Source organism: Trichosurus vulpecula, chromosome 1 (genome assembly GCF_011100635.1).
Source record: "Trichosurus vulpecula isolate mTriVul1 chromosome 1, mTriVul1.pri, whole genome shotgun sequence".
Taxonomy (NCBI): Eukaryota; Metazoa; Chordata; class Mammalia; order Diprotodontia; family Phalangeridae; genus Trichosurus; species Trichosurus vulpecula.
Window position 1 is genome coordinate 514,418,016 of NC_050573.1, and position 525,278 is coordinate 514,943,293.

The 525,278-nt window shown below is 37.1% G+C and overlaps 4 protein-coding genes and 3 pseudogenes across 6 annotated transcripts; 3 read left to right on the forward strand and 4 right to left on the reverse strand.

Moving 5' to 3' along the window:
• Window positions 1-149,917: 149,917 nt before the first annotated feature.
• On the forward strand, window positions 149,918-285,566 carry APC (APC regulator of WNT signaling pathway). Of its 3 annotated transcripts, XM_036740970.1 has the most exons (17): window positions 172,326-172,373; window positions 172,846-172,972; window positions 183,878-184,030; window positions 199,367-199,451; window positions 210,513-210,714; window positions 218,768-218,876; window positions 221,542-221,655; window positions 226,985-227,068; window positions 235,043-235,147; window positions 252,763-252,861; window positions 255,662-256,040; window positions 257,143-257,238; window positions 263,487-263,626; window positions 264,881-264,958; window positions 266,212-266,328; window positions 275,600-275,814; window positions 277,805-285,566. In XM_036740970.1, the coding sequence occupies exons 3-17, from the start codon at window positions 183,896-183,898 to the stop codon at window positions 284,379-284,381; spliced, it is 8,535 nt and encodes a 2,844-aa protein (XP_036596865.1). In that variant the 5' UTR covers window positions 172,326-172,373; window positions 172,846-172,972; window positions 183,878-183,895; the 3' UTR covers window positions 284,382-285,566. The 3 variants fall into 3 exon arrangements, with proteins under 3 accessions (XP_036596866.1, XP_036596864.1, XP_036596865.1); XM_036740971.1 differs by lacking the exons at window positions 172,326-172,373; window positions 172,846-172,972 and adding an exon at window positions 149,918-150,272; XM_036740969.1 differs by lacking the exon at window positions 172,846-172,972 and having other exon boundaries at window positions 172,299-172,373.
• A 15,637-nt stretch (window positions 285,567-301,203) lies between these two features.
• SRP19 (signal recognition particle 19) lies at window positions 301,204-310,904 on the forward strand. The gene is made up of 5 exons (XM_036740977.1): window positions 301,204-301,357; window positions 301,960-302,035; window positions 308,223-308,294; window positions 308,391-308,502; window positions 310,248-310,904. The coding sequence occupies exons 1-5, from the start codon at window positions 301,320-301,322 to the stop codon at window positions 310,379-310,381; spliced, it is 432 nt and encodes a 143-aa protein (XP_036596872.1). The 5' UTR covers window positions 301,204-301,319; the 3' UTR covers window positions 310,382-310,904.
• A 14,921-nt stretch (window positions 310,905-325,825) lies between these two features.
• On the reverse strand, window positions 325,826-375,515 carry REEP5 (receptor accessory protein 5). The gene is made up of 5 exons (XM_036740980.1): window positions 375,123-375,515; window positions 374,052-374,145; window positions 341,453-341,591; window positions 330,081-330,249; window positions 325,826-328,487 (listed from the first exon to the last, which is right to left on the reverse strand). The coding sequence occupies exons 1-5, from the start codon at window positions 375,238-375,240 to the stop codon at window positions 328,438-328,440; spliced, it is 570 nt and encodes a 189-aa protein (XP_036596875.1). The 5' UTR covers window positions 375,241-375,515; the 3' UTR covers window positions 325,826-328,437.
• LOC118833604 lies at window positions 349,079-349,641 on the forward strand (annotated as a pseudogene).
• A 28,344-nt stretch (window positions 375,516-403,859) lies between the features above and the next one.
• On the reverse strand, window positions 403,860-405,308 carry LOC118840927 (annotated as a pseudogene).
• Window positions 405,309-412,859: 7,551 nt separating this feature from the next.
• Window positions 412,860-417,862, reverse strand: LOC118840935 (annotated as a pseudogene).
• Window positions 417,863-457,461: 39,599 nt separating this feature from the next.
• LOC118833609 (retinal dehydrogenase 1-like) lies at window positions 457,462-499,327 on the reverse strand. The gene is made up of 13 exons (XM_036740986.1): window positions 499,171-499,327; window positions 491,628-491,732; window positions 484,880-485,020; window positions 481,187-481,316; window positions 477,215-477,276; window positions 476,091-476,219; window positions 473,909-474,022; window positions 471,468-471,570; window positions 469,715-469,899; window positions 468,515-468,679; window positions 464,046-464,203; window positions 460,519-460,593; window positions 457,462-458,015 (listed from the first exon to the last, which is right to left on the reverse strand). The coding sequence occupies exons 1-13, from the start codon at window positions 499,240-499,242 to the stop codon at window positions 457,943-457,945; spliced, it is 1,512 nt and encodes a 503-aa protein (XP_036596881.1). The 5' UTR covers window positions 499,243-499,327; the 3' UTR covers window positions 457,462-457,942.
• Between the last annotated feature and the right edge of the window lie 25,951 nt (window positions 499,328-525,278).

Below are 525,278 nucleotides of genomic sequence, written 5' to 3' on the forward strand. Positions count from 1 at the left end.
ATTAAAGTAAGATTGTTAACCCCTTAACGTTGCTTTCCTTAAGTAAAGCAGATCAAAAGGACCTGTGTTGGCAGCTTTCTGGGTGCTGGTTGTTGGTGGATCTTACACCCTGACAGAAGCTGCTAGCTGGATTGTTGAAACACCTCCCTGCTTGTCTGTTTAGAAGATGACACTCAAGCTTGGGTTTGAAGAAGGGGACTATAGATGTTGCTACTAGCACCTGTCAGTTGCCATGCTATTACTGTCTCCTCTTTCTTCTTTTCTCCTTCCCTAAAGAGATCCTTCGAAGCCCCTGCTATATAATAATCCCCACCACCCTACTTCATCCCTAATCCTAATCTTGAATTAGTTTCCTTTTTTCCCAAGCTAGCAAGAACTATAACTCCCAGGTTCTTTTCAACAGCCAAAACCTTCCTGAAGGCTCATTTTAGAGTCCTGAAAGTATGTGTTGGAATTAGTATTGTGTAGGTGTTAATTACTTTAAACATGTTCTTCATTTTTATGGATCAATATTCTATTCAGACAATTGAAGGCAACAGTTCAGTAGATGATAATGTTTTAGTTTTAGTTGGTGAATTTTCCAGGGCATTTTGAAGACTATATTTGTAATTAAGGAAATTTGCTTTCTCTAAGGCCATGAAAAATGAGCTTCTGATGTAGAATTTGGGTCAATTCTTCCCAGTTCTTCAATCTACTATAATAGGAGTTTGAAGGACCTCTGTTGTGAGGGCTGCCGAGATCATCCACCTTTGGTGTCCACTTGCCACCCAACTCTCACCTGTGGCTTTAAATGCACATCCTGGTAAACCATATTGGTAGATGGGCTAAACCAGGTTGAGGGTAACTGATGGGCCTCAAAACCATCAGTTTGTTAAGGAGATGTTTACCCCAAACATGTGAAGACTTCTCTGGTAGAATAGGTGGATGAGAACAGTTTGTTTCAACAGGTGATGAAGGTGGTGGAAGCAGGTGCTTAGAGCTTGATCAGACATTGAACATGCCAAGGTCATCTACTGAATCCTGAAACTTCACCAATCATTTTGACTTTTGTCTTGACATTGGACTTTGATGACTGTAAGAGAGAGTGAGGTTGATGAGTTTGCCCCACTGAAGTCCAATTTATGCACAAGTCAAAAGACATCGTTATACCATTTTACCATTTTACTATTCAAACATAGTTCTATTTATTATGCTATCATTTTACCTACTTTGAAGTCCTGTGGAGATGGTCAAGTAATGAAGCAGCAGGTACAGTTACACTAGGAGCTGTAGTCACAACTCTGCACACACGTGATGCAGGGCTTAGGGTCGTCTCACTGGATTGAAACAGCAGTGAGATTTGGCAGCCCCCTGGGTGTCTGAGCAGCCTGTTTAAGAACCACATTGCTCACCTCCTGGTATGAGTTAGGGGACAGAAAAGGTGCCCTAAAAATGGTCTGCTTCACCTAATCCTGGCCTGCTCACCACAGCAGACAGGGATCCTATCCTGTGGTCAAAACAAAAAAAAATGTACAAAAATTTTTGTGAAGATGATTCCACTCACCATTGGTACATGGAATGTGTGCAGACTTATGGACAACATGAAATCCAGTAGACCTGAAAGACAAATAGCTCTTGTTGTGAGAGAACTCAGGAGGTATCACATTCAAATAGTAGCCCTGAGTAAAACAAAGCTGGTGAATGAAGGCCAGCTTATGGAAGTCAGAACTGGATACATGTTTTTCTGGAGTGGTCACAATGATGTGGAGTGCCATGAATCTAGGCTAATCTAGTCAAATCTAATCTAGTCAACAAACTGGTATACCTTTCAAAAGGTGTGAAGGATAGGCTCATGGAAATGCAGCTGCTGCTTGCAGGAATGTGCCATACCACCACCGTCAGTGGTGAGGTCAAAGAAAAATTTTATGAAGACCTGGAAACTCTCATCATTAATGTGCTGAGAGAGAACAAGCTTGTAATTCTGGGTGACTTTAACACCAAAGTAGGCACAGACTATCAGACATGGCGGGGAGCCCTTGGGAGGAACGAACTGTAACTGACAGTATCAAAGGCCTTGGTCAGCTTGACATTTCTCCAGGAGTTGTCAGGCAGCAAACAACATGTCAACCATTCCTCAGCCCTTTGCTTACTACTGAAGACTTGTGTGTCTCATGGCCTTCTAATTACCAATTTACCTAAATGCAATAAAACTTTATGGATGTACTTTTGCAGCAAACATTGGTATTTAATTGTAAGGAGGAAAGACAGAGAGGAAGCAGGCAATGTGCAAAGGTGCAAAGTGCTGGATTGGTAATAGACTTATGGACTGCATGATCATGGGCTTATCCTCTCTGAAATAAACACTGACATTCAACAAAAGCCCCAAGATAAGACGACTATCAGAAGACTCAATATCAATAGATTAGAGCACTTCTACATGCAGTCTGTTGCTGACTTGGAGGGAAAGCTGAGCCAATACACAGCTGGCAACAGTAGAACAGAACAGGAGTGGGTAGCACTGCATTTACTCATCTGGGTCAGAACACTTGCAAACATCAGGACTAGTTTGATGAAAATGAAAGAAAATTCAGAAGCTACTAAATAAAAAATGAGCACTCCACAGGGTTTACCAGCAGGATAGTTTGTCCATCTCTAAGAAGGCAGCACTTAATTCCATCAAAAGTAAAGTGCAAGTGAAGCTTAGAGAGACATAGGGTTCTTGGCTCAGTAAAAAGGCAGATGAAATTCAGTTTTACACTGATAGTAAAACCCAAAGCACTTCTATGATGCCCTGAAGGCTAATTATGGGCCAAAGACCTATGGTGTATCTCAGCTACTCAGTGCTGATGGAGCAACACCGATCAGTGGTAAGGATAGGAATCTGGAAAGATGGGCTGAACACTTCCATAGTGTTCTCAACAGACTGTGATCAACCAGTACTGAAGCCATTGATTGTATACCTCAAGTTGAAGTCAATCCCTCCCTAGCTGAACTTCCAACTGAAGAAGAGGTTTCAAATGCCATTAGGCTCCTCTCATGCAGCAAAAGTGCCTGGTGCTGTTTTCACCCCAGCAGAGATTTACAAGGCAGGGGGTCCACTGCTCATACAAAAGGTAAAATTTTCTGGGTTACATGGCAAGAGAAATTATGCCCCAGGGTATCAAAGATGCCTCCATTGTCCATAAGGGAAAAGGAAATAGGTTTCCTGTGACAATCACAAGGGAATCTCTCTCTCTTAGTCATTGCTGGCAAGATTTTTACCACCTCTTAAATCAATTCATCCTTCACCTGGAAGATGGCTGTCTACCTGAGAGCCAGTATAGCTTCAGAAAGGGCTGAGGAATGGTTGACGTGTTGTTTGCAAGCTGACCAAGGTCTCTGATGCTGTCAGTTGTGACGGCTTGTGGAAGATCATGATCAAATTTGGTTGCCTGGAGAAGTTCATCAATATTTCATGCCATTTTCATGACAGCATACTCGAATGAGTTCTGGATAATGGATGATGTCCTTGTGCTTTCTCAGTCATCAATGTAGTGAAGCAGGTTTGTGTGCTTGCTCCCACGCTTTATAAGATGCTACTTTCAGTGATGTTGTCAGACTGTCAACAAGGATAAAAACGTCATCGAGTTCAACTACCACACTGATGGTAAATTATTTAATCTGAAAAGGCTATGAGCCAAGACTACAGTGAAGGGACAGTTGAAGCATGGCTTTTTATTCACAAATGATTGTGCACTCTATGCAGCCCTCTGAGGCTGAGACTCAACAGAGTATGGATCAATTTACTGCCTCTTGTGCTAATTCTGGCCTGACAATTAACACCAAGAAAACAGAGGTTTTCCACAAGCTAGCACTGCACCATCTATATCTGGAACCATTGGTTATAGCAAATGGAGAAATTTTGAATGCTGTAGATGAGTTCACTTACCTTGGCAATACACTTTGCAGGAATGTACACATAGATGATGAGGTTGACACACTCATTGCCAGAGCTAGCTCTGTGTTTTGGAGGCTCTGAAAGAAAGTGTGGGTAAGAAGAGGTACTAAGCTGCCTACCAACAGAGCTGCTGAGCTGTCCTCATTGTTGTATGCCTGTGAACCCTGGATAGCATACCTGTGCCATGACAGAAAATTGAACTGCTTCCATTTGAATTGTCACCTGGCAAGATAAGATATTAGACACTGAGGTCCTTTCTCAAACTGAATTTGCAAGGATTGAAACTCCACTGCAGAGAGCACAACTATGATGGGCTGGCAACATTGTTTGAATGCCAAATGTATGTTTGCTTAAAAGACTATTTTATGGAGAACTCACACAAGGCAAGCACTCACATGAAGGTCAGAAGAAGTGAGTGTTGACAGGCAATCATGTCACACATTGTAAGGAAGTTCAGCATGCATTAGCAGGAATATGTGCATGTAATGGCTTGTTTACAATCTGATACTATACAGTTACATGATGCGATATTGTATCATTAAAATTTCAATGCAGGAAAAACCCATATATTTACAATAAATTATTAAATTTAAGATGTATCATTTTTAAAAAAAAAATTTAAATTTTTTTTGAAATGATGCAATTTTTTTAAAAAGACCACTAAAGGGTTAAAGAAAGTAGATTTCCTGGGTGGGATGCTGAGTGTTTTTTTTCAAAAGGGGTGGTAGGCCAAAGAAGTTTGGGAAACTCCGCGTGAGATGCACAAATTTAGAAATATCTTTTCTTTTTTTTTTCAAATTTCAACTTATTTATTTATTTTTAGTTTACAACATTCAGTTCCACAAATTTTTGAGCTTTAAATTTTCTCCCCCTTCCCCCTCCCCAAGATGGTGTGCAATCTGATATGGGCTCTACATATACATTCACATTAAACATATTTTCACATTACTCATGTTGTAAAGAAGAATTATAACCAATGGAATATACCATGAGAAAGAAGAAAGAAACCAAAACAAAAGAGAGAGAGAGAAAGAGAGCAAATAATATGCTTTGATCTGCATTCAAATTCCTTAATTCTTTCTCTCGATGTGGACAGCATTTTCCATCATGAGCCTTTTGGAATTGTCTTAGAACCTTGCATTGCTGAGAAGAGCCAAATCTATCAAAGTTAGTCATCACGTAATGTAGCTATAACTGTGTGCAATGTTCTCCTGGTTCTGCTCCCTTCACTCAGCATCAGTTCATATATATCTTTTCAGGTTTTTCTGAAGTGGGCCTGTTCACCATTTCTTATAGCACAATAGTATTCCATTACATTCATATACCACAATTTGTTCAGCCATTCCCCAAACGAAGGGCATCCCCTCAATTTCCAATTCTTTGCCACTACAAAAAACTGCTATAAATATTTTTGTATATGTGGGTTCTTTTTCCCATTTTTATGATCTCTTTGGGATATAGCCCTAGAAATGTTATTGCTGAGTCAAAGGGCATGCACGTATTTATGGCCCTTTGAGCAAATTGCTCTCCAAAATGGTTGGATCAGTTCACAACTCTACCAACAATGCATCAGTGTTCCAAATTTCCCACATCTTCTCCAGCATTTATAATTTTCCTGTTTTGTCATGTTAGCCAATCTGACAGGTATGATGTGGTACCTAAGAGTTATTTTCATTTGTATTTCTCTAATCAATAGTCATTTATAGCATTTTTTCATATGACTATAGATAGCTTTAATTTCTTCCTCTGAAAACTGCCTGTACATATCCTTTGACCATTTATCAATTGGTAATGACTTATAGTCCTATAAATTTGACTCAGTTATCTATATATTTAAGAAATTAGGCCTTTATCAGAGACACTATTTGTAAAAATTCTTTCCCAGTTTTCCGTTTCCCTCCTAATCTTGGTTGCATTGACTTTGTACAAAAACTTTTCAATTTAATGTAATCAAAATTATCCATTTTGCATTTGATAATGTTCTCTATCTTTTGTTTGGTCATATATTTTTCCATTATCTATAAATCTGACAGGTAAACTATTCCTTGCTCTCCCAGTTTGCTTACAGTATCAGCCTTTATATCTAAATTGTGTACCCATTTTGACTTTATTTTGGTATATGGTATAAGATATTGGTCTATACCCAGTTTCTGCCATACTATTTTCCAGTTTTCCCAGCAGATTTTCTCAAATAGTGAGTTCTTACCCCAGAAGCTGGAGTTTTGGGGTATTTCAAACATTAGATTACTATAGTCATTGACTACTGTGTCTTGTGTACCTAATCTATTCCACAGATCCACCACTCTTTTTCTTAACCAGTACCAAGTAGTTTTGATGATTGCTGCTTTATAATAGAATTTAAGAACTGGTGTGGCAAGGCCACCTTCCCTAGCATTTCTTTTCATTAATTCCCTCAATATTCTGGATCTTTTGTTCTTCCAGATGAATTCTGTTATTAATTTTCTAGCTCTATAAAATAATTTTTTGGTAGTTTGATTGGTATGGCACTGAATAAATAAATTAATTTAGGTAGAATAGTCATTTTTATTATATTAGCTCAGCCTACCCATGAGGAACTGGTGTTTTTCCAATTATTTAGATCTGACTTTATTTGTGTGAAAAACGTTTTATAATTGTGTTCAATTTGGATTTGTTTTGGCACATAGACTCTCAAATATTTTGTAATGTCTACAGTAACTTTAAATGGGATTTCTCTTTCTATCTCTTGCTGTTGTTAGGCTTTGTTAGTAATATATAGAAATGATGATTTATGTGCATTTATCTTATATCCTGCCACTCTACCCCTCCTCATTGAGAAGGCAAGCGGTCCCATATAGGTTATACATGTGTAGTCATGTAAAACATTTCCATAATAGTCATGTTGTGAGGAAAAGAGGAAAAAAAACTTCAAGAAAAATAAAGTAAAAGTATGCTTCGATCTGTATTCAGATACTATCAATTCTTTCTCTGGAGATGGATGGCATTTTTCATTATAAGTTCTTCAGAGTTGTCTTGGATTGGTAAAACAAAATTCTTAAACAGATCACATACATACGCTTACTCTAATATTTACAATAAAAACTTTTCTAGTCAAGAAACATTTTTAAAATAAATCCAGCCTCCACTGAATTTGCATAAAGCCAACATGCTCTACAATTATTTAGCTCAGAAAAGAGAAGATTAAGCAGGAATAAAATGGTTTTAGCTTCAGGTATTTGAAAGACTGTAATGTGGAAATGGAATTTGACTTATTCTGCTTGGACCCAGAGGGCAGAACAGGTTGGCAGTTGCAGTGAAGTAGATTTTGGTTTAACATAAGGAAAAATTTACTAACAGTTTAGATCAGTCTGATAGGCTTCCTCAGGAGATAGTCAATTCCCCCTTGCTAGAGGTCTTCAAGAAAAACCTTCAAGAAAAAAGAAGCCAAATTACAAATTGAAACATTTGATCACAGTTTGGAGTAGTGAATTCTTCAAATGCTTTTTCATTTGAAGTGTTAACTTCAAATGAAAAATGAAGGGGTGACAGAATGGAACAGCAGAGAAGTCACAGCAGATGCTAAGAATTGTGTCCCACAGCAGTACCAGTAGAGAAAGATGAAAATGAAACTTTTAGCATTAGAAGACCTTGTTTTTATGTTTCAGTAAAACTGAGAGTATTTCAAGGATTAAAAGTGGAGAGAAAGCTCAACACAGCTTTTGTGCTATGAAACATACCAATACTACTAGATGCAGGGTTCCAGCTGAATTTTTTTTTTCAGTAGGGTAGATCTTTTTGTCTATGTGGAAAAATGAGACAAAGACTCCCTTCTACAACACACTGTGGAACTGCTATTGCCATCAGTGCAAGGCTGGGAGCTCCAACTCTGGAAACTCACAATGAAGGAACTCCAGACAGTAGTAGTACTTTCATTTATATTCTACAGACACTGTTTATTTCACAGATTGGGCTTTTATTAAGCCCATTTCCCATAAAAGTGAAGGAAAGGCTTTTTAACAGACTGACCTTAGAAGTGAGGCCACCTTCTGCCTCAGCTAGCTAGGTAAGGAAGATTTCTTGTGGAGTGCCTTCCCTGCAATTGATCTTACTCTCTTTCACATTGGGAGAGAGGTTGCTTGTTTCCTGCTCAGCCCTTCAACATTCTTAAAGGGAACACCTTAGGTTTGGCCAAAGGGTTGTTTGAAGCTCTCTTTTGAAACCCAAAGCCATCTGCATGGACATCTCATTATCTGTTGACAAGCTTTCAAGTCCACTGTTGGCAAATAGGCCTTGGTGGGAACCATTCACCCATCAGCTGATCCCAGGTTCATTTCTACAACATAAGCATGTGAAGGCACATACTTGACTTCCCTCTACTTCCTTTTCTTCTGTTCCATGTATCTACATCATATTCAATAAATACCTACTGAGCTCCCACAAAGCGCTTGACTATGTCCAACAAGGGATACAGGGATTAATAAGACACAGTCTCTTTTTCTTATGTACCTTATACTTTAGTAGAGAGAATATGTATACAAATAACTATGAAAATTAAAGACACTATAGAAGCTGCAATTAAAGTCCATATTCCAGTGTTGGAAGACATCACTGATCTCCCACCCCAAATCCTAGTTGAAAGTGTTCTCTACTTTGCCCTGACTCAGTAACTTTTCTAGGAATGCTGGAGATGGCTACAATGAATTATGGGTTCCCCAGTCCTGGATCTACTCAAAACATACTTTTGGGGGGTTTCCATACCCAAGATTTATTAGGAGTTCACTCAAGCTTGTGTCTTGGGTTTTCTTCATGTGATTCATGTGTGATACATTTGTCAAAATCCTAAATAATGTAAAACTTCCAGAACTGGGGAGGGAGACACCCCTTCTTTCTGGTGCTCTCTCTCTACCAGATGACCTAATAAATTTCTTTCTAAAACTAAAAAAAAAATGAAAGTGTTCTCTACTTCCTCAAATTTTCCTAGAGCACTTTGACCCTCTCCTTTGCCTGAGTTTTTGTTTGGGGTGTTCAGGGAAGATTAGCACCTCTGATATGAGGGCTTGCTGAGCCCTTTTCAGGGCTGCTCACCCACCATTGATATCCAACTGTCCCCCAACTTTGACCGGTGGCTCCAAGAAACTGTAGTATGTGCAGCAGTTACACCCCAGTGTATGAGACAAAAACTAAACTCCAAAATTAAATTAAACTCAGAGGCTACTCGAGTAGAAAGTAGAAGGTAATTTTAGAAAGATTTCCCACATTGGTTGATTTCTGGATGAGGAAGTAGAAAAGGGGAAACCCTTGGTTCAGATTCAACAATTAGTTATTAATATAATATTCTCAGTTTATTCACTGAAAAAGGCAGAAAAAGAATGTTTAAGTAAGGAAAAGTTATAAACCTATGAAGAAGCAGTCTCTCAGATAAAATGTTAAGGAGAAACACAGATTTTTGTAAGGACCATATACATGTACTGAGAAGACTTGTTTGAAGGCAGAGCAGTGACTGAAGTAATGATAGCTACAGGGCATTGTGGTGTATTATCTCATTTGCAGGGAACTATTTTTAGAATTTTAAGGGTTACATGTGACAAAATTATAAATTAAAAAAGACTTTCTGGGGTACTATAGGAAGATTGTATAATGATTCTTGAGTTTATACCTGATAGAAAAGTTGATTTATTGAATTTTGCTCAAAAGGTTAAGATGAATCACTGACCACCAGGAATCTCTGCTGTGAAGCATCAGATGCTTAAGAAGCCAGAAGAAGAAGAAGAAGGTAGAGGAAGAGATAAAAGAGGAAGCAGGAGAGGAAGTGGAGCCCACAACAAGTCACAAGAAGCCAGGAACAAAGGTGTAGAAGGCTGAGTGGTCAGCTGGGAGAGCTGACTCTTGTGCTGCTTTGATAGGAACTTACTGATTGGAAGACAGGCATTGCTTTGCTGATTGCCTGGAGAAAGATAGGACAAACTGGACTGAGAGAAAGTTTCAGGAAACTGGTGGTGAGAATTCCCATTGTATATATTAATTTTTTGGTATTTAACTTGTACTTTTACTTTAAAGTAAATGTCTTTTGCATTGTTATAATGTCATGTATATTTTGTGCCGGCTTTCAGGGAATTCAGGAATTCAGAAGGAAAATGGGAATTCGTGAACACTAGAATGTGGACCCAAAGGGGTGTGAGGTTCTAAAATTTAAAAATTGTCCAATATGCAAGAAAAACCACTGAGGCAGAGCTCTGAGCCAATGACACTTTATCAAAGGGATCCATGTGTAGTACCAATGTGATACAGCTGCTACAGCTGCTATGAATATGCCAGTGTGGTTCTGAATTGCAAAATATAATATACTCTCTACATGGAAGACAGAACCAAAACATTTATTCAAACACCAGAAAGCCATATCCCAACACCAGCAAGCCAAATCCATCACAGCAACAAAGAAATCTATACACATTATCAACACCGGGGGCACCGACATCCCCAAGCCTTCCTTCTGTTAGGGCCTTCCCACAAACAAGGGCAAAATCACTCCCTCTCTCACTCACCCTAGCTGCTGTTCTGTGTGTGTCTCTCTCTCAGCTCTGACTGCTCCGTCTTACTTCCTCTCAGCTCTACTTCACCCTTCTTGTTCCACCCCTTCACGCTCCACTCATTCAGCAAGCTCCTCCCACCACAGGCTCATGTGACTCAGGCTTCCATGAGACTTAGACAGGTCACATGGGCCCATTAACAAATGGGAAGATCTTCAAATTATAGTAACAATACATTAACAATGCACCATGGTCCCCTTATGATCTGAGATGCCCCCTTCCTCCAGGGCCTTATTTTTGTAAGATTTGATACCTGAATACTCTAGAGGGACTATACAAAATACAGAATCCCTTTGGTTGATAGACTTTGCTTTGAAGGCCAAAAATGATGTATCAGCCAAAAAAAAAATGGTATATCAGCAGCAGGGATCTTGGGTTGGGTGGAGCATGGGACATCTGCACTGACTAAGTGGTCGTAAGATGGACACCTGCTCACGTTGGACAAGAGAGAGTGGTCCAGAAGTACAAAAACAAGTTGGGGGACTTTCCATGTAATTGAGTCACCTGCTCTACACCAGGCTTGGTCACCATAACAAGGGTGGAGGTCCTTAATTAGCTTCCTTTGATTAAGCAAGTGAACTTGTAATCTGCAGTCACAGCTCTGGGGCCCAATATACAGAACTTATAATCACTACCCCTATGGAATCATATCAAACAAATCAATATTGGTTGGAAGAGTAGGAGTCCAAATAAATAATTTCTCACATAGGTTTTTAGATAAATGCCTATAGCATTTATGTAAGTGCACTTCACTACGATTGCCTCTTAGATTGCTCCAGCCAGGGAGGTGAGTTCTCATGGAATTAAGCACAGAGCAGAAGTGAGATAAACAATAGGCTCTGGTGTAAAGAGAAGTGTCTGGGTAGATCCTTGTTTCTGGGCTAGCCAGAGTGGTTGCTCCAAGATAGTAATTTCATTCTGCTTTGTCTCTCTCTCGCCCCAGTAGAACCAGTATCCATTCTAAAATTTATCTTTGTTTATTTAAAGTCTATCTGGCATATTTATCAAAATAGACCATAAAAGCTGATATTAAGATAAACTGTTTATCCAATGAATTACTGCCTTGTTTGCATTCATTTCACTCAAAGGGTTGATAGGGAGGATCCATTACGAGAGCAAGAGGGAGACACACACACAGACACAGACACACACACACACAGACACAGACACAGACACAGACAGACAGACAGAGACAGAAAGAGACAGAGAGAGAGAGAGAGAGAGAGAGAGAGAGAGAGAAACACAGAAAGAGACAGAGAGAGAGAGTTTAAGTTGCTCAGGGTCAGTAAATATCTGAGAATGGATCTTATATTTGTTAAACTGATTTTTTTTTGTGCCAAGGTGTAAGACTTTACATTTATCCCTCTTGAATTTCATTTTATTAGATTCAGCCCAATATTCTAGCTGGTCAATATTGTTTTGGATCCTGTCTCTCATCCTTCCTAGCTATCCTTCCCAGATTTGTGTTTTCTGAAAAAATGATGAGCATGCTGTACCATAGATAGATACTGTACTGTCTACATTTAGATATACTCACTGTCTATACAAACACATGCACATAAACATAAATAAGTATGTATCTCTGTTTCTCTATCTAATTTTCTCCAAATCATTGAGAAAAATGTTAAATACTAAAGGGTCATGCATAGATCCTGGGGTGCTGTTCCACTGGACTTCCTGTCATACTGCCATTGAACCATTAATAATTACTCTGAGCCCAATCTTCCAAGCAGTTATGAATACATCTGATTCTTATTGTCTAATCCATATCTTTCCATCTTCTTCACAAGAATAACATGAAATACCTCATCAAAGGCTGCTAAAAACCCAGATAACCTATATCTACAGCATTTCCCTCATCTATTAGTTTAATAATCCAGTCAGAAAGGAAATAAGATTAATGTGGTGTTGTCAGTTCTTGGTGAAGCCTTGTTAGATCTTTGTAATCTCTGCTCCCATCATCACTATCTCTTTAATAATCAATCTCATTGGCCTATAGCTTGCAAACTCTGTCTTCTTTCCTTTTTTGAAAATTGGGACAGAATTTGCTTTTCTCCATCTAGCAGTACCTCTACTATTTTCCTTGTTTTAGACATCACTGACAATGGCTTGGTAATCCCAGCTGCATGTTTTCAGGACCTAAGGATGTGGTTTATCAGAGCCAGGTGACTTGAATTCATCAAGGGCAGTCAGGTCTTCTCTTATTATATCTTTACTTATCTTGAACTTCCTCTTAGTCATTTGTGTTTAGGCATTTCTAGTGTAATGATTATTCTCTGTAGCAGAGAAAAAAGAAATAAAGTAAGAATGGAGCAACTTTGCCTTTTCTGTATTATTGATTATTTTCCCAACCACTCTAAGCACTTGGAGGAATTATTCCTTCTTTGATGAGCTTTAATACCCAACATAGCCACACACACACACACACACACACACACACACATACACACACACACACACACACACACACCAGCAACAACATACCTTTTTCTCTTGTCCTTAGTTTCCTTTACCAGTCTTAGCTCATTCTATGTTTTACTTTTGTAGCTTTCTACCACACTTATATTCATTCTCTTTTACCTAATCTTGCTTCTACTTTCTACCCATTACTTTTCAAAATCTACGTTGCGTGGTGAGTTCCCCATGCATCTACATTAGCCTATTCAGATAAATCCCACTTTTCTTTTGCTTTGGGGTTGTTTCCCTTTGTGTCCTCAGAATTTTGTTCTTGAGCATCTAACATCCCTACTAAGCTGACTTTCCCCTAAAGCATTTTAGTCCATGAAATCTGAACTATCTTTCCTTTCCATCTTTTGACATGTGCCTTTCCAAAATCTAGGGTACAGTCATACTATGCATTGATATTCTCTTCTATTCCCCAATAGTTTTTTCTTCTTGATCACAAACTCTAGGATAGAGTGGTCACTTCCTCCCAGTTCCTCCCTGTTAGTGAGAATCAGATCTAGGTTAGAATTTCCCCGTGTTGGTTTCTCCACCTTTGGAAGGATAAAATTATCACTAAAGCAAGTGAATAAGTTATCAGCTGTTCTACTTTTGGCAGAGTGTGAACTCCAGCAGATGTCTGGATAATGAAGTCCTTCATTACTATTTACCATGCTTCAGGGCTGGGCTTGTGATCTATTTTTTAAATTCCTCATCTATTTCCTCTTTTTGTCCAGATGGTCTGTAGTATACTCTACTGACAAAATCACTTCTGTTTCTCTATCCATTGACCTTTGCCCAAATATATTCCATCATGATTTCTCCCTCTAGTTCCTGCATTTCCTACATAATTATACCTTTTTAATATATAGGGCTAGCCCACCCCATTCTCTTTTGCCTATCTTGTTTCTTTTGAATAATATATATACCCTTCCAGAGCCAGTGTCCTGTCACGGGTTTCATCCCATCAAATCTCAGTGATACCTACAAGGCCAAACATACTCCCCTTTTAGGATCTCCAGTTCCTTTTGTTTGTGGCCTAAACTTTGGACATTCATGTATAGACATTTGAGTCCATGAGATTTACTATTGGCTATTTTCTTGGATTTTGTTTTCCTGAATTTTTGGGCATCTTCGCTGTTTTTCTTCTTCCTTCTCTGTGACTCTTCTCAATAATATATAATTCTGGAAATATAGTTTGGGGAAGTTAGAACCATTGAGAAAGAGATTCAGCAAAAGCAGCAAAATGACATCACTAAAAGATATCAATGGTCCTGCAGCTGTAGAGTAAGTTGTCCCTTCTGGATATATCCTGGTCATACATGTTCTCTGTATGTTCTCTATGACATGATGTATGTCCCTTATAACCACTTGTTTGTTCTTCAGTAGAAAAGTTGGTGTATTTTTTTTGTTTGTAGATGATTGTGCATTCAATGCAGCCTCTGCAACTGAGATGCAACAAGATATGGATTGATTCTCTACTGTACCCAGAGAATCTGCACTAGTTGGCACCACATCATTCATACATGGAACCATAAGTTACAGCAAATGGAGAAGTTTTGAATGCTGTGGAAAAGTTCACTCACCTTGGCAGTACACTTTTCAGGTACGTACACATAGATGATAAGGTTGACACATGTATTGCCAGAGCTAGCTCAGTGTTTGGGAGGCTCTGAAGGAAAGTGTGGGAGAGAAGTATTAGATTGTCTACCAAACTGAAGGTCTATTGAGTCCTTGTGCTGATTTCATTGTTATATGCCTGTGAAACCTGGACAGTCTACCAGAGCCATGCCAGGAAACTGAATCATTTCCATTTGAATTGTCTTGGGAAGATTTTGAAGATCACCTAGCTAGATAAGGTACTGGACACTGAGATCCTTTTACGAGCCAAGCTGCCAAGCATTGAAATTTTACTGCAAAGAGTGCAACTCCGATGGGCTGGCCACTATTCGAATGCCAAATGTATGTTTACTTAAAAGACTATTTTATGGAGAACTCACACAAGACAAGTGCTTCTATGAAGATCATAAGAAGTGATACAAGGACATTCTCAAGGTTTCTCTGAAGAACTTTAGAATTGATTTTGAGACATGGGAGACACTGGCACGACACCACCCAGCATGACATGTTTACCTCAAAGGCACTGTGCTCTATGAACAAAACAGAATTACAGTAGCTCAAAAGGAATGTGAGATGCATAAATTTAGATATGATTCCACTCTAAATGTACATGTGGACTATTTGTACCTGACCTGTGGTAGAGCCTTCTGAGCTTATATTGATCTGATCAGCCACAGTCAGACTCACTGTAACTTGACTCTGACATAGTGATGTCATTTTGGTCCTCTTTTAGAACAAAGGACAACAACCAACTAGCAGAAGAGTGTGCCCCAGTTTATGTTCTATTATGCTGCTGTTGTTCTTTTTCACTATGCTATTTCATTAATGTTTTAAAACTAATTTTGTCCCCTGGCTGACTAGAAAAAAAGCTAAACATATCAAGGAATGCTCATGAGCTCTGATTTCGAGTGGACACAGACCCACAGAGTACCTTGAGGAGCTATTCTGGGTGGCCCATGTAAGAAAAAGGTACCCCAGGAGCTAAATATATATAGACATAACATATATACCTACCTATACATATATATGGAAGGCATAATTTGTGTGTATATGCCTTAACCTTAAGAATCAATCAACAGATATTTATGTACCTACTTTGTGTCAGGCATTGTGATCAGCACCTGGAATAAAAGCATAAAGAATAAAATAATCCCTATGCACAAAGAATTTACCTTATAGTGAGGAAGACAGTAGATAAATATATAGCTACATAAGATTAAGTATAAAATTAATAAATGCAAAGTAATTAAATAAAAGGCAATTTGTGAGGAAGAGCACTAGCAGCTGTGTGTGTGTGGGGGGGGGGGGTTGGGATCAGGAAAGGCCTTATTTAGAAGACGGTGCTTGAACTGCATCTTAAAGCAGAGATTGCCATGTAAGATGGAGGGAGGGCATTACGGGTATGAAGGACAATCATTACAAAGGCACAGAAACAAGATGGAGGTGCAGAGAGAAGGCAAGTTTGGCTGGATCACAAAACAGAAGAGGGAGAGCAATATTAAATAAGGCTGGATAAATAAGTTGGAGCCATGTTGTGAAGGACTATAAACATGACCTGGAATTTACATTTTTCCCAGAGGCAATAGGAAACAACTGGAGGGTGATAAGTAGGGAAATGACATAGTCAAATGTACAGTTAAGGAAAATTATTTTAGGAGCAGTAGGATGGACTAGAGTGGTGAAAGACTTAAGGGAGGGAGACCAATCAGAAAGCTGTCGCAAAAGGGGACAAGGGCCTGAACTAAGGAAGTTGCTTTGTAGGTGAAGAAAAGAGCTCAGATAAAGGAGATGTAGAGGTTGAAAAAAAGCAATATTTACCAACAGATTGGCTATATGGGATGAGGAAGAATGAGGAGTCAAGATAATGCCAAACTTGGAAACTTTGGAAACTTGATTTAGCATAGTGATTGGCACATAACAGGTTCTTAAATGCTTGTTGACTGATTAGATGGACAGCTAGTAGTACCTTCAGTAGAAATAGCAAAATTTGGGAGAGGAAAAGGTTTGGGTAGAAAGAAAATGAGTTCAGTTTTGAATATGTTGAGTTTCAGATGTTTCAGGGATAGCCAATTTGAAATGTCTAATAGGCAATTCATGATGCAAGACTGACACTCGGGGAAGAGACTGGAAATGAACATACAGATATACGAATCATACATAGAGATGAAAGTTAAACCTATGGGACCTAATGAAGTCACCAAGAGAGAATACAAAGGGAGAAAAGAAGAGAACCTATGACAAAACCTTAAGTATCACCCACAGTTAGGGGGCACAATATAGATGATTAGCCAGCAAAAAGGCTGAGGAGCAGTCAGGCAGGTAGTAGGAAAATTGGGAAGACTAATATCAATAAAATAAAATAAAATCCACAGAGGAGAATATCCAGGAGGAGAGGATGGTTAACAGTGTCTAATGTAACACATAGGTTAAAGAAGGATGAGGACTGAAAAAGGAGCGTCAGATTTGTTAATTAAGAAATTGTTGGTACTTTGGAGAGAGGAGTTTCAGTTAAGTGATGAGGCTGGAAGCTAGATTACAAAGAATAAGGAGTGAACGAGAGGAAAGGAAGTACCAAAGTTATAGTTCTTGCCTTATAAAAGCTTATATTCTACAGTGCTTTATGACATTGGAAATTTTCCATGAAAGATGATGTAAAGAATTACATCAGGATAACAGTCAATTTTTACTTCTTAACAGGAAAGTCTTGGGAGACAGAGACTTCAGTGTGGATGAATTAAGCCAAAAAAGTTAAAGCAATACCACAATTTTCTGTGGTACATTATGCCATATTTCAAGAAAAATTAACTGTAGTTCACTGAGATTGTTTTTAGTAACCACGTCCCTAGGGGCAGCTACTGTGTTTCAGAGAAGGAACACCACAAATCAATACTTGCATTTTGGAGCCAGATAAATTAATCGTGGCAATGTACTCCGTAAAGATCTCTTTTTCTTTCTTTCTTTTTTTAAAATGTCAACCAGCCTTTCTGTCTCCATCTCAAAAAGTTTCCTGGAGGCAGAGATTTTATGAGTTGGATGGAATCTGTCAGCTAGTACAGAGCTCAATTATGTTTATGATTCATGATCCATGTGCCTACCCAAGTAGGACCGGTCCAACAAATCTAATTTCTTTGAGATTTCACGTGGCTGCTTTGAGGAGGCAAGCCAGAAAAGGTGGGTGGTGGGATTTCCTGGCATGATGTGACAAGTTGTTCAAAAAAGTTGGGATGAGGTTCCTCAAGCAAACTTCAATGAAGGGCAAAAGGTAAGAGAGCAGTATAATGGACATATTGCAATATATTGACAGGCATTCTCACCATCAAACAGGCACTGAGAGCAGCTGGAGAAAATGAGCTGTCTTTGAAGAGGATAAAGAAATTTAGTTGGAGCGACACTCCCCCCAATGGCAGGACCCACAAGTTCTTTGAAAGCAAGGACCCTATGTTATTCATGCTTGTATCTCCTTTCCCTTCTCTCTATCCTCCTATCACAGTATTCTGCATATAGTAATGAAAGTTTATTGAATTTAATATGTGGAATGTATAGCATATTTGAAATGGGAAGACCAGAGTTAGAGTCTTGATCATGCTACTTAATCAGTTCTGACCTGGCTATGAGTAATCAATATTATACTTACTGCTTCAAAGGGCTTGACAATCTACTGCCCTATGGTTACACTCAGAATTCCCATGATTTTGAGTCATAGTTTTCCTAGCCTGAAACTCCCTTTCCTTTAAAAAAAATTTTTAAAAGCCCCTAAATTCTTTGGCTTCCAGGAAGCATCAGAGAAATGTAAATGCCATTTCTGAACACTTTGTAAAACTTCCCTATCATCATCCCTATCCCAATCTTCCCTAATTTTCCTTTGTGATCACTGGAATTGCTGGAATTGTTAAAATTAAAATTGTTAAATATTATATTTACTTGTATGTATACATGTTGTTCTCCTTCCCAATAAATGTAAATTCTTAAGGACAAGGACTGTTTCATTGGCTTTGTTTTCCTAGTATCTAGTTTAGTGCCTGGCATATAGTAGGTGATTAATTAATGCTTATTGAATTGAATTGAAATATATGGCCATGAGCAGATCACTTCACTTCAATCTTATTTTTGTCATATGCAAAATAAATGTTGGCCTAAACAATATCTTACGTCTCCTCTGGCTCTAATATTCTATGTTCTATTCCTTGGACTTGCCCCTTACAAGAAAACTAATGGTAGAGATAATGTTGCCATCGGAACTCCCTAATATAAGGCTTTTCACATAAAAATAGTTCACCAAAAGTATTACTATCTATAGTATCCAGAGGAGCTATTATTTACTTAAAAAAATTAAAGAGTAGATAATCAGGTTCTACCTTAGAGGGTTGGTCCTGAAACTATATTTTGCTTTAAGTCACTACAGCAGACTAATTTTCACAAGCCCTAAATCCTTAATTAAATAGTGTTATGGGAAAGCACCCTTATTTTCTGCAGCCCCAGTCTCTCAATATGGCTGCCTACAGACCTGAATGGAACCACTTTCTGGGGGCTACCTTGCTGTTCCTTTGGCATTCACTGAAAATTTGAGGAGGTAGAGGAAAAGTCAACCTTTTTTCAATATTCACCTTTAACAGGATCACGGAATTGTAGATTTAGAGTTAGAAGTGAACTTATAGGTCATCTAGTCCAACCCTCTCATTTTATAGATGAAGAAAATGAAGCCAAGAGATTGGACAATAACTTGTCCAAACTCACACAGGAGGAAAGTAATAGAACAGGGATTTGAACTTGGGTACTCTAACTCTGGGAAACTCAAGTGGTACAATCACAGGACACACACAGCAGTGTGAAAGGCCAGAACAATGATAATTTGAACCTGAAACTAGCTGGGCATGCACTGAAGCAGGAGAGGTGACTTAATTTTGATCTTAGCCAAAGGAAACCAGAGGATATACAGATAGATAGGTGCACCAATAGTGGAATTTGGTGGGACAAGCAGGCAGCCAATGTCAAGAAGGTCCGAGGCAGAATAACAGAGGGAATCCTAAATAAGTAGGAAAAAATATAGTACTAGAAGAGTCTGATGATAGGGAGTAGGTTGGGATACAGTAAGAGATACAGTTGATCAGTCATCATCAGAAAAATCTAGCAACAGGCAGCCAGAACTCTGCTACAGGGATTGGTGATCAGGGGTAGGACTCTAGTCCCTTGAAAGACTGGAAAGAGCAAAACACTGAAAGAAACTGGAATGCCAAACTGAGCACAAAGGTAGGGGGTTGGGAATAAAACAATAACTGAATTACTGGAATTAGGGACTAGGTAAGGTGAGGGGCATGGTTTCAGAAAGAAAAGCAATACCCAAGTGTGGCCTCTAGATGTCACTATGGAAGGGGCCTGGTGGAATACAACCCCTTTCTTTTCTTTCAAAACTCTTCCAGACGCTGCCTACCTCCTCCTACTGGGGCTGGCTCAGCACGAGGCTTTCCTTTTAGCCCCCAAACTTTTATCTAATCTCCTTTCCTCCCTTAGGTGTACTACAAGATGAGCAAAAATTCCAACACTCAGAATTTTCAGTGAGTGTTCAAATGACTTCCCTATGAGGTTTCCAGCATGACTCTCACCTGAGGGGGAAGGGTGTGTAAAGGGGGGAGGGTGCATAGAGGGGGGAGAGGGGCGTGTGTGGGAGGGTACAACTACCTGGTGACATTCATCCCGAAGGTTTGAATTTTTGCAGTCCCTTGCTAAATCAACTGGAGCGTGCTTGGCATCTAGCAAAATACAATATAGCGTCAAATATGGAAGTATAATACAGAACAAAGATGATAAACCCAGCATTTTCTAAATGATAACTTTAGAGTGTCATGCACAATAAACATAAAATGATACATGCAATAGATATAACAGGGTGAAAAACATCACTTAATGGATTATTTCAATCACTATAGACCTAAATTGCATGCAGAATACATTACAGGTAAATATAGCAGTTCATATAGATACATAAAATGAAAGCTAATATACATAACAGCAAACTAACAATGCAGTATTAACATTATGCCTACAAAGTATACAAAATAACAAAACTGCAAGCACATGCTAAATACAGCAATACTAAGTATAGTTAATAAAACAATGTAGCTTCAATACAAGTATAATACCTATACAAAATAAATCTATATAGCAGGAAATAACAAAGCAAAAGCAAACTTAAACAATCGGTAATTAACATGTACATCAATGAATATATGTAATTACATTCAAGATACACATTATATAGATAAACGTGAGAATTATCATCTGGCTACACGTGTAATCACTTCACCAGTTTCATCTGGGGCATCATAATTAATCTGGTCATCGGTTAAATAATCCTAGCTTTCCTGCAGGCCTATCGGCATCTACCTGTACTAACTGATTTATGAGATAATCATTACCTTCCCAGAAATATAGCTTTGCCTAAACCTGAACATATAGAGGGGCCTAGACTGTCTAGCAATGTTACTACATTCTAAGGTGTATGTCTATGCCCTAGGAGTCTCTATAGCTGAAGCACTAGGTAGAAAAAGATTCACTCTTTTCTGGTCATTTGAACTGGTTGTTGGGTACAGCACACAGAGTCTTATTCACTGTAATGTCTGCTTTTTGAGCCATTTTATGGGTGAGGCAGTCTTATATGTCTCTTTCAGTCAGAGTCTGCTGAGACGAATGTCCATCAGGCTCAAGCTGTCCATTAGGGAGTACAACCAAGTCACTATTGGCAGCGAGTGATTGCAGTGAATTGTCTGTCTGAGTCCCCTGTCAGGCTCTGTAACCAGGCAAATTGACCTATCTCACTACAGCTGAGTGACTTTGCATAGGTCTGCTAACTTATGCATCTTTTGAGCACAAAGGATGTTCCTTAGAAGAACTCCCTCACATTATTGAAGGTCTCAAAAATGAACACAGGCATCACATCATCATATATTTCTCTCTGTATTCTACTGAACTGAAGTTGTAGCTCAGTGGTAAGCTTCTTTTAGCTTCTCTCTAAGCCAAGAGATATATTAGTTGTGAGAATCTGCAGGCTTTCCATCTTATTAAAAAATAATAATTTTTTTTCCATTATTAAGCATTCACTAATTCTTTCTCTTCTACATCCCCCAACTGATAGAAGGAAAGAAGGAAGGAAGGAAAGAAGGAAGGAAGGAAGGAAGGAAGGAAAGAAGGAAGGAAGGAAGGAAAGAAGGAAGGAAGGAAGGAAAGAAGGAAGGAAGGAAGGAAAGAAGGAAAGAAGGAAGGAAAGAAGGAGTGAAGGAAGAAGGAAAGAAGGAAGAAGGAAGGAAGGAAAGAAGAAGGAAGGAAGGAAGGAAGGAAGTAGGGAAGGAGGGAAGGAAGTAGGGAAGGAGGGAAGGAATGAGGGAGAAAGGGAGGAAGAAAAGAACAAAGGGAGGGAGGGAGGGAAGAAAGAAATATTCAACCATGATTCCAGAAGACTGATAAATAATGATTCCCACCTCATGACAGAGATGATAAACTGATATACAGAATAAGAAACGCATTTTTGCAGGGGACTAATGTGGGAATGTTTTGCTTGACCATGCTTATATGATATACATGAGGTGGAAGGAAGGCAAGAAGGAAGGAAGAGAGAGACAAGAGAAAAGAGGGATAGAGAGAGAAAGAGAGAGAGAGAAGCCCTATACTACATAAGCACAGTCATATAAGCAAAACATATTTCCACATTAGTCATATATATATATATTTCTTATTCTACATATTAGTTCACTATTTCTGTCATGAAGTAGGCATCATTCTTTATCAGTCCTCTGGAATAGTGGTTGAACATTTAGTTGATCAGAGTTCTTAAGACTTTGAAAATTGTTCATTTTTATAATATTGATGTCATAATATAAATGTTTTTCTAATTTTGCTCATTTCACTCTGCATCAGTTCATACAAGTCATTCCACATCCCTTTGAAACCATCGTTTTCTTTGTCTTACAGCATAATAGTATCCCATTAACTTTATATTCCACAGTTAGTCCAGCCATCCACAATTGATGGGCATCCATTAGTTTAGGGCCACCACAAAAAGAGTTGCTATAATTAGTTTTGTACCTATAAAACCTTTTCCTTTTATTCTGTGATCTTGTTAGCATATAGATCTACCAGAGGTATAACTGAACCAAAGAAAATGTACTATTTAGTCACATTTTGTGCATTATTTCAATTGGATGAATATACAAAGATGGCAGAGTAGAAGGAAGAAGTACAGTGATCCAACTCCTCCTCTCAAAAAATTCTCCTAAAGAGATCTAGAAAATGCACCAGATCAAATTCAGATGGGGAAATTAAAGAAAAAGTCACAGTGAGCTATTTTTCTAGCCCATGTCAGTATATAGAGAGACACTGAGAGTTCTGTGGACTCTGGAAGGTGCATCTAGCCAGAAGCAAGCCTCCAAAGAGCTTTCCAGAGCAAGGTGAGGCTGTTCACCTGGGAGAGATAAGGTCTCAGACCCATATTGTCTCTACAGGAATAGGTGTCATATGGCAGCTCTGTTGACCACTACTGAGTCACAGATCACTTTGGGAGCCCTGATAGCTTGCGGATCCCAAGCTTGACCTGTCCCCGAGATCCTTGGACAGCATAGCACTCAATATCCCCAAGAAAGCAGCAACAGGACCAGCTCAGACCTTCCCTCTAGAACTGTTCAATCCTAAAATCAAGTCTAAAGTCAGCAGGTAAGCTGGAAGAACGAGAAAACAACAACAGAAGAATCCTACCATTAACAGAGATGTTAAAGGCATAAACCCAGAAAAAGAGAATGACTTCAAAAAAATCTAGCAAGCCTCAAAGAAAAAAAAGCAGCTTGAGCACAAACTCAACTAGAATTCCTGGAAGAGATAAAGCAAGAGCTTAAAAAGAGTTTTAAAATGTTTTTAGAAATGAAATGAGAGCACTTGAGGAAAAATAGGGGAAAATGAGAATGATGGAAGAAACAATTAGAAAGGGAATTAAGAGGTTGGCACAAGAAATATAAAACCTTGTGAGAAATGGCTCATTTGGACCCCTACTCCATTCCAATCAGTATTACTCAGTTCAGTGTGATTCCATAAAGGGTAATGATTATTAGCAATTATTTGTGATATATTCGTCTAGTAATATGCATTATAGTCAATCATCTAACAATAAGTACAAGAATAAACATGTATTAATACATTTTTTACATATGTCATATAGGGATAATTAGGTAAGATAGGTTTTTATAGTAGGCCTTTATAGTAGGCCTCAGACTTTAATTCAAAGTTCACCTCTTGTTTTCCAGTTATGAAGCTCACTTGTGCAACCACAAGAATGCTGACAAAAATATCTCCATCCTGTTTTGCTCAAATTCCATGTCCAAACCTAGCATGAATGGTGTGATACGGAAAGTCCCCCAATTTTTTTATACCCTCAGACCATGTTCTCTTGTCCAAACATGAGCAATGACCATCTTATGACCACTTAGTCACCATAGATGACTAATGCTTTGCCCATCTTACAACCACTTAGTCAGCAGAGATGACCCTTGCCCATCTTGTGGCCACCCATGCTGATGTATTATTTCTGCCTTTCCTGAAGAGTTGAATCAAGGTCTACCAATCAATAAGATTTAGTAATTTACCATGTCTCTTTTGCATGTTTGGGTATCAAATCCCATAGAAGTAAGGCCCTGGGGAAAGGAGGTATCTAAGATCATGAGGAGGATCTGAAGTCCACTTTCATTGGCCTGGAGCCCTGCCTCAGTGGTTTTTCTTGAAAATTAGAAAATTTTGGACCCCACAACCTTGTCCAAGCAACAAACTCCCTGAAAACCATAATGAACCAAATAGAAGCCAATGATTCCACGAGACAACAAGAAATATTAAAACAAAGTCAAGCAACTGAAAAATTTAGAAGAAAATGCAAGATCTCATAGCAAAACCAACTCACCTGGAAAAAAGATCAAGAAGAAAGAATTTAAGAATCATTGAACTAGTGAAAGCCATGACCAAAAAGACCCTAGACGTCATCTTTTAAGAAAACTGCCCAGAAATCTTAGAGGGTGAAATGGAAGTAGAAAAGATCTACCAGTCATCTCCTGAAAGAAACACGTAAATAAAAACTCTCTGGAAGATTATAGCCAAAATCCAGGGCTTCCAGGTCAAAGAAAAATTACTTCAAGCATCCAGAAAGAAAAAAATTCAAGTTCCAATGAGCCACAGTCAATATTATGCATGATTTAGCAGTTACCACTATAAAGGTGGCACAGTGGATAGAATACTGAGACTGGAGTTAGGAAGACATCCTCCTGAGTTCAAATCTGGTTTCAGATACTTGCTAACTGTGTGACCCTGGTCAAGTCACTTAACCCTGTTTGCCTCAGTTTCCTCATCTGTAAAATGAGCTGGAGAAGGAAATGACCAACCACTCCAGTATCTTTGCCAAGAAAATCACAAATGACATCACAAAGAGTTGGACACAACTGAAATGACTGAACTCCACTATAAAGGGGCACAAAACTTGGAATAAGGTATTGCCAGAGGCAAAGGATATGGGTTTACAGCCAAGAATAATTTATCCAGAAAAACTGAGTATAATCCTATAGGGGGAAAATGGGCTTTTAAAGAAATAGAGGACTTTCAAGTATTCCTGATGCAGAACTGCATTGGAAACTTTTTTTGTTTGTTTTTTTAAATTTTTTTGAGATTTTTTAGTTTTAGTTTACAACACTCGTTTCTACATAATTTTGAGTTCCAGGTTTTCTTCCCTCCCTCCCCGCTCCCTCCCCAAGACAGCATGGAATCCGATATATCTTCTACGTATAACGTACTAGCCAAGTTGTGAAGAAGAATGATGACCAATGGAATGAATCATGAGAAAGAGAAAACAGAACCAAAAAAAAAAACCCAAAACAAAAACAAAAACAAATGAGAAAAAAAAGGGGGAAAAAGGCGAGTATAAAGTATGCCTCGATCTGCATTCAGAATCCATAGTTCTTTCTTTGGATGTAGATAGCATTCTCCATCGTGAGTCCTTTGGAGTTGTCTTTGCACCCTGTGTTGCTGCAAAGAGCAAAGTCTTTCAGGGTTAGTCGTTACAGAATCCATATATCTGTGGTTGTGTATAATGTTCTCCTGGTTCTGCTCCGTTCACTCAGCATTATATCGTATAGGTTTTTCCAGGTTGTTATGAAGTCCGTATCATCCCCATTTCTTATAGAATGATAGTATTCCATTACCTTTATACACCACAACTTGTTCAGCCATTCTCCAATTGATGGGCATCCCCTTGATTTCCAATTCTTTGCTACTACAAAAAGAGCCACTATAAATATTTTTGTACATCTGGGTCCTTTTCCCACTTGTGTGATCTCTTTGGGATACAACCCTAGAAATGGTATTGCTGGGTCAAAGGGTATGAACATTTTTATAGCCCTTTGGGCATAGTTCCAAATTGCTCTCCAGAATGGCTGGATCAGTTCACAACTCCACCAGCAATGTAACAGTGTTCCAATTTTCCCGCATCCTCTCCAGAATTTATTATTTTCCTGTTTTGTCATTTCAGCCAATCTGACAGGAGAGATGTGGTACCTAAGAGTTGCTTTGATTTGCATTTCTCTAATCAGTAGTGATTTTGAGTATTTTTTCATATGCCTATAGATATCTTTAATTTCTTCCTCTGAAAACTGCCTGTTCATATCCTTTGACCATTTTCAATTGGGGAATGACTTGTATTCCCATAAATTTGCCTCAGTTCCCTGTATATTTTAGAGATGAGGCTTCAATACTCATTAGGGAAATTGGTCTATAATTTTCTTTCTCTGTTTTGACTCTACCTGGTTTGTGCATTAGTACCATATTTGTGTCATAAAAAGAATTTGGTAGGACTCTTTCTTCACCTTTTTTCCCAAATAGTCTACTAATTACAGGAATTAATTGTTCTTTAAATGTTTGATAAAATTCACATGGAAAACCATCTGGCCCTGGAGATTTTTTCCTAGGGAGTTCATTGATGGCTTGCTCAATTTCTTTTTCTGAGATGGGGTTATTTAGAAATTTTACTTCCTCTTCTGTTAACCTGGGCAATTTATGTTTTTGTAGATATTCATCCATATCCCTAAGGTTGTCAAATTTATGGGCATACAATTGGGCAAAATAATTCCTAACTATTGTTTTGATTTCCTCTTCATTAGAGGTGAATTCACCCTTTTCATTTTTGATACTGGTAATTTGATTTTCTTCTTTCTTTTTTTAAATCAAATTGACCAAAGGTTTATCAATTTTATTGTTTTTTTCATAAAACCAGCTCTTTGTTTTATTTATTAATTCAACAGTTTTCTTGGTTTCAATTTTATTAATCTCTCCTTTGATTTTCAGTATTTCTAATTTGGTATTTAATTGGGGATTTTCAATTTGTTATTTTTCTAGCTTTTTCAGTAGCATGTCCAATTCATTGATCTCCTTTTTCTCTATTTTATTCATGTAAGCATCTAGAGATATAAAATTTCCCCTAAGAACTGCTTTTGCTGCATCCCATAAGTTTTGGTATGTTGTCTCATTATTATCATTCTCTTGAATGAAGTTTGCATTAGAAACTTTGAAGTTCAAGCAGAGAAGTAAAGACAAACATAAAAATATAAACATGAATGAACAATGACAAAGGATTAAATGATGATAAACGGCTTATATTCAAATGTGGGGGGATGATTCATGCAACCCCTCCCCAGCCCTAACATCATATAGCTCATAGAGAAAATCCAATCAGACAAGGCCTGGGAGGGGTTCCATTGTGCCTTGATGGTCTCAAGAGAAGAATGGAAAGAGAAGGGAGGGAAAATATACTGGGGGTTAAAGAGAGGGAAAGAAAGAATAGGAAAAATTATTTCAAATAATCAGGGTACACAAGTCTATAGCATCTACCTACACCATTCAGTTCTTTGGATGTTATATATAATCTTCATTCCTTTTTGAAGCATCACCATAGCTTCAGCATCACCATATGGCCTTTTGGATAGAGCATGTGCACCTATTACCAGTAGTATTCTCTGTGTATGGTGTGTGCGCTCTTTGTATAGGTCATGTATTTGTCCACATGGGTTTTTCGGTTTTTCCAAATGTGGTTCATAGGGAAGCACGAATAGGTATATCAGGAATCTTCCTCACACCTCTTCAAGGGGAGTTGTATTCTTGCCTGCAGGGAGCAAGAGATTGGAGCCCCTAGGCTACCACTCTGTTCTTCTCAGACAGGAAACACTGAGTTGGATTATACTGTATCCTTCCCTTTCCCTTCCCCATACTGTTAGTCTAGGGAAATTGATTTTCAGATTTAAGCTGCTTTTTTGATCACTACCCCTTAAAGAGAAGGAGTTCCCCAAGCTTCTCTCTGAAGGCTTGACAGCTTCATACTGGGTGTTAATTATATAAAAGACCATCAGATAGTATATATCCAGTAAACCCATTTATCTGAGCAGATAGAAAACAGAAATCAGAAAAATTTAAACATATTAGACAATAGGACACAATATGTAGAGTGAATGAGCTCTTTCAGTAGGAGTGAAATAACTCAATCAAGAAAGAGAGTTCCTGAACTTACCCAAGGGGAAATTCCCCCAAATCTCTAGGGAGGCAAGCTAGAAATCAGGGACATAGGGGTATGGGTGCAGTTTCCTCTATATGTCTGCCTTCCCAAATCAATTCTTTCTCTTTGGATTTCTCCCTAAAGAAGGTCTCAAAACAAGAAGCAAGAAGGACTGTCTTCTCCCATGCTTTCAAGTTAATTCTGGCCTTTACACACGCACATAGCATAGCGTAATCATTCTCTGCACCAATGGGAAATGTCTCACCTAAGCAGCAGTTTGTGGAACACAGCAGGGTTTTGGAACCTTAGTTACATCTGGTGGGCAGTGAATATTGAATACATAGTTAGCTAGTGCTGCTGCCCATCTCCAGCAAAAAGCATCCAAATTGGCACTGATTGGAGGTATGTCAGAGTATTTTTGTCAGTCAATATTTGCAACTTTGCTCCAATACACACAGTCATTGAATTTCTCGGTGACTGCCCTCTTCAAAATCAGGAATTCTAGCTTATGAATGGGGGTAATGGGTCTTATTATTGCTCAAGCCTCTTGACAAATGCCATTGCTTTCTAGTGACCATCGCTCTCTTGATTCAGAACTCTTTCTGAAACTTCTCAGCAAGCATCTGGATAAAAGAACTTCTTGAATCCACAGAGACCAAAATTGGTGCATGGATGAAGCAGTTAATAAAGTCTTTAAAAGCTTGGTCATATTCACCTGTCTGTTGACTTCCAAAAGCCTTGTTTAGTTTTAAGACAATTTTTAATTTCTTATTCTTTTGCTTCTGTCCTTCTTTGTTCATGTGGCCCACAGAGGTCACTGAGTGTCTTTGCAATAACAGCATAGTTTCTGACAATTTGAAAAGATACTAATCACTAAATCCTTAGACCAAAAGGTTCTTTGGATGTGACTAAGTCAAAAGTACCTATTTCTTTGCTGGGTCAGTGTTCCTACTTGACTACATACTTGATAAAAGTTTACAAAACTGACAATTAAATCTTGAGGCAGTGCCAAGATGGCAGAATAAAGGCAGACACTAACCTGAGCTCTCCCCAATTCTCCTCCAAACAATTTAAAAATAATACCTCAAATCGAATTCTGGAGCAGCAGGACCAACAAAAGGTCAGGGTAAAATAGTCCAGGACAAGACAATTTGAGAGGCCAATAGGAAAGGTATTTCTTAGTGACTTGGTGGTTGGACCTGGAACCCAAAACTGACTGTGCCCTGGGCTCAGCAGCAGATCTTCGAGGCAGTTCAGCAGCAGCAACAGTGGCATCTGGAGTTCTCAACCCATAGACTGTGAGGGGATCAGACAATTGTTCAGAAGTATATTACCAGGGATCCTTTGCTGGCTATCTGTTGTTTTGCCCATACTCAGTTCTGGGTTACAGTTCCAGAGCTAAGAGGAGAACTAGATCACTAGCTTTAATGGCAGCAGGTGCAGCAGCCATGGTCACAATTCTAGGGCAGAAAAGAGTGCTTCTGGTCATTCACAGACTAGATCACAGACCAGGAGAACAGTAACCACACCTTTCCCCAGACGATACCACCTTGGAAGAACCAAAAACCTACAAATCCCAAAAGCTAGGTCTGAAAACAGCAGCAAGAAAGGCTTGAAGCTTGGGACGGTGCCTTCTCCACCCCTGGAGTAGAGTCTAACTTTAACACCAATTCAGGTCAAGAAGTAGGCTGGAAAAACAAGCAAACAACAAAAGAAGAACCTGACTGTAGAAAGTTACTGTGGGGACAGGGCAGATCAAGACACAAACTCAGAAGACAATGAAGTCAAAATAGCTACATGCAAAGCTTTGTAACAAAACTGTTACTTGAAGCTGTTGTGGGGGTGTAAGACCAATAACACCAGCACACAGGAGGACTGCTAGTATAGGTTCTTTGATCTGCTCTTCTAAAGGAAAGCAACTTTAAAGGCATCAACAATCTTACTTTAATCAAACATATGTATATATACATACACACATACATACATATAATATTATATATATGTCATTCACTTAGTTCATGGGAAAGGTCAGCACCCTGAACTTCAGAGAAAATACAAACAGATATTACAAGCAGAAATTATATAAACAGAGGAAATAAAGACCAACAGACAGGGCTTCTGTCTGACCATAGCAATACATACATAGTTACCAGAGAGAAAAGCACTAACACCTGGGTTTTTCAAAGCTGAGAGACTCCTTCACAGCTACCCAGAGACCCAGAAACTCATCTGGTTACATCACACAAACACTTTTCCCATAAGTGAGCCCCAAAGCAAAATGCTAACCTCAGACCTCAGAGTATATATATATATGTGTATATATATACATGTATATAAATGTATGTATGAATATGTATATGTATATATGTATATATATGTGTATATATGTATATATGTGTGTATATATATGTATATATGTGTGTGTGTTTATTTATTTATTTATTCAGGGTCAGAGAGCATCACAACCTTTGTGACCCAGGCTCGTGTGATTCAAACTCATGTGACTTAGGCTTTCATGTGACTTAAGCAGGTCACATGGGCCTATTAATGGATGGGAAAGTAAAGGTAAGGGGATGGAGTAGAATGTATTATGCTTCAGTTGAAGTAAAAAAAAATGCAGGGATAGGAATCCTGATCTCAAATAAAGCAAAAGTAAAAATAGATCAAATTAAAAGAGATAAGGAGAGAAAGTAAATTTTGCTAAAAGGCACTCTAGACAATATCAATACTAAACATATATGCACCAAGTGGTATAGCATCCAAATTTTTAAAGAAAAAGTTGGATGAGTTAAGGAGGAAATAGACTGTGAGACTAAACTAGTGGGGGACCTCAACTTTGCCCTGGCAGAACTAGATAAATCTAACCAAAAAAGAATGAAGTTAAGGAGATGAATAGAATTTTATAAAAGTTAGATATGATAGACCTCTGGAGAAAATTGAATGGGAATAGAAAGGAATGTACAATGCATTAGGGCATAAAAACCTCACAATCAAATGCAAAAAGGTAGAAATACTAAATGCATCCTTTTCAGGTCATAGTACAATAAAAATTACATTCAATAAAGGGACATCAGCACCTAGATTAAAAATTAATTGGAACCTAAATAATCTAATCCTAAAGAATGAGTGAGTAAAATAACAAATTATAGAAACAATTGATAATTGAAAGATGACATCAATGACGCAACATGCCAAAATTTATAGGAGGCAGTCAAAGCATTACTTAGGGGAAATTTTATATCTCTAAACATTTATCTTAATAAAATGAAGAACGAGCAGCTCAATGAATTGGGTATGCAACTAAAAAAGCAAGAAAATGAACAAATTAAAATCCCCAATTAATCATCAAATTGAAAATACCCAAAATCAAAGGAGAGATTAACAAAATTGAAAGAAAACCATTGAACTAATAAATGAAATTAGGAGCTGGTTTTTAAAAAAACCAAAAAATAGATAAACTACTGGTTGATCTGATTTAAAAATGAAAAAATAAAGAGGAAAACCAAATAACGAGTATCAGAAATGAAAAGGGTGAATTCATCACCAATGAAAATGAAATTAAAGCAATTATCAGGAGCTATTTTGCCTGATTAAATGCCAGTAAAACCAACAATCTAAGTGAATTGGTTGAATGTTTACAAAACATATACTGTGTAGAGTAACAGAAGAAGAAATAGAATGCTTAAATAACCCTATCTTAGGGAAAAAAAATTGAACAAGCCATTAATGAGCTCCATAAGAAAAACTCCTCAGGACCACATGGATTCACAATTGAGTTGTGCCAAAAATTTAAAGAACAATTAATTCCAGTACCATAGAAATAATTTGGAACAATAGGAAAAGGAGTCATACCAAATTCTTTTTATGAAACAAATAAATTTTGATACCTAGACCAGGAACAGCAAAAACAGAGAAAGAAAACTATAGACTAATTTCTTGAATGAATATTGATGCAAAAATTTTAAATAAAATTAAGTAAAATATTAGCAAGGATATTACAACAATATATCACAAAGATCATACACTTCATGGGGTTGTGGGATTTATACCAGGAATACAGGGCTGGTTCAATATTAGGAAAACTATCAGCATAACTGACCATATCAATAACAGAAACAACAAAAATCATATTATTTTCTCAATGGTTACAGAAACAGCTTTTGACAAAATACAATACTCATTCCTACTAAAAAAAAAACACCAGAAAACATTGGAATAAATGGAGCTTTCCTTAAAATGATAAGTAGTTTCTATCTAAAACAATCAATAAGCATTATCTCTAATGCAGGATAAGTTAGAAGCCTTCCCAATAAGATCAAAGGTGAAACAAAAATGTCCTTCTTCATCACTATTATTCACTATTGTATTAGAAATGCTAGCTATAGCATTTAGGGAATTGAGGGAATTAGAATAGGCAATGAGGAAACAAAAATATCACTCCTTGCAGATGATATGATATATACTTAGAGAATCCTAGAGAATCAACTAAAAAACTAGTTGAAAAAATTAACAACTTCAACAAAGTTGCAAGATATAAAATAAACCCTCAGAAATCACCAGCATTTCTATACATTACCAACAAAGTCCAGCAGCAAGAGATAGAAAGAGAAATTCCATTTAAAATAACTGTGGACAATTGAAAATACTTCATTGTCTACCTACCAAAACAAACCCAGGAACTACAGGATCACAATTGCAAAACCGTTTTCACACAAATAAAGTCAGATCCACGTAATTGGAGAAATATTAATTGCTCATGGGTAGGCAAAGCCAATACGATAAAATGACAATTCTACCTAAATTAATTTACTTATTCAGTGCCATGCCAATCGAACTACCAAAAAATTTTTATAGAGCTAGAGAAAACAATAACAAAATACATCTAGAAGAACAAAAGGTCAATAATATCATGGTGGGGGGTGGACAGGAGGGACCTGCAACCTTGAGGCCATGGCCTTCTAGGTCCTTGGGAGTGCATTGACTGAGTCCAAGTTTTACAGAACAAATCCTTTTATTAAGAGGACTTGTTCTGTGAAGTTTGGATTCAGTCACAGGGCCGCACTTGAGAACCTAGAGAGCCTAATGTGGCCTCAAGGCTGCAAGTTCCTCACTCTTGATCAATGGAATCAATGACCAAAAAATATGAAAGAAGGTAGATAGCCTTACAGATCTCAAACTGTATTACAAAACAGGATTCATCAAAACAATCTGATACTGACTAAGCAACAGAGTGGTGGACCAGTGGAATAGAGTTGGTGTGCAATACACAGTAGTAAATGACCATAAGAATCTAGTGCTCGATAAATGCAAAAATTGAAGTATCTAGGACAAGAACTCACTATTTGACAAAAATTTCTGAAAAACTGGAAAGCAGTTTGGCAGAAATTAGATATAGACCAACAACTCACACCATATATTAATATAAGGTCAACTGATTACATGATTTAGACATAAAGAATGATATTATAAACAAATTTGGGGAACATTTAATGTCTTACTAGTTAGATTTATGGATAAGGGAAAAATTTGTGACAAAACAATAGATAGAGAACATTATGGAAAGTGAAATGGATAATTCTGATTACATTTAATTGAAAAGTCTTTGCACAAGACATCCAATGCAGTCAAAATTAGAAAGTAAACAGAAAACTGGGGAAAAAATTTACATTAAGTTTTTCTGATAAAAGCCTCATTTCTCAAATATATAAGGAACTAAACCAAATTTATAAGAATATAAGTTATTCCCCAACTGAAAAATGGTCAAAGGATATGAATAGACAGTTTTCAAAAGAAGAAATCAAAGCTAGATATAGTAATGAAAAATGCTCTAAATCACTATTAATTAGAGAAATTAAACAAATTTTTAAAAAATCAAAACACCTCTGAGATACCACAGTTGTCCAATAGTCTACCTTTTCCCTTGGGCCTACCTTTCCCCATAACCATATCTATTATCAGATACGGTAACATGACAGAAAAGGAAAATGACGAATGATGGGATGAGTGAAAATTGGGGCACTAGTGCATTGCTGGTACAGTTGTGAACTGATCTAACCATTCTGGAGAACAATTTGGAGCTATGCCCAAAGGGTCATCAAATTGTGCATAACCTTTGACCCAGCAATACCACAAAAGGTCTAAATTCCAAAGAGATCAAAGAAAAAAAGAAAAGGACCTATATGTACAAAAATATTTATAGCAGCTCTTTTTGTGGTGGCAAAGAAATGGAAAAGGAGGGGATGTCTATCAATTGGGGAACGGCTGAACAAGTTGTGGCATATGACTGTGATGGAATGGAATACTATTGTATAAGAAATGATGAATAGGAGAATTTCAGAAAAACCTGGGAAGACTTATATGAACTGATGCAAAGAGAAATCAACAGAATACACAGTAAGAAATATTGTATAACGTGAATGCCTTAGCTATTCTCAGAAATACAATGATCCAAATGCAATTCTGAAGGACTTATGATAAAAAATGTTATCCACCTCCAGAGAAAGAACTGATGGAGTCTAAATGCAGATTGAAGCATACTTTTAAAGCTTTCTTTATTTTTCTTGAGTTTTTTTGATCTGTGTTTTCTTTCACAACATGGCTAATATGGAAATATGTTTTGCATGACTGGACATGTATGTTCTATATCAAATTGCTTGCCTTCTCAGGGAAGAGGAGAGAAGGGAAGAAGGAAAATATTTTGGAACTTAAAATTAAAAAAAAGAATGTTAGCTTTTTTATGTGTAATTGGAAAAATCAAATATTTAAAAAAATAAAGCTTGAGGCCATTCTCCTCTAGTCGAGGGGTTACTTTTTTGTGTCATGGACCCCTTTGGTAGTCAGGTAAAGCCTAGGGGCCCTTCTCAGAAGAATGGTTTTAAATATATGCAATTATATAGAATTACAAATGATGCCAATTATATTGAAATATAGTTAACAAAACAAATCCACAGACCCCATGTTAAGAACCCACTATTTTATTCCATAAATTGAAAAAAAAGAACCGTTGCTCTAACCAAGCTGACATTTTTTAGTCACTTTTTCTTTATGTTCTTTCAGGGTCTTCTGACCAAGCTCTAAGTGCTCCACAGCACCTGCTACAGCTGCTTTGATGGTCATTGGAACAAATTATTATCATCTGTTCATTCCACTGGGAGCAGTCTTCACCTGCTTGGGGTATACACCTCCCTAACTCGTTGATGGGTTTGAGGCCTGTGGGTTATCCTGTTTTATCAACCTGGTTTATCCTGTCTGCCCCAAATCATGGTTTACCAGAGTGTAACCGCTCTGCATGCTGTACAGCTTCTTGGAGCCGCAGGTGAGTGCTGAGTGCGAGGTAGAGTCCAAAGGTGGTTGGGCGGCCCTGAAAATTTGGCAAGCCCTCACAGCAGAGGTGCTAGTCCTCCTGGAAAACCCCACATATGCCTAAGCCAATAAGGCACCAAGCAAATAACAGTATGGTTTAGTCAAAAGAGCATCGTGCCAGGATCCAGAGGAGCTGGGTTACAACATTCAACAATCTGTTTAACCTCTCTGACCTTCTATCTCTTTATTTGCAAAGCACATATAATAATAAATACCTTATCTACTCCACAAAAGTCTTCCACTGATGCCATATCATGACATAGAAGTAACCCTGGACTCTAGAAGGTAATGCCAGTGGATGAAGCCATAATCAGGCTGAGACAACCAGAGCTTTGTCCCAGTACATCAGCAACCAAGGGATAGGATTTTGATTCCTATTTATAGTAGTCCTCCAGACTTCCATCCCCACACCTCACAGTCCTCTACTGGCAATATTCTTGCAGATTATAATCTCAAAGGATCATAGATTTAAAGCTGGAATAGACCTTAAAGGTCATTTATTCCAAATCTCTCATTTTTTACAGATGAGGAAATTGAAACCTAGGAAGGTTAAATGAACTGTCCAATAGTCTACCTTTTCCCTTAAGCCTACCTTTCCCCATAACCATGTCTAGTACCCATTGCCTCTTTCTAATTCTGCCTTCTCCTGGGGATTAGAGAGTCAGAAGGCAAGGTTGGGGGCGTGGGGGGGGGAGGGGGTGGTCATCAGCCATGCCCTGAGAGCTCAGGTCACCTCTTTTCCCACTCAAATGAATATTCCCCAGGTGCCAGAATTCCTAGTTATAGTTCTGCCAATAGAACATAAGCTCTGTAGATTTAATAATAATAACAGCTAGCATTTACATAGTGTTTAAGGATTGCAAATGTTATTTCATTCTAACCCAACAACCCTGGGAGTTAGATGCTATTAACACCATTTTGTAGTTGAGGAAACTGAAGCAGACAAAAGTTACGTGACTTGCCCAGGGTCACACAACTCGTATGTGTCTGAGGCTGTATTTGAACAATGATTTTTTGACAGAGGGTTCAGCAATATTCACTTTCCACCTAGCTTCCTCTATGGATCTGGGAAGCTTTCAAGTACAGACCCAGTGACATACGCTGTATTTCAGGTATGTAAAAACTAGCCTAGGTAAATGTAAATAGCTCATTACCACAAACTTGGCTACCTGGTGACTTTTTTTATTACAGCAACTCACAAAGAACATTTATTAATGGATAGAGGGGTCATAACCTGCATGAGTTTTTTGAGGGGCAGGGGAGGAGTGATTTGCAACAGAACCACAAATCCTCCAAGTATCTACCTCACAAAGTTGTTGCAAAGATCAAATGAAATTGTGTACAGGAAAGTGTTTTTGTAATTGTAAAGTGCTATACAAATGTAAGGTATTATTATTATTTTATTGCCTTGAGGCAGTACAATTATTAACGTAATCTCTGTTTGAATAAGGCTGAAAAATTCTACTCTAGGGAAGTTAAAAACAGAAGATACTCAGATGCACAGGACACTGATTGCATTTAATTTGAAGTGATCATCTGGCAAAGACAGAGAGAGAAGCAAAGAAAACCACACAATACTTGTGGGTGATGTTTCTACCTAGCATGAGCAATGGCTCTCAATATGCTGTACAGAAGCCCTGAGCACCAGGACACCTCGTTCTTTCTCTTACTTACACAACCTCCTCTTTCTTCTGTTTCAAGGTCCAGAATTTCTAAAAGTAATATACAATAAGAAACAGGACCAGTGGTCATGAACTCATGACATTTTGAATCAGGAAGAAGGTCAATTTGCCTTGGAAGTGAGTCCTGCACCTGTCACTGTAGTGCAAAGGAAGAATACAATGGAGACTTTCACCCAGAAGGATTCCCTTTTCTCTCTGTGAAAGAGTGAAGTCTAGGCATAGGTGAGCTTTCCTCTTTGAGAACAAAAGCTGGCATCTTAAGTTCACTTTATTTCTGACACACCATCAGTCTTTCTGGCAGCTGTCTCCCTTTTTTCCTTCAGAAAAACAACCACTAGAGCTGCATTGTTCAAAGAGGCAGCTTACCATTGGCAGAAAAGAAACAGAAAATGCTGATCTTGTATTCTTTTTATAATTTTTTCCCTGCCACTAATCTTGTAGTACAGCAGACTAATAGAAACTCCAACAGCTTTGTCCGTGCTGGCAGCTTGGAATGATGCCTAAAGCTGCCTGACAGAGGCATTCTTTTTTCTCCACCACTACAGAATGTGGTAGAAATGAGACACTTTTAGCACATAATGTGGGAAAAGTAAAATTATACTCTGACTTGCTGGGAAAGGGACCAAATGGGGACAATTTCAGCAATTATCAACATAACATTATTTTACTTTCTGGCCCCATTCCACTCAGTATGCTCTCTCATGTGTTTCACTGCTTGGGTTTTGCTGGGGGTGGTAGCGGTGGCAGCTTGATGGGGGAAGGTTGTATTTATATAAATATTTCTTCCTGTAAGTACAGGTTTTTTTTTTTGCTCTCTTAATTTGCCTAGATTTTTCATCTTTTCTATATAAGATTCTAAATTCTACATTACTACATAGCAAAAAAAAAATGTGGTTAGGAAATGATGGTAAATAATGTTTTATGTTCTTTGGATTTGGGGTTTTTTATTAGTTGTATTTCAAATGTACAGAGTAATAGTAAATTTATTCAAAGGAAATAGGACAGAGTTTCACTGCTTATTAAATGATGGCGATAACATTTACCAAGTTAAAATAATTAAACTGAGTTTTTATGAGATCACATCATTACCATTATGACTGTTTCTCCTGGACATCAGTAACCAACAGGTTAGATTGACTTTTGGTAATGCCACATTCATAGCACCTGGGACATTTCTTTTTACATATTGACCCCCAGGTAATCTACCACAGGCTTGAGACAATTGGTAGGAAAGCAGTCACTCAAACCATAGCTCATGAACCCATCAATATAGTTACTTTACCAGTCAGTCAGAGAGCATATTAGTTCAAGAAAAAATTCATCAAACCAATAGCAAATAAAGAGACAGGAAAAGATTCCTACCACTCATACATTAGATACATTATCCCCAAAGCTACCACATTACAAATGGTAAAGGGCTCACAGAGAACACATGTGACTAAGGAACACACATGGAGAGCACACACATGCACACATACATGTAGACAGAGGACATGTGTGAAGAAAGTTACATCAGTAGCCATGTGCCCAAAGAACATTTATGGCCAGGGTATTTATGCTTCAAATGCTACAAGGGTAATGCCCTACCAATGTTCTCTGATATTCGCTGCAGGGGTTATATCTCTGCTTTCCATTGGTCATATAATTTATACTAGGTGGACCATGTCTACTAGGAACTTCTATTGGTCTTGTCATCACCAAGCTTCTTTTTGTTGTCATATTCTTTAGGGCTATCTGCTGAGCACATTGGTTCCTATCTGATAAGATTTGATGATTAGAACAATTCTCCCTAACAAGACTAAGTTGAAAGCTCTTTACTTAATAGTTAAGGCTATGTGCCACCGTATTTAGCTAAGGGCAGCTAACAAAAAAGCCAGTCAGGGTGACCCCAGTCTTAAGATTAAATATATTATTTTGCCTGCTGGTTCCTGGTGCTGATATCAAAGTTTATTATTTCAGATAACTACTTGACTTAAGGTTCCTTGATACTTCCATTTTACTTCTTGTGGGGATCTTGTGCCCACAAGCATGTCCTTTCTAAATTCTCATAGGAGATGCATGGAGTCTGGGGTGCTCCCAAGACCCTCTCTGAATGGGGTTGCAAATGTAGTTGAACAGGAACAAAAGCTAAGTAAAGAAGTCAAGACCATTGCCTTCCATCCCCCTGGTTTACATTTCTTCTTTTATCACACATATGCTGACAACAACAACAACAAAGAAAAACCCCTGGATTTTGCATTGTATTGTGGATAACATAAAACATTTTTGTCTCCCTATATTCTTACTGGGTCATGCCTTGACCTAGAAACCTGGGATAATAATCCTGTTGGACAGGCTTTCACCATTCCCCCAAAACACACACACACACACACACACACACACACACACACACACACACACACACAGAGAGAGAGAGAGAGAGAGAGAGAGAGAGAGAGAGAGAGAGAGAAATACTTTGACAAGAAGGCACTTGGAGAAGAAAGTGATAACTTCCAAACCATACCACTGGAACATGAGTCTAATGAACTCAAGATAATAGTCCTCAATATTACTTATAGCTTTGGTGATATGGTATGGTTCATTCAAGGATCAATTATCCATTCCTCAGTCTCAAGCTGCTTCCAAGCAGCCTACTCTACTACCTTAGAGTTCATCAAGCAAAGTTATGCCTATAAATTCACCTTCTCTGCTTTCTGCTTATAGACAGTTCCTCTACACACCATGGGCTTTCTTTCCAATGTCTGTATAATTCATTCATTTCTTCAAAAATATATTTATAGAGCATTATATTATGTGCTGCTACAGTGGCCAACAGGCAAAAGTGCCTAGAGGGCTGAGGTGAGCAAAGTAAGCCTAAGGAAGAACAGATTTGTAATGGAGGGAGTCTTCCTCCCCAATATGGTCCCAGAATCCAGAATGTAATCACGATGGACTAAGGAGATGTTGAGGAATTTTTCTGCAACCTTAATCAATGTCAAAAGATTATAGGGTCTTAAGGCAAATAGATGAAGATAATTGACCCCAGAGAAGAAACATCTTATCATTGGCTGAGAGGATAAAAACAATAAGGAGGATTCTAAGCAGTACAGAATTCTAGGCTCTGGAGGGCTGTGTGGAACAGATCTTTTCACCTGTCAGCAAAAGGAGGGACAGGACTTTATCTGCCCACCCTCAGTATTGGCCATATCATTAGAGATACTGGGCCAATAAGGCATACAGCTTGGAGCAAAAATATTCATCCAAGGACAGAAACAGATGCAGAAAGACAGGCAACCTGAGGGGGTAAGCAGCTTCAGGGAGCACAAACCTTCACAGCAGAGAGAAATGCCAGCTATGAATTCAAGAAAACAGACCCCAGGAGCCCAGATGAGCATGAGCAGCCTGCCCAGCAAAGAATAACATTCAAAGGGAGCTATATGAGGATTCTACAAAGACAAAAAGGACTTCCAGTACCAGCAGTTGAGGTACCATACATGCTGCCTAAACATATATTTTATGACCATTGTACCTTTAGTTGGAGCAAATTCTTCCCACGGACTACATGTATTTCTGTGAGAGCTCACATTGTGGTTGGGAGGAGAATGGAGAAGTTAGGTACTGTTTTTGACTATACCAGATTAGTATATTTAAGCCTTTGCTAAAAGCTAATTAATTGGCTGGTTGATTGTTGATGAGAAGTACACTAGAGGAGCTCATGAGCTACAGCAGTATGAAGAATTATCCACAGGGCTACCCCTGGAAACTAAGATAGCAGTCACTCTTTTAAGGATCCCACCCATAAGTGCAAGTTGGGGAAGTACTCCAGAAGAGATGCTATAGGCTCAAGTGAAAAAAAAATGCAAAATCTGATAGCACATCTGGCAATTTTATTGGTGACTTAAAGGAAACTGTGAGATCTGTTCTATTCCCTCACTTACTGATCTTTGCTTGAGAGAGAACGTGGCAACATTCCAGAGACTAATTACTGGTTATCTACATTTAGGACAGGCTGGAAGCACAATGCAATAGAAATGAGCTTTGGAAAGTGAAGCTCATGAAGAGGAAGAATAGTTATTGTTATAAGAGAAACAGAAAGTTGCAAAAGGGGCTGACTGCACAAATATGGTAACCTTACAGTACAGTTTAATGAACATGTATGGTAAGGATGCCATCCCTTCTCTTTGGTAGGGATTTGAGAGCAGGGAGGTTTTTGGAAGCAACATAAAAGGTCAGAAAGATATGATTGAATAAAACCATATGCTTTCTCTCTGCTTTTTATTTTAAGGGGCTCCTGCTTCTGTCTTAGTTATTTTCCTTCTATGGGCTTGCTGGTATTGTTAAAGTTCATCGATCAGGACTATAGTCACTGTGTGGTGGCGGGGGGAGGGGGTCCTGAATTCAAAATTTAAGTCAAGTAATTTGTCTCTGTCTCAGTTGCTGAGGTGGCTTTTGTCAAATTGTTGATCATTTACTTTCTGTGGGCTGTATGTATGCGTATATATATGTAATATACAGAGTATATATACATGTATATATATATATATATATATCTACACTCGTGCATATACATGTATATGTGTATACATATATGTCATTGTTAGGTAATATTCAGAATACCAAACTATATAAAATTTGATCACAGACCTCAAGAAATTTATTACCTAGCAGAAGAGATAAAATGTGCATAAATAATCAAGATACACAGCATTGTTCAGTAGTTACAACAGAGTGCTATAAGATTTGAAAAAGAAGTTCCAGGTCTGAAGGTCAAGGAAAGTTTCATGGAATTATAGAATCATAGAGCTGGAAGGGACTTAAATGAATTGATTGTACTTATCCCATAGCTCTGAAGCTGAGGTCATCTACTTGCAGGTCTATCCTTGACCCAAACTCTATGATAAATTTGGCTGGATTTTGACAAGAAGAGATATAAAGGAAAGTTATTTCAGATGCAAAAAATAGCAGAAGTAGAGGTAGCAAAATTCAGGGCCAGTTGGGAAAATGGTAAATAGTCGAGATTTTCTGGAATATGTGGTATGAATAGCAGGAGGAAATAAAGTTGAAGGGATAGATTGAAGTCAGATTGCAGAAGACTATGAAATACCAAGTTAAAGATGCTGAATTAATGCGTAGTGCATTTGGATAATCCCTTCTCAAAGGAACAATATCACAGTTGTCTGGGGATTGTCAAATCACTCCATTTAAAATGTATTTTTATTTCATTAAATATTTTCAAATTACCTGCAAAAAATTTTAACAATCATTTAAAAAATTTTGTGTTCCAAATTCATTCCTTCCCTCCCACTTGTCCTCCCTCCTTGAGAAGGCAAATAATTTGATATTAATTATATATATGAAGTCATGCAAAACATATTTCTGTATTTGCCATGTTGCAAAAGAAAACACATACACCCCACAAAGAAGACAAATAAAGAAAGTTTAAAAAACATGCTTCAATATGCATTCAGAGTTCACCAGGTCTCTCTGGAGATGGATAGCCTTTTTCATCATTGTCTTAATCAAAGTAGCTAAGTCTGTTACAATTAATTATCCTTATAATATGGCTGTTACTGCGGACAGTGTTTGCGTGGTCCTGCTCACTTCACTTTGCTTGGGTTCATGTAAGTCTTCCCAGGTTTTTCTGAAATCCTCCTATTCATCATTTCTTATACTACAATAACATTACATCACATTCATATGACAACTTGTTGTCATTCCCCAATTGACAGGCATCTCCTCAATTTCTAAGTCTTTGCCACCAAAAAAAAAAGAGCTGCCATAAATATTTTTATACATATACATCCTTTTCCCTTTCTTCTGATCTCTTTGGAGTACAGACCTAGTAGTGGTATTGCTGGGTCACAGGGTGTGCACAATATTAAAGTTCTTTGAGCTTAGTTCCAAATTGTTTTCCAGAATAGTTGAACTAGTTCACAACTCCACCTACAATGCATTAATGTCCCAATTTTTCCACATCCTCTCCAATATTTGTCATTTTCCTTTTCTGTCATGTTAGCGAGTCTCATAGGCATGAGTGGTATCTCAGAGTTTTATTAATTTGCAATTCTCTAATCAGTAGTGATTTGGATAATTTTTTCATACAACTATTGATAGCTTTGATTTCTTCTTCTGAAAGTTGCCAACATATCCTTTGATCATTTATCAATTTGGGAATGGCTTGGGTTTTTTTTTTTTGTTTCTTTGTTTTACAAATCTGGTTCGGTTCCCTATACACTTGAGAAATGAGGTCTTTATCAGAGAAACCTGATATAAATTTTCCCCCTTGGTTTCCTGTTTTCCTTCTAATTTTGGCTGCATTAGTTTTGTTTTGCATAAGTGTCTTAATTTCACATAATCAAAATAATCTGTTTTACTTCCAGTGATACTCTCTATCTCATGTTTGGTCATTAAAAACTTCCTTTATCCATATATCTGACAAGTACATTTTCCCATGCTCCCCTAATTTATTTATGATAGCAGCCTTTATGTATAAGTCATTTACCCATTTTGACCTTATCTTGGTATACTGTGTGAGGTGTTGGTCTATACCTAGTTTCTATCAAGCTGCTTTCCAGTTTTTCCAGCAATGTTCTCAAATGGTGAGTTTTTAATCACAAAAGCTTGGATTTTTGAGTTTATCAAACATTAGATCACTACAGTCATTTATTACTGGGCATTGTGTACCTAACCTATTCCACTGCTTTATCACTCTTATTCCTTAGCCAGTACCAGATTGTTTTGATGATTACTTTTTTTTGTAATATAGTTTGAAATCTGGAGCTGCCTTGCTTCATATTTTTTCATTGATTCCCTTGGTATTCTTAACTTTTTGTTCTTCCAGATGAACTTTATTACTATTTTTCTAGCTCTGTAAAATATTTTTTGGTAGTTTGATTGGTATGGCACTGAATAACTAAATTAATTTAGGTAGAATTGTCATTTTTATTATATTGGCTCAGCCTACCCATGAGCAATTGATATTTCTCCAATTAAGTGTATCTGACTTTATTTGTGTGAAAACTGTTTTGTAATTGTGACCACATAGTTCCTGGGTTTGTCTTGGCAGATAGACTACCAAGTATTTTATACTGTCTATAATTATTTAAAATTGAATTTCTCTTTCTATCTCTTGCTGCTGGACTTTGCTGGTAATATATAGAAATGCTAATGATTTATGTGGTTTTATTTTATATTCTGCAACTCTGTTGAAGTTCTTAATTTTTTCAACTTTTTTTTAGTTGATTCTGTAGGATTCTCCAAGTACACATCATAACATCTACAAAGAGTGATAGTTTTGTTTCCTTATTGCCTGTTCTTATTCCTTCAATTTCTTTTTCTTCTCTTATTGCTGTAGCTAACATTTCTAGTACGATATTGAATAATAGTGGTGATAATGAGTATCCTTGTTTCACCCTGATCTTACTGGGAGATCTTCTAGCTTATCCCCATTACAGATAATGCTTGCTGATGGTTTTAGATAGATAATGTTTATCATTTTAAAGATAGCTCCATTTATTCCCATGCTTTCTAGTGTTTTTAATAGAAATCAGTATTGCATTTATTAAAAAAAAAACTTTTAAAAATCTATTTGTATAATCATAAGATTTTTGTTGTTTTTCTTATTGAAATGGTCAAGTATGCTGATAGTTTTCCTCAGACTGAACCAGCCCTGCATTCCTGGTATAAATCCCACTTGGTTATAGTACATGAGCTTTGTGATATATTGCTGCAATCTCCTTGCTAGTATTTTATTTAAATTTTTGCATCAATATTCATTAGGAATTTTGGTCTGTAGTTTTTCTTTCTCTGTTTTTGCTCTTCCTAGTTTAGGTATCAAAACCATATTTGTGTCATAAAAGGAATTTGGTAGGACTCCACCTATTTTTCCAGATTGTTTATACAGTATTGGAATTAATTGCTCTTTAAATGTTTGATAAAATTCACTTGTGAATCCATCTGTTCTTGGGGATTTTTTCTTATGGAGCTCATGGATGCTTATTCAATTTTGTCTTCTAAGGGTTATTTAAATATTTTCTTTTCTCTTATGTTCATCTGGGCAATTTATATTTTTGTAAATATTTGTAAATAATCATCCAATTCACTTAGATTGTTGGATTTATTGGCACGTAATTGGGGGTAAATGGCTCCTAATAGTTGCTTTAATTTCATCTTAATTGGTGATGAATTTGCCCTTTTCATTCTTAATACTGATAATTTAATTTTCTTCTTTCTTTTTTTAAAAATCAAATTAACCAATGGTTTATTTATTTTATTGTTTTTCCCCCATAAAACCAACTCCTCATTTTATTTATTAGTTCAATGGTTTTCCTACCTTCAATTTAATTAATCTCTCCTTTGATTTTCAAGATTTCCAATTTGGTGTTTAATTGGGAATTTTTAATTTGTTATTTCTAATTATTTTTAGTTATATGCCTAATTCACTGATCTGTTCTTTCTCTATTTTATTGATGTAAGCATACAGAGATATAAATTTTCCCTTAAATACTGCTTTGGTTGCATCCTATAAATTTTGGTATGATTTCTCATTGTCATCATCCTCTTTAATGAAACTATTTATTATTTCTATGATTTTCTTTTACCCACTCTTTCTTTAGAATTAGATTATTTACCTTGGCATCTCCACTACATCCCAAACCATCACCTAGAGTCAGGAAGACATCTTCCTGAGTTCAAATTTGACTTCAGACACTTAACTACCTGTGCCTGGACAAGTCACTTAACCATTTTTGCCTCAGTTTTCTCATCTGTAAAATGACCTGGAGAAAAAAAACATTGCAGCATCTTTTCCAAGAAAAGTCCAAATGGGGTCATGAAGAGTCAGACACGACTGAGAACAACTGAACAACAACAACACTTATACTTTGGAACAGTAGTTTTGTGGCAAATACAACTCTTTCCCCAAAGGGAGTAAGCAGTGTCTGTTCTAACAAAATACTTTCTATGTGTTTCATGACTCTTTGGGAAATATGAAAAGAATAGGTCAAGTTGCCTTGGCATACATCTTCGGGCCATTCTCATTTCGTACAAGCCTAATTGGTTCATAATTATTTATTTAATTAGGAAAAATGGAAATGGAACAAAATCTCCTATATCCTTCTTCTTTTTGATTCATCTACAACCTTTAGGACTTTCTCTTCTCTTTCTTTCCCATATTTCATCAAGGTATATTTAATGAGACACACCTCTCTTCCCCCACCACTAAACTATATTAGGTCAAAAAACTAAGACTCACATTAGACATAAAACCAGAATTTCAATGATGAGTTGTGAAGCTTAAGCAATTATGAATTTCAGAAAAATATTTATGCTCTGATTTAAATACTAATTGGTTGGTAGTCAGAGAATAGCAGAAAAACATGAAAAAAGGGAAGAACAAATTCTTAGCTACACTCTGAAGTATCTGTAAAGAGATTCTATTTTCAGCCTGCTGTCTAAACAGCCTTTTACAAACTTCTTTAAACAGGAAACTGACATTTCTTGCTAACATCAGGTTTATAATTTCTACCACAATATTTATAATTTAATTTGAATTCCACATTTATAAAGGAACCCAGGGCTTAATGTAAATGTATTTGTAAAACATACAGGGTTCAAATATAAACATTAAAAAAACCAGTTTATACAAATCCTCCCTCTCTTAATTAATTATGTGTTATGAAAGAGTACATCAATTTTCTTCCCCCATCTCCATTCATGAGGAGCCAGCCAAACAGCTTCTCCTTATATTTTACTATACCACGGCTTGAACTCATATCTCCTGTGAATAATAAGAGGTAATCTGTCTCAAAATGTCTCTCGCTCAGCCAGACCTCAGAGAAATATAGTAATTATCTATCAGTTAGATGAAAAAATACCAACTAATAAAATTATTATAACAAATATAATTTCCAATGAACTCCACTGTCATTTGCCTTGAGTCTGACAGCTTACAGCTGCTACCCAAACCAGTCGTGAATGATTTTTGAAATTCTAAATAATGATCAAAAATTCAAAACAGAGTGATCTCATATGGATTTATTTAAGCAAATTTTCTTTACATTTTCTCCATAGTGAAGAAAGCCAAGCAAGACAAGAGGTAAATGGAATAAGCAATTCAGAGAGCCTTCTTTTAAAAGAGTGAGCCTTAGAACCACGGAGCAGCTTTTGCTAAGAAAATGGTGACAATCCAGGCCATAAGACCAAGAACCCCCTAGAGTAGCTGGGTGAATCTGGGCCAGGACTTTGTTAAATACATGTGGCACAGCCTGATACAATGGTGTGCACAGACCAGATATTCAGCAAGTACTTATTTGTTAATTCATTGATTAAAAGAACTTCAGAGGTTATATACATACCACAGGGAGAACCCATAGAAATTCTTTATGTTAAAAACCCAACCCTTGTCCAATATATACTACTGTGAGTTCTGCTCATGTTTTGTCCTCCAACAAACTGGCATTTTATTCCATGCGGAAACCACCAATGCTGTTTTTATTTATAAAGTATATTCCTAAAGAACTGAGGTAAGAGGAACCTGGCAGCCAGACTGGAAGATTCCAGATTAGGACTATGGATATGATAAATACATTAAACTACCTCAACTACGTAACTTATCTACCTTTAGATAGTTTTTACCTTGAAATCTTCTTATTCTATTGTAATTTTATACTTTAAATAGTGAACTAAGCAAACTAAGAAGTCCAGTATAGAACAGGTGATTTTATTCCTACACAGAAAGGCAATACTAAGCAATAATTGATCTATATAAACACATATTAAGTACCTACTTATGTGCTAGGCACTGTGCTAAGTGCCCTGAATATTAAAATGACATAGTAGAATTCTAAAAATCACTTGAAGAGCTAATATGCAAGTTTTATTGGGGCATTTGCAACAGGGAAGCTCATTATCTATTTTACATTTCTAATTTCATCTCCACCCAGTAAAGCCCTATTATGCCTAGTGCACTCTTTTCATTAGGTGATCTCTCTCTCTCTCTCTCTCTTTCTCTCTCTCTCTCTCTCTCTCTCTCTCTCTCTCTCTCTCTCTCTCTAACACTGCCTCTTGCTATTTCTTCTGATTCTACCACTGCTGCTTTAGTACTTGATACCACACTTCCCAGATGTTCAGGAGGGAAGCAAGATGTTGGTTGCCTTTGGAGAACTCACAAGGTCCTATAATAAAGGAAAGAAAATATAAATATGAGGTGGCTCCATCCCAGACACAAATCTGCCTTGGAAGTTATGTACCCATAGGTCGGTCCAGGAAGGGTAAGGGCACCTTCGCCTCCACCCACTCTGCCCCACTGACCCTCTGGAGCTAAGAGTCATCTTTATACTTCGAGGTCAGAAGAAAGATGAGGCCCCTTTAGTGTATGTATCTACAAAGTCCCAGGTCAGTAGCCAATTAAAAGCAACCTCATAGCCAACAGGAAGCAGTCAGAGGATATCTGCAATTGCTCTGAGATGGAGGCAGGACCCTTCCATTGTGCATGCCAAAGGGGATGCTACACAAACAACAAAGAGTTACTTCAAGCAGAAAGTAACTTGAACTGTCTGTCTCTAAGACTAGCTGTCTATCCACAATAACATTCTGTCCCTTAGCTATGTTCTTAACACAATTAAATAGATCTGATTTTACTTGATTGAGAGCAATATTCCTCCACTAAAGTCCTACTCTGATGTATCATTGCAGCAGAGAAATTATTTGAAGGCTATACCACCAGAGTACTAATATGGCACTTCCTACAAACCTAGAATAGATTTAAGTACAGACCCAATATTAGATCATATATCTGTGTTTAAGCACCCAACTTGCTAAATTTGGTTTATTTTGTTTCTTGGGAAGCATCAACGGATCAAAGTAATCTCTATACTTTCTCTTGGTGATCTTAGTTCTCTGGGCTCAATTATCCACATATTCCATCCCAAGCTGTCTCAGTTAAAGTTCCCACGTTGTTAGTTGGCTATTGTACATTTCAAACTGGATATCATAGGCATCTCATACTTAATACGTTTAATGCAGATATCATGATCTTTCCCCCAAAATCCACCCTTTGCCCCAACTTCTTTGCTTCTAATCATCCTTCAGGTCCATAGGTTTGCAAACACAGTCATTTTTGACTCTTCATTGACCATCTCCTTTATATCCAATCAGTCAAACCTCTAAAAGTCTATCTTTGCGATATATTTCACATTCATCCACCTCTCTCTACTTCCATCACTGACAGCCTAATTTGGACTCCGATCACCTCTAGCCCATATAATTGTAATAACCTACTAATTGGTCTCCCTGCCTCTTTTCTTTCCTCATCAATCCATCCTCCACAGAGCTGCCAGATTGACATTCCTAAAGTAAAGGTCTAGTCATGTGATTCTCCTACTCAAACTCCAATGGCTCCTTATTGCCTCTAAGAGAGAATACAAACTATCCTCTTTGACTTTTAAAGACCTTCCCAATCTGGTTGCAGCTTATATTTACATTTATTATAATCCACATTACTTGCCTTCATATACTTATGTTATAGACAAACTAGTCTGCTTGCTGTTCCCTATACTCAATATACTATCTTCCATTTCCATGCCTCTACCCCTCCCCCCATTCCAATTGTACTCCTTTACCTCTACTTCTTAGAATCCCTTTGTTGTTGTTCAGTTGTTTCAGTCACATCTGACTCTTTGTGACCCCAAAGATACTGGAGTGATTTGGCATTTCCTTCTCCAGGTCATTTTTTTTACAGAAGAGGAAACTGAGGCAAAAAGGGTTAGGTGACTTGACAAAGGTCACACAGCTGGCAAAGGTCTGAGGACAGATTTGGACTCAGGAAGATGAATCTTCCTGACTCCATGCCTGGCACTCTATCCATTGTGCCACCTAGTTGTCCCCTTAGAATTCCTAGCTACCTTCAAAGCTCAGTTCACAATTGCCTCCCGTAGGAAGCTTATCTTGATTCCCACAGTTACTAATGCCCTCCCACCCCCAAATTATTTTGTATATATTTCTGTAGTTAATTTTCTGTGTACATGATGGCTCCCACGTACCTGGTTGAATGTAAGCAACTTGAGAATATGGACTTTTTCACTTTTATCACTGTAGCCTAGCAAGTGCTTAAAAAATCCTTATTGAATTAAATAATCTCTGGCCATGCCAAGAGTTTAGGAACTATGGCTGTGACTATGGGGGGCAGAAAGGATGGCAAGTTATTATTAGGACCCAGATTTAGGGAAACAGATTTAGAGAATTGGAGAAAAACTTTATTGCATTGTTTGAGCCTAGCCCTATTTGACTGAGAGACGAGACTTGTTGCTTAGAGATTAGATTTGTTTAATGGGCAGCTAGGTGGTACAGATGATAGAGCTCTGGGCCTGGAGTCAGAAAGACCTAAGTTCCAATCTGCACTCAGGCTAGCTATGTGACCCTGGGAAAGTTACTTAACTGTATCTTACTTTCCTGATCTGTAAAATGAACTGGGGAAGAAAATGGCTAACCATTCCATTATCTTTGCCAAGAAAATCCCAAATGAGGTCATGAAGAGTCAGACATGACTGAAAAATAACAACAAAAAGATGTGTTTAATGCTTAATTCAGAACATCCAGGTCATGCTGACCAGGAACCTTCTAGGGGATTCAAAGATCGATACAAGGAATATAAGGAGTTTCCTTCCTTTATATATCTGAAGTAACCTACCTATATTCTCTGGAAACTGCCTCCATATTGGCTGTTTCCTTTTTTTTGAACTCTATATAATCTAAAACTTACAGAGACTCAGGGGGAGCAAGCTACCCCCTTTTGAGTTCTCCTCTCAGCTAGATGACTTAATAAACTTCTCTTCAAAATTTTTTTCAGGTTTAGGTTCTGTTCGCAACTGATAATTTTGGTGTCAGAAGTGGGATGTCTTATGGTGGACCCAAGATACCCAAAGGCTCTCGTGGTCCATGGATTCTAAATAAGTTTTCATTACCTCCAGATTGAGAGGTATGGGACTGACCAACATGGGATTAACCTGCACAGTAAGAACTGGGTGAGTAACCTTAGAGTTTGGTTGAACTCAGTCAAGATAGGGAACTGTATGACACCTTAACCAGTGAAATTACTCAGGGTAGGCATACTTTTCAGGAAATTAGTCCTTTTGGGCTGATAACCCAAGGGCTCTGGTGGCAGCTCTATCATTGGTTAAATTCAACCATTCCTTTAGTAGATCTCTCCTTCTCCCTCTCATTTTCTTTCTCTTCCTCTACTTTCCTCAATGCTCCCATGACAGGAATAAGTTAGATAGCTTGTCTGTGACTATATACTACTGGCAGCTGCCCTGATATCCTGATGAATATGGCACTGTAATCTAGGACTCAAATGCAAAGACCAACAGTTGAACCAAGTTACTGGTCAAGAGGGAATCCTTTAACAGACATTCATGTTACATGTTTTCTTGTTCTGAGATTCTTTTAATTGATTGGGTGACATTGAAAAACTGGTAGCCTAACATTAGTCCTACATCCATTCACTTAGGTTAATTTGGGAATTTCAAATGTGTATTGGCCAAATAAACTGTTAACCAGACTTAGGCATTCATGATCCAAGCACTCATACTCCAAAAGTAGGGAACCCATTTTTATCTAGCTCTACCTTCCCTATAAGCTTCTCAGGAAAACATTTATCTTGTATCATGTCTGGTGTTCTTCATAAATTCCACTACTTAGGAGATTTCTAAGGGGGAAACCCAGCTGAATTGTAAAGACTATGGGAAAAAGAAATGCAAAAAGGGAACTTAGAGTGGCGAGCAAGAGTAATGAAGTTTCATACTTGTAACAGCTAGCCCAGCTTTCTGTAATACTACACTAACTTCTTTCCCAATAAACAGGGGCTTACTCCTACTGATCTTTTGTTCAGACTTTCAGGGAGAAAGTTTTAGGAAAAAACCCAACAACTGCAAGATATTTCTCTCTGTCATTTCAACTCTGGCTAGGTTGGGATGACAGAGATAAAGACTGACAAGCAAACAAAAGAAATATTTTTCTTGGTTTGTAGAAATTTATGGCATTGTAAACTAATTAGAGACTAAATTTGTAACTGAAATGTAATATCTGTGCTGTAAATTTCCAAATTTTGATTTGAAGATTTAGACTGCTACTGTAAATGTTTAGACCTGAAGTAACTGAAACCAGGGTGCTCTATAATTTGATGTGCTGGCAGCTAATAGCCCTTGGGAAAGTTGAGATTTTGAATAACATCATTTGTGACTATAAATCCAAATTTGATTGATTGAATTTGTCCTAAAACTTTTATAATGTAGTCTTATTTAAAGTAACTAATTGTGAAGTTTCACTCTCTTTAGGTACATCATACCTTAATATAAAATACACTTGATATTTGCATTAAGGCCACATACTTAGAAACCATGTGAATACGAATTAAAAGTGTAACTGTTTCAAAAGTACTCTATACTGGTTTTTAAATGCAATTGGTATAGAATACCAGTGATGAATGAAGTGGGTTTTTTGTGCTTTGTAATGTTGTTCATTCATTCAGTAATGTCTGACTCTTCATGACCTCATGGACCATAGCATGTCAGGCCCTTCTACGCTTCACTATATCCTGAGGTCTGTCCAAGCTCATGTTCACTGTTTCCCATGACACTATCTATCCATCTCAGCCTCTGACATCCCCTTCTCCTTTTGCCTGCAATCTTTGCCAACATCAGGGTCTTTTCCAATGAGTCCTGTCTTCTCATTATGTGGTCAGAATATTAAAGCTTCAGCTTTAGTATTTGAGCTTCCAGTGAATAGCCTGAATTAATGAATTGAAGCATTGACTGATTTGATATCTTTGCTGTCCAAGGGACTCTCTAACGTTCTTTCCAGCACCACAGTCTGAAAGTGTCAATTCTGTGGCGCTCAGCCATACATTACTACTAGAAAAACTATAGTTTTGACTATATGGACTTTTGTTGGCAAAGTGATATCTGCTTTTTAATGTTGTTGTCCAGGTTTTCAATAGCTTTCCTTCTAAGGAGCAAGCATCTTTTAATTTTATAGCTGCAGTCTCCATCTGCAGTGATCTTTGAGCCCAAGAATATAAAATCTGACACTGCTTTCACTTCTTCTCCCTCTGTTTGCCAGAAAGTGATAGGACTTGTTACCATGATCTTAGTTTTTTTGATGTTAAGCTTCAAGCCAGCTTTTACATTTTCTTTCAACTTCATCAAGAGGCTTCTTAATTCTTCACTTTGTCCCATCAGAATGACATCATTTGCATACCTGAGATATTTGATATTTCTCCCTGCATCCTTAATTCTGGATTTTGATTAATCCAGTCCAGCATTTATATGTAAGTTAAATAAGCAAGGCGACAATATACAGCCTTGTTGTACCCCTTTTTCAATCTTAAACCAATCAATTGTTTCATGTTCAGTTCTAATTGTGGCTTCTTGACCCTCATACATGTTCTTCAGCAGACAAATAAGATGATCTGGTACTCCCATATCTTTGAGGACTTGTAACATTTTGTTGTGATTCACACAGTCAAAAGCTTTAGTGTAGTCAATGAAGCAGAAGTAAATGTTTTTCTGGAATTCCCTTGCTTTCTCCATAATCCAGAAAATGTTGGCAATTTGCTCTCTAGTTCCTCTACCTCCTTGAAAACCAGCCTGCTCTGGTAATTCTTGGTTCACATATTGCTGAAGCCTAGCATGCAGAATCTTAAATGTAACTTTGCTGGTGTGTGAAGTGAGTTCAGTAATGTAAACATTCCTTAGCACTGTCCTTTAAAAATGATTAATTTATTTTTAGTTTTCTACATTCTCTTCTACAAGATTTTGAGTTTCAAATTTTCTCCCCATCTCTCCCCTCCCTCCACTCCAAGACAGCATGCATTCTGATTAACCTTCCCCCAATCTACCCTCCCTTCTATCACCCCTCCCCCTTCTTTTAACCCCTTCCCTTCTATTTTCCTGTAGGGCAACAGAGATTTCTATACCCCATTGCCTGTATATCTTATTTCCCAGTTGCATGTAAAAGCAATCTTTAACATTCATTTTTAAATCTTTGAGTTCCACATTCTCTCCCTTCTTCCCTCCCCACCCACTCTTATTGAGAAGGCAAGCAATTCAATATAGGTTATACATGTATAGCCATGGAAAACACTTCCATAATATTCATGTTGTGAAAGACTAACTATATTTCCCTCCATCCTATCCTGCTCCCCATTTATTCTATTCTTTCGTTTGACCTTATCCCTCCTCAAAAGTGTTTGCTTCTGATTACCTCCTCCTCTGATCTGCCTTCTCTTCTATCCATACCCAATCGAGTGTGCATGTTATGCCCTCCTTAAACCAAATCCAATGAGAGTAATGTTCACTCGTTCCCCCTGTAAAAGCTTTTTCTTGCCTCTTTTATGTGAGATAATTTATCCCGTTCTACCTCTCTCCCTTTCTCCTTCTCCCAGTACATTCCTCTGTCACCCCTTAATTTTATTTTTATATATTATCCCTTCATATTCAACTCATCCTGTGCTCTCTGTCTATATCTATCTATCTATCTATGTATCTATCTATTACTTCCAACTACCCTAATATTGAGAGAGGTCTCATGAGTTACAAATATCATCTTTCCATGTAGGAATGTAAACAATTCAACTTTAATAAGTCCCTTATGATTTCTCTTTCCTGTTTACCTTTTCATGCTTTTCTCGAGTCTTGTATTTAAAAGTTAAATTTTCTATTCAGCTCTGGACTTTTCATCAAGAATGCTTGAAAGTCCTCTATTTCATTGAATACCCATTTTTACCCCTGAACTATTATACTCAGTTTTGCAGGATGGGTGATTCTTGGTATTAATCCTAGCTCCTTTGACCTCCAGAATATCATGTTCCAAGCCCTCTGGTTAATGTAGAAGCTGCTAGATCTTGTGTTATCCTGATTATGTTTCCACAACACTCGAATTACTTCTTTCTGACTGCTTGCAATATCTCCTCCTTGACTTGGGAACTCTGGAATTTGGCTACAATATTCCTAGGAGTTTTCCTTTTGGAATCTCTTTCAGGAGGTGAATGGTGGATTCTTTCAATTTCTATTTTCCCCTCTGGTTCTAGAATATGAGGTCAGTTTTCCTTGATAATTTCTTGAAAGATGATGTTTAGACTCTTTTTTTGATCATGGCTTTCAGGTGGGCCAATAAATTTTAAATTATTTCTCTGGATCTGTTTTTAAGGTCAGTTGTTTTTCCAATGAGATATTTCATATTGTCTTCTATTTTTTCATTCTTTTGGTCTTGTTTGATCATTTCTTGATTTCTCATAGAGTCATTAACTTCCATTTGCTACATTCTAATTTTTAAGGAATTATTTTCTTCAGTGAGCTTTGGACCTCATTTTCCATTTGGCTAATTCTGCTTTTTAAGGCATTCTTCTCCTCACTGGCTTTTTGGAGCTCCTTTTGCCATTTGGTTGAGTCTATTTTTTAAAGCATTATTTTCTTCAGTATTTTGAGGGGTCTCCTTTAGCAAGCTGTTGACTCATTTTTCATGATTTTCTTGCATCACTCTTACTTCTGTTCCCAATTTTTCCTCTACTTCTCTTACTTGACTTTCAAAATCCTTTTTTGGCTCTTCCATGGCCTGTGACCGATTCATATTTTTCTTGGAGGCTTTGGTTGTAGGAGTTTTGACTTTGTTTTCTTCTGGTTGTATGTTTTGATTTTCTTTGTCACCAAAGTAAGATTCTACAGTCTGACTTTTTCCTGCTGTTTGTTCATTTTCCCAGCCAATTGCTTGAATTTTTAACTCTTTGTTAAGATAGGACACTGCTTCCAGGGTGAAGGGTGTACTGTCCTAAGCTTCAGGGGTTTTGTGAAGCTGTTTTTAGAGATACTTCCAGGGACCTGTAAATTTCCAGGTCTTCCAGGATGGTATGATCAAAGGAGAGATGTTTACTGCTTTCCTGGCCTGTGCTCTGGTCTGTGAGTGACTGCAGGCACTCTTTTCTTCCTTGGAACTGTGAGGAGGATTCCCTCTCCATCACCGCCATAAGCTCTGCCACACCAGCATTCTTTCTTGCCTTAGGACCAACACTCAGGACTGTGACCCAAATCCAAGCAGGGCAAAGCAAGAGAATCCTGCCTCAGCGCCAGCAAAGAGATCCCTGCAATCCCCCTCTGATCAGGTGCTTGATCCCCCTCACTGTCTGTGGGCCAAGAGCTCTGGAAGCAGCCACTGCTGCCATAGCCTCTACCACCGCAGGGCTGGGGCTGGACTGTACTCCTTTCTCACCCAGGTCCTATAGACCTTTCCTACTGACCTTCTAAATTGTCTTTGGTGTTTGTGGGTTGAGAAATCTGGAAACCACCACAGCTGCCAGTGATTCAGTGCCCTCAGGCCTGCTCCGGGTTTGCTGGGGGCCTAGTCTTTGCTGGCATGGCCAGTGTTGGTCTGCACTCCTTTCCTAGCCCACTGCAATAAACCTTACCTGTCAACCTTCCAGGTTGTCTTGGGCTGGAAATTTGTTTCCCTCTGTCATTTTGTGGGTTCTGCAGCTCTAGAATTTGTTTAGAGTAATTTTTTGCAGGTATTTGGAGAGGTTGGGGGAGAGCTCAAGCAAGTCCCTGCTTTTACTCTGTCACGTTGGGTCCACCCCCACATTGTTCTTCTTTAGGATTGTGTTGTAAACTGATCTTTTCCGGTACAGTGGCCACAATTAAATTTTCCAAATTTGATTGCATATTGAGTGCAGCACTTTAGCAGCAGTATCTTTTAAGATTTTAATTAGCTTAGCTGGAATTATGTCGCCTCCACTAGCCCTATTGTAAGCAATGCTTCTGAAGGCCCATGTGGTTATTGGTGATATTAAGATCCTTCAGATATAGTTCTTCTTAATCTCTTCTACTTTTGTTAAATTCCTACCATTTTTATCTTTTGTCATGCCCGTTTTCGCATGAAACATTACCTTTATACTTCCCATTCATCACTTGTCTTTCCCATTCTATTGTTTTCTTCTATTTTTTTTTTTTTTGCATTGCTCATTTAAGAAAACCTTCTTATCTCTCCTTGTTGTTCTCTGGAATTCTACATTCAGGTGGGTATATCTTTCCCTTTCTTATTTCCCTTTCATTTTTGGTACCGTATAGAGCACTTGTTTTCTTGCTGTAAGTCTAAGACTCCTGACTTAGCAGCCCCCTATGTTTATTCAATTTGATCCCTCTGACTATGAGATGTTGGGAAAAGTTTGCCATCAATTTGGCCCCTATCACTCCTTAAAGGAATTCTCTTAAGTTCTAGATAAGATGGGCAATGAGAGGGACATATCCACCGAGTCTGGTTGTTCTAATGAACTTCCTTTTAAACCTTAACCTAGCTCTTTGCTTCTGTAATTGTACTTCTACTAGTATAGGAATGTTGGGCTTAAAAAAAAAACGCTCAAAAGGAAGGAAGCTGTGGGAAAACTTTATTGCATTGTTTGAACCTAGCCCAGAATGGTTGAGAGACCAGGCTTGTTGCTTAGAGACCAAATTTGTTTAATACTTAACTCAGGATGTCCAGGTTGTGCTGATCAGGAACCTTCAGGGGATCTGAAGATTGATGCAAGGAATGTAAGGAGTTTTCTCTCATACATCTCAAGAAACCTGTGTATGTTATCTGGAAGCCCCCTATGTTCTGTCAATGAGCTAATGTTTTCTTATTCCTTTGTTTAAACTCTATATAATGTAAAACTTACAGAGACTCAGGCAGACTGGGTCACCCCTTTTATGACTCTCCCCTCTGCCAGATGACTTAATAAACTTCTCTCTAAAATTTTTTCAGTTCTGGATTTTGTTCTTGATCAACAGAACCCTACAGCACAAGGCTCCCTATGCATTTTTTTAAACTAGTGATAATGGACTTTTCCAATTGTCCTCCCCACCTCCCTCCACTTCACCCTAGGGATTAGAGTTTTCCCTATCTCTTGAATCTCCACAATCTTTTCTTCACTTCTCTCTAATAATTTTTCAGCATAAAATGCTTAGTCATTCAAACAGCAAGACTACCTTTCTATAAAGGGATAAAATTTCAGGGCAGAAATTATATATATAGGTAGGTCATCTGTTACTTTAAATTTTTTTTTTTTTTGCTTTTTGGCAGGGCAATTGGGGTTAAGTGACTTGCCCAAGGTCACACAGCTAGTACATGTGTCAAGTGTCTGAGGCCAAATTTGAACTCAGGTCCTCCTGACTCCAGGGCGGGTGCTCTACTCACTGTGCCACCTAGCTGCCCCTTGTTACTTTAATTTGATTCAATTTATCTTATTAATCAGAGCCCTAACAATTCCATTCTGAATCTTCTTCCTTTTACCCTAGCCCAACACAGAGATCTTTTTCTCAGCAACACTGCCCACTTTCCCCTAACTTCTCCTTAACTGCTCCTACACACACACACACACACACACACACACACACACACACACACACACACACACACACCCTCAGGTCTGACTCATTTTTTAGGTGAAATGATCACAGTTTCCCAGATCCTACCCTTACCAAAAGAGCAAAACTGCATTCCTTATAGGCACATGAAATCTGGATGAGGTTATTCCTCATGCCCCGGGTCTCCTATCCAAGAACTTATACTCCCCCCTTTCTGGGAGTTCCACCACAAGCTCCTCCTCTGAGCTGCCTTTTCCTTTTCTCCTGGCTTTTAGCTTCTAAGCCTTTTCAAGTGGCTGATCCCTACATTAATTTGTATTCTTGTCTCCCAGTTGCTCATGCTTTATGCATTTTTTGTCTCTATAAAATCCTTTTTTTACTTTTTCTGTTTAAAAAAATGTTTCCATACCAACAAAAAGATCGGCAAAAAGATGATTATGTTTATTTAAGTTTCCAGATGGCATGCTCCTTTCAGAACCAATGTCAGCACATCTAAAGCATATTTTATATGCCTGACACAAACTTTTTGGTCCAGCTGGATTGAAAAGGTGTTTAAGTTGCCCCAGTCCCTAGGATAGGGAACTAAGAGTGTTAATTATTTTAGGAAGTGTGGTGAGGTAATTTTTAGGAGTAGTGTTGTGGAAAGAGATTCCTTTGCAAAATTTTATTAGGGTACCCAGAGTTTAAAACTTATGTTATTCCATCAGGGATGGAGCACAAAAGGTAGTCTTTCCAGATAATCAGCTTTGTCTGTAGAATAATTAAAGGAAGTGAAGAAAAATGCACAGGTCTGAGGTAAAAGGTCAAGTTCTTCAGTGGTGCTCTACTAGAAGTGTCAAATTCACAGCCCACTTGCCACTTGTGACTGGAAAAATCCCCAGTGCTTTTGGAACCAGATTAAAATGTCATTTGAAGATGTTTAATAGAATAAAGAAAAATATAATACAACATAGAAAATGTTACTTTGTGGTTTTCTAAGTCAATATATAGCCCTGCAGGGTTTGATTTCTATTTGAGTTTGACTGCTGCTCTAGACAGTATCACCCCTAAATAAACGCCATTAACTAAATATGAACTTAAATTTAAAATTTAAAAAGAACTTTAAAGTTCCTTTTTTCCTAAAAGTGATTTTGTTCTTTTCTGCTAATTATTTTTATATCAAAGGAATGTTCTGTATAAGTTATCTTCCTTTTGGTGACTTGCAATGCAATTACTGCCTAAAATTCCCATTCCTTTCTTTGGACAACTTCTCAGTAAATTCCTACACAATTAAATTTTTTAGCCTAATCCCCTTGACATAGAGTGAGAAAATTTCTTATGTGACATCATGGTAGAAAATTTTCACAAGCAGACCATTCCTGTGACATGATTATGATTAACCCCTCCCATAACATCACTTCCCCTCCTCCTGTGACATCACATGGGAATTTTCCAATACCCCACCCACACACACCTTGAGGGTATTCCCCACCTTCTGAGAAGACCATGTAAAAAGTGAATAAAGGTAAATAAATAATCAGCTATTCTAACCCTTACTGCTCATGTCTTTTGACCACTTATCTATTGGAGAATGACGATTAGTCTTATTTATTATTTATATATCTTGGATACCAAAAACAAAGCAATTTGATACAAAGATTTTTTTTTCTTATTTGGACCACTTTACTTTCTTATCCTAGGTATATTAACTTTGTCTATTCAGAAGATTTTCAGTTTCACATAGTTATCTGTTTTGTGTTTTGTGTTTTGAAATTGCCTCTGTCCCTTGTTTGGTTAAGAATACATCTCTGTTCTTTATAGCCCCTCTTTCCTGTGTGCTCCTTCCTGCTTCACCAAAGTGGTGAAGATCATGGTTCACCCACAGCATGGGTGCCATGAAGTGAACCAGTGAGAGGAAGGACTTCCTTCCTTTGCTCTCCCTCTCTTTTACCTCAGCTTTAAGAAATGGGTCTAGGGGTGTCTGTGTTGTGTTTTGTGTTGTTTGTCCTCCACAGTATCAGGTGCTGAAGGTGATCACCCTAAGGCTGAGGGAGTTTGAGCCAAGATGACCTTGGAGCCAAGTGTGCAGAAAGAATGGTGCAGCCAGACAGCTTGGCATAGAAGATATGAGAAGTGGGCATGTTTGAGATCTGAATCTGAGGTGGGCTTTGTACTTTCAACTAATACTGTGCTATACAGAACCTGAACTAAGTAAGCTGTGAACCTAATCCCCACCCTTTCCCCAGAAGTATGAGATGGTATAGGGGGAGCATGCCCTCAGGTTTGGGGGTAATAAATTTCTCCATGATTATACTTACTAAAGCAAATATTTCTATATAAAAGCAAAAACAAAAACAAGCAAACAAGAAATATGACCTATTCATAGCTGTGAGAGATATATGATTTGCTTCTCTTCTATTTTTTAATAGTATGATCCTTAATATTAAGGCTGTGTATCAATTTAGAATATGTTTAGGGTGTTGGTCTAAGCTAAATTTTTACGAGACTGCATTTCAACTCTTTATCCATTTTCAATGATGTAAAACAGGGCTGTTCAAAATACAGCCCGCAGGCCACATGTGGCCTGCAGTGAGATTTTATGCAGCCTGCCTGTGGATTTTAATTTTCATGAGTAAAAAAATAAAACAATAATTTGCATGGAATGCGTATTAGATTTTTTAATTCCATCACTAATAAATAAACTCGTTGATGTTAATTTTCTTTGGTGTTTTTAAGCAGTATTACAGATGGAACATATTGCATGGAATTTACAGTCGATCTGTGGGATGCATTCCATCTGTATGAAGCAGTCTAGTCAGTATGCACCTACCTTTATACTGTTGTGTTGTCGCTTTGTTGTTTTGTGTTTGCCTTTGCGCTTCGTGCCTTCACCTGCTGTATTGATGACATGCATTCCCCAGCTTTCTATTAGTGTACTGTATTTTTTATTCCGGGTTCCGCCCTCGAATAATTATTTTATTTTAATGCAGCCCTAAGATAACCTAAGGTTGGACGGCCCTGATGTAAAGAGTTAGCCTGTGCTCTGAGTTTGGTATGAGCATGGATGTTGATCACCAAACCCAAGGTGGTCACAGGGGCCAAGAAATTCTCTGGTACTTGGAGATACTTTGATAAATTCATCAAAATCTTTAACATAGTATATCGTCAAAGAGCATACACTACCTCTGACTGTTCTCTATTACACTGTCAAACAAACATACGCAATTATGTCAATAGAATTGGTGATGGCCCTGGCACAGTATACCTCTACCCTGTGGTAGTATCTCATTTTACTAGCATTCCTGGTCAAGACACAAATTCAAAGCTAAAAAAAATACCCCTCACTGTAGCAGAAGCATCCAATCCTTCACATCACTTTCCTCAAGGTTCATGTACTCTAATACAATCCTTGGCCTCAAAATCAGAGTACAGGTGTTTCAGTAGACCCACTTAGGAATTACTAATGTTAGGCCATATATTTTTTACTTTATCTTGGATTATTGTACATTAACATTTTTATCATATTAGATTGGATCTTGTTTGTCAAAATTTTTGGTCCAGTTGAATTTTCAGTTCCACATTTCAATGAGAAATGCTATTGCTGTTGCTGGTTTTTTATTAAGACAAGAAAAATCACAGGAAATGTCCTGTAATTCCCTGCTTCTCCATTGCTCTAGGAACTTGATGCTTTTAAGCAATTACTTCTAAGTGAAAAGTTTCTCTTTGTCGAAAACAATGAAATCAATAGTACAGGTTTTCCTTAGATATTTGTGGTAGAATAGAATGTCAGGACTGGAAGGGACCCTTGGAGGTCATTTAGTCCAATCCCTTCATTTAAAGGAGAAAAAACTAAGGTCCAAGGAGACTGTGTGTTATCCAAGATCATATAATAGTAATACATATATATGTATATATATGTATTTGTCTAGAACCTAATATTAAATATATAGATGTGTATGTCTATATGCCTCTAAATGTATCATATATTTAATATTAGAGTCTAGATAAAAATCCAAGGTTCTTGGCACTTAAGTTTTCGGGTTTGTTTTTTATTTGCTTTGTTTTGTTTTAGGAATGAAGTGACAGGATAATTTTGATTGACAATGACTCATGGCATCTTCATTGCTTCCAAACTGAGAGTGTTACCTTTTTCATAAATCAGGTCTAGGCCTACCTAAAATATTAACACCCTTTCCTTTTCTCCTAGGCCATTTTTTCCCTGGCTCTAATTTCCCTTGCTTCCCTTCACAGTTTCGATTTTATAGCTAACCATTTCAAAAAATGAGTCCATGTATCCTTCAATCTAACAAATTCTTCAAATTCTAACAACCCTGGCACCTTCCCTTGCCTCTCCTAACTTCAAAGCAACCAGACACTGCTGAAGTCGCTAGGATTTGACTTATCCTGTCTAATCCAGAATAAAACTGAATGTGATAGAAAAAGAATCAAATCTTCAGTTCGGTCCCAGAGGAAAGAACTAGGAGCAGGCATGTGGGAATTACAAAGAGGCTAATTTAGAATTGATGAAAATAAAGACTTTCCAATTTTTAGAGCTGTGCACTAAAATGGACTGTCTCAGAAGATTCAGCATTCTCACTCACTTGAGGTCTTCAAGAAAGGTCAGATGACTACTAGTCTGATGTATTGTCATAAGGATTCTTTTTTTGGATATGGTTTGGATTAGACAGTCTCAGAGGTCCTTTCCAACATGCAAATTTTGTGATGCTCTAAAGCCACAAGACTGTGCTCGTTGGCTCCACTACAAATTGATACTGTCTAACCATAACTGGACCGTCACTGCTCTAAGTCAATCATATCCATTCCATGTTTCCTGTTTCCCAAACTCAATATTACATCTTCTGCCTTCATGAATTTGCATAACCTCCTCAGTCCCCAAGCCCAGCATGCCCTTCTTTCTCATCTTTTATCTTCCAAAATCTTTTTCTTTCTTGAGTCTTATGATTCAGATCGAGTATTATCTCCTCAGTGAAATCGTCCCTGAAACCCTCCCCTCACCAGTGGCAAATACTCTCCTTTTCTTCAAATGGCCTTGTACTTTCTTATCAATCATCAATTCTTATCAATTAATTAAGTAATTTGTTTTTCTGTCTGTCTATCTATCTATCCCTTTGTTAGTTTGTTTAATTTATTTTTACCTATCATCCTCATCATAAAATATCCCTGCTCCTTGAGGGCAGGAACTGTTTCATTTTTGCCTTTGAATCTCCAGCATTTAGCACAGTGCTTTGTATATAATGATGCTTAATAAATGTTTGATGAGTTTAACTGGATTTTTTCATTTGAAATAATGAATGTATTTTCGATCACTTGTTATCTCAGTATATTTCCTAGATATTCATCGGCAATGTAGATCTCTTGGGTGCTTAGTGAAGCTAAGACACCCAGTTTGATTAGAATTGTCCTCATAGTTTTCAGTAGTATTTTTGCCAGAGTAAAACCAAAAAATGATGACTTCTCTTTAATGCACTGTTGAGCAAGCCCATCTGAGATCCTAATGCAATGCCTCCCTTCCTTAATTCTAGAAGCCATTTGTCAAAATGTTTTCTCCACAAATGGTTGTTAAGAGTATGAAATTCAATACTCCAGAAAGAGTTTTAGTGTAGGCGATAAAGTAGCAACTAAAGGAATCAGGCTTCAGTACAATAACTAAATTGTCTAACATTAGTAAACGTTGAGAGGGAGGGAGGTAGGAAGTAGATGGGAGAAAAAAATAATTGCTTGATAATTTTTTAAAATGTAATTTAATCCACATCCAGAGAAAAAACTACAGAGTCTGAATGCAGATTGAGGCAAACTATTTGCTCTCTCTTTTTTCTTTTTTTTTCTTTTTTGGTTTTGTTTCTTCTTTCTCATGGCTCATTCCATTGATTATAATTCTTCTTTACAACTTGACTATTGTGAAAATAAGTTTAATGTGAAGGTATATATAGAACCTATATCAGATTACATGCTGTCTTGGGGGGAGGGGAGAGGAGACAGAGGGGGAGAAAATTTAGAACTCAAAAACTTGTGGAACTGAGTATTAAAAATTTAAAAAATTATTTTAAAAAATGCTGCTGACCCCAAGAGACTGAAGCACTCACTCATATCCCTTCACGCAGCAGCTCATGCATAAGGACAGATTGATGCAATTGTAGAGTAGAGTCTGACCTCTGATCTGGATTAGGCCACCTTTAGTCAAGCTCTTTGACACTCTTACCCCAGCACCATGAGGGCGGTTTTTAAAAGTTTAGGTTTTGGCTTATGTCTAAGGTTCCAAGTCAAGGATTCTTAACCTAGAGTTTATAAATTAAAAAAAAAATTTTAATCTGTATTTTAATACAGTTGATTTCCCAGTACAGACTTTATTTTTAGAAAGGGTCTTCAGCCTTCAGATTGACAAAGGGATCCATGAAAAAAAAAGTTAAGAACCCCTGGTCTAATTAGGGCTCTCCTCAACAGGAAATAGAAAGGCACTCAATATACAATGCGACAGGTAATAATAATAATAGCTAATATTTATATAGCGCTTACACTGTGCCAGACACGGTGCTAAATGCTTTACAATGATCTCATTTGAGCCTCCGAATAACCTAAGAGGTAGGTGCTATTATTTTCACCACTTAACAAATAAAGAAGTTGAGACAAACAGGTTAAGTGGCTTGTCCAGGATTACATAGCTGAAGTCACATCTGAACTCAAGGCCCAGCACTCTATCTACTCCATCACCTAGCTGCCTCAGGATTTATTTTAAACACATGCAAGACATTCTAAACACAAAATACCTCCAAGGTATATTGAAAAAAAGACAAAAGGACCTGGTACCTACTCAGAATTGTACTCACCACTCTATCATTCCCCAAGTTGAAACCTAAACCTCAGTGGAACATGAATCAATTTTTGCTATTATTGAATAAGCATGGTTACATTTCTTGGTTCTGCACTGATCCATTAAAATCTATGTCTACTGCCCATCCAGGCCAGGGCTTATACTTCTCTTGTCAGTGGTTGGTTTCTCCAATGCGGAACCTGTCACTAATCTTCGACTCTATCTTAGAGACCTAGGACCTCCCAATTCTTTGGCAACAAGGTTGTCTCCAAGCATAGACATGACCTTTTCGAGATAAATGCTGTCATCCAGGATCAGGGAAAGAAAGACAAGCACAAAGAAGCAGCCCCAAACCTAGGCTCAAGTTTACCTAGATAGGATATATGCTTTAGCTGCTATGTGCTCTGCAGTCCCTCCCCTTCTTCCCACAAGAGTGGGATATGTACTTATCAAATGGAGAATCCAGGAAGAAAAGAGCCATGCGAAGTCACTCCCATTTTAAAGAACCGTTGAATCATCAACACTTGCTGTTGAATGGCCAATAATGAGGAGGTTTTGTCATCCCCAAACCATTTTCAGTGCTGAGTCACCTTCAAGTAGCCAGAGGTTTCTTCATCATCATCCAAGCACCCAATTCCTGAGCATTTGGTCAGCCAGAATTGGGGAGGACACAGTTACACAATGTGCCTTTCAACTTCTAGTTATACTCTTCCCACAGTTGAATATTTTCTTTTCTCACCAAATGAACTAGGAAGAAATTTGTTTATATCTTTAATTCTAGAAAGTTCTCTAGAGTTCTAAGGAGGCAAAAGCATTCATTGTCCTTTCAAATCCAATCCTCTAAAGCCATGCACTAAAGTATATGTCAAACAGTACACATGATGCAGCTTTTAAACAATTCCCCCAAATTAAGGCTTTAGTGTGAGCTCTCAATCACAATTCAACAACCAACAATGTGCAAATGTATTAGAAGTTTTTCTTTGTTTAATATTTTAAAAGGGACTGTCCCAACCCAAGCAAATGGGGAAAAAGAAAATGGGGTGGGGGGAGGGAATGAAAATTGTAATAAAAAACTAACAAAAGTGAAATGAGAGAAAAGGAAAATTTAACTTCCACCTTCAGAAACAGACATGATTCTAAAATGAGTTCCTGGAATATGGGATAAAGGACTTTTACTCTCAGAGGAGTATTATGTACGTATATTGTATTATATATTATATATTATAATGAGATAACTATTTACAATTTTCCTACTATTGAGCCAGCCTTGTATTTCTGGTATAAATCCTACCTGGTTATAGTTTGCAATCTTTTCGATATGTTGTTGTAGACTCTTTGTGAATATTTTATTTAAAATTTAATCACATTGATATTCATGAAAGATCCTGGTATATAGATTTCTTTCTCTGATTTTTCTGTCCTTGGCACAGGTATCAAGACTATATTTGTATCATGGAAAGAATCTAGGGAGATAATTTTTTTCCATTTTTTCAAACAGCTTATGTAATATTGGAATTTTCCTTTGAAAATGTGATAGAATTTACTTTTAAATCCATTTTGTCCTTTTTTTTCCTTTTGGGATTTCATTTACAGGCAGTACAATTTCTTTTCCTGAGGTTGAGTTTATATAAATTCTCTATTCTTTATTCAACTAGTCTGGTCATTTTATATGCTTATATGTTTTCATCCATTTCATTCAAATTGTAAGTTTTGTTGCCATAAATTAGGCAAAATAATTTCTAATAATTTCTTTGATCATTTCTTTATTTGTTTTGATTTCTCTCTTTCTATTTTTAATACTGCTAATTTGGTTTTTCCTCTTTAAAAAAAATCAGATTAGTTAATAGTTTATCTATTTTTTTAAAAAAGCTTCTAGTTTTATTTATTAATTCAGTGTTTTTCCTGTTAATTTTTCTTTACTGTTTTAATTTTTAAATTTCTATTTTAGTGTCTAGTTGGCTTTCTAGTTTTTACAGCTGCCTGCCCAATTCATTTGTTCTTCCTCAATTTTGTTGATGAAAATATTTATACATTTAATTTTCCCTATAAGACCACTTTGATTTCATCCTAACCATACCAAAGCACTGCTCTCATTTTTGTCATTCCCCTAAACTCCCAAAGGAAATCCTCTATTGTTTTTCTGTTGTTTTGCCTTCTGACTCACCAGTTCTTTAGAATTGTTATTTTATCTCTAGCAATCCTTTTCTGAAGACCTTTATCTAATTATTATCAAGTTATCATCCATAAATGATACATTTAATGCTTTTTTTTCTGCATCTATTTGTGAGATTTTTCTGCCCTAGTATATGTAAAAAGTGCCATGGACAGCTGAGAAATATTTAAATTCCTTTTTGTTATTATTCAGTGGCTTCCAGAGATCTAGCATATCCAAATGTTCTTAAGTTCTGTTCTGGTTTTTAACATCTTTCCTGTTTATCTTTTGATTAGATTTGTCTAGTTTTACTAGGGAAACATTGAGGTTTCCAATTATAATAATTTTACTTCCTATTTCATCTATAAGTTGATGAACTTGTCCTTTAACTATTTAGATGCTGTACCATTTCTTCCTTCCTTCCTTCCTTCCTTCCTTCCTTCCTTCCTTCCTTCCTTCCTTCCTTCCTTCCTTCCTTCCTTCTTTCCTTCCTTCCTTCCTTCCTTCCTTTCTCGCTCTCTCTCTCTCTCTCTCTCTCTCTCTCTGTCTCTCTCTGTCTCTCTGTCTCTCTTTTTCTTTCCCCCTTCACAATTCATCCTCTGAAGTTAGAATTTGTTTTTCTTATGACTAATTCTTTCCTGAATTGACCCTCAGTATTAATCCTTATCACTCCTTTTTCCCAGCTGACTCTTTGTGAATGACCCTTAATGTATTTCTACAGCAAACTGTGTGTTAGTGTGTGTTCAATCCTTGTTTGATTCCACTGAAAGTTTGGTTCATGTGTAGCCCACACTCCCTATAACTTTTAAAAAATGTAATGTATTTAATTTAATTTATGGAATAAAACAATCAATTCTATAACATAGTATAATAAAAAAATTGATTGCACATGAAACTGCAAATCTCTTATGTACAACTTGCTAATCCTTTTAAATATATAATAAAGCTATCATGTAAATTTATTTTTTCTCTTTTTTTCTTCCTTGCCCTAGAGATAGCTACCATTAGACACAAATAGGTATATATGTAAAATTAATTCTATACACACTTCTGTTTATCAGTTCTTTCTCCGGATGCAATTAGTGTCTTTCTTTATATGTTGCCTGTGGTTAATTTGGGTATTTATAATAGTCAAAATGGCCTATTTGCTCAAGTTTTTCTTAAAACAATATTGCAGTTACTGTACACAATGTTCTCTTGGTTCTGCTAATTTCAGCCTTCATTATTTCATGCAAGTCCTTCCATGTTTTTCTAAGATCATTGAGCTTATCATTTCTTATAGTATGGGAGTATTCCATCACAATCATATGCCACAACTTATTCCTCATTTGATGAGCATTCCCATAATTTCCAGTTCTTTGCCACCACAAAAAAGCTGCTGTAAACATTTTAGAACATATAGGGCTTCTCCCCCCCCCCCCCATTTTTCCCTAATCATCTTTGGAAACAGACCAAGAAGTGGTGTTGCTGTGGGCATAATTTCAGATTGTTCTCCAAGATGGTTGGATCAGTTCCTAGTTTCACCAATAATGAATTAGTGTCCCAATTTTTCCACATCCCCTCCAACATTTGTCATTTTCCTCTTCAATCATTTTAGACAATTTGATAGGTGTAAAATGATATTGAAAGGTTTTTTTAATTTGCATTTCTCTAATTAGTAATGATTTGGAGCATTTTTTCATATGTCTATAAATTGTTTTGATTTCTTTATTGGAAAACTGTCTGTTCATTATTCTTTACCATTTATCAATTGGGGAATGACTCATATGCTTATAGATTTGACAAAGTTCTTTAAATATTTGAGATATGAGGCCTTTAACTGAGAAACTGTCCTTAACATTTTACCTGTCCCCTGCCAATTTTCTGCTTTCCTTCTGATCTTGGCAACATTATTTTATTTGTACAAAACCTTTTTGATTTAATGTAATAGAAATTATCCATTTTACATCTCATAATGCCCTCTATCTCTTGCTTATTCATAAATTGATCACCTATCTACAAGTCTGAAAAGTAATATGTTCCATGTTCTTCTAATTTTCCTGTAATATCTCTCTTTATATCTAGGTCATGCATCTATTTTGACCTTATCTTGGTAAATTGTGTAAGATATTGATCTATGCCTAGTTGCTTCCATACTGCTTTCCAGTTTTCCCAACCATTTTTCCAAATACTGAATTCTTTTCCCCAAATCTTGTCTTTATACTTGTCAAATATACAATTATATTTATTTTCTACCATAAATTGTATGTTTACTTTGTTACATTGATCTACCTTTCTTTTTCTTAAACAATGCCAGATAGTTTTGATAATTACTGCCTTATAATATAGTTCAAAATCTGGTACTGCTAAACCTCTTTCCTTTACATTTTTTTCTTTATTTCCTTTAATATTCTTGACTTTTTGTTCTTCCAAATGAATTTTGTTATTATTTTTTCTAATTCAGTAGAATAATTTTTTGGTAATTTTATTGGGACGGTGTTGAATACAGTTTAGATGAAAATTATCATTTTTATTATATTGCCCCTACCTGCCCACGAACAATTATTTAAATTTGATTGCATTTGTATAAAAAGTTTTTTGAAAAATAATTTTGTTTATAGAGTTCCTGGGTTTGTTTTGGCAGCTGTACTCCCAGGGATTTTATACGGTCTAGAGTTATTTTAAATGGGATATCTTTTACTATCTCTTCTTGAAGGGTTTTGTTTATGATATATAAGAATGCTGATGATTTTATATGGATTTACTACATCCTACTACATTGCTAAAATTATTGTTTCAACTAACTTTTTCGTTGAATCTTTGGAATTATCCAAATATATCATCTACAAAAAGAGATGGTTCTATTATTTCATGGCCCATTCTAAATCTCTTTTTGTTCTTTCTTTTTTTGTTTTGCTATCACTAGGATTTTCAATGCAATATTGAATAAAATTGTTGACAGTGGGCATCCTTGTTTCACACCTGATCTTCCTGGGAGGGCTTCTAGCTTATAGCCCTTACAAATAATGCTTGCTGATGGTTTTAGATAAGGATTTTTTTTTATCAATTTAAGGAAAAATCCATTTATACCAATACTTTGGAGTGTTTTTATAGAAATGAGTATCATACTTTATAAAAAGCTTTTTTTCTGAATCTATGGATATATTCATATGACTTAAAACTTTTGTTATTGATATAATAATTATGTTAATAGTTTTCTTATGTTAAACCATCACTGTGTTCCTAGTACAAATCCCACTTGATCATAATGTATAATCTTTGTAATATACTGTTGTAATCTCTTAGCTAGTATTTTATTTAGGAATTTTGCATCCATATTCATTGATGAAATTTGTCTATAGTTTTCTTTCTCTCCTTTTACTCTTCCTGGTTCAGGTATCAGTATTTATATTTCTTTCATAAAAGGAGTTTGGTAGGATTCCTTCTTTGTCTGTTATTCCAAATAATTTACATAACATTGCAATTAATTGATATTTAAATGTTTGACAGAATTCACTTGTAAATCCATCTGGTCCTGTTGCTTTTTCTTAGCAATCTCATTTATAGCCTGTTCAATTTCTTTTTCTAAAATAGTTCTATTTATTCTATTTTCTCTTCTGTTATTCTAGGCAATTTATATTTTTGTAAATATTTTTTCATTTTACTTAAATTGCTAAATTTCTTGGTATACGGTTGGGTGAAATAACTCCTTATAATTGCTTTAATTTCATTTTTTCTCTTGTCCCTCCCTATAAGGGAATTGAGGGGATTATGACAACAAAAGGTTAATTGTGGGGAGTGAACTACACTAACTCCATCGTGTGCCTCAATTCTGGAGCTAAATCAGTTCCCTTTCTATTCAATTATGGGTTTAGTCCAACTTCTGTCTTGAGAAAACTTTTTTCATTTGTGGAAACTGAGAAAACTTTATTGCATTGTGTGAACCTAGCCCTGTGTGGCCAGGAAGCTGGACCACCTCTACCTGCTGCTTAATGACCCTTAACTAAGAATCTTGGTTAGGCTGACCAAGAACTCAGTCAGATCCTAAGACTGAGGCAAGTAGTTTTTTTCATAATTACATATTTCAAACAATCCATATCTTATCTGAAAATTGGCTCTATACTGATCAATTAGATATCATTCCCATTTCCTTTCATTGTTCACAGATACCTGAGGGGAGTGAGACACCTCTTTTCCTGATTTCAGGGAAATCAGATTGCCTAATGTTGTCACCTGGTTAATTGTTTTCTTTTAATTAATTGGTCTTATTTGATTAATTGTTTTGAATGCATAAAAGTTTGTCTCCCCCTATAGTCAGGATCCAGAACCAAAGCTAAGGAAAGCTATCAGTCCCACTTTGTTGGGCAATTGGCATGTATTGCTTAATAAATCAATATTCTCGGAAGCTAGAACCTTTGATTCCTCAGTCATTTCATCTTTCACCTGCCACATATAACCCACCCCTAAATAGGAGGAAGGAACAAATTCACTGTAGAAAATGTGTACAGTAAAGCAAAAAAAATTACCTCATTGGTCAAGTTAAAAAAAAAATCTCATTCTGCACCTTGACTCCATCTCTTCCCTTTGTCAGGAGGTATACTTCCTTATCAACCCTCTGGAATCATGGATGTTCATTGAGTTGATCAGGGGTCTTATAGCTTTCAAAGTTTGTATTTATAGTGCTGTTGTTATATAAATTGTTCTCCTGGTTCTGTTCATTTCATTCTTCATCCGTTTATACAAGTTTTTATAATTGTTTTTATATTGATTTATAGTATAAATTGTTCTTCTAATTCTTTTCACTTCACTCTGTATTAGTTCATGTATGTCTTCCCATGTCTTTTTGAAATCATCTATTTCCTCTTTTCTTATAACACAATAATATTCCATTACATTCATATGCCACAATTTGTTCAGCCACACCCCATGCCCTCAGTTTCCAGTTGTTTTTTTCTTTACCACCACAAAAGAGTTGTTATAAATACTTGTGTATGTATAGGGCCTCTTTTTCCTTCTTTGAACTCTTTGGGGTAAAAGTCTACCAGTGGTATAACTGGGCAAAAAAGCTTGCATTTTTTGTTAACCTTTTGTGTATAATTTCACATTGTTTTCCAAAATGGTTATACTCATTCACAGCTCCACCAACAGCAGGTCAATGCGTTTCTCTTTTCAAAGATCCTCCAAAGTTTGTCATTTTCCTTTTTTAAAAATCATCTTTGCCAATCTGATGGGTACAAAGTGAAACCCCAGAATTGCATTAGTTTGCATTTCTCTAATTGACAATTATTTTGGATTATTTTTTTCATAAGGATATAAATAGCCTAAGTTGTTTTTTTCCTTCCCTTCACAACTGCCATACCCTTGGACCATTTATCAGTTGTGGAAGGATTTATTAATTGCCTACCATATTCCAGGCACTGTTATCAAGCACTTTACAAATATTATCTCTTCAGTAGTTTAATTGGTATGGCATTAAATAAATTTATTTAAGCAGTATTGCCATTCGTATTACATTGACTCAGCCTAACCATGAGCAATTAAAATTTCTCAATCATTTAGGTCTGTCTTTATGTCTTTAAATAATGGCTTGCAGTTCTATTTATATAGTTTATGTATGTATCTTGATATGTAGACTCCCATGTTGCTTCTATGATGCCATGTACTCAACTACTCAGCACTGATGGAGCCGCACTGATCATAAGGACATGATCCTGAAGAAATGGGCTAAACACTTTTCCATAGTGTTCTCAACAGACTATAATCAACCAATACTGAAGACATTGACCATATACCTCAGGTTGAAGTCTATCCTTCTCTAGCCAAACTTCCAGCAGAAGAAAAGGTATTAAACATCATTAGGTTCTTCTTTCATGGAAAAGTGTCTGGTAATATTTCCATCCCAGCAGAGATCTACAAGGTCTACTGTTCATATAGAAGCTGACTGGAATCTTCTGGTTTATATGGCAAGAGAAGATTATTCCCCAGGAGATTAAGGATACCTCCATTTTCCATCCCTATAAAGGAAAAGGAAACAGGTTGTCCTATATGGGATCTCTCTCTTAGTTCTTGTTGGCAAGATTCTTGTCAGAGACATCCTAAATCAGCTGATCCTTCACCTGGAAGATGGTCATCTACCTGAGATCCAGTGTGGCCTCAGGAAGGGCTGAGGAACAGTTGACATGGCGTTTGTTGCCTGACAACTCCAGCAGAAATGCCAGGAGTAGAATAGAGGTCTGTACATAACATTCATTGATCTAACCAAGGCCTTTGACACTGTCAGTCATGAGGACTTGTGGAAGATCATGGAGAAATTTGGTTGCCTGGAGAAGTTCACCAGTATTGTATGCCAGTTTCACGATGGCATGTTTGTATGGGACCTGGATAGAGGACAATGCTCTTGTGCTTTCTCAGTCACCAATGGAGTTAAGCAGGCCTGTGTGCTTGCTCTCATGCTTCTTAGCATGATGTGGTACTCTCTTTTTGTCCTTGCTAGAATAGCTTTAAGAAATCTGGACTTTTCTGTTCTGTTCATTTTGCCATCTTGAGGCAATATTATAATATTCTTTTAAATGTGAAGTACTATATAAATTTCAGTTATTTTTGTTACTTAGCTACCTACCATGACATGAGTTACATGAAGTAGAAGTAAGCAAGGATTTTCTTTTCTAGGGGATAACCTATTTAAAGAATTAAGATGTTGTCAATCTTAATAAGCAATATTAAGCTTTTACTCTATGCCAGCCACTGTGCTAAGTGCTAAGGATACAAAGAAAGGCAGTAAATAGTCCCTGCCCTAAGGTGCTCACATTCTAATTGGGGAGAAAATATGCCCAAAAAACCCAACCAAACTACATACAAAGATATATGTAGGGCAAACTGGGAGTGACCTCAAAGGGAAGGTGCTAGCATTAAGGGATACAGGGAAAGGATTGTTGCAAAAAGCAGGATTTTAGATGAAACTTGAAAGAAGCTATGCAAACTATGTGGTAGAGATGACGAACGAGAGTATTCAAGGCATGGGGATAGCCAGTAAAAATTCCTAAAGTCTGAAAATGAAGTGTCTTGTGTGAGGAATAGCAAGCAGGCCAGTGTCACCAGATTGTAGAGTAGGTAGTGGAGAGGAAAGACTGGAAAAGTAGCACGGGGCAAGATTATGAAGAGCTTATAAGGTATTTTACACCTTATCTTACAGGTAATAGGGACAACTGTATCCAAATAAGACTTCTACCATCCTATACACACAGCCAAAGCCTTCACACGGCATTCTATAGCCTATTGGCAGCACACAACAGTCAAATCGATATTTATCAGACAGGCATATGAACATAGTCAATAAGAATCCTTTCCAATTAGGTAGCAATAATTCAACACAAGAATAACATAAAAGAGATAAATTAAAGATAAATTAAATTCAAGATAGAAGAAGAAAGAAAGGGAACGAGCATTTGTGTAACATCTACTAAATGCCTAAGAAAAAAATTTTGGTTTTTGGTTCTCTTAAAGTATTTTGAAACATTTTTTCAAGTTGTGCTACAATTAGTACTATGAAATCTATTGATACCTATACAAAATGAAACCCTCAAGTAAGTGTGACTCAGACTCAGACAAGCAAACTGGAAAAAAGCTGAAGACCCCTTTTCTACAGTTCTGTATGAAGGCAAGACGGGGGCATCTGAAAGTGGTTTAGCCATCCTTCCTTCTTCAGATGAATACCTTAAAATGAAAAGAATAGCTCTTTGTTGAAGACCAGATGCTCAATGCTGTTGGGAAGTCCTCTAGGCATGGAATTCTTCCTACTTTAGCATGTCACAGAATCATAGACTGGCTGATTTGGAAAGCACATTAGAGATCATTTCAAAGCCAAGGGAACTGAAATGAGATAAGGCTTGCTGGAGCTCACACGGCTCATTAGTGGTAGAGCTAGACAAAGAACTCACATCTCTCCTGACTCCTAGTTCAGCGCTCTTTTCATCATGCCACAAATGTGTAGAACACAATCTTGAGTGTGTCCTAAATTGTGCAAAGAAATGAAAAGTAATATCCCTTTACCTGCCATAGTAGAAATGCTATCTCCCAATACTTTTCACTTTTATTCTTTAAGACTGCTTCAATGGTTATGGCAGCTAGGTGGCGCAGTGGATAAAGTATGGGGCCTGGAATCAGGAGAGCCTAAGTTCACATCCTGCCTCAGGCACTTACTACCTAGTGACTCTGGGCAAGTTCCTGGGCAAATCACGTTTGCCTCAGTTTCCTCATCTGCAAGATGAGCTGGAAAAGGAAATGGCGAACCACTCCAGTATCTTTGCCAAGAAAACCCCAAAATGGTGCACAGACACCCCTGAAAACAACCAAATTATAACAATAAGTATGGAGTAGCCTATATTCTTTGGGTTTTTCCCTAGTGACCATTGACTCTTATGGGCACAGTAAATTCTCAAACAGAAACACAAGAAATGAATACAAGTAGTCAATGACTTAACATTTTAGATCCCTATCAATGTCCCCATGAGTAATATCCTTGGCAAAGTATCGATCCGGCACATTAATGATATAAAGATAGCCAGCTTCATAATATTCAACTAAATGTTATTTCTAAAGACTGAAGATTAATAAATTAATCTGAATTTTCAACACGTAGACACACATATGCACAATACCAGTCTGAAGATGATTGTAACAGACCCTCAGAGCCAGAGGCCTTGAGTGCCCTCTTCCACTAAGGGTTCTTAGATCTTAACTTACACAGAGTGGATTCAGTACGGAGGAAACCTGGCGCTTAAAGAGAGAGGTCAGGCTTTTTCTTTTTCATTATCTCTGGCTCATTATGGCCCCTACTCTAAAGCAGAATTCAGGGGATAATATGTTCAACAAAGCTGAGCTTTCGCTCAGGTCTATGGTCTTTTCAAAAGAGATTAACAAGGTCCCTTCTAGAACATTAATCAATGCACAAAATAGATCAGGTATAATACAATTCCACTTCAAAAGAAATGCCTAAAACTCAAGGCTCATGAACACACATTGACAAATACTTTCACCGCAGAGCTGCTGTCTGAGCAACTCACTTAAGGTTGATATCTTCTGTCCAACTTAGCATGTGTGGTTCATGCTCCTATTAGAGAACATTTTCTTTCCTAAGAAGATTAAGCTGCAGTTAATAGTTCTAGAGAGCAGCTAGCACTGACAGAGAAACTCAAGAATGTTTGAACTCCCAAACATAACCACCAGGCTCAGAAAGTCTGCCTCTCATGACTACTGTTTGGTCATCTGTCCTCAAACAGCAGATGACATTGAAAAGCCTTGAGAAGTTGTCTAAGGCTTATCTTAAAGCACATACTCTCACTGCTATGTGCAAATAGCCATCATAGCTGCCAGAAGGAGAGGGGTGGGGCAGGGAATCCCTTCCTTCCACTCCTAGGAAGTACAAGGAAAAGGCTCAGAAAGTTCCAAGCCACACATTCAGAAAAGAGGTCAAGTAAAGCCCTTTAAAGGCTGGGTGGATCTTCTTGCTTAGTGATCAAACCTCTTTTATACAGCACTCCTCCTCCACCACCCCCCACCTCCATCCTGGAGTGAGATCAGTGGACCATTATCAAAACTCTGTACCAATGTGCACTGAGTTCAATCTCAGAGGCTTCTCTCAATAATCCCTATGGCTAGTGTCTTTGTTGAGAGGTTCCCTTGGGCACATTAGAATTTGGCTTTTATATTTTTAAGTCCCCTGGTACAATAAAAATAGCACTGGAATTGGAATCAGAGCTACTTACTGCTGCCTGTGTCACCTTGGGCAAATCACCTCCCCTTGTAAAATGAAGGGTTAGATTAGATTGACTATACAGCCCTAATCTATGATGCTATATAAATAAACTTAGAGACTAAAATGATCATCAAATATAATATATAAAATATTATTAATAAAAATTAATAAAGCAATAGTTATAGTAGTATAATATTATTAATAAATAATAATAAAGAGTTGTGTTAATATAAGATTAATAATTAAATAAAACCAATAAATAAATATAAATATAACATAGGACAAACTTTAATCGATCAGAAAACAGACAGGACTCTTAACTAAGCTCATAAATAATAAACAATTCTCTTTCCCTCTCAGGTGGCCCTCCTCCTTGCCTAGGGACTATTACAGACTTTTGGCACTACCCTAGGGTGCCCCACTACCCCTGCTAATGAAAGGGGAAAGAACTCAGAGTTCCTAGAGAGATAACTACAAATGGAACTATGTGTTCCGGATTGATAGCCTTAGACTGGGAGGGTGGAGGCCCTTGAAAGGGAAAAGAACTTAGAACTACCATGAAACCCTACATATGATTTTTTTTCCATAATAGCATTTTATTTTTTTCCAATTGCATGTAAAGATAGTTTTCAACATTCATTCTTGTAAAATTTTGAGTTCCAAATTTTTCTTCCTTCCTTCCTTCCCCCTCCCCCAAGATGGTATGCAATCTGATATAGGTTATATATGTACAATAATGTTAAATAAATTTCCACATTAGTCTTACACATGATTTTCATTGTCATTGGGAGACTATTTTTCCATATCAAGGCTCCCTGCTGTATTCACAGTTTTCTCCCCCTGCCTCCTCTGGCAAAAGCTCCCTCACTCCTTATCTCTGTCACCCTAACAACCTTTGTCTCCATCTGGCACTAGTTACCCTCTCCTATGGGGCCATGTGCTGGCCTCCTTCTAGAGCTATGTATCTATGTGTCTGCCTGTATCTGTGTCACCGTGGATTTGTTTCTCCATCTGCTGCTGGCTCCTAAATGGACATGGGTCCCCAGAGAGCTGTATTTTTGCATTGGAAAGAAGGTCATACAACTATATGATCCTCTAGGGAATGAGGTCAGGTTTATCTGCAGTCCCTTCCATTTCTGTCTGACTGCTCTTTTAAAGGCCAAGCTCAAGGTCCATTTCAAACATATGAACACTATCAGTGTGGCTTCAAATTATTTATTTTGCAACTGAGAACTTGAGTTTATAACAGAACAAAGGGATACCAGGAAAGGTACAATAAAGATCTAAGATAATTCCAATTTATACCTCAACAAGGAGATGTAAGAGAGAGGAGAGTCTTACCTAGTTCTTCCTGACCAAAGCCTGGACATACATATTATACTTGGGCCTAGAAAGATAAAGATGTCTGAGACTTCTGGCAAAGATAGTGATATAAAGTTTACAGCAAAGGACAGCTTCCCTGACAATCACCACAGGAATAATGAAGAATACTAGTCAGATGAAATGAAGATTCACAAAAACAAAGAGATGAGCTCCTCTAGAAGGACTACATAAGAAGATGCCCCAAAGCCTCCAGCAGTTGGGTAAAGGCCAACTTAACACAGGTCCAGTAGACAGGAGCAAAAACTGCAGACTGCAGCAGTGGGTAAAGTCTGATCCTAGTTCTAGATCCCAAGGACAGGGCTGTAGAATGAGTCAGGGTTTGGTCCCAGGCAGCTTTCCACCCAGGGATAATAGTAAGGAGTGTCAAACAAATAAGAAATATCAGAACAAAATCAAAAAACTTGGTGAAGAAAGAGAAAAAAAATCTCCATCTTCTCCTTACATTCCCTCTCCCAACTTTCCAAAAGGTTCAAGGGAAAAAGTCAAGAGGGAACTCAAGAACTGGGTTCTTCCCCCATAGCTAGCTAGCTTAGAATGGGGCCAGCTTACTTTTTACTTAAGCCACAAGGAGCATGGCTGCTGTTCTCTGCCAATTACAGGAAGTTTCCTGTATTTATCAGTTGCCTTCATCTAATTGCTCTATAATTCTTTCAGTGTGATTGAGAAATTTCTTCATACTTTGTAATCAGGTTGTAGAACTCTTTAATTTGATGAGAGACTGATCTACCTCCTTTACAACCTTCCTTCTCCCCTACCCTGTAGGATCAGTGGATGAATGAAATACCAGACAAACATAGGTTGCTCCTAGAGATTGATTGCATGGTTGTAGGACCAAGCATGCTCCTGGTACATCTTGTGTCTGAAAGTGTTAACACTTTCTCAGCACCCTGTCAAGTGTGGCTGTGTGCTAAAAGTGTTAGTCTATGCTGCAGTGGACCAAGATTAGCAGAGAAGTATTTTTTTCTCAGCAGAACTCTTCTCACTAACATAGCAGGTATTCATAGGAGAGGTATCAGAGGGAGCACTATACTATATTTCAAGAACTCAAATAAAAGAAAATTGCCCACTAATATTAGAATCAGAGAACAAAATGAAAGAATAAAACATTTACTCATCCCTGCCCAGGGAGGGGGCAGACAGAAAAAAAGATCAGTGTAAGAAATCACAGACAGGATCACATAGGACTATGCAGCAATTACTCTAAAGGGAAAAAAAAATCTTGGAATACAATTAATAAAAATGCAAAGAAAACAGGCTTAGAACCAAAACTGAACAAAATGCAATGGACAGTACAGACTTTTGATATGATAAACAATAATTAGTAAAAGCTAGAATATATAATTTTAAAAGTGCTGTTCATGTCTTTAATTCTTATAGCAACCCTTGGAGGTAAATTATATTATCATCCTCATTTTACAGATGAGGAAACTAAGGCTGAGGAGGTTGTTGCCCAGGATAACACAACTAAATATGTCTGAGGCTGGATTTCAGCTCAGGTTTTCCTGCCTCCAAGTCTAGCATTCTACCCACCATGCCACTTGGATGTACCTTCAAGCATTCTTAGGAAGAAAACCAGAGGTTGGTAGAATCTTCAAAATGCGAACATAGACGCAAAAGAAACCTGGAAACATAAATTGCCATTATTCCTGGAAATAGTATGTCCCCTCTGTTCCCACTGTTACCTGGCCTTGCTTCCATCTTTCATACATTTAATATGAGTTGGCTGGTAAGTTCTTTGGGCATCCACATAAGTCTCTTCAGAAGAATCACACTTTCCCATTCCATATCTGAACTTGAACTTGTTCACACCAATGCTATGTAGGAACAGAGGATTTTAAATTTAAATTTGGAGGCAATAGGGAGCCATTGGAGTTTATTGATTAGGGTATTGATATGGTCCAAACTGTACTTTAGAAAGATCAATTGATTAGTTTGACAGATGAGTAGAGGATGGACTAGAGAGATGAAGCAGGGAGACCAATGAATGGGCTATTGCAATATTCTAGATGTGAGGTAATAAGGGCCTGCACAGTAGTACACAAGAGGTTAAGAAAGTAAAACCAACAGAATTTGGCAACAGATTGGAGTGGGTGAGGAATGGAGGATAACACCTAGGTTGTGACCCTGGGTGATTGGTAGGATGGTGGTGCCCTTTCTACAGAACAGAATTTCCCCTTTTTGGTCCCTCCTACTTTTGAAGACAAAACTACCATTAAAGCAGGTCAAGACATGATTAACTGCTCTGATTTTGGCAGAGTGAGAGCTCCAGGACATGTCCGGATAATTAAAATCTCTCATTATTACTCTTAACACACATCTGTAATAGGTTTGTGATCTCTTTCCCAAACTCCTAGGCTATTTCCTTTTTCTGTCCAAGTGATCTGTAGTATATTTCCTTCTGTTTCTCCCTCCAATGACCTTCACACAAATTCTTTCTATCATATTTCTCCCCTCTGGTTGATAGATTCTTTCAGCCAAATACAATATAGAGTGTTACCTCTTCAATAACTTTTACTTCTATTTCTTCTGAATAAAAACCACAGTCCAACCACGAGTTTCATCCCACCAAGGCTAAATAATACTTCTGAGACCAAATTAACCTCTACTTCTTCTAACATGTGGTCATCCAGCCCTTACTTGAAGACCTATAATAAGTAAGAATCTACTGTTTACCAAAGAAACCCATTATATTTTTAGATAGTCCCAATTATTAGGAAGTTTTTCTTACATCAAGGTTAAATCTGCTCTTCTGCAACTTCCACCCATTGTACCTAGTTCTGCCTTCTGGAGCTAAGTGGATCACGTCTAATATTCTCTTCTACAGCACTTTATATGCTTTGGGAGAACAAGTTATCTTGCTCCTACTAAATCTTCTCCAAGTTGAACGGTTCTTCGTTCCTTCTCCTCTTCCCTGCCCCACCCCATTCCTGTACTTTTGACTTTCATTTATAGGTTATATCACTTACATTTGTGCTAAGTAATTTCATTTTACTCATTTCAGGCCTTTATTCCTGTTGAGAAATTTAGACTTTGATTCTAACATTCAATGTGTTAGCTATCCCTCCAAACATTGTGTCATATGCAAAAATGACAAGCATGGCCATCTACACTGTCATCTAAATCACTGATAAAAAAATTTGACCGGTACAGGGTCAAGGATAGTGATCCCTGAGGCACTGCAATTAAGATCTCCCTTGAAGATGGTATCAACCTATTGTGCCTAGTCATTTAGCTAGTTCCATATCCAACAAGCTGAGCTATCATCTTGCCTAGATTTCTCCACTTGTCCTCAAGGATAGTATGAGAGATGTTGTCAAAGATGAAAAATCCCCAAATAATTCATGGTTATACTAGACGTCAACAATAATCACTCACATTTATATAACAGTTCAAGGGTTGCAAGAAACTTTTCCCCACAACTTTGACGCACATACCCCCATTTTAGAGTTGAGGAAGCAGAAGGTAAAGTATACAAACAGGCAAGATAAAAAGTTGTAACTCGAAATTATTCCTGTCCTCAGAGAGTTCATGATCAAGTAGCTCTCATCACTTAAGGATACCATCATTAACCATAGGTTTTCATGTCTTCACCGTCATTGTTGTTCCCAGAAGACCAATGACATCATGAGGTGATGTCTCGACTTGTTCATGAATTGGATTTAAGCGAGGCAGAGTTGGACAAAGTTCTCAGCCTCATTCTCCCTTCTAGACGTCTACCCCAACCATGTGAAGACTTCTCCTGGTGGAATGGGCAGATGAGAACAACTTGTTCCAAAGGCCATTTTCCCATAGCAACTGCTTAAAGATCTCAAATATGAAAACTTTCTTTTACACATTTTATTTGATGACAAATGATTAACTCTTCCTCTTTTCCCTTCACCTTTCTTTCCTACTCACTGTTTCCTGTTCACTTTCTGTTTAAAAAAAATTTTTATTCTCATTATAGAGTTTCCAACCAGCATCACACTGGCACTAGCTCTTCCCATTAAGCATCCCCAATATACCATATTCAAAGTGCCTCTCACCTGCCTTGCCACATTGAAGCAGAAAAAAATCCAGAAATTAATAGAAATCTGTCTATTCATATAAAACCTTCATCATCCTAGGCACATTACGTAATCAAGTTCAATTTTTACCTCCCTAGGGTAATTCTTTTCATTTCTTCCCTTAGGCAGAGCTAAAGCTATAATCACTTCCTTTAGTCTGTCACTAGTAGAAAGGAATGTCCATCTCCTGTACATGAGTGAGAGGAGTCATGGCATCAAGATATGCAGCATTAACAGCTGGAGGTGATCTTATATATAATCTAGTCCAGCCCTTTATATTTTAGATGAGGAAAAGAAGTCCTAGAAACATGAAATGATTTGCCAACATGACATTGGTAGTAAATGACATCACCAGGTTTTGAAACCAGCTAGGGTCTAACCTTTGTGATGACTAATTTCTTTCCAATTTTGCTTTGCAGGGCAGATGCTGAGCTGAGCTAACTCCAAAATGTTCTCTTTCAGAGTAGGTGAAAGGCCTTATTCTAAAGCACCCTCCTGATCCCTTAGCCCCTTTTCCTGATTATTATTAATTCTCCTCCTCTTCCCCAAGCTATACACACTGGCCAATATCCTCATAATGGATAGAGGATCCCCATGAATTTCAGGTACCCCCTAAACAAGCACGCATTAGGAGAAAGCTGCAAAGCCTCGTATTCATATCCTAAGCCATTGGGACCTCGAACGAAGATCATGACCAATCAGTAAACAACATCCCTGCTGCTCTTACCTCTCGATACTCAGAATAAATTGTTTGGCATTTAAAAAAAAGCTATTCTTACAAATGCTCAGTAGGGTCATCTGAAGCTACAAGATTCTCAGGACAATAGCAGACAGCATCATTCACTAATACTCTTTCCTTGCCATACTTTTAAAGCACTAGTTACTAGTCAACTAGTGACTAATTGCTTCTCCTCCTCCTCCTCCTCCTCTTCCTCCTTCTTCTTCTTCGTCTTCATCTTCGTCTTCTTTTGACTAGGTAAAGAGGCCATTCTTTGCCTCATTTCTTACCTAGCCTTAATCACTAAAAGGCATTGTCTCGGTCAAACTGAGACCTGTTAAAGACCTTAGCTTAAAAAGGCCCAGGTCTCCCATTGCATCCAGAGCCATCTCCAGTCATCTTGATCTATAACCTCACCACTGGACTCAGGGACTCTGGAGGAGAAAGTGAGGCTGCTGACCTTGCACAGACCTCCCTCACTTAAATCCAATCCACTTGTATGTCACAGCATCACCTCCCTGATGTCATGATCCTCTTTGAGAATGAAATGCAAACAACAATAACAAGTAACTGGTTGAATTTCTGTTTGTAGCTCTGAAAAAATGAAGGGCTTATAGTTTCGCCCCTGTATTCAGTAGTATTCTTCTGATTCTGGGAAGAGATGTGGTCACTGTGAAATGTCACCTCTATGCAGTCAGAACTGCTGGGGGCATGGGTAGGGAAGAAAACTCAGTCAAAGAAGATAGAATGTATCCCACACCTCAAGCGCTGAGGGAGGCAATAGTCATGCAGTACTTTTATTCAATTTAGCATTCTGTTCTAGCTTTCATTCATGAGTGGTAGAGGAAAGTTTTTCATAAAAATAAAGTGGAGAACTGTGAATATTTCAGGAGTTTCTTAAGAAATCTTCCCAAAGAGAAATAATAAACACATTTACTTGCTCCAGAAGGCATTGATTTTACAATCCCCTGAGAGTGAAGATGAGGGAAATTTGAGGATGCTCTATACATGCTCATATCATTCAAAGAAAAAAAAATAGCCAGAATTCAAACATGTCCCCAAAATGGATGGCATCCAGGGAGGGAGACTGGCAAATATCCAGAACAGATGGAAGAGGCTGTGCAAATAAAGCTTCTCTGGCAGTGTCTGTCAGAGCTCTCTCTGTGGCCACAGAGACAAAAACTTATTTGTCAAGAAGTATGGTGTCACTGGGGGGTACTTAGAAACAGGAAAACAGAAATGCTGGGGGAATCATAAAAGATACTACAAGTATCTTTTAGAAGAATTTTTCAGAAAACAGAGGAAGCAGAGCAGGGTAATACATTCACTAAGCACTAACCATGTTTTGGGGGATTGACACACAAAGGTCTTTAGAAGGCTCGTCTCTAAATGAGAAAGGAGGTAAGAACTGTGCTGAGGCACAGCTTGTGTATGTTGATGAGGCAATGCTTCTAAGACCTGGAGTTTAAAAATGAGTTATAAAAGTCTTTTATTTACATGCCATGTGGAATCACGCTCTTACAGTATTACAGTACACTCATTTTGATGGTTGTTTCGCTTGACTAAGAACTGAAAGCTCCCATCTTGTTGGCTTAAAAATTCCTAGTTTATTAGAAATGCTGGACAGTTAAGAGTTTTTCAGCATTTCCACAACCACTATGGCTCTATTTTCCAAGCTTGGACTTATAACACTCTTACTACTATGTGTAAGCCCCACCTTTGGAAATAACCTGGCAGGAGATTTCTAATTTTTTACTGTTTTATTTTTATTTGCAAGTCTCCATCTAAAAAAAATTCAGTGGAATCCTTAAGAAAGGATACAGCGACCTTGTGGGCATTTGCCTAGCAAGCATTAGTGTTTGGAGCTTTGCTTTCAGTGACAAAATTATAAGAGGTATGCAAAAATGAGGCTCTAAAGAAATTCTTGCAAGTCTGTCACCTAAGGTGTGGAGGAAATTTGTGGATTGTTCTTGCTGTACGATGTTGCTAGGATTCTGTACCTTCCAACAAAAGTAGTAAATTTAAGTTCTGAGAGTCCTTAACTCAACTCACTTGTATTGATGAGTCAGGTTCCAAGAAGACAGCTGGCTAAGCTATACCTCCCGGCTCAGGTTTCTACCTGAAATTGGGATTATTCTTCTGACTATCATCTCAAACCCCCATTCTGGTGTGATCTCAATACCAATCACCTATTGGTTGTATATCCTTTACATCATTGACTGACTCAGTGATTAGTGCCCTATCCCCTCACCTCAGTCAATTTAATTAACATTAATAAGCTTTTATAAAAAAGATTTTATTGAGAAGAAATAACAAGAACAGAAATACAGGCATTTGCCCCGACATGAAAGGAACACATTACTTATTTCAGGGGTGAACAAGCTGATCACCTGAAATCTCATCACCATGCTCATTCATCACTCAGTTTTTCATACTTAGCACCTTCCCAATACCCTTAGTGGCCTCCTCCTTCTGACTGGAGGGCTGGAGGGTGGGGCACTAAAGTCTTCTCAAAGCCTTCCTTTATAGAGAACTGGGATTTGAACTTTCCAGGTAACTGTTTTCCAGCAGCAATTCTGTTTGGTTTCAACTCCACAGAACATTATGCTCCTCTGCCTGGTACCTTGCTTTTTCAGCTTCCCTCCCCCATTAAATTGTAAGCTCCTCAAGGGCAGAAGCTGTCTTTTCTTTATTTATATCTCCAGTGCTTAGTAGGACACCTAGAACATAGTAGACACTTAAACAATTAATTGAATTGACTTAAAGTAGTTGCTATAAAGCATTCACCCCACCAAGTTTACCTTTTGGGGAACAGCCAGAGCCTGCTTCAGGTCACAACATCTTGGCTGCTGTCAATCGATTGCTATGCAGAGTTAGGCAGGTTACTCCTACCTCACCAGCTCCAGCTGCCCCAGTACAGACTACCATCCCTGGACCTCTAGCAGTTTGTTCTCAATCAGTCAATAAACATTTATTAAGTGCCTATTATATGCAAGGCACTATGTTAAACATTGGAGATACAGAAAGAGTCAACAAATTTCCTTCAAGAAACTTATAATTTAGTGGAGGGAGAAAAGCAAACAAATATTACAAACGAGCTAGGATAGAGCATAAATAGGAAACAAGAGAGGGAACTCTCTACAATTAAGAGGGATTAAGAAAGGCTTCCTGTAGAAGATACTTTCTGACCTTTTGAAGCTCACAAGGCTGCCACCATCTCTAACAGTCCTTTAGATAAGAGCAGAAAATAATAGATACAACAGGGACAGAAATATCAATAGGGTTATGAACTCATGGGTTCCTGTCACCAAAAGCCTCACAGTGATTCATATTTCTTACTCTAACATAGTCAGGGATAGAAACAATACTTCATTTGGTTGGATCCTTTTGCACGCATATCCAGTTCTAATTCAAATGAGCTGGAGAAGGAAATGGCAAACCACTCCAGTATCTTTGCCAAGGAAACCCCAAAATAGAGTTATGAAGAATTGGACACAATTGAAATGACTGAAGGAGATAAGAGAAGTTTATTTCCTAGCTTTCTTGAAAACATAAATGGTCACCTTATTTCCTGTACCCAGTATCAACAGGGAAACATACAGATTAGCTATCTTGCATAGAACAAATTAATTATCTGCAAGTATGAAGATTATAAGGGTACAAAACAATATAGGCAGGTAATTACAAGTATACAGAGCAGATTTACTATACAGCTTTGTCTGACTTATGAGATATCCAACCTAAAGATCCAGTTGCCTCTGTCCAGCCACTCAAGTGTTACCAAATCACTATTTCCTTGGTTACTCAAAGAGTTTGGGTTTTCTTTATAGTTTCATCCACCCCAGTGCTCAATTAAAGCTTTTCCTAAACTTTCCTCACTCCAAAGAAAGCAGATTCCTCAAGCCCTACCCCTGGATCAGGAACAAAACTACTCCGGGTCCTTAGTTCTCTGAAGTTTCCAAATCCTAGCACTGTTTCTAGACTTCAGTTTCAGCAGTGTCCTCCACTTCATTAACTCATTTTTACCTTTAAAAATTTTTAAATTTACTACTGTTTTCAAATATTGGGTTTCCACTTAATAAATTGTTAACCCTACAATTAAAAAAGCAGAACAAGAACAACAATATATACAATCACTACAGCTATACATTGTACCAGCTTGTCAAGACCTGGGGCCCCAGAGACTTTGGAAGCAGTACGATGTAGTGCACACATTATTAGACTTGGAGTCAGGAAGATGGGTTCAAATAACACCTCTGACATTTACTAGCTGTGTAATCATGGGCCATTCCCTTAACCTCTCTGAGTTAGAGTGTCCTCATCTACATATTGAGGGGATCAGATTAGATGTCCTTTAAGGTCTTTTCTAGGTCTAAATCTATATGATGTTCCTGGGATGATATAGAAACCTTATGCTAGGCTATTCATAGGGATTCATGAGACCTCAGCTAGTCAGTCAATAAGTATTTTTTAAGCATCTACTTAGGACTGTGCTAAGCAGTGGAGAAAGGTAAAAGACTCCTGCTCTCAAGGAGTTCACAGGTTAATGGGGGAGAGAACATGCAAATAATTGTATATAGGAAAAACAAACAAGCTAAATGTGGGATAAATTGGATATAGTCAACAGAGAGAAGACACTAGAATTGAGAAAGATCAGAAAGACTTCTTGTAAAAGGTGAGATTTCAGCCAGGGCTTGAAGGAAGCCAGGGAAGGCAGGAGGTGGAATTCCTTTTGAGGTTCTAGTGACTTGGAAGAAGAGATTTCTGTTCGAATTTTTTGGGTGCCAATCAAAGGAGTCAAAGGGACTAGAGGAGAGAAGACAGGCATATGAAAGGAGTGGACTAGAGAAGAAACTAGGTTGAGTCAGTAGTGGTGAGAGTCAAGTCCTGTCAACAGCTCCTTCATTCCCTCTGTGCTTCCCGGAGTCTAAATCTCAATACTGTTCTTTGGGAACTCCCCTGTTCAACTCTCTGAGAAGGTGTTTGGATATTTTTTTTTTTCTGAATTCAAGTTGCTTGATACTGATATTGAATTACATGGCCATCAATAGTGATTTTTGCCTAAGCCTATAAATCCATGATTAAATACTGAGAAAGAGGAAGTTAACTGATAGGAGAAGAGATTGGAGAAGGGGGAGGGTTTATTCAGGGTTTGGGGCTGTGCCACGTAGAGCAATAATGTTAGCAATTTTAGTAATTTTTATAATATTTTAAAGAATACCCATTAGACTACCTGTAGATCTGGGAAAAACTTTTCAAAAAGACAAGCCAGTAGCAGAAAGGGGTTGATGTTGGTGTGATTGTCCTCGAATACACCTGAATAGGACTGTATCACACACCCACACCCCACAGAGACAACTTAAAATGGTGGGGAAAGATTTGTATTAAAAAGAATGGACATTGATATTAACTTATTAAAATACCTTTGCTGCCTTTCTTTTAAAAATAGTGAAAAAAGTTAGTTGAAACAATGAATAATTTTTATCAAAGTAGCAGGATATAAAGTAAATCCACATAAATCATCAGCATTCCTATATATCACAAACAAAACTCTGCAGGAAGAGATAGTAAAAAATAGCCCATTTGAAAAAAATTCTAGACAGCATAAAATACCCGGAAGTATACTTGCCAAAACAAACTCAGGAACTATATAAACAATTATAAAAATATTTTATGCAAATAAAATAAGATTTAAATAATTGGAGAAATATTAATTGTTCATGGATAGGCAGATCCAATGTAGTAAAAATGACAATTTTAACTAAACTAATGTATATATTCAACACCATACCAATTAAATTACCAAAAATTATTTTACTGAATTAGAAAAAGTAATAAAATTCATTTGGAAAAACAAAAATTCAAGCATATCAAAGCAAATAATGAAAAAAAATGTAAAGGAAGGAGATTTAGCAGTACCAGATCTAAAACTATATTACAAGGCTATAATTATTGGCAAATACCAGGGAAAACTATCTGGTACTGGCTAAAAAAAGAAAGGTTGATCAATGGAATAGAGTAGACATATAATTTACAGCAGCAAATAAACATAATAACCTTTATATGACAAGTATAAAGACTTAAGATTTTGGGATAAGAATTCATCATTTAGTAATGATTGCTGGGAAAACTAGAAAGTAGTATGGCAGAAACCAGGCATAGACCAATGTCTCATACCATTTGCCAAGATAAGATCAAAATGGATACATGACCTAGATATGAAGACAGATTTTACAAGAAAATTGGAAGAACATGGAACATATTATGTATTAGATGTATAGATAAGTGAACACTTTATGAATGAACAAGAGATAGAGAGCAAGATTAGGTGTAAAATGGATAATTTCAATTACATTAAATTCAAAAGATTTTGTACAAATAAAACAAGGATGGCCAAGATTAGAGGGAAAGCAGAAAATTGTGGAAAAAATTTGTATAGAAAGTTTTTCAGATAAAGGTCTCATATCTTAAATATATAAAGAACATTGTTAAATCTATAAGAATATCAGTCATTCCCCAATTTAAAAATGATCAAAGGATATGAACAGGCAGTTTTCCAGTGAAGAAATCAAAACAATTTGTAGTCATATGAAAAAAAGTGCTCTAAATCATCATCGTATAGAGAAATGCAAATTAAAACAACTTTGAAATATCCTTTTACACCTACCAGATTGGCTAAAATGACAGAAGGGAAAAGTGACAAATTTTGGAGAGGATATGCAAAAATTGGTACACTAATTCATTGTTGGTGGAATTGTGAACTGATCTAACCATTTTGGAGAGCAATCTTGAATTATGCCCAAAGAGTTAGTAAAGTGCCTATACCCTTTGACCCAGCAATATTACTACCAGGTCTATTTCCAAAAATGCTTAGGCAAAAAGAAAAAGAACCTATATGTTCTAAAATGTTTATAGTAGCTCTCTTTGTGGTGCCAAAGAACTGGAAATTGCAGTTATGCTCGTCAATTGGGGAATGGCTGAACAAGTTGTGGCATATGATTGTGATGGAATACTACTGTGCTATAAGAAATGATGAGTTCAAGGATTTTAGAAAAACATGGAAAGACAAAATAATGAAGAGTGAATTAAGTAGGACCAAGAGAACATTGTATGCAGTAACAGCAATAGTTTTAAGAATGACTTTGACTAAATAAGTTAGTTTTGACTATTATAAATACCCAAATTAACTACAAAAGACATATGAAGAAAGATGCTATCTGCATCCAGAGAAAGAACTGATAAATGGAGGGAGGTATAGAACAGTCACACACACACACACACACACACACACACACACAGACATTTATGTCTAATGGTAGCCCTATGGGGAGGGGGGAAGGGGAGGGTGGAGGAGAGAAAAAAGGGGTAAAAAAGAAATGTACATGATAATTTTGTTGTATATTTGAAAGGAATAGCAAGTTGTCTATAGTAGATTTGGAGTTTTATGGGCAATCATCTTTTTTATTATACTATGTTTTGGAAATGCTTGTTTAATTCCATAAATTAAAAATAAAAATAATTTTTAAAATAGTGAGCTACATTTCAGTGTATTATCAATTACAGTCAGTCTATTATACTTCTGTGGTTTAGTAGGATTATACATGTTGTGCGTGTGTGTGTGTGTGTGTGTATGTGTAGGAGAGAGATAATTATGATTTATTTAGTGTTTGTAGCTATATCCAAACAAAACTTAACAATAAAAACAAAGTATTATTCTCTCTACTAAGCAATTGAACCCACTTACATAAAATACGTATATGATATATTGACCACAACAACAACCAGAAAATATGTAAAATACTCTATAAACCTAGGGTTTTATATTTTAATATATAAATACTCATATTTATGTACATTTTTAGACAGGATGTCCCAAAAGTCTTGCTGCCATTTTATGCTTTAAAAGCACTGGAACATAAAACTGTACTGAGACTTTCAGGACAACCTGTCTAATGTCATATGTGTGCATATAGCTTGAAGAAAGTAGTCTATTTTTTATATGAGAAGTACTTCTTCAGACATCCATCCAACAAGTATTTAGTAAGCTCCTCCTGTATGCTAAGAACTGTACTAGATGGTGAGGATAGAAAGACAAAAATTAATAGTCCCTGTCCTCAGGGAGCTTACCTTCTGGTGGGGTGAGTATGGAGGTGGGGAAGAGGGAAGACTAACATGTATGTGTATGTACATATATACCTGTATGTAAACATTTATATTTAAATATAAAGTAATTTCTAGGTGGAAGGCAATAGCAACTTGGAGGATGAAGGCTTCCTGTATGTAATTGAACTTGAGCTAAATGTTAGAAGCAATTACTGATTCTACAAGTTAGAGGCAAGGAGGGAGTACATTCCGGGTTTGGGTTGGGATAGAGGAGAAGCCCATGCAAATGCACAGAGATGGGGGATGAAATGTGTATAGGGATCACGAAATAGGCTAGTTTGACTGGAATATATAAACTACTGCCATCTGGAATCTCTGCCAGGTATCTTAACAACATAGAAATTTCCTTGGTCTGTATTCTAGTGGTAACAAGAGCACTGAATCATAGACCTAAAAGTGGAAGGAACTTTATTGGTCATCTAGATCAACCACCTTATTTTACAGATAAGGAAAGTGAAGCCTGAAAAGGTTAAATGACTTGTCTGAGATCATACAAGTAGGAGTAAACAGGAGAGCTTCCTAAAATTCTTAGGTTTAGATTAGTATGGGGAAGAGTCTTCCATTACTTTTTTATTGACAACTTTTACTTAAAGATCCATATATTTACAACTTTTTTTTGGAACTTTTGAGTACTTTTGGGTCATCCTCCAAAAAGGTAAATGGACCCAAGCATACAGAAAATATTTATAGCAAAACTTTTCATTGTAGCAAAAAACTGAATACAAAATGGGTAGCCATTAATTGGAAAATGGCTAAACAGATTATGGCATATCAGTGTAATGGAATATTATTATATCATAAGAAATGATGAAAGGCATGGAGTCAGAGAAACCTGGGAGAACTTAAATGAACTGATGCAAAATGAAGTAATACCAGAACGATTTATGTAATGACTGCAACATTTTATAGGAAAATAATTGTGAAAGACTTAAGACTTATCAACTAAATGACTGAACCTGATTCCTGCAGACTGATAAGGAAGCATGTTTCCCACTTTTTGGGAAAGTGATGATCTTGACAAGAGATAAAGAATGATATAGCAATTGTGTGGATTTGTTTTGTATGACCTTATTTGTGCAACTCATATATAGACTCTAGGGTTCCTCATCTTAACTCTGTATAAGGGTATGGATTTGAGGATCCCAATTATTTTATTTAGAGAACTTAGTTTTTAAGAATATATTTCACATGTGTCTTAGCAATACAATAATTTTTTAAAATACAATAGTGTCTATTTCAAATTCCATGTTATATTTTTTTTCAGAAAATACTCCCCAGTCATTGTAACACTAATATCAATACCATTAAGGTGGTCTGTTAGAAAATAAAGGTTTTTTTAGTAGCAAGACATTGCATTCTATTTTCTCTATTCCTTTTGGCAATGTGGATCTGTGATTGAGTTTTAATTCAGAGCAACTCTACTACATAGCAACAAATTATACTGAAATAAATGCAGTGTATCATAGCATAAATAGTTAGTTTTTTTTTTCTTTTTGAATATGTCCATCTAACTGTCCTCCATTCTCATTAGGCAAACTTTTAAAAAAGACTGAAAAATAAAGGCGTCACTACATAGCTGTATAATCTGGCAAAACAAATTACCACATTGGCCACATACCTCTTTAGGCATTTTATGTACATCACTTCTCCATCAGGAAGTGAGTGCTGTCTTTCATCTTTACCTAAGGCAAATCATTTTGGCAGCTGTGTGGATCATGGACTGGAGCAAGTAGAGGCTTGAGAGAGGGATCGTGTTTAGGAAGGAGGCAGGTATGGTGATCAGGGTGAGAAATGAAGAGTTGTAGTAGAGTGGTAGGTAGCTATGTGAGTAGAGAGAAGAGATCAGATGAAAGAAATGTTGTGGAGACAAAAATAGCAAGATGTAGTAAATGATTGCCAAAAGGAGAGTGATGAAACCTTGGTGACTGGAAGAATGGTAGTGCCTTTAATAGAAATGGAAAGTTTGGAAGAGAGAGGGGGGAGTTTGGGAAAAAAAAGATAATGAGTTCTGTTGGTTGAGTTGGAAAGACTGTTGATGGATAGATATGGTAGACAGTCTGGCGGTTTAGCAGTGGAACAGAAAACAAAGTGTCTAGCAACAAGCTAGTGAAGCAAGCAACAAGGAAGTGAAGAAGGAATTTGCCTGGAACAAGAGTGATTCCTTTTGGCTTTGGTGAAAGAGATGGTTAAAATGTTCTAAGAATATAAAAATCTTAGTAGATTTGTAGATTTTTACTAAGCATACAATTATGAAGTTGTTTTAAGCAGATGGGGGGCGGGACAGTAATAGTGCTGAATGAGGGAAGACTATTTGGGGATTACTTTTCAATCACTTCTACTTTACCTAAAAAACAGTGCCAAAAAACTAGACTGCTGGTCCTTTAAAAATGTGAGTACAACATAGTAAATATCCAAGCTGGGAACATTCTGCAATGTTGTTTTCTTTAATTGCCTCCTTTCAAATACTGTCTTTTAATGCAGGCAAGAGCTTCCAAGTTTCTTCTTTATATTCACTGCTGCAAGATCCACTTTTAGCATAATTACAGTCTTTGTGTTCCTCCTATATAGTAATACAGCTGTTTTTCTCAAATAACAAGAGCATATTCGCCAACTCAGTAACCTCTGAGGTTATCTTCCAGAGGGACGCCCTCAAGCTGAAATGCTATCATTTATTAGCATTTCCTTTGAGAGAGCAAAACTGATTTAGAATAAAAGCAACATGCCTTATGATCACACAAGGTTTGTATTTTTATTTAGTTCCATTTCTGTTATTTTCTTGAAGAGATATGCTGCTCTTTATGCACAGGTTTAAGAACCTCTACCCAGTGATGGCTCATTTTTTCATTTCATGCTTAGATTAGTAAACAAAAAAGAGAGGAAATCTAATTAACCCCATGATTTGAACAGTCTTCAACAAATTCTCACACTCTGTTCCCAATTATCCACATTACAGATTATTTCTTCATGCTCAGAAATTTAGTATTACTGCTACTCAGTCCAAGGGCCCCTCTTCCAGATAACTCCCTTTACTCCTTCCCCATACCACTATAAATCTGGCTTCAGGACTCTTTTTGTATTTATCATACTCCCAAAATATGCTTTATCTACTGCTCTTCACTTGATATGACATTGAAACTACATTTTTTTCAGGATTACTTGCAAGCATCTGATCAACTCAGCACAGACCTTAGGCTGTTTTGAAGTATCTGTAGTATGGAATAATAGGCAAAGAAAGGGCTCTACCAAACTCCTTTTACGAAACAAATAATTGGAGAAATATTAATTGTTCATGGGGAGATAGGGCCAATATGATAAATATGACAATTCTACTTTATTCAATGTCATCCTGACTAAATAACCAAAAATCATTTTACTGAGTTAGAAAAAATAATAACAAAATTAATTTGGAAGAACAAAAGAATATCAAAGGAAATTAGTTCAGAAAGAGGTTTAACAGTACCAGATCTTAACCTATATTATAAGTTAGTAATTTATCAAAACTATCTGGTATTGGCTAAGAAATAGAAAGGTAGATCAGTGGAACTGAGTGGACATACAATATACAGTAGCAAATGATTATTGTAACCTTGTGTTTGATAGGTGTAAAGACAAGTTTTGGGATAAGAATTCATTATTTGGTAAAACATTGTTGGGAAAGCTAGGAACTAGTCTGGCAGAAGCTGGGCATAGACCAATATCTTACACCATTTACCAAGATAAGGTAAAAATGAATACATGACCTAGATATAAAGGGAAATATTACAAGAAAATCAGAAAAACAATGAACATATTACCTATCAGACTTATGAATAGGTTAACAATTTATGAATAAACAAAAAAGGGCATTGTGAGGTATAAAATGGATAACTTCAATTATATTAAATTGAAAAGGGTTTGTACAAATAAAGCCAATATAGCCAAAATCAGAATAAAAGCAGAAAATTGGGGGGAAAAAAATCTTACGGTTTCTCAGATAAAGGTCCAATATCTCAAATATGTAAAAAAAACTTTGTCAAGTCTATAAGAATATGAATCATTTCCCAATTGATAAATATGGTCAAAGGATATGAATAGGCAGTTTTCCAATGAAGAAATCAAAAGTTTATAGTTGTATGAAAAAAATGCTTTAAATCATTATTGATTAGAGAAATGCAAATTAAAACAACCCTGAGATATCATTGTACACCTGTCGGATTGTCTAAAATGATTGAAGGGGAAAGTGACAAATATTCGACGGAATGTGAAAAAATTCTTACACTAATTTACTGTTGGTGGAACTGTGAACTGATCTAACCATTTTGGAGAGCAATCTGGAATTATGCCCAAAGTGTTAGTAAAGTGTTTATACCCTTTGACCCAGCAATACCACTACTAGGTCTATTTCCGAAAATGTTTAGGGAAAAAGGAAAAGAACCTATATGTTCTAAAATATTTTGTAGCAGTTCTCTTTGTGGTGGCAAAGAACTGGTAATTTCAGGAATGCCTGTCAATTAAGGAATGTCTGAACAAGGTGTATATGATTGTGATGGAATAGTACTATTCTATAAGATATCATGAACTTGATGATTGTAGCAACAATGCTGCTTGCACCTGCTGTGGAGGTGTAAGACCAACAACACCAGCACACAAGATGGCTGCTAGCACTGGTTCTTTGATCTGCTTTTCTAAGGAAAGCAACTTTAAAGGGTTTACAATCTCACTTTAATTAAACATACATATATCATTCACTTAGTTCAGGGGAAAAAGTCAGCACCCTGAATTTCAGAGAAACCCAAACAGAAATTACAAGCAGAAATTATATAAACAGAGCAAATAACACAAATCAGCAGACAGGGTTTCTGTCTGTCTATAGCAATATATATATATAGTTACCAGAAAGAAAAGCACCAGCATCTGGGTTTTCAAAACCTGGGAGGCTCCTTAACAGCTACCCAGAGTCTCCTCTGGCAAAATCACAGGTACACTCTTCCAATGAATGAGCCCCCAAAGCAAAATTCTAACCTCAGAGTATATATACACTTCTTCAGGGTCAGAGGGCATCACAACCATGTGACTCAAACTCATGTGACTCAGGCTTTCTTGTGACTTAAGCAGGTCATCAAAAACTCTTGATTCAATCAAGGACTCAGTCAAAGGCACTTGATTGTCTTAGTGGTGAGAAGCACTCCAAAAGAAAAAACAGCAAAAAAGTCCCACTTTGCTTGCCATTACAATGATCTTCAAAAAACAAGGAAAAATTTGCACAAAATAACAAAGAGCAAAATGAGCAGAACCAAGAGAACATTGTATACGGCAATAGCAATATTGTTTTAAGAACAACTTTGGGTGACTAAGTCAAATCAACTACAAAGGACCTATGAAGAAAGATACTATCCACCTCCAGAGAAAGAGTTCATAAATACAGGTATGTACAGTATGGTTTTATACACATACACACACACATACGTACATACATATTTGTTTCTAATGGTGACTACCTCTAGGCCAGGCTGGAGAAGGAAGGGAAAAATATAAAACGTGCACAGCAGAGAATAAAAGGAAATTTAGAAGGAAACATAGAAAGCAGAGTAGTTTTGAAAACAACTTGTAGTACTTATGTAGGTTTTTTTTTTAAGTAAACAGTGTGAAATGTAACTTCATGGTTTTTTAGTGAATCCTCTTTTTATATTGTATTGTATACACAGAAATGTTCTCTTTTTCTGGCTTTATGTATTTAAGTTCAAAATAAAATTTTAAAATCTATAGTAACACAGGCACTGTACTAAGAGTCAGGAAATGTGGATTCCATTCCTAGTTCCAATCTCACTTCTATCATTAACAAGCTGTGAAGTCTTGTGTCAACCACTTCCCCTCTTTGGGCAGAGAGCCATTACTAGGAAATTGGGTACCTAAGGCAAAGTTAGCTGCAATGGGTGATTAGTGCACTTAAGGTACAGACACTGGTGAGATCTACTGTAGACAGAGGTGATGGGATTTGAGAAGGTTGAGGAATTATGGGGCCAGGATCTTCAAAGGGGGAAGGAATTGGGGTGGAGAGACTGCCATGAAAGTAGTGAAATATGTAGGGAGGAGGGAAAGTGACCTGTCAATCCATAGGTGACAAGGGCAAGATTCAGACAAGATGGAATGAACTTTACAGGAAGAGAGGCAGTTGTTAGGACAGAGGTGGGGTCTGAAAGTAGAATGAATGAGTAGTACATGAACTTCTTGTCCTGGCCTTGAGAGTCAGTTGCTTATGAATGAGAATGATCGACCACCCTTGGAGATTTCCAAGAGATACTGTTATCTTCAAGAGAGAATTAGATTTCAGTGTGTCCCAAAAGGTAAAAGGAATGTGAAAGGAAGAGATTTACCTCTTCACATTATCCTCCACACATCTGCTTGAGTGATTTTCCTAAAGCCCAAGTCTGATCATGTAACTCTCTACTCAATGAATTCTATTAGTTCTGGGAAAAAATATCGACTCCACTGCTTGGCATTTAAATCCTTTTAAAACCCTCCCCCAATTTATCTTTCTACCCTCCTTATACATCACTCCCTTCTATTCATTCTGAAGTCCAAACTAATCTTCTTCCTGTTCCTTAGACATGTCAGTCCATTGCCTGCCACCATGCCTACAATTTACTCCCCCATCACCTCTATCCTTCAGAATCTCTACTTTCCTTCAGAACTTAAATTCCATGAAGCTGCTCATGATCTCCTTGGGTCCTAGGGCCTTCCCTCCAAAGTCACCTTGCATTTATTTTGCATATGCATCTCCCCCATTCCTTACCTGCTTTATTGACAAAATTAAAGAGAGGTAGGGAGGTGTTACTGTCTTAAATAAAGTTCAAAATCGTGTCTATGCTCCTTCATGTGGTGTGAAAAGATTGTCTTTGACAGTATTAGAGAACAGATAACTATGGGCTGATCAAGGATGACCTTTGAAAAAAACAGGGCACACTCTTTAGGGAGACGCAGTCATAGCCCACCAGGGGCAAGAAGCAGTTTCAAGAGATTACTAGACCTGGCATTGACAGTTTCACTTCAGAAAAAAGCAGAGGCAGGTGTTTTTCAGCTGAACAACCTGCTCAAGAGAGACCCAAGGAGGAGAAGGTCTAGGACACCACAAAAAGAGAAGGACCATCAGGCCTAGAGTGCTAGAATTGTGAGTTGCCTTAGCTAATATGTGTTCCTACAAGCGTGCCTCACTACTTGCATCATCAAAGTTTACATCTATTCTTCCAATTGACAATATGTGTATTTGTGGGCAAGTATGCCCTAGGTTTATGGCGAACATATTGTATAGCTACTGCTCTTAATATGCCTTCTCAGCCAATGCCTGAACTAACTGCTTCTACTGGTTGACTAGTAAAGAGAGCATGAGCTATAGTTTTAGGAGTGCAGACCTGTAAAGTACCCTAGAACCCAAGCTAGTTGTCTTCCTCACCCCTCAACTAACCTGTACTTACAAGTATGTACTAAGTTTGGGAGGTAGCTCTAGAGATGTTATGTTGTGGGAGCTTATCAGGATATAAATATGTGCTGTATGCATTTGGAACCCACTGGAGAGACTCTAACATTTATTTCTTCTTTTGTTTAAGACTGTAACTTGACAGTGATTTTTCTGGTGTGTTTCCTTTACAAGTCAGAACAGTTTCTTTGAGATAACTTTTACATGTTTGAATGGGGAAGCGGATATGAGCAATATGAATACTTCAGCCTTGGAATACTGGTGCCTAGCAATGAATCTAAAGCCACACAAAGAATTCCTAATTAAAGGAGTGCCTCATGAATTAAGTGACAAGAATATTGAGAGCATTCTGCTGGCTGCTATAGACAGTTTGGGGAGATGTGGAAAACTGACCAGGAGATGAGAAAAACAACTAAAATTCCTGATAAAGTAAATGTTTCAGTAGTTGGAAACTGCTTACAAGGTCCCCCACAGAGGAGGCACAAAGAGAATATGAGAAAGTATTATGTAGATTTAAATTTCATTAATCAGGGAAGGAGTACTTGGAGATGGACCAACAGAACTGACTTGGAAGAAAAGACCAGCTGAGAGGCAAAGAGCAGCTGCAGATACTGTTAGGTCGCTACCCTCCCTAGTGCATAGTATTCAGTTTGGATCTCTTACACCATGGTGGAACCTACCATCTTTAATATAAGGTACCCAGTTCGGAAAACTATGGTCCTTTCCTGGGGAGAAACCCCATCCAATAAATGAGTGACCCTTTGGGTCCAAGTTAAAACATGCTATTGATAGGAAGCAATGGTGACAGGATACTGAAGTAGGTCACCATGGTAGTTGTGTGGGAAGCTTCATAAGACCAACCTATTATGTGGTATGTGTATTGAAAGTATATTGTTCAGATCCTACAGTTTTTAAATATTTGTGTGAGTTGGATTTTTGAAGTTTTTTATGAAGAAAATGCCAATGATACCTTTGTGAAATTCCTAACTACCTCCCAACAGCATCTTTGTTGCTGCCTACAAACATATTCACATCACCCTTGTCTTTAAAAAACCCTCACTTCATCTGACCATTCCCAGTAGCTATTGTCCAATCTCTCTCCTCCTCTTTTCAACTGAACTCCTAGAGAAAGCTGTCTACATGTATAACCTGCATTTCCTCTCCTCTTACTCACTTCTAAACCCTCAGTGATCTGGCTTCTGACATAATAATAACTAAAATTTATAAAGTGCTTACTACGTGTCAGGCACTGGGCTCAATGCTTTTACAATTATCACCTCCTTTGGTCCTCACAACAATCTTGGGAGGTAGGTGCTAACATTAACCCCATTTTACAGATGAGGAAACTGAAGTAAACAGAAGCTAAGTGATTTGTAATTTTGATTACATTAAATTAAAAAGGGTTTTGTACAAATAAAACAAGTACGGCCAAGATTAGAAAGAAATCAGAAAATTACGGGAAAATTTTCTATAGACAGTTTCTCAGATAAAGATCTCATATGTCAAATATATAAAGAATTTTGTTAAATCTATAAGAATATGAGTCATTCCACAATTGAAAAATGGTCAAAGGATATGAACAGACAGTTTTGCAATGGAGAAATCAAAATAATTTAGAGTCATATAAAAAGCTCTATTCCTTATTGATTAGAGAAATTCAGATTAAAACAACCTTGAGATATCATTTTATACCTATCAGATTGACTAAAATGATAGAAGGGGAAAATGACTAATAATATTTAAGGGAGCAAAGAGGTATAATCTAGCCCAGCATAGCCTCTCTCTGAGGGGAGCCAGCTTCTGGTCTCAACCTCTTGCTCTCCCTCCTCCTTCCTTGACAAAGGGTTGGGGGAGGACATGTTGGAGATGTCTATTCTTGCTTCCCTACCAGCTACTTCTAGACAGAGCCATGTGGATATAAATAATGTACACTGGCAAAAACAAAAACAACAGCACACACATCCCCCAACCTTACACATGGATGGTGAATAGAACAGTAGAGGAATGGATGGACGTACCTTTTTGAATGACAATGGCAGTATTTATTTAATTATGATTTCAGAAGTGGAAAGAAAGGTGGTGAAGGAGGAGTGGGCTAATGGCGCAGTGGAAAGGCAGCCGGTAAGAAGATGACTGGAAAGTAAAGTGAAGTATGACTGGAGCCTGCTTAGATGTAGTGAGCCTATGTGAGGCTCCAGCAGGATTCCAGGGAAGAAATTCTAAATGTGAAAGACTTAAATCCTACAGATCATAGTTTCTGATATCGGTACTACACAGAGACAAGAAGATGGATGAGAAGTGAAGTGAAGCATAGTTGAAGCCCACCTAAATGTAGTGGACCTATGTGAACCATGCACCAATCAGGACAGTGTGCTTCAAGGAGAAAGTCCGCACCCGAAAAAATTAAGTCCCCTAGGGCATGGTGTCTCCTTTGGGGAGCAAAGGAAGCCAGAAGGGAGATGGCCAGGAAATGGAGTAAAGCATGGTTGGGGCTTGCTCAGATATAGTGGGCCATGTGATCCATGTAACAGTTAGGAGACTGGTACTCCCAAGTAGAAGTTCTGGACATGAAAAACTTCCAGACATTGTGTCTAAGGATGGCAAGGAAGGCACCAAGTGAGAAGATGGCAAGAAATTAAAGTGAAGATGGCTAGATTCTACTTAGATGTACTGGGCCCCATGAGGTATTCATTTATCGAGATAGTGGGGCTCCCCAGAAAAAGTTCTGGATATGAAAGCATTAAGATCTCCAAGGCATTTTTTTTTCTGAACCAGATAGCAAAGTAGCAAGCAGGACGATGTGCAGAGAGTAATGTTTGCAGAGTCTCTAAAAATATGTAGGTCACATAGTATGTCAGGAAGGGGTAAACATTGATCCAGGGAAGGTAGATATGCTCCTCATCTGTCCATGTCCAAAAAACCTTCAGGAAGTAAGAACTTTTCCAAAATTCAGTGTCTATTATTGCAAATTGGTTAGCAATTATGCGGTAAGATTTTTTTTTTTGTAGTGAAGCTAAGGGGGTGCTCATCAATTAGGGAATGGCAGCTAGATGGTGAAGTAGATGGATACTGGGCCTAGAGTCAGGAAGATGTGAGTTCAAATGTGGCCTTTGACACTTACTAGCCACTGGGCGAGTCACTTAATCTCTATTTGCTTTAGTTTACTTAACCATAAAATTGCAATAGTAACAGTACCTACCTCCCAGGGTTATTGGGAGGATCAGCGGAGGTGACGTTTGTAAGGTGATTACAACAGTACCTGGCACATCTCAGGAAAGCTTTCTTCCCTTCACCTCCCTTCCCCTCTGAACAAATTATGCTCCGTGAACATGGTGGAATACTATTGTGCCTTAAGAAATGACAAAAGAAATGGTTCCAGAAAACCTGAGAAGACTTGTAAAAACCAATGCAGAGTGAAGCAAGCAGAATCAGCAGGACAGTTTACACTATAACAAGGATTAGAAAGACTTTAAAAGAATTGAGAATTCTGATTAACACAATGACTAGCCCTAACTCTGCAGGACCAACGATAAAGCATGCTGCCAATCTCCTGACAGAGAAATGATGGGCTCATGGTACAGAATGAGACATCTGTTTTTGGACATGGCCAATGTGAGAATTTATTTGCTTGACCATACATATTTGTTTTTAAAAAATAAAGTTTTTTTCTTCAATGGAGGCTGAGAGAAGACGGGAGGGAGAGAAAAATAGACTTTTATTCATTGAAAAAATCAGATTAAATGCATGAATTATCTTACAATTACCAATGATCCAGGGGATATGTGGTCAGGAAGAACTAAAATCAGAAGAACAAGAAAGGTGAGATTGGCTTAAACTCTCTGAAGGGATTTGGAAATCCCGGGAATAGGAAATGAAAATAAGCTTTTCAAGATTTGCCATAATGCTTCAAATATGTACCAGGTTTGACCTATGCAGACACAAGAAAGCCCTTTGTTAAGACAGGTATACCTCAGAGATATTGTGGGTTCAGTTCTAGATCCCCACAATAAAGAGAATATCACAATAAAGCAAGTCACACTGTTTTCTTTTGGTTTCACAGTGCATATAAAAGTTATGTTTACAGTATCATAGATTCCCAAAGTGGGAAATACCGCCCCCTGGGGCTGCTGGAATGATTCAGGGGGTGGGCAGTAGTAGCCTCAGGTACAATTGGAGGGCATTGAATAAAAACAAGGGTTAACCTAAACTAAGCCCAGGGGGGCACTGAGTAATTTTTTAAAAGGGGGAGGTAGGCCAAATAAGTTTGGGAACCTCTGCATGTAGTCTATTAAGTGCACAATAGTATTATGTCTAAAAAAACAATGTACATACCTTAATTTAAGAATTCTTTGTTGTTAAAAATTGCTAACCATCATTTGAGTCTCATAATCTTTTTTGCTGGTAGAAGGTCTTGCCTTAATGTTGATGGTTGCTGAATGTTCAGGGTGGTGGTTGGTGAAGAAGGCGGGAGGCTGTGACAATTCCTTAAAATAAGACAACAATGAAGTTTGCCCCATTGATTGACTCTTCCTTTTACTTGAACACTTAGAGACCATTGTAGAGTTATTAATTGGCCTAATTTCAATATTATTGTGTCTCAGAGAAGAGGGAGATCTGAGGAGAGGGAAAAAGACTTTTGGTGGAGCAGTCAGGACACACACAACATTTACCAATGAAGTTCATTATCTTATATGTGGCACCCCCAAACAATTGCAATAGTAACATTAAAGATCACTGATCACAGATCACCATGAGAGATATGATGATAATGAAAAAGTTTGAAATACTTCAAGAGTTACCAAAATGTGACACAGAGACACAATGAGCACATGTTGTTGGAAAAATGGTGCCAATAAATAGACTCGCTTGACATACAGTTGCCTTACATCTTTAAATTGTAAAAAAAAAAAAAAAAGGCAACATCTGCAAAGTGCAATAAAGCAAAGAGCAACAAAATGAAGCATGCCTATATCAATGACATCTTGGAATGTTTCAGAGCAATTCCATACCAAAAGAATTGTTATGAGAAGAAGTCTGTTGCATTTGCCTGTAGAGGATTTATTAACAGCAAGACTTGGCATCTTATTCACAAACTGGAACTCTTGGCTCTATAATGAACTGTAATTGTGAAATTCAAAGATTTTGTGTCTATAGCTAAATTCCAAGTGTGGACAGAGAACGATCCATTGACCTATCATTTGACCACTGTCAAGTTGGTTACTGCAGGACAGAGAGAGATAACAGAACTAACTATAAATTTTGTATATACCATTAGCCAAGAAACAACGTGGATACATAGAGCATACATAGAGCATATGTATCCACGTATGCTCTATCCTGAAAGCCCTAGGACACTGAAGATAGGATGACATTGAAGGATGATAGGAATGTTATTTGTGATACCCAGACAGTTGGGGTACAACTAAATGAAAGCACAGAAGAGACCTTGGGACTTCCACTTGAACACGTGCCATCAGCTTTCATTAGGTAACTGACGAAGGGCACAAATGCAAAGACTATGAGCAGCGATAAAAGCAAAAGAGTGAGAGGCTGACCCTTGAGAACACAAATTTTGTTCTTAGATTATTATAGTTTAATAGTATTGGAGCTTATTATTGCTGAGTTGGGGAAGTAGTTACAGAAGGGATGTACATGCCAGACTATAAGCATGACTATGGTCTAGTCTATAGACTAACTATAAGTTCCTTGGAGATAGAGACTGTTTTTGTCTTTGTATCTCCAGTGCCTAACACATAGTAGGTGCTTCTTAAATGCTTGCTTCTTTGATTAATTGACCTAAGATAAAGAGAAGTTTGTTGACAACAGAAGTTACAGAAAGCTCAGTGGAAAGGGAGAACAGAGGACAGGGCCTCGGGCAGGTTAAATCTGAGCTGGTAGGAATAAGAGGGCAGGGAGAATTAACAGTGGGAAGAATTTTTGCCTACCCAGAAGGCAGTTCTGAGTCATCAAAATTAGAGGATGTCAGTAGGAATTTCCTAGCCTTACTGTCTATGTAATAAATGCCAAGTACAGAGAAGCTAAATCATCTCCAAGGTTTTAATTAGAATGGTGTGTCCTTGCAGATCCTGTCTCTGACAAGGTTGCTAGAATCCTCAAACTGCAAAAGGAGAGGGCAGAGTGGATTATTTGTTTCACAAGAAATATATCAACTTTTCTGATGATGGCCTCATTTTTCAAATATATAGAGAACTGAGTCAAATTTATAATACAAGTCATTCTTCAGTTGAAAAAATGGTCAAAGGTTATGAACAAGCAGTTTTCAGATGAAGAAATCAAAGCTATATATAGTCAGTCATATGAAAAAATGCTCTAAATCACTATTGATTAGAGAAAGGCAAACTAAAAAAAAAACATCGAGGTATCACCTACACCTATCAGATTGGCTAATATAACACAAAAGGAAAATGATAAATGTTGGAGATGTGGTCTCCTTGGAGCTGTTGCCAAAGGGAAATCAAACTGTGCATACCCTTTCATCCACCAATACCACTTTTTTTCCCTCTCAGCTCCAGTGAGACCAAGGAAGAAGTGTGAGGTAAAGTCTCTGCCCTCAAAGAGTTTACATGTATAAGGAAGAGTCACTAAGCTGTGTTGGTAAGCAAAATGGGCTCTTAGCACTTAGTTGGCCTTTTGTTTCCTTTGAGTAATTGAGTGTATTTCATTGAGCCTTACTAGGTGCTAAGCCCCAGACCCAAACCCCCACCAGGTGTAAAACCTTAGTGGGCATGGATTGGCAACTAAGGTGGGGCCCAAGGTAGGGCTAACTCCAGGGAGGGCCTAGTTTACACGTCTAGGACAGCAGAGGCTCTTAGACCACGTGGGTTTAAGTCACCTCTTTGTGACGATTTTAGGTCACGTGGGTGAGTCGCATGTGTGACTCACCCCTGACGCTGAAAAAGATATAAAATCAGGGGTTGGCCTCCTCTTCCTTGGAGCTCATTCCCGCAGCAGTGGTGGCTGGTGGCGTGTGTGACTCTGGGCCAGCCCTTGTTCTGAGCTCCCGGGCTGAACATAGATGTTGGTAACTATGAATTGTATTGGGTCTGTGTGTTTGTAATTTGTTTAGGGATGCTGGGACTTTGTTAAACTCTGGTAACTATGTATTGGGATTTGAATCAGACAAGGTTTGTCTGTTGATGTTTCTAATTTATTTGTATTTTGCTGTGAAGTTCAGTGTGCTGGCTTTTTCCCCTGAACTAAGTGAATGATATTTGTGTGTTGAATTAAAGTAAGTTTGCCAACCCCTTCACCTTGCTTTCCTTAGTTAAGCAGATCAAAAGAACCTGTGCTGTTGGCAGCTTTCTGGGTGCTGGCTGTGGGTGGATCTTATGCCCTCACAGCAGCTGCTAGCTGGATTGTTGAAACATAAGCCAATGTAGACTCCTAGATAGTTTGTCTATTTGGTGGTTATTTTGACTTATTTTTCTATCTCTTCTTGATGATTATTGTTGTTAAAGCCTTTTATGTGTATTTGTTTTATGTCAGGCTATTTCATTGGTTATTAATTATTTCAATTAATTTTTAGTTGAATCTTCAGAGTTCTCAAAATAAATCATATCTTCTGCAAAAAGGGTTGTTTTCTTTCTTTTTTGTCTCTATGCTTATTTCCTTACTTTCCTTAGCTTGATTTATTGCAATTTTCCAGAATAATATGAAATAATTATGGTAATGATGGATATTTCAGATTGTTTTGAAAGTGCTTCTAGCAATATCCTACTGTAAAAAAAATGCTAGCTTTTGGGTTTTGATAACTATTTAAAAGTATTTTTAAAGTATTTATCTTAAGGAAAAAACTGTTTTTTCCTATGCCATTTAATATTTTTTACATAAAAGGGTGATGCATTTTGTGGAAAACTTTTCCTGAATCTGTTGTTAAAAATCATATAATTTTGTTTTGTTATTAATATGGTCTTTTATTTTTTCTAGTTTTCTTAACATTCAACCAACCCTGTATTATTAATATAAAACCAACCTGGTCAGTGTATAATCTTTTTAATATGCCATTATATTCTCTTTGCTAACATTTTATTGAATACGTTTGTGGCATTATTCATTAGAGATATCAGTCATTAGTTACTCTTTCTTTTATCTCTCCCTGGATTGGATACTAGGACTATACTTCTCTCACAGAAGAAATTTGATAGAATGCCCTTTTTTCTTTATTTTGCAAACAAATTGTGTAATATTAGAGTTGATACTCTTTGAATCTGATAGAATTTGTTAGTAGTTCCATCTGAGCTTAGGGTTTATGTTCCTTGAGAGTTTATTTGTGGCTCGTTCAATTTCTTTTTTTCTGATGTTGAGTTATATTCTCTATTTCTTATTTTGTTAATATGGTGTGTTGGTAAGCAAGATGGGCTCCTTAGCACTTAGTTCAACCAAGTGCCCTTGAATAGTTTGGCTTTTGTTCCCTTTGAGTAATTTAGTGTATTTCATTGAGCCTTACTAGGTGCTAAGCCCCAGACCCAAACCCCCACCAGGTGTAAAACCTTAGTGGGTATGGATTGGCAACTAAGGTGGGGCCCAAGGTGGGGCTAAACTCCAGGGAGGGCCTAGTTTACACGTCTGGGACAGCAGAGGCTCTTAGACCATGTGGGTTTAAGTCACCTCTTTGTGACGATTTTAGGTCACGTGGGTGAGTCCCATGTGTGACTCACCCCTGATGCTGAAAAAGATATAAAACCAGGGGTTGGCTGTCTGTTCTTTGGAGCTCCTACCTACAGCAGTGGTGGCGCATGACTCTGGGCCAGCCCTTGTTCTGAGCTCCCGGGCTGAACCTAGATGTTGGTAACTATGAATCTGTATTTGGTCTGTCTGTTGATGTTTGTAATTTGTTTGTAATTAGCCCTGAAGTTCAGTGTGCTGGTCTCTTCCCCTGAACTAAGTGAATGATATTTGTATGCTGAATTAAAGTAAGCTTGTCAACCCCTTCACCTTGCTTTCCTTAGTTAAGCAGATCAAAAGAACCTGTGCTGTTGGCAGCTTTCTGGGTGCTGGCTGTGGGTGGATCTTACACCCCCACAGAAGCTGCTAGCTGGATTGTTGAAACATATGGGTATTTTATATTTTCATAAATATCCATTTCATTTAATCAGTTTCACTGACACAATGAGGCAAAATTGTTTCTAATAAAACCTATTATCAAAATATTTATATTTAATTGTCAGCCTATGGACCCAGTTAGCTGAAAGCAAAGACATTCACTAAGATGGCATACATAGTAAGACCAGTAGCTACACAAAATTCTCCCCATAAACCTAGTGGGTACTGTGCTACAAACACACAGCATTAGTGGGGAGAGTAGTCAAAGATTTAGAATATCCTGGTTGTGTGGCACACGCATAGGAAATGCACATGAGCAAGGAAATTCATGCCTCTGCTGCTGCAAGAGCCCAGTGTCCTTTGCTTCTCGTGGAGTTCTCATGCTGTTCCCACCAGGTGCAGGATCCCTGGTGAGCAGGTTGCTTAGCTGGATTTTACTCACTGGCCAGGGCTAGTCCTCCCTTGAATCCAGTTAGCTCTCTCCTGTGCTACCAGAGGTCATGCCCCTGAAAGCTGCTTCCTGCCTCCTACTCTCCACATCTCCCTATAGAATATGGCCTGTTTCCTGGTGTTTTTAGTTTGTTTGTTTGTTTTAGTTTCCAAGTATGTGGCTATTTTCTGAAATTCTCTAGAGAACTTCACACTTTATGAAAAAAAAAAGTAACAAGGCATAAGCATCACCTTGCACTTCATTTAACACTTTGTTACCTGTCTCTTCTATGATTTCATTCAGGGGATGGAGATAGAGAAAGACTCTTCTCCCTGCGCTTTCCCTCTAGTTAAACATTTCCTGGCCCCTGCAAATCAGCTCGGGTGCTTTGTGCATATTCATTAATATTTCCAATTTTCAATTGCTCTCTATCTCCTGGAGGAGGCTCAGCCTTTGTTCTTTCAAGTACCTTCGAAGCCCAGTGTCTTCTACTAAAGAGTCTCAACAAGGTCCATGGAGTATGGTTCTCAAATAAGCTAGAAATTAATATTCTTCCACGAGGGTCCAGGCCTGCATCAGCTGGTAGGTGTAGGGAGGGTGTACACTCACTACCAAATACATGATTTTATATACTAGAGCTGTGTATTATTACCAAATGCAAGATTAGCTTACACAAATACTGCACACATACTTGCCATAATATTGTATGCATACACACAATAACATATGTCACAAAACATCTATCATTAGTATAATGCAGACCCTCATATGCCAACATGCATATCAATATTGTATTCACATTCACAGGGTTTAAAAGCAAGAATTCATGGCATGGTAAAACACTTAAGTCTTTAATACTTACTGTTTTTTCCAGAAGGAATATGAAGGGGTTTCCCTGAGGAGGAAAATTAGCTTCTCTCTTTTTCTTTCTTTGTCTGCCTGTCTATCTCTGCATTTGATAAGCTCCTTCTCAGCTATATTTAAGGCTCCCAGTGAGACACGCACACACACAATGTTAGAGAAACTAACGCATGGCATATATAGAGAATGTACAAACCCTTACATGAAGATTGGGAATACAGACTTAGGATAAGAACTAGAGCAACATAAGGGTCAGGGAGGTAGGAATTTCACCAGTTTTGCTGTGCTTATTCACTTCTTGATTCTACTGAGATTTCAGTTTCCCCCTCCTTTGGGATAAAAGGAAAAAACTGTCTTTTTAGACATAACTACAGCCCCCAGTTCTTGGGTCAGGATAATAGTGAGGATTTCTATCTTGTCCCTTTTAACCAAAAATAATATCACAAGTCCACAGGATGTTGTGCTGCTACTAGATTAATTATAAGAGAAATGAACATGCATGTAGAACCTGAAGAGTTAACAATCCAGACAGAAGCTGCATATTTATAACAGTACAACAAAGCAAGGAGGAGTACCAGATATCTCCTCCTAAAGGGGAGTGGCAGGGAAGGGAGAAAGGTGTGGTTAAGGTAGGAAAAGAACAAAACTCAATTGCACAAGCAGTTTCTCAGCCTAGTGCAGAATGACTGGTGCCCGTCTTGACTCCCAAGGATGCACAAGGTGTCCAGCTTGGGGCACAAACAACAAATTATGTCAGCTTGGGAGGGAGGGACTTTGCCCTTGATACATACTGTGGGTCCAATGTTCCTGGAAAATATGGCAATGTGGAAAAAAAGAGAAGTTCAGGGGACCCCTTAACATTCTGTAATATCCTACAGGCATCTATTTCAGCTGCATTCTAATTCCTTAGGTAAAGAGGTTGGTAGGTCACTAGTCCAACAGTCCTGCCACTCTTGACATACCTATAATATTAAGGTGGGACTTTTTTTTTTTTTTACTGTTTTCTTTTTTAGAATGCTAAGGTAATCAAGTGCCTTTGATTAAGTCTTACTAGATGCAAAGCCCCAGGCCCACAGCCTTTTGCCCATTAGGTGTGAAGCCTTCAGGCCCTAAGAAGGGTATATAAACTCAGAGGTTAGCATTTTGTTTGGGGCTCTCACTTACTGGAAGAGCGTTGATGTGGAGACTCTGGGTAGCCGCTGGAGCCCCCAGCTTTAAAGAAAACCCGGATGTTGGTGCTTTTCTTTTTGGTAACTAAGTATGTGATGATCAGACAAATAAGTCCTTCTCCCCACCCCCCTTTTATAACTTTGGAATAAACACCTAGCAGTGGTATTGCTGGACCAAAGGGTATACAGTTTTATAGCCCTTTGGGCATAGTTCTAAATTGCTCTCCAGAATGGTTAGATCAGTTCACAACTCCACCAACAGTGTATTAGGGTCCCAATTTTTCCACACCCCCTTTAACATCCATAATTTTCTTTTTTTATCATATTAGCCACTCTGATAGGTATAAGGTGGCACCTCAGAGTTGTTTTAATTTGCATTGCTCTAATCAATAGTGATTTAGGGCATTTTTTCATATGACTATAAATAGCTTTGATTACTTTGTCTGAAAACTGCCTGTTCATATCCTTTGACTACTTATCAACTGGGGAATGACTTATATTTTTATAAATTTGGCTCAGTTCTCTATATATTTGAAAAATGAGGCCTTTATTAGAGACACTTGTTGCAAAAAATTCCCCCCAGTTTTCTTTTTTTCTTGAAGATTTTGTTTTATTGTATCTTGATGTCTCATGGAATCATTAGTTTCCATTTGCTCAACTCTAATTTTTAAGGAATTATTTTCTTCAGTGAGCTTTTTGCACTTCCTTTTCCTTTTGGCCAATTCTATTTTTTAGGGAGTTATTTTCTTTGGTAAATTTTTGTATATCTTTTTCCATGCTATTGACTCTTTTTTCATGATTCTCTTGCATTACTCTCATTTCTTTTACCATTTTTTCTTCTACTTCTCTAATTTGCTTTTAAAAATCCTTTTAAAGCTTTTCCTGGAGTTCTTTTCTGGGCCTGAGACCAAATTACTTTTTTCTTCAAGGCTTCACACAGAGACATTTTGACACAATTGTTGTCTTCTGAGTTTGTGCTTTGATCCTTCTTGTCAGTATAGTAACTTTTTACAGTCAAGTTCTTTTTTGTTTTTTGGGTTTTTCTTTTTTGTTGTTATTTTTTTCTGCCTACTATGTGACTTAGTGTTTTTATGTGAGAGTTGGCCTCTGGTTCTGCATGGTCCCAAGCTTTCTGTGCTGGGGCTCTAGGTCTTAACTGCTGTCTCTCACTGGGCCTCAGGAGCTAGCTACTTGCTTGCACTGGAGGGTAGGCTTCCCTTCTGGCTTTTACTGGGGGATGGGGCGTCCCTGTTGGACTCCCCTGCCTGGGGGTTTAGCTACTGGCCTGCCCCAGGGGTGGGGCCTTGCTGCTGGTTTGCTATGGAAACAATCTTTCTGCTGGCTGGCCCTGGGGGAAGGATCTTGTTGCTGGTCTACCCTGGGATGGGGCCCTGCTGCTTGGTTACATTTGAAACAGGGCCTCTCTGCTGGAGGGCCCTATGGGTAGAGTCTTGCTGCTGGCAGGCCCTTGGAGCAGGGTTTCTCTCCTGGTCAGCAATGGGGTTGAGGCCTTGCCGGTGGCCTGTGCTAGAGGTGGGGCTACTAAGATGGGGCCTTTCTGTGCTACACAGACTGCTCACTTGCCTAAGGGGCTGCTGGCTTACAGGAGGGTGGGGCCTTGCTGGTGAATTGCCCTAGGCTGGAGCCTTGCTGCAGACCCCCTACTGTGAGGCTGGCTTCTGCTGCTCTTGGACCTCACTTTCTTCCCAACCTGGTGAGACAGACCTTTCCTGCTGTGCTGGTAAGCTGCTTCCCTGCTCCTAGATTAATTCTGAGGTGGTTTTTAAGTTGTTTGGAGGGGAATTTGGGAGGGCTTCAGAGGTTTCCTTCCTCACTCCAACATCTTGGAGCTGGAAGTTCAACTCTCAACATTTATAAACTCTGAATAAGCTTTGGGCCTCTTTCCCAGAGATATGCTGCTACGTCTCCCCCTTGGGTCCTCAAGGGACCCCAGAAGATTTGGGGGTACTTCCCTTTTAATGCTATCAGCCCAAGCCCTCACAAGTTGTATGTTGTTCCCCCCCACCACACACACACACACACACACTGCTAACTAACAGTGATTAGACAACAATTCCATTTAACCACTTAACGAATTAGCTTTTACAAAAGGATATTTACTTCAAAGACATAGCAATAATAAAAGTACTATGCAAACATTTTTTCCCAACACCTTCGGAGCACACTCTCTATTCTCCAACTCTCTTCTGGAGTGTGGATAGAGATTTGGCACAGTTTCACATCCAAATTCACATCCAGATGGGACTTGGGCTGGCTCAGGAAGGTCATTCCTTGATCCTCAGAACATCTGTTCAGTTCCTGGATGCAGGATTGGGCTGGGCTGGCTTCAAAACCCTGCATAGACTTGACTCCTGGACTCCCAGATTGATGTTTTGCTGTTCTGACCTTTTGAAACTGACTGGGTTGAAGTCTCCCATCCCTTTACCTAAAATGCAATAACAAATGTCAAGGCAGGCAAAGCACTGTGACCCTTGCTGATAAGGCCACATGCTAGCTTCAGGGGGAAAAGGCCCAAGGCTTCTCTTCTTACAGAATTGTTGCTCTGGATGCCAACTAGTGAAAAAGCAAAATCCGGAATGAGGATAGACAGAGGCTGACTAAGGTCTTTTGAAGGCATACCCAATTCAAGTTCCATAACTGCAGCCAGTGAACAATGCTTCTGTCTAGCATGAGGTTACTAGACCAGAACCAATTGCAGCATGTCTATACATTCCCCAAAGTTTCTTCAAGGCATTCTCATTACACATTCTCATAACTCTCCTCAGCCTCTTCTACATGTGGGGGCATTTTGCAGACGTGTCAATTTCCCATTACAAACAGATGAAGAATCTGAAGTTCAGAGAAGTTAAAAGAATTTGTCCAAGATCAGACAGTTGTAGAGCCAGGGCTGTAACCCTAAAATCTTGACCTCCAGTCTAATTTTCTTTCCATTACACTGAGATGCTGTGTCCATTTTCTTCCCCTCTAAGGGGACCTTTCTGGACCAAGGCATTTGATCTGGACAGGGCTCAATTATGGGAGAGCCAGGCCCTTAATAGGAGCAGGGCTAGGCTCCTTTTTCTCATCTTCTGTGGCATGTTAAACTCCTTCCATGGGACAAATTATTTAAAGCTTAGGTTGCATCTACATGAATCAAATGAGTAAATGATACTCAGTGTATATGTACAATATGAATCAGGTATGAGACAGGCATTTATTTTCTACACACAAAATAAATACTATAACACAAAAGATGCTCACATGTACACTGATATTAAAAATAAAACTAAATAGGCAGCAGAACTAACAACTGTTATACTATGTTGGGAGGTTGATACTTAAAATAATCTAAACATGAACCAGTTTATACTTCTGTTGATTAGGCATTCTCCATTTCAACTTGGTTCAGCTCTATCAAATCTGTCTCCCTCAAAATGGGCTGGGCTTGTGTCTATCCTTTAGTTGGTGTTCATCTTGTTCAAGAATGCTGGATTAGTTCCTTGGTCTCCTTCCCTTTCTATCAGTGAGCTTCAACCTCTAGACCTCTTGAACTTACAAGGCAGCCCAATGTTTCTTAAATTATCTTTCCTTGGTTCATTTTCCAGGTCAATTGTTTTTACATTTTCTTCTATTATTTTCAACCTTTTGACTATTTTAATATTTCTTCTTCTCTCATGAAAATATTAACTTCTATTTGGTTCATTCAAATTTTGGGGGAGCTGCTTGTTGTTTATTGTGCTAAGTTGTTAATTCTCTTTCCAAATCTTTTCCCTAAAACTCTAATTTCTTTTCCATTTCTTTCTTCTTGTGCTCTCATTTTATTTATAACATCATTTAAAAACCATTGTTTCATTTCTTCCAGAAATTCTATTTGAACTTCTGTCCAAGCTATATTTCTTTGAAGCTTTGCTTTTGGATGTTTTGGAGTCATTTTCTTCTTTAGGATTTGTGTCTTGGGCATTTCTGACATTGTAATAGCCTTTCAAGATGCTTTTGTTCTGTTTTGTTTTGCTTTCTTTACTTATTCCTCTAGCCCTACATTCTAAACTGTGACTTCATTTTAGAGTCACACTCAGTGTTCTTCCATAGGGAGTATCTGAGCCTTTTTCATTCTGTTTTGTATTCTTTTGGGTCCTGATGCTATTTTCTCCTGGTATTAAGCACTATTTTCTTCAAGAATCTTAGAGATGATTTAATCTGGAGACCTGTTAGCTTTTGTTGTGCTAGAAGCTTTCTGATCCTAAGTGAAGTCTAATCACTGTTCTCCTGCTCTGAGCTTAGAAAGCTCCTGACTTGGGCTTGAATCTGAGCAACACAAGTGTAGGCTTTCTCCTGGTGGAGCTCCAGTAGCTTGCTGCTGGCCCCAGCCACAGTCAGCTAACTGAAAATCTCTCCAGGTCCATAATGACAGAATTATAGGCTCCCCCTTGGTCTAAGCTCCCTACTCTGGTTATTCATTCACAGGCTTTAAGTCAGGCTAGCTGCCAGATTCAAGACCCTGATCTGGAGTCAGAGCCATACTGGTTCTACTTATAGCTTTCCTTTCTCCTTTCCCAAAACACAGCCTTAGACTCATTAGCATTCCATGCCCTTATCAGTCACTAATAAGCACAAATTTCCTCTTCAATCCTCATTCTGTCCCAGCTCTAGGGTATGACTAACAAAGCTGCCAAATGGCACCTGTTCTTGCTCCCTCAGGACTTTGTGCTTGATCTACAGATCTCTTCTGGCCCCTACAAAACTCCAGATTACTGTTCAGTGTTACTTTGCTGGAAGATCCTGCCCATATACTCTTTGCTAGACCTCATCCCAGTGTCCACAGACCCCTAATTTTTTGTGTTGATTTACTCTGGAAAAATGACTCACTGTGATTTTTATCTTGGATTTCATGGTTAATTCTTTGGTGCTTTTCTAAGTTATTTCGGGGTAGTTGGTTGAGGGGGAAGGGTAATTAAGTTTTCCTGCTTCCTCTTTCTCTGCCATTTTGGATGATCTCCTTACTGAGGAATAATTACTACTAATATTATTCCTCTGGATTCTTTTAATCTATTAGGCTTAAGTGCTCATACTATGCTACTTCTTTTGGGTCCACATATCTTAACTGTTATCATATCATTGTACAGAGCAATGACTCCCCCTTGGGGAACTGGTTCACCCTGAGAAAGTATTTGTTCATTAGTGTTTTTAGCTACATTGGGCATTGGAACAGCTCAAGTACTAACTACAACCTATGTTTATTATAAAAGCACCACAGACATACATTTTAACCAAGTCACTTACAATATGAGCAAATATGGTAGCCAGCTCTATTAATCAACGTCAAGGAAGGCAAATGTTTCAAAGTTGCTTGCTAAAAACATTTTAGTGAGCATCAAAGGGACAGGTTCTGCTTTCCAGATTATTACACAGACTATACTGCAAAACTGAACACATGTAGAATCGATCATTGGTTGATTCTCTGGTTGAGTGAAACCTTGGATATCTATCATTTAGAGAAAGCCTTTGGTGCATTTTACAGAAGCTGCTTCTCATCAAAGTTCACCTCTTGAAAAGTTGTAAAGATTTTGTAGCATTTAGTAGCCCCAACAAGGAAGAGACTGTCATAATGGAACCATTTGGAATGTACTTTGTCTACGAACAACAACTCTAATAATCTAGGAAGGCTAATTGCCTATCTTTGAATACATTAGTGTCATTTTTATTAAATTACCCTGTAATTTCTGCCTAAGTATCCTAGGACAAGTAATCACAATCCTTATTCAGTAATTATATTTTGTATTATACAGCATTTTCAGATCCCATGAGTCCTAATTCAGCTTATGGTATAGAATATACACATATGTGTGTATGTATTTTTTTCTTTTTGTATCCGCCTGTGCAGAAAGTAATGATGGGTTCAGGGTCCCATAATACTATATCCCAAATGAATTAGCATTCCTATTCTTTAGATCCTTCAAGAAGCTCTCTATCGCATGTTCTATTATTACTTTTTCATTTGAAACCTGACATTTCTCCATGCTGTTTTCTTCCATTAAAAAACATGCCAAAGTTGGTCATGTCTTCAGAAAAGCTATTGCTTTCTTCTCTCCCCTATCCTCCCTCCCTCATCTTCTAATCTCTCTTAAAACCCTAATGTCAGTGATAGTAACACAGAGATATTCTCCTCACATTGTACTTGGTTTTCCACAGATGTGAGGAAGAGAGGAAAGAACATAAATAAGAATAAATATAGATGTGACTGAGCAGAGGAGGAAAAGTGCTTGGGAGAAAAAACATAGTACCTACCTCATTTGCTTATATCAAAAGTTACTTGATTAAAATGCATATTATGTGGGATTTTTATACTAAGTATAGACTTGGTAGAAAGAGTGAGTAAGGGAAAATAAGGGAGAGAGTTAGTAAGCTATATATAAAATTATATGGTGTTTTATTTTGCACATACTTAACTTGCTTATTTTATAAATTGTAAGCTCATCAAGGTCAAGGGTTATTTCATTTTTTAAAGTTCCCAAGTCTCTAGTCTAGCACAATACCTGACACACTCAATAATGCTTTTTAAATAGAAAAGAATAGAGAGTAATGGAAAGTGAGATGTAGGTGATTGGCTGAGAGGACAGGAGATAGATGGGAGATTAGAAGAAAAGGTAGAAGATGAATGCATGGGAGACTTACTGGGGTATTATAAGCAGCAGCAGTAGTAGCATAGAAGAAGATAAGTTGTCATTAAAATGAACACAAAGTCCTTGTTCTAGAAATTATTGACCTTAGTTTAGCCATACAAATTATTAGAATAACAAATCTGGAAAGGAATTCAGCCAGGCTAGAAATAAGTCAATTGGCAGACAAGCAAGAAATTGACAACATCATTTTGAAGAAATCTACTATCACATTCTTTCTGTGATAATGATAAATCTAGTTAGGACTGTTGAAAATTTCTACGTATTTATATTTCAGATAAATCTATTTTTAAATTTGCCTCAGATATTCCTTATATAATTTATTTTATGTACAAAAGTTGATAAATAATACGTATAACATCTTAAAAATTTGATTAAAGTCCTTCCTCCTCTACCAGGACTTTGATTATAATTAAATTTCTTCTTCAAAATTAACTTCTTCACTAAAACCTATCTAGTTTATGGGTTACTGTATGGAAGAAATTTTTAATGACTAATATAATGCATAATAATGAAGGCCTCTTGTTCAGCGTCATCTAGTCATCTTTAGAAATCATATGTTTCTTATAGGAAATAACAAGAGCTTTTTCAAAGGAAAGTAAAGCAATTAGTCCTTGTTTCCTATCTTTACATTTATCACATAACTCAATATAGAATTCATTTACCCCAAATAGTTAGCTAGAGGTAACAACAGCAAAACATTCCACTCTTAGGGAAAAAGATGATTCAAAAGAGCTCAGACCTGAAGGGTAGTGATCAAATAGCATGCTGAAAGCCCTGGAGATCCTTGAAGAACATAGAACTCACTACCTGGAGAAAGCAATGACAGGACCTCAGATGATACATATTCTGACCAAACAAGTTCCCAACATTCCTTCCAGAAGCGGGCAGAGCCTAGCTCTATCATAAAGTCCCAATTTAAAAAATAAGACATCAACAATAAAGAGCTACAATTGAGCCAGCAATATGAAAGACAGAAACCTAGAAGAAGAGACTAATTATAATATCTACAAGCAAAGCTTACTAGTTAAAGAGTCTACTAGAATTCTTGGAAGAAATGAAATAGGAGCTTAAAATATAAAATAAAATGAGAGATCTAGAGAAAAGACTTGGAGGGTGAATTAATAGCCTATTATAAGATGTGCAAAACCTTACCCGAGTAACAAATGCCTTGATGAGTGGACCAAACAGAAATGAATGACTCTTTGAGACAATAAGAAATATTGAAACATAGATGGACTATCATCTGAGCTACTGGAGAGAATATTCAAATGCAAGTGCCAAGCTGGGAGAGTATTTCAGAGGGGCTGCCTCACATAGATTGAGAAGGTAGGGAAATTCTAGGGAGAATTTATTTTATACTATTTTTAATTCTATGCTTATTTGTAACTATGAAAATATAATTGATTTTTAATCAATAAACAGCTGTGATATTTAGTTTTATGTTTAATACTTGTGCATTGTAAAATGGTAATACATTCTTAATTTTATTTCAATATTATCTATTATAAAAAAGAACTCAGTGAGATCTTCCAAATTAAATCAACTATGTTTTAAAACTTCAGTACAAAGGTGAGCACAGGGGAAGACAGTGAAAAGTATGCTGTAAGACAGGGTTGTCCAAAGTGCAGCCCACAGGCCGACCACCTGCAGTGGCATTTATGTTGCCTGCCTACAAGCATAGAAATTTACATAAATGCTTTAGTAAAAGAGCTGAGCTACCCCAGAACTCTCACTAAAATGGCAAATCAAAATATATTGTCTATTGTTTCAATAAAAACAGCAGCCCTGCTATAAGATATGGTTCAAGAGTAAGAAACAACAGTGGTCAAACACTTGTAAATGATACAAAAGACCCAGGATTACATTTTATGCGTATTTTCTTCTACAAGAGTTCACAAATTGTGAACACCAAATGACAAACATCTTGAAAAATACAACCAATTATATTCAAACAGATGGAAAGCAACTGGTTACCAATGTGGGAGTCATTTCTGACTCAGCAGTCTGTATACAATTAACTTGTGAGGATAAAAGGGTAAAAATTAAAATCAAAATAGAGGAAAAAATAGGGCATGTAGGTGGTACAGTAGATAGAGTACTAGGCTTGGAGTCAGGAAAACTCTTCCCGAATTCAAATTGACCTCAGACAATTACCTGTGTGACCCTGGGCAAATCACTTAACCCAGTTTGCCTCAGTTTCCTTATCTGCAAAATGAGCTGGAGAAGGAAATGGCAAACCACTCCCATGTCTTGGCCAAGAAAGCCTCATGAAGAGTTGGATGTGACTAAAAAATGACTAAACAACAAAAAGAAAGAATAAAAATGAGAACATGATATGTTATGCAGTTAAAACTGCTTCAATCTGACCCAAACAATCCCTTAGCCCTCTCCAGTGGAAAATAATAAATAAATAAATGATGAATAAAAGAACAGACATTGACAGACTATCAATACTTTCCTGGGACATTTAACTAATATATTATTAATCAAAACAGGGAAACCAGAAATGCCTAGAAATTTCTGCACTAGCAAACATGATTTCTTAAACGGAGAGGCAAGGCAGCCAAGAACAACACTGACTTAGATTACAAATTCATCTGTAAAATTTTACTAAGGTCAATTGTAGAAATGTGCAATATTATTGCCTTGTAAAACAATGAGAAGAGATGTACGGAAAAAATAAAGTTTATAAAAAGCTTAGGTCATCTTGAGGGCATTTAAAGATCAAACATATAGAAGGAAAACAAATGAGAAGTGGAAAATATCTGTCAAGAAGTTTGTTACAAACTCTTTTCTCCCACCGGGATAATGGAGCCAATACATATGAACTCAATATCACAGGAGTGGAAATGCAAAGATACAAAGAACAGCTGGACTGTAACATGTATATTCTGTATATACACAGAGAAGGTTCATGCTAGAAACAACATAGCATTTACTATGTGTCAGGTAAGCACTAGGGAGGCAAAAACAGTCCTTGTCCTCAAGAAATTTACATTCTAATGGAGGAAATAGCATTTCTTTCTCTGTCTCTCTCTCTCTCATCTCTCTCTCTCTCTTCCTCCTCTCATCATCTCTCTCTCGCGGTCGCTCTCGTTCTTGCTTCATCTCTCTTCTCCTCTCTCTCTCGTCTCTCTCTCTCTCTCTCTCTCTCTCTCTCTCTCTCTCTCTCTCTCTCTCTCCCTCTTGCTCTTTGATGTAGATCGAAGGTAATGTGAGGGGGAAGGATATAACAGGCATGCGGGACAGCCAGTGTAATGGCCTAGAAACAAAAGATGAAGTTTGATGTTCAAGGAACAGCATGTAGGCCAGTGAAGTTGGATAGCAGAGCCTGTGAAGGAGACCGAAGTGTCAGAAAACTGCAAATATAGGAAGGAATGAGGTGCCGAAGGGCTTTAAATGTTAAGCAGAGAGATTTATATCTGATCATGAAAGTAATAAAAAGCCATTGGAGTTCACTGAGAGGAGGTTAACATGGTCAGACCTACACTTTAGAAAAATTGTATTGGCTGGAGCAGCTAAATGGTGTAGTGGACAGAACACCAACCCTGGAGCCAGGAGAAATTGAGTTCAAATCTGGCCTCAGACACTTACTAGCTGTGTGACCCTGGGCAAATCACTGAACCCTGATTGCCTTCCCCTGCCCCAAATCATTTTGGCATCTGAGTAAAGGATGGAGTGGAGTGGAAAGAGTCTTGAATCAGAGAGAATAGTTAGAAAGCAATTGTCTAGATGAGAGGTGACAAGGACTTGAATTAGGCTGTGGTCATGAAACTGGAGAGAAGGAGATGTATGCGAGAGTTGTTGTAAAAGTGGGAACAAAAAGATTTGAGAAATTGGATATGTGGAGTGACTAAGAGTGGGAAATTGAGCCTGGCACTGAGGTTGTGAGTCTGAGTGTGTGACACTAACAGAGAAGTTTAAAAAAGGAGAAAATTTGAGGGGAGATAATGAATTCTGTTTTGTTGAGTTTGAGATGCTTATAGGACATCTGGTTCAAGATGCTCAAAATGCAGATGCAGACCTGGAGCTTGGGAGAAAGAGCAGAGCTGGGCATGAGGATCATGGAATCATCTGCAGAGAGATGATTATGGAACCCAAAGGAGGTGGTGATATTACCAAATGAGACAGTATAGATCAATTAGTCACAAAACATTAAACTAACACGTTCTAGGCACTGTGCTAAGCGCTAGGGATACAGAGAGTCAAAAGACAGTCCCTGCTGTCAAGGAACTTACAGTCTAATGGAGGAGACAATATGCAAACAAATATATGCAAAACAAGCTATACAAGATAAATAAGAAATAATGAAGAGAGGGAAGGTGCTAGAATTAAGAGGGGTTGGGCAAGGCTCCCTGTAGAAGGTCAGATTTTAGTTGGGACTTAAAGGAAGCTAGGGAGGTCAGTAGTCAGAGAGGAAGGAGGAGGGAGTGTTGCAGGCATGGGGGACAGCCAGAGAAAATGGAGTGTTTTGTTTGTGCAACAGCTAGTGTTACTAGATTGAAGAGTGAAGTTAAGGGGAGTTAAGGTATAAGGAGACTGGGGGGGGAGGTAGATTGCAAGGACTTTGAATGCCAGACAAAGCATTTTGCATTAGATCCTTGAGGCAATAGGAAGCCACTGGAGTTTATTGAGTATGGGGCGGGGGTGATGTGATCAGGGAGGATGGATTGGTGGGGAGAGACTTGAGGCAGGAAGACTCACCAGCAGGCTATTGCAATAATCCAGGCATGAGGTGATGAGAGCTTGCGCTAGAGCGGTGATACTGTCAGAGGATACAAAGAGGCATACTAACAAGAAATGTAGCAAAGGTGAAATCGACAGGACTTGGAAACACGTTGGACATGGAGGGTGAGAGGTAGTAAGAAATCCAGGATGACTCCCTGGTTGCGAACCTGAGGGACTGAAAAGATGATGTTGCCCTCTACAGTGATAGGGGAAGTAAGAAAGCAGGGGAGGATTTAGGGTGAAAGATAATGAATTCCATTTTGGATGTCTACTGGATAGCCAATTCAAGATGTTTGAAAGGCAATTAGAGATGCAAGTTTAAAGGTAAGCAGAGAGTTTGGGGCAGGCTAGGTAGATTTAAAAAATCATCAGCATTGAGATGGCAAATAAATCCATGGGATTTATCACATGGGAGCTGATAAGATCCCAAGTGTAGTAGTATGGAGGGAGAAGAGAAGAGATCTCAGACAGAACCCTGAAGGACACCTACAGTTAAAAGGCAAGATCTGGAAGAGGATATAGCAAAAGATACGGAGGAGCAGTCAGACAGGTGGGAGGAAAACCAGGAGAGAGTGATGTCCAGAAAATCTAGAGAGACAAAAGTAGCAAGAAGGTGTGTGATCAGTAGTGTCAAAGGCTGTGAAGAGGTCAAGGTGAATGAAGATTGAGAAACGGCCATTGGATTTGGAAACTAAGAGATTACTGGTAACTTTGGAGAGAAGAATTTTGGAATGGTATGGTTGAAAACCAGATTGTAAGGGGTTAAGAAGAGAGTGAGAGGAAAGTGGAGGTACCTATCGTAGACAGAATTTTCAAGGAATTTAGCTACAAAGGGAAGAAGAGATATAGGATGATAGTGTGGTTGGGAGCATTTTTCAGGATGGGGGAGACATGAGCATGTTTGAAGGAAGCAGGAAATGAGCCAGCAGATGGGGACAGATTGAAAATGAGTGAAAGAATGGGGATGACAGAGGGGGCAATCTGTTGGAGGAGACAGAATGGAAAAGGATTATTTGAAGAAGTGGAGAGATTAGCCTGTGTAAGGAACAAGGCCACTTAATCAGGGGTGTAGTGGACCCAGTCAGAACAGTAGCATGATTTTCTCATCAGCATATGTATAGGAGAAAAGGCAATGAATTGTGCCAGGGATCCAAGCTTGAAAAGAGAAGACCTAGTGCAGAAGCACAGTTAGTGAGCATGACCAGGGGTCATCTTTTCTATTCATGGAAGTAAAATATACTTATTCACTCTAAAATACAATCATCCATTCTTTCTCAGTCACCAGGAATTCTTTGGTCAATCTCTTAATGGTCATCTTTACCACTGTGCTGGAATTGGGTGGGAACACTGATGCCCAAACCTCCCCAGGTGGAGAATAGGTCTCAAAGTAAGAGGTGGAAGGCAATTCAGATTGGCATTTTGATTCTTGTGCCATTCACTCAAGAAATTGAGCCACTAATACTCTGTACTCAGTCTGAAAGATAGATTTTGGAAATGGAGTTGTGTGGGAAGTGAGATAGACTATTTTCAGATTGCCTCTGGCAAATATCTGAGATATAGCTGCACCTCCTAGATCTGGCACCAAGTACAGGTCGCTCAATTTCTGGATATGCAAAGATAAGCTTTAAACTTTATTTTTTTGGTTCTGAGTCATCCAGTGAAAATCTCCAGGCTTCCCCCTTGCTTCCTCTCCCACCCCCAGTCACTCAGACCCTCTTTTAGGAGATGTTGCCACCTGAATTGCCTGCTTTTCCTGCCATTTGTTCTCTTCCCTCAATTCTAGTAGTGAGCTTAAACCATTCAAAAGTTATCTACAACTATCCTATTTTTCAGATTCTTTGGGGAACGTGTTTTAATTCACTCTTAGATTTAGTGAATTCATCACTCTATTAATCTTAATATTTTATATCTTCTTCCCAATAAAATATTTCTATTTCTTGCTGTTTGGTTTTTACTAGAAAGGAGGAATGACTAGTCAATATTGACTAGTATAAGACAGCAGAAGTAACTAGAAGTACCATAGTGATTGTAGTGGACAGGGGGCCAGCCTTGGAGGAGGAATAAAGACCTGAATTTAAGGCATTATCTCTGACACATACTAGCTATGGGCAAATTACTTACTCTACGCAACTGTCTGAGACTAAATTTGGAGAAGGTGTAAACCTGCATTTGTAAAAGAAATTCCACACCTGGAGCTCCCTATACCAAAAAAAAAAATCAGGGATCTGTAATAGAGTGGGGTGGGGGAAGGAAACATAAAACTTTAGAAAAAGTTTTTACCTTTGAAAAAGCACCAGCAATTCCTCTAAGCAAGGCAGCTCCACAACAGTGATACTGATTAATAATAGTATAATATTGAAGGGTTCCAAGACAGTTAATAGCTCTGGCCAGGTCTGTGCCCTGTCTCTTATTAATCTGACCTTTTAAAAGAGATTAAAAATAAATTCCCAGTCCTGAGGTTGGGACCTAGAAGGGAAATTGAAATTCATCAGTTTCATCAAGTTCATCAAGATTGCAGGTCATCTATCAAGCACCTCATTTTACAGGTGAGGAAACCGAGGCCAAAAGAGTCATTTTAGTGACTGTTCTGTATGATTATAAACCACAATAGTATTTGACCCATTGTTGCAGGATGATTTAAAATAAAGGGTTGGAGGGAAAACTCTGGATTTTTCAAATCAAAACAATTTTTGAATATTCAGGGTTGGCATATCTAGTTTTCATCTATCGCTTCTCCATAACAGTTTCATTTTATTTTTAGCTTCCTGGGTATGTATGCTTCACTATGTATTTTGTAAAAAAAAAAAACATCTGCTGTCCCTGTATATACACGGGAAGTACTTCATTTTACAAATAACAATGCAGCACTACAATAAATATTGTTCTATATTCCCCAGAGGACTGGGTTTTACGTTGATGACTTTTATTGTCAGGATTTTATGGTTTAAAAAAAGGGAGGCTGCCTTTTTGACTCAGAGGACTTGACACCATTCATTTTTATAAAGGATTTCAAGTAAGTACAAATGTACTTTTATTGATGGGGAACTTGGGTCCTTCCATCACTAGGAAAGGATCTTTGGTTCTACTCTAGCTTGTCAGCTTAGATACTTTATTGATAGCCAGTCACACACACACACACACACACACACACATACACACACACACACACACAATTTGTCTTTGGAGATTCTGGACACAGAACATTCTTAAGGGCAAGGCTTTTAATACACAGCCAACATATGTTAGTACAAAGCTCATCTGATCTCTCTTGGACTTCCTGGAATGATAGTGTGAGAAACACAATTTTGGGGATCACTGGACTTCCTAGGAAGGGCCAAAGTCCTGAGGAAGAACCCCTGATAATCCCTAAGGAAGGCTGTGCAGACCACAGGACTCCCAGAGGAAGACCAAATGGTAGCCCTCCTTTATCTGTGGGGATCACAGGGCTTCCTAGGGGTCAGACCCTAAGGAGGACCCAGGTGATGCCCCCTTAGAATGGTAGTGGGCAGTCACAGGACTTCCTAGGGTTGGACCCTGAGAAAGAACCACATGATAACCCCTGAGAAAGGCTGTGCAAACCACAGGACTCCCAGAGGAAGACCAAGTGGTAGCCCCCCTTTATCTGTGGGGATCACAGGGCTTCCTAGGGGTCAGACCCTAAGGAGGACCCAAGTGATGGCCCCTTAAGTAGGCTGTGCAGACCACAGGGTTCCCCAGGGAAATCCCAAGTGATAGCCCTCTTAACACCGCAGTGGGGATCACAGGACTCCCCAAGGCAGGGTCAGGAAGTTAGCCCAAGATGTGCTTCTGCAGCTCATTGCTTTCCTGGTAGCATAACCTTAGGAAGATCCTTGTGATTTCCCCATTCTCACCCAAAGAACTCAGGACCAGAGTGGGCAGAGGAAGGCATTTATTACACTCCTCCAGAGAGCAGGTGCAGTGCTCACTGGGAACACTCGGACCAATACAGCAGCAAAAGTGGGGGTAACCATCACCTCCACTCCTGTTTGAGTTATGGTTAGTTTACATTCTTTACTTTTTACATAGTTTTCTTAGGTTATACCATTTATATAAGTAGGGTAATAAGGATACAGAAGTAGAAGTGAAGTTAATTAGATCTTCCTTGTCTGAGTTAGGATTAATCTACATTCTTTATTTCCCCTACCTTCCCTCTTTAACATATGCAAATTATGCAAACCAGTAGACCTGGACCCTTGACCAAGACCAGACCCTTGAACTGACATGATAAGCTTGAACTGGTTCAACCGGTTTGGCCTCTCTAGTTTCCCTGACACCAGGATGGCCATTGTCTTGACAAATAAGTGTTAACTCAGCTATATGGATAGCTTCTGTGGGAGCAAAACCAGATACCATACTATCTTTTCTTACAATAGTATCTCAGAACCAATTGCCTTGTATTTATATAGTGTACTACACTGGTCAGTAAGTTCACTGCAGTTCACTTTATTACAATAATAATAATGATAATGATATTACAAAATAATGTCACAATAATCATAATATTAAAGTAAGGATGGGGTTGATCAAATCAATCATTAATCACATCACCCTGCTTAAAGTAACTACCATAACTAGCTGAGAACACCTCTATTCAAGCAATCAAAGGCATTTGACTAGGTACAAGAAGTCTTGAAAGCCAGGGAATAAAATGGAATTATGCTCTATGGGAAGTGTTTTGGTATTAGTTGAAAAGACTTGGCTATGCCCTATGGGTCTTATAAAATAGCAATCCAGTTCCAAACTTAGGCAACAGAGTGTAAGGCAGAGGAGAGAGCAGTCTAGCTAAGCTCCAGAGAGAAAATTGTTTGGGGGAAAGGGGAAGGGGAAAAGAGACAACCTCCTGAACTTCAGAGGATCAGTATCCTAGCGGCACCCCAAGAACAGCATTGACTAGTGGCAGTGTTTGCATCAGGAGTGAAGGACAAATTATACACACTGAAGAAAGGCAAACTTCAGGACTCCCCAAGGAGCCCAGCAGAAAAGCTACACCAAACCTGAGGGGACCGTCCTAACAACTCTAGTAAAAGGACTTCCAGGAAGTGAATTACTGCCTCTGCCACATATGCTCTAAGCTCCACCCTCCCCTGGATTCTATATAAATTTGTGGGAGATTTTGCCCTCAATTTGGGGGGATATTTATATCCACCCTTCTTATTATATTACCTTACTATATATCTATTTCTAAAAGCACATTAGGTTTGGCTAGCTAATTGATATCAACTGATAATCAGGGGGTGAGGAGCACATCAATGGAGTCTCACCCCCACCCCCACTTCCCCCAGGCTCTCAGAGTCCATTGAAGAGAAAAGCAGCATCCATTCTCTGGGGATCCAGACTGCTAGGGTATATGTTGAATTGGGAGAGTTAGTCCCAGAACCTATGCTATATTAATAATTTAAAATTAACATTATTTTAACAATTGTAATGTTCTTGAATAAAATTTTTTAAATTGTGAAGTAAACAGTCACAAACATCTTAAGACAAGAAGAACAGGGAAGAGAATCAATCATATAAGAAACTGAACTTCTATCACATACAGTGATTTGGGCTTTAGATAGATAGATAAATAGATTATATATATTTAGAAATATTGAAAGATACAGATTAATACATAACATATATTTAGTGGGAGAAGAAAGAAGGGCTTGAGCTGAAGTAAAAGGAAAGGGCAATTATATAGGTGATTTAGAGCAATTTGGTATTGAGAAGACCAGAAATAAAATTTGGAAAGGAGAGAGTATCCAGAAGAAGAAGGTGCAACACTGTCAAATGCTACAAAGACATCAAGGAGAGTTGGGATTGAGAAAAGGTCATTAGATTTGGGAATAAAGAGGTCATTATTCATTTAGGAGAGGGCAATTTCAGTTGAATGACGAGGTTGGAAGCTAAATAGCAGAGGGTTTAGCAGTGAGAATAATGGAAATAGGCCCAAATCAGTGATGTCATCATGATAGAGATCATATCATGTAATCCCAAATTTTACAGATAGGGAAACTGAAGTTCAGGAAAGGTAAGTGAGAGAAATGATTTACTGGACTTCTATTTTATTCCAATCAGTTTTAATCAGTTCAGTGTGATTCCACAGGCGTAATGATTGTTAGTAATTATTAATGATACATTTATCTATTGATATACACTTAATCAGTTTAGTCATCTTATATTAGTACAAGAATGATATATTATGCATACTTTGCATATATTACATAGAAATAATATGGGGATAATTAGATAAGATAGATTCATTCTTACAGTAGGCCTCAAACTTTATAACTATGATTCCATTGTTTGTCACTTATAGTTAGAAAGTTCTCTTGGCCAACCACAAGAATGCTGATGACCAAACCCAGCACAGGTGACATGTCTTGATACGGGAAGTCACCCAACTTATTTTTGTATCTCCAGACCACCCTCTCTTGCCCAGCATGAAGAAGGGCCCATCTTATGACCACTTAGTTAGCAGAGATGACTCTTGCCTTGCCCATCCTGTGGCCACCCATGCTGATGCATTATTTCTGCTCCTTCTGGAGAGTGAAAATCGAGGTCTGTCAACCAAATAGACTCTGAATTTTGCTTTGCCTCTTCTGAGTGTCTGGGTAACAAGCCCTATAAAAGTAAGATCCTGTGAATCAGGAGGCACCTCAGATCTGAGGTCCCATTCCTTAAAGGGGTCTGGTCCCTTTAATAAATAGTTAATGGCACAGAGCTCTGCCTCGGTGGTTTTTCTTGAAGATTGGATAATTTTGGGCCCCACATAAGTGATACACCCAAGGTGTTACAGGCAATCTAAGAATAAATCATCCTCAACCTCTTTGGCCATAGCTTGGGAAAGTCTGTTCTACTATTCCAAATTTTCCTATCTGGATTCCAAAGCTTCATTCCCTGAGTTTCAGATCTCATTGTCTCCTTTACTCTGGGTGCCTCACTGATACCCAGAAATAGATTCTATGAGTTGGATATTATGATCAGTTCAGCCTTTGATGAAAAAGTTACCTCTTCCACTTATACTATATGGGCTCTAGACCTTGTGGTTCAAGCCTCAAGACTTTTACTCAGTGTAATCCCCAGACCAATAATCTGCTCTTAAATTCTAAACATAAACTCCTAAGTAGGTATACCTATAAATGTAATATTTGTAAAATGAAGCTGATAGACATACTGAAGGGCATTAATATTATACACTTGGAACATGAGTCATTGACCCTACTGAGACACACCTCTTGGGATACATGACAAGGTCTATGTTTTTAACATAATAAAAACAAGAATTTTTGTTATCAAAATATCAATAAATTCTTACTTATCTCTGTACTCACTATTTATTTCCCATCTACAATAATAAAAAAGAATGATTTCAACATACTTGAATTCAGGTCCAGTGACCTGAGTTCCAAGTCCAGCTCATTTAGGTTCTGTTTTCTTCATTTTATTGTTGAGTAAATAGGCCTCACCTAAGAAACCTGGGAAAATATACGCACAGAACCTCACTGATACTGATTTATCACTTTCAAGCATGTTTTGTAATATTACAAAGGAACACTTTATTAAAGGAAGGACACTAAAGAAAAACTAAAGAAACTTAACAGACACACTCAATAGATATCATAGGATACATGTTAATCCCATGTATTTAGTATTTCCCTAAGTCATTTATAATACAAAGCACAGCCTTTGTAAACTAAGGATCCTTGTCCCAACTTTCACTCTCATAGATAAGATGGGTCCCTGAGCATGGCTACATTCCCCCTTTGGGGTCCTATGGATGTCCCTGAGCAGTGGGTGATTAACTTTCTCTAAGGCAATTAACTCAAGTAACCAGTTCTGTATATTCTCCCCTGATTCCCAATATTAATATCCAGTGACCAATATCCCAGTAACCTCCAGGGATTAGTCATCATCAGCCAATTAGAATCAACACACTTTTACATGAGAATTTTATTGATCAGATATAATAAAAACCTAAGTACAAACAGTTCTCCTCAACACCTGGGGCACACTCTCCCCAAAGCCTTGGAGGAAAGTGGGCTCAGACTTAAAGCAGTTTCTTTACAGTATTCACCCCACCAAGTTCAACTCCAAATATGAGCTAGCTAATGGATAGGTAGATAGTGACTCCCTCTTGGTTGCCTTTTTATTCACTTCTATGCTGGGTCAAGTAGATTGCTACAGACTTCACTCATTACTAGGCTCAGCTACCTACAAAAATTGTCATGGAATCCAGGTCCTGGACCTATGGTATCTTGTCCTCCTCACCTTTCAAAACTCACAAGGTTACAGCTTAGTCCAAACAAGAGATAACAAATTCAAATAAGGCAAAAAACAGGGGCCCATATTAACACCACCAGGTATAGGCTGGGATGGGGAGATTAAGGCCTTAGGCTGTCTACTCACACAAAAGCTTACAGCAGATCTTTTCCTTAATTATAGCCAGGGAAGAAAGTGGCATTTTCTATGGAAATATTTTGTCTGATTCTCAGTTCTAGCTCATCAAACAAGCAAAAAGGCCTTGTTTCACCATGAGGAAAGAGGTGCAGAGACAGTCAGAATGCCTTCACATGTCTAAATTGGGATACAGGGCCCTTCTGTAAAACATTGTCGTGTCCTTCAGGAAGCAGGCTCTTTGGCCTCTTCCACATGTCCTGGTAGAATGCAGAGAACACTGTGCATGTTCTAAGAAAAGGATTTCCATTGGCTAAAACTTTATTACACAGGAAGACAAGAATTTCTCAGGCTTAGACTCTTCCTAATAAGTCCTTTTGGGGCCTGAATTGCTTCCATTTGAATTGTCTTAGGAAGATTCTGAAGATCACCTGGTGGGATAAGATACCAGACATTGAGGAGCTTTCTGAAACTAAACTGCCAAGCATTCAAACTCTACTGCAGAGAGCACAACTACGATGGGCTGGCCACATTGTTGGAATGCAAAATGCACACTTGCCCAAAAGACTATTTTAAGGAGAACTCACACAGGGCAAGCGTTCACATTGGTGGTCAGAAGAAGTGATACAAGGACACCCTCAAGGTCTCTCTTAAGAACTATGGAATTGATTGTGTGACATGGGAGACACTGACACAGTTGCCCACCATGGCATGCCTACATCAGAGAAGGTGCTGTGCTCTATGAGCAAAGCAGAAATGAAGTAGCTCAAAAAAAAACACATGATGCATAAATTCAGAGAATCTACCCCAAGTGTTCACATGGACTATTTGTGTGCAACCTGTGGTAGAACATTCTGAGATTGTATTGGTCTGATCAGCCACAGTAGGACACACTGTAAGTTGACTCTAGCACAGTGTCATTTTGGTCCTCTTCAAAAATGAAGGACAAAAACCAACTGGTTTTGGGTGAAGCTACAAGCCAAAAGAGGTAAGAAAGTTCCTGAGGATAAAAATGGACCCTACATTTCAGAAGACAGATTGCCATGATACTTCAATCAATCAAACAATAAACATTTATTAAGTACCTACTATGTGCCAGGCACTGTGCTAAGTGATAGGGATACAAAAAGAGGCAGAAAACAGTCCCTGCCCTCATGAAGCTTACGATCTAATGGAGAAAACATGCAAGCAAATATATACAAAGCAAGCTATATAAATAGGTAAAAATTGAGAGAAGGAAGGCATTGGAATTAAAAGGGGTTAGGTAGGGAAGGCTTCCTGCAGAAGGTAAGATTTTTAGTTGGGACTTAAAGGAAGCTGGGGAGGTCAGGAGTCAGAGAAGAAGGAGAAGGGAGAGTGTTGTAGGCACAAGGCACAACCAGAGAAAAATGCCTGGAGCTAAGAGATGGAGTGAGTGTTGGTAGAACAGCCTGGAGGCCAGCGTCACTGGATTGAAGAGTACCATTAAATGGAATATTTGGTAAAATGCTCATTTTTCAGTTTTGTAAAATTTTATCAGCTTTGATTTTCTTGAAAAACTTCATAAGTAACTAATAAATGTATTCTAGATCTTTTGTTTTTGCAAGTTAGTTGACAGTTTGATTGGTATAGTATTAAATCCATAAACTAACTTTCATAGTATTACTATTTTTATTGGCCTGACCTAGCCATGAGCACTGCATATTCCTACAGCCATTTAAGTTATTCTTTATTTCTATAAGGAGCACTTTACAATTGAATCTATACAAATATTTTGTGTGCTTTGTTAGATTGATCCCCAAATATCTTACGCATTTTGCAGTTATTTTGAATAGTATTTCCCTTTCTCTGACTGACTCTGGATTTTGTTGTTATTAAGAAATGGTATTGAGTTTTGTGAATTTACTTTGTAGACTACAACTCTGCTGAAGCTATTAATTTTTTCAGTTAATGTCTTTGCTGATTCCTTAGAAATTAAGAAAGCTATTATATCTCTTCTTTGCTTATATTCACACTTTTAATTTCTTTTCCTTGTCTTACTGCTCCTGTCAGCAATCCTAGAATTATATTGGATAATATTGAGGAGAATGAATATTTTTATTTTACTCATATACTTGTAATGTGTTTTTATTGCATGTAATACTTGTTTTTGGTTTTAGATAGGTGTTATGATACTGAAAAAGAGCCGTCTATGCCAATGTCTTGTAGGGGTTTTTTTTGTGTGTGTTTTGCTTTCTAAAAGCTTTTTTTTCTGCATTTATTGAGATAATCATGTGGTTGGATGCTTTGTTTTTAAAATTATGTTAATTACTTTCCTAAGGTTGAACCATACTTGTATCCCTGGTATCATGTTGAATTTATTGGTTAAATTACTGTATTGTATTTGATAGGAATTTTTAAAAATTGAATCTACATTAATGATATTGGAGTCTACAAATATCCTTTGATCCATCCTTTCCTGGTTTAGGTATTAGGATTACATTTGTCTCATAAAAGGAGTCATGTAAAGTGCTTTTTTAGGGCAGCTAGGTGGAGGTAAATAGAGTGGATAGAGTGTTGGGCTTGGACTAAGGTAGACTTGAGTTAAAATCCAGCCTCAGACACTTAATAGTTGTGTAACCCTTGGCAAGTCACTTAACCCTGTTTGCCTCAGTTTCCTCATCTGTAAAATGAGCTGGAGAAGGAAATGGCAAACTACTCCAATATCTTTGCCAAGAAAACCCCAGATGGGATTACAAAGAATCAGACATGACTAAAATGACTCAACAACAAAAGTGTTTTCTCAATTTTTGAGAATAATTTGTGCAGTATTGTTACTAATTGTTCTTTTAAAATATAATAGAATTATGTGTGAATTATCAGTACCAGGAGCTTTTCCCTCCTACCTTTGGAAATTTATATCTTTTTTTCTGAGTTAGGATTAAGATCTCTTTTGAAGGTATTCCTCCATTTCTTGTTTGTTCCCAATTTTGTTAGCATATATTTGTGTAAAATAAGATCTGATAATTATTCCTATTTCTTCTAGTTTTGTCATGATTTTTAAAGCAATATTTCACTTTTTCTAATTACATGTAAAGACAATTTTTAACATTCATTTTTATAAAATTTTGAGTTCCGAATTTTTTCCTTCCCTCATTAAAGTGGTAAGTAATTTGATATATGCAATTATATATATGCAACCATGTTAAACATATTAGTCATGTTGTGAAAGAAGAAGCAGAACAAAAGGAAAAAATACAAAAAATAAATAAAGTGAAAATTGTATGCTTCGATCTTCATTCAGACTATCAGTTTTTTCTCTGGATATAGATAGAATTTTCCATCATGAGTTTTTTGGAATTGTGTTGGATCACTGTCTTGCTGAGAAGAGCTAAGTCAATCACAGTTGATCATCACATAATGTTGCTGTTACTGTGTACAATGTTCACCTGATGCTGCTCATTTCGTATTGTATCAGTTTATGTAAGTCTTTCTAGGTTTTTCTGAAATCATCCTGCTTGTCATTTCGTAAAGCACAATAGCATTCTATTACATTCATATACCACAACTTGTTCATCCATTCCCCAAATGATGGGCATCCCCTCAGTTTCCAATTCTTTGCAACTACAAAAAGAGCTGCTCTCAATATTATATATATGCATATAATGTACATATAAACATATATATATACTTACATATATACGTGTGTGTGTATATATATGTGTGTATATATAGATATACACATATATATGTCATTTTCCCTTTTTTGTGACTCTTTGCAATACAGACCTATTAGTGGTATTGTTGGATCAGAGAGTATGCAGTTTGATTGCTCTTTGGCCATAGTTCCAAATTGCTTTCCAGAATGGTTGGATCAGTTCACAACTCTACCAACAGTTCATTAGTGTCCAGTTTTCCCATATCCTCTTCAACATTTATCATTTTCTGTTTCTGTCATATTAGCCAATATGACAGGTGTGAGGTGGTACCTCAGAGTTGTTTTAATTTATACTAATTAATAGTGATTTAGAACAGAGTTCTTAAACTTTTTCAATTCACAACCCCTTTTCATGTTTCAGCAGCTTTTGTTGGCATTGAGTGGCCTGAGGGCATGTGCAGTGCAAAGTGAGCACGCTTTGTGTTCAGAACCAAGGTTGCAGTGAAGTTGCATGGTATGCAACATGGCAAGCACGGACACCTCGGATTCATTGTGCATTTGATTTTGAGTTAATTTTTGGTCATTGTGTATTCAGAAATCTTTTACTGTTGCCAAATTTTTCATAACCCCTTATGGGTCATGACTCAGTTTAAGAAGTGCTGATTTAGAGCATTTTTTCATATGACTATAGATAGCTTTGATTTCTTCATCTAGAAACTGCCTATTTATATTCTTTGACCATTTATCAATTGGGGAATGACTTGTATTTTTAGAAATTTGACTGAGTTCTCTATATATTTGAGAAGTGAGGCCTTTATCAGAGACATTTGCTATAAAAATTGTTTCCCAGCTTTCTGCATTCCTTCTAAACTTGGTTGCATTGGTTTTGTTTGTGCAAGAACTCTTTAATATAATCAAAACTATTCATTTTACATCTTGTAATACTCTCTATCACTTGTTTAGACATAACATCTTCCCTTCTCCATAGATCTAACATGTAAATTATTCCTTACTCTCCTAATTTGCTTAGGTATCAGCCTTTATGTCTAAATTATGTACTCATTTTGACCTTATCTTGGTATATGGTGTAAGATTTTGGTCTCTGACATACTGTTTTCCAGATTTCCTATCAGTTTTTGTCAAATAGTGAGTTCTTGTCTGAGATGCTTGGATCTTTGCATTGATCAAACCCTAGATTTTTATGGTAATTTACTACTGTGTCTTGTGTACCTTATCTGTTCCACTAATCCACCACTCTACTTCTTAGCCAGTACCAGATAGTTGTGGTGATTGCCACTTTTTAAGATAGTTTGAGATCTGGTATGGCTAGGCCACCTTCCTTTGCATTTCTGAAAATTAATTCCCTTGATATTCTTGACCTTTTGTTCTTCCAGATGAATTTTGTTATTTTTTTTTTCTAGCTCTATAAAATAATTTTCTGGTTTGACTGGTATGGCACTGAATTAATTTAGGTAGAATTGTTATTTTTATTATATTGCCTTAACCTATCCATAAACAACTGACATTTTCCCAATTGTTTAGACATGACTTTATTTATGTGAAAAGCGTTTGTAATTGTGTTCATATAGTTCCTAGGTTTGTCTTGGCAAATAGACTCCCACATATTTTACATTGTCTACAGTTATTTTAAATGGAATTTCTCTTTCTATCTCTTGTTGCTGGGCTTTGTTGGTAGTATATAGAAATACTGATGATTTACTTGGGATTATTTTGAATCCTGCAATTTTGCTAAAGTTAATTATTTCAAGTAGTTTTTTAGTTAATTCTCTAGGATTCTCTAAATATACCATCATATCATCTGCAAAGAGTGATAGTTTTATTTCATCAATGACTATTCTGACTCCTTTAATTTATTTATCTTCTCTTATTGCTAGCTAACATTTCTAGTACAATATTTAATAACAGTGGTGATAATAGGTATCCTTACTTCACCCCTGCTCTTACTGGGGAAGTTTCTAGCTTATCCCCATTACAGATAATGCTTGCTGATAGTTTTAGATAGATACTACTTATATTTTAAGGAAAGCTCCATTTATTCCTATGCTCTCTAGTATTTTTAATAGGAATGGGTGCTATATTTTGTCAAAAGGCTTTTTATGCATCTCTGGAGATAATCATATGATTTCTATTGTTTTTTTTATTGATGTGGTCACTTATATGGATAGTTTTCCTAATACTGAACCAGGCCTGCATTCCTGGTATATATCCCACTTGGTCATAGTGGATCCTGGTGGCATATTGCTGTAATCTTTTCGCTAATGTTTTAGTTAAAATTTTTGCATTAATATTTTTATTAGGGAAATTGGTCTATAGTTTTCTTTCTCTGTTTTGGCTCTTCCTGGTTTAGGTATCAGCACCATATTTGAGTCATAAAAGGAATTTGATAGGACTTCTTTACATATTTTTCCAAATAATTTATAGAGTATTGGAATTATTTGTTCTTTAAGAATTCACTTGTGCATCCGTCTGGCCTTGGGGATTTTTTCTTAGGGAGTTCATTGATGTCTTGTTCAAGTTATTTTTCTGAAATGTGGTTATTTTTTATTTCCTTTTCTGTTAATCTGGGTAATTTATATTTTTTGCAAATATTCATCCATTTCATTTAGATTGTCAGGTTTATTGGCATACAACTGGACAAAATAGTTCCTAATAATTGCTTTAATTTCTTCTTCATTGCTGGTCAATTCACCCTTTTCATTTTTGATATGGGTAATTTGGTTTTCTCCTTTCTTTTTTTAATCAAATTAACCAAAGGCTAATAATTTTTCATAAAACAAGTTCTTAATTTTATTTATTAGTTCAATGGTTTTCTTTCAATTTTATTAGTTTCTCATTTGATTTTCAGGATTTCCAATTTGGTGATTAATTGGGGATTTTTAGTTTGTTCTTTTTCTAGCTTTTTTAGTTGCATGCCCAATTAATTGATCTGTTCTTTCTCTATTTTTTGATGTAAGCATTAAGAAATATAATTTTCGACTAACCCTGACAGACTTTGCTCTTCTCAGCAACACAAGGTGCAAAGACAACTCCAAAGGACTCCCTATGGAGAATATTATCTACATCCAGAGAAAGAACTATGAAGTATGAATGCAGATTGAGGCACACTTCATGCTCGACTCCCCCCCACCCCTTTTTTTCTCTCTCTTTTGTTTTTGTTTTTGGGTTTTCTTTTTTTTTTATTTTTTTGGTTCTGTTTCTTCTTTCTCATGATCCATTCCGTTGGTCATAATTCTTCTCCACAACTTGACTAGTGTGTAAATTAAATCAATGCAAAGTTATACGGGGAAGTTATGTGGGATTCCATGCCATCTTGGGGAAGGAGGAGGGGGAGGGAGGATAGAAAATCTGGAACTCAAAATTATGTAGAACTGAGTGTTGTAAACTAAAACTAAAAATAAATAAATGAAAGAAAAAGAAAAAAAAGAAATACAATTTTCCCCCTAAGTACCACTTTGGCTGCAACACATAAACTGTGATATATTGTCTTATTATTGCCACTCTCTTTGATGAATGTATTGTTTCTACTATTTTTTTTGACCCACTGAGTCTTTAGGATTAGATTATTTAGTTTCCAGTTAATTTTTAATCTGTTATTCCATGGCCCTTTATTAAAAGTAATTTTCAGTGCATCATGATCTGAAAAAGATGTATTTAATATTTCTGCATTGGACTGTGAGGTTTTTAATCCCTTAACGCATGCTCAGTTTTTTGTGTAGGTGCCATGGGCTGCTGAGAAAAAGGTATATTCCTTTCTATCCCCATTCAGATTTCTTCAGAGGTCTATTATATCTAACTTTTTAAAAATTTTATTCACCTCCTTAACTTCTTTCTTGTTTATTTTGTGCTTAAATTTATCTCATTCTGAGAGGAGAAAGTTGAGGTTGCCTCAACTGTCTGTTTCCTCCCATAACTCATTTCACTTCTCCTTTCAAAATTTGGATGCCATATCATTAGGTACATGTATGTTTAGTATTGATATTAATTATGGTACCTTTTAGCAAGATGTAATTTCATTCTTCATTTAAATTCGATATATTTTTGCTTTTGCTTTGTCTGAGATCATGTTTGCTACCCCTACTTTCTTTGCTTCTGCTGAATCATAATATATTCTTCTCCAGCCTTTTTATCTTTACTCTCTGTGTGCCTCTTTGCTTCAAGTGTGTTTCTTGTAGATAACATATTGTAGGATTCAGTTTTTTAATCCACTCTGCTATTGGATTCCATTTTATGGGAGAGTTCAACCCATTTACATTCACAGTTAAGAGCTGCTAACTGTGTATTTCCCTCCACCCTATTTTTCCCATTTATATTTTTCTATCTCTTTCCTTTCACCTTGTCTGTTCTCACCAGTGTTTTGGTTCTGACCACTACCTCCCTCAATCTGCCCTTCTTTCTATCAGCACCCCCTGTATCGTCAAGGCAATATTCACAGTAGTTGCTATTACTATGAATCTGCCAGCATGGTTCTGTCTTGCAAAATATAACAGACTCTCCATATAGAAGACAGAAGCAAAACATTTATTCTGACACCAGAAAGCCAAATCCCAACACCAGTAAACTGAATCCATCATAGCAACAAAGAAGTTAATACACATTATCACTACAGGGAGCAACTGCATCCCAAAGCCTTCCCATAAACAAACACTCACAATCCTAGCTGCCCCCTTTCCTGCCTTCACTCTCTCTCAGCACTCTAACTGCTCTGACCAACTTCCTTCCTGCTCCACCCTTTCAGCAAGCTCTTCCCACCACATGTGACTCAGGCTTCCAAGTGACTTAAGCAGGTCACATGGGCCTACTAATGTATGGGAAGATCTTCAAATTAAGTAAAAATACAATAACAATACACTTCCCCCCCCGCCTTTTTTCTTGTCCCCTTCTCCTAGTTCCCTACATGGTAAGATTTATGTATCCAAATAAGTGTGTATGTTATTCCCTCTTTGAGCCAAATCTGATGAAAATAAGGTTCAAACAATGCTCCCTTCTTTCCCTCTAGTGTAATAGGTTTTTCTTGTCCTTTCATATGATATAATTTACCCCATTCTGCCTCTTCCTTTCCTCTTCTTTCAGTGCAATCCTCTTTCTCATTCCTTAATTTTTTAAAAATATCATTCCCTTAAAGTCAACTTATACCCACACCCCCTGTCTATATATACTCCTTCTAAATGCCCCAAGAGAGACGTAGTTCTTAAAGAGTTACAAATATCCTCTTCCCATGTAGGGATATAAACAGTTTAACCTTATTGAATAACTTAGGTTTTTTTTTTCTTTCCTGTTTACCTTTTTATGCTTCTTTTGAATCTTGTATTTAAAAATCAAAACTTCTGTTTAACTCTGGTTTTTTTGTCAGGAATGTTCAAAAGTACCCTATTTCATTGAATGTTCATTTTTCCCCCCAGGAAAGACTATGCTTAGTTTTACTGGGTGGTTGATTCTTGGTTGCAATCCAAGCTCCTTTACCTTCTGGTATATCATATTCCAAGTCTTCAGAGCCTTTAACATAGAAGCTACTAAATCCTGTGTGATCCTGACTGTAACTCCTCAACATTTGAATGGTTTCTTTCTGGCTGTTTGCTGTATTTTCTCCTTGACCTGAGAGTTGTGGAATTTGGCTGTAATATTCCTGGGAATTTTCATTTTGGGATTTCAGGAGATGATCAGCAGATTCTTTCAATTATTATTTTACCCTCTGGCTCTACAATATCATGGCAGTTTTCCTTGGCAATTTCTTGAAAGATGCTGTCCAGGCTCTTTCCTTCCTTCCTTCCTTTCTCTTTCTTTCTTTCTTTCTTTCTTTCTTTCTTTCTTTCTTTCTTTCTTTCTTTCTTTCCTTCCTTCCTTCCTTCCTTCCTTCCTGCTTTCTTTCTTTCCTTCTTTCTTTCCTTTCCTCATGGCTTTCAAGTAGCCCAACAATTCTTAAAATTATCTCAGGTATTTTACATTTTCTTCCATTTTTTCATTCTTTTGATTTTGTTTGACTGATTCTTGATGTCTCACAGAGTCATTAGCTTTACGTGCCCAATTTTAATTTTTAGGGAAATATTTTCTTCAATAAGCTTTTGTACCTCCTTTTCCATTTGGCCAATTCTACTTTCTAAGGAATTCTTTTCTTCAGTGGATTTTTGTACATCTTTTTCCATCTTTTGTGCTTCCTTTACTGAGTTATTGACTGTTTTTTTATGATCTCTCACATTCTTTTCATTTCCTTTCCTGTCTTTCTACTTCTCTTATTTGATCTTTAAAATCCTTTTTGAGCTCTTCTAGGAGGACTTTTTGGGCCTGAGGCCAATTCATAATTCTCTTTGAGGCTTCACATACAGGCTTTTCGACATTGTTATCCTCTTCTGAGTTTGTATTTCGATCTTCTTTGTTGCTAACAGTAGTTTCCTAGGGCCAGGGCTTTTTTAAAAATTCATTTTCTAGCCTATTTTGTGACTTTTAAATTTAAGCTCTGCTGCTGGGATACAGGAGGCACTGCCACAAGTTTTTTGTGAGGGGGCCAGTAACCTGGTCACTGGCTTGCTATTCCAGGGTCTTCAGGGCTGGCAGCTAGTTTGTTCAGGGTAGGGATCCAGGGCTGGCACTTGGCTCTCCAATAAAATTTAAGGTTATAAGAGTTAGGTTTATGTTTTCCTCCATTTGTTTTTGAAATTTTTTGGTTTTTTTCTGGTATTGTTGGGTATTATTGTTTTTCCTTTCCATCTGTAAATACAGTACTTTTTCTCTTCAGGTATTGTTGCTCACTCTATTTTAAGACAAGCCTATTCCCATAGGCTGTCTTCTGATTAAATTTAATTCCTTTTATCTAGTTAGCTAATTCATCTTCTCTTTTTCCAGTTAAGTAATCGAGTAAAATTCTTTTTCTTCCTCTTCATCTTGTTGTTAGTCTTCCCCCCATTTCCTTCATGTTTTTTTTTAATAAAAAGATGTTTCCCTTATTCCACTTCTATTATTCTTTGACTCACAACCCTCATACTTACTTATTATTCCTTTTTAAAGTCTCTGTATTCCTCATGGAAATGAAATTTCTAAGGTACCTGTTTTGAGTTTCCTCTTCTAAACAATTTCTATATTGTCTTATGGATCTTGCTCCTTCCTCACTTTTTTTTCTACTATAAGTACTGACCCATGGTAGGAATTTTCCTGACTCCCTGATTATGTAGTCTACCATCTACGCTTCCCATGATTATTTTGTCTTCATTTAACATGAAATATCTCTGGGTCCATGCCCTCCCATTCTTTTGTATGTTGGTCACCCCCAGGAGCTCTGATTTCACTTTTTATGAGGTGGGATGCTGTCCATGGAAGCATAACATTTATAGGTAGTGGTGTCTTTGGCACAAAATCCCTGCAGATTATATATACCATAAAGTTCCCATATCTCATTACAGAATATCTTCCTCTTCCAATCCCCATGTGAGTAGTATTCAGTGAGATTCCCTCCCACCACTGAATCAAGATTACCTTGTTTCTTTCTCCTTTTCAATCCCTCCCTTTATTGTCTCACCAACTGTCCTGGAGAGACTACAGCAGTTATTTTTCTTCATGTTTTACAATTGACTTAATTAATGCATATCACACATTCCTCTCTACCTTCTACCTCCCCTTTCCCCTTTTATGTACCCTACCATAATGTAATCTAGGCTCACAGAAAAAAACCTGATTCACCTGTAAGCAGGTGTTGTGATGTTTAGTCCATAGTGTTTCAGGTCTGTTCCTCTCTCTGTTCTTCCATCTACATTCTGCTTTTACCTTTGTCACCTAATCACCCCTCTGTTTTCATTTTTGTCCTTTGAAACACATTATTTCAAATGCCCTTATGAAATGTCTGCTGGGTGCAGAATTATCTTATGTTCTTCAAATGTCCTTTCCTTTATATTTGAAGGGTTTTCTTCTAGTCACTTGAAGAATTTCTTGCCTGTCACTAGGATTGTTAACTACTGTCTTGGTACTTGCAAGACAGGTTTCCCCCCACAGCCCCACCCAGAGGTAATCTGTAGATTCTTTCAACTAACTGGCAATTTGTTTTCTGTGTTGGCATCTTTCTTCTACGTTTTGTATTAGGGTGTTCAGGTTTTTGCTTGTTATTTTTTTCTCGGAGACCCATAATCATGAAGTCACCTCTACATATCCTGTCTTTCAGGGCACTATGTTTCGCTTATGTAAAGATTACATTTTCTTTTTCTATTATGCTGGAGTGACTTTCAGATGGGGATAACCCGGAGCCATTTTGCCGCAAGAAAGCATTGTTATGGTGAAGGGCTGCTCATTTTCTCTTTCCTGTTTTCAATGATAATTAATAAAACAGATATTGTTTTTCTTTTTATCATATGGTGTCTGCCTGACCTTTTATTTACAGCATTTGGTAGGCTTGGATGTCTAATTTTAATAATCAGATCACATATGGGATAGACACAGAGTTGAAGAAGATATACACATGGCTTCATTCTATTCAATAATACTTTGTATTTAAGTGTTCTTTGCTTTTATTTTTTAAAATTCATATTTAGAAAGATAATCTTTAAGGAATTAATACTCAAAAACCTTCTTTAAGATTTTAGTATTAGAGGCCTAAACAATTTGGTGGTGTCATTTGAAAGAACACAAGAAGAATTTAGCATTTTCACAAAGAGAATGATTGAAAGAGGCTTTACTAGATTTGTTTTCATTTATAAGCCAGCTGTCTGAGAATCAGACTTGGCTAATTATCCACTTTTGCACAGATGGAATATTTGCTTTTCCCTATCATTTAAAGGGGAAAAAACTGCATCTCTGACAGCTTACTCTTTTATATTTTTTTGGTTTAGTTGAAAGGATTTAAAGAATAAGTGGAATCTGCAGGAAGTGTGATTTATTATATTGTAAGCAAGGCTATTTCAGGTATAGGAGGTAGAATAGAAAAAAGAAAAATTAGTAACACCTCATATTTACATAGTACTCAAAAGATTAACACGTCTACATATACTCATCATTTCCACTAAATGCCCTGCCCAGTAATGCCATTACCACTGAGCTAAGATGGGGCAAAGCTGCCATTTCAGGACAGGTACTGGTACCTCCTCACATCCTAGGTCTCTCATCTCCATGACCTAGCTCAGGACTAGATACGGAAACATTACACACTCCTCAGGTTCTTATTTAGGAGATGTTTTTCCCAAGCACTTATGAGAGAACTAACAATGGCCCTCTGCCGTCACAGTCTGTTCTAGACAAACTTGTCTACTTGGTGTTCTCCAAACACTACATTCCATCTCTTAACCTCTTTACATACTTTACATACTTAGCTCCATGCTTCTCTCCTCAATTCCATCTCTTAAATTCCCAAGTGGTTTTGAAGTTTCAGTTTATGTCCTACCTCCTGTTGGACACCTTTTCTGATTCCCATAGTTTTTCGTGCTCTAAACCTCCTCTTCAAATATACGTATATAAATATATCCATATATACTTGTCTGTTTATATGTTGTTTCCACTAGTGGAATGTGAGCTCCTTTAGGGTAGAGCCTATTTTTTCATATTGTCTTGTATCACCAGAACATTGCGTGCGCTTAGTGAATCCTTACTGGATTAAATTAGATCCCAACTCTGTCATCTAACATGTTAGCTGTCTCTCCCTCTCCAGGAATCATGGCATATCATCATCATAGCATTTACAGTTTGAAAGTTTGCAATGCTCTGAACAAATATCTCATTTTATCTCTGTGAATAACAACAACCCTGGGAAGTAGTTACTATTATTAGTCCCATTTTAAAGATGAGGAAACTGAGGCTGAGGAAGGTTAAGTGACTTGCCCAGGATCACAGCCAAAAGGCCAGATTTGAATTCAGGTCTTCCTACATTACATCCAGGGTATGTGCCCTAGCTGTTCTCTACATCTGAAAATTGGACAACTATGCCCTCTATGCCTTTATGGAGGTCTTCCAGTACAGACCATCTAGACTGTGCTTTCTCCTTTAAGGAAGCAGACAGTGTATTATAAATTTCTTCTCATTTCCTACTCATCTTACTTATTTCATTCTATGAGACTGCAAACCATAAAAAAATGACCACAGGATAATAGATTTAGATCTGGAAGGGTCTTCACAGAGGCCATCTAGTCCTTCCTACTCAGTATATAGAGGAAAAAAAACGAGACCCAGTGAAGTTAAGTGACTTGATCAAGGTCATACAGACAGTAAATATCAGGGGCAGGATTTGAATCCAGATCCTCTGACTCTAATTAGCACTGAATAAGGGGATGAGTCTGGGTAGTGCCACCTTGCATGGGGGCTTCCAAGCACCCTGCAGGTCTTCATTGAAGTTACAGGAAGAGACAGGGCAAATGCAGCACCCAAGTGCCTCAGTTTGGCCATAGGGACACCATAAGGTTATAAATGTGTCCAGAAGTCATGGAGCAAGAATTAAGAAGTGAAACTGTAAGTAAAATTAAACTCTAGGGGAAGAAAAATGGAAGGAGAAAAAAATCTTAGAACAGAAGACAGAAAACCTTATTCAAGTGACTGACTCCTTGAAAAACAGAATGCAACAAACAGAGCATAATGATTTTGTGAGACAAGAAATATCGAAACAAGGTTAAAAAAAACCTGAAAAACTGAGAAGAAAATGTAACAACTTGCCCAGAAAATAAGTCAAGGAGAGATAATCAAGGAATCAATAGACTCCCCCAAAAGCATGAGGAGCATTACTTTACTTCCCCTCCTCCACTGAAGTTAGGCTAATTTTTCCCTGAAGGTCTTTGAATTCTTCCCCTTGATTCAAGGAACTCAAAGCTCAAAGGCTAAAAGGCTCAAACTATTGACATCACTTCCTGGTCACTTGAATACAAAACAGATGTGAGGTCCTCTACATGAAATCTGATGCTTGGCTGATGGACCATGACCACTTGCAACTCAAGCAAGGGAGCCTTGCTCATTCAGCTAAATAAATCTGAGGTGCCATTGACACATATATTCTTGTTGAATATCTTTTTCCTGCTAAGGCTAAGTAAATCTCCTGTTAATTGCTGAATAACCTGTGAACGTTTCATTTTGTTCCAGTATTGAACCTAAACCATCAGATGAATGGCCTGAGCCTAGCCTTGCCAAGAATAAAGGAATAGAAAAGACCATAGAAGATAAAATAGACAACTTTGATTACATAAAATTGAAAAGTTTTCCCAGAAACAAGATCAATGCAGTTAAAATTAGAGGGAAAAACAGTTAATTTTCTGATAAAAATCATCATGAGACCTACAGAGAGAACAGATACAAGTATATAAGAAAAAGAGCCATTCTCTAATAGGTAATTGGCACTTCTCAGGAGAAAATAACTAAGCTTTCAACAACCATAGCAAAAAAAAGTGCTCCATACTACTAATAAAAGAGAAATTCAAAGTAGAACTCAAGTTCTACACTCAGCACTTTGGCAAAGATAACAAAAAAGGGATGTGATAGTTGTTGGAGAGGCAATAGGAGGACTGGCATTGTTGCTGGAGCTGTTAATTGATCTGACCATTCTGGAAAACAATTTAGTCAGGTGACCATGGGGACTGTGTGGGACTTCTTGTGTGCTGGAGGTTTACATGTGCCCTGAAGGTTTTTAGTTGGTTAACAAGATGTGGTATAATCTGGGGAGAGGTTCAGTCACTGTTCTCCTGTGCTCAGTTCTGTGAATGAACAGAAGCACTCTTGTGGAACTCTGATCATGGTGTCTGCATCTTCTGGTGCCCTGGAACTGCGATCTGGAACCTAGTGAGGGCAATGCAACCAAGTCCTGCACCCAGTGCTAGCAAAGGGTTCCCTGTGATCGCCTTCTGACCAACTCCCTTACTGTCTGTGAGCTGAGAGCTGCAGAAGTCACCAGCACAGATTCAGTCCCACCCCCACCCCCACCCCCCAGGCCTGCTGCTGGCTTGCAGAGGTGCTCCAAATACCACCCCATTGAGACAGACTTTGCACACTGACCTTCTAAGTTGACTTAGGCTGGAAAAATTGTTTCATTCCATCCTTTTGTTGGTTCTGCCACTTCAGAATTTATTCTGAGACATTATTTTAAAACTGTTTGGAGGGACACTGGGGAAAGTTCAGGCAAGTCCCTGCCATTACTCTGACGTCTTGGCTCTGCCTTCCAAACGAGATATTTGTAAAGCTCTTAGTACAGTGTCTGGCACACAGTAAACACTTAATAAAAATGCTTGTTTCCTTCACTCTTTCTATATTAAAGCATCAAGCCCACCCACATACAACTGCAGAGATGGTCCCAAATCAGTTTAGAAAGGAATGTCTTCAACCAATTAGGGAAAGGGATGAATCTTTGAAGTATTTTTTTTAGAGGCAGTTGCGGGGCACAGTAGATAGAGCACTGCTGGAGTCAGGAAGACCTGAATTCAAATTTGACCTCGGACATTTACTAGAGGTATGACCCTGGGCAAATCACTTGGCCTCTGTTTGCCTCAGTTTCCTCAACTTACATAGGGATATTAACAGCACCTACCCACCCAGGGTTGTTGTGAGTGTCAGATCATATTTGTAAAGTGCTTAGCTTAACTGGTACATAGTAGGCACTATATAAGTGCTTATTCCCTTCCCTCCTCATCCTCAGCCCCCTTACATAGGACACACTACTGCCCATCCATGTGCATTTGCACTTGCTTTGACACATTCCTTGAAAGGTCCTCTTTCATCACTCTGAAGGAATCCCTTATTTCCTTCAGGATTCAAGTGCCACCTTCTACATGAAGCCTCTCATGATCTTCTCCTCCAACCTGTTAGTGCCAACCCCCAGCTCCCACAATTACCTTGTATATTTTTTATATACCTATATGTACATGTTTTCTCTCACAACAAATATAAGTTCCTTGAAGGCAGGGACTATTCCATTTTTGTCTTCATATCCTCAATGCCTGGCATGTAGGGATAGGGATAGTATTGTGACTTCATCAGTGTATAGAGCTCTCAGATGAGGGAACTCCCTTTACCAAAGCAGGCTGGTACTTTTTCTGAAGCTAATAACTTTAGTTTCACCTAGAAGACTTGTCCAGGATCAAATAGCAAGTGTATGTCAGAAATGAAGTTTGATCTTCCTAGGTCAAAGGGTAGCTCTTTATTCACTGGACTAAGCTGCTTCTTATCTGGTTTATAGTAGCTATTTAATAAATGCTTGTTGACTGATTATTTAAATCTTGTTAAAGTATATCTACATATTCCCAATTTCCTACTTTAGTACCCTTTATGAAAAGAGAATGTTTCTTCTTCTGAATTACATATCCTAGAATGTCAGTTGGTTCTCAAACTGCAATTACTGAACTAGCCTAACCTACGTGGTGTGTAGAAATATTCTTTTTATCATAATGCTCATGACAATAGTGTGTCCATTTCTGCTGTCCTTAAATTTGACTCAAATGCCCTTCATTATGTTTTCCTCCTCAGGTTCTAAATTTTCCTCATGAGGAAACCTTTGTAACATACCAAGCTATTCTCCTATCTCTTTTACCTTTCTGTTCCTTTTGAATAAAGCAAACTCCCTCAGGGCAATGCTCCAGTTATAAAGCCCCATCTTATTAAGTCTGAGTAAGGCCTATTAGGTCAAAATCTACTTGTCTTAGGATCTCTATTTTTCTTTGCTTGTTACGTACCTATAATGTCTCCATTTACATTTAGTCACTTGAGGCTTGGATATTCTCTCTTGTGAATATGTGATTGTCTTTACTACTTTTCCTGCTACGAGGTATGCTATCTAGTTTGATAGATATATGCAAGTACTGTCCTTTTTCAGATTCAGTTGAGTTTTGTGTTTAGAAGCTAGACTGGAAGGGATTGAGAAGTGGGGAGTAATTATGCTTATTAAGAACTTAACAGAGAAAGATAAGAGAGGTATAAGATAAATTTAGAAAGTTTAAATGGTATCCTAAACTCAGGATAAAGTTGATACTCCTTTATATAAGAAGCCTGTTGGAACACTTGACATTAAAGCCCCTTTACAATCTGACTATATGCTACCTTTCCAGACTACTGCCATGCACAAAGCTTCTGTTAGAACCAAAGTGATATAATCACTACTCACTTATACATTTGTACCTCTGTACCTCTGCTCACACCATTCCTCTGGTACATCTTATGCCTACTCTGACTCTCTGGATCCTAACTACCTTTAAAGCTTTGTATGGGGCAGTAGAAAGAGTGCCAGATTTAGAATCAGAGGACCTGAATTCAATTTCTAATGATTATTTACCATGGGTGTGACCTTGGGCAAATCACAACACTCCAAGCTTAGATTTTCTTTCATCTAAGATGAGGACATTGTGCTGGATGATCTCTGAGCTCCCTATCATCCTAAATTCCATCCCTTTCCTTTAATATCCTTAATCCATCGTGATCTCTTCCTCTTCTATATTCTTAAAGTATTTTTGTCTAATTTATTTAAGAAATAATATATTACCTAGCATTGTGAATTATACCTTTTCTTATGTATAAGTTTCGCCTCTGCAATAAGGTTGTACGCTACTTGAAGCCAGGGACTGTCTTATAATAACTCATAGTTTTCTCAACTGTAAAATGGGGTAATAATAGCACCTACCTTCCAGGGTTGTTGTAAGAATTAAATGAGATAATATTTGTAAAATGCTTTAACAGCATCTGGCACGTAGTAGGTGCTTATTAAACGCTTGAGCCCTTCCTTTTTCCTTCTCTTCCTTCCTTTTTTCCTTTCTTTCCTTCCCATAGCACACTGTGCCAGACACAGTGCTCAATAATTAATAATAGCATTTGTGTTTAAGGCTTACAAAGTGCTTTACATGTTATCTTATTTGATCTTGTGAAAAAGGGGGCAATTATTATTATCTTTTTATTATTATTACAGACGAGGAAACTGAGGCTGAAGGAGTTTCAGTGGCTTGCTAAGGATCACCCGTAAATGATCTGAACTCAGGCTTTCCTGATACAAAGTCCTATACTCTATCCAAGGTGCTACCCACCTGTTCCTGTTCATTTACCGATCTATTACCACAACCCTCAAGTAGGGCAGGTCTACATTACACCAAAGCACCGCTAGATACAGAGAAGTTGTTTGTTATCCGAAGTCAGGTTGTTACTGTGCCAAAGTTGAAACTAAAACTAAAACATCTAGGGTGAAAGTCCCAAGCTCCTTATATTGACTAATCAAGGAATGTACCCGCGCTAAGGACGGTCCTCAACATGGTGGCAGGACGCCAAAGAAATAACTCAGTCCTTCACTTCAAAGAGTTCATACTCTAGATGGGGAGGCATGAACACACGCGACGACTCGATTATAATCACAAAATCACACCAACAAACAATACAGCGGACAACTGGATAAGTAAAGGGCAAGTTAATGGATAGTATCCATCTAATAGGGGTAGAATTTAAAAGCTATCCTAGTGGGACTATGTTTGCATCTAGCTCCTAATAATAATATTAATAATAATAATAATGATGGCGAGCATGTATATCACGCTTTAAGATTTGCAAACACTTCACATTGAGTATCTCGTTTGATTTTCACAACAATTCTGTATAAAGTCGGGGCTATAATTATCTTCATTTTAAAGACAGGGAAAAAGGCTTAGCGACTCGTCCGGGGGCATGTGGCTGCTAAGGGGTTGAAGCAGAATTCGAACGCAGCTCTTGACTACAAGGCAGGAGCAGATCCTGCCTCGTGGAGGGAGAGCGCCGAGGCCTGGGTCCAGGGCGGGATGCGAGCACCAGCACCCAGACTGAGCCTGCAAACACAAAGCCCCGGGGAATGCTGGCGGGGAAAGGGGGCGCGGCCTTTACGCTTTTCCAAAGCCGCTAGACCGAGGCTGGGGATCTGCCCTACTCGACCGGGGGACTCCAGCCACAGCGGAGCAAACCCGGCCCAGAGTCACGTAGAGGAAGGGGCCCGCCCCTCGGGGACGTCTTGGAACGTGGGCACCGAGGCGGGTGAATGGAATAAGGCGAAGGAGGTACGGTCTCCGCCTACGCATGCGCACTGCGCCGCTCCCGCCTTAAACAAGATGGCGGACTCGAAGTAGGGAGGGGGGCGGAGTGAAACCGCCGGAAACCGGGCCGCGGCCAGGAGGGCGCCACCGGCGAGGGAAGCCCCCGGGCAGCCGGAGGAATGGGGCTTTCGGGCTGCGGGGTCGGCTCCCCTTGAGGAAAGAGGAAAGGGGGAGCTCGGGCTCCAAGCGCCGCCCTATGTCCTCCTCCCCAGACACCACTCCGCGGCCGCCTCCTGCCCCTCTTCCCTTCCGGACTCCGCTTTCGGTTTCCCGAGCTCCCGCGGCGGCCGGGGCTGCATCGAGCCGGGGGAGCGCCCCGGCGGCGCGGCCGCTCTCGCTGGCCGCGGGGCTAGTGTCCGGCAGGTGAGTGCGGCGGCCCCGGCTCGCCCCTTCTCGGGCCTGGAGAGACCCTCTCCCCCGCGTCGCAGCCCCGACCCCTCGCCCTTCCCCGCCTCTCATTGTGCTCGCTTCTTTTCTTTCCGAGCCCCTCACCCCCTTCCAGGCCTCTCCGCCCCCCCCCGCCGGGAGCTTCACGCTCACCTTCATCCCCCCTGGTGGGGCTGCTTCTGCCCGTGCCCGTCCAGGGGGCTTCATTTCGGTCAACATCGAGAGCTGTCCTCGGAGTCTGAAAGACCTGGGTTCAAGTCCCGCTCTTGACAAACACATCCAGCGTGGGTACCCCGAGCGGGGCACTTATCCACATCTCCCGGTGCTCCCCGCTACTCTCCCAGACTGCAAAGTTGCGGAACAGTCGCTGGTCTGTTTTGGTAAAGGGGTTTCCCTGTCCTACAACTACTCACATCAATTAAGTCCCCAGTTTGACCTCCCCCCGCCCAAATGCACAAAGGACTTTAGCCCTCGGTTCCGGTTCTTAACTGTTTGCTTCTGACCATGTGTGTGTTGTCCCGTTGCACCCACTTTCGTGTTATAAAGCTTCGATCTGCAAAGAAAAGGCTGACGATCCGATTTTTAAATTCTTCAGCCGACCCACGGACGGACATCTGTGAGGATGTGTTCACTTTAGCTTAAAGGGCTTTTAGAAAGTCTGGGGAGTTTGGACTTCCCACCTGCCTGGACCCTTCCACAGTGGAAGAACAGTGATTTTGAGTCTTGTTGACTGTGATTCAGTAGTGATAGAACGGATGCTTCTTCTTCCTTGGGATTAATTTAACCTTTCTGGTTCTCTCTAGTAAACCTTTGTTGGAATACTGGCCAAGGTGAACACGAGTTTTCTTTTATCTCTTATGAAATCTTGTCATGTTCTGGTTAAGTCCAAGTAATAGATCATTATGGACTGCAAGGATTTTATCAACTATACTTAAAGATACCATTTTATTATCTTAAGTTTTAATTTAGATTACAGATTGAAGTTTTCATGTTCTTTATTTTACATCCTTTTTTTAAAGGGTTGCATTGGAGAGCTTTAATTCAAAATGCTTCGATTCTTCTTGTTTGTTGCTGTTACTACTTAACAGTCTTTAGTTAATTGATACATATTATTAAAGTTACTTTATCTCTTTTCCTCTACTCTTCCTCCTCTCCCTTTTGCAACCAACTATAGTAATTGTTTTAAAGGTCCTCTCCAAACCCTGCCAGAATTCATTCAGAAACATTGATAAAATTTGCATTTAGAAACACTTGCTTTTTTTTTCTTGGTCAGTGTAATTAGGTTTTGCCTACTGTTTGAAGAAGTAGGGACATGAATTGTGATTTTCCTTCACAAATATATTTGGAAGTTACTCACCAGCATCAAATTCTACTTATTAACTACAGTCAGTTTCATGATGATGTGTTGTTAGGTGCTTTCTAGAGAAACTGAAAACATCTTCTCTGACCTTGGTCTAGTGGAAAGAGTGCTTCCCCTTGGATTCAGGAGGCCTGAGTTGGAATACTGACTCTACCACCTATGTCTTATCTTGGGAAAATCACTTAACTTCCCAGGGCCCCTAGATTCTTCATCTGTAAAATGAGGGAGTTTGACCAGATGAACTGCAGTCCCACCCAGCTCTAGCTCTATGATACTATGATCCTCAGTATTGACCTGAGTTTCACAAGTAGTTATTGAGCTAGAAGGAACCTCAGAGGCCATCTAATCTCCAATCCATTCATTTTTATAGATGAAGAAACTGAAATCCAGGGAGGTTAAGTGATCTACCCAAGATCCCACAGGAAAGTATGAGAAGCAGTATTTGAATCCAGAACCTCTGACTTTATAGACCTATGAGCCTGACTTCTATTTCAGACAGATTTCTGGATTATTTTTTTTGTGAGCATATAGAACCGGAGGCAATGAAAGAACCTAACTGTACCTGGGACACATTAATTATTTTTTGAAGGGGGTGCTGATGGTCACATGGAGGGCATTCCCACAGGGTACTGACACAGGGGAATAGAAGACCTTCACCTTTTTAGGAGTTGTATGGGGAGGCCATCAGGCTTCCTTTGAATATTACTGGACCCTCAGGTCCAGTGCCCTAACTCGTTAAAATTCTTAGCAATGATCATTAAAAGCCAGCATGGATTAAAAAATCATTTCATGCCACATTGACCTCATTTTTTTGTTTACAGAATTACTAGACTCATAGATTGGTATATTTAGATTTCAGCAAGATTTTCATGCTATGTTTGTGGTGAGATGGGACGATGTGGAAGGAGTTGAATCACTGGACCTAAGAAGTAGTAATTAGTGGGTTTATGTTAGCTTAAGTGGAAGAATCTAGAGCAAGGGTTCTTAACCTGAAGTCCACAGAGCCATAAGGAGTCTGTGGACAGGTTTCATGGGGTTCATGAACTTTGATGGGAAAATTACATCTTCATTTTTACTAACATCTAAATGAAATTATTCTGAGCAGGGGCTCATTGGCTTTAGCCGACTGCCAAAGGGATTCATGACACAAAAAAAGATTAAGAACCCCTGATCTAGTGGAAGATCCTAAGGAGCTGTCCTTGGCACCATCGTGTGTGTGTGTGTGTGTGTGTGTGTGTGTGTGTGTCTCAATGACTTCGATAAAGGAGGAAGATGTAGATAATATGCTTGTTACATTTATAGATGATAAGAGTTTGGAGGGATAGGCTGAGATTACGAATGAGATAGTAGGTCTATAAAGATCTTGACAATGAGTGCATTAGAAATCCCATGCATTGGGATGACTACTGGTATTGAGGAGAAGGGAAGAAGCATTTATTAAGTGCTAGGCACTTTGAAGCCTACTTCACAGATATCTCATTTGATCCTCAAAACAGCTGTTATTTTATAGATGAGGAAACTGAGGCAGACAAGTTAAGTGACTTAACTAGGGTCAATCAGTCACCAAACATTAAATGCCTGTTATGTGCCAGGCACTACACTAAGCACTGAGCATGAAAAGAAGCAAAAGACAGTCCCTGCGCTCAAGAAGCTCACAATCAGGAGATAATAAATACATACAAACAAGCTCTATATAGAATAAATAGTAAATAATTAAGAGAGGTTGGGAAAGTCTTCCAGTAGGAGATGGAATTTTAGTTGTGGAGAAGCAATAATAGTCCAGGCTTGAGTGATGAGGGCCTGCTCCAGAATGGTAGCCACACAGCTAGTAAGTGACTGAGGCTGGATTTGAAGTCAGGTCTTCCTAAACTGTCCACTGTGCCACCTTGGAATCAGAGTACTTGATAGTGAGCCCCTAATTGTATTGTAAATCAGGAATTCTCACAAGACCATTACGTGGCTGAAAGCAATTTCTGTTGATTTTCATTGTTCCCTCAACATTATTTCTGACAGTCTCTTTTCTCTAACTTTGGTCATGAGTAATGGGGCATAATTTTTTTTCCCCAATACTCTATGCAGATGTTGCAGGTCAGTTTTCATATGTGCTTCTGAGGGCAGAGTTTCATGTTTGAGCACTCTCTGGGTTAATTAGCTTTATACTCATAGAATTATAGAATATTACATCTGGAAAGGAACCTTTGAGATCTAGTCTCATCTCTTTGTGTTACAGACTAACTTAAGGACTGGAGTGGTTAAGTGACTTTATCCAAATTCATCCAGAGACTGAAAGCTTTGTCCTAGCTAGTATAACAGGAATGAAAAGGAAGAGTGGAGTTAAAAATGTGAATGATTTACCTTGGACAGTACTGGTGTTAGAAAAAAAAAATTCATCGGGTCAGAAATGAATAGTATTTCAAAACTAAGAAGCCCTTTGTTGTGAGCCTTTCATATTTCTATTAGTGTTGTTTATTAAAGAAGAGCAATTTATATGTCCATTAATATGATAGGATTGAGAGCTGGGAAAGATCTTAGAGGTCATTTAGTTTAACATCCTTTTTTTACTGAAAGGGAAACTGTGACTGCCAGAATTAGTATTTTAATCCTGGTCCTTTGATTTTCTATAAGACAAAAAATACTTTTTCTTATAAAAGATTGGGTTACTAGTCAAGAAGATTAATTTATTTTTTCTAAAAAAATTACATTTTTATTAGTTGATATAAATCATGTTTATATTCAGAAAGATCATATGATCATAGATTTAGATTTTTTTTTTTTTGAGGGAGGAAGGCAAGGCAGTTGGGGTTAAGTGACTTGCCCAAGGTCACACAGCTAGTAAGTATGTTAGGTATTTGAGGACACATTTGAACTCAGGTCCTGCTGACTCCAGAGCTGGTGCTCCACTCACTGCGCCACCTAGCTGCCCCATAGATTTAGATTCTAATGTACATTTCTTAATCCCTCCTCATCTTCACTTTATATAATCCTTTACTTCATTCAAGATGCAGTTTTAAGTACCACCTTCTGTGAGAAGTCTTTACTGATTCCCCCAATTGCTACCATTGTACCATCCTTGTACCATCCTTCCCTAACTACTTTATGTTAAACTATTCTATGCTAGTTGTATTTATTTTCAATTCAATTCAGTAAACCTCTATTAAGTATATTCTATGTGCCAGGCTCTGTGCTAAATGCTGGAGTTAGAATTGAGAAAAAGAGACAGCCTTTCCCCTCAAGGAACTTAGAGGCTTATGAGAGAAAATACATAAAAGGAAGCCAAAAAGCTGGGGGGTGGTATCCACCTGAAGGTACTAGGCACAGGGATGTGGCGCCTCATGGAGTTGAAGCCAACCAGGGCAGCTGATGGAAAATGGGGTGACCTGAAAAGTTTTGAGCCCTCTATAAAGGAACACTCTGGGACGAATTTAATGCTCTGCCCTCTAATAATCAGGATAGACAACTAATTTCAGTTGAGGAGATGTTGAGTATCAACAACTTACTTTATGTGTGCATGTCTTCCCCTTTACAACAGAAGTTCCCCCACAGTAGGGATTGTTTCTTTCTTTCTTTTCTTTTTTGTCTTTGTATGATATTACTAAATGTTTGTTATCGGATTGATTGATGAGGACAATGAAGCCCAGAAAGATGAAATGTATTGCCCAAGGTCACCCAGGTTGTAACTTGTACACAGTCAAGATTTGAATCCAAGTCTTCTGATTCCATATCCAGTATTTGTTCTGCTATATTATATGTACAATAATAATTTACTTTTACAAGGTAAACAACATGATTTATTTTCATATTAGTTTTTCTGTGGTATGAGAACTTTGTTAAGCAGAGTTGATGATTGTGAAATCATTTTAAGGAAATCCATCTCAAATGTAGCTGGTTATGGCTGTACAGGGTATATTAGGCAGTTATGTATTTTTTTATTTGTGTATATCTAATTATTAAAACAAATTTATTTTCTGGATATTTTTCTTTAACAGCAAGCATTCAGTTATTTTTAAAACAAGTATGTGTTTGAATTTGAAGCTTGTAAAATGTATGCTGTGAGTGATGCATTTTTTAAAGACAGATTGAATATACTTTCAGCTAGGTAGTGTGAGAAATTTAAAATGTTCTATTATGTAGTAAACTCAGTTTTCATCTCTCCTTTCCTGCTTATTCATTGAATTGAAGAGATTTTTTTCCATTGTTCAGTTTAAATGAATGAAAATCAGCTATAATTGTTAAATGCTGTGTTGTCTCTCAGTTTGCCTTGATGAATTCAGATGCTTAGATAACTTTCATCAGTTCACAATTGAAACTCCATAGGATCATAGATTTAGAGCTGTAAGGGATTTGAAATCTGGTCCATTCCCTATTCCTCCCCCCCCCCCCTTTTTTTCCTAATAAATGAGGAAACAGGCTGAGAGAGGTAAAGCGAGGTAAACTCACACAGGAAGATTTGAATTCAGGCCCTATAACTCACAATCCAACTTAATATCCGGCCAAATATCAGTTAAAGTATGATACGCTGATACTGGTGCCCAGATTAAAATACATATTTTTAAATGTTAGGCAAAGTATAATCAGATGTTATTTACTCACTGTTTATCCTAAGCCTTCTAAAGTGTTCACTTTGCTTAGAATGAGAAAATGGTGTAATTTGGGCTATCATTTATCAGATATGAACTATTCATTATATTGGATTGTAGATTTAAAGTTAAAAGGGAACCTACTAGCCAACTCCTTCATGTCACAGATAAATTCTCATCCCTTCACTCTAGTTTAACTTCTCCACCTCTCCCACTATCCCTCCTCCAAAAGAAAACTTACTTGATTATATCCAGCATTTTCTTGGTTATTTTTCCAGAGCAACATATTGAATAATGTCTTCAGGCAACAGTGTACATTTAACTCCCACATCCTTCTCCTGGAGTGTTAATGAAAACTTAAGCCAGTCATTTTGGAAACCTATACTTTCACCGTACAAACTCAACTGCAATTTTGCTGTCTCTTACACAGCTTCTCAAGTAAGGTTTTCTGGAAATTTTTTTCCCAAGTCATTCTATACTAACCAGGAGAATTTTGTGAAATTAAATGAAATTTGGAGATACTATATTTCCTCTTCCAAATAATTTATTAAAATGTTAATTAAAACCAGTGCCAACATCATTGTCTTCCAGATAGCGCTCCATTTACACTGTGCCCACCCAAAGAATTTGTCATTTGACTCAACCCAATCCTAATTCCATGACAAAACCATTTCCCCTGCTCAATCCCACAGTGCTTAATGATTTTGACATTAGCCTCTGGTGAAAGGGTTTTTGAAACTCCTAAATAGATTATTTGTACTGGTTTCCCTTTATCCAAATTCAGATTACTTAATAAAAACAGTAATGATGATGATATAATAAAAATAGCTAGCATTTGCATAGCATTTTAACGTTTGCAAAGCACTGGATGTATGCTAGGTCATTTGATCCTCACAACAATTTTGTGAAGTAGCACAGATTTTACAGATGAGGAAATTGAGGCAAAGAGAGGTTAAGTGTATACCCAGGGTCACACTGCTAGTAAATGCCTGACGTAGCGTTTGAACTTAGGTTTTTCAGACTCTTAAGTCCAACACTCAACATGCTACCTACCTGCAATATGTTGTTAATATTGTTAATGAGAACAGTAATAATACTAATAACTGAATTTATTTTGTGCTTTAAAGCTTGCAAAGCACTTTGTTGCCTAATTTGTGCTTCACAATAATACTGTTCTTGTAGTACATTGCAGATAGTATCTTCATTTCCTAGCTATAGAAATTGAGGCTCAGAGAAGTTATAGTTATGTAGCTAGTAATTGTGAGAAATGTGATTTGAACATGGTCTTTATACCTAGCATTTAATATAGTGCCTACTATATTCCAGGTGCTGTGCTAAATGCTTCACAGACATTATCTCACTTGATCCTCATAAAAACCCTGGGAGGTAGGTGTTGTTGTTATCCCCATTTTGTAGTTGAGGAAACTGAGGCAAACAGGAGTTAGTGCCCAAAGTCACAAAGTTGATAAGTGCTCGGCATGCTATCCAGTTTACCACCTTATGCTACACTGCCAATTAGTTGCCTATATTATGCACTTACTAACTCTGTTAAGTGTTAGGGATACAAAGAGAGGCAAAAAACAGTTGTTTTCTTTTTTTCCCCTCATGGAACACATATTCTAATGAGGAAAAAACGTAAATGGCATACTAGTTATATAAAGAGTATATGGAAGGTAATCTGAGAGAGGAAGGCATTAGTGGCGGGGGAAGGGAAGGAAAGGAACTGCAAAGGCCTCTTGTGGAAGGTAGACTTTGAACCAAGGTACACTTAAGGAAGCTAGGGAAGCTGAGGAATTCTTAGAAGGCAGGTACATTGATACACTGTTGGGGGAACTGCGAATTGGTCCAAAAATTCTAGAAAGCAACTTGAAATTATGTTAAAAATTAATGAACTGTTCAAACCCTTTTGTATCAGTGGACCAGCTATTGAGTTCTCATGAGTTGATAGACTGAAAGATTATACGTATGAACATACTAATGGCAGCACTTTTTGTAGATTATAATCATAAACTACCAAAGTAGATACTCATCAGTTGGAGAATGGCTAAACAAGCTGGTATATGAATGTAATGAAATATTGCTTTATAAAAAAAGCATGAGCAATTGAGAGTAACATGGGAAGACTCTTATGAACCAATGCACAGTGAAGAAAACAGAACCAGGAATATTCATAATGACTACCATAATTCAGACCACATCAAATGTAAACCCCAAATCAATTGAACTGAAGTTAAATGCATTGACCAACAAATGATGAAACACCTCCTTTCTCTCCTGGTTAGAGATGGGGGAACTGTCGAATGAGGAATATTGCATATACTGATGGACCTTGCTGTGGAGTTAATTTTCCTTAAAATTTTCATTGTTATAAATGAGAGTTTTATTTTGGAACAGAGGAAGTATAATTGGAAATGAGTAGTATATAAAAAAGAAAAAGGAACATTTTTAAAAGATATATGATTTCCCTATATTAAAACTATTCCTTATAGGTTTTGTTTTCCTAAGTGTTACTGATTTTATCCTTTCTCATAACTGCTTACCAGCTTGCCTTAGCAAAGGCAGATACAAAACAAGTTTTTACCAATGAAAAAATTTAGGGCAAAAATATTCAAAGCAGCTGTTCCTCTGTTTTAATGTTAGCTTAGAAACAAACTCTACAAGTCATAATACTAAATGATTTGTTTTTGTCATAGAAATAAATAAGAAAGGTAAGTTTTAATGATTGAGCTCTGTATTTTTCAGGTTTCACTTAAACCATTTTAATTGGTTGTCTTTCTAAAATGGTTTACATATTTTCCTGCCTTCTTAAGGAATATAGTAAACATAATTTTGGATGGAAACTTACTTCAGGTATTTGAAACCCTGTGTTTTTGTAAATTTGAACAAGTCACTTAACTTTCTTGAGCCTAAGTTTCCTTATATATAAAATAGGGTAAATACTTGTATTGCCTACCTCATGAGGTTTGAAGGAAAACACTTTGTAAATAGTAAAGCTCTTTATAAATTATTTAATGTGTTAAATATTTCTAAACAAGAGATAGAGGTAATTACAAAAGATAAAACAGGTAACTTTGATTATTCATAACTGAAAAGCTTCTGTATAGGCAACATTAATGCATTGAGATAAGAATTGAGAAGTGCTTGAATGGTAAAATGTATCAAATTTCTCTGATAAGTGTTTGATGAAACCTCAAAGTTGTTTTTGATTTTCTTTTCTCTTATTAGTAATTTGAAGCACGTTTTCATGTGGTCGTGAATATTTGGCAGTTTTCTTTTGAGAACTATTTATTCATGATCAAAGGATTTTGACTACTTATCTATTGGAGAATGGCTATTAGTTTTACATATATATTTATTATTGTTTATGTAACTTAGATATAATTACGTGTTTTTTACATTTTTTATAAGTTTTGAGTTCTAAATTCTATCCCTTCCCTCCTTTCTCCCCCCACCCCCACCTGCACCTGGAGATGGTAAGCAATCAGATATAGGTTATACATGTGCCGTTGTGTAAAATATTTGCATGTTAGTTATTTTGTATAAGAAGACTTGAATAAAAAAAGGAATAAAAGAAAGAAAGCGAAAAGCACCATGCTTCAGTCTGTTTTCAGTTCTTTGGAGGCAGATAGTATGCTTCACCATTAGTGCTTTGGGATTGTCTTGAATCATTGTATTGCTGAGAATAGCTTAGTCATTCATAGTTCTTCATTGCTGTCACTGTGTACAACATTGTCCTTATTCTGCTCATTTCACTTTGCATCAGTTCTTCTTGTAAGTCTTTCTGAAATGATCCTGCTTATCATTTTTTATAGCATAATAATATTCCATCACAATCATATACCACAACTTTTCAGCCATACCCTAATTTCTGGGCATTCTCTCAGTGTTCCCCACCTCCCCCCTTTTTTAATTTTTTTTGGATATAGACCGAGCAGTGGTATTGTTGGATCAAACTGTATGCACAGTTTTATAGCCCTTTGGGCATAGTTTAAATTTCTCTCCAAAATGGTTCACATTCGCAATTCACAGCTCCACCAACAGTGCATTAGTGTACAAGTTTTCCAGTATTCCCTCCAACATTTATCATTTTCCTTTTTTGTCATATCAGCCGATCTAATAGGTGTCAGATAGTAGTTCGGAATTGTTTTAATTTGTGTTTCTCAAATCAGTAGTGATTTAGAGCATTTCTTCATATGACTATAAATAGTTTTGGTTTCTTTGACTGAAAACTACTTGTTCATATCCTTTGACAATTTATCAATTGGGGAATGACTTGTATTTTTATAAATCTGACTGTCCTATATATATATATATGTATGTATATATGTATATGTATATATACATATACATATATATATATTTGAGAAATGAGGCCTTTATCAGAGATACTTGTTGCAAAATATTTTCTTCTAGTTTTCTGCCTTATAATTTTGGTAACTGGTTTTGTTTGTGCAAAAACTTTTTAATTTTAGATAATCAAAATTATCTATTTTACATTTTGTAACAGTCTGTATTTTCTTTGGTCCTAAATGCTTCCCTTATACATAGATCTGACAGGTAAACTATTCCTTGCTCTCTTAGTTTGCTTATGGTATTACCCTTTATGTCTAGGTCATGTACCCATTTTGATCTGATCTTGGTATATGGTGTGAGATGTTGGTCTATATACCTAGACACTTTCTGCCATACTGTTTTCTAGTTTTCCCAGCATTATTTTGTTAAATAATGAGTTTCTGTTCCAAAAGCATGGATCTTTGGGTTTATCATATACTATATTATTATGGTCATTTACTACTGTGTCTCGTGTACCCAATTTATTTCACTGATCCACCACTCTGTTTCTTAGCCAGTACCAAATTGTTTTGATGATTACTGCTTTACAAAACAGTTTGAGATTTGGTATGATTAGACCATCTTCCTTCACATTTTTTTTCATTAATTCCCTTGATATCCTTGACCTTTTGTTCTTCCTGATGAATTTTTTTTTCCTAGATCTATAAAATAATTTTTTGGTATTTTGATTGGTATGGCACTGAATAAGTAAATACATCTAGGCAGAATTGTCATTTTTATTCTATTGGCTCAGCCTGCCCATGAGCAATTAATATTTTTCCAGTTATTTAGATCTGAGTTGTGTGAAAAGTGTTTTGTAGTTGTGTTCATATAGTTCCTGGGTTTATCTTGGCAGATAGACCTCCAAGTATTATATATTGTCTACAGTTATTTTAAGTGGAATTTCTCTTTCTGTCTCTTGCTGCTGGACTTTGTTGGTATTACATAGAAACGCTGATGATTTATGTGGGTTTATTTTGTGTCCTTCAACTTTGCTAAAGTTGTTAATCATTTCCACTATTTTTTGGTTGATTCTCTAAGATCATTCTGCAAAGAGTGACAGTTTTGTTTTCTCATTGTCTATTCTAATTCCTTCAGTTTCTTTTTCTTATTGCTGTAGCTAACATTTCTTTCCTCTTTTGTAATTTGTCTCGCTTTTATTTTATTTAGGTTCCTTAGGTTTTTTTAACCTTTTCTAAAAACAATTTTAAGTTTTGAGTTCCAAATTCTATCCCTCTTCCTCTCATCCTCCCTCCCTGAGACAGTAAGCAGTCAAATACATGTATACATGTGCAATTATGTAAAACATTTCCATATTAGTAATTTTGTACAAGAAGGCTAGCATAAAATAAAAAAAAGAAAGTGAAACATAGCATGCTTCAGACTGTATTCAGACAATGTCAGTGGATAGTATGCTTCATCCTTAGGCCTTTTAGATTGTCTTAGATCATTGTGTTGCTGAGAATAGCTAAGTCATTCACACTTTTTCATCAAACAGTATTGCTGTTATTGTGTACTACATTCTCCTGGTTCTGTTCACCTCAGTATGCATCAGTTCATGTAAGTCTTTCCAGGTTTTTCTGAAATCATCCTGCTTGTCATTCCTTATAGCACAATAGTATTCCATTACATTCATATAGCACAGCTTGTTTAGCCATTTCCCAATTGATGGGCATCCCTTTGATTTCCAATTCTTAGCCACCGCAAGAATAGCTGCTATAAATATTTTTGTATAAATAGATCCTTTTCCCTTTTTGGGGAAGTCTTTGGGATATAGACCTTATAACTAACATTTCTAGTACCATATTGAATAATAGAGGTGATAATGAGTAGATAGAAGCTTTTTTAATATTAAAAATAAGTTCCTCTGTGCCTATACTTTGTAGGTTTTTCTTTTTTAAGCATAGAAGAGTGCTGTAGTCAAAGGATTTTTTTCTGCATCTATTAAGATGATTGTGTGCTTTTGGGCATGATTAATTATGTTGTTTTCCTAATGTTGAACCATCCTTGTATCCCTAGTATAAATCCCACTTAATCATAATGAATGACTCATTGGATAAATTGTTGTAGTCAGTTTGGTAAGATTTGGTTTAAAATTTTTGTGTTTAGTGTTCATTAATGAAATTGACTCATAGTTTTCTTTCTGTGTTTTATCTTTCCTTGGTTTAAATATTAGGATTATATTGGCCTCATAAAAGGATTCTGTCAAAGTGTGGTTTTTTCCTGTTTTTGAGAGTAATTTGTGAAGTGTGAACACTTGCTTTTAAAAAGTTTGATAGCATCCCCTTTGAATCCATCAGGACCAAGAGTTTTTTTTTGATAGTTGGGTTTTTGTTTTGTTTTGTTTTAACAGCTTTAATTATTTCCTTTTCTGAGACCAGGTTATATAAGTTCTCTATCTAGACTTCTGATAGTTTGGGTATTTTATATTTTTTGAAGCTATTACCTCATTTCTTTTGTGTTCTCACTATATAACTATCCATAATATGATCTGATTTTTGCTATTTTATTGATTTGATTTTCTGCTCTCTTTTTAAAAATCAGGTTAGCTAAGGGTTTATCAATTTTGTCAGTCTTTTCAGAGAACCAGCCTTTTACTTAGCATTACTGTGTCTTGTTTTGATTTTTGTTTCCCATTTTTCTATTTTCCCTCTAATTTTCAATATTTCCTCTTTTGTGCTTATTTTAGGTTTATTTGTTGATTTTCTAATGTTTTAAAATGGATAGTCTTTTCTTTTCCTATTTGTTTTTTTTCTATTTTGTTTTATGTTTTTCTATTTTATTAATGTTTCATTGTAAGGATATGATTTCCCCCAGAGGACTGCTTTAGCCATATCAGAAATTTTGCTGTGTTGTTTCATCATTATCATTTTCTTTTACATAGTTATTGTTTTTGTGATTTGTTCTTTAGCCTACTTCTTATTTAAAATTTCATTGTTAAATCTCCATTTGAGTCTGTATCTTTTGATTTTGGTCCCAGAACCAATTTCTGTTTTTATTTTTGCATTATAGTCCGCAAAGAATATATTAACCATTTCTGCCTTTTTACCTGTTTGCAGTATTTCTCTGCACTGTGTACATGGTTGATTTTTTTTTGACATTTCCATGTGGTGTTGAGAATATGTTCTTTTGATTTCCCATTCAGAAGATGTCATAGGTATTTTAACTCTGGTTTCTCCAGCAGTTTGTTCAATTCCATATTTTCCCTTTTATTTATCTATCAGCTTTATCAGAACTGATAGAGGGACATTGAAGTCTCCTGTCACTATTGTGTTACTGTCCTCTTCTTGAAGCTAAGGTAATATTTCCTTTATAAATTTGGATGCTAAGATATTTGGAGCATTTAAGTTTATTACTGATATTATTTGTTGTCTCTGCTGATTCCTTTCAGAGTAATATAATTTCCTTGTTTATCCCCTTTTAAATTTTTGTTTCTGCTTTGTCTGCTAGTGTGATGGCAGCTACTGCTATTTTAGATTCACAAGATGCATAGTAAAGTTTTTTCATCCCCTCAATTTTATTTTGTGTATTTCCTTATTTTTTAAAATGTGTTTCTCATATAAAACAGATTATAGGGTTTTGTTTTCTTATCCAATCTGTCATTCTTTATTGTTTTATTGGATTATTTAATCCATTGACATTTAAAGTTACAAGAGTTAGCTTTATATTTGCCTCTGTCTCTAAAATTGTTTTTTTCCAAGTTATGATTTTTCTCCCCTCCTGTTGTACACATTATATTCCTTCAATTACTTTAGTCTTTATAAAAGATAGCTCTGTTCCCATTGACTTTCTTCCCCTTATCCTGATCCTCCTTTCTCATTTGTTAACCTTTTCCCTTTAAGGTTTTGTTTCTTAGGTCCTTCCATTTCTCTTGCTTTTATCTGGTTATATATTTTTTCTCTCTTTTTACTTCTCAGGCAAATAGATTTCTTCTCTCTTTCAGCTAAGTCTTATTCATTAGTTTTAAAAATTTCATATTTTGTGACCCTTTACAAAAAGGATTTCTCTCACTCTCCGTTATCCATCTTCTCTTTCTATTTTTACTCTAGACTCTCATTATCTGATTTATGACACTTATAATTTTCTGATCTGTTTTCTCTGTATTCTTCATGCAAGCAAAGCTTTCAAGATTTCTGTTCTAGCCTCTTCCCTCTAGGCACTTTCTGCTGCTGCCTTGTAGGGCTTGCCTCATGAACTCCCCTTTTCTATTATACCTCACTTCCAGAACAATGCCAGTTATTGCGGGTGTCAAAGAGGACCCTACCCCAAGGTAGGACCCCTCCCCCACTATATCCTTGATTACGCAGCCCACCACTGATCTAAACCTACCTTTGTTGACCCATTTTTCTACATTTGCCTGAAAATCTCCTTCCATATGTCCATATTATCCCACTTCCCAGAGTGCCAGTTGCCCCTAGGGGTTCCAACTCCCCACATCTCAGGACTAGTAGACTTTTCAAGCATCAACTCCTCCAGGCTTCATACAATATAACATGGACCATCTCTTTTCACCCATAGAAGTATTCATCAGTGGAACCTCTCCCAAAACCAAAGTAAGGCCTCCTTTTTTTTCCCTCCCCCTTTAACATATTCTCCCTCCTTTTTACCTACTTCTCTACAGGCTCATCTCCTTCTGAGACGCAGAGGTCACCTTCCCCTCATCGCTTGATTTGAACCTAGCACATCACACATACATATCAGTCTCCGTGCTGATGTTATGTACCCTCCCATGTTGTAATGTAGTCCCTTAAAAAAAGCAAACAAACAAAAGACCTGGTTCACCTCTAGGCAGAGTATTGTCAGGTTGTCTGTAATGCCTCTGTTTGCCTCTTCTCTGTTACCTCTACCAGATTTCTGCTCTGTCTCTTTGTGTACATTTATACAAAAGTCTCTTAGTGGTCTCTTTTTTGTCACTCTGTTGCTGCTAATGTGCCTGCTGCATTTATTTCCTTCTCCATTTTTGTTGTTTGAGGTGTTTGAGAAGCAAATAATCTCTTCAATTATGATTTTCTTTCAAAAAATGTTTCAAACTCTTATTTATAATTGACAAAGGTCCACAAATTTTGTCCTGTATGGTCAAGTTCAGATATGCATGATAGGTCAGCCTGTGCTAAATCGTAAGTTCCAGTGTTCTTTGGGATACATTATTCCATTCTTCGCTTCTTTTTCTAGTGTGCATGGAAGAGACCTGTCTTATTTGGTTCATTCCTTTCTATTTGTAGATCTTTCTCCTGCTGGCTTGCAGAACTTCTTGTTTCTGAATTGAATTGTTAAATTTAATCACTACATATCTCAGAGTTTGCAGCCGTGGATTTTTTTCTGGAGGCAACTTGTGAATTCTTTCAACTGGCATTTCTTTTTCTATGTTCAGAAGTTCTTGGCAGTTTTATTCTATTATTTCCTCCATTATGGTGTTAAGTTTTTTTGTCATGTCATGTTCTTCTGGGAGACTTATTGATCCTTAGGTTGTCCTTAAGCATTCTGTCTTAGAGTTTGATATGTTTTACTTGCATAATGAATATATTTTCTTTTAATGTTGGTTTTTGTTTCTTTTCTAGATTTTCTTTCATATCTGTGTATTTGCAGTCCTAATCTGTTGTTCTCTCTTTTGTTTCTTTGGTGAGACTATTGCAAATTCCAGTTTTTCTGTTCTGCTCATGATTTTTGCTGTGCTGGACATAAATTCTGTTCTCATAATTCTCATTTCTCTTAAAACTGCTCAGAAATAGTGTGTTGTGATCCCACTTTTTCTTCAAATTCTACAGGGTCCTCTGTCTCATGAAGTGTTAGATCATTTTCCTTTATTTTGCAGTATTTATTCATAGATGTCTGAACTCATTTGCTAGATCTGGAGGTCATATTTCCTTGTTTTCTCTATTGATTTATCTATTTATGTTCAAGGTCGTTGAGTTTTCTTCTGGAAATCTTTGGTTCTTTTAGCCTTTTCCCATCTTTATTTTCCTTCTCCTGTGATTGTTGTTTCCTTGAAGTCGGGATCTCAGAGTGTCTCAGCTTTCTCCAACACTGGCAATTCATGTTTCACTAGCCCAGCTAAGTCTTTGCCACAACTGACTTCTGAGCTGTCAGAACTGGCCCCAGCTGGATGCTGTGCTCTGTCCCTCAGTCTTAGTGGAATGCCACACAGCCTCCCACATGCAAGGTATCCTGTCCTGGTGACCTGTCCTACCTCCTCAGTTCAGAGCATGTTTTCCCTGGCAATTCAGAGTTTTGCAGCTCTGTTCCTTCCAGGTTGCCGCCCCAGTAGGCTTTTAGTCCTTAAGGGCTGTGGCCAGTCTTACTGTGGAGGACAAGTAGACTTGCAGTCTAGAACCAGGATCTCCGTGGTACTGAAAAAAGGTGCAGGGGTGGGTTTTCATATAGGCTTGTTTTGGGTCCTTGGGTATGCCAGTGTAACCTTGCTGCCAGTAGCATGGGAGGTAAGGGAGGGTGCCTAGTGAGTTCAGTTGAGATCAGCAAGCTTAGTTCCCGGGTTTTGTTTTCTTTTAGGCTTCTTTTGGAGCTGAAGTTGATTTCTCTTTGGAGCCTGTTTTGGGGAGGTCTGAGAGGTCATGAGGATTGGAGAAAATGTTTATCTTATGATATAAGGAACTCTCATCTACTTGGCCTTGTATCTTCATGTTAATTCCCTGCATGTCTTGCAAATTGGAATTATTTCGGATAATTGATACAAAATTTTTCCCCTTCTTATCTTATTCTAGCTGCATTGATTTTTGTCAAAGCTTTCAAATTTTATATACAGGGTGTTCCTAAAGTCTGGACACATAGGCAAAAATGCATATTTTCAAGAAATGAATGAAATTTTCAACAACATTTTATTTAATTGGAATATTAACAAGTAACGTCTTCAATATGATTTCCAATATTTGTGATGCAGAGGTTGAAGCGCTTTGCAAGATTCACGTGAACTCAGTGCAATAACTCCATATTGCCATCAGTTTTAGCACATTTACTCTTTATGCGTTTCCATCAAGTGTGTTGCATCTGTGATTTTCATTGAGTACACCTTCTCTTTTAGAGTACCCCAGAAAATGAAGGCACTAAACAACACAGAGTCTTTGGTGAAATGGTTAATGAGTTGTTAATGAGATTTCCTGTGTGTCTAGACTTTAGGGACACCCTGTATATGATCAAAATGAAATTTTCCTTTTTAGTCTATTAAAATATGTTACATTAGGTTTTGCATTTTCTTCTAACCATGTTGACACATATCTGTTCTCTTGGGACAGCTAGGTGTCACAGTGGGTAGAGTGCCAAGCCCGAAATCAGGAAGATCTAAGTTCAGATTTGGCCTCAGATACTTACTGGCAGTGTGACCCCAAGCAAGTCACTTAACCTCTATTTATCTCAATATCTTTATCTGTAAAATGGGGATAAGATAATATTTGGAAAATGCTTAGCACAGTGTCTGGAACACAATAGGTGCTACATACATGTTAGCTATCATCATTGTTATTATTTTCCAATTCTGTTTTAATGATATGGTCTTTTATATCATTTATTTTATATCATTATGATATAGTAGAAAGGATGTACTAGTGTCTGAGGACCTGTATTCAAATCATTGCTCTGTCTGTATGTGAGCTTGGACAAGTCACTTAATAAATAAATACAATCATTTAGCATTTAATATTCTGCAGGCACTGTACTAAACGCTATGAACCTACTCTTATATTGTTGGCATATGGTTCACTTTTATTTGTTACTTTAATTTTTGATATTGGTAATTTGGTTTTTCTTTTTTTTTTTTAAGTCAGACAAGCCAATGGTTTGTCTACTATGTTTTTTTTCTTTTCTATATTCTGTATTCTTTTCTTAAGCCAGCTTCTAGTTTATCAGTTCATGGTTTTGTTTTCAATTTTGTTAATCTCTTTGATTTTTGTAATTCCTGTTTTGGTGTTTAGTTGGGATTTTTTGATTTGTTGCTTTTCTAGCTTTTTTTTTAGTTGCATTCCCAATTCATTTATTCATTTTCCCTTTTGTTCAATTAAAATATTTAGTCAGCAAGTCAACAAACATTTATGAAGTACTTACAATATACCAGGCCCTTTACTTTGCACTGGGAATACAAATATAAGCAGAAAGACGAGACCAGGCCCTCAAGGGACATACATTCTAATGGAGAAAGCGACACATAAATGGAAGCTGAAGGTGTGGGGTTCAGGGTTTGGGGATGGAGGCAGAGTTTGGTGTACACCTAGGGATGAAGAGTATTTCTAGTATGAGAAGTGAAAGGGGGGAGTGAACTTCCAGACTGAGAAGGCTTCATCAGCATGGTAAAGAAGATTTGAAGAGTGAAGAATAGAGCCTGAAGGGGATGAAGACATGGCTTGCTTAGGTTTTTTTCTTTAAGATCAAGGATCTGTTTAGATCTTTCTAGATACTGACTCTTATCCATAGAGTACGCTTCATGTCATCTACAAATTTGAGAAGTATTGCCTCTGTACTTTATCTTTACAGGTCCAGCAGCAGCAACATAGTGGAATTGGATGCTATTTAAGGCCATGTTCCTCCCTGGCAATTAGTGAGCATCCCTGTTCCTTGTCCCAAACTGATGGGGAAGTGGGCTAGCCCCTTCTGGGCCAACTTCCAGCCAGTGTTTCCTGCCCACCTGCCTGCCTTCCTCTCTGCCTAGAGGGATGGCAGGTATCATCCGCTGTAGGTAAACCCAACTATTAAAGTTTCCTTGGCACAAGACTTTTGAGGGTTACCAAAGAAATGTATAGGCTCCAAAGGTATCCCAACCTTTTCAGCCCAGAATGTTCCCTTGACAACTCTCTTCAGAGAGGGACATGCCTCATTGAGATATGCTAGAGAACTACACCCTAATGGTACTGTTAGAGGCAACAGAAGTTTTCTGATCTACTTATCTGTTGAAAATTCCCTTTTCCCTTTTTGATATTAGACTAGTAGTGGCAAGGCCAGACTTGGTTTGTGAAGCTCTTCCTAATGTAGGCCCTGCCCACCTTTGCAATCTTCTTATCCCCCACCACACTGGTGACACTAGCCTCCTTGCTGTTGCTTGAACATGACACTCCATCTCATGACTCCAAGTGTTTTCAGTAGCCACTCTCCCTGCCTGGAATGTTCTCCCTCCTCATCTCTACTTCCTAACTTCCCTGTTTCCCTTCAAGTTTCAGATAAAGCACTACATTCCACAAGAAGCCTTTCCCTTAATCTTAATGCCTTCCATTCAAGACTTCATTCTCAATTTATTGTCTACACACACACATACATCTATGTATCTACATAGATGTGTGTATGCATTGTATATATATGTGTGTATAGGTACATATACATATATTTATGTATATAGTTTGTAAATAGTTGTTTTTATTTTGTCTTCCACATAAGGATGTGGAGCTCCTTGAGAACAGGGATTTCTTGCTATTTTTTGCTTTCTTTGTACCCTTAGTACTTAGCAGAGTGCCTGGCACAAAGCAGGTGCTTAATAAATACTAATTGACTTGACACAACTTATGTATACCATAGAAGTTGACTTATAGCAAGGCCACACTCAGCTGGGACTACAGCTTTAATGCTTCATCCGTCTGTAAATCTTTTTTTCCCCTCCTTTATTACATCTCCTGAGGAAGATAGTCCCTGGCATCCATGAAGGACTGGACTGAGTTCTGGCCCCAGGAAAATTATGAGATATCTTTAGGAGAAAATTTATTTTATCTTTCCTCAACCAACTTCAGTTTGTGTCCTCGGAACTACCATTAGGCTCTTGCCATCCCTTGAACTTGGCTTTAAATCCCCTCTCATACATACACATACTCCTTTGTTAAGAATTTAGATATCTATGTTCCATTAAAAATTTGTTTTTTTCATTTACCAACTACTCCTTCACCCAAGTCACTGATAAAAATAGTGAGTAGAACAGAACTAAAGACGTATTTCTTTGGCACTCCTGAAGAGGCCTACCATCATTTCAGTTTTTAACCCATTTGTCGACATTCTTCGAATACTATCATTCAGTGAGTTCCAGATCAAGGTAACTACTCATAGCTAATATCTCTCCATCTTGTTCAAAAGGATATCATGACTTTGTCAAATGCTGATTTTTAATTACAAGTAGAGGGAGACTCCATATTATGTGTTCCCCACACCACACTGGAGGAAGATAAGGGAGGGAGAAAAAAAATGCCCAATTGCAGAAAAAAATAAAATGCTTTAAATCACTGATAATTAGAGAAATGAAATTAAAGCAACTCTCAAGTTCCAGTTCACACCCATCAGCTTGTCATTGCCAAGAAAAAAAAGGAAAATGACAAATGTTGGAGGGGCTTCAAGAATTCATTTATGGATGTTGGTGGAGCTGCAAAGTGCTCTAGCCATTCTGGAAATTATGGAATTAATTCCAAATTATGGAATTTGGAATTATGCTCCCCCTGTATTTCTAAACTATGCATACCCAGTGCTACCTCTATTAGGCTTTGATCTCAAAGAATTAAAAAAGAAAAAGATACCATGTGTACAAAAATAATGTTTCTTTTGTAATTACAAAGAACTAGAAACTAAGAGGGTACCCATAAATTGAGCAAAGTCTAATAAACAAACTGAAGTATGTGAATGTAATATTATAGTTTTGTCCTATAAGAACAAAGAAAGAGATGGTTTCAAAGATAACTGGGGTGACTTGTGCAAACTGGTGCAGACTGAAGGGGGCAAAACCAGAAGAAAAATGTCTACTGTAACATTATAACATCTACGTTATAAAATTGAAGAGCTTTGAAAGACAACCCTGATGAGTATGAAGAATGCTGCCCACCCCCTGCAATGGAACTAATATACCAAATGAGACACACATTTTTGGAAATCACCAATATAGAATGTGTTTTGCTTGACTAAGCATGTTTGTTATGTGGGTTTTTTTCTTTTTTCCGGTGGCAGGGGCGGGGGGCGCCGCAGAGACAATATAGTCTTACTTGATAAATTAAAAAAATACTTTTAAAGGTATATTGGGTTTTTTCCAAGTCAAAAAAGCATTAAGTGCTTTTTATTTAGTAAGCACTTATTTATTAAATGCTTATTATTAAGACCTACACTATGTGCCAGCCATTGTAGTCAGAGGATCTGGATTTGAATTCCATTTCTTCCACTTGTGTGACCTCAGGCTCTCATCTCCACAATGAGATGACATGACCTCCACGGTCCCTTCTTCTTTAAACCTATGATTCTATGAACTAGTGACCTATGTGCATTTTTTCCAAGTTTGTAAATTCATGTACATGTCAGTCATTAAATATTTATTAAGCACCTTCTATATGCCAGGCACTGTGCTTAAACTCTGGGGATACAAAAAGAGGCAATAGATATTTCCTGCCATTAAGGAGCTTGCAGTCTAATCGGGGAGACTACAAACAAACATATGTACAATCTATGTAATATAAATAGTAAACAATTAAAAGAGGAAAGGCCCTAAAATTTAGGAGTAGGATATGTATGGAGGGTAACTTTGACTAAATGGGCTTTTGATCCCGGAATAGATAACAGTTTCTATCCACCGCTTTGGGGGTAGGAGGTGAAGGATCATTTTTAGGGCTGTGGCCAGTCGTGTGCTGTGGGGTGGGGTCTCTGCTTTCAGCTCCAGACTGGGTTGGAAAGAGTATGAGCAGCAGCTGTGTAATCTGCTGATTGCTGATCAGAGCTCATCACATCCTCTGATGGGAACTGGGGGATTGGCTGGCCGAGCTTGCACGTGACTGGCATGTGGTTGTATTGGCGCAGCCGGGAAGGGGGTGTCACTGGAGATGGAATGGAGGTGCAGCCAGGTTCGGAAATGGGGTAGGTCCTGGAATCAGGCAGCAGCATTTGCTGCAGAGGGGGAGGGGGTGATAAAAATGACTATGTAAAGGCTACATCTTCTGCCCACTCCCGGAAGCCCCATGAAGCTTGGAGGCTTTTTGTGAGCTTGGCTTACTTCATTATAAGTGTCCTCTGTTGCATGTCAAGCTGGAGAGGGTTGTTTTTCCTTTTACTGCAGTGGTGACCAACGATGGCTTTCCTGTGGTTCTGATCGGGGTGTTTGACAGGAGAGGAAGAAGGGGGAGGGTAGGAATGTCAAGAGAGGCAGAGGGGAGAAAAAGTAGCTTTTGTTGCGAGAACTGGGTTTTGTTTTAATAAAGCCTTTTGACATGAAAAAAGCAGAATAACAGTATCTAAGGAAACGGGTACAGGATAACAAAGAATGGAGCAGATTCATGGCAAGTAGTAAAAGCTTTAGTACATTGAAGTCCTCCTGTTTCCTCTGCCACAGTAACTGCAGCAAGCAGCCGCCGCCAAAGGGAGGGATAGGGATACAAAGCGACTGCTTATTCCTTGATGTGGATCTAGCAGAACCATAATGAAGCATTTCTGGGGAAAGAAGGAAGAGCATGAGGCAGGTACTGCAGAGCTTACATGTGATCTGTTGAATGGTGAAAATTTGGTTGCCAGTAGTCTGCATGCTATTGTGAAACATCTAAGCAAACTCTCTTTAAATAGGGTGTCAGAAAGATACTGGTGTCTTTGTTAGTGACAAGATATGGTGGCTTTTTGTGGTCGACTATAGCGTTTTTCTCCTGTGCCGAGGAAAAGCAGGAATGAGAGCCTATGATATACATTGCTGGCCTGAGAAATCCATTTACAAGAAGCTTTAATGCTTCTGAATGCAAGTGCTATAATAAATAAGGAATTGGGGTTTTTTTATAGTGGAAAAATAGAGAGTTGTGAATGTTTAATCTATTGGAATGTCCTGACATTTTAATTTTACATTACAAAAGAAATACTCAAAATCTGTGATTTAACCCAAATCCTATAGGAAATCTTAATACATTATGTATGAAGCAGTGAGCCCTTTCTCTTCCTTTGTTAGGTGCAGCTTTTATGCCATTAATTAGGTCACCCCAAAACTGATCATTCTAGATTATAAATGCATTGTATAGGGTTTGTTAATGTTACTTTGGTAGATTTGGTATATTTAGAAACCATAGTTTTACTCCTATGCACTTTGGAATATAATGGCATAAAATCTAGAAGCAACTCTTAAATCATCAGATCATAGCTTTTCTTTTATGTGCACTTGGGTGTTAAGAAAAATAATTTTTAAAAACTTGATACAAGAAATGTGTTTTAAAATGTGGATACATTTAAAATGTGGATACATGTGAATTGAATAAAAGTTGAATTTATTGTGGTTTGATATTTTATTCTTTATAGTAGCCACATGCCACACCCCCAAGGAGAGATGGCGCTTGTTCTATAAAAATCACTTAGTTTCAGATACAATATCCCTTAGATTTTGGGGGGGAGCTGTTCTTAAGTCTGAGATCATTATATTCTGAAATAATTCAGTTTTTAAAAATTGATTGGAATCTAAAAAGTGCATTTTTAACTGTAGATGTCAGTAGCATTATTTTTTAAACTAGAAGGAATTTACATAATTTTAAATGAGAGACTTAAAAGTTTTCTTCCCCCAAATGACAATTTAATTTCTCTTTTTACCTCTTTCTTTCTGTTAAATTAAACACTTTTATATAAAAGAAAATAAGCAACATATTAGGGATCTCATGTATAATTTTCTTCTGGGTGAAATTAAAAATATCATTGACTGTGAGAATAAATTTGAATTTTTTTGTACTTGAGAAATTTTATTTTAGTACTTGATTGGAAATTGTGTTGAAAATAAGGTAAGCTAACAGTTTTTTGTTAGGTTTTATCTCTGAGTCTAATTTTTAAAATCTAATATCAGAATTGTAAAATTGAGTTGTAGTTGTGACTGAAATACTATATCAAAAATAGCTGACTCATTTAAATTCCAAATCGTAGTTCAGTGACAAATCATAATGAATGCTATGAGGTCTTGGGGTTAAGAATACTCTTAATATTTTAGCTGCCCAAAAGTTAACTGAGCTTAAGTATGATAAAGTATGATACTTTGGAATTAATGTGCTGAATATATGACATTTTTAAAAAGCTGTATGTTTCATATATATGAATATGCATATATACTTATGTTTTATACTTGTTAGTTTTTATCAGAATAACAAAAGATAAAAATTATATATATTTTTAAGAAGACAGTGGTAAAGCTTATCTATGCCAGCTAATTTCATCAAAAGGAGAAAAAGCAGAAAAGGAAATGTAGAGGAATACAATATCCTTCACAAAGTTGAAGCATTCATTTTTAGAGTGTGCATAAAATATAATTAGGAGAACCTTCTTGAATTAAATTTCTTGGAAAGGTGGTGAAACTATTTCTATTCTCTTGTTTGACAGACTGTTATAGATGAGTAGAATAGCCCAGGGAGGTAAAATTACCTGCCCACAAATAATAAGCAGCAGAGCCATAATTCAAACCCAAGTTTGTTGACTCCAAATCCAATATTATAATGAAAATTTGTTTATTTAATGCTTTGAAGCTTTACAAAGCACTTTACCCAAAACAACCCTCTGAGATAGGTAGCATAAGTATTTAACAGCCATTTTAAAAATGAGGAACTCAAGAGATTAAGCCATTTTTCCTTATGGTGACACAGCCAGTATCAGAACCGGGATTCCAAACTGAGTTTTCTGATTTCTCTTTTCACCACACCATGCTGTTTCCACATACCATGTAAGATTGTCCAGGGGCAATCAGAAATAGACTTTTCTTAACTGCAAGTTCAGTGGACTCTGCAGATTAAACCAGCTAGCTTATACTCCTTCCATGGCCAAATTTAATTGCCTTTTCTCAAATCCTCATCCTTCTTGACATTTCTGCAGTCTTTTAACACTGTAGATCTTAGTCTTCTTTATGGTGTGGTAAATGTTCTCCATTTTCACAGTATTTCTCTCTCTTCCTCCTACCCAGGCCATGCTCATTAACCATGAGTGACCTTCAAGATTTTATCCTGGGCCCTCTTTTCTCCTTACACTGTTTGACTTCATGATCTCATCAGCTCCCATGGATTCAATTTCATCTCATTTGTCCATTTCTAACTTATAATTTCCTTCCAGTTTCTTATCTCCAACTACTTATTAGGAAGCTTGAATTTGATGTCTTTTCTCTCCTTTGTACAACATGGTCAAAACTGAATTAATTACCTTTTCTCGCAGGCCTTCCTGTCGTCCTAACTTCCTTATTACTATCAAGGGCACTACCACTCTCCTAGTCATCACCCAAACCGACAATCTAGTTGTCATCTTCAACTCTTCATTCTCTCACCCCACATATCTAATGAGTTGCCAAGCCCGATTGATTCTACCCTTGCATCTTCTCTTGTATATTCCCCTCTTTCCTCTGACATTGCCACCACCTTTGTGCAGCACCTTATATAGTCAGTAGTTACACCTATACTGTTGCAGTAGACTTTGGTTGATCTCCATGATCTTCCTAAAGCACAGGTCTGACCCCTCCTATTCCATCAACTCCAGTGGTTCCCCAATGCCTCTAAGATGACATATAAAATCCTTTGGCTTTTTTAAATGTAATTTTATTAATTTTTTTGTTAAATTTTGAGTTTCTATTTCCCTCCTCACCCTGGGCTAAAAAAGGCCACCATTTGACACATGCATATATACATGTGCATATATATTTGTAAAACCATACTATGCATACTTCCATTTATCCATTCTTTCTCTGGAGGTGGAATAGCATCTTCTTTCTTTAGACCTTTGCTAGTCCTTCACAATTTTTCTTCGAACAGTATTGCTGTGACTGTATAAAACATGGTCTTGGTTCTGCTCATTTCACTTATCGTTGTTTCTTACAAGTCCTTTGCCTTTTAAAGCCCTTCATAACCCTTTATACCTTTCCAGTCTTCTTATATCTTATTCCCCTCTAAGTTCTCTATGATCTAGTGAAACCAACGACATTGCTGTTTCTCACACAAGACACACAAGACATAAGTGCTTATTCTTTTCCCTTTCTCTTTTACATCTCAGAACTTTATGGAGGTAGACCAAAGGTCTTTTGTTGTCAGTTTTCTCATCAGTTCCTCATACATTTTGTTTTTTTTTTCCTTTTGGATGAAATTAGCTGCTATAGGCTTTACCATTGGTTTTTTTTTTTTAATACATTTTTATCTTCAGGATAAAAAAAACTCTGACAAGTATGAGCATTTCCATATATATTGCATATGTTTTTAAAACTATCATTCTTACCTGTATTTTCCTCTGAACTTTCTTCCCTCCTGTTGTGTACTTAATTCTTCATTGATGTTCCTACTCTTTTTTGTTCTGCCTCACTATCATTATCTCCCTTCCCAGTTCTCCCCCCAAAACAAAGGTACCAAAAAAACCCAAAACAAAACCCTCCCTTTGTGATCAGTAAGCATTATCAAACAAAACAAATCCTCTTCTGTGCATTTAAAAAAAAATACTTCAATAGCCCTCTTTTCTTTTTTTCTTTTCGTAATACTACCTCTACCTCTTGCTCCCCAAACTCCTCTTCAGACAAAAAGAAGTATAGCAACTATTGAAACAAAAAAATAGCAAAACAATTTCACACATTTGCCATGTCCAAAAGTAAACATTTCATTGTACACCTTGAGTCCATTAACCCTCTGTCAGGAAATGAGTGCCATGCTTCTGAAATTTTGTGCAGTCATTGTAGCTAACTGTTTTAAGTCTTTCAGAGTTGTTTTTCTTTTGAATGCCACAGTCATTTATACGTTGTTCTCCTGGTTTTGCTCACTTTTCTTTGTATCAGTTCATAGAAGTCCTTGCAGGATTTTCTGAGTTTGTTCTCTTTTGTCATGTCATAGTGTGCAGTAATTTTCATTCTTATAATTTGTTTAGTCATTGCCCAACTGATGGTACTCTCCTTTAGTTTCTAGTTCTTTTTTATACTAAAAAATTTATGCTAAGAGTATTTTTGTACTTCAAAATCCTTTCCCTCGTTTAATTCTTTGGAGATATGGATCAAAGGGTGAATATCGACAGTTTAGTGATGGGGGGAGGGTAATTGTTTTCCAAAAAAGCTGTATTAATTCACAACTCCAGAAGGATGCATTTATGTACCACTTTTCCCATATACCCTCCAACAGTTGTCACTTCTCCTTTTTTTGTCATCTCTGCCCATTTGTAGGAACAACCTCAGGGTTATTCCAATGAGCCTTTCCCTTATTATTAGTGATTTCAGTTAACAAGTATTGATTGAGCACCTACTATATGCCAGATACTGTCCTAAGTGCTGAAAATATAAAGAAAGGTCCAAAACATACCCCCAACCCTACCCCAAACCTAAAACATTACTTGGTCTCAAGGAGCTTGTAGTCATAGGGGAGACAACATGGAAATGATTATGTCCAAGCAAGAAGTGTGTGTGGATGCGTATATACATGCATATATATGTCTATATATGTATATGCACACATATTTATATATGTGTATATTCATATACATATATATGGTATGATAAATTGGAAATAATCAACAGAGGGAAGGCACTAGCATTAAGGAAGATATGGACAGGCTTCTTACAGAAGGTAGAATTTAGTTACAAAAATATAAAAGAAACAAGGGAAGTTAGGAGGATAGGGGTTCCAGTCATTAGAGAATAGCAAGTGAAAATAATAGGTATTGAGAAATTGATTATTTAGTTCAGGTAACAGCGAGAAAGCCAGTGCTATCAGATGACAGAGTACATGATGGATTGTAAGGAGTATACTAGTAGAACTTTTTTTTTAGTTTTCTTATGATTGTGAATAACTTGCCTTCTTTTGAGAGTATCTTCTGACCATTTATCCACTAGGAAATGAGGAGTGTTCCTTTATTTCTTTCCTATATATGTTAGACACTATTGAAAATGGGAGTGTGACTAGAGAACTCCCAGATGAGGAAGCACTTACCAATAACATGTGGCATCATTCTTGGGACTTAAAGCGTTAAAGAGTTGCTTAGGGGTCTCATAGGTTTCTTGTCCAGGGGTTTCACAGCTTGTTGTGTGTTAGAGGAGGGACTTTTAATCAAGGTCCTCCTGGCTATGAAGTCAACTCTCTAGCCACTATTCCTCATTGCTTCTCATATCTTTAAATAAATTTGCTGCAAAGATTTTTTCCTAAGGTTTTAACCTCAACAGTTTTGTTTGTTCGAAGCTTTTAAACTTTATGTAAGCAAAATTGTTCATTTTCTGTTCTGTGGTCCTCTTCAACTCTTGTTTGGTCAAGATCTCCTCTATCAATAATTGCAAAAGGCATCACCTTCCTTGTTCTTTTATATATGATATAACCTTTAATATCTAGGCCATATATCCATTTGGATCTTATTGTGATTCTACATTGTGAGATACTGGTCTAACTCTAATTTCCTTCAGACTGCTTTTTAGTTTGTCTGTCAAATAGAGAAAACTATCCCAGTAGTTGGTTTCTTTTTTTTTTTTCTGAACACTATGCCATCATGTTTGTTTCTGGGTCTGGTGTTCTAATCAATCCCACTGAGGAACTTTTCTATTTTTTTAAACTAGTAGGAACCAAATTTGATGATCAGTTATCTGTAGTATGGATTGTGATCTGGCTCTACTTAAAAAACCCCATCGTTCCCACTTTTATTATTAATCGAGGTTCTTAATCTTTTCTTCCTCCATATGAATTATTTTCCTAACTGTAAAGTAACCCTTTGCTCTTTTGATTGGCATAGCAGTGAATAAATATAGGTAATTTTGTCATTTTTGTTATATTGGCATGGTTGAAGCAAGAATAATCAATATTTCTCCAGTTATTTTGGTAGGTTTTTATTTCTGTAAATATCTGCTGAATTCATCATTGTTGATCACTCTTTTCCTGAATACTTTCTCTTCTGGATTCCCCTGACACTACTTTGTTCTGGTTTGCCTAATACCTGTCTGACTGCTCCTTTGTCTTCTTTCCTGGTTCATCTCCATAACTGTTAGCACTCCACAACGTTATGTCCTAGGCCTTCTTAGCACTCCACTTTCTCTGTTGGTAGCCTCATCAGTCCTTAGAGATTCAGTTATCCTATGCAGATGACTCCCAGATTTATATATCCAGCCACAGTTTCTTCTCTGAGCTTTAATTACACATCATTAGTTGCCTATTTGACATGTCAGACTCAGTGTTCTGGAGACTTGCTAAATTCATTGTGTTTCAAACTAAACTCATTATCTTTCCCTCTAAAATAGGGGTTCTTAGCCTTTTTTATGTCACAAACTTCTTTGGCAGTTTGTTGAAGTCTGTGGACCCCTTCTCAGAGTAATGTTTTTAAATTTAAGGAAATGCTAAATTTCACTTTTAGAGGTTAGTAAAAATAAATGTCTTATTTTTCTATCCAAGTCCATAGATCTTCTGAAATCTAAAGGGTCTCTGGACCCCAGGTAAAGAATCCCTGACCTAAACCCTCCCTTATAAACTTGTCAGTTTCTGACAGAGGTACCACCATCTTTCCATTCTCCCAGGCCTATAATCCTGCCATTGTCTTAATTTCCTCACTATTTTCACCACATGTAATTTAATCAGTTGCCATATCTTGCCATTTATACTGTCAAAATATCTCTTTGGGTTTCACCCCTTTTCTTCTTTCACATATTAGTTTAGGCCGTCATCATCTCTCCTGGATTATTATATCAAGCTTCCTAATTAGTCTCTCTCTTCAGGTTTCTTGCAACTGTAGTCTGTTCTTCAGCCTGTTGCCAAAGTAATTTTCCTTAAACACAGATCTCAAAATAAACTCTCTTTAACCAACTCCAGTGGCTTCCAATTGCTTCTAGAATAAAATATAAATTGCCTTGTTTAGTTTTTAAAGCCCCATACAACCTGTCCTCAGCTTACCTCTTTGACCTTTTTAGGCATTATGCCCCCCTACCACAGTCTAATTTAGCCAAACTGGTCTTTTTTCTGTTCCTCAAACACTACACTCTATCTCTTATCACTGTGCTTTTGCAGGAGCCCTCCCTTACGCCTGAATGTACTTCTCCCTGACCGTTATCTACCTCATATAGTATTCTTTTTTTCCTTTAAGACACTGCTCAGGCACCAGAGTCCGTATGAAGCCTTTCCTGATTCTTCCAACTTCTCTTGACCTCCTTTTTGCATTTAACCACTTTGTATATGTTTATATTCACTTAATAGTTAATTCCCCTTTTGAGAAATCAAATTGTATACTGCATTTATAAATCTGAAGCTACCTAAAATGTGTAAGAAATTAACACATATCTATACATGTCTGTATTTCTATCTTCTCCCTCCCTTTCTCCCTTTCTCCCTCTCTCTCTCTCTCTCCCTCTCTCTCTCTGTACCTACCTACCTGCCTACTTGGCTTTCTGTTTGGCTGTTTTGTTGAAATAGTCCAACCCCCTCTTGTTCACCCAAGGAGTGAAGTGACTTGACCTAGGTCACAAATGATAGTGAGTTGTAAAGTTACACCTGGAATGAGACTCTCTGACTTCAGAGACAGTACTATTTTTATTCCTGACTTAATAAATACCAAATCGAATGGGCATTTCACATAGAGCAGAAAAAGAGGATTGTGTATTAAACTACAGATATCTACAGTATACAGCTTGCTTTTTTAAAATGTTTATAAAGATCAACTTGTATTTTCAAAACTTTTGCTTATTTTCCTTTCTCTCCCTCCTTATGTTCTTTTCTCTCTTAAAAAAAAGATACCTCAGTGATGCCCTTTTTCTTTTTCTGGCTGCTTTTTTATCCCTATTCCCCCTTGAGCTCCTACCTTACCTGCATTGGGGAGAAAAATGAAAAACAATATCCATGTGACAAATATACATAGTCAAGCAAAAAAAATTTACATTTTGGCAGAAAATGTATATATTATTCTGTATCTTGATTCCCTCCTCTCTTTCAAGAGGTAAGTAGCATACTTGTTCTTTGTGTTAATCAAAGTTCTCAAGTTGTTCAAAGTTGTTTTTCTTTATAAAGTTGTTATTGTATAAATTTTTATCCTTGTTCTTCTCACTTCACCCTTCATCACTTCTTACAAGTCTTCTAGGATTCTCTGTGAAACTGTCCATTTCATCATTTCTTATAATCTATTACATTTATATGTCATAATTTGTTTTGCCTCTTCTCAGCTTTACCTACTGGCTTCTGCCTTCCTTTAAGTACCAACTAAAATTCCATCTTAAACTCTTAGATAGCATTTAATTAATTCACTCATCCCTACATTGTATTTTTTTTAAAAAATGTTATCCTATATTTCAGAGCTACTTTTAAGTATAACTTTTATCTCTAGCCCTACTTTTCTTATTTAAACCCTAGACTCACATTTCCAACTGCTTTATGCCAGACTTAAGCCATTTAGTTGGCCCAACAATAACCTAAATTTAATATATCTAAAACTAAAACTCATTATCTCACAACACCCCCATACACATACACACATATGTCTGTTTCATTAATGAAACACTTTTTATGTCAAGATCTCTTAGTACTGCTTAAGTACCAACTCATTCTCAGCAATCCCATAAGGTTAAGTAGATGTTCATTCCCTTTGTATCAGTAGAGATAAGGATAAAGACTGGACCTGTGGGTATAGGGAACACCTAAGTGAAGTCTTAGAGCAGGCCTGCACAAACTGGGTCCCATGAAGGCAGCTTATGCCCTTAGGCACTTGTGGCATGCCAAAGGATTTCCGGTGGCGCACGAAAAATGTAGAAGAAAACATGCTTTGTAGGTAGAGGAAAATCCTTTGGAGTGCTGAAAGCTGCCTGCAGGTTGTGCAGGTCTGTCTTAGAGAATTCTCAGAGCACTGAGAGATTAAGTGACTTGCTCGGTCAAGGTGAGACTTGAAGCTATATCTTCCTGCCTTCAGGGTTAGTTCTCTATGTTGGTATACCAACCTTGCCTCTGTTTGTACCAGTAAGAAAGAAAGTAAGAAAATTAATATGGATAAAGTTTCTATTTGGCCAAAATGAGCTGGGGATTTAACTAGATATAGAATAAACATCTCTGATCCCATGCTTTTGTTATGTGATTTTTCTATCTTTTGGTATCGAAGACCTCTTTTATTACTTAGAGTTGCATTGCATAAACTGTAAGAGTTCTGAAAGGAACCTTAGACTGCTTTCCTTTTCTCCCCCCACCCGTACTCATCCCTAGAAGTAACTATCAGTGACTTTCTCTACTTTTATTTTGTATTTTTTTTGGAGGGGGGGAAGGCAGGGCAGTTGGGGCTAAGTGACTTGCCCAAGGTCACATAGCTAGGAATTGTGTCAAGTGTTTGAGGCCGGATTTGAACTCAGGTCCTCTTGACCCTGGTAGCAATGCTCTATTCACTGTGTCACCTAGCTGCCCCTACATCTCTGCTTCTTAGAAGGCCTCCCCTACTATGACGATATCTTGTGGTCCTCAAGCATCTCCTTTTTAGGACTCCACAAAGCCACATAACATCATGAAATGATAATAGAATCTTTTTCTTCTGTTTTAGTGAAATCCCAATTTGTATTCAAGTTTTCATTCTTTGTATAAAAAAGGCCTATAGTGCTGTCCTTGAGGTCTATTGTAGAAACTTCTTTTTGATGAAATCCTTAGATATTTCAATAACTAATTTGTGTGAGGGGCCTTATTGGATTCTTGTATTAATAGTGTCACAGTAAGGTTCTAGTGTATTTTCTGAAATATCTTTGTAAGAATTTGATTTTAAAATTCACATAATTCATATTCCATTTTGGGAGAATAAAATTTTTTCCATAGTTGTACAACAGAACAGATTTTTAGTATGTTGTCATTCACGTTGGTAAAATGTGTCTGTATATGAGTCAAGGTTATATTAAATGTGTCAAGGTAACCTGAAAGAAATGCTAATTTGTAGAGGTGATTCTCTTCAAATAGAGACACATGCACACTCTTCAGAAACTGTTGTTTTTAAGTAGCCTTGAGGACTGTGATTCGCGCAGTGATCAATCACAGTTCCAGAGAACTGATGACGAAGCATGCTACCCACTTCCCAACAGAAAGATGATTGACTAAGGGTACAAAAGGACATTTTTTTGGATATGGCCGGTGAGACTTTGTTTTGCTTGACCATGCATATTTGTTATAAGGTTTTTTCTTTCCTCAATGGTGAGGGAGAGTAAGAGGGAAATAAAATTCATTTTTGATAATTGAAAAAAAATTAAAACTAAATTTCGTTTGCCTCAAAATAAGACATCAGTTTTTTTGTACAGTTTTCCTAGAAATTTAATCAAAAGATTATGATTGCTGCCTTAATTCAAAGAATCTGGGGCATATACAGTATAGTTCTAAAAGCTTTATGTATTATTTGGAAATTAATGACAGGGAAGAGGTTGATTTTCCCCTTCCTTTTAAATAAGAAGCTTTTGGTAGAAAATTTCAAAATTATTTTTAATTTCTTAGGTCCAAGGGTAGCCAAGGATGGCTGCAGCTTCATACGATCAGTTGTTAAAACAAGTTGAGGCACTGAAGATGGAGAACTCAAATCTTCGACAAGAGCTAGAAGATAATTCCAATCATCTAACAAAACTGGAAACTGAGGCATCTAATATGAAGGTATTAAGAATGTTCTTTCATTCTAGTTGGGTTTTTTTGGTATTCATTTTTTCCCCCATGTAAATGGAGGTTGAGAGAGTATCCAAAATTTCAGTAGTCCAGGAGGGTGAGTACGACTTTCCTCAAAAGAGAGCTTTAAAATGCATTTTAAAAGTGAAGGATTGTTATGGACCTCTTGCTGAGGATCCCGTTGGAGATTTTCTTGTCCCTGACTTGTCCCTGATCTGACCCTAGCTGTGTCTGAATGGCTTTCTGGTACAGGACATCTTTGGTCCAGGTACCCTGGTCCAACATAGTAGAGGCTATGGGAAGAAAACATTTGTCATTTAGCTTTCTGAATTCTGTACGTTCAGAAGATGTTTAAGTTGTTCAAATCTTTGTTTTATGGAGAGGGATTCTAGTAACAGTTGGCAAATTTATTTAATAGTGAAGTTGAATTATCAGAAATTCCAGTAGACGTGGAACACTGAGAATACTTCAAGCACCCTGTAACTAGGTGAATTTCTCATCACTTGTTGGTCTTTCTAAAAAGGATCATGAAAGAATGCTGGCCGTTTTTCTAGTGTAAGGTAAAAAGGCTGAGATGTCTGAGGTTGAGGTTCCAAGAAACAGAAACTTAGGTGACAGAGAAGGAATAAATTCTAATGTAATTTCCCAGCCATTGCTAAGGAACTTGATGATAACTCTCTAAAAGCAATACCTGACAAAATTGTTGATTCCAAAATCTGAATTCTGTTCTCTTTTTTAATGCTATAAAATGAATAAATGCATGCTGTGTTGCTCTTCTCAGTTTTGAACAAAAGAGCCATTTCCATTTTACTCCTGTAATTCTCAATTTAGATTGAGAGAAGAATTTTGATATTAGAGGATAGTTTCTTTTTTTTTTTAAGAAAATTAACAATAAAAATTGAGAGAACTTGAGGTTCATAAGTTCCAAAAAAGACAGAACTTTTGGCGATGGATTCTCTAATAATATAGCCAGTAAATGGAAGGGAAGCATAGCTTGCAGATAGGATACAGGTATCTGAGTATATCATTGGCACTGGAAGTTACCAAATAGATTATATGAAAAGTTAATACCTTAATAAATAAGAAAACTGAAGCAACTTTCAGTGATCAAATGAACATTTATGAAAGTTGGAAAAATAAAATGAATGATCATATCATCCCCCCAAATCTTCTTAAGAATTTAGAAATAGGGGCAGCTGGGTGGCACAGTGAATAGAGCACTGGCCCTGGAGTCAGGAGGACCTGAGTTCAAATATGGCCTCAGATACTTGACATGTACTAGTTGTGTGACCTTGGGCAAGTCACTTAACCCCAATTGCCTGGGGGGCCCCCCCACAAAAAAAGAATTTAGAAATAAAAAGTGCAGTAATTAACTTCCTTAGGTATAAGATGCAACATTTAAAGAAATGAGATCGACTTTTCTATAGGACTTTTGGAAATCATTCTCACTGTTTTAAAGTTATAGAAGTTCTTCTAGGGATGAATTAAATATGAAATCCTCCTTTCCCATTAGTGACAGATCACAAGTCATTCATTGTTTTCCCAAATAGCACTAAAAAACATCTCTCACAAATGCCACTTCCTTCACTCTTCCTGCTTTGTCTTTTTCTGTCCGACCTTTCCCTATATCTTGATTTCCTGCCTGAATCCTCTCCCACTTGATTGCTACTTTTTCTTCCTTCATTTCTCCTAACTCACTATCATTCTTCCTTTAGTACTTTTACTTCTGTATATATAAGCATATCTTTGTGTCCTGAATTCCTAAAAGACTTTCAGTGAATCAGCCACTTTTTTGATATTTTCTATTTACATTAAAGATTTATCTCTCCTTTTTTTTAGTTTTTTAATATAAAATAAATTGTCCTCATGAATGGCTAAACGGACCTATAAGGTTAATTCTCTGTCATGATCTCTCTACCACCTAGTCATTGCAGTCTCCTCTAGTACAAAACTCCCCTCTAACCTTTAAGTCCAAAGGTGATCTTCTATAGTACAAATAAGATGTGAATCCAAAGGTAGCTATAGTTATCCTGTGACTGTGTAGGTGGCATTTAGTTTTTATTTGCATTTATTTTTATTGTGTAAATAGAGTTTATTTATTTAGCATTTATTGGTGTTTTAACAGCATCTGGTTACTTTCATCAGTTTCTTTGTAACTACTTTCAAGTCAGCTTCAACAGTAGGATAAACTCCCCCATGTATACCATAATAATATTCATAATTATAGTATTTAGTAACTTGAAAAAATCAATATGTTAACGACAGGACTTATGATATATCTTTGTTTTAACTGGTTTACCAGCATTATTTATCAGGCAAACAATAGGCATGACAATATTGTTGGTCAATTGAAAGAAAATTTGGAGCATACCAATCAATTTTGGACTATAGCAACACAATTTAGTATGACAAGAAGAAAAGGATTCCCTGAAGTATAATCAGGATTCTGGTCTCCTTGAGGAACAAAATCGCCTAGATTAGATAATTGAAGCTAAAGAGAAATAAGAGAAGGTAATTGTTTTGCCTGAAGGGCTGATTGACTGTTATTGATGTTCCTTGACAGGAATGGTAGTATTGATTTGACTAAGTTCCCAGAGCAAGCAGTGGGGTCTAGTCCTCACTGACTTGACAAGATCTTGCTCTATGCCTCACCTGAGTAACAGGAAAACTGGCCTTATTCTGGCAGCACTTATTGCTGTTGTGTTGCATATGTTTCATCAGTCTCCAGTTAATGTCTAGATAGTTAAAACATTAAAACTCCTGACTGGTTTATATCTAAACGTAGAACAAATTTACGTACACGAAATAAGCCACTAACAATCAGTGTGGGGAACTGAATTTGCCACCTTGCATAAACCAATTGGGAAAGTGGAGACATAGAGTCACAAGGTTATAAGTGAATTATCACATAGGGGCAGCTAGGTGGCTCGGTGAATAGAGCACCGGCCCTGGAGTCAGAAAGACCTGAGTTTGAGTTCAAATTCAGCCTCAGACACTTGACACACTTACTAGCTGTGCGACCTGGGGCATGTCATTTAACCTCAATTGCCCTGCCCTCCCCCTGCAAAAACGAACAAACAAATAAGTGAATCATCACGTAATATAAAGTCTTTTTCTAGAATGGGTAAGGGGTTTGCAACCTGTGTTTTGTGAACTTGTTTCAAAAATATTTTGATAATTATTCTAATATAATTGGTTTCCTTTGTAATCTTATGCATTTTACACACACACACACACACACACACACACACACTCTCTCTCTCTCTCTCTCTCTCTCTCTCTCTCACTCACATACTCATTTAAATATAGTCTAAAAAGGAGTCTGTAGACTTCACCAAACTGCTAAAGTCATCTATGACACCCAAAAAAGTTAAGAACCCCTAGCTTAGGGCTCATAATACAGGAGATGGCTACAGGCACAGTTGTGGACACAAGTATGTATATAATCCAAATACCCCTTACCTGTCTAATGGAATTGGCTTAAAAAAACAAAAACCGTCAGGAGCTAGTGAAATGGGGCAGCTGGATTCTGAAAAGAACTCTTAGAGATTTTGAAAAGTCCATTTACCATTAGTTGTTGATCTAGAGCTTTGCTTTTTTTTTATTTTTCCCCAGAAGAGCAGTCCAGAGTTGTTCTGACTTGTCTCAATTGTTGGATTCTGAGGCATCACCAATGAACTGTAAAAGAAAAGTATTCTATAGCCTTTATTTAGCCAGATCTGTCAGAGATATATTTTTATTAATGTGCAGATATTCTGTATGGAAAGAAATTTCTGTATCTGACCCACAGAAGTACTCCTGCTAATCAGGAAACCCCTCCTACTAAAGTTCTGACTCACATTTTTAGTAACTGTGGAACAGAATATGAAGAAGTTTTCATAGCAAAGGTAAAACAAAAGTACATAGTTCAGTTAGGATTTATAAATATTGTGTTATATTTATAATGTTAATCTTGGCAGATGGTCTTTTCTTCCTGGAAATACGAAGTTCTTTTTCAGTCCGGGCTAGGGTAAATGAAAGGGTTAAAAAAATTTAACCAAAAACCCTTGATTTGGTCTATGATAAACTGAGGGAGACATCCTCTTTCTAGTTGCTTAACAAAATAACATTCCCTTCATCTAGCTAATTACTTTATGGAATTAAGTCTGTTTTCTCTTTTAACAATGGTCTCTGACTCAAGGGAGCCCAGGAATGTTAAGAATACCAGACCAAGGACATTTTTATAATACTAATTCTTAATTTTTATAACACAACCGAGGTCTTAGTGTTCTGTGTTTCCACAGTTGGTGTTGTGTTTAATAGCTATATGAGAGTTGGTTTTTCTGAGGAAGGGGTCTAGACACATTTGTCAGTTTTCTCTGTGTAGATGCTGTATATACTATTAACTAACCATATTGAAGAGAGGAAATTGAGGAGTTGTTCTGGGTGCAAGCAAGGACTGGAGGCAGGGAGGGAATGAAGAAAATGAGATTCAAGAGGTAGAGTGATGGTGGCTATCCGAAGAAGGCAATTGAGATAAAAGATTTCAGAAATAAAAACATCATTAACTCAAAATGATGTAAAAGCTGCTATTGATGAGATTAGGGTCTGGGCAGAGGTAGGGTCAAAAGCAGTATAATAGGGAAATAATACTAGTTTTGGAGCTAGAATACCTGTATTAAAGTCTGGAGTCTGCCAGTTACTAGCTATTTGATCTTTTTTAAAAATACAGACGCACACATGTTTGTGTGTGTGTATATTTTTATTAAAGATTTCCCAATTACATGTAAAAATAATTTTTTTACATTCATTTAAAAAATTTTTGAGTTTTAAATCCTCTCTTTTCTTCTCCTCCCTCACCCCATGAGAAGGCAAGCAATATATAGATTATACAAGTGAAGTCATGCAAAATGTTTCCCTATTGGCCATCTTGCAAAAGAAAACATACAGACACATAAAACAAAATAAATTTTAAAAAATATACTTCAGTCTGTACTCAGAGTTCGTCAGTTATTCTGGAGATGGATAGTATTTTTCATCATGAGTCTTAAGAAATTATCTTGTATCATTGTCTTGATCTGGGCCTCAGTTTGTTCAGTTTAAAAATTAAATATTTGGACTACATGATCTCTAAGGTCCCTTCTGGCTCTTGAAATTCTGGTTTTGCAATTTTTTATTTGATTGAAGTTTTGGGTGGACATACAGGCATGCACTGCATAAATATCATTAATACGTGCTGTGATGTTGGAAAAATTTTCAAAAAGATTGGAGCTGGCAGATACCTTTGCTAAGGTACAACTGTGAAAAACAAATTTTGTGTTTTAGTCCTACTTAGTTTAGTTTTATTTCCCAGTCATCTTTTTTGTCGTCTTTTAAAATTGCTTCCCTTGACAATCTTATTCACTGTTTTTAGAACATTTATTAAAAAAAATTTTTCAAGTACATGTAAAATCAAATTTTAATATTCATTTTTTTTAAATTTTGAGTTCCAAATTCTCTCCCTCTCTCTTCGCCTCTCCTTGAGAAGGCAAGAAATTTGTTATAGATTATACATGTGTAGTCATACAAAACATTTCTATATTAGCCATGTTGCAAAAGAAATCGGACAAAGAAAAACAAGAAGAATAAAGTAAAAAAGAGCATTCACACTGCATCAGTTATCTCTTTGGAGGTGAATAGCATTTTTCATCATAAATCCTTCAGAATTCTCTTGGATCATTATATTGATCAGAATAGCTAAGTCATTAACAGTTGATCATCACATAATATTGCAATTACTGTGTAATTTTCATTTGGTTCTGTTCACTTGGCACCAGTTCATATAAGTCTTCTCAGATTTTTCCAAAATAACTGTGCTGGTCATTTTTTTTTTACATTTAATTTTTTTTCTATTTTTTTCCTCGATTACATGTAAACAAAAAATCTTAACATTTGTTTTTTTAAAATCTTGAGTTCCAAATTCTCTCCCTCCTTCTGTCCTCTCCCCTGCCTCCTTTTCCCTCTCTCCTTAAGAAGGCAAGCAACTTGATATAATTATACATGTGCAATCATGCAAAACATTTCCATATTAGCATGTTGCAAAAGAAAATGCATAACAAAAACCCAGGAATAATAAAGAAAGTGAAAAGAAGTGTGCTTCGATCTTCATTCAGACTCTATCAGTTCTTTCCCTGAAAGCAGGTAGCATTTTCCATCATGAGTACTTTGGAATTGTCTTAGATGATTCTATTGCTGAGAATAGCCATGTCATTCATAGTTGCTCATTGTTGGTTTTGTCCTATATGCTCAAAAAGAACTAAAATGATACCACTCTGTTGAGGTTAAGGTACTATGTGTCCAACAGCGGCTAATCAGAACAATGTGAGCTCAAAAGGCTGCACCACAGGTTGGGCACAAATCATTCATATGAACATTTGGAGATGTCTCAAAATTTGTACATTTCATATTTGTTTTGAGCTACCGCAATTCTGCTTTGCTTGTAGAGTACAGCACTTTCTTTGTTGTGGGAACACCATGCCCTGTGCTAGTGCCTCTCACATCTCACAATTGATTCCAGAGTTCTTCAGAGAGACCTTGGGAATGTCCTTGTATTGCTTCTTTTCATCTCCATGTGAGCACTTGCATTGTGTGAGTTCTCTGTAAAGGAGTCTTTTAGGCAAACGTACTTTTGGCATTGGAACAACTCCACTAGCCCATCAGAGATGTAGTGTCTACAATACAGTTTGAATGCTTGGTAACTTAGCTCGAGAAAGGACCTCAGTGTCCAGTACCTTATCTTGCCAGGTGACCTTCAGAATCTTCCCCCAACACCTGGCATGGTGCTGGTGTACTGTCCAAGTTTCACAGGTGTAGAACAATGAGATCAGCGCAAGGGCAAGGGCTCTGTAGACCTTCAGTTTGGTAGGCAGCCTAATACCCCTTTTCTCCTGTACTTCTTTTGAAGCCTCCCAAATACTGAACTAGCTCTGGCAATGTGTGTGTCAACCTCACCATCTCTGTGACATCCCTGGAAAGTATACTGACAAGGTAAGTGAACTAATCCACAGCATTCAGAATCTCCAGTGGCTGTAACCAGTGGTTTCGTGTATGGATAGTGCATTGCTGACTGGTGGAGAACCTTTGTTTTCTTAGTGTTAATCGTCTGGCCAAAATTAGTCCAAGAAGCAGAGAATCCATCCATACTCAGCCTCAGAGGCTGCATTGAGTGCACAACCACCTGTAAACAAAAAGGCACATGCCAACTCTTCACGTTAATCTTGGCTTGTAGCCTTTTCAGGTTGATTTACCATCAGTATGGCAGCTTACCTTGATGCCATTTTTGTCCTCATTGAAGGCATCTGACAATATTGCAGAAAACATCATGCTGAAAAGCATTAGAGCAAGCACACAGCCCTTTTTCACTTGGTTGATTACTGGGAAAGCATGAGAGCATCATCCATTATCCAGAACCTGTGTAGGCATGTCGTCATGAAACTGATAGGACTGATGAACTTCTCCAGGCAACAGAATTTTACCATGACCTTCCACAAGCCCTCATAACTGACGGATCAATAGATGTGGTATATAGACCTCTGTTCTGCTCCTGGCATTTCTCCCAGAGTTGTCAGGCAACAACCACTGTGTTGAGCAATCCTCAGTCCTTTCTGAAGCCAAACTGGCTCTTGGGTACATGACATCTTCCAGGTGAAGGATCCCCCTATTTAGGAAGACTCTGGGAAGAATCTTGACAGCAGTGACTAATAGCAAGATTCTCTAACCCCCTCCCTGTTTCCAATCCCTGCAAAAACTGTTAAAATTAAGGTGGACTTAGGCACTATGTTCCAAGCATGATCAATTTAGTAGTAAAGTACAAATTTACCAACAAAGCTTTCTCAGCAAAGCTAAAAACCCTGAATGAGGCCCACAGCTTTCTTTTATAGGTTTGGGGAGTATAGAACAAAGACTAGGATTTCCTGGGTGAGGAACCTGTTATGATCAGTTAAAAGATCTGGACATCATGAATAGTGAAGGTGTCTACCTGCAACCCTTGAGGATTACAGGTTTCTTTGAGGCAAGAATAGAACAGTGATTAGCAGGAAAAATGGATTTCTAAACCTAACTCATTACAGGCCAGCCAAATTTCAGAACCAAGTTCAAAGACGAACTATGACGTAGGCAGTTACAGGACAAAATCAATTAACTGTAAATAGTATCAATTAAAAGATGATACAGAATCAACCTGATTATTTAAGCTATATCAGGTTTTTTCATGAAAAACTTTAATGTAATCAAAATTATCCTTTTTACATCTTGTAATGCTGTTTTTTGTTTGGTTATAAAATCTTCCCTTATCCATACATCTAAAAGGTAAACTATTCCATTCTCTACTAATTTACAGATCAATTTGACCTTTTCTTGGTGTATGGTGTGGTTGTTGGTCTAAGTTTCTGCCAAACAGCTTTTCAGTTTTCCTAGCAATTTTTGTTAACCAGTGAGTTCTTGTCCCAGATGCTTGGATCTTTGTATTTATCAAACACTAGATGACTATGGTCATTTCCTACTGTGTGTACTTAGTCTATTCCACTAATCCACCACTCTATTTCTTAGCTAGTATCATTTTTTTAGTCTTTTTTTTTAATGATTTAGACTTCATAATACAGTTGAGATCTGGCATTACTAGGCCACCTTTCATGAATTTTGTTATTATTTTTATAGCTCTATTAAATTATTTTTAGTAGTTTGATTGGCATGGCACTGAATAAGTAAATTAACTTAGATGGAATTGTCATTTTTTATTATATTGGCTCCATTTACCCAAGAGCAATTGGTATTTCTCAGATTGTTTATATCTGACCTCATTTGTGTGAAAAGCGTTTTGTAATTGTGTTCGTATAGTTCTTGGTTTTGTCCTGGCAGTCAGACTCCTAATATTTTAAATGGAACTTCTGTTTCTATCTCTTGCTGCTGAGCTTTGTTGGTAATATTTAGGAATGCTTATAATTTATTTGCATTTATCTTATATCCTGCCACTTTACTGAATTTGTTAATTATTTTAACTAGCTTTTAGTTGACTCCCTAGCATTCTCTAATCCTAATCTAATCATATCATCTGGAAAGAGAGGTAGTTTTATTTCCTCATTGCCTCTTCCAATTCCTTAAATTTCTTTTTCTTCTCTTTTTGCTATTGCTAGCATTTCTAGTACAGTATTGAATAATGGTGGTCATAATGGGCATCCTTACTTTACTTCTGATCTTATTGGGAAAGCTTATCCACATTGCGGATAATGTTTGCTGTTTATTTTAGATAGATACTACTTTAGTATTTTAAGGAATGCTCAATTTATTCCTTTGCTTTCTGGTGTTTTTTTTTTAAAGGAATGAGTTATATTTCGTCAAAAACTTTCTGCATCTATTCAGACAATCATGATTTTTGTTGTTTTTGTCATTGATATATGGTCATAAAGTTATGCTGTTAATTTTCCTAATATTGAACTAGTCCTGCATTACTGGTATAAATCCTACCTGGTCGTAGTGTAAGATCTTTGTGATATATTGCTGTAATCTCCTTGTTAGTATTTTAGTTAAAATCTTTGCATCAATATTCATTAAGGAAATTGTTCTATAGATTTCTTTTTCTGTTTTGGCTCTTCTTCATTTAGACATCAGTTCCATATTTCTGTTGTAAAAGAAATTTGGTAGGACTCCTTCCTTGCCTGTTTTCCCAGATACTTTTGGTGGCATTAGAATTAATTGTTCTTTAAGTATTTGGTAGAATTCACTCATAAATTCATCTGGTCCTGTAAATTTTTTCTTAGGGCCTCAGTGATGACTTGTTCAATTTTTTTGTCTAAAATGGGAATTAAGTATTTTATTTCCTCTTCTGTTAATGTAGGCAATTTATATTTTCATAAATACGCATTCATTTCACTTAGATTATTAGGTTTATTGGCATATAATTGGGCAAAATATTTTCCAAGAATTGCTTTAATTTCCTTCTCATCAGGAGTGAGTTTTACCCTTTTCATTTTTGATACTGGCAATTTGTTTTTCCTCTTCCTTTTTTTTTCCAAATAGTATTTTTTTCCCTATTACATGTAAAGACAATTTTTAATACTCATTTTTTTAAAACTTTGCTTTTCAAATTTTTGCCCCTCCTTAAGACAATAAGCCATTTGATATAGGTTATATATATGTACAATCATATTTAAACACATCCCTATTAGTCATTTTTTGAAAGAAGAAACAACAAAATGGGGAAAAGCTAAGAAAAAAAATATAGTGAAAATTGTATATTTTGATCTTCATTCGGAGTCCATCAGTTCTTTCTCTGGATATAGATAGCATTTTCTATTGGTGAGTCTTGGGATTGTCTTAGATCATTGCTGAGAAGAACTTAAGTCAATCATAGTTGGTCATCACACAGTGTTGTTGTTACTGTGTACTGTGTTCTCCTGGGTTCTACTCATTTCACTTTGTATCAGTTCATGTAAGTTTTTCCAAGTTTTTCTGAAATCAGCCTGCTTGTCATTTCTTATGGCACGGTAGTATTCTATTATATTTATGTACCACAACTTGTTCAGCCATTTTCTAGCTGGTGGGTATTCTCTCCAGTTTTTTGCCATCACAAAAAGAACTGCTATAAATATTTTTGTAGTTGTACATCCTTTTCTTTCTTTCTTTTCCTTTTTTTCTTTTTACTTTGAGCTCTGGGATATAGACCTAATAATGGGATTCCTGGATTAAAGGGTATGTACAATTTCATTACCTTTTGGCATAGTTCCTAAATGTTCTTCAGAATGGTTGGATTAGTTCACAACTCCACCAGCAGTGCATTAGTGTTCCAATTTTCCCAAATCTTCTCCAACAATTTATCATTTTCCTTTTTTGTTGTGGTAGCCAATCTGATAGGTATGAAGTGGTACCTCAGACTTGTTTTAATTTGCATTGCCCTAATGGCTATAGATGGCTTTGATTTCTTCATTTGAAAATTGCCTGTTCATATCCTTTGACCTTTATCAATTGGGGAATGACTTGTATTTTTACAAATTTGACTCAGTTTTCTATATGTTTGAAGAATGAGTCCTTTATCAGAGGTACTTGGTGCAATATTTTTCCCCAGTTTTCTGCTTTCCATTTAATTTTGGTTACATTGGCTTTATTTGTACAAAAACTTTTTAATTTTATATAATCCACATTATCCATCTTACATTTTGTAATGTTCTCTACATTTTCTTTGGTCCTAAATTCTTCCCTTCTCCATAGATCTTACAGATAAAGTATTCCTTGCTCTCCTAATTTGCTTTACCCTTTATCTCTAGATTATGTATTCCTTTTGACCTTATCTTGGTACATGGTGTAAAATGTTGGTTTTGCTTAGCTGCCATACTGTTTTTCAGATTTCCCAGCAGTTTTTGTTAAGTAACAAGTTCTTATCCTAGAAGCTAGGATCTTTGGGTTTATCAAATACTAGGTTACTATACTCATTTACTACTGTATCTTGTGTATCTAATCTATTCTCTTGCTCCACCACTCCATTTCTTAGCCAATACCAGATAGTTTAGATGATTGCCACTTTTTAACACAATTGAGATGTGGCACAGCAAGGCTATCTTCCTTTCCTTTTTTTTTTTCATTGATTCTCTTGATGTTGTTGACCTTTTGTTCTTCCATATGAATTTTATATTATTTTTTTCTAGCTATATAAAATCAGTTTTTGGTAGTTCGATTGGTATGGCATTGAATAAGTAAATTAATTTAGGCAGAATTGACATTTTTATTATATTGACTTTGCTCACTTATGAGCAGTTGATATCGTTCCAGTTGTTTAGATCTGACTTTGTGTGAAAAGTGTTCATGTTCTTATAGTTCCTTGGTTTGTCTTGACAGGTAGACTCCCAAACATTGATATTGTCTCCCATTATTTTAAATAGCATTTCTTTTTCTGTCTCTTGGCTTTGTTGGTTTTATATAGAAATGCTGATGATTTATCTGGGTTTATTTTATATCCTGTAACTTTTCTAAAATTGTAAATTGTTTCAAGTAGTTTTCCTCTAGGATTCTCTATGTATACCATCTCAATTTGCAAAGAATGATAGTTTTGTTTCCTTGTTACTGATTCAAATTCTTTCCTTTTTTTTCCTTATTGCTATAACTAACATTTCTAGTAAAATATTGAATAATAGTGGTGATAATGGGCATCCTTTCTTCACCCCTGATCTTATTGGGAAGACTTCTGACGTCACATTATAGATAATGCTTACTGATGGTTTTAGATGCATATTAGTTATCATTTTAGGGAAAGTTCCATTTATTCTTATACTCTCTAGTGTTTTTAATAGGCATGGGTCCTGCGTTTTGTCAAAAAGCTTTTTCTGCATTTATTGAAATAATCATATGATTTTTGTTGGTTTTGTTATTAATATGATCATTTATACTGATAGTTTCCCTAATATTGAGCCAGGCCTCCATTCCTAGTATAAATCCCACTTGGTCACATCATATGATTCTGGTGATATATTTTTGTAATCTTTTTTCTAGTATTTTAGTTAAAATTTTTTGCCTCAATATTCATTAAGGAAATTGGTCTATAATTTTCTTTCTCTGTTTGGCTCTTCCTGGTTTAGGTATCAGCACCATATTTGTGTCATAAATGGAATTTGGTAGGACTTATTTGACTATTTTTCCAAATAGTTTATATAGTATTGAAATTATTTGTTCTTTAAATGTTTGGTAGAATTTGCTTGTGAGTCCATTTGACCCTGAGAATTTTTTCTTAGGAAGTTCATGGATGTCTTGTTCAATTTCTTGTCATTCTCTTTAATGAAGTTATTCATTTTATGATTTGTCCTTTGACCCACTTATCCTTTAGAATTAGATTAGTTTCCCATTAATTTTTAATCTCTTTCCACTGCCCTTTATTGCCTTATGATCTGAAAAGGATGCATTTAATATTTCTGCCTTTCTACATTTGATTTTTAGGTTTTTATGTCCTAACAAGTGATCAATTTTTGTGTAGGTGCTATGTATCACTAAGAAAAAGGAATCTTCTTTTGTATCCCATTCAGTGTTTTCTGCAGAGGTCTGTCATATCTAACTTTTCTCAAATTCTGTTCAGTTCCTTAACTTCTTTTTTATTTTGTGTTTAGATTTATCTAGTTCTGAAGGGGAAAGTTGAGGTCTTCCACAAGTATAGTTTTACTCTTTATTTCCTCCTGTAACTCACTTATATTCTCCCTTAAGAATCTGGATTCTATACCTCTTGGTGCATATATGTTTAACATTGATGTTACTTCATTCTCTATGATAAATTTTAGCAAGATGCAGTTTCCTTCCTTATCTCTTTTAGTTAGGTCTAATTTTGCTTTCCCTTTGTCTGATACTATGACTGCTACTGTGGGTTTTTTGTTTTTTACTTCAGCTGAAGCATAATAGGTTCTGCTCTAATCCCTTACCTTTGCTCTGTGTGTGTGTCTCTCTGATCCAAGTGTATTTCTTATGAACAAAATATTGTGACTTTGGTTTTTAAACAACTCAGCTATCTACCTCCCTTTTATTGGTGAGTTCATCCTATTCACATTCACAGTAATGATTACTACATTTCCTTTCCTGCTTTTTTTTCCTCCTATTTTTCCTTCTCTCTCTTTTTTTTCACCCTTTCTCTCCTCATCAGTGTTTTGCTTCTGACCACTGTCTCTCCCAGTCTACCCCTGCCACCTTTTCTTAACTCCCTTCCCCTCCTACTTCTTTGTAGGTAAGATAGATTTCTATACCCCACTGATTATATATGTTATTTCCTCTTTGAGCCAATTGTGATGAGAGTAAGATTCAAGTGATGCCCACTGTCTCCTTCCCATCTTTCCTTCCAGTATAGTATAGGTATTTCACACCTCTTCATGTGTAATAATTTACCCCATCCTACCTTTATCTTCCTTCTGCTCCCAGTGTTTTCCTCTTTCTCACCCCTTACTTTTGTATTTCATTTTTTTAGGTATCATTTCCTCATTTACTCTTAAGGCCCCAACCATTGGTATACTGGAAATTCTATTAGGATTCCAGGGAAAAATAATCCAAATTTTCTGCTCCACTAATATTCACAGGGATCTCCTCTGGCCCAGGTTGAGGATGGGATGGGAACAAAGGTGCAGAGACTAACATGGAAGCCCAAAGCAGTTTTCCTTCCCTCTGTCCAAGTGCTTCTTTTTCAAAGGCCTTTATCAGGACTGTTCTCTCTTGATTCACCACTCACTTAGCTCAGTGACCTACAGGACATGACCTGGTTACTGCAGCCAATTTGAGCTTACTTCTTGTACACTCCATTTCCGCTACTGGCATTCAGAGATATCTGCATTGATTGTGGGCTTTTTGGGCTTACTCTAATGTCTTCAATTGATTGAGAGTTCTCACTTGCTTAAAATATTGGGGCAACACAGTTTGAGAATTACTGCTTTGTGGGATGAAGTGATTTGATTCATTCAGATGCCACCTTTAATACTAATAGTGAGTCAGTATGATATAGGAGAATATGTACTGGATTTGCAATTATATGGGTTTCAGTTCCAGCTTTCATGTTTATTATCGGTATGATACTTAACTAGTCAGTTAACCTCTTGGAAGATTGTTTTATTTATCTATAAAATGGGAATAATAATGTTGTACTACCTTCCTCATAGTGTTATTGAAAATGTTTTATAAACTTTAAGTTGTTTTCTGAATGTGAATTTTTCCCCTGTCCCATTTTATTATATCAAAAATCATTTGAGATCTTATAGCTTCTTTGAATTGTCAGAGGATCAACGTAAAATTCTCTTCCTCTGCTTCAAGGGCTCTGACCAAGCTGCCTGAGACTATCTTACTTTATTTCTCTCAACTCTTCAGACTGCCAGGCTGCTGCTTTCATGCAGAGTGATTCCTCTGCTTAATCTCCTACCCTCTCCCATCAAACTTCATCCAATAAGAATCCTGTTAATTGTACAGTACAAAGCCTTTCTTAATAAAAAGAGGCCGTGATTCTTCCCTGACAGTATGCAGCTCATAATTATGTAACTCTTTACTCTTTAACAGAATATGTATCATTTATTAAATGTGTCATATGTCCATCTTGTACTTTAAAGTGTTCATTTATCAGTTCAAAGTCAGTATTGTCTACAGTGTGTCAGAATTTTCTGTCAGAGACCTTACCTTTTAAATTTTGCATAGTGCAGACTACTATTTTGATGATGGCGATTTTAACTGGCAGAAAATCTGAAATGCTATTATTCATCTAAAAGCATTTTGGCCTCCAAATAAGTAAAAGCGTATAAACGGATTAGTCATATTTCATATAAGTTATTCAAAATTTAGTGAAGTTTATATGTGGGATTCTTTTTACAGGAAGTACTTAAACAGTTACAAGGAAGTATTGAAGATGAAGCAATGGCTTCGTCTGGACAAATTGATTTGTTGGAGCGTCTAAAAGGTAGGCTTAAAAAGTATTGTACGTTTTAAAAAACTCACATAAAACTCTTATGTATAACATATCCTCTGGTATCTTAATAAAAATTCCAGTGAATTAGAAGAATGGAATTGAAATAATTAAATTTGTTTCAGATTCTACCTGTGCTTTCATCTATATGTAGGGATCACCCAGTTAGGAAATTGGACATGTATGATACAGGAATTTTTTTTCCTTGACTAATTCATGTTTGTTATGAGGGTTTTCCCTTTTCTTTTTCATTTTGGGAGGCTGTGTGAGGAAGAAAAATTTAAACTTTTGTTAATTTAATTTTGAAAATCTACTAAAAAGCATCAACATTTCTTTATATCAGACAGAAAATCAGTAGGACAGAAGAAATCAGAAGGGGACAATAGAGAAATTCCTATCACAATACTTACGAGATGCAGAAAATATTTGAGAATGTTTACCAACCAAGAAATGCTCAGGATGTACATAAATAAAATTACAAAGATTTGTTTTGTCATTCTTAAGTCTTTTTAAAGTAAACTCACATAACTACCTAGCTTTCATTGTTCATGTGTGGCCTAAATTAATTTGCAAATTTAGTATTTTACTAATCCATTGCAATTTGGCAAAAATAGATTTTTGTTGTTTAGTCATTTTCAGGCATGTCTGACTCTTCAGGGTTTTCTGGAGGAGTTTACCGTTTCATTCTCCAACTCATTTTATAGATGAGGAAACTGGGACAAACAGGGTTAAATGACTTACCCAGGATCACATAGCTAATAAGCATCTTGAGGTTAGATTTGAATTCAGGAAGAGGAATCTTCTTGACTCTGGGCCTGGCATTCTCTCCATGAAAAAAATGTAGGTTTAGACTAGCTAATTATGCCATGTGTCATTGTAAGCACCAAGTGGCAAGCAAAATAAACTTTAAAAAGTCACGTAAAAGAGCTTGTAGGTAATTGCAACCGAAAAGTGTGAGGAATACTAAGAAATGTGGACATGACTTTATGAAATAATGCAATGCAAAAAAGTTAGTAGTAACAGGAGACATACTATGATCATAGCAGAGAAAAAGTGCCTAAGAATGACCAAAGAATCCTAATGAGAGTTCAGAGGGAGTTACTTCAAATCTAATAATCATTAAATTATCACTATAAATAGAGTTACTGAGCAAATGGAGTTGTGATGTTTGTTGTTAAACTCTAAATTAGAAATTAGCGAAGAATAGGAGGTACTATTCAGATCTGTGGTTAGGGATAGACTTTTTAACCAAACAGGAGATAGACAAGGGAAATCACCAACGACCAAAAAAGGGCCAATTTTGTTGCATGAAATTTTAAAAATCTATTCCTTTAAAAAAAATCTATTACCCTAAGAGTAAAGAAAAGAAATAGTCTAATGAAGGTTAGAAGAGAGGAATCCTTACACCAACTGTCTCTAGAGAAATAGCTCAAATTTGTTCACTTTTCCTTTTTTGTGGTTATGGTGTATGTATACCATTCTTATTTTGTTTTTTCACTTTGCATTATTTCATAAAAGTCTTTCTAGATTTCTTTGTATTCCTTTTTCTGTATTCCTTTGTGTTCTTCGTGTTTATTTTATAGTCCTCATTTTTCAGTGGTTTACAAACTACTACCTGGTCATAGCTTCCCCATCCCTGTGATTCTGATTCCTATCCCTCTCAACCTAAACTCCACATTGTTCCACTCTAAATCTCTCCCCCCTTCTACTGTGCTTCTAGAATGCTTGTTCCATAGGTAACAAACTTAGTTTTATTGAAAATATTTTCCCTTCCATCTTCTGAGGTGTGACTTCTCCCCGAAGTCTGACTCCCTCTTGATGACACAGCCTCTCCAGCTTCCCTTTCCAGCACTTTGATTTATTCCCCTCAATTCACTGGTCAAGGTGGGGGAGTTGTAATACTTCTTACTCTGTGTTGCCACTTCTGGGCTTTCTCTCTACAGCCATCACTCTGTAAGCTTTTCTCTTTTAAGGTTCTTCCACTCCATATCTAACACTTAATCAAAATTCTGGTAGCTGTTGTCTGCTGATCCCCAGCACACTCCCTTCTTTTTCTTAATGAGTTTGTTGCCTAGCTCTCCCAGTTTCTCTCCCCTCCAGCTCCTGCCCTTCTAGTAGGGGACTTCAGCATAAATGTTGATACTCCCTCAAACCCTTAACTTCACAGTTCTTCAGCTTGTTCCCCATGGCCTACTCTACCACCCCACCTCAGCTACATCTGTTGATGGCCATACTCTTAATCTTGGCATCACCCACAAATACACCACTTGCATGTTTGTTAATTCTGAAATCCCTTTATGTAATCACAATCTGTTGTCATGCAGTCTCTCCCTTTACCTTTCAACCTCCAACTCTTTTCTTCATCCTCACTGTGACCTCTAATCTGTCATCCCCTCAGTTCTTTCCCACGCCATTGACCTGGCCTGGGAAGAGAGTGTAGGAAAGGGGAAAGAGAGCAACACTGGCTGCTATCTTCTGTTCTGTATCTTGACCACTTGGTGAACCAGTTTAGCTCTTTGCTTTCCTCTTTTCTCAAATCCCTTGCCCCTTTATACTATCTTTGACACTGCCTTGGATTATTCCTACCATCCTTGGCCACTTTCTTTCCTATTTAAGTGGCTGAATGAAGCTAGAGAAAATCATAAAATCAATGTTGACTAGGTCCACCATAAATTTATGTTACTTAATTTCAACTAAGTCTTCACTACTACAAGACAGTCCTTTTATTCCTCCCTGATTGATTAACTATCCTCATGTAACAGTGGCTTTTATTCACTGCTCAAACCTCCTGTGGAACCCATTCCTCCCACTTTCTTAGCTGAGACCCTTGCCTCATTATTTTACCAAAAAAAAAAAAAGAATGAGGCCATTTACCAAGATGTCCTCTTCTCCCCTCCTCCTCTCCTCATATCATTCAGATACTTTTGCTGCTATAGGCTTCTTCATCCCTTTTTGCAAGATGGCCCTTCTTGTCAAGGCAGAAGTGTCTTTGTGTATAAGTGATAGCATTCTCCATCATACCCATTCCCTAACTTTTCTTTAATCTCTCCATGTCTACTGAGTATTTCCTCATTGCCTATAAACATGGGCATGTCTCCTCTTATCTGCAAAAAAAAACAAAAAACAAACAAACCCTTACTTGATCCATCCATTTCCACTAGCTATCATCCCATTTCTCTTGTGGCTAAATTCCTTGAAAAAGGATGCCACCACCACCCTTCTATCACTTTTCTTAACTCTTTGCCATTTGGCTTCTGACCTCATCATTCATCTGAAACCTCTTTCTCCAAAGTTACCCCTAATTGCTTTTTCTCAGTTGTCATCTTTTTAAATCTCTCTGCAACCTTTGATGCTGTTCCTTAGGTTTTCTTGACAGTATGCTCTCCTAGTTCTACTTCTACCTATCTGACTGTTCCTTCTCATTCTTCTTTGCTCGATCATCTTCCAGGGTCTCTGTTGGGCAATCTTCTCTTCTCCCTATACTGTTGTGCTTCATGATCTCATTAGCTCCAGTGGAGTCTGTTATCTTTATGCAGATAATTCTGAAATCATTTAACTATTCCCTAATTTCTTCTCAAACTTCCAGACTTACATCTCCCCTTTCTCTCCTCTGGTACTGTCATTACCTTGGTGTAGGCATTGCTCACCTCCTACCTAAAGTTATATAATAGCTTGCTGATTGATCTCCCTGTCACAGATTTCTCCCCACTTCCATACATTTTCCACTCACCTGTTAAGTAATCTTCCTAAATTAGAGGTCTAACCATGGCCCCCCCCCCCCCATTCAGCAAACTTCATTGGTTCCCTTTCACTTCTAGGATCAAGTATAAAATCCTCTCTTCAGCGTTCAAAGCTATTCATTACGTTCCCTTTCCTACCTTTCTAGTATTCTTACTCCTTATTCACTCCCACATACTCTATAATCTAACAATAGTGACCTCTTGGTTATTCATTGCACAATACACACTTCATTTCCAGACTCTGCGTTTCATTCCAGAAAAGGATTCTGGAATTTTTTTCCTCTTTTTCTCTGCTTCCTTGACTTTTTTCATGTCCTAACCAAAGGTTTCTAGAAGAAATCTTTCCTGACTCCCTCTATTGATCACTTCTTTTATTCTGTTTTTATCTGTTTAAATGTGTTTGTTTCATGATGTGTCCTCCATTTTAGACTGTGGGGTCATTAAGAGCTGGGACTGCATTTTTGCCTTTTTCTTTTATCCCCAGCACTGTGCCTGGCACATAATAATGGCTTAATAAATATATAGTAGTCACTTGACCTGATTTGTATTCCTCATGTCTCTTGCTCTTAACTGTATGTGATAATATTCCACTACTTTATTATGTCAGTTTATTTTAACATTCCTCTAGTGTTAGGCATTTAAATTATTTTCAGGTATCTTTGCAATTACATATAATGCAACTATAAAAATCTTTGAGAAGTCTTTTTTGCTTTTGTTTTTAATAACACTTTCCTAGTGTTATATCCCTAACAATTGAATACTTAAATAAAATATGCTTATGATTGTAACTTTTAAAAAATGTTTTATTGATGTCTTTTGTCATTATGTCACAATCATCTCCAATCTCTCTCCAAATTGAACTCTTCTCCCATAAAAAAAAAATTCAGGACCATGATAGTAGATAGTACAAGATTCATGTCTTATATAGTATATTGTTTTAGTAGCTCTCTAATTCCCTACCATGCAGGAAGAGAGATGTTTTGCTCGTATCTCTTCTCTCTTGGAAGGGAGTGGTGCTTATCCCTAAGAGGGGAGATGTAGAGGTTCTGACAGCACTTCAGTAGTTTTACTTCATTGCTTCTAAATTAAGCTAAGCATCTTTAGCCTTTTTGAATTTTTTCCTTTTACCAATATGTTACTCTCACTATGTCCCAGCCCCCATTTAGCAAATGGGAAAAAATAAAAATGAAAGCCCTCAATACATATGTGAATAATGCAGTGAAACATATTCTCACCTTAGTCATGTCCAAAAAATGTATGTATCTCTGGATTTAAGTTCATCACCTCTCTGGCAAGAAGTGTGTGTCATGTTTCAGCTTAATTATTTGTTACGCATGCTTTCTCTTTGCAGTAATCTGAGTTGTAAAGTTTTTCAAAGTTGTTTTTTCTACAGTGTTACCGTTGTATACATTATTATCTTAGCTTTGCTTGCTTTGCTTCAGTTCATAGAAGTCTTCCCAGTTTCTTTTGAAACTGTACATTTTCTTGTGGCACAATAATATTCCATTACATTTATGTATGACATTGCTTAGCCATTCCCTAAGAGGAGGTCTTTTGGTTACTATAATTTTCTTTGATTTCTTTGGGCTATAGACCGAGTAGTGGTTTATCTGGGTCAGAGTTTGCAGTTTTATTTCTGGCCATAGTTTGAGATTGCTTTCCCAAATAGCTGGACCAATTCACAGCTCCATGCTTAGTGCAGAATTGTACATATTTTCCCTCTACCCCTTCAAAATGTGTCATTTTTCTCTTTGGTCATCTGCCAGTCTGATGGATTTGAGGTGGAACCTCAGGATTGCTTTAAAATTTAGATTTCTGTAATTGTTAGTAATTCGCATCATTTTTATATGGTTATTGATCGTTCTTTTTCCTTTGAAAACTACCTGCTAATATCCTTTGACCGTTTGTCTTTGGGAATTGCTCTTAGTCATATATTTTAATCACTTCATTCTATGCTTTGGTTATAAGATTTTAATAAGGCAAAGCAACAAACATTTACTAAGAACTTTGTGCCAGATAACTCTGGGAAGCACTGGGCATACAAAAACAAGCAAAAATAAAGACTGTCTCTGCTCTCAAGGAGCTCAAATTCAAATGAGGGAAGACAATCCTTAAAAAAGGAGGGTTAAAAATGGGTTAGGGAAGGGAAGGTACCATCATGAAGATATGGGTGCTAAGTCCATGTAGTCAGAAGCACAGTAGGGAAAAGAATGAAGCATAGGGAGCATAGTGCAGAGTTGTTCAAGGTTGGAAAGGCCACACGTATTGAGGGAAATCCTACTGTGAGACGACTTATGGCACAAAAGTTCCTAGAATTTTAAGTATCCTGCTGGAGGGGAATGAAGATTAACCAGCCTGGCACCATTTCCAAAATGGAAGCACCAGAAAAAAAACTTCAGTGAGAGAAGGGGGGGCCAGGCTGATGGAGGAATATTCCAGGGTGAGAAGGCCTCAGACATTAAGAATCTTGTTGCAAAGATTTCTTCCCCAGTTGTTTCCTTTCTAATAGTGCAAATGCTTTTCAATTTTATATAATCCAGTTGTCCATTTCATCTTATTATTTTTAATCACTTGTTTCATCATAAACTCTTCCCCTACCCACAGATCTAAAAGGTAATTTTTTTCCTTGCTCCTCTAATTTGTTTATGATGTCACCCTTTGTGTCAAAGTCATCTATCCATTTGGAGCTTATATGTGCTGTTGAGATGTTGGTCTATTTTATATTTCTGCCAAATTGCTTTCCAGTTTCCTTAGCAGTTTTTGTGAGTCTTTACTGACTGTAACTGGGAAGGGGAAAGGAAGAGAATAAACATTTATATAGTACCTACTGTGTACTAGGCAGTGTGCTGAATGCTTTACAAATATATCATTTAATCCTCACAATAACCCTGGGAAGTAGGTGCTGTTATTATTCCCATTTTGTAGTTCAGGAAACTGAGGCAAGCAGAAATGAAGTGATTTGCCTAGGATTATACAGTTTATTAGTTACTGAGGTCAGATTTGAAGTCAGATCTTCCTAACTCTAAAACTAGTGCTCTACTAGAGCACATAGGTGCCTGGGTCTTTGGATTCATTGAACACTGTGTGTTTGTTTGCTTCTATATATTATGCACCTGATATTTGCCTTTGATCATCTTCTATTTTTTAACTTGTAGCAATTTTTTTTTGTTTTTATTTTTAGTTCCAAATTCTCTCTCCCTCCCTCTGCCTCACCCTCCGCCATTGAGAAGGCAAGAAATACAATACCAATTATTTATATGAAATCATGCAAACATTTCCATATTCATTAACCATGTTCCCTATCCCAAAAGTAAAAAACAAAAAAGAAAAAAATTTAATTATATTTTGTAATATACTTTGTAAAGCGTATTTTAGAATTTAGATAAATTTAAGGATTATTTGGAGCTAGAAAGCAGATTTCATCAGGAGTCCTTTGGAGTTGTGATGAATCTTTGTATTGATCAGAGTTACTAAGCTACTCATAGTTGATGATCTTTACACTATTGCTGTTACTGTGTACATCGTTCTTATTCTAATTTCTTCACTTTGTATCAATTCATATGTCTTCCCAGGTTTTTCTGAAATCACTCCTTTCATCGTTTCTTACAACACGATAGTATTCCATCACATTCATATACCATAACTTGTTAAGCCATTCCCAAGATAATGGACATCTCCTCAGTTTCCAAATCTTTGCTACCAGAAAAAGAGTTGGTATAAATAATTTTTTTTACATTCGGGTCCTTTTCCTTTTTCTTTGATCTCTTTAGTGTACAGCCCGGGTAGGAATATTGCTGCGTCCAAGGGTATGCACAGATTTATAGCCCTTTGAGTATAGTTTTAAATTGTTGTGCAGAATGGGTGGACTACAACTCCACCAATAGGGCATTGATATTCTTGTTTTCCTAATCCCTCCAGCATTTGTCAGTTTCCTTTTCTGTCATCTTACTCTTTCTGATGGTTGTAAGGTGGTATTTCAGAGTTGTTCTAATTTGCATTTCTCTAATTATTAGTGCTTTAGAGCATTTTTTCATATCGTCATTGGTAGCTTGGATTTCTTCTTCTGAAAACTGTTTGTTTATGTCCTTTGACCGTTTATCAGTCGGGGAAAAGGCTTTTTCTTATTTTTTTAAATTTGCCTTTGTTTCCTATATATTTGAGAAATGAGACTTTTATCAGAGAAATTAATTGTTTAAAAAAAACCTTTTCCCCTCTTTTCTAGCTTTTCTTGTAATTTTTCTGCATTGGTTTTGTTTGCACAAAGCCTTTTTAATTTTTGTAATAAAAACTGTCCATTAATATGACTAATGTAGAAATGTTTTTAATTATTTCACATGCATAATAGGTATCATTTCTTGTCTGGAAGGAGGGAGAGAAATTGCAAATGAAAATATGTTTTTAAAAATTTTAATTTTTTCAAAAATAAAAATCATTCACTTTATTTCTCATGAGCCTCCTTCTCTTCTTTGGTCATGAATTTTTCCTTATCCATAGATCTGACAGATAATTTTTTCCCCATGCTCCTCCAATTTGCTTGTTATATAACCTTCTTTGTCAAAATCATGTACCCATTTTGTGTTTATCTTGGTACATGGTATGAAACGTTCATCTATGTCTAATTTCTGCCAGAGTAGTTAACTGTTTTCTCAGTAGTTTTTGTCAGGTAGTGAGTTCTTACCCTAATAATAGCAGGGATCTTTGGACTTATCAAACACTGGGTTACTGTGCTCATTTGTTGGTATATTATGTACCTAATCTATTCCATTCATCAACTACTCTTTCTTATCCAGTACCAAATTATTTTATTGATTATTGCTTTTTAGTTAGTGTACAACCTAGTATTGATAGACTTCTTCGCAACTTGTTTTCATTATTATTCTTTAGGTTCTTGACCTCTTTCGTTCCGTCTAATCATAATTTTTTTCGACTTCTGTATGTTAGTCCTTTGGTAGTTTGATTTTTACACCACTAAAATAAGTAAGTTAATTTATGCCATATTGTCATTTTCATTATTTTGGCTTAACCAAATAATGAACAATTAATATTTCTCCAAGGTCTATATTTCTGTAAAGAGTATTTTATCATTGGATTCATTTAGTTCCTGTGTAAATCTTCATAAATACGTTCCTAAATATTATATGATTTCTATAGCTATTTGATATAAAATGTATTGTCTTGTACTTCCTAACTCTGTATTGTTGATAATATTCATGAGTACTGATGATTTATACAGATTTATTTTACATCCAACAACTTTGCATAAGTTTCTTTTTTAATTCATTTTTATTTGACTGTCTAGAGTTGTTTAGGGCAGCTGGGTGGCACAGTGGATAGAGAGTGGGCCTGGAGTCAGGAAAATTTTTTGAGTTCAAACCTGGCCTCAGACACTTACTAGCTATATGACCTTGCACAAGTCACTTAATCCTGTTTGCGTCAGTTTCCTCGTCTGTGAAATGAGCTGGAGAAGGAAATGGCAAACCACTCCAATATCTCTTGCCAAGAAACCTCTCCAAAAAGGGATCACGAAGAGGTGGACGTGACTGAAAACAATTAAACAACAACAAAGGGTTGTTTAAGTGTAAGTTATCCATATCATCTTCAAAAAGAAAGAATTTTGTTTCCTCTTTGCCTATTCTTATTCCCACAATTCTTTTTCTCATCTTACTGCTATACCTATCATCTTTAGCATTAGGTTAAATAATAGTGGTAATAATAATGAACATTCTTGCTTTATTCTTGCTCGTACTGGAAAGATCTCTAACTTTTTCCATATAGGTAATGTTTGCTCTTGAATTGGATATTACTTACTATATTAAGGAAACATCCATTTAGTGTATTGATTTCTAGGGTGTGGTTTTTTTTTTTAAATAGAAATTCATGTTGGATTTTCTCCCAATTTTTCCTCTAGCCTTTTCAGTTACAATATGATAAGATTTTTTTTCTTTGTTAGTAACATAGCTCATTATATTTACTGTTTTATTTAAGTTGAACCTAGTATTCTTAGTATAAACCTAACCTGGTCATAGAATATAATCTTTTTAATGTGTATTGTAGTCTGCTTCTGGATGCTTTATTTAAAAATTTTCTGTCAGTGTGCATTAGGTATATTGGTTTGTAGTTTCTTCTGCTTTGTCTCTCCATGATTCAGATGTAAAACCTCTGATCCATTTGTATCATAAAAATCAAAAAGAAGCCATTTTATATGTTGAAAATAGTTTATGTAGTATTATGATTGATTGTTCTTTGAGTGTTTGATAGAACTAACTTATAAATTCATCTGGTCCTTTAGTTTTTGCTTTGGGAGTTCATTTATAACTAGTTCAGTTTCACTGGATTATTTCAGTAGTCTATTTCTTCTATTGTTAATCTGTATATTTTATGTTTTTGTAAATATTCACCGGTTTTCTCCAAATTATCAGTTTTGTTAGTGGAGTTGGGTAAAATCATTCCTTGTCAATTCCTTTATTCCCTCTTCAATTCTTGTGAATTCTCTATTTAAAAATTTGCGATCTTGTTTGGTTTTCTTTTTTAATGAGGCTGTCTATTTTATTAGTTTTTTCCTCCCCCAAAATAACTCCAACTTTTATTTGTTAAGGCAGTGGTATTTTTTGCTTTCAGTTTTATGAATCTCTAATTTTCAGACTTTTTACTTTGTAGCTTAGTTGGACATTATTTCTTGTTCAAGTATTTTTATTTGTATACGCATTTCATTGATTTGTTCTTTTGTTCATGAAAACAATTTAGACTATACATTTTCCTTTCAGAATGGTTTTAGTTTTACGTTTTGTCTCATTATTGTAATTTTCTTTGTTGAGATTTTTTTGTTGTTTTATAATTTGCTGTTTGACCCACTGATTCTTTAGAATTATGTTATTTAGTCTTCAATTTCTTTTTGTTCTTTCCTAAAGATCCTTTTACTAAATACAGTTTTTTTCTTGCATTTTCTGGTGAAGTCTTTATGCCCCAGAACATGGTCAGTTTCATAAAGATACTGGGTACAGCTGAGTAATTCCTTTCTGTTCCTGTTTAGTAATCTATCATCTACAGTTTTTCTAAAGTTCTACTCAGGTCCTTAAATGTTGCAGCTTTCACTGTATGCAGTCAAATTATTCTCCAAAAATATTCCAAAGGTGTTATTTTTTTTAAGTAAATTTTAAAAAGGGGAAGAACTTTATTTAGCAATTAATTTTTTTAACCTGTTAGAGCAGGGTCATGGCATTTACTTAATATTTCACTTTCAAATCAAAATAACTTTTATGTCATTTTGGATAATTTAAAGTAAGTGTTATGTAAAGATTGTCTCTTTATGCTTCAGAACTCAACTTAGAGAGCAGTAATTTCCCTGGAGTGAAGCTTCGGCCAAAGATGTCGATTCGTTCCTATGGAAGTAGAGAAGGATCTGTATCAAGTCGTTCAGGAGAGTGCAGTCCTGTACCCATGGGGTCCTTTTCAAGAAGAGGTTTTGTGAATGGAAGCAGAGAAAGCACTGGATATTTAGAAGAACTTGAAAAAGAAAGGTAATTTACAATATTTTATTCTTATGTGTATTTATAACAAAATTAAAGTATTTCGCATATTCTTATTTCATTACCACTATTATTTTCCAGTTGTCATTTTATTAGAGAAAATATAAATTGCTGCCATTGACCATTTCAGCTGACTTTTATGAGAAACATTTTTTAATGGGTAACTAATGCAAAATACTGGTGCTCAGGATTGAAACGTATAATTCTCCTCATTTTAGCAGATTAATTGAAAGCAGAAGAGCCCAGCTCTTCCACAGTTACTCCAACAAGGCTGAAAAAATAACATCATTTTCACAACCAGAATAAGATAGTCAAGACAAACAATTTTGAAAGACATTAGAATTCTGATCAATGCAGGGATCAATTATTATCCCACAAGATCAATACTGAAATATTCATCCTATCTCCTGATAGATGATGCTATTCATGATGCAGAGTAATGTATATTTTTGGATATTGCCAGTTTAGGAATTTGTTTTGCTTGATCACAGACATTAGATACAAGGGTTTTGTAGATTTTTCTTTTGTTTTAATTTGGAGGAGAGAGTGGGGGAGCTGGTTGAAGAGAAAGAAAATAAACCTTTTTTATTGCAAAAAGAAGAGAAAATATAACTAGATTGTTTAATGATCAAGGAATCCAAGGAGAAAGACCAGCCCATATACACACAAAAAGACAACCAAAAGCTTGCAGGTCTTGGGGAAGGATATGGGAAAAATGAAGGAATAAGTATTTAAATAGTGCTTACCTATGTACTAGGCATGTAGCTAAATATTTTTTTCAAACCAGTGCTATCTTATTTGATTGTGACAACAACTCTGCAGAATGGGTACTTATGTCATCCTTGTTTTGCAGTTGAGCAAACTGAGGTAAACATTAAGTATCTTGCCCATGGTCACACAGCTTTTAAGTGTTTGAGGCTAGATTTGAACTTAGATCTTCCTTACTCTAGGCCCAGCACTCTATCTACTGTGCCACCAGCTCCCTACAGAAAAAAATCTAACCTAAGTATGTAGTTTACAGAAGTCTTCCTGCTTACTCAGGTAAGTTAGGGAAGGTGTGTGACAAGGGCAAGAAAATGAGAGCCTGACACAAACTAACAAAGAAGCCCAGGATCCTGTAGCTAGCTGTCATTCTTACCTTGAACCAGAGCTTTGGAACCTTTGGAACTCAAACTACGAGGGCAAAATTCAGAGCCCTGAATGAGACTACCTCACATAGGCCACCTAGACACAGGGCTGAGCCATTCCTGAGATCGTTGAAGGGCACAGCACTTATTACCAAGACCACAGATAATGCAGAATAGGATAAACAGAGACCTTTCCATTCCTTCCATGTGTTGTAATGGCCTGACCCTGATCTCAGAGTTCCAATTTAAGAAGAAAGGCTAGAAAAATGAGTAAACAGAATAAAATACCAGTGATAGGGGTCGGAGCCAAGATGGTGGAACAAGGCAGGAACTGACCTGAACTCTTTCAAATTCACCTCCAAACAACTATGAAATAATGCCTCAAAGTTAATTCTGGAGCAGCAGAAGCAACAAAAGGACAGGGTGAAACAATTTTTCCAGCCCAAGAAAACTTAGAAGTTGGCAGGAAAGGTCTGTTTCACAGGTGTACAGGGGAAGCGCAGCGCAATGCAGGTGATGTCTGCGCAAACCCCAGCAAGCCAGCGGTGAGGCCCGGCCCAGGTTAGCTCTCAGTCCCCCAGCTCTGATGCAGCAGGACTATGGCAAGGCCTCATGGCCAGCAGCGAGTCTCTGTGCCATTACAGGAAGCTTGGGACAGTGTTCTTCTCACCTCAGGAGCAGAGTCCAATTTTAACATAAAATTAAAAGTCCCAAATAAGCTGGAAAAATGAGCAAATAACAACAAACCTGACCATGGAAAGTTTCTGTGGGAATAGGAAAGATCAAAACAACCTCAGAAGAGGACAACAATGTCAGAATACCTATTTGTGAAGCCTCAAAGGAAAACGTGAACTGATGTCACACTCCCCCTCTCAGCCACCCCCCCCCTGCATCCCTCCCCCCTCCCCTCCCCTCCCCGGTATCACACACCTGCTGGAAGAACTCAAAAAGGATTTAATAGGAGGTGGAAGAAAATTTGGGAAGAAGTGAGAGTGACGGGAGAGAATCATGAAAAAAAAGTCAATAACTTGGTAAAGGAAGCACAAAAAAATAGGAAAAAGATGTACAAAAAAATCACAGAAGAAAAATGCAATTCAGATATCATAGAGCCACAGTCAGAATTACACAGGATTTAGCAGCTTGTACATTAAAGGATCAGAGGGCTTGGAATTGATACTCTAGAAGGCAAAGGAGCTAGGATTACAACAAAAAAGCACCAACCTAGCAAAACTGGGTATATTCCTTTGCGGGGGAGAATGGATATTCGATGACATAGGGACATTTGAGCATTCCTGATGGAAAGACCAGAGTGGAACAGAAAATTTTACTATTAAATACAAAACTCAAGGGAAAGATAAAAGGTAAACAGGAAAGTGAAAACATCAGGAATTCACTAAGGTTAAACTGTTTACATCCCTAAATAGGAAAGTGACACTTGTAACCCTTAAGAACTATCACCACTGAGGCAGTTAGAAGAAGTATACATAGGCAAGGGTGCAGGTATAAGTTGACTTTGATGGGTTGGTATCCAAAAAAACAAAATTAAGGGGTGGGAAAGAGGATTGCACTGGATAAACAGGGAAGAGAGAAGTAAGGGGTAAATGATCTCACAGGAAGAGGCGTGAAAGACCTGTTACAGTGCAAGGAAAGATAGGCCATGGGCATCGCTTGAAACTTGTTTGATATAGATCTCTATGATAATGCACATTGTTCATGTTTAATATGATATTGCTAGTGGTGATCTAAGTAGCTGCTAAATTTCCAGCTGCTTCTGAAATAGTGGATTTTGACTCTAGTGTATTAGATTTGTAACTGAAATAAAATTTGACTCTTAAAGAGTTAAACCATTGTTTATTTTCATTTAATATCCTTTTTAACCAAATTTTTGTTATATGATACTTGATATTAGTGAGTCTTTGTATTACACTTATTCATCAGTAGAATGTAATCTTAGAATCTAGAAGGGACTTTACAGCTCAGCCCTCATCATTTACAGATGAGGAAACAGGCACAAGAGAGAGGAAGTAACTTGTTCAAGGTCACGCAGCTGCTATTTATTTACCAGAGTGGGGAACTGAATTCTTCTTTTCCAACTATTAGTCCTATGAGCTTTCCATTAGCAAGACTTTAAACAAGAGAGATTAGAATAAAACTGGAGAGGGGAAACAAAGATAATAAATAGGAGAAATTAAGGTTAAAAAACCTTAGAGAAGTAGGGAAAGAATGCCCCTACAAAGAGATAAATGGAAGTGGAATCCTTGTCTGCAAAGGTATTCCAGAATGCGGTTGCATCTCTCTCTCTCTCTCTCTCTCTCTCACACACACACGCACACACACACAACACGTGCTTGTTAGCTTTCTTGTTTGGTCGTTTTGTTTTAAATATTAGCGCTTCTTTAAAGCACAATAATAGAAGAGTAATTTTGATACTGTTTTTTCATATCTAGTGGGCGAAAAATACATGATTGAATTGGACCTTTGTTCAGTTAGTAGCTCATGTTCTCATTTCTTAAATTAATATATTTATAAATTGTAGGTAATATTCTTAATTTGAGATATCTGATACTCTGGCAGAAATAGAAAAATTGTCTTAAATTTTAGCAAATGACATTTTTCTTATAGTCTACTGATTTTTTTTTTAATAAAAGACTAAAGGGAAGATTTTGATCTAACAATAATTGAAAGTTAAATCTGATATGTAGTAGATGACAGATGAGTGTGAATTCCTGCATTCTACTTATCCCTATCAATTATTTTTCTGAAAAAACATGGAGGATAATTATCATCTGAGTTAAGTTATGCCACTGTAAAAACAGTTTAAGATGAGCCCAGGGCTTCTCATCTTCATCATAAATTTTCTCCTGCTTTTTCTAGGCATTAATTTTGATGGGCCTGTGAGCTTATCAGTGTGAATACTTTGTGCGTATCCACTCATACTGTGCAGTTTCCTGTATTGAATGCTTCATAGGAAGTCTACTTACTATGCTTGGGAACTTCTTCTAGAACATAGGATCATAGATAGAGAGCTGGAAGGGACCTCAATGACTTCATTTTAGAAATGAGGAACCTATGGTCTAGGGAAGTTGAATGATCTGCCCCAGATCATCTCACTACAGAGCATTTGCTCTGTCTGCTGTACTGTTTGACATTGCATGAATATTGGAACATATGGGCTGTGCATAAATTATCTGTCACTTGCAATTCATGGGTAGTCTTTCCTTTCCAGTCACAGATCTAGCAATCAAATGATCGATATACTTTATTCAGTCTCTGCACAATTCTTTGTTGGCAGTAAGTTTTAGTCTTCACATACGCACTACATGCCCCTCCATTGTTCTTTGAGGACACGAAACTTTAATTTTTTGGTATTTATAGTTTTCCATGACTCAGCCAAATATCTCTAAAAGAATATCAATTTTTAAATTGTTGGCGCTTGTTTGAGTGAGAAAAGCTGCAATTTTCCTTATACCATCTAAAGCACTCTTCCAGATCTAGTTTATTGTTTGTATTGTGGGCAACGTATCCACCTTCACATCCTAGTCTGGATAATATACATTCTTTATCTACTTGGTTTTTCTTATGTTTATATTTTAGCTCCATTCTATCAATAACAAAAGTTGTGACTATGCCTTCCCTTGTTCAAGGATCTTCAGTATGGCTTCTTATTGCCTCTAGCATAAAATGCAAGCAGTTTAGCTCTTAAAACGCTTCACATTCTGGTTCCAGCCTGCTTGTCCTAATTTATTTTACTTAACTTCCCTTCACTCCTTATGTATTCCAGCTCAGTTGCCTACTTGTTCATCTCCAAACTTTGTATTCTTTCTTCTGTCTCCTTGCTTTTGCACAAACTGTCCTCCATGCTTAGGATGCACTCTTTACCTTCACCTCTTAGAGTGCTTGAATTCCTTCAGATTGTAGCTCAAGTGCCACCTTCTACGGAATATTTTCCTGATCTCTCTAGTTGTTAGTGCTCTCTCCTGCCTTAGGTTATCTCTTTTTACTTATATTTTTACATGTGGTAATATAGAATATAAGCTCTCTGAGAATAGGAGTAATAGTGCTGATGGAGCCACATTATTTAGTGATAAGGACATGATCCTGGCAAGATGGGCTGAATACTTCTGTAGTGTTCTCAACAGACCGTCATCAATCAATGCCGAAGTCACATCCTCAGGTTGAAGTCAGTCTCTCTCTAGCCAAACTTCCAATTAAAGAAGACTTTTTAAATGCCATCGGTCTCCTCACCTATGCTGATTCTATTCCAGCTATTCTCTTCCAGCTTTATAAGGCAGGGAATCCACTGCTTATACAAAAGCTGACTGAAATTTTCCTGGATATATGGCAAGAGGAAATTATTCCTCTGTAGTTCAAGGACGCCTGCATTGTCCATCTCTATAAAGGAAATCAGAGGGAGGTCTCTCTTAATCATTGCTGGCAAGATTCTTGCCAGAGTCCTCCTTAATTGGCTGATCCTTCTCCTCGAAGATGTGTTATACTCTGAAAATAAATGACCAAAAGAGTCACAGAGATTATGCAACTACTGTTAACTATGAAAACTACCAAAGAATTCACAGAGCTAACACCCTGTCTGCTAACTCTGAGAAATAAAAATAAAACCAAAGAGCTCGCAGTGGTTATAAACAACAACAAAAAACTTTATTCTGTTGGGGGAAACTAGATGTGTGCCAGTGTCTGCTCTAGTACCGAGGAGACCCAAAGCAGTGAGGTTGAGCCTTGATGCATAATAGTAGTGGCTGGACAAAGAAACAGGCAGTCAGCTGGAGCTGTGAGGGGGTAACAGCAACAATGAAGCAAGTTTGAGTTCATAGCAGGGCTTCATGGCCAGAACATGGTCACTTCGGGTACTTGTCTGAGCTCAGGGACCATTAAAGGCTGGTGTAAAACAATTCTGTGACTTTGTTACATCAGAGTTTATACAGAGGAGGAACGCAAAGTATTGTTATGCCAAGCTCAGGGCTCAGTTTGCTTGCTGAGCCTTAGCTCTGGAAAGCAGGGTGTCTTCTAATAGTAAAAAGAGAGGGATCGTCTTGTCATGTGGTCATGTACCTATGAGCCAGTGTGGCTTCAGAAAGGCTGAAAAATTGTTGATATGGTGTTTTATACCTGACAACTGGGAGAAATGCCAGGAGCAGAACAGGCTTGATCTGGCCAAGTGGTGAAGGTTTGTGGAAAATTATGTCAAAATTTATTTGTCTGAGGAAGTTCATCAGTATTGTATATCAGTTTCTTGATGCCATGCTTGCCCAAGTTCTGGGTAGTGGATAATGGTCTTGCGCTTTCCTAGTCAACAGTAGAGTGAAGCAGGGCTGTGTGCTTGCTTCCATGATGTTTTCTGTGATGTTAAGAGGACGACAGTGACATCAAGGTCAGCTGCCACATAGATGGTAAATTATTTAACTTGAAAATGCCAGAAAGAAGACTAAAGGAGAGGGAGAGTTGGTGCATGATCTTTTTTGTTTGCAGATGACTGTGCACTCAATGTGACCTTTGAGGCTGAGATGCAACAGAGTATGGATCAGTTTTCTGCTGCTCTTGCTAATTTTGGCCTATCAGTTAACACCAAGAAAATACACATACTCCACCAGCTAGCACCACACCATCCATATACAGAACCATCAGTTGCAGCAAATGGAGAAATTCTGAATATTATGGATAAGTTCACTTACTTTTGGCCAGTATATGTTCCAGGGATGTCCACATAAATGATGAGGTTGATGCATGCATTGCCAGAGTTGGCTCAGAGTTTGGGAAGCTCCAAAGGAAAGTGGGAGAAAAGAAGGGGTATTAGGCTACCTACCACGCTGAAGATCTACAGAGCCATTTTGCTGGCCTCATTGTTGTACACCTGTGAAACCTGGACAGTATACAGCACCATTTGAATTGTCTTAGGAAGATTCTGAAGGTCACCTGGCAAGATAAGGTCCTTTCTTGAGCTAAGTTGCCAAGCATTCAAACTCTGCCACAGAGAGTACAACTTTGATGGGCTGGCCACATTGTTCAAATGGCAAACATATGTTTGCCTAAAAGACTTTTATAGAGAACTCACACAAGGCAGGTGCTCACATGGCGATCAGAAGAAGCAATACAACACTTCCGAGTGAAGAATTTTGGCATTGATTATGAGACATGGGAGGCACTGGTACAGGACTGCCCAGCATGGCATGCCCACAACAAAGAAGGTGCTATGCTCTATGAGTAAAGCAGAATTGCAGTAGGTCAAAAGAAATGCGAGATGGACAAATTTAGGGACATCTCTACTCCAAATGTTCATTGGATTGTTTGTGTCTAATCTGTAATAGAGCCTTTCAAGCTTGTATTGGTCTGATCAGCCATAGTTGGACACACTGTACCTTGATCCTGTCATAATGATGTCACTTTGGTCCTTTTGGAGCATGAAGGGCAACAACCAACCCACCATGTGTAAGGTACATTACTAAGTACTTCTGTAACTAAGAAAAACAAAAAATAGTCCTTACTTTTAAAGAACATGTATTCTAATATAAAAGACAATCCATAAATAACTGTTTGCATACAAGATACATACTGAGTAGATGAAAGGCAGTCTGGAGAGGAAGACATTATCGTCTGAGAGGACAAAGAAAGGCCTCCTGCAGAAAGTGGGCTTTGAGCTGAATTTTGAAGGAAACCAGGAAAATTAGAAATGGAAGTAAGGGGGCAGAGCATTGGGCTTTACACGTAGCAAATATGAAATAAGTGCTTATTGAATTTAAAGTTAATACCTATAATTTAAAGTCTTCCTTGGAAATAATTTTTTAATCATATTACTCCATTGTTAATACTTCAATTTTAAAAACTTGCTATTAATGTGATGTGGTAGATTTTATATGTGTTCTGAATTGGCTTTATGTTTTGTTACTAACTTTTTTTTCTTAAAGATCACTACTACTTGCAGAACTTGAAAAAGAAGAAAAAGAAAAAGATTGGTATTATGCTCAACTTCAAAACCTAACTAAAAGAATAGATAGTCTTCCTTTAACAGAAAATGTAAGTAATTAAGCAGTCTGACTTAATTAGATTCAGTAACTTGTTCTGTATATAGGTAATAGCCATGTTAATGTATATTTGACAGTATCTGTCCTAATTATTTATGTAAGTTATTAGTGTAGCTGCTCTTTAAAGAAACTACTCTCATTTCCAGCTCTGAAAGAAGCCATCACTTTCAAATAGTATTACAGTTGAGTGAATTCGAATTGTTGTGCTAAAGAGTAATTATTCATATTTTGGTGTCAGTTTGTAAGTGTCTGTGGGTAGAATGCTGTAGGGTTCTGTGCTTCACCCTTTTCATTTTTTTAGCCACATCTTGTGTAAAGACAAGTAGTATACTTATTAAATTTGTAGGTCAGAAAGCTAAGAGAGGGAGAGTTTATGTTTTGCAAAACAGGATCCAAAAAAAAAAACCCAGTAATTAGAACATTTGTCTGAATCTACTAAGATGAAATTTCACAGGACCAGGGATATGCTGGAGCCAGCTAGAACTGATTCCTGGGGACTGTTAAACTTTCAGTGTGAACATTTATACCTTGGCAATGGGTAAATCAGAGCTTAAATTATTGTTTTGTTGATTGTCTAGATTTAAGAAAATGATAGAGAAAATGTTGATAATTCATATTAAATTTAAAAGTGTGTTGGGTGTTTCCTTCCTCCTCCTCCTCCCCCACCAGGGATCTAGTTATTAAACATTTACTAGCACATTCCTGAATAGGAATAAGAGGGATTATAATTGAATGTTTAAAAATCTGAGATGAGGAGGTGTGGCTAGATAACAGATTGAAAACAATATGAGTATCCTAGTAGAAAACATCCAAAAAACCAAAGATAGGGTGGGGAGATAGCTCCATTCTGCCCTTGCAAGCTATATCTAGACTATGGTATTCAATTCTGAGTACCACATTTTAGGAGAGATTCCAGAAACAATCAGCATCTCAGTGTGCCTCAGTTGCCTCCTTTACAGGATCATTTAAAGGAATTGGGGCTATACTTTCTTGGCTGTTTGTCAACCATGCCTACACTTGACCATTATCGTCATCTCTTTCTCTCCAGAACTTTGTCCTCTGTCCCTGGAATCTGATAGGTGAACTTTCATCTGATCATGACTAGAACCAAACACATCACTACCCAGCCATTTCTAAACCATGCCACAATCCATGTAGTCCCTTCCTCTGCACATATTATCCTCTCTCATTAGAATGTAAGCACTTTAAGGGCAGGAACTGCTTTGTTTACTTGTATTTTTATCCCCAGCACTCAGCACAGTGCCTGCCACATATATAGCAAGCGTATGGTATCATTTATCATTCCTTTATGTTAATCTGTGGGAAGAAAAGACTTAGAGGAAGTCTGGTAGCTTTGTGTTTTAAGTGTTTGAAGGGCTGTCCCTTGGAAGAGGAATTATTTGACCTTTTTTGCTTGATTTCAGAGACAGAACTAGGAAGTGAGAGTGGCATGTTTCAAATACTATTCTTCTTATATAGTTCATATTGTAATGTAATCCATTGAAGAAAATTTTATGTCCTTTCTCATCTTCCTTTTTACTACTGTAGAGAAGGAAAAAACTTCATTACAATTAGAACTATCCAAGAGGATAATGGGTGGCCTTCTAAGATTGTGGGTTTTCCTTCTCACTAAAAGTCTTCATGTGAGTGATAGTGGATCATTTGTCATTTATGTTGTAAAGGAGATTCTTCTTATAAATGATCAATGAGAATAGCCCCTTAGTGCCCCTTCTAACTATGAGGTTTTGTGACCGGGTCTGTGTCTGTCATTTTTCGCCATCCCATTTTATTTAGTTTGTTATGAAACTAGAATCACATTAGCTAGCTTCTACTGTAGTCTTGTATACCCTCAGCCTATCTCAAATCACTCTTAATGGTAAATTTTTTTAAAAAATCATTTTTCCTGTCTAGGATAGGGATCTTTAAAAACATTTTTTACCATTTCAGAAAATATCAGAATTGTTTTTAATTCGATTGTTATTTTTTTTCCATTGCTTCAAAAATCCCACCATCTTAGTGTAAGGTCTTTGACCATGGCAGCCTCTCCTAGTGATTTGCCTTTGAATGTAGATTAATTCTTCATATAACAAACATGTATTCTATTGCCAAGAGCTCCAAGACTGTATTAGAAGCCTTTTCAATTTGAGTAGGAGGAGCCAGAGCTTGTATTACCACTGACGTAGACTTGGAGGACCCAGTAGCACATCCATACCTAGGTGTATCCTTAAATTAGATAACTGCAGTTTATTCAACCATTGCCCAACTGTTGAACTTTCAGTTATATACAATTACAAATAATACTACTGGATACTGAGGATTTGTTATAAATAAGAAATATGCTTTTATTTAAAATAATTGGTGGTCAAGAATAAATACATTTGGATTTTACTCTTGTATTTCACAAAGGGAACTAGACTTAGTTATTACTTTCTTTTGCATACCTAAATAATTAAACCATAAGGTTCTCAAACTGACAGTTGACTATCTTCTCATACATATAGATACATAGATATATCACCCCAATTTGCAAATTTATTGACTGTTCTTACCTCTTCATTTCATTATTGTTTGTTCTTTAGTGTAAAAATTCATACACTAATGACTTTTCAAAATATTTTTTTCTGTCCTTCACTTCTTTCCTATGCTACCCATCCCAGTTCTCTTTGCAAACAGATATGACTAGGAGGCAATTGGAGTATGAAGCAAGACAGATCAGAGCTGCAATGGAAGAACAGCTAGGTACTTGCCAGGATATGGAAAAACGAGCACAGGTAATTTTAAAGTACTAGATTTTACTTTTTGGAACATTTATGACTATACAAATGTAATAACAATGTTGGCTGCAGCTGCTGCGGAGGTGTAAGGCCAACAACAAGACCAATAACACCAGCACACAGGAGGGCTACTAGCACAGGTTCTTTGATCTGTTTTTCCAAGGAAAGCAATTTTAAAGGGGTTTACAATCTCACTTTAATTAAACACACGTGTATCATTCACTTAGTTCAGGGAAAATGTCAGCACCCTGAACTTCAGAGCAAATACAAAAAGAGAAAATATAAACGGAGCAAATACCACAAATCAACAGACAGGCTTCTAGCTGTCTGACCAAAGCTATACATACATAGTTACCAGAGAGAGAAGCACCAACACCTGCCGGGTGGCTCCTTAATGGCTACGCAAAGTCTTGTCTGGCAAAATCACAGGAATGCTCTTCCAATGAGTGAGCCTCAAATAAAATGCTAACCTCTGAGTATATATACCCTTCTTAGGGCCCAAAGGCTTCACATCTACTCAGCAAAAGGGTGTGGGCTTGGGGCTTCACACCTAGTTAGCAAAAGGTAACAAACAAAGGCAAGGCTCAATCAAAGGCACTTGGTTGCCTAGTGCTAAGAAGCACTCCAAAAGAAAAAAACAGCAAAAAGTCCCACTTTGCTTGCCATTTACAACAAATTCTACCTATTTAGTTTAGAAAGTCATTGGAGTTTTACTAGAATGTTGGGGTTTTTTTAGTTGATAGGTAATTTTACCTTTGAATATTATAAACAATGTTATGTTTTTAAAGTCATGACATTTTTGAAGTTTTTGGAATTCAGAAGTAGATATTTCTGTATATACTTTTTACATAAATGCCTCAAAAATATCAAACCTCTTTACAAATGGACAAATAAACTTTCAAATTGCCATATGAGAATCTTGTTTTAATTAGTTTAGTAAACACACAAAAAATTTTGTTGGAAAAATATTGAGTTTAAAATGTCACTTGAGAGTCAGATATGGAATTCTGCATGTCCTTTCAAATATGATTGATGTTTATGTTTGTTTTGCTCAAGTGTTTTCCTCTGTTACAAAAGAGTTTGGATGGTAGTGTTGGAAAGTGACAGTGATGCTTTAAAAAAAAAGTAAATCTTAGAAGAAAAATAATTATATTAAGATACTCATTCCTTTTTTTTTTTTTAACACTTTGAATTCCGGAAATTTTTTTTTAACTTTTAATTCCCAAATCTAGCAGTAGTTCACAAAGATCACTTCGATAACCGAATGGAGACCAACTAGAAAGCTATTATAATAGTCCAGGAATGAGGTGATAAGGTCCTATATCAGGATTGTGGTAGTGTCAGAGCAGAGAAGCAGGCATATACAAGAGATGTTGAAAAGGTTGAATCAATAGGACTTTGTACCAGATTGGATATGGGAGGTGAGAGAGTAAGGAGTCCAAAGTGACATTGATATTGCCAACTGAGGTAACTGGGAAAATGTTTGGGTACCTTTGATAGAAATAAGGATGTTTGAGTGGTGGTTTGGTAGAGAAAGACATTGAGTTCAGTTTTGGACATTTTGAGTTTGACCCCTAATTGGAAATTAGAGGTATGAGATAAAGTCAGGAGAGAGGTTATGTCTGGATATAGTAAATCTGAGAATCATCTTTGTAGAGATGATAATCGAATCCATAGGAATTGATGGGATCACTGAGCAAAATAATACAGAGGTAGAAAAGTGTCCAGGACAGAGTATTGACATATAGGTATAGTTAGTGGGTATATTCTGAATGGAGATCCAACAAAGAAGACTGAGGAGAGATCGGACTGGTAGGAGGAAAACCAGGAGAGAACAGTGTCATGTTAAAGGTTTCTAAATCAAAAAGAGTATCAAGGAGAACAGTGTGATCAGCAGTTATCAGAGGCTCCCAAGAAGTCTAGAAGGATAAAGACTGAGAAAAGGCCTTTAGGTTCAGCAATTAAGAAATAATTGGTAACTTTGGATATAGCAGTTTTAGTTGAGTGATGAGATCAGCAACCATACTGTAGAATTAAGAAGTGAGAGGAAAAGAAGTGGACAGTTGGCATTGGCCTTCTCAAAGAGTTTAGAAATGAAAACAGAGAGAGAGAGAGAGCTTGTGCACGCAATTGCTAGTAGGGCTGGAAAATCAAATCAACACAATACCAAATGAACATAGTAAAATCACAACAAAACCAGAAGAAATAAAAAGAATGGTCAGAACCTGGGATGTGCTTGAACCAGCTTGAAACCGAGCTGATAGTTAAATTTTCAGAGTGTACATTTATACAATTGAAGACCAGCAAACATTACAAGTCATGGCTTGATTTATTGCTTCACTCATTGTCCTTAAAAAAGTGATGGAGAAAATGTCAACTATATAGATCAAACTTAAAAGTGTACATTTTTTCAAAGTGTACATTTTTCAAGTGTACAAAAGTACGCTTTTTTCAGTGGGTCAGTTATTAAACCTTTACCAGCACACCCCAATCAGAAATACATAAGCCATATTCTACTGAAATTGCAAACACCAAAGAAGTAGAGGAATACCTTTTGCCCAAACAAAAAGGAGACCAAGAAGAGACCTTAAATAATCAAATCCCAGAAAAGGAAATAGAATTAACTATTACCAAAGAAAAAACTTCTGATGTTATTGCAGTCTCAGAATTCTATCACACTTTTAAAGAACGCAGTACCATTACTACAGAAGTTTTCTCAGAAATTAAGAAAGCACTGCCTCAAATTATTATTATGAGACAAATACAGTACTATTGCCTTAACCAGGAAAGGATGAAACAAAGAACAACTATTGTATAAGACGACACTATTAAAGATGTAGAAATAGGCAAATTAGAGATAAAACTATTCCTGTTTCTGGTAGTATTATGGTTTATTTGGAAAATCCTAACGAATCATCAAAAGTACTAATTGAAATAGCAGTTTCAGGAAAATTATAGGCTACAGAATAACCCCTCACAAATCAATGCATTTCTGTGTAATAATAACAGAATTAAAGAGGCAATAATAGAAAGTCTCATTCAAAATAACTGCAGAATGCATAAATATTTGGAAATCAGTTACCAACGCACACAAAATATTTATCCAATCCAATAAATATTTATTAAATCCCTGCTATGTGCCAGGCACTGTGCTTAAAAAAAAACCAGTCCCTGTCCTCAAAGAGCTTATAGTGTAAAGGGGGAGACAACTCCCAAAAAGGAGTCGGGAAAACAGGGATTGGAGGGGTGGAAGAACACCAGTGGGGTATGTTGTTTGATGGAGTTTAAACCAGACAGAGCAGCAGATGGCAAAGTGGAGAGAACTGAGGATCCAGTTTATGCCCTCTACAAAGGAAGGCAGGCTTTGGGAGGAGTTTGGTACTCCGCTCTCCAACCCTCTAACTAGGGTAGAGAAGAGGCTGAGGGAATTGGTCTCCATCTAGGCTTAGCAGCGCAATGTTAAGTTTAGAAGTGATGAGCTTATCCTAAGAGTGGCATCTTTCTCCCTGAAGTTGAAACCAGACTCATTTCCAAAGTGCCATTTAAAGACATAAAGAACAACTTTAATAGCTTAGAGGAGTATTTGGTGCTCAAAATATAATTAAAATGACCCTAACAGTTAAATTACAATTTTACTGCTATACCATCCAGCCTGTCAAAGCGATCCTTTACAGAACTCTATAAATGTTTGATATATCCCCAAAAAGATGTAGGGCAAAATGAGATAATAAATCATTTAGCATTTATGAAATTCCTCGTATATACTAGGCACTATGCTAGCACTAAGGATACAAAAAGAAAAGTGGAATGGTCCTTACTCTTAAGAAGCTTATGTTCTAATCAGGGAGAGAACACGCACGTGTCCAAAACATACACCAACAGATGGTTGGTAAGCCTAGGAACAGAAAGGCACTAGTAGCTGGGTAAATCAGGAAAGTCCTCAAACCTCAAAAGGCCTCTTGAGCTGAGTCTTGAAGCCTTGAGATCATACGAGTCATACATTTAAAGCTGGAAAAGGTCCTGAGTAACATTTTATTGTCACACACAACAGCCATTTCAAATGTATGTCCTTAATCCCTCTCAGTGGACCTTGATATCTGTCATGAGTTCTCTGTTTTTCTTCCAGTCTCCCCATCTCCCTTCATAGCCAGATTCCTTAGAAAAAGTAATCTGTACTTACTGCCTCCATTTCTTTGCCTTTACCCTCACTTTGTTAATCACTCCTAATTTGACTTCTGACCTGACTACTCAAGTGACACTATTCTCTTCATCTGTGGTGGTTGTTTAGTCATTAAAGACTCATGGTAATCCATTGCATCACCTAGCTTCCCCAAAATGACGTTTATACTAGGCCTGAAATCATCCTTTATTGTTGTTGTTGGGTCATTTTTAGTCTTATCTGACTTTTTATGACCACATTTGGGATTTTCTTGGCAAAGATAAATTGGAGTGGTTTGCCCTTCCTTTCTCCAGCTCATTTGACAGATAAGGGAACTGAGGCAGTGTTAAGTGACTTGCCCAAGGTCACACAGCTAGTAAGTGTCTGAAGTCAGATTTGAATTTAGGAAGATGTGTCTTTCTGAGTCCAGGCCTGGTACTCTATCCATTGCGCTACCTGGCCCACAGAAAAGTCTTAATTGTTAAATACAAATGTTAGATTGGCTTCTTTCACCCTAATCTCTTATAGTTCTAACATTCTGACTGTTCCTGCTTAGTTTAGCTCCTTTTTAATTACCTTTTTTATCCAACATTTCAATCCCCATTGTAATACTAGTTTTGGAAATGATAAGTACAGTCATAATCTAGAAGGAAAAAATAAGTATATGTCAATGATTTTGTATTGAGAGAAAAGAAGCTGCTAAATTTTACTTTCAAAGCGCGGTATGATTAATGCAAACTAAAATTTCAAATCCTTTTCTTAATAAAAGTATGTCCTGGTTTAAGTAAACTGAAAAGTGAAGTCCAGTTGAAGTAAAAGATAAACCTACTTCTGATGACTTATTTTCCAATGGATTTACTTATTGAAAGCTACCTTTGAATGTTTAATTCCTTCTTTAAAACAAAATTTAACTTTTATGAACTCACTTTGAGGTTTTGGGAGAATGTCTCTAGTGTAGAAAATGTAAGATAATATAAGTTGAGCTGACACTTGTCTCTGCTCATAAATGTGTGGGCATTTATATTTTATTTCATGCCTGAGGCATGAAAGAATTAATTGATCTGCCATAACTTGTCAAAACAACCATGATATAGTTTATACAATTATATTTTTACAATGTGAGTTTGTGTGTATATGTATATAATTTTATCGCTTATTTTATTTTAGCTAAGAGTGGCTAGAATTCAGCAAATTGAGAAAGACATACTTCGTATACGACAGTTATTACAGTCCCAACCTGCAGAAGCAGAGGTTAGTAAGCTGTTTTTTTGCACTATGTAAATAAATATGGGTGGGCTTTTGTTTTTTAAATGGTAAAATTAATAACAAAACATGATTATACAGACTGACAGCTATGGGATCCAATAATTATAATAGTATCTCAATGTTTATTCTGCTTTGGACCTAGTTAGAGAAATAATAAAAGTAATTGCTACTTTATTCTGTTATCTTTGGGTAGTCATAGTGCATAAGTAATATAAGATTACTTTGATGTAGCTAATATACTACTATAAGCTATATCTAATTTATTTACACCTAATCAGAGATAATAGCTCTGGATGCTTTCTGTCAGTGAGTGAACTATTTCTTGAGTAGACATTCCCACGAATTCCTAAATTATCCTGTACTTTAGTTATATTCCTAAAAAGTTGGATATAAACTGAATCATATTTTAAATAATATGGGACAGAGGTTCTTAACCATTTTTGTGTCATAGACTCCTTTGGCAGTTCGGTGAAGCTGTGGACTACTCAAAATAATAATTTCAAATGCATAAAATAAAATACATGGTATTAAAAAGAAAAATAATTAGCTTGAAATGTAGTTATCACAATGGATTTTGAAAACAAGTTCATGGACCCCACGTGCCCTTGGAAAATCCCTTAGTCAAAGGAATACTGTAGAGTATTGTAAAATTAATAATTTTCTCCGAGGAACGTGAAAGTTGCCATACTGGGTTATATCTATGGCCTGTCTAGCCAAGTATTCCAGTGCCAACTAGGAACCTAAGGGATATGTCATGGTTAAAAAGCAGCAGATAGGGAGAAGTGTCCATTCAGGAATAAAGTGGCTGAATCCAGGAATAAAGGATTGTGTTCTGAGGCCTTTCCCCAAAATGGAGCTCCTAGAAGAACTTACCAGTGTGAGAAGGTGCTCATAGTAGAGTTAGGAGGTAACTGGGTTCTAGAGCTAAGTTTGGAGAATGAAAGATGGCTGGTTTGGGCCCTTCCTTGAAATGGAGAATCCAAGAAAAATGCACCTTAATGGTCTTCCCTCTATGGCTCCTCATGATTGATCGTATGGACGAGAGGGCCTTTAAAGGATTCTCTAACTTTAGATTGAGCTGAAGAGCCCCTGGTGCCTTTCTGCTGAAGGAGTCGGATCCAAAGTTGCCTGCAAGAGAGGGTATCATTGCCTTCTCCCTTCTATGCAGGCTTTTGTGAGTCCTTTCTTCATCCCCAGAGCCCCTATTCACACTCTCCATAATATTTGTTCAAGTCACAACTGTCCAGACTTGCTCCAACATAACTAAAGTCTGAAGCCATTCTGATAGTTGTTTAGTCATGACTAAACATGACCCCATCTGGGGTTTTCTTGGTAAAGATACTACAGTCATTTGCCGTTTCCTTCTCCAGCTCTTTTTACAGATGAGAAATTGAGGCAAAAGGGATTAAGTGATTTGCCCAGAGTCACACAGGTAGTAAGTGTCTGAAGTTGGATTTGAACTCAAGTCTTCTTGACTCTAGGCCCAGTCTTCTATCCACTGTGCCTCCTAGGTGCCCTCATTTTGATAGGGCCCTACCCAAAAGGTGACATCTGCAGTTTGCTGGATCCTGAGGCAGTCTTGCCTTATAATGTGGCAGTTGATCTCCCCTCCACCCCCTGCCCCACCTGTCATTTCACATCCCCCCATTCTGCACAGATCCCATCTATCAAACCATTTCCTTTAGGAACTTCACCCCCCTCCCTTGCAGATCTTCAGAAGAAATGACATGAAAAGGAGTTCATCTTTATGGTACCAGGTATGAACAACTCTACATCTCAACAACCAAAAAAAAGGACAAAGAACATTCCCTGTCTGGAAGCACTAATAAATCTAGCTGATTAGATTTAAAAGAGGCCTTCAAAAACCTCCCTTATCCTATGGAAGTCACCTGAAAAACCAGCTCAACATTGGCTCTGTTAAACTACATCCTCAGCAGACATTGCTCCAGCTACTCATCAGGTTTCTGTTTGAACCCTGTGCAGCCATGTTCCTAGGTTGAGAAGGCCCACCTAACCCTTTCCTCGTGTAGGGTATCTTCCCCGCTTTAGATCTGCTTCTGCTATCTCTAGGGGAACAAAACCTCTGGATCATAGGGTAGTTTCCTGACTGAGGCTTGTCAGTCCCCACTTCCATCAGGAGAGATCCTTTTACCTGCCACCATCTCTGCTAGCTACCTCTGGGGTTTCATTTCATGGTTCTTGAAGGCCAAGATCTCTGTCTCTAATTGCTAACTATACTGAACCATTTCGGTTCCTGCCTAACACTGGCATTCTAATTTCTACAGGACAGTCAACACCAACCAGGGAATGCTGGATTTGGCACTTTATTTACTGTCCTGGGCAGTCTGCTCAAACACCCATAGAGTTAATCATTTTAAGTGGGAACCTGCTCCCTACCCTCAGCATATGTAATCAGAAGGACTGGGGAGCGCAGTGCACAGGCAAAACAAAAAGCCGTGGCCACCTCTTCAGTGATCTCAGATATCTCTTTCTCTTCTTGATATTCTTTCCCTTTTCTTCGTTCACATAGTTACCATCTAATTTAGGCCTTTTTTTCTGAACTATTAAAAATACACAGCCTCCTGATTGGTCTCTCTGCCTCGAGTCTCTTGTTGTTCCAGTTGATTTTCCGATTAGCTGCCAAAGTGAATTTTCTAAAGCTTAGGTCCAGACCATGTCATGCCCCTCTTAGTAAATGGAAGTGGCTTCTTGTTACCTTCAGGATCAAGTGTGATCTTGATTAATGTTTTGATTAGCATTTAAAACGTGTGTGTGTGTGTGTGTGTGTGTGTGTGTGTGTGTGTGTGTGTGTGTAAAATTTTGAGTAGTATTTTGATAGCATTTAAAACTCTCCACAGCCTGGCCTCTTCCCAACTTTCCAGGCTTCTTACACTTTACTTCCCTCCATATACTTGACTACTTGCCTGTTCCTCACTCACAACACTCCATCTTTTAGGAAGTTTCTTCTTTTGCATTAGTCGTTCTATATTCCTGGAACGTTCTTCTTTCTCACCTGTCTCTCTAAGTGTCCCTGGCTCTGGGAATTCAGTATCTTGGTGGGAATGGGATTTGAGAGAGTAAAGTCATGCTATATTAGGACTAGACAGGACCTTGAGTTATTTTTTTTTTAAATAGATTTGTTGTTTGTTCGTGGTTTTCAAGAAATTCGATGATTCTTAAATTTTCAGGTTATTTTTTTTTAAATCAAACGTAACTTACTTTTTTTCTATTAAGTCTTCATTTCTTTTCCTCACTTTTGTTATCCTTAGTAAGCCATTTTTTTTTCTGTGAAACTTTATTTGAACTTCTGGAGTTATTTTTTTCCAGGTTTACCCTTTTGGGCTCCTCTTAACCCATAACATTTCTTCATTGTTTTCTTCTATTTACTGATATCTAGCCTCAGTTTTTGGATTGAGATAGGTGCCAGATCCAAGCGCTTACCCCAACCCCCACTTTTGGATGGGATGGTCTGGCTCTTTTTTGGTCCTGTCTCCTTTCTAGTCTGGACGCCACTGCCATTCTTATGGGCATGGCTGATATTCTCTTCCTCAGTCCCTGGCTTTTGTCTCAGTCTCCTTCTTGGTGGCCCACTGTAGGAGCTAGCTTTGGCTCATCTCTTTCTCCTTTTCCTTGTATGATCCCCATTCAAGAATTGGTTCTTTTGGGGCTGCTAGGTGGTGCAGTGAGTAGAGGATAGGCCCTGTAGTCTGGAGGACCTGAGTTCACTCAGACACTTGACACACTTACTAGCTGTGTGACCTTGGGCAAGTCACTTAACCCCAATTTCCCTGCCTTCCCCCCTCCAAAAAAACAAAAAGAATTGGTTCTTTTGATGTGACCCCAGAGAGGCCCCTAGTCAGGTGTTACAGAACACACTACTCCCTGGCCTCTTGCAAGTCTCACAGTGCAGGTGCCCAGGCACTGAATTGATCCTTTCTCCTTTTTTGATACCCAGTGCTCCAAGGAATGCACACTTGGGCCCTGTCTCCCTGTGCAGTGACATATAGGAACTGGCTCTGTATTCTGCTTCCCTTCTAACAACCTGGGACTTCAGGCCTCAATTATTAAAGCTAAGATCTGCACTGAAACCTTTTGGAAAATCCTTGCTCAGCACAGTAGGTTTCATTTCCTGCAGCTCCATCTGGCTTTCCTGTACAACTCCCCTTCCAGGCATCTGTAGCCTTCTAGCCATGTTTTTGTGCAGTTTTGGACTTTGATAGAGCAGTTTTCTTGTATTTCTCTTTGGCTTTCTTTACCATTGCTCTCTCAGGAGCCTTTTTCATATATTTGATGGAGTGTGTGAAAGAGAACCTGACTCTTCTACATCCTTTCCTATACATAACTACCTTAACCAGAAATCTCTTCCCCTTTATCTTTGTTTCGTAAGTTGCCTTGGCCAGACAATTCATTACTTAATAGGTAGCCTGTGTAAGTTTACTCAGAAATAATTATAATGCAAACTAGAATAGAAATAAAGGAAAGATACAACATACTATGAGAGTTGTAAAGAGACAAATGCTGAATGAAGACAGAGACAGCTTGTTCCTTGAACTAAGCAACTTAGACAAAGCAAGCCCTCTCTCAGTGTAAGATTTAAAACAAAACCAAAAAACCCAAAACTATCTCCTGAGAAGAGTGAAGGAGAACCTAAGAGAGGAACCCTGGCCAAAAAAAAAAGTTCCAGTGACATGAGAAGAAAATCCACGAAGTGCCCTGTACTTTAGAAAAAGAAACTCTGGTAGCTTTTTAGTCCTGGCCAGGAAATGAGAATATGTGCAATAGAGGCCCTGAGAGGATTTGTTCAAACCTTAGATGTAAGCAGCTTCTTTAATTCTAAGTGCTGATAATGAAGCCAAGCAGCTAGTGGATAATTTCCACTGATGTGCCTGAACAGTAGGTAGGGTGAACATTTTTGAAAATGAACAAAGTGAAAGGACAGAGAGAGAGAGAGAGAAAAGGATAAACAGGAGGAAAATAGGATGGAGGGAAATACATTGTAATCATAACTGTGAAAAGAAATTTCACAGCAAATTTCTCTGATAAAGACCTTATTTCTCAAATATATAGAAAACTGAGTCAGATTTCTAGAAATAAGAGCCATTCCTCATTTGATGAATGTGTTAAAGGATATCCACAAGCAGCTTTCAGACAAAGTAATCAAAATTATCTGTAGTCATATGAAAATATGCTCTAAATCACTCTTTATTAGAGGAATGCACATTAAAAGGACTCTGAGCCACTGCCTCACACATATCAGATTGACTAATGTGACAGAAAAGGAATTTGACAAATGTTGGAGGAGATGTGGGAAAGCTGAGATACTAAGGCACTGTTGGTAAAGTTGTATACTGATTCAACCATTTTGTAGAGTAGTTTAGAATTGTTCCTAAAGGGCTATAAAACCATATATACCCTTTGACCAAGCAATATCACTACTGAGTCTGTATCCCAAAGAGATAAAAATGAAAAGGAAAAGGACTTATAGGTACAAAAAATATTCATAGCAGCTCTTTTAGATGGCAAAGAATTGGAAATGGAGGTAATGTCCGTCAATTGAGGAATGGCTGAACGAGTTGTTGTATGTGATTGTGATGGTATACTATTGTGCTATAAGAGATGATGAGTTGGGTACTCTCAGAAGAACCTGGAGAGAGTTAAATTGAATGTAAAGTGCAATGAGCAGAATCAAGAGAATACTGTATACAGTAACAGTAATATTGTATGATGATGATTTGGCTATTCTTAGCAATACAGTGATCCAAGACAGTTCTGAAGGACTTATGATGAAAAATACTATTCATGTCCAAAGAAAGAACTGATGGAGTCTGAATGCTGATCGAAGCATACTTTTTCTTTATTTTTCTTTTTTTGTCTGTTTTCTTTTACACTGTGTCTTTTACAATATACAATATGGAACAATATACAATTTACAATATGCAACATGTCTTTTGAAATATACAACATGGAAATATGTTTTACATAACTGCGCATGTATAACTTACATTAATTGCTTGCCTTCTCATTGCAGGAGAAGTGAAAGAGGGAGGGAATTTGGAACCCCCAAGTTTTAAAAAACAGATGTTAAAAAATTTTACATGTAATTGGAGGAAAATAAAACATTAAATAAAATAAAGAATAGGTAGAGGGCAAAAAGAAAAACAAAAACAAAAAGGAAGTGAGAGAATAAAGGAAAAAAGAGAAGACTGAGGCAGTCACCTCCATTGTTACTTACTTAGCTGCCTTAGGCTGCACCAGCTCCAGACCCTGTTGTCTTAGGGAGGAAAGAAACAACTTCACTGTTAGACAGGTTCAAGAATCCAAGTGAGCACAACCAGCTTTTTGACTGCTTTAATCTAAGAAACATGGATAAAAAATTCTGTCCTTTGGAACATATGTGTCTGGTTAATCTAACCTTCCACTCATTCCCAGACATAGCCATATATCTATTACTTTTATTTATTAGATGTATTAAGTCCCATCTGTGGTGTGTACATACTATAAGAAAGCGGTTACTTAATGGTTCTATAAAAATTGAATTGCATGGTTTATTCCATTTGTTTACTACATAGAATTAGAACTGCCAGGGACCCTGAGAGGTCGCACAGCCAAGATGTCGGGGAGTGAGCCTCCAATAAGCTGTATACACATTTATTAAGAGCAGGGTGGTTCAGTGGAATGAACACAGAGAAGGCGATTATGAGATTGAGGTCTGCCAGTAATTAGCTCTGGAATCCTTTGGCAGGTCACTTTATTTCTTTAGTTTCTTCGTCTCTAGGAAGAGTTGACAAGATCCTCTTTGTACTTCTTTCCAGTTCAACATTTTGTGATTCTGTGACTTTGACACTGAAAGTACTAATCATTTATGAGTACACTTACCTTCTGCAATATAGTCGTGCTGAAAAAGTTCATTAAAAAATGATATTTTGACCAGTTCTAAATGTATATGGAAGTTTGCTATTTAAAAGGACTCTTAAGTAAAATATTTTATAAAGACTAAAAAACGTTTTTACAGTGTGAATGTACTTCATTAATTTATCTTTTGCAAATTTCTTTTTTTATGTTAGATTAGTTTTTGTATTAGATTTGCTTAGAGTGAAGCATATATCATTATTCCTGTACAAATGATAAATTATACTTTCAAATGTACAGAAAAGGTATTAGAGCATCAGACTTGGAGTCAGGAAGAACTGAGTTTGAATTCTGCCTCAGGCACTTACTAGCTGGGTGACCTGGGACTAGTCACCCTTTCACAAGCCTCAGTTTCCTCATCTGTAAAATGAGGATAATAATAACACCCACCTCACAGGACTGTTGCAAGGATTAAAGTATTATGTATAAAATGCTTTGCTAACCTTAACTTGCTGTATGAATGCTAGTATTACTACTGTATGGGAAGTGGTGTTTTTTATTTCATTGAATACTATCATTTGTATTTCATGTGACATATAATAAAATTTTCCTGTTTTAGCTTTTAATTCATATCAGAATGGAAATTTCTCATCTTTAGTCTTTAAAGTTCTTTAAAGATTTTCTAGGAATTTTTCTTGGTGAAAAATATGTACTGTATAAATTAATATATTAATCAAGCTCTCTGCCTGTGAGGTACAAATCATCCAAAAAGCAGCCCCACTAAATACATGGATCTTATGATTTTAAAGGGAAGGGAAGACAGTTATTTATCCAGTTCACTTCTATTCCTGATAATGATGTGCACACAGCTGGTGGAAGGTGGTATTTCTGAATGCCTCAGAAAATCCTTTCTCTTCTAAGTAATACTTAGCATGTTTTACTTTGATCTTGCAGTTTTGTTGAGGCAGTCAGTTGTTAATTATCAAATATAAAGTATAGTTTGGTGTCTTTCTAAATACATATAACTAATGCAGTCAGTACTTTAAAGCAATAGAATGATGAAGTATAGATTCTGTTTCTGTATATAATGATATAAGCTCTTGTTATTAGAGGGCATCTCAGAACAAGCCTGATGCCATCTCCCATGAATCAGAGAGGCAGAATGAAGGCCCAGGAGCAGCAGAAATCAGCATGGCACCTTCTGGTAGTAGTCAGGTAAATGAATCATTTTGTTTAATGAAATTGGATACTTAAAATGGTAGCATGGTTAATTCGTATTTTATTATAACATGAATACTTTAAATTATTGGGTTTGGGAGATTGTTTATTTCTTCAAAAGCTAAAAGTCTGGGGGGTTTTTTTGGCACTGACTGTACTCACAACTACCAGGGATGTTTTAGTCATCTTCGGTATTTTTTAAAAAAAGATGAAATAGTATCCAGAATTTAATCTGAAGTTATAAGCATGTTATATAATTAAATATTGAATATATTATTAAATATAAATTATTTAAACCATGTTGTTTGAACTATTTATTTTGCCTTGGTTAGAACAATTTTGTCTCCATCTATCAAAAATATGGCATAAAGTATTTATTATTAGGTTATTATAATGAGGCATTTACATCATCATTCTTGTTTTCCATTCTACTTCTGGACTTTGTGAGCCTAGAATTGAAAATAAAATCACTTTAAAAATAATTTTCAAATTTATGAAAATTTTTGGTTTTTTTTTTCTGTCAGCTTTTTATCTTTTATATAAGGAAGTAATTAACCTTTTTCATATTAAATCTTTTAACATTCTGATGTCTTAAATTTTTAGTTTTCTAATAAGATGCTATTCAGAAACTTTCTCAATTTAACAGTCTTAAAGTAATTTTTCATTGTTATCAAAATTTTAAATCTGTTGTTACTTAAGAAAATATTCTTGAATTTGTTAATTGTACTTCTAATATTTCAGTGAAGTTTTAATACCAAAATCAGTATTCATAGTAATTCTCTAGTATACATTAAAAATAGAAACAATTTTAATCTCTTTTATACTAGACTGTGGCTTTACTTCTTAACACGGCATCAGATTTCTGTATGTAATAATGCTTTAGGTTTAATACATTTTTAAAATGTCTTTTAGCCCAATTTTCTTTTGTACGCATAGGAGAAATGTGTTACGGGAGGCAAAATTTAGTAATATTGGTAATAGAAAAAACTTTTTTTGGTTATGCTTAAACCTCTTTCCAGGGTGCTATTTCCCCTACTCTATCCATATCTCAGTTAAGTATTTTAAAAATACCATTTTCATAGCCTTCTTCCTTGATACTGTAGGGTATTCTCACAGTATTCCTTTTGTCAATCATTTTGAGGTTATTTGTTTCAGGGGATTATATTACAATTAATATATACAGAAGCAATATTAACTATATACATACATTTAAAAAATTATTTCATTATATAAACTGTAATGGTGTAGTAAAAAGAGCACTGAATTTGGAGTCAGAGGGTCTGGATTTAGATTCTGACTATGCTCCTTACTACATGTAGGACAGTAAGTAAATCACCTTTCCTCTCTGGGCCTTAGTTCCTTATATATAAAATGAAGGGATTAGACTGCATGACTTTTAAAGCCTTCCATTTCTAAATCTAAGAATCATAATCCCACTTGTTTTGTGAATTTGAAGTTTTTCAGTAAGAATCTATTAGCTGTTCCAAGGTTACTGAGCTTGATTATTCCACAGTTCTTAGTGGAATACATAATACAAACTTGATATTTTTCATTCCAGTGTACAAAGCTAATGGCATTGAATTTGATGATTAATCTCTAGCTGGGCAGGAGCCTTTACAGTAGAATTCATTGTTCTGCTTCTCTATTTCACTGCCCATCTGAGTCAGAGAAGGTAATGGGAAGTGAGCCAATTGAGGAACTAGAAGTTAGGGTATTTGCAGAAGTATCAGTAGGTAAGTTGAAGTCCCCTAATATGAGGGCAGGAGTTGTGGTAGAGAGAGACTATGAGTCAGAAATTGAAGGCATTGAGGTAGGAAGGTATTCTGGGCTGAACCTAACTCAAAGCAGTCCTCTAGTAGTTTAGGTTTGAAATTAGAATAAAATAAAATGCTTGTATAGGTCATTTTGTTTTGTGATTTCCTCAGCCATAGCAGGAGAATGATATTCAACAAGAATAATAGGCATGAGTTGATTCTGCTTAGTGAAACTCCCTTGCCTGAGGTACCCATCATGTGCTACCAGCCAGGCACCAAATCATGCCTGGAACTCCTTGTCACTCTCTTTGTACTCAGGTGATCAGAAAATGTCAAAAATAATCTTCTCAGTCAGTCAAATCTCAGTGATGTGTTTGGTGCCTTTAAAGAAAAAACTAGCCTAACTTGTATGGGAGAGGAGTTAAGACAGAAGTTCCCAAAGTTTCACAATCCACAGCACATTTAGTGTCTAATTATTATTTTTTTTTTTTTTGCTGTGCCTAAAGGCGAAAAGAAATTTCTAACAATTCCATGTATTAAATAGGTCCAAACAGCTTAGTAAGTGTGTCCTAAAACTTAGTAGCAGTTTGGAAAAAATAATACACATAAATCAAAAGAAAAAATATTCTTAAATAACTATAATCAGGCAGGTAGGTGGCACAGTGGAGAGAACACTGAGTCTAGAGTTAGGAAGACCTGAGTTCAGATCTAGCCTCAGATACTTCCTAGCTGTGAGCAAGTCTGTTTGCCTCTGTTTCCTCATCTGTAAAATGAGCTAGAGAAGGAAATGTCAAATCCTTCCAGTATCTTTGCCAAGAAAACCCCACTTGGAGTCACAAAGAATAGGATACCACTGAAAGCACTGAACAATTACAACTACTTACTAATGGGATATGGCACTGCAGTTTCTCAGACCTGAGGATCAGACTGGACACTGACACTCTCATTTCCTGTTCTATGTTGATTTTCACTCTGTACTTGCTTTTTTATCACAGTAGCTGTTGAAAATCCAGCTTTGCAAAAATAGCTCATCACAAATGAGACCGTTCAAGAACTGGCATAGGCAAAAGTACAAGTAAGCAAAAACATCTGGAACACTGAAGAATGACATCAAAAGGAATGTAGGATGATCTAATACAAAAACTTTGAACTACCTCGAACTAATCATCTGAACAGTGTCCAGGAGTGAATTGTTTCCCTTGAAAATTTAAAATATCCCCTAGCACACTGGAGTACTATGACACACAGTTTGGAAACCCAAGTTAGAATATTGTTCCTACTATTTCTCCATCCTATGAAGTTCAGGTCCTTAAGGTCTTCTAGAGCAGTGGTGTCACACTTAAATAGAAAGGATCCTTGCTGCCACATAATGACTTAGAAAACTACAAATTGACCTCATTTGTGTTGCATTTTTCTTTATTTTGTTAAACATTTCCCAGTTATGTTTTTATTTGGTTCCTCACCTTATTGGAGTTTTGCTAGCAGCTTGGATAGAGTTTGACACCTCGGTTCTAAGGGACCTTCCACCTCTTAAATGACTTCATGGCTCTTATTAGTCAACTATGACTTCTGGAATTCTAGAAGCCTGATAGAGACAACACTAAAGGAGAAAAAGAAAAACTTAAAAAGTATTGCAAAAACAAAACAAATGAGTGACTGGATACAGGAAAACAAATCCATAAATTCCAGGCTTCCTTCCATCCCAGGTCTAAACAGTCAGGTCCATGTGATAGATGGTGCCAGGTTTTCAGTGGGTCTCTTGATGTAAACATATGACCACAAATAGGAGTAGCACCAAGGACATACATCCTGCTAGGAAACTAATCCCTGTCACAGGTCAGGGAGAATTACCCTGTGTCATCACCCACTTTTGTGTTCCTTGGCCCATTAACCCACGCCTGCCCTTCCATGAGAGCCCCATGATTGTGATGGGGGACCAGGGATACAAAATCATCACTTCATGAGAGGACCCTAAAAGGATTGGCTTCCTTTCAGGGAGGGCTGGGTCACTCTCAGGGATGTAAGCCTCCTCAGGACATTGCCCGTTTTACTCTAAGCCCTCTGGGGAGGAGTTGCATGCAGGGTGACCACGAGGTATTGTGCTGGTAGCAATGTGGAGGGGCCAGTAAATTCTAGATTACCATATGTAATGGGCTATAGTAGACCTACCTTTTGTGACTACTCATACCAGGATAGAGTTGAAGCAGGTGAATGTTAAGAGAGCAGCCAGTTGAGGTTGGGAAACAGGGTTTGTACATTGGCAGTGGGGAATTCAGATTCACTAGAATAGGAAGAGTATTGAAGGGGTAAAAGTATGTTAGCCATTGAGGAATGAGTCCAGTCAGGGTGTCAGTGATTTGGTAGTGATGTGTCCTGGGACATACAGTAGAAAGTAATAGAACAGTCAGAGTTAAGTCCCAAGCAGGAGGCAGTTAGGATGCTGATCACCAAAAAATACTGTTATTTAGAGATGACTGTTTGAGGGCATAGGGAATCAAGACGAGGGCTTTCCGGGGTACCCAATGAAGTTAAGCTGTGAGTTTAAAAGGAAATATCAACTCCTGTTCCAGGTTTATGTGGGTATGGGCATTCATGAGTTTTTGCCCTGCCCACGTAATGTGTATTTGTAGCTGATCAGGACTGGAAAATGGTAGCATCAGCCTAGTTGTGTAGAGGAGTAATTCCCAAATGCTTGCAGTTGAATCCTACCATATGGTTTGTCTCCCTCAATAAGATTATAAGCTTCCTGAGATTATCTTTTTTTAAAAATGTAGATCACTAGCACACATAGTAAGCACTTAATAAATGCTTTTTCATTCATCATGTGACCATCATCTATAAAGAATTTTTGAGTTTGTATATGTTAACTTATTTAGAAATAATACTTATGTATTACTGTGCAACTCATTTTCTTCCAACCAAAACAAAACTGGGATGAAGGGTCTTACCAATCACTTCTCTGAACACAATAGTCATCATCCAAGGGGCTAAAATTGGGAGAGTGAAATATCACCACAGTTTTTGCTATAGGCACCAGTTAACAGTTAGGTTGTAACTGCCACAAAGGGCCAGTGACTACTGTCAGAAAATGTTGGAAATGTGTAGAGCATTGGAAGGTGAGATGAAGGGGAGTGTTATGGGATAATGAACACAGGCTAGGTATGACTATTAGAGACAACTATATTTGCTAGTAGGATTCTACCCTATCTTCTCACCCTTGAATTAGTTGATCACATGCTCCTTGGGGTATTATCCAAGACCCTCAGCCCCAACTTTGTAAGACCATTGGTCTAAGAACAAGAAGATTATTTATATCATTGATTTTGAATACAAGCCTACATACCAGTTATTAATAAACCAATTTGTCTAGAAACTATATGGTAAATTAATGTCATATACAGAGATTGCAATGTCTGACAGCTTTATAAATGCATAAATTTGCTTGAAATGAGATCTATGTGATTGTTTTAAAGAAAGTTTAATCAGTATTTCGAATAGTAGCAAAAATGATATTTTGTCTTATTTAGTAGCTCAAAAAAAGCGTAGAAAGCTGTCTCAGAGCCAGGAAGACCTGGGTTCAAATCCTGCCTCTGACACGTTCTGGCTGTGGCATAACCACTGAGCGCTCTGGCTCTCTAAAACTAAGTGGCAAAGATAGTGTATACTTGCATTGCCAGAGAATGTTTCCTCACTTGGGAGTTCCCTGTACCAATGAAATCACAGATCCAGGACCTATTCCCAGTGGATTATACAGTTACTAAGCAGACTTACTTATACTAAGCAGATAAATTAATGAACCAAAAGCTCTTCTGTATTACATTAAAAGATAAAGTGATAAAAGGTGGTATAGCTCATTGTACCTTCATGTATCTTCATCTACTCAAGCTACTAATCCCATATCCCCAGTTCTCGCACTCTCAGCAGATAATTCTGCCTCTACTTTAGAGTGAAGATTGAGGCCACCCTTTGTCCTCTCTGGGCTTTTTTCACACTGCTGTCTTCTGGCTCTCCTCCTACTTCTCTCACTGTTCTTTTTCAGTCTCTTGCTAGTTCATGCTCTGTAACTGCAGGTGTTCCCCAAGGCTCTGTCCTAGGTCCCCTACTTTCCCTCTCTATACTTGCTCTTTTGGGGACCCCATAATTTCCCATGGGTTTAATCATCATCCCTTTACCAATGATATCTAGAATCATAGTCTCTCCCCTGAGCTTTAATCCTTTACCAGTTGCCTATTGAGTATTTTAAACAGAAACATCTCCTATTTGCCATATCCAAAACAGCTCATTATATTTTTCTCCAAAACCAACCCTTCTTCAACCTTCCCTGTTTTTGTCAAAGGCAAATCCTTTTTTCAGTCCAGATTCATAACCCTTAGCATTATTTGATTTCTCACTTTCCCTCTGTAATGGCATATCCAACCCATTGCCAAATCTTGCAAAGTATTGTCAGTTTTATATCTCTTACATCCAACCCTTTCTCTCTCCTCATAGAGCTACCACCTTAAGACCTTATCACCTCTTACCTAGATTATTGCAACAGCCTCCTAATTTGTCTCATAAATCATCTCTCTCTACATTAGGCCATGCTATACACTACTACAAAAATGACTCCCCTGATCAGGTGACCCTTAGAATCATATAGAAAGGGGCAGAGTCAACATGCAGATAGAGAGGTAGCATTTTTCTTTAATTCTTACACAATGACCTAGAAAGTGCATGAGACTGAATTCTGGTGGGAAAAGCCAAGGAAAATTCACAGTGAGCCATTTTTCCAGCCCGAGGGGCAACTTAGGAAGATAGAGAAGTTTAGAGCATAGCAATAGTGATAGGGGTCATTAAAAACCTAGGCAGAAAGAGAATGTAGGGGACCCCTGTACTAGCAGACCTTTACAGACCTATCTTGAGCTTTCAGGAGGTCCTACCAAGCTGATGAGCACACCTGGTAGAAAAGGCAGGCCACAGGCAGCGTGGGTACGTGCTCATGATCATCTCCCCATGTTAGGCAATAGAGGGATGACAAGGAATAGAGATGACTTTCCATGTAATTGAGACACTTCTGCCATGCTGGGCTTGGTTATCATAACAAGGAAGGACAAGGATGGAGGTCCTCTAATTAGCTTCCTATGGTTAAGCAAGAATTAAAATCTGTAGTTCACAGCTCTGAGGCATAATATCAGAACTTAAAATCACTACCCTTGTGGAATCATATCAAACTGATTATAGGGGTCCAGTTAATCATCTGTCACAATGTCCAGTCCACTCACCCCACATGCTAGGAGTGGCCTATTTATATAACCTCATATTTCAGCATCCAGCTGTAAGGACTTCATTGCATTAGCTCAGTGTGGACCACATTGCACAAGACATTGAATCTGCCTAGCCATGTAAGGAAGGAATGTGTCAAGGATGGAGAAGTGGACTAGAAGATTCAGTATGTATGGAACTAGATAGAAGACACAAGATTAGAAACTAAGCTGAGATTGATTCTCGCTCTACAGTGTTTACTCTGAGCAAAGAACTAACCAGGTCTCCCTAACCACCCATCTTAAGGAGGCAGATGTTACCCAGCTGAGGGAGATTCTACTGCAGAAAAAGTGTGAGTCACAGCAGTAGACAAGGAAGGGACCAAAGAGTGAGGAGGGAAGACAGAAACAATCTGTTGGGAATATGAAAGAAAAAGACTGAAAAAAAAATCCAAGAAGCCAGATATAAGCCTAGCTTCCAAGTAGATACACCATTAAGCAAGATTCTTGGTCAGGCATAATGACAGAATTAAAATCCGCGTGCCGCCCCCCCCCCGCCCCCCACTATATTGAATTGAATAAATATTGTCGTACTAAAGAAAATTTCCACTGAAAAAGAGAATTCTGTGGATTCTCCAAATAATCATGGAACCTCGAGCAAGAAACTCCAGGATGGGTTCAAGAGGAGTGGAATTCCTAAAAGAAGCCATTAAGATGGAAAGCAGGTTGGAAATTAGAGCTCTCAAAGCAAAATTAATGCAGGTCTTAAAACTTAGAACAAATGAGGGAGAATCTCTGTCCAAATAAGCAGAGATTCTGAAGGAAAAAAAATGACATTTGGAATTCATATAGAAGAAAATTTTACATAAAAAAGCAAAAAGAAAATTTCATAAATTAGGCTTGCAGAATCATAGATCTAGAACTTGAAGAGACTTCAGAGATCATCTAGTTCAAGAATTCTTAACCTGAAACCTAGAAATTTGGTTGAGATATATATAGGTAGATACAGATATACATATAGATAATGGTGTTTCAATATAATTGATGTCCTTGTAATCCTATGTGTTTTATGCATTTGAAAATTTTTTTTTCCCTGAAAAGGGGTCTGTAGGCTTCACCAGACTCTCAAAGGAGACCATGACACACACAAGAAACTGAGGGTCATACAGGTGAAGCGACTTGTTCAAGGTCACGTGGATAGTGACAATGTCTGGTTTCAAACTCAGCCCTGTTGCTACTGTAGCACACTGATTCACGCGTATTTTATAACCTGAATGTCATACTGTAGAAAAACATCGTAAGAAAACTGCCCAGAATTTTTGAATATGAAAGCAAAGTGTTGATTAACTAAAACCAGAGATTACTGTCAGAGGAAAAATCTCAGGCTTTAAAAGCCAAGGCATGAAATGGCCAACTTTTAAAATATCATTATCAAATAAGAAATTTTGCGAGCAGCCAGAAGAAAGTGCTTCAGCTGTGGAGGAACCCCAGTTTAAATAGTTGAGGATTATTCTGTAGTCACAAGAAACTACAGATAAGAATTGAATAGGAAAGAACTTAAGACGCACCCAAAAACAACATCCTGCAAAGCTGAATCTAATCATCATTGAAAAAGAAGAGCCATCAACAAAAAAGAAGCATTTGAGTCATGTCTGACCTCACCTCTCCAAAAAAGGTGAGCACGATATTAGGAAGAACATAAAGAAAGAAATTCTCTCATGCCTCCAAGCTATTGAAAATTAAGAAACAGAGTGTGTCACTGAAGGACAGAAAGACCCTAAGAAGATAAATGTATAAGATAATTCTAAAAATTTAGGGTTACAGTTAGGGAAAGCAAAAAAAAACTTATTATCCTTTAGTGGACTTAATCCCCATAGTCCACTTATGTAAACTACTATCTTTTTTGGGAGGATAACATAGCAGGAAGTTGTGTAAGCGGGAAAAAGATAAATGAACTGAAGGTGAGCCCACACTGCTCTCACTCTGGAGGCGAATAAATGTCTGAACTCTCTGGGCTTAGGTTGGACCATGGGAGAGTAGGGTAAGACTCATGGAGGGGAAGGAAGTACTGGGATAGAAAGAATAGAATTAACAAATGAGCTCTTATTAAGCTCCTAATATGTGCTAAGAACTAGAGATAAAAATAGTAAAGCAACACTGTCCCTGCTCTTAAGGAGCTCAAACCTCAAGTGCTGGAGGCAACACATAGAAGAGGACTCCATAGTAGGGGTGAATGGCAAGGCCCAGGAATTCCTAGGATATTGAAGCAAAGAGAGCACTAAGACCCAGTGGTCATTAAGTCTTAGTGGCTCATTGTACTAGAAAGATCACATTGAAGTTGCATAAGCAGTCTCATTCAACCTGTAACCAGTGACCTGAAGGGTCCCAGGCCCATAAACACTGGAAGAAATATATTCTGGGCAGAGGATGGGCTGGGTTGGGACATTGCTCCCATGTACCCCTTCCTAGCATTCAATGAATTTTACCTGTGAAGAGGTTCCATTAACATCTGTTCTAGGCCATGAGGATAGAGTGTATGTAGCTATATATCTATATCTATATATTTGCATCTATAACTAAATAAATTAGGAGCCACATAATGAGTTTCACGTGAGGGGAATGGGTTCACTAGGAAAATATCTTCTCTTAATAAAGGGTGTATTTTCCAAGTGGTAGTGGTTGGTTGTTGTCCTTCACATTCAAGACCAATATGAGCTCAGAAGCCTCTACCTTAAGTTGAGTACAAACAGTCCATGTGAACATTTGGAGTGGAGACATCTCAAAATTTGCACATCTCACATTTCTTTTGAGCTACTGCAGTTCTTTTTTGCTCATAGAGCACAGTACCACCTTTGATGCAGGCAAACCCTGCTGGGTAGTCCTGTGCCAGTGTAGCTGGTGTCTCACACTCGATTCCAGGAGACACTACAAGTGAAGACTAAAATGGAGGGTGAGTTGGTGCATGACTTTTTGTTCATAGATGATTTTGCATACAATGCAGTCAGTGAGGTTGAGATGCAACTTATTATGGATCAGTTCTCAGCTGCTTGTGCTAATTTTGACCTGACAGCTAACACCAAGAAAACAGATTCTCCACCAGCACTTTTCCGAGTGTTTCCCACCCAAAGAGATATCTGGGACAGTCATTTTCCAGGGTGATAGTGTTAGACATAGAATAAGACAGCCTGGACTTGAGATGTGAAGAATTAATGGTGTGAACAGATTCCTACCACACACCACTACTTCCCTTATTAGAACTGATATTTCTAGTAGTGAAATGCAGCAGAGGCACCACCAAAAACAAATAAAACATAATAAATACACAAGGGGGGCAAAGATGGAATTTTCTCTGTAAACATACTAACACTGAAGTAAAAAAACATTGACCTTGGGCAAGTCACTTAACCCTGATTGCCTCAAAAGAAAGAAACAAAATAGCATTTAGTACTCTTAAAACTTGTTCCTTAAGGGACATAGAATAAAGGAGCATGTAAGAATTTCTTCCTTGGCTAGGAGCATAGAATTCAGAATAAATGAGAAGGGAACAGAAACTGGGAGGAAGAACAAAGTAGATGAAAATTTTTAAAAATTTATTATCTCCAAAGACATGTAAAAACAATTTTCAACAGTTGTTTTTAAAACTTTGAGTTCTAAGTTCTTTCCCTCCCTCCCTCTCCACTCCCCTCATTAAGAAGGCAAGCAATTCAGTATAGCTTTTTAATGTGTAGTCATGTAAAACATTTCCATATTAGTCATGCTGTGAAAGAAAACATAGACCAAGAAAAAAGAAAAATAAAATAAAAAAAAGTTTGCTTCAGGGTGTATTCAGACACCATCACTTCTTTCTCTGAGTATGGTTAGCATTTTCATCATAAGTCCTCCAGAGTTGTCTTAGATCGTTGTATTGCTGAGAATAGCTAAGTCATTCCCAGCTGATCATCTTACAATATTCCCGTTACTTTGTACATGGTACATTTCACTTTGCATCAGCTCAATAAGTCTTTCCAGGTTTTCCTGAGAGCATTCTGTTTGTCATTTCTTTTAGTACAGTAGTATTCACATACCACAACTTGTTCAGCCATTCCCCAATTGATGAGCATCCCCTCAATTTCCAGTTCCTTGCCAACCAGAAAAGAGCTACTCTGCATATTTTTATACATGTAGTTCTTTTCCCCTTTTTTAAAATCTCTTTTTGAATATAGACCTAGTAGTGGTAGTGCTGGGTCAAAGGGTGTGCATGGTTTTATAGCCCTTTGGGCATAGTTCCAAACTGCTCTGCAAAATGGTTGAATCAGTTCACAACTCCATCAACAATGCATAAATGTCTCATTTTTCCCACATCCTCTCCAACATTTGTCACTTACCTTTTCTGTCCTGTTAGCCAATCTAATAGGTATGACATACTACCTCAGAATTGTTTTAATTTGCATTTCTCCAGTCAGTAGTGACTTAGAGCATTTTTTTAATACGGCTATAGTAGATGAAAATTTCTAAAAGAAGTGTGCTACAAAAAACATTTTACTTAAACTACAAGGAGAAGGAGGATTTTGAAATGTGAGCAAGGAAAAGAAAGGATCAAAAGAAGGAAGAGGAAACAGATTAAAAGAAAATTAATGAAATTAGAGCTTGCTTTCTTGCTTAGACTAAAGTAGGTAAACAGAAGCAGGTGGAGACAGGGAGAGCCTTTGGGAATAGATCGACATCAAATAAATATAAACAAAAATAGATAGTGACAAAAGAAGGAGATAAAAGAGGGATTAAAAATAAAGATCAATAGAAAAGAAAGAAGTGAGAGGAATCACAAACCTAGAAGCAATCTGGCCTCAGATTTGGAAAAACTCAGGTCATGTCACATTTCTGACACATCCTTGCTATGACCCGGGGTCATTGTCCCTGATTGTAAGTTGCAGAGCAGGTGCCAACTTGCATTGGTAGAGGGAGTTAATCACCAATGGAATCATATATCCAGTGCAAAAAGTGTGTGTGTGTGTGTGTGTGTGTGTATAAACTGTAACTATGGATTAAGTGATACCAAAAAAGGAAAAAAGTGTCAGAATAGATTAATAAAACAAATTCAGTAATTTGCTATTTATAAGAAATGCATCTAAAAATTATGACACATTTCAGTGAGGCTGGAACAAAATCTACTTTGTATTAGATGACTCAAAAACAAGTTCCAATCATGACATCCAAAATAAAAATTCAAGTTGTCAATAAAAATAAATATGGAACTCATGCTTAAAGAAACTAAAAACATGAAACAAATCGTCATTAAAGTCATGAAGGAGATGTTGATTAAAATAAAGATACCTTAAAAGAGACTTTGATTTTCCTCTCTGAACAGACTTTTGGATAAATTATATCTGAAAAAATTATGACTACTGAATGAGAATTTTAAAGAATATATATTTCTTAGTATCATTTGGTACCTTTACAAAAATAGTACTAGAGGACAAAGAAAACATATATGTTTTTAAAAGGCAGAAATATTAAATAGACATAGACCATAATGCAATTAAAAATAATGCAGGACACAAATAAAAGATGCAGACCTAATAGAGACCTAATAATGATACTCAGAATAAAGTCATTTGATCCTACAACAACCCTGTAAGGTGGGTGATATTATCACCATTTTGCCATATATCTTTAAAACATAGAAAATGTTTTTATCTTTAAAAACAGAAATAAGTTTGAAATAAGCGTGCAGCTTAAAAACGAATAAGTAAATTAAATCCTCAAGAAGCACAAAATTAATCTAGAAATTAGAAAGATAAATTGAAAGACAAAAAGACTAGATGAATAATAAACAAAACTAAAGGCAAGCTCTTTTAAAGAGACTGACAAAATCAGTAAATCTTTGGCTAATCTGATTCTAGCTGCCAAAATTTTTTAAATTAACACGATGAGTTCATGACAGAAAATATAAAGTGATCGGAATATATCAACAAATAGAAGAGGAGGAATTGAGTCAATAATCAAATCATTCCTACCCTACTTAAAGTAACATATATAGGTAACTTATAAGAATATATAACATGCCATGCCCTGATACCTTAGTCAGACATAATGCCTCCATTGAGTTGATTAATCAGAGGCATTAACAAGGTGTGAACAAAGCCTAGACATCTCTGTGGAATCAGTAAATCAAAGATTTAGACTAGGTTTTGGGCAAGACCTCAATTAAATGAAATGGATTGACATTTCACAGGATACGTATTCAAATTGGTTGAGGAAACTTTGTAAAATTTACTTGTAAATCAATCTAAACCAGCTTTTCTGCCTTGGTGGTCTTTTCTGAGATAAGGCTGCTTAAAACCTCTGTTTTGTTATTTGGGTATTTTTGTATATTGTCATGTAACTATTTCCTTTAGGTTCTTGGTTTTGCTAACATACAACTGCTAAGCACAAGCTCTGGGGCTACTCTCCCAACTCCATCCCACTCTGGGAGACTGGATCCCCAAAGGCAGCTGCTATTTTTTGAGGTTCTAGGGGATCCTGAGGGGTGAGCCTCCACAGGTATCAGACCCCTAAATTAATTATTGATAACAATTAGGAGCAGCTAGATGGCTCAGTGGATAGACTGCTGGGCCTGGAGTCAGGAAGACTCATCTTCCTGGGTTCAAATCTGGCCTCAGACACTTACTAGTTCTGTGACCCTGGGCAAGTCATTTAACTCTATTTGCTTCAGTTTGCTCATCTGTAAAATGAGCTGGAGAAGAAAATGGCAAATCACTCCATTATCATTGCCAGGAAAACCCAAATGGGGTCACCAAGAGTCAGGCATGACTAAAACAACTGAACAACAGTTAGTTGGGGTATATAGTAAGAATAATTTAATATAATTTATATATAATAAATTTAAATAATATCTTAACAAAAAGATTACAGCAATTTATTTTTTAAAAATCACTTTGACCAATTTGAAATTATATCAGGGATGCAAGCTTGGTTCGACATAGGAAAACAGTAATCACAGAATCACATTAAGAACACACACACATACCCTTAGTAGCTGTAGTCATCTTAAGAAGCATAATAAAAGGGGCAGCTAGATGGCCCAGTGAGTAGAGCACCGGCCCTGGAGTCAGGAGGACCTGAGTTCAAGTCCAGCCTCAGATACTTGACACACTTACTATCTGTGTGACCTTGGGCAAGTCACGTAACCCCACCTGCCCTGCCTTCCCCCCTCCAAAAAAAACAATAATGAATTGAAGAAGCATAATCATATAAGGGCCATTTACGTATTTTTTTAAAAGTCTGTGTCTAAAAACCAAAAGCTAGCATCATTTGCAATGAAAGGATGCTACAGGCTTTCCTAGCATAAATACAAAAATAAAGGAAAGAAGTTTCTCCCCACCATTATTCAACATAGGTCTAGAAATGCAATAATAGAAGAAAAAGAAATTGAAGGCATTTCACGAATTGAATGTTTTCAGGGTATCAGGGGTGTGGAGGTTCCTAAGTTTCAGTATCTTTATCCACAATGGAATTGACCACCATACTAGAATTAGAAAACAAAAAGAACCTAATTTCCTGATTAGGTGTTCAAAGTTTATCATCAGTTCTTAAATAAGTGGATTATGAAAATTAATCTCTAAAGTAGAGACAGCAAAGCTAAAAGGATTTATTTGGAATTTTCTTTCAGAAATTCAAGTTTATTGAATCCTACTTGGATAAGTTATTGCATTTGTGTTTGTTTTCAGAGTAGCTGTACTTTAACTTTTTAACTCAAGTAATTAATTAGGAATTAATATTCTCATTGTTGTTAGGTTAAAGGTGGTTTGTGTTTTTTTTTTTAATAACTACTCAAATAGTAGCTTAAACACTAGTTCTAAATTTGTGTTGCAGATAGCTCAACAGTAATGTAAAGAAATAGTGTTGGGAAATTTTAGAATTGTAACCGTTCTGAGTCCAACCACTGGATAGATCAAAAAACTGAGGCCCAGTAGAGATTGTGATTTTTCCAGGGTTACACACGTCTAGTTGGCAGCTAGACAGTAAGTAGTGCTTGTGTCTTTTGTTTTTTCAAAATCAACTTGACTTTCTGAAATTCATCCAAGTATTTTCTTAGTTGTGACATTCCTTTGTTTTCTCATCTCTTCTAATTAAAGATTCAGAAAAGAAGACACACACAAACAGGTTCCTGGGCTGCAGATTTATGGAACTAAAACTGTATAAGAACATAATTGGGGGACTAAACTTTTAGAATGTCTGATTAACACCTAATTTGAATTTCATCACAGGTTTAAAAAGTCAGTAATATAGAATATAGATGCCACCATTTCAGTAGATTAGATCCGTAGATTTCAAAACTTTACAGGCAGTCACAATTTCACAAAACTTAGGTGGAAACTAGGTTTATTACAAGAGAAATGAACATGCTTATAGAACCCAAAGATTCACAATTCATATAGAAGTTTGCATATTTATGACAGCATGACAGAGGAAAGAAGTACCAGAAGTCTTCACCTAAAGGGGCATGGCATAGGAGGGGAAAGGTGCAGCAAAGGTGGGAAATGGAAAAAATCCTACCCAAAGGTGAGGAGCAAGGCAATGGCAAAAGCCACATTCTTTTACCTTGAGAGAAGATATGATGGTCTCTTTATCTATAAGAGTCCCAGCTGCACAAGCCTAGTGTAGGCTGTCTGGTGCCTGTTTTGACACCCAAGGACACACAGGGAGTCCAGTTTGGGATGCAAAGAACAAATTACATCAGCTTGGGGAGAGGGGTGTGGGAGGGTGGTGTTGACTTCCTCCTTGATACATTCAGGGCATCCTGCATGCTCTGGATCCAGTGTTTCTGGAAAATAGGGCAACTCAGAAAGACAAGTTTAGGGAACCCCTTAACAGTATCCAGAGCTTTACTATGAATAGTAATAGCTGGACTTATTTCCTAGTGATGTTAAGGTATAAGGGAAATTCTTTCATTTTAATTTGGAATTAACATGAGACTGCAAATCTCTGTTGTGTGTAGCTTAATTTTCTTTTAAAATGTATATTAAATTCAACATATAACTTTCAAAACTGATTCATCTGTTATTTCTAGCTTTCCTCTGTTTTCTTCTGTGTATTTTTTTTTAATTATCTTTTCTCTTTTGATTACCCTTTCGCTAGCTTCCTTCTCCCTTCCAACCGCCTTCCCACTTGAAGAGGGAAAAAAAGACACTCCTCCAAAAAGAAAGAAGCAGAAAAAAAGTCTTGTAACCTTTATGCATAGTCAAGCAAAACAAATTCTCATATTGACCATGTCAAAAAGTTATGGCTTATTATGCATTTTCAGTTCATCACTTTTCTCTCAGGAGGTGGATAACATGCTTCTTCATCTGTCCTCTGGAATCATGGTGGTCATTGCATTGATTAGAGTTCTTAAGTCTTCCAGAATTGTTTAGGAAATTGTTTTTAAGCATCTTTTCCACACAACAGGCAGTATACCTTTGTTGTCCATCTTATTTGCCAGAAGTCTTCATCGAATTAAGAGTCATTCATCTTAAAAGTTGGGTCATAATTCATGTCCTTACTGCAGTCTTGGATATTAACCAGCCCATACTCTAATTACTCTTCAGTGTCAATATAATCATGACCACCCAAATATTAGGAAAAGGTAGACTTTTTAACAATATCCTTTCAGAGAGGATAAAAAAAAACTGCTTCATTTTAAGCACTATTTGAGAGTATTTTTTTCTTGTATTTGACCTTTCTTACTAGCATATTAGAATTTCATAACATATTTCTGCTACTGCAAATGGGTATTTTCCCCTTACTCCCTCTGTAAAAAGGCAAGTATTTCCTAGCATGTGTATATATGTGGATAGATAGATATACACATACATACCTATGTCATCTATCAAAAAGAATGGGTGTTATCAAGGCTCTTTGGCAAAAAGCAATCTCAAGAGGTGTTGGAGATTTTTATTTCATATTTTCCCCTCACTCTTGGCTTATAACTGCTTCTGTTTTATTCCTCTCCCATAAGTGCTAATATAGATGGATGGACTACTATCATAGATCTGACAAACAATACATTGCATTGTTTTTTTAGATTTAAAATCTTAGTTACATTTAGAGCAAAGACAGCGAGACAAGTTAATTGTGTCCTTTGTAGAAATATGAATGTCAAGAAACTGTCTAAATTGTTCAAAGATTTACTAGTTCTTTTTTTTCTGATAGCTAACATTTCAGAATCTGACCGTTTTCTTCATTGTATTCTGTCAGTCTACTTGCGCTTATTTAAATTTGTTTTACATCTTGTGATTTTTTAAAATCGTTTCTTTTGGAATTTTGTGGTATTAAATTCTTGAAAGTAACTATACCATAGCATTTTTACTGATACAGTGTTCTTTTGAATACCTCAAGAAATAGGCTTAAAATTAGTTTTATAGTGAATGGCTATACTTCTACTACCTCCTTATAGGTTTTAACTGTCCTTTGCATTCTCCCCTGTCTTTGTTATTGAATAGAATTTATGTTGGAGCAAATCTTATCTGTCTTGAGCATCTACATACAATTATACTATAGAGATTACAAATGGTGTGATTGACTCTTGGAGCTTAAGTGTATCCATAATTTTTGTGTCTTATGGTTTGGGATACTGTCTAATAACTTTTTTAATTTGTAGGGTTCTTTTGCACAAGTGGATCATGAAACAGCCAGTGTTATGAGTGCTAGTAGTACTTATTCTGTTCCTCGAAGGCTGACAAGTCATCTGGGTACCAAGGTAACCAAAGATTGCAAACCACAGGTCGCTAACACTGCATTCTTACTAATACAATAATTTCACTTCTTCTACCAGAACAGGCATACCACACCTAACTTTAGTTATTCTGCAGAAACATCACTTAAGCAAAATAACAGGAATGGGGCTAGTAGTTCAATAAGAACAATGGTATGAATAATGAATATATTCCTGGAAGGCAAAATTTGAACTATAAAATACTAAAATAAGAGAGAAATGAGATTCTATCCAATTGGAAATTCTCCTTTTGCTTTCTTTTTCTTTTTTTTTGCAGAACACTAACTTTGTAAGAATGATTGTTTTCTGATTGCCTGAACTTACCACCTCTACCAGTCAGAAGATACAGGGCATCTCTGGGGAGAGGGCTGGTAGATAGCTACCAACAACATGATATAGTAGGATTTTACATGATGTTGTAGTAGGATTTATTTAAAATATATTAGCAGCATTATTGCTTGTAAACAAAATTGATTCAGGGTAGTGTTATTCTGAGTATGTCTACAGTACTAATATTAATAGAATGATCTTTATACACATAAAAATCTTCTGGAATAAGTTAGTTTAGTGTTCTGTATAACCCTATTACTACAATTTTTAAAAGAACTGACTTTTTATCCAAGACATAAAGTAAGGGAAATTAGGAATTATGTATTGTAAAGATGCTATGTTAACTGATTTTTTTTGTGCTACTAAAATGAAAAAAAAATTTTTTAACTTACCCTCATTCAGTGCACATAACAAGAGCTTAATAAATGCTTCTTTAGCCTTTCCTTCCTTCCTTTCTTCCCTCCCTCCCGATATATATACAAGACTAAAATTTATGTACGCCACAATGATATCCTATTTTCACTCAATCTAAAAATATCTCATCATTTGCAAAGAATATTCAGTTAGTAGATTTTTGTCCTCTATAAGTTGTGGCTTGTGGTGTTTATGAAAAGCAAAAGAGAAATAATTTGGTTTCATTTAGGAAGACCAAAAAAAACATTATTTTCTCAGAAATTAAAATTTTTGAAAAGTGTTAAACTAAATTTTGTAGTTTACTAGTTAGGTTAATCCAATCCTAAGTTGTTTTTACTTATTTTCCGAAATAGAAAAGTATTGTTCAATTATATTCCTATGGAGATTTTTATTTTTATTTTGCCGTTTACTTACAGTATTCCTAAGTCTATTAAGTCTGTTTATATTTGTTTTCTCCTATTGTACTGGAAACTGAAGAATTAATCAATCAGCCCTTTACATTTTAACTTCAGAATCTTAACTATTAATTCTGACAACAGGAGGAAAAATTAATATTCATATGTCGAATGTTAATTTGGTACTACTACTCTATAGGGAAAAAAATAACCTAGTTATTCCTGTTTTACAATGCTCCCATTTTCTGAAATATTATCCTCTCTCAGTTCAAATGTCTAGGTATATTAAGAACTAACTAAGGTATTTGAAAGGGGATTGCATTCTTTTGGCTAGTTCTGCCTTTTGATGTCCCTCAGTTAGATTGAGCTAATGATTTTTGCCATTCCTTTTTTATATATTTCTGTTTAGTGTACTCTAAATGAAATGAAGTAGATTGCCCTTCTCCCGGTTACCTTGCTTTAATCAGGTTAGCAGTAAATATCTCTTCACCAAGCATTCATTCCATTTATTCTAGAAAACCTGAACTTTTCTTCCCATATATTTTTTAACAAGGCTCAAATAATATGGTCGGAATGTCACTTATGGCAATTTGATCTCCTGATTTGGCTACCAGATCAGAGTACTAGCCTGGATCTAATATATCATTGTATAAAAGAATAGTGACACATCATGGTACCAAAGGGATGCTTAATGGAAAAGTAGATGTCTTAGAGAGTATCCTCATGGCTATAGACCTTCCAGAGTTATTTGCTTCATAATCACCTTTATCAGGCCGGTACCGAACTGACCATGAAGTCTTGGAGAGAAGGCCTGGGGGAGGGCAATATCTAGAGAAAAGGTCTGGGGTAAGTAGGTACTCAAATGGCTCTTCATTACAGTATTACTATTGATGATAAGATAATGACATAAATTGTCGCTCTTTAGTGATCAGGGCTCCCTTACATACTGGTTTTCTTAATGGTTTGGTAATGACTGTGTTTTTTTATTTTTAAGTTATTTTCCATTTAATTGCAAAATTCCCGTGTTCTCACACACTGGCCTTTTTCAAATTCCAATCTGAGTTTAAGGTATTAACAAGGTGATTTCTGATTAAAATCTATAAGAAATAGGATATGCTCTGATTTTCAAAATAACCTTCTACCACAAAACAGCTCAGAGCCCTGAAGCCACTGAAAACAAAATGAAAATTCAGCAGATATTGATTGTATTTTTTTATTAATTAGGTTTATAAAATCATACCATTTTTGAACACATGACTTGATTGCTGTGTGATGCTTCCTGTCTGTATAAAAGAAAGTAAATATAATTGTGATATAATTGGAATCTGATAAAGGACAACTAGCGATTAAATACAAGTACTTAACGAGTATTAACTGCTATAAATTCCGTACACTTAGGATTGTGGAATCCACTGTAATAAACCCACTGTTTATTGCAATACTTAATGGTAATCACAGCCACCAATTATTTGCCATAGTAAACAAATGTTAGTAACAAATGTGTTTTGCAAAATAATACTCATTTCTACATCCTGGAAAATAGTAAAAAGTGTTACTACAGAAGCTCTCCCATTCATTACGTGATTAGATTTTTGTCTTTCAATATAAAATCATAACTTTTTTCTCTAAACTCATTTGTCCCACAGGTGGAAATGGTTTATTCATTGTTGTCAATGCTTGGTACTCATGATAAGGATGACATGTCACGAACTTTGCTAGCTATGTCTAGCTCCCAAGACAGCTGCATATCCATGCGACAATCTGGATGTCTTCCTCTCCTTATCCAGCTATTACATGGCAATGACAAAGACTCTGTATTGTTGGGAAATTCCAGAGGAAGTAAGGAAGCTCGTGCCAGGGCCAGTGCTGCACTCCACAACATCATTCATTCACAGCCTGATGACAAACGAGGCAGGCGTGAAATCCGTGTCCTTCACCTTCTGGAACAGATCCGAGCCTACTGTGAAACTTGCTGGGAATGGCAGGAAGCCCATGAGCAAGGCATGGATCAGGACAAGAATCCAAGTATGTTATAATTCTTATTACCGAGAAAACATTAGGAAAAAAATGGCTTAATTTTTTTTACCTTATCTACTATTCAACACACTCTGAAGCTCATATCAAAGTTTAAATTTTTCCTAGTGAATAAGACATAAAAGAAAAACACTGTATTCATTTTAGATATGGTCTTTGTTTTTAAACCATAATTTTAGGCCACTCTAAAGGAGATAATAGCCAAAAATTTAGTTGCCAGCCATTGAACAAATTAAAAAAAAAAAAAAGATTATCAAGTAGTGGAGGAATAGAAACATTAAGTATGTACCATGAGGCTTTTTATTCTTTTGATATAAGCTCAAAAATGCAGCTGAGTATCTCCACTGAAGCAGCATGGTGTGTTAGAATACTAGATTTGAAGTCAAGAATACCTCAATTTGAAACCCACCTCTGTGACCAAGTCACATACCTCTCTGTTTCCTTGTCTATCCAACAAAAATTTTTTTCTTTATTTTGGTTCTCATTAATATTCAAGGGAACTCAAATACAAGCAACATTTCTGTTCTCTCTTAACCTCGTGGTTTACAGAGCAGCTGAAGGCACAAAGGTATATTAATGAGTAGCACATATGTGTAAGTTTAATAGATTTTTTTTTGGTCTTGGAACATTTTATTATTCACAGATTAGTTATTGATTATATTTCTATTTGCTTTTTGTGCATAGTTGCATTTGTAGGTTATTTTCAAAGAGATGATAGCCATTCATTTTTACATATTTACCAACAATATAATATTCAAAACATTTTTAAAAAATAAATTACATTAAGCAATTCCAGTGTGAACAATTTTTTACAGAAATGTTTTGAACTTTTTTTACAAAGAATTTGCCATCTGAGGCCTTCTAAAATGTTTTTTCGATTAATGACATAATAGTAACTAATCTACACCTTTTGCCAAAGGCAGACAGAGTAGTAATAAACTTTTTTTTATGAAGCCACATGCTTTTTTTTAATGTTTTGCAATAAAGTTATCCTTGAAAGTACTTTGGAGGACTTGATTTTTACCTAGATTGCCTCTGATCCTTTTCGATATAATGAAGGTTTATTTTTCACATTCATTTTCTTGTTTCACAGTGCCAGCTCCTGTTGAACATCAGATCTGCCCTGCTGTGTGTGTTCTAATGAAACTTTCATTTGATGAAGAACACAGGCACGCAATGAATGAACTTGGTAAGACAAAAATGTTTCTTAATATGGCTAGAGAAGTCACAGAAAAACATTGACTCATCTTTAGACCTTCAGATATATTAAATCATACAAAGCTACTACTAACTTCTCTTACTAGATGCTGCTTCTGATTTCAGTGTAGTTTCTAACAGATAATAGCTTCCAAATCACCAAAATTATCACTCAATTTGAAACTGCACTCTCAAAAGCTTAAAAAAAATACAGTAATACATCATTCCCTAACTGCCATAGTAGCCCATGCAGTGGTAAAGTAGGTGGTAAAGATAATTAAGTAGTTGGCCTTGTGCAAATAAGTAGACAACACCTTTGTTTCCAAGGCTTATGGTCTGCCCTGTCTCATTAGCTTTGCTTATGAAGAAATGCCAAGAATATGTCATTTGGCTGTAGTTCTTCACTATTTTCATGATAAGTAGCTTGGTATATTTAGGAAGGAAAATACCTGCTACATAAATACGTTCAGTATTAATTTGATTAAGAAAAATTCACTTCATGATTGAAAAGATCATTCTTCATTTAGAGTCCTTTATTTTATCATAATGCATTCTGCAGTAAAATATATATGTGTATATTTTGTATATATTATGTGTGTGTGGTGTGTTTGTTTATATACACATAGTTATGTTTTAAATTATTGTTTTTTATATAGCAGTTTTTATTTAGTTATATGTTATTCCTAACCAAAAGTCATGTCTCTGCAAGATGGGGTAAAAACTTGATTTATCACAAGAGAAAGGCCCGTGCACGTGGGAACTCCTTACATCAAGGCTCCCGCCCCACAGATAATGCCTTGGATATTTACGGAGTACAGGAAAAGGGGGATGTCTCATGGGAGGAGTTGAGGGCAATACCCTCCCAAATTGGGGTGGCATGGGAGGAGGAAGAGAGAGAAGGGAGAGGGAGCAGGAGGGCTTGGGAATATCAGACCATGCAGGAAGGATGTTCTGTTTATCTGAAAGGGTCCCAGCTGCACAGTTTGTCAGTTTAGGTTAGACTGGCTGGAGCCAGAATTGTAGTTGACTGGGCTTCAAGGGCACTGAGAGTGAGCTCAGTTGCAAAAGATCACTGTTAAGTTAGGTCACAGGGGGGCTTAGTCTCTGGAAAATAGAACAATTCAAGAAAGCAAGTTCCGAGGGCAGGCCCCTTCACATTATGTTCTTGTTTTATTTATAAATTACATCATAACGAGCCAGTTGATATCACCTAGATTTCCCTATTTGGTGTACGTGTCGGAACTCAATCATCAACAGTATTTATTAGGCTGCTGTGTGCCAGGTACTGTACTAGATAATGGAGATACAGACAAAAGTGAAACGGTCCCTATCCTTGAGGAGTTTACAGTCTACCTGGGGGAAGACAGCATGTATGTATATAGATTGTACAAAACAGATAATCTGGGAGTGAAGCACACACAAGGTAGTCAGGAAAGGTTTCATATAGAAGGTAGCATTTGAGCTCAATCTTAAAGGAAACTTGGCATTGTAAGAAGCAAAGGTGAAGAGGGGAGTGGATTCTAGACCTGAGGCACTAGGTGAAGTTCCGTATGTAAGGAATAATAATATCAATAGTTAATACTTAGATATCACTTTAAGATTTACAGAGCACTTTACATATATTATCTTTGATCCTCATAACAAATCTGTGTGGTAAGTGCTGTTATCCAGGACCCAAAGCCTGTAAGTGTATGAGTCAGAATTTGAATTCGAGTATTCTTGAGGAAATCTCCATTTTGAGGAAGGTCTCTGACCAGCCATGCTTCAATTACCTTCTCCCTTTGGCCCTGCAGCCCCCTTCTCTTATTGATGAGTCCCTCCCAGAATCTCTGTTTAGAGGAAGAGCCCATAGGAGCTGTCCTTCATTGTCTGGACTTCACCACTGAGCCTGGGGTGTGGGTAGCTTCCCTTCCCTGCCTCACCAAACCCACCCCTCCCTTTTTTTTCAACTTTTTTCAACTCCTTTTATGTGCTATCTTTCAGCATTAGAATATTAGCTCTTTGAGGGCAGGAGGGCAGGGGAGTGCCTTTATGTACTTTGCACAGTCGGTGTCTGGCACATAGTAAGCGCTTAATAAATGCTTCTTGACTTGACTATCCATTATACCACCTAACTACTTCTAACAGTGTGAAGGACAGTTTTTCTGGACTCTAGTGTGTAAGGAAAAGGAGTAGTATGTTATAAAGCTGGGAGAGTAGAATAGAGTTTATATTTGATCATAGCGGCAATAGGGAGCCATTAGAATTTATTGAATAGGGGAGTCACATTGTCAGATTTGTTCTTTAGGAAAATCACTTCAGCAGCTCAAGTGAGGAAAGATTTCGGGGAGCAGTGTAATTGTACCCATACCCTGCACTTTACTTTGTTCATTAGTGAACTCATCATGACTCATCACTTAGCCTAATCCAGTATGGCCCCCATTTGACTCCTGAGCCACATTTGCACTCACCATAAATCAGAAGAATCCTATGCTGTATTTTTGTATAATTTATTGAACTGTTAGATTGATCTTGGAATATATAGCAGGGTAGGCAGGAGTGCAAACCTGTTGGAAAGAGAGAATTACTGACTCCCTAAAATACCGTGTTATAATTTTGTATTATTTTAAAAACTTTTAAAAAATGTTTCAAAAGTTACATATTATCAAAAATGCTAACAAAATATTTAGAAGAACCCCTTAGCTCTTTAAAAGCTTGGCATGTTTCTGTGCACACACGCAGAAAAATAAGTACTTCTGTTTTTAAAAATATAAAAAGTAGAAATGTAAAAGACCTAGAAGTTCTTCACTTCATTGAGTAACACCTATGTAAAGAATCCATGAAAGAACCTGGACAAGAATTACGTAAGTACAAATGGATCACACTCTTCGCAATAGCAGAAATCCCCACATAATAGGCAATGATGTCATACTGCAAAATGCCCTTTAAAGGTCTCTTTCTAAAGATTATATTAAAACAGAGGTTATATTCATTCTTTTTCAACTAATAACATTTATCAGTAAGTGTTCATTAAGGACCATCACTATTTGCCTATTGGAATAAACTGATGGTTATTCTAAAGCAAGGAAGACAGTTCCAAGCTCCCAAAAGTTAATTTGTTCAGTCTTAATTTGGAACTTATAACATGGTTTTTTCCATAGAAACTATTTTTTTGGGTGGTTAAGTTTCAAAGACAGGCAACCAAAGATTAAACTATGATGTACCTGAAATGCTAATGGAGTACTGCAAAACCTAAAACTGGACTACTTTGTATATGTGTACGTTGCAAAGAGAAAAATGTGTTCATAGGTCCAATTTGAGGTTCTTCTTCAGTCCTAGGAGGATTTGTAGACTCCTTCTACCACCATTTGCAAATCAGCGGAAGGAGGGACTTCCCAAGCTCCAAACCCAAAGTAGCAATTCTTGATACAGGGGCTTCTGCAGGACAGAAAATTGGAATGTGATAAAGTCTAAAATGACCTGTGTAAAGTGCTGAGGACATTTCTCAGTCTTGTCTTTTTTTCCTTGTACCCCAGTGATTGGAACACAGCCTTATATGCTTCCCAACACTTTTTAAAATTTGCTCTAAACCTATGATTTCACTGTTATAAGTAGAGAACTCACAGTGAGGGATTTCCACTACCAATGGAGAGGATCCCCTCCCCAACCCCATTAAGAGAGAAAAATGCCTATGACGATTCAACTAGGAGAGACTAATGTATGTTTTGTGCCCTTAAGAATTGGACCTTCAAGATAATTGTGATTAAATTGTCTTTTAGACCTTCCAGCTCTGATGGAGCCTGGTAATTTAGACTTTTTCAAGATTCTGCTAATAGAACTCTTCAGAACTCAGTTTACCTTCAAAGCAGCCTGGAGAGCTCCTTTTTTTTTTTTTTTTTTTTTTTTTTTTTTTTTTTGCAGTGAGTTAGGGGGTGGTAGTAAAGAAAAGATAAATTCATTAGAAATAGCAGTGCTTATCCCTTGTTGGTTCTGGATGCCTTTGTATTACTAATGAGCTTCATCAACCAACTGTCTTGGGGGAGGTCTCCTGAAGAAGGTCTTACCAGCTTTAAGCAAGTCATATTTGTGTAGAAAGAGAACTGTTTGGTTTTGAGTGACATTTTTAAAATGACAGTGTACCTGAACCAGCTGCCTAGGTTGGTGAATTGTGAATTGTCCAGCAAAGGAGGAGGCTGAGATGCTTTGAGATCTAGCCCCTAAGGAAACCACCATCAAAGTGAATAACAAGGGAAAATAAGGAAAGTGGAGGGTGGGGGAGGAATACTGAAATGAACACTACAACTACACTCTCTCATTTACCTATTAATTTAGTTCAACACTCCCCAACTCTGTCCTATCCCACCACTAGTTAGACCTAGGCACCTGTAGCAGCTTCTTAGGCAAAATTCCCTGCCCCACCCTTCCCTACATAGTATCTATGACTGTTCCTCATTCAACATATCCAGTCAGCTGCCATATCTTTTCATTTCTACCACCACAACTTCTTCATTCACATATCCACCACTCTAGTTCAGACCCTCCTCAGCTCTCACTTGGCCTATTGAAATAACATTCTAATTGGTCTCTTCATTCATTCTGCCACATAACCATCAAAATGATTTTCCAAAAGCATACATCTGACCATGTGACTCCCTTATTCAGTAAGCTTCAGTGGTTCCCTGTTGATTCTAGGATCAAATATTATTTCATCTTTACCTCATCATTTTAAAATGTTTTATGTGTCTTATACATAATTATTGGTAATAATAGTGCATGCATAAAACCTATAAATAAGAAAATATGTGGATGGAGATATTCTCAAAAGTTATTTACTACTAAGGATGCATGATCAAAAAAGTTTGAAGACTTATGGACCAAAGGCAAGAAGATATGGGGTGGGGAACCTGCGGCCTCAAAGCCATGTGTGGCCTTCTAGGTCCTTAGGTGCAGCCTTTTGACTGAGTCCATATATTACAGAAAAAATCTTTTTATTAAAGGGATTTGTTCTATGAAGTTTGTATCAATCAGAGGGCTGTATTTGAGGATGTAGAGGGCCACATGTGACCTCAAGGCCACAGGTCCCCCATCCCTGGTTTAGGATGTTATTGCAACAGTCTCCACAAGAATTGATGAAGGCCTAAATTAGCAATGGCTGTTTAAATGGAAAGAAAGTAAAAATATAAGAGATGTTGTTAAGATAGAATTAATAGTAGTTAGCAACTGATTGGTTGTAGGGAATGCAGAAGAGCAAAGAATCAAGAAAAACTCCAAGGTTGCAAACCTGAGTGACTTGAAGGGATCTTCACAGTCATCTCTTTCAACCCCCTCCCTTTACAAATGAGGAAACAAGCCCAGAGAGGCTGGGGTTACTTGCCCAAGGTCACAGAAGCAGTGAATGGCAGGAGCCAGAATCCAAACACAAGTCTCCTGGGTCTAAATCCATTATTCCATGTTGCCTATGGAGAATGACCTACAGTTATGCCATTTCAAGATTGACTGAAAGAACTTGAGATATGTAGCCCATGCCTTCTTGATTTTGTTTTTTCCCCTTTTGGCCTCAATAACATACTGAATTCATTTCCTTCAGGGAGCAACAGTGACACCTAAGTCCCTTTCTCAGGATGTGACTGAAAACGTTGAAGCTATCATACATATGAGCAGAGTTTGGCATTATGTTCCTCATTGCATTAACCTCTTCTTCTCATTCCTTAAGCCTTAAAAAATCATCCTGTAATTTTTCTCTTGTTGGCTTTTTTCTGACCCAGCAAAGCACTGCATTTTCTGAATGCTCAGATTTCCCTAGGCATTCTTCCCTTCAGTTCATATTTAAAAATTTTAAAGGTGTCAGGACCTAATTTAGTTCTTTAGGGATTTATTATTTAACATCATTCAGAAAAATGCTCATTTTATTTTCACCCAGAATTTCTTGCATTTAAGCCAATTCTTTGGCCATGTCCTTGGAAATAACATTGTATTTGGAATCAGAAGATCTGGATCCAAATACTGGCTTTGCTACTTACTGTATGACCTTAGATGAGTCACTTAGCATCAGTTTCCTCATCTGTAAAATGAGGGGGTTGGACTATCTGACCTCTGAGGTACCTTCTAGTTCTGAATTATTTTTGTTTGTAATTCTAATGGAAAATTTTAGACTTTATTTTCATTACTTGAAATTTCCCAGCTGATTAAAATGATGAAACTTTAATACTAAATAACTTTTCACTTTTAATAAATACTTTTATTTTTACTCTTTTAAAATAGGGGGACTACAGGCCATTGCAGAATTATTACAAGTAGACTGTGAAATGTATGGGCTTACTAGTGATCACTACAGTGTTACATTGAGACGATATGCTGGAATGGCCCTGACAAACTTGACTTTTGGAGATGTAGCAAACAAGGTAGGCTTTTATTTCATCTGGTTTTTTTTTTATTTTTTTCATAGTATTTTATTTTTTCAATTACATGTAAAGACAGTTTTTAACTTTCATTTTTTATAGAATTTTGAGTTCCAAATTTTCCCCCTCCAACCTCCCCAAGATGGTAAGCAATTTGATATAGGCTATATATGTGTAATCCTGTAAAACCTATTTCCATATTAGTCATGTTGTGAAAGAAGAAACAGTTTGCAAAACAATTACAGTTTTCAAAAGGAAAAAAAACACACACACAAAAAAAGTGAAAATAGTATGCTTCGATCTGCATTCAGACTCCATCAGTTCTTTCTCTGGATGTGGATAGCATTTTCCATCATGAGTCTTTTGGAATTGTCTTGGATCATTGTATTGCTGAGAAGAGTTAAGTCAATCATAGTTGATCATCACACAATGCTGCTGTTACAGTGTACAATGTTCTCCTGGTTCTACTCATTTCATTTTGCATCAGTTCATGTAAGTCTTTCCATGTTTTTCTGAAATCTGCCTGCTTGTCATTTCTTATAGCACAGTAGTATTCCATTACATTCATAAACTGCAACTTGTTCAGCCATTCCCCATTTGATAGGCATCCCCCCAATTTCCAGTTCTTTGTCGCCACAAAAAGAGCTGCTATAAATATTTTTGCTCATGTGGGTCCTTTCCCCTTTTTTAACTTCATCTGTTTTGAAAGGAGATTAGCATGGAATCAGTGCAGTTTTCTATTTTTTGCTGCTCTTAATTTTATATCACTCGTTTAGTACTAATCAAGACTTATCCTTCACATCACACTCCTTTTACCCCCATACTCAGCAGTCATATGTCTGATTAAAAGCCAGTGAAAGCCACAATCAAGATTTTATCCTCTTTGAAGATACAATCTGTAGGATTCCATTTTTTAAAATACAACCTACCAACCGCACTTCTGAAAGTATTGGTGACCCAGGCAGATGTAATATACACGCTACTACATTGGCTAAATTGGAACTCTTTGCTTGAAACTCTGTTTTTGACACATAGTGGAAATTTATTATGCAACCAGAGTGAAGGAATGGGGTATGTTCTTCCAGTTGTGTAAGTTGTATTATAATATCTTCTTAGGTAAAATATCTTATGTGACTAAAATGAGGCACTTAAACTATAGAATTTGAAATTTCACCTCCAAAAGCAAAACATCAAACGTATACTAAATATGAGGTTACCTGTTTTGCTGATCATCTCTTCTTTTCTGCTTATTTTTAGGCTACTCTGTGCTCTATGAAAGGCTGTATGAGAGCTCTTGTAGCCCAATTGAAATCTGAAAGTGAAGACTTACAGCAGGTAACTTCTTATTAAGGGGCCAGTTTAGATTTGGGCGGGGGTGGGGGGGGAACAGATTATGGATATGGATTCCAAAAATCAAAGTCTTTATTCCAGTGAACTTAAACCCAAGGAATAGCCTCGCTAAATTTAATGCTTAGCACCTCATATTTGAACAAAAATCTTAGCAGAGGTTTGATATGATACCTGTCTTTTAAATATTTTGAGGGTAATCATTTTAATGATTTATCCCATCTTCAGAAGACAAAACCAGGAGCAATATGGTAGGAATTGCAAAGATGCAAATTTAGGCTTGCTAACAAGAAAAACTCCTTAACAATGAGAGTTATTTTATATAAGCTGCCTCACAAGGTAATAGATTCCACCTCAGTAGAGGCCTTTAAACAAAAATGGATATAACCACTTATACTCTCAGGGGAATTTTTTCTTGTTTGATTTAAATGAGATGACCTACTTTGAAATCCTATGATTTGTTGCTGGCATTAAAGATACTGAACTCAGTACCAAAACTGAAATAATTATCTCTTCCCAAAAACCTACCTCTTCTTCAAAATTCCTTATTTATGTAAAAAGCACCCTTATACTTTTAGAGATCTGGGTCTTCTACCTTAGCATCTTCCTTACCTATCTTCACTCTTCCTTCTCCTGATTTTCCTAAAGTATACATCTGCCCATGTAACTCCTGTTTTCATTAAAAACTCTAATAACCTACTGTTCCCTCTAGGATCAAAAATAAGTTGCTCTGTTTAACTTTTTAAATCCATTCCTACCTGGTCCCAACATACCTTTGTAATTTTATTATACATTACTCCCTTTCCTGAACTCTATGCCATTGCCAAATTGACCTTCTTACAGTTATTCCAACATAGAACTCCATCTCCTGTCTCCATGTCTTCCCACCGGCTATCCTACTGCCCGGAGTGTACTCTTTCCACATTCCCCTTCCTCTTAGAATTCACTGTTTTCCTCAAAATTTTGTTGCGTCCGCTTCTACCTAAAGCTTTTCCTAATAGCCTAGATGCCCCCCAATTGACTTCATATTTATTTTATATATAGTTATTCATCAAAATGTTGTGTCCCCCAACTGAATGTAAAATTCATCTAGGAGAGAGACTGGTTTTTTTTCTATTTGTATTCCAAATGCTTAGCGTAGTACCTAGTTCATAGTAGATCCTTAGTAAATGCTTATTGGTAAGGATCATTTGATATGTAAAAGCAAATGTTCTTAAATGAATCCATTGACTATTTTGCAGGTCATTGCAAGTGTTTTAAGGAATTTGTCCTGGCGAGCTGATGTGAACAGTAAAAAGACTCTACGTGAAGTTGGAAGTGTAAAAGCTTTAATGGAATGTGCTTTGGAAGTTAAAAAGGTATCCAATTAGACACTTAGTGTTGTAATATTGAGAAGATTCATTGAAGGACAAGGCATTGAAAGCCTTCTCTAAAACCCTTCACCTTCCACAATGCCCAGCCTATCAGTCCTCTGCTTTAGATCACTCTATCATCCATTATATATAAAAGAGGAAGGAAGTATATTAACCAAGAGTGGCCTCAAAATGTCTGATATACTCGAGTTCTTTCTCATCTTTCAGAGTTTGAAACACTGATGGCTGTATTGCCTCGAAAATCCGAGAAAAGTGAGTCACATCTCTTAGTCCCAAGGAAGTATATCAGACACTATCTCCTTTTGGTAGGAAAGCCTATTTGGGTCTGTGTTTTAAAGGATTTATCTAAGCAAGCTACTGCTTGGAATCAGAATAAAGTCCAGATATTCTTTAACTGGAGGCATCCAGGTGGCTCAGTGGATAGAGCACCGAGCCTAAAGTCAGGAATCCTAAGTTCAGGTGTGGCCTCAGATACTCACTAGCTGTGTGACCCTGGGCAAGTCACTTCACCTCTCTTTGCCTAACCTTTTGGAAAAGCAAGTGGCAAACCACCTCAGTGTTTTTGCCAGGAAAATTCCATACATGGTCAGAGTCAGACATGATAAACAACAACATTCCTTCACTGATAATTTCGGTGAATACTGGAGAAAGAGCTTTCTTTGTCATTATTGCAAGCTACCCTTTGCAATTTTCCTGATTTCATCAACTTTTACTTCAATTTTGCATCTCATCACTTTTTAGACAGTAACACTTTGGGCCTTTGATATGTAACTACTTCCATCAAGAGTGGTTTTGTCTTTATTTTTCTTACTTATTTTCTCATCCCTTGGCCACAGGCCAAAAAGTGCTGCTAGATAAAGTTTCATAACTGAGTATAACCATCCTGTTTTATTGTCCAAATTCTACCTGATACTGGTTATAACTGAGGATTTTTTCTACTCCGTAGGCCACTCCCCATTGTTCTAAATATTCCTAAATATTTCCCAGACTTCAGTCCCTAATCCTGCCCTCATTAATTGTCACTCTTGATTTTGTTTCATATTTCACCAAGAAAATAATGTCTATCTTGCATGAATTTCCACATATATCTGATCCCTTTAATTTCATCTGATTCCTGCTCTGTCCTCTCATTCTTCCCTGAAATCTCAGGAAGAAATATGCCATTTTTTTTTCTCTTAGTTTACTATCCACTTCTCTTCCAAGGCCCTCAGAGAGAGATATTTTCCCTTCTTTGTTCAGTAGTTTCATTTTCTCCGTTTTGGCTGGTTCTTTCTCATCAACATTTCTTCTTTAAAAAAATTTTATTCTGAACTTAACACACTCTAAAGAGTATTATATATGAAACTGAATCTCCATATCATGCTGCTTGCTTTTTTAAAAGTACATAATAAATTCTACATGTTGCGTTCAAAACTGTTCTGCTTATCTGTGCTTCCTTCTGAATGTCCCTCTGTTCTCTTCTGTGTGTTTCTTAAAATATTCAAAAGGCCCCCTTTTTTGGGTATCATTATTGCTAAGCCCCCCGACTTCCACCCTGCTCTTACTTCCAGTAACAAATGAAAGAAAATTAAAAAAAAAAATCTTGTAACAGATAAAGCAGAATCAAGCAAAACTAATCTGCCCAGCGGCTGTGTCTAATAATGTATGTCTCCTCAACTAGTGATCATCATCTCTCTCAGATGGGTAACTTGCTTTACCATAAGTCTTACAGAGACATGGTTGAGCAATTGTATCAGTCAGATCTCTTCAGTCAGAGTTGTTTTTCTTTATAGTATTGCTGAGTTTGTATAAATTGTTCTTCTGATTCTAAACACTTCACTGCATTCTCTACCTAGGATTCTCTTAAGTTGTCTCTCTCAGTTTTCTGTGATACAATAATTTTCTGTACATTCAAATATCACAGTTTGTTCAGCCATCCCCCATTTACCTAAGAGGTCATCTGCAGTGTCCCCTTAGATTCTAGTTCTTTGCTTTTCTTCTCTTCTTCCCTTTGAAATATGCCCCCTTTGTTTTATTTGTATCTATTCCGTCCCCTGAATTTACAACAACAAAACAATTGCTAATATTTATAAAGGACTTTAGGTTTGCAAAGTATTTTACATGGGCTACCTCATTTTAGCGTTTCAATCCTATGAAATAGGTATTCTTCTAGCCTCGTTTTATAGATGAGGAAACTAAGGCTGAGTGAGGTGAAGTGATTTTCCCAGTGTCACATAGCTAGTAAATGTCTTAAGGGAAGATTTGAACTCGGGTCTTCTATAGTCTTTAAGTACAGCACTCTATCCTCTGTTACTTAGCTATCTCCCTCATAAACCTTCCCGTGTCCGATTGTCTCCCTTTGGAGTTTGATGTATATTGTGTATGTGTTCAGTCTTCAGTTATCTGTTTCAGATAAGAGAGAAGTTCATCTGATATCCAGTCTTGTTACCATGTTTGTATATTCTTCTCACTTACCATAGTATGAGAAAAGAACAATTCTACCCCTTCTTTTCTCCCTTCTATACAAAGTATATTCTTTCTTTTACCCTTCTTTATCTTTTCCCTCTTGAAACCCACAAAACAGAACCATCCCCAAGTCCTCTTTTTTTTTATTTAATTACCTCAGTATCCTTTAAAGACATTAAGGTTCTGAAAGGATCCTTGCTTCTTTGTCCCTTTTAGAATGTAAGTACTACATCACTATACAGTTCCTTCCAGTTGCTCAATTAAATTTACCAAGGTAGGTTTCTTTGGACTCTTATGTTTCTATTTCAAAATTCCTACCCAGCTCTGATTTTTATCAGCAGAAATGCTTAAAAGTCCTCAATTCCATTAAAGGTCCATTTTTAGGATTGTCCTCGGCTTTGCAGAGTAATTTCTTGGTTAAAACCTATTTCTTTTGCCTTTTGTAATATTATATTCCAAGGTTTCTTCTAATTTATTGTTTTACGTGATCGTGACTATTGCTCCTTGGTATTTCAGTGCTTCTCTCTGGATGCTTGCAGTATTTTTTCTTTGACTTTTGGGTAAAAATCCCCTTACTGGGGATTTTTCTTTTAAGGGTTCTTTTGGGAGGTGATTACTAGATTCTTTATATCTTCACTAATGATTTCATGAAATATATCATCTAGGCTCTTTATATTTAAATTATGCCTTTCAGAGAGTCCAGTGATGAAGTTCTCTTTTCTGATTCCCAAGTCAGTACCTCTCTCTTCCTCTCCATTTGCCCTTGCTCCCATCTTCTGTACACTTTTCTTAAGCCTTAGTGGGTTGTTGAGTGCTATATCGCCCTCTCTTCAGAAAATAAACGTTTTTCTCTTCTTCATCTAACTTGGATTTTAGAATTTCATTATTGAGCCCAACCTTCTTGGACTGGCTTTTTCCATATAAAAGTTTACTCCAGAAGTTCCTACTTAGCCTCCCTTTGAACCTTTAGAACTCCTTGTGAAACTGTTCCTGGCTTTCCTCTCCTTTATCAAAGGCTATAAAAGGAAATAATTTCTTCCACAAAATCTCCATCATTTCCACTCAAATAACAAATTTTTCCCAGTTGGTAAGAATCATATCCAGAATAAAATACCCCATTGTTGGTCTTTATCTTAATTGACTATCTTTCCCCTCAAATCCTGCCTTCTTAATTGCCCTATTTCTGTTAAGGGCACCACTGTCCATTCCAGTTAGCCGAGTTCACAACTTAAGAGACATCCTCAACTCCTCTCATTCCCTCACCCCTCAGTTGAGGGCAGCTCGGTGGCACAGTGGATACAGTGCCACACACAGAGTCAGGAAGACCTGCATTCAAATCTAGCCTCAGACATTGACTAGCTGTATGACCATGGACAAGGCACTTAACTTCAGTTTGCCTGTAAAATGAGGATGACAGTAGTAGCTCCCTCTCAGAGTTGCTGTGAAGACAAATGAGATAATTGTTATAAAACACTTAGCATAGTCCCTGGCACATAGCAAGTGCCATATAAATGTTAGCCGTCATTATTGTTCTTATGATTGCCAATTCTTGTCAGCTCTGCCATCACAACAGTATCTCTCATCTGTCCTCTTTTCCCCTCTCAAATGGCCAACACCTTACCTTGAGTCTGACTGAACAAGCTCCTGATTGATCTCCTAGCCTCTAGTCTCTCTTTAACCTGTTCTTGACAAAGCTAGGGGCAGCTAGGTGGCACAGTGGATAGAATGCCAGGCCTGGAGTCAGGAAGACTCATCCTCCTGAATTCACATCTGCCCTCAGACACTTAACTAACTGTGTGACCCTGGTCAAGTCACTTAACCCTGTTTGCTTCAGTTTCCTCATCTGTAAAATGAGTTGGAAAAGGAAATGGCAGACCACTCTAGTATCTTTGGCAAGAGTTGGACACAACTGAAAAAAAACTCAACAACAACAAAACTACAAATTTATATTCCTAAAACACACCTCTTACCATGTCACACCCCTGCTCAAAAAACTCCAATGATTCTCTTGTCACTAGGATAAAACATAAACTCATCTATTTGGCTTTTAAAGCCCTTCAAAATTTGGCAGCAGCCTACCTTTCCAAACTTACTAAACATTTCTTTTCCTCATGTATTGTACTTCACGTCAAAACTGGCCTGCTAACTTTTCTCCAAGCACAACATTCCATTAAACGACTCCTTGCAAAAACAGTCTCACATTCTTAAAGTGTACTCTCACTTTACCTTATAGAATCTGTAAAGGTGCACTACATCACTTTCTATAGGTTGCCTATCCTGATCCCTCATTTCACGCTGCTCACACTTTTTTCCTGGAAATTGCTTTATATTTTATATATTTTTTTGGTATATATATTTTTCCTCCTAATAAAATCTAAGCTCCTGGATGTCAGGGGCTATTTCATTTGTGTCTTGGTGTGCTCCTAGTGCCTGGCATATGGCAGTGTACTTAATAAATGCTTATTAAGTTGATTGGTTCCTTCACCCTTAAAATGATGAAATTTATCATTAATGCAAATCAAGAAGTAATTAGCTGTTCTGTTTTTAGCACAAAGAGAGTTGGGATGTTCAAATAATAGAAACTCCCACTACTACTATTGTATTACTTTTTGCCAGGCTTGTTATCCGTTTCCTGAACTTCTGATGTGTTTCTTCTTTCTGTCCACATATTCTGTAACCTACTCCAATGATGATATCTCCTTGTTTCTTCAATTAATCTTTATTCAAATGTTTACCATGCTTCTCTGCTCTGTTTCCTGGGCCTCTTCCCTTGAATACATCTTAATATGCAGTACCATCACTTTGTAATCTTTAGCAGTGCTTTCTACGTTGTTTCTGGCTATGTCATGTATGATGCATGATGTGGATCACCAGGATTAGGAAGTCAAAAAAACTCCATTATTGTTATCTAGTCAACAAATACCTGCATTGGTGTCCCAAGGCAGGAAATGAGCACCCATCACTATTCTTGTCATTCTCTCACTCTTGCTGGATGATCTGTCCTCTGGCAATCCAAATGCAAAGAACTGGAAGCTCAGCTCAGAGTGAAGGAAGACAAGAACAAGGGGCTGATGAAGGAGCTAGAGCAGACAAAAACCCTTCTCATGGTACTCAAGAACACTATGAAGGAGCAAGAGAAGAAGTACCTGGAGGAGCTGAAGCTGAAGAGCCACAAGCTGAATGAGTTGGAACAGTATATACTAGCACCATCACCTACCTCACATCATAGCTGCATGCCACCAAGAAGAAGCTGATGATGAGGTCACTGGGCATCGTACCCTCCAACACACCTGCCACTGCCAGCTACAAACCAGTTTCCCCTAAAGATAAGCTCTCAGAAACTATGAGGCACCAAATTTTAAAAAATCTCTTGGTCCTGTTGAACCTAGGATTTGAGAAGATCTACAGCATGGAGTTGGAGAGCCAGAAACTTTTATGAGAGTCACTGGATTCCATGCCTGACCCCACTCCATTTCTGCTTGGACAAGGTGCACCTCATCAAAGAAAGGCCTTTAAGTTATCCCTTCCTTTGATTTGGAATGAAACTCAAGTGACAGGCATAGCCAGGGAAAAGCCACACAAAGCACATTGGGGGAGCCCATTGGATCTGTCATGTCATACTCCCCCAGACTCAGCCTGGTGTAGAGATGCTAGCAGCAGATCAGGTTAACGGAAGCAAAGTTGTAAGTCTTGTGATCATTACTAGGAAAGAAAGTTTCACCTGCTACTTTTTTTTTTTAAGTCCAGTGCATGCCAAATTTTTTTAGAAGTGTCAAATTATTCTCCTTCCCCTTCTTCTCTCTCACCCTTTACCAAAACCAAAATATGATTGCATTCCTAATGCAGAATATGTATTTACCAAATGCTGTGGCCAAATATCTGTGTATCTGAATGCCTGCCTCTAACCCTATTCCATTTAATTAAAATGCACATTAGGATAAAAGCACAGGCCGCATTCTGCTTTATTACTCAGTATTAATGAACCCAAATAAAATTGGAACAAAATGTATAAACTTACTCATGATATCCCTTTGGAGTCTTCAGTATCTCCTGTATGTAACAGTTTATGCTACTACTGGTGGAGACTAATGTTATTTCATGACAGTCCTTTCACAGGCAGCATTGACAACAATGCAGATATATGTATACTTCAAAAGGAACTAAATAAGATTGATGTTGCTCTTCATGTCACTTTGACCCTAATGTGTGTTTATATATTTTGTTGTATTTTATTCCCAATTTTGAACATCCCAACAAACTTTATATTCTAAACTTGCTTTTTAAAAAAGCATCTCCCTGACAAACATATCCAGACAGAATGTGTTAACTCTTCTGGAATGTATCTAAGGACCATAAAAGTTATACAACACTGTTTAGAAGGCAACTGTTTTGTCTCATTCTTTTTTTTCACAGTATTTTATTTTTTCCAATTACATGTAAAGACAATTTTTAACATTTGTTTTTAAAAAATTTAATGTTCCAGATTGTCTTCTTCACCTTCCCCTTCCCTTAAAATGGTAAGCAGTTGGATATAGGTTATATATGTGCAGTCATTTAAAACATATTTCCATATTAGTCATGTTGTGAAAGAAGAAACAGACCAAAAGAAAAAAACAAGGAAAAAAAGAAAGTGAAAATAGTATGATCTGATCTACATTCAGACTCCATCGGTTCTTCTGGATGTCGATAGCATTTTTCATCATTAATCCTTTGGTATTGTATGGCTGAGAATAGCTAAATCATTCATAATTGATCATCATACAGTTTTGCTGTTACTGTATATAAGTTCTGGTCCTCTCTTCACTTTGCATCAGTTCATGTAAGTCCAGGTTTTTCTGAAGCCTGCCTGCTCATCATTTCTTATAGCACAATAGTATTCCATCACAATCATAAATAATAACTTGATTTAGTCATTCCCCAATTGATGAGCATCCCTTCTATTTCCAATTCTTTGCCACCACAAGAACTGCCATAAATACTGTTGTATAAATAGATCCCTTCCTTTCTCTCCCCCTTTTTTAATTCTCTTTGGGATACAGACCTAGTAACGGTATTGCTGGATCAATTGCCCTTTGAGCCTAGTTCCTAATTGTTCTCCAGAATAGTAAAATAGTAATACTAGTTCACAACTGCACCAGCAGAGCATTTGTATCCCAATTTTCCCACATCTTATCCAACATTTATCATTTTCCTTTTCTGTCTGAATCTGATAGGTGTGAGGTGGTACTTCCAAGTTGTTTTAATTTGCATTTCTTTAATGAATAGTGGTTAAGAGCATTTTTTCATATGGCTATAGATAGTTTTGATGTCTTTGATAACTACCTATTTATATCCTTTGACCACTTACCAATTGGGGAATGACTTGCATTTTTATAAACTTAACTCAGTTCTCTATATATTTTAGAAGTGAAGCCTTTATCAGAGACATTTTCTGTAAAAATTGCTTCCCAGCTTTCTGCTGTTCTCATCTTGCTTGCATTGGTTTTGTTTGTGCAAAACCTTTTAAATTTAATGTAATCATAATCATCCATTTTACATTTCATAATGTTCTGTCTCATTCTTTGAAAGACAAGCAACTACTTCTTCCTTATCACATTGAACTTTTCCTCCATTATGTGGCATTCTTCCACCCTCTAACCTACTGACCCACCCATTTCTCAGATGCTTTTTCTTCTTGGTTTGTACACTGAAGCCTTGCTTAAAACTGGATCTCTCCTTCCAAGTGGAGTTTAGAACCTATTTCTGCCATTCAGGGCCCTCCAAAACATGATTCCACCCTGTTTTTCCAGCCTTCTCTAATAACACACATACACACACACCCTGTGTGCTATCACACATCCCTGTGTGCTATATTTCAGCCTAACTGAATAGTTCACAGCCCCCTCAAAAGACGTATTACATTTTCATGTATTCTCACATCTATACCCTCACTCCCCATCTTTACCTGTTGAAATCCAACTCATCTTAAAAAACCAACTCCGGTGCCACATGGTTGTTACTAATAATCTTTCCTTTAAATCTCTAATAATACCTTGGTTTGTAACTTTCTACTGCAGTTAAAAGGGACTTTTGTGTATTCTTAATATCTTTGTTGGTATTTTATTCCCCCACTAAGCTGTAAGCTTCTTGAGAAATTATCTTGTCTAAAGGGGCCATGTCTCATCTAAATTTTGTACTTTCCCAGCACAGCTTACTCTACAAATAAGCTTTTAATAAATTTTAGTGCCCTACTATATCTGATTAGATGTTGTAAGTAGCTGCTTAATAAATACTTATTGCGGGATTGATATTTGTTAAAAAGAAAAATCTAAGATTAGAGGTTAGACAAATTTTCACCTCATCATGGTCCTTGTATACTTAAAATATGGCTGTGAGTACCACAACTTAGCTTGTTCTCATGGCATATTTTATCATTGTTTTAGCAGTTTATATGTGCTTTCCCGACAGCAATGCTTTCATAATTTATATAAACCCATTATTATTTTACAGTTTTGTAATTTTGTAAGAAATTCCTTTATAGAACTACTTAATGTCTAGATTACTGTGATCTTTAAGTACCTTAATCATTTTATTTTTATGTTAATTTTTAAAAATAAGAATATTCCTGACTTGTTGATCTCTTAATTTACCTTTAGTATTTTATTTAGACTCTCAAAAATTAGTATTTCAAAGGGGAAAATCCAAAGGTTTTAAATGTTTTGTTAAAAAGGGAAAGGAATGTGAATAAGTATCATTCTAAAGAAAACCATTATAAGCTCTAAGAGACAAATTTTATGTCTGATTAGATGTTATGTATTCTGTTTCTTTATAGGAATCCACCCTCAAAAGCGTACTGAGTGCCTTATGGAATTTGTCAGCACATTGCACTGAAAATAAAGCTGATATCTGTGCTGTTGATGGTGCTCTTGCATTTTTGGTTGGCACACTAACTTACCGGAGCCAAACAAATACTTTAGCCATCATTGAGAGTGGAGGTGGGATATTGCGGAATGTGTCTAGCTTGATAGCCACAAATGAGGAACACAGGTATATAGATAACTAATATGTGTATATACATGTGCATATTTCAGAATGAAGTTAAAAATTTTAATTTCATGCTCAAAATGTATATATTTATGAGCAGATATCTTATTTCAAAATGAACTTAAATAAAATTTCAATTCCTTACCCAAAATGTATATGCTTATGAGCAAATAGCTATTAATTTATTCATGCTACTACACTAACAAAAAGTATATTTATTAGTGATTATTCAAGACATGGTATTTAAAAAGAGTACAAGACTAGCAGTCAGAAGATGTAAGTTTTGCTTCTGGTCCCACCACCATTAGCTATATGACCCCGGGCAAGTCACTTAGTCTCTGTAAGCCTCAGTAACAATTAAATGAAATAATATTTTTTCATTTGCTTTGTGAACTATAAAATTTTAGGTAAACTTGTAGTCTTAGTATCACGAAAATGGTTGACTTATCCAATACTTGTTTGACTAGACATTGTAAAGTTCGAAAGGCTCATAGAACTCGGGAACATAGAATTAAATTTAGTTTTCACAAGGTGGTCTAAAGCTCCCCCCTTCAGTTCTCAAAAAGTAAGACATTTGCAACATGCAGTGTATATATAAAGAGGAAAAATATAATGATAATAACCCAAGATAGAGGGATACCTGACTCTATTAGTAAAGTTTATCAGGAGCTGAAAGGATTAATTTTATTGAGGATAATAGCTCAAATTCTTACAGCTAGTTATAATTTTATTTGACCTAACTGTTGAATATAGCCAGTTACTGAGACCGCTAGAGTATCAGAAGGGTTATTCAAACTCCAAGAGCTCCTAGAACCCTTCTGATACACACTTGGGGAAGTAAGGAGAGAAGGAGGAAGGTATAAGGAATGATATCCTTGCAGAATACAGAAACCTGGAGCCTCGCTGTTTTCTGACTTACTGCATTTGAGAGCAATGCCAAGACCAGGTTCAGCATATTCATCTGGTATGCCACTGAGGGAGCTATCTGTGCCAATAGATCTTTACCAACCAAGTCAAAAGCCCACTGACATTGGAAATGTTAGCATTCAGGAGGTTCTTATTTGTTAAGGCCAGAGAGAGTGAAAGGTCTAGAGTCAGTTTCATTAAAGTTTCTAGTTCATTTTAATTCAGATGAACCTATATGTATTCTTATAATATAGCATTTCTTTGGTACTAAAAAGAGCAGACCTACAAAATCAAGGAGATGACAGTGGGGTGCCACATCTCTGAAAAGATCAGGAATTCATGATTTAAAAATCCTCAGTCTACCTCTTTATACCCTCAGTACAACATACAAAGAGGGGTATCTGTCCATTTTCCCCACCCCTTCCAAGAAACATAAATAGCTTAGCACAGGGATGGTTCTTAACATCACTACCCCCTCCCTTTCTTTTTGTCATGATGCCTTTGGCAATGTGGTGAAGCCTGTGGACCCCTTCTAAGAATAATGTTTTTAAATGCAGAAAATAAAATATACACAAGATTACAAAGGAAACCAATTACATCTAAATATAACTTTAAAAATACTTTTAAAAACAAGTCCACACTCCCCAGGTTAAGAACCCCTGGCTTACCCTGTGTACAAAAATACTTTTTTTTTCAATGACCAAGATATCCTACTTAAATTTGAAAGTAGTGTTATCTGTGAATATAGTAACTATATCTACTCACTTTTAAAAACAAGAAAAATGGACTTTGGGGAAATGAGGTAAAATGGTAGAACAGAATTTTTATATTGACCTACTCATTTCTTTCAGTCTTTCTAGTCAAGATTATTTTAAAAGATAGCTTTAGGAAAAAAAGAAAGCAGCAACTGAAGATTGTGGGATGTTTTTGGAATTCAAAGATTAATTGGCTTATTATGAAGTAATCTTAATGTCATTCGTTAAAAGCGCTAAGAGGCCCAAACTCAAAATTTTGAACATATTGGTTAACATGTACTATTCAAATTGACCTTAATAATTTTTGCTTTATTGTTTTCTTTTTATTTTAGGCAAATCTTGAGAGAAAACAGTTGCTTACAGACCTTGTTACAGCACTTGAAGTCTCATAGTTTGACAATAGTTAGCAATGCATGTGGAACTTTGTGGAATCTCTCAGCAAGAAACACTAAAGATCAAGAAGCATTATGGGACATGGGGGCAGTTAGTATGCTTAAGAACCTAATTCACTCAAAGCACAAAATGATTGCTATGGGCAGTGCTGCAGCATTGAGGAACCTTATGGCAAACAGACCTGCAAAGTATAAGGATGCCAATATTATGTCTCCTGGTTCAAGCTTGCCATCCCTTCATGTCAGAAAGCAAAAAGCACTAGAAGCAGAATTAGATGCTCAGCATTTATCTGAGACTTTTGACAATATTGACAATTTAAGTCCCAAGACATCTCATCGTAATAAACAGAGACATAAACAAAATTTATATAGTGAATATGCTTTTGATATTAATCGTCATGAGGACAGTAGGTCAGACAATTTTAATACTGGAAATATGACTGTACTTTCACCATATTTGAATACTACAGTGTTGCCAGGATCCTCTTCATCAAGGACAAGTTTGGAAAGCTCTCGATCTGAAAAAGACCGGAGCTTGGACAGAGAACGAGGAATTGGACTAAGCACCTTTCATCCAGCAACAGAAAATTCTGGAAATTCTTCAAAGCGAATAGGATTGCAGCTCTCTACTGCTACAGCCCAGATTGCTAAAGTCATGGAAGAAGTATCAGGAATTCATGCACAAGAAGATCAGGGTTCAGGATCTACAACAGAATTACACTGCATAACAGAAGAGAGGAGCACATTGAGAAGAGCATCTGCTGCCCATGCACATTCAAACACTTATAACTTTCCCAAATCAGATAATTCAAACAGAACTTGTCCTATGCCTTATGCCAAAATGGAATATAAGAGATCTTCAAATGATAGTTTAAATAGTGTTAGTAGCAGTGATGGCTATGGTAAAAGAGGTCAAATGAAACCCTCTATTGAATCCTATTCTGGGGATGATGAAAGTAAATTTTGTAGTTATGGGCAGTATCCAGCTGATTTAGCTCATAAAATTCATAGTGCAAATCATATGGATGATAATGATGAAGAATTAGATACCCCAATAAATTATAGCCTTAAATATTCAGATGAACAGTTAAATTCTGGAAGACAAAGTCCTTCACAGAATGAAAGATGGGCAAGGCCAAAACATATAATAGAAGACGAAATCAAACAAAATGAACAGAGACAGTCACGGGGTCAAAACACAGCCTTTTCTGCTTATAGTGAAAGCACTGATGACAAGCATATCAAGTTTCAGTCACGTTTTGGACAACAAGAATGTGTTTCTCCATATAGATCAAGGGGGGCCAGTGGATCAGAACAGAATCGAGTTAGTTCAAATCATGGACTTAATCAGAAAGTTAACCAGTCTTTGTGTCATGAAGATGATTATGATGAAGATAAACCAACCAACTACAGTGAACGTTATTCTGAAGAGGAACAGCATGAAGAAGAAGACAGACCAACAAATTATAGCATGAAATATAACGAAGAAGAACATCATGTGGATCAGCCTATTGATTATAGTTTAAAATATGCAGCAGATATTACTCCCTCCTCACAGAAGCAATCTTTTTCATTCTCAAAGAGTTCATCTGTACAAAGTAATAAAACAGATCACATCTCTTCAAGTGGTGGGAATACATCAACTACTTCAGCTAGTACCAAAAGGCAGAATCAACTTCATCCAAGTTCAGCACAGAATAGAAGTGGTCAGACTCAGAAGAATGCCTCTTGTAAAGCTTCTTCTATTAACCAGGAAACAATACAGACTTACTGTGTGGAAGATACACCAATATGTTTTTCACGATGTAGTTCATTATCTTCTTTGTCATCTGCTGAAGATGAAATAGGACGGGATCAGACAACCCGTGGGACAGAGACTACTAATAATTTACAGATAGCAGAACTGAAAGAAAACAGTGGAAGTGTCTCAACTGATGATACAATAAGTGAAGTTCCATCAACATCACAACATATTCGAACCAAAGCCAACAGACTCCAAACTGCTAGTTTATCTCCTTCAGACTCAGCCAGACATAAAGCTGTTGAATTTTCTTCAGGTGCCAAATCTCCAGCAAAAAGTGGTGCTCAGACACCTAAAAGTCCACCGGAGCATTATGTTCAAGAGACTCCACTTATGTTTAGCAGATGTACCTCTGTCAGTTCACTAGATAGTTTTGAGAGTCGTTCAATTGCAAGTTCTGTCCAAAGTGAACCCTGCAGTGGAATGGTAAGTGGCATCATAAGCCCTAGTGACCTTCCAGATAGTCCTGGACAAACCATGCCACCAAGTAGAAGTAAAACCCCACCTCCTCCTCAAGCCGTACAAACTAAGAGAGAGGTGACGAAAAGTAAAATACCAAACACTGAAAAGAGAGAAAGTGGACCTAGGCAAGCCGCTGTAAATGCTGCAGTTCAGAGAGTCCAGGTGCTACCTGATGCTGACACCTTGTTACATTTTGCTACAGAAAGTACTCCTGATGGATTTTCTTGTTCATCTAGTTTAAGTGCTCTCAGCCTTGATGAACCTTTTATACAGAAAGATGTGGAATTAAGAATAATGCCTCCTGTACAAGAAAATGACCATGGAAATGAAACAGAGCCTGAGCAGCTAGAAGATATAAATGAAAACAAGGAGAAAAAGGCAGAGAAACCTACTGAATCTGAGAAAGATATATTGGAGGACTCTGATGATGATGATATTGAAATATTAGAAGAATGTATTATTTCTGCTATGCCAACGAAATCTTCACATAAAGCCAAAAAGCCCTCACAAGCTGCTTCAAAAATACCTCCACCAGTGGCCAGGAAACCAAGTCAACTGCCTGTATACAAACTTCTTCCTTCACAAAACAGGTTGCAAGCTCAAAAACATGTTAGTTTTACTCCTGGAGATGATATGCCACGGGTATATTGTGTAGAAGGCACACCTATAAACTTTTCCACAGCTACATCTCTAAGTGATCTCACAATAGAATCACCTCCAAATGAGTTGGCTGTTGTTGAAAGTACTGGTACAGGGGCACAATTAGGAGAGTTCGAAAAAAGAGATACCATTCCTACAGAAGGCAGAAGTACAGATGACATTCAAACAGGAAAAATTCCAAATGTAACTACCTCTGCATTAGATGACAACAAAACAGAGGAAGGTGAAATCCTTGCTGAGTGCATTAATTCAGCTATGCCTAAAGGAAAGAGTCACAAGCCTCTCCGTGTGAAGAAGATAATGGATCAGATTCAACAAGCATCAGCATCTTCATCTGGAAATAATAAAAGCCCAGTAGACAGTGAGAAAAAGAAACCTACATCACCAGTAAAGCCAATGCCACAAAGCGTTGAATATAGAACTCGTATTAGAAAAAATACAGAATCAAAAAATCTGAATGTTGAAAGATCTTACACAGATAACAAGGATTCAAAGAAACTAAACTTGAAAAACAATCCAAGAGACTTTATTGATAAGCTTCCAAATAATGAAGAACGTGTGAGAGGAAGCTTTACTTTTGATTCTCCACATCACTATACGCCTATTGAGGGAACTCCTTACTGTTTCTCACGAAATGATTCTTTGAGTTCTCTTGACTTTGATGATGATGATGTTGACCTTTCCAGGGAAAAGGCAGAGTTGAAAGGAAAAGAAGCTAAGGAAACAGAAGCTAAAGTTAATAACCAAATAGAGCTAACATCAAACCAACAGTCGAGTAATAGAACACAGATTTGTACAAAACAACCAACAGAGCGAAGTCAATCTAAACCCTTGCTTCAGAAGCAGTCCACTTTTCCCCAGTCATCCAAAGATGTGCCAGACAGAGGAGCAGCTACAGATGAAAAGTTACAGAATTTTGCAATTGAAAATACCCCAGTCTGTTTTTCTCGAAATTCATCTCTGAGTTCTCTCAGTGACATTGACCAGGAAAATAACAATAACAAAGAAAGTGAACCTACTAAACAGACTGAGCCACCTGACTCACAGGTAGAACCAAATAGACCTCAGACATCAGGTTATGCTCCTAAGTCATTCCATGTTGAAGATACCCCAGTGTGTTTTTCACGAAACAGTTCACTTAGTTCTCTTAGCATAGATTCTGAAGATGACCTTTTGCAGGAATGCATCAGTTCTGCAATGCCAAAAAAGAAAAGGCCATCAAGGTTCAAAGGTGATGATGAAAAGCCTAGTCCTCGAAACATGGATGGTATATTAGCAGAAGATTTGACATTAGATTTGAGAGATATACAGAGACCAGATTCAGAGCATGGTTTTTCTCCTGATTCAGAGAACTTTGATTGGAAAGCTATTCAAGAAGGTGCAAATTCTATAGTGAGTAGTTTACATCAAGCTGCTGCTGCTGCTTGTTTGTCTAGACAAGCTTCATCTGATTCTGATTCCATTCTTTCACTAAAATCAGGTATTTCTCTAGGATCACCATTTCATCTTACGCCTGATCAAGAGGAGAAACCCTTTACAAGTAATAAAGGCCCACGAATTCTAAAGCCTGGGGAGAAAAGTACATTAGAAACTAAAAAAATAGAGTCTGAAAATAAAGGAATCAAAGGAGGAAAGAAAGTTTATAAAAGTTTGATCACTGGAAAAGTTCGTTCTAATTCAGAGGTTTCAAGTCAGTTGAAACAACCCCTGCAAACAAATATGCCTTCAATTTCTCGAGGAAGGACGATGATTCACATTCCAGGAATCCGAAATAGTTCTTCAAGTACAAGTCCAGTTTCCAAAAAGGGCCCATCGCTCAAAACCCCAGCTTCCAAAAGCCCCAGTGAGGGTCCAGCATCTAGTACTTCTCCTAGGGGAACTAAGCCATCAGTGAAATCGGAATTAAGTCCTTTGACCAGGCAGACATCTCAACCAGGTGGTTCAAGTAAGGGACCTTCTAGATCAGGATCTAGAGATTCAACTCCTTCAAGACCATCTCAGCAACCATTGAGTAGACCTATGCAGTCCCCAGGACGAAACTCAATTTCTCCTGGTAGAAATGGAATAAGTCCTCCTAACAAATTATCTCAACTGCCACGGACATCATCCCCCAGTACTGCTTCAACTAAGTCCTCAGGTTCAGGGAAAATGTCATATACATCTCCAGGAAGACAGATGAGCCAGCAAAACCTTAATAAGCAAACAGGTTTATCCAAGAATGCCAGTAATATACCCAGAAGTGAATCTGCCTCCAAAGGACTAAATCAGATAACTAACAGCAATGGAACTAATAAAAAAGTTGAACTTTCTAGAATGTCTTCAACCAAATCTAGTGGAAGTGAATCTGACAGATCAGAAAGACCTGTTTTAGTGCGTCAGTCAACTTTCATCAAAGAAACTCCAAGCCCAACACTAAGGAGAAAATTGGAAGAATCTGCATCATTTGAATCTTTGTCTTCATCTTCTAGACCAGATTCTCCTACTAGATCCCAGGTACAGACTCCAGTTTTAAGTCCATCCCTTCCTGATATGTCTTTATCCACACATTCATCTATTCAGACTGGTGGTTGGCGAAAACTCCCACCTAATCTTAATCCTTCTATAGAGTTTAATGATGGAAGATCAACAAAGCGCCATGATATAGCTCGCTCCCACTCTGAGAGTCCTTCTAGACTTCCAATTAATAGGTCAGGAACTTGGAAGCGTGAGCATAGTAAGCATTCATCATCACTTCCTCGTGTAAGCACTTGGAGAAGAACTGGAAGTTCCTCCTCAATTCTCTCTGCTTCATCAGAATCCAGTGAAAAGGCAAAAAGTGAAGATGAAAAACATGTGAGCTCATTTCTGGGAACAAAACAGACTAAAGAAAACCAAGGACCAGCAAAAGGAACTTGGAGAAAAATAAAAGAAAATGAAATGACTCCCATAAGTTGTGTTTCCCAGGTTACTTCCTCAGGTGCTACAAATGGTGCAGATTCAAAGACTTTAATTTATCAAATGGCACCTGCTGTCTCCAAGACAGAAGATGTATGGGTAAGAATTGAGGACTGTCCCATTAATAACCCTAGATCAGGAAGATCTCCTACTGGAAATACACCCCCGGTGATTGACACTGTTTCAGAGAAGGTTAATTCTAGTAATAAAGATCCAAAAGATAATCAGGGAAAACCAAATGGGGGTAATGGCAGCAGTGCTCCTGCTCGCACTGTAGGCTTAGAAAACCGTCTGAATTCTTTCATTCAGATAGATAGCCCAGACAAAAAGGCTACTGAGACAAAATCGGGACAAGGCAATCTTGCCCCTACTCCAGAGACTAGTGAAAGTTCTATTGCTGAGCGTACACCATTTAGTTCTACTAACTCAAGCAAGCACAGTTCACCTAGTGGAACTGTTGCTGCCAGGGTAACTCCTTTCAATTACAATCCAAGTCCTAGGAAAAGCAGTGCAGATAGCAGTTCAGCCCGCCCATCACAGATCCCCACACCAGTAAATAACAGCACAAAAAAACGAGATTCAAAAACTGAAAATACAGAATCTAGTGGAGCTCAAAGCCCTAAACGCCATTCTGGATCTTACCTGGTAACTTCTGTTTAAAAGAGCTAAAAGGTGAAACAAAGAAAATTATGTATTATTTACAACCCTTATGTAGAAATTGTGTTTCAAATGAAACTTTAAAAAATAAGAATTTTTTGTAAATAGATTGATTCTTGCTAGAGGGTCTTTGTTCTGGAAGCCATATTTAATAGTATACTTTGTCTTCACTGGTCATATTTTGGAGGACACTTGATAGTTTAGAGGAAAATTGGTAAAGCAAGTATATTTGTACAGTATGTTTTACATGTATTTAAGTAGCATCCCATACAATGATCCTTTAATTATTGCTTGTCTTAAAATAATGAACACTACAGATAGAGGGTACAATATATTGCTGTGTATCAATCAGTTCTAGATTATAAAATGACTAAACTTACATCAGGGAGAAATTGGTATTATTTATGCAAAAAAAACAAAACTCAGTATACTCAAGCGTCCATCTAATCCAAAAATTAATCATGTGACTGTGAAATTCACAGTAATATGGTTCCGAATGAACAAATTTTCCCAGCTTGCTCTTCTGCATGAATGAAACTGATGGTTCAATTTCTGAAGTAATGATTAACAGTTCTGTGGTCACATAATGTGCATAGATAGCTATGGTGTAAAAATTTACACTAGTTTGTGCTCTTAAAAAAAAGGAAATGTGTAACAATAAAACCTTGAATGAAATTATTTTACCTGAATTAGATTTTATCTGAAAGTAGGTAGAATTAATTTTTGCTATGCTGTAACTTGTTGTATATTCTGGTATTTGAGGTGAGATGGCTGCTCTTTTATTAATGAGACATGGGTTATGTCTCAACAGAAACTAAATGAACAATTTAGAATAAATTATTGCTGTATGTAAACTGTGTGTTACTGAAATCTGTATTTGAAGGGTCTTATTTCACATTTGCTTAATCATTTTAAAAGCTTATATGCAGTTTCTTCAAGCCCTATGCATTTAGAGTAAAAATTCTGCTGTAATAAAGCAGCTTGTTGAAGAAAGCTGTATAGATTATGCAGTGGCACTTATTCCTCGGTTTACTACGTTCCTTTGTATGATAAGATTTGAAAGTATCTACCAATGTTTCTTGCTGTTTAATAGTTTCCATTTTTACTGTTTTCTGAAAGGTAATCTTTCATTATGAAGAATCTCTCACTTAAAATAAATTCACTTAGTAGAATTCTGAATTTAAAGAATTCATTAATTTGGTCACACATTTACTCTTAAGAAACAATACTTTCCAAACAATAGAACTTGATTGAACGAGAAATGATCACTGGGCGTCATTTCAGAATTATTTGTGTGTAGAGTCAAATCATTGAGTGGAAAGTTAAATCATTGATTACGAAGAGGAACAGTCAGAATCATGACCAGATTAGAAGAAAGGATAAAATGAGATACCTTGTGTACAGTTAGAAGAGTAGCTAACATTTATATAGCACTCACTGTGTACCAGGTGCTATGCTGAGGGCTTTATAATTACTTACTCATTTGATCCTCACAAACACTATGAGAAGTAGGTGCGGTAATCATCCCTATTTTACAGATGAGGAAACTGAGGCAAACAGGTTAGGTGACTTTACTAGAGTCATACTGCTAGTGAGTATCTGAGACCAAATGTGAACTTGTGTTCCAGACTCCAAGCCTAGCACAGCACTCTCTCTAGTGCACTACCTAGCTGTCCAGTTAGAAAAAACCTCAACCTATTCATACAATCTGTAAACACTGAAAAAATAAGATACAAATAAATCATTATTTTAATGTTTTATTAGTATATTTTTACTCTCTAACCACTTCTAAATAGTCCTTTCATAGTACCTTATGGGGGCGGGGGGGAACTGACAGTGCTAACTGTAAAACTCTATACAGTGACTGTATATAACATTCTGCATTTTTCTCCATACAAAAGGAATTCCATTGCCGTAATCTTAGTGAAGTTTAACTATTTGTAAAATAGTTCAAATGAGACTGAAACTCCATAAGTCACTATAACCAGCAAATACTTGTTTTTGTTTTGTTTTGTTTTTTTTTATTAAACAGAGGCACAGTGGCTAAGGGCAATCTGGTTTAGAGTCCAATCCCATTTGTACAATGTTTGGATGGAGTTGATAAAATCACAATCACTATACCCTAAAAAGCAATTGAAAAGCAGAAAAGGAAGCTAAGCCTGCAGAAAGTCTAGTGTGAGACCCAACTGCATACATAGGTTAAACTGGAAGGATAACAAATAGACATGAAATGGGAAAAATTTGCCAGTTTGCTAAATGATCATTGATGACTAAAGTACCACATTTGGACTCTGCCACCAGAAATAGACATGTTAATTTAAGAAATGAATTCAGGAAGAATAACGAAATCCATGCTGGCAATTGAAACAGTTTTGAAGGTAGGTAGGGATTAATTTTTAAAATCCCTCAAAGGAGGGAAAGGTCACAGAAGAATTGAAAAGGTATCACCAATTTTTTTAGGTGTCAAAAAAACACAAGTAACTAACAACCATATACCTTTCTTAATTCTATAACATCATTTAAAATGTTGTACACATATCTAGTGAGTCCCTAATGACAGCATTAGGAGGGGAACAGATAGACTGTTGTGGCCAGTTTTTCTACAGCAAATCATATCTTCACACATACTGTGAAAATGCAAGATCCTGCTGTGTGCAGATTACAAATAAGCATTCAGTTTAGTAGGGTAAAACACAGCTTGAAAGGTTTTTGATTATTTGATCAAGCAAGCATTTATCCAAATATGGTATACCATGCACTGTGCTAAGTGCTGCGCATACAAATAAGGACAAGCACATGTTCCTTGCTCTCAAAAAGCTCACATTTTAATGGGTGAGACAACTAATTTTTATAGCAATTTACGGTTTACGAAATGCTTTATAAATGTCTCATTCTATCCTCAAAACCGTGGGAGATAGGAGACTGAAACAGACAAAAAGATTGTGTCTTGACCACAGCTAGTAAGGTTCTGAGGCCAGATTTGAGCTCGGATCTTCCTGACTCCAAGTTCAGCCCTCTATCCACTTCAACACCTAGTTGGAGTCATTTGTACATTATATACAGCAACTATTTACATAAAAGATTTATAGACTGTAAATGGGAGTTTAAAAGGGGAAAGTACTGCAGGAGAAAAGGAAACCAGCAACGACTTCCTGAAGAATAGGATTTGAACTAAGTTTTCAAGGGAGCTAGTAGGCAAAGGTGAAGGCAAGTGTTCCAACCATAGGGAACAGGCAGTGAAAAAGCACAGAGATGGAGTATCCTATATGATGAATAGTAAGGAGGTCATTATTGTTGGATCAAAGAGTCCATAGCAGAGAGTAAAGTCTAAGAGGACTCAAAAGGTAGGGGACAGATTTGGCTTTGAAAGCTGAACAGAATTTTATATGTGATCCTAGAGGTAATAAAGCCTTTGGAGTTATTGAGGATGGAATTGATGGCCAGAACTGTGTTTGAAGATAATCACTTTGGCAGCTAAGTGGGGTAAGGTTTGAGGCAGGGAGAAGGCTATTGTAATGTTCCAGGTGAGAAGTGATGAGGGCCAGGACTAAAGTACTGTCTCTGTGAATGAAGAAAAGAGTAAGTATGTGAAAGATGTTTGCAAGGTAGAAACGAAAAGACTACAGCAGAATAGATGTATGGAAGTAAGAGTGAGGAGTCATAGATGACTTCAAGGTTTTGATCCTGGGTAAGTGGGAGGGTGGTGGTGGTCTTGACTCTAATAGGGCAATTTGGAAGAGGGGAGGGTTTATGGAAAAAGATGTTGTTTGGGGCATGTCTACAAGGCAGTTGGAAATGCGAGGCTGGGACTCGGGAACAAGTTTAGGGCTGGTGAGATCTGGGAATCATCTAACAGGGTAATGATCATTGAATCCATGGAAGCTGATGACATCTAGCAAAATGATACAGAGGGAGAAGAAGGCCCAAGGCAGAGCCTTGGGGGATACCCATAGTTAGCAGGGGTGTATGATATGGAAGAAGAGCCACATAGTACTAGAACAATCATACAATTAGGAGGTAAAACCAGGAGGAAGCTGTGTCATGGAAATTAAAGGGGAGAGAAGGTCCAGAAGAGGGTGATGGACAGTGTCAAGAGCTGCAGAAAGGTTAAAAAGGTTGATAATTGTGAGAAGGCTATTAGAATTGGCAATTTGGAGATCATTGATACAGACTAGAATCAACTGTGTAGAGTCAATTCACATTTGTTAAGCACCTGCTATGTTCCCAAGCACTAGGAATACAAAGGCAAAAGACAGCCCCTGTACTCTGTGGTTATAGTGTAATTACAGCGACAACATGCCAACTATGTAAAAAACAAGATGTATAAAAGATAAATTAGAAATAACCAGTATAGGGAAAACTCTAGCAAAGGGGGGTCAGGAAAGACTTGTAGAAGATGGGATTTTATCTGGGGCTTGAAGGAAGCCAGAAAGTGGAAATGAGGCGGGCATAGGGAGCATACAGCCAGTGAAAATGCTTGAAGTCTGGAGATAAAATGTCTCATGAGGAATCAATAGGAGGCCACTGTCGCTAAATTGAAAGCTATGGGGATGGGGGGACATTTGGTGTAAGAAGACTGAAAAAGCAGGAAGGGGGTCAGTTTGTGAAGGGCTTTGAATGCCAAACAGGATTTTATATCCTCTCTGCACTTTCAGTTGAGTCCTCCTTGCCAAGACAAACCCCTCAAGGTTATAGGAAGCCATTGGCATTTATTGAGTTGGGTGAGGGAGATATGGTCAGATCTGTGCTTTATGAAGATTAATTTGACAACAGTGGAGGATGGAAAGAGGGAGAGCAACCAGTAGGCTGTTACAACAGTTCAGCACGAGGTAATGAGAGCCTGAACCAGGGTGGTAGCAGTGTCAGAGGGGAGAAGAGGGCATATGCAAGAGATGTTATAGAAATAAAATCAACAGACCTTGGCAGCAAATTGGATGTGGGAAGTAAAAGAAAGAACAGTCAAAGATGACATCTCTGTTTTGAGCCTGGATGGTTGGAGTATGGTGGCACCCTTGACTGTAATAGGGAAGTTTAGAAGGGTTGGAGGGTTTGAGGAGAAAGATAATAAATTTAGTTTTGGACATGTTGAGTTTAAGATGTCTAGTGGACATTTAGTTCCATATGTCTAATGGGCAGTTGAATTCTGGAGTTGGGGTAGATTAAGGCTGACTGAATAAGCAGATCTGAGAATCATCAGCAATTGAAAAAATGGGAGCTAATAAGATCACCAAGGGAAATACAGAGCAGGGGTCTTCTGCAGGGGCCTTCTAGATCCTTAAGTGCCGCCTTTTGACTGAATCCAAATTTTACCTAACAAGTCCTTTTAATAAATAATAAAAATAATAATAAATTTGTTCTGTAAAATTTGGATTCAGTCAAAAGGCGGCACTTAAGGATCTAGAAGGTCACATGTGGCTTCAAGGCTGCAGGTCCCCCACCCCTGGTATAGAAGGAGAAGAAAAGAGGGCCCAAAACAGAGCTCTGGGGGACACTCACGTTTAGCATACATGACATGGATAATGGTCCAGTGAAAGGAGACTGAGGAGTAGACAGACTGGTAGAGAACTAGGACAGAATGTCAGGGACACCTAGAAAAAAAGAAGGTTTTGAGGAGAAGAAAATACTCAACTTCAGAAAGGTCAAAAAGGAAGAGGATGGTGGGGGGAGGGTCATTAGATTTAGCAATTAAGAGATTATTGATAACTTTGGAAAGAAGTCAGACTATAAGAGTTAAAAAGAATGAGAGGAAAGAAAATTGAAGGAACCTATTGTAGATGGCCTTCTCAAAGAGTTTACCCACAAAAGGGAAAAGCCGTATGAAACAGTAACTAGTGCAGTGAATAGGGTTTTTGAGGATGGGAGAGACAGGCATGTTTGTAGGCAGGAGGCAAGGGGCCGTTGAAGATTAGTGAGAATGAGAATGATGAGGAGGGCAATCTTCTGGAGAAGAAGGGCTGGAATGAGATCCCTTGTCAATATTGAGGGTTTTGTCTTGGCAAAGAGAAGGACTACCATGAAACGAGTGAAGGAGGTGATAGTGGTAGGAGGCCCCTGATTGATATGAGATGAGGTGGAGAGAAGAGGAAGCTCTCAGTGAATGGCCTCAATTTTTTTTTCAGTGCAATATGAGACAAGGCTCTCGACTGAAAGAGTGTGGAGATGAGGAGTCACAGAAGGCTTAAGAAGAAATGAAAAGGTTTTGAAGAACCATGGTGTAGGTCAGAAGCAAGATTTCATGTGGTTTAGAATTGAGTGAAAGGAGAGGAATTGGAGGGACAAAGTAGAGATGACTTTCTCAAAAGAGTCCACCTGAGAAGGGAAGGAGAAATATAGCCTGAATGGTGGGATCAAATGAATTTTTTTTCCTTAGGATGGGGGAGACATGCATGTTTGGAGGCAGCAGGGATGGAGCCAATTGATAAGAGATTGAAGCGTAGCTGGAAAATGGGCATGATGGAGGGTCAGTCTACTAGAGAAGAAGGGATCAGATCAAGAGTGCATGTAAAAGACTTCAGTTTTTAAAAAATGAGGCAACTCTATTGAGGAAATAGAAAAAGATCACCTTAATGAAGTACAGGTTCAGTTTAAATTATAGTGACATAAATTTGTAGTGGTCACAGCACAGTTTTGTAATTTTCTCTTCAGCAGCATTTTGAATAAAAGAGAAGGTGGCAGATATTGGGAGTAATTTGAGGCTGGGCTTAGGCAAGGTATTATTAGAAATAGGACAAGGGGGCAAAGGATTCTAGTGTAGAATATGGAGTTGAACTGGTTCACCAAGGGGTCAAAATAGGGAAGGGATTACAATAGCCAGTTCAGAGATGATGGCCTGGAAAGGAAAGATTGGAAGTTACAGTGAGGAGGGACAGGGCTAGGGGTCATAAGACATAGTAAAAGATGGAATAAAAGATCATAAAGGAATTTGGAATTCATGAACATAGAAGTGGAACACATGGGTGATGGCAAGATCAAAGATGTGGCTGTTTTCTTCCAATTGGACCCTTGGGACAGTGTCCACTTTTGCCTTAGTTGTTTCTGCTATAATAATATCAATATAGTGTCAGTCAAGTTGCATCCCACCTATTGGTGGCAAATGGCAGGATTATTAACATATCTTTGAGGCAAGACAGTAAAGGTGCACTGTATTCACTGCCAAGTAAAATCAAATTGGCTTGGTCAGACTTCCTTAAGAGGAGTAGGGCATTAACCATTTCTGCCACAGCATATCATTCACCAGGTGTGGCCCCCAGAGTTTCAATCACAGCCACTATGATCTGGCACAGCCAGGGCAGAGGTGTCTACAACTTCGCTTAGCACCCAATAGTCAATAGTTAGCAAGGGCCATAGCTTTTATGATTGGCTACACCGGACTGATGAAATGAGAGACAGTCTGGAGTATGACTCCAGAATCTAATTGTTTGTTTGTTTGTTTGTTTTTATTAAGGCTATGATCCTCTCTCTGCCTGGAATTTTATACTTCTTGAATGGAACCTCTTTGGTGGGGAAAGGCAACTGGGGTTGAAGAATTATAAACTGCTACCTGCCCCACAGCTAGTAGGCACTAGGCAATGATGGTGGACTGTGGCTATCTGGCCTGTCAATCTGTCCCTGGAAAGCAACCCAACAGGCCTTTGTCTATGACACAGTCTTCAGTGGAAGTTGAGACTACAATTCATTTGAATGGCTGGAACTACAACTCGCTGCAATACCACTATAGTTGTGTGCTTACATTCATTCTCAACAACATAAAGGCAGGAATAAAGCCTTCTGTCTCAGGATAGAAATTGCTTTTGTGTGGGTAGACAACGACCAGCCTGGAGCAACTGGGAAATCCCTCCCCCCAAAATGAGTGTTTCTTTAATGACCATGTAAATCCATTCTAGTAGGGTAGTTTGTTGTCCCTGCTGTCCCCTCTGAAGAAAGTCAACGGATAAGGCCTCTAGAACAATCCATTCATCTTTCACAGTGGGGACTGTTCAGGCATTGCTCTCAATAATGTGAACTATCCCTACTACTTAAATTCCCGTGAGTTTTCTGGTGCCTGTCTTGAATGCTAGCAAGTACCCTCACATCATATACCCACATCTGTCCACAGCCTGTCATTTTGCAACTGGGTAGTAGTGGTTATTGGACAGATTCTGGATTTTTTTAGCAAGTCTACCCCTGTTGCTCCCTTCTCTGGGTGAGAACTTCTTTCTTATGATGAGCGGCAAAGGGATATTCTTATTTTCCCTGATGTTAATTGTTCCAGAGCAATCTATCATTCGATATCCTGACAAGGATTTTGGGGAAAACTCTCTTGATCACTGAACGCCTTTGTAACATAAAGCCTCCTAGACATCTGGTCACCAGGCTCCACTGGGAAGATTCCCATCCCTATGACACTTCCCCTTCCCCTCTTTTCTTGAAATAGTGATCTGACCAAATGCAGTATTCATATCCCATTACAGCCACCAGTTTCGTAGTGCAAGGGAGTTCCAACCAAAAGTGACAGCCACACAGAGATAGGTTTTAACAAACTTTATTGCTAATCACAAGGAGGAGGAGAACAGCTGCTATCAGTGTCTATGCTCCAAGTACACTGGGGAAGGAAGTAAGAAATCCACACTCCAGTCATTCTTTAAGGCATAGACTTTTAGACAGAACCAGTATGATACTTGTTCAGGAATCATTAAAGTAAGAGTATTTTCTAAACTGCCTAATAAGGAGTGAAGAATGAGGGGTTAGGGTATAGGGAATTTAAGTGTACCAGTCAATAAACATTTATTAACTGTCTTCTATATGTGATAATAGGCATTGTGCTAAGCATAGAGGAAACAAGGAAAGGCAAAAGACAGTCCTTGCCTTTAAGGAGCTTACGCTCTAGGATGGGGAAGATGACAGACAAAAAGAAGCAGAAAAGTGGGAGGGAGAAGAGAAGGGAGAAGGTACCTAGCATGCGGACATGATAGAGAAGTCCAGAGCAAGAGGTTAAAAATAGGGGTGGTGACAAGGGTTGGAGAAATGCCCAGCCTCTGAGTTTATGCCTTGGCATATATACATGGTGGGGTGGGGTTTTATGGGGAGGGACTGGGGTTGTACCAGTCAAACCACTTTTTGTGAGATTGCAGAGACCTCCATCGGTAGATCCTCTACGGAGGATTTATTGAAGAATATGGACAGTAGTCACACACAATGAAAAGCAGTGGATGGTTTGAAATCTGTAGCAACAGAATTTTTGCATGTACAGATGAGGTTGTGAATATATTAAAATATGAAGAATTAGATAAAAATCTCAAGGAGGGGGAATTATCATGGCATCACAGTGTAGTGGACCAAACACTAGTAAAAATGCAGGTCTGATGATGTCACTCCCCTATTCAATAAACTCCTTTACTCCTTTCTTCAGTATGTAAGAAGGGATATTATGGTATCTTGTTTTGCTCCCACAGAAGTTATTGGGAGATAATCAATAGCTGTGGGGAAGCTTGCTTACTAAGACAAAGGCCATCCTGGCATCAGGGGGACCAGAAAGGCTAGGCTGGGACAACCAATTCAAGCCTGAGGGGTCATGCCCTGGTCAAGTCTCTTCACTGCCACTACATAATCTGCATAAGTTAAGAAGGGAATGTAGGGAAGTGAAGAATGTAACTCAGCCAAGGAGGGTAGAACTGGTTAACCTCACTCCCGCTTCTGTATTGGCATGGGTTTTCCTAGTAAACGCTGTACCTCCTTTCTCATGAGAAGTGTAATAAATGCTTTCCTCTGCCCACTCTGAGTTATTTGGGCTATCACATGGATCTTCCTAAAGTTATGCAACCAGGAAAGCATTGATCTTTGGAAGCACATCCCAGGCTTACTTCCTGATCCTGCTTAGGGAGTCCTGTGATCCCCACAGTCACATTAAGGGGCTATCGCATGGGTCCTCCTAAGGGTTTTACCCTGCCTAGGAAGTCCTGTGATCCCCACAGCTGAGTTTCTCACAATTATATTACGTAAAGGATCAAATGTAGATTCTTGTTGGGAATTTAAAATCCTTTTCAACCTGGCCCAACCTACATTTCCAATCTTGTTATACATTACTTCCCATTCACTACAGTTCAAACAGGCCTTACTGTTCTTTATGCATAAGTTCTACAATGGTCAGCTGTCCCCCATTCCTTAATTCATTCCCTTCTCGTTTCATTCCCTGGTTTCTTTCAATGCTTAGCTCAAATTTGGATCCACTCATCTGCAAGTGCCTTTGTCCTAGAATTACCTTGTATCTACTTTGAATATCCCTGTATATGTATGTTTCTCACCCAACTAGTCTATCTGTTCCTTGGGGTCAGTGACTGTTCCACTTTTGTCTTTTTTATCCCTAGCACATTACCTGGCACATAAGAGTGACCACTTAATAGATTTATGTTGATTGTCCCAACTGTCATGAGTGAAATTCAATACAGGCAAACTAAGGCACATTTTCTTTAAGCAAGGTGAGTTTATGGGCAGTATGCCAATCTGTTAATAAAGTGGGTCAAATGGCTACCTCAGGCTTTTTGTAAGCATAGAATAAAGAACAGAACAGGATAGACAAGGAAAATAAAACTGTTGACTATAGTGTTGGCACCATGGGGGTGGGAGGATGGGGGAAAAAAACATGATTGGTTACATTAAGGAAACCAGGCTAACACTCACCTGGGGCCAACAATTACCCCTCTCTGTCTTAGAGGAATGCTCAATTGATTTATAGGACCCATCTGTATCCTTAGGCCATTGACAACAGACCAAGGATAGCAGACTCCCTGGCTCCTAGGAGGAAAATGAGATCATTTGTAATTAGGCATGGATGGATGGTGTATCTTTGTGGGAATGTACCAAGTCAGCTTGTAGGCCTTCAAAGATAATATACAGATTTTGTAGCATTTTTCCAGAGCTGAAGTTATGAAGGATACCAGGTTTCCTTGATTTTCAGGTGGTGTTGAGATAATACCTTAGAATTAAAATGTTTTATGAGAGTATTGAACCTTTCTTGGAGTTTTCTTTAATTAAAAGTGATCAATAAGAAAACTAAACTGTGACCAGGATCCTTACTCCCTTGCAGCTGCACACTGTAATGTACTAATGCTCTTCCTCACCCTAGGACTGTGACCTGGGTCTGTGAACCAGACCCCCATTTGGACAATGACAGAGTCCTACACCCAGTACCAGCACAGTGTCCCCTATAATCTTCTTCTGACCAGTTGTCTGGCCCCCTTACCATCTGTGGGCTGAGAGCCTGTCAAGTCTGTGTGGTTGATTCAGTTGCCCCCAAGGCCTGCACTGATCTACTGGGACAGCACCTTGCTTCTGGCTTGCTGGGGCCTGGAGCCTGCTGCTGGTTTACCCAGGCTCCCTGTACTAGACTGCGCTCCACTCTTACCTCAACGAGATAGACCCTTCTGTCTGTAAAATTGTTTCACCCCATCCTTTTGTTGATTCTGCTGCTCCAGAATTCATTTTGAGGTGTTATTTTAAAATGGTTTGCAGGGGAATTGGGGAGAGTTCAGGTGAGTACCTGCCTTATTCTGCCATCTTGGCTCTGCCCCAATCATAACTAAGATCCAAAAAATTTTTCTAAGCATTCATTGACCCAAGATCAAAAATCACTGCCCTGGACAATTTGGACCATGGTAATCCTTAAACCAGAAGAGAGACTTGAGTCCCCCTTGAGAGTTTTAGGAAGTACACAGCCTGCAAGAGAAAAGACTGAAAGGAAGGAACAGGAAGGCTGTGTCCCCAACTCCCCGCCCCCAGCCCCCCGCTGGGGACTTGAATGGAACTGGAAAGTATCACGGGCAAAGAGGCAGCAACCGACAAAAGAAGAAAATGAAAGAAAGGCACAGATGTAGTTGAGAACTCAGAGATCAAGGTGTACCATCTGGATTTCACAGGAATCTTAGGACAGAGGACCTGGCCCGAAGCTACTGATTTTCCTCACCTCTTTAAAGACTGAGGGAATTTCCTAAAACAGATGTGATTTTTTTCTGCTTTCTTCTCCTGGCCAATAAAAGACACTGTAGCATACTTCATTTAGTACATAGAATGTTGGACCTGGAGTTAGGAAGAACTGATTCATTTGAGTTCAAATCCAGCCTCAGACATTTGTGTGATCCTGGGCAAGTCACCACCTCTACTGCCTCAGTTTCCTCAACTATAAAATGGGAATAATGATTATACATGCCTCACCAGGTTGTTGGGAGGAATCCAATGAGATAATATTTGTAATGTGCTTTGTAAGTCTTGGGGTGCTATATAAATGCTGGCTATTATTATTATTATTAAATATTTCTTGCATCATGATACCTCATCTCAAATACAAAGAAGCTTATCTGGAGATATATAAACAAATAAATTAGGCCAAAGCATCAAATCTCTATCTGAATGTTAGGAATTTTCCTAAATACCATAAAATAGTAGAGGAGATGGCCACATGGAACTAAAGACCACCATATTGCTCTTAAACTAAAAGGGGAGCTAATTATTGTAACAGGATGTGGCCAATCAAATCGAAAGAGAAAAAGGGGAATAGGGATAGAGCAGTGGCAAAGAAAAGATCACACCCTAAAAACTACATGGTTAGGAGATAGGCAAGGCCTAGGAAGGATTCAGGCTAAAAAGGATAAATGCTTATAAAAAATTTTTTAAAAATTTTGAGATATCTTTTGTTTTTGTATCTTCTAAGTTTCTTCCAGTATCTCTGGCCTCCTCATCCCAGAAAACCATACCATATATGAAAGAATATTTTTAAAGAAAAAGAAAAAAAAGAGGAAGAGAAAAAAAATCAGCAAAACCAATCAATATATTGAAAAGGTCTGAAAGTATATGCAATGTTCCTCACCCCTGGGCCTCAACTGGTGATTATGGTTATCACATTTGAAGAGAATACAAAGTTGAGGATAACTAACACTCTGGATGACAGAGTTGGGATCTAAAAGGATACTGACAATCTCTAGAGCATGGGGCTAGTCCTAATTAAGATGAAATTCAACATCAAAATAAAATGTAAAGTCTTATACTTTCAACCTCAAAAGTATACGATGAGAATAGGTGGTATGGAAAGACAGCAGTTCTGAAAAGGATCTAGGGATTTTAGTGGACTGCAAGGTCCATATGAGTCAGCGATGGGATGTGATGTCCAAAACACCTAATGCGATCTTGGGCTGCATTATTAGGAAGGTGAGAGGTCATTATAATCTGTCCTTGACAGACCTCATCTGGTATATTATGTTCTGTTTTGGGCAGCATGATTTGAGTGACACTGAAAAGCTAGAGAGTTTTCAGAGGACAACCTGGGTGCTGAAAGATGCTGAAGGACTGAGTCCATGTTGTGAGAATTATTTGAAGAAGAAACTAGGTATGTTTAGCCTGAAGGGGTGTGGGTGTGTGGGGGTGTGTTTGGAGGGTGAGGGCTATCTGATGGAGGATGTGAAAGCTACCTTCAAATATTTGGAGGCATGTTCCATGGAGGAGGGATTAGACTTGTTCTACTTTGTTCTAGAAGGCAGAACCAGGGGTAATGGGGGGCAAAGAAGTGAATTTAGGCTTGACATCTGGAAAAACTTAACCATAGGGTCTGCCACTTTAAGCCAACAGAGCTTTCCAGATGGCTGAATAGGGGCAGAGTCTAGCAGAATGCTATGTCTAACACAGACCCAAACCCCAGTTAGAAACTTGAAGGGGTCAGAGCAGGGGGACAGCAATCAGACTGTCTCCTAAATCAGATCTCTTTAGAAGCACTGGAAGCTTGCACGTCTCTAGCCTGTCCCTGAGATCCTAGAATAACACAACATACAACACCCAAGAAAGGAGTAACAGGACCAGCCCTGACCTTCTCTCCAGAAATATGCACTGTTGCGTAGCAAAGAACAGCCTAAAGTAAAGAAGTAGGCTGGAAGAATGGGTAAACAAAAGACTCTCATCATAAAGAGCTATTATGGTGGCAGGGACCCTCACAAGTGCAGAAGAGAATGACTCAAAAACATTTAAAAGCAAAGCCTCAGAGAAGAATTCAGCTTGGGAAAAAACTAGAGTTCCTGGAAGAGATAAATCATTTATGTCTTAAAAAGACATAAAAAATGTTTTTGTTAATAAAATGAGGATGCTTGAGGGAAAAAAATGGAAAAGAGAAATATGGAAGAAAAAACTGAAAAGGGAACTAACAGCTTGGCGCAGGAAGTATAAAATCTTCCCCAAGTTATAAGCTCCCTGAAAATTGGAATTGATCAATTAAAAGCCAATGACAAGAAATCATAAAACAATGTCAAAAGGGAGAGAGAGAGAAGGGGGGGAGGGAGAGAATGAAAAGGTATTTCATATTAATAACAATTGATCTAGAAAACAGACCAAGGAGAAAAAAATCCTCAGATTATCTATGACCAAAAAAGGTGCCTAGACATCATATTTCAAGAAATCTTAACTGCCCAGACCTCTTAGAAGCAGAGAGCAAAACTGAAATAGAATTCACTGGTCTTTTCCTAAAAGAAATCTCAAACTGAAAACTTGTAGGAACATCATAGCCAAAATTTAGAGCTTCCAGATCAAAGAAAAAATACTGCAAGCAGCCAGAAAGCACTAAAGTACGCCAACGATCTGTGACAACTCTGAAGAACTTAAGATGAAAAATGCTATCCTTCCCCAGAGAAAGAACTGCTAGTGTCTGAATACAGATCAAAGCAACTTTTGGGGTTTTTTTCCACTTTCTTTATTTTTTTGTTTTTTTTTTGGTCTCTCTTCTTTCACAACATGACTATTGTGAATATGTTTTACATGACTACACATACATAACCTAAAAAAAAAAATTAAAATACCCAGGAGCTACAGTCAGTATCATACATGATCTAGCAGCCACCACCACAAAGCAGTGAAGAATTTGAGAAACAATATTCCAGCAAAATGAAATAGAGGACTTCTAAGTATTCCTGATGATAAGACCAAAGCTGCAGAGAAAATAAAAAGGTAAAGATGGATGAATAATGATAAAGGATTAAACAAGTAAATAATTACATGTAAATAAAGATGATAAATATGTCTGCTCTGAACCTTTTTTTGTCATCATTTGTAGAGGGAGTCCAATTAGAAAAGGTCTGGGAGTGGTTCTATTATGTCTTAATCATCTTAAGAAAATAATGGAAAAAAAGAAGAGGAATACACTAGAGGGGGATGAGAAAGAAAGGGTTAGGGAAAATTATCTCATGGAATCAAGGTGCTGCAATGAATGGCAAGTTTGAGAGACATAATTTCTGGCTAATTAATCAATTAATTAGGGCTAGCAAATAATTAATAAAAGGATGGTCATTCGGCTTTCTCTCCTAAATCAAAGACAAATCATACCGGCCTCTGAACGCTGGGAAGAGCAGGTGTTCCCAACAGGTAGCAATCAACTCTGATTGGTCAACAATTAATGAGAATGAATATTATGATGAGAGGTAGGCCTATTCTAATGAGGGGCCATAGTTTTAATTATGTTGTTCTTACTCTCAGACCTCCTCCTGCCTTGGGCAATCTAGGCACAGGGATCTACAGGGATTCAGCCAGTTAACACCAGTTTGGTAGAACCGTTACCTAATTTTAGGTTTAATTCCATGAACAGGTTGTTATCCAGAGGGAGGCCTAAGCCTGGCACATCAGCTCTCAGCCTCGGGGGCGGCACCTCGGCTCAGTTCTGCGGAGTACAGGTTGTTAATTCATTTGAATCCCACTACTGGTACCCCCCACCCAAACCTGTCTATTTAAAACACAATGGGCCAGAATTCACCTAGATTAGATTCTCTTGGTGAGGTTTTCTGGTTGCATGGGGTAACAATTACACCTGGATAAGATGGTCTAGCTGTAGGTAAATTTTTGGGTAAGTCAGTGATATCCCTCAAAGACTGGCTGTATAGCCTAGAGGGGGTTATTCCTCAATGAGGAAATAGAAATTAAAAAATTTTAATCTCAATTAATAATTGGCTATCAATATGAGAGAGATAATCACTTCTCTCAGTGCACAGGTAGTTATCTACACAAACAGAGGAGCAGTTGACATCTGAACTCAACTCTCATCTGAACTGATCAAAAAAGAAGGAAGAATACACACACAGTTGGGTATACAAATCCCTTTTATTCTACGAGGAAAGGGGGAGAAAGGAACAAGGGGAATTTTTGTTTTCTCCTTGGAAGAGGACCAATAACATCGGGGGGGCTAGTTTCTTGCCTTGCAAATGAATTGGATTCCAGTGAGGCAGAGCTGTGCAGAGTCATCGGCCTCACTGTCTCCTCCAGAGTTAATGGAATCCAGTGGCAAGATGTGGGTCAGAAGGACTGGTGATGGCCCCCAAGGGGAATTAGAGGGAAGGCGGATTAACAGGGGTAGCTAGGTGTGTGGGGGAGGGTGAGAAGGCAGATCGTGGCTGATTAAAATAAAAATATATATTTTTAAAATATCCAAATGTCGGCTACCAGCAATACCTGTCACTCACCTCCCCGCGTGAAGCGGAAGGCACCTAGCAGCTACAAACCTAACGTCCTAAGATGGCGCTCGCCTCGAGGCTCCTCTCCTCCTTCCCCCCATCTCATCCCTTCCCCTCCCCCCCCCACTCAAAATGCTCAAGACAAGCCAACGCGAACTAGGAAACCAGATGCGGTCAATTCCCCAGCCGGCGACAACTCAAACTACTTCGCTGACGTCAGTGTTAACTTTCGGCTTCCGTCCACTACGGCCTCAATTGAACCACGCATGCGTAATTCTCTGAGGAGGCGGGCTCTTTTCAGAGTTTGTCCTCCCAGAGCCAAGTCTTTGAGCGACAGCTCCCAGAACGAACAGGGAGAGGGAGGCGGCGGAAATTGCGCCTGCGTGGTGGGTGGGATTTCTCCTGGAAGGGACAAACTGTGAACTCAGCATCGGCTCCCGGTAACCGTGGTTTTCTCGCCACCCGGACTCGAGGATCTTGAGTCCTTCGGGAGATGGCGTACGCCGATCGGTCTCCGGCGGACAAGGACAGGTAACGCCCTCGGTGGAAGGAAGCAGCGGGGGAAGGGACCGATCTGAGCGGTTGGCATGGCTCGGCCACCCTCCCCGGGTGAAGTTGCCCGGGCAGCGGGGGAGCCTCTCTGTGCTCGTCAGTTTCTGGAAAGCTGTGAGGAGAAGGCGAGGATGGGGAGGATGAGGAGGATGGGGAGGGGCTTCCGCGTCGTCCTGTATGGGGAGCTTGCCTTAGGCTCTTTCCAGGGAGGAGTGGCTGTGAAATGACCTACAGCCCGAGCCCTGGAAGCCCCCTCCCCAGCCTTCTTCCGGGAAGGACTCATTCGGGAATTACGTGGAGAAAAGCCCAGTCTTGGGGGAAAAACCCCTTCGGTTCCCTAAGCGCTTTCCTTCACTCGGCTTGTTTGATTCGATTGCAGTGAAATTGTAGTGGAAGGAGCGTTGAATCAGGGCTCTGGGTTCTAATCCCAGGACTGCGACTGCGAGAATTGGGACAAACAGCTCAACATCTGTTTCTCAATGTCCGTGTTTCTAAAAAGATAGTTTCGCGCTAAATAATCCCAAAGATTCCTTTCAACTCTAAATCCTGAATTATGAAGTCAACTTCTTTGTCCCTCTTAGGTTCATTTGCATTTATCCTGCATATTTAAATAACAAGAAGACCATTGCAGAGGGAAGACGGATCCCGATTGACAAAGTAAGGGCAAATGGAGCTTAAGGGTGGGCTGTCCATTTAGTGAAAGGTGCTTTTTCTTTGCTTTCCCAGGCTTCCGAATTCGAAAACAGCAGCTATAAGACAGAGTTGATGTTTGAGAGATTGGAAAGTCTAAAGTAACTGTATCTGTGATATTAAAAGAATTTGAAATTGTTAAAGGGATTACAATACAACCTTGTAACGAAACTGACAAAATTAAAGTCATAGCCAACATTTATTTAGTGTTTACTGTATTCCAGGCACTCTTTAAAACACTAGTGAGGTAGGTGCTGAGGCAGAGGTTAAGTGACTTGCCCAGGGTCACACAGCTAGTAAGAGTCTAAGACTACATTTGAATTGAGGTCTTTCTGACTCCAGACCTGATGTCTGCCCCCCAGGCCACCTAGCTTCCTCATAGACTTATTCAAGTTTATCCAGGAGCTAGTGTTTCTTCTTTTGAGAATATGAATTTGGCAGTAATATATGTTTTGAAATACTATGGAATTTCTGCCAGAGCTTAGAAGAAAGTTATTTTATGTTACCAAGTAAGTTGTAAATTTAGGAATATGCACATTTCTAAAGCATAGACTATATAGAGAAATAAAGGTGATGGTATTATCCCTTAGGATGCTTAGTAGAAATGAACTTGTAGATTGGTTATAAAGTTTAGCCTGCAATATCTGTTTCTAAAACTTTCTGGTATTGTTAGGTAACTTCTGCTGAAAACTGTATGCAAATAGGCAATGATTAAAAATATCCAGTCAGGTAAGATTAGATTTTTCCTATAAGTCAGTAAAACTTCTAACATAAGCCTGGTCCATTTTAATTACTATTGAATAGTTCATATCTGGAATATAAATTTTGGGAGAGGGAATAAAATAGGTAAGCCATAATTTGATTTTTTTAGTATCAAAATTGAAAAAAGGTGAATTCACAACCAAATAAAATAAGAGAGCAAAATAAAGAAATAAAAGCAGTTATTAGGAGGTGTTTCATTCAACTATGGGCCAATAAAATTGACAGTCTAAATGAAATGGATTAATATTTACAAAATTATAAATTGCCCAGAATAACAGAACAGGAAATAAATACTTTAGTAAACTTATCTTAGAAAAAGACTGGAACAAGGCGTAAATGAACATGCTAAGGAAAAATCCTCAGGTCCAGATGGATTTACAAATGAATTTTACCAAACGTTTGAAGACCAATTCCGTTACTTCATAAACTGTTTTAAAAATAGATAAAGAAGGCATCCTACCAAATTCCTTCTTTGATATGAATTTAGTCCTGATATCTAAACTGGAGTGGGGGAAGAAAATTTAATAGGCCAATTTCCCTAATGAATAGTGATACAAAAATTTAAATAAAATATTATTTTACGTAATATTAATAGAAGACTACAGCAATATATTATCACCAGGTTGGATGTAACCAGGAATGCAGAACTGGTTCAAAATTGGGATAACATATTAATAACAAAACTAACAAAAATCATATACTTATGTCAATAGATTTAGAAAAGGCTTTTGACAAAATCTAATAGCCATTCCTATTAATAACACTAAAAAGCATAGGAATAAATGAAGCTTTCCTCATAATGATAAATAGTATCTATCTAAAACCAAGAATAAGAATGATTTCAAATTGAGATAAGCAAAAGCTTTTCCAGTAAGATCATAGGTAAAGCAAAGATTATCCCCCTTAGTGTTCAGGACTTTAGGCAAGAAAAAGATTTTGATGGCAATAGGCAGAGAGGAAATAAAACCATCTTTTTTGCAGATAATACTTAGAGAACCCCAATACTAATTTATATAGCACTTAATTATTATCCCATTTGATTCTTAGAACCTTGGAAGGTAGGTGCTATAATTCCTATTTGACAAAAGAGGAAACTGAGTTAAATGATTTACCTGGGATCACACAGCTATTAAGTGTCTGAGGCATGATTTGAATTTTAAGTCTTCCTGACTCTAGGCCCAGCACTGTATCCACTATACCAGCTAGCTTCCCCAGAGAGTCAATTAAAAAACTAATTGAAACAATTTACAGCTTCAGCACAGTTGCAGGATGTTAAGTAAGCCAACATAAATCATCTACATTTCTATTTGTTGACCAACAAAATGCCATCAGGAAGATAAGGAAAGTGAAATTCTATTTAAAACAACTGTGGACAGTATAAAATACTTGGGAGTCTACTTACCGTGACACACACTGGAACTATATGAACACAGTTACAAAACATGTTTTACACAAATAAAGAGAGATCTAAATAATTGAAGAAATATTAGTTGTTCATGGGTAGGCCGAGCCAATATTTTAAAAATGACAGTACTACCTACTTAGTGCCATACCAATCATATTACCAAAGAAATACTTTGTAGAGCTAGAAAAAAAATAAGAATTCATTTGGAGGAACAAAAGGTCAAGAATCTCAAGGGAATCAGTGGGGGAAAAAATGGGAAGGAGGAGCAGTACCAGATCTCACCCTACACTACAGAACTAATTGTCAAAACAGTTTGTTATCATGTAAGAAGTAGAGTGGTTGATTAATGGGTTGACTACACAAGAGAAAAGCGAAAAAAGTGTAGCAGTCTTGTGTTTGATAAACCCAAAGAGCCCATCTATTGGAGCAAGAGCTTAATAGTAAACAAAAATTGTCAGGAAAATTGGAAAGTAGTTTGTAAGAAACTAGATATAGATCACTTTATACCAAGACAAGCCCCAAATGGGTATATTATTTAGATATAAAGTGTCTAAAATCAAATTAGTGGCACATGGAAGAAATTACCTGTCAGATCTGTGGTTAGAAGAAGAGTTCATGACCAAATAAGAGATAGAAAGGTTCACAGGAAGTAAACTGGATAATTCTGATTACATAAAGTTAATTTTTTTTTTCTCAAAACTAGTGCAGCTAAAATTGGAAGAAAAGCAGTAAACTGGCAGCAGATTTATTTGATAAAGGTCTAATTTCTGAGATATATGAGGAACTGAGTCAAATTACAAGAAAAAAATCCATTTTCCATTTGACAAATGGTTAAAGAATATGAATAGTTACTTTGCAGAAATAGAAATCCAAGCTCTCAGTAGTCATGTGGGGAAAACATGCCCTAAATCACTAATACTTAGAGAAATGCAAATTAAAACAACTCTGAGGTACCATCTTCATGCCCATCAAATTCACAAGGCTGACAAAAGACAAAAATCACAAATAATGGTGGAAGTGTGGGAAAACAGGTACACTGATGGTAGAGCTGTGAACTAGTGATCTGTTCTGGAAAACTATTTGGGACTATGCCATATTATTTGACCTAACAATTCCACTACTAGGTCTATATCCCAAAGAGATCAAAGAAGGAAGAAAAGGACCCATATGTGTTGTTTTTTTTTAATAGTTGTAGCAACTCTTTTTGTGTTGGCAAAGAATTGGAAATTGAGAGGAAGTCCATCAGTTGAGAATGGCTGAACAAAGGATGGTATATAAATGTGATGGAATACTATTGTACTATAAGAAAGGATGAAGGGGATGGTATCAGAAAAATGTAGAAAAAATTGTGTAACTGCTGCAAAGTGAAGTGAGCAGAACCAAGCGAAAAATTTATTTAATATCATAAAGAAAATCAACTTTGAAAGATATAGTAACTGATGAACATAACAACCAACCACAAGGACTCATGATGAAATATGCTATCTACCTCCAGATAGAGAGGTTATTGTCTCAGCAGATTGAAGTGGAAATTTGTTTTCTATGACTATACTTTTTTATGATGGATTTTGTTTTTCTTACCTTCTCAGTGAGTAGGGTAGAAGAAGGGAGGAAGCAATGAATTTGTAACTGAAAATAAAATTGTATTTAAATAAATAAGTTAAAATTATTAGAAAGAATGAAAATCCATTGTGGTTGGTGCAGCCAACCTGTGATTCAAATCAGTTCAGCAGTCCTATAATGTAGAGCAAGACATTGTGCTAGGCGTCGGGTATACAAAGACAAAAAGAGGCTCTGCCTTCAATGTAGGTAGGTTCTTACATTTTACTGGGGATGAGGAGATACACACAGTAAAATAAGTGAAATCTGAGATGATTGATTTGAGGAGAGAGAGGGCACTAGTAACTAAGGGGATTGGGAAAGGCTTTATGGAAGTTGGCATATAGGCTGAATCTTGAAAATAACCGTATTGATAGCTAATGTTTATATAGTGCTTACCATGTGCCATGCACTGTGCTGAGTGCTTTACAGTGCTCTCATTTGATCCTCACAACCTTGGAGATAAGTGCTACTATGATCCCCATTTTATAGAGAGGAAACTTAGATTGGCAGGGGTTAAGTGACTTGCCCAGGATCACATAACTAGTAAGTGTCTGAGACCGAATTCGAACTCACGTTTTTGCATCTCCAGGCCTTGGGTTTATCTGCCATACCAACTAACTGTCTGCCCTACCCCTCTCCTCCCCTTCCCCCCCCCCCCAAAAAAAGTAAGGATTCCAAGAGAACAGATTGAGAAGGGAAGTGTATTTTAAGTTTGGAGAATAGAGGTGAGAATTGGAATGCTAGTTTAGGGGAACAGCAAATGGGCTGGGTGTGAAATGAAGGGGGAGCAGTGTGAAATGAGTCATGAAAGGGCTTTAAGTGCCTGCTTGAGTTTGCATTTGATCCTAGAGACAATGTGAAACTCCTGGCCATTTTTGAACCAAAGAATGCTGTGGCCAGAGCTGTGTTTTATAAAGGAGGATCATAGAATTGATGGGACCTCAGAGGAAGCTACCTAATCTAGTTACATCCTGTATTTTTTCAGTTGAGGAAACTGAGGCCCAGAAAGGTTAAGTGACTTGCTCAGGGTTACACAGATAGTGCACATCAGAAGTGGAATTTGAACCCAGGTCTTCTGACTCCAGGCATGTTATTCTTTCCACCCACCATTTTGTCAACTGTGGGAAGGATGGCATGGAGAAGAGAGACACTGGAAACGGGCAGAGTGCAGGGGAAAATCAGGGGGATGTTATATTAGTTCTGGTGAGACAATAAAGGCCTGACTCCCCATATCTAAATTAGTTGGTTGACCCTAGGTTACTGGTTGTGTGAGCTCACTGGAGGTCAATGTGACAGATATGGAGGCAGAAGTGACAAGACGAGGCAGCTGATTTGGATATGGGAAATTAGGGAGTGGGGATGAGTTGAGGGTGATTCTGAGGTTAGGAACTTGGGTAACTAATGCTAGTTAGTGGTGCCCTAAACAGAAATAGGAAAATTTGGAGGAAGGATAGATTTAGCAGGGGAAGATGAGTTCCATTTGGAACATGTTGATGCCTGTGGGAATCCCGATGGAGATCTCAGCAGGCACTTAGTGACACACCGACTGGTTCAGAGGAGAGATTATGGCTATTTAATGTAGATTTGCAAGTCATTTTCCTAAAGATGATAATTGAACCTATTGGAGCTGGTGAGGTTACTGAGAGAATTGTAGGGAAAAAAAAGGACAGCACATTCTTGGGGGACAACCACCTTCAGGAGACTGGTCATGAATGACGATCCAGTAGAAGAGGCTGAAGGAGTGGTCAGAGAATCAAGAGAGAACAGTGTCATGAAATTCAAGGGAGAGCAGTGTATTCATGAGAAGAGGGTAGTTGATTATCAAACAGCTGCCAGGAAGTCAAAGAGGATGACAACTTAGGGGATGGGAGGAAAACCGTTGGACTTAACTCATAAGAACTTTGGGTGTTCTTGAAAAGAATCATTTCACTTGAGTGGTAAGGTGGTAAGGGTTAGAAGCCAGATTGAGGGGTTGAGAAGTGCAGTACGGGTTTGGCTGTGAAAGGGAATGAAGATATGGGACAAGAGATAGTTTTAATAACATTTGAAGTGTAGGGTTTTTTAAATGAGGGAGATGTAGGTTGGTAGAAAGCTCATCAGTTAAGAGGGAAGAAAATGAGTGGTGTAGGGGACTTGAATGAAGAGAAAGTTTACAGCAGCCATTGTGGGAGTCACTCATGGTAGTCAAGGATTGCTGTGCAACCCATGGAGCACAGTTGTGTGACTCCCCCATTGGTATTTAATAGAATACAAAATAGACATGGAGGACTATATGGTGGGTGTAATGCACTGTGTGATATTAGTAAGCTCTGAGCCGTGGTTGGATGGATGTAAAATTCTTTGGCTAAAGGGTAAACTTTTTTTTTAATACAAAAATTGTTTCAGGCTGTTGAGAATCCTACAGCTACAGAGATCCAAGATGTGTGCCTGGCAGTTGGACTTAATGTGCACGTTGAGGTACAGTGAAATTTCTTAGTACTTGATTTATTCATTTCATTGATAGATTTCACATTGTTTGAAACAAAATAAGTGTTTTTCTTCTTTGGATCCTAGAAAAATAAAATGTACTCCAGAGAGTGGAATCGTGATTTACAATATAGGGGCAGAGTGCGGGTTCAGCTAAAACAGGAAGATGGCAGCCTGTGCCTTGTACAGTTCCCATCACGTAAGTCAGAAGGTTATTTTTGGTGAATACTAGCAAGACTATAGAGTGAAATTTGGGTGTGTTGTTGCCTTTAGTGACCATACTGTCTCTCTTTTTACAAAACATTAATATAAGACTTCTTTTTGAAATCATATAAGTTTTACATGATCTGATGTATACACCCATTAAATGTTTTTAAAATAACATTTTATTTTTTCCCCAATTACATGTGAAAATAACTTTTTTAATATTCATGTTTTTTTTAAATTTGGAGTTCAAAGTTCTCATTCTCCCTCCCCTCTCCCTGAGATGGTATGCAGTCTGATATGGGTTATACATTTGGCAATTCTGTAAATCATTTCCATTTTAGTCATTTTGTGGAAGAAAACTCAAAGAGAGAAAGGGGGAAAGGAGAGAGAATATGCTTTGGTCTGTCTGTATTCAGACTCTTACCAGTTTTTTCTTTCTATGAGTCCTTTGGAATTGTCCTGGCTCATTGTATTGCTGAAAATAGTTAAGTCGTTCAGAGTTGATCATCATTGCAATATTGCTGTTATTGTGTCCTAGTTATGCTCATTACATTTTGCGTCAGTTCATATAAGTCTTTGCAGGTTTTTCTGACAGCATCCTGCTTGTCATTTCTCATAGCGTAATAGTATTGCATCCCAATCATATACCATTACCCAGTTGATAGATATCCCCTGCATGGCTAATTCATAGCCACCACAACAAGAGCTGCTATAAATATTTTGGTACAGATAGGTCCTTCTCCCTCCCTACCCATCCCCCCTTTTAAAAAAATTTCTATGGAATATGCCTAGTAGTGGTATTGCTGGGTCAGAGAGTTTTGTAGGCCTTTAGGTACAGTGCCAAATTGCCCTCCAGAATGGTTTAGTGCATTAGTGTCCCAATTAGAATGCATTAGTGTCCCAATTTTTGCATTCCTCTAACATTTATCATTTTCCCTTTCTATTATATTAGCCAATCTGATAAGTATGAGGTTATACCCATTAAATATTAAAGGAAGTGAGAGATGGTAGTTACATTTTTCATAAAACTGGCTTTAGGATTTTATTTTTTTGTTGCAGATAATGTGATTTTATTATTAGTGGGTAGGGAACTTCTGATGAGGGAAGTGTTCCTTCTACCAACTCTTCCACAAATTATGGTTGCCTAGGTTACTGAGAGATTGTCTTACTCAGGGTGACACAGCCAGTAAGTTGTAGAGGCAGGACTTGAATCCAGGTCATCCTATGAAGGCAACTCAGTTCAGGAGTAAAGCACAGATTGACAGCCAGACAGGTGGATGATTGGGTAACCCAGAGTTAGCTATTGGTAATAATCCATGATTTCTGTAATTTACAACTCTTAAAAATCATACCCATTGTAGGGCACTTGCATAATAGGTCTCCAGTATAACATTCTGTCCCACTTTCTGTTTGTAACTTATGATAAAAGAGTATAAAGTCAATAATCCTGTAGTCTTACAAAGGTGAAATTTAAGTATACAAACTTATTTCAGAGCTCCTTGTCCACTTTAATGTCATTTTGGACCTGTGATAGACTGAGTACTTATGTGTCTCCAGTAGATGACCCATTTATGTAGTCAAACCTTTCTGTTGCCAGACTTAATGTCTAATTAATTTGATTTTTTTTTTCATGCAAACTGTTTTGTTGATTTGTGATGGCCTGGTGATTTTATACCTTAGGAGTTACTTGATTGCATCCTTCACAAACATGAGCTAAATCTAACTTATGCTTTCTAGGTAAGTCAGTAATGTTGTATGCAGCTGAAATGATACCCAAACTAAAAACAAGGACACAAAAAACAGGAGGTGGTGACCAAAGTCTTCAACAAGGAGAGGGAGGTAAAAAAGGAAAAGGGAAGAAGAAGAAGTGATCCAGTGGTACCTGATGGCTGAATGTGCGTCAGTCCTACAGAAGATAAGAACAAACGTTGATGATTTGCTCCTGAAGTGAATGATGAAAAAGGAAACTGAACAAGTTGTATGATTTGTTACCTTCACTTAACTGGAATATGTATGTTTGTGCCTCTCAACTTCAAACAGGACGGTCAACCAACTTGAGTTCATGAAATAAAAAAATTGGCATTGGAAAGTTAGCATTTATATAGCACAAAGCCAGAAGAAGTCCTCTGCGGACCAGCACTGAATTGTTGGAGGAATATGTATGTATCTTTATAAATTTAAAAGTCATTACTCAGTGGACTACACAACTTGTAAGTCATTTGTTCTCCTGTGCTGTTTGTCACACTATAAGTGTCTTAGATTAGAAGAAAAGTTATACTTTCTGAGTATATTCTGTTTGAATTAAGCAGATTTATCAATCTTTAATTTACAGTCTGCTCAACTTTTGTTAATGTTTAAGTTCATGAAATAAAGGATTTGAAATTGATTTTTGAAGCTTTCTGTTATGAAGGATTTATTTAAATTCTATACAGAGTAGGTGAGTAGTAGAAGAAAATGGACAATGAAAGAACAGCCAGAATGAAAGTCAAAGCAAATAGAAGATGGTTGTATAAAATAGCTTTGGGGTTAGTGTAGATAGCTTTTTCTTGTCCTGTTGCTAGAAAAAAATTGAATTATAATGTATACTATTATGTTCTAGTTCTATGATATGAAGGAAAAATACAAACTTTGCGTTAATTGGTTTTCTGTGAATAGAAACAAACTGCACCAACTTGTTAGGGATTTGATGCCACTTGTGTTTTACTCTTTTGAGTTACACTATTTCAAGTGGCTAGATAGTTGTTATTCAGATATTAACTAGTCCGGCTTCATTTTACTGATGAAACTGAGAGCCAAAGAATTTAACTGTGGATTCAGGAAGGGACCAAGCTCCTAAGGGAGGAGCAGAGATGGGTTCTGAAACCAGTTCCTCTGATGGCAGCTACAGTATTCTTTTCATAATGCTATATTGCCTGTGCTTTTGACGTAACAATAAATTAGAATTTTTTACAAATTCCACTTGAAGAGAATCTGCTCTGAGGTTCATAGAGACCAAAATTACAGAACTTGATGCTTCCCTTTGTAATAATACAGAAATTGCTTCAGCAGGTTAAATGGATGCATCAAGTTAGCCACCTCCACCTTTATATCTTCTATATTGCTCTAAGATTCATCAACTCTGATTTTTTTCTTGCTTTGTTTTGGTAAAGGGATAATTTGGGGCCTAAGATGGAAAAAGTTTGAGAACCATTGCTATAAATGTTATCAACCACTCTGTAGAATCATTTAGTCATAGTAGTTTAAAATGTCAGAACTGATTAAACAGAGTCTCCTTCTGACTTGACACAGTTTGGTTTGGTGAATGTAGTGTAACTGCTGCAAATCTAAAACTTGGGGTTTTTTTTTTTTGTTTGTTTGTTTTTGGTTAAAGTTTCTAGAACTGAGGTTGGAAAACCTTATCCATCTCCAGCAGTAAAGTAGCTACAGTTGAGTCTTTGTGTTCTTCCCTAATCAAAAATTTCAGCATTCCCTTATCCTTGTTGGGTGCAAAATAAATGTCTGTTGCCTCTGCAGAAAGAAAGAAAGAAAATAGATGATTCTTAGGTTCTCATTTACTTGCTTCCCATTTCTTTTACCAAGACCTACTTAGTAGCTCAAAGAAATTTTTCTCGTTAATATTCTTCTTGGGTTTCTGTGTTCAAATGCTGATTTTCCCTTAACCCAGTAGAGGCAGAGTAATGCAGTGAAGAAGGAACAGGATTGCAGTCTGAGGATCTGGGTTCAAATCCTTGATCCTATTACTGCATAAACACTCATCTCACCTCTCAGGGCCTTGGTTTTCTCATCTATTAAAAAATGAATCTTTCCAATTCTAAATATATGATCTTAGATTTTTTTCTCCAAAAATTATTAGTTATGATGCGCATAAAATACAGTTGAAGCACAGAGAGCTTAACTGAAGTTAACTTTATGTAAAGACAATGTTTCATATATGAATCCTTAGTTCTTACTGTAAATAGCCTTGACTTAATTTCTGGTATAAATTCTTGTTTTGAAGTTAAACACGTGCTAGATAACGATTCCAGACAACCTATATTTGTTCACAACCTATATTTGTTCCCTTCCAGTCATTACCAAGCTAAGAATGCTGCAGATTAGGCTCTAAGTATATTTAATTCATTCATCATTTGACTTTTACAAAAGTAAATAATGTTTAGTAAGGGTCAGTTTTTGAGCACACCTACTGCCAAGTGGAATTTTTCAGTACTGAATACTTTCTCATTTCAAAGAACTTAGGCCAAAAATAGTGGTAAATACGCAGGTGACAAAAGTTCCCATGATTGACCTTGTGTATAGTTCTTGGTTATCTGCTCCTATATAATATGATCCTAAAGGCCATGAGTTCAACTTCTTAGCTATGTGCCTTTGTGGAACTTGACGATTGAATAGTAAAGGATAGAGTGTTAAGATTAACTGCAGTATTTAGGAAACGAGGGTGGGGAGAGGGGAAGATCTGATTAACTGAATTTTCCAACTAATTCAGGATAAACCAGAAAAAAAATCTTTCTTTTCAATTGTTTTAGAACATCTCTCTAAACTGTATTATGTTTTTTTACTTTAACACGGTTATATGGTGTTATACGATTCAAGGTCACTTTTGAATATCAGTGATCATTGTACTATATAGAGTTAAGTCCAGAAGGTAGCAGATTTCAAATTTCTACTGAAATTTTAAAATTAAACATCTGATAAGAGCTTGTCTTATCATCCCAGGCTTCATTCCACATCCCCTTCCTCCCCATAAAGTGAACTGATTCCAATTAATTAAAGCTTCCAGTTAGATAGATTAAGGTTATTTGGGGATTTTCTGCATTTTCTCTGATTAATAATATCAGACCCTAATATATATTTAAACTGAATTGAAACTGACCAGAGTGGATGTTTCTTTGGTGATAAATGACCTTTCAGTATTATGGTAGTTTGCAAAATGTCTTTCAGTTTTAAATAAAGCAAATCAATTTGTTTAAAATGTATAGAAACTGTGAATGTGGTAGATGTATTGATTAGTTTTCCAGAACTTTTTTTTTTTAACAAGAGATGACTGCTGAGAGGAGGGATATATTTAGAAATGAAGGTGATATTAAAAACAAAAGATATCAATAAAACTGTTTTTTAAAAACATTGTGATTGTGTCTTGTACCCTTAGATCTGTCATCATTAAGGATCAAGTATTTGACTCAAAAAATCTGAAATTATTCAGAATTAGTTCTTTGTATCAAAAAACATAGAAATGCAGTGGTACTTTCTAGGAAAAAGTAGCCATCTGAAGACCAACCTGTATAAAAATTACAAAGTTCAGTTGTGTCCCTGATAGTAACCCAGGCTTTCCATTGTCGTTTTAGCAGAGTCCACATATACACAAACATGTATACATATATACATACACATTTCTATACCTATGTTTGTATATTGTTTATTTTCCTAGAGGTAGCTGTGGCAAAGTGGTTAGAGAGCTGGCCAGTCAGAAAGATGAGGGTTTTAAGTCCCACAACTGTGACCTGTAGTATTTAGAACCCTGGCACCTCTAACCTTTTAGTTGTCCAGACAGCTCTGGGACACCGTAGCAATTGCCTGTCTGGATCAATGGATAAAATTTTCTTATTAGGAGAGTCAAGTGTTTGCTGACTAAAGTGCTTTCTAGGTTCTTTTGATTTTCAACTAGCATTAAGCACCTACTCTATGCCAGGTATTGTGTTAAGTTCTGGGGATATAAAGGAGCAAAAGACAGTTTCTTATGGTAATTGATTTATGTCAGTTAAACTTCTATATGTAATTATAGTCTATAACCTGTCCTTTACATGTTTTCCATTTTCAGTAACATAAATAGGTGACAGTTGAGTTGTTTCAATTATGTGCCATATGTTTTTCTTATTTTTGTTCTAGCTATGTATTAATTTTGATATCTGCTCTAACAGGTCAGTGGTTTGACTGTACAAGACAACTAAGGAGTAACACAATATAAGGAATGCTTTCCCATCAGTTAAAATGTAATAAATTTCTTTTTTTTTTGTGATGTTACGTGTTCATTATGACCCACATCTATTTCACCTCTTGAAGAAAAGTATTCACAAAACATAAGAGCAGCCAGAACCTGTATCAATTTATAGTATAAACCCATTTGTAAAATCTTAGATGATCATAATGGAAGTTGATGACCTGTGTTGCCTACTAAAACCTCTTCAGTGGGGGATAAAATCAGCTTAAACAAAGGGTGGTGAAAGATCCAACTAAGTCAAGTCATTTCAAGGGATATTTGAGGATTAAAATGCAAGAACCTTCAGAATAAAAATGGAAAAGAGCATTAAAGTTTGTGTAACAAACTTTGTTTACCATCAAGGAAAGGCAGTAGTGCTGCCATACTTGGACCCTAACATCACAGTCCTGAATGTTTTTGTAGAAGAGACACATGTAACATTAAAGATAAGGAAGGGAAAAAGTAGCTAGATAGACCAAGTGTACGTAAAGGAGCTCCCTGCTGGAGGCAACAAACAGGAAGACAGATGTTGAGGGATAGATTCGTAAGGGATCTGAAGGAGAAGATAAAGGCATTGAAAAGAATCCTCTTGAGTAGGCAGAGCTAATAAAATAAAAATGACAATTCTACCTAAATTACTTAGTGCCATTCCAAGCCACCAAAAGATGATTTCATAGAGCTAGGAAAAAAAAAAACCCAGAATTCATCTGGAAGAACAAAAGGTAATGAAAAAGAAATTGCAAAGGAAGGTGGCTTGGCTGTACCAGATTTAAAACTATAAAGTAGCAATCATCAAAACTATGTGATACTAGCTAAGAAATAGAGGGGTGGATCAGTGGAATAGGTTAGGTACACAAGACACGGTAGTTAATGACTAGTAATTTGCTGTTTGATAAACCTCAAACCCCCAGCTTTTGGGATAAGAATTCATTTGACAAAAACTGCTGGGAAAAGTGGAAAATAGTATGGCAGAAACTAGGCATAGACCAACACCTCACACCCTATACCAAGATAGGGTCAAAATGGGTATGTGATTTAGACCTAAAGGGTGATGCCGTAAGCAAATTAGGAAAGCAAGGAATAGTTTTCCCATCAGATCTATGGAGAAGGGAAGAATTTATGACCAAACAAAAGATAGAGAACATTATGAAATGTAAAATGGATAATTTTGATTACATTAAATTTAAAAGTTTTTGCACAAAACCAATGCAATGAAGATTAGAAGGAAAGTAGAAAGCCGGTAAATAATTTTTACAGCCACTGCTTTTTTTTCTTTTAAATTTATTTTTTATTTTTAGTTTACAACATTAAGTTCGACAATTTTTTGGGTTCCAGATTTTCTCTCCCTCTCCTCCCCCTTCCTCCCAATATGGCATGTAATCCAGTGTAGGTTCTACATATACCTTCAAAATGAAGTTATTAATGTAATAGTTCAGTTGTAAAGAAGAGTTATAACCAATGGAATGAATCATGAGAAAGAAGCAACAAAACCAAAAAAAAAGGGAAAAAAAAAAGCAAATAGTTTGCCTCAATCTGCATTCAGATGCCATAATTCTTTCTCTGGATGTGCATAGCTTTTTCCATCATGAGTCTTTTGGAGCTGTCTTTGAAGCTTGCATGGATGAGAGGAGCCAAGTCTATCAGAGTTGGTCCTTACAGATACCGTCTGTCTGTAATCATGTATAATGATCTCCTGGTTTTGTTCCCCTCACTCAGCATCGGTTCATATATGTCTTTTCAGGTTATAATGAAGTCCATCTGCTCTTCATTTCCTATAGCACGATAGTATTCCATTACATTCATATACCGCAATACGTTTAGCCATTCTCCTCCAATTGCTGGGCATCCCCTTGATTGCCAATTCTTTGCCACCACAAAAAGAGCTGCTATAAATAGTTTTGTACTTTGTGTGATCTTGTGTGATCTCTTTGGGATACAGTCGTAGAAATGGTAATACTGGGTCAAAGGGTATACACATTTTTATAGCCCTTTGGGCATAGTTCCTAATTGTTCAGAATGGCTGGATCAATTCACAACTCCATCAACAATGTAACAGTGTTCCAATTTTCCCTCATTCTCTCCAGCATTTATCATTCAATCTGACAGCAGAGATGTGGTACCTAAGAATTGATTTGCATTTCTCTAGTCAATAGTGATTTAGAGCATTATTTCATGTGAATTTGTACAGCCAGTGTTTTTGATAAAGGTCTCATTTCTAAAATACATAGAGGATTGAATCAAATTAATAAAAATGCAAGTCATTCCCCAATTGATAAATGGTCAAAGGATATGAACAGGCAGTTTTCAGAGGAAGAAATTAAAGCCATCTATAATCATATGAAAAAATGCTCTGAATCACTATTGATTAGAGAAATGCAAATTAAAATAACTCCAAGGTACCACCTATCAGATTGGCTAATATGACAGAAAAGGAAAATGATAAATGTTGGAGAAAATGTAGGAAAATTAGAATACTAATATGATGTTGGTGAAGTTGGGAATTGATCCAGCAATTCTGGAAGGCAATTTGGAATTATGCCCAAAGGGTTATTGAACTGGGCACACTCTTTGATCCAGCAATACCACTACTAGGTCTATATCTCAAAGAGGTTTTTTTAAAAAAAAAAAGGAAAAGGACCCACATATACAAAAATATAGCAGCTCTTTTTGTGGTGGCAAAGAATTGGAAATTGAGGGAATGCCCATGAATTGGGGAATGGCTGAACAAGTTGTGGTACATGAATGTAATGGAATACTATTGTGCTATAGGAAATGGCATGCAGGAGATTTCAGAAAAACCTGGAAAGACTTACATGAACTGATGCTGAGTGAAGTGAGCAGAACCAGGGCAACATTGTACAGAGTAACAGCAACATTGTGTGATGATGAAGTGTGAGTGACAGACAATGCAATGATCCAAGACAATTTCAAGGGACTCATGATGGAAGTTGCTGACCACATCCAGAGAAAGCTATGGCGTCTGAATGCAAATCAGAGCATACTGTTTTCATTTTTTTTGTTTTTTGTTTTTTTTTCTCAGTTTTTGCCTTTTGTTCTGAATCTTCTTTCACAACATGACTATTGTGGAAATATGTTTAACATGATATAAACTATATCAGATTGCTTGCCACTGGGGTGGTGGGGAGAGGAGGGAAGGAGGAAGAAAAATTTGGAGCTCAAAATCTTACAAAGATGAATGCTGAAAACTATCTATACATGCAATTGGGAAAAAATAAAATATTGTTAAGTAAAAAAAATTATCTTGGAGTTTGTTATTGCTGTTACAAGGCAACCAAGAAACCATCAACAACTACTGGCCTATCTGCCGACTTTCTCATTTATATAAAATTGCTACAAAAAGAATCCATTCACACATTGAGGTCCTTTCCAATGCATTAGTAGAAAGCAGGCTTTTGGAGTAGCATAAATAATGTAGAAAATTCAAGGTCCTGCTGTGTTTATAGTTTGATTGTTAAAAAAAAAAAAGCAAAGTGTTGCCTCAAAGGCTGTCTTGCATAGAGTTGTCTCTTATGCTTACATCTAAATTATTTAAGACTTCTTGGAAGGTAATAGAGAAAATCTTGTTTGTCTCCTAATACGGAAGTTAAATTTGACTTAATTCCTTTTTGGCCTTGACTTTTTTTTTCTGACAATGAATAATTGAAATTGGTCCTCTCTGTAGTAATAACGTCCTTCTAATTATGTATTGTTTGACTTAATTGATTTTTCCTAAACTTTTTTTTTCTCTTTAAAAAAATTTTGAGGCCAGATTGACCTTGAATAGGTCATATGAAGTTGACCTTTTTTGTACTGTATAAGATTTTACACATATCTTTATTGAACTCGATCTTATTAGATGCTTTATCCTGTCAAGATCCTTGACTCTTATATCTGCAGTGTGTTAGGTACCCCTCTCAGCTTTGTGTTACTTCAAGTTTGATAATTACATCTTTATGCAAATTATTTAAAAATGTTAAACAGTCTTCATTGTGTCATCCTAAGCGTTCTGCTTCTGTAATCAGTAACTCCAAGATTAATAATTAATAATAATAAAATAAAAATTCATAAGTACTTTACATTTATCTCATTTGATCCTCATGACAACTTGGGAAGGTCGGTTCCATTTTACAGATGAGGAAACTGAGGCAAACCAGGTTAAGTGACTTACCCAGGATCGTGTAACTAGTCTGAGGCCGGATTTGAACTTGGGTGTTTTTGACTCCAGGCCTGGCACTCTTTTCACTGTGCCACCTATCAAGTCAGTTTCCTATTATGCAATCACATCCTATTCCTTGCACCTAACTAAATTCACAAAGACTTGAAATCCCACCAACCTTCTGTATTTTGTTTTCTTGAGTATACATGTGACTCAGGGGTTAGAGCACTGGACCTGGATTTGAAATCTGCCCTCAAACTCTTACTAGCTGTGTGACCCTAGGCAAGTCACACAGCCTCTGGCTACCTCCTTTAAAAGGAAGACAATATAAGCTTCTACCTCCCAGTGTTATTGTGACAATAGAATGCAATAATATTTGTAAAATGCTTCGCAAAAGTGCTATTTAAATGCTAGCTCTTATTGTAGTTATTTCTCAAAGTGGGGGAAGAGGCTCTGGTAGATTTTTGTTGATTGAAAAATCAAAATTTAATTTATATTAAAAAAAAAGAAATGGCTAATAGGCAGTTGGCAACACATGCCTGGAGCTGTGGAGAGATAGTAGGCTTAGGTGTATGAATCTTGGAGTTGTCTCAACACAGATGATAAACCTATGGAAACTAATGAAGTCACCAATTGAGAGTGTAGGGGAAGGCCTAGGGGAGGGAAAACCAATTCAGAGGTGGGATATGGATGACAAACCAGCAAAGAAGACAGAGAAGTCAAACTGGAGATCTAAGAGGGAATATAATCATGAAAACTCCAAGAGGAAGTGTAATAGGCCAAGACTGACTTAGGCCAGTCCTCTGGTAGTTTAGGTCCAAAACTGGAACAAAGGTGAGGCAATCATTTAACAGATAACAAAAAAAGGTGTATTGAGCCATAGTAGAAGACTATTCAGAACGGGAAAGGGAGGTTCAGGATAAAGCACTGATTCAATTGAGTACAGCTTCCCTATCTTGTTCACACTAGTCCCTCATATCCTGTCTGATTTGTACCCAGATGACACAGCAAACTGTGTCAATGGCCTGAATCTTAGTCCCCTAAGCTAGTCAGTTTTTAAGGACCATTTTAGTACCTTTTAAGGGAAAACTTGTTTAATATGCATAGGGGTACAGAAGTAAGACAAAAATAGTCTCTCTCCTCAAGGAATTCACACTGTAAAGAGGGATACACCATGCAAATATATGTAAATATAAGGTTTATACAGGATAAATTGGAGGTGATGCTCAGAGGGAAAGTGCGAGCATTAAGGGGGTCTAGAAAATGCCTCTTGTGGAAGGTAGGATTTGAGCTGAGGCTTGATGGATGATGGGAGACCAGGAGAAAGAGCATTCCAGACTTGGAGAACCAAGGAAAAGGCACAAAACTGGGATATAGAGTGTCCTGTTCAAGGAACAGCAAGGAGGCCTATATCACCGAGTCACAGAGTATATGGAGGAGAATAAAATCTAAGAAAACTGGAAAGGTAGAAAGAGGCCAGATTATGATGGCCTTTAAAAGCCAGAGGATTTTATATTTGAACCTAAAGGTAATGAAGAGCAGCAATTAAACTGGAGTTTATTGAGTAGGGGAGTGGCATGGTCACACCTGTGCTTGAGGAAGACTTTTAGCAGCTAAGCTAAGAATAGATTAGAGTAGGAAGAAACATTTAGGCAGGGAGATCAACCAGAATGCTATTGTGATAGGCCTGGTGTGAGTTGATAAGGGCCTCCGATAAGGTGGTTGCTGTACCAGAAGTGGGAAGGGGATGTATACAAGAAGGTAAAATTGGACAAGATTTGGCCACAGATTGGATATGGGGGTGAGTGGCAATAAAGAGCCCAGGATGACACCAATGTAACACCACTCTAATGGAAAAATGAAGACCAGAAATCCCAAGCTTCATTTCCTTTTAGAAGGCTCTCATCTTGGATCTAAAATATCTGGTCCAGGTGGTGATGTGAAATCTTTGTAATTAATAATGAATATCTCAATGTAAAGAGGTGGATATGAGCAGGAGTAGACCAGGAATATCAGATCTACAGGGAAAATGACGATAACAATTTCTGAATAGTTATAGATCCCCATCTTAGAACTGTCCCATACCACTACTCAGTGGTATTTCCTGACCCACAAGCCAGGACCTTGTAACAATAATGCTACTTGCAGCTGCTGTGGGGGTATAAGACCAATAACACCAGCACACAGGAGGGCTCCTAGCACAGGTTCTTTGATTTGTTTTTCTAAGGAAAGCAACTTTAAGGGCTTTAAAATCTAACTAATTAAACATACATATGTTGTTCACTTAGTTCAGGGGAAACAGTCAGCACCTTGAACTTCAGAGAAAACACAAACAAATTACAAGCAGAAATTATATAGACAGAGCAAAATAACACAAATCAACAGACAGACTTCCAGCTGTCTGACCAAGACATAACATACATAGTTACCAGAGAGAGAAGCACCAACATCAGGCTTTTTCAAAACCAGGGGGCTCCTTCATGGCTACCCAGAGTCTTGTCTGGTCAAATCACATGACACTCTTCCAGTGAGTGAGCCCCAAAACAAAACCTCTCCTCCTGTAGTTCTGAGAGTCTTAGCTTAATGGCTACCCTCAGAGTATGTGTGTGTGTGTGTGTGTATATATATATATATGTATGTATATATATGTATGTATGTATGTATATGTATATATATGTATACATATATATGTATATACACACACACATATATACACATATATATGTATATATATACACACACACATATAAACACACATATATATACACACACACATATACATATACATATATATATATGTATGTGTGTGTATATATATATATATATATATATATATATACATATATATATATATATATATATATATATATATACACACACATACCCTTTTTCAGGGCCCAAGGGCTTCACACCTCTCATGACCTAATTAGCAAAAGGGCATGGGCCTTCCCACAAACAAAGCCAAGACTCAATCAAAGGTACTTGATTGCCTTAGTGCTGAGAAGCACTCCAAAAGAAGAAACATTAAAAAGTTCCACTTTGCTTGCCCTTAAAGACCTCTCCTCCCTTGGGATACCTATTTCAAGAGCAATGGAGTACCGGATCTTTCCCATTGGAGGCCTTTGAGGGTATAACCTCCTTCTACAGGGGGCTCAGTAGATACTTTCACCTCCGCCTTGTTGCCAGAAAGCAAGCCACTATGCAGCAATGCTGCTCCTTGTTTCTTGAAGCCCTCGCTATGAAAGAGTTGTCCAATTATTGCTGGACATTGTAGGGACAGCAATATGGCAGGGACCAGTCAAGAGCAGAAGGCTACGGTGGGCCTGCATTTGCCATCACTCATGCCAGTGCTTATTCTACTGGAGCCTGTGTCTCTGCCCCATTCATCAGCTGCTGGGTCCAAGCATCTCTTCCCACTCTGACTATCTATTTCACTGTCCACTGTGCCAGACCAAAGTTATAAGGCCTGAGCCCTGGGTCAGGTGATCTCACCCCACCCCCAGGCCCTGCCTGTACTGGGATAGGAAAATCGCCACTCCTGGGAACTGACTCTGTCTCCCATGCTAGGGTGGAGCCTTGCTCCAAGACTAAGTGATGGGCTGCCACCCCTGGGACTTGAGCTCTGTTGCTCTGGCACTGGCAAACATCTCAGACTTGAGCTATGTTACGCCTGCCATCACTGGGGCGCAACCGGAGGAACACTGCCACAGTCCTGGACTGCCAGTGCTCTCTCATGCAGGAGTGATGTGTTCTGCTGCTGCTGGGGCAGAGCCCTGCCGTGTTCCTGTGCTGCCAGTGCCCCCTGTGCTGAAGCAAGAGCACCATGATAGTATTGCCATTGCTGGAGACTGACTCTGCCCCCCTGTGCCTGCCTAGATGCTGCAGTACAGAGTGACACTGCCCCAGGCTAGTTCACCATTGTTGAAGACAGGAACCAGGCATCTCCAAGGGATTCTATGTGATCAATCCATACCTTGGGTTCCTCTTCCTCTTAGTGGTCATCCTTTCCATTGTAGGAGATTCCTTCACTGAGGAACTCCTGATGTCTCAAAAGTCAAAATTTGACTTCAAGGCTAGTAAAGACCAGGTTATCTATGCTCAGGAAATGAGATAAGGGTCTCTCTATACTCTGCCCCATTTGGACCACACCTAGAATATTGTATTTAGTCTGGGAACCTCAGTTTAGAAAAGCTCTTCATCATTTGATGTGTTTGCAGAGGAAGGCAATCAGAATTTCTAAGGACCTTGAGTCTATGTTATTCATGGAGCAATAGAAGAAGCTGGTAATATTTAATCTGGAATTTACTCAGCAGGGAGATGATGGCTATCTTCAAGCATTTAAAGGGCTTCCCTGTGGCAAAGGAACGAGACTTATGTTTGTTTCTAGAGGGCAGCACCCAGGAGTGACGGTGGCAAAGAGGCAAATTTTGATTTATTGTCAGAGCAAAATTCTTAGCATTTCAAGCTATCCAAGAATGAAATGGGTCGCTTTTGGAAGGTATTCTCGTCCTTCCCTTCCCTCATCTGAAGTCTAAAGCAGATGGTGGATGACCAGTGGTCAGTTATGTTATAATGGGGATTCTTTTTTGGGTCAGGGTTAGGTCCCTTCCAACTCCGGAATTCTGTGATTCCCTCATCGCAATGACACATGAAATAGAAACATATCTTGTTTCTTTAGTTACCCTGCCTAATGTTATGATGGAATCCGGTAACAGTGACATAATAATTTTGAAAATGTAGCATTCTCCACATACTGACAGTACCAATGCTTTTGCTGAGTGGCAGCTCCCTCTACCAAAGAAGATCCCAAACCTATCATTTTAGTCCTAGAGAGTTACCTAAGGTTCAAGAAGTTAAGTGATAGGTCCACGGTCACACAATTGATATATCAGAGGCAAGATTTACTCGTGTCTTCAGGTGCAGCTGTATATTCAGCACACCAAGCTGCCTACCTGATCTCTAGGTTACCAAGTAACCTCTGAGGATAATAACAGCACTTATAGCCCAGAGGTTTGGGGAGGATGAAATAAACTCTTTGTAAAGTGCTTTGCAAACCTGAAACAACTAAAAGCTAACATTATAACAGGCTAGCCGTTGCTTAGCACATGCCTCTTAGGTGCCAGGCGCTGTGCAAATATTACAAATATTATCTCATTTGATCCCCACAGTTGAGGAAACTCAGACGAGCAGATTAAAGATTAAGTCACTCAGGTAGTAAATATCTGAGGCTGGATTTGAATTCAAGACTATTTTGACCCCAGAGCCGGGGCTTTCCTCACTGCCCTGTCAGCTGCCTCGGTATAAATGCTGGTGGAAAGAGGGACATGGATTTTGGAGGTAGTCTCTTATCCAAGGCCAAAGGGCTTAATTAGGGTCATATTCAGATCCTTGCCTTAATTAGCACCATCCTTTATAGTTTAGCTAAGTAATCACCAGAAGAAACTCTGCTTATTACTCTTAAATGTAAAAATAAAAATAAAAAAATTAAATGTAAAAATAAAATGAAATCGGCCTATTCTATATGGTAAGACTGAGTTTCATGAAACACACGATAAATGGAATTCTGCCTTTTTTCATTTCTTTCATCTGCCTGATTTTGTCACATTAGCTGTGTATATCTTTTGATGTCATTTCACCTTTTTTCTGAATTTCCTCTTCTGTCACATTATTATTGTGATTGTATACTTTGTGTTTTACAAATGTCATAATAAATCCGAAGGATTACAATAGAAACGGTTTACTAGTTAACCTTGCATTAAACAGAAATTGCCAAATTTCTGTTATCTGAGCACTTAAAGTAACTGAGAACTTATGGTATGTGACCTTAGGTTTTACATTTCAAAATTTACAAAACATTTTCTTCATGGTCACTCGTTCATCCATTCCCTAAACAACTGTGTGCTCTTGGCTTCCCGAGATCCAGAAGCTAATTCACTCAACATCAGAAAATGATGCGATTTTGTCAGTGCAAATGTCATTTAAGAGAGACATTACTGACATACTCCAAGGACCATGGGATCTTTCCTTTTGACTTGCAGTTGCCACCTTCCATGTGTTATCTTTTCCACTAGAAAGTGAAGTAGTGATTATTTTCTTTTTTTTTCCTTTAAATTGTATTCCACAGTGTTTAGCACAATATACATTTTTTCATTCATCCATGTATTCATTTATTCCTCTGAGGTAGGTTACCATGATATTGAGCTGAGGATCAGTGATGAAGTGAGCTTCCCAGTCACATCACTCTAAGTAGTACCTAATGAAACCTGTGGTATTACTGTAAATACGAATGTTTGGTGGGTACTAATGTATAAGGCCAAACAGAAAACCTTTCAACTGTGAAATTAGAAAACACTAGTCTGCTTTACTGCCTCAGTAATGTACAATAGGGTGAAAATCATTTTTTCCTCATGTGTAAAGAAATTTCTGTCATCATATTTGAAGAGTAGCGATTACTGAACTATTCTAGTTATATGGTTGGCCTGAAAATGTACTGCCCCACAGTTGCCTTTTTAGAAGTAAATCCCTACTCTTATTTTGCTCTTTTCTTTGTCTCTGATATGTGCTTGTATAAATTGAGTGCAAAAATTGAAGATACCTTTGTTTGAATGAATATTCAACAGTTAAGCTTTTTAAAATTGTTTTTATATTTTTTCACCTTTGTGAATTTTTTATCTTATTTCTTACATTAAAGAAAGATTTGAGAGTATTTACTCAAGCAGTTGATGCCTTTTTTCACTTCTTGGTCATCCTTCTTTGCATGTTCAAAGCTTACCCAGCCATTGTGTAAAAAGACAGATCTTTATGAAATTCTGTTGTGCAGGTGTGTCGTTACATGCCCAATTAAGTTTATTTTTTTAAATAAATGTTTTTATTTAATTTTATTTAAAGCATTTTTAAATAAATGATAATATGATTCATTTTACTGGCATGGTGATGACATGACATAATTGATATTAATGGTGGATATGGAGCAAGAAGATTTGTGGTCAAAAAAATCTCCCCTCTGACCAATCACTTATCTTAGTGAAGGGACTTTCCACACTCATTTAAAGTATTGGGATTAGCTTATGTAATAGTAATTCATTACATTTTTTAAAAAAAACCAGGTTTCCTCTTTCTTTTTCTTACTTCACAGTACCACTTTGCTTCAAATATTTGGTCAGAACATTGAAAAAAAAAACCCAGTAAATTAAGAACAGCCTTTTATTCGGGTCTACTATTCAATACAGTACATCTTCAGTACAAGTGATAAATTAGAACTAAGGGCTAGCAATACTTATTTTCAACTCGATGTTCTAACAAGACATTTTACAGACCATCGGCAACTACATTACTCTGGAGGATGGTGACTTGGCACTTTCAAGTAAAAGAAAAGCTTGAATTCTTTCCTTCCTTTCTGAAAACAGAGAGGTACAAATTGATATTAAGACAGCCGCTTGCAACCCTCAAACACTTGCACATGACAACTGTAAGCTTGCTCATTGCCAGACACAGAAGTTGAAACTTTTAAAATCCAAATTCCAGCCATGGAGTTTTTCTAGAAGAGCTTTATTTCATGAAAGCCTTGACAGGCAATTTCTCAACACAATTTCTATTAATTACAACAGTATATCAACTGCTGGAACCAATGAGCTGAGAGAGTAGTATTTTTTGAAAGAAGGTACATAATTCAAATTGTTGTACATTTTAGAATAGTTACTTTACACTTAATAGCAGTTATTTATTGGTAGCTTGTTAAGTAATTTAAGATCAAAAGAGAAAGTTAGGATCCCCTAACTTGTCTAATGAAAATGTGCTCCGTATAGCAAATATTATGCTAATTCTGTTTTTATAAAGTCAGAAAAGTTTGGTTTTTCTCTTCAAGGAGAAAGATCTGAATATTTACAAATACTTTAATTTTGGCTACAGGAATTGATTTTTTCCCAAGTAATTATTTTCACTTTCCTTTGATCTGGTGATATGGTTTACTTAGTTGTTTTTTTTTTAAAGAAATGATTCACCCTTACTGACACTTTATAGGAAATTTAACCAGTTTCACAATTACTACTGTCCTCCTAAAATGCTCAAATTCAATTTATTGCATATCAAAATATTAATATGCTAAACTTTGATTATTACAGTATAATATTACTTAAAATGATCTTGCCTCCCAATTTTATATTTTCTCATTATGAGATGACATTTTGGTCATATCTGATCATCTCTCACTATATATATATATATTATCTTAAGCACAATAACTTTTAAAATAATTTATTGATCGGTGTTTTGGGAGTAGTTAATTTCTTGTTATCCAAGCCAAAACGGACCTAAAAAGTTTTCAAGTTTCAGTTTTCTTGCAGCCCTTTTTGCTATAGCCACAAAAGCTGTTAATGTATCTGTAATATATTTGGCCTGCAGTAATCAGGTGACTTAATTTTTTTTAAACTTCTGGTCTATGTCCAAACTGATATCAGGAAATAATTTCAACAGAAAAGAGAAATGAAGGCATTTAATGGGAAGTTACAAGAGTATGATTTACAGGATAAGGTTGCCTTTTGCATCTGACTTTAAAAGCCAGAGGAATAAAGTGGAGGGAAGTTTTGAGAAGACCTATAATTAAAATTAAAGCTCAGCTGGCGAGAGTCAATTCCTGCTTGTTCCATTCTCTCCGTCATTGGTTTTCAGTCTAATGAATGTGGTATTTCGATTGCACACAGGAATAGAGCATTCGGTCAGAACTGAAGGTCCTTTGTTAGTGACTAGAGGAGAATAATTAAAAAGCAGGGATGGAGTTTCTGAGAAAAGGCTTAAGAAACAATCTTATCTAGCTTGAGGGAAGGCTAGACATGGCAGCAAGTGAAATTCCAACAAACTAGAACAGACTTGAAAACACACAGAAAATCCTAGATATCCTGAAATAGCAGACCCTCAGTTATTGATATGCATGTAAATTTTCCCACTCTTGCCATGAGTAACCTACTGTTCTTATTCTTGATTTCTTGGCATTCAGCTCCCGTAATTCTGGGAAGAAAAAGCTAGACATCTTAATTACAAATAAATTGACAAAGCTATACAAACTTCTTTAGATTTTATATTGTATAATTTACTTACATTTTAATCCATTTTTTCTAGCACTTTCTATATCGTCATTCTTAGTTGAGATCATCATCCTAGGAAAAAAACTAACTGGCGACATCATGCTGTTTTTATTAGGTTTTCCTAATTATCCAAATAAGTGCTCTCACTTTTTGTACAGAACAGTTACAAATGGCATAGGCAATCACGGAATAACATCATTGCTACAAAATTCATATTGCTAAGTTGTGTCTTCTCTAGCATAATAGTTTAAATCTACCCTTTGAAACATTTTTTTGCATGTGCACAAATAAAAAGGTTTAAAACATTAAGAATTCTAGTACAAAAATCATACATTACATGAAATCCCACAAACCATAAATACAGAAGATACATGCACAGATAAGCCAGTAAAGCACAGAGCCTGTGAGATATTTAATTTTATTTGTATTCACTGTGGTATGACAGGTGTCCTTCCTAGCTCAGAGAGGGAAAGAATACATTCTCAAGAAACTTTGAACACTGTCCACTGCATTGAATGAAATTAAATTAAAATGCTCACTGCTTATATAGATAGCAGCAAGAAAGTAAGCAAAAAACTTACAACACATTCCTTTTTAATAGATCAAAAAGGTTTCCAAGGCAATATTATTATTACTATACCACAGTCCCCAGCATAACAGAGCTGTAATAGGAGAGTAAAGGGTGTAACAGAAGAGGGCTTTCATCCAGTTCGCTGCTTAGGTACTTTTCTTTTCATCACCCAGTAAGTTCACGGTAGCTTTCTTGGCTGTTGTGGAGTGCAAAGGAGAGAACAGTAAATGACTTTGCCACACAGGATACGTGCCTTAGTTAGATAACCAAACTTGGATGATTATATTTCAAGTATAGTAAGACACAACAGTATGTAGTTAGGGCTAAGATATCTTGCAAAAACCAAGGACATCGAGGAAATTCATCTAATTTTAAACAACCCAAATACCACGCATTATAAAGAACTTAGGGACTGGAAGAGACATGAAGGTGATCTAGTTCAGCCCACTTTTTTTAGGGAAGCCAGTTTTGAAACCATCCAAGATTACTTTTTTTTTTTAATAGCACTTTTGTTTTGCAGGGGGAAAGGCAGGGCAATTGGGGTTAAATGACTTGCCCAAGGTCACATACACAAATGTCTGAGGCCACATTTGAACTCAGGTCCTCCTGACTCCAGGGCCGGTGCTCTACTCACTGCTTCACCTGGCTGTTCCCAAGATTACTTTGTATCTTATCTTTAAAGATCTTTAGGAGTTGAAGGTCTCAAAGAAATCAAAACTATCTCTATGAAAAAATGCTCTAAATTACTATTCATTAGAGAAATGCAAACTAAAACAATTCTGATGTATCACCTCATACCTATCAGATTGGCTAATATGACAGAAAAGGAAAATGATAAATGTTGGCGGGGATGTGGGAAAACTGGGACACTAATGCAATGTTGGTGGAGTTGTGAACTGATTCTACCATTCTGGAGAGCAATTTGGAGCTATGCTCAAAGGGCTACAAAACTGTGAATACACTTTGATCCAGCAATACTACTGATAGGTCTATATCCCAAAGAGATTTTTTAAAAAGGGGAAAGGACATGTTTGTACAAAAATATTCATAGCAGCTCTTTTTGTGGTGGCTAAGAATTGGAAATTGAAGGGATGCCCATCAATTACAGAATGGCTAAAAAAGCTGTGGTGTATGATTGTGATGGAATATTATTGTGCTATAAGAAATGACAAGCAGGATGATTTCAGAAAAACCTTATAAGATTTAGATGAACTGATGCAAAGTAAAGTGGGCAAAACCAGGAGAACATTGTATACAGTAACAGCAATACTGTATGATGAAGAATTGTAAATGACTTAGCTATTCTCAGCAATGCAATGATCCAAGACAATCCCAAAGAACTAATAATGAAGTACGCTATCTGCCTCCAGAGAAAGAGCTGATATTGTCTGAATACAGACTGAAGCATGCTGTTTCCCTCTCTCTTTCCTTCTTTCTTTTTCAAGTCTTCTTGTACAAAATGACCAATATGGAAATGTTTTACATGGTTGCACACATATAACCTATATCGGACTGCTTACTGTCTCAGGGAGGTGGAGGGGAAAGTGAGGGAAGGATAGAATTTGAAACTCAAAACTTAAAAAAAAAACCCAAATGTTAAAAAATCATTTTAACATGTAATTGGAGGGGAAAAGATTACATGTAAAAAATACTACAAAGAGGTCCAAATAGCTACCCTGAGCAGTCCTGGGTATTACTGATAAAGGATGGGAAAAGTTTCTGTTTGATGGTCATATGGGTTAATTTCAGTACAACTCCTTATATAATTAATTAAATAAATCTGTTTTACCTTCTTTAGCGATGGCATCTGCAGTCTCTTTGGCTTTGTCTTTCAGGTCCTTCACCACACTGTCCATTTGGGATTCATGCTTTAGGAAGAAGGGGCGAATGATACGCTTATACAGCATTTCAGCACCATTTGAAGGGCTGGGGGCCATACACCACAACAGGAAGCCGCACTGTATAGAACCAAGAATCAAAATTAGTGACAAAAGCCAGCACAATAAAAACTTGTACCTCCTGCTGTCCAATACTTTTCACATAATTTCCCCAGTACTTACATTTGCATAAATCTATTTCTAGTTTGTTTGTTTTAATTTATTATTATGAGCAGAAAGTTGAAGTGTGAAAACACAGATAAGAATTTGTTTGGAAAAGAAAGAGAAATTAAAACCCAGTCACTGAAGTACTTTTAATCTAGATTACATTTCTGGTAATGACAATGGCGATTGTCATTAATTTCTAATCACTGAAATCAGCTGCAAAAATATCAAGAACTAGAAAGACTGTTTCCAGTCCTCAAGGGGTTTATTAAAGGCAGTGTAGTTATTCTCTTCCTAATACCCTTAGTGTGATTTTTCTGATTCAATACACAGATGAAGAAATCAACCCAAGGAAAAGCTGATAGAGAGGATTATCCCAGATAGATACCATAAACAAGTCAGCTGGGATTAGACACTTGATTCAAGGTTCTTTAGTTGATTTCTCATTCTCCTAATTAATCGTTAAAGTCAATTTCCTTTCTCTTTACCCATTTTAGAAAACAATTAGCTATGACCCAGCTGCAGGGTAAGCAGGGTACCCTTGATCTTTAAGATTTGTTTTCAATAAACTGTCATTTTGCTGACTTTTCCCTTTTCCTAAAACAATTAAAACCATACCCTAGCTCATATATGGATTAGTAGTAGTAATAGTAATCTTAGTAACAAACTATCAAATTCTATGTAATATTAGTCTTAATCTACACCTTCAGAACTGTAAAATGGACCTCACCTTTCAACTGAAACTACTTTCTCCAAAGTTACTAACGATCTCTTAATTTCCAGATCTGAAACCTCAAAATAAATTACCAAAAACAAAAAACAACCATCCCACCCGTTAAAGTCTAGTGTTGAAAATACAAGTGTGGCGACAGGTAGGTGGCGCAGTAAGTAGAGCACGGGCCCTGGAGTCAGGAGGACCTGAGTTCAAATCCAGCCTCAAACACTTGACACACTTGCCTGCTGTGTGACCTTGGGCAAGTCACTTAATCCCAATTGCCCTGCCTTCTACCCTCAAAAACAAACAAACAAAAAAAAAAAAAAAAAAGAAAACAAGAAAAAAAAAAAGAAAATACAAGTGTATGTAAACTTGTCAAAAGTTTGGAAATAGAACTGGGTGAAATATCCATTTTCTCCTGCTCTGATCACTGTGTTTTGGTCCCCCCCCCCCCTCTTTTTTCCTTCCTTTTAGATCACTGCATCAGGAAATCAAGTTAAAAAATAATTAATGGAAATTTGTAGTAGTAGGTGGAATTTTCTGTTGTTTTTTTTTTTTGGAGGGGAGAAGGCAGGGCAATTGGGGTTAAGTGACTTGCCCAAGGTCACACAGCTAGTACATGTGGGTAGGTGGAACTCTTATAAGCTGTTCACTGTATTATCATGATTCTGGATGGGCCCTTTGCTAGTGCCCTGGTCCATGGTGCCATTGGTTATTGGGAGGACACTTTGGTGGCCAGCATTGCTGCAATGCTGTTGGAAGCTGGGGGACACAGCAATATTGCTTCCTAGTCTCTGACGCTGCAGTTTCACCAAGCTATGGGTCTCCCTCTCCTCATTCCAGGAGGAGTCTTTACCCATCACACTGCTGCAGCACCTGGTACTGGTGCCATGTGTCCAGTCACCTGCTAGACCACCGGATGGGTCAGCCAGGAGCTTGTTGTGATTGAGTGGCGTCACCTCTAGGTTCTGGCCTTTTAGGACAGTGGTTATATGGTTCACACCTGCATAGCCTGAGAATGTGTTGACATCGATGACTACATGCTGTCTAATCTGATGGTTGATAATGATGTCAATCCCAAACAGCAACATGCTTAGTGCTTGCTCCAGGGCCTTGGAAATTTCCCTGACATCATCACAGGGCTTCTCAAACACTCCTCCTATTTTGTCTAATGTTGTCCTGATGGAAGATGACTAGTTTTAACATGTTGTGGCTGTTGAAGAATATTGATTCTTCTGATATTCCCATAGAAATCTTCTCCAAAGATGGATGCTCTTAGTACCATGGTTTAGGACTCACCCACCACAAACACCTTCTACAGGACAGAATTATTATTCATGAAGTTCTGAATCACTAAGGGGGTATGATGGCCCTGAGGCCTTCTTGGCTGAAGATGATGGCCATCTCATGAGAGTGGATGCTGAGGGCCACTCTGACTTTGCAAATGAATGGGAGGGCCAGTACATTCTTCTTTAGAAGCTTCATGGTATCCTCTCCACGTAAGCCTGTGAACTCCACAAAAGGTGAGGAAAAGATCTGCTCATCTTTCATGTGGGCTTCAGTCTTTTGAATAAGTTAATGGCAGCGAGGGAGTCCAGGATAATGGTCTCAGGGTGAGCATCAGTATATTCCTGGAATCTGTGAACCAGCTCCAAGGATTGGCTGTCATTCTGATCAATTCCAGGATAACATCAGTCAGCTTGTGTATGACATCCAGTGGGCCCTGCTGGTTGAACTATACAACTTTTGTGCCCCTTTTCCTGCACAGGCTGGCAAAGGCCTGGAAATTGAGCTATTCTCAGCTGCCACTTCTATGCCCACTTCCTCCTCCTTCTGCCACTACTTCTTATAACACCACCCACTCTGCCTGCTGGTACTAGGAGTAGGGTTGGGGGGAGGTGGACTGGGAAGAAACACTCTCCTTATGTGTATATATGTGTGTGTATGTGTGTGCATGTGTGCAGAGCCCTACCCTCCAGCCCTCCATAGCCTTTTTGGGGGCTGCCCCAGGGCCACAAGGCTGCTGGCATATGCCCTCCCCTGCCTTTGATAAGCTTGACTCTCTAAGTTTTGTGACACTACTTTTCTCTAGCTATCTGACTATTCCTTAGCCTCTTTTATTGGATCTTCAACTAAGTCATGCCCACTAACCATGTCCCAAGACTGTCTTGGGTCCATTGTGTTCTCCCTCTATCCTATTTCAGTTGATCTCATCAGCTCTCATAGTTTCAATTATTATCTCTATGCAAATGATTCTCAGATCTATATTTCCAGCCCTAATTTGTCTCTAATTTCCCATTTCTGTTTATTAGATATCTCAAACTGGGATAGAGATATTGTATTCACAATATGTCCAAAATGGAACTCATTATTCTAGAGTACTACCATTCTTTCTGTCACTCAGGCTTTCAACCTCAGTGTCATTTTCAATTCTCTCACTCCCCGCCCCGCTCACCCCCCATATCCATCTTGAAGGCTATGCACTGGCTAAGATCCAGAAGGATAATAAAAAAAATGCTCCATTAGGAACATCCACATGAGCTCAGTGGATAATATTTGGACAATGACGCATTGAACAGACTGCTGAATCATGCAAAAACCATTTGTGGAAACTGAAGAATGCTTCCTTTAAAAAAAAAAGCTAAATGTTATTGTTTTCCATTAACAAAAATCAATTTTCTCTCTCTCTTGCCTCTCGGACAGTAAGAGAATAGGACCTTGTAACAAATATGTTTAACTAGGCAAAACAAATTCCAGAAATGGCTACGTCCAAAAAATATCTGTCTCATTCTCTACCCTCAGTCCATCACCTCTTTGTTAGGAGATTAGTCATGTGCTTTGTCATTACTCCTCTGGAATCGCGGTTGATTAAAGCTCTTAAATTTTTCAGAGTAATTACAAGGCTTCTCAAAGAGCCTACACTTAGTGAATATACAAGGAAATGGAAGAAACTGTGCAACATATCACCATAGGTGTGAAAATTTATCACATGTAGGATATCTAGCAAGATAGGAATTTCAGCCATGGTTTCTAGAATTCTACACCCATAGCTTGCTCCCTTCCATGGACTGAAAGACAACAAATCCTCATACTGGAAATACCCTGGAGAATTCAACTAATTCTAGAATCAGATTTTTATCACAGACCAAACTGCTGCCCAGGGATAACATTGATCCATAAAAATCTAAAAGCAATCTTATAATAAATATTGCAATATGAAATACTGAATTTCCAACTTATATAGAACAAAAAGTTTTCAAAATATCAAGGGCCATCAGAGAAGCTCAATATCATGTGGGAGACTAACAAAGGATGAACTGGAAGCCCATTCAACAACCAGAAAGGTTATTTTATATGCCTGCACATATTTTTAGAATATTAAGCTTAAAAGAATAACAGCAAAATAGTCCTGGGTCATTTCTATATAAATACAATAAAAAATATAAGAATGAGATGGTGCTTTACATATATTGTCTCATTTGATTTTTTTTTGTATTTCTATCACCCAAATAACTCTTTGTTTAGCTCCAGAATTGAAAGCTACTCCTGCTGAGATGATGTGTACTAGATATCCTGAGCTGAAGTTAGCTCATCTGCATCTCAAACTGACATAGCTTCCTGCCACTTTCTGAGACATAGATTTCTCTCTGGCCACCTGTGTCTTTTCTGTAATCTCTTTAATGGCTTCTTCCTCAGGTCTTTGCAGGTCTGGGTCACCTGCATTCATAACTTCTTTAGGAACCAGGTCAGTGTACTTGCTATAAATGACCTTGTCCTTTGTTCCCATCAAGCAATTGTATCATATTTAATTTCACTCTGCACCCGCATGAATGGCCAATGGTACATTTTCTCCTTTATTCCTTTATCCCATATCTTATTTTGTTGATGAGAAAGAGGTTAAATGATTTGCCATGATCACACAACTAGGAAGTATCTGAGGCAGGATTCAAATCCAGGTCTTCTTAACTCAAGTTCAGTGTGTACCTACTATGTGCAATGTTCTGTGCAACGTGAAACTGACAGTGCCTCGCACAAAAGATCTTAGTCTGCCACAAGCAGATTCATAAAAACAATGATGTACTTCAAAAAAATTTGACAATTCTGGATGCAATCTGAGGCATTAAACTGCTGCTATACAAGAACATCTTCAGGCAAGGTTGAACCTGCATCAACACTTTCAGTTGATTTATACCCGTAATCTATTAAAAAGTCAATTTTGTTAATTGAGGAAAATTATACTTTTCTCCCATAATCTCATAAACCTAACAATTTGTTTTATATTAAAATACTCAAACTTTAACCATTTCTTTTTTTAAAAAAACAAGGATCATAAACTATTCTGCTTGTATAAGCACCAGAACAGAGTAGAAATAAATGAATGCTACGTAGACCATTTCAGATAGCAGAGTAGGAAGAAGCGTACCTAGTCCGATAAAGATTTAAGACTACCAGAATGAATTGTGATTGGGAAATCTAAGGAAATACTACAGTGGGAAATCTTTCCAACTCTAGTAAAAATGCAATGGTCTGCCCGTCTTTCCACAATCCTCCAACACTGACTATTCCCATCTTATATCTTCCTTGCCAATTTGCTAGTGTGAGGTAAAACTTCAGAGTTGTTTTAATTTGCATCTCTTATTATTAGGGGAGCATTCTTTCATATAGTTGTTAATAGTTCATAATTCTTCAAGAACTGTTTGTTCATATCCTTTGATCTTACATATTTCTGTTACATGTCTATATATCTTGGGTATTAAACATTTATCAAAGATATTTGATACAAAGATCCCCCCCCCATCTCCTACTTCCCTTTTATCCTAGACGTATTAATTTTTGTTTTTATATAATCAAAATTGTCTATTTTATCTTTTTAAATTGTCCCTATGCCTTATTTGGTTAACATTTTATCACCTACTTATGATCCATGAAAGGTATGTGATCTATTTTTCTTCCAATCTGTTTAATTTTATGATCCTTAATGACCTCTGAGGTCCTAGCTCTAGATCTATGATCTAATATCCAGGTCACATATCCATTTTGAACTTAAGATGCTGATCTAAGCCTAATTTCTGCCAGCTGTTTCCTAGGTTCTAAATAAGACCAATCAATACCTCAGCAATTTTTATCAAATATGGAGTTCTTTTCTAGGTAATTTAGAGTTGAGGATTTATTAAACACTCAGGTATTGAGTCCAATTATTTATGACTTTATTTGTTCCATTTCTATTTTTAAAACTGTACCAAATGGTTTTGATGACAGCTGCTTTATAATTTAGTTTGGAAGTTTTGATAAGCTATTAGTGTGGAAAGAATTATCTGGATACGCCATGCCCATTCAATGATTTGTATGTGGACTATCCAGAAAATGATAACAAATCATATTAATGTAGTAGTTTTAAGGCTTACCAAACACTTAAATTACAATAACCTTTTGAATTTGTAAGCACAAGCATTATTATCCGCATTTTACATATAAGGAAACTGAGGTCCAAAAAGGTAAAGCAATTTGACCAAGGACACAGACAAAAAATACAAGAGCTAAGATTTGAACCCAGGCCACCTGACTCCAAGTTTAGTCCTCTTTTCACTATACAGGAATGTCAGGCTGTCTTCTCTCTACCACAGAGAATGGTCCTAGGCTGGTCGACTACACTTCCATTACTACCCATAGGTTGGTATGTGCTAATGGGATATAAAGTGATTTTACTATTTGGATAAACCAGCACCATTAGAAAGTAAAGTCTGCTGTGAAGGTCATTTAGCGCATCCCAAAGCAAGATACAAATGATACAAGGACAATCTTGTTTTAGATTATATTTATACTGCTTCTACTCTCCATTAGTACAGATAAAGCCAGACCTCAGAGTACTTTATATTTGGGCAGATAGCCAGCATTATATCTAAAGTGTTCTATTTCAGAAATAGTGGTTTGAGTCAAGGGTAAGTGCTTTTGGTTCTGATGAAAGGACATCATGTCCTACAGCATATGAAAAAGGCCTTCGTGAAAAGAGCCAAGTTTGTTTTCGTTATGAAAACAAATTAAAGTCACTACCATCAAAGACATTAAGGACCTCTGTTTTGTCCAAAATCATTTGAAGTGCTTTACATATAGCACAATATAGGAGATTAAGAAATACAGGTTTATGGTTTCTTTTGCATTATTGCTAAATTAATTTTAACATGCCGAAAGAAGCAAAGTCTGAATCTAAATGCAACTTTATCAATTTTTAGAGGAAATAAATTCTAAGAAATCTGATAATATTTCTTTAGTTTTTTTTTTTTTTTATAAAAGGGCTTCTTTTCCTGATACCACTGAAGGCAGCAAGAGGGATATAAAAAAATTCCAATGTCATCACTCTGTGACTGTTAGAAGTTAGGGGTCTAGTCACTGCAATGTCCACAAGTGATAGTAATAAGAATGGCCACCTGCTCCACAGACAGTGTGGATAGAGTATGCTGGAGTCAGGAAGACCTAGGTTTGAATCTTGTCTCTGACACTTAAAAGGAGGGCTAGTAACTCAGTTTCTCTGAGCCTCATTCCCACACCCCCCCACCCCATATAATTAAGATAATTATAATTGGAATCCTACTTCAAATGAAATAATATATATAAAGGCATTTTCCAAATTTTAAAACACTACATGAATAGAAAATATGATTATTAGTCAAAGTGGCAGTAATCTTGACATGGTTAGAGTCAAAAAGTGTCTTGGCCATGACTCAATCCCATAATTTTTTTTTTTTTGCCAGCATCTGTGATAGAGCACTGGGGTTGGAGTCAAGAAGACCTGAGTTCAAATCTAGCCTTAGACACTTACTAGCTGAATGATCTTTACAAGGCAAGTCACCTAACCTTTGTAAAATTGGGATAATAGCCCCTGCCTGCCAAGGTTATTGTGAGGACCAAATGAGACAATTGTAAGGTGCTTAGTACAGTACCTGGCACATAGTAAACGCTCTACAAATTTTAGTTATTATAATGATTATTACCGCTCTTTCCATGAGACATTCAGGGGAATCTGACTTACCCTCTTTGGCTGTCTGCCGGAAAAGGCTTATTTTATTTTTGTTTTGTTTTTAAATAAGTTTTATCAATTTTTTTGTTTTTACATTCTAATCATTTCCAGATGTATCTCCCTCTATAAACACTCATTCAATCAATGAGCTTTCTTCTATAACAAAGAAAAACAATTAAGCAAAACCAGCTAACAAACCATTTCTGAGAGCTTATGCAACATTCTGTATCCACAGTCCTTTAGCTCTTCAAGAGAAGGGAGGTCCCTTTTCTAAAAATTTTATTTTTAAAAACCTTACAGAAACATTGGAATAGCAAGTTATTTGCATCTAAGACAAGAGAGCAGAATTCCTGTATCTCAAATCCCAACTTCTCTAGATTTACAATACTGGAACTGGGAGAGAACCAAAGGCAGAATTCTTTAATGATACTTTACTGTAAAGATTACATAATGCTTTTGAAAAAGAAAAAGAGAAAAACCACTAAGAGATACTTGAAAGTGGACAAGCTGAAAAGGCTTTTTATAAATGTAATTTTCCACTTCAACTCTCCAGAAGCAGAAGTTGAATTATTTGTTTCTAGAATCTATAGGAGAAATCCTATGTGGATCAAAGTTGGTTTGTGTGGTCAGACAACTGGTCAAGAAACATTTGTGCTTAATAGTACTTAATATGTGCCAGGAACAGTGCTAAACACTAAGCATACAAAGAAAAGCAGAAACAATCTTTGCCCTCAAGGAGCTCACATTCTAATTGGAGAAATTATATGTAGATAAGTAGGCATGTGCGAGACACAGTATAGATGGGAGGTAATTTCAGAGAGGAAAGTGCTAGTGACTGGGAGGTGGGGAGGGACTGTAATAGGTGTCCTGCAGAAGGTAGGATCTGAAGGAAGTTTAAGAGGCAAAATGAAAAAGGAGGAGGGATGGAGAGAGCTAATGCAAAGTTATGGGGAGGGGAAATTGCTGTCATGTGTGAAGAACAGCAAAAAGAGCTTGAAATGTCAAAGAGATGAGTTTATATTTGATTCTGCAGGTTGACAGGCATAGAAATTTCTTCTCTTTCTGTGGCAATAAGGGTGGGGTTACCAAAATTTTATTGAAAAACAGAAGTGAACCCTACAGAGTTACAGAAACTGAGGATTTTTTTTTCCTTGAAAGGAACCCTACAGACTGTCTAATTGAGCCCCACATATTCTATAGATGAGGAAAATGAGACCAAAAAAGGCAAGATGATTTGCCTAACATTATCCAGTTAGTAAATGGTAGAACTGGGGCTAAACTTCAGATCCTCCAAATCTAGTTCTGTGTTCCTTCCACTGTATCATGCTGCTCCCAACTTATAGACAAGAGTCCTATCCCAGGCCTCTATGTAAGCCAACCTTAAGCCCTCCCTTTAAAAATGAATGGATGAGGGCAGCGAGGTGGCGCAGGGAGTAGAGCACTGGCCCTGGAGTCAGGAGGACCTGAGTTCAAATCCAGCCTCAGACACTTGACACACTTACTAGCTGTGTGACCTTGGGCAAGTTGCTTAACCCCAAGTGCCCTGCCTTTCCCTCCCCTAAAAAAACAAAAACAAAAAAAGAACAAATGAATGAGATAAGAATCAGAAACATCTGATAACCCGACGTTTGATATACCTGAGAACATAAATCACTTGGGCAAGAATTCTCTAAATGTCAAACTGCAAAGAGAGCTTTCAGAGTAGCTTAGCAGAAAATAAATTTAGATCAGTATCATATGCTACATAAGCTCAAAATGGATATGTGATCTGAATATAAAAGATCATACCATAAAAAATTTTTTTGAAGAAATCAGGTATTTTAACATCTATGTTAATTTGGAATTGTCCTAAGAAAATTACTAAAATGTCCATATTCTTCTCCTAAGAGATTCCACTGCTAGGTATATATACCAAGGAGATCAAAGATAGAAAGAAGGTCCTTTATATACCAAAATATTCATAGTATTTTCTGTTATAGCAAAGAATTGTAAACAGAATAGCTACCTGTTGATTGAGGAATGGCTAAATAAACTGAGGCAAATTAGTGTAATGGAATATTAGTGCATCATAAAAAACAATGAAAAGAAGCATGGAAAGACATATATGAGCTGTCACAAACTAAATAGAACCAGGGAAACAACATATGCAATGACTACATCTATAGAAATAGAAAAAAATGAAAAAAGAAACCAAACATTGTATAATTAATTATAAGTTTATTTCCTCACAAGAATTTAGAAAATATTCCTCCTCCCTTTCCAGCAGATGTGGAGAGGACTATGAGTGTGGAATATTTCAAATGATACCAGACTCAGCTGATGTTTTAGTTAGTTTTGCTGAATTGCTATTTTTTCCCTTTTTGAAAAAATTCTTCATCATAAGGGATGGCTCTCTGCAGGGGAAAGGGGATGGGCTAAATGAAGGTAATATAAAAACAAAGGAAATCAATAAAATTTTTTAAAAGAATGAATTAATAATAAAACAATAGACTTGTCAATTTGGACAGGTATTTGTCTTATTTGTAAACTTAATGAATATTCCCTATTTTCAAACAAGACAAACACGGATGAAGTCAGAAAATAAGTTAGGAGAAGGGCATTTGCAATTTTGTATTCATATCACCATCCTTAAAATGCTTTTGAATCTTCCAAACTGTTTTTAATGTGCTTTTTAGCATTAAATTCATTTTACTTAGTGGAAAAAATAATGAGTAAACACCAACTTACATAAGCCTATACAAATGAAATCACAGATTTTGTCCTTATGCTAAATAGAGCATTCTTTACTTAGAAATGTGGCAATTTGCTATACTTAGTAAATGAGGGAGCTTGGAAAAAAAGAAACACAGCTTCTGATTGAGGCAAAAAGCAATGGTAATGAGTTTCCTGGTTCCAAGTAGCACATACTTTCTTTTTCCAAACCTATGTACTACATAATGTAAATACTGCATTGTTCAGAAGTACTAGCTTATTGACTTGACTTTCACTCACCATTGGGAACAATAAGTCTACTATACCTCAATGTTTTACTAAGAGAGCATATCAAACATTAAAGCCATTCTTATACAGCTAGGCAATAATATCTAAAACTGAATCATGGAAAATACAGAACATAATTTATATCACGTCATAGAATTTTACATTTAATAAACAATTAAATGTGTCTTCTTGGGAGTGCCTCAGTCTTAAGGTTTTGTAAAAAGGTCTTAGAGGTGCTTACCTATTAGAGTTTATAAAGAGATTTGCAAGCAAACATTATTTCTTGGAAAAGTGAGTAGTTACATCACAATGCTGCAGGGTTCATGGTCAATGTTTTATTTTAGGGCAACAAATCAAGATAAGTACTTAATTAGGGTGGAGATTGAACAAAGAAGTGAAAACCAACATACCTTCAGCATGTAGTAGAAAGGGAACCATGACAGGAAGAGGTCAGAGAAGAATTCAGCTATACTGAAGACACCATATACCACCCAGTAGGTCAACCATTGTGTATCATCCTCTTTGTTGGGACTCTCGATAGCTTTGATTCTGAAAGGAAATATACAGTACGTGACTCAATGAGTCCCTATAATATATTTTCAAAGCTCTATTTCCGTAGCTTGAACTCCAAACCGGTCAGAAGTTTTACAAATATGTGTGACACATAGTTGTCATGAATTAAGTAAACATAGATTAGTGCAACCTGTCATAACCATGGGAAAAGCAATTCATTGTAAAGGTTTATAGCGGATCATCCATGCACCTATGGACAAATTATTATTGTGGTTAATGAGCAGTTTTTATGAAGCATTTTGTTTTTGTATTTCCTCATATTTCTTTTTTTTTTTTAGAAGGAGACTAGTATTTTATTTGAAATTTTTAAATTCATATTCATATTCATTAACGATGATAGCCTATAAATCCTTTGCTTTATCCTTTCCTGGTTTAGGTATTAGTGCCATATTTGTTTCATGAGCACTGTTTGGCAGAATGTCTTCTCAATTTTTTTTTTAAAATTTAAATTTATTTATTTAACATATTTGGTTTTCAGCATTGATTTTCACAACAGTTTGAATTACAAATTTTCTCCCCATTTTTACCCTCCCCCCCAATCCAAGATGGCTTATATTCTGGTTGCCCTGTTCCCCAGTCAGCCCTCCCCTCTATCACCCCCCTCCCCTCTCATCCCCTTTTCCCTTCCTTTCTTGTAGGGCAAGATAAATTTCTACGCCCCATTGCCTGTGTATCTTATTTTTTAGTTGCATGCAATAACTTTTTTTGTTTTTGAACATCTGATTTTAAAACTTTGAGTTCCAAATTCTCTCCCCTCTTCCCTTCCCACCCACCCTCCCTAAGAAGTCGAGCAATTCAACCTAGGCCACACATGTATCATTATGTATAACCCTTCCACAATACTCATGTTGTGAAAGGCTAACTACATTTTGCTCCTTCCCAACCCATCCCGCTTTATTGAATTTTCTCCCTTGACCCTGTCCCCTTTCCAAAGTGTTTGTTTTGATAACCTCCACCCCCATCTGCCCTCCCCTCCATCATCCCCCCCCTTTTATTTTTTTTTATATCTTCCTCCCTCTTCTTTCCTGTGGGGTAAGATACCCAACTGAGTATGTATGGTATTCCCTCCTCAGGCCAAATCTGATGAGAGCAAGGTTCACTCATTCCCCCCTCACCTGCCCTCTCCCCTCCTCCCACAGAACTGCTTCCTCTTGCCACCTTTATGCGAGATAATCCACCCCATTCTATCTCTCCCTATCTCCCTCTCTCAGTATGTTGCTCTCTCATCCCTTAATTTCATTTTATTTCTTTTAGATATCTTCCCTTCATCTTCAACTCACCCTGTGTCTGCTCTCTCTCTTTTACATATATATATATATATCTAAATATATATATATATAAACACACACACATATATATATGCACATACATACACATACATACATATACACATAGATATATACATACATACACATTCACTTATATATATACATAAACATATATATACATATATGCATATTCCCTTCAACTACCCTAATACTGAGGTCTCATGAATCATACACATCATCTTTCCATGTAGAAATGTAAACAAAACAGTTCAACTTTAGTAAGTCCCCTGCAATTTCCATCTGTTGATTACCTTTTCATGCTTCTCTTGATTCTTGTGTTTGAAAGTCAAATTTTCTATTCAGTTCTGGTCTTTTCACTGAGAAAGCTTGAAAGTCCTCTATTTTATTGAAAATCCATATTTTGCCTTGGAGCATGATACTCAGTTTTGCTGGGTAGGTGATTCTAGGTCTTAATCCTAGCTCCATTGACCTCCGGAATATCACATTCCAAGCCCTTCGATCTCTTAATGTAGAAGCTGCCAGATCTTGGGTTATTCTAATTGGGTTTCCACAATACTCAAATTGTTTCTTTCTGGCTGCTTGCAGTATTTTCTCCTTGATCTGGGAGCTCTGGAATTGGGCCACAATATTCCTAGGAGATTTCTTTTTGGGATCTATTTGAGGAGGCGATGGATGGATTCTTTCAATTTCTATTTTGCCCTGTGGCTCTAGAAGATCAGGGCAGTTCTCCTTGATAATTTCTTGAAAGATGGTATCTAGGCTCTTTTTCTGATCATGGCTTTCAGGTAGTCCAATAATTTTTAAATTATTTCTCCTGGATCTATTTTCCAGGTCAGTGGTTTTTCCAAGGAGATATTTCACACTGTCTTCCATTTTTTCATTCCTTTGGTTCTGTTTTATAATATCCTGATTTCTCATAAAGTCACTAGCTTCCACTTGCTCCAATCTAATTTTTAAAGTAGTATTTTCTTCAGTGGTCTTTTGGACCTCCTTTTCCATTTGGCTAATTCTGCCTTTCAAGGCATTCTTCTCCTCATTGGCTTTTTGGAGCTCTTTTGCCATTTGAGTTAGTCTGTTTTTTAAGGTGTTGTTTTCTTCAGTGTATTTTCCAGTATTTTTTTGGGGCTCCTTTAGCAAGTCATTGACTTGTTTTTCATGGTTTTCTCGCATCCTTCTCATTTCTCTTCCCAATTTTTCCTCTACTTCTCTAACTTACTTTTCCAAATCCTTTTTGAGTTCTTCTATGGCCTGGGGCCAGTTCATGTTTTTCTTGGAGGCTTTTGTTGTAGGCTCTATGACTTTGTTGTCTTCTTTAGGCTGTATGTTTTGGTCTTCTTTGTCACCAAAGAAAGAATCCAAAGTCTGAGACTGAATCTGGGCGCGTTTTCGCTGCCTGGCCATATTCCCAACCAACTAACTTGACCCTTGAGTTTTTCAGTGGGGTATGACTGCTTGTAGACTAACGAGTTCTATGTTCCACGTTTGGGGGGGAGGTGCCAGCTCTGTCAGACCCGCACTACTCCTTCCCCAAGAACCCCCAGTCCAAACTGGGCTTAGATCTTCAGCAGGCTGTTGCACTCCTGCTCTGATCCGCCACTTAATTCCTCCCACCAGGTGGGCCTGGAGCCGGAAGTAACAACAGCTGTAGCTGCCCCACCTCCACTGCCCCCGGGGCTGGAAGCCGAACCACGAACTCCTTCCACTCCCGCAGCTTTTCCTGCTAACCTTCTCCGCAGTCTTTGGTGTTTGTGGGTCGAGGGGTCTGGTAACTGCCGCAGCTCACTGAATCAGGGTGGTAGGGCCCCCTCTGCCCGGCTTCTGGTCTGGATGGTCCACGCCGCTCAGGCTGGGCTCTGCTCCACTCCGTTCCCAGCTCCCAGCTACCAGCTCCCAGCTCCGTGTGGAATAGACCTCACCCAGAGACCATTCAGGCTGTCCTGGGCTGGAGCCCTGCTTCCCTCTGCTGTTCTGTGGGTTCCGCCATTCTAGAATTGGTTCAGAGCCATTTTTTATAGGTTTTTGGAGGGACTCGGGTACGGAGCTCACTCTAGTCCCTGCTTACCAGCCGCCATCTTGGCTCCGCCCCTCCATTTCCTCATATTTCTTGGCATAGTCCTACATTATTCTTGTGACTGATTTCAGTTACGAAATAGAAAACTAGAAGTTATTTACTTCATCAAAATATTCACCAAAGCTGACAAGGGTTGTTTTCTCACTTCTTAGCCATTTTGTCATGATAGTGTCAAACAATGTCATTCCAAGCAGGATGCCATGGTTTGACAAATGCTATTCCTTTTGCATAGTCTCATTAAAAGTACAATTATTTTTGTTATTTTAATCAAGATGGCGCTGGGAAATTTGGGCTGCAGAGTCATCATAACTATATCCCCTATCCTGGAAATTTACCTCAAAGAATGAGCAGATGAAACATTAGCTTTAGTTAAAACTTCTTGGTGCTTTCCTGTGAGGAAAAAGAAAAGACTTAAAGGTATCTCTCACTCTATGGATCATAGGATCATAATTAAAGAGCTGGAAGGAACCCTAAATAGTATCCAGTCCATCCCCCTCATCTTAAAAAGTTTTAATCCAGGGAGATGAAGTTGCTTATCCAAGGTTACACACCGTAGTGAGTGTCCAAGGTGGGAGTCAAATCCTGATTCCAGAATTAATTCCCTTTTACTTGCTCTCAGCCAGCATTAGCTGCGGAGTCAATGCCTATAAAGTGAATTCTATTTCTACTGATTTTCACGAAAAATATAAGATGTCCTCCCACAGGAACAACAAAAAACCAAACAAACAACTCTCAAATAACTAAGCTGAAAGATACTGTCAAGAAAGGACCTGGACTGTAGTACAGAAGTAGTGCTGTTTACTTTTAACCTACTTCTGACATTTCAGTATTTTCCTCAGCCTAGATTTCCTACTTGTCATTGGTCATTACATGCATCAGTAGTCCCATAAAGCAAGAGTAAAGTCAAGCAGTAAACATAGAAAGACCAAGGTTTCACATTCAATTCTTGCCCAAGACACTTAGCTCTTTGCTCGCTTCCATAATCAGACAATCCTTAACTGTTAAGGCTGCTATCACATAATTAAGTGCTGCTGGTCATAACAGGAGGCTAGAGGAAAAATCAGTGGTTAGATCAGTGCAAATTCATCTCTACAGGAAAAATAAAGTTAAATCACATGCTTTGCTAATGGTGAGTTTGTAGTACTAACTTTGTACACAAAGAGCAATGTTATTTTAGCAGCGTCCTCGAGGGATTTCCTGGTAAAGCTGGTATGCTTACATCACGATGTCTATTTAATCCTGATTCTGTTTTTCTTGGTTGAACAGCCACCATATTGATCTCCTTCACCCAAAACGGATACTATAGCTCATTAAGTTTTTCCCAGTACTATTTATCACTTAGGTATGTCACATCAAATGTGCAGATAACAAGATTTGTGCTGCACACACATGGAAATAATCAGGAGGAGCAAGGGAATATTGTCTTTCTTTGCCTCTGGACCACAGGAATTTCATCCATGATTGGGAATTCCACGTTTCTAGCTATATAACATTTGACTACTCCCTGGAGTGTTCAGGAAAGACTAATACCTCTGATGTGAGGTCTACTGAGCCCTCTTCAGGGCTGCTTTCCACTTTTGGTGTCCACCTGATTCTGCCACCTTTCACTTTTGGCTCTAAGACACTATAGGATGTGCAGTGGCCACACCCTGGTAAACTGTTTCAGGAGATGGGCTACCCCAGGTTGAGTATAAGTGAGGGGCCTCAAACCTATCAGTGAGTTAGTGGTGTATCTACCCCATGCATGCGAAGACTTCCCTGGCAGAATAGGTAAATATGAACAATTTGTTCCAATGGGCCATAAAGGTGGCAGAAGCAGGTGCTACGGAAAGCTTAGAGCTTGGTTAGTCACCAAAAATGCCAAGGCCATCCACTGCATCCCAAGCTATCACCAGTTGTCTTAACTTTCGTCTGGAGTCAGATGACTGTGAAAGAGAGAGTGAGGCCGACAACTTCACACAACTCTACCTCACTGAAGTCCAATTTATGCGTGAGTCAAAAGACAGCACCCATATCATTTTACCACTTTTATCTACCCCATAGTCCTGTGGGGACATACAAGTAACGAAGCAGTAGGTGTGCATACAGTGGGAGCCATAGTCACAATCCTGCACACAGGTAGCCCAGGGAATAGGGTTGTCTTCTCAGTGGACTGAATCAGCACAGGGATTAGGCAGCCCTGGGGGTGTCTAAGCAGCATTTTTAAAAGACTGCCCCGCTCACCTCCTGGCATGAGGAAAGGGCTAAAAATGTTGCCCTAAAAATTGTCTGCTTCATCTAACCTAAACCTGACCTGCTTACCATGGCAGGCAGGGATCCTAACCTGTTGTCGAAACACAAAAAAAATGTACGAAATTTTTTTGGACGATGATTCCATTCACCATTGGCACATGGAATGTGTTCACACTTATGGACAACATGAAATCCAGCAGACCTGAAAAACGAACAGCTCTTGTTGCAAGAGAACTCAGAAGGTATCACATTCAAATGGCAGCCCTGAGTGAAACAAGGCCAACAGATGAAGGCCAGTTTACCAAAGTTTGAGCTGGATACACCTTTTTCTGGAGTGGCCACAGTGATGAGTGCTGTGAAGGTGGCATAGGTTTTGCAATCAAAACTTGTATGCCTCCCAAAAGTAGTGAATGACAGGCTCATGACAATGCGATTGTCACTTGCAGAAAAGCACCACACCACATCACAAGCACCACATCATCGATGCATATGCTCTCACTATGACAAACCACGATGAGGTCAAATAAAAAAAAATTTATGAAGATCTTGAGACCCTCATCATCCACGTGCTGACAAAGGATAAGCTTGTCATTCTAGGTGACTTTAATGCCAGAGTAGGCATGGACTATCAGACATAAAAGTGAGTCCTTAGGAGGGATAGAGTCAGAAACAGCAACAGCAAGGGTCACTTACTACTGAAGAATTATGAGTCTCATGATCTTCTCATCACCAACACTGCCTCCCATTAACCTAAATGCATTAAAACTTCCTGGATGCACACTCAAAGCAAACACTGTCAATTAATAGATTAAGTAATTGTAAGGAGAAGAGACAGACAGGATGTGAGAATGACAAAGTGGATGTGTGGCATAGAGGGCTAGACTGATCACAGACTTAATCTCTCCAAGTTAAAGATTCACGTTTAATAAAAGGGGCAGCCCCCAGGCAAGACAGCTACCAGAAGACTTAATGTCAACAGATTAGAGCATGTCTCCATGTGTAAACAGTTTGTTGCTAACTTGGAAGGAAAGTTGAGCCAACACACATTTGGCAATAGTGGAGCAGAAAAGGAATGGGCAACTTTCAGAGATTTAGTGTACAGCACTACATTTACTCATCTGGGCCAGAATACTCACAAACATCAAGACTGGTTTGATGAAAATGATGGGGAAATTCAGAAGTTACTAAGTAAAAAACAAGAATTCTACAGGATTAACCAGCATGATAGTTCATCCATCTCTAAGAAGGCAGTGTTTAGCTCCATCAAAAGTAAGGTGCAAACGAAGCTTAGAGAGATGTAGAATTCTTGGCTCAATAAGAAGGCAGATGAAATTCAGTTTTACACTGATACTAAAAAACCAAAGAGCTTTAATACTTTGAAGTCTATTTATGGGCCAATGACCTATGGTGTATCTCAACTACTGATGGAGCCATATTGATTAGTGACAAGGACATAATCCTAGAGAGAACATTTCCATAGTGTTCTCAATTGACCACCATCAACCAATGCTGAAACCATTGACCATATCCCTCAGGTTGAAGTCAATCACTCTCTTACAGGTGAAAAGAGGTTTTGAATGCCATTTGGCTCTTCTTGTGTGGCAAAGTGCCTAGTGCTAATTCTATTCCAGCTGAGATTTGCAAGACAGGGGCTCCACTGTTCGTACAAAAGCTGACTGAAATGTTCCGGATGATATAGCAAGAGGAGGTTATCACCTTGGAATTCAAGAATGTCTCCACTATCCAATTCTATAAAGGTAAAGGAAACATTATCCTGTGACAATTGGGGGGTGGTGGTGGTGGTGGTATCCTCTCTCTTAATCATTGCTGGCAAGATTTTTGCCTGAGGCTCTTCCCTTGAGCCATCCTAGGTAATCATTTAAAATGGTGAGGTACTCTCTTGATCCAGAGAACCCCACAAAATCATACAAGTCAAGGGGTTCAAACCTCTGGGTCCACTTCAAGAATACCCATGAAACGGCCCAAGCTATCAAGGGCATGCATATCTGAAAGGCTACCAAGTATTTGAAAGATGTCACACTGAAGAAACAATGTGTTCCCTTCCGTCGATATAATGGTGGAGTTGGTAGGTGTGCCCAGGCTAAACAGTGGGGTTGAACACAGGGTAGTTGGCCCAAAAAGAGTGCTGAATTCTTGCTGCATATGCTTAAAAATGCACAGTAATGCAGAACTGAAGGGTCTGGATGTGGATTCTCTTGTCATTGAGCATATCCAGGTTAACAAAGCTCCCAAAATGCGATGGTGTACTTACAGGGCTTATGGTTGAATCAACCCATACATGAGTTGTCCTTGCCATATTGAGATGATACTCACAGAAAAGGAACAAATTGTTCATAAACCAGAAGAGGGGGTTGCTCAAAAGAAAAAGATATCCCAGAAGAAACTGAAGAAACAAAAGCTTATGGCAAGGTAGTAAATATGACATTAGAGTGCAAATAAAAAGTGAAATAATAAAAAAGATTTTTGCCAGAGTCCTTAACAGCCTGATCCTTCACCTGATCCTCCACTACCTGAGAGCCAGTTTGGCTTTAGAAAGGGCCAAGAAATGGTCAACATGGTGTTTGCTGCCCAACAACTCCAGGAGAAAAGCCAGGAGCAGAACAGAGGTCTATACACAAGATTCGTCTATCTGACCACAGTTTTTGATACTATCGCTTGTGAGGGCTTATGGAAGATCATGGTAAAATTTGGTTGCCTGACAAAGTTCATCTGTTTGCCAGTTCCACAACAACATGTTTGCATAGGTTCTGGATGATGGGTAATGCTCTCGTGTTTGCCCAGTAATCAGTGGAGTGAAGCAGGGCTGTGTGCTTACTCCCATGCTTTTTAGCATGATACTTTCAGTGATGTTGTCAGATGCCTTCGGTAAGAACAAAGATGACATCAAGGTCAGCTACTGCACTGATAGTAAATTATTTAACTTAAAAAGGCTATAAGGCAAGACTAAAGTGGAAGAAGAGTTGGTATATCAATTTTTGTTCACAGATGATTGTGCACTTAGTACAGCTTGTGAGGATGAGATACAACAGAATATAGATTGATTCTCTGCTGCTTGTGCTAATTTTGGCCTGACAACTAACACCAAGAAAACAGGTTCTCCAGCCAGCATCTCACTATTCATATATGGAACCATTGTGTATATAGCAAATGGAGAAATTTTGAATACTGTGAATAAATTCACTTACCTTGGCAGTATACTTTTCAGGGATGTACACATTGATAATGAGGTTAACATACACATTGCTAGAGCTAGCTCAGTATTTGGGAACCTCCAAAGAAAAGTGTAGGAGAGAAGAGGTATTAGATCAGGGGTGGGGAACCTGTGGCCTCGAGGACACATGTGGCCCTGTAGGTCCTCAAGTGTAGCCCTTTGACTGAACCCAAACTTCACAGAACAAATCCCCTTAATAAGACGATTTGTTCTGTAAAACTTGGACTCAGTCAAAAGGCTCCACCCAAGGACTTAGAAGGCCACATGTGGCTTCAAGGCTTCAGGTTCCCCACCCCTGTATTAGACTGACTACTAAACCGAAGGTCTACAGAGCTGTGGTGCTGACCTCATTGTTGTATGCCTGTGAAATCTGGACAGTCTACCAGCACCATGCCAGGAAACTGAATCACTTCCATCTGAATTGTCTTAGGAAGATTCTGAAGATCACCTGGCAGAATAAGGTACCAGACACTGAGGTCCTTTCTTGAGATGAACTGCCAAGCATTCAAACTCCAGCACAGACAGCACAACTCTGATGGGCTGGCCACATGGTTCGAATGCCAAAAAATCTATTTTAAAGAGAACTCACAGAAGACAAGTACTCACACAGGGGTCAGAAGAAGCTATGCAAGGCCACTCTCAAGGTCTCTCCTAAGAATTAAAGACATGGGAAACACATGGGAAGCACAGGACCACCAGGCATGGCATGCCCACATCAAAGAAGGCATTGTGCTCTATGAGCAAAACAGAACTTCAGTACAGTAAAAGAAATGTGAGATGCAAATTTAGAGACATCTCTGATCCAAATGTTCACGTGCACTATTTGTGGCTGGCCTGTGGTAGAGCCTCCTGAGCTTGTTGTATTGGTCTGATCAGCCACAGTCAGACACATCATACCTTGACCCCAGCATAGTGATGTCGTTTTGGTTCTCTTCAAGTACAAAGGACAACAACCAACTGATCTCTAAAAATTTAGGATTTTTGATCATTTTATATTGCAGTGCTTATGACAAATATTTGCAAAGAAGACTAACATGAAAATAACTGCAACTTATGGGCTAAAATAGGTTTCAAAGGAAGAAGAAACAGAGAAATTTTTACAAAAACCTCCAAATAAAATTGACATATATTCTGATCTTCAATAACTTTTAATGAAATTAGAAAATAGGAACCAAGAATAAGGAATGAACAAAGGCAAATATCTGTAGGTTACATGGAAGATTCACTCCTATATATCATGAATTCTGTCCTCAAAAAAGAACAAAAAAATGCTACAAGTAATGAGTATTAAGTAGTATAACAAAAGAAAGATCCTATCTGAACAGATAGGAAATGGCTCATTACGGATCTGAATCATTCCTGAACCAGCTATCTGTTTATAGTCAAAGTACTGACTTAAGCAAAGATCCAAATTAGTAAAAAAAACTAGAATAAAAATGAGAAAAATGTATGACATGATTAAAACATCTACAACCTGATATTAAACAACTATCTCTTTAAACATATTATTGATAAAATGGATAATGGATGGAAGAATGGACAGACTTTTATTACAAAATTTCATACAAAATTTTAATTAATATAAATCAACGGCCATAAAAGAAAAACAAAAGAACCTAAAAAGTAACTTAATTAGCAAAATTGACTTAATTACCCAGACAGATATGGAATCTAAGAACAACACTGATTTAAGATATAAATAGTTTTTTAAATTATATAGGAACCCACCAGTGCTTTCTTTTTCAAGTGGTTTATTCCCCTGGGGGCATGGCTAGAAAGTATTACCCCTTTGTAGATGAATTGGATAAAACAGGACCTCTATCAGCAAGCCTTGAATCAATTAGAACTTTTGAAAATCTCAATCTCGAAGGGAAGAGTGGAGTGAATCTCCTCCTTCCCATCCCACTATGGTCCCATGAAGAATAGGAGGAAGACAGCAGAGCTGTCCCTGAGAGATATCCAGCTCTTGATGAATCAGGAACCAGGGTGGGGAAAGAAACCAAACCTGAAATTAAATATTATATTAAATAGAGCCAAAATTAACTGAAAAAAGGCCATTTTGTTCCTTGGGGCACCCCACCCTTCAAATCCTGAGGAGGACATCTCCTATCAGGTAGGATGCCCCAGATTGGCATCAAGATTCCAGGATGATAAAAGATTATGCATAAGAAAAAAGATAGGGACTAGATTTTTAAAATTTCACTGATATAGAAAATTCCTTGGTAAGAAAATTCCTATTGATACAAGTCAACATCTCTGCAGCTTATAATTTTAGAGTTCAGTAAGGCATAGGAGGTTAAGTGACTTGTTGAGGGCCACACAGCCAGTAGATGTCTGCAGTAGAACTCGAGGTTCAAATTCTGGGTCTGAGGCCAGTTCTCTGTCCATTGTATCATGCTTTATATCACAAAACAGGGAGAAGCAATGGTCGATAAAACCAGTTTAAAGAAGGTTAGACAAGAGACCCAACTGAGCAGAGTCATTTAAGTCAAGGGTACATAAGAATGAAACTGTAATGAGAGCAACAAACAGAATAAATACAGAAAGATTTCCATTTTTAAAAAAAATGACTTTTTTCACTATCAAGAGAAGTGGAACCATTGTATTTGGACTCTGACATCATAGTTGTAAATGTACTTATAGAAGAGTAATGGAAGAGAGAAATGGAACTAAAGGAAACAAAGATAGAAAAAGCAGCTGGAATGGACCAATAGCACCTAGAGGAGATCCCATGTGGAGGTGACACAATTTTAGGGGTACTGAGGAATCAGTTCATGAAACACCTGAAGGAAAGAAGATAGAAAAAGTATGGGGAAAAAATCTCAGTCTTTACTAGCACCAAAAAAGTCAATTAAGAGAACATCAATAATTATTAACCTATATGCTTACTTCCCATTTATATAATATTTTAATGAAGATAATCCATACACATATTTAGGGCATCCTTGATAAGAGTATTCAGAAGAAACAGGAAGGCTTTACAAGCAGTATTCCACAGTAGACAACAACCTGACTGAGAGACAAAAAGAATACAAGATCTTACTGTGCTTATTATTTGTTGTCTTAAAAAAAAAAAACCACACTTGATTTGGCATAGCAAAGCACTGCCCTAAAAATCTTTAGGCTTTTTTCCCCCTAACAAGACATACATTATCAAAATTAGGAAAGTTTTCTTAAAAGATATGATAACAGATATAACCTTGCTCAATGACCCTCTGATCATTAAAATCCAATGAGGCATAAAGTGAGAAGACATATGCTTGCCAAAATGTTTGCCACTGTTATCAAAAAGATCCAGTTGATGGGGGTCTCCTCATGTATGGTGAGTTCTTCCACATACTACTATTTGCAGATGATATTCTTCTGGGTGCATCAAATCCCAGAACACTTTAGAGCCTTCTAGAAGAGATCCATAACTACTTAATGATCCACATAAAAAAAAAAACAAATGGATAAGAATGCCTTTTGTCTAGACTATGACATGCAATTCAATGTACAACTTAGAGCACTTGTCCATGAGCATAAACATTAGAAAGACATTAAGAAGGATCGAAAATTGAATGGGAAGAAAAGGGTAGGCTGGATTGCTTTTGGGGAACTGTGAAACTCTTTTAATGACTCCAAACTTCTCCATGAAACAAAGTCCCATTTTTAAAATGTCATTATCCTACTACTGGTGTTGTATATCTGAGTGATGGAATACATCAATCTCAAAAGAATTAAAAATGGGAGGGAACTCAAAGGGAAATGGAGAGGCACATAATGCATGTGAACAGTGTGCAGCATATGAAAAATAAGTAGCAATGAGGCAGCTAGGTGGCACAGTGAGTACAGCACTGGCCCTGGAGTCAAGAGGACGTGAGTTCAAATCCAGCCTCAGACACTTGACATACTCACTAGCTGTGTGACCTTGGGCAAGTCACTTAACCACAATTGCCTTGTCTTCCCCACTCCAAAAGAGAAAAAAAGTAGCAATGAAAAAGAATCAGAGTAAAAAAATCAAAGAAAAGTATTGTCAAAAAAGATGAGCTGGTCAGATGGTAAAAGAGAAGGATAAGTGATGTGACCCTGAGCTTCACTGGTAACTTTACATTGTCAAGAGAAAGAAAAGAAGAACTCTAGCACATTGGGTGGACCCCCTGTGGTAAACTCATCAGAAAACATGAACGACAGTTTGTAATAACGATGTTGCTTACAGCTGTTGTGGGGGTGAAAGACCAACAACACCAGCACACAAAACGGCTGCTAGCACAGGATCTTTGATCTGCTTTTCTAAGGAAAGCAAAAGAGGTTTACAATCTCACTTTAATCAAACATACATATATCATTCACTTAGTTCAGGAGGAAAAGCCAGCATGCTGAACTTCAGAGCAAATGCAAACAGAAATTACAAACAGAGACAATATAAACAGATCAACATTTCTGTCTAACCAAATTACAATATACGTAGTTACCAGAGAAGCACTAACACCTGGATTTTCAAGCCAGGGTGCTCTTAACAAGGGCTATCCAGTGTCCCTTCTAGTGAAATCACACAACACTCTTCCAGTGAGTGAAAGCCCCAAACAAAATGCTAACCTCTGAATTTATATACCCTGTTCAGGGTCAAAGGGCATCAGCCAGGTGACTCAAACCTATGTGTACTAGGCGTTCCCTTGACATAAGCAAGTCATCAAAGACTCCCAGATTTAATCAAAGAAACAAAGGCCAGACTTATCAAAGGCACTTGATTACCTAAGTGATCCAAAAGAGAAAACAGTAAAAAAAGTCTCACAGTAATCACCAAAACACAGTTATACAAGACTGGAAGGCACTGATAACTGCAATATGCATCACTGGAGGCAACATTCAAATCAAAAGAGCTGAATGACCCATTTGGGTATTTAAAATATTAAAAGTATTTTATATATTATTTCATAAGCTTGACCAAAAAAAATTATGTGGTAGGTTTTATGTCATTGGTAGGTAGGTACATCATTATCATCACCATTTTACAAGAAGGGACGAAGGGATTCTAGACCAATACTTCTCCCCAATTCAAGCTCAAATGATGTAATCACAGTTGACATAATTATGCATAATGGGGATTTACTGTGAAAACAAGATATCTATTTCTCATCTCTGAATGTAGTCACATATTATAAGAAAGTGCATCTAACTATACCCTGTAACATTTATCAAGTTTGAACTCTTCTCCAACTAGGTCAAGAAGTAAAAAGTGTAATTGGCTGAGAGAATCAATTATGCTCCTTGGGTCTCTCTATGAAAACATCAAGCCATTCAGCAGTTGATAATCTGGCATTTGGAAGCCATTGGTGGAAGCAGAGCCCTTTGCTTGTTACTAGAAAGCAGCAAGGTGGGGAGGGGAACGATCCTCTACATCCATCCCTCTACCCACCCCCCCATGGTCAATGTTATCAAAGATACTGGACTAGTAAGATGCAATACATCCAGCCAGGAGCAGAGATAGTTACCTAAAGGAAGAAAACAATTCAATGACTGTAATACAACCCCTTCCCCAATCCTCCCCACAGCAGAGAAGAGTGACAGCTGTGGACTGAAGATTCTTTGATTATCATCTGACAACTTTTACTTTAAGAATGTGTTCATTCGCATGAATCATTGAGCTGTGGCAGTTACCAGACTTCTCAACCCACAAATTCCAAAGACCGAGGAGCAGGTTAGTGGGAAAACTGCTAGATAGGGTTAGAAAGCCGTCCGGCCCCATCCCTGGGGGTGACGGAGGTGGTGCGGTGGTGGTGGCAGTAGCAGCAGGAAGCTCCTGTGGCTGCTTCCAGACCTCCAGCATCAGCTGCTTCCAGAGTCCCTGGCTCACATGGTGGGAGGAATCAAGTGGCAGACCAGAGCAGGAGTGCAGGGTTTGCTTTGCCCTGCTTCGATCTGGATTGCAGTCCTGGTTGGTGGTTCTTGGGGGAGAAGGAGAGCTGCTGTGGCAGAGCCTGCGGTGACAGTGGAGTAGAAGTAGTTCTGAAAACAACAGTGCAGCCCCTAAAGCTCGGGACAAATCTGTTGTAAAAGCAGTCATACCTTAACAAAAAGCTCGAAGGTCAAGTAGTTGGCTGGGAACATAGCCAGGCAGTGAAAAAGGATGCAGACTCAGACTCAGGAATCTTTTTTTGGTGATAAAGAAGATCAAAACATACAGCCAGAAGAAGTCAACAAAGTCAAAGAGCCTCCAAGAAAAATAAGAATTGGTCTGAGGCCATGGAAGAGCTCAAAAAGGATTTGGAAAAGCAAGTAAGACAAGTAGAGGAAAAATTGGGAAGAGAAATGAGAGTGATGCAAGAAAACCTTGAAAAACAAGTCAATGACTGGCTAAAGGAGACCCAAAAAAAGACTGAAGAAAATAACATCTTAAAAAATAGACTAACTCAAATGGCAAAAGAGCTCCAAAAAGCCAATGAGGAGAAGAATGCCTCAAAAGGCAGAATTAGACAAATGGAAAAGGAGGTCTGAAAGACCACTGAAGAAAATACCACCTTAAAAATTAGATTGGAGCAAGTGGAAGCTGGTGACTTCGGGATAAATCAAGATATTATAAAATAGAACCAAAGGAATGAAAAAAAATGGAAGACAATGTGAAATATCTCATTGGAAAAACCATTGACCTGGAGAACAGATCCAGGAGAGATAATTTAAAAATTATTGGACTACCTGAAAGCCATGATCAAAAAAAAGAGCCTAGATATCATCTTTCAAGAAATTATCAATGAAAACTGCCCTGATATTCTAGAACCAGAGGGTAAAATAGAAATTGAAAGAATCCACCGATTGCCTTTTGAAAAAGATCCCAAAAAGAAAACTCCTAGGAATATTGTCACCAAATTCCAGAGCTCTCAGGTCAAGGAGAAAATACTGCAAGCAGCCAGAAAGAAACAATTTGAATATTGCGGAAACACAATCAGGATAGCACAAGATCTAGCAGCTTCTACATTTAGGGATCGAAGGCCTTGGAATATGATATTCCTGAGGTCAAAGGAGCTAAGATTAAAACCAAGAATCACCTACCCAGCAAAACTGAGTATGATGCTCCAAGGCAAAATATATACTTTCAATAAAATAGAAGACTTTCAATCTTTCTCAGTGAAAAGATCAGAGCTGAATAGAAAATTTGACTTTCAAATACAAGAATCAAGAGAAGCATGAAAAGGTAAACAAGAAAGAGAAATCATAAGGGACTTACCAAAGTTGAACTGTTTTGTTTACATTCCTACATGGAAAGATGATGTGTTTAATTCGTGAGACCTTTCTCAGTATTAGGGTAGTTGAAGGAAATATACATATATATAGACAGAGCACACATGCAGGGATGATATCTAAAAAAAAATCAAATTAAGGGATGAGAGAGGAATATATTGAGAGAGGGAGAAAAGGAGAGATAGGATGGAGTAAACTATTTCACATAAAAGTGGCAAGAAAAAGCAGTTCTGTTGGAAGGGGAGAGAGTGCAGGCAAGGGGGAATGAGTGAATCTTGCTCTCATTGGATTTGACTTGAGGAGGGCATAACATACATGCTCAATTGGGTATCTCACCCCACAGGAAAGTAGGGGGGAGGGGATAAAAAAGAGGGGATGATAGAAACGAGGGCAGATAGGGGGAGGAGGTAATCAAAAGCAAACACTTTTGAAAAGGGACAGGGTCAAGGGCGAAAAATGAATAAAGGGGGACAGATGGAGGGAAATATAATTAGTCTTTCACAACATGAGTATTGTGGAAGCATTTTACATAATGATACATGTATGGCCTGTGTTGAATTGCTTGCCTTCTTAGGGAGGGTGGGTGGAAAGGGAAGAGGGGAGAGAATTTGGAACTCAAAGTCTTAAAATCAGATGCTCAAAAGAAAAAGTTGTTTTTGCATGCAACCAAGAAATAAGATATATAGGGAATGGGGCATAGAAATCTATCCCACCCTACAAGAAAGTAAGGGGAAAGGGGATAGGGGGGAGTGGGGTGACAGAAGGGAGAGCTGACTGGGGAATGGGGCAATCAGAATACATGCCCTCTTGGAGTGGGGGAGAGGGTAGAAATGGGGAGAAAATTTGTAACTCAAAATCTTGTGGAAATCAATGTTGAAAACTAAAATATTAAATAATAAAATAATTTTAAAAAGAAATAAAAAACAACCAAAAAAAAAGAATGTGTTTATTCATTACTTAAAAACATGCAATACCCAAAGCAGAATTTCAATCAAGATATATTAAGAATATTATTCAAACAACAGAAGTTGGATTGAAGAGAGGATAGACTGGAGGCAAAAAGTTTAGTTAGGAAGCTGGGTAGGAATAGGCTAGCTTCTCCTTAGGCCCAGCCATATTTGTTGTTGTTCAATCATTCAGTCATGCACCATAGCTTGCCAAGCCCTTCTGTCTTCCCCTATTTACCAAAGTCTATCCAAGCTCATTTTTAATTGCTTCCATGACATTATCTACACATCTCACCCTGCAATCCCCTTCTCTTTTTGCCTTTAACCTTTCCCAGCATCAGTCTTCCAATGAGCCCTGTCCTCTCATTATGTGGCCAAAGTATTTAAGCTTCAGTTTCAGTATCTGTCCTTTCAATGAAGAGTCAGAGTTAATTTCTTTAAGTGCTGACCAATTTGACCTCCTTGCTGTCCAAGGCACTCTTAAAAAGTCTTCTCCAGATTTGAAAGAGTCAGTTCTACAGCACTCAGCTTTCCTCATAGCCCAACTCTCACAGCCATACATCACTCCTAGAAAAACCATAGCTTTGACTACATAGATTTTTGTCAGGCAAGATGATGTCTCTGCTTTTTAGTATGCTGTCCAGATTTGCCATAGCTTTCCTTCTGTGGAACAAGAGTCTTTTAATTTCATGGCTGCTGTCATTGTCTGCAGTGAACTTTGAGCCCAAGAATATAAAATCTGACACTACTTCCAATTCTTCTCTCTCTATTTGTCACTAAGTGATGGGATCAGATGCTGTGATCTTAGTTTTTTTAATATTAAGCTTCAAGTCAGCTTTCAAATTTTTTTACCCCTATCAAGAGATGTCTTAATTCTTTTTCCCTTTCTGCTACCAGAGTGCTATCACTGCACATCTGAAGTTGTTATTTGTCTTGGCACCCTTAATTCTGGCTTTTGATTCATTCAGCTTGGCATTCTGCATGATGTACTCTGCATATAAGTTAAATAAATAAGGTGACAATATACAGTCTTGTTGTACTCCTTTCCCAGTCTTGAACCATGATGTTCCATGTTTGGTTCTAACTGTTGTTTTTTGGCCTGTGTACAGGTTCCTTAGGACACAAGACAAGATGATCTGGTACTCCCATGTCTTTGAGGTCTTGCCACATTTTGGTATGATCTACACAGTCAAAGGCTTTAGTATAGTCAATAAAACAAAAGTAGATGATTTATGGAATTCCCTTGCTTTCTCCACAAGCCAGTGAATGTTGGCAACTTGGTCTCTAGTTCCTCTGCCTCTTTGAAAACCAGCCTGCAATGTGGAGCCAGAATGGTGGAGAAAAGGCAGGGAATGGCAGAATTGGGATAAACTATCTCACATAAAAGAGGCATGAAAGAGCTTTGACAGCGGAGGGGACTATGAAGGAGATGGAAGAGAGCAAGTGAACCTTACTCTCATCCTAACTGGCTCAGAGAGGGAATAAAATACATGCTTAATTGAGTATAGATATCTATCTCACTCTACAGGGAAGCAGGAAGGCAAGGGGTTAAAAGAAGGGGGAGGGCAATAAGAAGGAAAAGCAGATTGGGATAGATAAAAGGAGGAAAACATTTTTGAGGATGGACAGAGTGGAAGGAGAGAGTAGGATAAATGGGGGAACAGGATGGAGGGATATATATAATCATAACTGTGAAAAAAATTTTATAGCAAGTTTCTCTGATAAAGGCCTTATTTTTCAAATACATAGAGAGCTGGGTCAAATTTATAAAAAAAATAGTCATCCTTCAACTGATAAATGGCCAAAGGATATGAATAGGCAGTTTTCAGACAAAGAAACCAAAGCTATCCGTAGACATATGAAAAAAAAATACTCCAAATCACTATTGGTTAAAGAAATGCAAATTAAAACAACTCTGAGCAACCACCCCATACCTATCAAATTGGCTAATATGACAGAAAAAGAAAATGACAAATGTGGAGTGTTTGTAGGAAAACTGAGACACTTATGCAATATTGGTGAAGTTGTATACTGATTCAACCATTCTGTACAGCAATTTGGACCTATGCCCAAAGGGCTATAAAACCATGCATACTCCTTGACCAAGCAATACCACTACTAGGTCTATGTCCCCAAGAGATAAAAAAAAAACCAAAAAGGAAAAGGACCTATACGTACAACAATATTTATAGCAGCTCTTTTAATGATGGCAAAGACCTGGAAATTGAGGGGATGTCCATCAACTGGGTAATAGCTGAACAAGTTGTATATGATTGTGATGGAATGCTACGATTCTGTAAGAAATGACGAGCAGGATGCTCTCAGAAAGACATGGAAAGACTTACATGAACTGATGCAAAGTGAAATAAGCAGAACCAGAATAACACTGTACAATGCAACAGCAATATTATATGATGATCAACTGTGAATGACAGCTGTTCTCAGCAATACAATGATCTGAGAAAATTCTGAAAGTCTTATGATAAAAAATGCTATCCATCTCCAGAGAAAGAAATGATGGAATCTGAATGCAGATGAAAACATACTTTTTAAACTTTTTTTTTCTTGGGTTTGTTTTTGGTCTGTCTTTTACAACATGACTAATATAGAACTATGTTTTGCATGAATGCACATGTATAACCTATATCACATTAATGCGCTATTTCAATGAGGGTGAGAGGGGAGGGAGAGAATTTGGAACTCAAAATTAAAAAAAAAGAATGTTAAAATTGTTTTTACATGTAGTTAAAGGAAAATAAAATATTAAATTATTAAATTGAAAAATAAAATTCAATTGTAGAGCTAAAAAGTTGCATCAGATTCTCATATAATAAAATCTTATTTAGAGGAAAATCACTATAAATGTGTTTTGTTATTAAATTCATTCAAGTATGTCTGTAGCTAATGATAAATACTATAATCAGATTTAAAAAAATAAAAGATAAAACACCTTGCCAATTCATAAAATTAATCTGGGAAATTCTGAGAAAAGTTGTTTTTAAAATAAAGTACACATAGATGATTTAAAAAATGAAAAGAAAACCAGCCTGTACTTCTGGTAACTATCAGTTCACGTATTGCTGAAGCCTAGCTTGCAGAATCTTAAGCATAACCTTACTGGTTATGAAATGAGCACAATTGTTGGATAGTTTGAGCATTCTTTGACATTGCCCTTCTTTAGAATTTGGATGTAAATTGACCTTTTCCAATCCAGTAGTCACAATTGAGTTTTCCAACATTGCTGCCATATTAAGTGCAACACTCCAACAGTATCATCTTTTAGAATTTTAAATAGTTCAGTTGGAATTCTGTCACTTCTGCTAGGCTTAGGGTTAGCAATGCTTGCTAAGGCCAACTTGATTTCACTCTCCAAGATGTATAGCTGTAGGCTAATTTTCCCTAAAAAAATAACAGGGAAGCTATCACTGAGACTTGATTCGTCTGGGGCTAAGGCTTCAGCCAATTCATGGTTTCCTAGTTGCCTAGAACAGAAAAAGTCCAGCCCACATGGATTCAGTGCCCTTCAGACTTATCAAATATCCCAAAGTCACCACACCCTTCAGATCCTACATACCCTGCATATGGAGCTGAAGCAGAGCAGCCAATGTATTTTGGTTGAATATCCATTCCATGCTATGGCTGAGTAAAAATTACCTTTTCTTAACTGGTCTATGAGTGTCTCATTTCATTCTAATTGTAAACCTGAACCACTAGATTTAGACATGGTCCCAAACAGAAGTTTTTGCAATAGTCTAAGTAAAAAGAAATATAGTCTGAACTTGGGAGATAGCAATGGGAGTTGAGAAGACCAGCACCAGACTGGGCAATTGACTGGCTACATAGAGGTGAGGTAGAGGGAGGGTCGTGAGTCTGAGTGACTCATGAATTGGTGCTATCAAGAGAAACAGAGAAATTAGGGGAAGGACAGGTTAAAGGATATAGATGTGCATGATGCAGAGAGGAGACCTAGGCCTTGTCTATGAACGGTTTTAGGTGTGTCTAAAAAAAATTTGGTTTTGATCACTTCAAGTTTGATAGAATCACAGTAGAGCACTTATTTGAAAAATCTCTAGCCAAAGTCTTGAGAAACTGTTACTATGTCCTTAAGAGTGTAGAAACCAAAGTTACAGATCTTATTGTCATTCTATGAGATGTTCCTCCCTTTGGAGTTAGGGAGAATATGTGTGGTTTTGACTTCGATCCATAAGGATTTTTGAGGAGATTGTAGAAAAGACAGAGAGAAAAAAAATGAGGAGAAACTTTTTCTTTGCTATAATTGTAAACTTATTTTATGGAGAAACATTATAATGACACTATTATAAAGAGTCAATCTGGAGATTAACTTTAGAGAAACTAAAGATACTGTTTTCTTGTCAATTATGGAGAGAAATTTAGAGAGAAAAGAGAAAGAGATTTCTTCCTTTCCCTATGAAACTACTGTAACCTTTATCTTGCAAACAGGATGAAGACAATTCTAGCAAAGAGATTTATTTGTTATCCTGAGTGAACTAAACGAACAAATGAAGACTAAGTCATTTATTGTTGTAGGAAGGATTTGAGGTAACTGTCCGTAATTGTTCTCACAACTAGAATATTGTAAATTATTATCTATGTCATTGTTTTATTACTTATTTGTTAAATTTATATTCAATCACTTTACATTTAAATAATTTAAAATTTTAATATTAATTTTTTAAATTTAAGCCTTTAGCAAAAGAAATTCCTCTAATTTACTAAGTAAATAATATTTGATGAAAAGGAGTAGAGGCTGCTCAAGCTAACTGATTAATGAGAAAGTTATTATAATAATATTAATGAGAATAAGCACATACCCTTTAATTACCCTAGAGTTTAGGATGAAAATACTAAATAAAGGAATGAGTCAAAGAGCAAGTTGAGGGATGACTTATGAGTGTGCATGACCCCAGATCTTAATATTCTTTGCGTAGGATATTAGGATTTAGAGCTAGAAGGGACCCTTAGATATTATCTAATCCAACCTCATCATTATACATATGAGGAAATTAAGGCCCAGAAAGGTAAATGACTTACTTAAAGTCACACAGTACAGAGCTGGAATCTGAACAAGCTCTTTTTCCATAAGCAGTGCTAGTTCTACCTTACCATTCTGAGTTTTTAAAATATGTAATTGTTTCAGTTAGACAATTAGTTGGTCACATTAGTGATCATCAATCACGTTGAGTGAAAACAATGAAACCAGTTTGTGCCTTTAGATAGTCTTCAATTTTGAATCCTATCTACAATGAAATTTCCCCTCATGAATGGCTTCATTTATGTGCTTTCCCAGTAGATAAGTAGTCATAGTTTTGTTGAGAGTTCTCAGTAGCAAAAGAACGTAAGCTCTAGTCAAACAAATTTATGCTATAAATTATTTATACTAGCTCACAAGTAGATAGTTTTTAAAAATTTTTAATTTTTATTTGGAACTCAGTAGACACCAAATAAAGTGGGCATTTTCACACACACACACACACACACACATACACACAGTAGACATACATATATACACACACGTATTATGTGTATATAAATATATATATGTAAATATGTTATATATATAGTAGAACAGAAAAAGAAGACTGCACATCAAACTGCAGATCTCTATTATGTACAGTTTGCTCTTCTTTTAAATTATATAATAAATTTAACCTGTAGCTTTCAAAGCTGTCCTGCATGTCTGTGACTCTGTCTAGCCTTCCTTCTGTTCTCCTCTAAGCATTTTTTAAAAAAATGTCTCAGCAACCCTCTTTTCTTTTTTTTAATTTTTATCTTTTAAACTTATACTTTAAAAAACAAGCTGTACATAATAGTTACAAATTTCTATTCAATTTTCTTTTTCTGCTTTTCATGTTCTTCATTTATATAGTTCTTTATAATTTACAAAGCACTTCACTGACAACAATCCTGTGACAGAGTATTATCCCATTTTACATGTAATGAGACTAAAGCTCAGAAAGGACAAATGACCTACTCACAATCACTCAGGTAGTAACTGTCAGAATCAGGGCTTGATTCCAAGTCTAGTGCTACTTTCATTTGGCACAACTGTATATTAATTTATCACTTATGTCTGGCACACACATATATTTACATAAAAATCATTTAATAAGAATCACACTTTTTATCAAATTGTAACAATGTTCAATAAATATAACTGTAATTTATATAAATAAGTTTTTATGTATGAGTACAGTAACTTTGAAGAACAGCATTATAAAATCCACCAAGATCTTTCCTCTTTGGATTGGACCTTGAGCATTCTAAATTAAAATGCTAGGGGAGTTACAGAAAGACACTTTGCTCATACTTTGGCTATTTCTGCCCACTGCTAAGAGATCCTATGGCTTCTCTACCTATTTTCATCTGCCCATTCCTGTTCTGGGCGAGGCTTGACTCAGGCCAGTCCCTTGGTAGATTAGGTTTGATACTGGAAGGAAATGAAACTTATAACTCTCATAGTAGTCAACCAAAGGGAATTAACCAGCCAAAGAAGGGGAAGGATATTTAACAAGCACATGCATTAAGATACTAAGAGGTGATTCTACTAAGCTCACCTGCCTCTGAGTTGCCCATTGTGGTCTGCAAGCTAAGCTTCAGAGATAGACTGGAGCTCCTCTGGTTCTTTTGTACCTAGGAAACTGTGAAGTGATGTTAACAGCCTGAGCCTTTAGTCCCCTGACCCAATCAAATCTCAAGGACAATTTCAATACCTTTAAGGAAAAACTAACCCAAATTGCATGGGATGAGGGAGCTGGTTAGGGTTAGGAAATCACTGCCAACACACCTTGTGTATACTTTGTTTTCATATGTGTACATTTCCCCAAAACATCCCTTCAAACAAAGTAACCTCACTGAGGGTAGGGCCTGTTTCAGTTTTTGACTTTGTATCCTCAAAGCATAGCATAGTGTAGTTATTGTATAGTACCTGGCACATACTAGGTGCCCAACATACTATGACTTATTGTTAATTGACTGAATTATTGATTTATCTTTAGTAAGCTCCACTGTATACTTTTTTGAGCAGGGAGAGACAAGATCAGAGCTGTACATCAGAACAACTACTCTGACAGTGGTGTGTAAGATGGATTGGTGGGGTGTAGAGTGGGTAGGAGACTGGAGGTGCAAGAAGACACGAGAGTGATTACAATAATACAGATGAGGTAATCAGAATATGAAAAAAGAGTGTTAGCAGAAGTAATAGAAAAGAAGAATTAAATGTTAGAAATTTCTGAAATAGAATTGAAAAGGGCTTCATGACTGACTGATCATTTATTTGAAGAAGGGATATTGAAAAGGAAAGATCAAGAGAATGGTTCCAAGATTATAAAAATGAATGACTGAGAATAGTAGTGCTTTAGTAGATACTATACATGGTATTTGGTACAGGGAGATCTAGACTTTATTCAGAATTTTATCATTGATTTTTCAGTTTTTCTTTTACCTATAAAAGGGTATATATGAACACATACACATATATATGTAATATTTTCAAATCCTACATTTAAAGAAAGCTCTGAGATACTTTTTTTATTATTTAGTTAGGTTTAGGCAAATTTGAATGTAGTCTGTAGTGTATCTATTAGACTGAGCTGAAGTAATAGTTGGGACCATGCTAAAAAAGAGGAGTGAAGGCATCCTAGAAATGGGATAGGTCAAGCACAGATAAATGAGAATTAGTGATTTTTTAAAAAAGTGTTTAGGAAAAGGTCTGTAATAAAATCCATCTAAATCTTTAATGCAAATGGTTACAAAAATGTATTTTTAAAAAAAAGACAGTTGCCTTAGGATAATTAATTACTTCTTCCCTGAAGACTAGGTCCTTTTCTCTTTAGGGCTTCATTAAGTACTAAACATAAAAGAAAACATTTCCAGACACTATCATTTAAGTTTCCTACAGGGAAAGAAACTAATGATATCCCTGCAAGTCAACATACTACTTTTACAATTTGCCACATGCCACCTAATGAGTTTGGAAGCATGAAAAAGAAGGTTCTCCGAGAGTTCTTCAGGTTGTATATAGAACACCATGCAAACCAAATGACTTAACGCATTTAGGGACAGCAGTAGTTTCATTCTTTCAACATTTTTTCTATTACTAAAAAAAAATCACTGCACAATAGTCCATGATAACATACACTATTTATAAAAAGAAAGAAGGAAAGAAGGAAGGAAGGAAGGAAAGAATAAAGGAATGGAGGAAGGAAGGAAAAGAAAAATGCATTTAAAGTCTAGAATTGTTAAATTGTAAAAATGCTGGATCTTGTTTTTAATATAAAACTTGTTCAACCAAGATAGCATTTTTCTTGATACTGCAGTATAGGAAACACTATTCTGAAAGCTCAGTCCCTGCGGTTCAAATTCCTCCACCTTGGAAAAGATCATTTTCTTAAAGCATTAGGTAGTATTCATGTGAAAGAGATTTTAAAAAATCCCAATTAGTTGAAATATTGTATATCAGTCATGGCTACCCTGAAAAGTTTGAGCTGGGCAATTTATATTTTTTTTAACAATAATTTTTTTTGGAGATAAGAAAGGAGGAGAAATTTGGTTGTTAGATTGTTCTAAACTATTCTCTTTATTATCCTAATTAAAATACTTTCTCTGTATGTCCCATTTTCATTTTCATAACAAAGCCAAAATTCAAATCCGGACCCCCAACTCAACATCCAGTATTCTTTTCACCATGATCACTGCCTCTGTTTGTCCATCATGTGCTTAAGGAATCTTGCTTGTGTGCTTAAGGAATCTTGTGTGTCAAATCACAAATATATATTGACAATTTAATTTAGGAAATGCTTATAGTGGCAGCATGACATAGAGAATCTGGTGCTGCACTTAACTCAGGAAGACCTGAGTTCAAATTCTTCCTTATATAGTGTATGTTGTTAAAGACAATGAAGTAAAAAAATGAAAAAGAAATACTTTTTAGAAAAAAAGGTACAGAGAATAAACTTAAAGTGAAGAAGAGAAAAGAGGATTTTACTTAACTACTTAACAGACAGAAAAAATTGAAGGTAAGAATTAGATAACTAATTAAATCAGGCCTGCACAACATGTGGCCTGCCAAAGGATTTTGGGCAGCTATCCATGTGACCCATGGCAAGCAACCATCTTCAGTCTGTCTCTCATCTAACCTATCTGCAGTCTGAAGAAGTTTAGCCTATTTTAATTTTGACCCCTACCTACTGCCAAGTTGTGCAGGTCTGAGTTAGGAGGAAGAAAGGAAAAGGAATTAATTAGCAAAATTCCAAACTAGAGAAATGTAAAACAAACAGGAGGGGCATGGAGCTTGAAGGTGAGGGGAAGAGACCCTGGGGGAATAAGGCTGCTTAAAAATAGATTAACAAAAATAACTGGGGGCAAAATACTGTGTTTACAGAGGGAAAGGAAGAAAATACTAGTTTTGAAGAAAATAATATTAGTGAGTGACAAATGGAGAAAAATATAACCCTAACTTTCATAACTTTAAATGTAAATGGATTTGACAATCCAATAAAATGAAAAATAAGTGAAAGTAGTTAAGAAAACAACCCCCTACAATTAATTGTTTACAAGAAACAAACCTAAACTATAAAGCCATACATAGAATAAAAATGAGCGACGGAACAAAATTTACCATGCATCAAGTCAATTCAAAAATTCAAAATTCAAAAAAGTAGGAGTTGCAATCATGTAGTTAAAGCAAAAATGAAAATTTATAACATAAAAAGAGATGAACAAGGAAACTATATTATGATGAAAGGAGCCATAAACAGCAAGCCAATGAATTAAACTTAGGTGTTCCAAATATCTTGGCATCTAAATTCATTAAGGAAAAATTAACTGAATTTCAAGACAATAATTCAATAGAAGCTGGGGATTTTAATGCTTTTCTCTCAGTTCTGGACAAATATAACTTAAGCAAAAGAGAAAATTTAGAATTTAATAAACGGCTGAAGACTCAAGGAATCTTCAAAAAGGAATTGCCAAGGAATATATGTATATATTTCTCAGCACCACATGGAAGTTTAAAAAAACTGATCATGTTTTAGAGTTTATTGCAAATAAATATTAGATGGCCTAAATAATAAACCTATCTTTCATAGGCCATACTGTAATAAAAAAAAATAGTAATCAGTTCCGGGAACAGAAACAAAAGACAGAGATCCAAATGAAGACTTAACAATGAAATCCTAAATAATGTACAAGTCAAAGAATAAATCAGAGAAACTATTAATAATTATGTGAAAGAAAATAATAATGATGAAACTACATAATAAAATTTTTGAATTACAGCTAAAGCTTTATTCAGGGGAAAATTTATATCCCTAAAAACATATATTATAAAGTAGAAAAAGAGAAGACTGATAAAGTGAATATGTATTTTTAAAAATTATAAGATCAAAAAAATAAAGAACCCTAAAATAAGCACAGAAGAGTAGATACTGAAAATGAGAGAAATAGATAAATTAGACACCAGAAGACTAAAGAAATGATAAATAAAAATAAAACTGGGTTCTTGAAATGACTAATAAAATTAACGAACTGTTAGCCAATCTGATTTTTTTAAAAGGACAGAAAATTGAATCAACAAAAAAGAGAATTAACAAAATGAAATCACAACAAAGCCAGAAATTAAAAAAGAATGATCACAGCATATGGTTCAGTCACATGCTACCAAAACAGAAAACAAAGAAATAGAATTAGCTGTAAAAAAAAGTACTAAAGAAAAATCTACTGATCCTAATGAATTTGCAGGAGAATTCTATCAAACATTTTAAAAAATTAGTATCAATATGACATAAATTATTCTCAAAAATTGAGAAAGAAAACCTTCTATTAGATTCATTTTATGAGGCAAATTAGTCCTAGTACTTAAACTAGGGAAGGATGAAGCACTGGAAAAATATAAACCAATATCATTAGCAAGTAAAAGTTTTAAAATTTTAAACAAAATTCTAACAGTAATTTATCCAAAAAATCATTCATTACACCCAAGTTGGATTTATACCTAAGATGAAATGCTGGTTCAGTATTAGGGGAAGATACTAAATATAATTCATCATATTAAAAAACAAAATCACATGATCATCTCAATAAATGAAAAAAAGTCCTTGACAAAGCAAATTATATATATATGTATATATACATACACATATACACAAATATATGTATAAAACAATAAAAGTTCACAGTTTCTTCAACAACCATACTGTTCTCTGCATATTGAAATATTTGTGCTTACTGATGATAGTTAAACTCATTATGAAAGAGATGATTTAAAGAAATAAACTCACAAAAATGTGGAAAAGAAATGAAGAAAGCTCCTGCCACCAAAGATATTCTCATCATATTCTCTTTTTCATTGCATACAATGATTCACTCCTATTTCAGCTGCTTTATATTTTAATTCTATTAAAATCAGATAAAGGTAGAGCTCTGTTCAATAATAAACACCATAGGAATGCACATAGATTTTTGGAATTTCAGGAAAGTACTAAGAATATTATCCACATTATTTACAAAGTTGCTGGCCATAGGGCTCACGCTGGTGTGATATCAACCACACAACTGATTTATCTTAGTTTTTTTGGTGAGAATTTTCAGAAAAGTAAACATAGAGGCAGCTAGTATCTCAGAAATGTGTTCTGTCAATGGTAATCACAACTTCACTAAACTTACATGAAAACTAGGTTCATTACAAGCGAAATGAACATGCATGTGGAACCCAAAGAGTTTGTAATTAATACAGAAGTTTTCATATTTTTGACAGCAAGATAAAGGAAGAAGAAGAAACACAGAACTCTACCTTAAGGGACATGGCATGGAAGGGGAATGGTGCAGTAAGTGTGGGAAAAAGATAAAACCCCACCCAAAGGGAAGGAGCAAGGCAACAGCAGAAGCCAAATTCTTTTCCCTTAGGAACTGCTAGACCATGAAGATATGATGGTCTCCTTATTTACAAGGGCCCAGTTGCACAAATCTAGTGCAGACCATCTGGCACCTGTCTTGACTCCCAAGGGCATAGAGGGAGTCCATTTTGAGATGCAAACAACAAATTATGTCAGCTGGGATAGGGGACCTTCATCCTTGACACATTCAGGGCCTCAATGCATGCTCTGGGCCCAATGTTTCTGGAAAATATGGCAACTCAAAAAGACAAGTTCAGGGGACCCCTTAACAGTCCTTCACCCTTCCCATTATTAGTAACAGAAAAATCTGTAATTCAAAGCTTATTAAAAACAAACGCAAACATAGTAAAGTTCTGGGTACTGTTGAGGGGTCCCCTGAACTTGTCTGTTTATTCAGCATGCAGGAGGTCCTGAATGGTTCAAGGATGAAGTGCCCCACCGCCAGCTGGCATAATTTGTTGTTTGTACCCCAAACTGGACTCTCTGTGTGTCCTTGGGAGTCAAGACAGGCTCCAGATAGTCTGTGCCAGGCTGGGAAATTTGCTTGTGCAGCTGGAACCCTGTATATGTGCAGACCATCCTATCTTCATACTCTAGCAGTTCCCAAAGGAGAAAGAATGTGGCTTTTTGCCATTACCTTGATATTTACATTTTCAAAATCCACAAATGCAATTTTTAGATTTGCATTATCATGGTCATAAGACTTCAATAAAGTGTTAAGTCCCAAATAACTTGTAAATTCACAATCATTTTTAAAAAATGAATACATATTTAAACAAAGTAGACCATTCTTCATGCAACCTGGTGTTGACCACTTCCAATAAACATGATATTAGTAGTAAAGATATTTCTAGTTCTTCCATCTATTTTAATGATGCATATAGTTTTTGAGGCAGCTATGTAGTTGTGGTAGACAGAGTGCTGGTCCTCAAGTCAAAAAGACGAGTTCAAATCTGATGCAGAGATTTACTAGCTATGTGACTCTGGGAAAATCACTTAACCTTTGCTTGTTTCAGTTTCCTCATCTGTAAAAATTTGGGAAAATAATGGCACCTACCTTTCAGGGTTGTGATGATCAAATGAAATATTTGTGAATCAATAGTTGATACTATATAAATGCTAATTGCCTTCCATTAAAAAAAACAAGGATCCTGGATATGGATTAATGTCCAAGCCAGTCAATAAAGTTGGAGCTTTAAAAGCCAGCTTTGGGAACTTTTAGAAACTAAGATAATTTCCCTTTTTTAATTTTCTTCCATTTAAAAAAGTAATATATTCACATTGGTGCAAACAGACGTCATACTCCTCCCCCCACCCCAATCTAATTTGTATAAAACCTAAATATGTATTATGAATTTATTCAGTTTTAACCTATGTATTTTTTTCTAAAGGGATCTCATTTCAATGAAGTCATCAATTTATGGGGAATATAGCATGTACATACATAAGGAGGAAAAAGAGACCAAGAAATAACAATAATAACTCATACTTTTTATAATGCTCTAAAGTTTGCAGAGCACATTCCATACATTTGCTCTTTACAACAACCCTAGGAGGGTAAGTTACTATAGGTTTTATTAACCTCATTTTTCAAATAAGGAAAGTGAGTCTCAGGGTAAGTGATTTGCTCACGGCCACATATCTAGCATCAGAGGTGACATTTGAACCACTGGTCACAAGACCAATATCGTTTCCATACTGACTTTCTGATAAGAAGAAAGTAGTATAAACAAGCAAAAGTATGACTACAGGGAAGAAATGTTACTGGACAATATTAGATATCTACATCACTGACAAAGATATCCAAAGCTTTCCTAGGCTATTCTGAATCACAGCTATCTGCATACTTCAGTTATTAACATAATACATTTTTATTGCGGGCTGATATTCTGGCATCTTCCCATTGGCTAGAAATCCAAACCTGTTTTCTTACCCTGGTTTATATTTTAAATCGTTTGAAACAAACTCCAGAGCTTTATGGATTGTTACTATAGTAGGCACCACAGAAAGGAGTGAAGGAGGCTGCTGGCATCCCAGAAAACTGTCTGAAATTCCATATATGATGTGAAATCCCATAGCGGATTCCCAGAGCTCAAGTCTACTTTCAGATTCAGGGAACCAGGTGCCTATAAAGATCCAAAAGCCTCTACTAAATTAACACAATTACTACTAATGTAATTACTCTTCTTGTTTGAATTGGAAACTACTTAAAGCAAAGCATAGACTGTTTTTATCTCAATGCTGGCTAGTAGACTCCCAGTGGCTTAATGTAACTCTAGTCCAAATGTCACAATATTCTTAGTTCTATTCCCAGCTTTAACAATGACACAATGTAAGTCTGGGCAAGTTCTGTGTCTTTACTACCATCCTTCTTCACATTTATGAGATATTGTGAAGATACAATTAACAAAGTTTATGAAGCTTTTTTTGTTCTTTGGGGAAAGATTGTACAGTCAACTTGAAAGGGAGAGAGAGTCATTCCCAACTGAATTAGTGTTAAGTCATATGAATACAGAACGTTTTCTAGAGAGTTACAGTTTTATTCCATGTTAATATAGAGGAATACAACCTAGGTTAAAAAATGTTAGCAAAAAGTAATTTCAGGATCTATTTTAATATGAATCATTTGTAATAGGCATATTACCTATAAAAAGTTTGCTATTAAAGTGTTTTTCAAAGTATTTAAACACCATATTTTAATTTTAGCATTCTCCTAACTTACATTATTAATATATAAACTGCTTTCATAGTTCAAATAAGACAATCCAGTCAGTGTCTCTTAGTTCTGAATTAATAAAAGGTGATTTTACTATATATGGATATAAAGTGTGACTAAGTTCCCACGCGTGCCAAAACACTCATATCATAGGATCAAAGATTTTGAGTTGGAAGGGAGTTCAGAGGCTATTTCAACACCTCTTTTATGGAGGAGAAAACTGAGGCTGGGAGACAAAATACGCTAAAATAACTAGGGGGCTTTTGATACTGGCTCAGATCTCTCTACTGGTAAAAGTTTAAAAAACTAACAAAGTAGAGTGCTACTCTGCTTCCCTGCCCATCCACTCCTAAGAATGAAATATAATAACATAAAAATATAAATAAAATATATATTATATAATACATAATATAATATAAAAAATAACTTGTCATTCAAATCTACTGGGGAGCACTACTAGAAATCAGGACCTAAGTGTGAATTCAGGCCTTATAGTATAAAATGTCAGATGAGTCATCGATATACAATGTGCTTTAGTTTCTCCACCTGTAAAAATTAAGATGTAGTCCCGTCATTGTTGTGAGGAAAAAGTATAATAGGAAAGTGAGATAATAAAGATGGGCGGGGCTCCATAAATGCAAAGTGCTACTACTACAACGCCAGGAGGATCTTCGCTGTACAAGAGCAGGCCTCGCGGAGGAGGAATTCTACCCCTTCTTCAACAGAACGGGTGCAGGTCCCTAGCGACTGATGGACACTCTCTCACACACCCCACAGAAATGGGGCGGTGCTGGGAGAGCAGAGGGTGAGGCCACTTACGAGATATAGGCCGGATAGCCAAATCCTATCAGGTTGCAGAGAAGAGAGGCTCCATAGCCAAACACGAGGTACAAAGCCACCAAACCGATAATACCTGAAGAAGAGAAACAAAATGAAAAGATGTCACGGACAAGGATTACTACCGAGTCACTCCTCCCACATGCATTCCACACACCAGCATTCACAAGAAGCAAAATCTTGAGTTCTAGGAATTTCCCCCAAGGTATAGAAGGAAAAAGAAAAGTAAACAGAGTAAGCGATTGGCTCAGAACCTCAATTCAGTGAGATTTAAGGGGTGGAGTCAGGGGAGGCTGATCAGCGAACCCCAGCCCCCACCTCAGGTTAGGAAGGGAGAGAGAAGGGAATGGAGAAACTGCGGGGGTTGGGGGAGCGCCAAACCTGCAAACATAAAGCGATACATGGCAGCAAGGGCAGAGGAAAAGTCTGACACGTCAGCACCCCAGCACTTTCCAATTTCCTCCTCCAGAAAAAAAAAACAAACCCTCAAATTTAGCCCTTCCCCCAGAGAAGCTCCAGTTCCTACTACACCCTTTTTTCTTCAGTCACACATTCCCCCAGGCAGAAACCTCAGTGCCGAAGAGCATTTCGCAGTGGTTTTCCCCGAGCTTCAGGGCTCCACCAGGCCGTGGTGGGGAGTGACTCACCCTCTTTCAGCTCCCCAGAACCACATGCAACCCAAGCCCAACTAGGGAGGCCGGAAGGGAGCGGGATCGGTTGCAGTAACCCCAGAGCAAGGGCTTCTGGTTGGCTCCTCGGTCTCTACTACAGACTTATTTCTCAATATCAGCAGTCACCAGCAAGCCCCTGGATAGCAGCAAGAGCAGCAGCACTCCCCTCCCCCTGCCCAGCTCCGGTCCAAGCACATCCCATGCTCGCCCCAGTCCTACTGTTTCCTCTTGTACCCTATTCCCAAATTGCACAGAGTCTCACTTCAGCAGCAGGTGCTGAGTTGACCAGGGAAAGGTCTTTGAATTAGTATTATAAATAATTCGCTATAAGCATAAGGGCAATCCAGACTGGAGGAACAGCCCTATGCAGAGAAGGACCCACCAAGCGCTATGTAGGTTCTGTTCACCCCAGTCTTGCTCTCGATCTTAGCCAGAAGGTCAGTCATGCAGTTCTTCTGGTGCAGGAACTGGTCGAACCTCTCCCTCATCTTAGCCGACATGGCGCAGACCCCACTGTACTCAGGCTCTTTCGAGCTCCGCAGACTCGAGTAAGTTCCTTTTCTTGCTTGGGGTTTGCTGCAGCTTCTGGTGCTGGGGCCCCAAGAAACAGGCTGCTTCTTGTAAACTAGCTAACAGGACAGGGGTGGTGGCGTGTGGGTGGCTGGTGGCAGCTGCAAAAGCTGAAAGCAGCTCAAGCAGCGTCACCAGAGAGGAAGCGTCAGCTCTCCTCCCCCAACCTCTCGGCAATACACACCTCCCTTCTTTCTCCTTCCCCTCCCCCACTTTGTCCCCACCCTTATTGCTGCAAACACCACACCCAGTCTGGATGCCCGCACAGCAGCTGTCTTTCCTTAAAGATGGGGGCACCAGCCTAGCAGCCAAGCCACAGGACAGATTTTCTCTTGAAGAGCGAAAGGCCATAAGATCTGCTCTTCCTTGGGGCTAGTTGCTTGTAAGACCACTGGGTAACATAAGCCAGTGGGCATCTTCGGAAGGCTGTGTAGCTGGGTCCTGGTAGGAATAGACCTTTTCAAAACCCTGTTTATCGAGGGACTGAGATAGCGAGAAAAAGTCTGTGAAGACAAGTTTAAAGAACCTCTTCTCACTGGGGTGGAAGAGAAAGGACAAAATATTTTAAAAGCTTATTTAGGACCTAAGCTTTGTGTATGTTTGGAGGGTGCTGGTTTAGAGGCTGATAGTTGCCTTCTTGCACTAAGGTGATATTAAGTGAGGGATTGGGGGGGGGGGAGGTTCGAGACGGGGAGAAGGCTTCCAGCATCCCTCACAAGTTCTGAAGGAAAATGTGTCCTTTCCAGACTAAAACTTAAGAGCAGTTAAAGTAGATCGTGCTTCATTGTTTCTGTATGCTCCCATAGGCTGTTGCTTTGAATATAAGTGGATGAACACGTTTGAGTTTACTTGGCTGTCGTAAGGAATAATTGGCTTTTGCAGCGAGTTAAAAAACAACCCTGAACACTTGAATATATAAATTTATCCAAAACGATCTTCTTAGGAGTCCTGCTTTTTAACTAAGTGAGAGCATTCTGAGAGCACTTACTATGTTAGTCACCTTCAAATATACATATTATATTTATGTAGTATACATATAAAAACTGAAAAACTAGAAGGTCACTAGAAGAATACTCCATTCAACTCATCCCCTTCCCTGAATTTTACAAATGAGGAAACCGAGACCCAGGGAGGCAAAGTGATTTGTCCAAGGTTCAACAGCTGAGTATAAAACTCTAGTCTTCTGATTGCCAGGGGGATTCTTTCTACCATACCATGATACTGAAATCAGCAATCTTTATATATGTCATATAGAATCAGCCAGGAGGGTGTAAGCTCATGAATGAGTGAGAGTTTTACTTTTTTAATGTGACCTGAGTGAAGGCTATATATATACTATATGGATATTCCATATGGTACTTGGGGCATCAACTATATCTACCCACAATAGATACTCATTTATTAGTCAGGACAAATTCAAAAAGTCCTCCAAAAACTAAGAACAAGTTTTATGGGAAAAAAACAATAAAATAGATAAATCTTTGGTTAATTTGATTTTAAAAAAAGAAAGAAGAAAACCAAATTACCAGTATCAAAAATTAAAAGGATGAATTCACCAACAATGAAGAGGAAATTAAAACAGTAATTAAGAGCTATTTTACCCGACTGTATGCTAATAAATTTGACAGTGAAATGGATGAATATGTACAAAAATATAAATTGCCCAGACTAAGAGAAGAGCAAATAAAATACTTAAATAACCTCATCTCAGAAAAAGAAATTGAACAAGCCATCAGTGAATTCCCTAGGAAAAAATCTCCAGGGCCAGATGGATTTACAAGCGAATTCTATCAAACATTTAAAGAACTATTAATTCCAATACTATATAGATTATTTGGGAAAATAGGCAAAAAAGGAGTCTTACCAAATTCTTTTTATGATACAAATATGGTACTGATACCTAAACTGGGAAGGGCCAAAACAGAGGAAGAAAACTATGGACCAATTTCCCTAATGAACATAGATGCAAAAGTTTTAAATAAAATATTAGCAAAAAGATTACACCAGCTTACCATGAGAATAATATACTATGACCAGGTAAGATTTATACCAAGAATGCAGGGCTAGTTCAATATTAGGAAAACTATCAGCATAATTGACCATACCAACAACAAAACTAATAGAAATACGATTGTCTCAATAGATGCAGAAAAAGCTTTTGACAAAATACAACACCCATTCCTACTATGTAGAGAGCATAGGAATAAATGTAGTCCTCCTTAAAATGATAAATAGCATCTACCTAAAACTATCAGCAAGCATTATATGTAATGGGGATAAGCTAGAAGCATTTCCAATAAGATCAGGGGTGAAAGGATGTCCATTATCACCACTATTACTCAATATGGTACTAGAAACAGCTTTAGCAATAAGAGAAAAAAAGAAATTGAAGGAATTAGACTAAGCAAAGAAGAAACAAAGCTATCACTCTTTGCAGATGATAATGATGATATACTTAGAGAATCCTAGAGAATCAAGTAAAAACTACTTGAAATATAAACAACTTTAGCAAAGTTGCAGGATATAAAGTAAACCCACATAAATCATCAGCATTTCTATATATTACTAACAAAGCCCAACACCAAGAGAGAGAGAAATTCCATTTAAAGTTATTGTCGACATTACAAAATTTTTGGGAGTCTACCTGCCAAAACAAACCCAGGAACTATATGAACATAATTATAAAACATTTTTCGCACAAATAAAGTCAGATCTAAATAATCAGAAAAACATCAGTTGCTCATGGGTAGGTTGAGCTAATATAATAAAAATGACTTTTCTTCCTAAGTTAATTTACTTATTCAGTGCCATATCAATCAAACTAATAAAAATTGTTTTATAGAGCTAGGAAAATTAATAACAGAATTCATCTGGAAGAACAAAAGATCCAGAATATCAAGGGAATTAATGAAAAGAAATGCAAGTGAAGGTGGTCTAGCCCTACCAGACCTTAAATTGTATTATAAAGCAGCAATCATCAAAACTACTTGGTACTGGCTAAGAAATAGATGGATAGATAAGTGAAATAGGTTAGGTACACAAGATACAGTAGTCAATGACTATAGTAATCTACTGTTTGATGAACCCAAAGACTCCAGCTTCTTGGATAAGAACTCATTATTTGACAAAAACTTCCGGAAAAACTGAAAACACTATGGCAGAAACTAGGCATAGACCAATATCTTACACCATATACCAAAATAATGTCAAAATAGGTACATTTTTACATATAATGGCTGATACTACAAGCAAATTGGGAGAGCAAGGAATAGTTTACCTGTCAGATTTATGGAGAACAGAAGAATTTATGGCCAAACGAGATAAAGAACATTGCGAAATGAAAAATGGATAATTTTGATTACATTAAATTGAAAAGTTTTTGTACAAACAAAGCCAATGAAACCAAGATTAGGAGGGAAGCAGAAAACTGGGAAAGAATTTTTATAACTAGTGTCTCTGATAAAGGCCTTATTTCTAATATATATAGAAAACTGAGTCAAATTTATAAGAATACAAGTCATTCCCCAATTAATAAATGGTCAAGGGATATGAACAGGCAGTTTTCAGATGAAGAAATTAAAGCTATCTATAGTCATATAAAAATGCTCTAAATCATTGTTTATTCGAGAAATTCAAATCAAAACAACTCTGAGGTACCACATCACACCTATCAGATTGGCAAAGATGACAAAACAGGAAAATTATAAATGTTGGAGAAGATGTGGGAAAATTAGAACACTAATGCTGGTTGGTGGAGTTGTAAACTTCACCTATTCTAGAGAGCAATTTGGAACTATGCCCAAAGGGCTATAAAAATGTCCATTCCCTTTACCCAGCAATGTTACTTCTAGGGCTGTATCCCAAAGGGATCATAAAATTGGAAAAGGACCCACATGTACAAAAATATTTATAACAGCTCTTTTTGTGGTGGCCAAGAACTGGAAATTGAGGGGATGCCCATCAGTTGGGGAATGGCTAAACAAGTTGTGGTATATGAATATGGCGGAATACTATTGTGCTATATGAAATGATGAGTAGACAGACTTCAGAAAAACCTGGAAAAACTTATATGAACTGATGCTAAATGAATTGAGCAGAACCAGAACATTGTACACAGTAACAGCCACGTTATGCAATGTCTGAACAGCAATGCAAGGATCTAAGATAACTCCAAAAGACTCATGATGGAAAATGCTGTCCACATCCAGAAAAAGAACTAAGGAGTCTGGATGCAGATAGAAGTATATTATTTGCTCTCTCTCTCTCTTTTTTTAGTTTCTTCTTTCTTGTAGTTTCTCCCATTGGTTCTAATTCCTCTTTACATATTACATGCTGTCTTGGGGTAGTGGGAGGGGAGAGATGGGGAGAAAATTTGGAACTCAAAATGGAAGGGAATGTTGAAAACTAAAAATAAATAAAAAAGAAGTCCTCCAAAAAAAAGGGTGTCCAATACCATTCTTTCTTGTAGTACTAGTTTTGTTCATGGGGTTAATGTTCCTTATTTCAACTGGAATGGAATGATTGAGTTCCACATAAATTACTTTATTCCAGGCTGAATGTGCCTATCCTTTTCAAGAATGTGCTCCTCAATATGTGATGGTTCTATTGGGTAAAGTATTATGAATATCAATGTTAAATCTCCTTGCTTTCTATGTAATAACCACAGTCTATTGAATTAAATCATAAGGAATATGTACAAAAATATGAGGATAATAGCAAAAGTCCTTTTGTCAAGGAATATTCCAAGGCACTGAAGACATTGCTTAATTCCAATAGGCTACATAGGGATCTCCTTGAAAACTTTCCAACATTCTCCTTAAAGACTGTGCTGTGATATATAGGTAAGATTTGCTTGCCCCAATATTCCATTGGGCTCAATGTAAATAAATGGGAGTTCTGTATCTTCCTTTCCTCTAAAGCTAGGCCAGGGCTCTGTATTGATATGTTTCCTGAGTAAATGGAAACCATTTCACAGATAGGCAGGGAATCTGTTGTGATTCAAGGCATTTATTTAACTTTATATATCCCCCCTATTATCATCAATGCATCAAGACCTTTAAAATTTTGTTAGTGTTCTTTTTCCCAAGAAAGAGCTCATCTTCTTGAGGAAGTATTCTATACAAAGGAAATGCTTCCTGTCTATTAATGGAGAAAGAAAAGTCTTAATTGGACAGAAGTACTCAAAACTGGAAGAGTCTAGGCCAAATGCAATGTATTGAATTTAAAGAAAGAAAATTAGTCTTGATGAAACACAATCTTACTCATTGAATGGCTTATCTCATTCCAAACCGTTTGCCCTTGTATCCACAATAGATGTTTATTCATTAATCAGGACAAATGGTAGAGGTCCTCCAAGAAAACAAGAGATCACACATACCAATGAGTAACTGTTTTACAAAAGGAAATCATTCTTGCCAGTTAAGAAAAAGAGAAATGTCTTAATTGGACCCAAAATACTAAACACTGGAACAGTCTAGGCGAATTGTATTGTGTTGAATTCAATGAAAGAAAACAAGTATGAATGATGTAAAATCTTGTCCATTAAATGACTTATCTCATAACTAATGGTTTTTCCTTTTACCTGCAATAGATATTCATTTACTACTGGGACAAATTGAAAAAACAATAGCCCAACAAATGAGAATGTGCCTTGTACCATCCTTCCTTATCACACTAATCTTATCCATGGAGTTGATATTCCTTATTCAAATTGAGATGAAACATTGAGTTCCATGTCAATTACTTTATTTCAGCCTGAATGTGTTTATCCTTTTCAAGAATGTGTTCTTTAGTAAAAATAGCTTTGTAATCGTTCCATTGGCTGAAGGATCATGAATCCCTATGTTAAATCTTGCTTTCTATAAATGGTATTTTATTTTTTCTAATTACATATAAAGGCAATTTTAACATGTATTTTTAATAAAATTTTGAGTCCCAAATTTTATCCCTTCCTCTTTCCCCTCTCCCTCCCTAATATGGTAAGTAATATGATATAGGTTATACATGTGCAATCATGTAAAACAGATTTCCATATTAGTCATAATGTAAAAGAAGAAACAGAACAAAAGAAAAAAAAACATAAAAAAAGTGAAAACAGTATGCTTTGATCTGCATTCAGACTCCTTTAGTTCTTTCTCTGTATGTGGATAGAATTTTCTATCATGAGTTATTTGGAATTGTCTGGGATCATTGTATTGCTGAGAAGAGCTAAGTCAACCAGAGTTGATCATGGCACAGTGTTGCTGTTATTGTGTACAATGTTCTCCTGGTTCCTGGTTCTACTCATTTCACTTTTCATCAGTTCATGTAAGTCTTTCCAGGTTTTTCTGAGAGCAGCCTGCTTGTCATTTCTTGCAGCACAGGAGTATTCTGTTACATTCATATACCACAAGCTGTTTAGCCATTCTCTAATTGATGGGCATCCCCTCTATTTCCAATTCTTTGCCACCACAAAAAGAGCTGCTGTAAATATTTTTGTACATGTAGGTCCTTTTCCCTTTAAAAATTTTAAAATACGTCTTTGGGAATAGGCCTAGTAGTGGTATTGCTAGACCAAAGGGTATGGACAGTTTTATAGCCCCTTGGGCATAGTTCTTAATTATTCTCCAGAATGGCTGGATCAGTTAACAACTCCATCAACAATACATTAGTGTTCCAATTTTCCCATATCTTCTCCAATATTTATAATTTTCCTTTTCTCTCATATTAACCAATCTGATAGGTGTGAGTTGGTATTTAATAGTTATTTAATTTGTATTTCTCTAAACAATAGAAATTTAGAACATTGTTTTCAAATGACTGTAGATAACTTTGATTTCTTCATCTGAAAACTGCCTGTTCATATCTTTTGAACTATTAGAGAATAATTTTAATTCTTACAAGTTTGACTCAGTTCTCAATATGTGTGAGAAATGAAGCCTTTTATACTTGCTTTAAAAATTGTTTTCCAGCTTTCTACTTTCCTTGCAATCTTGGTTGCATTGGTTTTGTTTGTACAAAACCTTTTAAATTTAATACAATCAAAATTATCCATTTTATGTCTTGTAACTTTCTTTATTACCTGTTTGGTCATAAATTCTTCCCTTCCCCATAGATCTGTCAGGTAAACTTGCTTGTGGTATTACCCTGTATTTCTTAATCATGTACCCATTTCGACTTTATTTTGATATATGGTATAAAATGTTGTTCTATCCAAGCTTGACAGACTTCGCTCCTCTCAGTAACACAAGGTGCAAGCACAACTCCAAAGGACTCACGATGAAGAGTGCTATCTACATCCAGAGAAAGAACTATGAAGTTTGAATGCAGATTGAGGCACACTTCACACTCACCTTTTTCTCTTCTCTTCTGTTTTTGTTTTTGGGTTTTTTTTTTTTTGGTTCTGTTTCTTCTTTCTCGTTATTCATTCCATTGGTTGTAATTCTTCTCCGGAACTTGACTAGTGTATAAATTAATTCAATGCAAAGTCATTCGTGGTAGTTATATGAAATTCCATGCCGTTTTGGGGAGGGAGGGGGTAGAGAGGGGAGAAAATCTGGAACTCAAAATTATGTAGAACCGTCTGTTGTAAACTAAAAATAAAAATAAATTTTAAAAAATGTTGTTCTATGCCTAGTTTCTGCCATGCTGTTGGATTTCCCAGCAGTTTTTGTCAAATAGTGAGTTTTTACACAGAAGCTAGGGTCTTTGGGTTTCTCAAACCTATGCTATGCTATGTTCATTTACTACTGTGTCTTGTGTACCTAATCCATTCCGCTGACCCACTACTCTATTTCTTAGCCAGTACCAGATAATTTTGATGATTACAATTTTAAAATGTAGTTTTGGATCTGGTATGGATAGGACACATTCCTTTGCATTTTTTCATTAATTCCTTTGATATTCTTGACCTTTAGTTCTTCCAGATGAATTCTGTTATTGTTTTTTCTAGTGCTATGAAATAATTTTTTGGTAGTTTAATTGGTATGGCATTGAATAAGTTAACTAATTTAGGTAGAATTGTCATTTTTATTATATTGTCTCATCATACCCATGAACAATTGATATTTTTCCAATTGTTTATATCTGACTTTATTGATATGAAAAGTGTTTTGTATCAGAACAACTCTTAGGTACCACATCTCTCCTGTCAGATTAGCTAAAATAACAAAACAGGAAAATGATAAATGCTGGAGAGGATGTAAGAAAATTGGAACACTAATACATTGCTGGTGGAGTTGTGAACTGATCCAGCCATTCTGGAGAGCAATTTGGAACTATTCACAAAGGGCTATAAAAATGTGCATACCCTTTGACCCAGCAATACCACTTCTAGGACTGTATCCCAAAGAGATCACACAAGTGGGAAAAGGACCTGTATGTACAAAAAATATTTATAGCGGCTCTTTTTGTAGTAGCAAAAAATTGGAAATCAAGGGGATGCCCATCAATTGGGGAATGGCTGAACAAGTTGTGGTATATGAAGGTAATGGAATACTATTGTGATATAAGAAATGGGGAAGATAAGACTTCATAATAACCTGGAAAAACCTACATGATATAATGCTGAGTGAGCAGAGCAGAACTAGGAGAACATTATACACAACCACAGATATATTGATTCTGTGATGACTAACCTTGATAGACTTGGCTCTTCTCAGCAACATAAGTTTCAAAGACAACTCCAAAGGACTCATGATGGAGAGAGCTGTCTACATTCAGAGAAAGAACTATGGAGTCTGAATGCAGATTGAGGCAAACTGTTTGCTCTCCTTTTTTTTTTTAATTTTGTTTCTTCTTTCTCGTGATTCATTCCATTGGTCATAATTTTTCTTTACAACTTGACTATTGTGTAAATAAGTTTAATGCAAAGTTATATGTAGAAGATATATTGTATTCCATGCTGTCTGGGGGAGGAGTTGGGGAGGGGGAGGAAGAAAATCTGGAGCTCAAAATCATGCAGAACTGAGTATTGTAAACTAAAAATAAAAAAATCTTAATTTAATAAAAAAAAAGAAAAGTGTTTTGTAATTGTGTTCATATAGTGCCTGGGTTTGTCTTGGCAGATAAACTCCATAGTATTTTATGTTGTCTATAGTTATTGTAAAAGGAATTTCTCTTTCTATCTCTTGCTGCTGGGCTTTGTTGGTAATATATAGAAATGCTGATGATTTATGTAGGTTTAATTTATATCCTGCAACTTTGCTAAAGTTGTTAATTATTTTAAATAGTTTTTTAGTTGATTCTCTAGGATTCTCCAAGTATACAATCATATCATCTGCAAAGAGCCATAGTTTTATTTCTGCCTTGCCTTCAAGAATACCTTCGGTTTCTTTTTTCTTCTCTTGTTTCTAAAGGTAACATTTCTAGTACAATATTGAATAATAGTATTGATTATGAACATCATTGTTTCACCCCGATCTTATTAGGAAGGTTCCTGGCTTATCCCCATTACAGATAATGCTTGCTGATGGTTTTATATAAATACTACTTATCATTCTAAGGAAAGCTCCATTTATTCCTATGCTCTTTCATTGTTTTTGTTTTGTTCCTTCCACAAGAATGGGTCCTCAATTTTGTCAAAAATTTTTCTTCATTTGTTGAGACAATCATATGATATATGTTGGTTTTATTATTGTTAGGGTCAATTATGCTGATAGTTTTCCTAATATTGAACCAGCCCTGCATTCCTGGTATAAATCCTATATGGTCATAGTGTATTATCCTGGTGATATATCGCTGTAATCTCTTTGCTAGCATTTTATTTAAAATTTTTTTTTGCATCAATATTCGTTATGGAAATTGGTCTATAATTTTCTTTCTCTCTTTTGGCTCTTCCTCATTTAGGTATCAGCACTATATTTGTGTCATTAAAAGAATTTAATAAAATCTTTCTTTGCCTATTTTCCCAAATAGTTTATATAATATTGCAATTAATTGTTGTTTAAATGTTTGGTAGAATTTACTTGTAAATTCATCTGGCCCTGGAGATTTTTTCTTAGGGAGTTCATTGGTGGCTTGTTCAATTTCATTTTCTAAAATAGAGTTAAGTATTTTATTTTCTCTTCTGTTAATCTGGGCAATTTATATTTTCATAAATATTCATCCATTTCACTTAGATTGCCAGATTTATTGACATACACCTGGACAAAGTAGGTCTTAATTATTGCTTTTGTTTCTTCTTCATTGGTAGTGATTTCAGCCTTTTCATTTTTGATACCGGTAATTTGGTTTTCTTCTTTTTTTTTATTAAATTAACAAAGTTTCATCTTTTTTATTGTTTTGTGTTCATAAAACCAGCTCTTAGTTTTAATTTATTAGTTCAATAGTTTTCTTACTTTCAACTTTATTAATATCTCCTTTGATTTTCATTTCTAATTTGTTGTTTAATTGGGGATTTTTAATTTGTTCTTTTTATAGCTTTTTTACTTGCATGCCCAATTCATTGATCTGCTTTTTCTCTATTTTATTGATGTAAGCATTTAGAAATATAAAATTTCCCCTATGTCCTGCTTTTGCTGCATCTCAAAAATTTTTGTATATTGTCTGGTTATAGTCTTTCTCTTTGGTGAAATTATTTATTGCTTGTATGATTTGTTTTTTGATTCAGTCATTCTTTAGGATTAGATTATTGTTTCCAATTAATTTTTAAATGATCTTTCCATGGCCCTTTATTACATGTAATTTTTATTACATCATGATCCGAAAGGGATGCATTAAATATTTCTGCCTTTCTTCAGTTGATTGTGAGGTTTTTATGCCCTAATACATTGTCAGTTTTTATGTAGGTGCCATGTGCTGCTGAAAAAAAGGTATATTCCTTTCTATTGTCATTCAGTTTTCTCCAGAGGTCTATCATATCTAACTTTTCTAAAATTATATTCACCTCCTAAACCTCTTTCTTGTTTATTTTTTGGTTAGATTTATCTACTTCTGAGAGGGGGACGTCGAGATCCCCCACTAGAATAGTTTTTCTGCCTATTTTTTCATGTAATTCATTTCACTTCTCCTTTAGAAATTTGTATGCTATACCATTTAGTGCATATATGTTTAATATTGATATTACTTCATTGTTTATGTTACCTTTTAGCAATATGTAGTTTTCTTTTTTGTCTCTTTTAATTAGATCTATTTTTGCTTTTGCTTTGTCTGAGATCAGGATTGCTACCTGCCTCCCCCCCTCCCCCCCGCCCTTTTAACTTCAGGTGAAGCATAATACATTCTGCTTCAGCCTTTTACCTTTACTCTGTATCTGTCTCTGCTTCAGCTGTGTTTCTTCTAAACAACATATTGTAGGATTCTGGTTTTTAATCCATTCTACTATCTGCTTCCATTTTATGGGAGAGTTCACTCCATTCACATTCACAGTTATGATTACTAACTATGTATTTTCTTCCATCTCATTTCCCCTGTTTATACTTTTCTCTCTTTTTCACCCTGTCCCTCCTCACCATTGTTTTGCTCCTGACCATCACCTCCTTCAATCTGCCCTCCCTTCTATTAGCCACCCCTTTTTCTTTTCCCCATTCCCTCCTACTTTCTTATAGGGTAAGATAGATTTCTATACTCAACTGAATGTGTATGTTGACCCTCTTTGAGCCAAATTTGATAATACTAAGGTTCAGCAATGTTTACCCCACCCCTTCATTCTCTCTACTGTAATAGGTCTTCCATACTTCTTCATGTGTTATAATTTATCCCATTCTGCCTCCCCCTTTCCTCTTCTCCCAGTACAATACTTTTTTCACCCCTTAATTTTTTTATATCATTACATCAATGTCAACTTATACCCATACACTCTGTCTTTGTGTACTCTTTCTAACTGCCCAAATAGAGATACAATTCTTAAGAGTTATACATATCATCTTCCCACGTAGGGATGTAAACACTTTAACCTTATTGAATAACTTATTTTTTTTCTTTGCTGTTTACCTTTTTATGCTTTTCATGAGTCTTATATTTGAAAATCAAATTTTATATTCAGCTTTGGTCTTTTCATCAGGAAAATTTGAAAGTCCGATATTTTATTGAAGGTCCATTTTGTTTTTTCCCCTGAAAGATTATGCTCAGTTTTGCTGGGTAGTTGATTCTTGGTTGTGATCCAAGCTCCTGTGCCATCTGGAATATCATATTCTAAGCCCTGCAATCCTTTAGTGTATAAGTTGCAAATCCTGTCTAATCCTAACTATGATTCCTCGATATCTGAATTCTTTCTTTTCTGGCTGCGTGCAGTGTTTTTTCCTTTTGCTCTAAGAGTTCTGGAATTTGGCTTTAATATTCCTTGGAGTTTTCATTTTGGGATGTCTTTTAGGAGGTGATCAGTGGATTCTTTCAATTACTCTTTTAGCCCCTGGTTTTAGGATATCAGGGCAATTTTCCTTGATAATTTATTGAAAGATGCTGTTCAGGCTCTTTTTTTTTGTTTGTTTTATCATGGCTTTCAGGTAGTTTAATATTTCTTAAATCTCTCCTGGATCTATTTTCCAGGTCATTTATTTTTCCAATGAGGTATTTTGCATTTTATTCTATTTTTTCATTCTTTTTTAAAAATTAATTCTTGATATCTCATAGAGTCATTAGCTTCCACTTGCCCTATTCCTATTTTTAAGGAATTATTTTCTTTAGTATTTAGCTTTTGTACCTCGTTTTCCTTTTGGCCAATTCTACTTTTTAAGAAGTTCTTTTCTTCAGTGAATTTTTGTACATCATTTTCCATTTTTAGTGCTTCCTTTACCAAGCTGTTGACTCTTTTTTCATGATTCTCTTGCATAACTCTCATTTCCCTCCCCCTTCCCCAGTTTTTCTTTTAACTATCTGCTTCTTAAAATTCTTTTTTGAGCTCTTTCAGGAGGACTTTTTGGTTTTAAGACCAATTCTCTTTGAGGCTTCAGATGTCCATATTTTGACATTGTTGTTCTCTTTTGAGTTTGTGTTTTGATCTTCCCTGTTGTCATAGGGGACAAAGCTTTTTTGTTTTTTGGTTTTTTTGCTCATTTTTGCATTCTATTTCATGACTTTTAAAATTGCGCTCTGCTCTTGGCATTCAGGAGGCACTGTGCTGAGCTTCTTGCAGTGGAGGCTAAGGACCTGGTCACTGGCTTGGTGCACTGGGGCTTCCAGGGCTGGCAGCTTGCTGGTTGTGCTGGGGCATCAAGAGCTGGTGGCTTGTCTGCTGTGCTGGGGTTGGAGGCCTCACAGCTGACCTGCTATGCCACTGGCCTGCTGAGCCAGGACCATGGGTCATAAGTTACTGATCTATGCTGGGGCTAGAGGCCTCCCACTGGCTTGCCTGGAAACTGCCTGCACTGGGCTATGCTCCCTTTTTACTGAAGTGAGACATATTTCCTGCAGTCCTTCTAAATTATCTTGGGCAGGGAAATTGTTTTACACCATCCTTTTGTGGGTTCTGTCTCTCCAGAATTTGTTTTGAGGCTTGATTTAAGGTATTATTTTCTTCAGTATTTTTTTGTGTCTCCTTCACCAAGCTGTTGACTTGTTTTTCATGATTTTCTTTCATTGTTCTCATTTCTCTTCTCAATTTTTCCTCTACTTTTCTTACTTGATTTTCAAAATTCTTTTTGTGATCTTCCATGGCTTGAGACTAATTCATATTTTTCTTGAAGGCTTTGGATGTAGGAGTTTTGGCTTTGTTGTCTTCTGAGTGTGTGTTTTTCTCTTCCTTATCACTATAGTAACTCTCTACAATCTGTCAACCTGAGAGTTTGATTAAAGAAGGCAAACAAGCTAGATGATAGAAATTTTATATTACTTATTCATTTATTCCCTTAAAGTTAGCAGATACATACATGTATTATGCCAGACAAAGTCTGACTGCCTGAACAAAGAAATGAGAAAGCTTAAATACATTTTCAGTCCCAACTCAGCATGCCTGCGTTACTTCGCTTTTATGATCCCCATGTATGTTTAACCATGACACAAGACAAGGATTTTCCTTAATGGAATAGGTTGTAAATACAATAAGATAGGAGAGTTGACAAAGTGTCAACTGGAATTACAACCCAGCGTTTCTGTGTTTAATTTACCATTAACATTCCGTAACATAGTATATGCCCATAAAATATTAAGATAAGAAAAGTCACATTATTCAAGATAGTTTTCTCAGGTTAAGGGTCTCATCCTTAATGACCTTAGACAGAGGAAGAAGGAATGCTTTTAAGTCAGCCCGATCTGGCCTTGTTGACATAGGAAGAGGCATTTTCTGAGTTTACTCAAAGAACAAAGAAGCTTAGGTTCAGCTGGTTAATCAGTTCAGTCTCTTCCTCTGGTTAAAGTTACAAAAATGATATTAAATGATATTAAATGATCATCAAGTCATAGAGGATTTTTCCTGTTATTTGCTCATTTTCCTAGCCTATTACTTGACTTTTTAACTTTTTGTTAAGGTAGGGTTCTGCTTCCAAGGTGGAGGGTGAACTGTCCCAAGCTTCAGGGGTTTTGTGCAAGTGTTTTCAGAGATACCTCTAGGGACCTGAAAGTTTTCAGTTCTTCCTAGGTGGTATGATCTAAGGGGAGGTGTTTACTATTCTCCTGGCCTGTGCTGTCATCTGTGAGTGACCATAAGCACTCTTTTCTATCCTGCAACTGTGAGGAGGGTCCCCCCTCCACTTTGGCCACAGATTTTGCTATGCTGGTGCTCCTCCTTGCCTTGGCACTGTCACTCAGGACTGTGACCCAGATCTGAGTATGAAAAAAGCAACAGAGTCCTGCCTCAGTGCTAGCAAAAAGACCTTTGTAACCTCCTCCTGACCAGTTGTTCAATTCCCTTATTGTCTGTGGGCTGAGAGCTTCCCATTTAGTCACTCCCAAGGCCTGCTCCTGGTTTGCTCAGGATGGGGCTGTGCTGGTACAGCCTGTGTTAGACTACGCGCCACTCTCATCCAGGTGCAATAGACCTTTCCTGCTGACCTTCTAAGATGTCTTTGGTGTTTGTAGGCTGAGAAGTCTGGAAACTGCCCCTGCTGCCAGTGATTCAGTTGCCTCGACGGTTGCTCTGGGTTTACTGGGGCCCAATCTGTGCTGGCATGGCCTGTGTTGGTCTGTACTTCTCTCTCACCCTCATGCAACAGACCTTCCCTGCCGACCTTACAAGTTGTCTTGGGCTGGAAATTTGTTTTACTCCATCTTTTTGTGGGCTCTGCTGCTCTAGAATTTGTTTAGAGTCATTTTATAATTGTGTTTGGAGCGGTTGGGAGAGAACTCCAGCAAGTCCCTGCCTTTACTCTACCATCTTGGCTTCGTCCCTAGATAGGGTTCTTCTTAAAAGATTTCCAGCAGTGTTTTAAAGGCTGTGTTTTGATATCTAGTGTAAACTTCTAGTGTAAGACCCAATGTTGCCTTGGCCTCCATGTGAATGAATGGGAGTTCAGTATCTTGCATTCCTCTAAAGCTAGGTGACAGCTTTACAGAAAGAGAATATTTCCCTATAAATAGACACCATTCCACAGAAAGAAAAAAATCTGCTGTCATTCAGGGCTCTTATTTGACTTCCTAGATCGCTGTTATTATCTTCATTTCGTCAAGCCTATTGAAGTTCCATTAGATTTTGTTTGCCCAAGAAATGAATCTTCTCTTTCAGTAAATATTCTACCAAAAAAAAAATCCTTTCTGCCAGTTAAGGAAAAGGGAAAAGTCTTAACTGGAACCAAGATGCTGAAAACAGGCACAGTCTAGGCCTACTGTAACGTATTGAATTAAACGAAAGAAAACAAGTCTTGATAAAATGCAATCTTTGCCATTCCATAGTTCATCTTATAAGAAATGGTTTGTCCTTGTATCAACAGTAGATATTCATTGATTCATCAGCACAAAAAGAAAATGTACTCCAGCTACATACGAAGTACCCCATATCATTCTTCCTCCTAACACTAGTCTTAAAGTGCAAGTTGTTGTTCCTAATTCCATTACAAATGATACATTGAATTCAATGTCTATTACTTTATCCCATCTTGAATATGCTTATCCTTTTAAAGAATGTGTTCTTCATTAAAACTGATTGATTTGCTATAGTTCTATCGGATAGAGAACCTTGAATGCCCATGGTAAGTCTTCCTTGCTTTCTCTGTAATGACCATAGTCCATAGAATAGAGCTAAATCCCAAACGTTCGATACCGAACCAAATGGATTATAGAAAAAGTCTCTTTGTGAAGGAATATTCCAAGGCATTGAAGACATTGCTTGGTTCAAGAAGAATATATTGGGATCTTCATGAAAGCTTTCCAACATGGTTCTGAAAGTTTGCATTTCCACTTCTAGTGTAAGACTCATATGGCCAGTGGGGCATTCTGAGAAGATGGTGCAGTAAAACAGAAAATTCTATGCTCTCCAGATTTCCTCCATAAACAAGGCATCACAGCACCTCTGGGTGGACGTAGCAAAAATAAACAAGACTTGGGATAGAGCAGTGGTCTTCCTGGGACAAAGGGAGAAGACCCCAGGAAAGACCTCAGGGACTGGGGTTTGGCCCAAATGAAGGCCTTTAGGCTATCTCGACTGAAACAACAAGTAACAAATCCTAGGGGCAGCTGTGTTGGGAGGCTGCCTCAGCCTAGGTCACAGGAATTTTCACCTCACAGACAGTGTTGGGGTCAGACATTTGGGCAGGGAAAGACTGAATGACCTCTGGTGGCCCCACTGTGCTGATGAGAATCAGTCCCGGACTACCGCTGATGTTGAGAAGGAGCTAGCACATGCCCAGTGAGTGTGGTAGCAATGGGTCAGGGACACTGATGGCTGTGTGCACTTACAAAAGAGCTGAATCACTGGTTTCAGTACTAGGCAGGAGGGGAAAGCTGAAAGTTGCAGCTACTGGTGGGTCCACAGGGAGCATGAGTGTTTCCGGCACAGTATGGCTGAGGACCCTACCTATGGTTTTGGGGTGGAGAGGAGTGCTGAGGTTGGCCCTGGACAAAGCTCAGAAAATAACAGTAAGAAGGAACTGAGATCTGGGGTACCATTCTCCGCATCCTGGGACTAGAGCTGATTATAATAATGAGTTGCAAAAACAAAAAAACAAAAAAAAAACACAAAATAAAATAAAAATGAGTAAGCAAAGGAGAAAGAACCATAGACAGCCACTATGGAGATAGATAGAGAAGATCAGGCTCATATTCAGAGGAAGATACTGAAGTAAATAAAGTTACTCTTACCCCAAAGAGCAAAATCAAATGCTCACAAGCCCCAAAGGAGTTCTTGGAAGAACTTAAGAACTTAAAAATCAAATAAGAGAAACTGAGGAAAAATTTCGAAAAAAAAATAAGAGCAATCCAAGAAAGACAAGAAAATTAACAAAGGAAAATCAATCAACTGGAAAGAGATACAGAATCATTGTTTCAATCGATTTTTATTCTTTTTTTTTTTAGTTTTTCTTTTTTATTAGCAAATTTATTTACTTTTAGTTTTCAACATTCATTTCCCTAAGTTTTAAATTTTCTTCCTCTTCCTTCCCCTCACCTCACAAGATGACCTGTAATCTGATATAGGATCTACATATACATTCCTATTAAATATATTTTCACATTAGTCCTGTTGTATAGAAGAATTAGAATGAATGGGAGAAACCATGAGAAAAAAAAAAACCCAAAACATAACAAAACAAAACAAAAAAGAAAATAGTCTGTTTCACTCTGCATTCAGACTACATAGTTCTTTCTCTGGATATGGATGGCATTTTCCATCATGAGTCCTTTGGAATTGTTTTAGATCCTTCCATTGCTGAGAAGGACTAAGTCTATCAAAATCAGTCATCACACACTGTGGCTGTTACTGTGTACAATGTTCTCCTGGTTCTGTTCACTTCAGTCAGCATCAGTTCACATAAGTCTTTCCAGATATTTATGAAGTCTGCCTGTTCATCATTTCTTGTAGCACAATAGCATTCCACTACGTTCATACACCACAACTTGTTCAGCCATTCCCCAATTGATGGGCATCCCCTCAATTTTCAGTTCTTGGCCACTACAAAAAGAGCTGCTATAAATGCTTTTGTACATGTGGGTCCTTTTCCCATTTTTATGATCTCTTTGGAATACAGCCCTAGGTATTACTGTAAGTGGTATTGCTGGGTCAAAGGGTGTGCACATTTTTATAGCCCTTTGGGCATATTTTCTAATTGCTCTCCAGAATGGTTGGATCAGCTTACAGCTCCACCAACAATGAATTAGTGTTCCGATTTTCCCACATCTTCTCCAACATTTATCATTTTCCTGCTTTGCCAATCTGATAGGTGTAATGTTGTGCCTCAATCTATTTTTATTCTGAACTTAACCAAATAGAATGAGTATTTTCATGTATACAGTAGAACAAAAAAGCAGATTTACATGAAACTGTAGGCTTTTATTATGTACAGGTTTTTGAAAAAGTATATAATAGATACAACCTACAGATTTTAAAGCTGTCTTGCTTATTTGTGTTTCTTTCTGGCCTTCCTTCTATTCCCATCTCTGCATTTTAAAAATTTTATTTAGTATTTTATTTTCCCCCAATTACATGTAAAAACAACTTTAAATTTTTTTAAGCTTTAAATTCCAAATTCTCTCTCTTCCTCTCCCACACCCCTCAATGAGAAGGCAAGTAATCTGAAGTCATGCAAAACACTTCCATATTAGTCCTGTTGTGAAAGAAAATAGACAAAAAAAAACCCTCAAGAAAAATAAAAAAGTAAAAATAGTAGGCTTCAATCTGTATTCAGATACTATCAGTTCTTTCTCTGGGGATGGATAGCATTTTTCATCATAAGTCCTTCAGACTTGTCTTGGATCCTTGTATTGCTGAGAATAGTTAAGTCATTCACAGCTGATCATCTTACAATATTGCTGTTATTTTGTATGTGTACATTTCACTTTGCATCAGCTCATGTAAGTCTTTCCAGGTTTTTCTGAGAGAATCCTGTTCATCATTTCTTATAGCACAGTAGTACTCCATCACAATCACATATCACAGTTTGTTCAGCCATTCCGCAATTGATGGACATTCTCTCAATTTCCAATTCTTTGTGCCCAGAAAAGAGCTACTATAAATATCTTTGTACTAATAGGTACTTTTCACAGACCTGATAGTGGTATTGCTAAATCAAAGAGTACGCATGGTTTCATAGCACTTTGGGCATAGTTCCAAATTGCTCTAAAGAATGGTTGAATCAGCTCACAACTCCACCAACAGTACATTAATGTGTCATCTCCCCCACATCCCCTCTAACATTTGTCATTTTCCTTTTCTGTCTTATTAGCCAATCTAATAGGTATGAAATAGTACTTCAGAAGAGATCTAGAATCTTAAAAAAGAAAACATCTTGAAAACTAGAATAGTGCAAGGGGAAGTCAATGATTTTATAAGATACCAAGAAATAATGAAACAAAATCAAAAGAATGAAAAAATAGAAGAGAATGTGAAATATTTCATTAGAAAAAGAACTGATTTGGAGAACAGAGTGAGATGAGACAATATAAGAATTGTTGGACAACCTGAAAGTTATGATCAAAAAAAGAATCTTGATATAATATTAAAAGAAATTAAGAAAATTGCCCTGAAGTTCTACAACAAGAGGGTAAAGTAGAAATAGAAAGAAATCCACTGATCACCATCTGAAAGAGATCCCAGGATGAAAACCTACAGGAATATTATAGCCAAGTTTCAAAGCTCCCAGGTTAAGGAGAAAATATTACAAGCAACATGAAAAAAACAATTCAAGTACTGTGGCGTCACAATCAGAATTACAGACCTGGCAGTTGCTGCCCTAAAAGGCTGTAGATCTTGGAATGCTATATTTCAAAGAGCAAAAGAGCTGGGGTTGTGGCCAAAACTAAATTATCCGGTAAAGTTTAGTATAATCTTGAATGAAAATAATGGATATTTAATGAATTGAAAGACTTTCAGGTATTTGTCACAAAAAGAACAGAACTTAATGGAAAATTTGACATATAAGATTCAGGTGAGAGAAATGATTATTAAGTAATTGTTAATATTGGGGGGATCCAGGATTTTTCCCTTTCTAGATCCTCATTCTGTACTAGACAAAGCCAGCATCTAAAGGAAATTGTTGATGGATGAGATTGCTCAAATCCCAGGAGTACATACCTTTAGATCCTGAGTGGGAGTTGTTGCCCTACCCAACTAGATACCTGACAAAGAATTTAATCTAAGGTGAATTCCAGCCCATTCTGTTCCACTCAGCTGGACTCCCTTTTGTCTAGATTGCCCTAGGTGGGGGTAGTTTGGGTAATAGATAAGTCTCTTTGTCTAAGCTGAGTAACCAGATTCAATTCCCCAGTCACTCATTAGAATAAGTCTGCCTCTCATTATAATATTCATTCCCACTAATTGTTAATCAATCAATTAATTGCCACCCTCAGGAATACCCACTCTTCCAAGTGCATATAAACATTGAATGGATTCCATGAGGGTCTTTGGCATTTGAGAGTGTTACTGATCCCTTTTATAATTGTTGCTAGCATGAATAATAAGATGATTATTTACCCAGAAACTATATCTCTCAAACTTTTTATATGCCACACAGGAGAAATATAAGGTATACATTAAGGACCAATTACAAGGGACTCAATAAGGACTTCATGTTTACTTCTTATATGTGAAAATGTTACCAGTATTCTTAAGACTGTCATCAGTCCTTGGGTAGTTTGAAAGAAAGGTTGGGGCTGAGCTAAGAATGATAAGGTGATTCTAAAAAACAAAATTGGGTAGGAAAAGGTAGAAAGGAGAAATTATCTCATACAAATGAGGCATGAGAGGAAGAACTGATGCAGAGGAAACAGGTGGGGATCAAGGGCTGCTAATGCTGAAACCTTATGCTCATTATATCTGGCTTAAAGAGAGAACAACATATACATCTAGAAGGGTATAAAATTCTTCTAAACTTATAAAGAAGAGGGTAAGAGGATAGGTTTGGGAAGGGGGATATTTAGAAGGATATGTGGATTAAGATTTAGGAGGGTGAGGGGCAGCTGAGTGGCTCAGTAAATAGAACGCAGGCCCTGGAATCAGAAGGACCCAAGTTCAAATCCATCCTCAGACACTTGACACACTAGCTGTGTGACCTTGGGCAAGTCACCTAATCCCAATTGCCCTGCCTTTCCCCCTCCAAAAAAGAAATTAAAAAAAAAAGATTTAAGAGGGTGTGGGGAGAGGAAAAGGGAGGAACTTTTAGAGGAGTGGGTAGAAAAAATAATAGGAAGGTTAGGGGAGAGGATAAAGGAGAGATTCTTTAATAGGGTATGGATTAGGGACAGAGCAGGTAGAAGGAAACTAAAAGAGGGATAGGCTAAAAAGAGAGGCTGAGAAGGGCAATAGTGAGGAAAAATAGGATGGAGGGAAAATACACAAATAGTAACGCTAACTTTGAATGAGAATGTGAAGAACTCATCTATAAAATGGAAATGGATAGCAGAATGGATTAAAAAACAGAATTTTACAATATGTTACTTCCAAGAAACACATTTAAAAATGAGAGACACACAGTTAAAATAAAGGGCTGGAGTAGAATTTATTATGCCTCAGCCAATACAAAAAAAAAGCAAGGGTAGCAATCATGATCTCTGACAAAGCTAAAGCTAAAATAGATTTAATTAAAAGAGATAAACAGCAAAACTCCATTCTGATAAAAGGTACCATAGATAATGAAGCAATATCAATACTAAACCTACATGCACCAAACACTATAGCATCTAAAATTTTGAAAGAAAAGTTAAATGGATTACAGGTGGAAATAGATAATAGCACTATTAATAGTGGGGGACTTTTATCTTCTGCTCTAAGAACTAGATAAGTCTAACAAAAAAATAAGAAAGAAGTCAAGGAAGTGAATAGAATTTTAGATAGGCTAGATATGGTAGATATCTAGAGAGAATTGAATAGAAATAGAAGTGGTACATGGTACCTTTACAAAGATTGACCATATATTAGGACATAAAAATTTTATAGCTAAAAGCAGAAATATTAAATACTTCCTTTACAGACCACAGTGCAATAAAAATTATATTTAACAAGGGACCATAGGAGCAGGGAAAAAACTAATTGGAGACTAAAAAACCTAATCTCAAAGTATGAATGAGTTAAAAAACAAATCAGAAATAATCATCAATTTCATTAAAGAAAATGACCGTAATTAGACAATATATCAAAACCTATAGGATACAGCAAAAGCAGTAATCAGAGGAAAATTTATATCTCCAAGTAATTACATCAATAAAATAGAGAAAGAGCAGACCAATGAAATGGATATGCACTTTAAAAACTAGAAAAAGAACAAATTAAAAATCCTCAATTAAGTACTAAATTGGAAATCCTAAAAAATTAAATTAATTAAATAGGTTTTTTTACCCTCAATTTTATTAATTTAAAATTGAGGGTAAAAAAACTTTGTAACTAAATTAATTAATTAATTTGTTAATTTTTCATTTTATCTATTCATTTATTTTATATTTATAAATTTTATATTTATATATTACAATGTATATTATATATTTTATATTTATATTTATTTTATTTACTAATTAATTATTAATTAATTAAAATTAATTATTAATTAAAAATTGAGAGTAAAAAACTATTGAATTAATAAATAAAACAAAGAGTTGATATTGTGAAAAAACAATAAAACAGACAAACCTTTCATTAATACGATTTTTTTAAAAAGAGAAGAAAACCAAATCACTAGTATTAAAAATGAAAAATGAGAATATGCCATTAATGAAGATCAAATCAAAGCAATTATAAGGAATTATTTTGCCAATTATATGCCAATAAATTTAGCAATTTAGGTGAAATGGAAAAATATTTACAAAAATACAAACTTTCTAGATTAGAAAAAGGAAATAGAATATCTAAGCAGACTCATTTTTAGAAAAAGAAATTAGACAGGCCATAAATGAGCTTAGTACCAGGACCAGATGAATTTACAAGTGAATTCTATCAAACATTTAAAGACAAACTAATTCCAACATTAAATAAATCATTTGGAATAATAGTCAAAGAAGAGGTCCTGCCAAACAAATTTGATACTAATACCTAAACCAGGAAGGGTAAAAACAGAGAAAGAAAATTATAGACCAATTTCATTAATGAATATGGATGTGAAGATCCTACATAAAATACTAGCTAAAAGATTACAACAATATTTTACAAACATTATACATTATGACCAAGAAGGATTCATGCCCAGAATGCTGGGATGGTTTAACATAAGGAAAATGATTAACATAATTGATTATATCCATGATAAAAGTAACACAAATCATATGATTATATCAATAGATGCAGAAAAAGCATCTGATAGAGCATAACACTCATTTCTATTAAAAACACTTGAAAGCTTGGTATAAATGAACTTTTCCTTAAATTGATAATAAGCATTTATTAAAACCATCAGCAAGCATTATTTGTAATGGAGACAAGTTAGAAGCCTTCCCAGTAAGATCAGGTGTGAAAAGAGGATTCCCATTGTTGATATTATTCAACATAATATTGGAAATCCTAGCAATGGCAATAAGAGAAGAAAAAGAAACAGAAGGAATCAGAATAGAGAATGAGGTAGTAAAACTATCTCTTTTTTGGCAGATGATTTGATGATATACTTGGAAAATCCTAAAGACTCAACTAAAAAAATTGATTGAGATAATAATTTCAGTAAAGTATCAGGATATAAAATACACTCACATAAATCACCAGCATTCCTATATATCACCAACAGGAAGATATATCCCTGCAGGAAGATATTTAAAATATCTCCATTTAAAATAACTCCAAACAATATTTGGGAGTACACCTGCCAAAACAAAGCCAGGAACCATATGAACAAAATCATAAAAAAACTTTGTATGTAAATGAAATCAGATTTAAATAAGTGGAAAAATATAAATTGTTTAAGGGTAGGTAAGGACAATATAATAAAAATGACAATTTTACCAAAATTAATCTATATATTCAGTGTCATCCCAGTTAAGTTATGAAAAAACTATTTTACTGAGGTAGAAAAAATAATAAATTTCATTTGGAAGAACTAAAGATCAAGAATACCAAAGGAACTAATGAAAAAAATATGTAAAGGAAAGAAGTTTAGCAGTACCAGATCTATACCATAAGGCAATAATTATAAAACTATCTGGTACTAGATAAGAAATAGAAAGGTAGATCAGTAGAACAGAGTAGATATACAATTTACAGCAGCCAATGAATATAGTAACAGTGATTGTCAAATTTAAAGACTTAAGTTTTCATGACAAAAATTCTTTATTTGGTAAAAAATTGTTGGGAAAGCTGGAAGGCAGTATGGCAGAAATTGGGCATAGACCAATATCCTATACTATTTACCAAGATAAGGTCAAAATGGATACATGACTTAGACGTAAAGGAGGATATTACAAGAAAATTTGAAGAACATGGAATATATTACTTACCTATTAGGCTTAGAGATAGGTGAACAACTTATGAATAAATAAGAGAGAGCATTGTGAGATTTAAAATGGATAATTTTGATTACATTAAATTAAAAAGGATTTGTACAAATAAAGCCCATGTAGCCAATACCAGAAAGAAAGCAGAAAACTGGGAAAATTTTTTTTATAGACAGTTCCACAGATAAAGATCTCATATCCCTTTTTAAAAAAATATGTATCATGAATGTTTATTTGTATGTCAGTGAAAACAATGATGCCACCAAGATGAAATTTGGTACTGAGCTGCTAAATAAGAGGACTAACCTATACATATTTCATTAGTAGGAGATTCATGATGTACTTATGTTCCTCATATTTGCATTTCGCATATGAACTGTTTAACAACTGTAGTGTATCACACATGATTGAACTTTTCCAAGGTATTTTAGGTCTTTTTTCTGATTATATTCCTCTAGACCTAGGTTTTTAACATTTATGTGAAAGAAGCCTGCTGAAACTACCTGTGGGTTTGTGAATTTCCCAAAGTTTTCTTTCAATCATTTGTTAAACTCTGGAGCAGTATTTGGTCTTGCAAGGTTTTTAAAGGTATATTGGTTATCATCTGGGCTTCTTCTTAAATCAGACCTTATTCTTGCTCTTGCTTTTGCTTAAATGAGTTTAAATTGTAGCAACAATCTGCTAGCAGCTGCTGTGGCTGTGTAAGACCAACAACCAGCACACAGAGGGCTGCCAACACAGGTTCTTTGATCTGCTTTTCTAAGGAAAGCAACTTTAAGGGGTTAATAATCTCAGTTTAATCAAACATAAATATATCATTCTCTTAGTTCAGGGGGAAAAGATCAGCCTTCTGAACTTTAGAGCAAACACAAACTGAAATTACAAACATCAACAAACAGACCTTGTCTGATCAAATTACAATACATAGTTACCAGAGAAGCATCATTATCTGTCTGGGTTATCAAAGCTGGAGGGGGGCAGTTACAACGACTTGCCCAGGGTCTCTCAACACTCTTTCCATGAGTGAGCCCCAAAAGTCAAACACCAAGCTCATCTCAGTTATAGCCTATTCAGAGCCTTGAGGGCTCTGACCTCACCCAGGCAGGGTGAGTGAAAGTTCCCCATCCCCAGTATCACATCATATACAAGTCAATGACTCCTGATTGCCTCAGTGCTGGGAAATAGCTGAGAAATATTCCAAAACAAAGGCGGCAAAAGGTTTCCCACCAATTCAAACAAAGGGGAGACTTGATTGTTGTAGCATCCCAAAAGGGAAGAACAGGGAAAAGTCTGATTGCTGTAACGTTTCCACCCCTCCAGGATCCTTGGCTTTAACATAATCTAAATAGCCATGGATCCTGGAACCAGAGGCATTACATTTTGTGATCCCATCTCAGAAGTAAAGGATAACATTCACAACATATCATTCAGTATCATACCCCAAAATACTTGTTTACTATCCACCATCCACCCCTAGGTCACAGCAAGTAACAATTTCTTTAGTCAATAGTCCAAGTAAAGATCTCGAGGGCGTGTCCTCCCCACACTGCTGTTGCGGGCTTCCTCCTCTCTCCCTGTCACCCTCAGGTACCTGCATGCTTTAATTAGCAAAGTCTCAATGCAGACAAAAATATCCAAATAAAGTTCTCTTGGGGATGTCTCCTTCTTTCCACACTGCTCCAGCTCCCCACTTCCAAGTTCTGTGGGGCAGCTCTGCAACAAAGCCAATAGGGTGGGGTTCTGGGGGTCTGTGGCACTTCCCCCCCACCCACCATAGTCAACTCCACCACCCCCCCGGGTCCCAAACAGTTCTAGGGGAAGGCAGCAAAAAAGCACACTCAGGACCTGGCTGCAAAGTGTCCATCTTGCCCCAGGGCTGAATTCCAAGGTCCTGGGTTCCTGGTCATCCAGCTCCTGCTGGCCACTCTTGACTTCTGCCGGAATCCCCATGCAGTTTTCATATTCCAAACTCTCTGATCTTTTAATTTAGAAACTACAAGGTCCTGTATGATCTTTACTGTAGTTCCACAATATTTGAATTGTTTCTTTCTGGCTGCTTCCAGTATTTTTTCCTTAACCTGGTAATTCTGGAATTTGGCTACACTATTCCTTGGTATTTTCAATTTGGGATCTCTTTGAGGAGGTGATCAGTGGATTCTTTCAATGACTATTTTATCCTCTGGTTCTAGGACCTCAGGTATACTTTCCTTGAAGATTTCTTGGCTCTTTTTTTTCATCATGGCTTTCTGGTAGACCAATAATTCTTAAATTATCTCTCTTGGATCTATTTTCCAGGTCAGTTGTTTTTCCAATGAGGTATTTTACATTTTCTTCTTTTTTTTTTTCATTCTTTTGATTTTGTTTGACTGATTCTTGATGCTTCATAGAGTCATTAGCTTCTACTTGCCCAATTCTAATTTTTAATAGATTGTTTTCTTCAGTTAACTTTTGTACCTCCCTCCCTTTCCATTTGGCCAATTTTACTTTTTAAGTTATTTTCTTTAGCGATTTTTTTTCCATTTTGTCAATTGTATTTTTAAAGAAATTGTTCAGTTTTTCTTCTACCTCTCTAATTTGACTTTTAAAATTCTTCTTGAGCTCTTTCAAGTATGCTTTTTGAGCTTGAGACCAGTTCATATTCCCTTTTGAGGTTTCAAATGTGGTTATAGTGTCAATGCTGTCCTCTTCTGAATTCATATTCTGATCTTCCCTATCCCCATAGTAAGAATTTATTTTCTTTGTTTTTCTAAGTTACTTTTTGCTCATTGTAATTGCCTTTTTCCTGACTTTTAAAGTGGATCTGTGTTTCTGGGGCACAGGGAGCAATGTCCCATACTTCTTGTGCTGGGGACTGGGGGCATGGTTACTAGCTTTGTGTACCAGAGCCTCCAGTTCCGCCAGTCAGAAGCTGTATAATGCTGTAGCTTACCTGGTGTTGAGCTGGAGCTGGCTGGTGTGTGCTGAGGTCTTTCTGCATTTCTCTGTGGTTACACTGAAGCTCATGATGTGAGGTGTGGGGGAGGGGTAGTCTGGCTACTGAAGGTCTCTTCTCCAAGGTATATTAGGAAGGCAGAATTTATGATTTCAAAGAGAATCTCATATGTGCCTAAAAGTTCCGGAACCGCAGGATATAAGGAATTCTCTAGGCAGAAGGCAGGAGAACTAAAGCATGTATTTACACTCCACAGTAACAAGCCCACAAACCAGCATCCCCATTTTGATATTTTCATCAAAAGCTTCCAGGCCCGATAAGTCCGCCTCACAAGGGTAACCAGGAGGCCACAGAGAAGTGAGATAGTATAAGGCAAAATCATATACATGCTTCCCCTCTACGGTAAGAAGATTACCCACTGGCCTCCAGTCCTTGCTCAGCACTCCAGTCAGCTCTGCTACCAGCAGCTCAGCTTCGGCTGTAGGCGTCTCTGGCTCCAACCGGAAAAGGAAGAGAGGATCTTCAAGCTGTCCTCTCCCTTCTTATAGAGTTTTTGACATCATCAAGCGCCGCCTGAACGACCAGGGCCTATTGGTTCTTGACTTGGCCTCTCCTCCTAGCGTAGACCAGGTTAACACACCTCCCCTCAGCCAGCCCCATGACTCACCACACAGGAAGTTCTCTGATTCCTGGCATGGTCGCTGGGCTTCCTGCCCCAGAAGAGCAAGCCCCAGTGTCCAGGGAAGCTCAATGAGGTAAGCTGAGTCATTCAAAGAAAACAAAGTCCATTCTGGTTACACAAGGGCTGCACTAGAGCACAGGTAAGCTCAGCCACTGATGGACGCCTGTCTGTGTTGTTATCTGCCAATTCCCCTGGTTGTGCGAAGGCACACTGTGGTCTTGATGTTGACTCTTGCCTCCTCCTCCACTCTGAGGCTCAGGATCTCCCACTGGTCCACTGAGCTGGGCTTGCTGCTGGCTTGCTGGGATGGCTCCCATCCTGTACTGGTTCCCTTCAGCCCACAGCAAGAGAGACCTTTGCTGTTAATCCTCCTAGCCTCATGAGCTAAAAACTGCTGCACCCCATCTTTCTGCTGGCTCCACTGTTCTAAGATTTTTCCTGGGACAGTATTTTCTGGGTTTTTTAAGGTCAGTAAGGGAGAGTGAGAGTGACTCACTGCTTACTTCGCCATCTTGGTTCCCAGGAGTCCTGTCTCAGTATTTTCCTTGAATAATCAAAGATAAATCTGAAGGCTCTGCTTTCGTTTCTACCAGTGGCAGGATCTTCCTAATTTTAGGTGTTTTGACAGGTAACTCAAAAATGTTGTATGCCTGGCTTCAGGGATAGTTGGAGGAAAGTGGAGAGACTGTTTTGTTCTACGTTTGGACCTGGGAATAGTCATCCTGGTTGGAAGAAACAGGTATAGGCAGTAGAAAATGAAGCAGGTAAGCCTCAGATGAAAGAGGTTTATCCTCTTGTTTTTTAAATGAGAATTATGGTGACTGAGAGAAACTTGTTAGGAGTGGAGAATCATGCTTTATAAAGAGGTCATCATTGCCATTACTGTCCTTAGAGTCAGGAAATTCTTTTGTTTCTGTTTTCATGTGAACAATTTGGTCTAAATAATTGGATTTTTCTTCCCATGTTTTCAAATTTCTATATTCTTTCTTTATTCTGTCAAGCCAGTGTCGAGATTGTTGCCGTAGTTTTTGAAGACATAAAGAAGATGATGAATGAGTCTGTTTTTCTTGAGTCCCAACAATAGCATTTGAGTTTGGTGATAGGAATGCTGGATAGTCTACTAGTTGTGGTGTGATAATATTTGTTAGACGGTTTGTTCTTTCCATAGCTGGGGGAATATGCATAATTGTGGATGGCTGAATCAACTTTTGAGGTGGTTTTAACTGATGTCAAAAACCATAACCAAAAGTTTCTGTAGGAAAACATAAACTCCACTTAAACCTTGCAGATAGCCAGGTTTCTAATCTTTATATAAAACTGTTCTGTGAAGCATTCTTTCTGAATTATTTCATAAAGATGTAAGATAAAATTTCCCAGCAATACAGGGTATGCTTCCAAATCATCAGATTATATTAGTTCTAAATAAATCATATTCCTTTCATCATCTTGACATCTTGGAACCTGTAGAGAGCAGTATTTAACTTCTCCAAATTTAACTGTGGTTTTCTTCTCATTGTTCTTAAAATTCACAGAGCAAGATTTAGTACATTTCATGATCTTATTTACAGATGCAAAAAATGATTTGTGTAATACTATATGTTGATCCTAGCTGAAAAATATCTGCATTTCTTTGTATGAACAGCTAGGCAATCAACTACATCTCCAAATGGAACCAAAGGTGGTATGTCATGTGCTGTGTCCAATTCTTTACTTTCACTTCCTTTAAGAGTTTTTCTCAGTATATTCAACAGCTTTTGGCCTGTCCCCTCCTTGATTCCATACCCAGATGGATTGATCCTTGATAAGGTCATTTGCCAAAAGGAGGATGCCTGAGAGATGAGTCAAAGTGTCTTGGTTTGTCATTGTCATCAGCTCCCAGTGTGGCTCTTGTGAAGAAAAGGGACCTTAAACAATGAATGGACCTTGCTTTGATGAGATTCACTAAGCTCTAAAACCTTCTTTTCCATCTGGTTTGGCTCCATCCTGTCTTCCCAATCCCCACCCCCACCCCAGCTCCCTCAACTGCCTGTGGTGGCTTGGGCTACCATTTGCTACTGAAATATATAAAGACCTTTGTCAAATCTGTAAGAATACAAACTATTCCTCAATTGATAAATGGTCAAAAGATATGAACAGGCAGTTTTCCAATGAAGAAATCAAAACAATTTATAGTCATATGAAAAAATGTTCTAAATCATTATTACATAGAGAAATGCAAATTAAGATCTCATTTTATACCTGTCAGAGTGACTAAAATGATAGAAGGGGAAAGTGACAAATGTTGGAGGGGATGTGGAAAAATTGGGACCTTAATTCATTGTTGGTGGATCTGTGAGCTGATCCAACCACATTGGAGAGCAATCTTGAATTATGCCCCAAAAGTTATTAAACTGGTTATATACCCTTTGACCCAGAAAAACTGCTATTAGGTTCGTTCACCAAGATGATTAGGGAAAAAGGAAAAGAATCTATGTTTTAAAATATTTATAGCACTTCTCTTTGTGGTGGCAAAGAACTGGAAATTGTGGGGGTACCCATCAATTGGGGAATGGCTAAACAAATGGTGGTATATGTTTATGATGGAATATTACTGTGCTATAAGAAATGATAAACTCAATAATTTTAGAAAAAAACATGGAAAGACATGCATAAAATAATGAAGAGCAAAATGAGCAGAAACAAGTAAACAGTATACAGTAATAGCAATATTGTTTTAAGAAAAACTTTGAGTGACTGAGTCATTCTATTATAAATATTCAAATTGACTGGAAAGGTCTTATAAAGGGAGATGCTGTTTGCATCCAGAGTAAGAACTGACATATATGTATATAGATGTATATACACATCTTTTTTCTAATGGTAGCTATCTCTAGGTTGGGGTAAGGAGGGAAGAAAAAAGAAAGTTGCATAATAACTTTGTGGTATATTTAAAAGGAATAGCAAGATATATGTAATAGATCTGCAGTATCAGGTACAATCCTTTTTTTTTATTCCACTTTGTTATGGAGATTCTTGTTTTATTTCTTAAGTTCAGAATAAAAAAAAATTAATCTGGCCCAATATTGCCTTGGCCTTAATGTAAATGAATGGGAGTTCAGTATCTTGTCTTCTTCTAAAGCTAGATGATGGCATTAGAGGGAGAGTATATTTCCTTATGATGAGTTAGAAAAGAGTGCTTGAGGCAGGAAGAGCCAGGAGATAAGACCAGGGTGTGACCAGCCAGAAAAGTGATCAAAGAAGACAACTGATAAGGATACAAATGGCACCCTAAGCGTTGAGTTGCTTTTCTAGTACTTTGTGAAGCCCCTAGTTTATTTTCTAACCTGAAGGTGTCCTAAAGTCCTTTCCCCCTTATCTTGGACCTGTAACAAAAGAATCACTTCTGTCTCCCTTATCCTGTGTTCCTTGGGTCCTTTAATTTTTAAATTGTATCCTGCTGCCCTATCCTTAAATCCTCAAACCACAAAGAATTCCCTTTGTCTCCCTTGTCCTGTGTCATCCTGTCCTGCCTTTAATCTTTAACCTCCATAAAAACCTTAAAAACTACATCATCAAACCTCTATATAAGCATAATTCTCCCAAATATCAGTCTCACTTAACTTTCTTGCTAAGGAGGCCCCTGATGCTTTTTCACATAAAATAAAAAGCTTCCATTGGCTAAAAGAGAAGGTCTAAGTGAATTTTTTCACACCTGAACCAGCTCTCCCAACTATAAACCTCATCAGTAATAAATGGTCACTAATCCTCAGAAAGAACATCTGCTGTCATTCAGGGCACTTACTTGACTTTCTAGATCCTCACTATTATCTTCATTGTGTCAGGCCTATTAAGGCTCCGTTAGATTTTATTTGTCCCTGAAGGGGTTCTCTTTCAGTAAATTTTGCACCAAAGGAAATAATTACTGCCAACTGAGGGAAAGAGAAAAGTCTTAACTGCACCCAAATACTTAAAATTGGTTCAGTCTAGGCCTGTTGTAATGAGTTGACTCCAACAAAACAAAGCAAGTCTAGATGAAATACAATCTTTCCCATTCAATGGTGTATCCCATAAGAAATGGTTTCCTCTTATATTGATGATAAATATTCATTGATTGATCAGAACAAATTGAAAAGATATTCCAACAAAATAGGAAGTAACCCATAACATTCTTCCTCTTGACACTAGTCTTAAATGTCAAGTTGTTGTTCCTCCTTCTAATGCCAATGAGAGATTGAATTCAATATCAAGTATTTTATTCCATTTTGAATATGCTTCTCCTTTTAAAGAATGTGTTCTTCATTAAAATTGATCCTTTTGCTATTGTTCTATTGAGTAAAGAATCTTGAACTCCCATGTTAAGATCTCTTTGCTTTCTTTGTAATGACCACAGTCTAGTAACAGAACTGAATCACAAGCAATCTGTCCTGAACCATAGGATTAGAGCAAAAATCCCTTTGTGAAGGAATATTCCCAGGCACTGAAGACATTGCTTAGTTATACTAAATTATACAGGGATCTTCTTGAAAGCTTTCCAACCTTCAGAAAGGCTGTGTTTGTCCATGGAGTATTAAGACACATATGGCCCAATGTTGCCTTGGCCTCAGTGTAAATGAATGGGAGTTTCCTTCTTCTAAAACGAGGGGATGGCTTTACAAAGAGAGAATGTTTCCTTACAAATGGACACTATTCCTTAGAAAGACAGAACTTCTGCTGTCATTCTGGGTACTTACTTGACTTTCTAAATCCTCTTTATTATCTTTATTGTATCAATCCTATTAAGGTTCCATTAGATTTTGTTTGCCCAAGAAAGGGTTCTTCTCTTTCACTAAATGTCCTACCAAAGAAATCCTTACTGCCCATTAAAGGAAAGAGAACTATCTTAATGGTACTCAAAATGCTCAAAACTGACACAGTCTAGGCCTATTGCAATATATTGAATCCAACAAAACAAAACAAGTCTCAGTGAAATACAGTATTTCCCATTCAATGTTATATCTTATAAGAAATGATTTCCCCCTGTATCGACAATACATATTCAATTGATAAATGAGCACAAATTAAAATGGTACTCCAACAAAATAGGAAGCGCCCCAAAATAGGAAGCATTCTTCCTCCTAATACGTCTTAAAGGTCCAGTGGCTGTTCCTCATTCCAATGCAAAGAAACATTGAATTCAATGTCTATTAATTTATTCCATTTTGAATATGCTTATCCTTTTAAAGAATGTGTTTTTCATGAAATCTTATTGGTTTGCTATGGTTCTATTGGGTACAGCACCTTGAAAGCCCCTGTACAGGATAGAACTGAATCCCAAGCATTTGGTACCAAAGCATGGGGATTATAGGAATATTTCTTTCTGGAGGATTATTCCAAAGCACTGAAAACATTGCTTGATTCCAGTAGATTATATAGAGAGCTTCTTGAAATGTTTCTAATGTTGTTTTTAAAGGCTTCATTTAGATATCTAGGGTGAGACTCCTATGGCACAATGTTTCCTTGGCCTTAATGTAAATGAGTGGGAGTTCAGTATCTTGTCTTTCTCTAGAGCTAGCTGAAAGCTTTGCTGAGAGAAAATGTTTCCTTATAAATAGACAAAATTCCACAGAAAGGTAAAGGATCTGCTTTCATTCAGGCACTTATTTGACTTTCTAGATTCTCACTATTATCTTCATTATGTCAGGCCTATTCAAATTCCATTAGATTTTGTTTACCTATAAAAGGATTCTTCTGATTCAGTATATGTTCCACCCAAGAAAATCCTTTCTGCCAATAAAGAAAAGAGAAAAGTCTCAAGTGGATCCAAGATGCTAAAAACTTTCACAGTCTAGGCTTTTCGTTGGAGTCATTACATTGACCTAGGCCTAGACTGTGGAGTTTCTACCATTTGAGGTCCGGTTAAGACACCCTCTCTGTCCATCAATTGGCAGAAAGGATTTTCTTTTTCTTTGGTAGAAGATTTCCTGAAAGATAAGAACCCTTTTTGGGCAAACCAAATCTGATGGAACCTTAATAGGTTTGATCAAATGAAGAGAATAATGAGGATCTAGGTCTAGGAAGTCAAATAAGCACCTTGAATAACAGCACATGTTCTAGCTTTCTGGGGAATTGTGTCTATTTGTAAGGAAACACTCTCTGCTTGTAAAGCTTTTGCCTAGCTTCAGGAGAAAGCAAGATACTTAACTTCATGCATTTACATTGAGACCAAGGCAGCATTGGGCCCTATGAGTCTTACACGGGATTTCAAAAGGCAGCCTTTTAAATCAGTGTTGGAAAGCTTTCAAGAAGACCCCTATATAAACTATTGAAATAAAGCAATGTCTTTAGTGCCTGGGAATATTCTTCACAAAAGGATTTTTGCTCTAATCTCTATGGTTCAGTACCTATTGCTGAGGATTCAGCTCTATTCCATTGACTATGGTCATTACAGAGAAAGCAAAGAAAACCAAACAAATGCATTCAAAGTTCTTTACCCAATAGAACCAAAGCAAATAGATCTGTAGGAATGGAGAACACATTCTTTCAGAGAATAAGTATATACAATATAGAATAAAGTAAAAACACAGAATTCAATATTTCATTGCGTTGGAATAAGGAATAATGATTTGAAGTGTAAGACTAGTGTTAGGAGGAAGAATGGTATGAAGCACATCATGTTGTTTGCCTCCATTTTCTGCTGAATCAATGATTATCTCTGTTGGCTACAAGGGGAAATCTTTTCTTAGAAGGTAAACCACTGAATGGGAAAGATTATATTTCCTCAAGACTAATTTTGTTTCATTGGATTGAATACATTGCAACAGGACTCAACTGTGGAGTTTCAAGTATTTGGGGTCCTTTTCTCTTTCCATCAATTGGTGGAAAGAGTTTTCTTTGGTAGAACATTTACTAAAATGAAGAACCCTTGTTGGGTCAATAAAATCTAATGGAACCTTAATTGACTTGATCGTATGATGAGAATAGTGAGGATCTAAGAAGTCAACCAAGTGCCCTGGCAGTAGATGTTCTAGCTTTCTGTGGAATTATGTCTATTTGTAAATGTATATGTCTATTTACCACTTGTAAAACTTTTGCCTAGTTTTAGAGGAAAGCAGGAAACTGAATTCCAATTTTATATGGAGTCCAAGGCAACATTGGGCCCTGTGAATCTTACAGTGGATGTCACAAGGCAGTCTTTCAAAATAGTGTTGGAAAGCTGTCAAGAAGATCCTTATGTAATCTACTGGAAAGAAGCAATGTCTTCAGTGCCTTGGAATATTCCTTCAACAAAGGGACTTTTGTTCTAATCCCCATGTTTCACAACTGATTACTTAGCATTCAGCTCTATTCCATTGACTGAGGTCATTACAGAGAAAGCAAAGTGATCTAAACAAGGGCTTTCAAAGTTCTTTACCAGTAGAACCAGAGCAAACAGATCAGTTTGAATGAAGAACACGTTCTTTTAAAGAATAAACATAGCTAAGAAAGAATAAAGTGAAAGTAATTGAGTTTAATGTTTCATTTACATTGGAATGAAGAACAAGAACTTGATCTTTAAGACTAATGTTAAGAGGAAGAAGGTTATGAGGCACATCCTATGTTGTTTGAGTGCCTTTTCCATTTGTGCTAGTGAATCAATGACTATTGTCATTTCAACAAGGGGAAACCTTTTCTTAGAAGGTAAGCCATTGAATGGGAAAGACTGCATTTCCTTAAGACTTGTTTTGTTTCATTGGATTGAATACATTGCAATAGTCCTAGACTGTGGAGATTCTTCCATTTTGGTCCAGTTAAGACTTTTCTCTTTCCATCAACTGGCCAAAGGAATTTTTTTTGGTAGAACATTAACTGAGAGAGAAGAATCCTTTTTACGCCAATGAAATCTAATGGAACCTTAATAGGATTGATACAATGAAGAGAATAGTCAGAATCTAGGAAGTCGAATAAGTGCCCTGAATGTTAGTAGATGTTCTAATTTTTCAGTGGAATTGTGTCCATTTTTAAGAAAACATTCTGTGCTTGTAAAACTTTTGTCTAGCTTTGGAGCAAAGCAAGATATTGAATTCCCATTCATTTTCGTTGAGGCCAAGGCAACGTTGGGCTCTGGATTATCACACTGGATGTTAAAAGATAGCTATAATCTACTGGAATGAAGCAATGTCTTCAATGCCTTGTAATATTCCTTCACTAAGGGACTTTTGCTCTAATCCCCATGGTTCAATACTCATCACTTAGTATTCAGCTCTATTCCATTAGAGAGAAAGCAAAGAGATCCAAAGAGAGCTTCAAAGTTCTTTAATTAATTGAACCAGAGCAAACAGATCAATTTGAATGAAGAACACATTCTTTCAAAGGATGCACATATTCAAAATGGAATAAAGTAAAAGTCATTGAACTCAATTTTTCATTTGCTTTGGAACGAGGAACAAAAGCTTGATGTTTAAGACTAGTGTTAGTAGGAAGAATGGTATGAAGCATAATACTATACTGTTGACTTCCTTTTCAATTTGTGTTTGTTAATCAACGACTATCTCTATTGGCTACAAGGGAAAATCTTTATTTAGAAGTTAAATCACAGAGTAGGAAAGATGGTATTTCCTTAGGACTAGTTTTCTTTTGTTGAGTTGAATACATTGCAATAGGTCTAGTCTGTGCAGTTTCAATTATTTCTCCTTACGTAAATTCTTTGGTAGAACATTTACTAAAAGAGAAGAACTCTTGTTGAGTAAATCAAATCTGATGGAAGCTTGATTGAAGAGAATAGTGAGGAACTAAGAAATAGATAAATGCCCTGACTGACATTAGATGCTCCAGTTTTCTGTGGAATTGTGTCCATTTATAAGGAAACATTTTGTGCTTGTAAAGCTTTTACTTAGCTTTAGAGGAAAGCAAGATGCTGAGCTTCATGCATTTATATTGAGACCAATGCAACCTTGGGCTCCATGAGTCTTATATTGTATATCACAGCCCTTTCAAAACAGCATTGGAAAACTTTCACAAATATCCGTATATAATATACTGGAATGGAGGAATATCTTCAGTGCCTTGTTATAGTCTTTCACAATATCTAATCACAATCTCTAATCCCCATGGCTCAGTACCCATAGCTGAAGATTCAACTCTATTGCATTGACTGTGGTCATTACAGAGAAAGGAAAGAGATCCATAGATGGTGTTCAATGTTCTTTACCCAATAGAACTAGAGCAAACAGATCTGTTTGCATGAAGAACACATTCTTTCAAAGGATAAGCATTTTCAAGACAAAATAAAGTAAAAGTCATTGAATTTAATGTTTCATTTGAATGGAATGAGGAACAAGAGCTTTGTGTTTAAGACTAGTGTTAGAAGGAAGAATGGTATGAAGTACATTCTGTTGTAGTAATCCCTTTTCAATTTGTGCTGATGAGTCAATGGCTCCCTCTAGTGGCTAACAGGGGAAATGTTTTCTTAGAAGGTAAATCATTGCAAAGACTGTATTTCCTTAAGACTTATTTTATTTCATTGATAAATACATTGCAATAGGCCTATGCTGTGGAATTTCTTTCTTTCTTTTTTTTTTTTTTGAAAGGAAAACATTTTATTGTGAACACAAGGGTTGGGGAGGGGGGTATGGCCGCTGTTGGAACTGGGGCCCAGCTGCTTTTGTGTCAGCCCCTGTCTTTGCCTCATTCTGCTTGGAGAGACCTGTAGACCATATACCTCTCGGGGCATCAGAATAAGCAGTAGGGTCAATAGGATCCAATTCTTCATCCTTCTGGCTGGCTTTCTTGCCCTTGGGGTTGGGGGGGGGCAACTTTTCCCTTCGGTGGTAACTTTGTTCCTTCATCTCCTCTCTTTCCAACTTTTCATAGCCACGGTCCAGCTTATCTTCTGGATCCAAGTTGCTTCTGAGTTACTTGGCTGCCCTTGGTGATGACAGAGCTGGGATCGTGGGGGTTCAGCCAGGACACAAGGTCTGTCTCCACATTCCAATAATAAGGAAGGCCATAGACTGGGTCGAACACCTTCTACCAATTGGACGGCAGGCCTTTCATCTTGGTGCCCTTGTAGTCCACAGGGTCATCATCATAGTCCTCAGCGATGATGTCTCCCTCTGGCTCTGGCTTCATGTGTTTGAGGATGCCACGTTTGGCCAGTTGGGACTGCAGGACCACGAGCAGCCTGCTGTGGAGTTTCTACCCTTTTCAGTCCAGTTAATTCTTTTTTCTTTCCCTCAATTGGCAGAAAAGATTTTCTTTAGTAGACCATTTATTGAAAGTGAAGAACCCTTTTTGGGCAAACAAAATCTGATGGAACCTCAATTGGACAGATACAATGAAGATAATAGGGAGGATCTAGAAAGTCAAAGAAGTGCCCTGAATAACAACAGATATTCTAGTTTTCTATGGAATTATGTCCATTAGTGAAGAAACAGTCTGTGCTTGTAAAGTTTTTGCTGACCTTTAGAGGAAAGCAATATGCTGAACTCCGGTTCATTTCCATTGAGGCCAAGGTGCCATTGGGCCCTATGAGTCTTACACTGGATGTCAAAATTTAGCCTTTCAAACAAGTGTTGGAAAGCTTTCACGAGATGCCTATATAATCTACTGTGTCTTTAGTGCCTTGGAATATTGCTTCACAAAGAGACTTTTGCTCTAACCTCCATGGTTCAGTACCCATTGGGGAAGATTCGGCTTTATTTCAGTGACCGTGGTCATCACAGAGAAAGCAAAGAGAACCAAACAAATGCATTCAAAGTTCTTTACCTAAAAGTGTCAGAGCAGATAGATCGATTTGTATGAAGAACACATTCTTTCAAAGTACAAGTATATTCAAGAGAATACAATAAAAGCTCTAGTTTTCAATATTTCATTTGAGTTAGAATGAGGAACAGGAACTTTTTCATTTAAGACGAGTGTTAGGAGGAAGAATGGTATGAAGTACGTTCTATGTTGTTTTAGCCCTTTTTCACTTTGTGCTGGTGAATCAATGGCTCCCTCTTGTGGCTATAAGGAGAAATGTTTTCTTAGAAGGTGAATCATTGAGTGAAAAAGATTGCATTTCCTCAAGACTTTTTTTTTTTAAATTTCATTGATTTAATACATTGGAATAGGCCTAGATTGCGGAGTTTCTAGCACTTGGGGTCCAGTTAAGACCTTTCTCTTTCCCTCAATTTGCAGAAAAGATTTTCTTTGGTAGAACATTTACCGAAAGAGAAGAACCCTTTCTGGGCAAACCAAATCTGTTGAAACCTCAATTGGACAGATACAATGAAGGTAATAGTGAGGATCTAGAAAGTAAAATAAGTGCCCTGAATAACAACAGATATTATAAGTTTCTATGGAATTATGTCCATTTGTGAGGAAACACTCTCTGCTTGTAAAGTTTTTGCCAGTGACTCTCCACTCTTGAGAACTCACAATATTGGTGCCAGATTTAGTGTGGACCATTGACTGGCTTTAGTCCTACTGAAGTTCAGAATTCCTGAAGTCAAGGTATACACTAGCTTCGGCTTCCTTAGAAAGATGGTACAAGTGTATACCACCATGTCAGACTCTCTGATTCTCACTAAGAAGAAGAAAATGCTTTCTGGGGAGGAAATTATGGAATTTGGGGGAGGAGGGCAGAAAAGTTCATGTCCTTCATCTCTAAAGTGAAGGGATTGAACTAAATTCTGTATCCCTTCATGCTCTGAATTCTTTTTTGTAAAATAAATTTTTATTTATGTATTTTGGTTTTGTCACCCAAATTGTCCCCTATAGACCTCCCTATTTTTCTCTTGGTGAATGTTCTCTTATGTTATCTTTTTCTTTTATTAGTCTGTCCTGCCCACTTATACCTCCCCCTCTCCGTTCCTCACTAAGAATATTTTTTAAAAAAGAAAAGAAAAGAAAAAAAAAGAAAGTCCACAATATATAGCTGTATGAGCCAGAAAAATAAATTCTTATATTGGCCAAATCTGAAAATACATGTGCTTACTACATTTTAAAATAATTGCTTCTCTAATAGGAGACGATTGGTGTATTTCATCTTTTAATAGCCAGGTAGGTGGCACAGTGGATAGAGCAAGAGAATTGGCATCAGGAAGACCTCAGTTCAAATCCAGCCTCAGAAACTTACTATCTCAGGGATCTAAGGCAAGTCATTTAATAGATTTCTATGTCAGTTTCTTCATTTTTTAAATGGGGCTCTTAATAGCACCTACCTTCTGAGATTGTTGTGAGGATACAATGAGATAATATTTTTAAGCACTTTGCAGATCTTAAAGCACTATATAAATGGTAGTTATTATTATTCATTCATTCATTCTTCTGGACCTATGTCTTACCAATGTGTTAGTCAGAGTTCTAGTCTTTTTAAAACTGTTTTTCTCTATAACGTTATCATTGCATAAATTGTTCTCCTAGTTCTTCTCACTTTAGTCTGCATTAGTTCAGGAAGTTCTTCCTAGTTTCCTATGAAACTGCCCATTTTATAATTTCTTATGGCACAACAATATTCTATTACTTTCATATACCACAATTTGTTTAGACATTCCCCAAGATGAGGATACAGCCTTAGTTTCAAAATTTTGAGAACTATGAAAAGAATTGCTGTAAGCATTTTTTGTACATCCTTTTCCTCTTTTTCCTGTATAGGCTTAGAAGTGGTGTACCTGAGCCAAAGTGTATATATAGTATAATAAGTTTCTTTTTTAGCATAGTTCCAAACTGCTTTCGTCATTTTTATTTTTTGTCATATTTGCTAATCTGATGATGTGACTCAGAACCTCAGAGTTGCTTTAATTTGCATATTTCTGATTATTAGTGATTTAGAACAATTTTAAATGATTGTTGATAGCTTGAATTTCTGTCTTGCAAGAATAGCTATTCATATCCTTCTACTATTTATCCATTGGGGGATGATTCTTAGTCTTCTAAACTTAAACAAGTCCTTCATATATTGCAGATATGAGACTTTCAGTAGAGAAACACTGGAAAGATTTTCTCCAATTACCTGTGTTCTTTCTAATTTAACTTTATTATACTTATTTTGCAAAACTTTAAAACTTAAGAAACTTTAAAATAATCAAAATCATTCATTTTGCTTTATGTGATCCTCTCTATCACTTGTTTACTTGTGAGTTCTTCCCTTATCCATAGATTTGAGGGATAATTTCTTTCTTGCCCTTCCAATTTGTTTATGATTAAGACATTTATCCATTTGGAGGTTATCCTGGAGATGGTGTGATACGTTGGTCTGAACTTAATTTCTGCCAGACTGCTGTACAGTTTCCCAGCAGTTTTTGTCAAATAGTAGTGAGCCTCTCCCTCAGTAACTAGGATGTTTGGGCTTATTAAACACTAGGCTTCTGTGCTCATCTGCTTCTGCATGTTGTATATTTAATCTGTTCCAATGTTCAAGCCATCCCCCTTATCCCCTTGCTCCCCTCCCCCCCCCACTTTTGTTAAGCCAGTACCATATCTCTCTAATGATAAGTGCTTTCTAGTATAGTTAGAGATCTGGTACTGGTGGACCTCTTTCCTTCACATTTTTTCTCATTATTATTCTTGAAATTCCTGACCCCTTTATTTCCTCATATGAGTTAAATTATTATTTTCCAAAGCACCCAAAATATTCTTTTGGGAATCTGCTTGATATAGCACTGAATAGCCTGATTGACTTAGGTAGTATTATTATTTTTATTATATTAGCTCAATATAACCATTAGCAATTAATGTTTCTCTAATTATTTAGGTCTGTCTCATGCAAAGAATGTTTTTAGTTAGATTCATATGGTCCTTGGGGGAATCTTGGTAGATATACTCCCAAATATTTTTATAGCATTTGCTGTTATTTTGAAAGGGATTTCTTTTTAATTCTTCTTGCTTGGTTCCATTGGTTATATACAAGAATGCTCATGATTTATGTGGATTTATCTGATATCTTTGTTGGCTATTAATTACTCTCTTTTTGGAAGTTGATTTTCTGGGGTTCATTAAGTATACTGTTGTTACCACCTGCAAAACCAGATAATTTTGTGTCCTCTCTGCTAATGCTTATTCCTCAATTAATTTTTTTTTGTCTAATTGCTATAGCTAGCATTTTTAGCAGCATATAAAATAGTTGTAGTGGTAATGGACAGCCTTGCTTTACTCTCTCTGTTGGTATTGTTGGATCAAACAACCATAGTTGATTTTTTTAATGACCTTTCTCCAGTATCAGTTCTTCTCTTGGTTCCTGCCCATTCTTGCCCTGCTTAGGCACTATTGCCCTGGCACTTGGGTAAGACCTGTCATTGCTCACAAGTTCCATGGTAAAGGAAGAAAACATTCAAGACAGGCAAAAAACAGCTTAGGGCTGAGTACAAGCCTAGTTAGTTGAATTGATGTGATGCCTGACAATCATTTTTTTTTTCAGAGTAGAGAAGGTCTGTTCTGTGCCACTCCTCACTGAAATAAAATCTTGTCGCCCAGAGACCTGCTTGAAAGAGGGCCCCAGAAGCTACCTCTGCTTTCACCAGTTGTGGCACCCCAGTTCATAAGCTCTTATGGCTCAGAAGTCACTCAAGGGACTCTCAAAAGATAAGTCATACCTGATCTGTTTCCCATTTTTCCTCATGGTCAATTGGAATGGTGGCTGTGCATGCTAGAGGATGGTTTCAGTACACTTGCTTCATGGATGCTTGCTGAACTGAATTGAAATTGAAATGACAGAGCTTGGAGCAGAACAAATGAGATTACTTAGAGTCTAAATGACTTAACCACGATCATAGAGGTAGTAAATAGACAGCTGGAATTTGAACCTAGATGCACTATCTCCAAGTCTAGACCTCTTTCCACATTGTTTCTTTGTATTCCAGCACTTAGCACAGTGTATAATGCACAGTAAATAATTATTAAATGCTTGGCAGTTGATTGGTTGATTTTTGAGGAAAGTGCCCAGGGAAATATGAATAAAATTGGTGAGAAATCTGGCTGCCAGACAAAAGTTGCAACGTGAAGCCAAAGGGACTGGTGCCCAAACCCCAGAAAGAATCCGGCACCTCTAGAAATAAAAAAGGGGTTTGGCATAAGATGTATCTGGGATCACACCTAGAACATGACAATATTGTGATAACTCAGATTGGGGCTGGAGGGGTGAGACTAGGATGAACCATTATTGGGACATACCATAACCTTTCAGAGTCATGGCCTCAAGTAAAGCTCTTTGGCCTAATAATACTAACACTTTATTTTGCAGTTTGCATAGTGCAAAGAGCTCCCTGGGATCAAGAAATCTGTGTTCAGTATTTTCTTTAGACTTAGTTTTCTTTTACCTAGTTCTGTGGAACACATGGCAACCAGCCTTAATTTCATGTTATATGAGGACTGATAGAAAAATTATGGATGTTTGGGGAATGGGGTAGGGGCTACACGACAGCTTTCTCTATGTATCTGAAGCATATCATGTGCAATAAGGATGAAAATTTGTTCTAATGAGTAGAACTCAAGGAATAGGAGAAAAAAATGGAAGTGAATTTAAACTTGATGTCAGGAAACCAGTGGCTCAATAGAAAGGAGCCAAGAGGACCTGAGTTCAAATCCAGCCTCAGGTACTTCCCAGGTATGTGACCCAGGGTGGGTCACTTAGTCTGACTGTCTAACAAAATGGATCCACTGGAGAAGGAAATGGCAACGTCCTCCAGATCTTTGCCAAGAAAACCCCAAATGGGGTCACAAAGAGTCAGATACGACTGAAAAGACTGAACGACCTAGAAGTAGTGGAGTCCTTGTTGTTGCAAATCATTTGGCAGAGGCTGGATAGCCACTAATCAGAAATATTATACAGTAGTGGGGATTCCTTCCAGGTATGTGATGGAGTAGATCATTACTGAGATTCCTTCCAACTATCAAATTCTGTGATTCTGTGATTTCATGACCATGGACAAGTCAACCATGCAGTCAAGATCACTATTTCTTCATCTGTGAAATGGAGATAATTGTATGTGCAGTATGTATACCACAGGGTTATTACTTAGACTCAAATGAGATCATGTCAATAAAGTGTTTTGCAAACCTTACAACACTATATAAGTCTCTGCTGTTTCTATTACAGTTTTCAAAGCACTTTCACATTGTTTTATTTGATCCTCAAAACAATTACATGGGACTCTTGAAATGTTTTCTTAAATGTTTTCTGCCTCATCTATCCACTCTCCAATCTGTCCTTCACCAGCTGCCAAAATAATAATTCTAATGCAAGTCTGATCGTGTCACTCCCTGCTTAAATTGTTCCTGGGCTCCCTATTGACCCTGATAGAAAAGACAAACCTTTTTGATATCAAAAGCTCTTTACAACCTCTTTCTCTCCTACTTTTTTTTTTGAGGGGGAAAGGCAGGGCAATTGGGGTTAAGTGACTTGCACAAGGTCACACAGCTAGTAAGTGTGTCAAGTGTCTGAGGCTGGATTTGAACTCAGGTCCTCCTGACTCCAAGGCCGGTGCTCTACTCACTGCGCCACCTAGCTGCCTCTCTCTCCTGCTTTCCCTGCCATATTTCATGTTGTTCCCACCCACCCTCTGGGTCTATCTAAACTGGCCTTCTTGCTGGTCCTCATCAACAACTCTCCTCCCATCTTCATGCCTTTGTCCTGGCTGTCTCTCATTCTTTGATTTTCATTTGCACTTCCTTGAATCTTTGATTTCCCTCAAGTCTCAGTTTAAGAACTACATGAGGTCTTTCATGCCCCAACCCCCTTCCCTGATAAAAAATACCTATCCCACCCTTCCAGGTCACTTTGTATCTGTTATGGATATATTTGTATATGTACAGGTTGTTTCTCTCATTCAGTCTGAATCCTCAGCACCTGACGCAGTGCCTGGCACCTAGTAGGCACTTAATAAATGCTTATTGACTGATTGGGAGGGAATGATATAGTAGGCACTATAACCTCCATTTTGCAGATGAGGAAACTGATCCTCAGAGAATTACATTGACTTCCCTGTGGTCACATGACTAGTAAGTGATTCAAATTCAGGTTTTCAGACTTTGAGACTAGAGTACTTTCCCTATGCTATGCTGTCTAAAAGGAATTAAAAGTGTTAAATCTTGGAGGAGATGACTTAATACCATAAACTTGTGCCAATGTGGTCAAGAATAGGAATTCCTCAATTGAAATAATGGGCATTTTTCTAATTGTCACATGCAGGTTGGTGGTTAGGAACTTAGAATCCATTTTGCCACTGAAACTATATTACAAATCAAGGTTAGGGTCACAGACCAGCCAAAAAAATGGGATGGAACTTTTACTAACTGTCCTCACCTAAATTCTAGGCTCTGGGGATAAGTGGTACCTCAGTACAGAAAGAAGAAAAAGAATTTCCTCATCCTTTTGTGGGCAAAGAGCTTTGAAATAAGAGAAATTTTTTTCTGTGGTATTCTCCTTCCACCTTTCTTGCTTTTCCTGTCAGCCACTTCTATTCAGGTACTCAGGGTCCTTCTAGTAAACTAAATCTTCTACTCACTGTGACTTACCACCTCAGAGGGGATATATGACATGTTCTCATACATATTGCACACACCCACACCCACACACGCACACACACACCCACACACACACACCAACACACCCTCCTATAATATGATACAAATGTATTAAAAGTTGTACAAAATGTTAGAGTTAAGAGCAGGGAAATCCTACTTTGCCAGGTGGGATCAGGGAAGAAAAGCAGCATTTGAGTTGGATATCCAAGGATTGCTAAGAATTTGACAATTGGCACTGTGGTGGTCTTGGGAGGAGTAGAGGAAGGGACTTGAAAATGGAGGAAGTCCCTTCCAGCTATAACATTCTATAATTCTATAATCAGAGAAAGAATATGGTAACACAACACTGCGTTTTAATTACTCTCCCAAAAGTAAGCACCATAGCTTTTATCTTTTTTTTTTTTTTGCTGAATTCAAGTAGAAACTCATGTTTGTTTGTTTTCTGGAATTAGTATTCACACTTCAGTGATAGGAAACATTGTACTTGAAAGACAGATGATTTGGACTTCTTCTTCCCCCCATTTATTTATCTTGAAATGTCTTTCCCATTTGGCTACAAAATAGCAATTGTTAAATAGTTAGAATACATTACTGGGGTTAAGCCATTTGGAAATATCCTCTTGTGTGGTTCCATCCATATGGTCCTCTGCTTCATCAAACATGGAGAAAAGGCAATTTCAGCTGTCTCCGCTGTCTGTGCACCAAGAAACCTGATAAAGTAATTACCTCATTAACTAACAATAGAGAAGGCTAATCCCTAATCTTTAACATGCTCACCAGGCAGGTATACACACAAGTATTTTGTATTGTCTAATTATTTTAAATGGTCTAAAACAATATTGAATGACATTGCTGACACATAGTGTAGTTTTCCTATTTTCTCTTTCAGTTAAATCTATTTTTGGCTTTAACTTTGTCTGAGATCATGATTATTATCCCTGCTTTTTATATAATTAATTCTACTCTTGCCTTTCATTTTATCCTTATGTATCTCTCATTTTTATTGTGTTTCCTGAAAGCAAAATATTGTTAAATTCAAAATTTTAATCTGTTGTTTCCATTTAATGGGTAAATTCATCCCATTCACATTCTAAGCTATAATTACTTGTGTATTTTCCTCTTTCCTCTTTATCCTCACTATCCTCACCCTGTTTACCTTACCTCTCCTTACTTTTCTGCTTTACTTCTACCACCTACCTTGACCTCCTATTTCTTTTTTTTTTAGGAAAACCCTAATAAAATAGATAAATCATTAGTTTATTTGATTCAAACAAGAAGGAAGAAAACTGAAATAACCAATATCAAAAAGGAAAGGGGTGAATTTACCACCAGTGAACAGGAAATTAAAACAATTATTTTTTTAATATTTAATTTTTTTATTTTTAGTTTACAACACTCAGTTCCACAGGTTTTTGAGTTCCAAATTTTCTTCCCTTTCTTCCCTTTCCCCCTCCCCCAAGATGGCATAGAATCTGATATATGTTCTACATATACCTTCACATTAAACATATTTACACAATATTGACCTCCTATTTCTTAGCCTACCCACCCCTCTAGAAATCTCCCTACCTTGCCTTCGTTTCTTTCTGAATTTAGAAGACTTTTATACCCTTCTAGATATATATGTGTTCCCTCTTTAACCTATTCCCAATGAGAATGAAGTTCTAGCACTACCAACCTTCTCCCCTACTAGCTTCTTCTGTAGCAATTCTTCCTTTTATGCCTCATTTGTATGAGATAATTACTCCTTTTTATCTCTCCCTACATGTTTTTTTTAGAATCACCTCATTATATGCAACTCAGCTTAAGCCTTTCTTTCAAACTATCCAAATAATAATGACAGCCAAAAGAATACTGATAACATTTTCACATACCAGAAGTAAACAATTTGACTTATTGAGTCCTTTATAATTGATCTTTAATGTTTACCTTATATTTCTCCTTCATCCTATTATGTGAAATTTTCCATTAAGTTCTGCTGTTTTTGTCACAAATATCTGAAAATCTTTCAGTTCATTAAATGTCTATTTTTTTCCCATTCAGGATTATACTTAACTTTGCTGGTTTGGTTACCCTTAGTCATAACCCCAGCTCTTTTGCTCTACAAAATATTGTATTCCAAGGTCTACAGTCCTTCAGTGTAGTAGCTTCTAGTTCTTGTGTAATTCTTATTGTAGCTCCATGATATTTAAATTGATTTTTTCTTGTCATTTGCAATATTTTGTCCTTAACCTGGAGCTTTGAAATAAAGAATAATTTCTTAATAAGAGCTGTCTTAAAGTGGAGCCAACTACCTTCTAAAGTAGAGAGTTTCCCTTCAATGGAGATTTTCAGGTGGAAGGTGTAACAACAATTGGGCTAGCAGCTGTTGTGGGGTTGTAAGACCCAACAAAAACAGCAACAAGAGCTGCCAGCACAGGTTCTTTTTCCGCTTTACTAAGGAAAGTAACTTTAAGGGGTTAACAATTTCACCTTAATCCAACATACAAATATTATTCACTTAGTTCAGGAGGAAAAGCCAGCACCCTGAACTTCAGAGCAAATACAAACAAATTACAAACATACATTATAAACAGACCAAATACAAACCAATATTTGGGTTAGCAAAGCCAGGAGGCAGTTACAACGGCTTGCCCAGAGTCACACGACACTCTTCCAGTGAGTGAGAGCCCTCAAGGGAAAAACGCCAACCTCTAAGTTTATATATCCTGTTTATGGTCAAAGGGCGTCACGACATGCAACTCAAACCCACGTGGCCTAAAAGCTTCTGGAGTCCCAATCACGTGACTCAAACCCATGTAAACTAGGCTTTCCCTTGAGGCAAGAAGGTCATCAAAGACTCCTGATACAGTCAAAGAAACAAAGGCCAGACTCTTCAAAGGCACTTGATTAAATAAATGCTAAAAGAGAAAACAGTAAAAGAAAGTCCCACCTTAATTACTGATATAGAAGGTAAATAAAAACAAGTTGGGGATATTACAGACAGAAATCCCATTCAGATGTGGTTTATAATGAGGTGGTGCAGTGGATAGACCCTGAAGGTAAGGTCAGGAAGACCTGAGTTCAAATCCAGACTCTGATACTTACCAGCTACGTGACTCTAGGCAAGCCACTTAAGCTATTCTGCTTCAATTTCCACATCTACGTAATGAGGATAATTATAGCACCTACCTACCAGGATTTTGGATGATAAAATGAGTTAATATCTTGAAAGTTCTCTGTAATCTTTAAAGTGCTATATAAATGCTGGTTATTATTGCTATTATGTTGATGAAACTCTCCTATATGGTTTTGTTTAGTCTTTTTATAGAACTTTAGATATTCTAATAAACAAGTTAATTTCTTGGAGCCTTAGTTTTCTCATCTACAAGTTGGAAATATAAAAATTTGTATTACCTACCTAATTCATTAGATAGTTGTTATTAAAGTCTTGAAACCCTAAACTATGCTATATTTTATTTTTGCGCCCTTACTTCCTAATGTTTAGTGTGCCCGATAAATGTTGCATTTACAGAGTCAAATGATATAATTTATAACAAATGGCTTCACAACTATAAAGTATTACATAAATGTAAGGTATTAGTATTATTATAATTAAGTTTTTATTTTCATTAGGTTTCATTATAATTTTTGTCACCTTCAATATGTTTTTCTCCACCCCTACTTAGAGAGGCATGTCTTATAACACAGAATAAAAAAGAATGAGAAAAAAAACAGTTCAGAAAAACTAACCAATATATCAATCAAGTCCACAATTATTAGCTTGTCTTTTACATCCAAAGACTCCCATCTCTGCAAAGTAGGGAATGAGGTCCATTTTCAGCCTGTCTCTCTTCTTTGGGGCAAAGCTTGCTCAGTATAATGACACATTCTCCAATTTTGACTCTATTGTTGTAGTTGTTTCCTTTTTTATTGGTGGAGTCATTGTGCACATTGTCTTCTTGATTTTGCATCAGTTCATATAATTCCTTGCTTATCTATTCATCATACTTGACATTTCTTGCTCCACAGTAATATCTCATTATATTCATGCGCCACAATTTATTGAGCTATTTCCCAATATTTTTATTTTATTTCCAGTTCTTTGCTAGGACAAAAAACGTGATTATAAATATTTTGGTATTTATGGGATTTTTCTATCTCTAATCTTCTTGTGTGATGCACCTAGCAGTAGAATCTCTGAGTCAAAGGTCATGGGCATTTTAGTAACTTTCTTAGCATAAATACAAAATCTTTTCCAGAATTATTGGAACAATTTGCAATTACACCAACACTGCATTACTGTGCAACTTTTTCTGCATTGCTCCCACAACTGACTTTGTTGTTGTTGTTCAGTTGTTTTGAGTCTGGTCTGACTCTTCATGACCCTATTTAGGGTTTTCTTGGCAAAGACACTAGAATAATTTGTCATTTCCTTCTCCTAGGCTGATTATTCTTATTTTATTTTTGTCTTTTTTTTTTTTTACCAATTTTCTACATGTAAGATGAAACCTAAGAGTAATCTTGATTTGCATTTCTTATTATTAGTAATTCATAAGAATTTTTCACATGGTTATTTTATTATTGTTAATGTCAGACTAAAGAAAGAGGATGAAATTAGAGAAGGCAGTGTGATTCAGCGGAAAGAATACTGAATTTGAAGAAGGAGATCCTGAATTAAAATCTGGCGAGTCATTTATAATCTGTGGGGAACTTTTGAGCAGCTCCCTTACCTCTTTAAGACTCTTTTTCACTACTTGCAATATGAGGTGGTTGGGCTATATGATGTCACCAAGGTCCCTTACAGTGCTAAATTTCTTATCCCAACATAATTTAAACAATATGGGCAATGGGAAGAAGAAACATAGGTGGATTTGGGCTAATATAAGAAAGATTCTTTCACAATTTTTCTCCAAAGTTGGAAATAGAAACTATTAAATTCTACTTATTAGAATTTATCATATTTATAACTGCAAAATTTGTCATCATATGATCAAAAGTATGTTTACAGGCTTATAATAAATGTAAAATATGTAAATGTAAAAGAGATTTTTCCGTACAATCACTTAATGTCTTATTCATACAATGAGGTCTTTATTTTTAAACGTTTAAAGTGTTTTGGCTTTTGTCAATTCTCTTGTTCTATATCTTGGTGTCTTTGTTACATTCTTGGGAGCAAAATTCTGGTCGAATCCCCTAACAACATTATCTTATCTACTTGACAAATCATCTATTTTATACATAATTCAAAATACTTGCCATAAGAATGGACATGGTCTGGTCTGTGTGTAGTGAGGGGGATGGGCCAATCCCTAAATTTAAAAATATGCACCATATACTATGGCAGGAAGCCTGTAAGAGTCCCAGTCCAATTTTCCCCCTATCATATTAGGTTTATTTGTACCTTCTCTCAATGTGGCTATAAATTCAAGCTGTTGACTCTGCCCCTACCCAACTCTATAACTTTGGACAAGTCACAACCTTTCTGAATCTTAGTTTTCTCAGCTGTAAAATAAAGGTATAAAATTACAGAATTTCTAAGGTATGTTTTAGACCTTCTTCAATTTTCTCCAATTTTCAAATTCCCTTCCAGCTCTAAAATGCTACAAATCCTGCTATCCCACTTTAAAACCACCATAAACAAATATAATCAATTCCTCTTCCCAAATTTAGAAAACTCTCCAAGGACCTAAAGGGGTTCAAGAATTTCACCTGGATATATACAAGAAATCACTTAGCAGGAAAAGTACAAGTACAATATGGATTATTGCATATACCTTGTACAGATTACAAATTTAGTACAATTCTAAATAATCCTTTGTGTCGTAGAAGGAAACTGGTTCACCATTTAATGAGAAAATTTTCAAAGTCTTATATATGGAGGTAACTTACAGGACTAAATTGGTCATAAACTCTGACATGTTGATGTCTTACATATGAGAAAAACTTTCCATATAAAACAAAAGAAAAAAAACAAGTTTATCAGACAAATATTGTTCTGAAACAGCCAGGAGAAATAAACAAAGCCAATTCTTTTCTATGTAGAAAAAGAGGGTTTTATAATCTTGCTGTGACATGCACCGAAGTCATGTCAGACCTTCTAAACAGATAGGTGTTGCCTAGTATCCAAAAGGTGGTCTAATCCAGTTTCTCAACCATTCTGAAGCATATTTTCAAAGATTTCCAGAAAATGAATGGGAAAATATCAGGAAATGGCACATATGTGGAATAGGTAGGTAGGTAGGGAGCATGACAAAATGCCATTGTGGGAGTTGTAGTATCCCAATGACTTAACAGCAAAAGAGTATTCAGAATTCCTAAAATACTTATAATTGATTACCTTTTGCTAGTTGTAGAACTTCTTTTAGTGGCCCATCCTAAATGATTTAGATAATAAAGACAGAAACCCGGGAACATTTCTTATTCTTCTTTTTCTCTCTTCTCCTTCCCTAAAGGCATTTGGTTTAAATCTGAATTTGACTTTATTTCACATTCTTAATATTTGATTTTGATCTTCCTGCTGATTTTTAAAAATTTTCCTGTTTGTTTTTCCCAGGAACCTAGCAGAGTAATGACTTTACACATACTTGGTGCTAAATAAGTAGTTGTTGCTTTTCAATACTCATTCATTTCAGTCCATTTGTACATTTTATTTTCTTGCATTTTATCAGTGTACAAACTAGATCCCCCAACTATGCCTCATGTCTGCACATCACTCTTTTCTTACTTTCATGTTTGTGGTTCATCTTGGCTGGGCTCCTTTACTAGTTATTGGGCAGTTTCAGTATTGCTAGGGTTATTTGGGGAAACATAGAGATAATTTCCATCACATCTTCAACTATCAGGTTCATTAAACTGGAGTGAAGTTAGTCCTGTATGCTAGACGTAGAGCATATCTTGAGGACAACTGTCCTCCATTTGCTCTTTAGAAGCAGGTTTTAGACTAATAACCAGCTGATCTCCCAACCTTTATGCTTAAACTCTGCCTCTCCTTCACTTAGTAAGTAATTTTAGATCAGAATGTCATTTCAGATTCTTCTCTTCTGGATTCTAGCTGGGCTGAATCACACTGACAATTCTTGTTTTCCAGATTTCTAACTATTTGTCCTTCCATGGTGTCACCTGCATGGCCCATTAAAAAAGAAACACCCCAAAACAAAACAAAAAAAAACCAAAAAGAATAATTCTTTCACATCTCCGATCTGAGACTTGAGGGTACAGATTCATTTTTATCTTTCTCTGAGTCAACAACTTTCAGCAGGAGTTTAAATCAACAGTATAAAGCAAGATAGGGGCAGATAGTGGTGCCTATATGTTATTGGAGCACGGAAAGACTGCTAGCTAACTACTACTTGATATGCGAGCGTAACATATCATTGCAGATCAAAACAAAACAAAAACTGAGGCGTAATGTTAAATGCCAGCTTTGAGAACTCTGACATTCAGAGATGGACATGGTTTGCATTAAATTTTACTCCTTTCTGTAATTATTGTACTTTTACTATTTCATGTTATATTATATTTAATATTTGTTAAAGCATTGCTAAGCCTGCTAATAACATAATTTTGCTGAGTTTTTCAAAGACATGTAATAGATAATAATAGATTCTAAAAACAGAAATTCTTCATTATTAAGGGGCAGCTAGGTGGCGCAGTGAGTAGAGCATCACTGACCCTGGAGTCAGGAGGACCTGAGTTCAAATTTGGTCTTAGACACTTGACACATGTACTAGCTGTGTGGCCTTGGGCAAGTCACTTAATCCCAATTGCCCTGCCAAAAAAATGAAAAAAGAAATTCTTCATTATTAATTAACCCACAGATTTTTTATTAAGCATCATTTTGTGTCAAGTATTGTTCTAGGAGCTTGGAATACAAATACAAAGAATCTGGAGATAGAGTGTCTTTTTTTTAAGGAAAAACAAAGAGGCCAGTGTCACTGTAAATGGTAGAGTATAAGGTGTTAGAATACTGGAAAGGTTGTAGGATAAAGATAGGAAGGCCTTGGAACACTAAACATGGCTCTGTCTGTATAACTGATCCTGGGGAAGATAGGGAGCCATTGGAGTTTATTGAGTAGGGCGCAGGTGGGGAAGGGTGACATGGTCAGACCTTATGCACTAAAGTTGCCTTACATTTATAGAGTGTTTTTCATATTTCCTGAGCACATTCACATCTACTAGCTTATTTATCAGTAAATCTATGGGAGTTTGATATATATTACCCTAGCTTGAAAATGGGGAGACTCATATGCTCTACTGGTTAAATAACTTGCCACAATTCATTTAACATAGTCTAGTTTCCTTTCTATATCACTATAATAGTTTAATTATTATTAATCTTGATTTGTAATATTGTATTAGCCACATTGCTTGTGATTTTCAGTATTATTTTTGTTTCCATTTAGAATTGAGAAATAAGGCATCTGTAAAGCTACAAAAAGCTAACATTGAAGAGATAAATGTCAAGCTGCTAAGATATCATTAATGTGGGAAAATTGGAACATTGTTACATTGCTGGTGGAGTTGTGAGATTATCCAGCCATTTTGGAGAGCAATTTGGAACTACGCCCAAAGGGCTATAAAAATGTTCATACCCTTTGACCCAGCAATACCACTTCTAGGGTTGGATCCCAAAGAAATCACACAAGTGGGAAAAGGACCCATATGTACAAAAATATTTATAGCGGCTCTTTTTGTGGTAGCTAAGAACTGGAAATCAAAGGGATGCCCATCAATTGGGGAATGGCTGAACAAGCTGTGGTATATGAAGGTAATGGAATACTATTGTGCCATAAGAAATGGGGATGATACGGACTTCATAACAACCTGGAAAAACCTACACGACATAATGCTGAGTGAGTGGAGCAGAGCCAGGAGAACATTATACACAACCACAGATATATGGATTCCGTGAGGACCAACACTGACAGACTTTGCTTTTCTCAGCAACGCAAGGTACAAAGACAGCTCCAAAGGACTCACAATGGAGAATGCTATCTACATCCAGAGAAAGAACTATGAAGTATGAATGCAGATTGAGGCACACTTCATGCTCGCCTTTTTCTCCCCCCTTTTTTTCCTTCTCTTTTGTTTTTGTTTTTGGGTTGTTTTTTTTTTTTGGGTTCTGTTTCTTCTTTCTCATGATTCATTCCATTGGTCATAATTCTTCTCCACAACCTGACTAGTGTATAAATTAATTCAATGCGAAGTTATACGTGGTAGTTATATGAGATTCCATGCTGTCTTGGGGAGGGAGGGGGGAGGGAGGGGAGAAAATCTGGAACTCAAAATTATGTAGAACCGTGTGTTGTAAACTAAAAATAAAAATTAAAAAAATGAATTCTCAAATCACGTAAAATTGAAATAAATATGTACACAAGAAGCAGGTTATGGAATCACACTTACTCACTTCTTTTATACCTAATACAAGCATTTTTAATGGGTACTTAACTTTTTAAAAAATGAGTATTCACTTTAAATCTTGATGATTATGAGTTAAGAAAGTAGAGTCATATGGTATTATTATAAGCTGCCTTCAGGATTAGTCAATATGACCTGAAGGATGCATTGAACTGAAAAGAGGTTCCTACCCCTATCTGGGTTTATGCTTTGTTATTTCCACCCACCCCACTGCTACTTTGGAAAACAAAACAAACCATGAGTGGCAAATATACAGGCTTTTGTGAGCTCTACTTTACTCACAAATTAAATTCCTAAAACTTTTTGGCACATTATCTGAAGAGTCACTTCCAGAATATTAGCTTTCCAATGACTATGCCATTCACCAAATTGATGTATTTCACTAGGCAATGCAGAATGCAAATAACAGCAGTTATTATTGGACATTTGTCTGAAAAATTGTTGGACAGAAGGCAAGCCTTTGTGCCCAAAGGCAACCATTTGCTTTTTCTAAATGAATTGTTAGACTCTCCCTGAGGGGTGAAACTACAAGGGCTCTGAATGTTAAGTGAATGGTTGACTGCCTTGAGGAATTTAATTGGAAAGTGATCCAGACCACTTGATTTTGTGTGCAAGTTAACTTTTAGATGCTGAAATAAATTATAAGCGTATTAATCACAGAAAGCAACCTGGACTTCTAGACCCCGAGGCAAATTCAGTGGTGGTGGTGATGGTAGTGAGGGTGCTCACCTAGAGTTTGGGAAGGCCTCAGGGTCTCACCTTACCCTGTATGCAAGCACAGCACTGCTGATTCAGGAAGTCCCTCGTGATAAACAACTTGGTAGCACACTGGATAGAGCATGGGACTGAGAGTCACTTAGACCTGAGGACAAATCTTGCCCAAAACACTGAAATCCCTGTGTGACTCTGGGCAAGTCACTTAACCTCTGTGTGCTTTAGTGTTCTAATGCGCAATAATAATGAGACCTTTCTCCCAGGGTCGTTGTGAGGATAGAATGAGGTTAATATTTGTAAGGTGCTTTGCAAATGTCAGCCTGAAGACTGCCAAAGTAGCAAAAACTAGGATCTTTAATGGAGGCAAGGGAATTACAAGTTGAGGCTACCACGCAGCGTCAAACTATCTGAGTGCCTGAGGAGTGGAGTCATATGGTGTTATAAGCTGCCTTCAGGATTAGTCAATATAACCTGAAAGATGCACTGAAATGAAAAGAGGTTTCTACCCATATCTGGGTTTATGCTTTATTATTTTCATATTTCCTGAGCACATTCACTTCTGCTAGCTTATTTATCAGTAAATCGATGGGAGTTTGATGTGTATTACCCTAGCCTTAAAATGGAGAGATCATATGCTCTACAAATTAAGTGACTTGCCGTAATTCATTTAACACAGTCTAGCTTCCTTTCTATATCACTATAGTGGTTTAACTCTTATTAATCTTGAAGCTGAACATGGAGTTCTTATAGAATACCAGGGCAGGGAGAGTGGAGTACGATTCTTGGAACAGTGCAGCTGCAGATATGAACATTCTCTTGAACAGCAATCCTCAGGTGTAGCAACAGGGAGTGTCCAAAAAAACCCCAATAGAACCAGTTCCTTAGGCAGTTTGTTTTTCAAGAAGTTCTTGGCTCTGGGGTCCAGCTAGGTCAGCTCATAACCAGCTGCATTCAACATTTCATCCTTTTGGTCAAGACTTCCATGTGCTGCTGAACCCTGGGTCTAATGGAAGAGAATAATCTAGGACTGCACTCATTAAGATTGGATCTGACCTAAGTCACACTTGGCATGAAAATGCAGTTTGCCTAAAAAACAGCATAATAGCAACATAGTTAAGACAATATTTAAGAGGCAGATACATACTAAGCCATAAAAAAGTGCAAAAGCTAAAAACAGAACACAAGTTACCAAAGTTTGTAACTCTGGCAATGAAGCAAAATAATGTTAATCAGAGAAAAAAGTTAAAATAGTATAAATGTGCTTTAAAACAAAAAAAAAACACCAGCTGGTAATAAAACAAATTTTAGCTGAATATCCTATTATGAAACAAAACGTTCTTCCTACACATACTTCTATGCCATTCTAAGAACTCAAGATAATTTGTAATATTCTTCTGTGCCTTAGTGTAAAAATTGTTTTTAACAGAAGATACCGTTTTACTGAAGTGCTTGCTCAAGCACATATTAACGAAATACAACACAAATAGATACACAGAGACATCACAGCATTTGAATGCCAAGAGCATGAAAATTCAAATGTCTGTAAAGCTTATGGGAAAAAATACAACTCAGGATAATTCACAACTCAGGACAATTCATTCCCTGCTCTGATTGACTGAGAGATAGTCTCCTCAAAAAATCAGATTGACTGATCCATTGATTGACATGTTCACAGGAACTGTTGAGTCCAGTCTCCTTTGGCAAGTTAGCCTTACAAAGAATTATGGGGGCAGGGGAGGAGTAAAAGGGAAGGGTAATCCACTCTCACCATCCATTTCATCAGTCTATCATGTCTTTAGAGCTTAGGCAGCTCATACAGCTATTTGATTTCTGAGAGCATCTCCTATGTCTGGTTCTATGGAAACTTCCTCTTAGGCATTCTGGAATAGGCTGGTTTTCAGAGTGGCTTCTTGTAACAGATCTGCTCCTCTGGTTCAGGTCACTTGTAGAGAATCCCTTTTCTGTTAAAATCTCTTGCAAACTAGATGTCAGTACAATTTAATGTAGTCATTTTAATTTTGCTTTGTCAATAACTAAGTCATTGTAATGTTAAGCAAGGCAGGACTTTATTTTTTTTTTTAACTGTTTTCTCTTTTGGAATGCTAAGGCAATCAAGTGCCTTTGAGTCTTGCCTTTGTTTGAATTGGGCAGGTGAAGAGGAACATTTTGCTGTCTTTTGTTGTGGAGTGCTTCTCAGCACTTAGGCAATCAGGTGTCTTTGAGTCTTGCCTTTGTTTGAATCAAGAGTCATTGATTGGAAACAATGTATATGATGTGGTGTTAGTGATTAAAGATCTTTCCCACACCCTTTTGCTAAGTAGAGGCTGAGTCCTCAGGGCCCTGAACAGGGTATATGTGCTCTGAGATTGGCGTCTTGCTTTTGGGGGCACACTCATTGGAAGAGTGTTGTTGTGGAGACTCTGGGTAGCCATGAAAGAGCACCACCCCCCACCAGGTTTGATAACCCAAATGTTGGTGTTTCTTTTTCTGATAACTATGTTTGTGATGTCTTGATCAGACAAAAGTCTGTCTGTTGATCTGTTTATATTTTCTCTGTATTTGCTCTGAAGTTCAGGGTGCTTACTTTTTCCCCTGAACTAAGTGAATGATATAATGTATGTTTAATTAAAGTGAGATTGGTTTTTTTTTCATAATTTTTTTTACTTGAAAAATTCTATTTTGTAAAATACCATTTTTCCCATCAAAGAAACTTCCGTCTAGAGTATATAAACGGTTTTTCTGCTTCAAAGAGAGTTATATTATAAGAGAAATTACCAGAAGGGGAAAACAAACACATTTTGAAACAGCCACGTATTTGAAAAACCTACAACAGTGTAGATAGAAAACTGTCTTTAAAATGCTAAAGCAAGTAATGAAATATAGTTGTTGAATCCATTTGAAATTTTTAAAGTTTCTTTAAAATGGTCCACATGGTATATAGAACATCACAGCTGGTACAAAACTGCTTGTGCTTAGGTTGAGACACAAAAACAATGCATGTGAATAGTATTCTTTGAAAAATAATTCTAAATGCTGCTACTGCATCATGAAGCAAACATAGACAAAGGTACTGACAGCATACAGAGAAATTAACAAAATAAAGTGAATATTCAAGTATTCAAACATTTATTTTTAATCTTTTAAAATACCACTGATAAAGAGGCAAAAAGAACTTGCTGCCAAAATAACATAAGATGCATTACTCCTAACTACATGTAAGTGACATTCATAACAAGTTGCAAAACTGTGCTTTAAGATGCAAATTTCCATTTTCTAGGCAAGCCGGGTTTCTCTGTTGCAATCTGGCAACTTTGAATTTTGAAATCCTTTTTGTGATTTCTTCTGACACTTCCGAAAAAACTTCTTTTTGCTCAGGTATGGTTGGTAATGCAGGATACACAGTACCTGGGTGTGGTATTACAGGAGATAAAAGTTCCTTTTCTATTACAGTTCCCAAAAAAGCCTTAAGTTTTCCTGACAGAGGTAACAGTTTTTTTCTGTTGATTTTATTGCTCATCCCAAACGCCTTCACTGGCATCACTGCAGGGAGCTTCCTCGTGACTGAGGTATTTCATCACTGCTCACTGGTCCTCAAGCTCAGCAGCACTGCTTTCACTGGTGTCACTGCAAATGCTATTCTTTCTGCTCCAAGACTTCAAAATTGATTTATGAGGGACACATTCTCCATTTACAATATCAACAAAGACTCTATAAGCACCAGCAGGAGTTCTGATATTGGGTAGTTCTGGAATAGAATGGCTACTGTTGAGTGGGAGGTGCAGGGTGGGACAGGGCCGGAGGACAGGAGTCAAAGGGTGAGATTGTAAACCCCTTTAAATTGCTTTCCTTAGAAAAGCAGATCAAAGAACCTGTGCTAGCAGCCCTCCTGTGTGCTGGTGTTATTGGCCTTTGCACAGCCACAGCAGCTGCAAGTAGCAACGTTATTGTTACAGTCATATAGTGGAAAATAGTTCAAACCCTTATGGTTCTAATCCTATTAATAACGGAGTTATATGAAGAACATCAAATCAGAACCTTTACACCAGGGAATTTGTATCGTCCCTTCCCTCCCCACCCCGCCCCCCACTCTTTACTGTCTTTATCTAAACCAGATACTTGATTTAGACATTTAAAGAATCTGTGAGGATCTGACTTGTAAAATGAGACCTTATGGTTAAATTTTTTTTTAACCATTGTAGTTATGCAAACTAAGGCTAAAAGTATCTTTTAAGTTGACATTGAATCCAGCAACATTTAACTTCTGGGGGTTATCTATTTCATTCTTCACCTCAGGTTCAAGTCACAAGAAGGGAAGAAACTTCAGTTTATTACCTATAACTGCCTTGTGATGTAAGTTAGGAAATTATTATGTCATGATATTTAGGAAATTCAAATAACAACTAGTCCTCTGAAATTACATGATTATTGAGAGGGTGAACAATATAATTGCATATATAAAATTCTGAACACAATTGTTAAAACTTGCTACTAGAACATCCTCAAAACCTTTATATCCCATTAGAAACATTTGTACTTGACATATATAATCATCTGGTCTTTTTATTTTCTCAAAAAATGTTCACTGTAGCTATTAGCTTCAGTTATTTGCTCTCATTTAATCCAGTTGCTCATTCTCCCCTTAGAAGGATAAGATGCTGCTAAGAATCCAATTCTATATAGGAACACATAAGTAACAACATTCTTTGTAGGTAGGTGACTTCTTTCTAGGCCCGAATTTAATGGCCATGCAAATGAATTTAGCTAAGAGATGCTTATTTTACTCCAACTGTAACAAAAAGCTATGATGGTATGTCAGAAGAGATTAAGTAAATAATTCTAATTGTATCAAATGAGTTGTCTACATTAAAACATGTTCAGTTTTAACATGTTCAGATGAAATAGATAATATAGCCACATACACCAAAGCTCTCAAATTCTCTTTACATCCTCATATAGTTTGCTTGCATATCAGAATATATTCTACATATAAGTTTTAATCCAACTTTAAATAATATATCTAATAAATCCAAGTAAAATCGGATTTTCTTTTGGGGCAACACAAAATAATCCACAAGTTACTTGTGCTAAAGTTCTTTTCTCTAACACAATGCAGAAAATATTTCTGAGTTAACCTCACTAAACAGTAGAATTATATCCGGGATTCACATAATTTTTACATCATTTTCTAGTTATTCCCATACCAGTGTGAGAAATTTGAAAAACCTTATCTTATACGTGAATATATAACCAGTAACAGGAAGATGACAAGCCCAAGTACTCATCTACTTAGTTGTTTAGGGTATAGGAAGGATTATAACTTTAGGCTGAATAGCTTAGGACTGGTCATCTACCTGCATCTTACAATATAGCAGCTTAAATGTGCCCCAGCTAACTTAGATAAAAATTTAATATTATGTTATTATCTTTTACTGTTTACTTGTCATGATTATATAAATTTTCCATAAAAGAAAATCTATCTGTATATATCTCTGGATAGAGAGATAGATAAAGATATGGAAAAATGCTCCCCTAGTTTGGTGTCAGTTCCAGGCAGAAGTCATGTAGGTAGCCAATTGTATTGATGGAATGTTGTAGCCAGGCTTAGATTTAGCCAGGTGGGAAAACTTTCCATTTAAGAGGAAATATCATACTAGGGAAATTGAGTTGTGAGAGTGCTACTCCAGCCCATGACAAAAATCACTTTTCCAGCCTTCCCATGAGATAGAACTCCACATGTAGTGGAGTAACCCCCCAGGGCTACTGGAATTATGGATTATTGGCTTAATAGCATTTCTTGATGATTATACCTGGAATCAGACTCAAAATATTGTCAATTACACTCACATAAGAGTTTATCTTGCGTAGTGAGTTTTTTTAAATACATTTATTTAATTTTCAATTTATGGAATAACATAAGTATTTCAATAACATAGTATAATAAAAATATGACTGTACATGAAACTGTAAATCTATTATGTACAACTTGTTATTTCTTTTAAATGTATAACAAAGTTGTTGCGTAAATTTATATTTTTCTTCCCCCCCATCCTTACTTTAGAGATGGCTACCATTGGACACAAATATATATAAACACATACATATGTATAAATACATATATATATACACACATATATATGTATATATATATATATACACACCAACAGACATAAAATTCTTCTATATATACTTATTCATAGCTTAAGACTTTTCATGGTTTTGCAATAATGAAGTTTATCAGGCCTTTAAAAATTTACTCAATATCCTTTTCTTCCTTGTCTTTGTCTTATTCTTTTAGAGTTTAAACTCATTTTGGCATAAACATCTACCAGTAAAAATCAAGAAAATAATTAAATTCTGGAATCCCACACAGATAGTAAATTTACTCAAAAACAATTGCTGTAAATCTTCAGACTAACAGATATATCCATCTCTTAACGTATGGTATATTCACTGCTTAAAGCAAAAAATAAACCTTTGAGACTGGAGTTTGTTAAGACTAAGTTATTTCATGATATAATTTCAATATGTAACTGATAGGCAAATAACCTTAGATGAAACTCCCCCTGCATTATAAGCAGGCTTGAAAATTTCACCCTCATTTTGTACAAGGAGTGTTTGTATCCTGTTTACTCATTAGGAATTACAATAGTTTACCAAATTTCTCAATGTCATAAATGATATGAATTTGAAACATGGAACAAAATCTATTACCAGTCAGGTGACCTCAATTCAGTTGACTGCATTTCCAAATTACATTACATAGGAAATTGCACATGGCTTTAATACAGCAGAACAAATTTAGTTGGAACTTCCCTCAAAAGAAGAGGTCGCTATGAACTCTTGGCTGCCACAAGCCAGTTATCTCTGTGGTAACTTTCCTAACACCTCTTGCTTAAAACCCCAAATATTAGTGGGTGAACAATCCAAAGCTTGCTGAATTCTGCTTCACAGTGATAGGAAGAGCCAACATTGAATCTAGCACTCAGGTTTGAGCATTATGGAACTTATACTGGTATATCACCAGCAAAGCTGAAATAAATTTATAACCATGTCAAAGAGGAAGTCTCCCACATCTTGCCAGATAAAATAAAAAAGAGATTTTTGAATCCATTATTACAATCTTAATAAAATAAAATATACTTAACAAAAATAATTAGCAGTTTCTAGACAACTCTTTTTAACACATGACTTTATAACCTAACAGAATCCAAATCACAACAGAAATTATTTTTCTATGTTGGAATTATCCAGTTTCACATCCCCTAGCTTCAGAGCATTGGAATTCCAAACTACATATGACAAAGAATAACCACGACGTTTCCTATAACCTTTTATCTTTCTATGAAATCAGAAAACTTCCTCAAACCTTTTTCAACATGTTTAAACTTTTTTCTTTAATATCGTTCTCTCTCTCCATACACACACACACACACACACACACACACACACTCACTCACACATACATACATATATACATACATATCCCTCCAGTAATTTTGAAAACCAAACTTTTATTATTTCCTTTATATTCTTCTCTGAAACTTTACTTCTCTTGCTCAAATTCTATATTCTTCACATTTCAATCATATCCTAGACTATATTCATTCCACTGAATATTTCTTTTATAATTTTAACACATGTTGTTAAAGTTAATGACTTATTAAAAATTTTTACTCTCAAGGTGCAGTATTGACTATCAATATACCTATTAACAATTAAACCATTGTGTTATGACCTATCAGTTACAACTCTGTTATTCCCTAAAAGATGGAGGTACCAAAATGAATTAAGAGGTTCTTAGCGATTATAAAAAATTTTAACAACTAACAAAAATTTGGTCTATTAAAATAACAACTAAAGTATGGCATATTATTCAGAGAAGTAACATAAAAAATTATCCCAATACATTTCATGTAAATTTCAAGTTGCATCCTTAAATAAACATCTCTTTTTGTGGGCAAGAAGCAAAACAGTTCTCAAAAATTCAAACACATCATCTATTATAAAAATGGATAGGAATCTCATAATTTACAGTAAATTTCTAAGTTCAAAACACACATCAATTCAAAAGCTATTTCTAAATTAATTTCTGCTTTAATTTGTAAAACTCCCAAGTATCCAATTAGATTCTCTGATCAAATCCTCTTTACCTTGTGATTGGTCCCTAATTTACAAACTCTTCTCTTTTCCATGAATTAACACTTAAAATCTGTTTGGTGGCTGAGAAGCCACACAGTTCCTCAGATTCAAATTGAGCATAATCTACTAACCTTAATTTTGGGGTTTAATTAAGCCTGAATTTATAATTTCTGGTATTCAAGATCAATTCCCAATTGAAGTTTTAGTTAGAAACAAATTGCTTAAAAGCAGGTAAAAAATCAAGCTGTAGTCACCCTCTAACTGACTCTCTGCTTAATTTACTTTTCTGACAATTCTGCTTTGCTTGGCAGAGAGACTTGCATAGTTCAGTGAGCAACACTATCAAAGGAAAGGCGCTTATTCAAATTAATTGGTTGTGGAGGGGAAAGGGAGCATCTAGAGAAAAAAAAAACATCAAGTATTGATCTAAAACTGTTAATTTCTCACAGCTGTCTTTTCTATTTTTGGCTCCCACGTTCTCCCCCTCTCCCCTCCTCAAGCTTTGAGGGAGGAGAAGAAAAAGCAGCTTGCTTTTTACTCAGGGACACACACAAATACACACAGACACATTGTATACTTTAACACAAATGTACTCCACAAAGACACACACAAAGAGAATAAACACTAGTGACAAAGCTTCTTAAAAATAATTTAGTGTGAACAAATGTCCTACTTTTTTTGGGTCAAATTCCGGGACCTTTTACAATTTTCTAAATCCCAAAGGACCCCACCTCACCTAGACATGGTTGGATTATGTTGCTATCAAAAGGACCTCACTGTGGCCTGCAGTGACAGATGTCAGACTTGGTTAAATTCTGCCAATTTACTGCCAACTTGCAAGTACATGGTCCATAATTTGAAAACATCCCAGCAGCCATTTTTTCAGGGACCTGTCGTAGCCACAAATTGTCCATAATTGCAAATCCAGCAGCCATCCCCTTTTTTAGGGGGACATGTTGGAATGGACCCCAAATTGCCCATAAGTCTTTATCAAATGCTCAATTAGAGAGCCAAGAGCTCAACTGAAAGAGACAAGAGTTCTTTTAATTTGAGAGGACCCTTACCCAAGCCAAACAGGACTCTATTCTTTCCCTTCTCTGCCACTGATTAATTTTACATATCAGTTCTATAGACCTCTTTTGGGTTTTTATTAAATATAATTCTCCTTTATCATTCAGGATTTAGCCTAGGGGTTTGCTCATTTTTCAAGTTTCCATTTTTAATGCTCCTTTTCTATTGCACATGTATATTTTTAGGGATATAATTGCTTAGGTAAAAACTCCATAGATATTGAATTTTTAACCAAACTAGGAATGGTGACAATTACAATTTTTTAAAAAATTTATTTAATTTATTTAATATTTTTAGTTTTCAGCATTGATTTTCACAAGAGTTTGAATTACAAATTTTCTCCCCATTTCTACCCTCTCCCCCACTCCAAGATAGCATGTATTCTGGTTGCCCAGTCAGCCCTCTGTTCTGTCACCCCACTCCCCCCATACCCTTTTCCCCTACTTTCTTGTAGGGCAAGATAAATTTCTATGCCTCATTGCCTGTATATCTTATTTCCTAGTTGCATGCAAAAACTTTTCTTTTGAACATCTGCTTTTAAAACTTGGAGTTCCAAATTCTCTCCCCTCATCCCTCCCCCCCCCAAGAAGGCAAGCAATTCAACATAGGCCACAATGTATCATTATGTAAAAAACTTCTGCAATACGCATGTTGTGAAAGACTAACTATATTTTGCTCCTTCCTATCCTATCACCCTTTATTGAATTTTCTCCCTTGACCCTGTCCCTTCTTGAGAGTGTTTGTTTTTGATTACCTCCTCCCCCATCTGCCCTCCTTTCTATTGTCACCCCTTTTTTATCCCCTTCCTCCTTCTTTCCTGTGGGGTAAGATACCCAATTGAGTGTGTATGGTATTCCCTCCTCAGGTTTAATCTGATGAGAGCAAGATTCACTCATTCCCCCTCACCTGCCTTCTCTTCTCTTCCTACAGAACTGCTTTTCATTGCCACTTCTATGTGAGGTAATTTACCCCATTCTATCTCTCCTTTTCTCCCTCTCCAATATCTTCCTCTCTCATCGCTTAATTTGATTTTATTTTTTTAGACATCATCCCTTCATCTTCAACTCACCCTGTGCCCTCTGTGTATATATATATATATATATATATATATATATATATATATATATATATATATATGTATATTCCTTTCAGCTACCCTGATACTGAGGTCTCATGAATTATACACGTCATCTTTCCATGTAGGAAACAAAACAGTTCAACTTTAGTAAGTCCCTTATGATTTCTCTTTCTTGTTTACCTTTTCATGCTTCTCTTGATTCTTGTGTTTGAAAGTCAAGTTTTCTATTCAGCTCTGGTCTTTTCACTGAGAAAGCTCGAAAGTCCTCTATTTTATTGAAAGTCCATGTTTTGCCTTGGAGCATGATACTCAGTTTGGCTGGGTAGGTGATTCTTGGTTTTAATCCTAGCTCCATTGACCTCCAGAATATCATATTCCAAGCCTTTTGATCCTTTAATGTAGAAGCTGCTAGATCTTGTATTATCCTGATTGTGTTTCCACAGTGCTCAAATTGTTCCTTTCTGGCTGCTTGCAGTACTTTCTCCTTGATCTGGGAGCTCTGGAATTTGGTGACAATATTCCTAGGAGTTTTCTTTTAGAGATCTATTTGAGGAGGTGATCTGTGGATTTTTTTAATTTCTATTTTATCCTGTGGCTCTAGAATATCAGGGCAGTTGTCCTTGATAATTTCTTGAAAGATGATATCTAGGCTCTTTTTTTGATCATGGCTTTCAGGTAGTCCAATAATTTTAAAATTATCTCTCCTGGATCTATTTTCCACATGAGTGGTTTTTCCAATGAGATATTTCACATTGTCTTCCACTTTTTCATTGCTTTGGTTCTGTTTTATAATATTTTGATTTCTCATAAAGTCACTAGCTTCCACTTGCTCCAATCTAATTTTTCAGGTAGTATTTTCTTCAGTGGTCTTTTGGACCTCCTTTTCCATTTAGCTAATTCTGCCTTTCAAGGCATTCTTCTCCTCATTGGCTTTTTGGAGCTCTTTTGCCATTTGTTAGTCTATTTTTTAAGGTGTTGTTTTCTTCGGTATTTTTTTGGGTCTCCTTTAGCAAGTCATTGCCTTGTTTTTTATGGTTTTCTTGCGTCATTCTCATTTCTCTTCCTAATTTTTCCTCTACTTCTCTAACTTGCTTTTCCAAATCCTTTTTGAGCTTTTCCATGGCCTGAGACCAGTTCATGTTTTTCTTGGAGGCTTTTGATATAGGCTCTTTGATTTTGTTGACTTCTTCTGGCTGTATGTTCCAAACTCTGGGTCTGAATCTGAGTCTGTTTTTGCTGCCTGGCCATGTTTTCAGCCAACTTCCTTGACCCTTGCGTTTTTTGTCGGGGTACAACTACTTGTAGAGTAGAGAGTACTTTGTCCCAAGCTTGAGGGGTTGTGCTGTTGTTTTCAGAACTATTTCTACACAGCAAGCTCTGCCACAGCAGCTCTCCTCCTTCCCCAAGAGCCGCCAACCTGGACCAGACTCGGATCTAAGCTGGCTCTGCACTCCTGCTCAGATCCGCACTTAATTCATCCCACCAGGTGGGCCTGGGGCCAGAAGCAACTGCAGCTGTAGCTCTGTAAGCAGCCTCATAGTTGCACCACCTCCACTGCCCCTGGGGCCATAGCCCAACCACAAATTCCTTTCACTCTGTCCCCAGCAGCTTTTCCCACTAACTTCTCTGTTGTCTTTGGTGTTTGTGGGTTGAGAAGTCTGGTAACTGCCACAGCTCACTGATTCAGGGTGCTAGGGCCTGTTCCACCTGGCTCCTGGTCTGGTTGGTGCAGGTGCGGCTCACGCTGGGCTCAGCTCTGCTCTGCTCCACTCCCAGTTCTTTGCGATAGACCTTACCCCGCGACTATCCAGGCTGTGCTGGGCTGGAGCCCTGCTTCCCTCTGCTAGTTCATGGGTTCTGCAGTTCTAGAATTTGTTCAGAGCTATTTTTTTATAGGTGTTTGGAGGGACCTGGGTGGGGGGGGGGAGCTCACGCAAGTCCCTGCTTTCCAGCCGCCATCTTGGCTCTGCTCTGAAAATTACAAAATATGAAATAAACAAATTTGGTGATATGCAATTAAAAAAAAGATTTTGCTCAAGTAAAAGTGTGCACTTAGGAATGATTGACTAGAGAAAAAGGTATCACATTTCTTGGTTATGGATTCAGTAGCTCATATTGTAAATTATTTTTCAAAGAGCTAATGTTTCATTTTATTTATCTGTTTATTCATCATCTTCTTGGGTTTTCAATTTCTCTATTTCTCCTCCAATTTTTAAGATTTTCCCCCTGTGCTTATTTTTGGTTGATTTATTGACTTTCTAGTTTTGTTACATGCTTTTACATTAAAAAATTCTTCCTTTTCCTTTTATTAATAAATGCAACATTGGCATTATAGATTTTCCTCTGAAGATTGCTTTAGCCACATCTCAGACATTTTGATATATTGCTCTTCATATAGTTCTCATTTTTCAAAATATTATTTGTTCTTTGACCCAAGAACTACTAATTTCCATTTGGGTTTTCATATTTTGCTTGTACTGCCTTAATTGAGATATCTTACTGGATTAACATTTATGGTGTGATGGTAAAGAATATGCTTAACATTTCTGCTCAAAATGCTCTGACAAATTCTTCAATTCTATTCTTCCCCTTGATTTGTTTTGGGGTGAAATTTATCTAAATCTGAGAAAGGAACATTAAAATTTCCAATTATTACCTCATCAACATCTAAACCATTCTTCAATTTAGTAAATTCTTTCCTTTATGGATGTAGATGCCATGCCTCTTGGAAGATAGAATTTTAATAGTGATGTTGGTTTATCTTCTGTGGTTCCTTTAGACAATGTAATTTGCTCAATTAACTTTATATTTTTCTCCATTAATGTCAACAGTATTGCTTTAAATAAAGATTTTTGAAAAACATTCCCATTCCTTTTTTAGGCTAGTACTTTGTTCCAATGATATGTTTTTTAAAATCTTATTTTCACAGGCTCCCCTTCCCCACCTCACTGTCTGTCCTGTTTGTCAAACCTTTTTTCTAGTGTTTTACTTAATTTATTGAGTCCTCTTTCTTCCTTTAAATTATCTAAATCTTTTTCTCTTCCCCATTCCTTCTTACCTTTCATTTAAGTGATTAATTAAATGATAAACCCCACTCTTATTCTCTACTTCAATTTGTTTTTTTAATGTTTTATTTTTCTTAAAAATTACTTTATCATGTTCTCTTCATATTTCTTTTCCCTTTCTGTATTTTCTCAACTTTTATTCTTTGATTTATAATCCTGAGCTTCATTTATTCCTTCTTTAGTCTCTTTGTGTTCCTCAAAAATGAAAGCTTGTGAAATGTATCAAGTTTGAGCTCCATCTTATTACCAATTTTTGTGTTCAGAAGTTCCAGACTATGTTCTCATGTTATCCTGGCATTATCATATAGACACACATAAACATACACAGAGAGACACGTATATGTGTATACATATGTACAATATACATATATATTATTATTAAAGCTTAAGAAATGTCACAAGTTTAAGCCCCATCTTCTAATTAATTTCTGTATTTAGAAGCTGTGGGATACATTCTTGTGTTATTTCTTGCATTATAGTATTCAAGTTTTTCTATTTTTTCACCCTTCTACAAGATCTATGACTCTTACCTTAAATTTGTGCTTCTTTTATTTGAGGTCATTGCCTTTGGCTTACATAGATAACCTGTGTTTTCTTAATGTATTACTTTTGCCTTCTTTCACTAGATTATTTTTCACTCTCATATTTTTCTTTTATAAATTTTTATTTTTCTCTTTTACTACTTTGGAAAAACTTACAACTTTGAATTTATTTTTTCCTAATCTATTTTTGTTTTGAGAGCCACAGATTCTGATATGTTCTTTCCTACTTTATTTTTTTATGGATTTTATTTTCCTTTTGACCCATTCTGGAATTTCTTTTTGTTATTTATTCCTCTCTTGATAATCCAAAGGGTTCAGTGTTTCACCAGGGATTGGTTCACTTTCTTTTGTTTTGCATTGTTGATTGAGTGTTTTTACTCTTTTTGAGAGTTTTGTACTCATTCTTCTAGATTTGGGATGCATGTGCTTGTTCTCTAGGTAATATTTAGTATTTCAGCCTGTTTTCCTTACATTCCAGTATTGCTTAATTTCTGACTCCTCCCACTTTGAAGAGGTGGGCTGATGATGACTGGACTGTAAATCTGCTTCATCTTTCTCCTGTGCTGGGAGATTTATGTTTCACTGGCTGAGGTTCCTGCTCTAAATAGCACCCCACCCCTCTCTGTAGACTCAACTGGATTTAATTTAACTTTCTTTCAGGATAAGTATTGCACCTCCTGCTGGCCTTCTACCCTATTTCTTCCCTCAGCTCTCATCCTTTTCTTCTCAGACTGGACTGAATCAATGCTTGTGGCTTTTTGCAGGATTAAGGGAAGGCATAAAGGGTGTTCTGGACAAAATTTCTGTGGACATACATAGGTCTCTGTACCTGTAGACATACATAAGTCTCTGTACCTGTAGACATACATAGGTTTCTGTACCTGTAGACATACATAGGTCTCTAACCACTACCCCTTCCTATGATCAGGTATAAAATAGTTCTTCCCTTTTCAATCCTGCTCATATGCCATGGCATAATCAATGATTCCTTTGAATGTGGGCAGGGCATGGTGTATGCCACCTGTCTCTCAAGGAAAAAGAAACTCAACTGTGGATCTGAGGCAGAAGTCCACAGTCTGGTCTCTGCATCCTTGACAACAATGTGGAGGCTTCTGGGAGTAGGGGATTGAGCGAATGCTTTATGGATTAGCATTATCCAGTGTTAATTCAGAATGCATTTACCTAGTGGATTTCTCTCTTATCCTGTGGATTTCAAAAGTGATTGATGTAGATCTGGCACAGGATTCATTTTTTTTCTGAATAAGAGATTTGAAAGTTTGTTTTGATTGGGATAAATATTTAGTGTATAATTTTTATTAGTCAGTCATGTGATCCAGAAGTCTCTTGTATTGTTATTGATTGGCAAGATGGAAGCACCTAACGTTACGATTTTCTTGAAACATACAATCAAGATGAAAAAGAGTTTATGAATTCTCACAGGCCAAAACCAGCAAGGAAAACTGTTGTAAAAATGTTTTAGATCACCCAAAGTTTTCTTAATAACCACAAATAAAATTTCTTCATCTCCATACCCTCACCCCCACAAATTAAAGAGACTGGGTCTTATGCTTAATAGTTTGGATTGGGTAGATATGTTTTTACTAAAGCATAATATGAGAGCAGAAAAATAGATCACACAATGTCAGAATGTTAGAGTTAGGACAGATAATATTCCAACTCAGTCTATATCAACAGAAGGAGTATTGAGAACCAAAGAGGTTATGCCATTTACCTGACTTCACAAATCTATTTATGGCAGAAAACTCTATATTAATCAACCTGAATTAAGCCAGCTACTATGTGGAATATTATACTTTTTAAAATGTTACTCTAAGATGCCTACTTTGGGGGAGGGGAAGGAGGTTGCCTCTAATGTGTGATAATTTTGTACTTGGCAACTAGTGGGAATATAAAATATAAAAATATAGGAATATAGGGACAATTAGGTGGTACAGTGGATAGAATGCTGGGCCCGGAATCAGGAAGACCTGAGTTCAAATCCAGCCTCAGATACTAGCTGTGTGACCATTGACAAGTCACTTAATCCTGTTTGGTCAGTTTCTTCATCTGTAAAATGAACTGGAGAAGGAAATGGTGGACCACTTTAATATCTTTGCCAGGAAAACCCTTAATTGGGTCATGAAGAGTCAGACCCAACTGAACAATGGGTGGGGTCAGAAACAGTCTCGTCTGCTGGACTTACTGAGATCCGTTACTTCAACAACATTCCTCGGTTAGTCCTAGATGTACAAGGGAAGTCAAATATCAGACAGGCTGGACAATTTTATCTTGACTGAACATTTGCCTTTGTTTCTTTTTATCTGAACTGACTGAGAATCATTAATGTACTGGAATGTGATTGGATGGACCAAAACAAAGCCAAAAGAAAATAAAACAAATTCTTTGGTAACTCATAGAGTGAGAAGGCTCTGACTTTAAACATATCCTTAAGAAATCATTTCCCCAAATCTGTAGTAGGTCTGGGAGACAGTTTATTATTTGCTGATGAATTCACAATTTCATAAAATTGAAACCTGTGATGAGTAATTAGCTGTTTTGTCTTTTAAGGTTGAGGTCATTCTATCTCTTCTCATTCCCCTCTTTTATTTTTATGCTTCTGTGGAACTCATTTCTCTGACAGATGTCAGCAAAAGGAATGAGGCAGAAATTTCTGGGAGATAGAAGGGGAAGACATCTGTGTTTTTTCAGTTGAAGGATCACTTACGCTATAGCACATTCTACATGTTATCACAGAGTCTCGTAATACCTCTGAGGTAAATGCTACTGCTATCCCCATTTTATTTTACTTTTATTTTAAAAATATTTATTTGTATAATTTGAACATTTTTTTCTTTGTAAATTTTGAGTTCCTTATTCTCTTCCCTCATCTCATACCTTCTCCTATGAGAAGACAAACAATATAATATCAATAATATATTATTATTTCCATACTAGCCATATCACAAGAAGGTGAAAAATGAGAAAATTATACTTCATTTTCACTGAGAGTTCATCAATTCTCTCTCTCTCTGGTGATGGATATTATTTTTTCATGAATCCTTCAGAATTATCTTGGATCCTTGTATTGTTCAGAGTAGCTAAGTCTTTCAGAGTTTGTCATCAGTACAATATTGTTGTTACTGTGTACAATGATCTCCCAGTTCTTCTCATTTTACTTTGCATCAGTTCATATAGGTCTTGCCACGTTTCTCTGAACCTCCTCTCCCCCCTCATCATTTCTTATAGCATAATAGTATTCCATCCAAATAATATGGCACAACTTGTTTATCCATTCCCCAATTGATGAGCATCCCTTTGATTTCCAATTCTTTGCCACCATAAAGAGAGCTGCTACAAATATTTTTGTCCAAATAGGTCCTTTTCCTTTTCCTTTCATTTCTTTGGGATACAGAACTGGTAGTGGTATTTCTGAGTCAAAGGATATACACAATTTTATAGTCCTCTGGGCATAGTTCCAAATTGTTTTCCAGTATGGTTGCAGAAGTTCACTGCTCAACCAGCAGTTCATCAGTCTACCTATTTTTCCTCATCCCTTCCAGAATTTGTTATTTCTGATAGGTGTGAGGTGGTACCTGAGAGTAGTTTTAACTTGCATTAGTCTAATCAGTAGTAATTTTGAGCATTTTCCCCCATATGACTATAAATAGCTTTGATTTCTTCTTCTGAAAACTACCTGTTCATTTCCTTTGACCATATGTCAATTGGTGAATACTTCTTATTTTTTATACATTTGTATCAGTTCTACACTTAGCATATTTTTGAGAAATGAGATCTTTATCAGAGAAACTTTCTGTAAAATATTTTGATATTACTTCATTGTCTATAGTACCTTTTACGAAAATGTAGTTTCCTTATCTCTTTTAATGAGATCTATTTTGCTTTTGCTTTTGTCTGAGATCATAATCCCTACCCCTGCATTTTTTTCCTTCAGCTGAAGCATATTACCTTCTGCTCCAGCTCTTTATTTTAACTTGTTTGTGTTTTCTGTTTGAAATATTTCTCTTTTAAACAAAATATTGTTAGATTCTGGTTTCTAATCCATTCTGCTATCTTACTTCCATTTAATGGGTGAGTTCATGCCATTCATGTTCAGTTATGATTACTAGCTGTGCGTTTCCCTCCATACCATTATTTTTTGTTTCTTCCTCTCTATTTTTATTCTGTCCTTCCTCAAAAGTCTATTTTGATCCTAATCACTGCCTCCCTTAACATACAAACCCCTTTATCTCTGCCCTCAACCCCTTTCTCTTATACACTTCCTCTTCTATTTCCTTATTGGGTAAGTTATATTTTTATTTACAACTGAGTATATATATTCTTCCCTCTTTGAACCAATTCCTATGAGAGTAAGGTTCAAGCATTGCACTCCACTCACCCCATTTTTTCCTCCATTGTTAAAGCTCTTCCTTGAACTCCTTTTTTTATGTGAGAAAAATTAACACATTCTGCCTTTCCCTTTCCTCTTCTTCCAGTACATTCCTCTTTCTCACCCCTTCATGTTTTTGGAGATCATTCCAACCTAATTGACTCACACCCATGCCCTCTGTCAATGTAAATTCCTTTTAACTGCTGTAATAACGATAAGATTCTTAAGAGTTACATGTATCATCTTCCCATATAGGAATGGAAACAGTTTAATTTATCAAGTTGTTTATGATTACTCTTTCACATTAGTCTTGTCAGCTGGACCTAATATCTTAACAATCTTTCAATGCTTCTCTTGAGTCTTGTGTTTGAATGTCAAATTTTCTATTCTGCTTTGGTCTTTTCATTAGGAGGGCTTGAAAGCCCTATATTTCCTTAAGTGTCCATTTTCCCCCCGAAGGATTGCACTCAGTTTTGCTGGGTAGGTTACTCTTGGTTGTAACCCTAGTTCTTATGTCCTTCTAGAATATCACATTCTAAGCCCTCTACTTCTTTAACATGGAACATGCTAAGTCTTGTGTGATCCTGACCATGGCTCCACAATATTTGAATTGTTTATTCTGGCTATTTGAAATATTTTCTCTTTGACCTGGGAGTTCTGGAATTTTGCTATAATATTCTTGGGAACTTTCATTTTGGGATCCCTGTAAGGAGGTGATCAGTGGATTCATTCCATTTTAATTTTACCTTTTGGGCCTATGATATCATGGCAGATTTTGTTGATATTTTCCTGAAATGTGATATCTGGGCTCTTTTTTAACTGTGGCTTTCAGGCAGTTCAATAATTCTTTTTTTCCCTTTTTAAAAAAAGTATGTATTTTTTCTTGCTTTTTAAAAAATTTTTATTTTTAATTTGTGGAATAAGAGAAGCATTTCCATAACATAGTACAATAAAAGACGATTGTACGTGAAACTGAATCTACTATATACAACCTGCTATTTCTCTTAAATATACAACAAAATTGCCATGTTAATTTAAAATTTTTTTTTCTTCCCCTAGAGATGTACCACTAGAGACAAATAGGTATATGTATGTAAAATAATTCTGTACATACTTCTATTTCTCAGTTCTTTCTCTGGATGTAGATAGCATCTTTCTTATTATGGCCTTGATAGTTAATCTGGGTATTTGTAATAGACAATGATTTTTCTCTCAAAGTCTTTCTTAAAACGATGTTCTCTTGGTTCTGCTCATTTTGCTCTTCATTATTTTGTGCAAGTCTTTCCATTTTTCATTTTTTTCTAAAATCATTGAACTTATCATTTTTTATAGCACAGTAGTATTCCATCACAATCATATATCATAACTTGTTTAGCCATTCCACAATTGATAAGCATCTCTGCAATTTCCAGTTCTTTGCTACCATAAAAATTATCTTTCAATCTATTTTCCAGGTCAGTTGTTTTTCTGATTAATATTTCACATTTTCTTTTGTTTTTTTTCTTTCATTCTTTTGACTTTGTTTTTATTGTTTCTTGATGACTCATGGAGTCATTAGCTTCTACTTGCCCAATTCTAGTTCTCAAGGAATTATTTTCTTTAATGAGATTGTTTTTAAACTTCTTTTTTTCATTTGGCCAATTTAGCTTTTTTAAGAATTTCTTTTCTTCAGTGAATTTTGACCTCTTTTTACATTTGACCTATTCTGCTCTTTAAGGAGTTCATTTCTTCAGTGAACCATTGGGCTAATTTTGTTTTTTTTTATGGTGTTATTTTCTTCAGTATTTTTCTGTGGTTGGTTGCTTGTTGTCTTTCATAATTGAAAAGGACCAAAATGACACCATTTTGTTGGAGTCAATGTGCTATATATCTGACTGTGACTGATCAGACCAATTTGAGCTCAGAAGGCTCTACCACAGTTTGAGCACAAATAGTCCCTGTGAACATTTGAAATGCATCTTAAGTTTCTTTTAAGCCATTGCAATTCTGATTTGCTCATAGAGACTAGTACCTTCTTTGATATGGGCATGCCATTCTGGGTGGTCCTATACCAGTGTCTCCTGTGTCTCACAATCAACTCTAAAGCTCTTGAGACAGACTTTGAGAGTGTGCTTGTATAACTTCTTCTGATCTCCACCTGAGTGCTTGCCTTGTGTGAGTTCTCTACAAAATAGTCTTTTAGGCAAATGTATTTTTGGTATTTGAACAAGGTGGCCATCCTATCAGAGTTGCACTTTCTGCAGTAGGGTTTGAATACTTGGCAGTTTAATTTGAGAAAGGACCTCAGTGTCTTGTACCTTATCTTGCAGGGTGATCTTCAGAATCTTCCTAAGACATTCAAATGGAAGTGATTCAATTCCCTGGCATATTGCTGCTACACTGTCCAGGTTTTACAGGCATATACAGGTCAGCACAATGACTCTGTAGATCTTCATTTTGGTAGGCAGCCTAATAGCTCTTCTTGCCCACACTTTCCTTCAGAGCCTCCATATCGGCAAGGCAATAATAACAATATGTATGATAATTGTCAAAATGGCTATGTGGTAAAAAAAAATGGCTATGTGGTTTTGTATTCCAAAACATGTGAGACTCTCCACATAGAAGGTAGAAGAAGTAAACAATTTATTCAGACACCAGAAGATCATATTGCATAAGCCATCTGCCCAATCCATCACAGCAGCAAAGAATTCAATATATAATATCACAGCATGGAGCTTCATCATCCCAAAACCTCTCTGCCCCCTGCTGGGGCCTTCCCACAAACAAGAAACTTACAGTATAGCTATCACAGGTCAGCTCTCTTTCCCTCAGCTCTAACTGTCATAACTGCCCTAATTGTTCTCTCAGCATTTCCTGTGACATAACTTCCTTTTCTTCCCAGCAAGCTCCTCTCACCACATGTGACTTAGGCTTCCTGTGATGTAAGCAGGTCACATGGCCTATTAATGGGTGGGAAAGATCTTCAAATCTAAATTGCTATTACAGCCTCTCAAACACCGAGCTAGCTCTGGCAATGTGTGCATCAACCTCATCATCTATATGTGCATCCCTGGAAAGTATACTGCCAGGGTAAGTGAACTCATTCTCAGTATTCAAAATTTCTCAGTTTGATATAACTAGTAGTTCCACATACTGGTGTGGTGCTGGCTAGTGGAAAATCTCCATTTTCTTAGAGTTAAATGTCAGGCCAAAATTGGCACAAGTTGCAGAACATCAATCCATATTCTGTTGCATCTCAGCCTCATAGGCTGCACTGAGTGCACAATCATCTATGAACAAAAAGTTGCATTATCAATTCTCAGCCTTTTCAAGTTAAATAATTTACCAGTAGTGTGATAGCTGACCTTGTTGCCATTTCTGTCTTTGTCAGAAATATCTAACAACATTGCTGAAAACTTCATACTAAGAAGCATGGGAACAAGCATACAACCCTGCTTCACTCCATTGGTGACTGGGAAAGTGTGAAAGCATTGGCCATTATCCAGAACCCATATAAACATGCCTTCATGGAACTGGAGTCTGATACTGAGGACCTTCTCCTAGCAACCAAATTTTCCTGTGCTCTTCCACCAGCCCTCTAAAGCTTTCATCTGGTTGATGAACATCGCATACAAACAACTTTTCTGCTTCTGGCATTTCTCCTGGAGTTGTGGGGCAGAAAATACCCTATCAACTCTTCCTTGGCCCTTTCAAAACTACACTGGCTCTTGGGTAGATGACCATCTTCCAGGTGAGATATCAAGCTATTCAGCCAGAAGGACTCTGGAAAGAAACTTGGCAGCAATGACTAAGGGAAAGACGCCCTCTGATTGTCGTAGGACAACCTATTTTCTTTTCCTTCATAGTGATAGACAATGGAGGCATCCTTGAATTCCTGAGGAATAACCTCCTCTTGCCTTTTAACTCAGAAGATTTCAGTCAGCTTTAGTATGAGCAGTGAACCTCCTCCCTTGTAAATCTCAGTTGAAACAGAATCACCTCTAGGTACTTTGGCACATGAGAGGAGCCCACTGGCATTAAAAACCTTTTCTTTAGTTGGAAGTTTGGCTAGAGAGGGATTGATTTCAACCTGAAGTTGGTCAACGACCTCAGCATTGATTGATGATGGTCTGTTGAGGATATTATGGAAGCGTTCAGCCCATCTTTCCAGGATCATATCCTTATCACTAATCGATGTGGCTCCATCAGTGCTGAGTTGTTGAGATGCACCCATAGGTGTTTGGTCCATAAATAGCCTTCAGGGAATCATAAAAGTGCTTTGGATTGTTACTATCAGTGTAAAACTGAATTTTATCTGTGTTCCTACCGAGGAAAGAATCCTGCATCTCTCTAAGCTTTGCTTGCATTTTACTTTTGATGGAATTAAATGTCTTCTTAGAGACAGATGAACTATCTTGCTGATAAACCCTGTGGCATTCTCATTTTCCCTTCCGTGACTTCTGAATTTTCCATCATTTTATCTAAACAATCTTGATGTTTGTAAGTGTTCTGGCTCAGAAGAGTAAAAGCAGTGCTATATACCGAATTTCTGAAAACTGCCCACTGCTTTTCTCTTCCACTGTTGTGTCATGCAAGATACTTGTCATAGGAAAGGGATGTATGTAGGGGTATGGAGAAATCTAGAAATTTAAAAATGGACACTGGAATTTTTTCATTCCCATTGTATACATTATTTTTTAAACTTAGTTTTTTTTTTTTGGTGGGGGAAAGGCAGGGCAATTGGGGTTAAGTGACTTTCCCAGGGTCACACTGCGAATAAGTGTGTCAAGTGTCTGAGGTCACTTTTGAACTCAGGTCCTCCTGACTCCAGGGCCAGTGGTGCTCTACTCACTGCGCCACCTAGCTGCCCCTAAACTAAGTTTTAATGTTTATTGAGGCTTATTCTCTGGACTTTTCAGTTCCTCGGAGTCATTCCAAATAATTACTTCAAAAACACTATTGGTAAACAAACTCACTTTCAAAGTACTAATAAGCTTGAGAAGTTTTTGCACAGAGAGTTATAGATTTTTTTCAAGGCTAGAAATCTAAGTACTAACCTTCATTTTTGGTTCATTTTGATGAAGCATTCATCCAGGGCAGACAGAACCAAGCTTTAAGATCCCCCCCTCAGTTGCCTGGGAACACATAAGATGATACGGACAACCTAGCATGGATGTCTATATTATGTGTATGATTTTTCAGAATGTTTCCAAAAACTAAGAACCTTGCTTTTTCTTTATATCCCCAGGGCTTAGCACTGTGCCTATCACTAACTACTTGATAACTATTTGTTGAACAACTCATTGTCATTTGTCATTGCTCATTTTCATTTTCAGTTCATTCACTTTACATCACAATCAAGAAGGGAATAATAAACACCCACTCTGGTATAAGGTATTTGTGTGGGGTGGGACTTTAGTATTTATGTGGCTACAGATAGCATCAATGCTTTTGTCAGGTTGGTGAATTCCCTCCAGCAACACAAATTGCAACTTATTTATGTCTTAGTACATAACTCTTGGGTCATTGCTTGAGATGCAGAAAGGTTACATGATTTGCTCAGGATCGCAGAGCCCACCTGTATGTGTATGCATGTGCATGCGTGTGTGTGTGAATGTGTGTGTGTGTGTGTGTGCGCGCGCGCACGCGTGTGGTCTGAACTCAATTCTTCCTTATTTCAAGTCTATCACTTTGGCCAGTACATGCTGCTGCCCCTTCATGCATTAGTTATTTTTGCAAAAAGGCAATGTTTTATACAGTCTGGGGTGCTTAGGAGTTGTTGCTTCATTCCAAAGTATCTGGTTAGATGCAGAAATGACAGAAAAACAAAAGATCAATAAAATTTCAATCTTATGTGGCTACATTCAATCAATCATTCTAAGTAGCTAGGTAGTGCTATGGATTATGTGCCAGCCTTGGGATCAAGATCTAAGTTGGAATACTGATTCATATACTATTTTTCATATTACCATCCACAAATCATCCAATTCTATTTCTTGAATTCTTCATTGAACTTTTCAGTTTCATCACCTATAAAATTGGGATAATAGTACCTAATTCGTAGTCTGTCTGCTCCCTCCCCCCAAAGACCATGAGAGATAACATATGTAAAGTGTTTTGCAAATCTGAAAATTCTATGTAAATGTATTTACGTAACTATAGTAATAAACAGTAGCTAACATTTATATAATGTTTACTATGAGCCATGCACTGTGTTGTGTTTTACATATATTATCTCATTTTATTTGCACAACAGCTCTGGGAGAGGGGTGCTATTCATATCTCCATTTTACAGATGAGTAAACTGAGGCTAACAGAGGTTAAGTGACTTACCCAAGGTCACCTGCCTAGTAGGTATCTGTGATTTGAAATCTGGTCTTCCTGACTTCAGACCTGACATGCTATTGATTGTGCCACCTACCTTCATTATTATTCTGGGCCTCACACTTGAGACCTTTTCCTACCAAAGATACTAATTCCTACCTGTTCTTTTGAAAACATCATAAAATGGTTAAAAATCCGTGAGTTATCTTACATTTTATTTATGTTTAGATCTGTATATTTTATGGATGAAGGCACTGATATCATTATTTGATTTGAAAGGTCTTTATGGTGTGTAATTAACAAAAGATTTGGCAGTCACCTTTTAATATTTATTTTGATCTATTTCTTTATGTGTAAATTCTGCAGCTTCTTTGGAGGAAATATAATAAAAATTAACCCTCTTTCTGTGGAACATATATTTAGTTCATAAGCAAAGGTGGTTCATCTATTCAAAAGGAACATCTTGATTTTTTTTCCCTCTTTGTAATTTCCTGATTAAATATCAATTTGGGAAAATGTGAAGATCAAGAACAAAATGCCAGAATTTCCTAAGCAACAAGATTCAAGGAAAAGAAAAAGTGCCTAGTTTTAATTTTGTGAATAGGAAGACAGGCAGCATATAGTGGCAGTATAGAGGAAAGGGTTTTGCTTTTGAAGTCAGAGGTTCTGGTTTGTAAAAACAGCTCTAATACTCACCACCTCTATGACCCTGGGCACATCACTTTCTGCCCAAGTTATAGGATGAGGGGATTGGAGCAAATGATCTCTGATATTCCTTCTAGTTCTAAATCTATGATCCTATGAATTCAGCCACTCTCAGGCTTCTGAGAGGAGAAGACATGGAGTTCCTCAATGATGGATATCATATGGGAACTTATATCAGCAGGAAGATGTAGGGTGTTTGTAGAAAACTGAGGATGGCCAAGGGTGTTGATGACAACTAAAGGAAATACTTGTTACTACTGCTTAGACCAGATCTTCCTAATAATTCCATCATTGTTGGGGTCCTTACCCACCCCAACTTCAGGCCTTTGTCCAGCAAAGGCCTGATCTCGCGGACAATGAACGAGGTGGGAGGCAAGATGATGAATAACTCCGATTTATTCAGGTTAGTAGCAAACTTTTATATCTTTGGTTACATAGGCACTAGGGCGGCCCTGGTTCCTCCTATTCTCCTCCTTTCTTTTTCCCACACTCTCCCAAGATTCCCTTGTGGTCAGGCAAATCCAGACAAAGAACCGGAAGTGCCATGTGGTCAGGCAAATCCAGACTAAGAACCGAAGTGCCATGTGATCAGGCAAATCCAGACTAAGAACCGGAAGTGCCATGTGGTCACAAAGGCGAGACCCTTCTTTCTGACTCCATCTTGTTCCACCCTTACCTCACAGCCCTGAGTTTACCTCAGCAGGCCCTGGGGGTGGAGGTCCAGCGAGGGCAGGGGTCAGCTCTAACTTGCCCTGTTACACATCATGATCAACAAGTCGACTTTGAAGGCTTGCCTGGGTTGGTATCTAAAGCAGTCACCAACTACCTTCCTTTTTTCTCACAGTTTCTGGTTCTACTATTTGTCAGATTTGTGACCTTAATAACTAGTTTATCCTATCTGTCCTACTTCCCCAACTGTAAAATGAAGAGGTTGAAGTAGATAGCTTCCAAATTACCTTTCAAGTCTGTAACCCTGAATCTCTGGCTTCCCATAGAAAATGTAAATTTGATAACTTGCACTGTCAGCATCTCCCTTATTTTTTCTCTATGTTCACCCTGCTCGCCAATTCCTCTCCACATTCTTCAATAAGACAATCATAAGACTTGAGTGAAATAAAAAAAAAAACCCAAACAAAACAACACACTTTCTTTATGAGGAAAAGGTCAGGGACCTATGCCTTAGACTTAAAAAATAAAATGCATGACTAATTCAACACCAAATATATCTTACATTACATGACACTGAAACCTCCCCAAAGAAGATCTGTTCCTAAAATGTCCACACACACACAATGTTATATAAGATTATTTTAATGAATCTGATATTGAAATTACAGTTAAGCAGAGAGGTTATTACTTCATTAGACATAGTCATTATTTTCACAGTGAAGGATTGTTTCTGAAGGTAAGGATGACTTAATAGGATCAGTGAACAGAGTATATCTATTTTGAAACATACCATGTACTAAGTTTTAATTAACAATAAATGGCCTTCTTAATTTTTTAATGGCTTAAACTCTGCAAGAATTGTTTACTAAGAAAAACTCATGACTGTTGTTATACTTGAGGGATCTTGGGTTGATAGCACTTCCCAAATTTCAGGAAGAATAGGCTTCGCCACGTTTACATGAGAGTAAGAAGGCACATGATATGTTCTAGATATAACTTTTTTCATTCTGCCAATGTAAATAATCAGAGAAAATGGTAGTTGTAATATCTTTCATGTTTTAGGGTCATTCATTGAAGATATGGACCACCATCTCCTGTGCCATTCTTAGGAGTTCTTCTCAGAAATCTTGATTGTGACTGTCTTGACTTCAGTGTATTCATGGAGACCATACTCTCCCCTGGAGGGGAAAAAGATTCAAAATTGCATTCACTGTTATCCATATAATATAGTCAATGACTCAATATGAATTTGGCTTTCTTCATTAGGACAGATATAAGACAGAGTAGCCTAGTGGCTAGAAAGAAAGTCTTGGAGTCAGGAAGGCCAGGGTTCAAGACCTTCCTCTGACTCATGCTAGCTATGTGACCATGGGTAAGGCACTTAATGTCTAAGGGCCTCAAATCTCAAAGAATATACATTAAAGATGAATTCTTGATCTGTATCAGTAGAAGATATTTCTACATGGGTAATTTTCCATGTTCACAAAATCCCATTTATGGACCATTCACAAAAACTTTAGGATTAATGCCCTCAGAAACATTTTATCTTCTGAGAAGCATCAAGAATAGAAACAATAACTATTAGAGGCACCTTATGTATTAATGGTTCTTCTCCTATAAAATCATATAGAAAGTTATGGCTTTTTGGAATGCCCAACTCCATTGTTTTATAAATTGGAAGTTTAAAAATTCATGTTCTTATTGTAGTTAAGTGACACATATATTACTCCATTAGACACAGGGCTGACATCCTAGGATTGTTTCCAAAGCCAATTGCAGGGGAATATCTAGCTATGTAAGTAACTGGTGGTGGATGGAGAGTAAGGAGTGGAATGAGCCAGCAACACAGTATGGAGGACAATTGGAAGGGATAGGGCACAGTATGTAGAGAGGACAGTTAAACTATGTACAGTTTCTTTGGGTAAAGTGGTGGCCTGCCTCCCTGTCAATCTGCTAAGAGCTGTGACCCTGTTCCATTTCTTAGAGACCATACTGTACCTCCAAACTCTTGAAGAAGCGCAGGCTGTCAGCCAATGAGGCAAGGAGTGTGTGAACATTTGTAAGAAGGGCTGAGTAAATATTTCTTTCTTTCCAAATTGGCACCTGATGCAAAGTCCTCACCACCCTTCCCTAGTTATGTCTCTAAGTGAGTGAGATTCCAAAACACAAGTGAATATTGTGCATATATCTTCTAGGTGATCACTGAACAGGAGGAAGCTGAATCTTCACAGTATTCAAGAATCATTTTACAGTGATTATTAAAAAATCGTTAAATCATTGAATTATCATGAGGTTAAAGGTGACCGTTCAATAGACAGATTTACCACTGAGAATTCTAATACTCTTTCAAATAAATACCACCAAATAGATACAGCAAAACAAGAAGAAAACAATACTTCTAAACAAGCAAATACTATAAAAATACAACAGAGAAATTAAACATTTAAGTATTTATTAACAGCCACCTATATTCCATAGTATGGTTATTTTGTTGGCTGGGATGAAATGGAAGGAACTTTGTTTAAAACTGAGAAGCTAACATAGCCCTTAGATATTATAAAGTGGAAAAATTAGTACATTTTATTATAATGATGAATTTATAAAGAAAAATAAGTTATGTAATTCTTTTAATGAATTTGAATATGGTGCTGTGGTGCTAGTGTGATCAAAGATCTTCCCTGATCATTCAATTGGCCTCAGGTGGAGCTAGTTAAGGGAAGCTCAATTAGGAGAGGCTTGCTTGTAGGTAGGCCCACACCCTTTTGCTATTAGGTGCTAAGCCCCAGGCCTACAACCATTTGCTACCAGTTGCTAAGCCCCAGGCCTACACAGGGTACCTCTATCCTGTGGGTAACCATTAAGCTCAGACTGGAGAGAGCTGTGGAGACCAGAAAGCTGCAGAGAGAAGAGAGAGATGGAGAGACAGAGATGCAGAAATGCAGAGCCATAGAGATGGAGAGACACTGAGATGGAGAGAGAGAGAAAGAACTGCAAGGGCTCTGAGAACTACAGGGGCTTTCAGAACTCCAACCTCTCAGAACTGTGGGAGGAGATGATGCAGGCAAACAGACAGTTAGGATTTGTGAGTGAGTGTTTATGGGAAGGCCCTACCAGAGGGGAAGTTACAGGATGACTTGGCTCTTTGTTGTGATGTCGTGTTTTAATTTCCTTGCTGTTACATTGAAATGGATTTACTGGTTTTGGGATATAATTGTTGCTATGTCAAATTGCGATGATTGGTTTTGGGATTTGATCCTCTAGTGTCTGAATAAATGTTTTACTTCTTCTGCCTTCTATACAGAGAGTCTCTTATACTTTGCGATTCCGAACTATATAGGCATATTCATGGTCACCATTGATATCATGAATCTTGCCTTACTGATACAGGTTCTATTTTGATTTTGATTTTTTGTCCAGTAACAATTCACAGCTATGTAAATGTAAGGATGTAATTTTAATCTATTTGAACACTCTTTTTCATATTAATCGGTGGAACCTAAAATTCAACAAGTTATTTGGGCTTATAGGTTCCTAAGGAAGAGGAAGGAGGGCATATGATGAGAAAGAGACTCTGAATTTATTTGTGAGCACATGGGAAACATCAACAGGTATCATGAAGACAAATTATAAATAACACATATTGTGGATATGCCACATAAAATGCCAAAATGCTTTACGTACATTTCTCGCCCATTTCCAGACATCTTGAATCCACCAAAAGGGGCTTGAGGAGGACCTCCACCATAGCAATTCACCCTGTAAAGACAAAGGTATTTTTACATTAACATTTTGGTGTATTTCACTTTGCATTTGTTTAGTACCTACCATGGATGAGATTCTTTTCATTTTACTTTTGGAAGGGAAGGGAGGAAAGGAAAGGAAATAAGCATTAATTAAGTGTACACTATGTGTCAGGCACTGTGCCAAGTCCTTATAACTCCTTTAACTTTTGGATCAGACCTGTAAGTTCATTTGGATATAGAACTCCCAGTGAAAAATGTTTCTCTACCAAAGTAGTACTTACAGTCCTAAATTGCTCCAGGACACTTAATGGTCAAATAATTTGTCCAGAACTATCGCCAATATATGTCAGAGGCAGGCCTTGAACCAAGGTCTTCAAGATTTTGAGGCTATCTCTTTATCTAATAGAACAAACTACTTCTCTATAAAGGTCATAGTAGGTAATTAATGCAAAATTTTCTAGGTTTAGATGAACTAAAAAGGGGATAGCACTTAACTCATTAGCTATTAACTCTAGAATAATTTTTATATTTGCTTAAATAATTTAATGGCATTGTCATCTCATCAATTTGTGTATTCCCTCTATTGGAGGAGAACAGGCCCATCCACTTTTTTTGGAGCCTGTATGACACTCAAGAAGCTGAAAGAACTTATATTTTCTTACATTTTAATGGATTGCATCACAAGAGATTCTTGTACTATTTATAAGTTATGTTGTCAATACTTCGATAATGCTAATTGATGCTATTAGTATGACAGGTAAAGGGGGTAGTTACCAATATTTAATATTTCACACCTCTCATATGGGTATATTGACACCTACTTATTGTGTGGGCTATCTTGCTCACTTTAGCCTGCACTCCCAGTGACGGGTCTAAAGTTCCCATTGAAATGGACTGCCACAGTATCACTACATTAAAATTCTCTTGAGGTCCTAAGGTTAAGCATGTTTTGCGGTATATATACTTGGTATATAACCATGTTATCTCTTGAGCCCCCACTGATGCATTTCCATTTATATAAACAAGCCACTTACAATGATGACACTTTCAAGTTGTAAATAAAATCATCTCCTTTACAAAAAGGTGAAAAAGATAACAACAACATTGCAGGTATTGATGTACTAAAGCAAATGTTTGAACAATGCAACACATTATAGTATATAAATAATAATAATAACTAACAATTATATAACACTCATTATGTGCCAGGTATTATTCTAAGCACTTTATAATTGTTATGTCATTTGATCAAATAACTTCATAATGACCTCAGAAGGAAGGTTCTATTATTATGCCCATTTAATAGATGAGGAAACAGAGGCAAATAGAGGTTAAGTGACTTGCTCAGGGCCACACAGCGGGCAAATGAATGAGGCCACATTTGAGCTCAGATCTTTCTAATTCCAGATTCAGTGTTCTATCCACTGAACTTCTTAGGTCATAATCTCAAACTATAGCACTTAGCATCAGTGGGGGACAGTTGACCTGCACTTACAAAAACCTGTCAAGAGAGCATAGGAATCAGCCAAACCCATGCTCTTTAGAAGTACCTCATAATTCTGGGTTTCTGGACCTCAGTATCTTCTTTTTGTCTCAAGATCCACCAATAAAAGTTCTCAGAACATAACATTTTTAAAGGTAAAATCATAGGTGCTTTTTAAATGCTTAGAAATTCCTACAGAAAAGATAATGGAACCACTGGAAAATTCTTAAGGTGAGGAAAATCTTGTGGTTCCAGGAATTCTTTAGCATAGTGCTTCTCAGACTAGAAGTTGGAACTCTCACTAAGAAGGAAGTCTATTGGACTGCTCCTGGCAATGCATTACACACACACACACACACAAACACACAAACACAAACATACACGTTATTAGGACTAGCTACGATGGAGAGTGCAGGTAGGAGAAAGCGTCAAAGGAACAGTTTGGATTAAGAAGGAGTAGCTATATGAATGATCCCTTGTCCTAGCCTAAGGTAGGGCCAAAAATGACTAGAAGGCAGGTACATCAAAATTGCAATGTGACCTCAAAGGCTGATACAGCAGCTAATCTGAGAATAGACAAATCCTACAAGAAACAGGACAAAGAGGTTAATTACAGAAAACTGCCATATCACCTTGAAGTGCTGATGTAGGAAAACAACTGGATTTAGAGTCATGGGACTTGGTGTTGTATCCCAGTTTTGTCCTTTACTGTGTGACTTCAACATGCCACTTCACTTCTTTGAGACTCAGATTTCTGATCTATCAGATTCAAGGGGTTGGACTAAATGAACCCCAAGTTTCCTTTGAAGTCTAAATAACATGTCCCTAAATATAACCAAGAAGATAGGGTTCAGTTCTTGCCTCTCAACCATACTGGCCATGTGACCCTGTGCAAATTGTTAACCTCTCAACACCACTGGCAACGCTCTAAGGCAACTTTCCAAGCTTCATAGCAAGTGCTAGTTTGCACTGGTGGGGGCGTTTTCCTCACTGGGAGATCCTCATACTAATGACATCACAGGTCTACTCCCCAAATAAGAATATGTAACCTTAACATATAACACTGTGCCTTCTACATCAAATAATATAGTGCTGAACATGTAGTAGGCACTGACAAATTCTTATTGATTAATGAATTTTTCCCTGTTATCCTGGACCTGTAATTTCACTGGTATAGTTTCCACTCTTAGTAGGAAATCCTTTCCGTTGATGGAGCAAGACAACTGATGTTTTAACATAACCTTATGTTCCTATAAGACATAGGGTTAAATGACTTGCCACACAGCTAGTGTTTGTCAGAGGAAGAGCATGAACATCAGTCTTCCTGACTCCAAGGCTGGTCTTCAGACATTTACTGGATGTATGACCCTGGCCAAGTTATATAAATGCCTCCATTTCCTCATCTTTAAAATGGATGTAATTCTACTGCTTACCTCCCAGGGATGCTGTCTGGTGAAAATGTGATAATATTTATAAAGTGCTTTGCAATCTTTAAAGCTCTCTATAAAATCTACCTTTGTTATTATAGCTATATTTTATATTATCATATAATATTATTTATTATGGCATTTATATTAATAATATTACATATTTTGTATTAAATGTTTTGTGTAACATTATTTATAATGTTTTTATATATTATACATCATTAAAATTTGTTCTTTATATTACTAAAAGCAATATTATTATTTACTAATACCAAAACACTTCTCAATTAGGTAATTTTAAACAACACATTTCATTAAAATATCTTCAGGAACCAAACCATGTAGGATAGACAGATCTCAGCTAAACTACCATATCACTCATCTATAAAATCATCAATAGCACAGAAAAAAAGCAGAGAAAACCTACATCTCAGGGGCCTACCTAGTTTGGAAAGAAAAAAAATGTTGTTTTTCAAATGTCCAAGTTTTTCTCTTAATGTGATTTAAGACATGATGTAATCTCCTAAAAGGCCACATCAATAAGTTTTGACTTACCAGACTACTCCAGCTTGAAGGGCAGAGGAAATGGTCAAGGCTTTATCAAGATCTTTGGTGAAAACGCCTGCTGCTAAGCCATAGTGGGTGTTGTTAGCCCTCCTGATTACTTCATCGATAGTTTTAAATTTCATGATTTGCTGGACTGGTCCAAAAATCTGCTCCATAGAAAGAAGGAGAGAGAGAAAGAAGTGGAGACAATGAGAGAAGAAAGGAAGGTGAGAGGGGGAAAGCACACAAATATGAATTAAATCAAATTAACTGCTTTTGTTGTTGTTGTGTGGAAAGTTTGTTTTGGTTTGTTTTATTCAATTAGTTTGGGGTGATAAGTTTTTTAAGAATGGATGTTTTCCTAACACGAAATATGAAATCACTTTGCAGTAAATTGGTCCCCATACTCGTGTGTTAGAATTATACCTATGACAAGTAATTTTTGTCAAATAGACTGTAAGCTCCTCAAGATCAAAGAGTAGTTCTACATTGTTTTTATTCCCAGTGACAAGCATAGTACCTTGCACATAGTAGTCATTTAATAAATGCTTGTTGAATGAATATCCTGGAAGAAAACAGGTCGGGAGGCACCATGGTATAGTGGAGAGAATGCCAGAATCAGATGTCATGGGCACTCACGTTGGCTCTGCTATTTACTACCTGTTTGATTTTGCTCAAATCAATTTTCCTTTTTTCAGTCTTCATTTCCTTATCTGTAAAATGAGTGGGGTAGAATGATGACCTCTGAGGCCACTAAAAAACTTCAGATCATGATTGTATACACAAGATAAATAACATTTATGTGAGAAATCAAATTCAAAGTGAGGATTTTTTTATCTTCCTATTCCTACTTTTACCATTTTAAAAATATTTAATTATTTATTTTTCAGTTTTCAATATTCATTTCCGTAAGTTCCATTTACTTTCTCCAGTTTGTTATGAAAGGGGATGGGCAGCATGATCTTCATTCCCCCTTCTTCCCTGAGCTAACGCTGCCCAAAAGACTACTTGTGCCACACACTGCTTACCTGCTCTGAACCCCATCCTTATGGCACTATGTAAGAAGGAACATCTGTGTATGTGTATTTGTAGGCATGTGTATATACATACCTACATACATACCTACATTATTAATATATGTATATGTATGTATATTCCTATTTCAAAGTATTACATGCACCCTTAAGTGGCTGTAAAAGATTAGCATATCTATTTACCTATCAGGAAATGACTCAGAGATTGGTGAGAACAAAACCCACTATGGAAAATCTACAATTTGAAATGGAACTCAGTCCTCTAGTTGGTAGAATTATAGACTCTGTGAGGTCATCAATTTTGAGTTCACTCTTCCATACAGAAAATACTTTCTAGAAATAATAGCTTTTAATGAATTATCTGTAGTATATTTTAGTCTTTAACTTCTTTTGACCATGCATTTGGTTTTGAGGTTGCTACTTTGCAGCCAGTGAAAAAATGTAATGTTACTCTAGTACCTTAGACAAATGAATTTAATTTTTGTTACCCTACTTTCCTTATGTGTAAAAGGAGGGAGCTGATGCAGATCAAAGCTCATAGAGTGATATCAAAGTGATATCAAAGATTCCCTCCAAGTCTAAATATAATATCTATACTTTCGAGTTATCCATATCCCCGGCCAGATACTTCATTTTTTTTTCTACCAAGAAATGACAGAAGTCGTAAAAGATCTGAGCCCAGGCAATTCTTAATGTGGCCACTTCCTTTTTGGCAAAGAGATGGGGACTACTAATGCAGAATATTACATAATGCTGTCATACTCGATCTCTCTGTCAGTCAATTCTGCCTGTTTTTCTTTAAAATAATAGAGAGTCAATGAAAGAAGGAGCTTATTGGGCAATATCTGTAGTATCAAAAAAGGCACCAATAAAACTTTTAAAAAACACCAAATATAGACAAACAACGTAAGTAAGATATTATGTTCCTAGGTCTTAATTTTCTGCTATAAACCTTCCATTTAAGTTCAGGTCTGGCCAACAAGCATTACACAAAGACTGGACTAATGATTCATAGGTGCCTAAGAATTCTTTAAACAAAGTCAGATAATTACTTTCTCAAAGTAAAGTTATTCCTCTCTGAAAGAGAACTGCATGCTTATATATGGCCAGAGGCCTTTGGAACTGAATAAGGCTAAAATGCAGATTGATTGATTGTAAAGGGAAACAAGTAAACATTGATGGCAAAATGGTCTCATGTGGAGAATTTGGGCAAGAATCAGGAGGACTGGAATTCTGCTCCCATATTTCCATCAACCAGCTGTGATACCTTAGGCAAGTCACTATGCCATCACTAAATGTCAGTTGTATTGTCTGTTAAAAGGGTAATAACAATGAGTGAGGTAACAGAAAAATATAAAGGATCTCTGATCTTATCAGTATTGGGAATTCCCTCCAACAAAATCAGAGCATTATCATGCTATGATTTTTTTATGTAAGTCCTAAGGAGTGGCTGAATCACAGAGAGGTTAAGTGACATACCCACATGGCTAGTAAGTGTCAGAAGCAAGATTTAAAAGTAGGTCTTTCCAACCAGGTGATTAACACTTATCCGTAATATCATGATGTCTCTGTGTAAGTAGGGATAACGAGATCAGAGATTCTAGCACTCTCTGAAAGGGTAAACAGGCTTTAGGAAGATGGCTGTGTGATCCTGGAAAAGTCACTTAACTCTGCTTTCCTCAGGTCCCCCTTTTGTGAAATGAGCTGGAGAAGGAAATGAGAAAACACTAAAAAAATTCAGTATCTTTGCCAAAAAAAATCCCAAATGGGATCGAGAAGTATTGGACATGACTGAACAATGACAACAACAACAAATGAGGACAGTACACATGGGTATGCTGGGAAATATTTACAACTGGATGTCCAAAAAGGGAGACTCAGATTTAGTTTTGATCTGCATTATGAACCTTTTGTTCCTCTTTCTCAAGTCTATTCAGGCAACAAAACAAATCATAGCTTCTGAGGTTTGATGTTTTCAAAGTGTAAATTCATGGGATGAATATTTAACAATTGTGGAACAAGTGGAATAGCCTCCAGCATGCCACTGAAAGACATTACTATTAACTACTTTATTCTAGGATTGAAGAGCAATACTTCTAGTATTGCTTCTAGTATCTTTTAATGTGATTTTTCATTCAGATACGGTGGCTTTTTTGGTCTTTGCCATCTAGATAGATGGATGGATAGATAGAAAGATAGATAGATATTAAAAAACTGAGAGGGGTCAAAGTAGTTCAGTGGCAATAGCATTCGTTGGTTTTGGAGTCATAGGATATGGGTTCACATCCCCATTGAATACTGAGGATTTGTGTGATCTTGTATGACTTACTCTCAAGGCCTCAGTTTTTCATCTGGAAAATAAAGGGGTGTTAAAGTCTTCTGAGGTCCCTTCTATGACCTTATGCTCCTAACAGTATGACCCAACCATTAACAAGATGAAACAAACAGGTTTGTTAGGAAAAAGTAGAAGTAAAAGGAATATACTTGATGTAAAAAAAAGAAGACTAAGGAGTAACTCCAAGGCTATTATCTTGTGAGGAAAATGTAACTAGTGTGTTCTCTACATTTCTGATAAATAATAGGCATTCTGTAATCCTTAGCCTGCTATTTCAATGTTAGCAATAATTGTCATTATGGTTAGTATTAGACTGAGTTGGACTGAAGGGAAAATCTTTTTTTTTAATTTCAATTTTTAGTTTTCAACATTCATTTCCACAAGATTTTGACTTCCAAATTTTCTCCCCATCTCTCCCATACACACACACACACACACACACACACGCGTGTGTGTGTGTGTGTGTGTGTGTGTGTGTATTCCTGAAGGGAAAACCTTTTGAAAGTCAGGGTGACAAAAATGTTGAGAAGTCTTCATCTCTCCAGAAACTGCAACAACAAACCAACAATTTATTCTGGATGGCTTAGTTATCCCCAAGCATGAAAGGCAGTGCTCTGGATCAGATAGCATCTCTTGGTCTCTTCAAGGTCTATGATTCTTAAATAGCCTCAGTGACTTCAATTATATTTTATAAATTGAAGTCAAGCCAATAATGACCTGCACAAGGAAGGGCAAGTGTTATGAAGATTCCCTATCATTGAAAAGGGGGAAAATGCTAATTAATATGGTGCTTTTATGATTTCTAAGTTTTTTAAGCATGTAGAAATAGTTTCTCTTCCTATTATTTGGATATAGTATAGTTTGGAACTGTCATATGATGATTAGTATTTATTGCCAGAGGGTTTGGGAGTGCTTAGTGCTCCCTTCTGTAGTGAAAGTTCAATCAATGAATGAGACAAGCCAATTAAGGTAAAAATAGAGGGGGGGATTCACATCTATGGGAGGGAAAATATTCATCTAGTTGTGTCTTGAAAATGGACACTTTGCTTACAAGTGTGTAGATAAAAAAGGAAGTAACTGAAGGAACAGACTGGAACCAAGGCCTTTACCTCTTCTTTGGCGATGCGCATCTCATCAGTAACATTGGAGAAAACTGTGGGCTGGATGAAGAAACCTTTGTCTCCCCATGGTCCTCCTCCACATTCCAGTTTGGCTCCTTGCTTCTTCCCACTCTCAATGAGGTCAAGTATTTTATTGTACTGCTCTTTATCAATCTACATGAATATGAAGGGAAAGGGAGGGAGGGATAACATAAAGGAAAGAAAAAATAAACTTAAAGTGACAATGATTCTTTGAACTTGTGATTAAAAAAAGAAAATGGTTAAGTGTTGCAAATATATCTAAATAGCTTTATTGGCCTTAAAGTTAGCTTTTTTAAAAAATCTGTCTTTGTAAAATATTACATAAGTGTAAATTAAGATTAATCATTGACAATGAATGGGCAAAAGCTGGGGGAAGAGGGAAGGATGGGCTGGTGGCCTGTGGAATTAGAGAATTTAGGGGGAAATAGAATTTATAAGCAAGGAGGAAATAGAAAAAGGTAGTGGAGAAAGTAGAGAGTGGTTTTGGCCTGAATTCAGCAAAGTAGTTTAGTAAAGGGAAAGTTTGAATTTTATATTAAGGTATGAGCTCTCACTATGTTCCATCCACTTCTAGGTCTCACATCCCCTGTGAATTAGTAGAAAAGCATAACAAAATGCCCATTTTGGTTAAAGGAATTAGTCTGACCTTCACTTGAAGGACACTATACAGCAAGATTCCTCTTTTCTGTACTAGGCAAGAAGGCACTTGAGGATACCTTTATGACAATTTACTCCCTGAATACAGAGGAAGAAAATAGGGCAGAGGGATTTATTTTTAAATACATAATGATTAGTTATAATGGCATTTATATAGCACTAGTACTATTCGTATGGTTTCTTATTTGAATGTCATGAGGTAAATGCTACTATTATTCATATTTTCCAGATGAGGAGGCAGTCTGAGAGCCCTGCCCATGGTCACATAGTTAGTGTCTGAGGGGAGATTTCAACTCAGGTCTTTCTGATTCCAGTCTGAAGAAGTTCTGTTCCCTGTCCCAAATTGGGAAATCCTGACTGTGCACATCTTTTCAATCTGTTCCAATCTGGCCCAGGAAAACAAATGCTCATTCTCATTTCATTCTGGATCCAGAAAAAGGAAATAGAGACAAGCTCCCTTCTCTCTATTGATTTTTGTTTCCTATTATGTGCATTCCTTTAATTACCAACCTGAGGGCCTTGCTGTACTCCTGGGTTCAGAGGATTCCCCAGGGTGTATTTCTTGGCACGCTCTACACTCCTCTGAACAAACTCATCGTAAATAGACTCTTCCACAAAAAGCCTCGATGCAGCAATGCAGCACTGGCCCTGGTGGAAGAACACACCTTGGTGTGCCGCTTCCACAGCAGTATCCACTGTAAAGGAAACATCACCAAGCCACAGGTTATACAAAGTGAAGAAAACACATTTCCAAAAGATTATATATAATATATACAGACATATATCTATATCTATTTATGTATATATCTATTTGTATATATGTATATACCTATATATCTATATCTGTCAATCTATCTATCTATCTATCTATCCTTTTTTGCCAAGAGGAGAGAAATGTCTTTTAGCTCTTAAAATACACACCATATATGGTTCTATGGCTCTTTTTGGACCTCACTGTCACTGAGTATTTCTGGATGGAGACTGCATTAAAACTGGGTAGTAGGAAAAACTTGAAATGATTGTACAAGTCTCTTGTGCTCAATTGCATCAAAACATCGTTTTGAAAAGACTTGAGTAATAACTCTGGCTATGGTAAAACAGACTACTGGAATGAAAGCTAAAGTTTCCTTTTCTTTCTTTCAATCTTTTGATCTTGTTCTCCAAAAAGAATCTTTCAAAATGCCTCAAAAATGAGTCTATATCCTTCAAATAAAAACAAACAAAAACCCCACTTGCTTATGCATTGTTGAGATAGTTATATATACAGTTAAAAGTTATATGATTGTTTTATAGTTTCTATTATAAGAAAATATAGCCTTTTAAATATACTAATTTTCCAGCTTAGCTTTGGAGTTATGTATGATTTTTTTAAACCTTGTGTACTGTGAAGATCAACTTATTTCCTGCCTGAAAAGACAGTTTAATCTATTTAGTATTCAGTTTAGGAGACTTCCCATATCACCATTTGATAAGTTAGAGGCCACTTGATTTTACAGTAGATAGAGTCTAGAGTCAAGAAAACCTGAGTTCAAATATAGCCTCTGACCCTTACTAGTTATATCACCCTGGGCAGGTTACTTAAACAGTTTCTTCAACTGTAAAATATATATATTCACACACATACATACATATGTGTATACGGCAAGTTTTATTGTTATTTTTGTTATCGTTATCTTTATTATAACATCCCAACTACTCAGTTTCCTTTAACTTGATGGAATTTTCTCACCTTCTTAAAAGCCTTCTGGACTAACCTGGGGGGAAAAAAGACTTTTAAAAGCAAATATCTCTTAGGGTGGTAAAGAAAATGCAAGGACAGTATCATCTAAAAAGCTATGCATTTAAAATATCAGGAAATAGATGGTACAGTACCATGTCAGAGGGCCATGTGTCCTTTACACCTGAGCTTAGCTCTCCTGCTGGTATGATAAGATTGAAAACACAGTGAAGCATAATTTAGGGCTTTTTAGTTTGTTGATTATTTTCCAAAAGTAAAGACAGTGGAGCTTTTGTTTGTTTTATTCTAATACAAATTCAAGTAAAATGTAAGCCCCTGGAGAGGAGCAACTGCTTTGGTTTTTGTTTTTTGTATTTCTAGAAGCTAGCAAAGTGCTTTGCAAACAGAAAGGACTCAGAACTGCAATTATTGATTTAAAAAAGTCTCATCCCAGGAATCTGGAAATAATTGAGCACATTGGAGAATATTGGTCAAACATTGCTCTGAGACATGATAAAAGAGGAAAAAAGCATTAATTATACTAACAGTCAGCATCAGCAAATACAATGCAAGGACTCTTTCCCCCCAATTCCAGTGTAACTCTCTTCAGGTTGCTTTTCCCAGCAGCCTGTTTGATTAGCAGGCCAACCTGAAAGAGAACATAAAGAGGAAGTTGGTTTCCAGGAGGGAAACTTGGTTGGCCTTCATCCATAGGTCTTGGGTTTCTATGTCCTGGATATCTCATGAAGTTCCCTGATTTATATTGTTTCTTTGTCTTTGTATTTGCTCAGACAAGACACTAGATGAAATGATTTCCAGTATCCTTTCCAATTTGAAAGGTGTATGATTTCCTTTATTCTTTAGGCTCACTATCTCAATCTCCTTTTCACTAAGGAAGGAAAACTGGAACAAAGCATTTGGAGATGCCTTTTGCTTGTGTTCAGATATCTCTGTATTTTATCTTGCTGCATAACAATCCCCCAAATCAGTTTCTATTATGACAGTTAATGTTTAGCAAGTTGTTTTCCAAACTAAACTTTGGCATAAGAACACAGAAAGCCTTAAAATGCCTGTTGCTGTCTTAGTACCATATTTTAGTAACATTTCAATTCAATTAACTAGAAAAAAAATGAGTGAATGTTTATTTTGTATCATAAGCATCCATCAGTGCTGGAAAACCAAAGTGGATGAAAAATGTATGTTGCCCAGGTTACATCCCAATTGGATGAGTAGCCTGTCAAATAAGTCTGACTAAGTATAAGTATGACTTCAGCAATCACTGTATATGGACAATGAGTTAGAAGTAGAATTGAATAGTAGGAAGAAATCAGGCTGGATTGCAGTTGGGAAAATTCACAGTACTTTCGACAATCCCAAATTCTTACTTCTGAAATAATCTATTGATTATTAATATTCTCAAAAGAATTATAACTATAAATAATACAAAGGGCAGTAGAAAGACATGAGGCATATATATAAGCGGGCTGCAGGATATGATCAACAATGATCTATTGAAAGTATGTAAGATTAAAGTGAGGTCATGTATGATCAGAAAAGTAGGTGGTCAGGTAAGAAGAATGAGACGATAGCTGGAATATCCACTTGGTGTATGAGTACCCAGAAGATATAAAATTATATATGAAAGTCCTCCAGTTCTTTTTGTACTACCTCTATGGGAAAAATGGACAAGCATGGTTTAGAATGAGAAAGCATAGAGGGGTTATAAATTCTACTCATCAAGGAACTACCAATACCAATAGAATTGTGGATCAATGAAAGCATGTAACTTGCTGACTGCTGCCATAAATTACAACAAAATATTTGAATCTCACTGTTGTTTTAGTTACATTAAAACTAGTTTAGCGTTTTAATTCAACTGTGTCCTGTGAATCTAGAAAAAAAAAACTGGTGTGGAGCCCATCTGAATGGTTATTATACTTAAAAACTGTTAAGATAGATGCATTACTATAGTGCAGATGGGAATGACATATACTTGTGATCTTGTTTTCTTAACATATATACTTATGCATGCATCTCTCTTTCTCCCTCTCCTTTCCTCTTCAGCCTTTCCTAGCCAACTCACAGACTATTGTAATTGGGAGGAACTTTAAAGTTTATTTAGTCCAACCTTTTTATTGTATGGAGGAGGAAACTGAGACACAGAAGGATTGTGATTTGCTGAAGATGTATAATTACTTAATGACAAAACCTGAACCTGAATCCAAAATTCCTGACTTCAAGGCCTGTGTGATTCTTCACAGGGCTGCTGTAAGAAAAGTGCTTTGTAATATCTAAAGCACCATAGGCATGTGAGACCTCATTAACACTGACATATGATTCAGCATTGATCCTATGGAATAATGCCCTAAATATATAGTGGTCATTCGAAACTGTCAAGGCTTGATTTGTATTTCCATCACAATATCCATCATTATATTATAACCCTATGTGAAAACACCTAGTTCATGACCATGGCCTTGTCTTGTTTGTATCACAATCAGTTTTTCTACATCCACTTGGGACTCATCAATGTGACTAATCTTGGTCTTCCTCACACTGTCAGTTGGTGTATGCTCATAGAATTCAAGCTTATTTTGATGCTTATCCATGTATAACAAACACAATAAGGAAGGACAGTTTGATGGAGGTTGGGGGGGAAATACTAGTGTCTCCATTAATCAATGAAGCAGCAGTTATTAAATGCCTACTCTCTGCTAATGTTTCTGCTAGGTACTAGGCAAAAGCAAAAAAGAGAGAATTCTTGCCTCCGGGGGCTTATGTTCTTTCACAACTAGCACAGTGTCCTGCAAATAGAATGTCCTTAATGAATACCTGTTGAATTAAATTGAAGACTGTTCTCTGTAAATGCCTTCCCCTTAAACCATGTTTGAAGGCATTATGTAAGAATGTAATTGAAATGGAACTTGACCTCCAAATCACTACACTAACTAGCCATTGAGAATGCCTTAATATCTAACTTGTCTTACCTCTGTGGACCCTGTGAAGGCCACTTTATCTACATCCATGTGAGAAGAAATGGCTGCTCCAGCTGTGGGTCCATAACCAGGTACAATATTTACTACTCCTGGAGGAAATCCTGCCTAAAGGAGTGAGAACCACAAATTAATCCCAGAGCAAAAGGATCTAAAAATACTATGAATAGAAAAACACCTTATTATCATCATTATCAGGAAGTTCAGAATCTAATTATAGAAGATAACCAAACCAAATAGGAAATCCCTATCTATTACATTTTTATGATTTGTTTCATCCTTGAAGAGTGAAAAATCTTTCAAAAAGAACATTCAGATTGACCTCGGGATGATAGCTGTTTCTGGGAATTAATGCTTCATGAGGTAGAAGAAGAGGAACAGAAGGAAAAAACTCACTCTTTCTCTAAGGATGATTTCATTCATTCATTCATTCATTCGTTCATTCATTCATCATGACAGAAATCTTTGGTGTGTTTTGAAGACATTCCCAATAAAATATTTTGTGTTTCTTCAATTCCCTTTTCCAAGAAGGGATAGATTGGAGATGGTAGTAACCATGCTAGAAAGAAAAGGGAGTCATGAATGGTATGTACGTGTTTCTTCTGTTTATTGATCTATCTGTTGTTCTCCTGGGTTCTAAGTCCTCATCATGATGTAACATTTAATTCCCATAATCCTTTTAGATCACAACATTAAGAACGACCATTGAAGAGTCAGATTCAGCTTTTAGAGTTCTTGGGAGAAAAGAACATTCGCATCCTTAAATATGTCACCCCTCACACCATCATGATGTATTAGAGTCAGACTTTAGAGGAGACCTGAGCTTTGTTATCTGGCTCAAAGAACAAGCTCTGGAAGATACTGTTGAGCTAGAAAGGCTTTGAAACCAGACCAGTGATAAAATCTGTACCAATTGTCCAATAATCCGTCTAAGTTCGGGCCTTGTTGGTTGCAGAGTATCATGTTTTTCAGCTGAAGCAACTCTCAAGACTTTCAACTAATTTGTGTTGTGGGTATGATCTGTGTCCACTGAAATGAGCTGGTACACTGAGAAAATCATATTCTTGAAATATTTGTTTTTTTTGCAGGGGGAAGGCAGGGCAATTGGGGTTAAGTGAACATTCTTGAAATATTGAAGAATAATAAAATAGGGTCTGGGTGAGGGGAGGATGACAACCATTGATGGATATTCAAAACCACATGTAATCTAAAAAAAGATGAAAACTGAAAAAAGATGTATTGGTAACGTAAACTTAATGCTATCTAAATATTTTAAACAAACAATAAGCAGCACGAGGAATTAAAATGTATTTCTGAGACATTTAGGCATGGAGAACTTTGTTTCTGACCCTTCTTTATGCTGGGATGCACACAGAGATGCACACACACATATAACATTACATATACACACATATACATATACGCATATACCTAAACAGACACATATATACACACACATATATACACACATACACAAACATATACATATATATACACATATATGTCTATATTAGTATAAAAATTTATTTTTCAATTCATAGAAAAAACCAAGCATTTCCATAAAGCAGTACAATAAAAAATATAAGTGTGCATAAAAGTGCAAATCTATCATGTACAATTTATTATTCCCTCCAAACATACAACAAAGTTATCAGGTAAATTTCTTTTTTTTCCTTTTTCTTCTCCTCCCCCTGCCCTAGAGATGGCCACCATTAGATACAATAGATATGTATATGTAAAATTATTCTATACATACCTCTATTTATTAGTTTTTTCTCTGGATGCAGATAGCATCTTTTTTCATATCTCCCTTATTTTTAATTTGTGTTTTTATAATAGTCAAAATGATTTAGTTGCTCAAAGTCATTCTCAAAACAATATTGGTGTCACCGCATAAAATGTTGTCTTGCTTTTGTTTACCTGCTACATCATTTTATGCAAGTCTTTCCATGCTGGGATATATTTATGTGTATTTTCTGAAATCAGTGTCAAGGATTTTAATGTTTCCTCAAAATGGGCAGGATCCATTGGCCAATTTGTAGTTAGGCGAAGTAGTGGTTTCATGTAATGTAAGGCAAGCAATTTGGATCAGCAGAATACTTAGTGAGAGCAGTACTCCAGTTTAGTACTCCAATAGTAGATTGTTAGAGAGCACATTGTGAGGTAGCAGACTTACCTCCTTAACTAATGATGCTAGATAAAGAGCACTGAGTGGGGTCTGTTCTGCTGGTTTGATGACCACAGTGTTTCCACAGCAAAGGGCAGGTGCAATTTTCCAAATGGCCATCACCAAAGGGAAATTCCACTATAAAGCAATAGATGAACATTGATTTCTTCATTGATACTGAATTATATTTTCCATTAAACCCATACCTGATGCCTCATAGTGGCATGGGGTGACTGTGAACAGTGGAAGGGAAGTTCTAGAAGGTTCTATTCAGCTAAAAGCCTTTTGATTTTAGGGGAGGTGATGAGTTATATGTCATCTGAAGACCAACATGGTTATGTTTGGAGAGGCTAATCAGAGGAGTGGCTAGCAACTCTCAAACAACTTAGCAAGAATATTTACATTGTGAGAGTATTCTTTAAGATCAAAGAAAGCAGAATCCACACTGTTGAAATCATGATATTTTGAAGTATTAAAATAATGAACTGAACTGAATTTCAGTCCCTATGTTTCCCAAACAATAAATAGTAATAATTATAGTAGTATTAACTCAAATGGAGATCTCATAGATTTTAAATGAGTATAAGTTCAATGGCAACTCATGCATATTTTAAAAGAACTTTTAGGAAAAAAAACACAACTTCTCTATGTGGGGTGGTTAAGGAAGGGCAAGTTTGGTCTTTTAATTTGTGTCCTTAGGAGTGATTTTTCTGTGAAAAGAACAATATTTCATGGAGTAGGAAGCAAATTCTCAATGTGACAATAAGTGAGTAAAGGTAGAAATACTTCTTGTTTTCTTGGCCACTTGTTATTGTTTTCAAATTATTATATTGGGTTTCAAATAGTAGAAACCACCCAGCAAATCAACTAGTTTGTTGGAGGCATAGAGTTCCATAGAAGTATACATAGTCTTATATTCATCTACATTTTTATCAATTCATTAATATATCATAGTATTTACTTATTCTTCTATCTATCTATCTAAATGGAAAGGGCAAATCTTTTCATATCCAGATAATATCCCTTTGAGTTTAAAGGAAATCTCAATAAGCATGGACTCTTGCTTAAATTTTTTTAAAAGATCTATCTTTTCAAAAACAGTTTTCAAAATCTCATATATGGAAGCAACTTACAGGAAGGATTTGGCCACAAACACCAACAGGTTCATGTCTTGTATATGAGAAAAACTTTCCATCTGAAATAAACCAAAATAAACAAGCAAACCCCAAAACATGGTATATCAGACAAATATTGTTCTGAAATAGCCAGTAGAAATAAACAAAAACAAATATTTTCTATGTAGAAAAAAGGTTTTTTTAAATACTATTGCATGGCATAATAGTGTATGGTATCATCATATTATTATTTTTCAATAGGATATTTAAATTCTTACTACTACAAATGTGGGTTTATTTATTTGTTTTATTTAAGTGACCTTTATTATGTGGCATGGTATTTGATGTGACTGAAACCATGAATGCAAGTCATGTCAAAACAACTACATAAAGAGGTGTTAAAAGGGATTTAGAGGGGGGTATAATCCATCCTCTAAAATGTTCTGAAACATATTTGCAAAGGTTTCCAGAAAATCAATGGGAAAATAACAGAGAATGGCATGTATGTGGAGGTGGTGGGTAGGCAGGGAGTAAGGCAAAATGCCACCCTGGAGTTTTAGTATATGGATAATTTAGCAGCAAAAGAGTATTCAGGATTCCTAAAATATTCATGTTTGATTTCCTTTGCTGGTGGTGCAACCTCCAAGAGTGGCCTGTCCTAAATGATTTAAATAATAAAAACAGAAAGTCACAAACATTCCCTCATCTTCTTTTTCTCTCTTCTCCATCCCCAAAGCCTTTTGGTTTAAATGTGAATTTGACTTCTTTCTAATTACTTACTACTCAATTTTGCCTTTCCTGCTAATTTTTTTAATTTTCCTCTTTATAATTCCCAAGAATCTAGCAAACCTTACACATAGTTGGTGCTTAATAAATGTTGCTGTTTGAACTCATTAGATTCACTCCATTTGTATACTTTATTCCTTCTTGCACTTTATCAGAATAGAAACTAAGTCCCCCCCAAAGCCCCATGTCTGTATAGCAGTATTTCCTTATTCTCTTGGCATTCCCAGTCTATCTTTCACTGCTGCTGACCTGCCCAATCCCCATCTCATATGTGTAGTTCACCTTGGCTGGGCTCCTTTATTAGTTTTTAGGCAGTTTCAGTGTTGTTAGTGTTATTTTAAATCCTTGGGGAAACTTAAAGATAATTTACATCAAATCTTCAACTATCAGGCTCATTAAACTGGAGAGTGAAGTTAGTTCTGTATGCTGGAAGTAGAGAATTTCTTGAGGACAAGTTTCCTTCATTTGCTCTTTAGAAGCAGATTTTACACTCACACTCAGTTCATCTCCCAACCTTTGTGCTCAAACTCTGGCTCTTCTTCACTTAGTAAGTAATTTTAGATAAGTATTTTATTTCAATTTCTTCTTTTCTGAACTCTAGCTGAGCTGAATTACACAGAAAATCCTCATTTTCCAGATATGGTACCTAACTACTATTTGATACATGAGCATAACATCTCATTGCAGATTAAAAACAAAACCAAACCCCTCAAAATGAGGCATAACATTAAATGTAAACTTTGAAATGTCTGACCCATACATATGTGTATGTGTGAATGTGTGTTAAATTTTACTCTTTTCAATAATTATTGTATTTCGGTGTATTTCATATTGTATCTATTTTAAAAAATATTTCTATGCCTATTAATGACATATTTTGTTGAGTTTTTCAAAGGCACATAATAAATATTAACAGACTTTTGCAATAGAAATTCAACAAATCACCACAGATTTTTAATAAGCATCATTTTGCATCAAACACTGTATTAGGAGCTTGGTATACATATACAAAGAAGGAAATAAATCCCTACTTCTGATAAGCTTACATTCACGTGAGGGAGACCATAAGTACATATAAATAGATATTCAGCATAAATGTAAAGTTAATAAATAGAAAAGATATATGATATGGAATTATAATAATAAAGATGTGTGTAAAGTACTAAAACTTTCCAAGATAACTTGGAAGAGAGGGCACAAAATTGGGAAGCCTAGGAAAGGCTTCCTCCAGAAGCTTAAATTGCATTTTAAAAGAAGAAAGGTGCTCTGTGAGGAAAAGGTAAGGTGGGAATGAATTATAGGAATAGCAGAAAACTATTGCTAAAGCATGGAGAGAGGTATGGAGTATCATGTGTAAGTAATAGAGAAGGCCAATTTATTTGCAGCACAGAGTGTAGGAAGGGGAGCAAGGTCCAATGTAATTTGAAAGATAGGTTGAGCCCAGGACTTTAAGTGTTAAATAGATGAGTTTATATTTGATCCTTAATGAACTAGGAAGCCATCAGAACTGATTGAATAGGGGAATCACATGGTTGGATTTGTACTTAAATAAAATTATTTTGACAGCCGTGGACCATGTGGACTGGAGTGAGAAAATATTTGAGAAAAACAGACCATCTAGGACGCTATATTCATAATCTTGCCAAGAGGAGATGATACGCTAAGTCAGGGGTGGGGAACCTGTGGCCTCAAGGCCACATGTGACCCTCTAGGTCCTCAAATGCAGCCCTTTGACTGAATGTAAACTTCACAGAACATTTGCATTTAATGTTATGCCTCATTTTGAGGGGTTCAGTTTTGTTCTGTAAAACCTGGACTCAGTCAAAAGGCCATGCCTGAGGACCTAGAAGGCCACATGTGGCCTCAAGGCTGCAGTTTGCCCACTCCTGGTCTAAACCAAGCCAACATTTGTCTAAGTGGAGAGAAGGTGTTAGATAGGAAGGTTGTCACAAAAATAGAAATGACAAGATTTGGACACAGATTGGGTATGTGGGGTAAGGAGCCCAAGATAATGAATATAAGGCAATAGAAAGAGGATCATGCATTAAAATCTGGAAAGGAATAGGGTTTAGCGGCAAAGATAACAAGTTCAATTTTAGACATGTTGACCTGAAGATATCTCTACAATATCCAGTTTGAAATGTCCAATAGGATGGTAATTGAGGATGTGAAACTGAAGTTCAGGGGATAAATTGTGGCTAAATATGTAAAAAGGGGAATTATCTGTTTAGAGATAAGGGTTTAACCCATAGCAACTGAAGAAGTTACTAAAAGGGAATATAAAAGGAGAAGAGAAGAAGCATCAGAAAAAAAACCTTAAGGGCCACCCATTGTTAGAAGATGGGTTATGGATAATTCAGCAGCAGAGAGACTGGGGAGAAACAGTCACTAATATGAAAATATGTTTGATGTGACTGCACATGCATATCTGATGTATGGATTTCTTGCTGTCTTGGGGATGGGGAGGGAAGGGAGAGAGGAAAGGAGGAAGGGAAATTTGAAAATCAAAATCTTATAAAAATGAATTTTTAAAATTATCTTTACATGTATTTGGAAAAATAAAACACTATTTATATTAAAAAAGAGCAGTCAGATGGCTAGGAGTCAAAGCAGGACAAAGCAGTGTCAGAAAAACTTAGAGGAGAGAGAGTCTCCAGGAGGAAAGGATGATTAACAATGTGAAACTCAGCAAATGGGTTGAGAAGGATTAGGGCTGAGAAAAGAAAATCAGATTTGGCAACTAAGAACAATGGCAGTGGAGTGATGAGGGTGGAAAGAAGATTGCAAATGGCTGAGGAGTAGAAAAGAAAGTGGAGGCCACTAATATAAAGTTGTTTTATTTTCAAGGAATTTGGCTGAGAAAGGGTAAGAGATTAAGAATGAGAAACTGAGGGGATGGTAGGGTGTGGTGAAAGAGTATTAGGGATTAGGAAAACTGGAGTTTGTTTAAAGGGAGAGATTCAATATTCAAGAAAGAGGGGAGATGACTGTGGACTGCAATGTCCTGGAGATGATGGCAGGGGGAATAGGATCTCATATGCAAGTAGAAGGTTTGGCCTTGGTAAGGAGACTCCCAAGTCTATCTGGGAATAAAGCAAAGGAAAAGAGACTAGCAGAAAGGAGGAAAGAGTGGTACAGAATATTAAAAACCTAGCACCAAGAGCTACTATGCATTTTTAAAAAGTGCTTCTCAAATTTACTTACCAACTGGGATTGTACGGCCTTGAATCTTATCAGCCCAGCTTGCATAGTAGCGCAAAATAACCGGAGAGATACTTACATCCATCATGTAGGCATGGGGAAAGAGTTTTCCACCATTCAATGCTTCTATTGTCTGAAAAAAAGATCAGGCCCCAAATTGAGTTTCATATGCTATTAAAAGAAAGTGTTACATTAATTTTATTTCAGGCAATAATCTGGTATAATGAAGGAGTGAGGAGTAGATAGGTTTGGAGTCAGGAAGACCTTGGCCTCACTGTTTCTTCTAATATCTACTAGTAGGGTGACTCTGGGAATGCCTCTTAAGCTCTACGTGCTTATGGCAGCACCCTGAGACCTCTCTCCAAAATAAGTTGTCTTATGTAGGATATTAGGAGTTAGAAGACTAGGAACTCCTTCTACTGAAGAAATCACATATCTCTGTTGTGATTCCTCCTGAAAATATATCTTCAGGGGCTTACTTCATGTTTTGAGATATTAGGTAATCTTTTACTCTTCACAGATTACAAGGAGACTACATAGATCAGAGCAGTAGTAGACAAGGCAGTGATGGGGTTTGGGCTGGCACCACATTGTGGGATTTCCCTTAAGGGCAATTGGTGAGCAAAAGGAATCATTAAGGAATTTTAACAGAAAAATGGCATGAACAGAGCTATCAGCAAGGAAGATTAATATATATGGCATATTCTCTTACCTTCCCACCCAACTCCCAGTAGATTACAAACTTAATATAGAAAGGGACCATGTCTTAATTACAGTATTATTGTATTTTTTCCCCTACTAAACACAATTCTTTGAACATAATAGACACTTGAGAGTCAGTGATACACTGACAAGACATTGCTTGATAGAAGGAATAATTTATATCCTGGAGGGTTATCATTTTCCAAATGATGGTGTCTTGAATCCTAGCTAGGCTTGCTATTTTATATAAAATACTGTGCTCAGTTCTTTGTTGCAACTCATTCTGGAAGGGGTGACCAATGCTAATAATATTTATATGGTACTTTTCAGTTTATTAGCTTCTTTCACATGAATTATTTCAACTGGACAATTGTGATTCAGCTGGTGGTGATTGCTGGAATTTGACAGCCCTGAGTTCAAACCTAGCCTCATACATTTACTAGCTGTGTGACCCTGGGCAAATCATGTAACTTCTGTCCGCCTCAGTTTCTCACCTGTAAAATGGGGATAATAATGGCACCTACCTCATAGGGTTGTTGTGAAGGTCAAATGAGATGATATTTGTAACAAACCACTTAGCACAGTACTTGGTACATAGTAGGATGTTACATAAATCAACATTCTTTTCTTTCCCTTTGATCTAGTATCATTTGATCCTCACAACACTATCTGGCCAACAAAAGAGATAGCATTTCTGATATTGCTTTGGTTCTAAAAGTCTTACTTTGTATTTGTAGTGTCAACACCTTGCATAGACCATATTCAGTAAACATTAAATACATTATTATTGGGTTGAATAAATTCTAGTGTCATTTTGTCTTGAAGGGAAGAGGGAAGGTTCAGTGGGAATGCTCTCCAGTCAAGCTTTACGCATAACAAAGCTTTTTTCATGTATAAATAAGAACATCAAACTACATGTCCTCTAAGATAACTTTCAGCTTTACATTTCTATGACTTCCATGAATTGGGTTTTTAGGGATAATATTACCTAATTGATTAATTGCCAACCTATAAATCACTAAAATGTTAAAAATATTCCAAGAGATGTGATGTGCATAAGAATGATATGAGGGTCAAAACAGACACTCACATTATGAATTCCAAAATGTATTTTTTCACTTATTGTTTTTCCTTACCACCCCTAAGGACAGAAGAATTTGCCAGTCTAGGGAAAGAAGAATTTGCCAAAGACTTCATAATTTACATGATGCTTTGGTTAAATAAGTATGATAAGATCCAACTTTTACTAGCCCTATGTAGAAATCACCCCGGACTTAGAGTTAGGATGCCAGCAATGAATCCTGCCTCTAATAATCTCTATCCAGGTTGATTTAGACAAGTCATTTTTCAGTCATCTTATTTATAAGTAAGGATGCTCAGGACTAGACAATTGCTAACGTTCTTCCCAGTATTAAAATCTGATGATGCTATAGCTTTAGATAGGTCACAGTCTCATTGATCCTGAGCATCTTTATTCACAACAGGTAGATAATTTTAATGAATATGAACCTCACAAACTTATTGGAATGAAAATAAACAATTTGTTCAGATTGTTTTTACTGAAAACTGGTTTAAAAGGATATCTGTCTATCTATCTATCTATCTATCTATCTATCTATCTATCTATCTATCTATCTATCTATATCTCAACCATTACTTAAAATATAGAAGTGATAGGCTCTTTGCTAAAGATGGAGTCACACAAAAAAGGATTAGTAAGAACGAGTTTTCTTGGTATCTTGCAAATTTAATCAAGTGTTTTATGACTGAAAAGAAAGGAGGGACAAAACTTCTTACCAAGCTAATTCTACCATGCTATGTAGCTACACTGTAGCTAAGGGGAGTGATAGTGGTTACCCCAAAATTCAAAGAGATAAAATCTAAGAAAGCAGCAATCATTAGAACTCATAGCCTCAAGCATCTATACATAATTGTGCAAATTTGACTTGATAGGTGTCAATGAACCTTGGCTCAAAATGAGGTACATACCTAAAATATGATTGTAGAATAGAAACGTTTTCCAAAGAAAGAGGAGAGGGAAAACAGGAATAAAAGAATGTTAGTTTAAGAATAAATGCCTATGCGAGCAAATTCTTGAATGAGAGGAGAACATAATGGGGAGCTTTTTGGTGATGAGCAATGGAGGCAGAAACAGAAACAGTACTGTTACAGACAAGAGCTCAAAGAATCAGCTTTACAGGTAAAAGGTATGAAGGGTATAGAAGAGTTAGACATTGGTTCTTCTGAACAAGATCTCTAACCTTTCAGTAGGATGAAAGGTCAAAAAGTGCCAGCTCTTTAATATGGCAGCCAAAAATATTTAAAACATTTGAAGGAAGGCCATACAGAAACAGGACTTGACTTGTTCTGCTTGGTCATAGATCACAGGACTAGGCATAAACAACAGAAATTTCAACAAGGCAGTTTTAGACTACATATAAAGATATAACCTTCCTTAGAAGACTAAAGATATCCAATCATGGAATGGGCTGATTTGGGAGTAGTAGTTTTTTTCACATTGGAGGTCTTGAAGCAAAAGGTAGATGACATCTTTTGTAAATTGTAGAAGAGTTAAACTATTTGCTTTCCAAATCTTTTCCACTTCTGGTTAAGTGCTTTTTAATCCTTTAAAGGTGTCATATAAATATTAAGTTATTATTATTAATTAGTACTACTACCACCACTACTACTATTTCTGCTGCTGCTGCTGCTACTACTACTACCACCACCACCACTACTACTGCTAGTACTAGAACTACTACTACCTATAAAAGGAGCTGTCAATAAGAGTTCTTTCAACAGAAGGAGAGAGGAGAAATACATTTTCAGAAGACATTCCTTATAATCTCTCTCTGCATATATATTCATGCATATGTGTGTATGTGTATGTATGTATATTACAGGCAAGATATCATCATTGTAAACAAAATCTTCTCATGATAATTAACATGATTGTGATCTCCACCAATCTTCCTTCATCTGGTGCATACTTACTGCCAAGGGTAGACGGTCCCTTTCTATTAAATCAGCCAGTTTGTTCAGGAGCCGTCCTCTCTGTGAAGCATCCATTGTCCGCCATGGAGACCCCATCTGAAAAGCCTCCCTTGCTGCTTTCACTGCCTTGTCCACATCTGCCTAAAAAGTCAAAGAAAGCTAAGTTTAGAGGAAGAATGCTTGAGTTATTTCCCAAAATAAGTTGGCCATGGAACAACTTAGAGTTGTAGAATTCATATGATGGCTAAGTGTGAACACCACTCAGATGAGAGAGCATTAGAGAATTTCATAGAAAAGAGCAAACGTTATGACTATTTTCACTGATTTTCATATTTTCCCAATGTTGATTTACATAATTTTAAATCACAGGACCACAGAATTTGAGCTGGTAGGGAACTTTTAACTTCATAGTCCTATGTTTATATGAAAATCTTACTACTGTTCTAAGGTTAATATGTTGCATGTCTGGATTGGAACTTGAAGTGTATCTAACCCAACTTGCTTGTTTTACCAGAAGGGAATGGGGAAGCCCAGGGAGTTGAAAGGGACAGCCATGGTTTGAAACAAAGTCTTCTGATTTCAAATGCACATATGATTTCATGACATATGTTATGTTTATCCCTTACTCAAAATCATTTGCTTTTTTGATAATTGTGTTTTTAATATTTGGGGGAAAGGATCTTAACATTGACATTTTCCACCTACAGAACTACTATTTACATAGAATGGAACACCAGGGTTCCCTGGTGGATGGCTCACCATGGCTGCATCTTAAAAGTTTTCGTATGTTATCTCATTGTTGTCATTATCTTTAATGAAATTTTTGATGGTTTCTATGATGAATTCTCTGACCCACTCTTTCTTTAGGATTAGGTGATTTAGTTTCCAATTAATTTTTTATCTATGATTTCAAGGCCATTTATTAAATATAATTTTAATTCATTGTGGTCTGAAAAAAGTGAATTTAATATTTCTGTTTTTCTCCATTTGTGAAGTTTTTAATGCCCTAATACAAGGTCAATTTTAGTGAAAGTATATGTAGCTGTACATGTACAACTGGGAAAAAAAGGCATACTCCTTTATATTCCCAGTCAATCTTTTCTAGCTCTCTATCATATCTAACTTTTTCTAAAATTCTATTCATTTGCTTAATTTCTTTCTTATTTACTTTATGGATAAATTTATATACCTCTGAGAGGGGTCTGTAGCTCATTCAAATTTTCTGTAAAGAATTTGGATGCTATGCCATTTGGTGCATAAATATTTAGCAGTGATATGACTTCATTGGCTACGATATCTTTTTAGCAAAATGTAGTTTCCTAATTATCTCTCTTAATTATATCTTTTTTTTTTGCTTCTGCATTGTCTGAGATCAAGATTGCTACCCCTGCCTTTTTTAAACTTAAGCTGAAGCAAAATAGATTCTGCTCCAGACTTTATTTCAATTGTGTTTATTTTTCTGTTTCAAGTGTGTTTCTTGTAACCATCATAGTTTGGATTCTGGTTTCTAGTCCATTCTGCTATCCACTTCAGTTATGTGAGTGAATTCATTCCATTTACACTCATAGTTATAATTATGAACTCTGTATTTCCTTCCATCCTGTTTTCTTCTGTTTATCCTTCTCTCTCTCTCTCTCTTTTTTTTTTTACCAGGTTCCTCCTCAAATGTCTGCTTTCTTCTGACCACTGCTTCCCTTAATCTACTTTCCCTCTTATCATTCCACCCCTTTGTCTTTTCTCCATCCCCTCCTATTTACTTATTGGTTAAGATACATTTCTATATATAACTAAGTTTGTGTGTTTATATAAATATGGCTATATATCTATTTGCACACACACATATACATACCATATATAGTATATATACCATTTATAGTACCATATATAGTAACATATTGTATGTATCATCTTCTATATACTATATACACACTATATATAATACTATAGTAACTATAATACATATCATATGTAGATATATGATATATACTCTATGCTACTATATGCAGTACAATAAATATATGGCATATACACATTATTCTACTATATACTACTATATATAGTACTATATATATATGGTATATATCTACATATATATGTATAGTACTACTATATAATATATCTTATACTACTATATACTATATGTATATGCAAATTATATATACACATATAGTAGTATATGGTGTGTGTGTGTATGTGTGTGTGTGTGTGTGTGTGTGTGTGTGCGTGCGCGTGTGTATTCTTCCCTCTTTAAATTGGTTCAGATGAGAGTGAGGTTCAAGTGTTGCACATCCATTTTTCCCTCCAGTGTAGAAGCTCTTCCTTGAACAACTCTTTTATGTGAGATAATTTTCCTATTCTTCCTCTCCCTTCCCCCTTTTCCTAGTGAATTCTTCCTTCTCAGTCCTTTATTTATTTTTGAGAAAACTCCCAATATAATCAATTTACACCTGTGCCTTCTGTCTATGTAGACTCCTTCTAATTCCCCTAATACTGACATAGTTCTTAGGACTTACATGAACCATCTTCCCATAAAGCAATGTAAACACTTTAATCTTATTGAGTCTTTTATGATTTCTCTGACATGCTTTCCCTTTTTAAAGCATCTCTTGATTCTTCTCCTTGAATGTCAGGTTTTCTATTCGTCTCTGGTATTTTATGTCAGTAATGCTTGAAAGTCCTCTATTTCATTATATGTCCATTATTTTTTCTCCCTGAAAGATTATACTAACTTTTGCTGAGTAGGTCATTTCAGTTTGTAATCCCAGCTCATTTGCAAACCCTCAGCTCTTTTAACATGGTATCTGCTAAATATTGTGTGATTCTGATGGTAGCTCTATGGTATTTCAATGATCTCTCTCTGGTTTCTTGCGTTATTTTCCCCATGATCTGGGGTATGGAATTTAGATATAATATTCCTTGAACTTTTCATTTTGGAATTTCTTTCAGAATATGATCAGTGGATTCTTTCCATTTCTCTTTTGCCCTCCACCTCTAAGATATCAGTGTAGTTTTCTTTTATAACTCTTAAAATATGTTGCCTAGGCATTTTTTTTTGAATATGGCTTCCAGATATTCCAACCATTATTTTTCCCTTGTACATTTATTTATTTTCTAGCTGTTTTGCTTTTTAAAAATATTTTCACTTTTTTCTTTTTAAAATACATTTTATTTTTCCCCCAATTATATGTTAAAAGAATTAAAAAAATTTTAAAAAGTTTTGTGCCCCAAATTCTGTCCCTTCCTACACATGTACAGTCATGTAAAACATTTCCATCTCAGTCATTTTGTAGAATGAAATTTAAATAAAAAAGAATGAATAAAAGAAAGAAAGAAAAAACAAAAAAGAGGAAAGAAAGAAAGGGAGAAAGAAAGGAAAATAGCATGCTTGTTTGTATTCAGACAGTATCAGTTCATTCTCTGGAGGTAGATATGTTTTATCAATAGTCCTTTGGGATTGTCTTGAATTACTGCATTGCTGAGAATAGCTAAGTCATTTACAATTAATTCTTCATCATAAAGTATTGTTGTTACTATACACAATGTTATCCTGGTTCTGCTCACTTCACTTTACAACAGTTCATGTGAGTCTTTCTAGGTGTTTCTGAAATCTGCCTGCTTGTGATTTCTTGTAGTACTGAGTAGGCTGTATTTTGGGCCCTCCTGGCTTAAAGTGAGTGTCAATGGTAACTGTTTCACTTTGGAAATGCAATCCTGAGGGTCTTCCCCTCCCAGCTTGATTTTTTTTCTTTTTTTCTAATTAAAGGGGCCATTTCCTGTTTCACTTCTTAAAGAGGCCTATTCACTGAATGGGCGATACCTCACTCTAAGTGAGTATCTGAAAAGGCCTTAGTCTAAAAGGGACAGGGTCACCCATTTCATCCTAGGCCATCTCCAGTCATATCTGGTCACTGGATCCACATGGCTCTGGAGGAGAAAGTGAAGTTGCTGACCTTGCACAGCCTTTCCTCACTCAAATCAAAGTCAATTGCAAGTCATGTCATCATTTCCCTAATAACATGGTCCTCTTCAAAAATAAGGACAAACACAATGCCATAGCTCGTTTAGTCATTTCCCAACTGATGCACTGCTTCTCAATTTCCAGTTCTTAGCCACCACAAAAGAGCTGCATCATGGCATGGAGAATACAGTTTTTGAATGTAAAGCCAAAAGAGAACAAATTTGGGCAGTGGATACTGTTTTATATGGTAGAAGTACAAAAAGACAAAGGAAAGCAAACTGCTGTTTCCTAGTAATCTTCTGCTGTTCATTTAGTTGTTCTTTTCGTGATATCTCAATCTTTTTGTTCATTTTGTTCACTTTACTGGTATCTATATTTTGTTCATTTAGTGATATCTGTATCTATATAGATAGCTCATTAACTACAAGTATGTGCTAGGAATCAAAAGTTATAGGAATGAATATCCAATTCCATGACAGATATGTTGACCTGAATATACTCAAATTCAACCTACTGATAGTTGAACTCATCATTTTTCCTCTCCATGTAGATCTCTTGCCAAACTTCTGGTTTTCTGTTGATGATACTAGCATCCTACCACCTTGCTACCATTGTTTGAAAAAATATTGATGTTTAATCTGGAAAGTGTAAGATGTAGGGATGACTTGATAGATTTTTTTTGAATAGTATGCAAGATGTCATATAGAAGAATTAGATCTATTCTGTTTGGCCTGAGGATGGGGGACAGGAAACTTAGAAATATCAGATAGATGGTATAGAGAAGCAATTTAGGTTCATTCTAAGGAAGAAACTTCCTAACAATTAAAAATATTCAGAAGTTTCATGCACTGCCTCAGGTATTAGGGAGAACTTTAGCAATCTAGAATACTCCCTGAGATATTCTAGAGCAGAATCTAGCTGCGATATGGATTGGATAAGATGAAGCCTTCTCTGACTATTCCAATCCTTCACTTGGCTCTCTCTTGTTATTGTCTGAGCCAAGCAATTTAATATTTATTTACATTCTCTTTTGTATTGCTCTTTAATGGTTTCACATGTATTGGTCTGGTTTATAATAACCTCCTCGGAGTCAAGGATAACACCTTAGTCTGCATGCTGTGCCTGTATATCCCAGAAAATACTAATGAGGATTATTTTATTACCAATAGAGGTTGGCACCAGTTTTGACAATCTTTGGCAGTTATACGAGATATTGAGCAGTTAGATGTGAACCCTGGTTTTCTTGATTCTGAAGCCACTCTGTGAACTATGCCATGTTACCTTCCCGTGATGTTCAGCTTTCTTTGTTTCTAGTGATGTTTTGGCTGACATGATTTGATTCATTATTACAGAGATTCAGATATACAAGTAATATTTTTAATATATACTAATGTATAATAACACAGTAAATAAACTTTTGTATGTTTTGTTGACACTTGAGTTGCTTATCAATCAATGAACATTTATTAAACACTTACTATGTTCCATACAGTATGCTAAGTACTGGAAATACAAAGAATGCCAAATGACAGTCCCTGCTTTCTATCTAATGGGGGGAGATGGGAGAAGATAACATGTAAACAACTATGTACAAACAAACTATAAAGAAAGCTAAATTGGAAAGGATCAACAAGGAAGGTACCAGAATTAAGGGGACTTTGGAAAGACTTGTAGAAATTGAAATTTTAGCTGAGACTTGATGGAAGCTAGGGAGGCCAGGAGGCTAAGATGAAGAGGGAGAGCATTCCAGGCATTGAGGGCATCCACTGAAAGTGCCTGGAGTCTAGAAATGAAGGGTCTTGATTAAGGAAAAAGCAGTGGTCAGAAGCAAAACAAACTTTTGAGGAGGGACAGGGTTAAAAAAGAGAAGAAAAAATGGAAGAAAAAAAGAGGGAAATCATAGTAATCATAGCTGTGAATGTGAATGGGATAAACGCATCCATAAGACAGAAATCAATAGTAGATTAGATTAGAAACCAGAGTCCAACAATATGTTGTTTACAAGAGACACATTTGAAACACACACAATGCATAGAGTTAAAATAAAGGGACTTGAGTAGAATCTATTATTCTTTAGCTGAAGTAAAAAAGCAGAGGTAGCTAGCTGACCAAAGGGGTATAATACTGTGCATACTCTTTGCCCCAGCAATACTAGGTCTGTATCCCTAAGAGATAAAAGAGAAAGGGCCTCTATGTACAAAAATATTTATAGCTGGTCTTCTGGGGGCAGAAAACAATTGGAAATGCAGGGCATGGCTTTCAAATGGAGAATGGCTGAACAAGTTGTGGTTTATGATTTGACTGAATAGAATTGCACTATAAGAAATGAGGAGCAGGATGATTTCAGGAAAATCTGGGAAGACCTATATAAACTGATGCAAAGTGAAGTAAGCAGAACCAGGAGATCATTGTACATGATAACAGCAATATTGTAATGCAGATTAACTGTGAAAGTCATAGCAACTTTGATTAATAGTATGTTTTAAGACAACTCTGAAGTACTTATGATGAAAAATGCTATCAACCATAAGAGAACTGATGAACTTTGAATGCAAAATGAAGGGTTATTTTCTCACATTTCTTGCAATATCTCTAATATGGAAATGTGTTTTGCATGATTTCATGTATATAAATGATATCATATTGTTTGCCTTCTGAAATGGTGGGTGTGGGGCTGTATAGGGGGAGAAAAAGTAATTTAAAAATGTTAAAAGTAAATAAATAATATATATTTTAAAAAAGAATGCAAGAAAGTAAGGTTTCCTAATAATCTCATGTGAGAAAACTCACCTTATCTCCTTCTTCCACATCACAAATTTTTTCTTCAGTAGCAGGGTTAATGACTGGGAATTTCTTGCCACTCACTGAATTATGCCATTCATTATTTATAAATATCTATTGGGAAATACAAAAGGAAATCAAAGTTACACACACAGTGATTTAGCCCTGGAAAGTTTCCCACAGTGATTAAGCCTGAAACACTCAAAACATCTTATTTACATGTATCAGTGGTACCACTTTTCTACCCTTTTAAGTCAAAGATACAATAATTCTGCAATTCTAGCTTCCCCCTTTAGTATATTTTGGACACATAAAAATTAAACCATGACATAATCTTTGTAACTGTCATTAAAAATGACATTAGTAGGCAAGACTTCTAATGATGAAATGAAGTTCCCTAAAATAAAGACTTCATTCAGTTTTTGCAAGATTAGGTTGTTTAGCGTTGAAGTCACATGGATAATTGCAAATTATTTTACTTCTTTCATGTTCTTAATCATAGGATGAGTGATTTGGTTTTAGAATACTGAGAAGAGGAACACAAGATAGATAGCCCCACATAAACAAATATGCAAACATATGTGTATAGTTGTGAGCAGGTAGTGGTGGTGGGTAGGGGAGCTGCTCACTCAAAAATAAATTGAAAGATGTTAGACAAGGGGGAACCATGTGTACTCTGTTAGATAATCAAAAAGACCTATATAGTACATATGATAATATGTCATCCTGTTCCTTGATTCTTGGCTTTCGAATGTATTTTACAATGTTTAGGGTCTTTTGATTCACTTTAGGTTCTTAATTTCTCTGTATTTAAAGTCTCTCTTGCTTATTAATTTATGCTGCTGGAGGCATCCTACCTCAAAGTGCCTCCAAAATGTTTTTGATCTCCACTGAGAGTCAGTCCTTCTACTGATTCCCTGGGCCTCATGCTGGTGCTGCAAGTTTCATCTCCTCTCTATGAGCAAGATAGTGAGGGAGAGGTCTCACCAATAAAATTGGTTTCATACTAGATTTGAAGTCCTCTCTTGACCCATATATTCAAAGTCATCATGTAAAGCTTTCATGGTTATAGAGAGATATGCTCTCGGTAGAATTAACTGTTTCCTGGTACCATTAGGGGAATCAATCATAGTACATTCTAATATTCCATTGTTCCAACATCCACCGTTGTTTGAATAGAATGATGTTTTTAAGTGACTAGAATTTGAGACATTTAGCATAACTTCTTTGCTTTTTGGGCTATATAATTCCCCCAGTCCTTCATCACCTGATGTTGCTTTCAGTCATCTAGTTATATCTGAGGCCAGGAAGGTTGGTTCAATGTAACAAAATTCATATATTTATGGCTCAAATACTCTCTGGTTTCAACACCTTCCTACTTACTCATAGTATATCTCCCTGGCTACCACATATAGCCCTCACAACTTAGTCTTTGATAACATGACTATTACAGAAGTGTTTTGCATGATGATACACATGTAGCCTATGTTGAATTGCTTTCCTTCTCAAGGAGTTTGGATGGGGAGGGAAAAAGGGAGAGAATTTGGAACTCAAAGTCCTAAAAACAAATGTTCAAAAAAAAGTTGTTTTTACATGCAACTGGGAAATAAGATATACAGGCAATGGGGTATAGAAATCTATCTTGCCCTACAAGAAAATAAGGGGAAATGGGATAAGGTGGCGGGGGAGTGGGGTGACAAAAGGGAGGACAGATTGGGGAAAGGGGCAATCAGAATATATGCCCTCTTGGGATGAGAGGGGAGGACAAAAATGGGGAGAAGATTTGTAACTCCAAATCTTGTGGAAATCAATGTTGAAAACTAAAAATATTAAATAATAAAAAATAAATTTAAAAAATAGAAGGAAAGGATCCTACAGAATCATAAACGGTGCCTAATATGCTCTTCTGGTTGTGTTGTAGTTCTGAATATTTCCCTGAGTAATGCTATTATCTATAGAGAGAAGTGATCCTGACCAAGCTGGGACATAAGGCATCCTATTTTACTCCTTAGTGAGGGCTGCATGAGCATCCCTAAGATTTGTCATAGAAAGGACTGCTGTTCAGGTTTGTAGTAACTTAAGTTCCTCTCCCACTCTGGTATTCAGTGATCCTATTTTCTCAGTGCCTTATCTCAGTTAGCTTTAACTGGAAGAAAGTAACGTGATACATTCATGGTAAACACTAAGGCACATATGAAAAAGGAGTTTGATGTGTTGCCCTTGTAGAGACCTTTACAACCTGAAAGAAGATGCCAGATAATTCACAGGAGTGACTGTGATTTTTGCATTTTATTTTTTTTTGTTTTAGCCAAGGAAAAAGACAAAGTTTATTAGGGATTCACCATAATGGGTTGTCTCAAGAAATCCCACCCTTTGTGACACCTGTTTTCACAAGCAGGCCAGACTCAATCTACTGAGCGAGACTGAATCTGAGCTGATTTTTGCATTGTAGGTAGCATAGTAGGTAGATATTTCAAGCGTTCCAGGTCATTCCCAATATAATCACATAGGGCACTCTTTACTCTGGTTTTGAATAAAAAAATTTCTCATACAGAGAGAGCAAAATCAAAAATTTTTTTTTTAGCAAGTTAGATACATGCCTACTGAGTAGGCTATGTTCAGAAGCTAGAATAGATATTTATGTGAAAAAAAATCATCTTCCCCTTTAACAGGGTTAAAACAGAATGTGAAACTTGTGAAAGGTGTCACAAATCATTCTTTATTGGAAGGTAAGGTGTCACTGGCCCAGGAGTTAAGAACATGAGAATTCCCAAAGCCTTTGTCTCCTCATCAGCTCCCTTCCCAGACCAAATTGTGCCTTTTTAGTAAAGAAAGAAAAAAAAACAGCCCTCCTTACCAATAAGCCTTTCCATTCTGCCCCTACTCCTTCAGTAATTAATTTTATTTATCAATTCTTTAGACTTTTTTTTAGTTTTGAGTATATATATTTCTCCTTTAACATTCAAGATTCCATCTTTTGTGCCTATTAGGAGTTTGTTTTTTTCAGGTACGAAATTTTTAAATCTATATTCAGTTCAATAATCCCTCTTTTATATTTTGTTCATTTATTTTTTAAGCATTTAATTACTTAGGAAAGAACTCCCCATCTAATAAGACCCGCTAGGAAAACTGGAAAGCAGTCTCACTGAAATTAGGGTAGACAAACATTTTAAACTATGATTCCATGATAAATTCAAAATGAATAAGCTACCTGCACGTTAAAGACTTGGGAAAACTGTATCCCACAGGCTGAATCTAGTTTGTCATCTGTCTTTGTACAGCCAATGACATAAAAGTGGATTTTACAATTTAAGATATAATAAAACTTTATTTAAAAGTGTAAAAACCACTCAGCTCACAGGTCATGCAACAGCAGGCTGGGAGTCAGATTTGGCCGTTATGGCCAAACCCTGTTAAAGGTCATGCAATAAAAGAAGTGAAGAAAATCACCTATCTTTCCTGGCTATGTAGAGAAGTTTAATCATTAACCAAACAAGGGATGGTGCCAATTAAAAAATGTGAAATAAACAAATCTGGTCTTATGAAATTGAAAAAAGTGTTTGCATAAATAAGAGCATAGACTTAGGAATTATTGACTGGGGGAAATGTGTCACACTTTTTCGGTAAGGATTTAATCTCTTAATTGTTAGACTTTTTGAAGAATGGACATTTAATTTTATTTATCTCTTCTTGAGTTCATCTATTTCTTTTCTAATTTTTAAGATTTCTGCATTTATTTTTAATTTATTGACTTTCTAATTTTGTAATGTGATTTTCCATTAAAATTCTTTTTACTTTGTTAATACATGCAATAAATACTCTGAAGATTGCTTTAGGAACATTTTAGAAATTTGGGCAGATCGACTTGTAATTATCATTGCTGTTCATCTAGTTCTGATTTTTTTAAAATAAAATTTGTTCTTTGTCCAATAATTATTTAGGATTTCATTCTTAAATTTCCATTTAGGTTTTCACATTTTTCTTGTACCACTTTAACTGAGTTATCTTAATACTGTTTATGGTGTTGTAGTCTCTAAAGGCTATGTCTAACATTTCTGCTTTTTTACATTTATTTCCAAATTTTATGCAACTCAATACACGCTCTACTTATGTAAAAATGTCATGTGGTCCTGATGTGTGTGTGTGTGTGTGTGTGTGTGTGTGTAATATGTAATTTAGTGGTTTCATTCAGAAGGTACCATTAATCATTCAGCTCTAAATTCTCTGACAACTTGTTCAATTCTATGTTTTCTTTTTAGTTTATTTTTCTTTTAGATTTATCAGATTTGGAGAAAGGAACATTAAAGTTTCCAGTTATTACTGTGTTAACATATTGTAAATCATTCTTCAATTTAGTAAATACCTTCCCTTATGGATGTAGATACTATCCTGCTTAGAGAATATAATTTAAAAAGTGATATTAGTTTTTTTTCCTCAATTATCTCCATATTTTCCTCCCTTTGTGTCAACAATGTTGCTTAAATTATTTTATAGTTCCCATTCCTTTTTTAGGCTAGTATTTTGTTGCAGTGATTGGTTTTTCTTAATCTTATTGGATAACACCTAATTTCCACAGGCTCCCATCCCCCACTTCACTATTTCTGCTATTTTTCAACCCTTTTCCTAGTTTTAATGTTTTACATAATTTATTTATTTCTGTTTCTTAATTTCTTTAAATTGTCAACTTTTTTCTTCTTCATCTTTCTCCCCTGTTATTTAAGTGATTAATTTCTTTACTTTGTTCTCTTCATAATTTTTCCCCTTTCTGTATATATTCTTAATTTTTATGCTATGACTTTTGGTCTAGAAATTTATTTATTTCTTCTGTAGTTTCTTTCTGTTCCTCAAAAATGAAAGCCTGTGAGTTTGAGCTCCATCTTAAGCAATTTCTCTATTCAGAATTTCTGGGCTATTTTCTTATGTTATTTCTTACATTATAATGCACACACATATATGTATAAATGCACAGTGTGCATATATATATTTATATATAGTGGTAAAGTTTAAGAAATATAGCAAATTTGAACTCCATCTTCTATCTGATTTCAGTATTAAGAACTTCTGGGGTGTGTTCTTGTGTTATTTCATGAAATCTTTGGTATTTCAGCCTCTTTTCCTTATACTCTCACATTATTTAACTTATGATTATTCCCCCTTGAAGAGGGGAGTATAACTGGATGATAAATTTGCTTCATTTTTCTCCTTTGTAGAAGGATTTATGTTTTGCTAACTAAGGTTCTTGCTCTAAGTAGTCTGCCTCTCTCTCTCTCTCTCTCTCTCTCTCTCTCTCTCTCTCCCTCTCCCTCTCCGTCTGCCTCTCTCAATCTCTCTCTCTCTCTCTCACTCTCTCTCTCTCTGTCTCTGTCTCTCTCTCCACTCCCCCCCAGCTGTGTTTAATTTTTCTTTCTTTCAGGTAAACTTGCTGGCTTACTACACCAGTTCTTCCCTTTTCTTCTCTGGCTGGACTGAGTCAAGACTTGTGCCTAGGGTCAACGGTAGGCAAAAACAGTGTTCTGGACAGAATTTCTGTAGACATGGGTCTCTAACTCACCCATTCCCCATCGGGTATAAATTAATTACTCTTTTTTCAATACTGTGCATATACCTAGGCATAATCAATGCAGGGTGGCATGTGGACAGGGCATGGTATATGCTACCAGCCTCTGGAACAAAAGACAATCCAATTGTGAATCTGAGGCAGAAGCCCACAGGTTGGCCTCTGCATCCTTGACAATAGTGTGGAGTTTGATGGGAGAAGGGGCTTGAGTGAGTGCTTTAAGGATTATTATTCTTCAGTGCTAATCCAGAACACCTTTACCTAGTTAAATTTCTCTTTAATAAATCTAGATCTGGCACAAAAGTCTTTTTTTCCTATGTAAAAGATTTGAAAGTTTGTCTGGATTGGTATAAATATTTAGTCTACCATCTTGTCAGTCAGACACATGATCTGGAAGTCTCTTGTATTGGTATTTTTTGGCTAGATGGAAATACCTAAAGTTAAAATTTCCTTGACATACACTAGGAAAGTGGAAAGTTTTGTAAAAATGGTTTTAATCACCAAAATTTTTCTTAATGACCACAAATCAAATTTCACCACCTCCCCATGCTCACCAGTTAAAGAGGCTGAGTTTTATGCTTATGCGTTTGGATTGGAAAGATATGCTTTTACTTAAGCATAACATGATAGCAGAAAAAATAGATCTGGCATTGCCAGAATTTTGGAGTTTCTAGGAACAAATAATATTTATTTCAAATTAGCCTATAGAAAACAGAAAGGAAATTGAGGACCAATGAGGTTATATCATTTACCTTATTTTGTATATCAATTTGTGGCAGAAAACTCCATATCAATCAACCTCAATTAAGCCAGCTACTATGTGGAATATTATACTTTAAAAATGTTAATTTTGGCACCCACTTTGGGGAGAACAAAGTTGTTTATAGTGTACAATACCTTAGAGTTGCAAATGGTAGGAATATAGAAGTTATTTTGGTTATTATACATCTTTATGAAATTCATTGACTCCCCAAACTTGATAAAACATTTTTTTACAATAAGATTAAAAGAAAATTTATACCTCCAAATAAGGCATTTTGTCAAAGGAATGATCTGTAGAATTTGACACTTTCCCCCCAGAAAGCCCATAATACTCAGTTTTTTAAAAAGAGAAATATACTAAACTTGAAAATGCTTAAGATCTCCAAGGCTGCAAATAAGTTATTTCTCCTCTTCCAATTTTTCTATTATTGAAATTGGTTTGTTCAGAAAGCAAAACTGGCCATCTATAGAGTTCAGACACAAGCATTCTTATCTTCTGCTGTGCATTACAACCAAAGTCAGTTTCAAATTATATAATAAATCAGCACTGCTTTAGTGAGTTGGGGGGAGGTATGTGGAAATCTTTCTTCAGAGGTCCTGTGATTTGACTTTAAGGCTTTTTTTTATAACAGTTTGGAATGAGCACACATGACAGAAACATTTTTGGACTTAACAAGTTGGAACCGTGCTTTAGTTTCACTTTAGCCATGATTCTCTAAGTGGGGAGACTGGAGACCAGCTTTGGCTTTATGTTCTTATTAATGTTGACCAGTCTGCTGCTAGGCATCTGTTTCAATAGCAGTAAGCATATCTAGTGACATAAATTAATTTATTCATAATACACAATATAGCATGCTGGGTTTCCTTCAGCTTTTATCTCAAATATGCTTATTGAAATAATGATCCTTAACTATTCCCTGCTCCCCGCATCCATCCATACAAAACTATGCAACCATCAACTATATCCCTTAAATGACTTGCACCACCTCCTATAAGAAGATGTATGAATACAGTCGAGCATCAGAATCCAGACTAAATTGTATAAGGTTATTTTTCCTACTTAATATCTTGTATTTAGTAAGATTCTTTAACCAAATCACCATTATGTATAGCTACTGTTAATTCTTATAATGTATTTTAAATAAGACTACTTTAACATTCCCCCTTTTTCTATAACTGTATTTTTCACCTACCTAAGGTAAGGAAACAGACATGCATTTTGAATCTACTCACCTTAGCATACTGAATTTTGAGGTTGGTGAGTGGGGCAGGCATGTTCCCCTCTGCTGGATTCGCTGAAGACATTTCTGGGCTGGTTCTAGAGACACAAGTGAAGTCAAGTAGCAGACTAGGTTTAGCAATTTTGTGCTGACTGAATGCTTCCTTGGCTTTATTTTTCCCTTTTAATCTGAACTCACTGAGGATTATTTGCATACTGGACTGTGACTGGATGAACCAAAAAGAAAATGAAAGTACCTTTTTTTTTTTGTAAGAGAAGAACTCGACTATAACATAAATCTTTAAGAAACCATTTTATCAAACCTGTAGCTAGTCTGGAACACAGTTTATTATATGCAAATGAATTCATAATTTTAAAAAATCGAAATATTGGACAAGAGTAATAGCTGCTTTGATTATTGAGGTTGAAATCATCCCCTCCCCTCAACTCCCATTCCCTCAACCCCTTTACTGTTTAAATTAATTTTTCTGAAAGCTATCAGCAAAGGAAAAAAGGCAGTAGTCTTTGGGTACTCCTAGTTTTGGAAGATATGAGGGGGAAGACATTGGTGCCTTTTTTTCAATTAAAAGACTGCTTAATCTAACATGCTACATGTTACTTCATATGAGTCTTACAACAATTCTGAGATATATGCTACTGCTATCCCTATCTTTAAAATGAGAAAACTAAGGCTCAGTGATTGACGTAAGTCCTAACATCACATAGTGAGGAAGTATCCAAAGTGTTAAGCCCTAGTGCTTCTTCATTCTTACTGTAGCTCTCTGGCCACCAAGGGGCTCTCGTCACCTCTGCTGAGGTAGTTCCTTTGAGTGAGGGACAGAATTGGACAGCTTATCACTCTTTTCTACCTAACTCATCATGAATAAGCATTTTGGAGGAAGATAAGAGTAAGGTTACTGTGGCCATAAATGGGAACAGGGTAAAATTTTAGCTTTAATAGCTCAAACTGAACAACTAAGCCTTTTGGGATACCTTGTGTATCCCAAAAGGCTTAGTTGAGATAAACAATAGTGGGAAGTCAGTAGTATTAAGCAATCAGCACAAGTTTCTTGCAGTATATAGGATTTTAGCTGGTACTTGAAGGAAGCCAAGGAAGTCAAGAGGCAGGGATGAAGACGGAGAGAATCCCAAACATGAAGAGCAGCCGGTTACAATTCATGGAGTTGTAGGATGCTGTGTCCTGGGTGAGCAATAGCATGCAGGATAGTGTTACTGAATCTCAGGCTATTTGTAGGTGATTAAGGTATAAGAAGACTGGCAAGGTTGTCAATCAGGAAGCATCTATCAAGTCCTTATTATGTGCCAAGCACTGTGCTAAGTGCCAGAGTCATGAAGGGCTTTAACAGCAGAGGATGTTCTCTTTGATCCTGGAGAAGACTAGGAGGCACTGGAAGTTATTGAACCGGGAGATGGCAGAGTCAGATTCGATCTTTAGGAGGGTCAATCTGATATCTGAATAGAAGTCAGATTTAATAGGGAGAAATTTGTGTCATGGAGATGAACCAGAAAGCTATTGTAGTAATCCAGGCATGAGGTATTTAGGGCCATGTCGGCTTCACTTTTTCTTCCTGAGTCATTGGAATGCAGTGACAAGACAAATAAAGACCAGTGGCAATGACTTGGAATACAGTGAAAACCTTGGTGTCTTTTATGTCTAGCTGAGCTCTAAGCACTCCACAATGCTAGCTTCTGTCACTGTTAGAGCCTACTAGAGCAATTTGTTCTCTTTTGTCTATTCCACCAACTAAGTCTTCACACACTTGGTTTAGATGTACCTGTAAGTCTTCGTTTAACACCTCAAATACCCAGGCACAATTCTGCCTCACTTAAATACCATTTATTGTGTGAGTCAAAAGACATCACCCATAACTTTTTTTAAAATCATTTTTATCTAGTTTGAAGTCCAGTGGCAATGAGCAAGTGATAAAGCAGCAGGTGCAGATACAGTGGGAGTTGTAGACACATCCCTGCACACAGCCCAGGCACTGGGTTATCTTTTCACTGGACTGAAGTAGCAGAAGGATACAGCAGCCCCCAGGTATCTGAGCTACCTTTTTAAAGGATTTTACTGCTCACCTCTTAGCATGAGGAAGGGGCTAGAAAAGTGCCCTAAAATTTTTTTGCTTCACTTAACCTAACCCTGACATTCCACAACATTCAGGGATCCTACTCTGTAGTCAAAATATGTAAAAAAATGTACAAAAACTTTTGTGAAGATGATTCCAGTCACCATTGTCACATGGAATGTGCACATACTTATGGACAATAAAAAATCCAGTAGACCTGAAAGACAAACAGCTCTTGTTTCAAGAGAACTCAGCAGGTATTGCATTCAAATAGCAGGCTTGAGTGAAACAAGTCTGGCAAATGAAGGCCAACTTACTGAAGTCAGAGCAGGATGCAAGTTTTTCTGGAGTGGGCACTGAGATGAGGAGTGCCATGAAGTTGGTGTAGGTTTCATAATCAAATCTAATCTTGCCAACAAGGTTGTATGCCTCTAAAAAGGAGTGAATGGCAAGCTCATGTTAATGGGATCGCCAACTGAAGGAAGTGCTGTGGCACTCCAACTGTGCATCTGTGCATATACTCCCAATCTGATGAGGTCAAAGAAAAATTTTTTGAAAACCTGGAGAGCTTCATCATCAATGTGCTGAAAGGGGATAAGCTTGTAATTCTCAAGGACTTTAATGCCAGAGTAGACACAGACTATAGAAATGGCAGGGAGTTCTTGGGGAGAATGGAGTGTGAAACAATAACCACAATGGTCACTTACTACTGAAGACTTGTGCATCTCCTGACCTTCCCATCTCTAACACTGTCTTCAATTTGCCTAAATGCAATAAAAATTCATGATTTCACCCTTGAAGTAAACATTGGCATTTAATAGACTATCTTTGTAAGGAAAAAAGATAGGTTGTGATAGAGATAAAGACCATATGTGGTACAGAGTGCTGGACTGATCACAGACTTATCCTCTCCACGCTAAACATTCACATTCAACAAAAGCAGTAGCCCCAAGGCAAGATGACCACCAGAAGTATTAATGATACCAGATTAGAGTGCTTTTACTTCCTGGACAATTTATTGCTAACTTGAAGGGAAAACAGAGCCAACACATGGTTGGCAATGGTGAAGCAGAAAAGGAGTGGGCACCTTTCCTAAATTTGGTATATATCCCCGCATTTACTCATCTGGGCCAGAAGACTCACAAACTCACCAAACATAAAAACTCAGGATTGGTTTCAGGAAAATGATAGGGAAATTCACATATTATTAAATGAAAAATGAGAACTCCATAGTTCATAAGTCTCTAAGAAGGCAGAACTTAAGTCAATCAAAAATAAAATGCAGGTAAAGCTTAGAGAAATGTAGCCTTCTTGGCTCAGTAAGAATGCAGATGAAATTCAGTTTTACACTGACAGTAATAATCTAAAGCACTTTTATGATGCCCTGAACCTATTTATGGGTTAAAGACCTATGGTGCATCTCAATTACTCAGTACTGATGAGCCACATTGATTAGTGATAAGGGCATGATCTTTGAGAGATGGGCTGAATGCTTTTATGGTGTTCTCAACAGATCATCATCAACCAGTGCTGAAGTCATTTGCCATATATCTCAGGTTGAAGTCAGTCCCTTTCCAGCCAAACTTCCAACTGAAGAAGAAGTTGTGAATGCCATTAGGCTTCTCTCCTGCTGCAAAACACCTGGTGTTGATTCTATTTCAGCTGCGATTTACAAGGCAGGGGGTCCATTGCTCATACAAAAGCTCACTGAAATCTTCTCAGTTGTATGGCAAGAGGATATTATCCCCCAGAAGTTCAAGGATGCCTCCGTTGTCCATCTGTATAAAGGAAAAGGAAATAGGCTGCCCTGTGACAACCACAGAGGGGGTCTCTCTTAGTTATTGCTGGCAACATTGTAAAAGCCTGTTTTTTTCAGAGCTATATTTCAAGAAATCATAAATGAAGACTTCATGGAACAAAAAGTAAATTGTCCCAGCTTTTTGAAAAAAAAATGTAATAAAACATGAAAAAAATGTAGCACCCAAACCTCAAAATATCTGATAAAACATGTGAACAAAATTATATTCCTATGCACAGAGCACCCTTGTGTAATGATATTATGCCCCAAGGGGAGAGAGGGACCACATATGGTGAGGGAAGAAGAAGAAGAAATTCTTCTAAATAAGCAAATACTATATAAATATTGTAGAGGAATTAAAAACTTAAGTATTTATTACCAACCAATTATATTCCACAATATGTTTATCCTGTTGGCTGAGGTGAAATGAAAGGATCTTTACTGACTTCTAAAGTTTAGGTTATGTCTACATATCCACAAACACAACATGCTTTGAGATCAAACAAAGCTTAAAAATCACCTTACTACATATTCTGTCATATGGAAAACAGTAAAAAAAAAAAGAGAACAAAATTCCAGCCTTTTCCCTGAGACTGAATTCAGTCTTCTTTCCCAGCTACCTCTACCTCCCCGCCAAAAACACAATTAAAAATACTTTGTATAGAAACACCCTTAGCACCCCCCCCCCCCAAATCATCAGAGTTAGGCTGATTCTATCCTCTCTAATGGCTCACTTCTAAGATCAGAAGATTTTATAACTGTCCTGGGAACTTATTTTCCCTGTTCATATTTTTTTTTTTTGGCTTTGAAGAGAGGTTTTGAGTGACTTTATTTTAACATGCGGAGGAAGTCCCATCTGCCCAGGCCAGGGCACACAGCACAAAGCCCGGGAAAAATCGAGTGGTTATGATTAACTCATCAGAAGACTGCTGGGGGCGTAACGTGGGGAGCTCGTGGTCCGGGGTGCAGGCAGGTCCTGAGGTCACGGGGGAATGTCCAGCGAGCCGCTCCTTCACTCCTTCTTCTTGTAGCTCTCCAGGTGGGGTAAGACCCAGCCCCCGGGCACGAGGAGGCACACGAAGCTGGAGGCCAGGCCAACGGCCTCCTCCAGTGTGCTCAGCTCCTCCCGGGCCGGCCGCGCGTGGGACACGCACGAGGCTGCGGGCCGGGCGCGTCCGGCCGCTCAGCGGGCGCGGAGCCAGCGCGGACATGGCGGCGTCGGGGCGCGGGCTGGGACCGGGACGAAGCCGGGACGCGGCGCGGAGGAGCAGAGCCAAGGTCGCCCGGAGAAACGACCCCCTGTTCATATTAGAGAAGGAATAGGAATAAGTAACCCATTGGGTATTGTTCCCTAATCTATACTCTACAGTCTAGCCACCTCACTGTTCCTCATACCCAATTCTCTATCTTCAGTCTCCTTGACTTTCCACTGGCTGTCCCATTTGCCTAGAATATAATCTCTCCTTACCTCTGGCTCTGAAATCAAGTACCTTTTACATGGAACCCTTCCTGACCTCTCCAATTGCTTGGGCCTTCTTTGCTAAGCTATCTTGTATTTAATGGGTGTGTGTGTGTGTGTGTGTGTGTCTGTCTGTGTGTGTCTGTGTCTGTGTCTGTGTCTGTGTGGTATATATTTGCATTGCTTCCTTCTGTTTACCTATGTCCTCACACAGTGCCTGAACCCAGCGGATGAGTAATAAATATGTGTTGGTTGATTGATTGGTTGGATCCTTAAGGGAGACCTTAACCATTATTAGGACAGTTTCCTGCTAGTTTCTTTCTAATACACCTACATAAAAAGTTCATTGTTTTTAGATCAATAATAAAACTTCTAAACACATTTAAATCAAAGCCTGATATTTTAGTTTGTTTTTTTTTCCCTCAAAAGTGCAAATTTATCTCATTACAGTTCTGCTTATATTTAGAATCTTTTCATGGTATTCCTGTACCTTTTTTTGATGAGAGCCTAGATCAGAGGTGGGGATCCTCCAGCCTTACTAGGTCCTCAAGTGCAGCCCTTTGACTGAATCTGAACTTCACAGAACAAATCCCCTTAATAAAAGGATTTGTTCTGTAAAACTTGGACTTAGTCAAAAAGCAGCACCTAACGACCTAGAAGGCCACATGTGGCCTTGAGGCCACAGGTTCTCTGCCCCTGGAGACATTAAAACTGCTAGATACAGTTTAAAATAGTTTTTTTTTTTAACACTATCTGTGAGTATTTGAGATCTGAAGTCTAAATTGACTAAGTGTCCTTTTTCCAGTGTGAGGGCCTTGATGTCATCTCGCTTTTTTCTAATATTCTTTAACAAATAATTTGTCAATTAAACTCCTCAAACTTGGCTCCTGTGGGAACTTAGTTGACAGTGCTACAGCTTGAGCTAAAATCTCATTTGAGATTTCTTTCTCTCTGATATTTTTGAGAGAACCTACTGAAAGTTACTTTTTACTTTATTGAGAGATTCTCATTGTAGGTTGGAACGCTTTGTACATTTTATATCTGTTATTTGATTTTCATTGTGCTTTGTCATTGTACAGCCAGACTGTACAACTGTACAAATGTGAATATATCTGATATGATTAGTCTATCATGTCCTAATTTTTAGTTCCTAGGCCTCATTTGTCATTTAACTTCCAGCATTTTCAGATTTCTTGTGCATGATTAGATTAGGATCATAGCTTTTTAGGACTAGAGAGGACCATAGGATTTATGTAGTTCCATCCCTTTATTGTAAGATGTAGAAACTAAAATGTATCATATTATCTGTGCCATGCTGTTATTTTTTAACTAACCAGTTAATCCAAAGGTCGAATCTGAATGTTACATGGCAATGTCTTGGCAGCGACACCTAAACGAAGAGCCAAGACTGGGAGTAGAAATGTAGGACAGAAGGAATAGAATGTAGTGAGAGAAGGGGGGATGGGGACATACTCAGAAGCAATTTTTACAAATGTATATATTCTGAATGTCAGGAAAACCCTGTTTCTGATGGAGTCTAGGTATTTATTTTGTGACTTTGTGATAAGCCAAGTTGCATTGTTACAGTGAAGAGTCAAACTTTTCAGTGGATAATAACATAGAGCAGGAACAATATTTAAAATGGAATGGAAGCATGCAATCTCCAAACCTTGCCTAGGTCTTCTTTTTGCTTTATTTTGAGAGTATATTAAATGACACCTCAATGACATTGGTTTGGGATCATATTCATTTTTTATGTAGGTAGCTAAGGTCATAAATTCTTGGTAACATAGAAGACAATTCCCAGGTTGCAGTTCTTATTTTTCAAATTGGTGTCTGAAGCAATTCAGTAATATAAGGACAAAAAACCCCCACAATATATTCCAAAGGCTAGTATTAATATTATTCTTTAATACTTTATTTTTCCCAATTAGTGTTAAAACAATTTTCTTATAATGATGAGTTTATAAAGAGAAAAAAGTCATGTGATTCTTTTTTAAAATTTATTCATTTAATACATTTAGTTTTCAGCATTGATTTTCACAAGAGTTTGAATTAAAAATTTTCTCCCCATTTCTACCCTCCCACTCACTCCAAGATGGTGTATATTCTGGTTGCCCCATTCCCGTCATCCCTCCCTTCTGTCACCCCACTCCCCTCCCACCCCCTTTTCCCTTCCTTTCTTGTAGGACAAGACAAAATTCTATGCCCTATTGCCTGTGTATCTTATTTCCTAGTTGCATGCAAAAAACTTTTTTGTTTTTGTTTTTGAACATCTGTTTTTAAAACTTTGAGTTCCAAATTCTCTCCCCTCTTCCCTCCCCACCCACCCTCCCTAAGAAGGCCAGCAATTCAACATAGGCCACATGCATATCATTATGTAAAACCCTTCTACAATACCCATGTTGTGAAAAACTAACTATATTTTGCTCCTTCCTAACCTATCCCCCTTTACTGAATTTTCTCCCTTGACCCTGTCCCTTTTCAAAAGTGTTTGTTTTTGATTACCTCCTCCCCTATCTGCCCTCCCTTCTATCATCCCCCCTTTTTTATCTTCTTCCTCCTTCTTTCCTGTAGGGTGAGATACCCAATTGAGTGTGTATGGTATTCCCTCCTTGGGTCAAATCCGATGAGAGCAAGATTCACTCATTTCCCCTCACCTGCTCCCTCTCCCCTTCCTACAGAACTGCTTTTTCTTGCCACTTTTATGCGAGATAATTTACCCCATTCTATCTCTCCCTTTCTCCCTCTCTCAATATATTCCTCTCTCATCCCTTAATTTGATTTTATTTTTTAGATATCATCCCTTCATACTCAACTCACCCTGTGCCCTCTGTCTGTGTGTGTGTGTATATATATATATATATATATATATATATATATATACACACACACACATACATACACACACACACATATATATGCATATTCCCTTCAGCTACCCTAATACTGAGGTGTCATGAATCATACACATCATCTTTCCATGTAGGAATGTAAACAAAACAGTTCAACTTTAGTAAGTCTCTTGTGATTTTTCTTTCTTGTCTACCTTTTCATGCTTCTCTTGATTCTTGTGTTTGAAAGTCAAATTTTCTATTCAGCTCTGGTCTTTTCACTGAGAAAGCTTGAAAGTCCTCTATTTTATTGAAAATCCATATTTTGTCTTGGAGCATGATACTCAGTTTTGCTGGGTAGGTGATTCTTGGTTTTAATTCTAACTCCATTGACCTCTGGAATATCATATTCCAACCTTTTGATCCCTTAATGTAGAAGCTGCTAGATTTTGTGTTATTCTGATTGTGTTTCCACAATACTCAAATTGTTTCTTTCTGGCTGCTTGCAGTATTTTCTCCTTGATCTGGGAGCTCTGGAATTTGGTGACAATATTCCTAGGAGTTTTCTTTTTGGAATCTGTTTGAGGAGGTGATCTGTGGATTCTTTCAATTTCTATTTTGCCCTCTGCTTCTAGAATATTAGGGCAGTTCTCCTTGATAATTTCTTGAAAGATGATATCTAGGCTCTTTTTTTGATCATGGCTTTCAGGTAGTCCAATAATCTTTAAATTATCTCTCCTGGATCTATTTTCCAGGTCAGTGGTTTTTCCAGTGAGATATTTGACATTGTCTTCCATTTTTTCATTCCTTTGGTTCTGTTTTATAATATCTTGATTTCTCATAAAGTCAGTATCTTCCACTTCCTCCAATCTAATTTTTAAGGTAGTATTTTTTTCAGTGGTCTTTTGGACCTCCTTTTCCATTTGGCTAATTCTGCCTTTCAAGGCATTCTTCTCCTCATTGACTTTTTGGAGGTCTTTTGCCATGTGAGTTAGTCTATTTTTTAAGGTGTTGTTTTCTTCAGTATTTTTTTTCAGTGTTTTTTGGGTCTCATTTAGCAAGTCCTTGACTTGTTTTTCATGGTTTTCTCACATCACTCTCATTTCTCTTCCCAATTTTTCCTCTCCTTCTCTAACTTGCTTTTCCAACTGCTTTTTGAGCTCTTCCATGGCCTGAGACCAGTTCATGTTTTTCTTGGAGGCTTTTGATGTAGGCTCTTTGACTTTGTTGACTTCTTCTGGCTGTATGTTTTGGTCTTCTTTGTCACCAAAGAAAGATTCCAAAGTCTGAGTCTGAATCTGAGTCCATTTTTGCTGCCTGGCCATGTTCCTAGCCACCTTATTTGACCCTTGAGTTTTTCAGGGGGGTATGACTGCTTGTAGGGTAAAGAGTACTTTGTTCCAAGCTTGAGGGGAATGTGCTGTTGTTTTCAGAGCTATTTCTATACAGCCGTCTCTGCCACACCAGCACTCCTCCTTCCCCAAGAACTGCCAACCTGGACCTGACTCATATCTTCAGCAGGCTCTGCACTCCTGCTCTGATCTGCCACTTAATTCCTCCCACCAGGTGGGCCTGGGACTGGAAGCAACTGCAGCTGTAGTTCTGTAGCTGGACTGCCTCTGCTCCCCCCAGGGCAGTGGCTGACTGGCAAACTCCTTTCACTCCCTGCAGCTTTTCCTACTAACCTTCTCTGTTGTCTTTGGTGTTTGTGGGTTAAGAAGTCTGGTAACTGCCACAGCTCACTGATTCAGGGCGGTAGGGCCTGTTCCAGCCGGCTCAGCTCACTTATTCAGAGAGCTAGGGCCTGTTCCACCTGGTTCCTGGTCTGATTGGTCCTTCCACCACTCACGTTCCACTCCACTCACAGTTCCTTGTGCGATAGATCTCACCCAGCGACCATCCAGGACGTCCTGGGCTGGAGTCCTTCCCTCTGCTATTTCGTGGGTTCTGCAGTTCTTCTCTGTTGTCTTTGGTGTTTGTGGGTTGAGAAGTCTAATAACTGCCACAGCTCACTGGTTCAGGGCGCTAGGACCTGTTCCACCTGGCTTCTGCTCTGGTTGGTCCGCGTGGCCCATGCTGGGCTCCACTCCCCTCTGCTCCCAGCTCCAAGCGTGATAGACCTTACCCAGCGACCATCCTGGCTGTCCTGTTCTGGAGCCCTGCTTCCTTCTGCTATTTTGTGGGTTCTGCAGTTCTAGAATTTGTTCAGAGCCATTTTTTATAGGTTTTTGGAGGGACGTAGAGGGGAGCTCATGCTAGTCCCCGCTTTCTAGCCGCCATCTTCTCATGTAATTCTTTTAATGAATATGCTTTAATTTTGATTCCCATGTTTTGTCCAGAAACAATTCACATATAAATAAGTGTAAGTATACAACTTGAAGTACTTGTTCACTCCTTTTCGTATTAGTCTGTGGAATGTAAGATTCAATGAAAGATCCAGTTGCTAAGAAAGAGAAAGGAAGGGCACATGTTCAAAGAGAGACTGAATTTATTGCCGAGCACAATAGCATAGTACAAATCTTCATCTTAAATAACATTAGTATCAACAAAGGTAGATATGCTAGATAAAATGCTAATAGGACTCATTTGCATATCTTGCTCATTTCCAGACATCCTGAATGAGTCAAAAGGGATCTGAGGAGAAGCCACCACATACCAGTCCACTCATCAAAGACAAGAGTGTTTTACGCTACCATTTCAATTTAATTCAATCAGCATTTGTTTAGTGCCTACTATTATGAAGTCCATTTGATTTTATTTTTTGGAAGGGAAGAGTGGAAAGAAAAGAGAATATTTATTGTAGGGCTATTTCTTTATTATTAAGGGGATATTTACTAAGGGCTCACTATGTGCTAAGCATTGTGGCTAAGGGTTTTTAAAATATTATCTCATTTGATTTTAGTTTCAGATCTGTGATTTCATTGGGATAAGGAATGCCCAGTGAAAAGGTTCGCTCCATTAAAGCAAATCTGCTCTGCAATTTACAATTCTAAATTGTCCAGGACATTAAGTGGTTGACTGATTTGCTCAGAGCTATGGCCAGTAAGTGTCAGAGGCAGGCCTTGAACCAAAGTCTTCTAGACTTTGAGTGCAGTTTTCTATCTACAAAGACAAACTACCTCTCTCTGAGATAGATAATAAATGCAAAATTTTATAGCTTTAGACGAGCGGTGAAAGCATTTAATTTTTAAAATATTAACTCTAACGTCAATGTTTGCTTCAATAATTTGATGATATTGTTATGTTATCAATATGGATACTCCCTCTATCAGTGGGGCCCACACCCTATCCACTTGTTTCACAGTCTCTGTAACTCTCCAGAAGCCAAAAGATCTTATATTTTTATTATATTTCTAGAGGACAGCATCATAAGAGAGTCTTGTACAATTTATAAGCTATGTTGTGAATACTTAATATTTACTGATGCCATTAGTATGACGAGTACATGGGGTAGTGACCCATACTTTATATCTCATGCCTCTCACACTGGTACATAGTGATAATCATTTAATATCATTTTTGTAACTTCAGTTAAGGGCCAGAGCCTGAACTAATGATCAACTAGAAGAAAAGCCTGGACCTAAGCTTCTTTGTTCTCTGAGTAAACTCAGAGAATGCCTCTTCCTATATCAACAAGGCCAGATCGGGCTGACTTAAGGACATTCTTTCATCTTAACTCTGTGGCCATTAAGGATGAGACCTTTACCCTGAGAAACTATACAGAATAATGTGACTTTTTCTTACCTTAATATTTTATGGGCATATACTATGTTATGGCATGTTAATGGTAGATTAAACACAGGGATTCTAGGTTGTAATTTCAATTGACGCTTTGTCAACTCTCTTATCTTATTGTATTTACAACCTACTCCATTAAGGAAAATGCTTTTCTTGCATCATGGTTAAACATACTTGGAGATCATAAAATTGAAGTAACACAGGCATGCTGAGTTGGGACTAAAAGTGTATTTAAGCCTTCTCATTCTTTTGTTCAGATAGTCAGACTTTTTCTGGGCCCCATACATGTATGTATCCGCTAGCTTTAAGGGAATAAACAGTATGAATTTACATATCACCTAGCTGGTTTGCCTACTTCAACCAAAGTTTCAGGTCAACATAGACACTCTCTGGGCTAAAACACTCACTCCAACATGCTTTATTTTCTATCCTATTTTACTCACTGTAACCTACTCTGTCACTGAAGGGTCTAGTTTTCTACCTAAATGGATTGCCATCATGTGCTGACATTAAAATTCTCTCAGAGTCCTAAGGCTAACCATGTTTTGTGGGATAAACACTTTTTGTATTTGCTACATTAGCTTTTGAGACCCCACTGATACATTTTCATTTATACAAGCCAGCCACTCACAATGATGACACCGTTAAGTCTTAAATATAACCATTTATGTAATAAGGCAAAAGAAATCACAACAACCTCAAGGTACTGAAATATTAAAACAAATACATAAACAATAAAACATATCACAATCTACCTGTCATCATCATCATAGCTAATATTAATATATCACTTACTATGTACCGGATATCCTGCTAAGCACTTTACAATTCTTGTCTCATTTGATCAGTTATTCTCACAACTCTGGAAAGTAGGTGCTATTATTCTGCTCATTGTATAGATGTGGAAGCTGAGGCACATAGAGGTCAAGAGACTTGTCCAGGGTCATAAAATTAGTGAATGTATGAGGTCAGATTTGTACTCAGGTCTTCCTGACTCAAGGCCCACCTCTCTATCCACTACACCATGTAGGCCACAATTTTTATGTGATCACTCACTATCTATGGGACAGAGTGGGCATGCAGGAAACACCCACGTTCTTTAGGTAATTCATAATTCTCGACTCCAGTGTCCCTTTTCTGTCTCAGGAGCTATTCTTAAAAGTTCTTGAACATAACTAATATTTTAATTCCAGAGTTTGTCACAGTGAATAGCACATAGTAAGTATTTAATACTCATTGTCTTGTCTTGCCATGAAATCATTAGTTAGTGCCCTACCTTAGTACCATGGCATGAAAGAGTTGTCTTGAAAATACCAAAATAGTTACCCTGTTTAGGAAAGCATAAATCGTAAGACTATGTATGGCATCCTAAGTTTTCAATACTATCAGCTTATCTGATCAGGATCTCAAAAATTGATACAGTTGATAATTCCTGTCACATTGCTTCATTTGATAGGCATATAACCTGTCTTTTCATCATGGACTCTTATCATTTTATGTTAATTCTCATTAACAAGCACAGAGGGGGAAAAGTGGTCACACCTTTACCCTTGCACAATATTTTGGAGTCAAGTTAATGTAATCAGGTAAGAAATTTAGAAATGTTTACTTGTAGGAATTTTAAAGGTATTAAAAATTAACAATATATTCATGAGGTTTTCTTTTAAGGAACCTCTTCTAGATACAGGAAACATACATTAACCTTTGCTAGAGCAGTGATTGGAGGAGAAAGTTACAAATGTTGGAAGGGATGTGGAAAAATTGGAACCTTAATTCATTGTTCATGGATCTGTGGGCTGATCCAACCATTTTGGAGAGTGATCTGCATTTATGCCCAAAGAGTTATTAAACTTTGACCTAGCAAAACCAATAGTAGGTCTGTTCCCCAAGATGATTAGGGAAAAAGAAAAAGAACCTATATTTTGTAAAATATTTATAGCAGCTCTTTTTGTGGTGGCAAAGAACTGGAAATTGTGGGGGTGTCTGTCAGTTAGGGAATGGATAAACATATTGTGGTATATGTTTGTTATGGAACATTACTCTGCTATAAGAAACAATGAGCTTGATGATTTTAGGGGAAAACCGTGGAAGTATTTGTATGAGATAATGAAGACTGAAATGAACAGAACCAAGAGAACATTGTATACAGTAATAGCAACATTGTTTTAAGAAGAATTTTGAGTGACTAAGTCATTCTGGCTGTTATAAATACTCAAATTAACCACAAACCAAATTCTACTTCTCTTCATGCTCTGAACACTTTTTTGTAAAATAAATTTTTATTGATATATTTTGGTTTTATCATCACAATTTCCCCATACATACCTCCCTATCCTTCTCTTGGAGAATGTGCTCTTACAGAGTTTTTTCCTTTTATTTGTCTTTCCTGCCCACTAAACCTTGCTTCATTCCTCACTGCAAATACTTTAAATTAATTTTTAGTTTGCAACATTCATTTCCACAAGATTTTTGTTGTTTTCACCAAAATTTTATTGAAATGTTTTTCTTTCTCTCCATCACCAGAAGCTTACCCCAAATTCCTCCCTCATTCTCTGCCAGACAGCCATTTGAGATTCCAAATGATTTTTCTTCAGGGGATGAAAGTGTAAAAGAAAATCAGCGCAAACGATCAACATGTCAAAAACCCAAGAAAACCACACACAACCCCAAACCAGCCATCTCTGCAAAGTGGTGAGATTAGAGAGTCTTCCCTGATCTCTCCTAGGAGTTGTGTTTTTCTGTATAATTTTGCCACATTATTTGAGGCGGTTCTCAACTTGAAATTTTAGTCGTCTTAATGTCTGCCTCAAGAAAGGAGAGGATAGGCAGGTGCAGTGAGCCTGCCTTCTCTAGTGTAAAGACTTCCTTTGTGTCCCCCTAGACATGAAAAAGAAAAGTAGGAAAAAACGAGGGAGTAAAACCTGAGTAAAACCCCATCAACCCCTTGCAGCTGGTCACTGGCAGACTCTTGAGCCTGAGTGTACATTGGCCTCCTGAGGTTTCCTGGTGGCATTGGAAAGGGGCACCTAAAGACCATCAGCTCAATCTACAAAGGCAAAGCTTTAGAGGGAAAATGCAGCCTAAAAGATGCCCTGGCTCTGACTCCTCCCCTCCATCCAGGTGTGACTCCCTGTTGCTCCTCATCTGGTTACCAGGTGGGCGCCTGGGATACATCAGGTAATCTTCAAAATCTTCCAATTGTCCTGGGACAGGTGAGGGGGACCGAGGAGCCACAAGTGATTCTTCATCAGAAATCTCTTCACTTTCATTGCTGTCTGCATCACTTGAAGCAGACGTGGTACCACTGTCATCCAAAGTGGAGCCTGAAGGTGGGGCTTCCTGATCTTTCCATTGACTTCTTGCTTCCCTCTTTTTGTGCTCTTCTTCCTCTTCCTCTTTGTCTTCTACAGCTTTTCCACTTCTGTCTATAGCTTTCGTGTAGCTGTGTTCTGACTTGATTTGCATGCTATGAAGATGGGAACCAGGGTGCATTCCATGTTCTTGCACTTTGACATGGCCATTGCTGTAGACATCACTGGCATGATCATCGTGGCTATGATTGTAACTGGGATCACTGCTGCTGTCATGCTTTTCGTTGCTGTCATCAGAATTGTCACCATTACTCACATCACTGCGGTGAGCCTGGTAGGCTGGTGGGAGGTCAGGACTCATAAGGGCATCTTCTAAGTCTTCAAACTTTCTAGGGAGAAACTCAGGTGAAAAAGAAAGCAGAGTGAATTCTTCATCAGCACTCTGTTCACTTCCACTGCTCTCTGGGTCATTTGAAAGTGACATGATGTCACCTCTGGCCAACATGGAACCTGAGGTTGAGTCTTTGTTATCTCCAGGCTGGTTTCTTGATTCCTTCTCTTTCTGTAATTCTCCTTCCTTCTCTCCCACTTCAACAACTTTTTTACTTCCTTCTTCAGTTGGTCTTTTAGAGTTCTGAAACATCTTTGCTTGGTGGAGAAAGTGGAGGTAAACACTGTATGTTGCCTTTTCCTAAATGTTGAACTTTGATGTCCTTCCTGGAGACTTCTCAGGGGGCCAGAGAGCTCCAGTTGCAATCTCTGCTCTGAGCAGGAATCGTTCCACAAGATTTTGAGTTACAATTTTTCCCCCATTTCTCCCCCCACCCTAAGACAGTGTGCATTCTGATTACTCCTTCCCCCAATCTGCCCTCCTTTCTATCCCACCCCCCATTCTCTTATCCCCTTCCCTTCTATTTTCCTGTAGGACAAGATAGGTTTCTATACCCCATTGACTGTATATATTATTTTCTAGTTGCATGTACAAACAATTTTTACATTCATTTTTAACACTTTGAGTTTCACATTCTCTCTCTCCTCCCTCCCCATCCACCCTCATTGAGATAGCAAGCGATTCGATATAGGTTATACAGGTGTAGTTATGTTGTGAAATAATAACTATATTTCCCTCCATCCTATCCTGCCCCCCATTTATTCTATTCTCTCCTTTGACCCTGTCCCTCTTCAAAAGTGGTTGTTTCTCATTACCACCTCCTCTCATTTGCCCTCTCTTCTATCATCCTCCCCCCTTATCCCATTAACCCCTACTTTCTTGTAGGTGAAGATAGATTTCCATATCTATTTGGGTGTGTATGTTATTCCCTCCTTAAACCAAATCTGATGAGAGTAAGGTCCACCCATTCCCTCTTACCTCCCCCCTCTTCCCCTCCATTGTAAAGGCTTTTTCTTACCTCTTTTATGTGAGATAATTTACCCCATTCTACCTCTCCCTTTCTCTTTCTTCCAGTACATTCTTCTCTCACCCCTTAATTTTATTTCATAGATATCATTCCTTCATATTCAACTCAGCCTGTGCCCTCTATCTATACATATGTATATTCCCTTCAACTACCCTAATACTGAGAAAGGCTTCATGAATTGTAAATATCACCTTTCCATGTAATGTAATGTAAACCTGTAAACATGTAAATGTAAACTTTAGTAAGTCCCTTATGATTTCTCTTTCCTGTTTACCTTTTCATGGTTCTGCTGAGTCTTTATTTGTAAGTCAAATTTTCTATTCAGCTCTAGTCTCTTCACCAAGAATGCTTGAAAGTCCTCTATTTCATTGAATATCCATTTTTTCCCCTGAAGTATTATACTCAGTTTTGCTGGGTAGGTGATTCTTGGTTTTAATCCTAGCTCCTTTGACCTCCAAAATATCATATCGCAAGCCCTCCACTCCCTTCATGTAGAAGCTGCTAAATCTTGTGCTATCTTGATTATGTCTCCACAATACTTGAAATGTGTCTTTCTGGTTGCTTGCAGTACCTTCTCCTTGACCTGGGAACTGTGAAATTTGGCTATAATACTCCTAGGAGTTTTCCTTTTGAGATCTCTTTAAGGAGGTGATTGGTGGATTCTTTCAATCTCTACTTTGCCCTCTAGTTCCAGAATATCAGGGCAGTCTTCCTTGATAGTTTCTTGAAAGATAATGTCTAGGCTCTTTTTTTGATCATGGCTTTCAGGTAATCCAATAAATTTTTAATTGTCTCTCCTGGATCTATTTTCCAGGTTAGTTGTTTTTCCAGTGAAGTATTTCACATCATCTTCTGTTTTTTTTTGTTCTTTTGGTTCTGTTTTATAATATCTTGATTTCTCATACAGTCACTAGCTTCCACTTGCTCCGATCTAATTTTTGAGGTGGTATTTTCTTCAGTCTTCTTTTGCACCTCCTTTTCTATTCGGCTAATTCTGCCTTTCAAGGCATTCTTCTCCTCATTGCCCTTTTGGGCTTCTTTTGCCCTTTGAGTTAGTCTATTTTTAAGGTGTATTTTCTTTAACATTTTTGGGGGTCTCCTTTAGCAAGATGTTGACTTGTTTTTCGTGATTTTGTTGCATCACTCTTGGTTCTCTTCCAATTTTTCCTCTACTTCTCTTACTTGATTTTAAAAATCCTTTTTGAGCCCTTCCATGGCCTGAGACCAATCAATATGTTTTGTGGAGGCTTTGGATGTAGGAGCTTTGACTTTGTGGTCTTCTTCTGGTTGTATGTTTTGATGTTTCTTGTCACCAAAGTAAGATTCTATAGTCTGATTTTTCCCCCACTGTTTGCTCATTATCCCAGCCAAATTACTTGAATTTTAAGCTCTTTGTGAAGGTAACATTCTGCTTCTAGTGTGGGGAGTGTACTATCCCAAGCATCAGGGTTTTTGTGCAACTGTTTTCAGGGATTCTAGGGACCTGTAAATTTTCAGTTCTTCCAAGGTGGTATGATCACAGAAGAGGTGTTTATTCCTTTCCTGGCCTGTGCTCTGGTTTGTGAGTGACCACAAGCTTTCTTTTTTGCCTTAGAATTGTAAGAAGGATTCTCATTCCACCACTGCCACATGCTCTGCCATGCCAGAGCTTCTCCTCACCTCAGGATCACTATCCAGCACTGTGCCCCAGATCCAAGCACTGGCAGAGCAAGAGAATCCTGCCTCAGCACCAGCAAAGAGAGCCCTGCAATCCCCCTCTGCTCAGCCACTTGATTCCCCTGCCCCCATCTGTGGGCTGAGAGCTCCAGAAGCAGCTACAACCACTGCTCCTGCCCTGGGGCTAAGGCCAGACCATGCTTCTTTCTCATCCGTGTTCCAACAGACCTTTCCTGCTGACCTAAGTTCTCTTTGGCATTTGTGGGTTGAGAAGTCAGTAAACTGCCACAGCTGCCAGTGATTCAGTCCCCTGAGGCCTACCCCAGTCCTGTCTGTGCTGGCACAGCCCATGCTAGACTATGCTTATCTCTCAGACTGGTGCAACAGACCTTTCCTGTTGCCCTTTGAGGTTGTTTTGGGCTGGAGATTTGTTTCACTCTGTCATTTTGTGTGTTCTGCTGCTCTAGAATTGGTTTAGAGTTATTTTTGACAGGTAGTTGGAGGGGTTTGGGAGAGAGCTCAAGCAAATCCCTGCTTTTACATCACCGTCTTGGTTCCACCCCTGAGAATATTTTTAAATAAGGAAAAGAAAAGAAAGAAAAATAAAGTCCCCAATATGTAGCTACATAGGCCAGCAAAGCAAATTCTCATATTGGCCAAATCTGAAAATATATGTGCTTACTGCATTTTAAATTCATTGCCTCTTTAATAGTAGGTTAATGGTGTATTTCATCTTTTGATAGCCATCTGTGGATAGAGCAAGGGAATTGATATCAGGAAGACCTCAGTTCAAATCCAGCCTCAGAAGCTTACTAACTGTGCAATCCAGAGGAAGTCGTTTAATGGATGCTGCCACAGGTTCTTCATCTTTAAAATGGGGATCCTAATAGCACCTACTTTCCAAGATTGTGGTGAGGATCCAATGAGATATTTTTTAAAGCACTTTGCAGGTCTTAAAGCATCATATAAATGCTAATTATTATTATTATTATTATTATTATTCATTCATTCATTCCTCTGGACCTTTGTCTTACCAAAGTGTAATAATTCTAAACTCTTTGAAAGCTGTTTTTCTCTATAGTGTTATCACTGCATAAATTGTTCCTCTAGTTTTGCTCACTTTACTCTGCATTAGTTCACAAAGTTCTTTCTGGTTTCTTATGAAACTATCCATTTTAGAGTTTCATATGGCATAACGATATTCTATTACTTTTACATACCACAATTAGTATAGCCATTCCCCAAGATGAGGATGCAGCTTTAGTTTCAAATTTTTGAGAAGAACTGCTGTAAGTATTTTTATATATCCTTTTCCTCTTTTTCCCTCTCGGTGCAGGCTGAGAAGTGGTGTACCTGAGCCAAAGTGTATGCATAGTATAATAGTTTTTTGGGCATAGTTCCAAATTGCTTTCCAGAATGGCAACCGGGAGTTGTTCTGTGAAGTTTGGATTTGGTCAAAGGGCTGCACTTGAGGACCTAGAGGTCCACATGTGGCCTTAAGACTGCAGGTTCCCCATCCCTGGCTAGGGAATTTAGAGCTCCACTGATATTGAATATACCTATTTTCTCACATTTTCTCACATTTTCCCACAACCTTTCCACAATTTCAAATGGACCGTTGCCAAACTCCCAGCCCATCTTAGTGGTCTTCCACATCCTCCTGCTTGAACGTGGACATGGCTGTTGACCAATCCTGTCATTGTGTTCTCAAAAGCACAGCCACTGTACTATAGCCAGAGGAATTCAGTACAGTCCTCACAAAACAGGCCTGGAAAAGACAAGAGAGTTTACAGGAAAACAGTACCTGCCCTTTTTCTTCAAGCAGAGTGGCCTTAAAGGGATGATAAACCTCCCAGGAGTTAGAGAGTGCCCCATAAATGGGGCTGGGGATGTCACACCTACTTCATCCCATCCCTCCCTGACTCCTAAGGAAATCTCTCTCTCTAAATCTCTCTGTCTCTGTCTCTCCCTCTCTCTCTGTCTCTCTCTCTCTGTCTCTCTCTCTCTCTGTGTCTCTCTCTCTGCCTCTGTCTCTCTCTGTCTCTCTCCACCTCTCTCTCTTTTTCTCTCTGTCTCTCTTTTTCGCTCTGTCTCTGTGTCTTCTCTTTCTCTCTGTCTCTCTTTTTCTCTTTCACATTCTCTCTCTCTCTCATACACACACACACACACACACACACACACACACACACACACACACAGAGTCAAGAAACCCCACTCTTTCAGTAAGTGTGTTTTTCACCTCCCCAAGGCAAGTTAACAGATATATAGTCTGAATCTATCAGGTTAGTATATTGAATTTTGCATTTGGTGAGTGGGGCAGCTACGTGGCGCCATAGTGCACAGAATGCCAGTCCTAGAGTTAGGAGGACTCATGTTCCTGAGTCCAAATCTGTCTTCAGACACTTCCTTGCAGTATGAACTTGGGCAAGTCACTTAACCCTGTTTGCCTTTGTTTCCTCACCTGTAAAATGAAGTGGAGAAAGAAGGGTTGGATCACTTTAGTGTCTGTCAGGTAAACCCCAAACGGGATCATGAAGAGTCAGACCCAATTGAACAACGAGTGGGGCAGGAACAGTCCGATCTGCTGGATTTACTGAGGTCTCTTTCTTCAACATTTGTGGGCTAGTCCTAGAGATACAAGGGAAGTCAAATATCAGACAGGTTGCACAACTTTATCCTGACTGAACATTTGGCTTCATTTCTTCCTTTTCTTTCCTGAACTAACTGAGGATCATTATCATACTAGAATATGATTGAATGAACCAACTGAAAACCAAAAGAAAATAAAACTAATTCTTTAGTAACCCATGGAGTGAGGAGGCTCTGACTTTAAACATCATTAAGAAATCATTTCTCCAAACCTGAAGCAGATCTGGGAGACAGTTAATTATTTGCAGATGAATTCACAATTTCACAAAATTGAAACCTATGATGAGTGATCAGCTGCTTTGACTATCAAGGTTAAGGTCATTCTATCTTTCCTCACTCCCCTCTTTTATTTTTATGCTTCTGTGGAACTCATTTTTCTGCAAAAGGAACAAGGCAGAAATTTTGTGGGGCTCCCATTTCTAGGTGATAGAAGGGGAAGAGATCTGTTCTTTTTTCAGTTAAAGGACCACTTAATAGCATATTCTACATGTTACCTCATCTGAGTCTCATAACAACTCTGAGGTAAATGCTACTTAATACTAGCTCTATTTTATTTTATTTTCATTTAAAAATATTTACTTGTATATTTTACATATATATTTTTTAACTTTTGAGTTCCTGATTCTCTCCCCTCATCCCACACCTCCCACATGAGAAGACGAACAGTATAATATTAATTACATATGTGAAGTCATCACAAAACATCTTCATATTAGCAAAATCACAAAAAAGCAAAAAACTAAAATGAGAAAATTGTACTTAAGTTTTCACTGAGAGTTCATCAGTTCTCTCTCTGGAGATGGATAGTATTTTTTCATAATGAGTCCTTCACAATTCTCTTGGATCCTTGTATTGTTCTGAACAGCTTAGTCTTTCAGAGTTAATCATCATTACAACATTGCTGTTACTTTGTGCAACGATCTCCTGGTTCTTCTCATTTCACTTTGCATCAGTTCATATAGGTCTTGCCATGTTTTTCTGAACCTCTCCATCCCCCCTCATCATCTCTTATAGTACAATAGTATTCTAACACAATCACATGCCACAACTTGTTTAGCCATCACCCAACTAATGAGCATCTCTTTCATTTCTAATTCTTTGCCACCATAAAAGGAGCTGCTATAAATATTTTTGTCCATATAGGTCCTTTTCCTTTTCCTTTGACGTTTTTGGGATACAGACATAGTAGTGGTATTGCTGGGACAAAGGATATGTATAGTCTTGTAGCCCTTTGGGCATAGTTCCAAATTGTTTTCCAGCATGGTTGGAGCAGTTCACTACTCAAGCAGCAGTTCATCAGTCTACCTATTTTTCTTCATCCCTTCTAGAATTTGTCGTTTCTGATAGGTGAGGTGGTACCTAAGAATTGTTTTAATTTGCATTTCTCTAATCAGTGCTAATTTTGAGCATTTTTTTGCATTTTTTGTAAATTTAAAAAATTTTAAACCTCAATATTAAATAAGTAAGGAAAAAGGAAACAAACTTAAATACTGAAACTAAAATAACAGAAAATAAGAATTTTTTTTAAAAAAAAGCATTTCCATGTGCAGAACATGAGAGAGAGGATTCCAAATATACAGGAATAAATTTCCATTTCAAGAAAGAAGATATAATAAACACTATGTTTCATGTTGAGAGTTGTCCATCTTTCTTTGCTGCTTTTGTTCTCTGCTGTGCAATTTTTACTTTGTTCTCTGTCTGCCCTTCCTCCCCCCTGCAAGAAGGCTACAATTAAGTGTGGAGATACATACACGCATATGAATATATATGCACATACATATATATGCATATAGACATATACACACAAAGATATAACCATATACATAAATACAATACACTTGTACATGCATACCCTTACATAGACATACACAGATATCAATAATCATATATGTAGGTATATACATTCATATGCATCTATGTAAGACCACACTACTTATTTATCCTCTGTTTTTCTAAAGGCGGATAACCTCTTCCTTCATAAGTCTGAGTCTTTCTATCTTTTTCCAAGTTCATCAACTTGTCATTTCCTATATACCACAGAAATATTCCCACCTTATACTATCTAATTATTTTAAATAGTACAAAACAATATTGATAAATATGGCTGACACAGTGTAGTTTCTCTGTTTTTCTCTTTTGATTAAATCTGTTTTAACCTTAACTTTGTCCAGGATCATAATTACCACACCTGCTCCTTTTTCCCTAACAAATTCTACTCCTGATCTTTATTTTATGTTTGTGCATATCTCTTATTTCCTATCCCTACTGACTCCTCTACTTTACTTCCACCCGCTACCTTGCCCTCCTATTGCTTAACTCCACCCCCAAGGATCCCCTCCTTATTCTTCCATTCTCATTAATCTAAACCCTGTTCTATATCCTCCTTTATTCTATTCCCTCACCCTCCTCTCTAAAGATCCCTCCCTTATCCTCTCCCTCCGTTTCCTTAATGTTTTATTTTTTTCTGAATTTAGAAGACTTTTATAATCACATGTATGAGTATATATAGTTCAGTCTTGAAACCATTTCCAATGAAAGTAGGTTTGCAGAAATACCAGCCCTCCTCCCCCATCTAATTCCTCTCTGTGGGTTCTTCCTCTTGCACCTCATTTGTATGAGATAATGGCTCTGTTTAGCTGTTCCTAAATGGTTTTACTTTTAAAACATCATTTCATACTCAGGTCTACCCCAATCTTTCCTATGAGCCAAATGATTATTAATAACAATCTTAGACATATATTTTAGATTTTATATACATGCAAATAAAACACTCTGTCCTTATTGAGTACCTTGTATGTCTTTGGTCTGTACCTTATTTTTCTCTTGACTCTTGTATGTCAGTCTTCTATTGAGTTCAGGTCTTTTTTTTTTTTTTTTTTTTTTTTACAAATGCTGAAAGTCTGACAATTCATTAAATATCCTTTTTTTCATTTTAAACATTTCATTTCATTCATGATTATGCTTAGCTTTGCTGGGTATTTTAGGCCTGAACTCCAGTTCTCTTACTCTAGCCACTGCCTCCCTTAGTCTGCATTCCTCTTTACCTCTGCCCCTCAATCCCATTCTCTTATATGCTTCCTCTCCTATTTCCCTGTTGGGTAAGTTACATTTTTATTTACAATTGAGTGTGTATATATATTTTTCCCTCATTGAACCAATTCCTATGAGAGTGAGGTTCAGGCATTCTGCTTCTCTCCCCTCATTTTCTCCTACATTGTTAAAGCCCTTCCTTGCACTCCTTTTTTATGTGAGAAAAATTTCCCCATTCTACTTTTCCATTTCTCCTTCTTCCAGTACATCCCTTTTTCTCACCCCTTCATTTTTTTTGGAGATCATTCCAACCTAGTTGACTCGCACTCATGTCCTCTGTCTGTGTAAATTCCTTTTAACTGCTTTAATAATCATAGGTTCTTAAGAGTTACATGTATCGTCTTTCCATATAGGAATATAAACAGTTTAATTTATCAAGTTTTTTTTATGATTACTCTTTCATCTTTGTCTTGTCAACTGGGCCTAATATTTTAGTAGACTTTTAATGTTTCTCTTGAGTCTTATGTTTGAATGTCAGATTTTCTATTCAGCTTTGGTCTTTTTGTTAGAAATGCTTGAAAGCCCTGTATTTCCTTAAATATCCATTTTTTCCCCTGAAGGCTTACACTCAGTTTTTCTGGGTAGGTTAGTCTTGGTTGTAATGCTAGCTCCTACGTCCTTCTAGAATATCACATCCCAAGCTCTTGGCGTCTTTAACATGGAACATGCTAAATCTTACATGATCCTGACTCCATAATATTTAAATTGTTTATTTTGGCTGTTCAAAATGTTTTCTCTTTGACCTGGGAGTTCTGGAATTTTGCTATAATATTCTTGGGAATTTTCATTTTGGAATCTCTTTAAGAAGGGGATCAGTGCATTCTTTCAATTTCTATTTTACCCTTTGGTCCTATGATATCATGGCAGTTTTTGTTGATGTTTTCCTGAAGTATGATGTCTGGGCTCTTTTTTTCATCATGGCTTTTAGGTTGTCTAATAATTCTTTTCTCCCCTTTTAAAAAATTGATGAAAAAATTTATGTATTTTTTCTTACTTTTAAGAAAATTTATTTTTAATATATGGAATAAAATACACATTTCCATGACATAGTACAATAAAAAAATGATTGTACATAAAACTGCCAATCTACTATGTACAACTTGCTCTTCCTTTCAAATATACAACAAAATTGACTTCTTCTGGCTGTATATTTTAGTCTTCTTTGTCACCAAAGAAAGATTCCAAAGTCTGATTCTGAATCTGAGTCCATTTTTTTCTGCCTGGCCATGTTCCCAGCCAACTTACTTGACCCTTGAGTTTTTCAGGGGGGTATGACTGCTTGTAGAGTATAGAGTACTTTGTCCCAAGCTTGAGGGGATGCGCTGTTGTTTTCAGAGCTACACAGCAAGCTCTGCCACACCAGTTCTCCTCCTCCTCCCCAAGAACTGCCAACCCGGATGGGACTCAGATCTAAACTGGCTCTGCACTCCCACTCAGATCTGCCACTTAATTCCTCCCACTTGGTGGGCCTGGGGTCTGAAGCAACTGCAGCTGTAGCTCTGTAAGCAGCCTCAGAGCTGCATCACCTCTGCTGCCCCTTCTTCCCTGAGCTAATACTGCCCAAAAGACTACTTGTGGCACATAGTGCCTATCTGCTCCAAACACCATCCCCATGGCAGTACCTAAGAAGGAACATAGGTATATGTGTGTTTACAGACGTGTGTATATACATACATACATAATACATATATGTATATGTATGTATATTCCTGTTGCAAAGGAGTACATATACCCTTAAATGGCTGTAAAAGATTAGTATATCTATTTACATTTCAGGAAATAGCTCAGAGATTGGTGACAACAAACCCAATATGGAAAATTTCCAATTTGAAATGGAAGTCAATCTTCTAGTACTCCTCATAGAGAGATGGGGAGTACCAATGCAGAATATTACATAATTACTTAATCACTTTGCAAATCAATTCTTTAAATTCTTTGTTCTTTAAAATAATGGAGAGTCAATGGAAGAAGGAGTTTATTGGGCAATATCTGTGGTATCAAAAAAGGCATCAATAAAACTTTTAAAAGTACCAAATGTGGACAAACGACATGAGTAAGATAATATGTTCTTAGGTCTTAATT

Coding starts and splice junctions, on each gene's coding strand:
- APC (XM_036740971.1), top strand. CDS start 183,896: ATGGCTGCAGCTTCATACGATCAGTTGTTAAAACAAGTTGAGGCACTG. Junction 184,031..199,366: donor CTGAGGCATCTAATATGAAG/GTATTAAGAATG, acceptor TTCTTTTTACAG/GAAGTACTTAAACAGTTACA. Junction 235,148..252,762: donor CACCTTCTGGTAGTAGTCAG/GTAAATGAATCA, acceptor TTTAATTTGTAG/GGTTCTTTTGCACAAGTGGA.
- SRP19 (XM_036740977.1), top strand. CDS start 301,320: ATGGCGTACGCCGATCGGTCTCCGGCGGACAAGGACAG. Junction 302,036..308,222: donor GACGGATCCCGATTGACAAA/GTAAGGGCAAAT, acceptor AAATTGTTTCAG/GCTGTTGAGAATCCTACAGC. Junction 308,503..310,247: donor CCTTGTACAGTTCCCATCAC/GTAAGTCAGAAG, acceptor TATGCTTTCTAG/GTAAGTCAGTAATGTTGTAT.
- REEP5 (XM_036740980.1), bottom strand. CDS start 375,240: ATGTCGGCTAAGATGAGGGAGAGGTTCGACCAGTTCCTGCACCAGAAG. Junction 341,592..374,051: donor GGCTATCCGGCCTATATCTC/GTAAGTGGCCTC, acceptor ATTTCCTTTCAG/AATCAAAGCTATCGAGAGTC. Junction 330,250..341,452: donor CTTTCTACTACATGCTGAAG/GTATGTTGGTTT, acceptor GGTTCTATACAG/TGCGGCTTCCTGTTGTGGTG.
- LOC118833609 (XM_036740986.1), bottom strand. CDS start 499,242: ATGTCTTCAGCGAATCCAGCAGAGGGGAACATGCCTGCCCCACTCACC. Junction 477,277..481,186: donor AGGCCGTACAATCCCAGTTG/GTAAGTAAATTT, acceptor GGTTTATTTCAG/ATGGAAAGTTTTTCTCATAT. Junction 474,023..476,090: donor TAGCATCATTAGTTAAGGAG/GTAAGTCTGCTA, acceptor TCACTCCTTTAG/GCAGGATTTCCTCCAGGAGT.